A 576,716-nucleotide genomic window follows, 5' to 3' on the forward strand; every position below is an offset into this window, starting at 1 on the left:
GGTTGTGCATATCTGTAAGGGAAGAAGCAAAGCTGCTGCATAAGAACAGCCTTACTGGGTCAGACCAGTGGTCCATCAAGCCCAGTAGCTCGTTCTCACGGTGGCCAATCCAGGTCACTAGTACCTGGCCAAAATTCAAGGTCTAGCAATATTGCATGCTACCGATCCAGGGCAAGCAGTGGCTTCCCCCCCCAACCCCACGTCTTTCTCATTAACAGACTATGGACTTTTCCTCCAGGAACTTGTCCAAACCTTTCTTAAAACCAGCCACGCTATCTGCTCTTACCACAACCTCTGCAACATGTTGCAGAATGAGAGCGCGGGGAAGGGGGGGGGTCTCTCTCCATCTCTTTCTGTGTCAGTATTTCCTCCCCGTGTGCTCATCTTTCTTTTCTCTGTATCCTCTGGTGTTCTTAGTTTGTCACAGGAATAGCTGCATCATTATTTCCGCCTCTGAGGTGGCAGTTCCCTCTCCCAGCTTTCATCTGGGTATCAGTAAGTGATAACCATGAGAGCTGCAATGGCCTGATTAGAAGGTCAGTCGCAGAGGGACCTTATCCTGCTTCATTGCAAATATTGAAAGCTAGTATTTCATTTTATGCTAAGGAGAAGTGGTTTGCAGGGCTGAGCTCATTTGTATGCACAGAAAAAACCGCAGCATCATCTTCATTCCCACCTTATGTCACATCAATGGCTTCAAAAATGACAAGTGTTCAAAATAGAAAAGCATTTGCTTGTGCATAATTAGCCCGAGGCAGTCACCTCTCCACCGACATTAACTGAACATGATTGTAAAGTGCTCTGGCTACCGCCTGGCATGTGACATGGAGGGCAACTGACCTCTTTGTAAACCGCTCAGTTAATGGATGTGTTCTGCCATTTCTACTGTTCTTCAGGTAATAAAAGTTCACAATAGTTTGTCTAATATGACAGAAGGTAACTTAGAATTTCTTTTGTTTTATTAAAGAAAAAAAACAACAAAAAATTAAAATTTATATTCTAAAGCTAATGCATGAAATAAAAAATACACATAAAACAAATAAAAATGTCCTCTTCACAAGGACAGAGAAGCAGTTTAAAACAGCAAATAAAGGATAAAACAGTCCTTTATTCATGCCCCACTGTAATCAAATGAAATGAACCAAAATAGGATATTACAACCTTATAAAACTCCAACAATACATTTCTCCATCTATCAGGGGCCACAGCAGCGATTCTGTGCTTTCCTTCTGCTTTGGCCCACCCCTAATGATGCAACTTCCTGTTTGGCAAAGGCACCAAATTCTACAGTACTTGAAGAGAAGAGCAACCCCTTTGGCTCAGCATTTGAAACTCCCTCCTACATCTGGAACAACATATCAATTACGTCTGGTTTTCTTCATTTGCTCCCCTTTTCCTATGCCCCTTCTTGCAAGTGCCTTGCCACAATTGGGCATGGTGCCTCTGATGGATGAATCCTCTTCAGCTCAATAAGATCTCCGATACAGGCAAAAATCCATGAAACTGCAGTATTGAGACGATGACTGAATGAAAGAATTCATTTAATCTCTCTCTACTATGGCCTTGTCTTCCCTGAATGCCCCCAACTGATTCTTTTACTGGTTTCTTTTTCATGTCGTAGTATTTGAGAAGTCTCAGTTTTCAGCAGTACGAGGGTCATAGTGTGGTTTGTGGTATAATTGTAATGTTTCTTGGAGTGTTTGTTTTCTGTTCTAACTGGTGTTCCTTTCTTATTCATGTTACTATTTTGTAAATCTCTGAGATTGGGTTGTAAAGTACAATAATTTGGCGATTAATCAAATAATAAATAAACATAACCAAATGCACACATATGTGATAGGAGGCATTCACATGAGTGGCTCTACCAGGTACGCTTGTAGCTTACAAAGCTGGAAACACTATTGAAATGGTGTAAGTGTGATCAAAGCTCCATGTTTGCACAGAAGTGGTGCCTTATTCTCCAGGCTTAATTAATAGAAAGTGTTGAAATATGAAAGCAAGTGTCCAGAATCCAGTTCCGTCATTAAACCTGGGTGGGAGTTCTGACGAGCAGATGATTGAATGAGAACAGCTCCAACAGAATATGCAAAGCAGGGGGAAAACTCTGTAAAGAATTAGATCAGGGAACATGGAAAAACAAATGCCAATCTAAAAGGAACACTTGAATGACTAAAAAGAGAACTGAAACCTAAGGATGAGGGAGAGATTGTTGTAGGCCAGGATAGCGGATTATGGATGAGATGGTTCACAGCAAGCCCAGAAAAAACTGCTACACCAGATATCGGTGGCTTCTGTAAGGAAGAGCTGGAAATGGTTACTCATCTTGGAGTTGGCTGCAGTGCTGATGGTTGAAAACTCTATGGAAAGGCACAAGAAGGTGGAAACTTTATAAATCTATGTAGCAGAACAATGGAGAATGAAGAGATTATGATCACCTGTGATGTACCATAGAAAGCCAGACAGGTGATAAGAGAAAAACACCAGAATGGCTTTGATTATGGAGGTGGCAGTCCCAAGCGAGTAGAGAGAGGAAAGAGGCTCAAGAACCAAGAAAATGTAGCAGAAAGATAAGAGGCTTGATTAAAAAGGATTTCCAAACACTCCTGGATCAGTTGCTTATACATGTTACATCTTATGAACTCCAGAAAGAAATCTCTTTGGCACAATGGAAATACCACAGTAAGCATTAGAGGTAAATTTGAGCACATACTCTGGTTTAGGGCCAGTGGCGTAGTGAGGGTGAATGGTGCCCCTCCGCCACGCATGTGCCCACCTTCCCTTCCCCGTACCTCTTTAATTTTCTGGGCATAAGCAACATAAACTTGCTGATTGGAAGCGATGTGTGTGTGGGCGATATAAATTAATTGTAAACCACTTTGCGAGGCCTGCAGGAAAAACTGTACAGAAAGATGACTGTAAGAGCTCTTCCCTATCGACACCAGTAATATCAGCCCCACCTTTTGCATTGCTTAGCTCTGGCATCAGTGACTTTAGGGGAAAGTCTGTTTCTACCAAGAGCCTTCTGGGCTTTTCTGGCTCCAAGGTAGCATTTTTGAGTTTTTACTCACTTTCTATCTACTTCTACAGGGAAACAGCGCCATTTGTTTCTGGAAGAATCTCTCCTTCCGATGTATTTTAGTATTTAGTAAAATTATCTGCACATGTGATGAATTATTAAAGTTTGCCATCAAAACACAGAAGTTTGGGGAGGAAAGAAATTGCATTTATGTCTTTTTGGCATGATGTTAAATGAATGAAATGATGTGTAGGGTCGAGTGAGCAAACAATAAACAGAACTAATGAGATTAAATGTTTTGTAAGCACTGGTAATTATATTGTCATTACTGAAATTCACAGTGGGGAAAAGACAATTTTCCTACAGATGCTGCAAAATGGCCATCCGGAGCTCATAGAAAGCGTCCTGAGCCACAGCAAACAGAAGACGGCCAGTGAGGATGGAATAATCAAGCGTTTGTTCAGCTCTCCAAATTTCCAGGAACCACATCCTCTGTGGGTATGTGAAAACTATGGCCCAGTGGGGTTATGAAGCTGCTTATGGGAGTGGGATGGGGAGGAAACCTGGTGATTCTTTCAGAAATCATACAAAATCCCTTCTACTATAGATAAACCAGGTACTAACAGCGCTATAATAAGTACCGTGAAGTTTACACTTCCATCTCCCACATATACGTCTCTAATGTAAAAGGCACATGCCAGCAAAATCGTGACAAGGAGGAAAAAGCTTTGCCTCCCAGAGAATGGGCATAGGTTAAAGGGTATGTCTGACCTCCTTTGTCATTTAAAGATAGCTCTGTGCGGTGCAAACAAATACCACAGGATTAGAATGAACATGTACTTATCTCAACGGTGGCCAGCGTGCTAATCATTTATTGTCTGTTGCTTTGCCAGTTTGTAATCCAGTTTCCTACTTTGATCTTGTGGAAGGCAACATTTCTATGCATGCTGTAAGTCATGTTTTCACACCTCATGTTCTGCTCCTCTGGCTTAGGGGTGAGCTGTTCATTCTCTTCCGTCTCCTTTTACATGGCTATCTTGTTTCCTCTCTCAAATCTTTCTATGGCACAGAGGCATCATTCCCTAAAGACTCACCACAACATTAATTCTGCAGGTGTGAAGGGTGATTGGATAAACACGTGGATGCATCAAATGTCAGCGCCCTAAGAACCCTATCACATAACTGAGCTGCTCATGGGCGTGTCTCCCGGTTATACATGTGATGAACAAAATGCTGGCACACCAATGCCGACTTATCCAGGTGCCACCTCTCGGGTGAAGGCTCACAATGCAATTCCACTTCTTCACTTAGTTACTGTATTCCAGCGTCAGAGACTTGCCTGAAGCTCACCTGCACCTCTCTGCCCGGCTACTGTTTTACTTCCACTAGGATGATTTGAGGAGGCGTCTAGTGGTTGGAGCAGCTGCCTCCGCACCTTGAGGTTGTGAGTTGAATTCCCCCTGCAGCTCCTTATAGCTCAGGGCAAGTCAGAAAAAGCAGTATATCAAGTCCCTCCCCCTTGGTTCTTAAAAAGAAAATCAACAAAAAAACTAACACATTAACAACCACTATTTGGGCGCAGCTCTGCCCTTCTCCCATCCCCCATTTTACTAAACTGTGATAGTGGTTATTAGCGCAGAGATCTGCGCCGATTACCACTATCAGAGTTTAGTAAAAGGGGGGGCCAATGCCTTGGCTTCTGTATGCCAGTGTTTACCCCTTTCTGCCAAGTTTTGATGCTCTGTGGCAATACCGAGCCTAATTTTTTGCTCTCCCTGTGCCTTGAGGTTTTCCTTGCAATGTTGGTACTGTTTTTCTTGGGGTCTTTATTAAAAACTTAATTTCAAATTATTTATCAAGCATTTCTATCTTGTACAGAATTCCTCAAAGATAAGAAAACATTTAAAGAAATATTATTGATTAATCCTTCTCAAGTCCACAATTTAGGATCCAAGATTAAGAAATTACTAGATCAATCTAGAAAATAAAGAAAAACATCATCTGATGCCTGGTTCGAGAAACCACTAATCTTTTAAGAGCCCAAACTTCGTTCTCCCTCAAAGCGTTTCATGGATAGAAAAGCGGTTCAAAAAACATGTACTTCACAGATCGATACTTTACTATGTATTTACATTCTTAGGGTCTTTATTACATTTTTTTGTGCTCCTTTGCTGCTTAGTGTCTACTGTTGCTGGTCTTTGATTCTTTGTTTGCTACTGTGGGGTCTTCAGGCCACTTTCCACATTTTAAGAACATAAGAAGTGCCTCTGCTGGGTCAGACCAGGAGGTCCATCGTGCCCAACAGGTCCAGGACCTGTGCTGTAATCCTCTATCTATACCCCTCTATCCCCTTTTCCTTCAGAAAATTGTCCAATCCCTTCTTGAACCCTTGTACCGTACTCTGTCCTATCACGCCCTCTGGAAGCGCATTCCAGGTGTCCACCACACGTTGGGTAAAGAAAAACTTCCTAGCATTGGTTTTGAATCTGTCCCCTTTCAGCTTTTCCGAATGCCCTCTCGTTCTTTTATTATTCGAAAGTTTGAAGAATCTGTCCCTCTCTACTCTCTCTATGCTCTTCATGATCTTGTAAATCTCTATCATATCCCCTCTAAGTCTCCTTTTCTCCAGGGAAAAGAGCCCCAGTTTCTCCAATCTCTCAGCGTATGAAAGGTTTTCCAAACCTTTTATCAGACATGTCGCTCTCCTCTGAACCCTCTCGAGTATCGCCATATCCTTCTTAAGGTACGGGGACCAATATTGGACGCAGTACTCCAGATGCGGACACACCGTCACCCTATACAACGGCAGGATAACTTCTTGTGGTCTGGTTGTAATACCCTTCTTGATTATACCTAGCATTCTATTCGCTCTCTTAGCGGCCGCCGCGCACTGTGCCGACGGCTTCATTGTCTTGTCCACTATTACCCCCAAGTCCCTTTCTTGGGTACTCTCAGTCAATAACATCCCCCCAATCCCTAGCTGCATCTCGGGTTTCTGCTTCCCACATGCAATATTTTACATTTCTCGACATTGAACTTCATCTGCCATCTCGTCGCCCACTCCCCTAGCTTGTTCAGGTCCCTTTGTAATTATCTTGCATTACTCTTGCCTCTAGTTATTACACCTCCTGCTTAAAACCGGCAAATCCAATGTGAGGATCTGGTTCCAGCTGAACCAGTGACTCTCTGATAAGATTCACGCAGGTGAAGTGACAAGTCCACTGCATTCTGCAGTTATTTTCAGTTCTCCCAGATGACAGCTGACGCCTGGAGTAGAGGAGTCACAAAAGTTGTGAATATACTCTGAAACTGTTAAAAATAAACTGTTTCCCCCTACATTGGAAGACTATAGAATTAGCTAATATATGCAGGCCTGTTCTCACAAGCTTTGTTTATATATAGCTATAAATGAAATGGGTAACTTCTGTTGACGTAAATGCAGATTTTCAGCTGTTTAATGCCCTTCTATTGAGCTTTTTCTCAGGATATCACTTTCCTACAATCCTCTAGATCCAAATAAATTAAGGAGAGGCTGAATTACTGCTGAGCCAGAGGAAAGCTTTCCCAACTTCAATAGATAATCCAGGTTCGCTGATAGTCTCGGGATGGAATTCATTAAGGAAACCAGTTCCTTTGAAAGATAAGGAGAGAGCTTGAAACAGATCATAAAAGGTTTAGGGGGTAGTTACTAACCTGGAAAAACAAGAGGCTATATTGTAATGATGGGATGTATCTTTCTATAGCAGGTAAAAAAATCTTTGCTGAGAAATTCAGGCAATATGTTTCTAGGCATTTAAACTAGAAGGTGGGGGCTGCATATGTATGCAGGACACTTATGGTGGCCACCCCCAGCAAAAGACAAGATGCAAACAACAGTATTAGCAATACACTTCTTAACAAGGCAACAGGATGGGAGACTAAATAAAAAAACTAGATAAAAAATGAAACTGACACTGGAAAGTAGCTGGAAAGCAATGACTACAAACACTCGTAGTCTAGGCAACAAAAATAATGAGGCAGACTTGGATAGCTTAGCGATCACAGATACATGGTTCAGTGATTCCCATGGATGGGATGCAAGCATACTGGGCTATAATCTTTTTAGGAAGAATAAAGATGGTTGAAAAAGTGGAGGAGTAGTTCTATGTAAAGCGACTGAAACGCAGGGGATCAGGGGAACTTCTATCTACATGGGTGTTGTCTACAGACCTCTGACTCAATCACAGCAAATTGATAGAGATCTTGTTGCAGTTATCTAAAAGGAGAGGTGCTGTTGCTGGGTGATTTCAACCGCTGGATGCGGATTGGAAAGTTCCGTCTGCGGAATGAGAAAGTAGAGAGTGGATGTCCTTCAAGGGGCTCTGCTTAGACGAATGGTGATGGAACCAACGAGGGAAAAAGTGATCCTGGATCTGGTGCTCACAAAGGGGGAAAATGTCTCTAATGTGTGAGTGGGTGCCAACCCAGGCAACAGTAATCATTAAATGGCTTGATTTGATATAACAGCCACACAAAACTCAAAGTCCTGGATTTCAAATGTGCGGACTTTAGTAAAATGGGAGAATACATGAAGAAATAGCTTATAGTATGGACGGACAAAAGAGAAGTGGCAAAACAGTGGTCCAAGCTGAAAGGAGCAATAAAAATGGCTACCGATCTTTATGTGAGAAAAAGGGAACCGATATGGTTCTCCAAACTATAAAGGCAAAAGAATTGGTGTTTGTGAAATATTTAAAAAAAAACTCAAGAAGAGGAACACAGGTAAAACTGAAAGAAGCCAAGAGAGAGATCATCCGGTGAAAGCGCAAGCAGAAGAGCAAATGGCTAAAATGTAAAAAAGGGAGACAAAATTTTTTCAGATATATTAGTGAAAGGAGGAAGATGAACAAAGTTACACACAAGAATGGAGTAGATACCGCATCATTCATGTAAGAAAGTGTTTATGAACAACTTGAAAAATTAACGGTGGCCAAAGTCAGGACTGGACAGGATCTATCCCAGGATATTCAGGGAGCTCAGAGACGGTCTGGCACATCCACGTAAAGATTTGTTCAATAAATCCTTGGAGACGGGAGGAGGTTCCATGGGATTGGAGGAGAGCGGATGCGGTTCTTCTTCACAAAAAATGGTCACAGAGATGAAGTGGGAAACTACAGACCGGTAAGCCTCACTTCAGTTATTGGAAAATAATGGAAGTATTGCTGAAGGAGAGCATAGTGAAATTCCTGGAATCTAATGGGTTACAAGATCCGAGACAACATAGCTTTACTAAAGGTAAATCGTGGTGAATGAATTTGATTGAATTCTTTGACTGGGTGACCAGAGAATTAGATCGAGGAAGTATGCTAGCTTGTATAATTTACTTAGATTTCAGCAATCCTTTGACACGGTTCCTCATAGGAGGATATTGAACAAACTTGACCGGCTGAAGTTAGGACTCTGCTGGAGAAGCGGAGACTTAGAGGGGATATAAGAGAGACTTATAAGATCACGAAGGACATAGAGAAAGTGGAGAGGGACAGATTCTTCAAACTTTCGACAACTACAAGAGCGAGAGGGCATTCTGAAAAATTAAAAGGGGATAGATTCAGAACTAATGCTAGGAAGTTCTTCTTCACCCAACGGGTAGTGGACACCTGGAACGTGCTTCCAGAGAGAGTGATAGGACAGGGTATGGTATTGGAGTTCAAGAAGGGATTGAACAATTTTCTGAAGGAAAAGGGGATAGAAGGGTATAGAGGGCTAGTATACAGGTCCTGGACCTGATGGGCCGCCACGTGAGTGGACTGCTGGGCATGATGGACCTCAGGTCTGACCCAGCAGAGGCACGGCTTATGTTCTTAAGTGGTGAACTGGATTAGAAACTGGTTGACAGACAGATATCAGAGGATGGTGGTTAATGGGATTTGCTCGGAGGAAGGAAAGGTGAGTAGTGGAGTGCATCCAGGATTGGTGCTGGGGCTGATTTTTTTCAATATGTTTGTGAATGATATTGCTGAAGGGTAGAAGGTAAGGTTTGCCTTTTTGTGGATGATACCAAGATTTGTAACAGAGTGGAAAACATGAAAAAGGATCTCCAAAAGTTGGAAGAATGGTCTAAAATCTTGCAACTAAAATTCAATGCAAAGAAGTACAGAATGATGCATTTGGGGAGTAGAAATCTGAAGGAGATGTATGTACTGGGAGGTGAGAGGTTGATATGCACAGATGAGGAGAGACCTTGGGGTGATAGTGTCTGAGGAACTGAAGGTGATCAAACAGTGTGACAAGGCGGTGGCTGTAGCCAGAAGGATAACCAGAAGAAAGGAGGTGTTGATGACCCTGTACAGGTCATTGGTGAGGCCCCACTCAGAGTATTGTCTTCAGTTTGGGAGGTCATGTCTGGCCAAGGATATACAGTAGCATCTCAGTTATCCAACAGCCATGGGGATTGGTGGATGCCAGATAACTTTTTCTGGTTGATTGTGAGTGCTGTATTAGAAACCTTGTCTAACTCAGATCTCAATTCCCCCCTCCCTCCCTTCTACCTCAAAGCACCAGTGTGGCAGCGGTCTTGAGCTGCAAACCTCCCTCCCTCCTTCCAGCCCCAAAACAGCAGAAGCAGGTGGCAATCCTGAGCCGTGATCCCCCTCCCTCCCTCACCTGAAGTGGCAGCTGGTCAGCAGGAGGCAGCACTCGAAACAGGCTGCTTGTGGTCATCCTCTGCAGGTCAGAAGAAAGGTTATAGGAAAATGTGGCTCTCTGGTAGAGCTGCTGTCTCTGCACCCAGAAGTTGTAAGATCAAATCCTGGTGCTGCTCCTTATGACCCTGAGCAAGCCACTTAATCCTCCAGTACCCACTGCTTTGAATATCAGCTTTGAAAATGCCAAAGCCACAAAAAGGCGATATACAAGTCCCCCCATTCCCATTTGCACAAGTAAACACTGTAAAAATAACCTTTTTAGTACCTGACATCTCTCTAATTTGTAAGCGCTACTGCGAAAATTCCTCGTAATGGATTAACACTTCCATTTTATTAATCATCTGTCAGGTTACAGCACCACAGCACTTCATGATGGACTTATTATGGGAATTCATTGGTGTTTATTTGTTTCACAAAAGATAACATAAAGTGTCGCTTTTTCAATGTGATTAATATTTTACCTTCTTGTGTATTCAGAAAGCTTGTATAAAGCAGTGTGTTAGCCATGTTAGTCCAATAAGAAGGAATCGGCATAGTCCCCATTTTTTTTTTTTATATCTGGCTCCTGTTTTTCTCACTGTCTTCCCTCTGTAGAACATGCTGGTATTGGGCAGGGAATAACTGAATACAGTATCTACCTTTTCTCTAGGTGAGAACTCTCATCTTCAGGTTTTAATCCTGTGCTCTAGACAGACTAGTACTTAAAGAGATTATTGCAGTATTTTACAATCAGAAGACAGGAAGGCGAGTGCTTTGATAGAAAGGATTCCTGTAGGTTTCTTCTTGCTGATGTAGTTTGTCTCCTGGTTTCTCCAGTGGACTCAGATGAAACAAATGGATATCAACCACATCATATACAAACGACACACCGGTAAATATTTTTCCCATCTGTCCTTTTTCAGTTCTTCCTGGAAACACCTGGGCTGTTTGTTTCCTTTCCTTGCTTTAGTCCCGTGTCCCTCAGATAATCCAAGTACTGAACTTAGAGTAAACCATCCCTCTCTGGCTTTCCATTCTGCTTGTGGTGGAGAGAGGAGGGATCTACCAGCCGCAGTGCAGGACTGTGCTCCTTTCCACCCAAATTGTGTGTGCTTACGATACTGGTAAAGATGTAGAGGGTGGAATGGTTTGGGTGAAGGGTCAAATAGATGCAGTGGAACTCATTATCTTCAATGTATTTGTTCCGATAGGACCCAAGGGGACTTTCTCCGATACCTTTAGTAGCGTTCTCCCTGGGAGACAGGAGACTCTAATTATAGTTGGGGACATGTGGTATAACACTCCTAGACAAAGATAACAGAAATCATAGGCCCCAAGAAGATGAAAGAAAGGCTTTGGACTTAGCCTACAGAACTGGGACTGGTAGCATGAAATGTTGCCGCTATTTGGGTTTCTGACAGGTACTTGACGTGGCCTGGGTTAGCCACTGTGGAAACAGGGCTAGATGGACCAGTGGTCTGACTGTATAGCAATTCTTATGTAAGCTTGTCGTATAGAAATGCAATCTGTCTGGGAATTGAATGGTGGATGTCATGGGAGGTTAAATGTGCACAGCCTGACTTGTCCTGAATTACTCTCTCCGCTGTAGCAATTTAAGTACATAAATCTTGCAGAAAGAACATTCAAATCTAATAGGACAAGCTGCAGTGTGTATACTGGAGTGGCTAAGTATCTACAGGATACATTAATGCTTCCTACTGAGGCGAGTGCATTAATGCATCTCAGCCCCTGTGTTCTGGAGTGCATGCAGTCTAAAGGAAAAATCTATGCATAACACTGTAGAGAGCTTGCTATGCAGGGAATGGAAGGCGAGAGTGTATGTATGTGTGGTGTGGTATGTTCCATGCTGCGTTTGTGTGCGCGCGCTTGTGTGGGTGTGTTGAGATATTTTCATATAGTGTTGAGGTATGGTGTTTCCATGTGGTGGTTAACAGTTAACAGTCCCTCTAGGATTGGCTGGGTATGAGCAAATTTTCTCTCAAATGAGCAACAAGTTCTAAAAAACCAACATTTTCCAGATTTGCAAGTATTTTTATGAGTGACACTTGGAGAATGTATAAGCAATTACTCATGTGGTACTCTTAGAGGGAACATAAGTGGTGTTGAGGTATGCTCCATATGGTGGTAGTGGGGTGTGCATGTAGATGTACAAGAGATCTTCATAATGTTTCTGCACTTTTATTTTTAAACACGATTTCTTAAATATCTGAAAAGCTGATGACATCACTTTTCCAGATAATCACCCTGTTTTGCCTGACTGACTAGTCACATGACTTTGTATGACACCCCTCTTACCACTTCTCCATGAAAATATGGAAGTGCAGAAACTTTTTGAAGAACCCTGGTACATTGGCAGTGTGTTTAGGATGGGCATGAGTGTGGAGGGGGCACTTTTTTCATCTTGCTGGCTCTGATTAGTGTTCTCTCCACTTCTGTTTCTTCTTTCTACCCCTTCCATATAGCACACTTACTTACCGTAACAGGTGTTATCTAGGGACAGCAGGCAGATATTCTCGCAACCCACTCACCTCCCCGTGGTTGGCTTCTTTGCTAGCTATCTGAACTGAGGACACGCTGAGGAGACGCATGCCCTAGACCGGGCGGGAGGGGCACGCGCGCATGCTTGCGAAAATGTCCGCTAGGGGGCTCCGTCGGTGACATCACCCACATGTAGAGAATATGCTGCCTGCTTGTCCTGGGATAACCCTTTTCCTTACCTTCCACTGTCCCCTGTCCCCCTGTTTGTCCGTCCATCCATCGACATCCATTTCTGAAGCTAAAACTTTACGCACGTGCAAGGACAGAAAAAGAGACTAGAGGACAGACGTACAGACAGATGTAAAGACCATTGACCGCAGGTGCTGTTGCTGGAGTGAAATGTGTCAATCTCACCCTCTGCTCCCGATCTCTAGATATTAGGAAATGCTAGGAACTGAGCTGCCTGTCTGAGGGTTTCTGAGAAGCAACGGAAGTGTTCCGGGGAGTAGAAAATGCTCTCCTGAATGTCCATGGCTATTACTGATTGAGGACAGAAAGCTCTTTGTTGGGCAAGATGGCATTTAATTCATACCTCAGCTGTGCAAGACCTATTCCTCTGACCATTCCCGTGACCCTATAGGTCTGTTATTGGGATAAGATATACTAGAGGAGAAGAGTCGGACAAAGCTTAATAGTACAAACTGACTGAGTGATGGTTTATGCTTTTACAACTTCTTCTTTGATGGATTATACACATTAGAGGACTGTTTATTACAACATAGAATAGCATTGCTGCTGAGCTTCTGTGTCCTCACAATTTATTATTATTCTTGCAAAGGATTCAGAGCAATAATTTATCATATCTTTTTGCACAAATTAAATCTGAACATCACAGCAGTTTTGACTTCAGTCTAGTTGGGATTTTTTCTACCAAGTTCTGCAAAATTGAGGACACGAGGGCCTGAACCGGTGTTTGGTCACAAGCAGAGAACCGAGGTAGTAGGGATGAAAGGGAGGGGAAAGCTGAACTTTTATTCTGTGTCTGTCTACAGGAGGGCACACAGCATCCCCTTCACGCTTTCCTCACACAGTGGAGCACACAAAGTAGAGAATGACACGGGGACAAATTTTTCCCGTCCCCACAGGAACTCATTTTCCCATCCCACCCCCATGAGCTCTTTTCCTGTCCCTGCCTCAAACTCTTTAAAATCTTAAGTGTTCGAGGGTTGTGCAGTTAAGGTAGAGCTTACAGGAATGGGACAGGGAAATTGAGTTCCTGCAGGGATGGGAAAAATTTGTCCCCATGTCATTCTCCAACACAAAGCCTCGTTCTCTCTCACACCTTTCCCACAATCACAGGTTCTCTGACATGTATTTTTAAATTTTTAGGTAAGATTTAATGATTTTGGAACATCCTAGGATGCAGAATGATCCACCACTTTCCAGATTCCCTGATGTTTCTACAGTAAAATATATTATGTTTTGCTGCATCATATATACTAGACTTGATCAGGCGCATGTGTCTGGGAAGGAGCCATTCTACCAGTCACTAAAGGCCCAAGAGAGTAAAACCTCTCCATTGCTTGACAGGAACTAAGTTCAGTTACACCAGGGGTCTTAGCGACACACCTTGTTGGGTTGTTGGGCTATCTCCCAATGAATATGCATGTAGATGTATCTCCTACATATTCAGTTAACCCTTCAGGAGCTGGCACTCCCTTAGAGAGTGAGCAGGACATTCGTTGACCTTGGCCAACTGTTGGGTCAATCCCCGACACCTAGTCAATAAAAAGGGATCTTCTTCTATAATTTTTAGGTGCATTTCACTTACACCATAGCACCTGCTGAAGAAGGTCTGTTTGTGCATCCATCCATAGACATAGCTTTCTTGGCATTTCCGTCTGAATAAAGGCACTAGGAAGAGCCAGACATGGAGGTCAGGCCCTGCTCCCCAAAAATGAGCAAGAGAAAGGAAAGTTGGCACCAAAGAGTAAAAAAATCCCACGGGTCATGATCGGGTGCTGCCAGGGACCCAACCCCTTTGCCCAGTGACGGAAGTCTCAGCGGTCAACAAGCATTTTGCTACTGGAGTTCTGTCACCTGTACCTTAACAAGAGCCACACGCTGACTCTAAATCTGAAAACAGTTTCTGTCTATCCCGTCCTGTTTTTAAGTTATGTGTCGGTTTGTGTTTAAATCATTTTCGCTATCGTGAAGCGTCAGTATTTTACCGTTTCTGTTTCACAATATTGCATTTTAGCACAGCTCATCGATCACATATACCAGTAATTTGAAAGTTTATATTAAAAAGTGATTGTGCTGCTTTTTCTACCTGTGAATTTTTATATTTTGTTGGTTTTTGTCTAAGATATTATCATTATTATGAACAGACGAGGTTGTGTTAACCATCCTGACAATTTCTGTTAGGTCTGCAGATAATTTACTGCACAAGATCAGTGAAAGAATCTGTTCAGCAGACTTCAAAGTGCATACAAGCATTATTTTGGCTGCAAAGCTGGCGACCAAGATAAAGCGTGGGCACCTCATGTGTGCTGCACTGTTAACACAGTGGCTGAATGGGAAACGGAAGAAGATGCCTTTCGCTATACCCATGGTGTGGCGTGAACCAACAAATCATTACTCAGACTGTTTATTTTTGCATGACAAAAATTGCTGGATGAAGAATGTGCCTTCATCTGAACTTTCGGCACATTGTGCTGTAGATGTGGAAGGGGAATTGGAATTGGATTCTCCGAGTCATGAGGAACAGGGAGTGGCCTAAGGCTCTGATTGGCCCAGACACCTAAGGCCTCTCCCCTAAGAGGGGGCCTTAAACAATCTGGGCCACTCAGAGCCTCTAGCCCCTCCCTGGTGCACCCCACTGGGGAGGGGAAGGCCCACCATTTTGAAGAGATGGGCATACTGGCTGGAGGGAGTAGGCAACCCTCCAGCCAGCCGAACTGAGCAAGGTAAGGAGGGGGTGGGAGTTGCATGGTGTTGGGAGTATCTCTACCACTGCCGGGGGGGGATGCATTGCAGTGGGAGGGAGTGGACATTCCTCTCGCTGCTAGGGGGGTGTTGGGTAGGGGGTTGCTTGACTTTGGTGGCTCGATTTTGTTTTTTGTTGGGGGGGTTTTTTGCATTTATTCTGCGCATGTGCCCATTGCTATCAACCTGCCAACCTCATTTGCATGAGTGTTTTTGGGAGAATGACTTGCTTTTTAAAAAAATCACTACAATTAACAGCTACGACAGCGGCCCTGTGGTTTTTAACACAAATTTTTGAGAATGTAGCCCTGAGTCCCTTGGTCCACAGTCTACTGCACTAACCACTAGGTTACTCATGCTAACCCGAAGTAAAGAAACAACAGAATTTGTGAAAGAAGAGAAAAAAACAAACTTCAAATACTAAGATCAGCAGGTGAGAAATAAGAAGAGGCAAATGCAAGTTCAGTGGGAAATACTTCAGGATCTATTCATTGATCATGAATGGTTAAGGAGGGGTGAATTGAAACATAAGGATAAGTGACTGATAGTTGCAGCCCAGGACAGTGGATTACAGATGAGATGATTTACAGCAAGCGCAGAAAAAAAAACAAAAAAAAAAAACGGATGCCACAGACATCTGTGGATTCTGTAAGAAAGAGCTGAAAAGTGTCACTCAACTCCTAGCTGGCTGTGAAGATCTAATGGCAGAAAATCTCTATAGAAAGGCACGCCAAAGTAATGCATCTCATCCACTGGAAACATTACATTGCTCCCACTGTTCTGGGTACCTCAGACCTCATTAAAAAGAATGTCCAAACACACTTGGATAAATTGCCTTTACATGTAGCATCATAGAGAGAAGCTCTCTGCCACAATGCAAGTAGAACCGAGATCATGCGCAAAAATAAGCCATTTGGAGACACTGTCCCTGAGAGCTTACCACAGCAGATCACATGAAAGTAGGGGAAACATGTACTTTGTACAATAACATAACAGCTGTCTTCTATGTGAAAATGTCCCTGTCCTAGAATGCAAAACTTAAATGACAGATCTGGAGATTTTTCAGTGTTCAGGCTGTCCTATAAGCAATAAAATACAGCACCTGAGATATGAACCTTGAAACGTGCAATGGCAAAATCCCCCAAACAGCCCATTGCACAATTCCAGTGACTGAATACGGAAGCAAGCCAGCACCTTATCACAAGATTTAATATCGCTCCTCTAGGCAACGGTGAGGAAATATCATCACATTTCCCCGTTGGTACAGAAGCTGTTGAAATTTCGAAAACAAAGCAGCAAGATGGATATTATGAGCTTTACCTGAGTTGCCAAAAAACAATTCATGGAGCACCGGGATCTACACCAGGCTGTGTATGTGAGAACTGACGCCGAATGAAACTTAGGCACAGATCCCCCAAATTCTGTCCTAGTATGTGCATCTGTAGTGAACGCCCCGACCTGCCCAGAGCCACACCCCCTTTTCAGCTGCGCTCATCTTTCTACAATAGCACCTAGCAAGATGCATGCATACATCTGTCATTGATTTGGGGACCAATTATTGACACTGGGTTACGTTGCCCATGCAACTGTGATGGGTGCTTATAGGTGGGTATTTGCTAGTGGAGCATGGGCGGGATATAATCAGGGCTCCCACTTGCATTTAGGTGCCCATATCTATGCCAGCTGTTCGTCTGCTGTAAATACAGGTGGTCTCCTCACCCCTACTTTTCCTTCTGCCAGCAGCTTACTCACCAAGGCCAAAATCTTCCTCGGTAGTGAATTAGCTCATTTGACAGCCCCCCCCCCTAATCATTTGGGCCCTGAACATATGTCTAGTTTGCTTATGCCTTTACCAATCGTTCATCCTTGGTGTGCCCAAATAGAAACTCCCGGGTATAAAACTGGCCCAAATAATATTTGATTCCTTTACTAGAACCATAAGGACTGACAAGGATCTTGCATTCCTTTCAACAGCTGTTGTTGAAGATTAGGTAGGACGGGTGCAGTGTGTCTAGAGAATTACTTACACCTTTCCAGTCTTAGGTTTATCATTTGCTGCCACTAGGAAGCCTGAGGAGTTCTGTGCATATAATGATTTATTGTGACTTACAAAAGAGGTACAGGAAAAACAGGAAGAAAAAACTTCCACACTACACACACAGCAGCAAATGAGTAGAGAGGATCAAAAAGAAGCAAAAACAATTGGAAGATATTGCTAAGGAAATCTTAAGGGTGATATTAAAGTGACGACGGATGCTAGGGTGCATAGGGAGAAGTACTGATGCCCCTGTATAAGACTCTGGTGAGACCTCATTTAGAACAGTGGTTCCCAACCCTGTCCTGGAGGACCATCAGGCCAATCGGGTTTTCAGGATTGCCCTAATGAATATGCATGGAGCGGATTTGCATGCCTCTCACTTCCATTAGATGCAAATCTCCCTAATGCATATTCATTAAGGCTAGCCTGAAAACCCGATTGGCCTGGTGGTTCTCCAGGACAGGGTTGGGAACCACTAATTTAGAATATTGTGTACAATTCTGGAGGCTGCACCTTCAAAAAGATATAAAAAGGATGGAGTCGGTCCAGTGGAAGGCTACTAAAATGGTGTGCGGTCTTCGTCATAAGGCGTATGGGGGCAGACTTAAAGATCTCAATCTGTATACTTTGGAGGAAAGGCTGGAGAGGGGAGATATGATAGAGATGTTTAAAAACCTACTTGATGTAAATGCGAATGAGTTGAGTCTCTTTTCATTTGAAAGGAAGTTCTGGAATAAGAGGGCAAAGGATGAAGCTCAGAGGTGATTGTCTCCACCACCTCTACTGGGAGACTACTCCATGTATCTACCACCCTTTCTGATCCTAAGACTGTCTGAATTGCCTTGGACCTTGGTGTGCACGGATTTAGGCTAGTAAATGTTCATATGCACAGCAGAGAGGGTTTATACAGCTCATTCTTCTGCAAACTGTAAGGGTCTTTTAGTAGTTCATACAGAATATTTTTCACTTTTGTTGATTTTCTGCTTTTAACTACTTCAGAGGAAGAAGGGCCCTTTATGGTCTTGGAAGCTTATTCATTTATTTATTTTAATTTCTTATAGGCATTTTCTGTCCCTGGACAAATGTGCGGCGGCAGCTAAGAAAGCAAATAGAATGTTAGGAATGGAAAAGAAAGATGAAAATGTCATAATGCCCTTGTATCGCTCTCTGGTACTTCTGAACCTTGAATACAATTATGTGTCAAATTAGGATCAATCCAGTGCAAATCATAACCTGTATTTTATGTAACCCGTTCTGAGCTCTTTGGGGAAAATGGACTAGAAAACAAATTAAATAAATAAAATACCGTGTGTAATTCTAGTCACCGTATCTCCGAAAGGATATAGCGGAATTAGAAAAGGTGCAGAGAAGATGATCAAAGGGATGGGACGACTTCCCTATTCGGAGAGGCTAAAGCAGCTAGGGCTCTTCAGCTTGGAGAAGAGACGGCTCAGGGGTGACATAAAATACCGACACACAACGTATAATTACAAGGGGGTGCTGGAAAGTTCTCAGCCCAACCAACCAACTTCCTTCCCTTCTGAGCTAATTTGCAGAAACGAAATTCTGTGTTTTGACATTGATTGAACCATATCCACATCATTCTCTTCTTGGTTGGGCTGAGAACTTTTCAGCACCCCCTCATAAACTTTGGAATTTGTTGCAGTCAGTTAGCTTAGCAGGATTTTAAAAAGATTTGCATAATCTCCTAAAAGAGCAGTGCATAGGCCATTAATGAAATGAACTTGGGGGGAAATCCACTGCTCATTATGTTACTACTTGGGATCTAGCTAGGTACCTGGGTTGGCCACTTGGGCTTGATGGATCTTCGGTCTGTCCCAGTACAACAATTCTTATATTCTTTCTGTGGGCCAAGTATAGAACAATCGAGCCATTGTGACATCACCGATGAGGCATTGGTGGAATGAGGCATTATGACGTCACAATCTCAGCTCTGGAATGTTGCTATTCTTTGGGTTTCTGCCTGGTACTTGGGGCCTGGGTTGGACACTTGGGCTTGATGGACCTTCGGTCTCTCCCAGTAGGGCAATTCCTATGTTCTTAGATTGTCCAAAGATCACAAGGAGCCACAGTGGAATTTGAATCATTGCTCAATTCACTTTCATTTATCATCAATCTAGCCATACTGGTTTCAAAACGTGGGTTTCTTTTAATTTTTATGGCTGCACGATTTATAATTGAAAGAGCTTCCTTTTCAATGATGTGCCCTTCTTTCCTTTTCTTAGTTGGCATAATCTTTACCAGACAGACATGGGGAGGTAAGGCAGAGGCTTCTTTAAGCTTCGTAGCAATCCGTCCAGCATAAATATTTAAAAGATGAAGTTGCTCCATCAGCCCAGCAGGGGTTGAATAATTCATGAGGAGAGCAGCCCTGTCTCTGCTGGGAAAAGTGTGAGAAGCAGGAATCAAAGAGCTGCTGGAGGTGGGAAAGTGCTACAGCCAGATGGGAGACTTGTAGACAGATGCAAAGGGTCAGGCTGCTTATGTTCTTTCATTTTCGTGCAGGTGAAATAGGAAGTTCAATAGTCTTGGGTTGTTAAAATTTATTTTAAGATGATTGTTAAGTTGCTTTAATATATTGTTATGCAAATTGAATTCCTAATTATATCTGGTTCTTCCTGATGTACACTGCCTTAGGTGAATCTCTTCCTCAAGACAGTTTATAATAAGTAAATGAACAATTAAGGTAACACATAGCAGCATAGTGAGTGACAGCAGATAAAGACCAGTATAATCCATCTGGTTTGCCAAACAAGACAGCCACAGTTGCACCTGTCACTCCATTCAGGTCCCCCCCCCCATGTCCAGTTTAAATTGCTAAGGTTCTTGAAGTTTTGCTTGGATTTCATCCTTTTTCCAGGCACGTTGGAATTCCATCCCTGTTTCCCTGGGTGGGTATTATAGGCATCCACCACTTCTTCATCAAAATGTATTTCCTGATGTTACTCCTGAGTCTAAGAGGCTGCAACCTCAACCCATGCCTTCCAGCTCTACAAATTCCCCATCTCTGAAAAAGATTTATTTGTATGTTACATTTAAATGTTTCTATTATATCTCGCCTGCATTCGTCTAGGTTGTGCATATTAAGGTCCTCGTATTCTATATATGGCGTCTAAAAACATCAGATCCGACTAGAACGGTGCTTCATGTGTTTCTAGAAGGTGCAGGCATAGAGGCCAGCTAAAATCACGCTTAAATGCGTGTGCATTGGGCTTATTCTATACCAGTGTTCTTCAACCACTGGTCCACGGTGCGATCAATGCGGCGTCTTCGGGCCGGCTCCCTGAGTGCTGCAGTGCACAAAGCTGTGGGAAAAGGCTTCTGCGCCTGAACCAGAAGCCTTCTCTCTGACATCGCAACGTCAGATGAAGCGTCGCTGTCCACGGCTTTGTGCACTGCAGCACTCGGGGAGCCGGCTCGAAGACGCTGAATTGATCACACAGTGGATTGGCCCGAAGATAACACTGGGGGGGGGGGGGCAGGCCAGAAGGCAAGGCACAGTATGGATGAAGAGAACGCATTTGGAAATGCCCACTTTCTTGAGGATATAAGGTGGGCTGGACCTCATTGACACATACTGGTCAGCAGAGCTGTAGCCTCGCTTGGGAAGATATCCGATGGCTTTTCTTCAACTAATTTGCCAAAATAAACAAAACTCCCACACTGGAATCCTCTGATAATAGAGAATTGACCATTTCCCAGATAATGCCCAAAGACCTAGAGCAGGAACCCATCAAACTAAGGGCCAAAGAATCATCTTTTCACAGTTCAAAAATCTTCGCTTATGTAACTACATAGCTGGCTACATTAAGAGAGGAACAGTGAATGTGCGCAATGAGCAGCTGCCAAATTTGAGAACTGACCTGCGGAATTCTATGTCATTTTGTCGCTGTTTAAACAAAGATACGACTGGTTTTAGGTGAAAGATATACTGGATGAATACCAGTTTTAGAATTATTATCCTTACACTGCCTTTTACTAAGTCGCAGTAGAGGTTTCTGCTCCGAAGCTGCTCTGACGATCGTGGAATTCCACTTTGAAGATGTTTGTAACCGAGTGCGGCAGATTTCACACCTGAGCGCTGCAGTACAGGTTCTTTGAAAAAGCCCAGGCGAAACGCGTTAGAACCCAGCTTTCTTCAGATAAGTTTTCATGTTTTACATTACATTACATTGATGTCTTCTGTCCCGCCAATACCTTTCAGTTCTAGGCGGTTTACAACAAGAAATTAGCCTGGGCATTCCCAGGGAGATGACAAGGTTGAGAGCTATAGTATGCGTCGGGATCTGGGAAGGGTCGATACGCTTTGGTTAGATCATTTCACAAATTTCTTTGAATTTACACATTGATTTCTTTGAATATGAATTTGTACACCATGACTCGCATGCAATGATTAGAGGTGATTACTTCAGACGCTCCATCCTGCGGACTTGTTCCGCAGTCTGAGCACTTAAAGAGATATGCATACGAGTTGCAGTTTTGAATCACCTTTGCTTTAAAACAAGTAGTGTCACTTCCATTTTTTGTTCTTGGGTACTTTAATGAAATACCATGTGTGTGTGCTGTGGATGGCGGGATGCCCCTCTGTTCCTCTGCATGCTCAGTGCCTCTCTTTAGCACTTCTGGCTTGTGCGCACACAGTGTGGAGAGATGAATCTTAAGTAGGATTTAATGTTGCAGTCAGCCATTACAAAATACCAGACACATACATATGTAAAGAAACGATTCTATTTCTCTTTCACTGCAGTGGTAACCAGTGGCGTAGCGAGGGTGAGAGGCACCCCTCCTCCATGTGCATCACTTCGCTTCCCCCTTACCTCTAACGTTCCTGGTGTGAGCTGCAACCCCCAAGCGACGTCAGAGGAAGAGTCAACGCTGGTGTGACAGCAGCTTGGGGGTTGTTCTTTGTGCCAGGAATGTTACAGAGGTACGGGGGAAGGGAAGTGGTATGCGTGCAAAGCGGGGGGAGGGCGGAGAGGAAGACGGGCAATAGCACCTGGGGTGGATTGCCCCTGGTGGTAACTGTGCTCTAATGAGTCATTCAAAATATAGGGACAGTTTACTAAGGTGCTCTGAACACTAATGAACCAGATTTTATGTTTTAGTGGGGGGGGGAGCATATTTGGGGGTGGAGTAGGCCTCCCCTGCACTAATTGATCAGCACATGGTTCGTGTGGGAGTCTTACTGCCTAGTCGTAAGGACTTAGATGCTAATGGCTGAACACTAATTGGGAAATGGAAAATGCAGCCAGTGCATGGGGGGAACCCAGGCAGCAATAACAGCAAGGCCCCATAATAATTCAATCCCAGTTGATCAAATAATGCATCACGTTACAAGCAACCCACTTACCTGCTGTTCTCGGTGAAGTTCCAAATCCCTGAAGTCTCCTCGAGTCATACAGGTGTTTCAATTCTCTCTGGAAATAAATAAGTGCAAAATTGGTCTCTGAGGACGTCTCAATATAACTATTCAACTTCCCACTATGGATCCGAGTTACGCCTCCTTTGGCATCTTCAGGGGACTTACATCACTCACATATTCCCAGTTTTGATGCCTTGTTTAAACCGGCTCAATTTAGGCACCCCGGGGGCAGTGGGCGCCTCATTTTAGGTGCCTCAATGCTACGTAGGGGGAAACTATTCTCTAATAGCCTCTGGGCGCCCGTAATCTGGCATCAGCGCATCTCCTATTTATGTGCTCACAGCAATATCCACCATAGACCTGGTCATGTAAATGCAACATGGCACACATAACCGAAAGTATTCTGTAAGTTACACGTGCATGAGGCAGCCCAGCCCTTCCCTCTCTCGTATGCCACCCAGAAGGTTGCACAGATTGGCACTTCACATGTATTTAGAAAATAAATGTAACCAGTCAGGAGGGATAAACACAAAAAGCAAAAGTGGCCTGTTGAGTTTGTGTAGTTCTCCCACGTCTTGGTCTTGAAAGGGGGCAGCTGGAGTTCTATAATGCGGAGCTAAGAGCATGTGTACGCAGGGTCTAGAGGAGGAAGGCTGAAGAGAGGCTGCCAGTGGTTCAATGGGTGATCTGGAAGTAGGTTGGGTTAGCAGAAGGCGACCGTGGTGAAGGCCGAGACCAGCGACTGGACGGGGAAAACAGACCCTGAAGACCTGGGATAACGGGAAAAAGGCATTAAGGAAGAGTTGCTGCGTATGTTTACTCATGTCTGTCTATACTGTGACCGGTCGCGGCCAAGCTGGGTTCAGCAAGTGACCAAACCCAGCACACAAACCTCAGCCAAGCAGTTTTGTGAGGTTCTTTTGGTAGCTCAACACAATTTCAGCCTTATATTGATCTGGAACACAATCCAATTTCTCCCAGCCCTCTTTATCATGAGCAGATTAACTTATCTCCATTCCTTCCATGCTGGGCAATTCTGTTTCTTCTACCTCCGTATTACAAGCAAGGTCATCATCAGCCATCTCACTATCTTGCCCAAACAAAGACTCACCCTTCTCATTGCATTTAAATGCAAGCAGTGTCTCACTTCCGGCTCACCACACAATTGTTTCCCACGTACTCACCTTTATAGGACCCCCAGGGACCCTGAAGAAGACTTTTTTGTCGAAACGCGGACCATGTTGGGTCCTGTATCCCTAGTGGACTAGGTCTTTTAAGGCTCTTATGTGGATGATTTCAGTGGACCTTTGGAACTCTGACACTTTCAAATAAAGTCCATTTATGAACATCGTCACTCCACAGAGTTTTTTTTTGGTTTTCTCTGGATTTTCTTCTTTGTGGATATTTTGGGGTCAATTCCTTTTGTTTTGTAGGTAAAGCTAAACCAGATTTGCCTGCTTTAGGCGGGGCTTTAGGAGGCTTCATTGCTGTAAGCTTGGCTTGTAAGAATTTGAGACTCTCCTTAGCAGGCTTAGGAATACTTTCAAGGGTTTTAACCTCATTTCCCTTTTCTGCAAGGCTTCCTCGCTAGGAACACGGACAGCCCTGTGACAATACACACACACACACACGTCATGGAATGCGTCATTTAGGTAGTGACTTTACACGTTCTTATGAATCACGCCTCAGTGTTGGGACTGAACCCCTGTAAAGCTCATTCTACAGACACTATGAACTTCACTAGTGAACAACACGAACTTGAAATGAATTAATGTGAAGAAATTGACCAGCAAAGTGAAGATGAAATGATGTTACAGAATTTAATACCAGCAAAAATCTGACAGAAAAAAATCCAGCAGCCGTATCTGACATAATTGATAAAGGCGTGGCAAATTAACAAGTTAAGGCAAAATTAGTTATGAAGAAACCTCAATCTTCCAAAGTAAAAATGTGAATTCCATGCAAAAGAAACAATTACAGGATGCCGTCTTTCTCCTTTTATCTGAAGTTGCCAGTGATGATTTCTCCGCAATTCATTACTCCAGGCCCTTATCTGCTGCTGAAAGGGGCTCCAGGCACACCATGGAGCGCTTTAACTCTTTCAGGATGGAGCATCTAATTTATTTCCTTAGCATAATTGACTGAAATTTGTGAATAAGAGGGTTTTTTTTTTTTTTTAAATTCTTTATTTTCATTTTATAGTATTGACATAATATTAGTCAAAACAAAGAAAAAATACAATACCAGTTCAAACTTTTAAGATGAGGCAATAATCAATAAGAAAAATATACATTAGAAACACAAAAACAAAACAAAAAGTTTCTTTTCTCATCATAAAGGCAAAACATTAGACCCAAATATAAAATTTTACTGGATTGTAACATTAGACCTCAATTAAAGGGGGAGAAAGCAATACAATAGCTGAAACCATTATCAAATAATACAAAGAAAATAAAAGATGGTAGCAAAGGAGAACAAGAACCTTATTAATGAGCTGAATTGAAACAAAAATTCTCTCAAGAATTCTAAATTTGCTCTTTAGCAGAAATAAATTTTGTCAACTGCTGAGGTTCGTGAATAATAGGTTTTAAAATCTCTCTATATCCCGTTATATTAATGTTTCCAATTTGGGAGGCATCAGTAGGGTTCACAGAGCTCTCCTTACAGATGTTCAGTTACTTCTTTGCAGAAGTTGTCTTATTCCCTGGACTTTGTATCACGGACACCTGGAATCTGTGTAACTGAAGGCTTGCAAGAGTCATGAGGGCGATTCATCAAGCATGAAATTATGAATCTGGAACTAACTCAAGTTCTTTCTTTCTTCCTGCGACAGCCATCACCAAGTTTTAGGCCTCCAGAAACACCCCGTTGTCCTTGTAAAACTATCTCTCTACATATCCAAGAATAAATATTGAGCTCATAGAATAATTTAAGCTTTAACTTCAAGCACTCTGCTCAAATGGCACAAAGGCTCACAAAAATTGTCTCTATCACTTGTAGCAATTACAAAATCTCTCTCCATATATTGAAAAGACAAATTGACCCAGTGGTCCACGTCAAGATAATGTCACAACTGGACAACTGCAATTCCCTCCATACTGGTCAAACCAAAAAAACCACTTCCAACTAATCAGAATGCTGTAAGAGGTGTGACCACATCACACCCTGATGCGAAGAGAAGCACATGTTGTAGGCAATCGGCCGCCACCGGCACCTCTCCTTCTCTCCGGCCCTTTTCCTTGAAGGTACCCCCCACTGCCGGTGCAGGGCCCACTTGAAGGGCCTTTGTGCATGCGCTGATGTCAACGTGATGATGTCATGCGTGCATGCGACATCATCACAGCAACATTGCACACTTCTGGGTTTAGTGTGCCCCAGCTAAAGATTGCGAGATACTGCCTTATGGGGTAAATTTAAAACTTAGGTTTGATTTTCAAGGTCCTCAGACAGAATACCTAAAGAATAAATTAGCCCTCTATGCCTCTAAGATTCTCTCAATGAGCATTACTATCTGTACCCTCATAAAAAGAAATTGCATGATGCAAAGAAGCATGGGATGAACATGAGGATCTAGAATCAGAAAATAATATTAAATATTTAACTAAGGCCAGTACTGGGCAGACTTGCACAGTCTGTATATGGCCGTTTGGGGGAGGATGGGCTGGAGTATTTCGGCAGTGTACCGGGTAGAGTTTTGGATTCTTGCCCAGAAATAGCTAAGAAGAAAAAATTTAAATTGAATCAGGTTGGAACCTCATCTTCCATTCTATTAATCCTCCTCCTCCCTTCCTCTATCTCCTCCCTCTGCCTCTACTATTTAATGTCCCCTAATCTGAATCCCTTAAACTGAATCTCCCTTTGCCTCTACTATGTATTCGTCCCCTAAATTGTAACTTCCTGGAAATGTCCAGCTGTCTTCTACTGTAATCCGCTTAGAACTGCAAGGTACAGGCGGAATAGAAGTCAGTAATATAATGTTGGGCAGACTGGATGGACCATTCGGGTTTTTATCTGCCGTCATCTACTATCTACCAGCAGGCCTCCCTCAGGTGTAGCCTCCCAAACTCTGGAACTTACTTCCAGAGGTTTTCATTGGTATTATCCAGACATTATATTATACTGCATATACTCGAATATAAACTAAGTTTTTGCACCAAACTAATGGCCCAAAAATGAGGATCTGAGTTTATATTCAAGTCCTCCTCCCTCCGCCCAAACTGGCATACTTTCTCTGCATCCGTGAACCAGCAGTATTGCCGCTGGAAGTCTTGGCAGCTATTTTTACTGCAGAGAGAGCATAGGTAGGAGCAAGTGGGAATCACTCCTACCCCAAAGTGCCACCAGACCACCGGGGAAGCACGGCAGAGCTGGGTCGGGAGGGGGGAGAAGAAGAGGGAAGGAAATGGAAAACAACACTGCTGGGAGTGGGGTTAGTCATCCTATTCAGGGGGAAGAGGGAGAGAGGGAAGGGAATGCAATGCTGCCAGTTTATGAAGGGGTATGGCATGGTGATGGTGGGGAACATCTGCCAGTTCATAGGGGGCACTGAAGTTGAGAGAACTCTGCCGATGGGGGGGAGGGGTCAAGACCGATGGAGGAGAGACACTACTGGGAGGCAGAGTGTTGGGAATGGCTGACACCATAGGGAAGGTAAGGGGAAGAATGGTGACATATAAATCCTCAGGTTTGCTCAGGATGGAGCAAAAAAAAAAAAAAAAAAGTATCTTGGTTTATATTCAGATGGGTTTATATTTGAGTAAATATGGTTTCTATGTTATTTGAATGCTCTTCCATGCTGTCTTTTACAGTATTCTTTATATTATACCGATATTCATCATATTCTTGCTGTTTGCTGTAAATGTGTATATTTCTGATACTGTATCATGCTAATCCTATTTTTAGGTCAATCTGCCATCTCCAGATTCACTGATTGGATTTGGTCACTGCTGCTAACAAAATTGTAATGGTAACTGTTTGTGCCGTTCACTGCCTTGGGTGATTCTCTTCATAAAAGCAGATAATAAATCCGGATAGATAAATAAAGATCTTGTGTGTATTGATTTTACTCATGCAATGATGTATTATCTCAGAAAGACCTCAAGATGTTCTGCTGCCACAGTTCTGGCCAGATCTTAGGGCAATGTGAATATCTGGAAAGGGGATTTATAACAAGACAAATTAATTTAAAGGATAACCTCCCTATACAGTGGGAAAGCTGTGAAATTCAAAAAGAAATGACTGTGTGTAACACCTAATACATCTGTAGAATGGATTTCTTCAGCTCTTTGCTTTTTTTTGTTCAATATTTAATTATGAAAAACCCATTAACTGTAAAGAGCGAAGAGGACAGAAATTCTGTAGCACTGCCAAAAAAACTGCACCAGGATTAAAGGGAGGAGCAATCAGAAAACAACTTTTGGACTATGATCCTTTCAAGTCAGATTGGGAAGTTTAATATCAAGTTATTTGATATATCGCCAATATAAAACCAAAGTCAAAATATAAGTGGTTCACTATAGAATAAAAATATGGGAGGGAATCAGAACATGAGGAAAGAACGATAGGGAAGGATTACAATAAAATCATGGGCAAGGAAAATAAAGGGGAAAAGAAGAAAACATAAGGAAAAATGGGTAAAATGTTCTTATTCAGTGATGAGCTCATGAGGAGTCAATTGAGGTTAATGCAAGTGATCATTTTTATGGCGCTACAATCAAAGTCTTTGTTCTGTTAAAATTGATTAACCACAACAATCAATATTCTCCCAATTCCCCCATTGATAAGACAGTGAAAATAAGATTCACATCATTAGCATGCAAACGATCATTTACCTCCCCAACTCTTGCAGACAGCACTGATAACAATGACATAGGAAAATGTAGGAGGGAGGTTCTGGAAGCCCAATTTAGGCTCTTAGGTAGAAAGCTGAAATCCAGATCCTCCAGGGTAGCATTTTCAGAAATGCTCTCTGTTCCCTAAGCAAAGCTCTGAAGTCTCAAACTCTTTATCTTGGTCTGCCAGTTTTATTCATCAATCCCTCATATCTGATGGCTCATCAAAGTATGAGAAAAAACAGGGAGGCATGGAGGGAAGTATAGGACAAAGATTGAAACAAAAGCCAAGAAAGCTTAAGTGAAAGAAAAGCCTCAGACAAACGGAGAGGTGGAGGACAGTCTTCCACCCAAGCATCAGAGGCAAAAAGTGAGCCAAAAAATAGCCGAAACAGGCCATAACCCAAAAGGGAAATGAAGCACAACTATTATCAGATGAACGAATGATGAAGTTCAAAGGGCTGAAAAGAATCTCTAGGCTGATTTCGGAGGTTATCACTTTTTGAAAGAAAGTGAACACAGTTTTCTTCTTCTATGCTTTTGATTTATGCTGGTATCGGATTGTTTGAGTGATTATTTAATGCCCATGTTTATTGCATTGCCCTGAAAGGAAAATGAAATGAAGCAAATAAAAAATCCTGCAAAGAAAAGAGACTATTTGGCCGAACCAGCTGCGGAAATGAAGAAAGAACAAAGCTCCCCTCAGAGAACATCTGCCACCCTGGTCCCAAGGCCAGAGCTTGGGGCATTTGTGGTTCTGCGCCCGGGGGGCCTGGGCTGCTCCCACTTTTCCCATTCATTTTCCACATACTCTAATGGTCATTTCTATTGGGGGGTTTCATGACCCCCCCAAGCCCACCTGCTCCCGCCTTTGCCTTCAGCTGACGCCGCTGCACGAGTCTGAAGCAAACAGGTGGCAACTAGACCGTCTCGAGCAGGTGCCGTCGACGCAGGTGGAGGCGCGTAGGAGCCGCTGAGGCCGTGAGGGAAAAGGAACGGCGCATGCGCCAACACGTTCCCCACCTCCCCACGTGCCCCGAGGAAATCCACACAACACATGCAAATAAGTCAAGTGGCTCTAAAGTGTTTTCTTTATTTTTTATTTCTGTATTTTTGAAAATCTTCAATAAATTTTCAAGCAAAAAAAAAAGAAAAAAACCCCAAATCCATAATAAAATAAAATCAACCCGTGGGCGGGAAAATCAACATACAATTTAAAGAAGCTGAAACTGATGGGGAAAATCTATGTAGAATAGTAATGTAGTAATATCGCCAAAAGCCAGTGAATGTGCTTGAAAAGGGCTTTTAAGCCTAAGATCCCGTATTTCCATTATAGTGTCGCCATCTGGTGGAAAAGGTAAAAATAGACAAGGAATGTGAATGGGCTTTTAAGCCAAAGATCCACTATTTCCATTATAGTGTCGCCATCTGGTGGAAACGGTAAAAATAGACTGAATGTGAATAGGTGGCAAAAAGTAAAAAATCCACTATTTCAATTACAATAGCGCCATCTGGTGGAAAAGGTAAAAATAGACTGAATGTAAATAGGTGGCAAAAAGTAAAAAATCCACTATTTCAATTACAATAGCGCCATCTGGTGGAAAAGGTAAAAATAGACTGAATGTAAATAGGTGGCAAAAAGTAAAAAATCCACTATTTCAATTACAATAGCGCCATCTGGTGGAAAAGGTAAAAATAGACAAGGAATGTGAATGGGCTTTTAAGCCAAAGATCCAGTATTTCAATTATAGTGGCGCCATCTGGTGGAAACGGTAAAAATAGACTGAATGTGAATAGGTAGCAAAAAGTAAAAAATCCACTATTTCAATTACAATAGCGCCATCTGGTGGAAAAGGTAAAAATAGAGTGAATGTAAATAGGTGGCAAAAAGTAAAAAATCCACTATTTCAATTACAATAGCGCCATCTGGTGGAAAAGGTAAAAATAGACTGAATGTAAATAGGTGGCAAAAAGTAAAAAATCCACTATTTCAATTACAATGGCGCCATCTGGTGGAAAAGGTAAAAAGAGACAAGGAATGCGAATGGGCTTTTAAGTCAAAGATCCAGTATTTCAATTATAGTGGCGCCATCTGGTGGAAACGGTAAAAATAGACTGAATGTGAATAGGCTGCAAAAAGTCAAAGATCCAATATTTCAATAACAATGGCGCCATCTGGTGGAAAAAGGCAGTAAATGTGAATAGGCTGCAAAGTAAAAAATATTTAAAATAATTCTGTAATGGCGCCATTATTTTTAAATATTTTTTACTTTGCAGCCTATTCACATTCACTGTCTGTTTTTACCATTTCCACCAGATGGCGACACTATAATGGAAATACGGGATCTTTGTCTTAAAAGCCCTATTCAAGCACATTCACTGGCTTTTGGCGATATTACATATATAACTGCTTTTACACCTCAGCAGCAGCGGAATTATCCGCAACTACCAAGAGTACACAGACCCGATCCAACCAAGAGTGTGAGCTCCACCTCCCCCTGCAGTCCACTAGGAAGATCAACTGTTTTTTACACCTAAGCAGCAACAGGATCAGCCACCACTACCGAGAGCCCTTTGCCCTGATCCAGCCAAACAAGTAAGCTCTTCCCCCAGCATTCCGTTGGAAAAATCAATATGCTTGCTTTTAAATATTATCAGAAGTAGGAGATCAACTGCTTTTACACCTAAGCAGCACCAAGACCAGCCGCCACTATCGAGAGCTTTTGTCCCAATCCAGCCAGACGTGTATGCTCTTCACCATACAATTTGTTGGAGAGATCAATCTGCCTGCTTTTAAATATCAGCAGCATTGGGAAAACAACTACTTTTACACCTAAGCAGCAGCGGGTCCATCCGCAACCACCAAGAACCCACAGACCCGAACCTGCCAGGAATGTGAGATCCGCCCCCCCTACAATTCGATAAGAAGATCAACTGTTTTTACACCTAAGCAGCAATAGGACCAGCCGCCACTACCGGGAACCCTTTGCCACGATCCAGCCAGACATATAAGATCTTCCCCCAGCATTCCATTGGATAGATCAATCTACCTGCTTTTAAATATCAGCAGCAGTGGGAGAACAACTGCTTTTACACCTAAGCAGCATTGGGACTAACCGCAACTACCAACTACTTTCAAAATAGCTCTTTTAGTCTTTAAGACATTAAAATCCAATACTCCGGCTTTCATAGATAGGCTCTTGATCCCATACAGTTCATCTAGAACTCTCAGATCATCTTCACAATGTACTTTAAATGTCCCCTCTTTAAAAATTATTGGAACCCGCCGTGCTTCAATTTTCTCCGTTACGGCACCAATGTTATGGAACTCTCTTCCTTTGTATTTAAGATTAGAACAGGATTTAAAAATATTTAAAAAGAACCTTAAATGTCTTCTTTTTAAAGAAGCTTTTAATTGACAGATTACAAATTCTCATTTTTCTAGACATCCTTTCGGTCTCTCATTTTTCCCCTTATCTCCCCAATGTGTTTCCCTTTTATGTAATCTTTAAATAAATATTGTATTTCCTCCCCACCTTCCCATTGTTATCAGCTGTCTTCTTGTCTAAATTTGTTTCCCAGTTTGTTTATATGAATAGTAATTGTATAAGTAAGTCCTCTTTATTTTATTTATGTAAAACGCTTTGAAATTTTAAAAGCGTTTAATCAAACAATATAATAAACTTGAAACTTGAAGAGCCCATAGACCAGATCATGACAGGAGTGTGAGCTCCACACCTCCTGCAGTCCGCTAGGAAGATCAACTGCTTTAACACCTAAGTAGCAGCAAGACCAACTGCCTATAATAGGAGCCCTTGCCCCGATCCAACCAGGCATGTGAGCTCCTCCCCCTATATCCCGTTTAAGAGATCAATCTACCTGCTTTAAATATCAGCAGCAGTAGAAAAACAACTGCTTTTACATACAAGCAGCAGCGAGACCTACCGCAACCACCAAGAGCCCACAGACCCGATCCTGCCAGGAGTGTGAACTCCTCCCCCTGCAGTCCATTGGAGAGATCAATCTGCCTGCTTTTAAATATCAGCAGCAGTGGAGATCAACTGCTTTTACACCTAAGCAGCAACGAGACCAGCCACAACCACCGAGAGCACACAGACCCGATCCTACCAAGAGAGTGAACTCTTCCCCCCATGCAATCCGCTAAGAAGATCGACTGTCGGCTCCGGGCGGCTTTCCCGCAGAGGAGAGAATCCTGCATTCACCGTGGGCCTCATCTGGGGCAGCCTCCTTGGAGCGGCTGGGGCACGGGCAGTGTGTCTGGGAGGGAATGCATGGATGGGAGAACATCGCAGGGGAGGAGACATAGGCATCCTGGGACTGTCTGCCAAGTCTCTTCCCTGAAGAAGCCCTTTCTGGAAACGCCAATCGCTCCTCCTAAACTTACTTGCTCCACTTCATCACTGACGCTGAAACCGTGGATTGAAGACAAAGTTTTATTTTATTTTTCTTTCCAGCTTATGATTTATCTTTAATCTTATCTATTGTTTTGCCTTTTGTCTTTGTTTTGTTCTATTTCTATCATTTAAATTTCTCCAGAATTATACTGTTCAACGGCTCCCCCTTCTGCTTCTATTCCTTTCTCTCCTCTCTTCTACCTTCCAAAGTATTTAGATCAATACTGTTTTGTTAAAATGTTTATTTTATTTTTATTTTTCCTCTAACTCTACTTTTCACTTCTCTATTACCCTCCAGGTACTTTAGTTAGATTGTGAGCCTTCGGGACAGTAAGGGAATTTTTCAAGTACCTTTCTTATTTCTAATCTTAATGTATATTTTCTGTAAACTGCTTAGAACCTAACGGATGGAGCGGTATAGAAGAAATAAATTACATTACAATTACTACATTACTATTCTACATAGATTTTCCCCATCAGTTTCAGCTTCTTTAAATTCTATGTTGATTTTCCCGCCCACGGGTTGATTTTATTTTATTATGGATTTGGGGGTGTTTTCTGTTTTAGACTTAGAGCCACTAGGCTTATTTGCATGTGTTGTCTGGATCTCCTCTTGTGATATATCGCGACTTACCCCCTCTTCTACTCTCGCGGGGCACGTGGAGAGGTTGGGAACGTCTTGGCGCATGCGCCGTTCCTTTTCTCACGGCCTCAGCGGCTCCTACGCGCCTCCACCTGAACCGGAAGCCTTCGCTCGGAGGACGTGACGTCAGCCTCAGGTTCAAGTTCAGGCGCGAGGAACCGCTGAGGCCGCGAAGAAAAGGACGTCGACGGCGGCCCGAAGAGGCAACGGCCAGGCGGGCGCGAGCCAGAAGGGGAGACAGACAGACGGACACAGGTAGGGGGATGGGTGGACTTTGCAATGGAGAGTTGACTGGTCAGGAAGGAAGAAACGCCTTTGTGTATATTAGTCATTTAATTGGGGGGGGGGGGTTGGGGGGGTTAAAATTACTATTTATCTACTCCATTGATTGAAATGTGTCAGTTTTGACATTTGCTGCCTCTCTTTTGCCCTGTTTAGGAAGAAACGCCTTTGTGTATATTAGTCATTTAATTGGGGGGGGGGTTGGGGGGGTTATAATTAATATTTATCTACTCCATTGATTGAATTGTGTCAGTTTTGACATTTGCTGCCTCTCTTTTGCCCTGTTCAGGAAGAAACGCCTTTGTGTATATTAGTCATTTAATTGGGGGGGGGGGGGTTGGGGGGGTTATAATTAATATTTATCTACTCCATTGATTGAATTGTGTCAGTTTTGACATTTACTGCCTCTCTTTTGCCCTGTTCAGGAAGAAACGCCTTTGTGTATATTAGTCATTTAATTGGGGGGGTTGGGGGGGTTAAAATTAATATTTATCTACTCCATTGATTGAAATGTGTCAGTTTTGACATTTGCTGCCTCTCTTTTGCCCTGTTTAGGAAGAAATGCCTTTGTGTATATTAGTAATTTAATGGGGGGGGGGGGTTGGGGGGGTTAAAATTAATATTTATCTACTCCATTGAATGAAATGTGTCAGTTTTGAGAATTGACATTTGCTGCCTCTCTTTTGCCCTGTTCAGGAAGAAATGCCTTCGGTTCGGTCTCTCTGCAGCAGAGTCTTCAATCTGAGGCTTTCCTTTCTCTATGTTACTACTTTTCCCCCCTCTTTTATGAAACTGCCATAGTAGTTTCTAGCACTGATGCTCCTAGGAAGCCAATGCGGCTCCCCGCACTACAGTTTCGTAAAAGGAGGCCTTAGTTTTTGCCTAGGGGTTATCTGTGTGCTGGTAGGAATGAATGTTGAGAAGCCTATGGTCTGCTTTGCTAGTTGAATTTGCTGCTTAACCATTATAGTGTTACAATTAGTGCTATTATGGGGCAGGGTCTGGCCCACGACTTAGCCAGTGTTTTGAATTTCAGCCTCTTAATGCCATTGACTTTGACACCCCTTACCAAACTGGAGAAGCAGAACAGTGTCTGAGGGGGAGATTAAAGCGATTTGGTTGTAATAAACTCCAGAATGACTTTCAAATTTAAGTCTACAAAGCAAGACTATGACAAGAGTGATGCTATATGCCAGTGTTCTTCAACCGCTGTCCACAAAATAATTCTTTTATTCCTGCCGGTCCATCGATGTAAAAGGGTTGAAGAACACTGGTCTAGAGTGAAAACCAAAGTTCAGGAATGGGTGACAAAATATCATCTCGAGCTATATACCAAAACCCCCCAAACTATTATGTTTCAGGCATCATACACCTCTAATCCTAACTCCCAGGGCACTGACAACAGGCACCAGCTTCAACACCGATAAAGCCTCCAAAGGACTAGGGGCTCCTTTTATCAAGCCACGCTAGCGGTTTAACACGAATAATAGCACACGTTAAACCGCCGGCCGTGCTAACCGCTACCGCCTCCTCTTGAGCAGGCAGTAGTTTTTAGGCCATTGCGTGATGAAAACTCGCGTGCGTTAACCCCGCTAGCACGGCTTGATAAAAGGAGCCCTAGCAGTCATGCTAGGCAGTTTGTTAAATCTTGAAACTCATGTAAATAACCCTAGTATGGAAATTCTTCCTATCTTTACAAAAATTAAGAAGGGTAAGTAAGACCTTATTTCTTCCATCAACTCTTCAGAATACAAATCCAATCAATGATTTTATCTTATTGCAATGTCGATAACTTCTCCAGATTTACAAAATTATTAGGAAGATCTGTGGACCACCGTAATTCTGAAAGCTGCAAAATACAAAACACACCCAAAAAAATCATTAAATTACCAAACAGCAAAAGTATGGCACTCACTCCCCACTGAAATTTGCACAAACACCGTATACAATCTGTTTCACAGAAACCTAAAAACATGGTTTAAAAAAAAAAAAAAAAGAAATCCCTACCACAGATTAAAGAAATGCAGGCTAAAACCAGAAATAATATTTAGAATCAGCTTGTATTTGATATACAGTATTACCCTATACCACTGTAACGTGTTTATAACCCTATGTACTGTAATCTGTATAACTTTAAAACTGAGCTTCTATCTGCTGTACTACCCTATATTGTACTACTCTATGTTTCTGTACCAGGATGTTAACTCCAGGCAGTGGCGTAGCGAGAGTGAGAGGTGCCCAGGATGGTGGCACCCTTCCCCCTCCCTCATCTCGGCCCCCCCCTTCCCCACGCACATCCCCTTCCCTTCCCCATACCTCTAGTTGTTCACTGCCACGAGCAACAAGAACTTCAGTGTGCTCCTCAAGACCCCTTCGGCTCTCCCTCTGATGTTGCTTTCTATATGTGGCATCCGGAAGTGACATCAGCAGGAGAGATGACACGGTTGCGAGGAGCATGTCAAAGTTGTTGCTCATAGGGGTGAACGACTAGAGGCACGTGAAAAGGGAGGGGGGGCGTGTGCATGGAGGAGTGGGAATAGGAGGGGCGGAGAGGAGGAGGGGTGCCGGTGCCCCCACCAACATGGCGTCCAGGGCGTACCCCCCAACTATGCCAGTGACTCCAGGTAACACGCATTACCCTATGTAACATGTTTTCCTCTATATGTTGCTTGTAACCCGCCTAAGACTAGTTTGTGAGGCTAGCATAACATTTTCCCTAGATCAGTCCTAGCCACCTACTTTACATGCAGGCATAGGGTTTGCTGGAAGTTCTGGTGCAGACTGAGAAGCTCTGATGGACAAGACTGAGGAGGGAGCAGTTTCCTTGCTTCCTACTAGGTTTTCTGTAACTGTTTCAGCTCAAGAGATGAATCTACTGGGAGGTTTCTTTCTCAGGAGGATCAGCTAGAGGTGAGTGTATGTGTTTTGGATTAGTTTCAAATATGGCGGTGGGACTGAAGGCTCTTGAATGCAAGGATTACCTCCAGGAAAGGCTCTCGGGACTTCCTTGAGTTGCTGGTGATGATTCTTGAGTGCATTTGCACGTCCCTCAAGAGACTTGATGTTGTGGTGATAAAGTCATTTATGTTCTTGTTCCTAAAGTGGATCATTTGGCTCGTACTCAATTCAAAATTAATGACTGTGATGGGAAGCTGGTGAATTTGATTCAGTGCAAATTGTTAATTATCAGAAGATGGAACAATTAATAAATCATTATCTACATTCAAATTTGAAACTTTAAAATTTTTCCCAAATATTCCAATTACTTTTTGAAATCTAGTTAGTTAGACCTTATTACAAGTGTACAAATTCCAAGATGGATGATTATCCTGTTCAACAGGGAATAATATTCTACCAGGCTCTGATGCAACTGGGCAGAGAAGGAAGGAATAAGTGGAGAAAGATGAACAGGAAAAAATTGACAACATATTTGGAACTTGAGAAGGCAGAGCTCAAAGACTTGTCAAGAGTCTCTTTACTAGTATGAATGAATGTCATTTGTTAAGTTACGCAATAACCAGAACAAAGCTAGTGAAATGCAACATGTCTACTTGTACATTACCTGTAGGATAGTCCATCCACGCACAGTGCAGCACTTGGCCTTGAGTCATGTGGCAGCCACAAGGTCAGGAACACAGATGCTCCATTGCAAGATTGCACTTTCTTTGGGCAGAGGGAATGAAACCTGTGGAAATTCACTGTCGGATATTGACTTGGTATGGACATAGCACTATGAATCAACGAAAGGTTTATGAGTGGGAAGAATCGTTGTAACTGGCGAAGGTTGTTCTGTCGCCTATCAACATTGCGCACACAAGAGCACATTGACAGGGCAGATGCCTTGATTAGAAAAGATGGATAACGGTATCTCAATTGGATCTGCATTTGCCATGATGCATGATGACTTGGGATACAGGAAAGTCTCATACAACTTACTGAACTGCATAAGCAACTGCGTGTGGAGATTGCAACCTAATTCCTGAGACAGTATGAAGAAGATCCAAGTATTCTGGAGAGAACTGTCACTGGCAGCGAGACATAGATGCATCACTACGACCGGAGAGCAAAAGACAAAGCATGCAGAAGCTAGATCAGAGGTGTCCAATGTCGGTCCTCGAGGGCCGCAATCCAGTCGGGTTTTCAGGATTTCCCCAATGAATATGCATTGAAAGCAGTGCATGCAAATAGATCTCATGCATATTCATTGGGGAAATCCTGAAAACCCGACTGGATTGCGGCCCTCGAGGACAGACATTGGACACCCCTGCGCTAGATGAACGATACAACAAAGCGTGTAGAAAAGTGATATGTTCAATTGCTCACAGTTACGTCTATTAAAGCCATTAAATGTATTTTGTATTTACTTTTTGATTTACCCTTGTATCATTTTAATTTGGAGCAGATCTGAACCACTTTTAATTCTCAGTCTTTACTCACAGGACAGAGACTTTGCGTATTCCCAGATGTGGCAAAAATTAAAGCAAGAAAGAAGGAAGATATTTTTGAGTTTGAGACAGGAGGCCTCCTGTTTGCTTTGATATCCTTGTAAAATATGCAAGCATTAGATAGATCTTCTTTGAACTTAGGCAAGTGAGAAAATTTCTACAGCATAAATAAATATCCTCTGTCACAGGGAGCATCAGTAAAAGAGGAATGAACTTCAGAGGTTTCATTCATTTTTCAAAATGGGTTCTTTGTTTTGCTTTTAGGATTCTCCTTGTTTTAGGTGTTTTTGAATTCATCATTAACATTTGAAGAACAGGTTAATTCTACGATATAAAAAGTTAAAAAAGAAGATATTTTGTTTTTGAGCAGTTCAAAATCCTTGTTCAAGCACTAATTCTTAGTTGGATTTCAGCACTCTCTTGTATGTTGGATGTTGCAGGATTGTTTTGTTTTTGTAAAAATGTAAAGTTTACCTGTTTAAGAATTCTTGGGGAAAACTGTGGGTGTTTTTAATATATGGTCTCAAGGGATGTGGGGTGTCCAGGTTTCTCTCTTCCTATGCGTTTAGTTTTAAGATCTGTTTTGTAAGACATTTTGAGAATTGTTGACATACATACATGTGAATTTGTTCATGAAATGGAGGGTAATATTAAGAACCGTTATTTGGAATTTTCTTGCCCCAATTATTTCATGTTCGTCCATGTCTACCATTGCAGTCATCCTTCTATTTCATAACTATATTCCCACAATATTTGATCTAACACCACAATATAGTTTATGGCACCAGGCTTGTCTGCACAATCTAAAACCGTTCTGCTCCCTTTGCTAGCGAGTATAAATTCACCCACTGGAGGAAGTGCTGAGTTGTAAGTAGCTTTTGCCTCCTTTTTGACTATTTTAAGAAAATACTCTTTCAGTTCACACAGCTGGCCACCTAGCCTGTATGATTTTAGGCATTCGTTATATTACTGTGTAAGTGATGCACCTATGCATATCATTGCATACAGCTAATCTATTGTATCAACACGTGGATAGTCATTCCTGCTTCTGTAAGTTATTTGTAGTTGCATTATATTTAAACATACGGTATATAAGCTTATGATTTGATATGTTTATTTATTTTAATTTTTCTTGCAATTCTTTTTTTTTTTTTTTAGTAATATATTTTATTAGTTTTCCAAACATAACAATACACAGAAACGCAAAGTGCAATGCAAGTAAGCAAAACAAGTATAACAGTCCAGACCAGAACCACCCCCGCCCCCAAAATTAGAGTTCACTGAGTATTAATAGAAATATTCCAGTCCTGTGGATTTCTTGCAATTCTTTATGTTGTACTTCTTACCTCTGATGCAGCCTGTGGGTGAAATGTGGCCACATCGGGGATTTGATTTAATAAAACCACACTTCGCTATTTGCTGATCAGCTAATGTGCTTCCTGTTGAACATTGCTGTCTCTCTTTCCGATTGGTCATCTCTTCGAACTACCAAATCTACTTCTGATTTCATTGATAAATTCCAATTGGATCCCTAAAATGTTTATTCTCAGAATAATAATGTGATCCCAGTTAATTGTAACTTTTTTTTTTTTTTCATGTGTCTTATTATTATTATTAGAAGCCACCTGCAGAGTAATATTTGCAGTTTTAAGTCAGGTACCTTAATATATTATTTTGATTTGATTGGCACACAATTCTCTGGAGTGTATTTGGAATGCATAATTCCATCAGTAACAAAGGTACCAGGTTGGGGAGGGCAGGGGACCTTCCTTGCTATTTAAAAGTGCCCCTGCTGCCCCTTTTCTTACAGACAAAGGTGTTGGAGCACCTATTTAGCCCCACCTACTTTTGTCATAAGGCGTATGGGGACAGACTTGAAGATCTCAATCTGTATACTTTGGAGGGGAGATACGAGAGAGACGTTTAAATACCTACGTGATGTAAATGCACATAGTCTGTTATTAAGACGTGGGGGAAGCTTCTGCTTGCCCTGGATCAATAGCATGGAATGTTGCTACTCTTTGGGTTTGGCCAGGTACTAGTGACCTGGATTGGCCACCATGAGAACAGGATACTGGACTTGATGGACCATTGGTCTGACCCAGTAAGGCTAGTCTTATGTTCTTATGAGTCTCTTTCATTTGAAAGGAAGCTCTGGAATGAGAGAGCATAGGATGAAGTTAAGGCTCAGGAGTAATTTCCAGAAAGGGTGGTAGATGTGTGGAACAGTCTCCCAGAGACAGAGACTGTGTCTGAATTCAAGAAAGGTGGGCTAGGCATATGGAATCTCTTAGGGAGAGGAGGGGATAGTGGATGGGCAGACTGGATGGGCCATTTGCCTTCATGTTTCTACCGTAGCTTCCTCAAATGATTAAGCTTTCAATTCAATTTCTGTTCCTATTTCACATTGCATGATTTTAGAAACTTTTAAGGCAAATCTAACAGAGACAGTGGTCTAGGTGTTTCTGCTGTGAATGGACAAATCAATCCTCTGGGTTTACAAGTGGCTAAGCAGCACTTGAATAGGGTGCAAAGCATTTCACAATCACAGCGCTACATTCATTTTCTTACTGCATTCCATTTTGTCAATAAAAAGATATTAAAAAAATTAATAAGGAGAAAAGCATTTAAAATAACAAAATGAAAAGAGTTTGCTTTTAAGAAAGTGAAAACATTTAGCAGCTCTGGGCTCTTTCTGGACTGAGAGAAAGCGGAGATGAAAGGAACTATTCAACATCAAGAAGGTGTTTGAATTAGAAAATTAAATTAAAAAAAGAAAGAAATCGTGACCTTAAGGGATCCAGCAGACTTCCAGGACCACACAATGTCAGCTGCAACAAGGATTTTCTTAGTCTAGGCAATTTGTGTAAAATTTTCTATTACCAGGGTGCTGAAAAGAGAGCTTTCAATCTAAATTGGTATTTAATGCACCAGGAGATAAAGAGGCCATGATTGGCTTTGCTAGTGTGATTACATGTGTGGAAATGGCATCTAGGCTGTGTAATCTTGTTTGGGAATTACTATGGAAGCTGCTTTCCATTTTCTAATCATAATTCCACATATGCAAAGTCAGAAATCAGGATTTCAGCTTCATTATTTGCCTCATTCAGGTACAAGAGGTGTTACCCTGCTCCAGAGGGTTTACATTCTAAGAGCTAGGTGTAGTGACAGGAAGAAAGAGAATTGCTGAAACAGCCCAAAAGACTGAATGAACACAGCAGATCCTCAAATCTTAAGAACATAAGCTGTGCCTCTGCTGGCTCAGACCTCGGGTCCATCATGCCCAGCAGTCCGCTCACACGGCAGCCCATCAGGTCCAGAACCTGTATACTAACCCTCTATCTATACCCTTCTATCCCCTTTTCCTTCAGAAAATTGTCCAATCCCTTCTTGAACTCCATTACCTTACCCTGTCCTATCACTCCCTCTGGAAGCGCGTTCCAGGTGAAGAAGAACTTCCTAGCATTGGTTCTGAATCTGTCTCCTTTTAATTTTTCGGAATGCCCTCTCGTTCTTGTAGTTTTCGAAAGTTTGAAGAATCTGTCTCTCTCTGCTTTCTTGCATGTGCTATGCTTTCATTTGGCAAAATGGAAGCTTTCAAATGTTCGTGGAGTCCTGCTTGGTGCAAAGAGACAGTTTGCAAGAAGATTGCCGGGTGACCCTGAGAAGACTTCTAGAAAATCCTTGTTCTTTTGGCTCCTATTGGAAGTCTGGGTTTGCATTTCCATTATCCACAGAACCTAATTATAACCCTTCAGTATTTGATCTTTCAAACCCAAATGCAGAGTTTTCACTTGAATAATTGGCAATTTACCATCGCATATGCAAATGAAATTACTGTTGGCAAAAATAATGATTGTTGCTTTTGGGAGGATTAATCGCCAGAGTCTGCCCTTCTTGTGTTGATGTTTAATTTAATTCTGCTGCATGTATTAACTGAGGAAATTAATTCTTTGTTAATTATTGTGTGTGTCGGCTAACGTTCTCACACTTGACTGCGTATTTTGTTAAAGTATGCTGCTAGGATAGGGTAATGTTGATGTGTTTGGAGTCTACCCAGTGTCTTCAAATGTGTTCATCTGATGCATGACGTTGCATGAACTGGGGTCTGGCAGCTGGTAAGTGTGTGGAACATGGCCATGATGAAAGTCAGCAACACAATATCCTCTACACAGCTCTGGAACCTTTAATGTACAAGAAAAACAAACAAACCAGGTAGCCGATCCACAAGATCCAGCATATAAAAGAATAGTAGATCAAAATAGAGATCCAAAACCCCAATGTAAGACCAATGGTCCATCAAGTCCAATAGCCCATCCTTACGGTTGCCAATCCAGGTCTCTAGTACCTGGCCAAAACCCAAAGAGTAGCAACATTTCATGCTACTGATCCAGGGCAAGCAGTGGCTTCCCCCATGTCTTTCTCAATAACAGACAATGGACTTTTCCTCCAGGAACTTGTCCAAACCTTTCTTAAAACTAGCCATGTTAACTACTCTTACCACAGACTCTGGCAATAGCTTCTTTCCCTTGCAAGGGAGAGGAGAGAAGCTATTGCCAGTAGGTGATACTTCGTTAAAGAACACCATTTGTTTTTTACAGCCTCTGATGCAGCCCTTATAAGGGCGAAACAGGGCTTTTAATTATTTATGATTTTACTAGTGTTAAAGCCTGTTACATTAACGGGTGCTAGAAAGCAGCCCCCTTTCCCTCTCCCCCTCCAGTTCCTCCCTGACTGTCTCTCTGTGGCCGCCTTCTGTCTCCCCTCCCCCAAGTAAAGCTGCCTGCCTCCCAACACACCCCTCCCCCCAAAGCAGCCTCCTTTCCCTCTCCGCCTCCAATTCCTCCCTGACTGTCTCTCCGTAGCCCCCTTCTGTCTTCCCCCCAAGCAAAGCTGTCTGCCTCCCAGCACACCCCTCCCCCAAAGCAGCACCCTTTCCCTCTCCCCCTCCCAATACACTCCTCCACCAAAGCAGCCCCCTTTTCCTCTCCCCCTCCAGTTCCTCCCTGACTGTCTCTCTCTGTGGCCGCCTTCTGTCTCCCCTCCCCCAAGTAAAGCTGCCTGCCTCCCAACACACCCCTCCCCCCAAAGCAGCCTCCTTTCCCTATCCGCCTCCAGTTCCTCCCTGACTGTCTCTCCGTGGTCCCCCTTCTGTCTTCCCCCCAAGCAAAGCTGTCTGCCTCCCAGCACACCCCTCCCCCAAAGCAGCCCCCTTTTCCTCTCCCCCTCCAGTTCCTCCCTGACTGTCTGTCCGTGGCCCCCCTTCTGTCTCCCCCCCCCCCAAGCAAAGCTGTCTGCCTCCCAGCACACCCCTCCACCAAAGCAGCCCCCTTTTCTTCTCCCCCTCCAGTTCCTCCCTGACGGTCTCTCCGTGGCCCCCATTCTGTCTTCCCGCTCCCCCCCCAAGCAAAGCTGTCTGCAGCCCCCTTTCCCTCTCCCCCTCCAGTTCCTCCCTTACTGTCTCTCTGTTGCCCGATTCTGTCTCCCCTCCCCCAAGCAAAGCTGTCTGCCTCCCAACACACCCCTCCCCCCCAAAGCAGCCTCCTTTCCCTCTACCCCTCCAGTTCCTCCCTGACTGTCTCTCCATGGCCCCCCCTTCTGTATTCCCCCCCAAGCAAAGCTGTCTGCCTCCCAGCACACCCCTCCCCCAAAGCAGTCCCCTTTCCCTCCCATCCGACCCTCCCTTCCTGCGGTGTGGCCGGCTCCCTTCCAGTGGTCCCGACAAACGTCCTGAATCCAGCAATGGCCGCAGCACTCTAAACACGCTGCTTCGAGGCCTTCTACTGGCCTGATTTGCTCTGCCTTGTCGGGCAGAGTAAATCAGGACAGTAGCAGGCCGCAAAACAGCGTGTTTAGAGTGCTGCGGCCATTGCTGGATTCAGGACGTTTGTCAGGACTGCGGGAAGAGAAGAGGAGCGACGGCAAGAGACTAAGGGAGCCGAAGGGAAATTTATCAGAGGTAAGATTTGAAAGATTTCCTGAAGGATGGATAAGATGGGGCAGATGAAATGAGGGTGGTCAGGCAATCTGCCAGCTTGGAATGAGAGAGTTCTCTCAAAGTACCTCTAAGGTTAAAACTGCTGGTTTCTTAACTTCACACCTGCAGAACTTTCAGAAAGGGTCTTTCCCCCCACATGTCCCACTCACAGTTTCAGCTAGATACAAAGTCTATGGAGTGGATACCCTTGCCGCCAAACCCTGCTTTCGGGGAGAGAATTCTATCGAGAAGAGATTCCTGGACAGCCATAAAGAAGTTTGAGTTTCTCCCAAATTTCCATGCTGCTGTTCTCCTTCGAAGAGGCTCATTCCCAGCTGCAGGGGTGCCCCGTTCTATTCTCAGGACTCATGTGCAGCGCTTGAGCAGAGAAAACATCCGACGTGGGACCAGTCGGCCTTCTATAATCTTCCATGGTAGTTTGCTTCGTCGGCAGTACTTGGCTAACTGGTAGGACTCGGACTTTCGCCGTTCCCTTTCTCTTGCCCATTTTCCTGGCAAGAGAACCAACACGTTCAACTCCACGGAGCTTCAGACAAATTGACTTCACAAGCTTCTCAGCATGATGTCATCTTGGATCTTCCCTCCTCATAAGGCGTTTTTTTTTTTTGTTTTTTGCTGAAAAATCTTGAGTGGTGTAGAATGAGTAAAAGCGAATTGATTTTTCACCCTTTCAAACAGCAAGGAATCATTGCAGGTTGCATAAGATTAATAAGGATACATATCTACTCGAGAGTCCTCCCAAAAAGGCACTCCCATCAGCAGATTATGAGCTCTGCTGAACATGCAATGGTCATGACTTGTCCGTTTTGTCTTAAGTGCAGGAGACAACAGACGTCTCAAAGTAACACACATTTCTGAGAGCAGTACCTTATCCACAAGCAGGTGTCCAAGGAATGGATGTTCACAGCTCTGCAAAATCTCAACTTTGCCACACCAGAAAACAAAGCTATGACAGCAAAGAAATGCAGCGAAGAAAGTGGACAAACTGAAGGTCCCCTAAGGAGATTAGATGCCATGGTCTCCTAAATTACCAGCAGCAGAATTATTTGCTGGTGCTTATTCTCTGAATAACCAAAAAAATCATGAGCTCTAGACCTGGAAGCTGTTAAAGAACTTAATGAGGAGAATTCTGAAAATCAACGATCTGTAAAAGCAAAATTGTATAGAGAAGTCCCGTGCACTAAAATCATAAGCAGGGCAGGTATATGTGATACTTTAACAAACGCATGTTAAGTAGACTGCAGATGTAATTACCACTACAGTGTGATTAAAAATCTCGATTCCGCTTCCAAAGTCTCATTTGTTAGAATAACGCTTATCAGCATTTTAGTTGGTGTGCAATATCTCTTTGCTTTATGCTTCATTTTGCAGGAACCTTGAAGCAAAGTCACAGATGAACAGGACAGATCTTGAAAAGCACAGCTTGCCCGATGCAACTCTCGCCTCCTGAATCCATTGCTCAGATTGAAAGATTAGGTTCAATTAGGTCAGAAAGTAGAAAACGCTGAACGTCGGAAGGGTTCTGGAATCACTCAGCCGCAGCTGGCCTGCTTCTTTACTGAGCCCTTTCTAGAGACCTTCACTCACACCTACCCTTCTATCACGTTTTCCTGTCCTTATGCCTCACCACCTGGGAGTTCCATTCATGGTCTTTCAACCCAGGGCTGCTTTACTGCACCAGTTTCCTCTCCAGGTGGGAGACATGGTGGAGGAGTGACCCAGTGTTTAGAATAGCCGACCAAAGAATTGGGGAGTTCAGAGGAGTCAAATCCCACTGCTGCTCTTTGGGACCTTGGGTAGGTTGGTAAGCCCTCCATTGTCTTAGCTACAAATTTAAGATCTGCAATGCCCCTTGCTCAGAGACAGGAACAAGATTAAACCCCAGCTCTACTAGGCTTTCCCATACCAGGTACTGATATGCTAGAGACAGGAATGTACAGTTTCATTCAGATTTTTGTGAGGTGGAAAGGGGCAGTGATCACTGGGGAAGTGCGTGAATGTCCTTATTTAATCACTCCAGTAGTCATCTGGTCAGTTTGGGTTTGTTTTTGGCACTTCGATGCTTTTAAAACATGTCTAGCTCCGGACATTGGTCTGACCCAGTAAGGCTATTCTGATGTTCTTAGGACTCCACGTTGCCATGCAGATGGGAGGCCACTTGAATATTAAATATGTTTATTAAATACATAGTGTGAACTCTTCCCCCCCTGCAATCCGCTAAGAAGATCGACTGTCGGCTCCGGGCGGCTTTCCCGCAGAGGAGAGAATCCATGCATTCACCGTGGACCTCATCTGGGGCAGCCTCCTTGGAGCGGCTGGGACACGGGCAGTGTGTCTGGGAGGGAATGCATGGATGGGAGAACATCGCAGGGGAGGGGACATGGGCATCCTGGGACTGTCGGCCACAAGAAGCCCTTTCTGGATACGTCAATCGCTCCTCCTAAACTTACTTGCTCCACTTCATCACTGACGCTGACCCATTCTGCTTCTATTCCTTTCTCTCCTCTCTTCTACCTTCCAAAGTATTTAGATCAATGCTGTCTTTTTTAAATGTTTATTTTATTTTTTATTTTTTCCTCTAACTCTACTTTTCACTTCACTATTACCCTCCAGGTACTTTAGTTAGATTGTGAGCCTTCGGGACAGTAAGGGAATTTTCCAAGTACCTTTCTTATTTCTAATCTTAATGTATATTTTCTGTAAACCGCTTAGAACCTAACGGATGTAGCGGTATATAAGAAATAAATTACATTACATTACATTACATAAGAACTTAAGAACATCAGAATTGCCTTACTGGGTCAGACTAATTGTTCATCAAGCCCAGTAGCCCATTCTCACATCCAGAAGCCCATTCTCAATCCAGGCTCTTAGTACCGAGGATCAAAGGAAAACAAATGATGTTTATGTTTCAAAAAAGTCATTGAGTTATTGGATGAATAAAGTCATTTGAACCAATTGAATGAAATATAATGACATTTTTGTAATACCTTGTGTTCAACCAGTCTCAGGAACAAATTCCACTCATTTTTTTGCATGTTTCAAAAAGACAGAAGGTACTTGATGAACCGAAGTTCTGATCCGGAGATGGCAGTTCTTATGGATGAAAACTTACTTGAGCAGCAGGTACGACTCTAACAAAGTCAGAGAGGAGGTAATCTGAACTTGATGGTAAATTAGGAAGAGATTATTACATAACTGAGAAATAAATTCATGAGACCCTCTGCATCCTAGGGCGCTTCATACCCACTAAACACTTGAGCAAAGAAATGGATTTTCAAGGCCACCCTGAACCTTTGGTAAGAAGCTTTTAACTGGAGGGGGATAGATGTGTGTTTCAAAGCCCTGGAGACATGAAGAAAGAGGCACAGAGTGACAGAATGCTGACCTCTAGTCCTTTGAGCAGAGCATACGAGGTGGGGATGCTTAGAGAGCCTCAGTAAAGAGCCGTCTGCATGTAAAGCGCTATAGGACAGTCCCATCGCCTTGTCAATTCATTGTGCTAAGATACATCTCAGTAGCAACACCAGAGGCATTTGGAGACGTGGTTGACAGTCACTTCATCTCAAACAGGCGTACCCCGTACCTGGGTTCAATGGATAAATGTGGTCATGTTAGCTTAGATTAGACATCCTTTCACCATAAATATCCCCCATTTGGGTTCTTGCTCGAGACCTCAGGGATTGGGCAGCACTTTCTTTCTTTTTTGATAGTGTTTCCATACGTTGAATTATGTCTATACAGACCACTGGAAAGCCAGGTAAGCCACAGGGGCAATTTTCAGAAATACATCCACCACATAAAGATATGGTAAGCAGATTATTTATTCACATATCTTTTTACTGATACTCAGTGACTATATCCATTCAGTTAGGACCATTCAATAAACAAGATAACATCTCTAGAAAACTAGGACCTGCTATTTGCACAGCCTCTCCTAGAGAGAAATATACCTGGACAGCAGCTCTCATTTTGGCCTCTCATCTAGAACTCCTTCACCCCCCTCCCAGTGGTTCAGCTAATACATTTTAAAAAAAGCATCCAATTGGTTTCTACTTGATGCTAAGCAAAGCACTGATTTTTGAATATTGATCTACGCATTTTTGTGGACAGCTGGTTTTCTTAGATAAACTTCCCCTCTGACGTGAAAGTTGCCCTTCCAGATTGGGGGGGGGGGGGGGCTCTGGTGTAGCTTGTACTGTCTTTCAATCCATTACCCATAAAAATAACTATCTTCTCTGGTTCTCTTGTCTGTTTCATTACTGGTAATAAATGAATATCCCTTTCTTCATTTATCTGAGTTGAAGCAGCTTGACTGAAATTGGAGCCATGGATGATACTTTGAAAGAGGGCAAGCGGTGCTGTGTCTGCTGTGATAGATTAAGCACTGACATTGCCAGAAACCATGTCTGAAGCTGCCCTGCTAGTACTGCGTCTCTCATCCAGCAGCAGCATGTCAGGAGGGAGTCTGACAGGCAAGCTGATCTTAACCCATTCGGGGCCTGGCTCTGTAATCAGTCTCAGCAGACAGAGTTCTGGTTCTGTTACTTCCCACTGATTTCCTGTATGGAATCGGAATGACAACCCCCTGCATGCAGTGAGACAAAACCAGGACAGAACTGGATCAGAGTGTTCAGTCATCCTAAGCTGAGTTGGCAACCCTAGAACTCCTGGATCTAGATGCTAGTACATGATTAAGAGAGAGTGGTCAAGTTGCCCAGTTTCAAGAGGGAGATTTTTATTATTTTTATTTTTATTATTATTTTATTTCTTATATACCGCCAAAGCCGTAGTAGTTCGAGGCGGTTCACAATAAAGAAGGGCTGGACAAGCAGCGAATGGTTTACAATCAGTGAATACAGATACAACAGAGAACCAGCGAATACGGTTTTTTAGGCCAGTCCTGGACTTCTGTCAACATAAAATCATAACATACAACTGGAAATTCGATGCGGCTAACAGAATTATGTAGAGGCTGGACATCCTGATGCATTGTGGGATCTGTCGCACTGATTTCAACTGGTGGAGTCAGGAATGAAATAATTATGTTCCTAGCTGTTAATTTTCTTTCCTTTAGATGCAGCAGATGAATCCAGAGACTAGTGGGATAGCACACATCTACCAGCAGGTAGAGATAGAGAACTGACTCTCGGGTGTGTATCTTGGATGGAACCCCTCCTGGCCAGTTATTATCACTCTTTGCCCAAGCAATGCAGCTGCATGCCAACCAACTTCTTTCCCAAAATTTCTCATTCCCAAAGTCTGCCAACCGCTTTTTAAGAAGCGACCCAATTCCTAATGTTACATCCCTTCTCCCTTCCTCTTCTTTTTTAACTTATATTTATTTATTTTATTGTTTTTAACAATGTAATTATTTACCCCCCCCTTTTCTCCTTCTACCCCCACTTTCATGTTTGTCTTTGTAAAATGTCTTTAATATTCACTCTTCCCCCTTCTATAAGTATTATTTTAATTCTTTATTTTATCTTAGCACTGTAAACCTGCGTAGGGAAATATTGAAGAGCTCGGATAATGGTTTCGCCAGTACTTCACTCAACTCTCTGAGCACCCTGGGGTATAGGTTGTCTGATCCCATGGCTTTGTTTACTTATGAGTCTTGAAAGTTCGCAGTAGACGCTACTGGGCGTAAACTCGAAATCTTGAAACGGGTCTTTCTGGCTTTCCCTTGTCCATAGCTGAGGACCAGCTCCCGGCGCCTCACAGGTGAAGACTGAGCTGAAGTATTCATTAAGTAGTTCTGCCTTAGTGGAATTCGATTCTGCATATTTCCCATCCGATTGTCTTAAGGCGTTTCTATCCCATCTTTGTTTCTTTTCCTGTCATTAATATAACTAAAGAAGGATTTTATCCCCTTAATGTTCCGTGCTAGATTCTCCTCTGTTCGGAGCTTGGCCTCTCTGACTGCCTTTTTGACAGCTTTAGACCTGTCCAGATAGTCTTATTTCGCCTCACGCTTTCCTAAATGTTTGTAGGCAATAAATGCTTTTTTCTTCTCTTTAACGAGATCCGAAATTTCAGTACTGGGGTCTTTTGTTTCTCCGATGTTTGCTTACTGTTTTTATATAGCGATTTGTTGCTTCGATGCAGGGTGGATTTCAGATTTGACCACATAGCCTCCACATTATCTGTTTTTGCTTGGTTGTGCAGCTCCCGATGGACAAAATCTCCCATGCGGTCGAAGTCTGTGCCTCTAAAGTTGAGGACCCTCATCGCTGTGTTTGATCTAGAGAAACCTTTCTTGAGGTTAAGTCATACCATGTTATGGTCGCTGGAGGCCAGCGTATCACCCACCGAGACCTCCGAGACGCTGTCTCCATTGGTGAGTACCAGGTCCAGGAATGCCTGGTCTCTAGTGGGCTCCAATACCAATTGTTTGAGTTGTGCATCTTTATGGAGGTTAATATTCTTCTGCTGCCACATGTAGTCGCAGAGAGTGTGTTCCAATCTGCATCGGGCATGTTGAAGTCCCCTAACAGTACTGTGTCCCCATGCAAAGTGATGTTTGCTGTCATTGATTAATTCCATATCTTTGTCTTCCTGTTGTCTTGGAGGTCTATATACCACACCAAGGTACAGGCATTTTTCGTTCCCTCTGGCCAGGTTTACCCAGAGGGATTCCCGATGTATCCTAACATCCGTGATTCTGGTAGTATTTGATGTTTTCCTTAGTGTAATAGTGCTACCCCTCCTCCTAACTTGCCCTCTCTGTCACGACGAAGTAGGTTGTAGCCTGGTATAACCATATCCCACCCGATGCGGAGTCCGTGAACCAGGGTCTCTGATATTGCCACCCACGTCCAGGTCGGCGTTCATTATTTCAGTCTCCAGATCCAGAATTTTATTGCCCAAGCTGTGTGCATTTACATACATAGCCCTCCATACCTGTGGAAATGAGTATCTTCCGAGTTGGTGTGACTCCTAAATTATCGTGTATAGTATGGATACTTATCTTGGACTCAGAAGTGTGGTTGTGACTCGCCTCCTATGGGTAGTTTCTTACTGCTCTGGAATGTGAGTGTGTACCTCCCCCAACTTACCTAGTTTTAAAGCCCTACGAAGTAGGCGGGCTAGTCGATGTCAAATACGTTCTTGCCTCTCCTGGTCAGGTGAAGTCCGTCTGGTCCCTGTAGTCCTGGAGCGCCTCTCCATGGTCTAGGAATCCAAAGTTCATCTCTATGCCCTATTCCGAAGCCACTCGTTAGTCCTTTTGGATGCGCTCTTTCCCTGGCTCTGCCAGGAAGGAGGACAGCCGACCCCCTAGAAAACCAGCGGAAGGAGCCAATACTCCGTCATTGTGCAAATCGTGAGGTTTGGGGAGGAGCCGGCTGGGAGGAAGAAGGCTTGGCAGGACGAAAGGACTGCTTCTGCAAAAACTTGTACCTGGAACTGTATGCTGCATTATACAAAGCCTTGTATGCTGGCTTCCCTGGCCTATATCTTTTGGTATCCCGAAACGCGGCTTAGACAACGGTGACCTAACTGAACTCTTTAGCTTATCTTCCAGCAACCTCTGAGACTTGGAGTTGCCAAAATTATTTACCAGTCTATCCAGGTCCTCTCCAAACAACAAATGGCCCCTAAAAGGAAGCTGCACCAAACGCAATTTGGAGGCAGCATCCACCACCCAATGCCAAAGCTACAGTTGCCATTTGGACAGAGACATCTGCTTCGCTGAAGCCTGAATGACATCTTTTAAGGCATCCGTCACATATGGCAGCCCTGACTCCACATCCGGAAATTCTGGGGGCAGAGCCTCCCCAGACTCCACCAGCCCATCCGTAATCTGTTTGTCCCACTGAAGACAAGCCCATGCTTCATAAGAACTGTACACGGCCACCTGCAGAGTCAGGGCTGCCACCCCAAAAGATGATTTAAGGTGTCTCAAGTTTCCTATCCTGAGGATCCTTAAGTGCCACTCCCCCTTCTACTGGCAAAGTGGTCTTAGTCATGGTCGCTACTAACATGTCCACCTTTGGAAGCTTGAACCTGTCCAGCTCCTTCTGAGCCACTGGATATAACTGTCTCATAGCTTTGGCCACTCTGAGACCCGACTCGGGTGCAGCCCATTGCTCCAAAATTAACTCCTGCATGGCCTCATGCACTAGAAAGGCTTTTGAAAGCCTCCTAGTGCCAGCCATAAGGGGATTGGTCGCAGCCGACACCCCTGGGTCAGGTTGAGAAATATGAAGGCACTCCAATGCCTTGGAGATAAATGGAACAGACGCAGTGCGGATGATCATCTGCCTCTGACCCCAAAACCTCGTCCAACTGTACAGTACATCCTGTCCACGGGTATCCACTGTAGAGCCAAAAAGAGCAAGATAGACCTCTGGGCTGGAAGCCTGCATCTCCTCAGCATCAGACACCACCCTGCACCGCTCGGCCCTTTACTGACCATCCCCCATACCAAATTGCGGCAGGGCCAGCGAAACCTGGGCTAAGCCACCCCCTGCACTCCCCCCCCATATCTGTCTCTCCCTGTGCCTTCACCACCCGACTGAAGCCGCCAAATTACCCTGATGCAGCTCCACCGCCATTGCCTGTGAAGGCACTGCCAAACTAACTTTCGTTTCCACAACTGTGTCTTTCATGTAGGAAACCAGCGAACACTTCAGCATCAATAAAGCCACCACTACGTCCCCTGCACAAGGGGCCGACACACACCCGCTAGCATTCTGCATTTACCGCATCGCAAACAGCACTTGGCCGCTTCTGCTGCCATCTCCTCTTGGACCCGCTCACACGCACACATACCTCAAAAAGAAACCAGTAGTACTCGCGTGCACCCGGTGACTGAAAGGCAAAGGCAGAGTTCTTGCACTGCAGCACAGATACTACCCTGGAAATACCTGGTTCGGTCTACTCTTTTTTTTTTTTATTTATTTATTTATTTTTACCCCCCCTTCTGGGAAAGAAGTCCTCTAAACTAACAAACTCCCTTTTCTCCATAGGTGGGGAAGGGGACCTGGGAGGGCCCAAGTGTTGCCCCAAAGTTGGCACCGTTTAGCAACACCCCTAAACTCATACTGAAGCCGCAACAGGAGCCAGAGAATAGCAGCCATCCAACACTGCTGGAGATACATGCATAATAACTGGTGAAGAGGGGTTACATTCAAGATATACACCTGAGTGTCAGTTCTCTATCTCCACCTGCTGGAAGACGTGTGCTATCCCACTAGTCTCTGGATGCATCTGCTGCCGTTGCTAAGGAACTACAAATCCCATACTGCTTTGGAATATAATGTTGAAACCAGGAAGGACTGGCCAAAAAGTTTCCCTCCTGGAAATGAGTAACTTGGTAGTTCTGAATTAATGCAGAGGAAGAGTTTTTGGTTGGTCCCTGGATCTTTTAAGGTCATAGGGGAAGTTACAGTTAGTCAGCGAAGAGCTGGTAAGCGTGCATTATGTGAAAATAAGGTCTTCAGGACCACTTAGGTTACTTTCAGCTATTCAGAAATGTAAGAAGGAGTTGAAGACAACTTTATATGTAGAGGCTTTTTCTTAAAAGATTTAATTATTTATTTTGGAGAACTTTTGGATGAATGTAATTTATTTGTTGTTGTATTGTTTTAGATTTTGTATGTATTTTTGTGAATCACTTAGGTTTAAGTGGGTGTGCTGGAAATGAAGAATGCTGCACCAGAGGTCATGAAAGCTTCATTTTAATATATTCAAGCTCTCCAGAGAGAGTTCTGCAAAAATCAATCTGCTCTGGTAGAAAAATGAGTTTCAACCCTGTACTAATCAATTTCTGATTGTCATTTAAGAGTCCTTTAATTTAAAGTAAGAAAGTCGGTGGGAAACAGGCTCACAAGACGCAACAAATATCTAAGATGACAAAGAGACCGGCCAGTGTTTCCCCTTAATAATGAACACTGATGAAATGAATGTTTTTCCACATTCCTGCAGACACCGTTACAGTGCATTCAAATTGTCCTTTGTCACTCTAGTTTGTTCTAATTGTAGTCAACTAGCAAGGAAGGTCATAATTTAAAACAAATTAGCAGCTTGATTGGAACGAGAACATCCAACTTTTACTTGATAAAGTAGCTCCTTATCAACAAAATTTATTTCAGCTAAGAAGAAACGTATTAATCCCTGGTTTACCGCAGAACTTGCCATTATTTAAAAAGCAAACGAGATCCCTTGAACGCTGTTGGAGGAAAAACAAGAATCAAACTAATTTAGAAAAATTTAAAAATCACTCCAATATGTATAAGGAAAAAAATAAATCAAGCCAAAAAGAAATACTATTCGAACCAAAATTTCAAAAACAAAAAATGTTTCCACTCTATATAAAATATTAAAAACAATTACCTCATCTTGTGAAAAACCAAAATGCTCTGTAAATTCAGTTACCAACAGCTCAATAACTTGCAACTCATTTTGTTGAAAAAATTAAAAAAATTAGAGAATAAATTTGATACTAATGACTTAGGAACATTGAACAAAACGACATAGCTACCCTCTCTGAGTTATCATGCTAAATGTACACAAATTTCATCTTCCCTCCCTTGAAGAATTAAAATCAACACTCAGGACAATCAACAGCAAAGGTATGCAAAATGAAATTATTCCTCCTTTTTTTCTAAACAACATTTCGAATTTTTCGGACCTTTAATACTTTTTATGATCAAGGAAAGTCTACAACATAACGCTATGCCATTGGCCTGGAAAACATCTATTATCTATCCCATTATCATGGATCACAAATTAAGCATCGAAGATAAAACAAATTATAGACCAATTGCTAATATCCCATTTCTTGCAAAAATAATAGAGAAAATTGTTTTTTACTCAGATATCAAATTATATAGAGCAACAAACATCTTACACCCCAATCAAACTGGTTTCAGGCAAAATCATTCCACCGAACATTCCCTGATAGGTATGACATCTTCAATACTCTATATTTGACCAACCACTCTTCTGTACTTTTGATCTCATTAGACCTCTCGGCAGCATTTGATACAATCGATCATAACCTATTATATAAATAGATTAGAATCTATTGGTATCTCCGAACAAGTTCTTCAATGGTTTAGGTCTTACTTGGACAATCGAACTTCTATAGTTTCTTTCAACGATACTGTTTCTGCAAGTTTTTCTAATTCCTTATGGTATTCCCCAAGGCTCTATTTTATCCCTCTTCTCTTCAATATTTTTCTTCTCTCCCCTCTTGACTCTTTGTCAATCCATCGGTTTTACCAGTATTCGCATATGCAGACGATGTCCAACTTTTACATCCTATAGACCCCAATAATCAATCTGAAATCATGAATATCAATGACAAACTCAAACAGATTCACTTATGGTTGGATAACAATAGACTCTCCCTAAATATTAATAAAACCAACACGTTACTCTTCCCTTGGAAAGAAAATCATAAAATATCTGTTCCTATTGAAATCCAAGGAGTAACGCTCAAACAAATTAACAAAATTCGGATCTAGGCGTCATCCTTGATGAAAACTTAACATATCATGACCACATCAGTTCTGTGGTCAAAGCCTCTTTTTACAGACTGCGTCAAATACGTTCTATATTCAAAATTTCTCTGTGCAAAATCTTTTAATATATTAATTCATTCATTAATTATTGCTAAACTTGATTATTGTAATTGCCTTATTCAAAGGAATGGCCCAAAAAGAAGTCCGAAGATTACAGATCATACAAAATACTTCAATTAAATTAATTACTGGGGCCAAAAAATTTGACCATGTAACCCCTTTATTACAAAAGCACATTGGCTCCCAGTGGGACATCGAATTTTATATAAGTTATCGTTACTCACCTTTAATCTTTGTCATCCAAAACTCCATCATTCATTTATAAAGTTCTAATCCCATACACTTCTCAAAAAATCCCTACGATCTAATCAGCAACTTTTATTAGTTTGTTCCCTCTCTCAAAATCATAAAATACCAGAAGACAGTATATTTTCTCAGTCACAGCACCACAAACATGGAATTCTCTCCCTCTTTATTTAAGGGAGGAGAAAAACCATCGGACAAATTTAAAAGCCAACTTAAGAGTTTTCTTTTTATAGACGCTTTAATCCTTAATTGAATTGTTAATTACCTCTATACAATTCCCTTTTACTTCAGTCAGCTATATATTTACTTTGTTTTCCCATCCATTCTGTGTATTTACCCTTAATTATTCCCCCCTTTCCTATTATAAATTGTATATCTTCCCCTTCTTTCCCAATGTTTCCTGTCCAAATTTTGTCAGTTTGTATTTAATTTGATTTTAAATATTTTTTATTATATTTTTGTTAATCTTTTATTATGTATTTTCTGTAAATGTAAATCGCTTAGTAGTTACGATAGGCGATTAATCAAATATTGAATAAACCTTGAAACCTTGAAACCTTTGATATAATTATTCCAACCCCACAACGATTCACATTTTTATGAATTATTTCCTTTCTCTGGCAACAATAGCTTTTACTTCATTCTTTAAGACTTGCCATATTGGGAGAGACTGAAGGTTCATTAAGCCCAGTATTATGTTTCTACCAGTGGCCAACCCAGGCCCCAAGTACCTGGCAAAAACCCAAAGAGAAGCAACATTCCAGAGCTGAAAATTGTGATGTCATAAATGCCTCATTCCTCCAATGCCCTAAGAGCCAACCCTCATCAGTGATATCACAATGGCTCGACTGTCCTACACTTGGCTCACATAAGAATATAAGAATTGCTGTACTGGGACAGACAAAGTCCATTAAGCCCAGTATCCTGTTTCCAACAGTGGCCAACCCAGGTCCTGAGTACATAGCTAGATCCCAAGTAGGAAAACAGATTTTATGCTGCTTACCTAGGAATAAGCAGTGGATTTCCCCAAGACATCTCAATAATGGCCTATGGACTTATCTTTTAGGAAATTATCCATACCTTTTTTAAACTCCTTGAATATATTTAAGATTAAGGCTGAAAGTTTAAGGTCTGCTCTTCAGTCAGTAGTCAATTTCTGGACTCCTCCATAGGTCAGGAGAAGTCATATCCAGGGGAGGCCGTGGGTAATAGGTAAGCTGATACGCACTGATGCCAAACGGGATTCGATAAGGTGTGCATACCTGATCAGCGCTGTTTTTTTTAGGCACATATATGGAATCGGGCCCTAAGGGGGTGATTTTATAAAGGATGGCAAAATACCCTTAATAGCCTCATATTATTGGTAAAAAAAAAATTTAATTGGGCAATAGCTGCCTATCCGATTCTGTAAACGACTGGCATCTATCACATGGCGCCTAATGCCTAAGTGAGTGTTTTCTAAGGATGGAGCGTGACTTAGGCACTGCTAAGTGAGTCTCCAAAAACTTGGGCGCCTGAAACAGACCTTTCAAACCCTGGCGAATAATGTGATTTTACCCTGAAGCCCCTGAGTCAGATCTCCTACGAATATGTTGAAGAGGATCGGGCCCAAGGACCGAGCCCTGCGGCACGCCACTGATCACCTCCAACGTTTTTGAAGGGGCTCCGTTCACCACCACTCCTCTGAAGTCTAACCTTTTAGCCAATCACTGACCCATGTAGTTAATGTTTCTCCCAGTCCCATTGATTTCATCTTGCTCAATAGTCTGCGGTGTGGGATGCTATCAAAAGCTTTACTAAAGTCCATAGTACACGACGTCTAGGGACTCCCCCCACATCTAGTTTCCTTGTTATCCCAGGTCAAAGAAACTAATTAGATTGGATTGTGCAGGACCTGCCCTTGGTAAATCCATGTTGGCGGGGATCCCGTAGATTCTTCTCGTCCAGGATCGTATCTAATTATGCTGAGTTTACTCACTATGGATGTGAGAATCACCGGTCTGTAATTCTCAGCCTCTGTCCTGCAGCCTTTTTTGTGGAGTGGGATTACATTGGCTGTTTTCCAGTCCAAGGGGACTCTTCCCGTACTCAAGGAAAGATTGAAGAGCACAGATAACAGCTCTACCAGGACATCACACAGCTCTCTAAGCACCCTGGGGTGTAGATTGTCTGGTCCCTTGGCTTTGTTCACTTTGAGTCTTGATAGTTCACAGTAGACGCTGCTGGGAGTAAACTCGAAATTCCAGAACGGGTTTTCTGATCTTTGCCTTGCTTGCAACTGTGGAACGGACCCCGGCGCCTCGCAGGTAAAGACTGAGCAGAAGTATTCGTTTAGTAGTTCGGCTTTATCGGAATCTGATTCTGCATAAGTCCCGTCTGCTTTCCTAAGGCGTACTATCCCATCTGTTTCTTTTCCTATCACTGATGTACTTGAAAAAAGATTTATCCCCTATTCAGCTGCTGTCAGATTTGCTTAGGACAGCACAAAGGCTGAACGCTACCACAGTGTCCAGATAGCAGTGCTAAATGCAGGTGAGATATTTAATGGCTCTGGCCGATTTTTAAAACAAACATTGATGGCAGCATTTGCATATTGACCTGTTGGGGTCCATCATCGGAGCAAATAGCCTACACTTGGCTGGCGCTTGGGCATCTTGTCAGGAGAAGTCAAAGCCTTATAGACCTCTTGCAATTTCTCAGAGAGGCAGCAAAGGCTCAGACTTTATGGTGTTGTCACAAGATGGCAGCAAAACCTGCATTAATATCATGCTATACCTGTTCTTAGTTTAAATGACCCTCTCCCTTCATCTTCTCCATTAGCCTGTGACCACATCATCCATTACTGACACCATTCTGGCTAGGCAACACTAGAAAGGAATACAAGTTATTAACCAAAACAGCTCAGACATGTCCTGGAAACCTAAAGTGGACTGAAAGGTAGTATTTACTTTCCATTAAGCTGAAGAGGTTTGCATTCAGAGCTTAAATTATGTTCATTTACTGATTTTACTGTGACATAGCAGGTTATTACCATAATAAACGGTAACTAGAGTCTTATAACTGGAAAGCCAAGTGTTTTGCCAAAGAATATGTTATGAAATTGATTAATGCAGCCAGAGAATTTAAGAGCTGGCCTATAGAAAGATTCACAGAGCCCAACGTACTGAAGGATTTTCCTTTTTAAGTATCTGTAGGAAATTGCTGAATTCATCGGCTACACACTTGTAGCTATCAAGTGTATCAGCTTCATTCATTTATTTATCTAAAATATTTATACCGTGCAACCCTCCACAGTTCTAGGCAAGGTACAGAGATACACACATAAAATGTAAACAATCGGAAATAAAATAGCATTAAAATAAAACATGGACTGGCCATGGATTCTTGGGGAGGGGAGGGGGACTGGGAGGGGAACTGATTATATTGTTGAAAATGTTATTTCCTGACTGGTGCTACTGTATTGTATTTGCTTCTTACTGCTGGAATAAATAAAAATCATTTAAACATAAAATAAAACAATTACGATCATAAACATTACAGTTAGTCTTTTCTTCTAAGGTGAATAAGACTATTTCAGTTCCCCAAAGCCTGATTAAATAAAGTCTACCGCCAACGTATTCCATTCACATGGGCCAACAAAGGTTAAAGTTCTGTTTTGCATCTATTTTAATTGATATGATTGAACAAGTTTACAAGTTTATTATTAATTTGATATACCACCTTATCTTTTTATTTCAAGGTGGTTGTACAATAAAAATTAGGGTAATACAAATAATACATCATAAAAACCCATTAACATAAATGGACAAAAAACAAGACGCATGACTAGACAAACAGGTCCAAATGGAAAAGAGAGGAGAACTAAAATTGAAATTGAAAGCTTTGACACGGACTTCAACTTGATTTGAACAAGACGTGACATAGTAGTCAGCTGAGGCTCGGTGTCTGAGATTTAAATTGCTCTGTAAATGCCTTCAGATCCTCAGACACTATCCGTTTTGTTTTAAATTTACTACTTAGTAGCTTCATTGCATGCCCCCCTAGTCCTAGTATTTTTTGGAAAGGATAAACAAGTGATTCACGTTTATCTGCTCCACTCTACTCAGTATTTTATAGACCTCTATCATATCTGCCCTGAGCTTAAACTGCTTTACCCTTTGCTAATAGGGAAGCCATCTTATCCCCTTTATCATTTGTAGTTCTACCAGATCTTTTTTGAGATGTGGTGACTAGAATTGCATAGTATTCGAGGTACAGCTGCACCACGGAACAATACAAAGGTATCATAACATTCTCATCTTTGTTTTCCATTCCTTTCCTGATGATTCTTAACTTCCTATTTCCTTTCTTAGCCCCTGCTGCACACTGAGCAGAAGGTTTCAACTTCTCAAACAATGACATCTAGATCCTTTTCCTGGGCAGTGATTAATAATTTGGAAGCCTGCATCTCATAGCTATAATTTGGGTTCTTCTTTCCCACATGCATCATTTTTCACTTGATCACATTAAATGAAATCTGCCATTGGGATGACCCATCTCACAGTCTCATAAAGTCCTATTGTGATTTAACAAACTTTGAATATCGTTGTGCCATCAGCAAATATAATTATCTCATTAGTTACTACCATCATCATGATCATATGATAAATATGTTAAAAAGCAGCAGCCTTAGCACAGACCCCTGGGGAACTTCACTATTTACCTTTCTCAAATAAGAATATTGTACCATTCTGTTTTCTATCTATAATCGGTTCTTAATCCATAAATAGGACATTACCTCCTAACCCATTGAGCAGTTGTGAGCGGCTCATAAAAACATTTTCTTGTCTCTTCCATGAGTCTCTACAATGACACTTCTAGAGATGTCTCTGCCCAAATGTTTCAGAAGAATTCTTACTATAAGGGGAAAACAATTATTCTAGTAACAACAGTTAATGTGTTTACTCTTTGGGATGGCCACCAAATGATAGGACATTGTGCATCTTGGCAGCATCTGTACACAATATTACCAATATATCCTAATAAAAGTTACAGAGCTAGCCAGTGGAAGAGCGGCAACCCAGGATTTAATTCTGTTTCTATGACAACTCCCTGGCCCTACCTACAGTGCTGCTGTTATGATAGAGGCAGTAAATCTACAGGCTCTGGGAATCTGAGAGAGATGTAGAGCGAGAACTAATATATTTATTTCATTTCAATAGTGTGTTTTATGACTTTTTCTATCCTATTGAGCATTTTCGTTGCTGCATTAATTCTAAAGTTCTCCTTGGAAATCTTCCTGCTCTGGAGCAGAAGAACTCAATAGAAACCATACGTTAAAGTGAGATGTTACTCATTTTTACTTCCTCTGGCTCTATAAGTCCCTTAGAAACACCAGTATCAATGAAAAGATTTGCTAGTGGATCTACTAGTGTCAAAAGGGATCGGAATTGAAAGATGTCCAGGTTGGGTCATGAGAATACCTTGCCAGAGTGCTGATACATGGGGGGGGGAGGGGGGATAAAATGAACAGCCTTGCCCCATTGTAAAACCTACATGTGCATGGGAGGCTACAATTTTAATCTGGTTTCATTTTGGGGGCAGAGATAAACAATGGGGGACTGAATCTCTTAATCACTCTTTTAAAAACCCTAACTGAAATGTGTGATTGGTTCTGGGCTGCTGTAAAACCCAGTGAGGATATCTTCGCCCCGTAGACATTTAGGCCCAGATGCACTAAACTCACTGTGATTCTAACAATCATTGCTAAATCAGTAGAAACAGTTTAGCGTCGACATAATTTAACCGCCCGATATACATAATGGCTCACCGTGGGCTTTTCTGTGCATTCATTGCAGCCTCTGACTCTGTCGTGCAAATGACCTCATTAATATTAAAATAAGGTCATTAATATTAAAACGAGGACTCTGATCGATGCCCCAACATTGCTAAAGTATGCACTAAATTGAGCGATGGCTACTATTGACCCAAAATTACTGACAGGTCTAGACCTGTCGTACCTTGTAGAAATCCAGCAAGAGGGATGTCCACTCCCTCCTGCCAGCAGGCCCGTCTCTTCAAAATGGTGACTCTTCCCCTTCCCAGTGCATCCTGGGATGCACTGGGAGGGGCCTAAGACTCCAATTGGTTCAGATACCTTAAGCCCCTCCTATATCCTCCTGTTATCTAAGAAATTCTTATGAAACTTCATGCTTTTTTTTTTTATAAATCTTTATTCATTTTAAATCTTTCAACAAGTGTACAATAAAATCATCATTTAATATATAACATCACTTGAAGCTCTAAATTTTTCTTAAGAAAAAGATTATATCCCACCCCACCCTCCCAAAAATTATATTCAAATATAATATATATCATAAATAATTTAAATAATTTTTTTACAATTTGATAATGAAAACCACAAAACCCACCCCCCACCCACAAAACAATATATATTAAGTAAGTACGGAAAAATGCTGATTATTCATTATAATACCTTATTAATGGCCCCCACACATCCTTAAATTTATTAAAATATCCATTTTGAACTGCAAGCGCTCTTTCCATCCTATACATGTGACACACCAAGTTCCAGCAAAAACAGGCAGATTTTCTGGGTCACCAGGCCGCACAGTGGTATAAATTATTATCTGGCTATTTGAATAAGAAACCAAAGACTGGACTTAAAGATATTTGGACCATTGAGATTAAGCATCAAATTAATGCGTCTCAATGGCCATGTATTTGGTCTTGGAGGATGAAATGTACAATGTCTCCGTCTATGAGGCAAACATGGTTTTTCCTCTTGCATAGAGCACTCTGGACCCTTCTTCGTTTACAAAAATTGGATTGCTCTAAGTCTAATAGATGTTGGCATTGTCATTGCAAGGCTGGAACTTTAGATCATTGTTGCATTGTCATCGCAAGGCTGGAACTTAGATCATGTTTCATTGTCCATTATTAAAGCTTTTGGCGGTCAATTATGGGATCAAATAAATTGTATGCTAGAAAATTCATGTAGCAATTGTCATATGACACAAATTATATTTGTATGTCTATGAGAGCTAAAAGCCAATTATTCTGCTAATAATAATAAACTTATAATGATTATTAACAGGAGTATGCCATTCAGCAAATAACATATAACTGTAAAGATTGCACAAGATTAAATTATTGTTTTTGGTGGAACTCGGTGTGTCACATGTATAAAATGGAAAGAGTGTTAACAGTTCAAAAAGGTTATTTAATAAATTTAAGGATGTGTGGGGCCATTAATAAGGTATTATAATGAAACTCATCATGCTTTACACACCAAGTATTGTAAAATAAATCAATTTAAAAAATCATATTGTGTAATTTCTTTTTGACAAGGGTGCAGGCAGTGATGCTTCTAGTGGGGATCTTAGAAGCCTCCAAAGTGTGTAGAGAGCTAACTTACTCTTTAGGCGTGCTTGCCCAAGGGCAAAGCATCAATCTTCAAAATAGGCCACGATCACATGAATGGGCCATTTGGCCTTTATCTGCCATCAATGTTTCTATGAATTGTGCTTGACTAATGGTCGCCATGGGGCAGGCAGGTCAGGATCTGTGTTGTGAAGCCTTGTTTCTGCTGCTCAGTACCACCATGGCATTAATTAAAATTTGCAACGCTCATCTTTAGATGCCAGGATCCGTGTGTAGATTACACATGTGGAATCCAAAAAGGGGGAATGGTCATGGGAGGGGGCGTTCCTGGAATTTGCGCACAGTTTTACTGAAGAATTTACATTGGGTTCTAGTTGGTGTAATTCGTCATGCCTAAAACAGGGTGTAGACCCTGGGACCCAGCTCCGAGCACCATCTATAGAATAGCACGTTATTGGCTACCATTTATGTGCGTGTATGAAAGCATTGCTCTTTATTCTGTACCTAGCACAATTACTAGCTGTGCTTTGTTTTCTATGAATTAATGAAGGATTTCAGTGATTAATATTTCTGGAAAGTTTTGCCTGAAGTGACCTTTACATCTATCTGATCATTAAAAATAGCTCCATCATAGGGCAGGCAAAGCATGTTCTGGCCATAAAGTGAAACATTTGATTTCCTGGTTGTCCGTTTACTGGCTCTGACTATAAAATATTCTGCTCTCTAAATTTCCTGTCCCTGAAATGAAGAAAAACTTCCTCCGGATGACAGCAATCCTGCACTGGTACTTGACGCCGTCCTTGCCCCATCTCAGTGTGACGGATTAACCCAGCGCAATAAAAACCATCATCCAGAGTCTGAGCCATATTTATGGGTTTGGAAAGTACAGAGACGGCCAGTGCAGCTCATCACAAGCCTTGAAATGCACTTGCTTTAGAAATTACTCACTGCTTCTTGGTATGGTAAAGTTTTCCTGTAGCACCCGCTAACAAAGACACTTCTTCCCACCAGATGAGCAATTCCCAATCTGTGGGTTTATAACCCCAAATGTCACACAATTGGTAGTTAAGGTCACAAGAAACAGGGTTGATGTCTTCACATGGAGCTGCTCTTTCTCCCTTCCTGCGGCTGGTCATGGCAGTCATTATGGACTTTAAGGCACCTTAGGTTCTCTTCCATAAGCATCTTAGTAGATTAGAAGTTCCCGCTACAACTAGTCTTTCTTAAAAGCATAACACTATAACTATCCAAAATCAGGATGAAGAGATCTTTAGATATGTAATCACCTAATCCAAAACTTATCTTCTGCATAGTCCAAAGAGGAAAAAGATCTCAGCAACCCCACAGACAATTTTTAATTCTTTAAATATGTAACATTAGTTTTAGCAATGGTGTTGCAAATTAGCCCCCTCTTTTATTAATGCATAACGCGAGTTTTGGCGCCGGCAGCAGCGGTAACTGCTCCGACCATAGAATTTCTATAGTCTAAATATCTGGCACTAACACCCGTGCTATGCCTTTGTAAAAAAGAGGGTAAATTTCAACAAGTGTGAAAATGCCATTTAGCTTTATTCCCCCGTTGCTCGGTGAACCTAATCCTCGACAGAACCTATGGTGGCTTCTTCAAGGGTCAAAATTAACAAGGGATATCTGAGCAGAAGCTCCTGCAGGCATTTTCCTCTTTGCTTTTGCAGGATTATAAGTAAATTTGGGATTTTTTGTTTTTTCCTGCAGCTGAGGGTTTGTCTTTTGTGCTGGGGAGAGAGGGGAATAGAAGCTGAAATTTGGGACTTGAGTTTCCCAGCAAAACTTCATATCAGAAGATGGACAACGACTTTGTTTCTTGCTGGGTACAGACTAATGATGTTACGCCTCATTAGTAAGACTTTGGACTGTGTAGGAGATCATTTTTGGATCATGCTGGCTCAGAAGCCCCGTGCTGAAGGTAAGGGAGGAGCAGAGGACTTCTGGTAGAGCTGGAGAAGTCTGCTTTTTTGCTTTGGCCAACATATGGGTTGTGTGAATTTTCAGGGACTTTAAATTGGGTTGCGTTGGATAGAAAATTGGAAAACTCTGCATTAGAGGGAATCCTACCATCTACCTCATGATGATTTATATACCCCAAAAAGATGATTTATATACCCCAAAGAGTTCAAAGCGGATCACATTGAAAACCCAGTTAAACAATCACAATACAAACAGTTTCTCTACAACAAATCATCTAAAAAGTTCTTAAATAGATATGTTTTTAATAATCTCCTAAATGTCAGATATAAGACCTTTTTTGAAAGGACCTTAGCATTTCAGGCAGGCAAAATACAATGTTGGCTCGGTGAATGCATCCATCAAGCCATGTCTTATTGCTCTTTTCGTAAACTAGTAAAATCTGCTTTGTTTGATACTTTATCTCTTAACTAGATTGTTTTTAGATTGTAATTTTTTAATCTTTTACTCTGTTTTTACCTCATCATAAGTATGTGCTTCGCTGATTGTTCAGCAGTTTCTTATGATGTAAACCTCGGTTAGTGGTGGTATAAAAGAATAATTTTATTATTATTACCTTCTGCTATTATATAAAAAGGAGCCTTATTCCAAATTGTGGGTGCCTGATTTAAAAAAAAGCCTACAGTAGACCAGTGACCAAACTCTTATCTGTTTTGAACTTGGAAACTTAATGTTAAATAGACTTTGAGAATAATGACCTTACTGAAAAGAAATTAGGCCCAATAAATAGAAAAGAGATAAACCGTCGCCTATCTTCCGACACATTGTAGAGAATTTGGGCCTAGGTGCTTGTAAGAGTATCACTGGTTAAGCTCTGACAGGACACAAAAAGACTAATTATTACACACCAAAATGGCTCTCTCCCTCTATCCATTTCCTATTCAAAGTAAATTAAGTCTGAGACTGGTACACACCTGATTTTATAGAAGAAAAGGTCTTTATTCAATCTGGTACCTCTGGATACTCTATCCATTCTGACTTTTCTTGCCACTTGCTGAAAGATGAAACCAGCACTGCAGTGTATCCTATGCAGAGCGATTGAACATTGGACTTCATTAGCACACTTACATTAATTAATATTTCTTCCCTAATGTGTACCTCATGGAGCAATTAAGAGTCCTTCTGTTAATAGAGAATAATAGGAATAAAGGCATTTACTTAGACCTGAGTAAATTAAGGTGGCCTTGAGGGAGAACCAGTGCGCTAGTGAACTCCAGGAGGCCTGTTCACTCTCCAGTATAATACATAGAGTCTTCCTATACTTTGGTGCCTGGCTGGCCGGAAAGAAGACGTATTGTCGGCGGTGATTAGCAGCAGCAATGGGGAGGTAAGATTGCAGCGGCGCGGACCGGTGGAAAGGAAGGAGAGAGGCACTTTTTTTTTTCCACGGCAGAGAGAGAAGGATATAGGCAGGCAAGCTGGCTGGCTTTAGCGCGGCAGGGAGGGAGATAGGTAGGCAGGCTGGCTTTGGGGGTGGACAAAATCTGGAAGGCAGTGGGGGGACATAAGAAGGAGACACTGGGGGTACCATGGACACAAGAAAGAGGCACTTGGAGCACCATGGACACAGGACAGAGGCACTGGGGGCACTAAGGACACGAGAAGGAAGGAGGGAGGGAATAGAAAGGGACAATTGTTGGGCCTGAGTGCAGAAATAAATGAAAGAAAGGATACACAGTCAATTAATAGATGTCCCCTTTTGATGAAAAAAATAAATGGTCACGTTACCTCTGACTTGCTTTCTCTGCAGCAGAGTTAGCAGCCGTGCTGAGGTGCAGGAAGGTCTCACGATGACTCGTCTGCCGGCTCTGCTCCGGAAGAAGTAACTTACGTCGGAGGGGGTGGACCCGCAGTCGCAGTCATTGTGGGACTCTTCCACAACTCCCTGCGTCTGCCGGGGTCCACCCCCTCTGACGTAACTTACTTCTTCTGGAGCAGAGCCAGCAGACGAGTCATCGCGGGGCCTTCCAGCATGCGGCTGCCGAGTCCACTCCAGAGCAAGTATGTCAGAGTGGGGTGGACTGGCAGCCGGCAGCTACAGTCATCATGGGACCTTGCTGCATGAAGAGAGAGAAAGGAGCAGGACTGCTGGAATGGAAGAGTGGTGAAGGGAAAGAAAGGGGGCAGGGTGGTATGGAAGGGTGGTGCTGATGGAATTGATATAGAGAGAAAGGGGAGAGACATAAGGGGGGGAAGGATATTGGAGGGAAAGAAAGGGGGCAGATGCTAATTGAAGAGGGGTTGATGGAGAGAGAAAGGGCAGACATTGGATGGTAGTGGGGAGCCTATGCTGGATGGATGTGCAGATGGGAGAGATAGGGGAGCAAATACAGGAAGGAAATGGGAGGAGAGAAAGAGGGGAGCAGACGCTTGATGGAAGTGCATGATGGAAGGAGGGGATAAATAAAAGGAGGGCACATGATGGGAGAAAAGGATTGAGTTAGGGAAACACTGGAGGGGTGAGGGAAAGAGGTGGCAAGCTTTAGGTAGACAGTAAAAAAGGACATTGATGAGAGGGTAGTAAGAACGTAATCTAGACAGATGCAGAAAATAAATTGAAAAGGAAAATGAGGGAAAAAAGGGATTGCAGAGGAGAGGTGTGAGAGAGGGAAGGAGAGGAGAGAGATGCCAGACCAAAGGGAGTGAAAGGAGAGATGGAAGGGGGAGGCATACAGTTTCTGGAAGGGGCATAGAAGGAGAGAAGATGCCATATAGGGGAAGAGAGACGGCAGACAGTGGATGGAAGGAAGAGAGTTACAAGAAAATGAGGAAAGCAGAAATCACAGAAGACAAAAGGTAGAAAAAAAATTTCTATTTATTGCTTTAGGAGACGTGTCACTGTTTCTGTGGTGTTGCATTGTATGCAGAGTCCAGCATCTTACTGGTTCAATTTAACCTTTGTCTATGTATTTCAATTTTATCCCCCCTTTTACAAAACTGTGGAGCGTTTTTTAGCACCAGCTGTGGTGGTAGCAGCTCTGATGCTCAGAATTCTATGAGCGTCAGAGCTATTACCACCGTGGCTAAAATCCACACTACAGTTTTGTAAAAGGGGGAGGGTTAGTTTGATTACATATTCCATACTAGGCGAAGGTGTTTTCTGTGTGTTCGAAAGACATGGTTTTCTGTTAGGATTGACGATGTAGGATTGATCTGTGCTGGTCTGGCTTGAATTGTTTTATAATGGGTGTATTGATGTACTGCTCACTGCAGTATGTAAGATGTTGCCTTTTTCTAGGTACTCATGTATGACGTGTGGCTTGTTACTAAAAATCATGTTTTTTGTACAGATGGAGGGGGGGGTGTCAAAAACTGATGGGCCCTGGGTGTCACATATGCCAGGTACGCCACTGGCTATCTGCTCTTACCACAACCTCTGGCCATGTGTTCCAGAGCCTAACTGAGTGGAAAAATATTTCCTCCTATTGGTTTTAAAAGTATTTCCCTATATCTTCATCGAGTGCTAGAAATGTAGGCCTGTAAAACCCTGGCCTACATTTTTGGGGGCTACTTTTGCATGGCCATGATTCTCTAAATGGAGCCATTGCACGACTGACACGTGATCGGCGCTGCTTTTCTAGGCGCTGTATAGAGAATCCAGCCCCTAATGAGTACTCAAGTCAATGCTGACCATTACTTGAGGACCAGCTACATCTTCTTCCTACACCTTTTGCTGAGGAAAATCATCCTTGATTAGGTGCCTCTAATTTCTATACTTGCACAATAAAGGCTGATCTTTTCCAAACTATACTATATTATTTTTTATATTCTGCAAATCTCAATAAAGGGCCAATGTGGATCACAAAATAAGTATCCCTCATCCTAGAAAAAATACAATTTAAAAACACTTAGCAACAAATAACAGAATCAAAAAGCATTATCAAGGTGGTAGGTATTCAGTGCCTTATGAAAAGATGTTATGAGTCCCGTTCTATTAATTGAAATGGCAAATTTTAGCTCCTAGATACACCATATGTGCTGAAAGGTGGGAAAGGTCAGTTCGAAGCACTATGAACTTCTAGCAGAGACAAATATTTATTGAAAAAATTTCTGAACTATTTTTAGACCAAAACGGTTACGTACATAAAATTTTAAAACAAGTTAAGACAGCTTTCAAACACAAATTAAAACAAATAAGGGCAGAAGGATTCAATTCATTCAAGAAATCAGCAGAAAGGGAAGGCATAACTTTCTAAATGCTCTCCTATTACTACAAGGGAATTTCACAATTTTACTCCTGCACATGAAACAGTCATCGCAGTGGTTGACATTTGTCTTCAGCAGCCCAGAATTTTCAGAACGCAACGCTCTTGCTGGTTGGGAACTAGATATTTTATTCTTGAGGAATTCAGGGATCATACTGTATAAAAATTGATGATAAATCCTAACTGCTTTGTATTGAATTCTGAAAGCAACTGGCATCCAGTGCAGCTGTCGGTGTAATATGCTTATATTCAGATGTTCCCGTTATCAATCTTGCCACGGCATTTTGTACCACCTGCAATGCCCTGCATCTGGTTTTGGTTATTCCAAGGTATAGGACTTTGCAGCAGTCAAGCCGCGACAGGAGCAGCACGGAAGTCAATAGTTTTCAGTCCATAAGAAATAAAACCATGTATGGCCTTGTAAACCAAACTTGCCATCTTGAACTGTAGGTCTTGTAGGTGTCGTATGAAAGCGCAGGTTCTGCTGAAGGTATTGGCGGCAATGGTGCAAGCTGGTCTTATTGTAGGCAAATGGGATCCACGCGCAATCAAAAACAAGTTTAAATGACCAATTAAGAGTTCAGCGCTGAATTCTTAAGATGCCTAGCGATGCCTAAGTGGAGGTGCCCTCCATACCTAATGACGTCTATCTGAAAAGTATGCATGGTTAGGGGCAGAGAATAGACATGTTTGACAGGCAGGTCAACCTCTAGGATGCCTATGCAGGATTTTGTAAAGGCACAGTGCAGTTGATTGACAACTGCGCTGAGAGGTGCCATTTATAGAATCTGGCCCTGTATGTTTAAGGCATTTATAGACTTGTGCATGGGAAATGGAGTTATTAGAATAAAGGTATCATTCCCAAACAAATTCCATCTCTATGGAAAAGGCATGTGGGATCTCTTAGGGAGAGGAGGAGATAGTGGATGCTGCGAACTGGATGAGTTGTTTGGCCTTTATCTGCCATCATGTTTCTCGGTTTCTAATTCTGTAAACCACCTGTCCCTAGAAGCCTATAAGGCTCAATGCTGTGCTTGTTTTCAATCTGATGTGACTATAAATGGTCTCCCACTGTCTTCTGCCCTTACCTAGGAGCAAATCGTGTACAAACCTGAGTGTGCACCTGTCTAAGAACTTCTTCTGTCCCAGATAATGAGCCGCCACCAAACTGTCAACCTGTCAGCCGCAGACTCTGGGAAGCAGCCTAGAAATGCCACATCTGCTTCATAATTTTCTATGGCAAGGCCTTCACTTCCAGAAGTAATGCAGCAGCCTGAGAAAGACAAGGAGGAGATATATTAATTAGGGAAAAATGCTTCCTTCTACAGTTTGACTACTTACAGATATCCTGGTCTCAGGGCTGTCAAACTCCAAATCCTCTCATTAGAATTGAGATTTTGCAACAGATGGGAAACAGGTTGTTGATACTGTCCAGTGTTCTGGGGTAATTCTATAAAGAGAAGAAGGCACCTTCTTTCATTTATGGATGTATACAGGTGGGTGAGCGCTTGCTCCTGTGGGGTGTGGGACTAAAGGCTGGAGTATGGCATTCTCTAGGTAGGATGTGATGGAAGAATAACAACTGCCTTCAACTGGTACAAGATGCTACTTTGTGATGATTGACAGGTGCAGGATGGTTTGACATTCTAGGATCTGGTCCTCACAAATGGAGAGAGTATCTCTAATGTTCGAGTGGGTGCTCACCTGGGAAGTAGCGATCATCAAATGGTTTGGTTTGATATAACGGCTAAAGTGGAGTGCGGCCACATGATACTTAAAGTCCTAGATTTCAAACGTACGGACTTTAATGCAATGGTAGAGTACCTGAAGAAAGAGCTGTTAGGATGGGAGGACATAAGAGAAGTGAAAAGACAGTGGTCTAAGCTGAAAGGAGCGATAAAAATGGTTACGGACCTTTATGTGAAGAAAATCAATAAAAACAAGAGAAAAAGGAAGCCGATATGGTTCTCCAACCTAATGGCTGCGAAAATAAAAGCGAAAGAGTTGGCGTTCGTGAAATATAAAAAAACCCAAGAAGAGGAGAGCAGAAAGAACTACAGGGTGAAACTGAAAAGAAGCCAAGAGAGATACGTCTGGCGAAAGCACAAGCGGAAGAACAAATGGCTAAAAATGTAAAAAAGGAGACAAATTTTTTCAGATATATTAGTGAAAGGAGGAAGATGAAAAATGGAATTGCTAGGCTAAAAGATGCTGGGAACCAATATGTGGAGAGTGATGAGGAGAAAGCAAATGTGCTAAACAAATACTTCTGTTCTGTGTTCACAGAAGAAAATCCTGGAGAAGGACCGAGATTGTCTGGCAAAGTTACACGAGAAAATGGAGTAGATTCTGTGCCGTTCACAGAGGAGGGTGTTTATGAGCAACTTGAAAAACTGAAGGTGGACAAAGCGATGGGACCAGACAGGATCCATCCCAGGATACTAAGGGAGCTCAGAGAGATTCTGGCGAGTCCTATTAAAGACTTGTTCAACAAATCTCTGGAGGCGGGAGTGATTCCTGGGGATTGGAGGAGAGCGGATGTGGTCCCTATTCATAAAAGTAATCACAGGGATGAAGCAGGAAACTACAGGCCGGTGAGCCTCACTTCAGTTGTTGGAAAAATAATGGAAGTATTGCTGAAAGAAAGGATAGTGTACTTCCTTGAATCTAATGGATTACAGGATCCGAGACAACATGGCTTTACAAAAGGTAAATCGTGCCAAACAAACCTGATTGAATTTTTTGACTGGGTGATCAGAGAGCTGGATAAAGGACATATGCTAGATGTAATTTACTTGGATTTCAGCAAAGCCTTTGATACAGTTCCTCATAGGAGGCTGTTGAACAAACTTGAAGGGCTGAAGTTAGGACCCAAAGTGGTGAACTGGGTCAGAAACTGGCTGTCGGACAGACGCCAGAGGGTGGTGGTTAATGGAAGTCGCTCGAAGGAAGGAAAGGTGAGTAGTGGAGTCCCTCAGGGTTCGGTGCTGGGGCCAATCCTGTCAATATGTTTGTGAGTGACATTGCTGAAGGGTTAGAAGGAAAAGTGTGCCTTTTTGCAGATGATACCAAGATTTGTAACAGAGTAGACACTGAAGAGGGAGTGGAAAATATGAAAAAGGATCTGCAAAAGTTAGAGGAATGGTCTAATGCCTGGCAACTAAAATTCAATGCAAAGAAAGGCAGAGTAATGCATTTGGGGATTAATAATAGGAAGGAACCGTATATGCTGGGAGGAGAGAAGCTGATATGCACGGACAGGGAGAGGGACCTTGGGGTAATAGTGTCCGAAGATCTAAAGGCGAAAAAACAGTGTGACAAGGCAGTGGCTGCTGCCAGAAGGATGCTGGGCTGTATAAAGAGAGGCATAGTCAGTAGAAGGAAGAAGGTCATTGGTATTGTGTTCAGTTTTGGAGACCGTATCTGGCGAAGGTCATAAGAAGACTTGAGGCGGTCCAGAGGAGAGCGACGAAAATGATAGGAGGCTTGCGCCAGAAGACGTATGAGGAGAGACTGAAAGCCCTGAATATGTATACCCTAGAGGAAAGGAGAGACTGGGGAGATATGATTCAGACGTTCAAATACTTGAAGGATATTAACATAGAACAAAATCTTTTCCAGAGAAAGGAAAATGGTAAAACCAGAGGACATAATTTGAGGTTGAGGGGTGGTAGATTCAGGGGCAATGTTAGGAGATTCTACTTTACGGAGAGGGTGGTGGATGCCTGGAATGCGCTCCCGAGAGAGGTGGTGGAGAGTAAAACTGTGACTGAGTTCAAAGAAGCATGGGATGAACACAGAGGATTTAGAATCAGAAAATAATCTTAAATATTGAACTAAGGCCAGTACTGGGCAGACTTGCACGGTCTGTGTCTGTATATGGCCGTTTGGTGGAGGATGGGCTGGGGAAGGCTTCAATGACTGGGAGGGTGTAGATGGGCTGGAGTAAGTCTTAACAGAGATTTCAGCAGTTGGAACCCAAGCACAGTACCGGGTAAAGCTTTGGATTCTTGCCCAGAAATAGCTAAGAAGAAAAAATTTAAATTGAATCGGGTTGGGCAGACTGGATGGAACATTCGGGTCTTTATCTGTTGTCATCTACTATGTTACATACATGCTAGACAGACTTAACATGTTTATGTCGATGCATGTTACAATTAGACAGTCTTAGCTGCCATTTTACCAAACCCGATAGACCATCTTAGCAGAAGCAGCTCTTTTTTGTATTTTTTCGGTCCTTGAATTTGCTGTTCTCTAACTAGTTTTGTATAATTTTTTATTGATCTTTTTTGCTCAGGACAGTGACAAGCTCTTGGGGTTTCTTTTCCCTTTTCTATACTTTGTTTGCATTGTAATAGAATCTCAAAATGTGAATTAATTGGGAGCCGTGGTGGTTCAGGAACAGAGATCAGAGAAGAGCATGTGGCAATATCAGTTCTAGTAAAACCTCAGCTCCTCAGGTAAGAAAAGATAAATGCTGGTTATAGCAAGTGACAGCTAAAAAGTGCTCTGGGCTGCACAGTGAATCACTGAGATCAAACTGTATTGATCACGTGCGGATAACGAACTAGAAGTGCAAAAGGAACCGTGTCATTCTGACAGATTCCAGGGAATTATTAAATTACTCTCAGAAAAGAATGCAGCGACTTTAATGCAATGTACACAAACCAGACAATTTGTCCGAATACAGCTTATGAGAATCCAGATGTCTAATATCTCATCCACTTCCATCCTGATAATCAAGTTACTTTTTCTTGGTCCTCAAAAGTCTCTGGGCAGTATTTCTGGATCTGACTTTGCCACTGAGGAAACACTTGCAGTGTCTTTCTTCTAGGGTGATATTATGCACTTTGGGACCCATTTCAGAAGTAGAACATATTCTTACTGTGCTCTGGAACTTTCCATGAGTGGACCTTTGGTTCTGTCACATATGAACTGTATCTATAGGTTGATCTGATACAGGGGTCTGGGGACCACCTGCATCAACAAGCTCCAGGATACATCATTCCTTTCCAGCTCCTACTGTGGCGGTTGGAGGTAGGGGGAGGAAGCTCCTTGTTAGTGTCCTAGATTATTCAGGGGGAGATGTCTTTGGCTTTTCCTAATAATACTTTCCTAACTAAGGGCAGCTTGAAGAGGTTACAGTTGATCCAAAATACAGCAGCCAAATTGACCTAGAAGAAAAAGAAGTACGATCATGTATCTCCTTTCTTAGGGACTCTTCATTGGTTGCCAGTTCACCTTAGAATTCAGTTCCAGTGTGCTACCATAGTGTTCAAAATTTTGAATGGAGTATTTCTGCCTTTGGTTCCTATTTCTCTTAATTATATATGAACTATAAGACCAAAGACCTCTCAACTGTATAAACTGTTTTTCCCTTCAATTTAGAGAATAAAGGCATTAAGTTATGTCTCTCGCTCCTTTGTATACATCTTTACTTCTATTTGGAACGAACTACCGGTTGAGATCAGATCTGCTTTTTTTTCTTTATGTCTTTAGAAAATATCTGAAGACTTTTCTCTTTCAAAAAATTGTTACATAAGTAATTCTATTTGAAGAAACTATTACAATCTCTTGTTGTGTAAACCAAGTCGAGCCTCTGTTGACTGGAGGATGATCCAGTATATAAACCGAAAGATTGGATTGGACTTTCATCACATCAAAGTTTATTGTTTTGTCTTCCTCTTCCTAATTGTAGCCTGATTATTTTCCCTCCCTTTTACAAAAGTGCGGAAGAGGTTTTTAGCACCAGCCAGCGTGTTGAATGCTCTGTACTGCTCCGACAATCCATGACAATCAGAAATCTATGACCGTCGGAACAGTGCAGAGCATTCAGTGAGCTGACTGGCACTAATATCCTCTTCCGTGCTTTTGTAGAAGGGAGGGTTAATTTTTTTTTTTTTTTTGCAGATCTGAAGCGAAAATGGGGAGCAAGAGTTATGAAGACACACCACTTATTAGTACTCACCAACACTATTAATGCATGTTCTTAATAATAGGTACGCAATGGGACCTATGTAAAAAAACACATATTAATGGTATTAATGTACCCTCATATGAGCAAAGTTATGAACTTCTTTTTCACAGAGAGGATGGTAGATGCCTGGAATGCCCTCCCGAGAGATGTAGTAGAGAGGAAAATGGTGATGGAATTCAAAAAAGTGGATCTCTAATTAGAAAATGAAGGATGTAAATTAAAGAATTAAGGCCAGACCTGGACAAACTTGCATGGTCTGTGTCGCATATGTGGTGATTTGGTGAGGGATGGACTGGGGAGGGCATCAATGGGATCTCCACTTGGAACAAGAGGATGTTTCTGGCCAGACTTTATGGTAGATATCCTGCAAGCAAGATGGTTGGACAGACTGGAATGAGCTTGGACGACAACTTCAGCATTTGGAACCTAGGACAATACCAGGTGGATTTTAGTCTACGACCCAGAAATATCAAAGAAGAGACAAGTTAATTTAATCATGTATTTTTAATGGGTATAACTAATGGGCAGATTGATGGACCGTTCAGGTCTTTATCTGCCGTCATTTACTATGTTACTCTAATGGAAAGGTCACTGCTGGCACGGTGCGTTGATTTTCAAGGTCCAATTTTTAAATGTAGGAGCAGTAAAGTAATAATCCAATGACTCTTTATGCTGGTTCCTTGAGGAGAGGTGGCTTTAGAGGAAGTAGCACCATTGTGAGTGGAAGGATAATGTTGGAAAGGGACTCTTCTTTCTCTAGGTGTGTGCATTTCTACCCCAGGAATCACAGTCAGGTTGGATTAGGTAACAACACAGCACTTGCATAATTCATGGGGGACTAACAGGCACATCTACAATTAAAGGCAATTAGAGCGATTTTGTTTGATCCCCTGTTCTGAAGTGAATAGCTCTGGAGGCAGGAGCACAGCTGTGCTTTGTCCCTGGGGCCTCAGATGGCTTTAGCACTAGTACACATATTATACGCTTACCACAAATGTGTTTTATCTGATATATTACCCACACAATGGTGCCTCTAAGTGGATTAAAAAAAAAAAAAAAAAGAAGACGGTGGTGAAGAGGAAGAGACAGCAGAAGGAAGAAGAGAGGGAAAGAAAGAAGAGCAAACGAGACCAAGAAAGAAAATCTGCAGGTAAATTATGAGGGGGAAGTCTGGTCAATAAGCTTGGCTTTAATAGGTTAAATTTCTGCAGAGGACTCATGTCTAAAATATGCTGAGGAGGGACCGACCTAGCTGAATGTGTGAGTTTCAGTTGGTTATAGAGCACCTTTTGTGAAGAGTGGAGGGTATACATTGGGGTGTTTGGAAAGAGTGAAAATTTTCTGCCGTAAATTGTACCAGTTGGACTCAAGCGAAGACAGCAGTAAGCAGCAAGGCCGTTTTTAGTCATAAAGGGGCCCAGGGCAGAAATTAAGGAGGAGGCCCTTCTTCTGCCTATCTGTCTCCCAATTTCCCTACCATCTTTATCTGAGTAGAGATAACTGAGCCGATCTGTGGTTTAAAGAATCAAGAGTATTCTGTATTTTTGGTAGTGTAACCAAAGCAAGTTGCTTTATTGTATTTTCAAGTATATACATAATTTTACTTTTTGTTTGCAAGAGGTGAGGTAAGGGATATACACACCTGCAAGTTATACTCGTACATGAATTTACTTAGTGCTTTTCAATAGAAGTAATATACAATTATATATTTTATTGCTAGCTCAAACCTGGGACTTCGATGGTCAGAAGCACAGGGTACCTTTCTGGCCTGTTGCCTCTGAGCGACATAGGGGAGAAACGGAGTCCAGAATCTGCAACAGGAGCCTCGGGAAGAAAAGTAGAAACATCTTTAGAGATTCATCAACTCCAATATAGAGTCAAAATGCTAAATATAAATTCTAAGGTTCTTTTTTTGTCTCAAGTGGCACAGAAATGATTGAGTATCTATCATACGAGGAAAGGCTTAAAAAATTTGCGGCTGTACTCACTCGAGGAACGTAGGGAGAGAGGAGACATGATCGAGACGTTTAAGTATATTACCGGCCATATCAAGATGGAAGAAGAGATTCTCTTTCTTAAAGGACTCTCAGCCACAAGAGGGCATCCGCTCAAACTCAGGGGTGGGAAATTTCATGGCGACACCAGGAAATATTTCTTCACCGAGAGAGTGGTTGATCCTTGGAACGAGCTCCCGGTGCAGGTGATCGAGGCAAACAGCGTGCAAGAATTTAAGAGCAAATGGGATGCCTACGTGGGATCCCTTAGAGGGTTAAGCCAAGGGAACCTGTCACCAGGATAGTAGACTTGGGGGTGGGTCAGTAGAGTGGGCAGACCTGATGGGCTATGGCCCTTATCTGCCGTCATCTTCTATGTTTCTGTGAGGAACATTTGGACAGTTGTGCTCTTTTCAAGCTCTCCTTTCAGTGCAGCTAGAAATTCCTAGAGGTACCCTTCGACTGCCTTGCGTTCTAGCTGGCTCTGGCAAGAGCTTCACCCAAGCAAACTGATTTGCTGAACAATGAATCTGAACCCTGCTGCTCGCCAAGGCTTGTGCAGATTGGAATAAATATCTAAATTAACAGCAAGCAAGTGTCCATGCCTGAGTGGAATCCATTGTATAATATCAAAATCAAATCTTCCATTTTAAAACATTTGGAAGAGGCTGAAGGAGAAGCATGCCTTTTCAGGACAGGATTACCTGTTAGATGAAAGAGCCTTCCTTTCCTCTACTCATGTGGCATAGCAGTTAGAGGGCACCCTGAGGTTGTGGGTTCAAGCTCTGCGCTGCTCCTTGTGACCCTGGGCAAGTCATTTAATCCTCCATTGCTCCACTGGAAAAATGTAAACCACTTAGACAACCTCCATTGATGGTAATGGTTACTGCGGATGGGCAGATTGGCCTTTACCTGCCATCAGGTTTCTATAATCATAAAGCTCTATGACCTCACAATGCAGGTGTAAAGAGCCTTAGCCAATAGGAAGAGGAGGAGATAGTGGATGTTGCAGATGGGCCATGTGGCCTTTATTTGCCATCAGGTTTCTATAATCATAAAGCTCTATGATCTCACAATACAGGTATAAAGAGCTTAATGGTTACTGCAGATGGGCAGACTGGATGGGCCATTTGGCCTTTATCTGCTCTATGACATCACAATGCAGGTGTAAAGAGCCTTAGCCAATAGGGAGAGGAGGAGATAGTGGATGTTCCAGATGGGCAGACTGGATGGGCCATTTGGCTTTTATCTGCCAACATGTTTCTATGATAGGTAATATACAAATAACTTAAAGCTTCAGGTAATTTGTAGCATTTCCTGCTCGTAAAAGAAACCAGTTTTCCATTACAGTTGTGGGCTGCTGTATCATGTTGCCTTAAACTTAGTGATTTATTCTCCATAGTGATGTCCTGTATTTGATTAAAAAGTCCATATCCATTATTAGATAAACTGAACCAACATCCCCAATCCAAATCACCAAACCACAAAATACATCAGGTGAATCTGCTTTAGTAGTCACGTCCGTCCCCGCCCCCCCCCCCCCCCCCCCCGACATTAAATGAAGAGAAACCCACACCCGTTCCCTGTCAGATGTGTGAGACTAGAGAATGACACGGGGACACATTTTTCCCTGTCCCTGTGGGAACTCATTTTCCCATCCCTTTTTGATATAGCCTTCAATGCATAACCCTACTCCCCAATGCCCACCAACCCCGATATTATAATTGTCTTGTAGTTTACTGCGGCTTTAATTTATTCACCCCTGGACTCACAATTTTTTCTATAATTTGATATGACTGATGTTTGGGATAGTTTTGCTTTAAACCTAGAATATAAAAAGAATAACGTGCAGTGATTTGTGATTCTGGGTTATAGAGAAGATACTGGAGAGATCTGTTACCTTTAGTCGAAGGTAGTTAATCTTGTACACAACGTACCAGAACACTTTATAGGAAACTTGTGTCTGCATAGTCTGTCTGTTATTTCTGATGTCATGTGTGTGTGTGTGTGTGCACGTAATGGGTGCCTTACCTGTGCTAATCTTTCCAAGGATGAGAGTCCCAACCACTCAAGCAGCCCTGACTGCTACATTGTAATTTCATTATTTACAGTGGAACAATGAAGTGGAGATGATTGAACTCTTTGAAGCGTAATAATTTGTCATAATAAAATAAAGTGGAGTGATGAATCCAAGTGAAACAATTGGCAACTTTGTCGCAGTCCCGAAAGGCTTTTCCAGGTTCAGCTCATTAGTTTGTGACTTCAGTCTCCCACTATTGAACAGTTTGGAGCTAACAATCAAAGTAACCAGATTTGGAAGACCATCATTTATTTATGATTGAGAGCAGATGGATGGAAGCATCCTTGGAGTACTTTACGAGTTGTCTTTCAGTCAGTGGCAGCCAGTAATGGACTCAGTGGAGTTTCCCTCCATCTGTTCTCCTATCCATTCAGTCTTCCCCCCTTTGCATAGCTAACAGCACCTGTTTTCCAATCGTGTCACTAAACACCACAAACTCTATGTAGTGTTTTCATTTGCACTCTATCACATTCCTTTTGAGATAAGTCTGCATCCCGTGATTCATCTCCTGTCTATTAATGACAATATTGGGTACCTTAGCAAGATATTTGGGTCTTCTCAGCTCTGGTGGTATATGTGGGGCATCGGGGCTTTTCTGGATTCTTCTATTCGAGACTGACAGCTCAGTACAGGTGGGTATCGGCATTTTATTTATTCTACAATCTGTACATTTATTCTTAGTTGAGAAACAATTGTTTTGTGATGCTTTTAGTACTGAATGGTGTTTTGTTATGCAGGGTTGGTTTATGTATTTTTATGGGGTGTTTTGGTTTGGTTATTTCAAATGTTTGATTATTACCTACATCAGATTGCTAGATTGATATTTATTGAACTCATAGCATATTACAGTATTACAACTTGACATTTCTGTCCTTTCTAAATAGTGCAAGATGGATTACAATAACAAAATTTACAAAATCGTAACGCAGTTTTTAGTGCTGGCCAAGGCAGTACAGTAACGGCTCCGACGCTCATGAATGTCGGAGCTGTTCCTCCACGACCGGCCCTAAAAATCGCACCACAGATTTGTAAAGGGAGGAGGGGGGCAATATAGATATATGGTGAAAACTGAAAAGCAGTCGCTACACTGCTAGCATAAAGAGCCAAAAGTTAAGCATTTTACAAAATAGTAGACATGAATGCTGCCTAACTGAAATACATGAGACAAGGACTTTGTAGCAATGCCTGCCAAGAGAGCAGAGCTGGAGGGAGAGTTCTCAAACAACTGGTTAGATGTTTCAATGGCCCAAGGTCTGCAGGAAGCCAACTGAAATGATCAAAATCTCCTTTCCCTATGAAAAGGTGAGTCACTCGATTTTTGTATTAGCCTCCATGCCCTGTGTTGCAGTAATCAAGTCTGTTAATAATTAGGGAATGCACGGAACTTCTTTTAGAAAAGGGACAAATTTGGCACAGCAAGTGCAAATTCACAAAGGAAGAGTGCACCACGATGGCTAGGTTGATTCCCATTCAATTCAATAACTCCCCACCCTCCAATTTTTCATCTTCTAAACACCTAAGTCATAGTATTTCAGACCTGTCCAGATTTAATGTTAAACCAGCCAATTATATCAAATGTGTTCAGATTTGCAGATGTGGAGCCCTGTCATGTTAAGATCTGGGTACAAGAAAAGCCTGAAAAGAGAGGGGTAAGATCGAACTCTCCACATCTCACTTCCCTAATAAAGCCTCAATTACAGAGCAAAACCAGTTCCAAACAGAGAGAGTGATACCAAACAATTTCAACCTTTGCAAAAGTCATAAGTAATTAGAATCAGGTTTCTCTAAATGTTTCATTCCAAATAAGTCTGGATTTTGGGGGCCAAGGGGGTCAATTCCATATATGGCGCTTTGAGTTGCATGCTGTGAATTTTGGGGTGACATTCTAACAAGAAGATTTGCATTGGCTGCCTCTTAGGACTCGCATCGAGTTTAAGATTCTGTGTTTAACTTTGAAACTTTTGAAGGATGGTGCTCCAGAGCTGTTATGTTCACTGGTGCACTTTTACGTTCTGGCACGGATTTGACGCTCTGGAGCAATGGTTTCCAACCCTGTCCTGGAAGACCAGCAGGCCAGTCGGGTTTTCAGGCTAGTCCTAATGAATATGCATGAGAGAGATTTGCATATAATGGAAAAGTGACAGGCAAGCAAATCTGCTCAATGCATATTCATTAGGGCTATGCTGAAAACCTGATTGGCCTGGTGGTCCTCCAGGACAGGGTTGGGAACCACTGCTCTAGAGATCAGTTCTGTCTTGATGTGCCCTCCCTGTTGGTGGTTAATCTTTTGAGTCACTGGAAAGTGATTTCGGTTCAGGGCCTTATTTGTTGGAACAGGCTTTACAGTTTAGAAAACAGCTGAAAAGGTCTCTGTTCTTGCGTGCTTTTGCAGTCACTAACAGCAATTAAGTATTTCTGTGTGTGTTGTTAAATGTTTGGTGGTTGTATTGTAATGTATATTTATTGTATCATGTTTTTTTACTGTCTTATCGATATGTGTTGTATGTGATGGTTGTAATTTGTTATTTCTCATTTGGATGTCTTATTGTATTCCGCATAGAATTGCAGGATATGTGGAATATAAAAGCAAATAGAAAAGTGTGAGCCCAAGGGCCTTTGAGTGAATTCCCTAAGCTTTCATATTCGGAGCACCTGATGCAAGATTAGATTAATTTGATACACCTTTTTTTGCCACTTGTGTTTTCTATTCTGACATGGGAAAGGCTCTTTCCATTCATCGATGACTGTTGCTGGCGTGAGCCCGTGTCGGTGGGGACAAGATCACGCAGTGCTTTTCAGGGGTTAGTTAAGAAGATTGACTAACATCTGAGCTGCTAAACCAAATTGAAACCACATATGTGCAAAACCACATTTAGATTCCAAGGCCTCTGCTTGTGCAATCAATACAAATGCATTGCTTCATTTAGATTTTATTGGGAAACAGTGTGAAAGAAGTCGGTTCGGTTAATGTCACAGCAAGAGGGGGTTCTGCTCAAGCAGGAACTCCCTGGCATTTCCTTTGTCCTTTATCAATGCAGCACAAGGTCATTTGTGTTGACGAATGTCCAATTAATCAAAAAATACAAATGTTATAGAATAAAAATCGTTTGCAGATAAAGGGAACTTGCTGATGTGAACTGTTCTAGGACTTTTCCTTCTGTTTTAAAGTTATTAAGCCTTCTTTGAGAAAAAAAAAACCCCCATCAGTAATCTTGTTTTTTCTGTTCCTGAAGCCTATAGACCTGTTTGAAATTGCTTTGTTTTCAGGCAGATTTAAAGAGAAGATGGTACATGTACCTCAAGATGTTGGCATTCATTAATGAAAAGGAAATTCATCATCTGTTTGGGTTCAGAGAAGGTTATGAACTGAAGCTGTTCTGACATCAGTAGTAAATGATAGATGTTCAACTGCTGACAAAGGACAGAACACTTTATTGATGTCATTGGATCTTCTAATATCGATCATTCTCTTTTGTCTCATCATAACCAATCAGTAGGACTGAAAGATTCAGCCTTGGCTTGGTTCTCTTTGTTTCTGTCTTGTGTAATACGATTTATTTGTCATCTTTCTCGGTCTTTGCTCCAGAATAGTGGCAGCCAAACTAAAGAAGGCTGGTCTGTTCTGGGGAAATAGCCCAACAGCATAGATCCTGAGGAATTGGATAGAAGTAAAAGATCCAAAGGCTTGGGAGGAAACTTTGTCTTCCTCTCCCTAGAGGGGTCCCACAGAGAGGAAAAACGAAACATGCAGTACGGTAAGTTTCCCACTTTGGACTCCATCAAGGCCTTATGCAGTCTTCTATCCAAGAGGCTAAGAAAGAGCTTAAGAAGAAAGGAAAGACCAGGAGTGGGACCTTTTCCCACAGGAAAAGAGGAATAGAGAGATTATAAGCTTAAATCACCTGAACCCAAAGGCACAAGGTATCTTAACTTCACAGTTTGCTATTGAGACAGATATGGGGGAAGTAGCATGGAATCTTACTAGTATCTGGGTTTCAGCCAGGTACTTGTGGCCTGGATTGGCCACTGTTGGAAATGGGATACTGAGTAAGGTGGACCCAGTATGGCTCTTCTTATGTCCTGGTGGAATTCAGAAGCCCTGATTTGATTAAACCAAACTACTTTTGACCACTGCTTAATTGCTGTAAATTATTGAAATCGGCTATTATTCCCCAATAGCTGATGCCTGTAAGTACCTCAGTAAGAGAGAGTTGTAGTGCAAATCATTTCCACCGTCACAAGACAGTCCTTAGTTATTTCCAGACATAAAGGTTAACTCTTCAGCAACCAATGCTCTCAGTACTGCCGTCCGATGGTCAGATTCAAGGGATAACAGTTTAAAAGTCTGACCAGCTGTTTCCAGCAGCCATACATGACTAAGGATTCCCAACTACAGATATACTATTGAGGAGTGAAGGAGCAGGTTTAATCTTAGAGAAGAGGACTGAGAGCTAGGGAAGCTAGTGTCAAATCCCACTGAAGCTCCTTGTGATGTTACCTGTCCCTTCTATGCCTGAGCTACAAACTTGGGACTGAGTATTTACTGATAATAATTTGACAGCAAAAGCAATCTCTAACATGGCATCTGGTGGTAGGGGTGTGCAGGCCAATAACAGCCATTTTGTCTTGCTTCCCCTGTTCTTTTCAGATTTTTAATTTTCATGCAGGGTTACTTTTGTACTTTAGTTTTCCTCCCTTAAGGGACAATGTTGTCAACAGTACTCAATGCTATGCACTATTGCTTCTGTTGGTGACACAGGACCCCCGTACCAAAATTTGAGGTTCTTTTTACTAAGCTGTGATAAGCACCAATGTGTGATTATCACAGACTAAATTCCACCACCACAGGGCGTGCTTGGATGTCCCATGGTAGTTTTGGAACTGGCATAAGCTAGCCACATGCTAAAAAAACTTGCTGCACTTTGAGGGAGTAAACAGGCAGATAGACAAGGACAACCCGGTCGACGTTGTATATCTGGACTTTCAGAAGGCGTTCAACAAGGTTCCGCATGAACAACTACTTTGGAAAATTGCGAGCAATGGAATCGAGGGTGACATACTCACATGGATTAAAAACTGGCTGGAGCATAGGAAACGGAGAGTGGGGATAAATGGACAATACTCAGACTGGAAGAGCGTCACCAGTGGGGTGCCGCAGGGCTCGGTGTTTGGACCTGTGCTCTTCAACATCTTTATAAACGATCTGGACATAGGTACGACGAGCGAGATGATTAAATTTGCGGACTATACGAAGTTATTCAGAGTAGTGAAGATGCAGGGGGATTGCGAAGATCTGCAACGTGACATAACCAGGCTCGAGGAATGGGCATCGACATGGCAGATGAGGTTCAATATGGATAAGTGTAAAGTGATGTATGTCGGTAACAAAAATCTCATGCACGAATACAGGATGTCCTGGGCGGTACTTGGAGAGACCTCCCACAAACGAGACTTGGGAGTTCTGATCGGCAAGTCGATGAAGCCGTCCACGCAATGTGCTGCGGCGGCGAAAATGGCGAACAGAATGCTAGGAATGATAAAGAAGGGGATCACGAACGGATCGGAGAAGGTTATCATGCCACTGTACCTGGCCGTGGTGAGCCCTCACCTGAAGTACTGCGTACAGCACTGGTCACCGCACATGAAGAAGGACACGGTACTACTCGAAAGGGTCCAGAGAAGAGCGACCAAGATGGTTAAGGGGTTGGAGGAGCTGCCGTACAGCAAAAGATTAGAGAAACTGGGCCTTTTCTCCCTCAAACAGAGGAGATTGAGAGGGGACATGATCGAAACATTCAAGGTACTGAAGGGGATAGACTTAGTAGATAAGGACAGGTTGTTCACCCTCTCTAAGGTAGGGAGAACGAGAGGGCACTCTCTAAAATTGAAAGGGAATAGATTCTGTACAAACGTAAGGAAGTTCTTCGTCACCCAGAGAATGGTGTAAAACTGGAACGCTCTTCCGGAATATGTCATAGGGGAAAACAGCCTCCAGGGATTCAAGACAGTTAGACAAGTTCCTGCTGAACCAGAATGTACGCAGGTAGTGCTAGTCTCAGTTAGGGTGCTGGTCTTTGATCAGAGGGCCGCCGCTTGAGCGGACTGCTGGGCATGATGGACCACTGGTCTGACCCAGCAGTGGCAATTCTTATGTACTTTTTTAGCACAGAGGATATTTTGGAGGCAAAGCATAGGGATGTCCTGCACTAATTGGTTAACACAGTTAACTTTGCCGTGCACTAACCAATTAACACATGGGTAGTGTGTGACTCCTTGCCATCTTATAAATAGGTGGCATTAAGGACTTGTCTGGTAATTGGAAAATTAGCAAATGGCCATTAGCAGGATCTATGGGAAAGGTGGCCATTTTATAACTGCACTAAAAGTGGCCTCAGCGTGCAGGAAACCCACCTGCTAAAAACCGCAGGCCACTTTTTAGCGCAGTTTAATGAAAGGGTCCCTTTGGTTTTTCCCTGTCATCTTCAGTTAAAAAGAACATGAAAGTATCATGGACATATTCTAGGTCAATTCGAATGAATGTATCATAGTAGTGAACTTTAGTAAATCGAGCCCTTTGAAGCCTGGGAATAGCTACTGTAACCTGAGCTTAACTTGTCTTGAGCTGAAGCCAAGCTTTTGACCAAACATAACCAGCCCTTCCCAATGGTGGTGAATAATTCTGCCCATAACATTAGTAATCGTGCTGCAACTAGCTGCAATAGTCCTGTAGAAAATTGGAGACTCTACAGGCCGCGGCACTTTTACTTACAAAAAGAGTTGTTTAGACAATTATTATGCGGCCAGCCAATCTCGACCATCGTGAAGAAGTGACAGCTTTGAATGTAGTAGCTTCACACCATTCACAAGAGTCCACAAAGGAGAAGCCTTGCACATTGCTTCTTGAGGCCATACTCTTGGTCATCCACGTGAAACAAGAGACCACTGTTTGGTGCAGATCTCCTGTGCTGCATTGCTGTTATATCACTAAGCTGCGGCTAATGGACTGATTTCAGGCAGTGAAAGCTAACAAATATTGTCACTAGATCCCAAAATCAGTGGGGCAGGCAGTGTGTCCATATTTTATGGCAGCAGCATTTCCATAGGTCCATAGTAATTGCTAAAACATCTGTTTTTGTTGAAATAAATCCAAGTTTTACTGTAGACGTACAAACATCTGGGTCGTGAGCCAGAGAGGCAGCACACTTAAGTAATAAGCAGAATTATTCTACAAGTAAACAGCAAGCACAAATTAACCTCATGTTGGCAGATATATGGGACTCTTAGACACTAAGTGGGATTAATTAAAATCTAACAGAGGCAACGTCATAGACACAGATCCAATCGTAAATCATCCTGAGAACTTTCAATAGAGCAATTATCCCCCTTTTTGTTGCTTTTTATAATCCCCGCTGCTTGGGAGACATTTTGCCCAGCTCTGTTCATTTCTATTACTTCATTTTTTAAAAACGGTCAAATCCAATAAAACATAAAAGAAGCTTCAGATCCTTTAGAGATGCTGAGTGAGGATCTGCTAAGGGGTAGGAAAACTCCATTGGAATATTTTACCTTCTAACATTCAAACTTGGGCTTCAGTAAGTTATTTCATTATCCTTCCCTTTTACTTTTTTAGTTCTGTACTCTGCTTTCAGTGGGGCCAGTGCAGAACCTGGGATTTGTTTCTGTTGTTGAACTGAGCAGTACGGGTTTGCCTTCCTTCACCCCTACGAGACTGGCACAGCAGGAGATATACGAGGACACTCGACTCCCTTACTCCCACTAACTGCTGCATCATAATATGGGATCCAGACACAACAGATATTGCGCATACCCCCAGGGAGGGGTAATGTATTTAGTGCCTGGCATCCCCTGATCTTTGTAAAATGTGAGGACGCACACACTCTCATTCTCTCTCGCTGTTCTTTCAAAGGGCTGCTACCGCCAGACCCACAAAAAGATGGATCAGAGGCTGCAAAAATTTTTTCATGTCTTCTTTATAAATGTTTGCTGGATTTTCATTCCTTGTGCAGTTATGGCCAGTTTTTTCTGTTAATTTTTGGGGTGTCAGAGTGAAGAGGAATCCTTGCTGGGAGGGAGTGGCTGACTTTAAGGCCTGGTGATGCTCTGGGTGGGGAGGGGCAGGCTAGCTCTTTTGGTTGCTGTTCATTTGACTCTTAATGTGATGGCGGAGGTTGTATGTTGGCATCTGAGCCATGATATACTGACGTGGGCTAGTCACCTCTACCCAGAGCTGTGAAGATACCCAAAGAGAGGAACGTGGCTTGGTTTTTCAGAAGGCGGAATGTCCTACAGAATATTAATTGGAACCAATAAAAGGCCTTTGTAATTTAGAGCAAAGTAATGAGAAGAAAGCTCGTTAAGCTGCATTGTCTTAAAAGAGGACAATGTTGTCAAGAATGGTGAAAGCGCTAATGAAAGATTGTACATCGTTCAGTAACTAATGACAGGAGGAAAATTCTCTGCAAGACAAACTTTCACAGTAGCTAATTTACATCAGCATGAAAGTGCCAGAAATAAGGCTGGAGAGAAGGTAGGCAGAGTGTGAAATCCCCTTTGAAAACAAATACTCTTGGTTGTAATTAGGCAAGCAATATGCGCCATGACGTAGTTTGAGTATGGTAGCTTCTAGGTCCAGTGCGTTCTCCCAAATAAGGTGTCTGTAACTCAGGGACCGCCTGTGCTTTTGCACCATGTCTAATCATTGCATTAGTGGAGGAGTAGCCTAGGTCCTTCCTCATGTTCTCCACTTCATCTGGGGTGTCTAATCTGTTGCAGATTTTGGTTTCATCCACAAAGAGGCAAATCTTACCTGACAGCCCTTCAGCAAAATTATTTATAAAAATGTTAAAAAAAGAAAACCAGGCCCAAGAACTGAACCTTGAGGCACACCACTGGTAACATCAGTGGTAGTCCAACTACTCAATACATGAGATGGGATGCACCTCATAAGAGTTTAGTTAAGAAACCTCCTTTTTACTAACCAGGTAAGAACAGAGGCTGCAACAGGAACAAACCTGACATGATCTTTCACTTGAAAACTTTTAACCCTGGAAATTCTTAATTATCCATCCCCCCCTCCCCAATCTCAGCCTAGCATTACCGCTTCCCAGCTCTTTATGGCTATGATGACATTAATGGAAAAGACAACCCCTTCCCCCCCACCCATATACCTTTCTGCCCGTGGAACTGCTCTTGGCTCTTGTATATTATCAGTTGCACTACTGCCTTGCCAAACTTAGACCTAGCCATGGCACCTCTATAAGGACCGATAACATGGGTTCTTCTCATTATGGGTGTGACCTCAAATACTGATTTTGTAACCCCATTTGGGCTCATAATCCACAGATTTGGAGACGGCTAAATTAGACCCTGAGATCGAGGCACTGAAAGCCGATTCCTGAGGATGTAAGTTGCATTGAGCAGCTCGATACTGAATAGGACGAGCTGTGGAATTGGGAGATAAGGACTGACAGATACATCTTTTCCAGGCCACACCTGTCTTCTTTGTTCTGCCACAGAGAGACCTCACTGGCACTTCTAAAGATTTCTTTCTAGTTGATTAAACTCGGTGAAAAATGCAGAGAACTGCAATTCCATTCATCGGGAAGGAGCTGGTACAAGAAAACGGAAAAGGTACTCCCTCTGCCATATCAACTATACATCAATATGACAGCTTGTGTTTCAGGACACAATCTCCAAAATACTCCGATCTCCCCAACTCCTCCAGCTGCCTTCAAAGCCATTGCATTTTATCTTCTAGGCCTTTTATTTTTTCCAACTTGGCAATCTCCTCCTATAATTTATCTAGCTTTCAGCAGCATAACGGGTTGATTTATTGTACCTCATTTTTAAACTTTCATAGTCATAAGGCTGCGTTTCGCAGATCCATTTTGTATGCTGAGACCATCAGAGACTTTCTCATCCCCTAGAGCAGGGGTAGGCAAATTCGGTCCTCAAGAGCCACAGGCAGGTCAGATTTTCGGGATATCCACAATAAATATGCATGAGATAGATTTGCATCTCAAGGAGGCAGTGCATGCAAATCCATCTCATACATATTCATTGTGGATATCCTGAAAACCTGACCTGTCTGTGGTTCTCGAGGACTGGAATTGCCTACCCCTGCCCTAGAGGAATAAAACCATGGGGCCAAGTCATGAGAAGAAGGCCAGATTATCTTCCATCTTCCAATCAAGAAAGACAGAACAGGCAGTCAATGAACATTTCAAAGAGAAGCCTGGAAAGTAGATACAATGTATCAAGAAAATAAAATAAAGTATAGTTAAGATGTTATCCAGGGACAGCAGGCAGATATTCTCACATGGGGGGGGGGGGGGGTAACATCATCCACAGAACCTGGCACAGGCCCTCTAAAGCGAACTGTCACTTTAAGAAATTAAGACTGCCCATACCACTTATGTGCAGGTGCCTTCCCGCCTGCAGATTGTAGGACTATCGGTAACAAAGCCAAGAAAGGAAGGTGGGTGGATTTTGAGACCTCAAAAAATCAAAACGTAGTGAGAGGCAGGGATTCAGCACTTAAGGATTGAATCCTTCACTGGCTGCTAATTATCTAATGCTCCACCGAAAAACAACCCCACACTTCCTGCAGGCATCTAAAATGTATGTGTTCATATCAGTGAAGACTTTCCTGGATATTACGAGCATTTGAATCATTGCACGTATAAACCAAATACTGTAGGTATATGATAGGTCTAAACTCGGATCGAGTGAAATCACCCAAACAATTGTGACTATAAATGAAGACTCATTTTATAAAACATCAATGCACTTTGTTTTCACTTTTGGAGTCTGCAGGAGCCAGCAAGAGGAGTTTGCACACTAGGAATAGAATCTAAATTCCTGCGGCTTTGGAAAGGATAATTGGGAAAGAGATGGGGTTATTTTCTGCTTAGAAGGGACTCTGTTGTATACAAACACTTAAGCTTTATACAGTTTTTACAAACTCATAGCAAAATGAACATTATTCAGTCAGAGCTGTTTAAAGTTCAGTGATGAGTCTCTTCTACAGTAGGAAGATGTGTAAACAAACCCAGTGGGAATCTGATTATGTACAGTCAAGAGAGGCAGGAGTCGAAAGTTTCCTAATCAAACACTCAGGTGTAGCTATGTCAGCTCTGTCAGCAAAAGTGACTGTGTTGTCCTCTACTGGGAAGCCACATGCTACCCCTCTCCTAAACCACAGCCAAGGAAGGAGAGGGTGCGGTAGACAAGGAAGGACTGGACTTCCCTAGGTCCTCTGCTATCATGAAAGGGAGGATTGTCCATCGGTGATGCCCAGGAAGAGGGTGTGGGAGGAGCAGTTAATACAGTGCCTTCAGGAAGGGACTGTACTACCCATGTAAATAGAGATAGCAGAGCAGAATCTCTCTGAGCAGATCCATGCTATGGAAGTGAAGCTATTCTTAGGAAGTCTTGAAGAGCACACTGGAAACTTTCCTATTGACAGGGAGGATAAAAGAAACCAGTGTGACCACTGTGACTTCCAGAAGTGCCCAGGACCCCAAAACCACTATCACGTGGAGAAGAGATGACTGAGGAGAGATATGACCGAGGTCCATAAAGTCCTGGGCAGAGTGAAACGGTAAACACAATGCCCCATCCTAGCACAGGAGCCAACAGCGGGCAGAAGATGCAGAAAAAATCCTGCTTTTCTTTCTCATTTTGCACTTCCTCCTGCTGTAAAATTGTCTTGCCTTTCCCTTTGAGTCACAGCTTCCTGTTGGGAATTCTTTGCTGTGGAAAAACCATTAAGCAAAAAGCACTTATAAATCCCAGCAGGTCCTCTTTCTGCTTTTATGTGATTTGTCTATCTTCACAAGAATATTGCTCCTCGGTTGCTAGTAGTGGGTTTCACTTTCAGCTACGTACAACAGAAGGCTGAAATATCTGTACTGAACCAAAACTTCTCCATTAATACAAACAAGTGCTTTCACATGAGACTTTTTTCATGGAACAGTTCAGCCTCCTTGTATTGCTTGTTTCAAAACTGTACGCAAGAAATTCATTGTGACTTCACTGCAGTGGGAATTGGTGCCTCCAGCATAGAATGTTCCCGTCCCCCTCCCATTACTCAGTGCAATAACGGGGAACAGAAAACCCATGACATGTCTAAGCAAATCCTAGAGGCTTATTTTCAACTTTTTCCAATACTACTAGAAGGGTACAGAGAATGGTAGAGACACCAGATTACTCAGTTCCAGGCCAGAAACAGCTCCTGGCTAGTTAAATCACTTCTTCAGGGCTAACCCTTCATTTTCAGTGACACTTAAAGGACAACGATTGGTGCCACTGAAAATTTTCGGCTATTTTAGGGGCATTCTGAGGACAGAGTCAACACTTGACCTGTATTTGTCGCTTAAGTAGCTAGAGTAACCGCATAAAAGTCAATTCTGTCTTTAAGTGGTACCCCATAATCAATTGTGTGCTGAATATCACACAACAGGCGCTATAGCCAGATATGGTGGTGGTGGTGGTAAGCAAAAGGTTGAGCTCCACTGGCTAAATATTGACCACAAAATTTCTTTCAGGCTACAGGTTCAACCAAGCAACAGAACCAATAAAGCAAGTCTTGTCATAGTGGTTCATGCCATAATAACATCAAGAATGGATTACTGCAATGAGCTCTACTATGGGTTTACTCTCTACAAAGAGTTTGCACCAACTGCATTTGATTCAGAATGCCGCAGCAAGTCTGATGTGTCCATAGGTCATTATTACGATGATTTGGGGAAAGCCACTGCTTATTCCTAGGATAAGCAGCATAAAATCTGTTTTATTACTTCGGATCTTGCCAAGTACTTGTGACCTTGGTTGTCACTGTTACTAACAGGTTACTGGCCTTGATGGACCTTCAGTCTGTCCTAGAATGGCAATTCTTATGTTCAATTCAGAAAAAATTAAATGAAACAAAATAATTCAGATCACAGTTACCAGATGTTAGGGTCCATCTTAGGGGTCAGCACCCAAGCAAAAAAAATCTAGGTGTCACAATAGAGACAATATGCTGAAACCTTCTACCCAGGGTGGTGGATGCCTGGAATGCACTCCCAAGAAAGGTGGTGGAGATGAAAATGGTGACGGAGTTCAAAAAAGCGGATAAACACAGAGGATCTAGAATCAGAAAATAATAGTAAATATTGAAGAACTAAGACCAGTACTGGACAGTCTTGCACGGTCTGTGTCTGTATATGGCCGTTTGGTGGAGGAGGGGCTGTGGAGGGCATCAGTGGCTGGAAGGGTGTAAATGGACTGGAGTGAGCTTTGATGGAGACTTCAGTAGTTGGAACCTAAGAACAGTACCGGGCAGAGCTTTGAATTCTTACCCAGAAATAGCCAAGAAGAAAAAGAAAAAAAAACCCAACATATTTTTAGATTTTTAGATTGTGAAAGTGTTTAGTGGAGTAATAGAAGACAGCCTCACCACAGTTGAAGTAGATTTGGACCAGATAAACTACCAGATCGACAAACTTAAAAGTGACAAATCCCCTGGACCGGATGGAATTCACCCAAGAGTCTTAAAGGAATTGAAGGTTGAAATCGGAGAGTTATTGCAAAAACTCGCCAATCTGACAATCAGAACTGGACAGATACCAGATGACTGGAAGATAGCGAACGTCACGCCAATTTTCAAAAAGGGATCAAGAGGAGAACCGGGCAACTACAGACCTGTGAGCCTTACGTCTGTCCCTGGAAAGATGGTTGAAGCACTGATCAAAGATAGCATAGTCCGGCACTTAGATATACACGATTTGCTGAAACCCAGTCAACATGGGTTCAGGAAAGGGAAATCATGTTTAACGAATTTGCTTCAATTTTTTGAGACCGTGAACAAGCAAATTGATAGTGGAATGCTGGTGGACATAATATATTTGGACTTCCAGAAGGCATTCGACAAAGTTCCGCATGAAAGACTTCTCAGGAAACTACAATGCCATGGAATAGAGGGAGATATACACAGGTGGATAGGCAAATGGCTGGAAAACAGGAAGCAGAGAGTGGGCATAAATGGGAAGTTCTCAGACTGGGAGAAAGTGACTAGTGGTGTGCCCCAGGGCTCGGTACTTGGGCCGATCCTATTTAACATTTATATCAATGACCTTGAAGACGGAATATCCAGTGAGATCATTAAGTTTGCAGACGACACAAAGCTATGCCGGACAATCAGAACGCAGAAAGATAGCGAAGAACTCCAGAGCGACTTGTATCAGTTAGAGAAATGGGCAGAGCAATGGCAGATGAAGTTCAACGTGGAGAAATGCAAAGTAATGCATTTAGGCAGTAAGAATAAGGAACACGAGTATAGAATGTCAGGAGCAACTCTGGGTAAGAGCGAACAAGAAAGGGACCTGGGTGTACTGATAGATAGGACCCTGAAGCCGTCGGCACAATGCGCGGCAGCGGCAAAGAAAGCGAACAGAATGTTAGGAATGATAAAGAAAGGAATCATGAGCAGATCGGAGAAAGTCATAATGCCGCTTTATAGAGCAATAGTCAGACCACACTTGGAATACTGTGTCCAACATTGGTCTCCCAAACTAAAGAGGGATATAAAACTGCTGGAGAGGGTGCAGAGACGAGCAACGAAGCTAATAAGAGGTATGGAGAACTTGGAATATGAGGAATGACTCAAGAAACTAGGACTGTTCTCCCTTGAGAAGAGGAGGCTGCGAGGGGACATGATAGAGACGTTCAAAATACTGAAAGACATCGATAAAATAGAGCAGAAAAACAAATTATTTACACTGTCCAACGTGACACGGACAAGAGGACATGGTTTAAAGCTAAGGGGGGACAAGTCCAGGACAAATGTCAGGAGGTTCTGCTTTACACAGCGAGTGGTGAACGCCTGGAATGCTCTTCCACAGGAGGTTATTAAGGAATCCACTGTGCTAGGATTCAAAGGCAAATTAGATGCACATCTCCTTATGAGAGGCATAGAGGGATATGGGTGGTAAAACTACATCAGGTGTATACCTGACTGGGCCTCCGCGTGTGCGGATCGCCGGACTCGATGGACCATGGGTCTGATCCGGAGATGGCAGTTCTTATGTTATGTTATGTTCTTATGAATCAGGTTGGGCAGAATAGATGGACCATTCGGGTCTTTATCTGCCATCCTCTACTATGTTACATGTATTTGGCAGGGTCCTTAAACACATTTTACAGAAGGAGCTGCTTTGGTCCGAGGCTCTTGAAAAATTCATGGGGGATGTGAACTCTCAACCTAGATGCATCATTTTCCACTCGGAGTCCCTATGCAAACTGGGGGTTTAGATGTGTCTGTAGCAACATATTCTGAACTTTTCTGTCCCAGATTACTATGTTTATTTTAATAGTGCTTTCTATGAAAGAGGCTAGAAAGTTCCAGAGCTTGAGACATAGCTTTACAAACAAGCCATCATGGGGCTTTATGTAGGGTTACCATATGGCTCCAGAAAAAGGAGGACAGATAGAGATATCTGGGCTTTACTTCTATTAAAAGCAATAGAAGTAAAACATGGATGTCTCAATCCGGCCTCCTTTTTCTGGAGCCATATGGTAACCCTAGCTACCATATGTACATTTCCTTATGAGTGGCATAAAGTGATACAGGTAAGGATAAACTAGATGCACATCTCTTTATGAGAAGCTTAGAGTGATATGGGGACTAAAACTATGCCAGGGTACACCTGGCGGGGCCTCCGCGTGTACAGATCGCCGGAGTTGATGGACCTAGGGTCTGATCCGGAGATGGCAATTCTTATGTTCTTAGTTCCTTTCCCTTCCCTTCCCCCCCACAGTTTGGAGAAAAAAAAAGCTTTGTATCTCCCTGTGGCGAGTTCTGTTAACAGTAATATTTCATACTTGCATGGTACTGTCAGGTCAAAATAAGATCTGGAGAAAATCAAATTGAGCAATGATAGTGTGGAAGGACTATGGAAAGAACAGGTACAGACATCACTGAGGACTGAGGATCTTCCTTTCACCTCTACTTCCTGTCCTTTCCAAAGCTGCCTCTCACACTTGTAGACCTTCCGCAGGCTTTTCTGAGACGGTCTCATCTTATTTCCCCCCCCAACCCCTTCCTGCTCTTCCTATGAAATGTAGTTCTAACCTGATTAAACTGCGAGTTGTAATTGAAGCTGACAAAGAAGAATTCTGTGTGCTTGCTCTTCTCTAACCCTCCATGTATACCTTTTTCCAAGCTTGAGCGCTACAGACATCTCTTATGAAGAGATCAGGTCACACTTTCCAATAGTTCAGATACAGGTCTGGTAAATTTCGAATCTGAGCAAATTCCATTCCCTTGAAATTGTTCCTTCACCCTAGAGAGGGCTGAGAGCAAGAGGATTAAGCTTACAATTCAGAGCTTTGCCTTTGATAAATACAACAGGAAGCATTTAAAAATTACTCATTTTAGAAATGGCAAACAAGACATAGCCAGTGTCTTTCTACAAAAAGAAAACCAAATATCACTATAACTTCTTTTTGTTTTTATTACAGAAAAATATCTGAAATTGATAGCCCATCTAGTTAAAATACTAGAAGGGAAGCTAGGTCATCATTAATGCACAAACAATGTCTCCAGGTAAAACAGTAGAAACATGACGGCAGATAAAGGCCAAATGGCCCATCTAGTCTGCCCATCCACTGTAACCATTATCTCTCTCCGAGAGATCCCACATGCCTATCCCAGGCCCTCTTGAATTCAAGCACAGTCTCTGTTTCCACCGTCTCTTCTGGGAGACTGTTAAATGCATCTACCACCCTTTACGTAAAAAAAGTATTTCCTCAGATTACTCCGGAACCTATCACCTCTTAGCTTCATCCTATGCCCTCTCATTACAGAGCTTCCTTTCAAATGAAAGAGACTCGACTCATGCACATTTATATTATGTAGGTATTTAAATGACTCTATCATACTCGGGCCCATTCATATTCTGATTCTTTTGTGAGCCAAGTATAGGATAATGAACCTGAATGTAAACCACTTAAGCCAAAAGCGGTGTAGAAATAAACAAATAATGAAACTTCTGAAGCCAGGATAGATAATCTTGTGGTGTCCCCAGCTGCTTTTTGTATTGCCTGTAGAGGCCAGTGTAGTTTCTCAGATGAACTGGTGCTTGGAGGTGTCTCCAAGTGTCCTTCTGCCCACACAGATAAGTGCTATCTCTCTAGGTCAGTGGTCTCAAACTCGTGGCCTGCCAGGTACTATTTTGAGGCCCTCAGTATGTTTTATCATAATCACAAAAGTAAAATAAAACAGTTTCTTGATCGTATGTCTCTTTAGCTATAAATTACAATATTATTATTAAGACTTAGCCAAAAGGAAAAATTTATAAATACAAATTACAACGTCACAAGGTGGACGTGGCCTTTCTCCAAGAGACTCATTTAAATGATATTGAACATATGAAATTGAAGCAATGGTGGGTTGGGGAATGTGTGGCAGCTTCTGCACAAAGTAAAGACAGAGGAGTAGCGATTTTGTTTCGTAGGGGTTTAGTGGATAATTTACAAATTTTGAGTAAAGATGGAGAGGGAAGATATGTACTCTTGTCAGGGGCTTATAGCGCAACAGAATTTTGTTTTTTGCTGTGTATATGCTCCATATGATAGTGATCCAGTTTTTTTTGTCAACTTAACCCGATTATTATTGCCTTTTGCTCAGGTCTCTTTAATTATTGGGGGAGACTTTAATGCTGTACATGATTTTAATTTGGATTGCACGGGGCCAGGGGGTACTATGTGTCGAATAGGGGAAAGGGAGATCCAAAAAATTTAGTGAAAATCTGGAATTAATAGATTCTTGGAGGGTATTACATGAAATTGAGAGGGATTATACCCATGTATCTCAAGCACATGGTACACAATCTTGTATTGATTACATTTGGGTAACTGATTCGGTGTTTCGGAATTTGGTACAGACGGATATAGGTCCTTATACAATTTCTGATCATGCATGGGTATATGCGAGATGGCAGAATGATAGGGGGTCTCAAAGGAGGTGGCGATGGGTGTTCCCGCTTGCATTATATAGGGACAAAAAATATAGAGAATGACTATTGAATACATGGATAGATTATAAGAGGCATAATGCTCATGCAGAGGAGGATCCTATCTTATTTTGGGAAGCTGCAAAGGCGGTGTTGAGAGGAGATACAATAAGTTATAGTTGTCATGTTAAAAAAGCTCGGGATAGGGAAATTTTGCGTTTGGAGAGGGATATTGTAAAGGCTAGGAAGAAATATGGGCACTCGGGTGACTCAACGTTTAGACAAGAGTTGATGGAATACCAAATAACTCAATTCCCTTCTACATCAGCGAGCACATAAATCTATAGCTTGTTATAAATTTCAACTGTATAAACAAGGAAATAAAGGGGGAAAACTATTAACCCGTTTGGTTTCATCTAGAATGGGTCCCAATAGGGTTAGAGCTTTGATAAATGAACAAGGGAAGCGAGTTATAACTGATCTGGAGATAGATATTTTTTTTGTTATTACAAGTCTCTTTATGGCCCTCCATCAGAAAGGGGTTTACTAACAAATTCATATTTGGATGAGATAAAATTGCCATGTATTTCTGAGAGTGATAGGAAGCGTCTGAATGAGCCAATTACTCCAGAAGAAGTGTACTGGGCAATTGGGAATTGTCCTTTGTTGAAGGCGCCAGGTGAGAATGGCATGCGAATAGAGTTTTATAAACTTCTAAAAGAAGAGATTATCAATCCTCTTGCAAGGATGTTTAACATCATGGTTGGTGCAGAGGCTTTGTCTGATGTTATGAATACGGCACAAAAAGCGGGATCATATCGTCCTATTTCTTTATTAAATACAGAGGCTAAACTGTTAATGAAGATTATGGCAAATAAGATGGCTTTTGTTTTGCCCTCCCTCATTTATGATGCCCAAGTGGGATTTGCAAAGGGAAGAAGAATTGCTAAAATTATGAGAAAATTATTGATATCTTTGGAACAGAGGGCGATGTATAATTTATCTTCGGTGTTGGTCTGTTTTGATGCTGAAAAGGCGCTTTATAGGGCAATGGTCAGACCCCACTTGGAATACTGCGTCCAACATTGGTCTCCCTACTTAAAGAAGGATATAAAACTGCTGGAGAGGGTGCAGAGACGAGCAACTAAACTAGTGAAGGGTATGGAGAAACTGGAATATGAGGATCGACTTAAAACACTGGGATTGTTCTCCCTTGAGAAAAGGAGACTGCGTGGGGATATGATCGAAACCTTCAAAATACTAAAAGGAATCGACAAAATAGAGCAGAAAAAACTATTTACATTGTCCAATTTGACACGGACAAGAGGACATGAAATGAAGCTAAGGGGGGGCAAGTTCAGGACTAATATCAGGAAGTTCTGCTTCACACAGAGAGTGGTTGACATCTGGAATACTCTCCCAGGGGAGATTATTGCGGAATCGACAGTCCTAGGCTTCAAAAGCAAACTAGATGCATATCTCCTTGAGAGAGGCATATAAAGATATGGTTGGCTATAAAATAAGCCAGGTGTATACCTAGCAGGGCCTCCGCGTGTGCGGATCGCCGGACTTGATGGACCGAAGGTCTGATCCGGAGATGGCGCTTCTTATGTTCTTATGTTCTTATGTTGACAGGGTACGATGGGATTTCCTATATGATACATTGAAAGTGTATGGTTTTGATGGTTTTTTTTGTATCTGCGGTCCGTGCTTTGTATGCACATCCACAAGCTAAATTGGTGTTAAAAGATTTTGAAACTGAAAAGTTCTCTATCTATAGGGGGGTGAGACAGGGATGTCCGTTATCTCCGTTATTATTTGTGCTTACTTTAGACCCCCTTATTAGGGATATATATGCAGTGTCATCTATACGAGGGATTGATATTGGAAACACTACTTTTAAATTTTCGGCTTTTGCAGATGATATTTTAGTACACCTCACGGATCCTTTGTCTTCTTTATCGGCTTTATTGGAATTGATTAAAAAATATGGTGATTATGCAGGTTTCCGTATAAATTTTGGTAAATCTGAGGCACTTGCATCCTCTGTTGCGGTAAAGGCTTTATGGGGGTCAGAGTTTCCATTGACTTGGGCACAAGGGCAATTTATATATTTGGGGACTGTCGACTTCTCAATTATATCGTCTTAATGTGGATAGGCTTCAACAGAATATGGAAATTTTGTTGGATACCTGGCAGGTGTTACCCCTTTCTTTAATGGGTCGCATCTGCTTGTTTAAGTTATTTATCTTTCCTAAATGGTTGTATATGTTACAAACTTTGCCATTATGTTTACTCAAGAGGGATTTAAAGATCTTTTATTAAAAAAAATTACTCATTTCTGTTGGGCTGCTAAGAAACCTAAATTAAAGATGACATATTTGCTAGGTAATTGGAATAGAGGGGGGTTGGGTTTACCGGATATGCGGATTTATAATTATGCGTGTTTACTTCGTCATTTGGGTGATTGGGTAAATGTGACAAGCATTTATACTCCACTTCAGATGGAACAAGAGTTTTTAGCTCCTTATGATATATTTGCATTACTACATAGTGCGCGAAATGCGTTACCATCTTTTATTCGTTCAAGTGTTGTATTTAATACTTTACAGACTGTATGGCGTTAGTTTGTGCAATTATTGGGAGGAAATCCAATGGTTACTGATCTCTTGCCTTTGCAGGGTAATCCGGCTTTTCTTCCGGGTAGAGATTCTAGGGAGTATAGATTATGGGGTGCAAGAGGAATTTTAAGATTGGAACACATACTGGGAAATGAGGGGGAACTATTGACTCGTACTGAATTGTTGGCTAAGGTGGGAGAAACTTGGGGAGCCCAATTTGCATGCATACAAGTGGAACATTATGTGAGATCCCTTGACAGAGTACAGTTCAGTATGCATTTGGGTGTTAAATTGAGAGAGTTCTTTGCTCAGGAGGAGGGGATGTCTCTTTTAGTGTCTTATATTCATTCTATTTTGCAAAAATTACAACCAGACAAGGACTATCAGAAAATTTGGGAGAAATGGGAGAAAGAATTACAGCTTAATTTGAGACATTGGAATGTTGCCCGTACTTTTAAGAGCAACACCTGGGGTGACATCTTGTTCATGGTTAAGAGAAACATATTATAGGGTTACATTACGTGCCTATTACACACGAACACAATTGTTTTATAGTGGAGGTCTTCCTACTCCTTTGTGTCATAAATGTGGGAGGGAAAGTCATACATTAGGTCATGCATTTTGGTTTTGCCCCATAATTCAGCACTTTTGGAAGTGAATAATAAATTATATGTCAAAAATAATTGGAAGATCCTTGCGCTGTTCTCCTTCTTTCTTTATTTTGGATTTGCCAGAAGCTCTTGGCCATTTACCTAAAGGAAATAGGGCGTTGTGTAGGAAAATGAGTCTCTTGGCTAGAAAATGTATATTACAATATTGGACGATCCCTGATCCTCCGAGGTTTTGGCATTGGCGGAACCAATTACATCAGTTGGCCATTTGGGAAGCTAGAGATGCAGGAATTGTAAGAAAGCGAAATATGTTATTTATACAAATTTGGGATTCATATTTGCAAGATTTGCATCCTAAGGGTCGTAATGCGATTTTAAATTGGATCTCTTAATTGGGCTTTTTATTAAGTCAAATAAAGAGAGTATCATTGGGTAGAGAGTACTATTGAGTGAGAAGGAGTGGGTGTGTAGAGGGATGGTAAAGGTTTAAATTCATATAGATAAGTGGGGGTTTATTGATATTGGAATTTGTCTTTTATTATGTTTATTAATAATTGATGCATTATTGATGTCCTTTGATGCTGTATTTATTGTATTTGATGATATTTGCATCAATAAAAACTGTTTGAATCTAAAAATATAAAGAGTTTTACCTCATGCAAAGTTGTCATTTCTTTAATAAGACATTATTTTTTTCTGAGGCCCTCCAAGTACCAACAAATCCAAAATGTGGCCCTGCAAAGGGTTTGAGTTTGAGACCACTGCTCTAGGTGGATCAGTGCTGGGAGATGTCTCTAGGTGGTGTCTGTACTCTTCACAAGGGTGAACACAGAGTTTCTCTAGGTGAATTGTTCTGGGTGATGCCCCCTGCTGACAATGAGCAGCATTGCTGGCTCTGATGAAACAGACAACCCTTACCTTTCTCCTCTGTATATGTTCCTGCATTTAACTCACCATTCTGTAAACTTGTCTGAACTGAACAGTTCTGAGGAAGGAAGAAAAAGGCTCCCGTGGAAATAATTGCCTTGTTCATTCTTCATTTTGTACCCTGCCCTAGATTTAAAATTAATACATTCGCTAGCATTTCTGTACAAGAAATCAGACTGCAAAAGTAATTATACTGAAATAGTGAGAAGTCTATCATTGGCAGTGAGTTTTTCTCATGAATTTGTGAAGTTTCTTTCCTTGCATTAATTACTGGTTTGCATGGATTTGTAGTTTTGATTTTTCGGGAAAAGCAGGACAGGATTTACCTTTCCTAATACTATAAAGTGTGATGGTCCCTTTAACTGGGTTCACCACACTTACTGTTGATATGCGGCAGGATGTTTCTCAACTCATAGGATCCTGGAATGTGATTTGCGTATATCAGAAAACATATGGTCGAGAGCCCCAGACGGGCCTTATGCAGAAGCTATTCTGCCTCTGCAGTCTCAGTCAATCCCATTAACAATACATTTAAAGATAAATTACGTTTAGACATTTGCAGAACGGGTACTGGTAAGCCACTGACTAAATCCATCAGTATCAGCAGTGTTGCAGCACAAGGGGTGACCTGCAAAAGTCAATACAACACATTGACTTTGCATCCTGTGGTATCAGAGATACGTTTATGCTCAGAGAGAATGACACGGTGACAGAATTTGACACCGTCCCCGTAGATAACTGCGGAAAACTATCACCATGTCATTCTTTAAGGAGAGAGGGAAGAAGCAGAGTCTGAGTGGCCCCAGCCACTGACCCTCAAGCCTTGCATTGAAGAATGCTGGTGTAGATGCGGGATGGTTTCCCCCCAGTTATCCGCAGGGATGAGGATGGTGGCAAATTCATAGAAGCAAAAAAAGAAATCCTAGAAGGCTGCTATCAGTACTTGAAAAACACTAAAAGATTAGCAGTTGCCAAAAGAATGAGGACACATTCACTGAATCACTAGCTCAAAAAACTATTTAGTGGCAAATTATGTAATAAAAATAATTAATAAAGTGTACCCGCAATGTGAGGTGATCAGCTTACGAGACCGGGTAACATAGTATTGGTACTCTAATGCAGCAGACCTGGTTCATAAGCAACTATTTTTATGTGCAGTGTTAAGAAGAATTATTTTAAAAAACATATAGAAGTGTTGGTGACAGTCAGTTGCATAAGAGCTTAAGAATTGCCATACTGGATTGGAGCAATAGTCCATCTAGGCTAATATCCTGTTTCCAACAGTGGTCAATCCAGGTGACACGTACCTGGAAGAATCCCCAAGATCCTGCAATTAGAGAATGACACGGGAACAACTTTATCCCCGTCCCTCAAGGAACTCAATTTCCCCCTTTCCTGTAAGCTCATTCTGGAATCTCAAAGAATAACAAGATTGCAAGCTACCAATCCCAGGGATAAGCAGGATTTTCTCCATGTCTGTCTTAATGGAAGATTATGGGCTTTTCCTCCAGGAATTTCTTCAAATCTTTTTTTTAAATCCACATGCGATTTAAAAATTTTAAGTAATGTTGCTGTCATCTACAAGTTTGATGTCACTCAGTATTCCCGTCTCCAGAGCTGTTCTTTTATGTGCACATCAGAAGGACACTATTGTCTTATTTATTACAATACACTCAGGTACACGAAGCTTGAAGACATGCACACAAACACATTCACATATGGGCACATGGAGCTCTACCAAAACATCTCCCTTCTATTCTGCCGCACCCCCTGCTATTCCCGTAACTGACACCCCCTCACCACTGACACACAGTACGGTAGATCTTGATAGCGAGTGGAGCAGTGTCTGGAGAATGTCAAGGAGTGAAAGGAAAGAATTATTGGATTCTGGCAGTGCAGGTAATCACATCAATGCAGTACTGAGTTAATCTGATTATGTGTAAGAGAGCTGGGGAAAACCCCAGGGGAGAGGTCAGGATGTGAAATTAGAGATTAGGAAGAGAGTCGCTTTTCAGAGTCAGGACAGTGTGCATTTCTCTCTCTCTCAAATACATGTAAATGTTTAAAAAAAACGAGATGAGAACAGGTCTTCCATCCGTTCAAAATTCTGCTGCTTGACTTATATTCTGTCAGAGTCGCCAGACTCGCATCACTGCTCTCCTCAAGTCACTGCGTTGGCTCCCTATCCATTTCAAATTCCTTTTATTGACTTACAAGTGCCTTCACTCTGCAGCTCCTCAATATCTCTCTTCTCTTATCCCTCCCTATACTCCTCCCTGGGAACTCCGTTCATTGGACAAGAATCTCTTATCTGTACCCATCTCCTCTACTGCCAACTCCAAACTACGTTCCTTTTCTCTTGCTGCACCAAATGCCTGGAAAAGTCAGTACGTCAAGTTCTGTTCTTGGCAGTATTCAAATCCAGGCTAAAACCCCACTTTTTCGAGGTTGTTAACTCCTATCTCCCGCTCACTTGTAAAGCACTCACGTCTAAGAAACTCCCTGACCCTCTGCTTGTCTGATTAGATAAGCTCTACTGAGCACGGACTGTCTCTTGAATGTTTTAATGTACAGCACTATGTACTTCTAGCGGCACTATAGAAATGATTAGTAGTAGTAGTAGTAAAAGTTAAAAAAAAAAAAAAATAGAGCTTGGCATGGCAGCTCATAGATAGAATTGGGACCAGTCTGAGGGCCAGGGAGGAGCTCAGAGAATGATATCGGGATCAGGGGGAACTAATTGCTATTTCTCTTTCTCTTGGGATTTTGGGGTATGAATTAGAAAGATTTTGCTGTGTTTGGTTTCCATTTTATTTGACTTTATTTTCATTTCTTCTTTTTCTAATATCAGTTTTCCCAAACTAAATTTCCAAGAGAAAAAAAAGAGAACAGGAAAGCCCTGCCTTCATTGCTATTTCTGAACTGGAGGTGTAGGGTTTTTCATGGGGTTCTCTCCCTTTCTGGATAACTCTGGGTTCCGGAGAGATCATAAGAACATTTTGGGGTCAATATTCAGTCAGCAGAAGTAAGCACTGAGCAGGGCTGGAATGACGGTGATCTGAACCTAAGTCCCCAACCACTTATCAAAAGTGATTCAAATAAATGAAGGCTAGGGCAGAGAAGGCCATCTACTGCTGTGGACCCTTGGGCAATACTTTATTGACCCAATGGTAAGTCCACCCGTGCTGCTGGCTAAACTAGGCCCAGATATTCAGTGGTAGGCCCTATCCAAGCACAGTGCTCGGAGGGTATGCTGATATGGGCAATATTTAATGCTGTTCCTGCTGGGCTAATGGGGCAATGTTTGGGCTATTATCTTCACAGTCCACTGGCCCGAATGTTGCTAGTGTCTACATAACTCTTAGAGCCAGCCAGTCTCCCCTCCCCCATATTCCCCCAGCACTAACTAGCAGGCCTTGCTATGGGTGTGGGGATCCCATAGCCCCTCCAGCTGAAGACTCAAGACATCTCTTTTTCCTCTCCCCGATAATCCAACATATCAGTCTCACAAATGTTTACCTCAAGTTAGTAAATAGGGTCTTAAAGTCTCATTGTGGTATTACTAAGAACATAAAGCCCAGAAGCCCGTCCTCACGGTTGCCAATCCAGGTCACTGATACCTGGCAAAAACCCAAAGAGTAGCAATATTCCATGCTTCCGATCCAGGGCAAGCAGTGGCTTCCCCCATGTCTTTCTCAATAACAGTCAATGAATTTTTCCTCCTCTGTTACATTTAATTTGGTCATTCAATGCCCTGATAGCCATGTTTATGTATGATTTTTAAAGAAAAAATAAAAACCAGTTAAAGATTACATGATAGAGGGATGGGAGGGAAACCTATGTTATTTAATAGCCTAAAGAATTTCTTCCTCTTCAGCTAAGTCATATGGTTAACATTGAGACTCAGTCTTTTTATCATCCAAGCAACATGAAGAATGTGCATTATATACAATGGAAGCCATTTCTAATAACACTTGATCCATTACTTATGTGGGCTTCAGGTTGAAAAATAGTCTTCTCTTTCTCCAGCTAATAGGAATAACACTGTCAAGATGGTTTCATCGACAATCAGACTCAAAGAGTAACCTTCAGCTCTTCGGTTACAGACAAAGGCAAATTGTCTTGGATGCTCTTTGGAGTTGGAAGGTATGGAGCTGCATCAGATTGTCTCCAGGAAGAGACAATATTCAAGCAAACGGTGTGTAAATCTTTCTTGTCCTGAAATTTACCATAGGTTAGGAATATGAACTATCTATAAATGTTTCATCTTTAGAGGATCACCTTCTAGTCATGGTCAAATTTTTCTTAACAGCATTTTTGAACATTTGCAAACCAAACATTGCAGAGCTTAAATTCTCCAGTGTAACGGCCTAAAAGAGCTTGTTCGCTGATCTAAACCAGCAGTTCTAGAACTAAAGCTTCTTCATCACTCCTTACACTGTGTCCATAGCAGTCTTGACTGCCAAGTCTTCCAGTTCAGATGATGTTGGCAAAACCATCAAAAGAGACAGCTTTTCTCAAGATGTTGTAGGGGCATTACTTAATCATATACCCATAATCCCCGTCCCTCCCTCCCCCCCTGAAACAGAGGAGCAGCCCTCCCTCCACCTATCTTTTTAACAAGGGAACACAGAAGTACTAAATGCAGCCAGGCTTGATTTGGAGAACCTTTAATTGAAAACACAACAGTTCTCTGTAGCTGAATATAATAAGATGGAATTTCTGATGATCTTATCTGCTCAGCAGGTGTTTGAAAACTACCTCAGTACTTAAATATCAATCGTGCACCACCAACTATTTAATCAATTAGTCAAATAAAAATGAAAATCCCATTATATATTTATTGTTACAAATGATTTCCCTCTTCTCTTTGGCAAAGCCAAATTGAAAGATCACCCTAGAATACCTAAACCAAATTTCCAGCGTATCCCTTCCACACCTCGTGTCTTCAGCTAAACTGCTGAAATAACCAGCAATCCACCAACTTCCTAAGTCCCACATGATCCTTATCTTTTAGTCTTACACCTTCTGGTGGAGAATTCTCAAAGGCAGAAGCAATAACCAGGGCTGTCAAAGTCCCTCCTCGAGGGCTGCAATCCAGTCAGGTTTTCAGGATTTCCCCAATGAATATGTATGAGATCTGTTTGCATGCACTGCTTTCATTGTAAGCTAATAGATCTCATGCATATTCATTGGGGAAATCCTGAAAACCCAACTGGATTGCAGCCCTCGAGGAGGGACTTTGACACCCTTGCAATAAACGAAAATAAAAAAACCCCACCTCCTTTAGTCCTTCCCAGTGCAGCCTCTGTTCTGCCTCATAATTATCCCAACAACCCTTCACTGGCTCAAATAGGCTACTGTTAAGAGGCTACTGTTGAGAGAGGTCAAAGTACAGGAGCTTATTTTGGGGACGGCATACGCAATGGAATGCTTTTTTGATGGGGGAGCTCAAAAGCTACGCCCTAGCCCCTGCAGGATCCTGTGGCATGACTTCTCGCCAGTTCCCAACTCCTCCACCTACCTTCCCCAGTCACTGTAATTTTAAATATTTGGGCAGCCACCGCACAGTGTCAATGAGTAGGCCTGCCCCGGAAGTCTTCATTATACAGCGATGCTGCACAGCGGCTGCCTGCAGAATTAAAATTACAGCATCCGAGAGGAGGTGGGGGGGGGATTAGGGCCATAACTGACTCTTCTGACTGCTATGGCCCCTGTGGCCTCCCCTGTTTGATGCCTATGGGGGATGGTATGAGGGGGGATAGCAGACAGCAGTGGGCTAGCGGAGGTCACTGCAGTCGGGGGGGTGTTATAGGAGAGGCTGTGGTGGGGCACTGGTGAACTGGAGAGGTCAGTGTTGTGGGAAGGGATGCACCTCAGTGACACTGGAAGGCTACACTGTGTCTGCTCATGTTTTCATGACGGCCCTTTTTAAGGAGTCATACTCATAAAAAAACACATCAATGAAATTGATCAGATAAACCATTATGACAGTTCGATAAACATAATATTAACACTCGTCTGTAGAAGCCCAATCCACTTAGCATCACGGCAATCCATAAACCTATTGACTTTCCTGCCACGGTGACATCCTGTGAACAGTTTAAATCTTCCAATAAAATGGCCAAATTTTGGAGAGATGAATTTGATTAGAAAAGAAGGAAACACAGGATGGGGAAAATTTCTTCTTTGATGTATGGTACATTGACTTCTAGTGGTCTGAAGGTTCTCATCTCCAGGATGTGGAGGAGTGGCCTGGTGGTTAGAGCAGCTGTCTCAGCACCCTGAGGTTGTGAGTTTGATTCCCTCTGGGTGAGTCACTTAACACTTCATTGCCCCAGGTACAAATGAGGACCTGCATATAATATGTCAAGTGTTTGGATTGTAACCTAGTCCCATCCCTTCATTTTCCAGTTCCAGGTGTGTAGTGTGAGCCCAACTCCCCGAGACAGACTGTAGAATGGTAACTCTCACTTCTGTTTGCTTCAGGACTGAGCTGTTTGGTATTTTGCTTCTAGTATCATCATGTCTTGCACTGGCACACTTGGAGAAGTTTAAGGCTCTGAGATACTAGTGCTCCCAACCTCAGACCTTACGTTTCAGCACATGCACAGACTGAAACAGGATCCATGGCTGGCTTGTAAGGGGCAGAGTTCCCGAGGGAACCCGAGGGCATGCTCAGTAGCTGGTCTGTGCTGCTGTTCCTGTTTTTTTCAGAAGAGGGCAGATGTGTGCTGTTCTGACCAAAGACTCATATGGGATTCATTTTCCAGAAATCCACTGATTGCTATTAAATGATATCACATTAACACATTTAGCGTGCTAAACATAGCTTTTCTTACTAAGTGTGATGTGCTATTATCTTTTATTAAAAAAAGAAAAGCAAATATATTAACTGGGTGAAGCAACCTTGTAACTCTGCATTTTCCAGCCTTTCTAGGTGTGGAATAGGGAAATGTCCCAAGTTCTGTCTTTGCAAAAAGAAGAGTATCACATTTATCTTATTATCTATCTGATATAACACCCCCCCCTATGCTTGTGAACTCATCTCAAACTTTTAACATTTTTAAAGTTTATGTAAATATGGGCCTGTAGCTGATGTCAGCTGTGTGGCATTGCCTTCCTCAGCTGTCTGTACTCAGGATTCGTAAGCTATGTGGTACTGCTCTCCTCACTAGAGAGCTGAAGGAATAGCAATTGTGGGAATCCTGCAGACTTCTGGGTTTGCGGGATTTCTGTGGGGATGGAAGAAATTTCTGTGGGTTTGCCGTGGGAGAGAAAGAAGTTGCCGCAGGTTTCCTGAGGGGAGTATAATCAAAATATTTGGTGATGGCAGAGTGTGAATTGGAATGCATTGAGAGAGGCTATTGGAGCGGGTGGCACTGCCTTCCTCACCTGTCCACTCCTGGGTCACTAAGGATCAGAGCACAGGAAAGTTTGACTTCATACATCCTATATCTCAGGAGCTACAAAACAAGTCTAGCTACGTTCAGCATCTGACCTGCCTTTCTGAGCTTCAAAGCAGATATGAAACATGGACAGTGCCCAGCGGCTATCAGGTCATGGCATGGGCTCAGCAGGGATTGCTTGATCTTCCACAATGGATTCATGATTCAAAACTGAGATATTTCCTCTCCAGCATTCACTGTATCTGGCTCAACTTTTCAGAGCTCTCTAAGTCCAGGGCTATTAAAACCACCTGTGCTATCTTATGCAGTTCGACTTGTGCTGATGGTGCTCTATAAATAATTAACACTATTATTTATTCACAATTAAAAGGCCTGTTTTGAGCTTGATTGCAGCAATTTATATATCTGAGAGAGGCAGAAAGGAAGAGGAAAGGGCTGGATTTATAGACCCCTAGCTAATAAGGGAGAGAGAAATAAAGAAATGGAAAAGAAAAAAGTTGAGGATGAATGGGAGACTGCAAACAAGAGAGCTAAGGGTGAGGGAAAGGCCTGTAAGCAGTGACTGGCCCATACAGAGAGCAAAAGCACTACTGCAGGTTTAACCTGGTTTTATCATGGCTGAGAAAGGCAGAAATGGTTTCAGCACAAGTGTTAACTCGCATGCAAACCATTACTGTGCCCCACATCATAATACTTTAAAATGCATGTAAAGCCATCATTAATTCTTTCCCCAACCATCCAATTAAAAGATTCTGATGCATGGGAGCCATTTTGTTTGGTCTGGGGCAGCATATAAAGGTTAGCTGAGAGTAGTGGGTGCCTAGTAACACCCCCTCTTTCTCTCCACCTCAATCAATCTACCTTTCATTGTTTTCTGCACGAGTCCCCGACTCTTCCACCTAGATAAACAACCCTCCCAAAAAACATCCCTGGTGTCTAGCAGCATCTTAGCCTGAGATGGTAACCCTCCACCCTAAAAAGGCCTTGGTGTCTAGTGGGAACTCACCCTCCACCCAGGCTTTCTCAAGCCAGGTACCTTAAATGAGGCAAGAGTAATGCCCGCTTGCTTCTGTCTGGATGGGCCATTTGGCCTTTATGTTATGTGCAATCTTACATAACATAAATCTTAATTTTTATATCTCATCAAATCCTTGCAAATCGGAGTTCTAGGTGGGTTACAAGCAGCCTATCGCTGCACAGAGTTATACATGTCCTATAAAATTATACTTGTAGAGGGCGGGGTCAATATGGTGGCTGACTCTTGGCGGTGTTTGGAAGTGTGCTCGGCAGCTAGGGTTTTTCTATACAACTCCCTTTTTCTAACTTGCAATTATGCCACACTCAAAAAGAAAAGGTGTTGTCAAAGCTGTGTCTTCTCCAGCTCGGACATCGTCACCTACCCAACTTACCCTTGATTGCTTTACTGCCAGGCCTGCACCTGGATGCTGGTTTCCAGCTGAGGGGATCAGCGAAGGAGCACTTCTCTCCTCTTCAATTACATTTGATTGTAAGGGTCAAATGAGCAATTGTTATAATCAGAGCAACAACCTACAACCTTGGCCCTGAATGTAGATGGCTAACCTTTTGTCCTGCTCAGGTAGACAACTGTAATCAATCAGAAAAGCACTTCAGAGAAAGCATGTGTCAAATACCGTGACTCTTATTTTCGAAGCCTTATTTGTGATATACATTTGTGAACACTGCATTTCCATGTGTATATCAAACTGTGAGAACTCAATTTTAGGAAGCCGGGATTTACACATATACATCTGTCATTTGGCTGGGACTAGGGCAGTCTCCTTTTGGTTTTATAAAAGTGCTCGTTTTGGGCAGCAATCGGCAGGGTGGGCTGGAGGAGTTTCCCCCCAATATTGATTGTGCTGAACGATAACGGGGAGCATTTAAGCTTCCAAAATGGTGCACATACTTACTTGTGTATTGGCACTCACACATCTAAGTTCTGACTCTTAGAAGCCTGCTGCCAAGTTGCCTCCTTTGATGATTTACAGTAGATACTGACAGGTGCCAAATGGTCAACCCCAGTGCACATAATCAGTGCATATATTTGCATTTTTGCATGTATTATAGAAAAGGCTCCATATTTGTGTAAATTTGCCTTGTTTCTGCAGAAGGAAAGCTAGTTTGAAGTACCATTGGAAGGGATTTCAATGACTGTTCAATTTTGGGGAATAAGCCCAGAAGCAATAAGCTGCCAGAAGGTCCTAGTGGCGAGTTGTACTGCTGTTTGGTGGCTCTTGAATAGGTCAAAACTTTTTCAGATATTATTCAGCTCAAATAATGAGAAATGATTTTACTTCTAGGCAGAGAGACTTAAAGTTTGCCCTGTCTGGATTCTTTGGTTTGATCCTGATTTAACACTAGAGTGAGTTGCAAGCTCCGAGTCGACAGAACCAGCACTCCATTCCGCTAACAAGGAGCTCAGTCATTGAAGGCAGTGACAGACACATAAACACCTGCTGACAGTCCCCTGCAGCTCTCGCTGCACTGCTACAGGTTGCAAGTCAACTCCCTGTGGTACTGGATTCTGGTAATGAAAGGAAGCCTTCTTATTGAGGAAACACCCAACACAGTCTTCTACAATTAGAGGTGCAATAGAAATGACATCATCTTTATGCCAAGCTCTTTCCCACTTTTCTCCTGTTCAGCTGTATTTCTAATTCTGATCTGGCTGGAAGTTCATGTATCTGCATTCAAAAGTTCATTTCTTGCAACCCTATTTGACTAATGTTTTTACTAGAGGTGTGAATTTCGAAACGCTTTTATTAGAAAAGTGCAGAATATGAGGACTGAGGGATCCTGGAATGTTTGGTATTTCCCGTGGGTGCCTGAATCTTAGAACCTAGAATTTAGGAAGATTTTCAGTCTAGTGTAGGATTTAGAAGCTTAGTATTCACTGTGATTCATTCAGTTAATGTCACAGTTAACCCCATAAAAATGTTATTTTTTTTAATGTCGGGGAACAAACATGCAGGACATCTGCAGGTACATATCTGTTTTAGGAGGGAGGAAGTGAATGATAAGAAGATAACAATGATATTCAAGACTATCCACTTGCCTTTACCATTTATATAGCTGCCCTCACTTAAAGAGACAGAGCAGCTAAAAATCCACTTAAGAACATAAGAATTGCCGCTGCTGGGTCAGACCGGTGGTCCATAGTGTCCAGCAGTCCGCTCACGTGGCGGCCCTCTGGTCAAAGAGCAGCGCCTGTATGTTCTGGTTCAGCAGGAACTTGTCTAACTTTGTCTTGAATCCCTGGAGGGTGTTCTCCCCTATGACAGAGCGTTCCAGTTTTCTAACACTCTCTGGGTGACGAAGAACTTCCTTACGTTCGTACGGAATCTATCCCCTTTCAGTTTTAGAGAGTGCCCTCTTGTTCTCCCTACCTCGGAGAGGGTGAACAACCTGTCCTTATCTACTAAGTCTATTCCCTTCAGTACCTTGAATGTTTCGATCATGTCCCCTCTCAATCTCCTCTGTTCGAAGGACATAGAAATTATCCTCCAAGGTTAAAGAGAACAAGCAAATGTGGAAGATCCTGGAACAGTATCAAAGCAGGCGGGCAACCAAAGGTCCCATCACTGCATGTGAATTTGAAAGACTTCTACACTAACAAGACCAGTAAGTGACTGGCCAGAATACTGGGGAACATTGGGTGTCCTCCATAATATGGTTCACAATCTCCGGGCAGCCAGAACAAGCTCTCTCACTTATTTTTTTTCACAAATTCGATAAAGGTATTTTTAAAATGCATGCTAGATGCTATATTTTCAGATGGTACAACAACTTGAAATTACAGTTTTCCATGTTCTTAACTTAATGACTCACCGTGGAATTAGAATTGTACAGTTTAGTAATGATAGAGAAATGTAGATGAGCCCATGGAGGCACATGGCTGTGAGCAAAGAAGAGAGAAGCTACTGTATTTATTTATTTACAAAGGTTTGATATATGCTCATCACACATTATAATTGCTAGGCAGTTTACAATTCACATAGAGAAAATTTATAGAAGGCTAGGAAAAATAGCAGGAAAGGAAAAGAACGGGAGAAATACAGGGGCAAGAGATGGAGGAGAAAAGCAAGGACTGAGGGAGAGAAAAGGATTAATCATGTGAGCATGCAATGGAAAATGAGGGGGTCAAAAGTTGTTCATACCTAGATTGAAATAATCGGGATTTAATCTGTTCGACCTTTGATAGTCAGAGCATACTGGTTACCTATCCCCCATTGTATTGCATATAAAATACTAATGTTACCTTCAAAAGAAGACAAACAGGGCAGCCTGAATTCATTAATAGACTTTTAATACCCCTCACTTCTCAACGTACTCTCCGGTCATCACTAATAATAAAACCCTTACCGTACATGTGCAGTTGACACGCCGTGATCCCTACCTCCGTCGTCCGTAGCTCCGTGGCAGAGACATGGTACAGTACTACAGTGTGCAGTGCTTGCGATGCTGTCCTCACCTTCTTCCAGGCTGCCGGGATGCCTCTTCTTCTCACTCAGCCATGGTCTCCTCAAGCAGCCGCGGAACATTTAGTAGGCTGGCCCACTTTGATATTGTGAGTCGGGCCAGCCTAGCAAAAGGTCCAAGGCTGCACGACCTAGCAGATGCTAGACACTTTCCCACACTTTTTGTGTATATTTTATGAGGTTTAACTATTTTAAAATTGAGTTCTTTTTATTATTGTTAATATTAATTTTATGAGTGTACACCGCTTTCTACTACCTTGAATTTAAGTGGTATATTAAATTTTCCAATAACCATAAATATGTGCCTTCATAAAGCAGCCCCCTAATGGTTGTTGTTTGCATTTCTGTTCCTCTATGGGGATTAATTGTATAAAGGTTTTCTGGGTGTGTGGAAACAGGCTCACAGAAACCTGCGCTTAGGTATACTCATACATGCAAAAGAAGTCAGTGCACACAAGGCAGTGCTTACGATTTTGTAATCTGTGTGCATTCCTGGGGCTGCAAGTGGGCAGAGCTGTACATGCACATTTTATAAAGTAAATATCTATTTGGCACTTAGACACTTTTAAAACAGGTCTCGCTTCAAACTTCTAAGTTCTGTCCTGGACGTCTTGGGAAAGCTTTGATTATCACAGCAAAATGTCCAGGTCAGGGCTTGCCCATAAAATGCCTCTAACATACCCCCTTGATTTTTGGATGCACAATGGCTAGGAATCCCATCAAGATGTTCATAAAGTTGGTTTTGGCAAGAAAAACATCTATGTGCTGGTTTATGCCATTTTTTGGGTGTCTTACTCCCCCCGCCCCTCTTTTACAAAGTTGCATTAATGGCTGCCATATGGCAATGGGCCTGAAGCCTTTTAAATCCCTAAGGCAGGGGTGTCCAATGTCGGTCCTCGAGGGCCGCAATCCAGTCGGGTTTTCAGGATTTCCCCAATGAATATGCATGAGATCTATTAGCATACAATGAAAGCAGTGCATGCAAATAGACCTCATGTATATTCATTGGGGAAATCCTGAAAATCCGACTGGACTGCGGCCCTCGAGGACCGACATTGAACACCCCTGCCCTAAGGGCTTCAGGGAAGTTACTGCAGTGTCTCAAGCTAAACGGCTTCATAAAAGAGGCCCTTATTGTTTCGAAAATGCCCTTGATAAGGGCCTAAGTGTCTTTATAAATTATCTTCCTAAGCTAGATGGCCTGTTATAAAATTATCCCCCTTGTCCTAATTGTGCAAGGAAGAGGTTTGGCCAGTAGATCTATTCTTCTCTTCACTGTAAAACAGATTTTCATTGTAAAATTAGAATTAAAATTTCCTCAAATAGTTAAATTTCTGCAACTGCTCAGCTTAAAATTTAGTTCAGTAATTGGCAAGAAAAATGAAGGACTGTGCAATAATTTATGAAATGAACTATTACTAATGGGGAAAAAAAAGTAGCAGCAGGTCTGTCTTATTTTTCCAAAGGGTGAGAAGTCAAGAGGCATTTTAATTGTGAGATACAAGGAGTGGGACACAGGAACTGGCTGCCAAATTCACACAACTAATCAGTGTAGTACATTAGACCAGCAGCACTAAATACTTCATGGTTACCAGCACTAGAAGTATACAAAATATTCATACCCAGAATTTAAAAAAAGAGAATCAAAAGGATGTCGTGTACTTGGACTTCAGCAAAGCGTTTGATAGCGTCCTACACCGTAGGTTATTGAGCAAGATGGGTTTGATGGGACTGGGTGAAATATTAACCGCATGGGTTAGGGACTGGCTTGGAGGTAGACTTCAGAGGGTAGTGGTAAACGGTACCCTCTCCAATACGATGGAGGTGATCAGCGGAGTGCCGCAGGGCTCGGTCTTGGGCCCGATCCTATTTAACATCTTCGTAAGAGACTTGGCTGAGGGACTTCGAGGTAAAATTACATTATTCGCCGATGATGCCAAACTATGCAACATAGTAGGTAACCGCACAACAGATGAAAGCACAGTGCCCGACAAAAGCTCAATGCCCGACAATATGACGCAGGACCTACTCCTGCTGGAGCATTGGTCAAAGACTTGGCAACTAAGTTTCAATGCCAAAAAATGCAAGATCATGCACCTTGGCAGCAAAAATCCATGCAGGACTTACACCCTAAATGGTGAGATCCTAGCAAGGACTGTAGCAGAACGTGACTTGGGGGGGTGATTATTAGTGAAGACATGAAGACTGCCAATCAAGTGGAGAAACCTTCATCCAGGGCTAGACAAATCATGGGCTGTATCTGTAGAAGTTTCGTCAGCCGTAAGCCCGAGGTCATAATTTCAAGAGAAAATGGGATATTCATGTGGGATCTCTAGGAGAGTAAGAATCAGGGAGTGGGTCATTGGTATGGGCAGACTCGATGGGCTATAGCCCTTTTCTGCCGTCAATTTCTATGTTTCTATGTTTCTATAATGCCGTTGTACAGATCCATGGTGAGACCCCATCTGGAATACTGTGTACAATTTTGGAGGCCGCATTATCAAAAAGATGTGCGGAGAGCTGAGTCGGTTCAGCAAATAGCCACCAGGATGGTCTCAGGACTCAAGGATGTCCCGTATGAGGAACGACTGGGTAAGTTGCAGCTGTATTCACTCGAGGAACGCAGAGAGAGGGGAGACATGATCGAGACGTTCAAATATGTCACGGGCCGTATTGGGGTGGAAGAGGATCTCTTTTTCCTTAGAGGACCCACGGTAACAAGAGGGCATCCGTTGAAAATCAGGGGTGAGAAATTTCATGGCGACACCAGAAAATATTTCTTCACCGAAAGGGTGGTTGACCGCTGGAATAATCTTCCACAACAGGTAATTGAGGCCAGCAGTATGCCAGATTTTAAGAAAAGATCGTATTGGCATGTGGGATCTCTTCATGGAGGTAGTTAGGGGGTGGGCCATTAGTGTGGACAGACTAGATGGGCCGTGGCCCTTTTCTGCCGTCTTTTTCTATGTTTCTATGTTTCATCTCAAAGCCCATGGGTGGAAAGTGAATATGAAAGGATGAGACAGAAGAATTTCAAGGTCACACCTCTTCTCAATGTCTGAGGGATTGATGGCAGGAGCTCAGTTGGATGTAGAAGCCATAGCATCTCCTGTATTAGGTGTGCTTCCCATCACTTATGCTATATTGAAACATGTTTTCCAACCTGTGAATTTAACTTGGAACACTCCCATTGCATGTTCTGTTTTCCGTGCGCTGTAGGGCACCTCAGATAGGAGTGCGCATGTGCGTGAAACACTCTCTCTCCTCCCCCGAGGTGGAGGTCGGACGCGGCGGCTGTCGGCCGTGCTGTTCTTCGGTCTGCCCTGCTCCTGCAAGGAGCCGCCGCGTCTTTCAACTTAAAAACATACTAAGGTAAGGAGCAGGGCAGACCAATCCAGGGGAGCTTTTAAAATCTTTAGGTGCGAGCGGCGGCTTGCCGCATGTGCCCCGACCTACAAACCCCCCTGCCGCCATCTATTTTTCCCCCTCCTCCCTCTCGCCTACTCACAGTGTTTAACTGAAAAGCGCTGCGCTGTGCTGCCACTGGCCTCACTATCTTCTCTCCACTGCGGCCCACCCTCTCACAACTTCCTGTTTCCACTAGGGTTGGCTGCAGTGTAGAGAAGACATCGACACCAGCAACAGCGCGGTGCAGCGCTTTTCTTTGAGGCAAGTAGAGCATATGCACAGGGGGAGCAGAAAATGAATGCTGATGGATGTGGGAAGGGAACAGGGGGAGCAGGAAAGGGGTGGGTGCACAGGGAAGGGAGGAATGCTGCTGCTACACAGGGAAAGGGGGGAATGTTGCTGCTCAGGGAAGGAGAGAATGCTGCTTCTGTACAGGGAAGTGTGGGGGAATGCTGCTGTACAGGGAAGGGGGAATGCTGTTGCTGCTACACAGAGAAGGAGGGGAATGCTGCTGTTGCTGCAAAGGGAAGTGGGGGAGGGGGGAGGGAAAGAGGGCCAGGGAGCAATCTTGGTTTGCTTTGGGGGGAGACAAAAGAGGGCCAGGCAGGCAGCGCACGAGAATGAAAGAGAGCAGGCAGGGAGAGAGACAGAAAGAAATAAACACAGACAGACAAAAGGGGCCAGGGAGAGAGACAGACAGAAAGAAAGACAGTGGGAGGGAGAGAGACAAAGAAAGGAAGAAAGAGACGGTTAGAGAGAGAGACATAGAAAGAAAGAAAGACAGATAGACATATTCTAGCACCCGTTAATGTAATGGGCTTAATGACTAGTTCTATATATTGCGCTAAAAGTTTGGGTCATTGAGGGTCATCAAGGAACTGAAAGGAATTATAGCTGAACTGCTTCAACTAATAGCCAATCTGTCAATCAAATCAGGAAAGATTCCGCGTGGCGAATGTTACGCCGATCTTCAAAAAAGGTTTGAGGGGAGATCTGGGAAACTACAGAGGGGAGTCTGACCTCGGTACCGGAAAATATGGTAGCGGCGCTGATAAAGGACTGCATCATTGACGGACACAGTCTGATGATGACGAGCCAGCACGGTTTCAGCAAAGGCAGATCTTGTTTGATGAACTTGCTGCACTTCTTTGAAGGAGTAAACAGGCAGATAGACAAGAGCGACCCGGTCGACATTATATATCTGGATTTTTAGAAGGCGTTCGACAAGGTTCCGCATGAACGACTACTTTGAAAATTGCAAGCCATGGAATCGAAGGTGAAATACTCGTGTGGATTAAAGACTGGCTGGAGCATAGGAAACGGAGAGTGGGGATAAATGGACAATACTCAGACTGGAAGAGCGTCACCAGTGGAGTGCCGCAGGGCTCGGTGCTTGGACCAGTGGCGTACCTAGGGTATGTGGCACCCGGGGCCCATCATTTTTTGACACTCCCCCCCCATGTAAAAAATTTTTTTTTTTTTTTTTGCAATAACCATGAAATGGAATAAATGGTCAGAATAGAAACAGGCAGTGAAAATTTTCTTTTATTGAACCTCATATATGTAACCATTATTCCAAACATAACAAAACATAAATTATGTCTAAATTGTCATGACATTAGAAGTACATATGGAGTAGTTGCAGGCAGTGGCGTACTTAGGGTATGTGGCACCCAGGGCCCATCATTTTTTGACACCCCCCCCATCTATATGAAAAATATGATTTTTAGTACCAATCTACATATCGCACCACAAGAGTGTACCTAGGAAAAGGCTGCATCTTAAACACTGCAGTGAGCACTAGAACACCAACACATACATTGTAAAACTAAACAAGCCAGATCCCACACAGTCAATTGATCCAGTAGTCAATGCCAACTGAAAACTATGTCTTTTTCATACACACAGAACAGAGATACACCCTCGCCCAAAATGGAATAATCACAAACTAAAAATAGAAATATGTAGACAAAAGTTAAACTGATCCGCCAAGAAACCAGACCCTGGATACAATGCAACACCACAAAAAACAGTAACACATGTCCTCTAATACAGTGCAAAATATAAAGACAGTAGATGTAAATTTGAAAAAAACTGATACATAACAATCACCACTTTATAAATTAACAAATAAAAATAAAACAAATAATGAGATATAAAAAAATACAATTTTATTGGACTAATCCCCGTAAGCTCGGTCCCCATCCCCGCAAACCACCTGATTCCATCCACACAAGCCTTGAATTGTTTATATTAAAGTATAAAAAGAAACAATATTCTGTACAATTGTCAATTTATAAATCAGCGTCTTCTCCCCACTCTCTTCCCCATTTCCCTTCAGCATCCTCAGCCCACTCTCTCTCCACTTTCCTTCAGCGCACGCACATAAAAACAAGCAAGTAATTTTATATCATTTTCATTCTATTCATTCATAGAAATTAAAGTCTAGATAATGCCAGTCACATAACAAAACATGATTTTACAAAAATAATTCCCTGCAGTCAAGCCTGCAAGGATTATTAGATGTCTTTCAGCAGTTCCCCTCCCTCCCTCCCCCTTACCTTTGTGGCCAAGTCAAAATGATCTACCAACAATAAAATTTTAAAAACACAAAGCACGCTGTACGCAGAGAAAATGTTAATTATCATTTATATTCCGCGGGTTTTCAAAGAGGTCAAGGCAGATGACTTTATGCAATGTCACCTCAGTAACAACTATACAAAAATAGACAAATATTCCCCCTCCCTTTTTACTAAACTGCGATAGCGGTTTTTAGCGTAGGGAGCTGCGCTGAATGCCCCATGCTGCTCTCGACGCTCATAGGCTCCCTGCGCTAAAAAACTCTATTGCGGTTTAGTAAAAGGGGGCCATAGTGCAAAATATAGACAGCAGATATAAATTTTCAAAACGGACACATTTTGATCACTAAGTTGAAAATAAAATCATTTTTCCTACTTTTTTGTCTGGTGATTTCATGAGTCTCTGGTCCTTCTTCTGATCCTTCTTCTTTCTCTCTCCCCCTGGCTCCCCTCTTTATTTCTGCCTTTCTTTCTCTCTCCTCCTGGCCCCCCCTCTTTCTTTCTGCCTTTCTTTCTCTCCCCCTTGACCCCCCTCTTTATTTCTGCCTTTCTTTCTCTCCCCTTGGTCCCCCTCTTTCTTTCTGCCTTTCTTTCTCTCTCCCCCTGGCCCTCCTCTTTCTTTCTGCCTTTCTTTCTCTCCCCCTTGACCCCCTCTTTATTTCTGCCTTTCTTTCTCTCCCCTTGGTCCCCCTCTTTATTTCTGCCTTTCTTTCTCTCCCCTTGGTCCCCCTCTTTCTTTCTGCCTTTCTTTCTCTCTCCCCCTGGCCCCCCTCTTTATTTTTTCCTTTCTTTCTCTCTCCCCCTAGCCTGCACAAAGCCATCGTGCCGATTTCTCCACTTCCACGATTCTTTCCCTACCCTCACCCCCAAGCCAGCAGCCGATTTCTCCCTGCTCCTTCCCCGATGTCCTGAACTTCATCGGGCAGCAGCAGCATTCACAATTCACTGATGTTGCCCGCTTCAGGCCTTCCTCTCTGTCGGGTCCTGTCTTCATGAAAACTGGAAGTAGGCAGGACCCGGCAGAGAACAAGGCCTGAAGCCGGCAACAGCAGCGAATTGTAAACGCTGCTGCTGCCCGAAGAAGGTAATGGAGCACCGAGGCAGTCCGCTTCTCCCCCCTCCCAGCCGAACCCCCGCTGACCCTCCTATCTCCCCCCCCCGTGAACCTTTCCGACCTTCCCAGCGAGAGCAGCAAACCTCCTTCGCGGCTTTCTCCTTCCTCTGCCGCGTTACTGATGACGTCATCAGTGATGCGGCAGAGGGAGGATAAAGCCGACGCTACTGGAGGGAGGTTTGCTGCTTTCGCTGGGAGGGTCAGAAAGGTTCACTTGGGGGGGGGAGAGAGATAGGATGGTCAGCGGGGTTTCGGCTGGGAGGGGGGAGAAGCGGTCTGCCTTGGTGCTCCAAGGCCTGGCGCCATTACCTTTTTCGATAATGGCGCCGATGCTGCTTTCGCTGGGAGGGTAGGAGCGCGATAGGGACCGGGCCAGCTGTGCACCCCCCCCTAAGGCGGCACCCGGGATGGACCTCCCCCTCGCCCCCCTTGGTACGCTACTGCCCTGGGGAAACAGCCTGCAACAAGATCGCGCGATGCCAGAGATTTTTGCCTGCTTCGGCTGTTTCCTCCGCCGCGGTCCCGCCCCTCCTCTGACATCAGAGGAGGGGCAGGACCGTGGCGGAGGAAACAGTCGAAGCAGGCAAAGATCTCTGGCATCGCGATCTTGCTGCAGGCTGTTTCCAGACGCGACACCCGGCGCAGGGGGGGGGTAATTGGACCGGACCGGGAGCACCCCCTCAGGGCTTGGTACCCGGGGCGGACCGCCCCCCCCCCCCGCCCCCCCCTTGGTACGCCACTGGCTTGGACCCGTGCTCATCAACATCTTTATAAATGATCTGGATATTGGTACGATGAGTGAGGTGATTAAATGTGCAGATGATACAAAGTTATTCAGAGTAGTGAAGACACGGGGGGATTGCGAAGATCTGCAACGTGACATAATCAAGCTCGAGAAATGGGCATTGGCATGGCAAATGAGGTTCAAAGTGGATAAGTGTAAAGTGATGCTTGTCGGTAACAAAAATCTCACGAATGAATACAGGATGGCCAGGGCGGTACTTAGAGCGACCTCCCAGGAAAGAGACTTGGGAGTTCTGATCGACAAGTCAATGAAGCCATCCCTGCAATGTGCAGCAGCGGTGAAAAGGACAAACAGAATGCTAGGAATGATAAAGAAAGGGATCACAAACAGATCGAAGAAGGTTATCATGCCGCTGTGCTGGGCCATGGTGTGCCCTCACCTAGAGTACTGCGTCCAGCCCTGGTCGCCGTACATGAAGAAGGACACTCGAAAGGGTCCAGAGAAGAGCGACTAACATAGTTAAGGGGCTGGAGGAGTTGCCGTACTGTGAGAGATTGGAGAAACTGGGCCTCTTCTACCTTTAAAAGAGGAAACTGAGAGGGGACATGATCGAAACATTCAAAATACTGAAGGGAAGACTTAGTAGGGAAAGACAGATTGTTCACTCTCTCCTAGGTAGGGAGAACGAGAGGGCACTCTCTAAAATTGAAAGGGGATAGATTCCTTACAAACGTAAGGAAGTTGTTCTTCACCCAGACAGTGATAGAAAACTGGAACGCCCTGTTATAGGGGAAAACACCCTCCAGGGATTGAAGACAAAGTTGGACAAGTTCCTTCTAAACTGGAACGTACGCAGGTGAGGCTGGACTCATTTAGAGCACTGGTCTTTGGCCTGGGGGCTGTTGCGTGAGCGGACGGCTGGGCACGATGGACCACTGGTCTGACCCAGCAGCGGCAATTCTTATGCTTAACTTTTGGCACTCAAATGGATGTTAATGGAAATTAAGCACCAAAACAGATAGGCACCAAGGTCTAGAATAGCTATAGCTAGTGTGTGGGGGTGTAACTGTAAAGTGGATGTCACATGGACAAGTCATGGGCACTAAACATAAAGGAGAAAAATAATACATTTTTTTTTAATTGGACTAATAATGTTGTTTATGATTAGGTTTGAAAGGTAACCCCTTCTCCAGATCAGAAATAAGCAAATATTGGGAAAATTAGTATATATTAGGGAAACATGAAAGCATTTCAGTGGCAATTGGTGAAAAAGCAGTTTGAATTTTTTTGTAGTGGGAAATAAAGCCAAGTTTTTTGTTTGAGTTCTGTCTGATGGGTATCAAAATATTTTATTTCAAATGTCTTATGTTCATGGATTATCTTAAGAGTTGATGAATGGCCTCTGAGGTTTTTTTTTTTTTTAATTGTGAGCCAGCCAGGGACCAAAAAAATACCTACTGTACTGTAATTTTATAAGAAGCCTGAAGCTATTGAAGTGGTGTGCATTTGGGGTCAGTGCTGAAAAGTTGTCAACCCAACTAAGAAGAGAATGATGTGGATATGGTTCAGTCAATGATCTGAAACAATGTTTGGTTTCTGCAACTTGGCACTTAATGAAATAAGATAATTGCTCTGGATCAGAAACTGGCTAGCAAACAGGAAACAGAGGGTAGGAATAAAGGGACACTATTTGGACTGGAAAGGGGTCACAAGTGGCGTCCCACAAGGGTCAGTGCTGGGACCACTGCTATTCAATATATTTATTAATGACTTGGAAACAGGGACAAAGTGTGAAGTTGTAAAATTTGCGGATGACACAAAACTCTCCGGTACAGTTAGATCTGTTGAGGAGTGTAAAGAACTCCAAAGGGACCTGAACAAACTGAGTGGACAAATAAATGGCAGATGAGCTTCAATGTAGAGAAATGTAAAGTTATGCACATAGGGAAAGGGAACCCGAGGTATAATTACACAATGCGCAGCGGCCTCGAAAAAGGCGAACAGAATGTTGGGCATTATCAAAAAAGGTATCACTACCAGAACCAAGGAAGTTATCCTCCCGCTGTACAGGGCAATGGTGCGACCGCATCTGGAATACTGCGTCCAGTACTGGTCGCCGTACCTAAAGAAAGATATGGCGATACACGAGAGGGTCCAGAGAAGAGCAACAAAAATGATAAAGGGCATGGAAAACCTCTCATATGCTGAGAGGCTGGAGAAGCTGGGGCTCTTTTCCCTGGAAAAGCAGAGACTTAGAGGGGATATGATTGAAACTTATAAGATCATGAAGGGCATGGTAAAGGTAGAGAGAGACAGATTCTTCAGACTGGCGGGGGCAGCAAAAACTAGAGGGCACTCAAAAAAATTGAGGGGAGATAGATTTAGAACAAATGCTAGGAAGTTCTTCTTCACCCAGAGGGTGGTGGACACCTGGAATGCGCTTCCAGAGGAGGTGGTTGAGCAGAGTACGATTTTGGGTTTCAAAAAGGGATTGGACGAGTTCCTGAAGGGAAAGGGGATCCAGGGGTATAATTAGAGGGTTACTATACAGTACAAAACGCCCTTGGGTAATAGATCACTACAGGTCCTTGACCTGGGGGGCCGCCGTGGGAGCGGACTGCTGGGCGTGATGGACCTATGGTTTGACTCGGCAAAGGCGATGCTTATGTTCTTATGCTCTTTTCAGCTACAGTGGGAAAGTTGGTTAGTTGGGTTGACAACCTTTGAGCACCCACCTCATATTTATCAGTCTCTGAAGGACTCACAGTTAAAAAAAAAATTCAGAAATGTGCAGTAGGATTTGAAGCAGGGTTACTCTCAGTCCATTATCTTTCAAGAGCAGGATTTCACTAGGGCTGTTTGAACATATAAGAATGTTTTTCCCCCCTGGGTCCCTGGTTGGGAAAGATAATTTTTTCCTGCATTATTGAACATTTAATAGTTTATATAGTACTAAGGTGCTGAACATTGAAATATCGATGGCAGCAGTTTGCATTTGCACCTAGCGGAGCTAATTGGAGAGTGTTTCGGACCTGAAACCTTCTCCGCCCAAGCAGTGAACGTGGATTGTCCCCTTGTTTTGTTCCGACGTTCAACCACTGCTGATGCCAAACTTCAAGCCTAGTCCAAGTTTCACGCTGGGGAAGCGCCTAAGTGAACGGCGGCATCGGAGCTGCTTGGAGGGGGCGGGGCTAGGGAGTCTCCCCGCCCCTCGGGTGACGTAGGCCGGTGACGCGACCCGGGGGCGGGGCCGCCTGGGTTTAAAGAGCTGGCGGCTGCGGGAGGAGCCGGGAGAGAGCCAAGAGCGCGGGGAGAGCGGGATCGGGACCCCCCAGCATGGCCCTGCCGCTGCTCCTCGCCTGCCTCTGGGCCGCGGCCGCGCAGGAGCCCTACGCGCCCCACTCCATCCGCCTGGAGGGCGACATCACCCTGGGGGGGCTCTTCCCGGTGCACGGCGAGGGGCCCCCGGGCGCGGGGCCCTGCGGGGACATCAAGCGGAAGAACGGCATCCACCGGCTCGAGGCCATGCTCTACGCGCTCGACCAGATCAACAGCGACCCCGAGCTGCTGCCCAACGTCAGCCTGGGCGCCCGCTTGCTCGACACCTGCTCCCGGGACACGCACGCGCTCGAGCAGTCGCTGACCTTCGTGCAGGCGCTGATCCAGCGGGACCCGTCGGACGTGCGATGCACCAGCGGCGAGGCGCCGCTCTTCGTCAAGCCGGAGCGGGTGCTGGGAGTGGTGGGCGCCTCGGCCAGCTCCGTCTCCGTCATGGTGGCCAACATCCTGCGCCTCTTCCAGGTAGGAGCTCCTCCGGCTCTTTCATTTCACCATCCCTTCCCCTTTAGCTTCCCCCCCGAAAAGTCTTGCCAGAGTTACGAGTCCATTCCTTTCTTCTTTTTTCCTTGGTCAACATGAGACGGAGTCGGGTTCGTCTACTTCAAAGACTGCGGTTACAGGTGTCCCTGCAGGCTGATTCCAATAGATACATCCCGCAGGTACCCCTAGAGACGACCTCCCCATGTTGCCCAGGAACCTCCTGATCCCGCTGGACAGCTCCCAGGTTCCCTCTGTCCGTTCAGCACCAGCATCCAGCCGCCTCCTGATCCTCTTGGACAGCGCCCAGGAACCTCCTGATCCCGCTGGACAGCTCCCAGTCTCTCGCCCGCCGAGCCTACTGGACTGCTTGAGTTGCAAAGCTGCCGATCCTTTCCCCAGTCCCCAGCCTGAACATCCCTTTCCGTGCACCATAGCTCACTGTCCTGCTGCCACAGACGTCCCTCGGGGAAGCGGGACATTTGTTTTAGCGATTACTGCGATCTCCCGGTCCATTGGACTTCTGCGAATTTGCTTACCAAGTTTTTGCTTCGGATCTGACCCCTTTTGGACCGGCACTGTAGAGATCGGGCAGGTGGCAGGAGAGCCGTGTCTCGCGTTTTCTCTCTGAGCGGCTGAAATCCTGTAGGGTAGAGGACAGTGCAAGGCAAGCTGCTAAATGCCACTGATGCATATCGTAAAGAGCTAGGGACTGTGGTGGGGCTGGAGAGGAGGTGTGGGCTGCTTGGAAAATTGGAACCATTTTAAGATGAGTTGGAGGTGACGAATTTTCTTTTCTAGACCTCTTTTAATGTTGCAAACCGATGGAAATTCACACAGGAAGAGACACACTTTTTTTGATTTGCTAATTACTGTCCCACATTTGCTTGTGGCCCCTTTGGCAGCTTTATCTCCTTCATAATGGGGGCCACTTTTGCCATAAGATAAGCTCCTACTGTTGGGCTGTTACATCTCTCCCTCCCCAATTCCCAGCAGCTTCTTTACAGCCACAGCAAAAAGCACAGGAATTTGGTGTTTTTTTTTTTTTTTTGTTTTTTTAAACAAAAGCAACAGTGCACTTAATCCCACACACATCAAGAGATCTAAGAAATAAGTGATATGGTAATAAAATACTGGTACTCTATACACATATAGAAATAATATGATTTCGGGTGTGTCTGGGAGATAACATATTCCTTCATAATCAGAATTTCTCTAGTGTTAAGCCAGATGCCTTTTACTATTCTGTGCTGTATGGAATAACAGATTCCTAAAACTCACAGAGCTCAACAAATCCTGGCTAAAACCCATTCTGATCAAAAATAAGAAAACCCCCCAGGGTGGCTGCATCTCAGAATCTCATTACAGAAGACTGATGGTCATTGTTTTTGGATTCTGATGTGCAATAGTTTGTGTGAACCTTGAACCCTTTTGTGATAAGTTAGCTATTAAAAGAGGCATGCAGCACTTTGCAATCAGACTTTCCCTTTGGATTTCTATGAATTAAATTTTGCTACAGCTATGAAGAAAGATGCTGCAGTGTTTTATGGATTAAATTAAGACTGTATTTCTTAGTGACACTCAGAAAAGGCAGGCTGTACAATGGAAGGAAATTATATGAGAAAGACAGGGGGCTGGCAATTTTGTATAAAATAACCAGAATAACCACTGGGGGACAGTAGCATGGAAGTCAGGCTGCTGCCTAAACCACTATATAAGGGGAAAAGGCAAGAAGCTGCTTCCTGGGGCATCTACCGAGGTTTCCTTAAGGATTAGGTCATAGAGTTTTGACAATCATAAACCCTGAAGAACACATCCCTGTCAAAATCATGTTGTGGGCACTAAAATGTGTTCACCAGTGGAATTGTGACTTAATGGATGGATATGAGACAAAGAATCTCTCCCTACTCTGGCATGTATTACCAAAATCATTTCGAGCCTTGCTTAACTGAATTGTTTTCATTAGCTGAAGAGAATGGCAGAAAACCCATAGTAATAATTGTAGATCGGAATTTGAATTTTAAAATTATCTTAGTACCCAGGTACTCTGGCACTGCAGTAAAAATGAAAGCTTAAAAGCGTTCAAGGAGCAACCTTTAAAAGTTGTACAGAAGTTTCAAGTTTATTTAAAATTTCTTATATCGCCTAATCAACCCAAAGCAATGCGCCAAATAAAATACAATATGAACAAGACAAACCAGGGAAAATGACAATTTGTAAAGACATTGACGAACCAGAACAAAATGGAAGAAGGGTTGGAACTACAATTGATAGAAAGAAAGAGAATGTTCAAGGGAAAGAACAAAGGGAGGGGGAACTGAAGGTAGAAACCTTTCCTGAATCTACAAGTCTGCAGAGTGGAGCCACAGGTTTATTCTAGTAACTTTCAGTTCCCCCCAGTCTGTCTGTTTTTGCCTGATTTCATACTGGGAAAGCAACCACTCCAGGCCAGTGCTGTTTGTTTTGCCACATGAGCAGGACCAGAGCGGCTGTGAATCATTCCTGCCCCATTTAGGGCTTTCAGGTCCACAAGTGACGTATCCTTGGGCAAAGAGTCTAAGAGGGGCTGGTTTACTTTCCTTCTTAGAAATTAAACGACACTGTTAGAGAAGCTAGAAGTACCTACAATGCCACTAGAGTCCTCATTTTTAAAGGAAAATGCTGCAGGCTTGTAAGTTCTGCAGAACTTTTAGAAATTGCTCCTTGATGTCAATGTTTAGATTACTAGCATGTGTGTATGTGTGTGTGTGTGTATTTAAGCACCCAGATAATGAAGTTGACTAAGCTCTGTTCTCTAAATACCTGTTTAACTTAGCTGATTTGTAGAGGACATACATGGGGGTGGGACTTAGGTAGGATTCCCTCTTACATAGGGTTCCTTTAACTAAGCTGCAGTAGGCACTAGTATGTGCTTACCACAGGTTAAAAGGGCTTCTCGTGGGATGCACCGAGGCATCCTGCTGTAAAAGCCAAATATTCATGCGCAAATCACATGCTAAAAAATGCATCTTTATTTTTCTAGGAGGGGTGTGTCTGAGGCGGAGAACAGGTGTGATGATATTTGTCAGTTAGCGCAGCCACATTACCTCACACTACTTGATTAGCACATGAGACCTTCCCCCCACTCCCCAAGACAGGTAATGGTAAGGCCTGACATGCTAATTTTGGACAACATTAGCTCCTGGCTATTAATCCAGAGAATGGAAAATAGGCCATTTTTCTGCTGCAGTAAGAATGGCCTGGAAAAATCCATGTAAGGGCCATATGAAGGTTAGTAAAAGGACTCCATAGTACTCTAAGTTACACACAACCCTACTGCACTTAGTTGCTCACCTTATACCGGATCTATGGTTGGGATAAGTGCGGACACTGAAACGTTAGGCGCAGTTATGCCAGTATTTTCTAATGGAACCTAAGGCACCCAGGTTCTGATACAGAAACCCAAATGGAGGCCCCTCATGGATGTAGATCTTCAGGGCAGAGAATAGGCAGCATATAAAGGCACAGATTGAAACCTATCTGAGAGCTTTGTACACCGCTATGGATAAAATCTAGGAGCCTGTTATGACAGAGGTGCATTTTTATAAAATCTACTTCGTAATAGACAGTTGATGCTCGATTCTTAATCAAGATATTTTGCGGTACATCCTGTCATTTAAGAGGGATAGTGTGGTCAATGTTGCCAGATGAGGTGTTGAGCCTGGTGAGCTCTGGTTATGGGTGGGACCAATGACCATATCGAGCATAGTAAGATTTCTGTGTAAACCAGTTGAGCTATTTCCATTGCTTTTCATGGGGAATTACTGGAAGAGTTTTTGTAGTCTAGAGCAGTGGTTCCCAACCCTGTCCTGGAGGAACACCAGGCCAATTGGGTTTTCAGGCTAGCCCTAATGAATATGCATGAAGCAAATTTGCATGCCTATCACTTCCATCATATGCAAATCTCTCTCATGCATATTCATTAGGGCTAGCCTGAAAACCCGATTGGCCTGGTGTTCCTCCAGGACAGGGTTGGGAATCACTGGTCTAGAGCACTGTTCTTCAACTGCTGGTCTGCGGACCGGTGCCGGACCGCAGAAAATTCCTGCCGGTCCGCGCAGGGCTGGCGAGATCGACGCGGTTAAATTTCCTGCCCCAGTGGTGTTGGCGGAAATCTGCTGTTCCTCCCAGCCTCGGGCGATCAAGACAGGCTGCCGACGTCGGGCATTCCCTCTGTGAGTCTCGCCTATGCGGAAACAGGAAGTTGAAACAAAATAGATGGGACTCGGAGAAAGAAGATCCTGATGTCGGCAGCCTGTCTTGATTGCTGCCCCTGCCGAGTTGCTGAAGAGGGCCGCGGGGAAGGTGCAGATGGAAGGGAGAGAGCTACAGGTAGAAGGGAGATGGTCAGCGTGCGCGGGGGTCAGCGTGTGGATTGGGGCCATCAGCAGCATCTGTGCTGAGAGTCTGCCCACGTGTGAGATATGGCGGGTAGGGGCCTCCGGCTTGTCTTGGATGGCAGGGCCTCCGGTGCAATGCTGTTTGTGCCAGCTTGGAGGGGCGTGAATGTGCAGGGCGCGCAGGAGCAAGATCATGGGGAGCCTTCGACAGTGGCTATCTCCCCTCCCAGCAGCTCTCATACTTGCCAGGGCAGTGATTCACTTTGGCAACTTCCCCTTTCCTCAGAGGCGGCAACGGACCCAAGGCTGCCTAAGTAAATCATTGCTGCTGGCAAGTACTGAGAGCTGCTGGAAGTAGAGGAAGCCACTGTTGGAGGCTGGGAAGCTGCTGGATAAAAGGAGAGCTGCTACTGGACCTGGAGGTAGGTAGAAGGAGAGATGCTACTGGGAGGGGAGGAGGGAAAGGGATGGGAAGAAAGTTAATGTTGGATAGGGGGGATGAGGGAAAGGGGAAGGAAAAAAGGAAGGAAACAGCTGGCAGGGAGATTACAGGAGGGGGAAGGGGGTCAGGGTGGAATGGAGAGATCAGATGAGGGAAAGGGGAGAGACAGAGGAATGAGAAAGTAGAGAGAGATTGATGCTGGAAAGGGGGTCAGCAGAGAAATGAGAGAGGGATAAAGATGCTAGATCTGGTGTAGGAGAGATAAAAATGAAGAAAGCAGTGAAGCTGGAATGAATGATGTAAAAAGGAGAGAGGAGGCACAAGCTGGATGGAAAGGGGAGAGGGGCATAGAAAGAAGTCAGATACATATGGAAGGGGGAGAGGGCAGACAGTAGATGGAACGGGCAGATGCTGGATTGAAGGGACAGGGCAGATGCTGGAAGGAAAAGAGTGAAAAGAAGATGAAAGCAGAAACCAGAGACAACAAAAGGTAGAAAAAAATAATTTTATTTCTATTTTGTCATTAGAATATATCAGATTTGAAATATATATATATTGCTAGAGACATAACTAGGGACTGCAAAGCCCAGGCAGTGCTTCTTTAGCTTCCAGCTGGCTTAGGGCTCTCTTGGACAAGGGGGAACTCCCCTAACACTATTCCTGTCATGTGTGACTGCAGTATTCTGTTAGCATGATATTTCTGTGTAGCATTCTGTAATAACTTGGCTTGTTCAGTTTTCTTGATAGTAGAGGGGATATATGTGAAGGGGAGGGGGGATAGGGGTTTTTCATGGTCCTTGCTCTGTATATTTATATTTATAAAATGACAATTGTACAGAATATTGTTTAATAAAATACGTTCAATATAAAATCATAACTGAGGCTTATGCGGATGGGATCAGTTGGTTTGCGGGGACAGGATGGAAAAGTTTTTTTAAAAATTTCAGTCTTAGTAATTTGCCGGTCCACAAAATAATTATTTTATTTTTGCCAGTCCACGGGTGTAAAAAGGTTGAAAAACACTGGTCTAGAGGAAAACAAGACTTCACGTTCAATCTGCACAGCCACCAGTAGGGATGTGCATGCATTTGAAATGAAAGGGAAATGTTGAAGACATTTTTTGTTTTGATTCATTTTAAAAATGAAACTAAAAAAAAGCCCAACTATTCATTTCCCTTCTTTTCATTTTTTTGTACAATTAAGCTCAGCCTTAGCTCTCCTCCAGTCCCCTCAGCCCTTCTTATTGTATTGACTTTTATTTATGGGACATGAGTGATTCCCAGTCATTCCTGCCCTACTGGTGCCCCTTTTGCAAATGACACTGACTGACTTGGCTACTGCAACAATTTACATCACCTGCCAGGGTTTCTAGTGAATGAAGATCACTCCTGTCGCTGTGGCAAGAGAGGCCCAACCCAGAGGGACTTTGCAGCAATGGCACAGACTTTTCCTGCCAGCAAGAGTCCAGATGTTCACCTTCTGGTTAGTAGCTCTGGAAAAGAGCTGATTGGTCATTACTTCACTGTTCTTCGGGCTCTTATTTGTCAGTATGACTTATTCCTCACTCCTACTAAATTACACTCCTTTAAAATCTCTGAGGGCACGGCTGTGTGCTTGACTTAAACATTTTATAAGAACCCACTGCTGACCCCACTGGATGATTCTGTTACCCCATTTGTGGTCATATTCCACCTGGAGTTACTACATCAGTGTATGCCATTCTAAGGATTTGATATTCATTTACTTAAGTGGACTTTCAGGTGCTAGAGGAGACCCTAGAAGAACTCAAAGGACAGAAACTAGTGAAATGCAGAACGGCTTGCATTGCTTTGTATTTCCTTTTGCAAATGGTTTTTCAGCTTTCTGGCATTCCTGTATTTAGACTGTAGAAAGATTGCTAGTTTGAAAGCAGAGCACTTCATCTCAGTCCCGCTCTCTGCTACATGTCAGAGTAGCCATTACAACACATTTTTTGCTGGAAATGGTGAAAGCAAATCTCCTCCTGTCCTACTGTGTGTATTGATGGAACAGGCATGTCTGACCTCTTCATTTCATGCTACAAACAGTAGCATGATTTTTAATACTGGTCATGGTGGTTACTTTCTCCAACGCTCATAGAATTTATATGAGCGTTGAAGCATTCAATTCTGATCTCCTTATCTCAAGAAAGATATAGTAACATTAGAAAAGAGTCAAAGAAGAGCGACCAATATGATAAAGGGGATGGAACTCCTCTCATATGAGGAAAGACTAAAAAGGTTAGGGATTTTCAGCTTGGAAAAGAGATGGCTGAGGGGAGATATGATTGAATCTACAAAATCCTGAGTGGAGTAGAATGGGTACAAGAGAATCGATTTTTCACTCCGTCCAAAATTACAAAGACTGGGGAACACTCAATGAAGTTACAGGGAAATACTTTTAAAACTAATAGGGGGACATTTTTTTTCACTCAGAGAATAGTTAAGCTCTAGAACGTGTTGCCAGAGGATGTGGTAAGAGTGAATAGCGTAGCTGGTTTTAAGAAAGGTTTGGACAAGTTCCTGGAGGAAAAGTCCATAGTCTGTTGTTGAGAAAGACATGGGGGAAGCCAGTGCTTGCCCTGTATCGGTAGCATGGAATATTGCTACACCTTGGGTTTCGGCCAGGTACTAGTGACTTGGATTGGCCACCGTGAGAACGGGCTACTGGGCTTGATAGACCATTGGTCTGACCTAGTAAGGCTATTCTTATATTCTTTCCGCCACAGCTGGTGCTAAAAACTGTACTACAGTTTTGTAAAAGGGGGGTAAATGTGGCCTTTCAGTTTCCAGCCTAGTGTACAAAAGGCCTGCTGCATTCAAAGTGTTTCCTTGTCTTTCCCACTGCTTAAATGCATTTCTCTACTCGTGCAGATAGAGCAAACATGCGCAGAATAAGAGTGGCGTGACTTGGTGACTTCATGTGCAGGCATCAACGTTTCCACAGAGAAATGTCAGTTCAGTTCAGCAACCAATCTGTGGAAATATTGCATTTCCCGCAGGCGCCAATTAAGCCAAACTCCAATTTTGACATTTTTGAATCGGTTTAAAAGCTAGAAGGCTAGCTACAATTGTTCCCTCAAACACAGTCATAAAGCCCTGGCAATTCTTTGCGTTTATGTATTCCCATGCAAAATGCGGAACGAAGATATATTTTTTTTAACTGTCTAAGGTATGCTTAGAATGTACCCCCTTGAATCTGGGTCCCCCATGGCATTGGCCCATATGAAGAGTGGCTTTGCAAAACCCCGTTCTTGGGTCATTCTTAAGTGTTATCATTCATACCTGTAAATGGCATGCGTGCAAACGTTGATTTTACAATGTGTAAATGTTATGGGATGCACATGTTCTGAGCATAGTTTTGGGTAGTGTGAAAAATTGTACAAATATAATTCCCAGGGTATGAACCGCAGAATACGCCTCCTGTAAATTCCCGTGTGCCAGACTGCATATGCACATGCTGATTTCACACGTGTAAAATGCAGCCCTTAATCCTTCAGCTTTGCTTTTCTTCACTGCAGAGATGAAGCCGTTCCTTTCCCAGCTCTGCAACATTAGATTCGCTTGACTTACGCAGTATGTCAAACAAAACGATCGCCAACATTCCCAGTGACTTGTTTCCCATGCAGAATCTGTGCTATGCCACTGCAAGCAGTGTGCCAAAGCAGTTGTGGAAGAGTTTAAAATCACACTGCTCCGGTCTACAGTTCTCCAATTCATGTAGTATTTTTACCCACTCGTTTTATGGGTCATTTGGAGATGAGGCGAGACAGCGCTGCTAATTTATAATCCAGGCAGTGATACCAGCTGATAATCTAAAGAAATTTTCCTGCAGAGGGAGCATTTCTACTAACAAACAACAAATGTCTGTTCAGTACAGACTGGATTAGTGAGATATATCAACGGAGAGAAAATAAGACAGACAGAGCATGGTAGACCCTAAGGGGATGGGATGTGAAAGAAGCTTGAACTGGGGAGAGGGTGTCGTAGTGCACTGGAGGGGGAAGAGGGCTCTGAAATTAGAGCCCGGGAGAGAATGAATGGGTATGATTTTTACATTGGGATTTTAGTAATTGGGATATGAAAGGAGTTTGATGCTTGCGCCTACAGAATGACACGGGGACAATTTTTTCCCCGTCCCCGCGAGTTTTGTCGTCCCTACCCCATTCCTATAAGCTCTGCCTTAACTGCACAAGCCTCGAACACTTATGATTTTAAAATGATTGAGGCTTGTGCAGGTGAGGATGGAGCTTTTAAGAATGCGGCAGGGGCAGGCCAAGAACTCACCGGGATGGGACGGGAAAATGAGTTCCCGCGGGGACAGGGAAAAATTTGTCCCCATGTCATTCTCTACTTGCATCCCTCATCAGCAGATAGCGTTGAGAACTCAATTCACAATTGTCTAATCTATTTCCTGCCATCCGGTTCATTACTCGAGTCTTCTGTAAGCAAGAGTATCACACTGCAATTCGGGAAGGATATCCCCAATGAATATTCACAAGAGAGATTGGCATGCACTGGTCCCAATGTATACAAATACCTTTCATTCATATTCATCAGAGAGATCCTGAGAACCAGATTGCTTTGCAGCCCTCCAAGACTGCAGTGCCTGGCATTTTCGAAAGGATGCTCATGTCAGAATATAAACATCAAACTCATAATGTACAAAACAGAAGTCCATCTCGCTTGCATTTTCTGTTGCTTTACAACAATGCTCTGATGCCATCTGTCTGCTTGAGGATCTCTCTCTTCTCCCTACAGAAACGATTCTCTGATGCCCCCTATCTGCTTCAGCCTATATCACTTTTCCCTTTGCAGGTTCAAGCTGTAGTAATTAGCATGTCCCTGGAAGGTGAGGATATGATCTAAGAAGTGGATAAACACTCTTCGGTTTTGATTGCTTTATTGATTCTTGAAGATTCTTAATATTTGCAGTCCCTAAGAACCCTCCAGAGAGCATCTTACATTTCAGGTTTCACATATCCTTTCAGAAATGTTCATAGGGAGACAAGGTAGATCTGCTGCTGAGACCAGAGCCTTTCATGGAGTCTTTAGGTCAGTTCTGGATTTCTCAGGACTCCTTTCAGATGCATGGTTACCTCTAATGCTGGGGGCAAATTATACAAAAACAGGATAGGCCAGAAATTTCCCATCTTGAATTGGGTCACTTGTCGTAGGTCTTGAGGACATCCAATCAAGGGACTACTAGTGAGACATTCTAACTGGTGTCTATAGATCCTTACAGGATGCCTCAACTCTTTCTCTTGGCCAAGCAACCCTGTACCCAGAACCAGCCTTCTAAGAGTTTGCTAGACGGAGATGACTGTGCAGTGTGGCCCTTCGTGCATCACATGGATCATTCCACCTTTCACTGCTGTGCTGTTCAGGAGATTAATTGAGAACTGATTCTTGAAATGGGCTGCGAGATTGGCATGTAATTATACAGATGGTAGATTGGCTGCTGCACCATCCAACATTAAGAATTTGTCACCTCGTGTTTCTATAGTTTCCCCTCCTTTCTTTTCAGCGTATCTTAAGGCATCTACCTGTCCTGGAAAGTCAGTTTCATTATTGAGAAGGGAATTATAAGGGAACTAAAGCAGAGCAGTATAGGGAGGGACTTGCATGATTTCATTTTTGACTCTTTTCCTGACAGCTGAATTTATACAAGAGCCCTGCACTAACCAATCAGAAGACACCTTTACCCAACATTGCCATTGTCAGCCAGAAGGAAACGTCAAATGTGGCAGCCAAGCGTTGCAAGATACACAGTACACATGGCTGTCCTCATGCTAATCTGACATAATTTACATATTCCACATCTCACAAAGGTAAAATCCAATGTGGTGGATCATAGCCTCTGGGAAAGCTGTCACAACGGTCGGCTGTTCCAAAGGAGCCGCAGAAATTGCATTTCTGAAACGCAAGCAGCGATTCTTTCTCAGAATAATGTGCTTAATTTCTTCATATTATGAATATTTGGGATTCAGTAAGATCAGATCCAGACACTATTTGGGTTCAGGCTCTGTTGATCCGAGGCATCCAAGTAAGAGTCTGACCTGATTTAAATGATATGCTAATTCTATAGAATCCATTAATTGATGGAATCCATTAATTGATGGAATCCATTAATTGATTCAAATGAACCGATTCACATCAACAGTGTTTATCCTTAGCGACAGAATAACTACAATAGAAAGTTCCAGGCGATATCCTTGGGCTGCTGGGATTTCTTGCTTTGCAGGCTGTTAGCACGGGATCTCATGCCCTGGGGAATCCTGTGGGCTGCATATGATGGTTCCAGTCTTTTATGAGTACTTAGCATTGGCCACTCTTGGCCATTACTCATTGTATTACTCTGAGGTTCTGCCTCATTAGACTTCAAGGATGTCAGTGACCTCGTAAAAGCAGCCCAGGCTGGAGAAATCCTAGTCCCTGTACTGTGTAGGTCATCCAACTGCTGCAGTTTTGCTTCAGACCTATGGAAGAGATAATGGTTACTGCGGATGGGCAGACTGGATGGGCCATTTGGCTTTTATCTTCCATCATGTTTCTATGTTTCTTGTTCCCTTGGTGACCTTCTGTTCAAGCCTGTGGCATCCGATATAATGGGAACTATTTCTGAATCTCATTTTCTTGGTCTCTGACCAGATTTCTTGGTATTTGAGGGTATTCTCCCTTTCTACAGTCATTCTACATTCTAATCATGTGGCTCTGATACATTATCAATGCTTTTCTGTGTTTTTCTCCTTCCCTTCTCTGTCCAGTTATCTTGCACTGAGTTTTTTATTATTTGCATTGGGAATGTTCCTGATGATACAACCTCTCCATAGTTCTCTCAGAGGTTGAGATCAGGAGTGTTATCTGTGGATTGTTATATTTTTAGGATAAATACTAGATCCATATCCTAAGGAGTTGATCAGAGTGCTGAGTGGATTAAGAGCTTAATGTCAGGAAACGTAAACTGTTCATCTTACTCTACATGGGATGGTTTGCCACATTCATAGAGAACTCGATGTACTCAATCAGTTTAGGATTTGTGTTCTAAATTATAAGACAATGTATTCAGAAATATAGGATATCATCAAAGATTTTCTTATAATCATTTAGGCTATACTAAAACTTCTTCTTTTATAGATTTGGTTCCATAAGCTTCCCCTTATTGCTCTTCTATGTAATTCTCTATGTTTATCGCATCTATTGCAGTGAACAGCTTATAAACTGTAGGTGAACAAATTATTTAGCTATAAGTTTGGGAAGCAGTTCTTTTGGAAGGAAAAGTGTTCTTCCCGTTAGCCATTGGGGTCTTTTGCCAGACAGCCAGACCAATCAATGTTTGTAGGTCTTGCGAAACATGGGCACTCCAAGTGGGCTCTTTGACTTCCTTTCCAACTCTTTTTGCCACTTCAGGCCAGTCATAGTTTTGTTTGCCTGTTCCAAATGTCTGTTTGTTTATTTAAGGTATTTATATACCGCCTATCAAGATTATGTAAGTGGTTTGCAATCAGGTAGTCAAGCATTTTCCCTATCTGTCCTGGTAGGCTCACAATCTATCTAATGTACCTGGGGCAATGGAGGATTGAGTGACTTGCCCAAGGTCACAAGGAACAGCATGGGATTTGAACCCACAACCTCAGGATGCTAAGGCTGTAGCTCTAACCACCTCACCACTCCTTCCTCCTGGATTCTGCATAGCCATTTTTCACATTTTTTTGCATGGAATATATAGTGTATTGTCGGAGCATGATCCCTTTTATGTTTAATGTCATTCCCATCTGCGTAACCGTGGGCTCCTGTGATATGTGCCTAGGTTCCATTTTGGAGTAGGCTTCTATCGTGTGTCCTTGGGTGCCCATATGGAAATACTCAGTTATAGAATTTCCCTAGATTGTGTAGTTAGCAATGGCAAGGAAGTGCACAGGTGGTAGCAATTGGCCAGAATGGAGGTTACTAGGATGGGCAAAGAGGTAACATGGAGCTATAGAGAGAATGCACACATATATGAGAAGTAGTTTGAACTGAATGAAGAAGTCAGTAGCCAGTGGGAAGAGGAAGTGTAACAATTTGTAGTATATCCAATATGCAGCTGGTGGTGGGTAGCGCTTTTGCGGTCTGCCGCTGGGCCATTTCTAGCAATCGCCATTGAATATCTGGGGTTTTCTTTAATTGCTAAAAAATAATGGGTTATACTGACACTCATTGCTAACTAACCTTTCAGTGGTTAACAATAGGACAGATATTTATGGAGTCCTATCTGACCGCTAAACTTATCCGGTTAGGCACTGAATATTGGCGCTTAACCGGGTAAGTTGCACAATAAAGCTGGTTACCTAGTCGCCAACCAGGGATATTCAGTAATATTTAACCGACCTTGAGCTGTTCCTGGCCACTTAAATAGTTCTGAATAGTATCCAGATTGTGTTCGGAAAGGTAGTTTTTGGTGAAAATGTAGACACATTTTCACAATATTTTGAAAGCGAACAGAATGATAGAGGAGTTGGAGACCCCCCCAAGGTTGCTAAATGACAGGACAGAGAAGATGATGGCTACCATCAAAAATGTGGAAGGAAAAAGGGAGTGTGAAAGGAAATATAAGAAATGTAGACCTGGCCACATTATGGTGAATTTGGGACAACAAAATAGCTATGTCAGATAGAGCCATTGAAATCTGAGACTGGATTGCAGATAAAAACTCCAGCATAAAAAGATCAGGAATCATCATCATAAAGATGGCTATGAAAGCCTTGGGAAGACGTCAGTCTTGCTGGAAAAATGTTTACTGAAATGACCTTTTTTTTTTCCCCTCCTAGAAAACCATTAAATCTTAATTTCCTGCTGTTGAAAGGGGAGGCAGTTTTTCAATGTACTTCTCACTAAACCCATCATCACATTTCTAACAAAGGTCTTCTGACTCTCTGCATGTCAATGAAGACGACGATTCAGTCTGGGAATTGGTGTTAATATGAGCAGTAGCAAGTCCTGCATCTACTTGCATGTCTTACATTTCATTAGCCTGCTAGAAAAGCTTGAATGAACGTGGTCTAAAATATTGCAACCACACTGAAATGAATTTAAAACAAAGAATATTATGGAACTCTCAAGTACTACCAGAGCCAAGGAATGCTTCAGGGTAAAATAAGGTTTGGGACACAGCTAAAAAGAAAAGAACAAATTAATGGATTTGTTTACGAGTAGCTGAGAGATTAGTTTCATTATTTAATGTTTAGAAGTATGTAAAACATGTAGATTACATCACATAGCAGATTAGTCAGATTAATGTGAAATGAAGGACATAGAAATTGGAATTGAGACATCCAGGTTGGGACGTCTCAAATTCTGTTAGTATTTTTGAAGAGGATCTGGTAACATAGAGCCTGTTCTAATACTGGAACTTGAGGAATGGAAGTGTAGGCATCGGTTGCATGTGGCAGGAACATCCCTTGTACAACAACCAATGTCTAAAATATCAAAGGGATCATGTCCATAAATGTCTATGTGCTGGAAGATACACATATATCTTCTGAAATAGCAACTGAGAACGGTATAAGTGAACAGTTCCCCCGAGCAGAGGGGAGGAGCGGCAAAGAGCCAGGAGACTCTTTGGAAGGTAGCCTATTAAGGACTGTAAGTTTGATGAGGCCTAGGGGAAGAATCTCCCACCCGCCCCACCCTTAAGGAATGCAGGCAAACTACTGAGAAAAGAGAACTCTCAGCACTCATTTTGAGAAGAAGTAGGAGAAAGGGCAGGAACGGGAAGCCTGAGAGCTGTATCTCCTCTCTCAAATCTGCATACCTTGGAGATTCCTCAGTTCCCCAGCAACTGGCAAGTGGGAGGTGGTTTGAAGATTAAGATTAAATACTATAGGCCAACAGAAAGAAGGAGGCCTTGAAAGGCAGAAGAATAACCCAAATCATAATTACCAGTTGCTAGTGTCCACCTTGGGGGTCAGCACCCATGAAAAAGATCTGGATGTCATTGTAGACAATACACTGAAACTTACTGCCCAATGTGTGGCGGCAGCCAAAAAAGCAAATAAAATGCTAGGAATTATTAGAAAAGGGATGGTGAACAAGAGTAAGAATGTTATAATAACTGTGCTCCACCTCACCTTGAGTATTGCACTCAATTCTGGTCGCCTTATCTCAAGAAAAAGAATAATAATAACTTTATTTTCTATACCACCAATACCCAAAGAGTTCTAGGCGGTTTGCAGACAAGAAGAACTGGACAATCAGTGATCAAATACAAGTAAGCATCAGGCACAGATATAGTTACATAGTTCTAAGTTGGAGAAGAATTTCTTAAAAAAGTAGGTCTTTACTAGTTTCCTAAAAGAACAATATGACTCAATTTGACGGAGTACCTTACGATTTTCGAACTGTAGTTCAGGCTATGGTCCTGTCGAGACTTGACTACTGTAATGCCCAGATTACACAGAATGCGGCAGCGAGTTTGATACTGGGTTTGTCTAAATATGATCATATTTCCACCTCATCTCCAGAAACTCCATTGGCTTCTGGCTGCCTTCAGAATATAGTACAAAGTTTTAATGATTTGTCATCAATTTTTGTATGGAAATATTCCAGAAATGGTAAAAAAAAAAAAAAAAAAACATATCTAGTTATATTCCAAAACGATCTTTGCGCTCTGAGAACTTAGCCTTGCTGAAGACGACCGTGAACCCAAGGTTGGTCGATACTAGCAAAAAGACTCTCTGCTGTGCAGGAGCTAAGATTTGGAATTCTTTGGTAGGACAGATACAGAATTGTTGTGAGAAAAGGGGTATGTTTAGAAAATTACTTAAAACCCAGTTGTTTGTTGATACTTTCTTTTAGTCAAACTCTCTTCTTAGGTAAACTTGATGAATTGGTTGAGATCCACAGTTATGATATTAATTTGTATCCATGACACGATATTAATGTTTATCTCTTAAGGTTTGTTTTTATGTAAAGCTTTGCTAGCATTTTTTAGCTATGAGTTTTAAGATCTTTTGTATGTGTATTTTATGATGTTTTAAGATTATGTATGTATACCTTGTTAACGGTATAAAAATTTTTAAAATAAATATCTAACCAAGATTGAGCTTTACCTGCTTGAAAGATATAGCGGAACTAGAAAAGGTTCAAAGAAGAGTGACCAAGATGATAAAGGGGATGAAACTCCTCTTGTATGAGGAAAGACTAAAAAGGTTACATCTCAAAAATTACAAAAGTATAAGCAGAGAGGAAATTGCATACAGATTCAACTAGTCAGAAAAATTAGCAAGACCAAGCTTTGCATCAAGATCTATAAAACTGTTTGTAATAAATCTGATTAAAAGACATGACTGTGTTTGGTAGAATAAACTACACCAGGGGTTGTGGCAGAGCCAAGAAAATGGATGTATAACTGGAGGGAGTAGTACACATTCGGATATTGTAGAAACGATTCCCTCAGGGAGTTCTAACTTCAATGCTAGAGGGGCAACTGGCCCAGCAAGCCAGCAGTTGACTGGGGAAGGGGCAATGAGTTTCCATGAGAGTACAATTAAATGAGAACCCAGCAGACGAGAGAGGAGAGTTTTTTTCATTCTCAAGCTGGCTGTACCTGATAGATCCTGAAGGCAGCTGCTGGTGGTCTGATTCATGGAGAGAGGAGAGTTTCTAACAGTGTGTGCTGAATGACGCAGCAGGTAAATTCCTACAAATCTTATATGAAAACATGATCTTTAGTAGAAGTAGCTAGAGAATAACATTAGGGGGGCCCCATTTTGAGGGACGATGCCAGAAGAGAAGGAGTGATTGGGCACTTTGGTCTGAGGGGTAGCGAGCTTTTGCAGATCTTGTTTGAGGGGGGCTCTACTTTGGATGGGTTCTTGTTTAGGGGACTGTTCTTAGGGAGGGACTAGGTTCTTGAAAGTCATGGCCACTCCATGTTCCTGGCCGCTAGAACAGCACAGCTTCAAGGTGCCTTGTAAGCAGCTTTATTCTTTTACTGTCATACCACAAGCTGGTGATTCCCATGGTAAATCAAGGTTTGGCAAAAACTCAACTTTTACTACATCTTCCCTCAAATTTTTGGAAACATTTTGGATAGCTACACACACACTTTTACAAAACTATAAAGCAGTTTTTAGCGTTAGCCGTGGCGGAAACGGCTCTGATGGTCATAGAATTCTTATGAGTGTTGGAGCTGTTACCGCTGTGGCTGGCACTGAATAAAGCAGGGGATAATTAATTAATTTTAGGGACAAACTCATTTTTTGTCAGTAAATTTTTCTATATTGCTTAGGTTGACTTTGTACTTAAAGAGATGCTGCATTTATTTGATATGTATTTTAAAAAATCTTTATTTATAATCCACCTTATAACATGTACAGTATATGTTCAAAGCCGCACTAGTGTTTTTAGCACTGGCTGTGGAGGTAACAGCTAGGATGCTAATAGGAAAGCGGCTGGTGCGGCTTTGTAAAGGAATACCTAAGTCCAGTACTGGGCAGACTTGCATGGTCTGTGTCGCGTATATGGACGTTCAGTTGAGGATGGGCTGGGATGGTTTAGATGAGCTGGAATGAGCTTTGACGGTTTCTGGCCCTGAAATATCTAAGGAAAAGAACAATTTAAATTAAATCATTAAATTATAGAGAGTGTAAGTTTGGGCAGACTAGATGGACCATTCAGGTCTTTATCTGCCATCATTTACTATGTTACTATTTTTTTTTTCCAATTACATTATGAAGAGGGTTCACTGAGAAGTCAGTAGTTAAAATAGTATTTCTGGGTAAATATTTGCTATTTCAATGTCTAAGCACTTTACAGCTGTTTCCTAAACTCAAACATCATGATCAGGATTCCTAAAGCTGGTATTGATCAGAAATGATGAAGTGTTGTGTTGTCTCCAAGGCCAAAAGCATCCCGTTCTGTCAAGTCATGAATTCCTCAAGCATCTCCTTCCAGCTCGTAATCCTGTCCATGCACTCCACAAATGATCTAATAATTCACACTGAAACTTGTACTTATTGAGGAAAATAAAACCAAATTGTGCATGACCAGTACTAAATCCCCAAATCATTGAGAAAGCAGGGCTAAGCAGATCTCAGCTGTCTGTATGATCAATGATTTGGGTAGAAGGTACGGCTGCCAGTGCAATAGAAATGATAAGTCATTATAGTAGTCCAGCATTCTGCGTTTTGGGGAATCCGATGGTAGATGGAGGCAAAAGTGATCCTCTGGTTGTAGGTTTTTCTGTTTGCGTTCTTTTCCAGCTTTAGGGAATGTGCTGAACTTGTCTGTGAAATTTGTTTGCTTTGGTTTTTTAAATATATACAATAATGGAAATATTTTCAAGAGTTTAGAGTAATTAGAATACTGGGTATTAAATGGGCAGTCACTGGTTCCGGTATGCTTCACCCACGTGACCACCACCTTTCATATACACCCTTCCAGAATAGTACCTGCAAGCACTTAGACACATAAAGCAAATGCATGCACCCTGGTACAAACCCCCTTGTCTAGATCCCAGCTTTCTAAAATTAATTCAATATAGTACTTCTTCACCGAAAGGGTGGTCGATCATTGGAACGAGCTGCCTCAGCAGGTGATTGAGGCCAGCAGCGTGTCAGATTTTAAGAGAAAATGGGATATTCACGTGGGATCTATAGGGGAGTAGAAGTCAGGGAGTGGGTCATTGGTATGGGCAGACTCGATGGGCTGTGGCCTTTTTCTGCCGTCAATTTCTATGTTTCTATGACATGCAGATTGTGACAGGGGCTTCTAAACGAAGGGCCATAACATACTGTGACACACCCGACACTGACCGGAGATTAGACTCGATGCCATGGCTTACCCTACAACTAGAAATGAGCTTCAGAAATCCACTCTAAAGTCCCAGGCAGGGGCCCATCAGTTTGTGTCCTTGTTCTAAATGGAAAGTTCCAGATCTTTGGCACAAATCTAAAGATAGCTTCAGGCTGGCAGAGCTGACTGCAGGATGTCTTAGACAGCTGGCGTGATTCGCAGGGTTGAAATGTGAGAATTAGTCACCTGGGAACCTTTCATTTCTACATTGAGAAGCTTCACTAAAATGTATTCACACATTTTAAACTCTCCTTAGTCTAAAAATTGTAGATCCTAATCTATGAAATTAAACAAGGAAAAGAATTACATTTCAGAACCGTTCTTACATGAACTGCTCTGTGCTTCATTGAAACACGGTGTAAAGAATGCGTCAGCCAATCAGACACTCGCTATTGTGTGAATTCATTGGGATTCACATATTAATGATGTCACAATTACATCCCGGCAGAAATATAGGTCAAAGTGAAGCTTTCTATTGGGCTAACTCTCATTAGTGTAGCCTTGGAAGTCATCAGGTTAAGGCAGTCAAAGTTTTACAACTTGGCAACTGCTCACAAAGATATTGAGTTGCCCCAACATTTGAGTTCTTTGGCTTTTTACTGTATTTCTACATATTCAGCTAAGCTAACATATCAGCCACATGACTTCTTTCTAGCAAAAGGTAATACTGAGGCCTGTTTACTAAGTCACATTATGATTTTATTGTTTCCTGTTTGTGGAAGCTGTAAAACCTTCACAGTAAATGTTGGGGACATCCCTGGCACGTGGAAGGTGTCTGCTGACATGAAATGCAGTTAAGTGCTAATGTGGCTGATATGTCACAGTTAATGTGTGGTAATGGCCCATGTGTTAACTCAAGGTAGTCACTTTACACCCCCCTAATAAGAATTTCTGCACTAGGGCTTCTGGGACTGACTAGCTGTTAGTACTCCCAGCTCTATGACCTGTATTTCTTAAGTGCAGCCATCTTGTTTCCTGTTAGAAGTTCTGGTTACAATTTGCCATAATTAGGTCACTTGCTGTGGAAATTTTATCTTGTACAACTACTTTAATGCTGAAGGTCACCTTCATCTTGTTTAAGCTCCAGCTTTTCCTGCCTAGCTTTATTTGGCCAATTTAAGGCCTGGGTATTGCCAGCAACTGTAGGCCCAACCCAAAGAGAAGATCATCCACAAAGGTGGGCTTGTGTTCCTGCTCCTGGTTTGGGGAATCACTCCACTTTTGACTGCCCTATATATAATAGGCAATTCTATAGTGGCCGCCACAATTTTGGTGGGCTGTGAGTATGTAAGAATTCTTATAGGGGTAAATGTTCAATCAGCAACGGTCAGCTCTATTCCTGGATATTTAATACCGGGTCATGTCCAGGCTTCGGCATTGAATATCCGATTGATGTGGCCAGTTAAGTCAAAATTCAGAAGTTAATTGGGTATGAGTTATTGCTTAAAGATAGGATTGACTTTTATGCATCCCATTTATGTGGTTAGCCTGGCTGATTAAACGCTGACTATCGGCACTTAAGTGGCCAACTGCTGACTCCACCCTGGATGATCCTAAAATAGCTTTCAGTTAGGCGCAGACCAAGATGGTAAAGGGGATGGAACTCCTCCTATATGAAGAAAGACTAAAACGGTTTGGGCTCTTCAGCTTGGAAAAGAGACGGCTGAGGGAAGATATGATTGAAGTCTACAAAATCCTGAGTAGAGTAGAACGGGTACAACTGGATCGATTTTTCACTCCGTCAAAAATTACAAAGACTAGGGGACACTTGATGAAGTTACAGGGAAATACTCTTAAAACAACAACAACAAAAAAGATAGACGTTTTCAAGGGGGCCAATCTAGGTCACTAATACCTGGCAAAAAAACAAATAGTAGCATCATTCCATGCTACTGATACAGGACGAATAGTGGCTTCCTCCATGTCCGCTTCAATAGCAGACTATGGACTTTTCCTCCACTCTATCTTTTTGGAGATAAAGCAACCAGAACTGAATGAAATACTCAAGGTGAGGTTGCACCATGGAGCGATACAGAGATTTTATAACATTCTTAGACTTGTTTACCATCCCTTTTCTAATAATTCCTAGCATCTTGTTTGCTTTTTTGGCTGCCGCCACACATTGGGCAGAAGGTTTCAGCATATTGTCTGCAATTAATGTTTTATCACTATTATTTAGGCTTTCTTTACTAAGGCGTGTTAACCGATTTAGCGTGCGCTAATTGTTTGCATGTTCTAAATCAATTAGTGCACGCTAAATCAGATAACGCTCCTTAGTAAAAAGGACCCCATAGTCTGTATCAAGCCCTGAGAGTCTTCAAAAAATCCTGTAAGATCAAATTTTTTTCATAGGTATATAACAATTAGAGATAGAAAATGTGTCCTTGATAAGATGTCAGGTGACAGCAGATGTGTTCTTGGAAAATTAACCAAACTTAAGTTTCTAGATCTTGCAGCATTAGCATTTGCCATCATCTCAATTTTACAGTGGAATCTATGAGAGTCTTTTATTGCTGAAGTGGACACAGCTTGTAAGGCAGAAGTTTGCGCTTCAACTGAAATCAAACATTTATCAAGTATCTGTAAATCTGAGTCCACATCCTCCAATTATCAACAACTTCTTATGAAAAAAGTTGATTCTGAATTATTACTGATTTCAACAATCCCTCCATTTTTTGATTAATCTGCCAAATATCCTTCAAGGTAATTTCCCATGGGTCCTGCTTCTCAGATATGCTTTTTTGAAAAGAAAATTTCTGGGGCATCTTCAAAAAGTCTACTTTTATGTCTCATAGGAAAGTTCCCTGGGCCACGACAGGAATGAGCCACACATGTAAGCAGTCTTACGGTCATGGAAAACTCTCCAGCTGAGGCACAATAGGGTTCTCCGTGGCTACCACCGATCATCATAGCAGCCACTGAAAACCCCAGCACCTCCCTTCCCTGCACTGAATAACTGACAGCTGCTCCCGTTTAAAAATAAATGAAACTAAACTAAAAAAGCAGGGACATCCCCCCCTCCCGCCAAACCCCCCTCCTCCCCAAATGCCATGAGCCCCATGATACCCCTGTTCATTTATTTAGGCGAGATCGGGTCAGGGAGAGCAGCTTGACAGGAGAGGAGGGGCCCGCTCTTCTGAATGCTCTTCTGTGCCAGCATAGGCACAATTCCTCCCCCTTTTAACGATAATTCTCTGCACATGGTTAGCGTGCCTTAGTTAAAGGACCCCATAATTTGCACACTATCATGCTGAGCAACGCCAGTAAAAGAAAAATCGCTCTCACCACGGTAGCTTTGTGCATCCTGCCCTCAGTTTGGTGAAAACTTTCTAAAACCATTTCACCAACCTCCCTAATTACAATATATACTGGTACATACAGATCTCCACGCAGGCAGTACCCAATTAATACTGGATCATATCTTTTTATTTGTATTTATTGCTTAATTAAAGAGCAAGAAAATCATAGCTTGTATTTGGACCAAACCTTTCTGACAGGAATCCATGGATTAGGCAAGTTTCAAGAAAAGTACTAGCAGTCCATTTCAGAAACTGAAATCATCCACAACATCGCCTGCTTATGATAAGGTTGCCAAACGATAAACTCATCTGAAGATGGGAATGCAAAAGAAGCCCTGGAGACCAGGATATTTAAGGCAGTTGCCGAATCAGTCTTGCTGCAATAAAGTAATTACAAGGAGCCCTGTCTCATGAGATTTCACACATGCCCAGAAGATTGGATCAGAGTGCTCACAAGAGATTACCATCTCTAGAGTGACAGGCGTTTTGCCATCTTTTCACATTACCATCTTCTGTGTAGTTATGTAACTAATGTTCTTCCATTTTACGTGATATAAAGCTAACACTTATACAGACCGTCAAAATCTTGAACTTTTAAAATGTTGTATTTCATACATATACATTTTAAATGTAATATAACACAATTTGTATACATAAATTAATATATTCTATAGTAAGCTAAAAAGTGCATACTCTAATCATGACCTAAAGGTGTTTCACAGGTGGTTGAGGTTGGAGTGCATGTGTTTGTGTCTCTGTGATTGACAGAGGGACTGAATGAATATTGGGGCTGAGTGAATTAGGATTATACCAAGCTCTAACTTGTGCCTTTGGCAAATCACCTACTGGCGCTCTCTACCCTTCCTGCTTCACCATCATCAATGAGTCAAGGCTGGGGGAAAGGAGCCGTTTTAGTGCCCCTCCATATTTACACCCTGCTCCCACACCCTTTGGTATGGAACCAAGTGTGTGGTAAATCGCAAGGGGCTCCAAAGGTGAAGGAAGAAGGGATGAGTAGGAGGGGCCTGAGTGATTGAGTAGATGAGGGATTATGTCTGATAGGAAGGGAGCACCGTGAGCGAGTAGATATGGGAGTGGGGGTGGGGTGGACACTTTGAAGTTGTGGGTATTGGATATGATTGGCGAAGTGAGTACAGGGTGTCTATATACGTGAGAGATCCAGCCTCCTTTTCCTCTTCACTTTATTCCTTTCTCTTACTTCATCTCACTTCCTGTACTCCCTCCCCTCTTTTATTTATTGATTTATTTATTCAATTTTCTATACCGTTCTCCCAGGGGAGGTCATTTATCCCTCCAGGCCCTTCCTTTCCTTCCCCTCATCCATCTGTGGCTGTGACCACCCCATTAGCCATTGTGTTTGTGTTGGAGGGATCCTTTGTTGGCTCTAACTTTGATGGGGAGCCTTTGCTTTCCTGTTACTTTCACCTCTGTACCTATACTTTTGAACATATGAAGCCTTAACAATAGCTGGAATCTATAAAATTTTAAGAGTTCTTAACATATTTATGGGTGCAGGGACCACTTTTCAACATCCACATTTTTAGGGACTTCAACCTGTCCACCACAATTTGCTTCCTTCCTCTCTAGTCTCTGTCAGAGCCTTTCCACACTAGTATCTTTCCCTTCCCCAATCAAGCCAATCCCTATCAGTCCCTCTTCTTCTACCAGTCTCTCATCCCATTCCTTCCTCATCAGTATCTACTTTCACAGGGTCCGCACCACTATTGGTTTCTGTCTCATCACACATTCTTACTGTTTTGCCAGCTTGTGAGGGAGTATGAGGTTCTCCCTCACTGAGGCTGCAGTTAGGCCACTGAAAATCAGAGGATGCTATCCCAATAGTAAGCCGCTATAGTGGAGGAGGAGCACAAGGGTGGGTCTCAGGCAGGGAGGAATGCAAATTCCCCAGAGTGCAGTGACTTAGGGAGGTCCTCAGGATTGACAGAGAGACTTCCAGTTTTCCTTAGCTGTGGACTGAGACAGAGCCCTGGGAAGCAGAGTGGCTCAAACGAGTGAAAGAGAGACTAAGTGAAAGGAGTGTTCTTTGCATGGCTGAGGTAAGCCACTGATATATTGAAGTTGTGGACTTTTATTCCAGGTTTGGCTAACACGAGATCATGGGTTAGATGGCCTGTGCTAAGTTTGTGTTAGAGGCAGCTGTGAACCAAGAAGGACAAGTGTGGTAACACAGAAGTTTACTTTATTTCTGTTCCTTGAAAAGCATAACTTGTTTCCTGAACCTGTGAAGTACAGGATCAGACTGAAGTGAAAAATGAAATTATTTTTGTTCATATGCAAAGTGTATACTGGCTGAGTGTGTGCAGACCTCTCTTGAAAATGCTACCCAGCCTTGTTACACAGCTATGTACAGTTTTTGGTTGCTTATACATTTAAGATGCTTTGATCACATTTATGATGAGGTGGGGTTTTTTTTTAAATTTTTTGTGGAACAAAGAATGAAAAAGCAGAATTATAGAATCCATGCTTAGCACACATCACCCTGGCACCTAACTTTAGCTGACCTTTTGAGAATTAAGCTCTGGAACTCATTACCAGAGGTTGTGGTAAGATCAGATAGCGGTGCTGGTTTTAAGAAAGATTTGGACAATTTCTTGGAGGAAAAGTCCATAGTCTGTTATTGAGAAAGACATGAGGGAAGCCTCTGCTTGCCCTGGATCGGTAGCACGGAATGTTGCTATTCTTTTAGATTCTGTATGGATCCTTGATACTCTTTGGGGTTCTAGAATCTTTTGTTACTCCTTGGGTTTTGGCCAGGTACTAGGGACCTGGATTGGCCACCGTGAGAATGGGCTACTGGGCTTGATGGACCATTGGTCTGACCCAATAAGGCTATTCTTACATTCGTATGTTCTTATAACCCCTTAAAGCATGGGCATTGCAATAGTTTGCTTATTTCTACATGTTACTTTTTCTGAACCTATCAGGAGCACTTAGGCCTCCTAAACAGGAAGTGGTAACTTGCTCCTGCATTAGCTGTGGGCCATTTGAATGTGGGACCAGCATTAAAGATTCATTTACAATATTTACTAACTCACACAGTCTTTGCAAATTCTTGGTGGCTTGCAATCAAACATGCATTATATAGTACTGAAGCATGAAAGAAAACACATTAACACTAGGTTTTATTAAACAGCGCTAGAGGATTTTAGCGCAGGCCAGTGAGGTAAATGCTCCAACGCTCGGGAATTCTGTGAGTATTGGAGCATTTAAGTTTCAAGTTCAAGTTTCAAGTTTCAAGTTTATTAAATTGTTTGATTTAACGCTTTTCCAATTTCAAAGCGTTTTACAAATTTAAAAACAGAGTTTAAAAACAAAAGTAACTTATACATAATGTTATACTACACAAACTAGGGTAACTACTTTAGACAAAAGAAAACTGGAAACAATGGGAGAATAGGGACGAAATACAATTTTTGTTTAAAGAGAACATAAAAGGAAAACACATTAGGGAGGTAGGGATTATAAAAAGGCCTAAAAAATGTCATTATAGAAGTATAAAGGTATATATTTAAGGGAAAAGAAGATAACTGATGTTATTGCTCAGGAATTAACTAATAAAATTAAGAAAGAGAACTATTAGTTAAATGCTTCTTTAAAAAGAAGACATTTTAAGTTCTTTTTAAAAGTTTGCAAATCTTTTTCTAATCTTAAATACAAAGGGAGAGAATTCCATAACATTGGGGCAGTGACAGAGAAAATTGATGCACGGCGGGTTCCAATAATTTTCAATGAAGGCACGTTAAGGGTAGATTGGGAGGTTGATCTGAGAACTCTGGATGAACTGTAAGGAATCAGGAGCCTATCTATAAAAGCAGGAGTATTGGTTTTTAATGTGTTATGAACTAGAAGAGCTAATTTATAATTAATCCTGTAAGATATAGGCAGCCAATGGGCATTTTGTAATAGAGGTGTGACATGATCAAACTTTTTGGAACCTGTAATAATCTTTATTGCAATGTTTTGGATGAGTTGAAGACGTCTTATATCCTTTTGGTAAGCCCCTTTTAATAAGGAGTTACAATAATCTAATTTTGCGATAACTAGGGAGTGAATTAATATATTAAGGGAAAATGAATCAAGAAGTGGGGCAAGCGAACGAATCATCTTTAACCTGTAGAAACAATTTTTAACGAGAGCACTGATATTTACTTCAGCAGCCCTCGCTAAACACCTCTAGCGCTGTTTAATAAAAGGAACCCTAAAACAGTACATTACACTTAAGAGAGATACATATAAATGCCTCGCTAAGTTCACTCTATAAGCATCCCACTCTGTAGGCCTGTTCCAATAGCCGTGTCTTCAAACCTTTTTAAAAAATTATCCAGATTCTGAGCCAGTCTCGAGTTCCTTGGCAAAGCGTTCCCATAAAACAGGTCCAATTACCTTAAAAATGGATCTTCTATATTTTTCAGGTCTTATACTTCGCACTGGGTGTGTGGTGTATTCCTGCATTAAGCATTTTAATGTGGTGTAGCGAAAGGTCCCCAAAATGTGCAGTGGAGACGGCTCTGTAGCCTGCGTGTTACATGAAGGAATTTTTCTAAAGAACAGAGAGGATTTAAAGCAAGTTGGAACACTCTCTTCAAGTTTTAAGTGCCAGTAGCACAATAATTAAATTTAACTCCCCAAATAATAGGTAGCTAGTAGAGATCTTGCAATCTTGGTGTGACAGAATCACAGCAAAGGTAGCCAGTAATAAACTGGAGCCTGGCATTTTGTGGAAGTTGCAGAGCCCTAGCTAATGACATCTGAAGGCCAAAGTAAATAGAAATATAGTAATTGGCTGAGGTAAAGATTAAAGCCTGTAATATAGTGCTGAAATCATTAGGCTGAAGTATTATTTTTAAATAAAGAACCAGCTTCAGTTTAGATGCTTCTGGTGGCTATTATAATCTGAGCTCTTGCTGATAACTTTTGTGTGAAACACAGCACTGAGATGATCTAATACAAAATCCGTCAACTTTCTGTAGCTCGAAGAGGATGCATGTGGTCAAACACGCTGTGGCCCTAAGGGGAAGAGCCATGATACAGCCTGCCACGGTCAGACACCATTTTATGTACCATTGGAGAGGTAAAAGTGTCCAGACATGGTCTTGACAAGTCTAGCTGTGGAGGTGGCCACCGTGGTTACATTTCGAAGAAGAAAAAAGAATAATGAGTCTAAGGAACAAGAGGAATTTAGAAAAATAAATACAAGAGATGAATAATGCTCTACAGAAAGATGGTACATCAGGAATCCAATAAATATTAAAACCATAAACTCACACATTATATTCTGTGAGCTTCTATATATCAAAATGAGAGAAAGCCAACATGGTTTTAGTCGAGGGAAATCTTGCCTCACCAATCTACTCCATTTCTTTGAAGGGGTGAATGAACATATGAATAAAGGTGAAGCGACTGATATTGTGTATTTGGATTTTCAAAAGACATTTGACAAAGTACCTCATGGAAGACTTCTGAGGAAATTAGAAAGTCACGGAATAGGAGGTAATGTCCTATTATGGATTAAGAACTGTTTGAAAGGCAGAAAACAGAGAGTAGGTTTAAATGGTCAACATTCTCGATGGAGAAGGGTAAATAGTGGGTTTCCCAAGGGGTCTGTGTTGGGACCGCTGCTTTTTAACATATTTATCAATGATCTAGTGAGATAATGAAATTTGTTGATGACACAAAGTTGTTTAAAGTTGTTAAATTTCAAGAGGATTGTGAAAAATTGCAAGACGACCTTGTGAAATTGGAAGACTGGGTATCAAAATGGCAGATGACGTTTAATGAGGAACCCAAACTATAGCTATTTGATGCTGGGTTCTGTGTTAGGAGTCAGGTGTCATTGTTGAGGATACGTTGAAACCCTCAGCTCAATGTGTGGTGGCAGCTAAGAAAACAAATAGAATGTTAGGAATGATCAGGAAAGGAATGGAAAACAACGATGAAAATGTTATAATGCAGGTAATGCCTATTTCATTATCTTCTTAGAGGCTTCCCTCCTTCTTAGCTTATTTCTCCCCTTCTCACTCATTCTGCTCTCTTTCATAGTTCTAGAGAAAGAAAGCAGTTAACCCACTGCCCCTTATTTGCCTGTGCATGTGGGGAGGAAGGAGCACACATTTAAAATGATTTTAAATTTCCCTAGTGTTTGCAGTACATACATTTCAAGCTTCATGTTGCCTCAGAGCTGGACAGCACAAGCTATGGATGAATTTATTAAAATTTCATTCAATTGGCAATCATGAAACAGACACGTCTCTTATGGTGCAGGAGGTGTGAACAGAGTTTCAAGCTACAGCAGCATAAAATGAATGAGATATGAAAACGGCATCTCATTCAGCAGGACAAGAGCTGGTGTAAAGAGAGTGAGAAAACCAGTGAGAATCTGATAATGGGGTCTGCAGGGATGAGCACATTGAGATTACATTTGTGCAGACCTGTTGGTCTGCTGAGCTCTAAGTTGACAGTAAATTCAGTGAGGCCTAGCTAGATGCACTATGAGAATCGGTAAGACCGTGGCCCAGATGCATTTTTCACTTCCGGTTTCACCGAAAATCACGCTGTTTTTCTTAATCTCCTTACTCCACCGATGCTCATCTTTGATTGAGTGTCCCCTGAAGAAGGCATCATAGATGCCGAAACTTGGATCCTTGTTCGGACTTTATTCATAATAAAGATTATATTTTGGTTGTAAAGGACATCTCTCTTGCCTTTTCCTTGTTTCTGGTCTTGTCCGTCTTTTAATAGCAAGTACTCTCTGTTCACCAGATGCACTAAAGCCAGTGATCGTCGGTAAACCTGTTTTAACGGCTTTAGCGATGATCGCATTTGCTAACCCAGAAATTCAGTGCTGGGACCATATCCGGTGACTAACATTGGATTTTTAGTCTATTTTCAGTCACATTAGATACGACCACATCACCACATACCTCGACTCACACTGGCTCCCAATACAAGCAAGAATACTTTTCAAATTTTACTGTCTGCTATTTAAAACTATGAATGGAGACAGCCCAGCCTACTTGAACAACCGCCTTATCCGAATTACCACAACCAGACAAAAGAGAACCCAGACACCATTCACGCATCCCCCAATCAGAGGCGTCAAACACAAAAAAATGTATGATGGCCTACTGGCCATGCAAGCAGCGAAACTTGACAATGAACTATCCAATCTACTAATCACAACACCAGACTATAAAACTTTCAGAAAAGAAATAAAAATCCTGCTATTCAAGAAATCCATCAAGACAAACTAACTCCGCAGGAAACAATTCAGTCCCCAGAAGTAACCTGTTCAACTATGTAACTCTTCGTTCAGATAACCTCTTATGTAATCCGCCTTAAGCCACAAGGTAATGGCGGAATAAAAGTCACTAATGTAATATAATATAACCTGCAGACAAAGTTAGTTAGACCTGCTATTTAGGTATATCTGGCCGTTAGGCTTAGCCAGTTGGCTAATGAATACTGGTGCTGGAGTGACAGTCACTGATCAGGATATTCATCAGGAGACAGACAGCTGTGTTTCACTGAACCTTAATGGTTTTAGCCATATTTAGCCTGTCAGTTGACATTCCAAGCCACCTAAACAGTGTGAATATTGGGCAGATAGGTTTGAGTTTGTTTGTTACTGGATTCTTCACCTAGTGCATCGATAACTAGAAGTTCGTAAAGTATGGTGTGTGAGTTTATGGTTTTTTTTATTAGATCCTTGATATACTATTTTAAGAACATAAGAATTGCCATTCTTGGAGAGACTGAAGGTCCATCAAGCCCAGTATCCTGTTTCCAACAGTGGCCAACCCAGGGCCCAAGTACCTAGCTAGATCCCAAGTAGTAAAACAGATTTTATTCTGTTTATCCTAGGAATAAGCAGTGGATTTCTCTATGGATTTCTCCTTTAGGAAATTATCCAAACCTTTTTTAAACCCTGTTATGCTAACTGATTTCACCATATTCTCCAGCAACAAATTTCAGAGTTTAATTACACTTTGTGTGAAGAAATATATTCTCCAGTTTGTTTTAAATCTATACTTAGTAGCTTCATCACATGTCTCCTAGTCCTAGTATTTTTGGAAAGAGTGAACAAGCAATTCACGTCTAACCTTTCCATTCCACTCATTATTTTATAGACCTGTATCATATCATCCCTGAGCCATCTCTTCTCTAGCCATTTTAGCCTCTCCACATAAGGAAGTTGACCCATCCCTTTTATCTTTTTTTTTTCGCCATTCTCTACCTTTTCTAATTCTGCTATATCTTTTCTAATCCTCCTTGGATTTTGGCCAGGTACTAGTGACCTGGATTAGCGACCGTGAGAACAGGCTACTGGGCTTGATGGACCATTGATCTGAAAAGCCAGGGAAGATGGTTAGTGGGATTAACTGGAAACAATCCACCAATACACAAAGAATCCCACAGTAGGATTTTCGAATGAGAAAGGAAGGTGAAGGGTCTCAGAAACCCACTTGAATTGGAATATAAATGTCCAATACCAAGACTGACTGGTTCAGATTCTCAATCATTGATCCTCTCATATCTACCTCCTCTTAGTGCTCAACTAAATTCTTACTGTGTCTAATACTCTTTTTATCTGTTTTTTCTTTTTTATATTAACAACAAGAAGGAGTATTACTTATCTCAAATTTGCAGTTTCTGATAAGCCCGATGAGACCCATTTCGCTAAAGAGTGGCTTTCTCAAGGGTTCTCAGGACGCTTTATTTATGCGTCCTTCCTCAGTAAGAATTTAGTTGAGCATTAGGAGGAGGTGGATATAAGGGTCAATAATTGAGACTCTGAACCAGTCAGTCTTGCTATTGGACATTTATATTCCAATTCAAGTAGGTTTCTGAGACCCTTCACCTTCCTTTCTCACTTTGAACATCCTACTATGGGATTCTTTGTGTATTGGTGAACCATTGGTCTAACCCAGTAAGGCTAGTCCTATGTTCTTATGATTACATTTTTAAAACAGAGAATAGTGATGTCTCTGGAATCCAGTGGATTACAAGACCTGAGGCAAGATACATTCACTAGAGGTAAGTCTTGTCAGACAAATCTGATCAATTTCTTTGACTGGGTGACCAGAGAATTAGATAGAGGATGTACACTAGATGTGGTGTATTTAGATTTTAGCAAAGTCTTTGACAGTGTTCCACACAGATGTCTAATAAATAAACTGAGTGCCCTCAGGATGGGTCCCAAAGTAACGGGCTGGGTCAAGAAATGGTTGAGTGGAAGACAAAAGAGGGTAGTAATCAATGGAGGTCGCTCTGAGGAAAGGGATGTTACTAGTCGTGTGCCTCAAGGTTCTGTTCTTGGGCCTGTTCTTTTTAACATTTTTGTAAGTGATATTGCTGAAGGGCTTATTGGTAAGATTTGCCTCTTTGTGGGTGATACAAAAATCTGCAATAGAGTTGATGCCCCTGATGGTGTGGATAACATGAGGAAGGACCTAGTGAAGCTTGAGGAATGGTCTGAAATTTGGCAGCTAAGATTTAATGCTAAGAAATGCAAGGTCATGCATTTGGGCTGTGGAAACCAAGGGAACGGTACAGTTTAGGGGTAAAGAACTTTTGTGCATGAAAGAGAAGTGGGACTTGGGTGTGATGGTATGTGATGATCTTAAGGTGGCCAAACAAATTGAAAAGGCAATGGCAAAAGCTAGAAAGATGCTTGGGTGCATAGGGAGAGGAATGGCCAGTAGGAAAAAGAGATATTGATATCTATGTATAAGACTCTGGTGAGACCGCATTTAAAATATTGTGTACAATTCTGGAAACAGCACCTTCAAAAAGAAATTAACAGGATGGAGTTGGTCCAGAGGAAGGCTACTAAAATGGTTGATGGTGTTCATTGTAAGGCATTTAAGATCTCAATATATATACAGTAAAACCTTGGATTGCAGGTAACTTGGTTTGCAAGTGTTTTGCAAGGCAAGCAAAACATTTTATTAAATTTTAACTTGATAAGAACATAAGAAGTCCAGAGGTCCATCCTGCCCAGCGGTCCGCTCCCGCGGCGGCCCATCAGGTCCGCGACCTGTGAAGTGGTTACTGACCATTTCTATAACCTACCTCAAGTTCTATCTGTACCCCTCTATCCCCTTATCCTCCAGGAACCTATCCAAACCTTTCTTGAACCCCTGTACAGAGTTCTGGCTTATCACAAGCAATATCTTGCAATACAAGTACATACAGCATACACACATCGTCCGCATTTCTATTATTTCCTATGGGGAAATTTGCTTTGATATACGAGTGCTTTGGATTACAAGCATGCTTCTGGAACAAATTATGCTTGCAAACCAAGGTTTTACTGTACTTTGGAGGAAAGGTGAGAGAGGGGAGATATAATAAAGATGTTTAAATATCTACGTGGCATAAATGCGCACCAGGCAAGTCTCTTTCAATTGAAAGGAAACTGGAATGAGGGGGCATAGGATGAAGGTGAAAGGGATAGATTCAGAAGTAACCTCGGAAAATACTTTTTCATGGAAAGGGTGGTGAATGCTTGGAACGGCCTCCCAATGGAGGTGGTGGAGACAAATAGTGTCTTGAACCAAGTACATTGGACCTCTAAGGGAGAGGAGGGGATGATAGATGACATAGTCAGGCAGACTAGGTAGCTCATGTGGTGTTTATCTGCCTTAATGTTTCTCTGTTTTCAACACTTTTCTATAGTGAGCGCTCATTCTGGAGTTTCATTTAAAAGATAGTGCTGGCATCAAAAATTTGGACCCCATTTACGGAATCATATGTGCACAAATGTCATTAATCTAAATGTTTACATGTAACACATATGTAAATGTGAGTGCCTAGTTTATGGAACACCCATTCCATTATTTTTCCAGAAAGATATCTTATAAACAGACATTCTCATAAGTAGAATGAATAAAAATAGACCATTTGGCCTATCTAGTCTGCCTATAACACAATACAATGGAAAACATCAAAGCTCATTTCCTTTCATTTAAAATGCTCTCGTTACTCTGATTCTTTTCCCCGTACTTTGTACAGTTCTTTCTTATAGTTGAATGTGTTATGTGGGTCAGGAAGTTGCTACCTCTTGAGAATCACAAAGCACAGACTGTCTCTGCAGCTGTGACAGAGAGGAGCTCCTCTGCACCACAGGGACCTACCTCGATAGTTTGCTGGAAAATGACTCATGGGTTCTCTAGGCTAGAGCACTCTTTTAGGGGTCAGAGTTTATTCTGCTTGATATAGCACCCGTCCAGACAATCAAAGCAAGGCACTTTATAATCAAAATGTGGAGAGAAAAGAACACCATTTTCATTATCGAATAGTTAGGAGAGGAAAGAAGAGGGTGAGAGATATAGACATTGAAATTCTGACGGCTGCTTGGCTCACTTTGTGGCCACTATAAACCTGTTGTAAACCAGCAATTCTTTACATTTTGGAGAAAAGATGTTAAAAAGCATATTACCCCTGCCGAGTGATAGGCATTATGGTAATTTTGGCTCTGCTGTGAATCCGCATACCAGAAATCACATAAACACAGAGAGAAAAATGGTTTTATCAGTACAGGTAGTCCCCGGGTTAAGAACGAGTTACGTTTTTAAAGCTGTTTTTAAGTGGGATTTGTATGTGACTGAACGTGTAGATTTTAAGATTCCTGATGCTTAGCTCTGCTTCCAGCTGCCAAAAGGGCCAACTGTCCCTAGCCAGTGTTCCCTCTAAGGTACAGCACGCACAACCACACATCATTCCTGAATCTGCTGCCATTCTTAAGTACGAGTTGTACTTAAGTCGGATGTCTGAAATTTGGGGATTGCCTGTAAAGACTATAATGTGGGGATCTAGATGGTTGTTATATATTGATTTATCTGGATTGATTTAATGTGAATGCGCTTGACTTGGGTGTGAGAGGCAGTTATTCCGATTATGAAGCTCGTGCCATTGTGCAGCTCAGCACCTCATGTGTCTGGGCAGCTTTCCTGGTAACAATCCTTTCTGTAAGATTTAAAGGCCAGAGTGTTGCAGCAAGGCGAGCATCTGGGACAAAGAGAACATTATATTCTGGGATGCAGATTCACAGACTAATTAATCCTGACCAAACTGAAAACAATTACTGTTCTTCAGAGGCATCCGTTAATAACCAGCAGCTCAGCACTTTGTTCTGCAGGGAGAAATAATCAAAGAGCATTGTAGCATAAGAGGTCAGACGAGAGACATTCCTGCCTTGATTCTCCCTAAAAGAGCATCCTTGAGATCTCATACGAATGTTTTATCTTAGCTCAGAAAAGTATTTAGTTGATTATTTTTTCTTGCTCTAACAAAACACGAGATGTAAAGTTGATGCCCTGATGATTGGTATCAATGTTCCCAAAGTGCTGCTAAATTAACTCTTTGCAACCCTAGACAGAATGCAATGGGGTTGGGAGTGAGGAAGAACCTGCGTGGAGTCCTGTAATATGCCTAATGCAGACTGGATAGACTAATTCAGTCTTTATCTGCCACCATTTATTATGAGGACAGAAATCCGAAGAATAGCAACATTCCATGCTACTACTGGACCCTTATATGAAAATTTTGAAATTTAAGAAAGGTTTCAGCTGACAGACCATATACAGTTTGAAGAATGGTTCTTGTAAATTCTGAGATACTGAAGGATCCCAGAAGATGTGCAAGATCTTTTGAAGCTCGTGGCAAATGGAATCATTCTCTTGCCAATTGCTCTTTGGCCACACTTTTATCTGCCATCATCTCCTAAGTTACTCTGACTGGGAGGACATCAACTGGGGACCTGCTCATAACATGTTTCCAGGTTTCTCAGCACGTTCTTGCAAAGCTGGTGATGACACTGAACATATAAAGGGGGAAATTAAGAAATGCCTAAATAACCAGGAGTCTAAAGTTAGGTGCCTAACTTAATTAGTAAATTGGCTTCAATTATGAGCTTTAACCAGCGTATAATTGAAAAAAAATAAAAATGATTTGGGTGATAGACGCCTATCTTCTTAGGTGCAATTCTACAAAAGCTAGGCGCCTAGCGGTCTGTAACTCCAAAGTAGGGGCAAAGAAGGACTTAGGCGTCACTAGGTAGGATTCCCTAAAGGATGTAGGCCTTGAATGTACCGTGAAGCTCATAACATCACCACCCCATGCTGTGTAAAATCTTATGTTTTGTACTTGGGAAAACAGAGACACATCGCATGTGTGAGCATGTTTTATGGCTTTATGCAATATACTACAGATATACAGAGAACACTCACTCATGTCCACCATCTTCAGATCAGGTGTAAATATGCTTCTAGGGGTCAATGTACAATCTGTGTTTCCTAAAATAGGGAACAAAGCTAAACCAAACCGGCACATTTTTTGGACATTTCACTTAGGTGCTCTCTTGGGGGCCATTTCCTAAAGCCGTTTATCTTGGTAAAGATAGCTGTCTGCCCTCCCTGAGAGAATTCCTTTGTGAACATAAGAACATAAACAGTGCCTCTGCTGGATCAGACCAGAGGTCCATCGCGCCCAGCAGACCGCTAACACAGCAAAGCAGCCCATCAGGTCCAGACCTGTACGTAACCCTCTTATCTATCCCCTTCTATCCCCTTTTCCTTCAGAAAGTTGTCCAATCTCTTCTTGAACTCCAAAACCGTACCCTGTCCTATCACACCCTCTGGAAGCACATTCCAGGTGTCCACTACCCATTGGGTGAAGAACTTCCTAGCATTGGTTCTGAATCTGTCCCCTTTTAATTTTTCCAAATGCCCTCTCGTTCTTGTAGTTTTTGAAAGTTTGAAGAATCTGACCCTCTCCACTTTCTCTATGCCCTTCATGATCTTATAAGTCTCAATCATATCCCCTCTAAGTCTCCGCTTCTCCACTGATGGTTCTCCGCCGATGGTTCTTTGTATTACTGTAACTTTCTGGATATATTCTTTTGCCTTATTCTACCCATTCAGAAGTTGCTTTCCTGAGCGACCAACCGCTGTGTCCTGTCCTCCATCATCTTACATGGGTCATATGCTTGCTATTACAACCAAAGCAATCTCCATTTGTCATATGCCTGCACTGTCTTTGTCCTGCTGGTCTTACTATGTCAGTCTTTTGTAGCTGAGGCAATAGAGGGTTAAGTGACTAACAAGGTGCCATTGATTCATGCTCGAGTCCTCCAGCGTCATCCCCATGGTTGTTTACAACATGTCTAGCTATCTGAATGCAGGTCGCCCTTTTTGCCTGGTTCCTTCGATCTTCTCAACCATGATGTCTTTTTCCAGTGATCTCTCTCTTCTGATGGTGTGACCAAATAAGATAATCGTAACGTCATCATTTGGGCTTCGAGTGACATAGCCGGTTTGATCTCTCCAAGAATCAATTTGTTAGCTCTTCAAACCCAGGTCCCCCTAGTTCTCAGCCCACTGAACTAATCACTGAGTTCTGGAGAATGAAAACCATTTCATTGTTCGTTTTTGCTGGGGAAATAGCAGAACTGAGAAGACATGGGATACGCGAAGGGGATCCTTAAACCTCCGGCTCTGTGAGAAGTAACCTGGGCAGAGACTAGATGGATCTTATCAGCCTTAGAGTCTCTGTTTCTATCACTGCTAGAACAATTCATTCTGAAATTCTTTTCCGTATTTGAAGAACAATCTACTTGTCTACTTCATGTCAGTCAGACGTGCTTGTGAGAGGAGGAAGAATGAATGGTTCTGAGTAATACTGAGGAAGTTCTCTAATGTTCAGGAAATTGTCAACAAAGATCTCCCCGCATAAATTTGGCTGTTGACAGCAGCTAATCGGTGTTTCCATTATCTTTCCATTTTAGTCTTGGTTCTGCTCTGGTAGGCCAGCTTTTATCAGACTATATTCTCCAGGGGTCACTAACTTGTAACGCTCAGTGCCACATTTTTCAGTGAAATGCACTAAAGATTTGAGTTTACTAAGATAATAATGCACCAAAGTGATGTTGGATTGAGAAGTCGGCACCAATCAGGTTCTGTAACTAGCTGTAATCGTAGAACATTTTCTTTCATTAAATCCACTTCAGTGCCTTTTTGAGCTTGTTAAGAATATAGTTTATGTTTGAACAATGATATCCGTGCCAAAATGCACGTTCTGATGGGTTAAAAAAAGTACAGTGTCTAATGCAGGAGATAAAGTTGTGCTTTAGCTGATATTTCCATGTTATTTTCTGCTTCTGTTGTGCAGGAGACAAAGTCCTTCGTTGCATTTAATACGGATGTCTGGAAATCTCTACATGAAACATCTTCTATTCTTTTTAACAGATTACTTTATTTTGTAATCACTCATAGAGATTCCACAGCTTTGTGGGTGCCAGTGGGTACTAAGCACTGACCGTCTATAAATGTCAAAATGTAGAGTGTCGCGTATGCTTTTCAGCGCTATATAAGTAGTAGTAGAAGAGAGTATTCCTAATGGTCCTACAGTTGCATCTTCCAGCCTGTCCTCAGCACAAGCTTATTTATTTAAATCCACCTATCCACTTTAAACATCAAGCTTCCTTCACGCAACAAACAAATTGCTCTTTCTGGACTCTTATGTGTCTGGGGTTTTCTTCCTGTTGTTGGCACACTTGTAATTGAGCCCAGGTACTTAATTGCCTTCATCTTAGCCCTAGTTGTTTTCTTACCGTATCACCCAGACTGGCAAAGCCGCTCCCTGCACCTAGAAACCTCTGAAAGTGTCCAGTTGCCTAATGGTCATTGCAAAACCAGTCAGACTGAGTTTGCCGACCAGATGTACAAAACAGCTCACCGCATAGCTTTCCGTGCATTCGTACGCTCTCCAACTCTGCCATGCAAACGATCAGTGAACAGAGGTAGCTCCCTCCTCACATTCCGATCAGTTCTTATCTCCAAGGGCTACAAATCCCAGCATTCCTATATGCTTTGGAGTTCCCTTTAATGTCAATCTAATGAATCAGTGATACACTTAACGCCCTTAGTCAGGGTTTATATAAGTGTATCATTAGATTGGCATTAAAGGAATCTCCTGTGTTGTATAGAAAGCGTTTAACAGTTTCCTGGGCAGTGAGGATGCTTGGATCAGAAGGATAGGTAGCTGCTTCTACTACATATGCAGCAGGAGACATAGTCACAAAGGAGACAGTCCCTGCTCCAATGAGCTCACAATCTAATCAATCAAGACAAACAGGATGCCAGGGTAGGGGTTACAGTTAGAGGGAAGGGTTAAACTGCTGACTAGGGTGATGAGCAGAGGGAGAGGATTTTGTGTTGAAGACAACTTTGATAAGGTAGGCTTTCAGTCTATTTTTGAACAAGGGAAGGGGCGTGACGCACAGACTTAGGTAGTCTATTCCAGGCATATAGGGCAGTAAGGTGAAAGGAATGAAGTCAGGAATTGGCAGTGGAGGAGAAGGGTTCAGAAAAAAATAAGTTGGCTGAGGAATTGACCTCTCAGGGAGGTATAGAAGGAGAGACAAGAGAGGAGAGATAGTGAGGGGCTACAGAATGAACACACTGAGACTTTGTTCTCTGAAAAGATACTTAGACATGATTTGGTGTTTGAAAATGTCTTATTTAGACTCTCATCTCTGCAATTACCTTAGGCCTTCCTTCACAGACTTCTCTCTCCGTCAACCCAAGTCTAAATCCAGTGTGTGTTCAAGAAGCTTTAGCCTGTGAACATTTTTGGTGCCACCTGCCTCTGTTATTTTTGAACAGGAAGCCTCTCCTCCAGTGAAAGAGACATACTGATATGTAAAGGCACTCTGCACCCTCTCCCCCCCCCCCCCTCTTCTCTTTCAGTTGTGGCGGATCACGAAAGATGAGAAACTCAAGCGTCCAGATTTCTGCTTTTGTTAGTCTCATTAGTTTTCTTTTCTTTGCATCTTCTTACCGTTGTTATTCTCGTCGGGTTGCTTTTGCTCCAGTGTTCTTCACTTGCAGCATTATTTTCTAACAAGAACACAATTTCCAGAATCAGGATCGATCCTCTCCTCATTCTGCAGACTTTATTCTAAGTAGAAATGAGAATGGATTGCCCTATTAGCCTCCTGCCAGGGACAGACTGCTGCTAATGCATGGCCCTCTCCATTTGGGTCTTCTGCTCTATTTTTGGATACTCCGATGAGTGTATTCTCCAGTGACATGCTGCAGAGAAGGAACTTTATTAGGGGAGAATTTGAGCTGGATTTGGGCATGAAGCTCTGGTTGTTTCCTGGTGAGGTATGGACCGAGGCTTTCTTCTTTCCTTCATTTCATTAAATAGGATTCTGAAAGTGTTTTGTAACTCCAGTGCAAACAAAAGGCAAATCCATTACTCACAAACAAAACAAAAATCAAATGCATCTTTTAAGGAAAGCTGTGTTTGAACAATGAAACAAGAAAGAGAACTGGTGATACTCGCCCTCTTTTATTACCCTTTCTCTTAGGCGTGTTGGTGTGTGTGTCGGGGGGGGGGGGGGGGGAGAGGGTGCAGAGTGCCTTTACATATCAGTATGTCTCTTTCACTGGAGGAGAGGCTTCCTGTTCAAAAATAACAGAGGCAGGTGGCACCTTATAGACTAACCCGGGGGTGGGGAGCGAGGACCGCAATCCAAGGATTTTCCCAACAAATATGCACACAATCTGTTTACATGCACTGTCTCCATCTCATGCATATTCATTGGGGAAATCCTGAAAACCTAACTGGATTGCGGCCCTCGTTCCCCACCTCTCGACCAACCAGTTCATTAATGTGGGAGCTTGCGATGCGTGAAGTGAAGGTCAGTACATGGGTCACATAAGGAAGAAAAGTACTGGAACATGCAAGGCAAAGTATGAAAAGAGAGATAATGGCTGCCTAATTATGTGAGAGAAAACAATGAATGTTTGATCTCGGGGTAAAGTCCATTCATACCTGTAGTGAACCATGAGTTTATTGTCTTTATTCTGGTGTCAAGCTTTTTTAGGCATAAAGTCATATTGTCCGGGTTTTGAAAAGCCTCCTCTAAATCGCAAGAGCAGGCAGCGGGGGAAAAGACTGGGGTGTAATGGGACGGGGATGGGTGGAACTGGGCGGGTCTGGCAACCCTTGGTTTTGTTTGTGTACAATAGTTTGTGTTAGTTTGCGGGTTTGCATTTGAAAATAGTTTTTTTCTTTTTTCCGCAGAAACTTTGGTTGGTGTTGTGGCCTATCCTTCTACTTTTTTGGACTCGAAACAGCCCCAACTTAAAAATTAGTGGAGACCACTAATCTAGAGATTTGAGAGTTCTGTTTCCATAAGACCCCAACACCTCAGCTATTGCTAAATTGAAATCACTTTGATTCAATGTTACCATATGGGAAATGCAATACAAAATATTACTCCTCAAAAGGCCTCTATTAAAAAACATAGTAAATGACAGCAGATAAAGACCAGAATGGTCCATCCAGTCTGCCCAATCATACATGCTCCATAAATTAATTTAGTTTAAATGGTCCTTTTTCTTGGATATTTCTAGGCTAAAAACCCAGAGCCCTGCCCAGTAGGGTGCTTAGGTTCCATCTACTGGAGTCTCCATTAAAGCTCACTCCAGCCCATTTTAACCATCCCAGCCATCGAAACCCTCCCCAGCCAATGAATGTCCATTTACAGGACACAGGCCGTACAAGCCTGCCCAGTACTGGCCTTAGTTCCTTCATTGTATACCCATTATTTTCTGATTAGAGATCCTCTGTGTTCATCCCATGCTCGTTTGAACTCTGTCACTGTTTTCTTCTCCACCACATTCCTTGGGAGTGCATTCCACGCATCATTCACCTTCTCCGTAAAGAAGAATTTCCTAAATTACTCTTGAATCTACCATCCCTCAACCTCATATTATGCCCTCTGATTTTACCATTTTCCTTTCTCTGGAATAGATTATGTTCTATGTTAATACCTTTCAAGTATCTCAACATCTGAATCATATCTCCCCTGTCCCTTCTTTCCTCTAGGGTATACATATTCAGTCTCTTCTCATACATCTTCTGGCACAAACGACCTCCCATTTTCATCGCCTTCCTCTGGACCGCTTCAAGTCTTGTTATGTCCTTCGCCAGATACAGTCTCCAAAATTGAACACAAGACTCCAAGTGGGGCCTCACCATGAACCTGTACAGGGGCATCAACACCTTCTTTCTTCTACTGGTCATGTCTCTCTCTATATAGCATAGCATCCTTCTGGCAACAACCACCGCCTTGTCACATTGTTTCTTCGCCTTTAGAACTTCAGACACTATCACCTCAAGGTCCCTCTCCCCATCCGTGCATATCAGCTTGTCACCTCCCAGCACATAGGCCTTCTTCTGATTTCTAATCCCCAAATGCATTACTCTGCACTTCTTTACATTGAATTTCAGTTGCCAGATATTAGAGCATTCTTCTAACTTTTGCAGATCCTTTTTCATGTTTTCCACTCCCTCCTCGGTGTCTACTCTGTTACGAATCTTGGTATCATCCACAAAAAGGCAAACCTTTCCTTCTAACCTTTTCTTTTCAAAGATGCGTATGGTGATTACGAGTAGTAAAATTGACAATCTTATATACATCTTCGGTTTTTTTCTTTTTTAAAAAAAACAGCCACCTCTTACCCACCTTTTGTTTTTCCCTTTTATGTTTCTTCTTCTCTTCTATCAAAATTGTAACTATCTCCCTATTTAGCCTCACATGTCGTGTATGTTTTACCCTCACATTATTGTGAATTTAGGTTTTTGATTAGTTTGTAAAGTATGTTTCATATCTTCACAACAAATTTGTTTTTATGTCATTTTTAACATTGTACTTGTTTCATTTATTAATACATGTTATTTTTTATTGTACATCGCCTAGCAAATTATATAGGCGATTCATCAAGACTTAATAAACCTGAAACCTGAAACCTAACCCTTCGGCAATGTCGCTCACAAACTTATTGAACAGGATCGGCTCCAGCACCGAACCCTGCAACAGAGTTATAAGTGTGGGTGGGGGTGGGGGGTGCTCAAAAGCTCCGCCCTAGCCCCAGCAGGATCCTGTGGCATGACAATTCCTGCACCTACCTTCCCTATTCTCTATAATTTTAAATCTTCAGGCCGCCACCATGCAATATCAATGAGCAGGCCTGCCCTGGAAGTCTTCATTCTACAGTGATGCTGCATGGCGGCTGCCCGCAGATTTAAAATTACAGTGTCCGGGAGGTGGATGAGGGAGTAGAGCCATAACTGACTGTGGCGACCGCCAATTTGTGGGGAGGCCATACCCTGTTCTGATGTCTATGAGCAAAGTGCCTGGTGGGGTTATCCAAAAGCCTCTTTGGGTCACCTGTGTTGGACTTGCCCATGAGGACTTTTGGCGCTGTACTTTCACTTTTGTCTAACATCTGAGGTCACTGAGAGGCCCTCTGTATTGATGCTGTAGGTCATCGTGCCCATTGTTCATCTATATAAGTTTATTAAGTAGTTCACCTTGAGGCGCTGAGGGGCATTTTGACTCTCTGGATCTCTCCTGATCCCCCTACAAAGCAATCGTGGCCTCCTGTTTGCTTCAAGTACTAGATTTTGACTGTTATAAAGTTTCAGATTTATTTCAGGCCATGGGGGAACCTTTTTGGTCCATTCTCACACCAAGGGCTTGAAGTAGACTTTTCAATCTTTGAGTGCAACTTCAGGATTTTCTCCTCTTGCAACTGCTGTATATTTTATGCTAATCTCTTCCAGCAGAGGTGGGGATGTAACTAGCAAAGAATTTGAACAATGGTTACTGCTAGTTCTGGTGCTTGCCTTTGACAAAAGGAGCAGAGGTGGTTTCTTTCTAGTCAAGACTCTTCATGTTGTTACAATGCTGTTACAGTTTGTATTGATTATTTGATATCTGCTCAAGAAAAATTACTTCATGTTTTTAAGCTGGGTGTCAGGGCTGTGGTGAGTTTTACATTAGGGTGCACGATTGGCTTGAATTCAGGTAAGGCCTGGTCTTTGACCTAAGGGCCACTGCACGAGCGGACTGCTGGGCACGATGGACCACTGGTCTGACCCAGCAGCGGCAGCTCTTATGTTCTTATGATAAATCACCTAGTATCTAGGTTGTAAAATAGCAGTAAGTGCTTTATATAAAAATCCTAAAAAGTTAATAACAACTCATCCAAAAGCATTTTTAAACAGCCAAGTTTTCAGAATCTTATGAAAGTTGAGACAACTAACTGCTCCAGTTATTCCATCAGGCAGTCAGTTCCACAAGGATGGTCCCGAATAACAAAATGCTCTTTTTCTCGTGGAAGTAAGTTGCAGTGATGGAAAGCTGCAAGCCAACCAGTCCTGAGATGGAACCTCCTGCAGTTTTTGAATTTGGACATTGAAACCTCCTGCAGTTTTCAAACTCAGACACAGCACTGAACTTGAGCGAAGCAACAAAAGATTATTTTCCAGGAGGGTGTTCTCTCTTTGTTTTTTTGTACAGACTGAAAGTGAGTATCAACCTCCAATGATCTGTTTGTGGCTATAAAGGAAAAGGACAAAGAAACTGAACATACAGATTAAACAAAATATAAAAACTCTGCAATTTCAAAATTCTCCTATTAAGAGCCTGTAAAGCCCAAACTGGGATGCTAGCAGTGAACTCTGAGCCTTTCTCTGGGGAAGACTCTCTAATATCACTGGTAAAATCCGACAGGCCGCTGTTGCGGCTGTAAACGTAATGATTTCAAAAAGATGAGTGATTTTCGAAAAACCACACAAGCAAATGAGGTTTACAATGGTTCACTGAATTTACATGCGATGAGTCGCTGGTGATAGTCATCAGCACGTGAGCAGAATATACCAAGGAAAGAGGTGTAAATATGCGCATGTGCTGAGAACTACCAGCAAAAACTACGTCGCTTTGTCAATCATAGGAGGGATGTAAGGGGAGGGAGAGGAGAGAAACTGTGAGTATCGGCTTTTAACACATGCAGATAAGACACGCCTTTAATACACACCCTCGAGAAGCGTGCTTTTAAGAACATAAGAATAGTCTTACTGGGTCAGACCAATGGTCCATCAAGCCCAGTAGCTCGTTCTCATGGTGGCCAATCCAGGTCACTAGAACCTGGCCAAAACCCAAGGAGTAGCAATATTCCATGCTACCGATCCAGGGCAAGCAGTGGCTTCTCCTATGTCTTTCTCAATAACAGACTATATGGACTTTTCCTTCAGGAAATTGTCCAAACCTTTCTTAAAACCAGCTACGCTATCCGCTCTTACCACATGCTCTGGCAACGCGTTCCAGAGCTAAACTATTCTCTGAGAGTAAAAAAATTTCATCCTATTGGTTTTAAAAATATTTCCCTGTAACTTCATCGAGTGTCCCCTAGTCTTTGTAATTTTTGAGAGAGTGAAAATCAATCCAGTTGTACCCGTTCTTCTCCACTCAGGATTTTGTAGACTTCAATCCTATCTTCCCTCAGCCGTCTCTTTTCTAAGCTGAAGAGCCCTAACCATTTTAGTCTTTCCTCATTGGAGAGGAGTTCAATCCCCTTTATCATCTTGGTCGCTCTTCTTTGAACCTTTTCTAGCACCGCTATATCTTTCTTGAGATAAGGCGACCAGAACTGAATGCAATACTCTAGATGAGGTCGCACCATGGAGCGATACAGGGGCATTATAACATTCGTAGTCTTGTTAACCATCCCCCCCCCATACTACTATAATTTATGTGAATGGTGTACTTTAAAAAAAAATAATTTTATGATGAGCCATAGCCAGAAACACACGCCTGAAATGGGCTTTGCTTGATGCTGCCATCTCTGGATCAGCCAGTAATTTTTGGTTGTCAAAAGCCAGCAATGTGTTCGGCGATGATAGAGAATCACCCGGAGTGCTCATTTAAATATCAATGAGCTCATTTTACTGCCACTTTAATATTCATGACCTCATTATAATACATTTGCATGGTAGAGTTGGAGTCTGCAAGGAAGCTCAGAAAAGACCATGGTAAGCTGTTTTGAAAACTGGCCAGCGACCATCGTTAAAGGCACAGTAAGTTTTGAGAATCTGCTCCTCTGAGTCATAGATGTAGCACAGTAGTCACAGGGAGAATCCGGCCACCCTACAAGACCTCCACTAAAACCTTCTTTAATCCATTTCTCTTGACCCCTGCCTAGATATGGTTAAAATGAGGCTCAAGTTGCCACAGCCTGTCAAGGTCACTCCAGTTTGTCAGGACTTCAGCTGATTTGTCTGTGAAACGTGTGGTTTATATAATCTTTTTGTATCCCAGTGGTCAAGAGGCAGGGTCATGTTGTGGGAATGGGGAGGGGCATTCTTGTAATAAGTGATATGGCTCTTTGTTTTCAGATGTTCTCATGAAATCAATCTGCTGTGTGTCAGAGAAAAGGAATTAGTCCCTGGTGACCTCGGCTTTGCACTCTTGGGTCCTAGTAACTGCAGAGGTCGTGGCATCTTAGCTTAGTCATTCTAATTCTATTGATTGGTAATCAGTCTTTGTAAGGTAAGAGCAGTTGGATACTCAGAGGATCCGTCTTTTGCTTGGCTGCTTAAAGAAATTAAGCTGCTTATAGTTTGCCTCTGATGTGGAATCTCAGTGGTTCTCAACTCTGTCCTGGGGGACCACCAGTCAGTCGGATTTTCAAGATATTCCTAATGAATATGCATGAGAGAGATTTGCATATAATGGAAGTGACCCAAATATTGAGGCAGCCAGTGCATGGAAAAAGCTGCAGTTCTGCCCTCAGGTAGGACTTTACTAGGCTGAGGAAGCTGAGCTGAAGACTGCTGAAAGGTCTGGTTTCCCTCTGGGTTTTGTGTCCTTGGTCCTCTAGGGAACATCTTTAATCCTGATCTGTGATGGCTGTGAAAACACTCAGCTGGGCAGACCGAGTGCTTAATGTGGACTTGTATTTATGTCTCTGACTGCTTTGCTTTTCAGTGGATAGATTGCCTGAAATAGTATTAGGACTTTTTGCTCAGCATCTAAGAGATTAGGACATTTCTTCCAGTTATCCAGAAATGAATCCTTCAGACAAGTTCAGAGAGGCACTATCTGTTATCAACTCCTTCGATATTATCAGAGAGCCGACAGTGGTTTCTATTTATTGGGGGTTTATGAGACCTTTGATGGAGCTGGGGATTAGAGCAAGTCATTGTGTTGCTCACTTTGTATGTGTGTGTGTGTGTGAAATTAATGTAAACCCTTATCTACACTTGATGCTTGTAGAACCTGGAATGGTCAAGGTTCTATGGAGGATACAAGAGACGTTAACCCCCCCGAATATTGGATTAGAAATGTCATTCTCTTAATTATTGTAGCACCTTCTCATTTGAGTAGCCATGTGTTTTACATGCATGCAGATGTCCCTGGGAAAGAGGTTTAGTTTTGGTATCTGAAAGACTAAAAAGTGATCTAATGGGAACAAAACAAGCATGAAATGAAGCTGCTAAATAGCAAATTTTATACAAACAGGAGAAAATATTTCTTCATTCAATGTGTAAATAAACTTTGGAATTCATTGCCAAAGAATGTGGTAAGAGCAGTTAGCTTAGCAGGATTTTAAAAAGGTTTGGATAACTTCCTAAAAGAGAAATCCTCAAACCATTATTAAGATGAATGTGGGGAAATCCACTGCTTATTCCTAGAATAAGTAGCATGAAATATGTTTTACTCTTTGGGATCTTGTCAGATACTTTTAACCTAGATTGGCCACTGTTGGAAAGAGGATACTGGATACTTGATAAACCTGTGATCTGTCCCAGGAAGGTAATACTTATGTTCTTATATTCATAAGCTCAATATTATCCCTGGTGTACCTTTTGACCAGGAAATTAGAAATCCAGGCCCAAAAGCTTGTTTATGACATTGAACTGGTTGGAGCTGCAGTGGCTTCTCCTCCATTCCACATGAAAGGTGGTATATACTGGGTCAGACCAGTGGTCCATCTAGCCTAGTACTCTTTCTTCATGGTGCCAATCCAGGTCACAAATACCTGGCAGAAACCCAAAGAGTAGCAACATTCCATGCTACAGATCCAGGGCAAGCAGTGGCTTCCCCTATGTCTTTCTCAATTGCAGACTATGGACTTTTCCTCCAGGAACTTTTTTAAACCCAGCTACGTTAATGCTCTTACCACATCTTCTGGCAATGCGTTCCAGAGCTTAACTATTCTATGAGTGAAAAAATATTTCCTCTTATTGGTTTTAAAAGTATGTCACTGTAACTTCATCGAGTGTTTCCTAGCTGTTTTGACTATTAGCCTGAAATTTTTTGAAATGATTTTAGGTGCCAGACTCGAGACCAATTTGCTCTCTCTGAACACAGGGGGTACGGTACCCACAGAGTTGGCTCCTATGTTCAGGCGCATATAATCTGCCACTGCGCTTTAGGTTAGTAACAGTGAATCTCACCATTGGCAGCGAAACATTTTTTTGTTTGGGGTGGGGAGTTCCAAAAGCTCTGCCCTAGCTCCAAGCAGAATCCTGTGGCACGACCTCTTTCTCTAGCTCCCGATTCCCTCACATACCTTTCCCGGTCGCTATAATTTTAAATCTTTGGGCTGCTGCTGCTCAGCATCAATGAGCAGACCTGCCCTGGAAGTCCTCATTCTGCAGTGACATCCTGTTCCCACATAGATGGGTTGCTGCAAAATGAAGGGTTCTGGGACAGGCCTGCTCATTGACGCTGTGTGGCGGCTGCCCGAAGATTTAAAATTACAGCAGTTAGGAGGAGATAGGTAGGGAAATAGAGCCATAACTGACCCTTCCAACCACCAGTTTTTGGGGCGGCCATGGCCCCTGTGGCCTATGCATCTCACAGTCGTTTTCTAATAGGGTTACCAGACATCCGGATTTCCCCGGACAGCTTTTCAAAACCCGGCACTTTGCATGCGCGGATTGCCTCCTACTCGACCAAAGCAGCCAATGGGGGGGAAGAGCTAGGGTGGGACTGGGGCAGAGATGGGCAGGACTGGGGGCGGGTCTAGGGTGTCTGAATTTTAGTCGTAAAATCTGGGAACTCTGTTTTCTAATGACTTATGGATGGAATACGCACAACTGTGTCTATGTGGTTGTTCAGAAGGACTCACAACTATTGATTTTGCTACCTTGAGTTCAGTTTTTTTTCTATATTGGACATTGAACCTCAGATCACGAAATGCTTTTGCTGTATCAAAAGAAGTTCATTACCTTAGGATTACTCACAGCAAATTGTTTACAACAGCAACGAGGTTGTTTCCAGAAACAAATCTTGCCCGAATGTGTCTGTAAATAGGAAGTGACAGAGGAGAATAAGACGTATGAATTTCCATGTCAGCCACTGATGATAGACCGTTCCCACCAATATAAACAGGTCTAACTGTGTCCCCCTAGCAATAAAAGATTTTAGTTTAGAACATAATTTTCCATGATTCTGTTTTGAGCTCCTCACATTTTAATTTCTTCTGCTTGCGGGTCTGATCAATCAGTTGAATGTGTTGGTGCGAATGGAAGTCACTTCTTAAAAAATGAATGTCTGCTCTCTGAAATCCATCCAGCTGATGCTGGTCTGCTCAGTGGAAACATCACTTAGAGCAAAAATATTGACACCCCAGCTTATAATTTCATGCAAATCCTACCTCTGCAAAAAAGGGTAAAAGAGGAGACAATTATCCCCATTCCTGCTCAGAGTGAGGGAGGCGAGGCAGGCAGGAGCCAGGCTCTACACAGATGCAGAATCAAGAACTCCGTAAAGAGACAGGGCCAGGTTTGGGGGTTTTCTCGGGATGGGATGGCCCCCTGTTACATAAAAGGATTCCTTGGTGAAGCTGAATCTTCAATCATTCAGTATCAGAGCCCTGGGCCATGATGTGTCTAGCTTAGACTCTTTAAACAGATACATAAGAAGTGCCATGGCTTCAGGTTGAAGTGACATTACATATTTAGGGCCAAAACTGCCACTCCATCCAGGTTACCTCATGCAGCACAAGTGAGTATCTGGGTGTTCTTCAGTAGTAGCCATTTTTAGACACATGTGGTCTGGACAGAAACTAAAAGTGGCCCAAGCCAGTGACATCACTCACATAGCTGGTCCTGGTGTTAGTTTAATAGATTCACCAAAACTGATAATTTATCTAGATACTGTAAACCCTAATATACTGCAGAGCTGGGATCCAAGATAAGAACATAAGAACCAGTGGCCCATCTAGCCCAGTATCCTGTTTCCACAGCGGTCAATTCAGGTCAGAAACCAAAATAGAAGCAACATCCAGAATGTCAAAGAGTAGCAAGACTCCATGCTACTGATCCCTAGGCAAGCAGTGGATTGGATTGATTGCATTTGATATACCGCTGAACATAACTATTAAGTGGTTTACAATACTAAATATAAACATTGAGTTACTCTCTCTGTCCCGAACGGGCTCACAGTCTAATTAAGCATATAAGAGAATAACAGACTATGGACTTTTCCTCCAGGAACTTGTCCAAACCTTTCTTAAAACCAGCTACGCTATCTGCTCTTACCACAACCTCTGGCAACGCGTTCCAGAGCTTAACTATTCTCTGAGTGAAAAAAATTTCCTCCTATTGGTTTTAAGAGTATTTCCCTGTAACTTCATCGAGTGTCCCCTAGTCTTTGTAATTTTGGACAGAGTGAAAAATCGATCCACTTGTACCCGTTCTACACCACTCAGGATTTTGTAGACTTCAATTATGTCTCCCCTCAGCCGTCTCTTTTCCAAGCTGAAGAGCCCAAACTGTTTTAGTCTTTCTTCATACGGGAGGAGTTCCATCCCCTTTACCATCTTGGTCGCTCTTCTTTGAACCTTTTCTAGTGCCGCTATATTTTCTTGAGATAAGGAGACCAGAATTGAACGCAATACCAAGGGTGAGGTCACACCATAGAGCTATAACGAGGCATTCTAATATTTTTGGTCCTATTTACCGTGCCTTTCTAATCATTCCTAGCATCCTGTTTGCTTTTTTAGCTGCTGCCACACAGCGTAGTGTCTACAATGACCCCCAGATATTTTTCTTGGGTGTTGACTCCTAAAGTATTTGATCACATTATAAGTAAATCCATGTTATATTTTCTTTATAGTATAACTTGTACTGAGGGGTTATAAGTGATCCCGGGTTCTATGTGCTAATTCGGGCTACCTCTAAATGCTGTTACATAGAAACATAGAAAATGACGGCAGAAAAGGGCCACGGCCCATCTAGTCTGCCCACGCTAATGACCCACCCCCTAACTTCCTCGATGAAGAGATCCCATCTTTTCTTAAAATCTGGCATACTGCTGGCCTCAATTACCTGTTGTGGAAGATTATTCCAGCGGTCAACCACCCTTTCGGTGAAGAAATATTTTCTGATGTCGCCATGAAATTTCCCTCCTCTGATTTTCAACGGATGCCCTCTTGTTGCCGTGGGTCCTTTAAGAAAAAAGAGATTTTCCACCTCGATACGGCCCGTGACATATTTGAACCTGGTTTTTGAAGGAGAGAGGAGATGTTCTGCAGAGTTGCTGATATTCCCCTAATACTGTGGTGTCAGGTCAGATCTGTTAATTGCTGGACCTTGAAATGTAAACTATTTAGTTATAGAATTTTCTGTGATCATCTGAACACTTCCCTCCTCCAGAGAAGAGTTCTTTGTCCCCCTGTGTTTGTTTACAGTCAAAGAAATCCTTTGGTGAGGGAAGTAGCTGGCAGAAGGACAAGCGTTCAGCTGCAAGACCCTTTGCGCAGATGGCATTGCTGAATTTCTTCCAGGGTTTAAAGTCGGGCTACAGATGCAAGCCTTTTATAGAAAACAGGTTCCCAAATTTGGCTGGGAAAAAAAAATCAAACCACATTCAAATAGACTTTTGCGGCCCAAAAATCTTTTGGACTGAAATGAATGGAATAATGGAAAAGGGAAGACACGAAACAATACACGTGATTAAAAAGGCTAATGAGACATTCAGAAATTTGTCAGAGACTGCAAGAGTTTGTAAATGGTGCAAAGTTCATCCAAGCAGAAGAACCCACGGGCAGCATGGTGCTGGTGAGATTTAATGCTATGTGTTGCGCATTAGCGTGTAAAACATGTTATGTATGTTTTGATCAGTTCCCACTAAAGATGGTAATGCCTCAATTAATACTAAGACTTGGAAATAGATATTGAGATCAGAACAAATTCCTTAGCATTATCACCAAGTTGACTGCTATTTCTACGCAGTTAGTGGAGCCATATTCAATCGCTCATGCCTGATTTAAATCGGCCTCAGAAACACCACTCCACCGCCCAGAAAAAGACTTATTTCCTGCAGTAAGCCTGAATTTATAATAATTTTTAATAAATTGTACTGTTTTTTGTCCTCAGTCTTATTTATCTTCAATCTTATTTTCACCAATGCTTAAATTATACAGGTTTACATTTGCATATGCTTTGCACTTATCTTAAGAAATGTGACATGTTTCACCGAAGCTTTATCGAGGGGGATCCCCCCCAAAGTCACCACCGTCATCCGACTCCCAATAACTTTACCAGAGCAAGTCAACTTGGTGATAGATGTATGTTTTGATGTCATAGCACCACCACTTTGGAACACGATTCCTTCTGAGCTTGTTTTGAATATCATTAAAAAAACTGCAAGTCCCTCCTGAAGTCTCATTTCTTCATCGGAGCATTCCTCTCTCCCTGTACCAGAATTAGCTCTGGCAGGATGCTGCTTTGCAATCCTTCGAAAAGGCAAGATTACACCTGTCCTTCTCGTATTTCTTTTCACGTCCACCTCATATCTCGCAGTGTAAAGTTTAATTTTGATCTTATAACATTTTATTTTATTGTAATGTTGCAATGTGATTTACTAACACCATTTATATAATATTATCAATCAATAATACAAAAGAAGAGGGATCTATGTGAGCAGGAGCTTATTCAGATTACAAGTCCTGGGTCTTGCTGGAGTATATTTTGGGGAACTCACCTTTCATAGAAACAGAGAAACGTAATGGCCCATCCGCTAATAATAATAATTTATTTCTTGTATACCGCTATACCAGAAGTTTGAAGCGGTTCACAACAAAAAATACATACAATCGATATCTAAAATACAGAATAAAAACAGTCGATAAAAGGATACATCTGATGAGATCAATAAAGTTAAAACAATAGCACAATTAAGATGTAAAAAACTGTTAAGAATTCATAATAGATTAGGCAGTAACATGACTAAGAAGAAAACATGTCAAACAAGCGTGTTTTTAGTGATTTTCTAAAATCAAAGTAAGAAGTGGCCTCGAGTATTAATTTTCCAAGCCATGTATTCAGTTTGGCAGCCTGGAATGATAAAATTCTATCAAATAACTTCTTATATTGGCATGATTTAAAAGCAGGTTAGTTAAACAGGTTGATTCTACTCTTATTAGAACAATTCAGAGAAAACTGAGAGGCAAGGTAATCAGGTAACATCCCCAAAACTGCTTTGTAACTAATGCAGGAAAACTTGAACAGAACTCTAGACTCCACTGTCAATCAGTGAAGTTTTTGATAGTCAAGGGTGATGTGCTCCCATTTTTTAGACCAAAGATAAGGCGAACCGCGGTGTTCTGGATTAGTCTTAATTTTTTTATAAGCCCCTAAATATATAATACTCAAAATGGATGTTTGTACCAGTAGAAGGAAAGAAGGTTCATAAAAAAATTTCTTAATAGTGCGAAGCTTCCATAAGACTGAAATACATGTCTTAAACAATAGATCCATGTGTTTTTTCCAGGGTCAGTTGTTTGTCAAGAGTTACACCTAGTATTTTTATGGATTGTTCAATTTTATATTGTGGATAAGATTGTACGTTTATTGTTTTAAATGGTTTTTATTTGTCCCCCCCAAATTATTATTGTTATACGCATTGAAATTACTTGATATTGCGTTCAAATCAAAACTTTAATAAACTTGAAACTATATTCTCATCTACTCACTTGAATCGAGTCTTCTTTTATCCTTTCATTTGGAGTTGCTAGAAAATATTTGGCTTTTTCAGTATTTAATTTTAATTTAAAAGCACTCATCCAGAGCTCACGTGTTTATCCCAGGCTTTCTTGAAATCAGACACAGATTCCATTTCCACCACCTCTTCTGGGAGACTGTTCCACGCATCTACAACCTTTTCTGTAAAAAAGTATTTCCTTAGATTACTCCGGAGCCCATCACCTCTTCACTCCATTCTATGCCCTCTCCAGAGCTTCCTTTCAATTGAAAGAGACTCGCCTCATGCACATTTATACCACGAAGGTATTTAAACGTCTCTCTCATATCTCCCCTCTCCTGCCTTTCCTCTAAAGTATACAGATTGAGATCTTTAAGTCTGTCCCTATACATGCTTGCAGTAAGGAGATGAAGAGCGTAGGTGAAGCTGATGCTTCTCTCTATGTGCTTAAAAGTAGACAGCTCGTTCCAGTCACTCTATGTTCCACCTGTAATAAGTAATTGCACGTGAAAGCAATGCAGTGTTACAGTTTTAAAAGACAGGATGTACTCATTTAATTCATATGAAGGTGAGTTATATTCAGGTATGGTAGGCATTTTCCTGTCAAAGGAGGGCTTTAAGTTTGAAGCTGAGCCAATGTAGAGTTAAGTGACTTGCCCTGATTGCAAGAAGATTTGAATGCTGGAGAAGAGCTGAGTGTTCAGTACAGGCTGCCAATGTGAGCAACATGTGGGTAGCTGGATCTGTGCCTTGGCTACAAGCAGAGGGTCAACAGAAATCTGAGTGAATTGCTGCCTCCACCAGTTAAGGGTAGAAACTTTGGCAGGACAATGCACTGGGATTACGTTACGAGATTGATGAAACTTCGGAAAATGGCTTTTTCAAACCTTATCATGGAGCAACTGGTTTTTGCACATGATCCTACTTTTCAGCTACTCCTGACTTATACAAATGAGGGCCTGCAATATGTTTCTACTTATGGCCCCACATCCTCCGTGCTCTGCCTCCATCTCCTATAATTTAAGGACCAAAGTGTTCATCAGACATAATCTCCAAGGTTGAGGAAAGGTTGAGTGTTCCTGGAATATGTTTTCCACGAAATACCAGAGTTCAGTGGGCAAATTTAAACTTTATTGCTTTAATTTGTACAGTGCTATATATGTCAACTTTGAATCCTGCCCCTATTTCTTATAGGGCTTGTTTTCCTTTGGAAAACTGAGCTTTCCTGAAGGATACCCACTAATGAGTGTCTGAAGCCCTCCATTATGGGAAGGATTCAAGCTTGTCTACAACTCTCTCTGTCTTTGCAAGTTGTGTTTTACTGTGTGTGTGGTAGCTGGATCATGAAATCGTGCCCTTCTGTATAATAATAATACTGGTTGGCTGCAGGGCGGCTCTCGGATGACGACTTGGAATTCATGTCCAATGAGTGTCAACTTTCAAACATTGTCCTGAATTGCTGTGGCATCCATATAAAGTGGTTTAAATCAATTTTGTGGGAACTGGACTAAGCAGAACACAAATTAAATGTAATACAATCAAATAGCAGAATTAAATTAAATATTAAAGAGAGTGACAATACAGCAATCAAATGAAGAAATTAACGCAGGCAAATAATCATACTAAGCAAAAGGATAGCGTTGTTTCCATAGCTGTCTTCTTTAGTTTATTTATCGGAATTAATTAACCACGTTTATGAAGAGACTACGAGAAACACGCTAACCGGCCTGAAGTTGAAGGGCCACTCTGCTCTTTTCCAGTTCCTCAGAACCATCAATGCTGTTTCTCTCTTCGAGTCCTGAGCATGAAAGTTTTTCCATTTGGTGTTTCTCCTCTTCACAAATCCCATCTTTTCTGTTCGTTTTATCCATTTCTTTTATACATCTAAAGCTGGATTTCTTTCCTCTTTTTCTTGGCATTTTGCTCTTCCTCCTGCTTTGCTTTTCTTGATGGTTCTGTCTCTCTTCCTCCTTTCCCTGTGTTTTCAAATGCTAATCTCTGCTTTTAGCATTTCTACTACCTTCTTCCTATTCTTTCCATTGCCATTCTTATGAAAAGTATAGCAAAGCTTCAGCTGCTGATTCCTGGCCAAGTAGCCCTGGTCAACTGGGTTCAATTCCCACTACAGCTTCTTGTGATCTAACCTTCCGTCGCCCACTTCAGGCAAATTGCTCAGGGCCATTTGGTGTTTAATGTCCTAAACCTTGCTTTGCACTGAACTCATTCGGACAGATTTAGAGATGCTGCCACTGACTTCTCTGGTAGACTCTTGGCAGGGCCTGGGATTTGCATTTCCGTTGCGGTACAAGAGCAGGATCACGTGTCCCCCTCCACAGAGCCAGTTCGAGCCGCAGCAGCTTCCCCGACGTCACTTCCGGGCCCGAACAGTTGACGTCGGGCGGGAAGGTTGTGGGCCTGCGACGTCGAGGAGCCAGAGAAAGACATTTTTCATTTACAGTCGGAAGGAAGTGAAACTGCAAAAGTAGGAAAAATGAATTTATTTTCAATTTAGTGATCAAAATGTGGCCGTTTTGAGAATTTATATCTGGTGTCTAGCCTATGAGCGTCGAAAGCAGCGCTCCCTGCGCTAAACAGTAAAAAGGGAGGGGGTATATTTGTCTTTTTTTGTATGGTTGTTACTCTCTAAAACAATTTAAAACTTTCTTATTTGAGGATGCTTTCGGTTAAGGACTAAACCAATTGCAGTCTTTCTCCCTACCCATTGTTTTAGCCCTTAAATGTGCTTTATTTTAAATGCTGTAGTTCTTCCCTTTTCCCTATTTGTGTGTAATTTATCTCCTTAGTCTCAGTCTATGGTTTTGTTTTTTGTTACTTTTTAATACTGTCTTGTTTTTGATATATCAATACTAATTTGTTTTGTTATTTTTAAAGATTTCCCTCTTTTTATTATTGCTGTACACCGCCTAGAAATTTGTATAAGCGATATAACAAATTTTTTAATAAACTTGAAACTTGAAAACTTGTATTGCATATAATCATCTGCCTTGACCTCTTGGAAAAAACCCCGGAATATGAATGATAATTAACATTTTCTCAGCGTACAGTGTGTTTTGTGTTTTTTTTAAATTTTATTGTTGGTAGATCATTTTGACTTGGTCATTTTAAAAGTAGCTCGCAAGCCCAAAAAGTGTGGGCACCCCTGCCTTAGAGTCTCTTTAATTTGAAAGTAAACTCTGCAATGATAGGGCATAGGATGAACTTAAGAGGACTAATCTAAGGAAATACGTTTTTACAGAAAGGCTGGTAGATATGTGGAACAGTCTCCCGGAAGTCCAAGACTGTGTCTGATTTCAAGAAAGCCTGGGATAGTCACGTAGGATCTCTTAGAGAGTGGAAGAGATAATCTTTACTACAGATGGGCAGACTGGATGGGCCATTTGGCCTTTATCTGCCGTCATGTTTCTATGTTATAGTCCCCAAGCTTTCTTGCATTCAGACATAGTTTTCCCCTCCACATAGCACAGCATCCCCAGCTCTCCTCCTCCACCATCCTCAACCCTCATCTGCCCCCCCGCCCCCAGATCAGCCTGGAGAACAGACGAGCTAACCCAGGAATAAAAGCCAGGGGTCCCCTACATGACGGCTTGCAGCATTATCACTGAGTCACCATACTGGCCCCTTCTCCGAAAGGATATTGATTTTAATTGGCACACTATTTTAAAAAGATACAGGAGTGATAATGAGTGCAGGAAGCTATGACAGATCATCAGAGAATCTTCGAATCAATGCAAAACTTTATTTAATGGTTTGAAGAAGAAATGTATTCTATCTAATGAACTATCTATCCAAGCTGAAAAAGATATATAGCAGAATTAATTTTTAATAGTTGGTGCTGGAAGGAAAGAGAGATTTATTTTTCTTTCAAAGCAGACCGGGCTTTCTATCAACAGCTTGAATGGATTCATGAAAGAAAGATTTCCAGAAAAGAAAGGTACATGAATGATTAATTTGTCTTCTCTTGAAGGGTTAAGAACATAAGAAAGCCATGCAGGGTTAGGCTGAGCTCCATCGAGCCCAGCATCCTATCTCTGAAGGTGGCCAGTCTGAGTCACAGGTACCCAGTGCATCCCAGACAACAGCTCTGTTTCCCCATAAGCTCATTCCCAGGGATAGCAGCGGCTCTCTCAGGACCACCTGCCTAATCAGCTTTGCAGACATTTTCTTCAGGAACTTGTTTAATCTTATTTTGATTCCTTCTTGACCCCACCCTCTGAGCTGCATGGAAAAAAAATTTACTTTCTATGATTTGTTTGCAATCTACTGATCATAAATTTCAAGCAGTATCTTCTTGTTTTAGTGTTTGGAAGGTTAAACAACTGTCTCCTATTTAACCGTTCCACCCCAATTAGAGGCTGGTGTAACTGAATTTCTAAAATGCAGCCTGTTGAGATAAATGGTCCATTTACATGGTACAGACCATATACAGTACTTGTTAAAAAGAAACACAAAGTCAAGACATGACAAGGTGAGGTGCAAAAATGGAGAGACATGAGATGGGGGTGAAGATGCCAGTTGCAACATACCTCAAAGAGGCAGCTTCTCTTTCAGCCCAGTCATTCCCAGAGGTCACAGTCTTAAAAAATGTCCAGCAGTCTGGATGCGCCTACACTCCTTAGGAATCACACAACTCTCCTCCGTCTCTAGCAGAATGGACTGCAAGTCCCCGATCACTGTAACACAGTTGATGGCGGCAGATGAAAAGCAAGTGGTTCAGCCAGTTGTGATACATTCGGTTCTTTTGGGAGCATAAAAACAGTTGGGGAATAAGCCTTTGAATTAATGTGCTTATGATCAAAAGCTGGGCTGGAGGAACGGCATCATGGTTAGCGCAGTGAGCTGAGAACTAGGTTCAATTCCCCCTGTGGCTCCTTCCAAGGTCTTCAGTACAAAGTTTAGACGTGAGTCCACTAGAGCCCCAGAAAGTACCTGTAAACCACAGAAGGGTGGGATGCCAAGAATCTAATAACACATGCAAAATATTCTCACACACATTTAAAAGAAAAATATGCAAAACCATGAATAAAATCGCAACAACTTTATTTTATAACAAAGATTAACCAAATGTTCATTGGCCATGCATAGCTCTGATGTTTGCCCAGTTCTATATCCCAGCTGTCCGATAGAGCTTGCAAGATATTGCCTGGGGGATAATCTCCTGTAGGATACCAACTATAGGTTACCTCCTTGAGCAGTGTTTTTCAGAGCAAGGCCGAGGAGCCAATGCTGGCCCTCGTCATCACTCTGACTTTTTATCTGCTACTCTTTGCCCTTCTACTCAAGCTCATGGGAGAAAAAGCTGTGTGCTTGAAGAACAAATGATTTCACAATAGATGAATACATTCTAAAATGCCTACCTCCATGAGGATACCCTCAATAAAAATTTTGAAGGCGGGCTGGTGGGCAGATATCATTGACACACACTGGTCAGCAGTACCAAAACCTTGCATGGGAAGATATTTGGTGGCTCTCCTTCAGCTCATTTGGGTTCAAAGTGGCCCTGATCTGAAAATAAGTGAAGACCACTGTACTGAAAGACATCACTTATAAGATATCACTCTGTATCCTTTGGAGACCACCATTGCGAGCAGAGGATGAGTGACCTGAAATTATGAATAAGTCATTTTGTCTTTGACAACATTGACTTTTAATTTTTTTTTTCTTCACTTACTATCATTTGAACTGGATATGATTAAAATATCATAGAAAAGAAATGGATTTCCTGTTAATTAATGCTGCTATCCAATTTCAAGTTAATAATGATAGACCTAATTACTTTACACTTTCAAACTGATCCCTGATTAGATTATTTGCTGAAGCTAGTTATGGAATTTGATGAATTGCTTTGACCAAGTCCAGCAGTTATTGAATGCCTGGGCTGGTTACTGTCTATCCATCCATCCGATAAGGAACGAAACATTAACCCATTATCTGTGGCAAGTTCTGTCCTTGTGAAGTGTGTCATTGCTATTCTTTAAAGAGAACATCTCAGATTTATCCTGACAGCACACAAACCTGGTGAAGTTTTGCCAGGGAAAGTAAAGAGTGGTAGATACTGTATTTGCTTTTACCTACAGCTCTTACAGAAGGGCGGGATAACATGGAAGATGACGGTCAGCAAAGACAGAGGCAGGACATGTATCTTAGATCAACTCAGCCTTTCTACTTTCTCAAAACAAATAGAAAAACCTTCTGCCTGTCACATCCAATCTAATCTTCAATTTCTGGGTCACTCTATGCTTATCTAGGTTCAAGGTGACTTACAAATCAAGAAGTTTGTTCCATAAAGGTAAATAGGCAGCCGTGTTCCTCTCTAGAATAGGATCCTTTAGGCACAGGAAAACAGAATGTCCAGTAGTTAGAAGACTTCAAAGACTCCAGCGGATTCAGAATACCGCTGCTAAGCTTATCTTCGCAAAAAGCAAATTCGACCACGTCTCACCGCTTTTATCCAAGCTCCATTGGCTTCCGATTATCTCCAGAGTCCACTTCAAATGTGCCTGCCTCACTTTCAAGATCATACACGGTATTCTCCCTCCCTTCATTCCTCTTTCTTGGAACTCCTCTAACCCCAATTCTGCCAGATCCACCCAAAAACTGAAACTTTCCTTTCCCTCTCTAAAAGGCGTTTCACTTGTAGGAAAACTAGGTTCTTCCCTCCCTTTCAGAATCACTCAGCTCTGGAACAACCTTACCTCCCCTCTTAGGAATCTGAGCTCCCTCCAATTCTTCCGTAAACATCTGAAAACCTGGTTATTCTCAAAAATGTAACTCCTCCTCCCTCTCTGGTTATTCTAGTCCTCTAAATTTTCTCTTCATTTTGCCTCTTCCCTCCACTGGAGTTCCTTTCTACCCTAACTCTTGTTAACCGTGTCGAGCTTTACGAATGTAGAGATGATGCGGTATACAAACCTAAGGTTTAGATTAGATTAGATTAGATATAGGTGGAGGGGGGGGGGATGTAGTAAAGGGCACTAGGCTTTATTCACAGTGGTTAATTTAGATGGGTTTTAAAAAGACTTGGACAAGTTCCTGGAGGAAAAGTCCATAGTCTGTTATTGAGACAGACATGGGGGAAACCACTGCTTGCATGGAATCTTACTATTATTTGGGGATTCCACATGGAATCTTGCTACTCTTTGGGTTTCTGCCAGGTACTTGTGACTTGGATTGGCCACCATGAAGACAGGCTACTGGATTACATGGACCATTGGTCTGACCCAGTAAGTTCTTATGTTCTTACACATTAGCTAAGTTTTTGTGCACAATTTTGGATGTGCCATATATAGAGAGGAGTCTTGCGCAGGAGCTAACTGTGCTCAAAGCCCATGGCAGATATTAGTCAGAGCCTATGCAAATTCATGATAATGAGGCTGCTAGCTCTTTTGCACAGATGCAGAGAAGTACACAGAAGACAAGAAGGCAGAGCACAGTGGTGGAGCTTTAATATAAGGTTTGAAGAGCAGAGAAAGGCTAGCTCAGGATTTTATGCCTTTGTCTTCCCTTTACTGCTGTGAACAGAAAGATCCACAGTTTGTTTGTTTTTTCTGTCTTTGATGAAGAGTTTGGGTAGAAAAAGAGAAAAGAGAGGTGGGGAAGTGATAGAATTAGAGGTCATGAATTGAGGTGGCAGGGTTCGAGACTTAGAGCAATGTTGGGTAAAGGGTGGTGGGTGCCTGAATTCATGGGATAAACACAGAAGATCACTATATAGAAAAAGGATCAAATCCAATTGAAACAAAACTTAAATGACCTCATAACTGGAATGAGCTATGACGGCTGCTTCAGAGGTTGGGAAGATCAGTGCTGGGCAGACTTTCATGGTCTGGGTCCTGTAAATAACAATGACAGATCAGGATCTAAGCTGGAGTGGGCTTTGACAACAACTCCGGTAGATGGGAAGTACATACCAATGGTCCGTCTAGCCCAGTATCCTGGTTCCAACAGTGGCCAACTCAGGTCCAAAGCACCTGCCAGAAACATAGGACCAGTGCCATGCAGACTTCTATATACTGTGTCCCCCATTATTGGCAGGGAGCGACAGATTAAAGAGGAAGCGGCAGCTGTGCAGAAGGCCAGATTAAACTCTGGCCATGTTGTTGGGCAGACTGGAGGAACCGTGTAGGTCTTTATCTGCTAACATTTATTATGTCAGATTGTATGTGCGTACATCCACACCTATGCTGCAGTGCTGTTCTGTGTGTAAAATATTGCTATTCCAGTCTATGTACGGATGTATCATCCAACAAGTACTAGTACAATGTCTTTGGGTGCAAGATATAGTTTCCACTTTCACAGACCCATGTGTGCATGCATCCGATGTGCTTTGCCATGTGAACTTACTCCTTGAAGAAGGGTCCCTTTCAGACATTAGTGGGATGATGAACCCTCAGGGGTATCTGGTAATCCATTCGCTTTTGCTGTCATTTTACTTTTACACCAGTGTTGGATGATTGATAGTTAATATTAGAAGCCTTGGGTGGGTTGGGGCTGAAGGCTGTCTAAATAGATCTGAGCATTGTGTCTCTTTCATTTCATCTGTTTTGTAGTTATTTTGGGTTCTGATTAATATTCAATAAAGAGTTAATGACATAAAATGTGCAAAATAATTTCAAAGGAAGCAGAACCGTTTGCTCCCAAGGCAACAAGAAGCTGAAGGTCTCTCTTGTAAGTAGACTCTGCTCATTCTTGGGACCCATCTCTAGACTGGCCACCATCAGTGACAGGATGCTGGGCTGGTCAGCCTTGGTTGGACTCGGCCTGACTTATCTTACAGCAGTGTTTTTCAACCTTTTTTGAGCAAAGGCACACTTGTTTCATGAAAAAAATCACGAGGCACACCACCATTAGAAAATGTTAAAAAATTTAACTCTGTGCCTATATTGACTATATATAAAGTAATTCTCTTGAATAGGAATCAAATAAACACAAAGAAAGTATTTTATAATTACTTTATTATGAAATATTAAGTAAACAGAATAGTGAAAAATTATAAAATACTTTATTCAGTGCGAAACCTGGGCCTGTTTGGCTGAACACAAAGCTGATATTCTGGCTGGAATCGAAGAAAGACACACACGTAGCTCTTCGTCAACAGCTCTCAGTCTCTCTCTGTATTTGGTTTTTATAGCATACAAAAATAGACAAATATACCCTCCATCCTTTTTATTAAACCACAATAGCAGTTTTTAGCGCAGGGAGCTGCGCTGAATGCCCAGCGCTGCTCTTGACGCTCATAGGCTCCCTGCGCTAAAAACCACTATTGCGGTTTAGTAAAAGGTGACCATATTGTAAAATATAGACAGCAGATATAAATTCAGAACTGTGCATAGTAAGTGAAGGGAAGTTTTCATCTCTGGGAATTTACCCAGTTAACTATTATGTTATTTGGGCAAATTCCTTTGAAAACTGTGGTAATACTGCCTCCATTTTGCTAAATTTAAAATAAAATCATTTTTCCTACCTTGTCTGGTGATTTCTGGTTGCACTTTCTTCTTCTGACTGTGCATCCAATCTTTCTTCCCTTCTATCAGCCTGTATGCTTTCTCTCCTCCACACCTCATTCCCTCCCCCAACTTTTTCTTCCTCTCTCCCTGACCTTTCTTTCTTTTTTTCTGTTTCTTTTCTTTCCTTCTGTTTCCCTGCCTGCCCCCTTTCTTTCTTTCTCCCTGCCGTTCCCCAAGCCACTGCCACTGCCGCTGCCATCGGGGAACAGGACCCACCAATGGATAACAGGCCCCAAAGCCGACGCATGCTCTCCCTGACGTCAATTCTGCAATCGGAGAGGAAGTTCCGCCCAGCCAGGCAGCGATTGGCTGGTCCGAACTTCCTCTCCGACTGCAGAATTGACGTCGGGGAGAAGAAGACTTATCGGCTCGATAGATTAGATCGCCAAGACAAAGTGAGTCCTGGGTGATCGACTCACTTTGCCTTGGCGAGCTACTGGCGCCCCTGCCTCGGGCCCCCTGTCAGCTCCGGGCCCCTGAATGCAGGACTGGTAGTACTGCCCTGATGGCGGCCCTGCGGCACACCAGGCAACATCTCAAAAACACTGTCTTACAGTACTGTAGTTTTGCAGATGGTACAATAGTCATAGGTCCTGGATGACCAGTAAAATAAAGCCTGGAGGTTAGGCTGCGTTGTACTCCTTTTCTGGATTAGAGGTTCTTCCAGTACTGCAGTTCCTTAGGCTCACTGAACATCACTCTAGAGTGCTGTCTTATATTCTAAGCCATAGATGTATAAGATCGGAAGTCACATGTGTCTCTTTAGGACCCTCAGTTAAGGGAAAGTGAGCTGAATGGAAATCCTTTTCTCTCAGACTCCTCAATGACTGCATAAGAAGTGTCGTTCCTATGTAATCAGAATGATTCCACATGCAATCTAGGGTAGCAAAGGCATTTACTTTGCCTAAAGGTTCTCTCACTACAGATGGAGGTGGCATTTTGTTTTTATTTTAGGAATATCTCAGAAAGTATGTGAACATGGAATTTATAAGTCATTGGGAGTTGTGGGTGCAGAATCCAATGCTTCCTTCAGTGCTCAGGTCTTGCATTCTCATTCATTTCCCTAAACTAATACAGCTGCATCGTGATGTCACTGAGCATTGTCAGACCAGTGCTGCCATGAGGAATATACGAATGCGTTTCCCATTGATTATACAGACATGCGTCCGATGGTTTATCAATGTTTTAATATCAAGGATTAATACACTCTTCTGCTGTAAGTTTGCTAAAAAACAAAGGCAATTGCTTTATTTATTTGCTTGGTAGGAGAAACTGGAACCGCAGTGTTACTGTGTATCATAATTTTATATAGGACAAGAGGGGATTCTTCTGAAAAACTGATGTGCTTTGCGCTTAGAAATCCGCAGGAGCATTAAACCAAGGAATAAAAAGAGAAAATGCAAGGAGCGTGAGTCTGAACCAGCCACAAATCCATACAGCTTCACACTCCCACAACATCTGTATAGGGTCCTTAAAGAAGATCATTAGACAGACGGCTCTCAATGTCACTTCAATGCAACCTCATTCAGAATTTCTAAACCTCTGGTCTTCACTCTCCTTGAAGGATGCCATAGATGAGGTTTCTGCATCTCTCTAATCAATGTGAATGAGAGAGTTTTGCATGCCCAACTACCTCCATTGTCTGAAAATCTCTCTCATGCATATTTATCAGGAATATCATGAAAACTTGACTTGTTGGTGACTGGGAGTGAAGAGCAAAGCCCTAGACCAGTGGTCCCCAACCCTGTCCTAGATGACCACTAGCCAGTCGGGTTATGGGGATATGAATATGCATGGGGCAGATCTGCATTCCTGTCATCTTCATTATATGCAAATCTCTTTCATGCATATTCATTAGAGCTATTCTGAAAATCTGACTGGCTGGTGATCCTCCAGGACAGGGTTGGGAACCAATGCCCTAGACAGAGTAATCTTCAGTCTTCATGACATCTATGGCTGGATGGAAAAGATCCGCTTAAACAAAATGACTAAGGATTATGAAATCAACCCTCAAAGAACCCCCCCAACCAACCGCCAATAGCAAGACTCTCAAGTCCTCAGTGTTGTTATTGATTCACAAGTGTCCATGAATACTGAAATATCCACTGTGATGAAAACAGTCTTCTACAACTGTATAATTCCACAATCTGAAGTGGTATTTCCTGAGGAAACCTTGCACCCAGTGTGTGGTGGTGGCCAACAGGATGCTAGGAATTATTAGGAAAATATGGTAAATAAGACCAAGAATATTATAATGCCTCTATATTGCTCCATGGTGTGTCCTTACCTTGAATACTGCACACAATTCTGGTCACCAAATCTCAAAAAAGATATAGGGGAAATCAAAAAGGTTCAAAGAAGAGTGAGCAAACTGATAAAGGGGATGGAGCTGCTCTCATATGAGGAAAGACTAAAGAGGTTGGAGCTCTTTAGCTTAGAGATGGTCAAGGGGGGATATGATTGAGATGTATAAAATCCTGAGTGGCGTAGAAAGGGTAAGTGTGACTCAATTTTTCACCCTTTCAAAAAGTACAAAAACCAGGAGACACTTGAAATTACTTGGAAATATTTTTTCAGTCAAAGAATAGTTAAGCTCTGAAACTCATTACCTGAGGAGGTGGTTACAGTGGTTAGGACAGCTAGGTTTAACAAAGATTTGGACAAGTTTCTGAAGGAAAGATATGGGGGAAGCGTGGAATGTGTGACTCTTTGGGTTTCTGCCATGAGACTGGGCTTGATGGACCATGATTGGTCTGACCCAGTATAGCTGTACTAATGCTCTTGCTCAGGCCAGTGCCAGCTGGAGATCCCCTCTGCTTCTGCTGCCAGCCCTTAGAGCCAGCTCTTAAAGGCACAACCTCAGTGCGAGTGGGAGTAACAGAGGGAAGAGCCAAAAGAGAGTGCAATAGGAGAAAGGCAGAAGAGAGAAAATGGGGACTAGGATAAAGGTTTGGAGTAGCAAAGGAAGGTAGATTGTATTCTTGTAAGCAATTTGCTTTGCCTAAGGAGTTTATTATATCCTTATTATGCACTTATCAGTTGTGCCTAGATTGCAAGAACTGGGCGGGCCTGGGGGTGGCTCTAAGGGGTCCGGATTTTTCAAATGGAAAATCTGGTAACCCTATGTAAGCTGCAGTGCGCTTCTTGGTTGTGAGGTGCAAAAGATATCCCCCCCAAGTTCTATATACTGTGCCTATAGTTGTATGTACAAATGTGTGCGTGTTGCAGATCTGCATGCACAACTTAACTGATTAATAAACCAATCAGCACTATTAACTTTGTAAGTGTATTCTATAAAGTAGCGGATTTCATAAGGGGGCGTGGCCAGGGGAGGAGCATGGGCAGATTGTGGGCGTTCCTGAACCTCATGCAATATTAAACAGAATATGCCTGATCTGCGCACAACTTAGGCGTAGGCATTTAGATCTGGTTTTCATTACCATAAAAGCCTGTGCCTAACACAGACAGGCGCTACACATGGTTCTCTCAATTGCATCTAATTCTAGAGGCTGTTTATAGGGAAGTACTAAGTGACAATATTTTCAGACAGCATATATCGAATTTATTCCACACTGGTGTCCAGTACAGCATATCTAGGCTGCAGTATGTGTCTGGGCTGTATTGCACGGGACGCAGGCACAGTGGAGTAAAGGTTTCGCTTTAGGGTCATAAGTTCAATCTAGTCTCAGTCTGAAAAGAGCCAAAAGCTATAACAATAAGAAAGCCATTTGGTATTTATCACATAAATTTGTTGTCTTGGTTTAGTTCCCATTTGGCATTTGTTTGTAGCACTAAAAAACCCTAATTGACCGGTTGGTTGGCAGTCACAGCATTGAATTGCCATAGAAACTGAATTATGCTTTCACCTTGAAGGTGATTCCTCCGGTGTTCTGCCCCCTTTGTCTGCGTTTTGAAAAGCTTTGAGCTCAGGACCATGTCTGAAGAGCTTCTGCGCATGCACGAATGCAATGTGGTGACATTACACGCGTGTGTGTGATGTCATCGCGTCATACCCGCACACGGCTTCAAGCTCGAGAAGAGGAGGTTTGGGGGCATCTACCACTGCAGGGACAAAGTAAAGAACCCCACACATTCCCCCTGTATTCACTGACCTAGTTGCACCCCTACAAAATTCAGAATAAAAACATACCCACCTGTCTAGAACCCCAATAGCCCTTATGACTGCAGGTGACTATACCCACCTGTCTAGAACCCAATAGCCCTTATGGCTGCAGGTGGCACCTATATGGCAGTGTACAGTAGGGTTTAGGTTTTTTTTTTTTTTTGCTGGGCTCACATTTTCCACCATTAATGTAATGGTTAGAGTGGCTTATGGGCCTGGGTCCTCCTCTCTATGGTTCACTAGCCCACCCCCAAGACTACTTAAGCCACCTCTGTGCAGTTCTACTAGGCTTTTTTATAGGAGGTGCTGATGTTCCGGAGGCAGATATGTATAGTGGGTTTTGGGGGTATTTTGGGAGGCTCACCATAATCTGTAAGGGAGTTCTGGTGAGATGTTTATCTGGTACCTTTTTTGTGAAATTCACAGCAGTGACACAAGTTTCCAAGTTTATTAGTTTCTTAATATACCATCTATCTCAGATATTTAGACCGTTTACAATATAGTTAATATAGTAGAAAATTAAAAATTAATTCTAAAACATTAACGGGAATTGACAAACAGACAGACTTGACTGACATGAATGCATAAGGAGAGAGGGGGAAGGGAGGCAAAGTTACAATAAAATTACAGTCGAGAAAGGGTATGGGGAAGGATAAGCATAACAGGTAAGGGTATTTTTTCTTTTCTTTAGAGGTAAGTTATTGAGTGTTGAAAGCATCATGAAGTAAGAATGTTTTTAGTTTCGATTTGAATAGTGTTAGGGAGAATTCTTGTCTGAGTTCGTTGGGCATTGCATTCCATAGTGATGGAGAAGATAGATTTGCGGGTTATATCATAGAAGATTTCGCGAATAGGAGGGATTATTAAAAGGTTCAGAGAGTCTGATCTTAGTGTTCTTGAAGCGGAGTAAGGTGTAATAAGTTTATCAATGAATGAAGAAGAGTTTGTGAGTCTTGTTTTAAAGGCATTTAGTTTTCAAAAGGGTGACTATGATAAAATGAGGAAAAATTGTTAAAAAGAAGCTAAAAGAATCAGTTGTAAAGGTTAGGACTGTAAACCAGGCATGGATGTTATTTAAAAATACCATCATGGAAGCCCAGACCAGATGTATTCCACATATCAGCAAAAGTGGAAAGAAGAGGAAACGAGAGCTGGCATGGATAAAAGGTGAAGTGAAAGAAGCTGTTAGAACCAAAAAACATTCTTTAAAGAATGGAAAAAGGATCCAAATGAAGAAAAAAAAGAAAAGCTGCAATGGTGGTATTTAGCAATGGGCTCCCATAAGAATATATTCAGCAGCATATTTGGGATTATGTGATTTATAATATATTATTTCTTGTCATTGAAACTGCCTGTTATCATTGTTATTTATCTTTTGTGTCATTTTTAATTGCCATTATATGATTTCATTTTTTGTATTTTTTTTCCTGTCCAGATTTACATGGCCAAATCTTTAAAATTCCAGATGTGTGTTGGGCTGGATAGTCAGAGTTGCTGAGGAGGGGTCTCGGTAATCAGGAAGAGACGGCAGTGCTGCCAGGTGCCTGCTGAGTTTCTTGCAAGGCCTGGCCAACCAAGTCCTCTGTGCAGCTTTGCAGATACTGAGAGACTGCTGTTTGTCTGGAACTGAATTAGTCTTCTATCTGCTTTGTGTGCATCAAGGATTTGTGGTGGAAGCAGGAAGAATGAATAATGCAGGATTACTTCAAAAGATGAGTCTGAGTGTACAGCCGCTAAATAAGAAAACACCGAAATGCAAATGGGTTCCAGATCTTTGTAGTTTTCTGAGTGGATTTGCTGTGCTTTTCAAATAGTTTCTCCAGTTCTCAGAGGTTCTTGGCAAACACACATCACTGCCTGGGTCTGAGGAAAGAAATATCATATTTTGGTTAATGCAGAACCGGGGCAGTCTGTTGGCTCCCTACAATCCCTGCCCCCCACTGCAATGCCTGACCCCTAGAATAGGAAGTGGACAAAATAGGATGTCCCCTCTCCTGGTGTGGGAAGGTGGACAGCAAGAGAACTCTTTTTCCCCAGCCCAGTAAGGAAAATGCTCTGAAACATTAGCACAGCAGAGAAGACAGCAAGAATGCTCCTAATACTTGTGGATGGAGTTCAAAGAAAAATGAAGTCTTCCTATCCATTCCATATACTATTCCTTCCTCTCCCTTAGAGGTCCAGTATCCTTTCTTGAGGGCACAGTAGCACATGGCTCCATGGACCTGCTGCGATTTCTATGGAAATCTGAAGACATCCATAGAAGCTCTATTGCAGAAATCTGTATGTTCCAGACCTTGTACATTCACAATCACATACTCAACAGAGGTGCACTGCTGACATGCCCTTCCGAGGGAGATCTTGTCTCACTAATTTGCTTGACTTCTTTGAAGGTATGAATAAACATGTGGATAAAGGTGAGCCAATTGATGCAGTGTATCTGGATTTTCAGTAAGTTTTTGATAAAGTTCCTCATGAGGCTCCTGGGATAGGTGGCAAAGTTCAGTTGTGGATTAGGAATTGGTTATCGGATAGAAAACAGGGTAGGGTTAAATGGTCATTTTTCTCAATGGAGGAGAGTGAACAGTGGAGTGCCGCAGGGGTCTGTACTTGGACCAGCGCTATTTCAATTATTTATAAATAATGATCTGGAAATTGGAACGACGAGTGAGGTGATTAAATTTGCAGATGGCACTAAACTATTCAAAGTTGTTAAAACGCATGCAGATTGTGAAAAATTGCAGGCAGACATTAGGAAATTGGAAGATTGGGCATCTAAGTGGCAGATGAAATTTAATGTGGACAAATGCAAGAAGTGATGCACATTGGGAAGAATTACCCAAATCACAGTTACTGGATGCTAGGGTACACCTTGGGGGTTAGCGCCCCCCTAAAAGGATCTGGGTGTCATCGTAGACAATACAATGAAACCTTCCGCCCAATGGTGCTAGGAATTATGTAAAAAGGGATGGTTAACAAGACTAAGAATGTTATAATGCCCCTGTATTGCTCCATGGTGCGACCTCATCTGGAGTATTGCGTTCAGTTCTGGACTCCTTAGCTTAAGAGAGATATAGCAGCGCTAGAAATGGTTTTCAAAGAAGAGTGACTAAGATGATAAAGGGGATAGAACTCCTCTCGTATAAGGCAAGAAACGGCTGAGGGGAGATATGATTGAAGTCTACAAAATCCTGAGTGGAGTAGAACAGGTACGAGTGGATCGATTTTTCACACCGTGAAAAATTACAAAGACTAGGGGACACTCGATGAAGTTACAGGGAAATACTTTAAAAACCAATAGGAGGAAATATTTTTTCATTTAGCGAATAGTGAAACTCTGGAACGTGTTGCCAGAGGTTTTGGTAAGAGCAGATAGCGTAGCTGTTTTTAAGAAAGGTTTGGACAAGTTCCTGGAGGAAAAGTCCATAGGCTATTATTAAGACATGGGGGAAGCCTCATGGAATGTTGCTACTATTTGGGGTTTTTCCAAGTACAGTGGTACCTCGGTTTACGAGTGCACCGGTTTGCGAGTGTTTTGCAAGACGAGCAAAACATTTGCAAACTTGGTGCCTCGTAAACCGAGTGTGCCTCGATTTGCGAGCGCCCCCCCTCCCCCCCCGCGAACCGGCACCCTCCCCCCCGCGATCCGGCACCCCTACACCGCCATCGGGCACCCCCCCGCCGCGACCTGAGGTCCCCCCAACCCACCCGAACCCTCTTCTTACTTTAATGTAGCTTCCGCACCAGCAACAGCATGTCCTGTGCTGGTGCCGGTGCCCGAAGATCTGCTTCCTGTGCTGGGCCTTGAGCATGTGCGCATGCTCAAGGCCTGAGAGTTCACGTTCGACGTTAGAGTTGGGGGGACCTCAGGTCGCGGCGGGGGGGGGTGCCCAATGGCGGCGGGGGGGTGTCAGATCGCGGAGGGGAGGGTGCCAGTTTGTGGGGGGGGGCCTTCAGGGGGAGCAATGCCAGTTCTCGTGGGGGGGGAGCAGCGCTGCTGGCCTCGGGGGGGGGGGAGGTGGAGGGTGGGAACCTATCAAAGCGAGTTTCCATTATTTGCTATAGGGAAACTCGCTTTGATAAACTCGCTTTTGGATTACGAGCATGCTCCTGGAACGGATTATGCTCGTAATCCAAGGTACCACTGTACTTGAGACTTGCAGTGGCCTCCGTGAGAATGGGTTACTGGGCTTGATGGACCATTGGTCTCACCCAGTAAGGCTATTCTTATCAGTATTTAACATTGCATTTCTACTCTGCTGCTCTCAGTTATGCACACTGTAGTCAAGCTGCAGACAGCGCTGCTCTGAACCTGCCTACACACCAGCTAATGACAGCACAGATACACCACTCTGTACTTATCCACATCCTAAGGACATGGTACAGAAATTGGCCCTGCTGATACACTATAGTTAATGTAATTACCAGCCTATGCATTATATTACTCACAATGTAAATATACATAATGGAATATAACCCACAGAATCCATCTACCTACATGGCAATTATTGTTCTATACTCACAGCTGCGATGGTGCATCTCTCTGCTAGGGCTGGGCTTTGAAATTTCTTATTCTTGTTCTGAATGTGAATTGCTCCCAGCTGCAGTCCGCAGGAGGGCCTGGGTCAAAGGTCATTTGGAAATGGGGAGAAATTTGCAGGTGGTGTCAAATTATTCAGACGATGCATTCAAACCTTCTGGTCACTGAGTGACGGTGGCCAAAAAAAGCAAATGATGCTAGAAATTATTAGGAAAAGAGATGTAAAATAAATCAAAGAATAACATAAAAAGCCTCTGCGTCATTCCATGGTGTGACCGCAACATTAGTACCTCATGCAATTCTGGTTGCTGCATCTCAAAATTTTTATAGTAGGATTAGAAAATATTCAGATAAAGGTGGCCAAACTGATTAAAGCAACAGAAGGACTCTCATATGTGGAAAGGCTTAAAAGGTTTGGCTTCTTCAGCTTGGAGAGAAGATGGCCAAAGGCTAGGTGCATAAAGTACTGTTGTTAAGACCTTGTGAGTCGCCGTTTGCTAATTTTTTGGCTGACTCTGGAATAAGTTCCAACAAGTTTCTGTGCAAATGATTTGCATGGAGGTTTGCTATAATCCTGTCCGACTAGTCACTCTGAGAGTGACTTTGACACATGCGCAGAGCCAGTTTGGGGAAGCCCAAGCAGCTGAGCAGCAGGGGAAGCCCCAAAGCAGCCTCCTGCCACTCAGGCGCCTGAGCCAATCAGGGCCTTAAGCCCCTTCCCGTGCATCCCAGGATGCACCAGGAAGGGGAAGGACCTCCATTTTGCAGTGGTGGGACTGGGCATCCCTCCTGCTGTCAACTCATTTCCAAGTACGAGGGAGGTTCACGGTGGTGTAGATTTTGCTATGGCAGCAGGGAGTGGGCATCTCTCCTGCCTCCATTTGTTCTGAGGTGGGTTGTTGGGGGAAGGGGGCAAGACATTGTTTTTTATGGGCCAGATATTGTGTGTGTGTTACACCCCCTCACAACATCTGTGTCCATAGAAAAAAAACCCAACCCAGTTAGAGGTGATTGCTATTTTTTGTACATCGCGTCGGTCGCCTAGTTTGCATGGCATTTACCTAATTTGCATGGCTGAGTCAGATAATGAGTGATTGCGCGTAAAACCACATGGTGAGCCATTTAATGCATTGGGCCGGCAAATACGATTGGCTGCTAAACCAGTCAAATCAATTTATCGATGATCATTAAGCAATCGGAGACTTTAGTGCATCTGACCCAGAGATTTATAAAATGTGAGAGGTGTGGAACAGATAAATGTGAACCAATTGTTCGCTCTTTCACAAACTTCAAAGATGAGGGGCACTAGCAGCACAATTTAAAACAAATAAGGGAAAATATTATTTCACTCTAGAACTCGTTGCTAGAACAAGTGGTAAAAGCAGTTAACGTAGCCGGGTTTAAAAAAGGTTTGGGCAGAAGCCATAAACAGTTACTCAGGGCTCTTTTTTACTAAGATGTGCTAGTGGATTTATTGTGTGCTAAATGTTTAGATGCCCACAAGAATAAAATAGGGATCTTAGTGATTAGCACACACTAAATCCATCAGTGCACATTACTAAAAGAGCCCTGAGGAAAGACATAGCTCATTCCTGTGATAGGCAGAGGGAATCTTACAATGTTTATGTTTGTTCTGAGACCTTATATTTTGCAATTAAAAAAAAGTCAAAGTGGTGTACAATCAAGTATTACTTTTGGGATCCTGCTGGGTAATTGTGACCTGGGTTGGCCATTGTTGCATGCAGGATACTGGCCATATGTTCCTGTTGCCCTCTGTCTATTCTCCAGTTATTCATAGATCATATTTCTTTTGAATAATCTCTATGTTACAGAGAGCACAAGCATTCCTAGCCTTAGCTATGATTATATGATAGAAAGCTAATTCATTTCCATGATATGGGAGCTTCAGTATCAGCATGTTTCTGCATTACCATCTTTAATTTTGCTCGGTTAGAGGTCTGATCAGATCGGAGGAGTATGTGTAATAGTCAGTCTTTTCTCTCTGTTCCCTTTTCAAGATTAATTTATGCTTGAGAGGGTCCGTTGTTCATTGCTGTTCAGTGACATTTATCTTGTTAAGTCTGATGGAGGATTATTCTTCTGGTGAGATAACTCGACAATGACAGCTTTTTCCATTACGAGTGGAGATTCTTGTTTGCTCTGTGTAGGGTAACTGTTTGTTGTTCAAAGACAACATTCAACTAATGGGGAAAATCCCAACACAGGGAACGTTGAGATGTCCACTCTGCTGATGTACTAACATAGTAGATGACAGCAGATAAAGACCTGAATGGTCCATCCAGTCTGCCCAACCTGATTCAATTTAAAATTTTTAATTTTTTTCTTAGCTATTTCTGGGCAAGAATCCAAAGCTCTACCCGGTACTGTGTTTGGGTGCCAAAATCTCCATTAAAACCTACTCCAACCCATCTACACCCTCTTAGCCACTGAAGCCCTCCCCAGCCCATCCCCCACCAAACGGCCATACACAGACACAGACCGTGCAAATCTGCCCAGTACTGGCCTTAGTTCAATATTTAATATTTTCTGATTCTAGATCCTCTGTGTTCATCCCACGCTTCTTTGAACTCAGTCACAGTTTTACTCTCTACCACCTCTCTCGGGAGCGCATTCCAGGCATCTACCACCCTCTCCGTAAAGTAGAATTTCCTAACATTGCTCTGGAAGGGAGATGGGGAAAGGCACCCTAGAAAAAGACCTGGGGGTATTGGTGGATACAACAATGAAGCCAGCGGCGCAATGTGCAGCGGCCTCAAAGAAAGCGAACAGAATGCTGGGCATTATCAAAAAAGGTATCACTACCAGAACGAAGGAGGTCATCCTGCCATTGTATCGAGCAATGGTGCGACCACATCTGGAATACTGTGTCCAATACTGGTCGCCGTACCTTAGGAAGGACATGGCGATACTTGAGAGGGTCCAGAGGAGAGCAACTAGGATGATAAAGGGAATGGAGAACCTTTCATATGCCGAAAGGTTGGACAAACTGGGGCTCTTTACCCTGGAAAAGCGGAGACTGAGAGGAGACATGATACAGACATATAAAATCATGAAAGGCATAGAGAGGGTGGATAGGGACAGATTCTTCAGACTAGCGGGGACAACAAAACAAGAGGTCACTCAGAAAAACTGAGAGGGGACAGATTCAAAACGAATGCAAGGAAGTTTTTCTTCACTCAGAGGGTGGTGGACACCTGGAACACGCTTCCAAAGGAGGTAATAGGACAGAGTACAATACTGGGTTTCAAAAAGGGACTGGATGACTTCCTGAAAGAGAAGGGGATTACAGGGTATAGATAGAAGGTTACACTACAGGACAAAAGCAAAAAGCATATGTGAGTTTTAGGGTAGGAGCACTATCAGGTCCTGGACCTGAGGGGCCGCCGCGTGAGCGGACTGCCGGGCACGATGGACCTCCGGTCTGACCCGACAGAGGCAAGTCTTATGTTCTTATGTTCTTATGAGGGGTGGTAACGATATTATTTCTCAAATGAGCCGAAGAAAATAAGGGATGAGCTAACTGAACCACGTTCCTGAAGGTGGAGGTGAGGAAGGTGATGAAAATGGTAGGGGGTTTGCATCATAAGACATACGAGAAGAGACTGGATGACCTGAACATGAATATTATATAGGAGAAAAGAGACAGGGGTGAAATGATATAGACATTTACTTGAAAAGTATTAATATAGAACCAAATCTTCTCCAGAGAAGGGAAATTGGTAAAACTAGAGTACATAAATTGAGGTTGAGGGGTGGCAGACTTAGGGGCAATGTTAGGAAATTCTTTTTCACAGAGAGGGTGGTGGATGCCTGTATTACCATCCCGAGTGAGGTGGTGGAGAGGAAAATGTTGACAGAATTCATGAAAGCATGGGATGAACACAGAGGATCTCTAATGCTTGAGTGCCTGAATAAATTCATGTAAAACCATTCTGAGTTTCTCTGGGAGAATAGTATAGAAAACTGAATAAATAAAAAATAAAATAAAATATGATTAGTATAAATTGAAGTACTAAGGCCAGTACCGTATAGACATGGCAATTTGGTTTAGGATGGGCTTGGGAGGGCTTTGGGGAGCCCCAATAATTTGGACCATGAGGATGGTGCTGGATAGACTTTCATGGTCTGAATCCTGCAAAAGTTTGAGATGGTTTGGATAGGCTGGAATGAGCTTCAATAATAATAATAACTTTATTTTTGTATACCGCCATACCCAGAAGAGTTCTAGGCGGTTCACATCAATTAAACAGAGTTACAAGCGGTTCAATACCAAATTGATCAAAGTTGCCGGGGGGGGGGGGGGAGGAGGTAATAATGAGGAAAGGTTTAGTTAGTTAGGAAGGGGCATTAAGGGTCCTGGTCTTGGAAGAGGCGGGTTTTGAGTAATTTTCTAAAGCCGAGGTAGTTGGTGGCCTTGAGGACCATTTGGGTTAGCTATGGGTTTAGCTTGGCAGCCTGGAAGGCGAAGGTTTTGTCAAGGAATTTTTTAGAGTGGCATAGTTTTAGGGAGGGGTAGGCGAAAAGTTGAATTCTGCGGGAGTTCTTGATGCTGTGATTCAGGAGGAAGTGAGGGATGATGTAGCTTGGGGATAAACCAAATACTGTTTTATAGCAAAAGCAGGCGAATTTGAATAGGACTCTGGATTCTAATGGTAGCCAGTGGGAGTTTGTGGTAGAAAGGGGTGACGTATTCCCATTTTTTCAGGCCGAATTTGAGGCGGACAGCGGTGTTCTGGATCATTTTGAGTCTCCTGAAGGTTTTCTTTGTGGAGCTCAAGTAAATGATATTGGAGTAGTCCAGTATGCTGAGGATGGGGGATTGTACTAGAAGGCGGAGACTATGTAGAAGCGGACTCGGAAAAAGCCTAACTGTTAAATGAATACTTCTGCTCAGTCTTCACCCGCGAGGCGCCAGGACTCGGCCCTCAGCTACAGACAAGGGTTGACGCAGATGACCCGTTTAGTAATTTCGAGTTTACACCCAGCGGTGTCTACTGCGAGCTGTCAAAGCTTAAGGTTAACAAGGCAATGGGGCCTGACAACCTACACCCCAGGGTGCTCAGGGAGTTGTGTGATGTCTTGGCGGAACCGCTATCCACGCTCTTCAATCTCTCCCTTAGTACGGGTAACGTCCCGTTGGACTGGAAGACGGCTAACGTCATTCCACTCCACAAGAAAGGCTCCAAGATGGAGACAGCAAACTACAGACCGGTGAGTCTCACATCAATAGTGTGCAAACTAATGGAAACTCTAATCAAACGCCAATTGGATACGATCCTGACGAGGAGAATCTATGGGATCCCTGTCAACATGGATTTACTAAGGGGAGATCCTGCCAATCCAACCTGATCAGCTTCTTTGACTGGGTGACGAGGAAGCTGGATGTTGGGGAGTCCCTGGACATCGTATATCTGGACTTCAGTAAAGCATTCGATAGCGTACCACATCGCAGGTTGCTGAGCAAGATGAGTTCTATAGGTACCTAAGCTGTCAAACCCACTCTTTAAAAGAGAAGAGCAGAACCAGGATGAATGTATTAGAGGTTGAAGGCAAACCTTCAGTCCCCTCCCGACCCAGTCCCTACTGACACTGGATCTGGCACAACATCACCTTCCCCCACCAGCCCAAGTAACTCTTCTGTATTCCCTCCTCAGCTCTTTCCTACCACTAGCTGTTCCATCAGCCCTGGAAATAGTCCCCTTTTTCTCTCTGGAGAGCCCCATCCTGAAAATTCTGCTTTTTCTATCCCCCTCAAACCCCAACGTCCTCCAGATTCTTCTTTCTCTCTTCCCTGACCTCAAACCAGTTTCCTTCTCTACTTTCTTCAGGAAAAATTTAAGAGAACTGGACACCCAGCAAGTAAGCTTTGTTTCCTCCCCACCAACTCTGTCTAACTAACTTCTCTTCCCCCTGTTTTCTAAGACTAGCCTCACGAGTAAGAACATAAGAATAGCCTTACTGGATCAGACCAATGATCCATCTAGCCCAGTATCCTGTCTTCAAGGAGGCCAATCCAGGTCACAAGTTCCTGGCAATACTCCAAATAGTAGCAGAGGACTTTCAAAGAGATCGCACTAGATCAGCACCAGGAATTACACATGTGTCTTGAACATGCTCATGGTCACGATGCCAGCTTTAAGGAAGACTGGCGCTGAGCCACAACACAGATGTTACCTTGCCAGCCTCATCAGGTGTCTCGTTATCTCTGTGGTCGATGAACCTGGGAATCCTCACTAGCTCTGTCTTCTCTATTGCTGCCTCCCTTCCCTCCCCCAAATTATGGTGCCCTAAGTATAGATGGCCAGCCTTTTGAAAGGCACATAATCAAAGTGATTAGATAATTGTGACTATGGATTGGTAGAGTATATCATATATCCTAAGCAGAACAGGACATGGTTTATAGATACCTATGGAAAAGTCATAAAGTGTACATTTTAAAAACAGGACAAGGATACAGGGAGATACAGTGAGAAGCAGTAATTATGAGTCTGGAGAAAACCCAGCACCTGAGGCCTAATCACACCTCTACCACAGACTCTGTGTAATGGGGGCAAGTCCTGTGAGAAAACAACTCTGCCCTCTTGTGCAGTCAAGAGTGCCGTGGATGATGCAAAACTCCAACTCCAGCGTCTCTGTCTCGGTTTCAATAGCCGGTTTCAGCTGCTTGATGATCTCATTTGATACTGAATGCATTGCAGAGGTTGCTGAAATAGAGTGTGACAACGGCAGCCTGGCTTCACCAGATCAGGGTCCTTCACCTGTAGGAAAACAATCGTATGCTGAGTAGGAGATACAACACGAAACCTCAGTTTATGTTGGTGCTTCAAAAGCCACAGGATCCCAGCCCTACTGTTTCTCCCCTGCTTCTGCTGTGGACCCTTAGGCTGAGTTCTAACCTCTCAGTGGACTGTGTAGACCGAATGCGCCACTGTGTCATGACCCTATTGGGGAAGCAACACGTAGTTTGGAACCACTTGTTTCTGTATTTAAATGCTGCTGCTGAGTCTAGGAATCAAAACCAAAACAAAACAACTTCCTTTCAATTCCCTTTCTAAACCTTTTTCATTAAGGTATTCGTACGGATTAGAGAGTTGCGCAGGGACAGAAATCCCACCTGTCCCCGCCAAAGTCCCACCGTCCCTGTGAGAACTGCCACCCGTCCCCGCGAGGAATCCCCTACGTCCCCGCCCGTCCCTATAAACTTCAGAAATAGTTATTTCAGTTAATTATGCTACTGAATTAAAGGCTCTGGTAGAAACCCATTTAAAAATAAGCAAAAAGACTTTATTAATTTGAAAATATTAATTGGGAAGAATACATACTTTGTAAACGAGTTTTATCAGAGCCTCTAATGTTCATACATTTTTGTCAACACAACTAATATACTACTTTTTCCTGAAGCAAAAAAAAAATAATAATTTTTTTCCTACCTTTGTTGCCTGGTTTCTGCTTTCCTCATGTTCTCATTCAATTCCTTCCATCCACTGTCTCTCTTCTCTCTGCGTCTTCCATTTGCTCTGTTACTGTGCCTCTCCCTTTCTTCCCCCTTCCAAATTGGTCTGGCACCCATCTTCTTCCCTCTGCTCCCCCCATAGTCTGGCATCTCTGTCTTCTTCCCTGCCAGCGTCTTCTCCCCACTCTCTCTTCCTCATGTCCTGTCAGCATCCTTCACCCCCCCTCTGTCTTCCACATGTGCTCTCAGTGTCCTTCTCCTCCCTCTGTCTTCTCCATGTCCTTTCAGCATCCTTCCCCCCTCTGTCTTCCCCATGTCTTTTCAGCGTCCTTCTCCCCCCGTCTTCCCCATGTCCTTTCAGCATCCTTCTCCACCCCTTTCTCTTCCCCATGTGCTTTCAGCGTCCTTCTCTACCCCTTTCTCTTCCCTATGTGCTTTCAGCGTCCTTCTCCACCCCTTTCTCTTCCTCATGTGCTTTCAGCATCCTTCTCCACCCCTTTCTCTTCCCCATGTGCTTTCAGCATCCTTCTCCACCCTTTGTCTTCCCCATATGCTTTCAGCGTCCTTTTCCCCCCTCTGTCTTCCCCATGTGCTTTCGGCATCCTTCTCTCCCCATCTCGTCTTTCCCATGTCCTTTCAGCGTCCTTCTCCACCCCTTTGTCTTCCCCATGTGCTTTCAGCGTCCTTCTCCCCCCCTCCTGTCTTCCCCATGTCCTTTCAGCGTCCTTCTCCACCCCTTTGTCTTCCCCAGTGCTTTCAGCGTCCTTCTCCCCCCCTCAGTTTTACCTATTTCCCTTAAGCGTCTTTTCTTCTCCACTCCACCTTTCCTCCCTTTCTCCCTCTCTGCCCCTTACCTTTGTGGCGCTTCCCCACCCGACTGACAACAGATCAGGCCCGGTCCGACAAACCTCCCTGCCCTGTAGCCTCAAATCTAAATTACCTTCTTACAGCAGCTGGAATATTGAAGCTGCTGTAAGAAGGTAATTTAGATTCGCGGCTACAGGGCAGGAAGGTTTGTCGGACCGGGCCTGTTCTGTTGTCGGTCGGTCGGGGGAAGCGCCACAAAGGTAAGGGGACCTGACCGGCTGTGCACACTCCCCCCCATGGCTGCACCCGGGGTGGAACTCCCCCCTTGGTATGCCACTGCCTTTTCCCTACCTGCCCTGCCGCACACAGCCGACCGGAAGTCTTCCCGATGTCAGCGCTGACATCGGGGAAGACTTCCGATTGGCTATGTGTGCTAGAGCAGAGCAGGCAGGAAATGGAAGACGAGCCTCGCAGCAGGGCAGGTAGGAAAATCAGATGAGCCTCGCGGCATTGAACCCCACGGGATCCCTGAGAGCACGAGGGGCGTCGCCATGGGATCCCCGCGACCCTAGTGGGCGTCCCCACGGGATCCCCGTGACCCGAAGGAGGAACCCGTGGGTCCCGCGGGATTCCCGTCGTCCCTGTTCCTGTGCAGCTCTCTAGTACGGATGTTAAAACCAGGATCTTACTGAACTATAACTACGTTTTCTATAGCTTTCCCGCTGGTGACACCTGCCCCACCCACTTTTCCACCAGCAAGGAGAAGAGACATTGGGCTGGGAACAGTTTTTCCTCTGTAGGACAGGTTCTCTCGAACAGTTCCTTGGTTTAGCACTGCTGAAATCATTAGCTGCAGAAAAGCTGACCTTAAGCTCTCCAGGAATCCTCCATTTGTAGGATGGTTAGATGTGTTCAATATACCAGCTTGACATATTTGATTTAGCTTAACAACTGAGCTTTGAGTGAAGGATGTATGCTTTCTGCATTGTCTTACATTCTGCTGTCCTTTGTAGTGAAACCATTTGTGGGGAGTTTCTTGTAACTCTAAAGCATTGGCCATTTTTTTCCCCCTAGCACAACCTTACAGAGGTAAACCAATTGCGGGATATAACACACAGTCTGTTCCACTTCCCCAACTGTGCTGTAAATCAGCAGGAGAATTGCCTAAGTGCAAGCCACTTTAATTAAGTTAGACGGATGTGATAATGGCCTCTTACCAATTGCCTGCCATGGTAGGCAATGAAATGACGATAGACACAAGTGGGTCAATATTCAAAGTGATTTAACTGGGCAGGAGAGTGGACAGTGCCACTAAATATCAGCACAAATGGTCGATTAGTGTCAGGGTGGTCCACGAGCAAAGGTGGCATTTAACTGGCTAGTGGTGATATACAAAGGCCGCTAATTTTTTAAGTTAGTAGCTAAAGTTAGGACAGCAAAAATCATTCTAACTTTATCTGCCTGGTTCACTTGTGGGTAGCAACTGTTGGGCTTCTGCTCCTCCTCCCCATGATCCCAACCCCTCCCCCCATCTCTGTCCCTAAGACATCAAGCCGCTCCCTGAATAGGCCTATATCCCTCTACTCCCTTAGGCCTCCCAGGCCTAGCTGTGGTCTAAGGGGCCTACTTGCTCTTGCCTGTTATGACTATGGCCTCAAAATGGCTGCCCTGACCTCTAGTGCCAATCTCAGAGTACATTGAATGTCCAGGTCTAATTCTGCCCTTGGTGGCCATCATTAGAAAAATATTGATCACTGTCAGCTGAATATTGACCAGAAAGTATTCCAGAAACTCAGAGAAATATAAATAGTTTCAGGAGAGAGAGAGGGAGCATTAGATGTGCATTAGATTTGTTCGACATTGTCTCCAGTAAGAACTCATAGAACCCCCAAGAAGGGGGAGGAGCATTAGCTAAATTGTGGAAGAGGGGCTTTATGTGTAAATGTTACTTCTATATAACATTCTTCATTTACTGTGGTCAACATTCAAAAGCATTGGGAGCTCAGCTGGCTTCTGAAGTGCTTTGCTTTCAAAATTTGCCACCGGTAAATGGATACATTTTGTCTGTATAAGTGAACGTCTATTGATTGGCTGTCATGGTAGGAGAAGGCCTAATGATTAGGTCAGAGGACAAGTTTCACATGTGCACATGACCAAGAGTGTGGGGCAAAGAGCAGATGTGTTTGAGTTAATCAGCTGGTGTGTAGTCATTGCCTTGTGCTAACTGATTAACACATCGGTAACATGTGAGCCTTTATCACCCTCAAAATAGGAGTTGGTAAGGGCTGGCATCCTAATTTTTGGTAATGATCCCATGCTATTGGCTACATTAGCACATGGCCATTAATTGTGGAAATGGAAAATCAGCCATTTTCCTGCTGTGGTAGAAATGGCCTTAGCATGTGGGAAAGACCCACATAAGGGTGCACTGAGGCCACTTTTAACCACAGCTTAGTAAAAGGACTTTGTGAAAAGAAAAAAAGAATATACCTTTCTGAAATCGCCATAATCCCAAAAGGCATTTATTACTATTTCCATTGTATAACATTGACAACAAACTTACAATCTTTTTTTGCAGTATCTTCTCAAGGATTTTCAGCTCTTTTGTGCAAATCTATCTGTCTGTCTGTCTTTGAAATTGCAAAGATTGTTTGAAATGTGGATGTGTTCATTTTCTCTACTTTCCAGAAATGAAAGCTATTCATGAAAACCATCAATTCCACTCAGTAAATTACTTGTAAATGAGTAGCTCATATTGCTGTAAAAAAGGACATTTAAAATGAAGTTCACAACCCATCAAAGTTTACAGTGACTGTGCCTTGAGGACAGAGTGCCTTTCAGGCAAAAATAAAAATGAACAGAGAATACCTGTTTGAAGATAGGATTGAAATTGGAGGAAAGTAGAGAGCTTCAGTAACAGATACAGGGTGGCTCTTGCTACTGACATTTCTAGCTCGTTCTAGAAGAGGCCTCAACATTTATTTATTTAAATTTTATATCCCATCCAGGAGCCCAGAACGGGTTATAGTAGTACATTCACAATGATTGGGGTACAGGAATAAAGGTACATTGTATACTGTAGGGTTGAGACAATATAATCATAGTTTATTAGAGGTAAGAACATAAGAATTGCCGTTGCTGGGTCAGACCAGTGGTCCATCGTGCCCAGCAGTCCGCTCCCGCAGCGGCCCTCTGGTCAAAGACCAGTGCCCTAACTGAGACTAGCCTTACCTACATACGTTCTGGTTCAGCAGGAACTTGTCTAACTTTGTCTTGAATCCCTGGAGGGTGTTTTCCCCTATAACAGCCTCTGGAAGAGCGTTCCAGTTTTCTACCACTTCCTTACGTTTGTACGGAATCTATCCCCTTTTAACTTTAGAGAGGGCCCTCTCGTTCTCTCTACCTTGGAGAGGGTGAACAACCTATCTTTATCTACTAAGTGTATTCCCTTCATTATCTTGAATGTTTCGATCATGTCCCCTCTCAGTCTCCTCTCTTCAAGAAAGAAGAGGCCCAGTTTCGCTAATCTCTCACTGTATGGCAACTCCTCCAGCCCCTTAACCATTTTAGTCACTCTTCTCTGGACCCTTTCGAGTAGTACTGTGTCCTTCTTCATGCATGGCAACCAGTGCTGGATGGAGTATTCCAGGTGAGGGCGTACCATGGCCCATTACAGCGGCATGATAACCTTCCCCGATCTGTTTGTGTTCCCCTTCTTACTCATTCCTAGCATTCTGTTCGCCCTTTTCGCCGCCGCCACCACATTGCGCGGACGGCTTCATTGACTTGTCGACCAGTACTCCCAAGTCTCTCTCCAAGTACTGCAATGGACATTCTGTATTCGTGTATAAGATTTTTGTTACCGACATGCATCACCTTACACTTATCCACGTTAAACCTCATTTGCCATGCCGCAGCCCATTTCTCGAGCATGTTTATGTCACGTTGCAAGTCTTTGCAATCCTTCCTGCATCTTCACTACTCTGAATAACTTCATATTGTCTGCAAATTTAATCACCTCACTCGTCTTACCAATTTCCAGGTTGTTTATAAATATGTTGAAGAGCACGGGTCCAAGCACCGAACCCTGTGGCACTCCACTCGTGATGCTTTTCCAGTCCGAGTATTGTCCATTTACCCCCACTCTCTGTTTCCTATCTGCCAGCCAGTTTTTAATCCACGTGAGTATTTTACCCTCGATTCCATGGCTCGCAATTTTTCAAAGTATTCGTTCATGCGAAACCTTGTCGAACGCCTTCTGAAAATACAATGTCGACCGGGTCACCCTTGTCTATCTGCCTGATTACTCCCTCAAAGAAGTGCAGCAAGTTCGTCAAGCAATATCTTCCTTTGCTGAAGCCATGCTGGCTGGTCCTCATCAGATTATGTCCGTCAAGATGATCAATGATGCTGTCCTTTATCAGCGCCTCTACCATCTTTCCCGGTACCAAGGTCAGACTCGCCGGTCTGTAGTTTCCTGGATCTCCCCTCGAACCTTTCTTGAAGATTGGATAACATTCGCCACTTTCCAGTCTTCCGGAATCCTTCCTGATTTGATCAACAGATTGGCTATTAGTTGAAGCAGATCAGCTATAGCCCCTTTCAGTTCCTTGATTACCCTCGGATGGATGCCATGCATGATAGTACGTACATAGTATACTGCTGGGAGGAGAAAGGACCAAGGGGCGTTCATAGTAAAAGGAGCAAAGCATAAGCGTGTATACCTCAAATATTGTGATGGGGAGGGTTGTATACATCGAATATTGTGGGGTTGGGGGGGGAGAGGAGGGATGGAAGGGGCATTCACTCTAGGCTGGGGGCTTTAGGTTTGAGGCAAGGATACCCGGTCAGTTGCAGTGGTGGCCATGACATATAGTCCTGACTGGATTAAGAGCATGAAAATATAGTTGGATGAATAGCACCGAGGCCAGGCCAATGGTTTCAAATCAATAGCTATGGTGGGAGAGTAAGAGGAGACTTAGAGGAGACATGATAGAAACCTTCAAAATCCTGAAGGGCATAGAAAAGATAGATAGGGACAGATTCTTCACACTGTGGGGAACCACAAGTACAAGGGGGCACTCGGAGAAATTAAAAGGGGGCAGGTTTAGAACAAACGCTAGGAAGTTCTTTTTCACCCAGAGGGTGGTGGACACATGGAACGCGCTTCCAGAGGCCGTGATAGGCCAGAGCACGTTACAGGGCTTCAAAGAAGGTTTGGATAGGTTCCTAGAGGATAAGGGGATTGAGGGGTACAAATAGGAGTTGAAGTAGGTTATAGGAATAGTCAGGGACCATTGCACAGGTGATGGGCCTCGAGGGCCACTGCTGGAGCAGACCGCTGGGCGGGATGGACCTCTGGTCTGACCCAGCGGAGGCAAATTCTTATGTTCTTATCTGTAGTTACATAGAAACATAGAAGATGATGGCAGAAAAGGGCTACAGCCCATCAAGTCTGCCCACTCTGCTTACCCACCCCCTGTCTGCCCTAATGACCCAATTTCCTTACCTAGTTGGGCTACAGACATGAGTTGGGTTTCTCGTCCAGCACTGGGACCTTAATGCTCAATGCCAAGCCCCCCAGCATCCTCATAACTCTAGCTTTGCACCCTAATCCCATCCTGCAGCACCCTAGTTCTTCAGGTTGACTCCACATGCAGCGTGGCTTTTGCTTATCGATTTGCACCGTTCCTCAGAGCTCAGCCTGCCCTGTTGGCTTCTGAATGCAGACCTACAGTCTTGCTAAACCATGACACTTTTGTGAGATGAATGTTTCGTTTGTGTTATCTTCTCTCTGTTTGGTGCCATCAACTCGTGCTCAAGTCCTAGCGACTTGATGAACATCAGTAAGTTTTTGTGGCAGAATACAGAAGTAGATTGCTGGGCCTTTCTTCTGCACAGTATAAATTCCATGTGGTCGCTGCTGTCGCATCAAACGCGATCCTCTTCCTCCAGGACTGCCCAATGGGTGGTACATTGTTAGTCTGACATCTCTGCTGAAACCTGTCTGCCATGGGAGGCCCTGCTGGTAGTGAAACTACTGATGGCATCGCTTTCAGCTTCTCAGATGCGCACAAACCCCAGTGGCACAGCAAGCCCATGTACCATGACTCCTCTCCAGTGGCTGTAAAATGTGCATGTGTTTGTGCTGTTTTCTCTGTAGAGGCTATTAAATGTATGCATGTCTTCTCTCTGGAGAGTGACTCTGCTACTCTTTTGTAGATAAAGCCTATATATTTTCACAGCATGGTTGGAGAATGTCAGAGCCTCCACCCAGGCATATCATTCATAACTCTGGTGTATCTTTAGTCATTATCATCCATCTGGTGCTTTCACTTCTCCCAGGCTTGAATTGTAGCTCCGGCTTCAGGGATTTTCACAGTGTTTTATGGTGCATTTAGCAGTCAGAATGTCCTGATTGGCTAAAGGGGAACCAGCCCTAGAGTGCCAGGAAAAGAAATGGCAGCCTGTTGGAACACAGGTATGTCAATGCTGAAATAAGACATTACACTTCTCCATCCGTATTCATGGTTTTTAGCTTGCGTAGAGAAATTGCTGATTCCCGGCACTTTCTTCACCGTGTTTCGCCTCTCCTTCAGGAACAGGCCAGGACGCCCATCATGTTATTCGCAGTTTCACCATATTCACGATGGGTTTTAATAGAAAACGGCGAATAACATCTGAGAAAGTTATTTGCGGTTTTTCTGTATTCGCGAGTCTGTTAATCCTCCATCACAGCGAATACAGAGGGAGAAGTGGACACCTCTGGCTCCAGGAAGGATTTTATATGCGAAGACAATTTGTTTAAGCAAAATATTTACATGTACAATTTTCTTGAGAGCACCTTTTTGGGGGAAGGTATAATTTAAAAAAGAAAGATTATTTATAGTTCATCATAGTTCAATTTATTTGCTATACTGCAACATCTAAGCAGTTTACAACCATCAAATAATACTACTTGGGATCTAGCTAGGTACTTGAGACCTAGGTTGGCCACTGTTGGAAACAAGATATTCTCAAAGTTCAGCATTGATATTTATGTGTTACAAGCCAATGATTGAGATTCTGACCTGACATCATATCTAGCAGTATACTGCTTGACTTCAAGGTCTCTGAGGCTTGTCACTACACAGTCACTTAATTTATTAGGTGCCAGTTATAGAGGTGATTTTGGCTCAGTCATATTCTAGTACACCTCTTTTGTATTTGATTTTTGGTTTGGACCTTTGGTCTGTCTCAATATAGCAATTCTTATGTTCTTATGGTAGAGAAAATTGGGTTCAAAGGACAAGACAGCATTTCTCTCTGTTAACCAAAAAGTAGACTTCCATTTGGTGCTGAATCTGGCATCACCCTTGTACAGTAACCTTTAACTTTTCACCCCTCTTCTAGTGTAGCATATACCAGACGGGATTTGATATGCTGTCTGTTTCTTATATGCAGATGCTTTCTCTGTCCCTCCAGGGCTCTCAATTTAAGTTTTGCACTGGGGCAATGGAGGGTTAAGTGAGCTTCCCAGGTTCACAAGGAGTTGGCTTGAGAAGTGAACCTGGTTTCTTGGGTTCTCAATGTCCCCAGTATTAACCATTAGGCTAATCCATCGCTCCATTTTCACACATATCGTAGCCCACATGAAACACCAGCGGGGTCATTTAATAATGGCTGGTGAGCGCAAGTGCCATTAACACCTACTGTCTGCCACCAAGCCCATAGGAATAAATTAGGTCTTCTGGCATATAACACATATGAATGAAATTAGCGCACTCTGGCTCCTTTATGAGGTTTAGTAAATAGGCCTCACAGTATCCTAGGGTTCAGGCTTCCCGCCTGGTTGGTTGAGTATTTTTTCTATGAAAGGAATAGAGAATTAGCTTAGACCTTTGAGGGTGGGAAAGCCAGTGATGGCCTTGCCTAGCAGTGACTGGATTGACTCTGAAAGACTTAATGGGAGTGAGTGAAAGGAATAAGAAAAAGAGAGAGAGAGAAGATGAAAGAATGTGAGGTACAGTAAAGCTTTGATGAGGGAGGTGTGTCCCTTGGAGCAGAGGCCGTTTTAACCGTTGTGTACAATGCAGTCACACCCAATCCAGACATATGTGGCTGCAGATATATGCTCTGTTGCATCAAATAATCAATGTCCCCTAAAAAGCCACATCTTCCCTTTTGCTAAATTGTGCTCTATTTGCTCACCTTATAAATGCAAACCGTAGTCACAAATGTGTGGTCTATTCTCTACAGATCCCCCAGATCAGCTACGCATCCACGGCACCAGAGCTTAGTGATGATCGGCGCTATGACTTCTTCTCCCGTGTGGTCCCACCAGATTCCTTCCAAGCACAAGCCATGGTGCAAATTGTCAAGGCTTTGGGGTGGAATTATGTGTCCACACTGGCGTCTGAAGGAAATTATGGAGCAGAGGGAGCAGACTCCTTCACGCAGGCTGCGAGAGAGTCAGGTAAGCAAAGGCTCCTGCGTCACTCTTCCACTGGATTCTACCCACCTGATTCAGGGGCTTCCTGTCCCCCACCACTGATGTTTTGTTTCTGTGCTGCTGGTATTATTGTATCTGAAAGGGTCCTTGGCAGTATTTAACAATAGGTATAACTTTATGAAACTGATTCACTGTGGCAAACATTAAAATCCAAACATAGGTGATAGTTTATTTGTAAGAAATACATTTGGAATCTAAAAAAAAAATGTTGACAAAAAGATAGAGACTGGCACCGACCCTCTTAACCAATACTAAAATACTGCTCTATATGTGTACTGAGTTAAAAATATTCAAAGAGAAATATACTTACCATTCAGGAACAAGTTTCAAACTTTTAACACTGGATTCAGTAAATAGTGCTAAGAATTTATCACTGAAAACCCCCAGCACTGAGCAGCATTCTCAACTAGGTGTTCTGGGACTGGCACCCATTACAGTAAGCCGGTAGTGCAGGGATTTGTGTTCAATCTTTGCACACAAGGAGATTCACCGCTGAAACCAGGTTTTAAATCCTGGTGTACAAATTGGGTGCAGATCCCCACTGTCTATAACACTGCGTTGTGTTTAAGGGAACACTTCTGGCCTGCCCAGGCCCCGATCCACGTGGAAACTCTTAGGCAGTATCTATACATGGTGCATGAATGTGTTTTCATGTGAATGTACTTAAACCTTGCTAAGCAAGCAAAACCAAACAGATCTAAAAAAAAAACCCAAAAAACCTCAGAGGTCCAGAGGTGAACAGCTGTTGTAAGCATATATACCATCACCCATATATGGACTCACTTTCATAGTACGAACTCAGCATATAATGACAATTGAGCAAATATAACGAATGACACCAGCCCGACTCTTCAAGAAAACATCATGTAAAAAAGAAATAATACCACAAGTCTCAAACTCCACCTCTCACTAAAGCCAACAATCCCCCAAACAAATAACCTTACCCATTTCTCACTCTTTTTTGAAAATGACCAATTTTTTTTTTTTTTTTGTAAGTCTTGTTGTAATACATCTTGGATAATTCTTTTGTAATCCGCTTGAACGCAAGGTAATGGCGGAATAGAAATCCCTAATGTAAAGTAATGTAATACAACCATCAGGGGATCCAAGTGTTGTGTCATGAAACAAAAAAAACATGTTTTTCCCCTCCATTTCAGGTAGATAGTGAGATCTGTTTGGTTTGGTTTTTCTGTCCCCTTCATCCACCCCACTTCCAGCACCATTAACTCTTTAACAGGGTAACTTCCTGGTTCTAGCATCTATTTTCAACCCATTCTAGAAAGAAAAGTAGGTGCCCCACCCTTCCTTTCTAGAGATTAGGCCAAGTGGTGTATGTTTCAAACCACTCTACCTCGATCACGCATGAATGTGCAATACATGATAGCACACTTTACCCATGTATCTACATGTGCTAATCATATACTGTCATCAAGATACACATGACTGCATTTACTGTAGATGAACTATGATTTACTTGTGTGCATACGTGAGAATGATCCTGTTCCTGGTAGAAAAGACTTGAAAAGAGGAATTCAAAAAACAAACAACCAGGATACAGTCAATGTTTCAAAAGATGCTTCTTTAAGTGCATTTTTCTTTTGTTAAAGTCTACCTGTCTAATAGTTTCTTACGGACTTTTCCTCCAGGAACTTGTCCAAACCTCTTTTAAATTTGGGGTTGAGTCATCTCCGGTAGCAAGCTACATAGCTGAGCTATATCCAAATCATCAATAAGCTGCTGTGTGTCAAGAGAGCAAAGGGGCATGTTGGGAGGTGTTATGGTAGGAATCGGACGGGGCCTCAATCTGGATGTACTGCAGCCATATCAAAGCGGTTCATAGAGGAAACTTAAACGCCAGCAGTTAGACCTGTTGAGATTGCGTCTAAGTTCCAAAAAGGTGCACAAACTGACAAGAAGACCACTGGAGGATTTTAAAGCATGACCCCCCCCTTACACCCCCAGGGTCACGACCCCTTCCCACCACCCAAAGAGCAAAAAAACAAAACCTTTAGGCTTCCCATCAGTTGATCATAGCAGAGGAATCCCCATCAGCTGAGCCGGTTTCAGAGATTTCTGGTGGCTCAACTTCTGGGGATTCCACCTGCCAGGATCAGCTGAGCGTAGCACTACATCCCTCCCACTGAAATCCCTGACATCCCCCTGAATCCCCAATACCCCCTGTCAGTTTTGGCTTTTCCCTCGCATCCCCTACCATTCCTGGGCCCCCTTGCCACATCCTCAGATCCCCGGGGAGGTGTAGGATGCATATACCCCCTTGTATTATCCCTCCCCCTCTCGCCCCCACTCTCCCTCCCTTTCCTCCCTCCCCTCATCTCTCTAATGGTTGATGATACGGTAGACTGGTAGAGCGTGAGTTCATCATCAAAGTTGAATCAGCTCAGGTCTACTCAGTTATCTGCCACATTCATGAACCCATTAAGTTCTCTTCCCAAAATTACTTTATATGCTTCCAGCCAGTAAGGATATATCACAGGAAATGAAGACTCCAAATGCTCTATACTGACTCAAGTTATTGAAAACCTCAAGGACAACTTTAGGTTATTAATAGAATCAGTGGATACTTTTGTTTTAAGCTTTATTACAATTCTTATTTCAGAAATGAAGCTAGAGGTGAACCACTGGCTGCAATGACAGGCAATGCTCCTTCCAAAAAGTGCATTAAAATGACTTACCCAAATTGCATCCTCTGCCTGTTGCTATACTTTAATTGGGTCCCTGGATTTTACTTCATCGGTCTATGACATGTGAGCAATTGCAAGCCCATCAGAAAGGTATTATGGGCATAGCCAGGCTGCATTTCATAGGGACAGATATAAAAATGAGGAATGTGCATATATACTTTGGACTTCATCACTTTTCTAGCAGTCATTTTTAGGAAGCGGAAGGAATGACCCTTTTTTTTTTTTTTGAGGAACCATTGACAGATCCTGTGCATAGTAAAAGCTATCCCCCCTCTCCCCCTTTTATGAAACTGTGCTAGTGTTTTTTTATCGCCGGTCATGGCGGTAAAAGTTCTGAAGTACATAGGAATTCTATGAGCGTCGGCACTTTTACCGTCACAGCTGGTTATTAGAGGTATAATGGCAATTCTGAAGAAAGATGCCACATAAAGGGTAGTTATATCAACTGGAATGGTGTCCCAGTAATGCTATGTGCTTAGCACCAGTTCTAAATCAGCATCTTGGCGCCAGGATTTCATTATAGAATACTAGCGTAAGGTTGGCATTGGTGCACCCTCTTAGGCTGTCAACATAGTTTATAGTGTAACTGAGAGATGCGCTCATGTGTATGTCCCTTGCACCTTATAGAAGAGCACCTAAGGCTTATAGGGGCCTGTCAATTTCATGGCACCTATGACATGTGTAAGTGGCATCTACCTCTTAAAACTAATGAAATTATAATGCCTTAAGTGTGGCACAAGACCGACAGACAAGTGGCTCCACCAGTTCCTTCTAGTGAGGGGCTGCCTATGTACTAGTTTAATTCAATTCAGTATTCTCTGAATAGTAAGGGGGGGGTGGTCTTCCCTGGGCGCAGTCTTCCTCGGGGCGCTTTCCAGGGTTAATTTATGCATAGCCAAATTTTCAAAAGTGTGCATATAACTGTAAGCCCACCTCTGAACATTTCCACAAATTAGGCAAGCGTGTGCTTTGTTTGCATGACTGCTTGGGATGTAAGCGACAGATCTCACATTGCAAAATCATGATGACATATCTTAAGAAAGAGGATTCTGGAATGTCAGCCAGTGGATAAAACTGCAAATTCTTTATCAGGAAAATGAAAAGATCATACAAATTATTCCCCCTGGGAAACCTGCATTCTGATTTGGGATTTTAAAGTTCTTTTACTTTCTGTTCCGAGGTGTGATTTATTTTGCAGCTCGTGAGTCTTGAGTGATACGTTTTGTTACGCACTGCAGTAAATCCTGTAATGTCCCAAGCAAATCCCATTCATGGATCATTTTGTGAGATTGCTTTGATTTTATCTGTCACATGAGTGATTTTTATGCTAGCCAGTGCTATACAGATTTTGATATGTAGCTTTTACACATCAGCGATCGTAGTTGAGGTGTAATGATTAGTTCAATGTAAATCTCTTGACCTTATTCCACTGCACAGAATTATGCAGTTGGGTTCTGGTAGGCTTGAAAGCTATTTCACTGCAATCTGCTGGTCTTGGTTGCAATTTGTTCCTCCGATAACACAGCGCAGCTCCTCTATCAATTACTGAAAACCTCTGGAACTTATCACTCTTGATCTGAACAAGAAGCAGAGGGAAGTGGCCCATGACTGAGGTTTGAAAATTTGAAGTTGATCCTAAATTAAGCATGTTACAGTAATGCTTATCTCAGTCCAATTCTGTGTTCTGCTCTCTTAGAGCTAAGAGCCCTCGACTTCTTCAGTCGTGGCGTGGATGACAGATTTCTTCATGTGCATGAAACACTGAATACTACCTCTGCGGCGGAGCAAGAAAGAGCCAAAATATCTTTTTATTGTAGTTGAAAATAATGCAAGAAAATCTGTTCTTAACAAAGTTAATTTTTAAAAAAAATAATCTGTTGTTATTTAAGTCAATGTTGTTACTTTTGTGAGAAAAAATAACCACCCAACTTTTATAAAACCATTAGCATGGTTTATATAGCACTGGGCCACAGCGCTAACAGCTCCTAGAATTCTATGAGCGTCGGAGCTGTTATTACGGTTTTGGTAAAAGGGAGGAGGGGGAATGTTTAATCTTTACTCCTTCAGTGATGAGAACTGGACTGATGCCCTACCCAGGTTTGGTTGAATGTCAGATAAATTTGCACCGACATCAATATTTTTTTTTACCTCTTCTAGAATCTGTTGATGCAGAGCTAAGATGTGTCCCCTTTACATCTTGTTGTACTAAACAAATACAGTATATCAAATTCTGGTTTCACTTCTGTGGCAGCAACTCATAAGTTCCTCCAGTGCCAAATATTTTCTGCAGTAAAACAAACCTTTCAAATAAACAACTCGGAGCTAGAGAGGGACATGGGACAAATTTTTCTCTGTCCTTGCGGAACTCATTTTCCCATCCCAGTGAGTTCTTTCCTGTCCCTGCCCCATTCCTGCAAGCTCCAATGCTCTATCTGCACAATCCTCAGTGTTTGAGGCTTGTGCGGGTTAAGGGTATAGGAATGGGACAGAGGACAGCGACAACTCGCGGGACGGACAGGGAAAATCAGAACCTATGTTTTTTCTACCACACTAGTTAGGATTTGCAGCAAAATGCAGGCAGGATCTGGGCCTGGTCCCAGAGCCCTTCTGTTCTCCCTGAGTGCAGTCAGAGATACGCAACAGCTGAATTACCTGGTACTAGTGCTTTATGCATCGTGGTCCTTTCCATGTATAAAACAGTGCTTCACTCTTCACCTGTCTTGGCAGCTTTGAAATTACCCTGAAGGGTTAGGATGCATCACACTGGGGTGAATTCTATGGAGGCATCTGGGCACCCACCTTTCATTATAGAATCTTGGCCTGAGTGTGTATTTTAGTCTTGCCCACGTATGCCTTGTGATTATAGGTGGATTGGGTAAGCACACTTCCAGACGGGATGCAAGTTGCTGCTTGAGGCTGATAATGGACATATTCCATTATGTTTCAACTCTTGGATCCCTCTCCTCTTTATTTGTGGGATTTAGCTCACAGCTTTCTTATTGCAGTGGAAAATGACAGAACTGCTTTCTTTGGAAGGGCTTCTGATCTAATGTTGAGGCAATGGAGGGACCACAGGGAATATGGTGGGCTTTGACCTTAGGCTGCAGGTCCCCCTCTCTCCTGTTCCCTGTGTGTGTTGTGTTCAAACTGGACAAGGTTTTTGAGGAGCATGGATAAACCGAAAAGAAAGTTTTGCATTTCTTTCCTCAACTCTTGCCTTTGCTTCTTGTAGTCTGGTTTTTGTAAAACTGGGTATACGTAAGGCTCCCAAATCCCTCTTGTTCTGAAGCACTTGAATGCACAGCCCATCTTCAGGCTCCAGTCAAAAACAGTAATTAAAAAATGTAGCATTATTATCCCTGAGTGCAAACTGTTGTTTTGTGTTTTTAGAGAAATGTGCCCTTACAGGTGAATTTGGAGGATTATTTACACTGATTTTCATAAGATGAACAATGAGAGGTCGCCTTCATTTGCTGTAAAAGACTCATTTGCGTAGTGTAGGTCAGATATTATAATACCATCACTAATTTTGTGTGGATACAGACAACGAATGTGTGAACACAGAATCTGACTCCAATACAATTCTAATTAAATATCTTTTCAATTTGCATCATCAGATCAAAATCTGACCCTGCAACCAAGATTTTGCTTCTGCTTTTGTTCTCTCACCTTTTTTTTTTTTTTTTCAAATCTCCTTTCTTCATTCCTTTGAAGTCTCATTTCTTCATTTTTTTGTTCTTGAAATCCATAAAGAATACAGAGCTGACAAGTTACCCAGTTAAAACATAAGAAGATAAAAATAGCCTTACTAGGTCAGACCAATGGTCCATTAAGCCCAGTTTTCATGGTGGCCAATCCAGGTCCCTAGTTCCTGGCCAAAACCCAAGGAGTAGCAATATTCTAGAATCTGAAAAAGTAACAAGATTCCAGAATCCCCAACGAATAGCAACATTTCATGCAGAATCCCGTAAGAACATAAGAATAGCCTTACTGGGTCAGACCAGTGGTCCATCAAGCCCAGTAGCTCTTTCTCACAGTGTCCAATCCAGGTCACTAGTACCTGGCCAAAACCCAGTACAAGAATAAGAAACGGAAAATACCTAGCAGACATCTCGGGGATTAACAATTTTTATTAAGAATTTCTACAAGCCTGTCTGGCTTCTAAAGTCCATGTCTAGTCGTTACTGTAGGCGGCAAGTGTGTGAAAAAATGAAATCAAAGCATGTGGAAAATAAACTGGAGGCTGTTATTTTCCTCACTTGGCACCTTTGTGACTTCCAGGATCTGGTGTATTACTAAGTCCTCATTAGAAGAGGCATCAGGTCATGTGAGCAGAGCATTGGCAGCTTCTAATTGGTCGATGCTTCAGTTGAGATCTATAAATTAATTCCGTTATACCAGGGTGATACTAATAGCTACTCCAACCCAGTGAAAATGGCAAACAGTTCATCTGAACCTTACGTCTGTGCTCTGGTCTGCTTAAATGGTTCCTGATATTGATCTAACTTAATTAGTCCATGGGGACCATGCAATGGAATTTATCAGAATCATTAATGAAGTGCTCTCATTGCAACTTGCTCTTTTGAAGCTACAGACTTGAACTCTGGAAGTGCAGGACGTGCAAAGCTGTCTCTAGGGCTCTCTTCCAGCATTTGGCTCAAACTGGAGCTTTCTGAACATATTACAGGGGAACACAAGCAGATAATGGAAGATGCTGGAGTTATATGCTTCTGAGCTCATAAACATCCTCTCAGTCAAGTTGAACTAGCGTATTCATTTGGCAGTTGATGCCCTCTTTGAATAATTGGCCATTCTTTAAAGATTACATCTGTGCAGCAAGACAGGCCGCTCAGCCCTGCCATTCCTCAAGCTCCACTGCAATTAATGGGAAGCAGATCTTTTGTATGAGAAGGGAGTGTAAACTGCCTTATTTAATATTGTAGCTGTGTTTAGTATACCGGTACATCTTTTCCTGCAAACTTGGGCCGGGTGCAGAAATGGAGAAGAGGAAGGGGAATGGTGGCCACTGGAGATGATAATAGCTGAGAGCTAGAAGAGCCCCTATATTAGAGCTTCATATACAATAAATAAATGTATTCATTTATTGGGATTTATTAATTGCCTTTATAAAAGAGGGTTCATCTAAGACAGTGAAACAGTACCCAGGAGCTGTCCTTTATGTATGACACAATTCATTGATCCGAAGACACAGAGACTAGCCGGTGTAAGCCTGTATTGAGTCCGAACAAACATGGTTTGGTAGATTGGCCAACACTTATTGGTCAAACCAACTTGATCAAACATCTAATACTGATGTTAGAAGATGAAAACCAATTGACCCAGTTATTGATAAGGCTATGTGTCAGCTGTAGACACTTGAAATCCTTGTTTGGGGTCTGTTTTTCTGCTGTTCTCGCAATCTAAATATATGAATTTACGGGTTCTTGAATTTAATCCAAGATTGTAGCTTCTCCTACCTGTGCATCTTTTCTTTTTTACCTGGATGTTTCTTCTTCCTTTGGGTTTTAAGGTTCTTGAAAACAAAGACTGGGATCTGGCACAATAAGCTCTCATTCTATATTATCCTCATGCAAATCCGTTCCCATCTGTAGTGGTCCAGTCATCATAGATCTTGACTGGGTTTCCTTCACCTTCTCAAACTCCAATGCATCCATTTGATGTCATTGTTGTGACCATCATGACTTTTTCTCCTAGTCCCAACTTTATCCATCATTTGATACCTATGGCAATATATCCAGCACACAATGAGCTTTCCCAGGTGCTTCACTACATTAACCGGCTACTTTGAAGTTCTTTGATGTAATTTCTTCTAGGCTTTTCTTATGTGATAGTTTTCAGCTCTTGGCTAATGGATTTTTGAATCACCAATATTATAGTTTGTGACCATGGATCTCGTTTTCCAAATTCTTGACCAATCATTTGGGTTTTTTCACCCTTTTTCCATCATATGTGCTTGGTTACAAATTTTGCCTTGTCCTCTTCAGTTCCTTGGATATGTAACTGATCCTTCCACTGGTCCCTATGTAGCAGCACTCTCTGTATCATGCTTCTCAACCAGGTCCTCAACCAGTTTATATCTTTATATATGTCCCAGTCCCATACTGTCTAGTGCAGAATAGCGTGAGAACAAACCAGCTTCATTTCCTGAGCTGGGCCAGTCAAGTGTTTTCATTAATTCTAGCTCATTGTATAAAACTGTCAACCAGAATGTGATCAGCAGAGTCAGGAAAGGGTGTTAGGGTGCTGGGGAGGAAGTAGCTTGTGCTGACCAAATGACTTCTGCAGCTTCAACATCATCTTCTCTTCTTTTTTCTTTCTCCTCTGTGAACCTCAGTAAGGAGCTGCATGTTGTTTCTGTCCTAGGAGAATATGACTGTGATACAATCTGATATCTGTGCCCAGCATTTCTTCATGCCGGATAATGGCAAATCCGCCAGCATTGGAAGACAAATGATGCACTCAGTTACTGTATCATCCAGTATCTAAACTATATCAAATGCACGGCTTGCATTTTCCTGAGAAAAACTGAAAACCTGCTGCTGTTGGTTACCTCATAACCCGTTCATCCCTTATGTAAATTAACTAGGCTAGGGCAGTGTATAGATATTGACTGGATTGAAAGAAAAATCTGTTTTTCTTCCTGGTTCTACTATGAAGCTCGTAGTCAGAAATATATTTTTTTTGTATATTTTGGCATAAACTACAGCTCTGCTCACATCCTGTTAACAGAGAACATTTGATGCTGAGTTACTGTCCTTCCCAAAGACAAAAATGATTGGTGCTGGGAGAGAACTGCTCTTGTAGAGCTCAGAACCATATGATGACATTCTCCGCATGTAAGTCCCTTCCTGCATTTGAATGAGGCTTTAGACAGAAGGTCAGAAGCTCTGTTTCTTCATTCAGGTGTCAAAGCACAATAAGCTTAGGTAAAAACTTGGGATAAGTCCAAAAGATAAATTAGTGAGGATGGAACTGGGTATATTAGTTCATATCTTACCAAGCCTGTAAGCTCGGTAACTCTCCAGGATAGCTACTAGGAAGAGTACTTTCCAAGTCAGGAACATGGGAGACTTCATGAGTGAAGCAAGGGGAATTTGGAGCAGAGGCTTTTCATGAAATACTTAGGCCTTCCATAAAGTGTTCACGCAGCTGTGACTTTGAAGCTGGAAGGTTAATGTACCAGAGCACGGTAAACCAAACATAGCACTGAGATGAACTGGAAAGGTTTGAAGCCAAGGTATAAAAGTGTTCTAGATATTGTATAATTTTGGGAGGGGAATATAACAGGATCAAGACTGTTAGAAAAGCACCAGACTGAAAGCCCTGCTTGAAAAAGTCAAATATAGATTAAAAAGAGCTCCAAGCTGAAAGGAGCCCTGACCCAATGGAATGACCAGTTTTTGACTTATGTTTACATCACTTCACCAAGACTGCATCGAGGCTTAACACTGTCAGCATAGCTATTGCTAACAGTCAGCATTTTTGGTTGCCCTAACCAATGTCAGCAAAGGCCTATGGAAATTATATCAATCTGACTCTGGATGTTGATGCTAAGTGCTCATGCACAGAATTCACATACAGAAAGCATCCAGGCAGACTGTTTCAAACACCACAGTGGCTAATGACAAGAATACTACGTCTTCAAAAGGAGATCCAAGTAACATTCCTAAAAATTATAAATCCTAACATGAAACATTCTGTGCAGCAGACATAAGTACACGCTCTCCCTCAATATTTGCGGATTTGATTATTTGCGATTTTTTTTTTTTTACTTCTATTTGCAGGCTGCCCCAACCTCCCCAGACCTTACCTGGTGGTCTAGCGGTGATGTGGGGCAGGAGCAATCTTTCTATGCTCCTGCCCCTTGCAGAGCCATCATCAAAATGGCTGCCGTGAGTTCTATGCTCTTCCGGCGATAAGCTGTTCTCCTCGAAAGAAGTGTGAGGAGTCTCCGAAACAGCTCCACTTTGCGCCGAGGTCTCGTCCCAGCTCTACTTTGGGTCCCCGTTCAACAAACACGGTCCATCGGCCAGGTAACTTGTAGCAGCCCAGGTCTGAAGGGAAAACCAGGTCTTTGATTTCCTTTTGACCATTGTTAGTAACATGCACCGCAGCATTCAGCAAACGCGATCAGGCTGCTATCTATGGTTAGATTCCTCCAGAATTTTATTTTTATAATTGTTTTTCTCCATTTTGCCTGGCACTGAAGTCAGACTTACTGGTTTGTCATTTCCCAGATCTCCCCTGTAACCATTTAAAAAAAATCGGCCAAACTTTGCCACCATCCAATCTTCAGGTACTATAGACAATTTTAGCGACAGGTTCCAGATCAGCAATTTATCATGTTTGAGTTCTTTAGTACCCTGGGATGTCGATTGGCTCTAGTATATTTTCCAGATTCACACCGAGATTTCTTTCAGTTCCTCCGCATCATCAGCCTTGAAAACCATTTCCGGTTCAGATAGATCTTTTACATCTTCTTCCGTAAAGAGCAAAGCAAAGAATTCATTCAGTTTTTCCACTATGGCCTTATCCTCCCTGAGCGCTCCTTTTGTTCCTTGATCATCCAACAGTCCCACAGATTCCCTCACAGGTTTTCGGGGGGGGGGGGGGGGGGTTGTGTGCTGTCCCATAGCTTAAGGACTGTAGAACAGAGCAGGGTCATATTTATGTCATACTTATATTCTCAATTGTTTTTTTTAATGTTTTGTCTTTTTTTTTTTTTTAAACCCTATTTGATTTGTTTATTTTAAATTTTAATTTATTCTAAACTGCTTAGATTTACCTCCTGGTTTTATATTTGCAGTATATTAAATAATTTGAACTTGAACTTCATACTAGGAAGAAATACCAGGTTTTCAGTTCGGCTTTAGAGATTTGTATTGGTTAAGAGTTGTAATTGGGTCTCATAGCCAGTTTTGGATGAGGTTCTCCCATGTTCAAAGTCAATCGGGAAATGAGAGAGGAGACGGTTCAGCCCCCTATTTACCTGCTGAATTTACAGCCTCTGGGTATAATACGTGGCTCTGAAATTTACAATTTTCCAATCTAAGTCCATTCCTTCACAAGGCTGTTGGTCAATCATGGCTGAAACTTTCTTTTTCTTTCTTACTTCAACAGATATTATTTCCTTCTCTAACATGACTCTTATAAATAGAAAACCATCTCTTTGCAGAGTAGATGAAAGGTTGTGATTTTCTTTGCTTTTTCCTCATTTTTCCATCGGTTCCTTTGAAGCTGGGTGGCAGATAAGTGCTGTTGAACGTGTCTATGAGAGGCAGAGTAGGTGTGAAGCAAAAATATCAAGGAGCGCCTAGTTCCATTACCGAATGGGCACCTACTGCGTGTCCTGGGGCTGCTGAATTTGAGACACCTCTCTAGAGGGCAACGTCTTCCATTTCTGTGTGTCAAATGGGCTTTACATATTGCATTGTGTCTTGTTGAATGCAAAGTCAGACATACCATCCAAGATCTTTCTGAATATCGAGCTTCCAGAGGAACAACAGTCTTTCATTAAAGCATAGGACTGGGCTATTGTCCTAACTTTGGGATCTTGGGTAACTTTATCTTCATCAGCTTCTAGTTACATAACTGTAATTTAATTAATTACAGTAATGACAGTGTCGGTGTCCTGTCTGAATCCTGTTTATAGCTTCATGTTGGACACGCTAACACTTCGCTTATGATGTAGGAATGACTGAATTAGTTTTGATAATGGTGACAAGTCACATTTTTAGCATAAATCTGCTTCTAAAATAAAACTACTGTAGTTATTTGCAATACCTGACAGCACATTTTCACACAGACATTCCCTTCCCAAATCTGCTGTTGCTGACATTGTCCACCACGAACAGAGAAAGTCCCATATGCGATATATAGACTGCTTTGGTCGTATCACAGGAAGGCAGGCGATCAAGAATCTGATAAAAAAGCAAACGTGGACCTCTGCCCATCCCGGGCACATCCTGCTCCCCTGGAATGGGGGCACACATCTTTTAAGGGCTTTTATCTGTATGTAAACTCTTTGAAATCAAGCCTACTGATGTGCCAAAGTTCATAGGCTATTTCCAGCTGCCCTTAAGGCTTTTCCATTTCATTTTGCTTTGGGGGAATGGATCTCAGTATTTGTATATTCGGGATGATGAAGGGGGCTGAGGTGATCTGTTGCTTGGCTGTCGTATTTTCCTGGATTTAACACACTTCTCTTCCATCAAACCCTTGGAACCTGTATTGCATCCATTCAAAAATTCAGACAGTAAACAATGTTGCTACTCTTTGGGTTTTTGCCAGGTACTAGTGAACTGGATTGTCCACTGTGAGGACAGGCTACTGGGCTTGATGGACCATTGGTCTGACCCAGTAAGACTATTCTTATGTAAAATCAAGATGTATATCTATCGGTATTAATATGCTCAACAATCACTGATAACAGAGGCATTTCTACATACTTTGTTTCGGGTTAGTGGAATGATTTGCTAATTTTTCTAGCATGAGCTGGGTGTTGAATGCTGCATGAGAGATACTGGGCCGTTCAAAAAGCCTGCACAATGAATTAGTTATTTCAGGGAAGAGAGGAGACTGGAGATGGAATATTCCATTAGCGCATTGTATTTCTGCTCTGAGGATACAGAAGTTGCGTGTTCCATTATTGCTGTAATTCAGAGAAATGAGTTATGGGAAGAAGAAAAGCCTGTACACTCTGCAGCCATTATCTTAAATTCACTTCTTGGTCAAAACAAATGTTTCCCTGTCATAAAGTATATTACAGTGTGATTTAAGGAAAGCTTGGCTTTATATACTGAAGTTTGAGAACTCTGCACTGAAAGCACCAAACAAAGTCTGCTGCATGGAGATGGACAGAAAAGCAGGCCAGGGGACAGCAGGCAGATTTCTGAGTGTTGGCATTAGCAGCAAAGGAGTGTCAGGAATCGCTTCTGCTCTTGAAACCCCCTGGATTCTTCCTAGATTAAGTGGATATCGGAGATAAAGAGGAGCTCGGGGATGGGGCTCCGTGCTCCTTTAAACCTTTGGATGGGGGGCTGTGTTGGGGCTCCTGCTTCAGGAAACATGGGGAGCTGGAGAAGGAAGGGAGATAGGGTTAACTTTCCAAGACTTGGTATAAACCATGAGGTTTAGTGTAACCTGTGTTAGCCATTTGTTAGTATTAATGAGATGCTTCGCATGTATTGGCATGCGATACAGCTCATTTATTTTTTCTGCTATTCTGCCAGTTTTTAAAAATAATTGGTAAGCATGACTGAAATACTACCAGTGGTGCATGTCAACATGCTGTAACATGTTAAGTACTGAATTCAGTATTAATGCGGCTTTGTAATGACAATTGTCAGTTGGGAACCTTAGGCCCAAGCTCTTTCTGGAGCTCTGCAATCACGGGCAGGGTATCTCCTTTGTGCGATGATTGAGTCCCTGCTGACCCTGCCTTGTTACATCTCCAAATCCAGCTGAATGTTGCTCTAAAGATGGCTGCTCCCATTACCCCTGCTAGCCAACTTTCTGTCTGATAGCCAGAGCTGACAATCAGGCCTTTCCTTATCATGCATTAGAAACATAGAAGATGACGGCAGATAAGGGCCATAGCCCATCAGGTCTGCCCACTCTACTGACCCACCCCCAAGTCTACTATCTTAGGGATCCCACACCTGCATTGCGTATGGATGACTGCAATTGATATTTTGACTTAATACTGTCTTGAAAATAATGTGTGTTTGGAGAAAATCTCCAACATCAGCTAATAAAGAAAAGTATTTTGAACAGGTGAGAGGAGATCATATGTTGATGAACTGCTACTACTACGACAACTATTAATCATTCTTTAGTGCTTCTAGTTGTACGCAGTGCTGTACACACTAAGCTTATGTACCTGGGAGTGCCAAGTGTCCTGCCCAGGGTCACAAAGAGGCTACAGTGGGTGCTTTAGGGTGAGGGGGTTAAGAGTTAAAACAACCTTGAAAAGTGGGCTTTTAGTTTGGACTGGGATACTGCAAGGGGCGAGGCTTGACATACTGAATCAGGCAGTCTGTTAAGAACATAAGAACTGCCATCTCCGGATCAGACCCATGGTCCATCGAGTCCGGCGATCCGCACACGCGGAGGCCCAGTCAGGTATACACCTGATGTAGTTTTAATCACCCATATCCCTCTATGCCTCTCGTAAGGAGATGTGCATCTAATTTGCCTTTGAATCCTAGCACAGTGGATTCCTTAATAACCTCCTTTGGAAGAGCATTCCAGGCGTCCACCACTCGCTGCGTGAAGCAGAACTTCCTGACATTTGTCCTGGACTTGTCCCTCCTTAGCTTCAAACCATGTCCTCTTGTCCGTGTCACGTTGGACAATGTAAATAATTTGTTTTTCTGCTCTATTTTATCAATGTCTTTTAGTATTTTGAACGTCTCTATCATGTCCCCTCGCAGCCTCCTCTTCTCAAGGGAGAACAGTCCCAGTTTCTTGAGTCGTTCCTCATATTCCAAGTTCTCCATACCTCTTATTAGCTTCGTTGCTCTCTCTGCACCCTCTCCAGCAGTTTTATATCCTTCTTTAGGTTGGGAGACCAATGTTGGACACAGTATTCCAAATGTGGTCTGACCATTGCTCTATAAAGCGGCATTATGACTTTCTTCGATCTACTCTTTCTTTATCATGCCTAACATTCTGTTTGCTTTCTTTGCCGCTGCCGCGCATTGTGCCGATGGCTTCAGGGTCCTATCTATCAGTACACCCAGGTCCTTTTCTTGTTCGCTCTTACCCAGAGTTGCGCCTGACATTCTATACTCGTGTTCCTTATTCTTACTACCTAAATGCATTACTTTGCATTTCTCCACATTGAACTTCATCTGCCATTGCTCTGCCCATTTCCCTAACTGATACAAGTCGCTCTGGAGTTCCTCGCTATCTTCCTGCGATCTGATTGCCCGGCATAGCTTTGTTCCAGGTGTACAGTACAGCAAGAGAGAAGGGACATAGTCTGGAGTTAGCAGTGGAGGAGACAAGTACAGTTAAAGAGAGACTTATCCAATGAATGGAGTTCCCAGTGAGGAGTATAGGAAGAGATAAGGGAGAAGAAATATTGAGGAGCTACAGAGTGAATGAATATGTAGGTCAATAAGAGTAGTTGCGGAAATGGTTAGGGAGCCAATGAAGTGACTTGAGGAGGGGAATGATGTGAGCATAATATAAGTTATGCCACAGCATTTTGAATGGATTGAAGGGGAGAGAGGGAGTTAAACCGAAAACCAGTGAGAAGCAGGTTGCAGTAGTCTAAGTGACTGGTGATAAAGATGTGGCTAAGGGGTTTTGGATTTTGCTAAAGGAAGTTATTTAATCTTGCTCATCGGTTGATCCAAGTCCCCCTCCAAATTATGATATCTATGCACAAGTTTGGGCTGCCTTCTTCCAAAACACAGTGAGTTACATTGTGAAAAGATTAGACATGTACATTTCATCAAATTTAGAGAATCAGATGCCTACAGTTGATTGTTGTTGGGTTAAGTTCAGTTGGTGCAAAACGTACTTGGTGAGCCTGTTGGACCAGTTTTGGGTGGCTTTGATGAAGGTAATGGTCAAGCAGATACTCGTTTGTATCATGGATTGTTCTCCATCTATGGAAAGGGAGTGCTTCCAGCATGTTTAAAGCAATTCTAATATACACCTGGTGCTTGGAAATGGGGAACTCCATGTGAAAGATCCTGGAAATTATTGCTTGATCTCCAGCTTGTCTTTTTTAGGCAAGTTGATTGACTAAGCTGTTATAATCCAATTACAAAGCTTTTTACAGGAGTATAATTTCTTAGATAGAAATCAATGTAGCTTCAGATCTACACATGGGACTGGGATTTTATTAGCATTGGTAATGGATAGTGTTTTGCAAAAGATTCAAGGTGATCAGATGGTGCAGATGATATTTTTAGATGCTGTGGCTTTTTCAATTTTGCTAGATGGATAGATTGAAATTGGGGCAGGACTTAATGTATCAGAATTAGTAAGGAGAGACGTCACTAGGGAGTGTTAAAACAAGACAAATGCTGACAAAAGGGAAATGGGATAGAACTACAATAAAGAGAGGAAAGAAAACAAAAGGTAGAGAAGGACCATTAGATCACCAGGCTTGTGTGGAGGGAGTGGGCTGTGAGGAGGGAGTAGGCATCCTTCCTGCCCTAATGATCTTATCATGAAGACCACCAGGCTTGTTTTTGGGCACTGCAGGGAGGGAATTGGTGCCATTTGTGGTGGTGGGTCTGAGGTTTATTTTCCTGTCATTGTCTGAGCTAATCAGTGCTCAGGCACTGATAGAAATTAAAGCCACGACAGCTCAGCTAAATATCAGCTAACTGGAGGCTTGTTTACTTTGGGGAATCAGCCAAGGAGCTAATTTTAATAATCGACCTCATTATAATACAGTTTTAATATTAATGACCTCCTACTACATTTGCATAGTACAATCGGAGTCTACCAGAAAGCATGGAAAAGACCAAGATGAGCCATTTTGATAAGGGTGTGTGTGTGTTAAATACACGTATTAAACGATGGTTTAGTGCCATTGTTAAATGCACAGTAAGTTTTGAGAATCTTCTTGTAAGTTAGTCTAATAAAAAAGGTATTCATTTTGTTTTATTTCTATATATTCTAATGAACTCCGTGTAATGCATTTGCAAAGGGTTCTCAGTGGCTGCTACCATGATTGGTAAAAGCCCCTGAGAACCCTTTTCTGCATCAGAGGCTACCGTCTAAATGCTGATGATTTACAATTTTTTTTCCCGTTGGAAAAATCTCATTCAGTAACTGAATGTAACTTGCCTTGAGCTACTCTTGGAAAAGGCCTGACTGTTCTAAATCAAAATCCTTTTCATCCTTTCTCTTTCCCTCTGTATTGCTCTTTTCATGAGTAAACCCTATGCATTGCTTTGCAAGAGCTCCTGGAGTGAGGGCCTTAAGTGTGGAGACAGAGAGTCCGTTTCAATCCTTGCTGAATTAATCAGACTGCGGCGATGGTCTCATTATCCCCTTTGATGATTGAGTGCATCAATGCTATTAAAGTGAAATCTTTCTTGTCTTTGTCACACTAAATGTGTATGTATGGAAAGAAGGATTAAAGACTTCGGTCCCCACAGCCCAACTGCTGCCACATCATCTGCCACACATCTAGCAATATATTTAAGGGATAAAATAACTACCCTACATTCTTCCTTTCCAAGCTACTCTCTCTTAACTACCTCTTATGGCCCCTCACTCTCAAGCACACTGAGCTCTTTTAATCGTCCTTCAATTCAAACTACACTTTAAGCCATGCGGACAGTTAAGATTTGATCAGCACCCTCAGATACAATCCCTTCATTCTTAGTTTTGCACTTCCAAATCATACCTCTTCCTTTCCTACAGAGGGTGATCATCGCAAGCTTAAACATTGGATTAATTCTTTCATTATGGAAAATGCTTATATCTATCTCAAACCGAATGATCCTGAATCACCTGATTCTGCTCTAAGTAATTATCAACCTAGTGCATCAAAAGTCATGGCATGGATCGTCCTCAACCAACTGAAAGACTACCTCACAAAAACTAATACCCTTCTTCCAAATCAAACCATTTGTTTTAGGAAGGCGCACAATACTGAAACAGTTCTCGTAGAAGTGACCACTTTTATATATCAAGCTTTAGATCAAGACAAAATTCCCATCTTCATCTCTTGACCTATGCTCTGCTTTTGACCTGCAGATTATACACTTTTACACTACATACATAGATTACAAGATATAGGCATAGCCAACACTGCCCTTGCTTGGTTTCATTCTTTCTTACCTGACAGATCTAACACTGTTTGCTGGCTCAACAAATCATTAGATCCTTACCCCCTCACATGTGGTATTCCACAGGGATCCATTCTCATCCGAGTTTTACTATGACTTGATATACCGCATTTATCAAAATTGTATCAATGCAGAGTACAAAAAAAATTATAATGGTTAAAGAAGGGAGGGGGAAAGGGGAAGAGAAGAATGAAAGGAAGGCGAGACAATCAGTTATTACCTTAAGTCTCATTCAGTCTCTAGGCTTAACAAACGCCTTTCGTATATGCAGATGATATCCAGATCTTGATGGGTGTGAACTGTAACTGCCTTGAAGAAATCACTACTCTCAATCAGAATCTGGCCCACATAGCAGAGTACCTATCGGCATATAAACTCAAACTGAAGTCAGATAAGACTCAAGAACTACTCACAGGACACAGAGAACATTCATCCCTTGGAGCCCCTGTCCTTCTGGCTGAGACACTAATTGCCTTTACATCCTTTATCATATTACTTGGATCTATCATTGATGAATACATGAGTTTTCAGCTACATAATGCCAACACCATCAAGTGCTGCTTCTATAAATTAAACATTTTCTTTTGAAGGATGCTTATGACCCCTGACCTCTGTACTTCACCGGCTTCTGGCAATTGGTCTCACGCAACATCATTCTGCAAATAATTTCTCTTTCCTATTTAATGATGGAGATCCCATGCCTTCCTTTATTCATTGTACCATTGTTACCCGCTCTGAAAGGTTTCTCAGAAAGTGGTATATCAAGTTATGTATGCAGAAGTATTTAAATGAGTTAATTAGCACATATGAATTCTTACTGAAACATGTTGCAGTTCATTTCAGTTGCTGTGCATTAGAACATGAGAAGAGCCATAGTGGGTCAGATCAAAAGTCCATCAAACCCAGTATTCAGTTTCCAACAGAGACCAGTCAAGCTACAAATACCTGGCAGGATCTCCCAAAGCATCTAGATTCCATGCTACCCACCGCCAAGGGAGGCAGGGCTAACCCCCAAGTCAATCCTAGTAAGGGTTTATGGATTTTACCTCTAGGAACTTGCCCAAATCTTTTTTTATGTTCAGTTACATTAACCAGTTTTACCACATCCTTGAAGAGCGAGCTAAGCAGGAACAGGTAGTTAAAAGCGGATCCTAAAATCTTGAAGGTTTGGATGCAGTTTAGGGTTATAGAGCATTTCCCAAACTGTTCTCCTTTGGGGCACCATTTTAGTGGTTGAACAATTATATGAACCTGATGGCTTAAAGTTTTTTTTTTCAAGTTCAAGTTTTATTCAAATTTTGATGTATCGCAATATCATAAATTCAAAGTGATTTACAATTAAAAACATGGTCTCAATTACTAACTACAGAGCAACAAACACACCAACATTACAGGTGGAGTGGGAATAAGCATAATAAAGGAAACAAGAAAGGTAATAAAAAAAATAAAAAAGTAAAAAGAAAATGTAAAAATTTTTTATTGATTGATTTATTTTTTCAATTCCTCGAGGCCTGGGACAAAGGAGGTGAAAGTTTATGCAATGAACCAACATTTTAATAGTCCTTTCAATTTATCTAACAATTTTTCTTCCTTACTAAGTGCTGGTAAAAAGTTCCATATTCTGGGCGCAGTAACAGCAAAGATCGTATCTCATCTTGTATTTATTATACTAAGCGATGGAATTACTACAAGGTTTTTGTCCTCTGATCTCAAACTTCTGGTAGGAATATATGGAATAATATACCTTTCTAGGAATGATGGCACTTTAGTTGTTAATATTTTGAATGTTAATAATGCTATTTTAAAGGTGATTCTGTGAACAATTGGCAAATTATTACTGAAAAACAATAAGCAGCACATTGTCAGTTTATTTATTTATTTTTTAAAAATTATGAATCGCTTAAATCTAAACGATGTGCAAAACATTTACATCCACAATTTCATTATAAAATGCAGTAAACAAATAAATCAATCTTCCCCACTAATTTCCTTAATACAGAATTCTTTAAATCTAAAACAAACTCAATAAAGTTACATGGTAATACTTTTGCAATGAATAGGAGGAACTCTTTTTTCACTCAGTGAATAGTGAAGCTTTGGAATTCGTCTGTGGAGGATGTTCTTACAGCTCTAAGCATATCTGGGTTTAAAAAACGTTAGGGAAAACCAAGAAAAATTCTGCGGGTCTGCAGTGAGCAAGTCAAGGCAAAAGCAAAAAAGAACTGCAGAGAAGAATGTACAAGTAACAGGAATTTTATGAAAAACAGTAAAAATCTGTTACAAGAGATGGCTCTCGTGTGCATGGGGACCGGACCCAACACTCCTTCCTCAGGGGTCCAAGTTGTCCTATGCTGCACTGGGTGACAACCATATGGATTACAACAGACTTGTATAAAATCCGTAAATACTCCTGGCCAGCTAACGCTGAATGCAAAAGTGAAAACGTTTAGACATGTTCCTAGAGAAAAAGCCCATAATCTACTAATGAGATAGATACGGGAGAAGCGACTTCTTGCCCTGAGATTGGCCACTGTTAGAAGCAGGATACTGGAGGGCTAGTCTTATGTTTTAAAATCTTTCTTACATTCCTTTGATAACTGATGCCTGATTGAATTCTCTAGCCAGGGAAAGGTGGCTTCCCCACTCTCCCCCAACACACCCCAAATTGTGAGTTGCAGCAGTCCTGCAGTCTCTTTGTGGGAGTGCCAATGAGTGCTGAGCATCTCAATATGGAGGAAGATTTTTTATGTGTCCTGGGAGGTGCAATTTTTATTGGGGTCGATATTCAGACCATGGGACCCATGGTCAGCACTGGCTGGCTAAGTTATAGGGACCAAAGACAGACCAGCTATCATGCGACCTAATTAGTCCGCTAGAGCTTTAAATTTCACGGATGGCCAGCTAAGTCGTATCCATTATCTGCTAAGTGCTAATATTTATCAGCTATCTTGCACTTAATATAAGCAGTTAGCCAGCTTAACGCTATTTAACCGGCCAGGAGCCATTTAGCACTTTCTAAACTAAACTAAACTAAACCTTAAGTTTATATACCGCATCATCTCCACGGAAGTAGAGCTCGGCACGGTTTACAAGAACTTAAAAATGAGAAAGGGTAGGAAAAGGTTTACATAAGTTTATAAATCGAGTGGAAAAGTAAAGGAAAAGAAATTACATGTTAGAGAACCAAACTAAAAGAAGAGGGCCAAGCAAGATGAATTTTGGATGGTGGGGCCTCAAGTTTTTAACTGCTTCTTAAAGATGGCAAGTTAGTCTTAGTCTAAATTTACTGTTACTATGTAACCCTGAGGAGATCATCAGATCAGACCTGGTACAATTTCTGCAGGCAGTTTTGTTCCCTCTTGTGTTTAAGTCTAGAGGAGCGTAGCTGGTTTTAAGAAAGGTTTGGAGAGATTCCTGGAGGAAAAGCCCATAGTCTGTTATTAAGACATGGGGGAAGCCTCTGCTTGCACTGGATCGGTAGCATGGAATATTGCTACTCTTTGGGTTTCGGCCAGGTACTAGGGACCTGGATTGGCCACCATGAGAATGGGCTACTGGGCTTGATGGACCATTGGTCTGATCCAGTAAGGCTAGTCTTAGGTTCTTATGTTCTCTCAGCTTATTCTTGAACTTCTTTTGGCGCTTTTTGACTCCCACACTCTACTGAAGCAGCAGTGGTGGTATACCATTTCTTCTTTCTCTCGTCACTTCCTTTGCTTTGTGCAAATTTCAATAAGTCTGCAAAATGCAATTTCCATAAACGAATACTGTTCAGAGACTTCCTGTAGGTCATCAATGACTATTATAGCGACAATTCCACTTTTCCATCTCAATCAGCTCATGTAGTAAAATCTTAAATTAAATCTTGAGAATAGGAACTGGTTTGATTGCTTAAAGTCTTTGCTGCTGATTGCACATGATAGGCAGACGGTGGAAAGCAGCTCTTCGCTAACAAGTTCAGCCACACCAGGATTATGCAAATACTGCTCTGATTGGACAACCTGTGTCACAGGTACTTTCCTCTGCAAATTTACTGACACTGTTGCGGCCTTCTGACAGCAATGGTTCTCAACCCAGCCAGTCAGCTCTTTAGGATATGCACAATGAATATGCATGAGAGATTTGCATAGAATGAAGGCAGATCGTGTATGTCTCTCTCGTGGACATTCATTGTGGGTGTCTTGAAATCCTAACTAACCTGGTGTGTCCTGAGGATTGTGGTCTATATACATCCTGTACTGCTAGCACTGAGTTGGAGCTTCTGAGTGGTGTCATGGGTTCCCTACGCGATGCCGGGGAGCCTTTTTTTAAAAGTTGTGAGGCGCTCTCTCTGTTGAAGGGCGCCAAAGTGATTTCTGCACTGCAATTGTGTTTGAATCAACATTTGCTCAGACCACTTTGCATTTGGTAGGATACTTTGATGATGATGTCCCCTGATGAAGGTAATATTAGTTGCTGAAACTAGGATTATTTACTAATTTTGTATGTCTGTATTGTTCCCAGCCTAGATTTGTAGGTAGGCGGGTTATAAATAAATCCTGGTTGGGAACAAGAAAGGATTTACAGAATAAAGACTGATTTTGATCCGAACAGAGACTATTTACTGTTCTGACATTTCAGGCTAGTTCAATGAATTCATGTTGGAGTACGCTTATTATCCCAGGACAAGCAGGCAGCATATTCTTGACTGATGGGTGACGGCACCGACGGAGCCCCGGTACGGACAATTTTAGAGTGATTGCACTCTAAGAACTTGGAAAGTTCTAGTAGGCTGCACCGCACACACGCGAGTGCCTTCCCACCCGACAGAGGCGCGCGGTCCCCAGTTTCTTAGTTTCCGCGGAGCTAAGAAGACGCACGTTTCAACGGCTGTTGTAAACTTTTGTTCCTTTCGCCTCCCCGCTCGCGTAAACTTGTTCGGAAATATTGTTTCCTTCTTTTTCTTTTCTTTGTAAAAAAAAAAAAAAAAAAAAAAACTAATTGTGTTTTCTTTTTCATTTTTTTCGGTTTCGCCCCGGCGGGGCCTGTTGCCACCATCGAGGCCTCGGCCTTCGATTTGGCAGAAGCCGTTTTTACCTTCATGCCCCCTCAACCCGGGTTTAAGAAGTGCCAGCGGTGCGCTCGACCAATTTCACTCACAGACCCGCACAACTGGTGTCTGCAGTGTCTTGGTCCTGACCATCGAGCGTCCACCTGCACCCGCTGTGCGACTTTAAAAAAGAGAACTCTAAAAAACTGCCAGATCCAGCAGCTGTTGTTATTTGGCGCCGAGATGTCTGATTCCGCAGCACCGGCACTGGCCCCATCTCAGTCGGCACCTACTTCATTGACACCGCGCGATACCGCGCCGGCGTCACACCCCGCAGGTAAGCCGGCTAAGAAGCCTTCCCCGTTGGAGCGTCCTCCGGTCTCAGTAGCAGCGAGTCCAGTCCTGCCGACCTCGAGGCGCCCACGGAAACGCTCCGCTCCTATTGAGGTGAGCCCCTCGACATCAGGTTCCTCATCCGCAGAAGAAAAAGGCGGTACCGGTGCCTTCGCTGGACGAGCGGATTGCTGCTGTCCTGCAAGTGCAACTTAAGGAGCAGTTACAACAACTCCTTCCCGCACTTTTGACACCGAGCCTTCCAGTCCCGGTCCGGTCTGAGCCACCGGTACCGACAGTGGAGTGCCCCCTTTTATCGGCATCCACTTTGTCGGTACCGGTCCACACTGCTTCATCGACTTCGATGCCAATCTTGGCACCGGAACCGAGAGCTCAACACCAGGCGGTGCAGACTTCGGTGCCGATGCAGCATGTCACATCTCCCGGTACCATGTCTATGAGGTCGGGTAAGTCGGCGCGCAAAACCCGACACCTGGAACCCTCCACTCCGGAGTCTCGAGACCGTGCCTCTCATATTAGGGACCCTGATTTGTGGGATGACTCTGAAGACTCTTTTCTGTCTGAGGGCGAGTGTTCCTCTGATGAAGAGGATCAACTTATTGCAGATCCCTCTTCTAAACAAGATTCCACATCCTTTACCTCTTTCTTAAAAGAGATGTGTGAATCTCTTTCTATTCCCTTGGAGGCTGAGTCTAAGAAATCCAAGGCATTCCTTGATGCTCTGGACTTTGACCAGCCTCCAAGGGAATTTCTCAAACTTCCTCTCCATGACATCTTACGAGAGACTTTTTATAAAAATCTAGAGACTCCCCTGACTGTACCAGGAGCTCCTCGTAAATTGGACTCCTTGTACAAGGTTATCCCCATTCCTGGTTTTGACAAACCTCAGCTCCCGCATGAGTCTCTTTTGGTAGAATCCACACTTAAGAAATCAGCGGGAGCTAGTGTGTATGCCTCAGTCCCTCCTGGCAGAGAAGGAAAGGCCATGGACAAATTTGGCAAACGTTTATATCAAAATGCCATGTTAGCCAATAGGTCAGGGAACTATGCTTTTCATTTTTCCTTTTATTTAAAGCACCTCATTCAAAACATGGCTGCTTTTGAGAAGTATCTCCCTGACCGCAAGAAATCTGCTTTTCATGCCTGTTCTTCCTCTCTTCTCCAGTTACGAAAATTCCTAGTTAGGTCAATATAAGACACTTTTGAATTGACTTCTAGGGCCACGGCTATGTCTGTTGCCATGCGTCGGTTGGCATGGCTCAGAGTCTCAGAACTCGATGTAAATCATCAGGACCGCCTAGCAAATGCTCCCTGCTTGGGTGATGAGCTCTTCAGAGAGTCCATGGATTCCACTACACAAAAGCTGTCTGCCCATGAGACTCGGTGGGATACTCTCCTGAATACTAAGAAAAAGATTCCACCTGTTCGGCCTTTTCGCCAACAATCTGCCTACCAGCGCCGCTATGCTGCCCATCCCTTGCCACTGGCTACTCAACAGCCTAGATGTCAGCGCCAGCAACAGCGACAACCACCTAGGCCAGCCCAGCAGCAACAGGTGAAGCCTCCTCCACCACAAAAGTCTACCCAACCCTTTTGACGTGGTTCTCCAAAGCATAGCCAGTATTCCACCATCTGCCCATCTCCCTCGACCCATAGGAGGACGTCTTTCTTGTTACATCAGCCGTTGGGAGAACATCACATCGGATCAGTGGGTCCTCAACATCATCCGCCACGGCTACTCTCTCAACTTTCAGACACGTCCTGCACAAAGTCTGCCAAGAGAGTCTGCTTTGAACACCTCTCAGTCTTCTCTCTTTCTTCAGGAGGTTCAATCCCTCCTCCTCCTGAACGCCATAGAGGAAGTTCCTCTAGATCAGAAGGGGCAGGGATTCTACTCCCGTTATTTTCTGGTCCCCAAAAAAACAGGAGATCTCAGACCCATTCTAGATCTTCGCGATCTCAACAAATGCTTGGTCACAGAAAAATTCAGAATGCTTTCTCTGGCCACTCTTTACCCTCTTCTCTATCAGGGCGACTGGCTATGCTCCCTCGATCTCAAAGAGGCATACACTCACATTCCGGTCAATCTGGCCTCCAGACAGTACCTCCACTTCATGATCAATCATTGTCATTACCAATACAAGGTGCTGCCCTTCGGTCTTGCCTCCTCTCCAAGAGTGTTCACCAAATGTCTGATTGTGGTGGCTGCCTTTCTACGCTCTCACCACCTTCAGGTCTTTCCTTATCTGGACGATTGGTTAATCAAGGCCAATTCATCTCAGACAGTGCTCCTGGCCACCAACCAAACCATCCTGTTTCTACAACTTCTGGGGTTCGAGATCAATCTACCCAAATCCCATCTCATCCCCACTCAGAGACTTCAATTCATTGGAGCGGTGCTGGACACAGTCCTCATGAGAGCATTCCTGCCGTTCAACCGTCTTCACACTCTTCAATCTCTATGTCAGCAAGTGCTTCCACAACGTTCCATCTCTGCCAAGCAAATGATGATACTCTTGGGTCACATGGCCTCCACAGTTCATGTCACTCCCCTCGCACGTCTTCACCTGCGTACTCCTCAATGGACCCTAGCTACCCAGTGGTCCCAAGCGACGGATCCTTGCTCACGACACATATCTGTGACATCATCTCGTCGTCAGTCTCTACAATGGTGGTTGATATCTTCAAATCTCTCCAGAGGTCTTCTGTTTCATCTACCTCCTCATCAACTTGTCATCACCACCGACGCCTCCCCTTATGCCTGGGGAGCTTATTTGAACGAATTCCAAACTCAAGGACTTTGGACAGCCCAGGAAATGAAGCATCACATCAATTTCCTGGAACTCAGAGCGATGTTTTATGCCCTCAAGGCCTTCCAACATCTTCTCTTTCCTCAGGTCCTCCTGCTCTGCACAGACAATCAAGTTGCGATGTACTACATCAACAAGCAGGGTGGGACAGGCTCTCGCCTCTTGTGCCAGGAAGCCCAGAAGATTTGGGCTTGGGCCACAGATCACCAACTATTCCTGAAAGCTATCTACATTCAAGGAGAACAGAATTCCTTAGCGGACAAGCTCAGCAGAATTCTCCAGCCTCACGAGTGGACACTCGATCCTTTAACTCTACAGTCCATCTTCGCTCAGTGGGGCACTCCTCAGATAGACCTCTGTGCAGCTCCTCACAATCACCAGCTGCCCCTATTCTGCTCCAGACTCTACTCTCCTCACCGCCTGGCAGCGGATGCATTTCTCCTCGATTGGTCCAATCTGTTCCTGTACGCTTTCCCTCCTCTGCCTCTCATGTTACGAACCTTGTTCAAGCTCAAGAGGGAACGAGCCACCATGATTCTGATTGCTCCACGGTGGCCCAGACAACATTGGTTCTCCCTTCTACTTTAACTCAGTTCCAGGGAGCCTTTCCTTCTTCCACTGTTTCCTTCTCTGCCTACGCAACATCAGGAGACCCTTCTGCATCCCAACCTTCCATCTCTGCACCTGACAGCTTGGTTTCTCTCGGGCTGACTTCTCATGATACTCTTTTGTCTCAGCCCGTTCGTTCCATTCTGGATGCCTCCAGGAAACCGGCCACTCTGCAATGTTACCATCAGAAGTGGACACGGTTTTCTTCCTGGTGTCTTCTTCATCATCATGATCCCACTTCCCTTGCAGTGGAGACCTTATCCACGGACTCAACCCCTGACACCCCATCCTCTACAATGCACTGAATCTCCCCTCTCTACTATGCACTGAAATCCCCTCTCTCTCCTTCTTACTGTAATATCCCTCCCCCCTCCCCCTCAACCTTTTCTTCCCTTCTCCAGCTAACCTAAACGACATCATTCTATGTCAATTGTTCTTTATTGTTGTTATCTGTAAACTCTGATATGTTGATAATTTGATAAATCGCTGTGAACCGCCTAGAACTCCCTGGGTATGGCAGTATACAAGAATAAAGTTATTATTATTATTATTATTGGATTATCTTCTTTCTTTGTCTGACTCTGGCCTCAAGTCTACTTCCATCAGAGTCCACCTCAGTGCTATTGCTGCTTTTCATGAGCCAGTTCATGGAAAACTTCTCTCAGCTCATCCCTTGGTGTCCAGATTCATGTGGGGTCTTTTCAATGTGAAACCACCTCTCAAAGCCCCTCCGGTAATCTGGGATCTCAATGTGGTTCTTTCCGCCTTAATGAAGCCTCCTTTTGAACCTTTGGCTACTGCTCCTTTCAAGTTTCTCACTTGGAAGGTACTTTTCCTTATTGCTCTTACCTCTGCCAGGAGGGTCAGTGAGCTACATGCACTAGTTGCTGATCCACCTTTTACAGTCTTTCATCATGACAAGGTGGTTCTGCGTACACATCCAAAGTTTCTCCCTAAGGTTGTCTCTGAATTCCATCTCAACCAATCCATTGTTCTGCCTGTCTTCTTTCCGAAACCTCACTCTCATTCTGGAGAACAGGCTCTGCATACTTTGGACTGTAAGCGGGCTCTAGCTTACTATTTAGAGCGTACTAAGCCCCACAGATCAAGTCCACAACTCTTTCTGTCCTTTGATCCGAATAAATTGGGACGTCCTGTTTCTAAACGTACGTTGTCTAATTGGCTTGCAGCGTGCATTTCATTCTGTTATGCTCAGACCGGACTGACACTGGAAGGTTCTGTCACGGCCCATAGAGTTCGAGCTATGGCAGCATCTGTGGCTTTCCTCCGTTCCACACCTATTGAGGAAATCTGCAAAGCTGCTACTTGGTCCTCAGTTCATACTTTTACATCTCACTATTGTCTGGATGCATTCTCCAGACGGGATGGACACTTCGGCCAATCTGTTTTGCAAAATTTGTTTTCCTAATGGCCAACCTTCCCTCCTCCATCCCTCTTTTTGTTAGCTTGGAGGTCACCCATCAGTCAAGAATATTCTGCCTGCTTGTCCTGGGATAAAGCACAGTTACTTACCGTAACAGGTGTTATCCAGGGACAGCAGGCAGATATTCTTGCGTCCCACCCACCTCCCCGGGTTGGCTTCTTAGCTGGCTTATCTTAACTGGGGACCGTGCGCCTCTGTCGGGCGGGAAGGCACTCGCGCATGCGCGGTGCGGCCTACTAGAATTTTCCAAGTTCTTAGAGTGCAATCACTCTAAAATTGTCCATACCGGGGCTCCGTCGGTGCCGTCGCCCATCAGTCAAGAATATCTGCCTGCTGTCCCTGGATAACACCTGTTACGGTAAGTAACTGTGCTTTCTCCAAACTCTGTCTTATTATTTATTTAGAAAAATTCTTAAAACTTATCTGTTTGATAACTATGTGACTTAATTGCCATTTTGAATTTTCTGAGAAATTTTGATATGCTTATGTAAGTAATTCACTGTTTATGCAGTTCCTTCTTGCTGTAACCCGCATTGGTGGTATATAAGAATAAAAGTTATTATTATTATCTGCCCTTCTTTTACGTACTTGGACTTTCTCTCAGGGTGGATATGTTTTGTCCTTTCTTTTTGGCTGGAGAGCCTTTGCCGTGGGTGAGTTGGGGATGGGGCTGACTGTTATCTTTTAAAGAAACCAGCAAACCAGAGCCCTCCACTGTACTGTGTATGAGTGATAACTGTCCAAACAGAAGATCAAACCTCCACACCTCATACAAGCAACAGCTACAAACAGTGCCATTGATAGACAGGGCCAATAAAGATAACTGGAGTCTCTTTATTGTGAATTTCTCTGACTTGACACGGGCGGTGTTTCGGCTACAGTGCCTGCATCAGGAGTTTGAGAAAAGATCAGTAAAATGGATTCTGGAAAAGGGTGTCCATCCACAAATTAACAGTCCAGTCAGTTTTGTGGTTCCCAAGTCATTATAATGAATCACAACAGCAATTGGAAAACTAAAGCTACTGCTCTTCTTTTGAATCAAAAAATATAATGACAGAGAAGCACTCCCAAGACTCATGGTGAGGATGTTAGAGTGATTACTTCGCTATCAAGGAGAGTAGGAACCTGTGTAATCCACATTACTTTTCTGCAAATTCAGTTTCAGATGGTCAACTGACACTGGTGATAGATGAAGTGATTTTAGGAAGGGCCTTAAGCGTCTGGGCCAATCAGAGCCTTAGGCCCCTCCCTGGTACATCCAGGATGCACTGGGAAGGGGAAGGCCCACCATTTTGCCTGTTGGAGCAGGTAGGCGTCCTTCTGGCTGGATTTCATCAATAAGGTAGGGAGGGGCAGGGGGTCATCGGGGGCATGGGGGAGTTGGCAGGAGGTGGTAGTGTCGGGAGATGTGCAATGTGGTAGGGAGGGAGTGGGTATCTCTCTTGCTGCCGGGTTGGGTGTTGGGAGGTTATGCGATGGCGGCAGAAAGGAGTGGGCATCCTTCCGCTGCCGGGGGTTTGTGGCGGGAAAGAGTGGGTAAATCTCCTTCGGGTCTTCGATTTGGGGTTTGTTTGTTTTTTTAATTTGCGTGGAAGGAAGGGTTGTCTGAGCTGCCAAACCGTACTTTCTTGTCAGTGCCTGAGCCAATCGGCGCTCAGGCACTGATCAGAAAGTAAGGCTACAATATCTGACCTGTCGGTAAATTTTGTCCACAAATGTGGCACAATGAGGTTAGGGAATCACTCAGCGATGATAAAGAATCTCTCGGAGTGCTCTTTTTAATATTAATGACCTCGTTGTACTACATTTGCATGGCAGTATCAGAGACGTTTTAATAATCCGCTATTAAAATACATGCACGCTGAACCGGCTGGAACCTGTTTAGCGAGCACGTTAAAGACATATTTAAGTTTTGAGATTCTTCTCCTAAAAGTGGAGCTCTGTAAATTGAACCTGCATGTTTAAAGGTGACTGTCCTGTGCTTGGGCTGTGGATGGGGAAAAGGGGTTTCTTTGGACTGTTTAACCAGTGAAACCGAAACCGGACTTATGGTGATTCAAAGCTGTGAGGAATAAAACTACACTTTGGACTCTGTGTGCAATTTCTCCTACAAAACCGGAACCAGGTGGTCACAGTCCGTATAAAGTGTCATTGGAAAATGACTGTGACCAAAGGAATACAATAATACTGGGGCCAAGACAGAGTCTTAAGGAACACCTGGGAAGGGACGATGCCAAGAACTGTTATGGCTGGCATATCAAATCTTAAATCAACTTGAATTCACAAGGACTCTTAAGGGGCCCTTTGACTGAAGTTTAGTGCGCACTAACAGAATTAGCGAGCGCTATATACTAAGAGAATCATTTTATACCTATTGGGCTTCCGAACATTTGCTACGTTTAATGAAAGGATTGAGGTAAAGCAATTCAGAACAGGACCATCTCTTCCAAACTCTGGAATTTATGTATGTTATCTTGTTGTTTGCCTTGGATAAAGGTCGAATATAAGCTAATAAATCATAAAACACAATTGATAGTCAGCCAAGTCAAATGTAGCAGCTAAATCTCGTAGAATGAAATTGGAGATTTGCCTGAATCAAGATTTTCTCCACTGTGATGCTCTCACAGATTCAGAGAATTTGTTTTAGGAAGATAAGATTGTAGCAGAAGAAAATAACAGTTGCAAGAATTTTAGAAACGATAGTTAGCTAGGGTCAAATGGAAGGATTCTTTCAGGACTAAGGAAACTATTCTGCAAGCCTAAAAAATAGATCAGATACGAAGTGAGTCAAGATCAGAATGGCTGACACTTATAAAGTTTAATTATAACCTTTGTAAGATTAAAAAAAAGTGAAATGCTATGAAAAAAATCCCTCCAGGAAATGCAATGGACACCAAAATCTTGACAGGTGATGACTTCCGACATCCCATTTATCGAACCTTACAGGTTTCCAATCCAACTTCTTGCACACTTCATTCTCTGAATGACCGTAGACTGGTAATACCGGGCCCTCCTTTGCACGATATGAATCGACACCCGCACGCAGTGCTTTCTTCTTTTTCTCCAAGGTATTATTGAAAACTCAGTTATTTACTCCAGCCAGCAATTTCTTTGTGGAGGGACTATGACGTTGGGATCTGTGGCCACTCTGGGAGTGACCTGGTGCTGTTTGTCAAAGAAGGAGGTCTTCAAAGTCCAGATAAATGATAAACTGCCGGCAAGGACACAGTTTAGAATGACAGGGAAGAATGAACATTTTGATTCATATTAGAATTAGCAGCTCTATTCAGACAGTATATTAAGGGTAATTATCTTTACAACAAAATAGGAAATGTGTCAGGTGAAAAAGAAGCGAGGCTACAGAAAGATGAGATGTCAAACTGTCAACAGATTAAAAAAAGCTTTTTTTGATGGCTTCTCACAGTGTTTGATCAGTTTTGAAGAGCGGTGGTTACTGTAATCATGGTCTCTCTCCCTTATGACCCTGGTCACACACTCCTGTGATTGTGGCCCCCTCTTGAGAGCATAGTCGCTTCCCCTTGATTGTGCTCTGTCCCCCTTGTAAATGTGGTTACCTCTTCCTGTGACTTTGGTCTCTCTCCCTTGTAACCATGGATTCTCTTTCCTGTGATTGCACTTCTCTCTTGTGTCCAAGATCTTTTCTCCCTGTGATTGTGGTCTTTCCTTCTTCTTCTTTTCATAGTCTCTCCCTGTTGTGACCATGGGCCTTCCCTTGTAAACATGTCCTGTGATTATGATCCCTCCCCTTTCTGGGACTATGGCCTCTCCTCCCAGTGACTTCTTCCCATGTGACCATGGTCTCTCCTTCTTGTGAATATAGTCCCTCCCACTTGTGACCATGGTCTGACATTCCTGTGTTTCTCCCTTATGATCATGGTCACTCCTTACTCCTCCCTCTGAATACAATGCCTTCACCTTGTGACTATAACATTTCCCCCTTGTGTGCATAGATCCTCCCCCTTGTGACTGTGGTCTCTCATTTCTATCTCTCTGGTGTCTATGCCTTGTGACTGTGGTCGTTTGTCCCTGTGACCATGTGATTGTGGTGTCTCCTCCCTATGACTGGGGTCTTTCCCCCTTGTAACTACAGTCTCTCCCCTTGTGACCCTGGGTATTTTCCCTGTGACTATGGACTTTCCCCTTGTGACCATTGTCTCCCATTATCATGACTATGGTTACTTCCTTTGACGCTGTTCTCTTTTCCTTATGTTACCATGGTACCTCTTTTCTTTGACCATAGTCTCCTTTCCATGGCTTTTTCTTTCTTTTACTCTTGTTGCTTCGTCCTGTGACTTTGGTCTCTACCACCTCTGTCACCATGGTCCCTCCTTCCTATGACTCTGGTCTCTCTCCCTTATGTCCTATCACTATGGTCTCTCCTCACTGTGCTATTGTGTCTCTCTTACAGGTGGGCTGTGCGTTGCCCAGTCATTGAAGATCCCAAAAGAGCATACAAGTGGAGATTTTGATAAAATTGTCAAGCAGCTCCTGACCACACCCAATGCCAGGGGCATCGTCCTGTTTGCTAATGATGAGGATATAAGGTCAGTCGTAGCTATTTAATCCGTTTATTTTCTCCATTACTATCTACAGCTTTTACTTTCTTTTATCCTAAACCCAAAGGAAGATTACATGGTGATAGAATAACACATATGAATAGTACAGTAGATACAAATCAGAATTAACATCTCAACATATAATATGCAAAGCTAACAGTGATGGGGTGGGGGTTGGGGTGCACTTAGTAGAATATAAGAGCAAAAGAAAAGCCCTACTGGGTCAGATCGATGGTCCATCTAGCCCAGTATCCTTCTTCCAACAGTGGCCAATCCAGGTCACAAATACCTGGTATAAAGAGTGAAAAAATTCCTTTCTGCCAATCCCAGGAACACAAATAGCTTCTGAATAGCAGACAAAAAAGACTTTTCCTCCAGGAACTTGACGAAACCTTTTTTAAAACCAGCTAAGCTAACTGTTAATACAACATTCTTCTATTTGTTTTGAAGGCATTGCCACATAACCTTGTTGAGTGTCCCCTGGTCTTTGTAATTATTGATAGAGTAAAAAACAGAATCACTTTTACCCATTCTACACCACTCAGGATTTTGTAGGCCTCAATTATATCCCCCCCCCCCCCCCCGAGCCATCTTTTTTTTTTAAAAGCTGAAGAGCCCTAACCTCTTTAGCCCTTCCTTCCTTCCATTCCATTATATGAAGAAAGGCTTATGAGATTACGGTTCTTCAGTTTGGAAAAGCGACAGGAAGTGACCACTTAGTATTTTTAAAAAAAGCTCTGTGTTGGCTGAGGGCTAAGGGAGACATGAAAGAGGCCTACTCAATCCCGAGTGGTGTAGAATGAGTAAATATGACTTGATTGTTTATTCTTTCAAAAATGTTTATTTATTTATTTATTTTAGTATTTATACACCAGGTACATTCAGGTACTCAAGTATTTCTCTTTATCTGTCCTGGTTGTCTCACAATCTGACTAACATACCTGTGGTAATGGAGTATTAAGTGATTTGCCCAGGGTCACAAAGAGCAGTGATGGGCTTGAACCTGTGACCTCAGGATGCTCACGCTGCAGCCTAACCACTAGGCCTCTCCTTATAAGAACTCTTGCTGAGTATGTCCATGGAAGAACAGGGAGATGTCGGCTGCCAAGGTGCTGGAAAGCATCTCAGAGGTGGGAGCCTAAGAGATGGGGAGGACCAGAGTATTCGGGTCAGGTTAGGTGGGGAGATTAAGGATAAGATGACTGAACTGACACAGATCTTAGAGAAAGAAGGGTGTGATGGGATTGAGAGAAAGGCACACAGTAATGGCATGTATAATTCATAATTCATAGTTCGCTTTTATTTATGATGCCACAAATAATGCAAATATCTAAGCGGTTTATATTAAAAGGAAGAAAGGAGACAGAAAAGGAGAGCAACAAATGAAGACATGAGAGGAGGGGAAGGCATTTCAGGTGATGTCAGATTCTGGAGAATCTCACTGGGTGTTAGCTAGTATTGCTACAAAAACTCCATTAATAACATTTCACACAAAGCCAAATATTTACTTTCTTGTGAAATGCAACACATTTAATTGAAGATGCTCTTCAGTGGGAAGGAAACAGGTGCATAAGACTGAGAAATGCTCTGGCTGGTTGTTGCCAGTTTTACTGCTAAGACCCAGGTGGTCGGCAACTCCAATATTTGAGAAGGCTAAAGTGGGGTGGGCCTGGGGTGGGCAAAATAATATCCTTCAGGGGTGGCTATGGGAGTTGGGCAATACTGTGTCACCTATAAAGGGACAGTGGCGGGCAGTTTTGTTCAAAGTAGGGAAGGAGCCTTCTTTGTGTTGCTCTGGCAGCTGATTTCCCCCCCCCTCCCAGCACTATTGATAATCCTCATACTGAATTCACTCCAGGGAATTATGTGACAAAAAATCAACAGAATGCACCACAATAATATAACTTATTAAACAGAATATGTATGTAGGTACTTTGACACCATGTGAACAATGATTTTCAGCAGAAATCCTATTGCTTCTTTAGTACATTGTCAAATGGCCACTAGACTTCACATCTTCTGACCTTTGGTTTATTGTGGAAGTAGAAAACATTTCTGGAATATGTAATCTCTGAACATAATAGAGCAGCGTTTAACTCTCTGTTGCCCCAGCTACAAACTTAGACTGTAAACCCTCTAGGTAAATGAAAATATTTACTATAACTCAATGTAATTCATCTTGAGCTACTATTGAGGAAGACGTGAGCTAAATCCAAATCTAAAATCATGGACTAGGTATATTGTAAAGTAAGAGAAAACCTTACAAAAGTGACTCCATAATAGCTCTTAACTTCCAGGAGTCACAAAAGGGCCTACCTAGGAAAAGGCAGTGATAGTAGCTCAAAACACCTATTGAGAAAAGTACACAGGCTACATTAGTACAGACATGGGGGAAGCATGGAATGTTGCTACTCTTTTTGGGTTATGGCCAGGTACTAGGGACCTGGATTGCCCACCGTGAGAATGCTCTACTGGACTTGATGGATTATTGATCTGACCCAGTAAGGCTATTCTTATGTTCTTAGATGAATCCTACACAGACATTCAGTACTAAGAAAATACCTCGCCTTTATCACACTTGCAGCATACTGATAAATGACCACATACTGAAAATAGAAACATCGAGAGAAAATTAAATGGAACTGCCAAGAAGCCAGACTGTGCATACAAGAGAGACTCTCCAGCTCTCATTTTCCCCCATCCTCCTCTGTTATTTAATTCCATTACTTCGTGGATGGGAGGTGAAGTGAAAAGGGCTATTAGAGCCCCAAAAAATCCTTTAAAGAATGGAAAAAGAATCTGAATGAAGAAACACAAGCATTGGCAAGTTAGATGCAAAGCATTGATAAAGACAGCTAAGAAAGAATATGAAGAGAAACTTGCAAAAGATAGATATATCAAGAAAGATATAGTGGCGCTAGAAAAGGTTCCAAAGAAGAGCGACTAAGATGATAAAGGGTATGGAACTCCTCTTGTATGAGGAAAGACTAAAAAGGTTAGGGCTCTTCAGCTTGGAAAGGAGACGGCTGAGGGGAGACATGATTGAAGTCTACAAAATCCTGAGTGGAGTAGAACGGGTACAAGTGGATCGATTTTTCACTCCGTCAAAAATTACAAAGACTAGGGGACACTTGATGAAGTTACAGGGAAATACTCTTAAAACCAATAGGAGGAAATTTCTTTTCATTCAGAGAATAGTTAAGCTCTGGAACGCATTTCCAGAGGTTGTGGTAAGAGCACATGATAGAAGTGTACATGATTAATGCCATCACCTTGTCAAGAAAATGTGCCAGACTTAGGAGCCATTGATGCAAACATCTCTTGTCATGGCCCCTTCTGGGTCTCAAAGAACACTGAACTTCCAGGAGGAATAAACAACTTGCATCCCAATAAATAAATACATAACATCACTTTCATAAGCTGTTCAGGAAGCCCAGGCTAGAATTTTTCTAACATAATTAAACAAAATAAACAGTTACAAATAACAGATTCAGTAGTAAAATAAACCGAGTCTATGGCCTGAGAACGGGTCCTTTTATTGCTCTAATTACTGTAGAGTGACAACAGAGCAGAATCTCAGGGTATGTTCACTTATGGTCAGTTCAATTGAATAACTGATATTGCACAACTGATTACTTCAGTTCAAAAGAAAACACAGCCTGAGCGTGAAATATAAATAATGTGACATCAGTAAATCCAATTCATATAGCAGCCAAAGGTTTTTACAAACAGTAACTTACCTTAATGTTCTTTCTCTGTAGATTCTGCACTGCACCAAATATCTCTTCCTTATCAGTATGAATTTACCCCTGCATTTGATGTTCTTTCTTCAGACAGATTCTCGCTGCAGTAAAACGTGCCAACCAGGTGGGTCACTTCCTCTGGGTGGGATCAGATAGCTGGGGATCCAAGCTGAACCCATTAAGCGTTTATGAAAAGGTAGCTGAAGGAGCAATCACCATTCTGCCTAAGAGAGCGACAATTGAAGGTAAGTGCAGCATTCCCATCCTTCCGCCTGGAGCCAGACTGAATCTTTAGCTGCCAGACCTATTTTCAACAAGACTGGAGACTGTGTATTTGATAGAGCCTGATATAGTAACATAGTAGATGACGGCAGATAAAGACCCGAATGGTCCATCCAGTCTGCCCAACTTGATTCAATTTAAATTTTTAATTTTTTCTTCTTAGCTATTTCTGGGCAAGAATCCAAAGCTCTACTCCTTACTGTGCTTGGGTTCCTACTGCCGAAATCTCCGTTAAAACCTAGTCCAGCCCATCTACACCCTCCCAGCCATTGAAGCCCTCCCCAGCCCATCCTCCACCAAAAGGCCATATACAGACACAGACCGTGCAAGTCTGCCCAGTACTGGCCTAGTTCAATATTTAATATTATTTTCTGATTCTAAATCCTCTGTGTTCATCCCACACTTCTTTGAACTCAGTCACAGTTTTACTCTTCACCACCTCTCTCGGGAGCGCATTCCAGGCATCCACTACCCTCTCCGTAAAGTAGAATTTCCTAACATTGCCTTTGAATCTACCACCCCTCAACCTCAAATTATGTCCTCTGATTTTACCATTTTCCTTTCTCTGGAAAAGATTTTGTTCTACGTTAATATGGAGTCAATGGGTTCATATTCAAATGATTTATACATGTGAAGGGCAACTGGACACCTGCATTTGTGTTCTCTAGGTGTGTGAAGATGTACAGAAAACTTGCACTCTTGTCATTTATTTATTTATTTTAAACATTTATATCCTGCATATAACAAAAATCTATACAGGTTACATGATACACACATAAGCATGATTAGACAAACAACCTAATGCATCAATGCTATCACATCATAGGTAAAATCAATCGAATAGCAATGCACTTTCAAACTTCTTCAATGAACTAATACAGCAATCATAATTTCCTCACTTCACAAATTAACAAAGGCCTCCTGAAAACAATGAGCCTTCAAACACTTATGGAAAGATAATGAACGGTTAGGGCTCTTCAGTTTGGAAAAGAGACGGCTGAGGGGAGACATGATTGAAGTCTACAAAATCCTGAGTGGAGTAGAATGGGTACAAGTGGATTGATTTTTCACTCCGTCAAAAATTACAAAGACATGGGGACACTTGATGAAGTTACAGGGAAATACTCTTAAAACCAATAGGAGGAAATTTCTTTTCATTCAGAGAATAGTTAAGCTCTGGAACGCATTTCCAGAGGTTGTGGTAAGAGCAGATAGCGTAACTGATTTTAAGAAAGGTTTGGACAAGTTCCTGGAGGAAATGTCCATAGTCTGTTATTGAGAGAGACATGGGGGAAGCCATTACTTGTCCTGCATCAGTAGCATGGAATATTGCTACACCTTGGGTTTTGGCCAGGTACTAGTGACCTGGATTGGCCACTCTGAGAACAGGCTACTGGGCTTGATGGACCATTGGTCTGACCCAGTAAGGCTATTCTTATGTTCTTATTGCCTGGGCAGGCGATCCACAAAAGTAGACCCACCATGCTGAAAGCAGGAGAATGAAGATTAGCCTTAGCAATAAATTGTAACGAAGGCACTTTCAGTAGTTACTTGAACTCAGACCGCAAGGAACGGGAAGGTACATGCTGTACAATTAGCCACTGCTTTTGATAGGGTTTGCTGTATGGCCTTAAATACTGACACCAGGATCTTAAACTAAATTCTCCAAGACACTGGCAGCCCATGCAACTTAGCCAGCAAAGGAGTTACATGTTCACCTCCGATCACTCTAGCCTCCACATTCTGGGCTACTTGCAACACCCTTAATGCTTTTTTAGAAATCCACAAAAAAGAACATTACAATAGTCCAAATGTGGTAACACAAAACACTGCATAACTTGCCAAAAGTTGTCCGAAGAGAGCAAATCACGTAATTTCAGTACCATCATCCTAACTACTGAAGCAAAATGACCCCAAAACGTTAAGGAGGAATCCAACAACACCCCCCAAATCTTTGATCTCCTGCCAAAAGGGATCAATAGCCCATCATACACAAAATGCGAAGGGGCATCCAGGATTCCAGAAGTCAATAACCACAAAATTTTCATTTTAGAAACATTTAGACGAAGCAATTCATTGACATCCAAGTCACAATGGCATTAAAATAAGAAGACAATAGTTGATAAACCTGAACACAATCAACAGGCATTAAAAAAAATTGCAGGTCATCTGCATCGATATTGAACTTCCAAGTCCAAAAATAATTTATCAATTGGTGCCGCCATAAACAAGTAGCATCGCTGATAGGGAAGAATCTGGGAACCCCACAATTCAAAGGAAAAACTGATCGTACACTCCTGCCAGTCACACAAAAGCTAGAAATGAACAAAACCACGCAAGCGTTCCAAGAGTATCAAACGCTGCAGCAACAACAAGAGACACTAAGAGATGACGTTTCCTCTTATCAAATCTTTCCGATGTACATCTGCAGGCACAAGTGGCAGCAAAGTGACTAAATGCTGTAAGGGTGCGTGGAAGTGACTTTGGGTGTGGCTGTAAGGGGAGAAGCTTTGGCAGGGCTTGGGAGGGGTTTTCTGTTTGTTTTATGGAGTTCATTTTCTCTCTATTTGTGGCATATATTTTTAAATTGTAAACTGCTTAGATTGCTTTTGTAATGAGGTGATATATTAAGTTAAATAAATCTGTAAACCTGCATGGGTGGGGCATGGGAGTAGGGACGGATTGAGAGCAACACATATAAAATCCAGACGTCTCAATCTGTCCTCCTTTTTCTGAAGTCATATGGTATCCCTACATGGGAGGGTCATAGGTAGAGCATGGATGGATTATGGGGGGCTTGGGAGTGGCTCCCACTTTCAAGCCTAACTTTCAGAATACTGTATTTAAACTGCTCATAGTTATGCCAGGTCTAAGCACAGATATGTAAATGCAAGCAGTGCTAATGCCAATGAACTATAATGGATCAGTTGCCGTAGTAATATGTGGCCCTGAAGCGCCTTAAAAGAGGGGCCACTTGTAGATTGAGCAAAATATATATGCTTCCATTCTCTGCATTTTCAGTAGTGCTAGCTAGCTAGTGCCACTGAAAGTCTCTCTAGCTCCTACTATGGGTTTAATTCTATAACTAGCCAATAGTGTTGTGGGTACTGTGTGCACAGATGCCATTCTAGAGTGTGGTGCAGAGATTAGAGCTCTAATCTCAGCACCCTGGAGTTGTGGGTTCAAACCAACGCTGCTTGCTGTGACCCTGGGCAAGTCACTTAATCCCTCCATTGCCCCAGGTACATTAGATAAATTGTGAGGACAGACGGGGAAATATGCTTGAGTACCTGAATAAATTCATGTAAACCGTTCTGAGTTCTCCTGGGAGAATAGTATAGAAAATTGAATAAATAAATAAAATACGGGCTTAAACTAAAAGATATGCGCAAAATGTTGAGTGCTTAAACACTACAGATCACATCTATACATGCATGTCCCAACCATGTGTTCACCCCATTGCAGTGACAAGCACTAGATTATGGAATACGGCATAATGCGCACATGCATGCAAATGCCAGTTATCTCAGCCTACGGCGCACATAAATACATGCATGTGTTAGAATTGGCCTTTATATGTTTAGAGTGGAGGCAGCGTTATGGCAGACATGATGCCCGCCTTTTCCGTATATCACTGTTGTTTCTTATGTACATAATAGCACTGAATGTGCGTCTGTTTTTTTTAACCTACTGCTGCTATAAATTGAGCGGAATTAGGTTATCGTTTTAATGCGACTGTAATAAGCGGGACTGAAGGAAGAGCTTGGGGGAAGCATGGCTTAATTCCATTCCTCAAATGGCAACTTGCAGGTGGCTGACTTGACTCTTGTTTACTCAAGAGAGATCTTACCATATGTTCTTCAGTTTATATTTAGTAAATGAACTGACGGTGTTTTATTCAGCAGACTGCTGGAGGGCTGGAGACAGTGCAGGTTGGGATATGTAGAGAGCTCTGGCTGCACTCTTGAGTGTCTTTACTGGATTTAGGGGTTCTTTTCCTGAGCTGAATTAAGCAACTACTCTTTACTATGGACCTGTGCTAACATCTACTACCAGTTAAAACCAGCCCATGTGTAGGAGTCGGGAACTGGATGTGACGTGGATATTCCTGTAGTGCATCTGCAAAGAAGCTGCTACTGTGGCTAGGTCTTCCTCCTGATTCTCCTTTGCCACAATGTTCACATCTCCTGATCCTCTCAGCCCCCTAAAATGCCCATCCCTTGGATATGAAGTTGCCCTTATAGAAAAGACTGACCCCTAGCAGTAATAGTATGAGTCTACAGCTAGGGGTCATGGGTGCCATTTTGCCAGATGAGGTGCCCAAATATTTTTAATGCTCTGTAACTGTATATTTTGGGGCACCTCTGGATGCTACTACCTGAGCTTTTGCCAGGCACTGGTGACCTGGATTAGCCACCATGAGGACAGGCTACTGGGCTAGATGGACCATTGGTTTGACCCAGTAAGGCTATTCTTATGTTCTTATGTCAGCTAAATTAGAGGTTTATTCCGATTCATATCAGCTTCCCTCAGGCAGTTTGTTGGCGTGTGTTTCTTATGCCTGTCCACAAGGAGGTTTTGATTTTATAGTCACAGACACTAACAAATAACTTGTGTACCCACCCCTGGGTTTGTCTTCAGCCTCACCACATCAGGGGGCAAGCTACATTTAAAAGAAAAAAAGTCATGTTTGAATTATGTTAAAGTTGAGTTTGAGTATCTGAGTAAATGTGAATCTGGGAGGTGAGAGGCTGATAAGCACTGATGGATAGAGGGACCTTAGGGTGATTGTGCCTGAGGATCTAAAGGACGCTAGGCTGTATAGAAAGAGGAATAACCAACAGAAGAAGGGAGGCGTTGATGCCCCTGTATAGGTCGTTGGTGAGGCCGCACTTGGAGTATTGTGTTCAGTTTTGGAGGCCGTATCTGGTGAAGCATATAAAAAGACTTGAAGTGGTCCAGAGGAAGGCGACAAAAATGGTAAGGGGTTTGAACAAAAAGAAGTATGAGAAGAGACTGGAAGACCTAAATATGTATACTCCGGAGGAGAGGAGCGATAGGGGAGATAAGATGCAGACGTTTAAATACTTCAAAGGTATTAATATAGAACCAAATCTTTTCCAGAGAAGAAAAAATGTTAAACTAGAGGGCATGATTTGAGGCTGCAGGGAAGAAGACTTAGGAGCAATGTAAGGAAATTCTTCTTCACGAAGAGGGTGGTAGATGCCTGGAATGCCCTCCCGAGGGAAGTGGTAGAAAGGAAAACGGTGATGGAATTAAAAAATGCATGGGATAAAAATAGAGGATCTCTAATTAGAAAACTAAGGATGTAAATTAAAGAACTAAGGCAGACTTGCACGGTCTCTGTCCTATATGCGGTGATTTGGTGTAGGATGGACTGGGGAGGGCATCAATGGGAATTCCACTAACTTGGAACCTGAGGATGTTACTGGCCAGACTTTATGGTAGATATCCTGCAAGCAGGATGGTTGGACAGACTGGAATGAGCTTGGACGGCAATTTCAGCATTTGGAACCTAGGACAATACCAAGTGGACTTTACAGTCTACGACCCAGAAATATCAAAGAAGAGACAAGTTATTTTAATCATGTATTTGGATGGACCGTTCATGTCCGTTCAGGTCCATTCCTGAGCTCCTAATGAAGAAGCAAGCTCCATGTCTTTAGCAACCTAAAAAAGTTAATTATGTTTTGCTATCTGAAGGGGAAAATATAGCATAGAATGGCACAGAGAAAATCTGTTCAATGAGAAATGCAAGCACAATGTCTCATGAAGGTCAGCGGATGATCAAATAGAGGAGAACCTGAAAGAGCTCCTTTATGAATGTGCAGGAAAGGTTCACTGCTTTGTAACTTTCTTTGAAATAATAGAAATGGGATTTATGCTTCAGTGTCGGAAGAAAGGGTGAAGTTAGCATGGAGATAACATTGAAGTTTTCTGTAGCAATGGCATTGGTTTCTACGTATTTCCAAATATCAAAATCTTTTCCAATGTAAAAACGCTTCTTTTTCACTTAAAAAAAAGCTGTTCATATGTGTGAGCAGAGTAAGGTTACCTCTTCGCTTCCATTCTTCATTCATGATCCCATGAGGTCTTGTAATCCAGGCACAAGAGTCAGAATCCCTAGGGGGGCAGAAAAAATACCTCTAAACCCATTTGACTGATGGGGGTGATGCTGGAGGAGTTTTCCGGACTAGCACAAAACTGATTTCTTTTTAGATCCATAATTCATCAAGTCGCTAGGACTCGAACATGAGCACCTAACAACAACCACTATTAGGTTCATGGAGCATCCTTTAGTCCTTATCGAAGTAAATTAATTTAATAATTTAATCCTAGGGTCTATATTCTATCTAACCTTTCAGTTCTAAGTTGGTCACAAAAAAGAATGATTGAATGTGGAAGACACAGTTTAGACAGGACATTAGAAACATAGAAACATGATGGCAGATAAAGGCCAAATGGCCCATCTAGTCTGCCCATCCATAGTAACCATTATCTCTTCCTCTCTCTGAGAGATCCCACGTGCCTATCCCAAGCCCTCTTGAATTAAGACACAGTCTCTGTCTCCACCACCTCTTCTGGGAGACTGTTCCACGTATCTACCACCCTTTCACATGAAAGAGACTCCACTCATGCACATTTATATTAAGTAGGTATTTAAACGACTTTATCATATCTTCCTCTCCTGCCTTTCCTTCAAAGTATACAGATTCAGATCTTTCTGTCTCCATACGCCTTATCATGAAGACCACACGCCATTTTAGTAGCATTCCTCTGGACCGACTCCATTTTTAAAAATATCTTTTTGAAGGTGTCGCTTCCAGAATTGTACACAATATTCTAAATGAGGTCTTATGCAACGGCATCAGTACCTCCTTTTTCCTTCTGGCCATACCTCTCCCTATGCAACCTAGCATCCTTCTAGCTTTCATTATCACCTTTTCAACCTGTTTGGCCACCTTAAGATCATCGCTTACAATCCCACCCAAGTCCCGCTTTTCTGTTGTGCACATAAGTTCTTCATCCCCTAAACTGCACCGTTTCTTCTGGTTTTTGCAGCCCAAATGCATGAAATTACATTTCTTAGCATTAAATTTTAGCTGCCAAATTTCAGACCATTCTTCAAGCTTCGCCAGATCTTTCTTCGTGTTGTTCACATTTGCACTACCACCCAAAAGCTCTTTAATCAGCTAAAATGAAGCCACCCTTCCAAAGGTTTCTCAAACCTTTCTGTGGGGAGAGGGGTGCAATTCTGAACTTGTTTTACATCTGGTGTCAACAACCGATATTCTTTTGCAGATGACAGCTCCATGCTAGAATAATTCATGAAACTTAATAAAATGATTCAAATCTCATACAGAATTTGAAACCCAATTAACACTAATTTAAACATGATATGTCCACTCGCGGGCAGCCAATCTGCCGTTTGTCTGTGCCATTTTGCATGGCCTGAAACTGATTCAGACAGGCCCAACAATGAAATATTACTGTAGACTACATGCAAAAAACCAAGTGAGTGTGAGGAGGTTGCAAGGATGCAGTATTCCCAGCACTCGTTCATGTTGACGTATAGCAGTGTGTCGTCATAGCTTTACAGACTTAAAGGTTCCTGAGAAGAGACATATTCCAGGTTTTCATTTTGCATAGTTTCTGGCATCCTATATGCCTCCCTGTTGCCACCCCAAATAGCTCTAACTGCTGGCTACAGAGGGTGTTTGTTTTTGTGGGTCTAGTGACTGGCATCGGTCAAGATTTCTTAAATATTGATGAGGATTGGGGCTGGTATCACTCTGCTCTGCACATCTCTGTTTCTAAATGGTGAAATTGAATCAAATTAGGATATTATTTGAGTCTCTGTGAGGTTCAAACTTCTGCTGGGCTTTGGTTTATTGCAATTTGGCACGAAGCAGATGTGCAGAATGCAGAAACAGCTGTAAATGTTCATATTTTATTTTTGCAACTTTGCCTTTTCCACGGTTTCTGAGCACTTGGCCTTGAGGTGGCTTCTTTACTTTTCCTATTTGTTCCATTACTGCTGAGTTTTGTTTACTGATTTTGTTCTTTTCTCCCTGAGAACAGAACAAATACTTCCATAAATAACGTCATGAGAGAGAGAAAATTCTGGCAGACTACAGCTGTGGCCCTGCTCCATCTACCTAAAAACTAATTCCAGATTTATTACCCCCCACCCCACACACTCACACACACAAGGTCCAGGCTGTCTGTATGACTCTCCTCGTGCCTTCTTATCAAATTAAGCTCTAGATGCAAATTATTATCTGACTGAAGCAGGGTATTCGTCAGTTCATTTGCTTTTTTACTGATGATTTACAGGACTTGCCTATAGCTGTCCTTTTATGTTTTCCTAGAGCAATTTACCACATCAGTCATATCTGTGTGCAGTAGCTGCAAGGATGGTCACGTTTCATACTGCTGCTACTGGAGGTTACTTGGCTAGGCAATACAGTTACACTCCCTACTGCCTGCGTTTTGGGGGATACTTGTCATTTACCAGTTTTGTTGTTTATAAAATTACACTCTTGCTGTATATAATCAAAGCTGCATGGAGTACAGACATGCACTGAGAAAATATATGCATAGAACAGACTTTCAAACACAGGCATGCATAGAGAACACACATGCATGGAGCACAGACATGAATAGAGAACAGACATGCATAGAACACTTTTACACACATGCATGGAACATACAGTATATGCATAGAGAACACACATACTTAGAACACAGACATGCATAGAACACAGACAGAACACAGGCATTCACACACATGCATAGAAAACAGACATGCACCGAGAACACATATGCATAGAACAGACATTCAAACACATACAGGGAGCACAGGCATGAATAGAGTGCATATATGAATTTTGCACCAGCTTTGGAGCAGGTAAAATTGTGTGCGTTGACTTTTGTGTGCAGTTGGGGCTATTTCTGGGAGGCCCTTTTATAAAGTCACACATGTGCCTGGGCCTCTTTAACACAGACTTGAAGTCTGTGCCTTTTGTCGTTATCAGATAGGCGTCCTCTTAAAATCTGTGCCCTATTTTACCTTATTAATGATGTCTGCCTGGAAGCTTTGCCATCCGTCTAACAAATATGCAGGTCATTGTTTGTCCCTGGATCTCCCTCTGCCTCCTGTGGGAACAGTAGAAGATTAGAAGGAGGTTAGACTAATGAAGCTTGCCTCTGCCACTGACACTCACCCAATCTCTCTGTCTCCCAGTGCTTGCTCAACTGCAGAAACTCGTATCTGGATGTGTTTAATGTTCAGAGCCTTGGCTCAGCGGAATATAAATGCTGAAATAATAATTCCAAAGGCACTTTTTCCATTCTGTGCTTATTTAACTAATCTTTATTTGAAAGGGCCCCACTTAGGTGCCTGTCGTTTCATTCGTCTCTCACCAATCAGATTAGACTTACAGTACACAACATTTCTAATACCACATAAGAACTGTGATGCTTGTATTGTATGTTGGCAAGAATAGTCTTTCACATGGCTTCAGATATTGAGAAGTACAGTAGGAATATTTCACATCTCATCAGCTGAAGGCTTCTGTCATAGGGCTGTTACGACAGGGTGCTGATGAGAATGACGTGGATATGGCTCAATCAATGATCAGAAACAATGTCAAAACACAGAATTTCGTTTCTGCAAATTAGCACTTAAGATTCTTTTCAGCTCCAGTAGCAAAATAACGCTCAGAATTTAGGAAGTTGCTTGGTTGGGCTGAGAACTTTTCTGCACCCCTTCATAAACTCTGTGCAGGAAAGTTATCAATCAAACCAGCATAGAATAGAAGTGATTTGTTAGGTGAAGAACCAGGTAATATGACGAGATTGAGGGGAGGTTGTTTTTCAAAGGTGATGAACTTGTCATCCCTTTTGCACTGAATTTTTATAAAGCCTTAGATTTAATGGGGGGAAGAAGAGATGAGCATGGGACACATGGAATTTGGAGGATTTGATTTCCAAATCCTTGTGCACGCTCGCTCGCATGGATCAGCTTCACATGAAATGCTGTGCTGATTAGATTTATATTTCTTTTTATTTTTGAACTAGAAAAAACAAAAGTCGAATACAAACCATCTGGGAACAATAAAACACAGTGCCATGGTGCTCCACATCAGGACGTTGGTGGAGCCTTTCTATCATGACTTTACCCCATGTCAAGGGCCGTAGGGCCAACGAAATTCCATGTTCAAGCTATTCACTTTCCAAAGAGTAGAAAGCTTGACATAAGATTTCAGCGCGATTATCTTTTATCCAGTATTTTTACCCTATCACATTGTTCTGAGCATTAGATTTTTGCTGGCATCTTTCCTGGATTGCGTTTTATCTCTTGACGGAGCTGTTTTAGATTTTGTAAATTGTACATAATTATTTCTGCTTTATTGTTTGAACTTTGTAGCATTACCTAATCCCACTTTTATTGTGTGTTTATTGAACTTTGATATATACTGCCTTGGGCAGCAGTTCCCAAAAAGCAGTTAAAAATTTATACTTAAATTAAATTCAGACTTTATAGCACAAACCTTCCAGCTCCAGAGAAACTATGGACTAATTTCCTTTAGAAAATGAGCTTGAGTTAAACTTCAAAGGCCGATAAAAATGCACTTATCCGGAGGCAGCTACTTGGTTTGTTTTGCTGAAAATCATTACACAGCGTGCTAGGGTGGGACAGAGCGCAGGCAAAGTTCTCTGATTTGCGTGGATACTTAAACTGCTGCCAACAAGGTTAGGACAGAAAAATCATGTTATCCAATTAGCGATAAAATATCACCGTTATCCAGATAATGGCAGCTGTCCATCTCTGGATAGCAGGTCTGATGTTACAAGAAATGCTGACCATGAAGTTGAAATTTTGATTCAGAAATATTTAGACCAGGGGTCAGCAACCTTTTTAAAGCAGAGTCATTTTATCCTAAAATGTTTGCCCCAAAATTTACAAAGAGCCACAATGGGTAGAGAAGGGGGTTTGTGAGATGATTTTAAAGCAAAATAGGTATATATGCATATTCTGATACCTTTCTTTAGCAGGGTAGGAAAGTCTGAGATTAGGGGGTCAGAAAAAAAAAAATAATTTCTTATCAATCATCGGCTGAAAAACCTCCCTGTTTTTATATTTTCCTTTCCAGTCACACACCAGTGTTTAATGGCAACAAACACTTACTTAACGTTCTCTTTCATATCCACTTTCAGAAAAAATTTGTGAAATCCATAGTCCAAAAGCTTTAAACAGGTAGAGGCACTGAAAAGGACCGCATCATTGATCACCTTGATGGGGACAAACTGATGAGGACTGGCCAGCACGGCTTCATCAAAGGAAGATCTTGCTTGACAAACTTACTGCACTTCTTTGAGGGAGTAAATAGGTAGATAGACAAGGGTGACCCAGTCGACATCGTCTATCTAGATTTTCAGAAGGCATTCAACAAGATCCCACATGAACGTCTAATTTGAAAAATTGCGAGCCATGGAATCGAGGGTGATATTCTCACGTAGATTAAGAACTGGTTGGCGTATAGGAAACAGAGAGTGGGGGTAAATGGACAAGCGTCACGAGTGGAGTGCCGCAGGGGTTCAGTGCTCAGCCTATGCTCTTCAACATATTTATAAACGACCTAGAAATTGGCATGACGAGTGAGGTGATTTAAATTTGCGGACGATACAAAGTTATTCAGAATAGTGAGGACACAGAAGGATTGCGAAGACTTATAACGAGACATAAACACACTCTAGGAATGGGCTGCGAAATGGCAAATGAGGTTCAACATGCATAAGTGCAAGATAATGCATGTCATATGCAAAAATACAGGATGTCCGGTGCTATACTTGGAGAGAGCCCCCAGGAAAGAGACTTGGGAGTACATGTAGACAAGTCAATGAAACCATCCAACACAATGCGGCTTTGGCGGCAGCAAAAAACGCAAACAGAATGCTAGGAATGATTAAGAAGGGATCACAAACAGATCTGAGAAGGTTTATCATGCATTGTACTGGGCCATGGTACGCCCCCACCTGGAATACAGCGTCCAACACTGGTCGCTTGTACATGAAAAGGACATAGTACTACTCGAAAGCGTCCAGGGAAGAGCAACAAAATGGTTTAAGGGACTGAAAGAGTTGCCGTACAATGAGAGGCTAGAGAAACTGGGCCTCTTCTCCCTTGAAAAGAGGAGAATGAGAGGGGACATGATCGAAACATTCAAGATATTGAAGAGAATTGACTACTTAGAGAAAGAGAGATTGTTCACCTCTCTCCAAGGTGAAGAGAACGAGGGGGCACTCGCTATAAGTTAAAAGGGGATAAGGAAGTTCTTCACCCCAGAGAGTGGTAGAAATATGGAACTCTCTTCCAGAGGCTGTTGTAGGGAACGCACCCTTCAGGTATTCAAGAAAAGGTTGGATAAGTTCCTGGTGTGAACAGAACATACGCAGGTAAGGCTAGACTCAAATAGGGCACTGGTCTTTAACCTAAGGCGCCGCTCTTGAGTGGACTGCTGGGCACGATGTACCATGGTCTGACCCAGCAGTGGCAAATCTATGTTCTTAACAAAACCATCTGGTATAGTAGAAAGCACTTATCTTTAGTTTTGTTTGTAGCTTAACTTTAGCTCATCAGCAGACAGTCGAAATGAATCAATCCAATGCAGCCAGCCTTTCATGGCAATATCACCGTTGCATCAGAGCATATAAGGATCAGGAGCTCAACGTCCACAGTGTGAAGCATCAGCTTCAAACAATGCCAGTGACCTGATAAGAGAAGGATCAAAAATGTCTTTACTCCACCCCTTCTTGCCCAGCCATCTGCTCCCTCTTCCTCCCCTCTCTGCCCTCCTAACTTGACATTGCCCAGTCCCTTGTCTCCTCCCTCCTGCCCACTCCCATCACTCATTCTCATTGTCTAGCATCTATCCATCACTTCTGCTCTGGGATCCAAGAAATCCCTCTTTCTTCCTCCCTCCACCTGCTTGTGCATCTCTTCCTCCTTCTCATGCACTCAATATCCAACATGTCTCCCTCTCTTGTTCTCTAGGTCCTAGATTTCTCTCCCCCCTCTCATGCACCATCTCTTCCTCTCCTACACCCCTATGTCCATTTCTCCCTCTCTCCCCATGCACCATCTCTCCCTTCCCCCTCCAGGGGGTGGGCTGGGGGGGGTTTGGGGGGCGGTTGTCCGGCAGGAGGGATTGGTTATCCCTCCTGCTGGGGAACATTCAGGTGCGGGGGTTGTTGTAGTGGGACTGGGCATCCCTCCTGCCCACTATCGTTGCCGGGGGGGGGGGGGGGAATAGTTCCAGGATTCTCTAACCGGCGTTGTTTATGACAGATACTTGTTAGAGAATCATGCATTTAGGTGAACAACTTGGCCCCTCCTTCACCTAAAAGGTCTTGTTTTGGGACTTGGGCAATTTTTTTGTTCTAAACATATATGATAGTAGCGGTTTTGGGCGATTAAACTGCTGACCGTCCAGGTAGGCCATTCTCAAAACTCCCCACATTTTGGACGTTTTTTTGTGAGAATGGACATTTCCCTGCTGCCTACTTTTGTGCGCCTAGGCCTTAGGCCAAAAGGGGACTTAGACGTTGTCTTTGATTATGCCCCTCCACGTGTTTTTCCTTACTATTTGGGGGTTTTTGTCAGGAGCTTGTGACCTGGATTGGCTACTGTGGAAACAGGGCTAGATGGACCACTGGTCTGACCCAGGATGGCTATTCTTATGTCCCGGCGGGCTCACACTCTACCTATGGTACCTCAACTCAGTCCTCAGGGTACACCCAGCCAGTAGGGTATTCTGGATATCTGCAATGATTAGGCTTGTGAGAGATTTTGTGTACCAAGAAGTGGCTGAGAAGCACTAGCCTATCATATATGGCAATAATATTGCATTCACTGGATGTTAGACAATTCTGCCACATACTTACTTCCTTTTTTGATATCTTTGGCTTTAAAGCCAACCATTCTTAATTGGGAAGACAGTTTGAATGTTGATTATACTCCTTGGCAAATTTGGTATAGTCTTTTCATAAATATGAATGTTTTGTTGTCTGTAAAAGTCTTTGATCCTCTAGCTGTGATGGAACTCTGGTTTATAATGCACACTACTGCATTCGGTGTGTATTAAGCAGACTTTTCTACATCGTGGAGTTCTGTTACCTTAAGAAAACCGTTTACTTCTGAATAATTCATGGTTTTATTCAACCACTCGTAGGTGTAGATTCATCTGTGCTGGAGGAATGTTGGTGATGAATGAAATACGCACCCGTCAATTCTATCCTTCTTTATGCAAGACATTAAATGGGCTAATGTTAACATGAAACGGCCTCTGGCAGCTCCCAGGAATGAGGAGCTCTTAGTTACATAGTCAGATAACATGTGTGCACTTGGCAGGCACAGCGCATGTCACAAGTCAAGAGAAACATGGATGACAGATGGAGCGTGAAGAAGAGAGAGAATGTGGCTGACGAGAGAAAAGCAAACAAACACAGGAGACAGCGAGTGAAGCAAAGAGGGAGAGAGAGTTACAGAAGACTGATAGATACTATGCCCAGGTAATAGAGACAGAATGACAGACAGAGGTTCATTAATCAAAGACCTCACTAATGTGGGGTCTTTAGTGTCACCTGCCAGTGGGATTCCGCTTGAATACAGAAATGCTGTACATACAGTATAATGACTCTATATCTCATATGATGGCATAAAGCAGGTACAGCGACCAGTCTAGAATGAGTGGCACTGAGCGGTCTGTAGTATCTCAGCTTTGCATCTGGTTCTGTTTGCTCTTATAAATGCAGCAAATTCCACTTGTGACAGGAGCTACATCCATACGAATGAGAACAGAAAGAACCTGGTCGGTTAATTCTGGTCTCCTTATCTCAAGAAAGATATAATAGCGCTAGAAAAGGTTCAAAGAAGAGCGACCAAGATGATAAAGGGGATGGAACTCCTCTCGTATGAGGAAAGACTAAAACGGTTAGGGCTCTTCAGCTTGGAAAAGAGAAGGCTGAGGGAAGATATGATTGAAGTCTACAAAATCCTGAGTAGAGTAGAACGGGTACAACTGGATCGATTTTTTCACTCCGTCAAAAATTACAAAGACTAGGGGACATTCAATGAAGTTACGGGGAAATACTTTTAAAACCAATAGGAGGAAATATTTTTTCACTCAGAGAATAGTTAAGTTCTGGAACACGTTGCCAGAGGATGTGGTAAAAGCGGATAGCGTAGCTGGTTTTAAGAAAGATTTGGACAAGTTCCTGGAGGAAAAGTCTGTAGTCTGTTATTGAGAAGACATGGGGGAGCCACTGCTTGCCTTGGATCGGTAGTATGGAATGGTGCTAATCTTTGGGTTTTGGCCAGGTACTTGTGACCTGGATTGGCCACCGTGAGAACAGGCTACTGGGCTTTATAGACCATTGGTCTGATCCAGTAAGGCTATTCTTAGTGTAAAGAGAAACTTATCTATCTATCTAAAACAGCTTTTTTGTTCTGCTCAGCACCAGATTGCCCCAGCTGTCAGTTATCTGCATGTCAGCACGCTTTAGCTCATCTCCAGCATTGAATCTTCTAGAAACAAGACAGAAAATTGTCCTGGATCAATGTTTCTCAGACCTGGGGACCTTAATAAACTGATTTTACAGGACTGGAGATCCCAGCATATGTGAGTACCTGCTGAAAATCTGATTGGCTTTGGCTCTAGGACCTCACAGTCTCTTCTGCTCTCAGACACCAGGAACTTTGGCGTCTTTTCACAATGAGCTTAGTTGTAGCTATGGATGGGCAGACTACATAAGCCATATGGCGCTTATCTGCTGTCATTTTTCTGTGTTTCTGTAGAAGCTATTACAGCCCACAGAGATTCCAGTTCGCACAAACTGACATTCCTTCATTTCCTACTGATTGCTCAGTATTAATGATTTAAGAGTGTGGCAGATCTCTGTGGGCATTGGATGCTTGATGAATTTGTTTAACTCAGTATTTGCTCTTTATTGTAGATAGGGGAGGGGCAATTTCATGAACATAGACCATAAGAGAGATTTGCATATAATGGAAGTGGCAGGTATGCAAATCTCTCTCATGCATATTTACTAGGGATATCTTGAAAACCCGACTGGCTGGTGGTCCCCCCCAGGACAGGGTTGGGAACCATTGGCATAGAGGATAGCAATTTCAGATGCACAAATGGGATGGGGGGGGAATTGCAGCAATAACGTCAAATAGGGATGAAGGATATGAAGGACGTTCTTAGCTAGGTCAGCAGGAGGAGCTACTGAGCAATAACGCATTTCTCAAAGAAGTATGTTTTCAGCTTTTTCCTAAAGGAGAGGCAGTTTGTTTCTGTCCTTGTGGAGGCTGTTCCAGGTTCTCAAGACTGTGTAAATGGACAGTTACTTCCCCTCTTGCAACAATGATGCTGCATGGGCCTCTTAACTTGTAAATCACCTTGAACCTGTATTGGATAAGTGCGATTAAGAAAGCCTAATTCCTAGGATAAGAAGTTCTCAGCCCAACCAGCAAACATAAGAAGTGCCTTCGCTGGGTCAGACCTGAGGTCCATCGTGCCCAGCAGTCCAAGACCTGTGCAGTAATCCTCTCTCTATACCCCTCTATCCCTTTTTCCAACAGAAAATTGTCCAATCCCTTCTTGAACCCCAATACCGTACTCTGTCCTATCGCCGTCTGGAAGCGCATTACAGGTGTCCACCACACGTTGGGTGAAGAAAAACGTCCTAGCATTTGTTTTGATTTAGTGATTTAGTTTCCCTCCGTACTACTATCCTTAATACTAAAAAAGGTAATTCACAAAATGAACATTTAAATATGTGGAAACTCTTGCATTGCAAATGTATAGACCTTCTCCCATTGCCCCAACAACCCCATCTCCCGGTGCAGGGGATACCTCCTCGGCTCCAGTTCTGTACCTCAGGAATTACCAACTCCTGCATCACACGTTTCTCATTTTGAACCGCTAGATTTGTCCATGCCTAAACCTCTGGACTTATGTAAACCTACCCCTAACTTCCCAGTCCTCCAGGCTCCTTTTATTATTAAACAAACTAATTCCGGAATTTCTAAAGCTGCTTATGCCCCTTGGAGCTTTGTTGATAAACTTTCTATTAAAGCCCAGCTTCCTCCACATCTTGCTGGAGCATCCCCTTGGATTTCCAAATTTGAGCACATCACATCCCAATGGGAATTGACCCTTTGAGATGTGCGCTCCCTACTGATAGAATGTGTCAGCAAAGTCACTACTGACATATTTGCCGCCGCTGGCATTGCCAACTACACCATAGAAGGTAAGAATTTTGACGGGGACCATTTTAATAATTACCGGTCTTCCGTCTGGACAGTCCTTTGGGCACGATATCCCTATGAAAAGGATATGTTTAAGTTCACCTCTCTTAAATATAAGGTCGGCCCTGACATATACTCTTTCCTCCGAGACTTTGAGGAAAATTGGGAGATGCAAATTGGAGACCCTTACTCTAAAGATGGAATTAAAGGCCTTCCAGACCCCTAGAAATACTATCAAACTGCTCCAGATGCAAAAGAAAGCTTTAGCTGATGAAATCCAGGCCCAATCTAATCCCTTTGCACTTTCATAAATTAAACAAGCAGTGCAGCTTGCCCAAAATGAAGCTGTACAACTGGCACAAATTCAGTGGCCCCATAGTAATGCCACTTGGCCACATAACGCCTGTGGTTCCGGTGTAGGGACCCACGGCAGACCAGGAAGGGCCCATGGGACCCCTCCTCCTATAGACAGGTCTCGAATACAGTGCTGGACTTGTAATAGACGTGGACATTATGCCTCCGAGTGTTGGAATAATCCTAATCAGGGTGGCAGAGGGGGCGGCCGGGGCCATGCCCGCGATTTCCCCACTACCCCAGCCCGGTAATAATCCTTTTACCTCCTCACCACCTTTCCCCAAAAATCCCTCACAGCAATGGCAGGACCCAACGGGGGCAAAGGTAGGGCAGTCTCCATCGAGGGCTTTATACTTAGTCCAGCATTTTTCCACTTTTTTGTTCCTTATTTTTCTATTTTGGCTAAGGATGTAAAAAGACAAAAATGGCACGAAGCTTGTCCCAAAAGATGTACGAGAAGCGGCTGAAAGACCTGAATATGTATACCCTAGAGGAGAGGAGGGACAGGGGAGTTATGGTTTGACATTTTAATAGAAACAAATCTTTCCCAGAGAAAGGAAAATGGTAAAACCAGAGAGCAGGGTGGAAAGCTTAGGAGTAATTTCAGGAAATTCAGCAATTTGGTTTAGGATGGGCTGGAGGAGGGCATAATTCTGCTGAAATCTCAAGGGGATCAGACTGAGGTCAAGTGGGCCACAAGCAGTGGTGTAGCGAGGGTGAGAGGGACCCGGGCTGGTGCTGCCCCTTCTCTTCCCCCGTACCTATTTAACATTCCCGGCGCGAGCAGCAACCCCCAACCTGCTGCTTGTACCACTGTCGGCTCTTCCTCTGATGTCACTTCCTAGATGTGGGTCCAGGAAGTGATGTCAGAGGAAGAGCCTACACTGGCACAAGCAGCAGGTTAAGGTTGCTGCTCGCGCCTGGAATGTTAAAGAGATACAGGGGAAGGGAAGGAGGATGGGTACCTCGCCCCCACACACCTCCTCACCAGCAGTGCAGCGAGTCCCCCTGCCCAAGAAGTGCCAGCAGCCTTTCATCCTATGCTTGCTCTCAGTTTCCTCACACACAGGCGCTGTGCAAGTAAGAATGGCAAGGTGTCAAGGGATTATTGAGAGCCAGCCAGAAAGGCAGAGTCTCTTCTGAGCTCTGATCCGAGTCCTGGTGTGTATGATCTGAGCAGGCAGGTGGCGTCTAACATTAAAAGACTGAGAAGGGAGGCTTGGGAGACAACTTCTGGGGCTAAAGGAAGGAATCGCTCTCATTTCTTCATGGTATTAGAGTTTTCTGGTCTCCAGCACTTTTAAGATTCCTCAACTGTGTCAATCAGCCCACAGTATCGCTGCCGAGAGTAGAGCTAAAACCAGACAGGCGCAATGTGCCACAGCTAATATCATTTGATGTTTTGCTTTTTGGGCATGAGAGTGCCTGAAGGTTCTGAAATGACGCTGCACCGGGATCTGGGAACGGTGTGTGAGTGAGAGGGCAAGCTCCCTGCCAGGGCTGTAGCAAGCTATGCGTGAGCAGTGCGGCCGCACGGAGCAAAGGAGGAGGGGCCTCCAAAACAGAGTCCTGTCCTTTGCCTTCCATGCTTGGCTGCGATGGAGGGGGTGGGATAGGAGCTGTAAGGGACATGCCGCACAGGGTGCGTTTCCTGTTCCCTGCCTCTGTGAGTGGTGTGTGAGAAAGAAGTTCCCTGTCTCAGATTGGAAACTGGCTGCACCTTTTTCGTCTCTCGTATCCTCCCCTGCCTTTTCCCCTCTCTCCTTTCTCTGTAAGTCGCCTACAGCCTGCACAGGTTTGTGCGACACACAAACAGAAGATTAGATTAGATTAGATATGCAGAGACGCTGCCCCAGGTTTTGATTCCAGGAATTGTGCACCATTTTCATCCCTGTTCAGTTGTATGAAGTGTCAGCAAGGGAGTAAATTCTGAAAGTGAGGACGGATATCTGTATGTTTAGCCTGCAGCCTGCTCTCTGCTAACACCCCACATAGCCCCTCTGCCCTGTGCAGAAGGCAGTGGAATTATTTATATTGCGTGATCCCTGAGAAAGGTTCAGTAATTGGACATGTAGCCTTCTAGGGGCGCTGGTTTCATTCCATGCAAGTAGCTAAACATGAAATGGTCGAACATCTGACAACCTCTTTGCGTAGTTACAATTTCCTTTTCAGCTTCTCTGCAAATTGATCTTGCTGAGGTATTGGAAATGGATTGCTCAGTTGCTTCTGAGTCAGAATGCAGAATGCATCAGTTCTGGGTACAAGAGGCCAGATGTATTCAGCATTTACCCCACTGTATTTATTTATCTATTGTGGTTTATTTACTCTCTTTATGGAGAAATTTACCGAAGGCAATGGACTTCAGCAATTTGCAAATATAGCGACAGCATGAGCATCAGTGTGATACTCAATTAGAAAGGAAGGTAAACTGGGAAAAAGGCAAATGAAATAGTAATAACATGATAAAGAGTTCCAGCACAACACACATTACAACAGTGTCTTAGTTCCTCGTTTGTGGGTCCTGATAAATGGCTGGGGAGGGGGGAAGGGGACACAGCTTTTGAGAGAGAGAGCTTCAGAGCCTTAAAGGTCACAGATAGTTTTAATTTTGTGCAGGAATTGTGTGGTTATTGGCTCAGCACACTGCTCAGGGGTGATATGATAGAGGTCTATAAAATATTGAGTGGAGTGGAAAGGGTAGATGTGAATCGCTTGTTTACTCTTTCCAAAAATACTAGGACTAGGGGGCATACGATGAAGCTACTAAGTAGTAGATTTAAAACAAACCAGAGAAAATAGTTCTTCACACAAAGTATAATTAAACTCTGGAATTTGCTGCCAAAGAATATGGTGAAATCAGTTAGCTTAGCAGGGTTTAAAAAAGGTTTGGATAATTTCCTAAAAGAGAAGTTCCTAGGACATTATTGAGATGGCTTGGGGAATTGCTTTGTTTCTTGTCAGTTGCTGAACCAGCTGCTCCATAAAGCTGTCCTTGATTTCATTAAGGAATTTTATCTCCCTAGTATATCCTGATGTTACATTAACCCAGTCAATATTGGGATGGTTGAAATCAACTTCCTACTCTAAATCAGGACCCTATATGGATAAACACATACACTCTGCAACACTAACAGGCCTCAATCACACATGCCATCCAATCAGACACCATAGAACAACAGGGAACAAAAAAAGAAAAGAAAGGTGGAGAAAAGGCCTCAGTTCAGCTTCATCTGACAAAAAACTCCACCTTTCAACACAACCCTGCATTCAAAACCAAAAAGGTCGTAGAAAAAAGCACAATGGTAGCCTGCAGAGTGATGTTAAATAGCGCGCCGGGACATACCGCCCGTACTAGTGATAATGAAGGTAAATGAGCATTAGAGCCCTACAGAAAAAACCAAACAACTTAGCTGCTTCGGTATCCAGGATTCACGCAATCCAGTCTTCCTCCTGGGCCCTGCAGCCACTGAACCCAACGAGGAACCCTCCGTTTCGCGTTGGTCGCTGCGTCAGGGGTCTTGATACTGCTAGTCCTCAAATACACTGTCCAGACCCACCGTGCTGTTTTAGGCTCACAGATCTCATTGCAAATCACTCACTAATGGCGTAGGAAGTTGCATTTAACTGACCCTTTGTCCTGAGTTTATTTGTTTTGTGTGGTTGAAATCACCCAGTTTGTTAGCCTCCCTAATTTCTGTTAATATTTCAGCATCTGTCTGTTCATCCTGGTCACTATCCTTTTCCCCCTTATACACAGAATTCCTGAAGAATTTTCATTCCATTTGATTCAAGGCCCTCTTTTAACATATCACGCTTCGCCTCCACCGATTTGATCCATCCTATCACTACGATTATAGCTTGTACCCCAGTATGACAGTGTCCCATTCCATCAGGTCTCAGATATGCCTATTATATCTATCCTTTCATTTAGTGCAATATATTCGATCTCTGCTCTTTATTCAAAAATGTCTCTTCCAGTCCTGTCCTATTGTGGAGTCTTTTAAATGACCTATTCATTTGCAGGTGACTCTTGCTGTCCCCAGGCCTCTGTAGCTTCCATAGTGAGTGGAAGATAACAGTAAAAATCGGATCTGGGCTCTGTGCATGGAAATATTGAACCCTGCTGCTGAATCCCTTGGCCAACCTCTCCATCCGTAAGTTGCCTGTTAGCCTGAGATCGACAAATTAATGAACATGTCCTCTCGAGACAGCAAATAAAATCTATTGTTAAGAGATATCTAATTATTGGAAAAATAATCAGGATCAATTCCAATCAATTTATTTCAACATTATCATTTGTTATCCATTAGATTTTGGATATGAAATGAATTAAGGACTCCGCTGTAGCTTGCACTTCATCTTTAGAAACAAATGGTGCTGAGGGACTGAGGTGGAGAAAGCACTTGGCAAGCATAAGAACGATTACACGAGATCAGACCATGGGTCCATCAAGCCCAGTATCCAATCCAGAATTCCAAAAAGTAGCAAGATGCCATGTCCCTAAACCCAGGGATAAGCGGTGGCTCTCCCTTTATTACAAAATGTGGGCTTCACCTACCGTAAAAATATTCAGGGAATTTCCAGACCTTTTTTTTAAATACAGCTGCACTAACAACAAATCATCTTGACATCCATTATCTCTGCATAAGGAGCTTAAAATGAAAGAGGAGAAAGACATAATGGAACTAGATGTGTGAAAATACAATTGAGAAGACAATGTATTTTACAAGCGAAAGACTGGGATGTGTGCTGATAATATCCATTTCCGTCATTCTCTGACTGCAAATCTTCCATAGATAGAGAAGAAACATAAAATGAAAAACGAGAAATAAATATGGAGATAAAAAAAGGATGCTAAAGATTGAGTTGTAAAAGAAGACCCCATGGGGGTGAAGGGAGCGGGGTAGTTGCTAGATTGGGTTCTCTAGCTTTTTCTTTGCTGTCTATAGCTGTCTCAGATTGCATTCTTGTGATGACAATGAGGGGATAATGGATAGGGACTTTTACCCCGCCTTTTTGTAGTTATACAATCACCCTCAAAGCGGTTTACATACAGGTACTTCAAGCATTTTTCCCTATCTGTCACAGTGGGATCACAATCTTTCTAATGTACCTGGGGCAGTGGAGGATTAAGAACATAAGAAGTTGCCTCTGCTGGGTCAGGCCAGAGGTCCATCGCGCCCAGCAGTCCGCTCCCGCGGCAGCCCATCAGGTCCATGACCTGTAAGGTGGTTGGCGTCTAAACCCTTTCAGTCCCCTTATCCTTCTATGTAAGCCCTCTTTTGTAGCCTATCTGTACCTCTATCTATATCCCTCAACCCCCGTGTCCTTCAGGAATTTATCCAATCCTTCTTTGAAGCCCGTTAGGGTACTCTGTCCTATTACAACCTCAGGAAGCGCATTCCAGGTGTCCACACCCTCTGAGTGAAAAAGAACTTCCTAGCATTGGTTCTAAACCTGTCTCCTTTCAATTTCTCTGAGTGCCCCCTTGTTCTTGTGGTACCTAATAGGCTGAAGAATCTGTCCCTTTCTACCTTCTCTATACCTTTCATGATCTTGGAGGTCTCTATCATGTCTCCTCTGAGTCTCCGCTTTTCCAGGGAGAAGAGCCCCAGCCTTTCTAACCTGTCTGCGTAAGAAAGGTTTTCCATCCCTCTTACCATTTTTGTCGCTCTCCTCTGAACCCTCTCCAGTATCGCCATGTCCTTCTTGAGGTACGGTGACCAAAACTGGACACAGTACTCCAGATGCGGGCGCACCATCGCGCGATACAGTGGCATGATGACTTCCTTTGTCCTGGTCGTAATACCCTTCTTAATAATACCCAACATTCTGTTTGCTTTCTTTGAGGCCGCTGCACATTGCACCGTTGATTTCATTGTGTCCACCAGCACACCCAAGTCCTTTTCAAGGTTACTTTCCCCTAGCACTGATCCCCCCATTTTGTATCTGAACATCTTCTTCCCTATGTGCATGACTTTGCATTTCTCTATATTGAAGTTCATTTGCCATTTATTTGCCCACGCTTCCAGTTTGTTTAGGTCCCTTTGTAGGTCTGTACATTCTGCAGGTCGACTGTCGGCTTTCCCCTTCTTCTCAGTTTAAAGCCTGTTCTATTCCTCTCTTGACGTTGTTCGCCAGCAGTCTCGTCCCTGCTATGCTCAGGTGCAGTCCGTCCCTCCTGAAGAGCTTGTTCTTCCCCCAAAAAGTTGTCCAGTTCCTCACAAAATGGAAGCCTTCCTCCTTGCACCATCTCCTCAGCCATGGGTTTATTGCTTGTAGCTCGGTCTGCCTTTTCACATCCGCCCTTGGTACTGGTAGGATCTCTGAGAATGCTATCCTCTGTGGCCTCAGCTTCAGTTTCCTTCCCAGGATCCTGAACTGTTCAGTAGTGTAGTCCTGCTTTAATTTCTTCTGTTAACATCATTTGTACCAAAGTGGATCATCACTGCTGTCTCTTCCGTCTCGGCTCCCTCCATGATTCTCTCGATTCTGTCGATGATGTCCTTCGTTCTTGCCCCTGGGAGACATGTCACTAGCCAGTCCTCTCTCCCTCCTGCTACGTGACTGTCCACTTCTCTCAGGATTGAGTCTCCTACTATGATTGCAGATTTTCCCATCTTCGGCTTTCTCTTTGGTCTCAGATCAGTATCCTCGGTGTGGTTCAGTACTTCTCCCTCAGGGTCCCTTGCCTCCTCTGGTCGTTCGATTTCTCTGTGAGGTCCCTCATCCCTGGTGTCTGGCTGTTCCAGTCGTCCATCTGTTGGTTCCTGTCCGTGCTGCTGAAGATCCTGTTCCTCCACCCTCCTGTAGGCCTCCTCGATGAATTTCTCAAGCTCCCTAACTTGCACCTCAATATGGCTCTCTCTCATGGGGTCCTCAGGTGTCATGTACAGTTCTTTCGAGATGCGGTGTCCCTCCAGCTCCTGGACCCTGTCCTGTAGTCTACAGACCTCCTTCCTCAGGCTTTCCAGTTCCTGACACCGACTGCATATGTACGCCCGCCTCCCCGAGGGGAAGTAGTCGTACATACGACACTCTGTGCAGTACACTGGGAAGCTCCTCTGGGTTCCTGCTGCTTCCATTTCTGTACCTAGTCTCCTGGAGTGTGGTGCGCGAAAGTGGTCCCTACTGTGCAGCTAGCTGGAAAAAAAAGAGAGAAAAGAAAAAAAAAATAAATAAATAATAAAAGAAAGTGAGAAGAAGAAGCACTTGCGACTTACTTTCTAGGTTGATCTGTTGGGCAACCTGGTCTCCTGGCTCTTTCTCAAGGCTCCTTCGCAAAGGCGCTCTCGCTAAGGCGAGCGCCTTTGCCGCGCGCTGAACGGCTGCGCGCCGTTGGCTCCCCCCTTTTTAAGGGGGAGTCCGGGTGCTGACGCAGTGCAGGTGGGCGGAGCTAACTCTCGCCGCTCCTCGCTACCACCGTCCCCTGCCTCCTCCTTGCTCGCCTGGTCACCTGCCCTCAGCTGCCGCTCGCTCTGCCTGCCCTCAGCTGCCGCTTGCTCTGCCTGCCTCCTCCACACGGTCGCTGTGTCTTTCGCCCGCAGCTCCCTTCATGGTTAAGGGGGAGTCCGGGCGCTGACGCTGGTGGTGACGCGGTGCGGGTGGGCGGAGATAACTCTCGCCGCTACCCGCTCCTTGCTACCACTGTCCCCTGCCTCCTTGCTCGCCTCGGTCACCTGCTCTCAGCCGCCGCTCACTTCACCTGCCCTCAGCTGCCGCTTGCTCTGCCTGCCTCCTCCACGCGGTCACTGTGTCTTTCGCCTGCAGCTCCCTTCCTGGTTAAGGGGGAGTCCAGGCGCTGACGCTGGTGGTGATGCGGTGTGAGTGGGCGGAGCTAACTCTCGCCGCTCCTCGCTACCACCGTCCCCTACCTCCTCCTTGCTCGCCTCAGTCACCTGCCCTCAGCTGCCGCTTGCTCTACCTGCCTCCTTCACGCGTGACTTGCTCAGGGTCACAAGGAGCAGTGTGGGGTTTGAACCCACAACCTCAAGGTGCTGAGTCTGTGAAGGACCAAAAACAGACTATGGGCTCTTTTTACTAAGCTACTACCACTACTACTATGAATTATTTCTTGTTCTTTTATAATATATGTTTATTAACAGTGGTGGAACACAAACAACCATGAGTCAACAATGCAAGAACACAAAAACATATACCACAAGTTATACAAGAGCAGATACATATCCAAAGCAAGCAAGAAAACGAGAACCCTTGATACATGCCATCACCATTAAGTACGAGGAAGGCCCAAATCCCTACTTTTTACATTTTTCTCCCAAAGGTCCAAAGAGGCCATCCCCCAGACCACACTCAGAACCCCACTCACACCATCCACACACAAACCAAATGCAGCAACAGTCACCCCCTCCCCCGCACACACACATTCCCCCTCCCCTAGACAGAAGAGTCACAAAATTGAAAGAGTAGAGACAAGAAAACTTCCAAGGAGAACAGGCGGCTCAGGAGAAAAAAAAAGGAATCTCCAACGCTCAGGTGGAAGCCCGAAAACGGGCGGATAATTAAGATACTGCTTCCAAAATGGGAGTGGAGTACAATAAGCCATCCCACAAGGCAACGTAGTATTTCTTATCGAAGTTGGAGGAGCCTCCATACCACTTCCATTCAAAGGTGGCCAGTAGCGTGCTACAGCGTGGTAGAGGGAGAGTCCTCTGAGATCCAACTAGATAATATAAGTTTCTTGACTACGAGGGTGACATTATAAATAAAACGCTTTTGGGGGACGGACAGACCCTGTTCCAGGAAAGGCTCCTGCAACCGCAGCAGCAAAATTCCATAGTCCGCCTCCACAGACTGCTTAAGGGCGGCCTCCAACAGGGGCAGACGCACGCAGCGCTGTACAGAATCACAAAGAGTAAGTAAACAGTCCCTGCGCGAAAGAGCTTACAATCTAAACAAGCAAGACAGACAAACAAGATGTCATGGATACTTGGATACAATTAAACTGCAGTAAGTACTAAAAGGTGTTTTACCGCAGGTTAAAAACAACTAATTCAGGGTGCGCTCAGGCATCCCCTAGAACGGCTCCTTTTGGCCATTTTACCTTAATGCAAAAGGCTGGCAGTCTTCTAGCACTGCAGAGATGTGAAGATGGTTGTTGCCAGCACCACTTTGCAGTCCAACTGGGGTCAAGTGATAGCTGCAACTGCTGATCTGGGAGATCGATTGGAGTTTGATTGCTTGGCTTCAGTTACCTTGAAATGAGCTTCACGATATGAAAGAAACCTAATCCTTTAAGCAGAACACAGCTTAATAGGCAAACGGAGCAGAGGGATCATTGTCCAGTAATGACTGAATGTTCATTCATGCTGCATATATTACTGTTATTCTGAGGTGCCTTAGGATCCCTTTCCAGCTCACAGCTCTCATCTCTAAAGTTCTTGTACTCAGACATCCTGGGTCCAATAAACTGTGGCCCTGACAGAGAATTCTCTTTTTTTCAGTAGTGATTTTGCTATTAGGGCTATAGCATTATTACTGAACTTCTGTTTTACAATAATTTGTAAGTAATTGTGCAAACCCTTTTCAAGTATTACTTTCTGATTTATGTACGTAAATGGTGTCTTAGGTCATGTGTAAACAGTATGCTGAGGGGAGGAATCTGGCTGACTCAGGGGAAGAATCTGGGTGGAGCACTGGAAAAATTGTGAATTTCATCCATATTTTACAAGCTAACATTCCTGTTTCTCCTGAGCAGATATAAACAGCAGTACCCAAACTACAGGCCCTGAAGATACTTGTGACTATATTTCTTCTTAAGAAGCTAAAAATAGGCAACTTCCTGCCTCTTATAAATGTGAAAATGCATGATTAAATTTACAGATGACACTAAACTGTTCAAAGTTGTTGAAACGCATTCAGATTGTGATAAATTTCAGGCAGACCTTAGGAAATTGGAAGACTGGGCATCCAAGTGGCAGATGAAATGTAATGTGGACAAATGCAAAGTGATACACATTGAGAAAAATAACCCGAATCACAGTTACCGGATGCTAGGGTCCACCTTGGGGGTTAGCGCCCAAGAAAAGGATCTGGGTATCATTATAGACAATACGATGAAACCTTCTGCCCAATGTGTGGTGGCGGCCAAAAAAGCAAACAAGATGCTAGGAATTTTTTAAAAAGGGATGATTAACAAGACTAAGAATATTATAATGCCCCTGTATCGCTCCATTGTACGACCTCATCTGGAGTATTGTGTTCAATTCTGGTCTCCTTATCTCAATAAAGATATAGTGACACTAGAAAAGGTTCAAAGATGAGCGACCAAGATGATTAAGGGAATGGAACGCCTCTCGTACGAGGAAAGACTAAAGAGATTACGGCTCTTCAGCATGGAAAAGAGACGGCTGAGGGGAGACATGATTGAAGTCTACAAAACCCTGAGTGGAGTAGAACGGGTACAAGTGGATCGATTTTTCACTCTGTCCAAAATTACAAAGACATGGGGACACTCGATGAAACTGCAGGGAAATACTTTTAAAACCGATAGGAAGAAATATTTTTTCACTCAGAGAATAGTTAAGCTCTAGAACGCTTTGCCAGAGGTTGTGATAAGAGCGGATAGCGTAGCTGGTTTTAAAAAAGGTTTGGACAGTTTCCTGGAGAAAGAGTCCATAGTCTGGTATTGAGACAGGCATGGGGGAAGTCACTGCTTGCCCTGGATTGGTAGCATGAAATGTTGCTATTCCTTGGGTTTTGGCCAGGTACTAGAGATCTGGATTGGCAACCGTGAGAACAGGCTACTGGGCTTGATGGACCTTTGGTCTGACCCAGTCAGGCTATTCTTATGTTCTTATTTAAACCACTTTGAGTCTGGTTGTAATACTACAAAAAGGTAGTATATAAGTCGCAATCACTTTCCCTGATGTCATAATGCCTGACAGAAACCCAAGTGTAGCAACATTCCAGAACTGAGATTGTGACGTCATAGTGCTTTATTCCACCAATGCCTAAGAGCCATCCTCAGCAGTGATGTCAGAATGGCTTAATTGTTCTATACTTGGCTCACTTCTGATATTGCATTGGAGGAGAGCTTCAGCACCCTGAGGTTGTGGGTTCAAACTCTACACTGCTCCCTGTGACCCGGGGCAAGTCACTTAATTCTCCACTGCCTCAGGTGCATGAGATAGACTGAGATCCCACTGGGGCAGACATGGAAAATGCTTGAAGTACCTGTATGTAAACCGCTTTGAGCCTGGTTGTAAATTACCCTCCAGCTGTCAGCAGTGGGCTGGCTCATGAGACCATGCATTCAAGTAAGGGTGACAAATGAACGCTCTCGAATCCTAGAGAGGCTCCAGCCTTCACTGCAAGAGCAGAGACACATGGTATCCAGCAGCTTACACCATTCTCTGATCCAGCCAATTAAACAGAGTTAAACAGAAGTCATTGTTCTCTTGGGAGCCCTGATTTCTGCTTCTGTTAAATTGTGCTGTATCTCAACAAGCATGCAACACAGGAAGCAGACAGTGCCAGCTGGAGTATGTAGAAAACCCACATTGCATGGCTAGTTCTTTAATTTCACACATTGCTACCTTTAGATAGGCAGCAGAGTTTCTAAGAAGACATATTTGGGAGGGGGAGGGGGAGGCCAGCCAAAGTGACATTTCCATACATCAGTCTCCTGCCCTGTGCCTTTTAAGTATCTCTAAAAGACATTGCGGTAGCAGAAAAAGTCCAAATGTCATTAAAATAATTACTTAAGAAAGGTTTATATTTGGGAGTGGTCTGGATTCTAGACAAAACCTGCACCTCAAGAGTGGCGCTAAGATGTTCCGCCCCCCCCCCCCTTTCCAATTCATATAACTAAAAACAAAAAAAAAGCCCAGAGAAGAATCCAAATAACAAATGGTCAAATCAAATAAGAATATACACAAAGATAGAGTCCATTTTTAAAGAGCCTAATTAGAAATGATTATGTCCCTTGGGAATGCATTTCCAAGTCTGAAGCTGGGCTGAAGAACTGGCTCGCTTTCGGCTTTGGACTGCCTGTCTCTCTAATGGTGATAATTCTGCCCATTTCTTTGTCACCTTCCAGCAAAGCAACCTCGAGGCCCCTTGTTGGTCTTTTTCAGTCGTCATTTACCCTCCCTCCCCTTTTACAAAACTGAGAAATGCTGAATGCTCTGCGCTGCTCCCGACATTCATAGAGCAGAGCATTCAATACGCTAGCCTGCACTAAACACCGCTTCTGCAGTTTTATAAAAGGGAGTGCGTAAAGAAAGAGGAAAACACAAAGCCAACGTATCAAGTAGAGTCTAACATTCTGCTTCCTGAGCCAAAGGGAGAAAATCCAGGAGGAAGATTGTTATAGAACAGATTTCTATGTGCCAAAAATGTAAATATTGGGGCTGATATTAAGCCCACCTGTTCCATGCTGGGGCACGTATGGCTCTGCCTTTCTGGTGACCTATGAACATCAGAACAGCAAAACCCGAGCACAGCTTGATAAAAAGGGCCTATATGTGCTTACTTAGCCCTGAATCTTGCCCCTAACTGGTGAAGTTGTGGCTTACCCAAACTCTATCCCTGGACTGTCCCTGACCTACCAGTGCTGCTGGTTATTGGTAACCAGTCAGGCAGTAGGATTTAACTGGGCAAAAGAAAGTGTTCACTGTGCATTTGTTCTGGGACAATAAAGTTAATTGGAAAGAGCTGTTGAGCCCATGTAGTGTGCTGTCAGTGAAGCTGTGAAGAGGAAGTCAGAGGTTTAAAAGCTGCCTGGCCCTGCCTTCTTTCTCTTTATATTTCTTATTCCTTTGATTTAAGGGTCCCTTTTAGTTCAATGCACTTTAAATTTGGAGCAGTTTGATGTGTTTTATGGACTTTAAACTTTTTGCTGGAAGTGTTTGTGCTGAGTTTATCTGTTGGAAGAAATTTCATTCATTTTATTTATTGCTTGTAAATGGCTTTGGCATATCCACATTAATTTATTGATATGAATCAGCTGATTTTAAAGTGCTTCTCTGATTTTATTAATGTTATTAATAGTGGCATATATACCTGCTCTCTTGGTACACTGATCTCCTCTCATCGCTTTCAATATCACCTCTATGCTGAGGACCTCTCTACACCAGATATCTCTACAGGAATCCAGTCCCAAATCTCAGCCTGCCTGTCCGACATTGCCGCTTGGATGTCTCACCGCCATCTCAAACTGAATGGGTAAAACTGAACTCCTAATCTTTCCACCTAAACTCACCTCCCCCTCCCGCCGTTCTCTGTTTCTGTGGATAACACTCTCCTCCTTCCTGTCTCGTCAGCTCGCAACCTCGGGGTGCTCTTTGACTCCTCACTCTCCTTCTCTGCTCAGATCCAACAAACCGCCAAAACCTGATGCTTCCTCCTCTATAATATTACCAAAATCTGTCCTCCTCTCTGAACACACTACCAAAACCCTTGTCCACGCTTTCATCTCCTCACGCTTAGACTACTGCAACGTACTTCTCTCAGGCCTCCCGCGCACCATCTCTCACCTCTTCAATCTGTTTAAAATGCTGCTGCACGACTCATATTCTGTGAGAGCCACTATTCTCACATTACCCCTCTCCTCAAGTCACTTCATTGGCTCCCCATCCATTTTTGAATACAGTTCATAAGAACATAAGAACATAAGCATTGCCTCTGCTGGGTCAGACCAGGGGTCCATCGTGCCCGGCAGTCCGCTCCCGCGGCGGCCCCCCAGGTCCATGACCTGGAAGTGTTCCCTACCTAACCTAAAATATCCATACCCCATTTGCTCAATGTCCTGTAAGGTAACTCTATCTGTACCCTGTAATCCCCTTCGCTTCCAGGAAGTCATCCAGTCCCTTTTTGAACCCCAGAATTGTACTCTGTCCTATCACCTCTCCGGGAAGCGCGTTCCAGGTGTCCACCACCCTCTGAGTGAAGAAGAACCTCCTTGCATTCGTTATGAATCTGTCTCCTCTCAGTTTTTCTGAATGACCTCTTGTTTTAGTTGCCCCTGCTAGTCTAAAGAATCTGTCCCTCTCCACCTTCTCTATGCCTTTCATGATTTTATAAGTTTCTATCATGTCCCCTCTCAGTCTCCGCTTCTCCAGGGTAAAGAGCCCCAGCCTGTCCAACCGTTCGGCATATGAAAGGTTCTCCATACCCTTTATCATCCTCGTTGCCCTCCTCTGGACCCTCTCGAGTATTGCCATGTCCTTCTTGAGGTATGGCGACCAGTATTGGACGCAGTATTCCAGATGTGGGCGCACCATTGCTCGATACAGTGGCAGGATAACTTCCTTCGTTCTGGTAGTGATACCTTTCTTGATAATGCCCAACATTCTGTTCGCTTTTTTTGAGGCCGCTGCACATTGTGCCGCCGGCTTCATTGTGTTATCTACCAATACCCCCAGATCTTTTTCTTGGCTGCCTTTCCCGAGTACCCTCCCTCCCATCGTGTAGCTGTACATGGAGTTTCCTTTCCCTATGTGCAAGACCTTACATTTCTCCACATTGAAGCTCATCTGCCATTTTTTTGCCCACTCACTCAGTTTGTTCAGGTCGCTCTGCAGTTCTTTGCATTCCTCAACAGTTCTGACCCTGCTGGAGAGTTTTGTGTCATCCGCGAACTTGATAACTTCGCACTTTGTCCCCATTTCTAGATCATTAATAAATATATTGAACAGCAGCGGTCCCAGCACTGACCCTTGCGGAACACCACTTGTGACCCCTATCCAGTCAGAGTAGTGCCCCTTTACTCCTACCCTCTGTTTCCTGTCCGCCAGCCAATTTTTGATCCATCTGTGCACGTCCCCATCCACCCCGTGGTTCCACAGTTTCTTCAGTAAGCGTTCATGGGGCACCTTGTCGAAGGCTTTTTGGAAATCTAGATATATAATGTCTACTGGGTCACCTTGGTCCAATTGCTTATTTATCCCCTCAAAGAACTGCAGTAGATTTGTCTGGCATGATCGGCCTTTACAGAAACCATGCTGGCTCGATCTCATCAGATTATTTTTTTCTATATGCTCATTGATACCTTCCCTGATCAGTGATTCGGCCATCTTCCCCGGAACAGAGGTTAAGCTCACCGGTCTGTAGTTTCCCGGGTCGCCTCTCGATCCTTTTTTGAAGATCGGTGTAACATTCGCTATCTTCCAGTCCTCCAGGATTACCCCTGTTCTCAAGGACAGGTTGCAAATATGCTGCAGTAGCTCTGCTGTTTCATCTCTGAGCTCTTTCAGTATTCTCGGGTGGATCCCATCTGGGCCCGGAGCTTTGTCCGTTCTTAATCTATCTATCTGTCTGAGAACGTCTTCGAGGCTTACCTCCATGCATGATAATTTCCCCTCTTACTCCTCTTACTGACTTACAAGTGCATTCACTCCGAAGCCCCCCAATATCTCTCTTCACTTTTCTCCCCCTGTAAACTCTGTTCATTGGGCAAGCCCCTCTTATCTGTACCCTTCTCTTCTTTCTTGCCTGGAACAGGCTGGCAGAGTCACTGTCATGCTCCATCCCTAGCAGTATTCAAATCCCAACTTCCTTCACATGTACTTGAGCTTCATACCCAGAGAACGATGTTTGTGCAAAGCGTGGGAAGCCATTTCATGTTTTTTTTCGGGGAGGGGGTGGTGTAGTCAAGTAATACCCTGTGGTGATGCCTGTGATGACAGAGCTTTGAAACTTGCTTATAATTTCTTCTCAGTTTGTCTCAAAAACAACCTCTCTTTCTCTATGAATTCAGCATGATTGGAGATCCCCATCTCCCTTGTATTTGCATCTGAGGAATGGAAAGGTGGGGGCAGAGTGCTTGGAATCGATAAGGGGCTTATTTCTTTCACTTCTATTTTCTTGTTTCATGAGGTGCTTCTTTACACATTTGTATCCTGAAGACAGAGATTGACTGAAACGGCAGCTTCCATTTCAATGCCTCTGCTGCCCCGTGACTGGCATTTTACAATTATGCTGTAATTATATATAATATCTTCTGAACAGATAACTCAAAAATGCACTAGAATTTCACTGAAGGACTGCAAAGGAAAATGCAGGGCACAGATGCACACGGACATTTGCACACAAGCAATCCAGGTTTCGGGGGAATGCGTTTATTTCTTCTGCACAGATGTTACTTTTGAGAAAAGGTAGGTGCCGGCAAGTGGAGACGAACAACGAATCCCAAGGACTTTATAGGCTGATTGAAAACACGCACTTTAATAATTCTCCCAAGAAAAACAATCGGCTCCTGAAAAGACCACCTTTATTGATGAAGTTCCCCCAGACTTTATTTACAATGTTCGAAAATGATAATGGAGAAAAAGGAAAAGCCAAAGCAGTCCAAATTCGAAATGAACAAAGCAGGAAAAACTCAACAGTAGAAATGATCTCCTTATTTTATCTGGTCCCACTTCACTTGTATTGGTGGGCACTCAACAGGAACTCTCCTGGTAACCCTCCTCCCCCACTCCCAGCCTCTGACTAGATGGATTCACTCTCTCCATGCTGTTGTCTGAAAGACACAAAATATTCTCCCCCAAACACTTAACACTTATCTCCTTCACATGTACCTGGGCAAAGATATCTAGAGATTGTTACTAGACCTTTTCCAAAAAAGGTAGCAAAATAGTAGTGTCCCTCTTAGTCCTATGTTTTGCAACAGAAACCATGAAAATTACAATAAATAAATAAATATAAAACAAAGTAAAAAATAAACAACAACCCCTCCCCCAAAACAAAACAAGAAGGCTTCCTTTTTATTTGTACATAATGCGCTAGGGTTTGGTCCCTCATAGATCATTCTGGAATATGCAACTTGAAACTTTCAGGAACCCCTGGTGGAATCCTTCTAGAACCAATGCTAGGAAGTTCTTCACCCAAAGGGTGGTGGACACCTGGAACGCGCTTCCAGAGGGTGTGATAGGACAGAGTACGGTATTGGTGTTCAAGAAGGGATTGGACGATTTCCTGAAGGAAAAGGGGATTGAAGGGTATAGATAGAAGATTACTATACAGGTCCTGGACCTGATTGGCCGCCACGTGAGCGGACTGCTGGGCGCGATGGACCTCTGGTCTGACACAGCAGAGGCACTGCTTATGTTCTTAATGTGGCAAAACAGTTTCTGGAACCATTTGGACTTCCAAAACTCTCCAGACCTTCTGTGGTCTGTTTTGTTTGTTTTCATCCTTGTTAGTCTTCTGATTCAAGGCCTAACCAGCCAAGACATATTTAGCAATATGGAATACATTTCTTCATAAATATGGCCAAGGTTTAGGGGAGTTGGAGGAGTCTGTATGAGTTTTTGGGTCCACTGGAATGCTTAGGTAGCTTGGGAACCTGCCAGTTTGAGCGGAGGAAGGAGTGGGGAAGATTGTGTGAACATTGTGATAGAAGAGGTATACAAATGATCACTCTGTGGAATGTAAAACCCACTTACCATATATACTTGAATAGAAATCAATCCAAATATAAACTGAGGTAACCTTTTTTTCTCCCAAAAAAGGGGAAAAAAGGTTAGCGAGTATAAACCAGGGTTTATGTTCAGGTATAGGTATAGGTATTGGTTGTCCAGTGGTGACACAGGACAAGAGCAATCCCTCCTTATCCTGTCCCAGCTGGCTCTGCTACCCCTGCCTCCTCCACAACCCATTGCAAGCCTCCCCCAAGCCTGTGGTCCAGTGGTGAGCTGGGACAGGAGTGACCCGTCCTGCTCTGAAACCCTCCACCCCCTCCCTGACTCATTGCAGACCTCCCTCAGGCTTGCTTTGAGCCCTGGTGGTCCAGCCAACTCCATCCCACCCCACCTCCTACACCTGAACAGACCTACTCTGCATGCCCTGGTTGTCCTGCAGTGAACTGGGGCAGGAGCAATCCTCCTACACTCCTGGTCCATGCAGATGCTAAAGGAAATGGCTGCTGTGAGTTCTCATGGCAACTTTGTGAGCCCACGGGAACTCATGGCAGACATTTCCTTTCGTGGCTCTGCACAGGGCAGGAGCATAGGAGGGTTGCTTCTGTCCCGTCTCACTGCTGGGCCACCAAGACTCAAGGCAGACTTGTGGCAGGGCTGAAATGGGTACGGAAGGAGGGTGAGGGGGTGCACAACTGGATGAATTGAATATGAACCGAGACCCCTATTTATGGCCCCCAAACCTTGGTTTATATTTGAGTATATGTGGTACAACAAATTATTAATTGGTTTATGGTTATACTGTGAGTATGTGACTTGTTTTTCACTAGTTGGCCTGGATTATGGAACGATCAATATTTTTCTTGCTTTTGTCATTCTGATGATTTTCAAAATAATAAACCTATCATTGGGATTTAGTGTCATGTTCTTCATTAATCATTTCTTTAGCACTACCAGGTAGATGAAGTAACTGTATAGACACTGTTATTAATTGTTTTTAATGTAAGGTCTATGTGTCAACTTGTACTCTTTATTTTTTGCTATATTATGTCAGTTTATTAATTGCTGTTCTTTGCACTTTGTATGCTTTAATCTATAATCTGCTTTTTACAATTCGTAAGACATAAACAGCTGAATATAGACTCTAATAGACAGTCTCTGCTCCTTGAAGCATATGGACGGCCATTTTCGATAGAACGTATAAGTCCGACTTTGGACATTTCCCCCAAGATGTCCAAAGTCGGAGATGGACAAATGGCCTTTTTGAAAGTGGCAAAATCACTAGACATCCAAATTTTATCTTTTTTTTTTTTTTGAACATCACCTAATTAGACATTTTGGCAGCCAGGCCATCCAGCCTTAATACATCCAACTTTGTTCACCATTTTCAAGTACAAAACTTGCTAATCTAGATCATTTGGATGTGGGAGGGGCCAGCATACCCAACAGAGCAGTGGGACACCTTAGAAGGCACTGCTGTGAACTACACATAAAGAGTGCCAAAAGTGCATCTTACCATAACTCCCTTCTAATGTATGGTGAGCCCTCCAAAACTCCCCCAAAACCTACTATACCCACCTATATAGCAGTAGAGCTTTGGTGTGTTTTGTTGGGCTCACATTTTCCACCTTAAATTTAGTGGTTACAGTGTCTTATGGGCCTGGGTCCTCCTCTCTATAGCTCACTAGCCACCCCCCCCCCAGGCTACTTAAGACACCTGTGTGATGCTCTACTAGGCTTTCCCATACCATGTGCTGCTGTTCTACAGACAGATATGACCTAAACAAACTGGAGGAGTGGGCAAATAAATGGCAGATGAACTTCAATGTAGGGAAATGTAAAGTCATGCATATAGGGAGAAAGAACCCGATGTTCAGCTACCAAATGGGGGGATTAGTATTAGAGGGAAGTAACCTTGAAAGAGATTTGGGTGTACTGGTGGATTCAACAATGAAGTCAACGGCACAATGTGCAGCAACCGCGAAGAAGGCAAACAGAATGTTGGGTATTATTAAGAAGGGTATTACGACCAGAACAAAAGAAGTCATCTAAAATTACAGAAAAAATTGTTCATACCCAATTATCCGATTATTTTGATCAAACACATGCCCTCCATCCGTATCAGACAGGCTTTCGCACATCACATTCTACCGAACTATCTTTACTAGGCCTCATATCTACTATACATTACTTTCACGACCACTTAAAATCGGTCTTACTAATTTCTCTCGACTTATCCGCGGCATTCGATACCATCGACCATTCTTTATTACTATCTAGACTGACAGATTGTAACATCACAGGTCACGCTCTCAACTGGTTCATATCTTATTTTCATCAACGCAACTCCAAAGTTCATATAAAAAATCAAACCTCTTCTTCAGTAATCCAAAATTTCGGAGTCCCTCAGGGCTCCATCTTATCTCCACTACTATTCAATATCTTTCTATCCCCTCTTCTGTCTCTTGCACAATCACTAGGTTTCTCTATTTTCGCCTACGCTGACGATATCCAGTTGCTTTACCCGATTAACACTTCAAACCCTTCAGATATTACTGATCTGAATACTAAACTGGTTATCTTAAGCGATTGGCTCTTCTCTAACAAACTATCACTCAATGCTGACAAATCTTGCGGTCTTCTCCTTCCCATTAAAAAATCCGAAGTAATACCAGGAACAATATACATCAAATCCATACCATTGCGTATGGAAACTAAAATAAAATTATTAGGCGTCATCCTAGATAGCGAACTCACATTTCACGATCACATCAGTTCTGTTGTAAAAACTTGTTTCTTCAAACTACGTATCATTCGTTCCCTCAGATCTATTATAACTACTGACTCGATTAACACTTTAATTCATTCCCTAGTTATTTCACACTTAGATTATTGTAATTCTCTTCTAAATGGACTCCCCCAAAAAGAACTTCGTCGGCTGCAACTTATTCAAAACACTGCTATCAAACTCATTTATAGAATCGGTAAATACGAACACGTCACTCCTCTTCTTAAAGAGGCCCATTGGCTCCCAGTCACTCATCGGATAACTTATAAAATCATATTGCTTACTTTCAAAATTAAACATTCCCACCTGCCTCTATTTCTAGATAAACTAATAATCCCCCAAAGTTCTTCTCGTTCCTTAAGATCATCAGATCAAAAACTTCTTTACATTCCATCTCTAAAAGAATCCTTTTACTCAAGGAATACTAATTTCGCTATAATTGCCCCCACATTGTGGAACTCTCTCCCCCAATTTCTTCGGGATGAAACCCAACTACTAAAATTTAAGACTAATCTTAAAACCTTTCTATTTAAAGATGCCTATGCCAAATCTTAATCCTTTTGTCCACTTGTTTATCCTTTTTTTATATCTAATCTTTATCTTCAGCGCATTTCGCTCATATCATGCACCCCCGCCCTCTATGTTATATCCCTTCCCTCTATCTCATTTCTGCTAAGATTATGTAACTTTTTCCCTACCTCCCCATTTACCCTCACTGTCAGGTCCGTTTGTATGTTTTATATGTTGTTATCTTTCCCACTAATCTTCCTAAATCTCCATTAAATATGTCATTTCTTCCTATTTAAATTTTATTGTTAACCGGCCAGATATTTGTTTTATGGTCGGGATATAAAAAACCAATAAACTTGAAACTTGAAACTTGCCGTTGTACCGGGCAATGGTGCGCCCACACCTGGAGTACTGTGTTCAGTATTGGTCACCGTACCTTAAGAAGGATATGGCAATACTTGAGAGGGTCCAGAGGAGAGCGACACGAATGATTAAGAGCATGGAAAACCTTTCATACACTGAAAGATTGGAGAGGCTGGGGCTCTTCTCCCTGGAAAAGCGGAGACTCAGAGGAGACATGATAGAGACCTACAAAATCATGAAGGGCATAGAGAAAGTAGAGAGGGATAGATTCTTCAAACTTTCAAAACATATAAGAACAAGAGGGCATTCGGAAAAATTGGAAGGGGATAGATTCAAAACAAATGCTAGGAAGTTTTTCTTTACCCAGGGTGTGGTGGACACCTGGAATGCACTTCCAGAGGACGTAATAGGACAGAGTACGGTACTGGATTTCAAGAAAGGATTGGACGATTTCCTGCTGGAAAAAGGGATAGAGGGGTATAGATAGGGAGCTACTGCGCAGGTCCTGGACCTGTTGGGCCGCCGCGTGAGCGGACTGCTGGGCACGATGGACCTCGGGTCTGACCCAGTGGAGGCATTGCTTATGTTCTTATGTTTCATTCAGATGTTTCAAGGGGGGGTCAGTGACCACTGGGAAGATGTGTGTGGGTTATAACTTAATCCCTCCAGTGGTCAGCTGGTCAGTTTGGGTACCTTTTTGACTTTAGATGCTTTGAAAACAGGTCTAGCTCACAACGTCTAAGTTCCATGCAGGACGTCTTGGGAAAGGTTCAATGATTCCTGCAAGCCTATCCCAAAGCTGCCCAACACACCTCCAACACGCAACCTTTTTGCTTTTGGATGCACAGCGGCTGGGACACCTTGCAAGATGTCCAGAAGATGGTTTTGAAAATCGGCACTTGGATGTTTTGGCTAGAAAAACATTCCACCTGTTTCCTGTCTTTCATCCTGGCTGCAACTGACTTGCAGAAATATTAATTCTCAAGGACACCCTGCCAATAATGCTTTGTGCTCTCAAACCAAGGTCGAGTCTTAGCTCCACAATATTTGTTACTAACCGCCCTTTTATGAAGCTGCGTTAGATGTTTTATTGCAGGCCGCGGCGGCAAAAGCTCCAGCGCTCTTAGAAATTCTATGCGCATCAGAGCTTTTACCGCCATGGCCTCCAATACAAAAAACCCTAACGCAGCTTCATAAAAGGGGGGAGGGGGTTAAATTTGTAAAATAAAATTGCTTTTAGATTGGATAAGTTACAAAATATAGCATATGCTTCATTCTGGGAAGGAGACAATCAGAGAGCACCATCTTGCGCTTGGAACTCCATAGAAATGTCTCGTTTCTATGGAGTCATGTTTCTAGAGTCATGTTTCTAGAGTCATGACATCAGCACACATTGTGAGATCCTAACAAATCCCACCAGAAGTCATGCCATTTCGATAATGTTTCAGAATAAATGCAAATTAGACTGTCGTTAGTGGCCCATAGATCTAAAAATATCTGTTAATGGGGAATTTTTTTAACTACGGTTAGCTGGAATCCAATTAATTTTAGGAAAGGTAAAGTTTTAATAGTGCTCATTTAGTGTACATGAGTTTAAATTATTCATCTAATCCTTCCCAAATAATAGAATCTAATTAGTTCCCATGTCAGAATCTGTCAGAAAATGTAACAAGATTATAAAGTTCCCTGGGAATGAGTTCTCTTATCATCACAGCAAGAGAAACTGGAGCTTTGGAAACCCCTTTAGGAGAGGTTCCTGCTAGAGTGAAGGAGAATGAACGGACACATGACGATACTGCGGTAAATCCCTGCTGTTGTATCTTCTCGGATGAAGCTGGTCACATGTCTAAGGTTTTACTCATCCGTGCTATTAACATATCAAATGTTCAGCAGATTATATTTCTGTCATGTCAAGAAAATGAAACTGTTTGATTTATAACTCCAGCTATATTTTAATCTTGAATATCTAGGTATTTTAATGCAAAAAGAAAATTTAGGTGCTGGAACTGTTCTTCTCAACTCAAGAGAAGAAAAGAAGCAGATGCATTTATATTTAAAGAACTTATCACGCAAACTATTTACACTTCTAGGTGGGATAAAAAATTACACACATTTGTATTATTAATGGCTCATGGCTCTTATTCTCTGGCATAATTACATGGAAAATATTCTTTGGATTCTTGTTTAGGAATGTATTGCTTAAGTGATAATAGCATTTGGGAGGAGTTTGTCCGTCTGACTGTATGGAGTAAGCAAGAACTGGAAGGCATGACCTGAAAGTCCAGGAAGAGGAGAGTGGAGAAGCCATGAAAAAAGGAGCAAGTGCCAATTCTGACCCAACAGGAAGTAGATCTGAACTGTAGCCATGGTGAAGAAAGGAAATGGTGCTGAAGGCATCCCAATACCTGCTGGTACACAAGAAGATCTGAGCTGTGGATCACAGCAAGGAAAAGATCAGCAGAGAACAGGAAGACGTGCGGAGGGACAAGGAAAGGGTGCAATGCAAGGAGAAGAGTAAAGAGTCAGGAGAAAGGACGGAGAGTGGAGAAGAGGAACGATGACAGGGAGGAGAGCGGGATAGCATAAGAGGGGTGAGAGTAATAGGAATAGGGAGTGAATGCAGGATAGCAGGTAAGAAGAGTTCAAAGGGGAGGAAAGCTTGCAATGTCCCCCTCCCCACAAGTACACTCTCTCACTCCCTGACATCCTACATCCCCACTGATAATATCTAAACTCTTTCCACAGAGTAAATATACCACAGCCCCCACAAAGACATGCCTGAGTCTGAAGAAAGGGGGAGGTAAATGTTTCCTATGCACCGAATATCAGTTTCGGCTGCCCCTACACCTTCTAGTTCTTTGCCCCAATTTCTTGCATGGAGAGAAGAACCTCTGCACATAAAGATCCTGATGGCTCAGTCCAGCGCTGGAAGCTGTAAAATCTTTTAGAGTGAAAACCAGAAACGTCAGCTTCAATACATTTCAAATGCAAATATGTTTGATAGTATGGCTGATAATAGAGACCTATTAGTTTCATTTTAATTGCATGATAATTATGTTACACTACCTAGCTCTTAATTATACTGTATTCTTAGATTTAACAAAACTTCACATTTACAAAGCGATAGATGCAACCTTGTTTTCATATTATCATCTTCTGCTTGGCAAAGTGAGAAGTGACTGCTCATATCAAAAAGAGTTCCCCGATGCTTTTAAGTATGCTAAACGTAGGGCTTTTCTGAAAAAAAGAATGCCACAAACGGATGGTGCTTTTCATCCATTGGAAAAGCTCTGGAATCGTAACCCAAAGAGAAATGTGGAGAACGATCCTCTGGGATGTCCCCAAAAGCTGGATGCAAGGAAGCCGGTAACAATTGTAGTAACAGTAAAAGAGAAAACCACCAGAACGGCATTGATTATAGAGATATCAGTCCCAAATGATTACTATGAATTGTGTGAAGAATGAGGGACTACGTTTATGGCTATGAACATTGATGTTTAATTGCTGCATGTTTTTATATTGTGATTATAGAAACATGATGGCAGATAAAGGCCAAATGGCCCATCCAGTCTGCCCATCTACAATATCCACTATCTCCGGCGGCGAACAGAATGCTAGGAATGATAAAGAAGGGGATCACGAACCGATCAGAAAAGGTTATCATGCCGCTGTACCGGGACATGGTACGCCTTCACCTGGAATAATGCGTTCAGCACTGGTTGCCGTACCTGAAGAAGGACACGGTACTACTCAAAAGGGTCCAGAGAAGAGCAACTAAGATGGTTAAGGGGCTGGAGGAGCTGCCGTACAGTGAAAGATTAAAGAAACTGGGCCTCTTCTCCCTCGAACAGAGGAGATTGAGAGGGGACATGATCAAAACATTCAAGGTACTGAAGGGGATAGACTTAGTAGATAAGGACAGGTTGTTCACCCTCTCCAAGGAAGGGAGAACGAGAAGGCATTCTCTAAAGTTGAAAGGGGATAGACTCTGTACAAACGTAAGGAAGTTCTTCTTCACCCAGAGAGTAGTAGAAAGCTGGAACGCTCTTCCAGAGGCTGTTATAGGGGAAAACACCCTCTAAGGATTCAAGACAAAGTTAGACAAGTTACTGCTGAACAAGAACGTGCGCTGGTAGGGCTAGTCTCAGTTAGGGTGCTGGTCTTAGACCAGAGGGCCGCTGCGTGAGCGGACTGCTGGACATGATGGACCACTGGTCTGACTCAGCAGTGGCAATTCTTATGTTCTTATGTACTCTATGCCAATCCATAGGCTTTACACCCTATGTAAATGATATCCAGCTCCTGCACCAAATAGATTCAGGAAATCCTAACCTAATTCAAGAAATAAATGAGAAAATGGAGAAAATCAACCTGTGGATGAGGGCAAATATTCTGGCGTTTAAACATAGCAAAATCCAAAACCATGTTATTTACTTGGAAGGAAAGAATATCTCTACCGGCACAAATTCAAATCAATAACATACCCCTAGAAATGGAGCATAACATCAAAATTCTCAGCATCATACTAGATCCAGAATTATCATACTGCGATCAAATAAGTTCGGTGGTAAAAAGCTGTTTTTATAAGCTTCGAATGATTAGATCATAGAAACATAGAACATGATGGAAGAAAAGGACCACGGCCCATCTAGTCTGCCCACACTAATGGCCCACCCGCGAACTACCTCCTTGAAGAGATCCCACATGCCAATCCCATCTTTTCTTAAAATCTGGCACGCTGCTTGCCTCAATTACCTGTTGTGGAAGATTATTCCAGCAATCAACCACCCTTTCGGTGAAGAAATATTTTCTGGTGTCGCCATGAAATTTCCCACCCCTGATTTTCAACGGATGCCCTCTTGTTGCCGTGGGTCCTTTAAGGAAAAAGAGATCCTCTTCCACCTTGATACGGCCTGTGACATATTTGAACGTCTCGATCATGTCTCCCCTCTCTCTGCGTTCCTCGAGTGAATACAGCTGCAACTTACCCAGTTGTTCCTCATACGGGAGATCCTTGAGTCCTGAGACCATCCTGGTGGCTATTTGCTGAACCGACTCAGCTCTCCGCACATCTTTTTGATAATGCGGCCTCCAAAATTGTACACAGTATTCCAGATGGGGTCTCACCATGGATCTGTACAACGGCATTATGACCTCGGGCTTACGGCTGACGAAACTTCTACAGATACAGCCCATGATTTGTCTAGCCCTGGATGAAGCTTTCTCCACTTGATTGGCAATCTTCATGTCTTCGCTAATGATCACCCCCAAGTCACGTTCTGCTACAGTCCTTGCTAGGATCTCACCATTTAGGGTGTAAGTCCTGCATGGATTTTTGCTGCCGAGGTGCATGACCTTGCATTTTTTGGCATTGAAACTTAGTTGCCAAGTCTTTGACCAATGCTCCAGCAGGAGTAGGTCCTGCGTCATACTGTCGGGCATTGAGCTTTTGTCGGGCACTGTGCTTTCATCTGTTGTGCGGTTGCCTACTATGTTGCATAGTTTGGTGTCATCGGCGAATAATGTAATTTTACCTCGAAGCCCCTCATCAAGTCTCTTACGAAGATGTTAAATAGGATCGGGCCCAAGACCGAGCCCTGCGGCACTCTGCTGATCACCTCTGTCGTATCTGAGAGGGTACCATTTACCACTACCCTCTAAAGTCTACCTCTAAGCCAGTCCCTAACCCATGCAGTTAATTCAAAGGTTCTAGAACCAGCCGCATTAAATACCCTAGTCCACTCTCTCGTCATCTCTAGACTAGACTACTGTAACTCACTATATAAAAATGTCACACAGATCTAACTAAGACGCTTACACTAATTTAAAAAAATTTGATTAAGCGACGCCCGGTCTACAAAACGCCCACTGGCTACCAATATCTCATCGGATTACATATAAAATAATTTTGCTCTGTTTTGAAATACGACAATCAAACTTACCAGCATTCCTAGATAAACTCTTAATTCTGTATACACCATTGAGAACCTTACGATTTGCAGACCACAATCTACTTGTAATTCCCTCCTTAAAAATCATTAATACTCGAAGAAACAAAATATTCACAATTTACTCTACCCCTTCATCTCAGAAGAAGAAAAGCTTGATCGCTTTAAGAGCAGCTTAAAGTCTTTTTTATTTAAAGATGCTTTTCACACTTAAGTGTCAAAAATATGATACTTCTTTTTAAAGAATTATACAGCTCAGGAGACATTTGAAATTCCCCCTGTCAACCCTTTATGTGATTTCCTAGTCTGTTTTCTTTTCTATAACTATCGTAGTTTAACCCCTTTCCTTGTTGTAGCATGTTGGTCCCTGTACGGTTTGTTATGTGTTTTTATCTTATCATAATGTTGATGTTTATTTAAGATTTTATCTACTGCTCCTGCATTTTACTGACCTAAGCGGTTTACAATGTATCAAACTAAAATGAAATTAGGTACAGTACTTGAGAAAAACGACCCTATCTGTCCCGAAGGCTCACAATCTAGCTAAAGTACCTGATTAAAATAAAAATATGTAATACATTTCTAAGATCAAAAATCAAAGAAATAGAAATAATGAAAGATAAAAAATAAAATAAAACAACTTTAAGAGATAGAAAAGTCTCTGAGGCGGCTCGATAGTAAGTTCAGTCTGCAGAGCCAGGTTAACCGGCTGCCACCAAAGTAGCAGGACTAGGAACCACACCAATAAAGACCACCATGACACCAGTCACTAGACAGGCAAAGCCAGATGCTGCTGACAGCAGACCCCTGAAGTGAAGTCCAGTTTCCCTTCGACGTGTCCAACAATGCAGCTGCAGGAGTGCAAGTCTGCTGAGGAGAGGGGGAGAGAGAATAGGCCACAGGAGATCCTCTGACGCCGGCATCAATCCACCACTGGTGACCACGTAGGGACTGAGCTGCATCGCGCCGATGGCTTGCCCCTTCTGCTGCTGGACAAGAGCCCGGACAGGGAAAGCTGTGTTGAACCAGCTGATAGAATCCCCAGGAAGAGCAGCAGTTGGGAGAGATGAAAGAAAACACAGTTCCCTCTATGCTGCTATGTAATAATATACCCTGTTTTAAAATGTACATCGTTTAGAAGTATTCTAAGCAATAAGGACATACAACTTACTTGGGTCTGACTGCATAGTTGGCAGCATGTAAACTGGCATAACTGGGAGGTTCTGAAGGTCTTTTCTGCTGTCATCTACAATGTCACTGTGGCTGTGTACATTTTCTGCAGTGGATGTGCAAAAACTACATCCACCCATTACTCTGTAATTACACTGTATAGGGAGTTTGCTCGACTAATTACAGTTTTTATGTTTACACTGTAATTCTGTTGATAAACTGCAGTGGATATGCATTCTATAAAATACTAATTATCAGTTAACTGTTGGAAGATGTGCTAAAGCGGTATTTCACAACGTGTCTGCTATGTAATAGGTAAGTCCTGGATAATAGAATAGCGCTGAATTGTATTATTTCTGAAACCGGTTCTTGAATAGTAAACACAGGCCAGCTGCACTTAATTTCCTTATACATACAAAATGAGTTTCTAGCATTCAATTCCTATATACAGTTGAACCAAAGTTTTACACATGCAAAATTTGTGTTGCTTGTACCACTGCTTTGTATAGTTTGGGGTTCTGAAGCCTCTTCTTGAATACTTTCTCACATGAGATGGATTTGCATGCAAATATATCTCAAACATATTCAGTTAGGATATCAGGAAAACCAAATCCCTGGTCATCTACTACTATGAATTATTTCTATAGCGCTACCAGACGCACGCAGCGCTGTTCAGAGTCACAAAGAAGACAGTCCCTGCTCAAAAGAGCTTACAGTCTAAACAGACAAACAGGATGTCACGGATACAGTTAAGAGGAATGGTTAATCAGCGGGCCTGGTTGAAGGGCAGAGGAGGAGGGTTAAAGATTGAAAGCTATTTCAAAAAGATGGGTTTTCAGTCTGCTTTTAAACAAGGGAAGGGAAGGGGCTTGACAGACAAACTCGGGTAATTTATTCAAGGCACAGGGGGCAGCTAGATGAAAAGAACAAAGTCTGGAATTGGCAGTAGAGGAGAAGGGTAACGCTAAGCGTGACTTATCTGAGAAACGGAGTTCTCTGGGAGGTGTTTAAGGAGAGAGAAGCGAAGAGAGATATTGAGGGGCAGCAATAAGATCTTGAACTGTATGTGATGGTAGATAGGGAGCCAGAGGGGTGTCATGAGCATAGCAAGGTTGGTAGAAGATGAGTCGTGCACACAGTTTTGCACAGATTGCAAGGGGGAGAGGCGACTGTTAGGAGTAGATTGCAGTAATCCAAGTGTGGGGTCACAAGAGCTTGGACAAGGGTCCGAGTAGTGTGCTCAGAGAGGAAGGGGCAATTTTTGGTGATATTGAAGAGATAGAAGTGACAGGTCTTAGCAGCTTGTTGGATATACATAGTCACAGGGTCTTGGATTTATAGCAGTTACCAACATGTAATATCCATCAAAGCTGGAGAGAGGTCTTCTGAAGCACTGTACATTTCTCTCCCCAGGTTTTGCTGACCTTATGGTAAAATAAATTCCAGCAAGGTGTCTACTGCAATTGAAAGTATGGGAAGAAGAAACAAAAGAACTTACTAGCCATAAGCCACCCAGGTTGGAAAGGCGTCAACCATTCACTTACACTCTAGGGCCAAGGATGGAAGGGGCATTATCATTGCCTGTAAATTTTGCACTAACAGGTCATGGATCCAGTGCTGCAAGAGAGAAACCAGGAAAACGAATGGAAAAGCTAAAAGGACTAACCACAAATATGTGAACTCCTGAAAATAAAATGGAGACAGTGTGATGCTATTTTTATGCCTCAAACCCTGCATTGAAATCTATAGGGAATGCAAAGAAACTGGAAGAAAAACTGCAAAAGGTGACTGATGTAAATTTAGTATCTCTGATTGGATAAAGTAAGGAAACCAAGTATCTGAGTGTAGAACAGCTGAAACATGGGGCAGAAAGAAAAAGAGACAGAAAAATGCTGTAGAAGATATGTACTCGAACAATCAAATAGCTCCAGAAGAAAGATTCGAGAGCAATCGAGAATCAACAGAAAAATGTTACTGGAAGAGCTAAAGAAGGCCAGAAGAGAGATTCCAGAGCAGTCTCAGAGCCCTAAATGAAAGGTATTGGACAAGAAGAAAGGGTCAAGACCCGGCTACCACTAGGGGGTGGAATATTTTCAGTCGCTAAGGACAGGTATGTTCCCTGGAGTCCTGCAGAACTTGCCTGTCCCTCACAATTGAAAAATGTGACAGTAAAACAGCACCCTCTATTGGTGAGACTGTGGGTGGAGGACTCCTGCTCAGCTTAGAGGGAACAGTAAGAGCAGCCAACAGACAATCCTAAAAAGGTTACTTTCACATCCGATTGTCCTCTGTCCAATGAGTTGTTCTGACATCATAATCGGCTGTTCATTAGATCCTTAGTTTATTTCTGAAATGAAGAGGATATGAAATAGATTAACAGTAGGTAGAAAGCAAGTTGGTTGGTAATTTAGTCAACGGAGCTCCAACTTGCTCCCACTTCATTGCTGACATCATCAGTAAAGGCAGGTCCTCTAAACCCCTTTAGAAGTCCACTGGAGTGGATGGAGGGAATACTATTCTTCATGGGATGGAACGTATGGATTTTGGGAGAATTCTGGTTGATTGTAACATAGTAGGTAAAGGGGGTTTAGAGGACCTGTCTTTACTGACGATGTCAGCAATGAGGCGGGAGCAAGCTGGAGCTCCGTTGACTAAATTACCAACCAACTTACTTTCTACCTACTGTTAATCTATTTCATATCCTCTTCATTTCAGAAATAAACTAAGGATCTAATGAACAGCCGATTATGATGTCAGAACGACTCATTGGACAGAGGACAATCGGTTGTGAAAGTGACCTTTTTAGGATTGTCTGGACAGGCTTCTGTCATAATGGGAGAATATTTTCCATGTCCCAGCTGCCCAACAGATGTATGTATGTGTATATATATATATATATATATATATATCTGAACTTATTCTCAGATGGGAACTGCAGGAAAGTGTTCATGCTGTATGCTGCACACATTCATATTTAATAACCCTTCTGCAGGAAAAATGAGCTGAATGGATTTTACAATTTATGTATAAAATAATAATTTCATGAAATCATAAGGACATAAGATAAATAACCCACTTACTTTCACACCTGCCGTGCCAGGGAACAAGTAAAGAGATTTACTGGACCTCTTCATTTCCTGAAAGTAGCAGGGGGGGGGGGGGCGGTGGATAGACGGCAGGCAGCACCGCCAGTTCACGTTATGGAATGAGGATACAAGACCATTTTGAAGCACATGGTCTATGTATTACACTCACTCAGGTGTCATAAAAGTGTGGAAGAAAAGCTAAACTCATTACACCACTCTTTAATTTTACTGGTTTTATTAGTTTTTCCAGATTAGCAACTTTTTAAAAGAAAGTCATCAGTGTTTCATTATTTGGCTTGTGTGTTACACTAATACTCTACAAAGCAGGTTTTCTCCCATGAATATGCATGCATTGCCTCCATTGTATACAAATAAATCTCATGCATATTCATAGGGGAAATTCTGAAAACCTGAGATTGCCCACTGCTGCTATAAAGTAAGCACTTATCAGGCATCTATCTAACACACTGTTATAGAAAGACCCCCTATGCCAATTAATTAATCAGTGAGTAATTAACAATCAGTTACTGGCATTAACAAGCACTGATTTGATCTTATGCGCATATCTGACTAGGTGTTCTCCTATGCGCTGCCTGCCCACAGAACTCAAAAGCGGTGTGGAAACGGGAGGGGCATGGGCAGTTAGTCCTTGTGCCCCCAGTTGGGCGAGGCAATGCATGCTAAGCGCTTGGTGCAGATTTCTCCCACTGCCTCCTCCATGGCTGTTTCCTCGGGGTTCAGAAGAGACTTGCGATGAATCAGATTTCCAGACTGCTTTGCTGTAACCCTGACTTGTCATTCTTGCTTTCCCTAGTAAATAATGTAGTAGATAGGCAGCGGAACGCTTTTTGGTTGGGGGGGGGCAAAAGCTCCACCCTAGACCCTGCCCCAGACCCGCCAAAGCTCCACCTCAGACCCCACCCCCATAATAATAATATTAATTATAAATGCCATTTATAAAGTTATTATTTCTTCAATTCATTTTTCATAGACACAAAATATAATCCTATTAACAATACATAATGGTAAGCACACTTTTTCCCCTCCCCATCCCTGCATAGCATTTCTTCCTCTCTCCTCCACCCCCACCTCTCTCACTATGCACCATCTTGCTCTCATTCCCTCCCTTGCTGCAAAGGGAGTGGGGAAAGAGAGAGAGGGATCCAGGGTGCATCTCTTCCACCCCCTCTTCTGCCACGTCTGACATTTCTCCTTCTCATTTCTCTCTCCCTCACTCCTCTCCCACCACAATGTCCAACAAGTCTCTCCCTCCCTATGCCAAACAATTCTCCTCTTTCTTCTTTTCCCCATGTGCACCATCTCTTTCCCTCTCACTCACACTCAATTCTACCTTTCTATTCCCTCCCCCACCTCAGCATCTCTCTCCTCCCTCCTTCCATCCTTCCATTCTATGTCCCAAGTTCACGCTCCATTCCATGTCTCAATGCACCCCTCTTCCTTCCTTCTATGTTTCAATACACCCCTCTCCCTCACCCCCCCCTCGTGTCCCAACACGCCACTCTCCCTCCGTCATGTGACCCCCACACACCTTCCTTCTGCCTTCTACCTGTGTTCTGGCCAGCTCTAAAACATCCAAGTAGGCCTCCTTCTCCTCCTTTCCAGCCACACTTCTTTCTTCACAAAGCCACAAGCAGCAGAGTATGGTAAGAGGTCCTGGTGTGCTGGCTGCATGGCCTGCTGCCAAAAGGTGTGCTTAAAGGGAACATTGCTTTATTCCTTTTCACTTTTTATCTAATTAGCTTTCTATCTCCTTCTCTTATAGAAACATAATGGCAGATAAAGGCCAAATGGCCAATCCAGTCTGCCCATCCACAGCATCCACTATCTCCTTCTTTCCTTATTGGCTAAGGCTCTTAACATTTGCATCTCCTCTTTCTATAGGCTAAGGTTCTTTCCACCTGCATTGTGAGGTCATAGAGCTTTATGGTTAGAGAAACATGATGGCAGATAAAGGCCAAATGGCCCATCCAGTCTGCCCATCCGCAGTAAGAGATCCCACATGCCTATCCCAGGCTTTCTTGAATTCAGCACAGTCTCTGTCAACACCACCTCTATCAGGAGACTGTTCCATGCATCTACCACCCTTTCTGTAAAAAAATATTTCCTTAGATTACTCCTGAGCCTATCACCTCTTAACTTCACCCTGTGCCCACTCATTCCAGAGCTTACCCTAGTTTTCACATTTCTCATCCTCTTATTCCCTTTTATCTGCTTCCCATTACCAGATTTCTACACTCGTATACTCATTATTCTGCTGACTCATCTCTTTGACCATTTCTAGCATCTCCCCTCCTTGTCACTTACTCCACCCTTGTAACCCAGCATTTCCTTCCTCTTTCTTTTCTCTCTCCCCAGAAGTCCAACATGTTTCTGCCCATCCACTTCCTCCTCCCAAGTCTGACATTTCTCCTCCCTCCCCCTTCTGAACCCCAGTTCATGTCCTCTCCGCTATTCCCTGTCCATCTCTCCTCTCCCTGAGTCATCCATGTCTCCCTCCCCCTTCTGCCCCTTTCCCTGAATCTCTTTCCTTTTCCCCATTTTGCCCTCTCTATTTTGCCGTTTCTACCAAATCCATCTCTCCCTCTCCCCATTTTGCTCCCTCCACATCCATCTCTCCCTTTCTCCCCCCTCTGCTGTCTCTCCCTCTCTCCCTTTATACCATCTCTCCCTGAACCCCCCCCGCCTTCCTCCATGTCCATCTCTCCCTCTCTTGCTCCTTTTGTGCTCTTCCAAATCCATCTTTCATTCTCCCCATTATACCCCCTTTGCCACCTTTCTGTGTCCTCCTCTGCCGTGCTCTCTGCCGTCCCCAAGTCCATCTCTCCCTGTCCCTCACAAATCTGACATATTTCCCTCCCCTTACCCCATTGCTGAATCTCACATCTCTCCCTCCTTTCCTCATTTGATTCCAACATCTCTCCCTACCCCACTTCCTCCCCCAAGTCCTATACTGCTCCCTCTCTGCCTTCTACCCCTCTCCCGAATCTGAAATGTCTCAAGAGGGGCCTTATTTCTATGCAGCACTCCGATGGAAGCAGCATCTTGCTGCTGGCCAACGTACCTGCTGGTTATCTCTCTCTGCTGCGTCCGTTCTCTGACACCTATTCCTTCTCATCACCCCACCCCCCACCCCCACCAATGCTGCATCTACCTTAAATTTTTTGTAAAAACACAGCGCCGCCCTGCAGTCTTCTCTGCACCATGGGCTACCCCAGCGGAAGCAGGAAGTTGGCAGAGAGGGTGGGCCATGGTGGAGAGAAGACGCCAGGGCCGATGGCAGGGTGGCACTGTGTTTTTATACATGAAATTTAAGGTAGACGTGGTGGTGGTGGGTGTTTGGAAGGCGTAGATGTTGACAACCAGCAGGTACGCTGTTCCCATGCCTGTCTAGGGTCACCAATGTAGCCTCGGAAGAGGTATTTGTAGCTGGCAATTTTGGGGGAGGCCATGGATCCTGTGGCCTCCCCCGTTCTGATGCCTATGATATGGTATAGCATTTTTTTCTCCATTTACCCATGAAACCTTTTCCAAAGTGGCTTCTTCTTACAGTAAATTTAAAATCAGGGAATGTTTTTTCCTTGCCAAATAATAGTGGTAATCTCTAGCCTATTTTCTTTCTGTGAATTGACCATTTTTTCTTCTTTAGTGAGAAATAATTTCCAAGCCTAAGAACTAACCCTCTCTGCTTCTCTCTGCTCTGCATAATGAATGCACGAAGAAGCCCATCTCTTCAGACACTAGATAGCCAAGGAGAGACTGCTGCAGGCTTTGGACTCGTAATTAACAGACAGAATGTGGCTCTTAGTGGAGATGATTAAAGCAGGGTCTGATCAAACCAGCAATTTCCTGTTATTTGCTGGGTATTTCTAGGCCAAATTATCAGAATGAAAAAAGTGATGAGAGGGAGCGTTTTACTGCATGCGAGGCTGAAGTTTGTGCCTTGGCTGGTACACCAAGAACCTCCAGAGTGTCTTTGAGCTGGATGAGTCACCTGACTTTTAGTAGGCAGTAACCCTGAATTTTCAGAACCCAACAAATAGGTTCTCTATCCGACACCTACTAAAAATTGGTTAATTGGTGACAATAATTGAAAGCTCTATTAAAAAAATTAATAGAACCTTGAATTAGGCGTTTGCACTGAGGCTCCCAGCAGTACCTGCCCGAAAGTTGGCCAAGTTTGGGCATATATTGACTTTGCTGGTATTTTAGGCCAAGAAAACCGTGGCCTATACCAGTGTCTAACGAACGGCGCAGTAGGTGCAGTTTTCCTTGACACCTACCGAATTAGCGCCGTTTATAGAATCAGGTCCATACCATGTCTATGAATTTTTATTAAGGCATGTATTCATTTATTTAAAGCTTTTAGCACGAGTGACTAACAGCAGCTTAGCACAGTTGGAAAACATGCAGAAAATACTCTACTCAGTGTACATTCAGCAATATTTTCCACCCCAACACAAACCCAGGAAGAAAGACAGGATGAAACAAAGAAAAATTCATTCAACTTCCAATGTTCATAGATAGAGCATAAGCTGTGATAAAGTCCTGACTCTAAATTTTGAAAAGATCGAAATTTACAGCCGGAATTAACTTTGAGATTAATTGAGGAAAGGAATCAGGAAGTCCACTGTAAAAAGAGCAGCTGCTGTATCAGTGGCGAGTCCAAGACTTTGGAATTCAATGAAAGGGACATTAAGAGTTTGCACAGATGTCAAATCTTTTAAGAAACTGCTAAAGACCTCTCTGTTTGTGAGATTCTTCTTTCCTTGATCAATTAGATACTGGGAGCATCCCTATATTATTTGAAGATAAGCTGATGATTTTTATTGCATAATGCATTAATTCAAAATGTAATGTTTGATACTTTTCTATGTACGCATAGTTGATAAGTGGGATATAATTTTTTTTAATAATAAATAAATAAAAAGTGGCCTTAGCGAGCTCTTACGTGGATCTTTCCCGTGCATTGAGGCCATTTGTAGTGCAGTCAGAAAAGGGCCAATTTCTGTTTTCCAAATTAAGGGCCAGGCACTAAATGTTGCCGTTGGTGCGTGGCCATTAACAAAAATGGACATGCGAGTCCTTGGCATCACTTATTTTGTAGGCAGTGAGGGCTCATATGTTAATCAGCACACAATAATGCAAAGTCATGCACGTGGGCAGCCAAAATCCATGCAAGACTTACACCCTTAATGGCGAGATCCTAACAAGAACTGAAGCAGAACGAGACTTAGGGGTGATTGTCAGTGAGAACATGAAGACTGCCAATCAAGTGGAGCAAGCTTCATCCAAGGCAAGGCAAATCATAGGTTGCATATGCAGAAGTTTCAGCAGCCTTAAGCCTGAAGTCATTATGCCATTGTATAGATCCATGGTGAGGCCCCACCTGGAATACTGTGTGCAATTCTGGAGGCCGCATTACTGTAAGGATGTGCTGAGACTGGAGTCGGTCCAGAGAATGGCCACCCGGATGGTCTTGGGACTCAAGGATCTCCCGTACGAGGAACGGCTGGATAAGTTGCAGATGTACTCACTCAAGGAACGCAGAGAGAAGGGTGACATGATCGAGACATTCAAGTATCTCATGGGCCGCATCGAGGTGGAAGAAGATATCTTCTTTTTCAAGGGTCCCGCGGCAACAAAGGGGCATTCGTGGAAAATCAGGGGCGGGAAACTGCACGGGGACACCAGAAAATTCTTTTTCACTGAAAGGGTGGTTGATCACTGAAATAGTCTTCCACTTCAGGTTATTGAGGCCAGCAGCGTGCCTGATTTTAAGGCCAAATGGGATAGACACGTGGGATCTATTCACAAAGAAAGGTAGGGGAGGGTCATTGGGGTGGGCAGACTAGATGGGCCGTGGCCCTTATCTGCCGGCTATTTCTATGTTTCTATGACTAAATCAGGGGTGTCCAACCTTTTGGCTTCCCTGGGCTGTATTGGCTGAAAAAAAATGTTTCTTGGGCCGCACAAATGCTTCAGGAAGAGAGAGGAGGGAGCCGGCAAGACGGTAAACACCCGGGGACAGCAGAGGAAAACACTGCATTGCCTTTGACCGGGGCCGCACAAAATACCTCACGGGGCCGCAGGTTGGATACCCCTGCGCTAAATGATTAGCACAGAGACACCCACTCTCCACCCTCGGGCATGCCCCCACTGCGAAAATATGAATAGTTTTTTAACACATGGTTTGTGCACACAGATGCAAGATTCACTGCAGCCTCGTAATAAAAGGAACCCCAAAGTGAAGTAATATTGCCATTCATTTCTTTAGGATTTCCTACTGGTTGAACTTGTGGAGCTGTCCAAGGTTGGATTTAGGTTATGCTAAGATCTCCTGTGTTAAGGGAATCCTGTGGACTTGGTATCAAAGAAGTCTCCCGGATGGTTATTGAGTACCTGAATAAATGAATGTAAAACGTTCTGAGCTCCCTTGGCAGAACGGGTATAGAAAATGGAATAAATAAGCAGTAAGGACTAAATTCTATAAATGGTACTCGATCTGGGACCAATTTTGGGCACAAGGATTTATACCGACTGAAACCTAGTATATATCCTTGTGGCTAAATTAGGCGCAGATCTGTCTGATTCTGTAACACTGCATACAAATTCTTAGGAATGTTCCGTGGCCACGCCCATTCTGGATCCATGCATAAAATTTACGTACACGTTTCTAGAGAATACCAACTACAAAGATGTGTGCAAAAATCGATTGTCAGTGCCCAATTATTGACAAGAATTGTCTCGTTCCATTAAATTCCACATGGAGTACGTTTTCTCCTATTTACTGTAATTTGTAACGGTACCAGTCTCCTCGGCATGGACAACCCTATGCTAAATAAAGGAGATGTTCTAAGAATACGATAGTGCATGAAAGACATTGACTGAAGGCACAGGAGTTGACTCTTCAGTTTAGAACGTTTAACATATACTGGGTGGCTGAGGAGAAGCTTTCAATCTATCAGCCAATATAATTCCATTCCTTTCTTGCTAGAATTAGTTGGACTTTGAAGGCACCAACATTTCTATCTGCCCTTATTACTTGTCCTCAGGAGTCATTCTTCTCTTTTCCTAAGATGAATCTGCTGTATTGATGCAATCTGAGTTTAACTCTTTCATGTATTCTAGAGTAAGGGGTCTCTTTCTTATTACTGTTAGTTCCGCTGCGTTACGGGAAAGAATCTTAATCTCACACATCATGAATCTTTTCTATCATGCAATGTTCCATCCTGTTATTCACTCCGACCCATTTCACACAAACACCAGTGACACCAGCCATACAGCAGACCCCTAAAAGTGGTTTTGCAGAATTTTGTCGCATAGGTGTCTTAAGGTGTAATAGGTCATGAAGTCTGAATCATTCGACTGTCCATGTTTTTGTTTTTAATTCTTTATTCATTTTTTCATCTTTCAACAAGTGTACAATATACATATCCAAGTTTATCCAAGTTTATTAAGTATGTTTGATTTATCGCCAATTCAAAATTCAAGGCGATGTACAAATTAATAAAAAATTTTTGGTAACACACTTACAATTATTAAATAAAAACAGACGATTATCTAAAGTACAAATATAACATTACACTTAAAGGGTATTTCAACAAATTAAAATGAAACAAAAGGAAAATTATTTAATGGTTACAATCAGTATTAAAATCATTAGTTCAATTTTAAAATATTTAATTCATGGGAAAAACAATAGGGAGGGAGACAAAGACAATTGACCTTTTAAATTAAAAATGCGAAAAGAAAATTAGTCATTAAAGGCATCTATATATAGAAAACTTTTAAGCTCAGACTTAAATTTTGCTAAGTTTTTTTTCCTGTCTTAGGTACAGTGGAAGATTGTTCCAAGATTGAGGGCCTGTTATGGAAAAAATTGTGTTACGCCTTGTGTTAATAACTTTTAGTGAAGGAATTACTAGTAGTTGCTGGTCTTGAGATCTAAGAGATCTAGAGGTAGTATAAGGTATTAAAAGTCTAAATATAAAGGCTGGAGTTTTATGTTCTAAGGCTTTAAAGATGAGTAAACATTGTTTAAATATTATTCGATGCGCTACTGGTAGCCAGTGGGCTTTCTTAAGTAGGGGTGAGACATGATCAAATTTTTTGGCTTTATAAATTAATTTAACAGCGGCGTTCTGGACTATTTGTAGTCGCTTAAGTTCTTTCTGTGGTAAGCCTATAAGTAATGCATTACAGTAATCTAGTTTGGAGACTACAAGAGAATGAATTAAGATATTCAATGATTTTGTACATAAAAATTTTGATATCGACAATTATCAAATCACTTGAAAATCTTATCATCAATGTCTTTATATAAATAATAATCCCCCTTCCCCCCCTGATATTAATTTTCCAAATAACTCTTCAATACCCTCCCACCCCCCTTCTACTATAAAATGGTGTTGTTTTATTTAGACAGAGAGGATGTTCCTGCTGTGACTGAGTGGTCTGTTATCCTTTCCAGGTTTTGATACTTATTTTACATCTCGCACACTGGAGAACAACCGGAGGAACGTGTGGTTTGCTGAGTATTGGGAGGAAAACTTCAACTGCAAGTTAACAATCACAGGTTCCAAAAAGGAAGAGACAGACCGGAAATGCACAGGTAACAGGCCTTGCTACAGGGAGCTGTCCTAAAACTGTAACAGAGGCAGAAGGCAGATATAGGAGCTAATAGTGGCAAACAGTTAGCTTCTTACATCTGGCTCAGAGAGCCTCTGAAAAAGCTGTTACACTCTCTATGTGGAGAAGAGACAGCTGAGAGATAAGATAGAGGTTTATAAAATCGGGAGTGGAACAGATAAATAGGGAAATGCTATTTACCCTTTCAAACAGTATTAAGACAAGGGGCACCATGAAATTTGTAGGTAGGTACTGAGAAAGTATTTTATCCAAGCAATAGAAAATTGAGCTGGATTTAAAAAAAGGTTGCATAGTAACAATGCATCCATCATTAGAAAATATCATACACTTACCATACAATCAAGGAAAAGATTAGATCATTGTAATAAAAACTAACTGTTATAGGAAGCTAATACTGTATCAATATCTCCATTTCCAATCACTTCCACGTCAGCATTTGAAACACTGATATAATCCCTAAATAATACTAAGCACAAGAGGCGTAATTCCCAAGAATTAAAATAACCATCTCGGAAGGTTCTCGTATAGCCACAAGATGATATGCTTAATTTTCTGCCCTTCTGGATTTCATACGATTCAGGAATCTATTGAGAGTCATGGCTAAAGTTGGCCAACCAAATATGCTCAACAATCCATTAGCTGAATTTTGAATAATCTGAAGTTTCCTCAGTATCTTCTTAAGTAACCTGAGATGTAAAAGGCTCCTAACTACATTAGCAGGAGTGCCAGTCCAGTATCAGTTTTGATCTCTATTCATACAACCTGATCTTTCATTTCCAACAAATGAATTCCCCAATATTACAGAACTTCTAGAAACTGCATTTCATCTCCGTGGACTCACAGAATATCAGTTTAGTTAAAGTTATTTTCAAAGCGTTATATTGGTACCGGTTTGACACCACACTCTACTGAAATGTCTATAGTGGCTCATTTAAAACTACTCACATTGCCTTTTCCTTAGCGTATTGCCTCTTTTCTCCCCTTCTAGCCTTTCTATACGTCTTTGTTTCCTTTTTTTTCTTTGGCTGTCTCTGACCTTAACTTGCCTCTTTCCTACCCTCTTCACTCTAAATCAAACACATTTTAATTGATGCAAGATGCAGATTTTCTGCCTGAATATCTCCTTCCATGCGCAGACTTTTTGTGATCTGTTCTCCCACTCTCATGTCTCCAGAAGCTTTTACTCTCCTTTCTAGCTATGGTCTGCAGTCCTCATTAATGAACCATGCTTACTGACGTGGAGGAGTGGGACTGGTCTGATTTACCGTAAATATAGACCAACTATTATGAGCCATTAGTTTTCCACGCTCCACTTTCCTTTAATGATTGACCTTTGGTTTCTTCTTAGCGTTTGTTCCTGTTAATATTGAAAATTGGGTAAGAAAAGAATTCTGTGCAGAATATTATTAAGAGTTTTCCCAAAGTAGATTTTTGCTAGTTTACTTCTGCCAAACCTCAGAATTTACTTGTACAAATAATACTGGAAGTAAAGCAGGTTTGGGGCAGGACTGGAATTTTGCCAAAAGGGATAGACCTCCAAGGGAGAATGCTTTCTGTTAATCCCCCTTCTTAAGATGCATTGATTTGTTAAAAACCTCTTTCTTACTGTATAAAATGATTAGTCCTACTCATAATTACTGTTCAATTGTTCTGCCCTTTTTATTCTTTAGAAATAAAGCATAAAAGCAATCCAGGCTAATTATCCAACTGGTTTACAGATTGCAGTCTTTCTACTTGGCAATTACAGTGTTTGAGATGGAGAAGGTTTATGACCCAATGAGTCAGTGTTCTCTGCTGGGTTCCAATCCCAGTTTCCGTCTCTGCTACTTAGAACGAGAGATATTACTGAAGTAGGACTCCTGGCTGAGAACTGGAGACACTGGGGTTCAAACCCCAAAAGTACTCCGTGAGATCTTGGACAAATCAGTTAACTCTCTTTTGCCTTAGGGAGAAACTTAGATTTTGGCCCTCTGAAGACAGGGAAATGTTTACCCTCCTGCTCCAGGACTATCTTTGATAGGAAACTAATGTAACTAGTAGCTCTTCCCTGCCTTTTGTACCAAGTCTGTCCATCGTCTGAATGTGTCTGGCCTTCTGTTTGCTTTTCAATTTATTTGCACACTGCCTATACTGGAAGATAGGTGGGATATCAAAATCAACTTGAAATATGAAATCAATAAACTTGGATGTAACTTGGTTTGAGGTCCTAGGACAAAGGCTTGAGCTAAATCCCAATTCATATGCACTAAATTGCAAAAGGAGAGGAACTGCGTTTCCTACTGTGCACTTTACCTCTTTTCTAAGTCCCATTGCTGGAAAACTGATTCGATTGACACAGGCTGACACCAGGAACCCAGCCCTACTAAAACCACTGACCAGCTAAAGTAGTCAAGATGGAACTGGAACTCTATTCACGTCTAGAGTCAAAGGGTTTGAGTGGCTGCGAATGAAGGTTGAGATACTCCGTCCATCTGCGCCTTCAGTCCTACTGATTATTCTTTATTGCTCCACTTAAAGGATCTGGCCTCTTCCTTTTCTCACTTCTCCATCATTTCTTCTTTATAATTCAACCTATTTTGGGGCCCAGTGGTTTCTTGTACTGGAGAAATTTGGATTCAAAAGTAATTTATTCATGAATGATATTGAGATTATACTACATCGAGACAGAGATCTCTCCTGCTAGTTGAGTAAGATTGATACCTTTTTGGAAACCCTGCTTTCTTTGTTTCATCTTCACAGGCTTAAATTACAGCCTAATAAATCAGAGGGCGTCTGATTTAGTAGGTCTGGAAGGGTGTTGGTATTTACTAGTTTCACCTGCTTTCTTATGTTTATTTGTACAAGTATTGACTGGGAGGGCAGAATTAAATGACTGGAGGCCACAAAATAAAAAGCAGGTCAAGCCCTGGGGGGCCAGCAAAGATAAGTGTGCTAAAATTTATTCTTCAACCGCCGATTGTCACAGGGCTGCCCCTGTTCCTCGTGAGGAATGCGAGGTTAAAACCATTAAGATCCTAGGAGTACTCACAAGCCAAGCCTTCCTACAGCAAAACCTCCTCAAACCATGCTTTTCCCAAGCCAGAAAGATTACATGTCCCAGCAGCCCTGGGGCCAGGAAAGCAGGGATGCAATACAAACCACACCCAATCAGGTTGAGACTGGTGCAGGCCAGATTAGAAGGTCTCCGAAGGCACACCTGTAGTGAAAGAAAAGGGAGCAGGAGCTCCAGCAATCCTCCCCATAACAGCAAACTCAGGAAGATAATTGTAATGAAGAGGATAAGGCTGTTTTTACGCAAGATTTTGAAATGGCTGATAGTGAAAGCTCCTTTGACATGGGAACAGAGAGAATTGATTTGCCTAGCTCAGAAGGCAATTGATAAAGGGGGAGGGAAAATGATAGGAGAGGGCATGAAGCCTAACCCCAAGGGAGGTTTGTCTATTTGGCATAGTTTGCTTTGGTTTGTGAGTGTTGGACATAAGCACAAGGTGATATAAACCCGAGAGCTAGTTTTGAAGTTTGTTTATAATGTTGGAACAATAAACTATACCAAACAAAGTTTTGAACTCTTTTCTTTTTGAGCATTACCAAACTATCAAACAACCTTGCAAACCGCTCATCCGAGGTTGGTGTAGACTGGTTTAGGCCACTTGCTGAGCCCAGCTTGGCTGCGCCCAGTCACATGATGCACTAAAAATTTTTTAGGGTGGCTGTGAAATCTAGACAACTCTTTCTACTTGTAACTTTACATATTTATAATTGACATTTGCACTTTATGCACAATTTGTTTTCAACACAAGGGAGGGTCCAAGGATGGTGTGCTGCAGTGGGCTGTAAAGCCTTTGCATGAGTTAAGTATTGAACACTACTGTGCTCACCGGACTATGCAATCGCATTGAGCACTTCCAGTTTCAAAAATATTAAAATAATTGAAATATTTATTAATGTAAAATTTAAAACTGTGCGTGTGTTTTTTCACACCCGCTTTGTTTTTGTTGAGAAGAACTACGTATCTGTTCAGGATTTTCATAGAGTTTTTTGAACTGGCTGAAGGGAGTAGGCATCTCTCCGGCCAGCCATCATAAGCAAGGTGAGGGGGAGGGTGGTCATTGGAAGCATGGGGGGTGTAGAGGAGATTGCATGGCAGTGGGAGGGGGGTGTTGCTTGGTGGCAGGAGCAAGTGGTCATTTCTCCCATTGGGGGTGGGGGGTGGCGTTAGCAGTGTCGGGTGATTGTGCGATGCAGCAGGAGAGATCTTCAATTTGGTTGTGGTTTTTTTTTTTTTTCACGTGTGTGTGTAGGGGGGGATGAGGATCTGAGCTGTCAAACCTTACTTTCCTGTCAGTGCCTGAGCAAATCTGCACTCAGGCATTGATCAGAAAGTAAGGCAACAACAGCTCAGACCTGTCAGCAAATTTTGGCCGCAGATGTGGCACAGTGAGATTAGAGAATCGCTCATCGATTATGAGAATCGCTTGGTGTGATCATTTTAATATTAATGATCTCATTGTAATACATTTGCGTGGCAGTATTGGAGACTGCTAGAAAACTCGGAAAAGGCCTCAGTAAGCCATTTTGATAATCCACCGTTAAAATACATGCACGCTAAACCGGCTGGAACTGGTTTAGTGAGCGCGTTAAAGGCAGATTTTAGTTTTGAGGACATGGAGCCGTGGGGAATAAAAGTTGAGGGCTTTTGCTCTATAAACAGAAGGTAGGTTCCTTTATTTTTGTGTGTGCCTTCTACCTTGTGGGACTTGTCTTACTGTGTTACCCCAGTCACACTGGTGCTGTTTCCAGAGGGTGAGGATTTGCTAGCTCTGTTCAGGTTTTCTTTTTGTCTTTTGTCATCCCTAAGAGAGGGGATGAACAACAATGCTTAGCTCTGTCATGTAGGGGTAGATGCAGCTTTCATTTGGAAGTTTAGGGAACTTGTTAAACCAGTGGGTATTACCATGGAGGAACGATGGGATGCACTATCCTCCCTTTTTACTAAACCGCGATAGCTTCTCCTGACGCTCATAGTTCTATGAGGTATGTGAACTAAAGGGGGGGGGGGGTTATATGAACTAAACTCCTTTTTTTAAAGTTTAATGATAAAATTGTGAAGGATATTAACTCGGTTTCTTCAATACTGAGGAGGTAAAACAAGCTGCCATCAAGTAGGGCTCTATGGAGGTGAAAATCAATGAGCTACAAGATCTTTAATGTAATTAAACTCTGGAATTCATTGCCAGAGAATGTGATGAAAGCATTTCACTTAGCAGGGTTTAATGGACTTGGGGAACTCCACTGCTTCTTTCTAGGACAAGCAGCATAAAATCTGTTTTACCCTTTTGGGATCTTGCCAGGTACTTGTGACCTGGATTGGCCATTGTTGGAAACAGGATACTGGGCTTGATTGATCCCAGTACGGCGATTCTTATGTGAGCCGAGTATAGAACAGTGAAGCCATTGTGACATCACTGATGACTTTGACTCTTAGACATTGGTGGAATGAGGCATTTTGACATCACAATATCAGCTCTAGAATGTTGCTACTCTTTGGATCTGGATTGGCCATTGTTGGAAACAGGATACTGGGCTTGATTGATCCCAGTACGGCGATTCTTATGTGAGCCGAGTATAGAACAGTGAAGCCATTGTGACATCACTGATGACTTTGACTCTTAGACATTGGTGGAATGAGGCATTTTGACATCACAATATCAGCTCTAGAATGTTGCTACTCTTTGGATCTGGATTGGCCATTGTTGGAAACAGGATACTGGGCTTGATTGATCCCAGTACGGCGATTCTTATGTGAGCCGAGTATAGAACAGTGAAGCCATTGTGACATCACTGATGACTTTGACTCTTAGACATTGGTGGAATGAGGCATTTTGACATCACAATATCAGCTCTAGAATGTTGCTACTCTTTGGATCTGGATTGGCCATTGTTGGAAACAGGATACTGGGCTTGATTGATCCCAGTACGGCGATTCTTATGTGAGCCGAGTATAGAACAGTGAAGCCATTGTGACATCACTGATGACTTTGACTCTTAGACATTGGTGGAATGAGGCATTTTGACATCACAATATCAGCTCTAGAATGTTGCTACTCTTTGGATCTGGATTGGCCATTGTTGGAAACAGGATACTGGGCTTGATTGATCCCAGTACGGCGATTCTTATGTGAGCCGAGTATAGAACAGTGAAGCCATTGTGACATCACTGATGACTTTGACTCTTAGACATTGGTGGAATGAGGCATTTTGACATCACAATATCAGCTCTAGAATGTTGCTACTCTTTGGATCTGGATTGGCCATTGTTGGAAACAGGATACTGGGCTTGATTGATCCCAGTACGGCGATTCTTATGTGAGCCGAGTATAGAACAGTGAAGCCATTGTGACATCACTGATGACTTTGACTCTTAGACATTGGTGGAATGAGGCATTTTGACATCACAATATCAGCTCTAGAATGTTGCTACTCTTTGGATCTGGATTGGCCATTGTTGGAAACAGGATACTGGGCTTGATTGATCCCAGTACGGCGATTCTTATGTGAGCCGAGTATAGAACAGTGAAGCCATTGTGACATCACTGATGACTTTGACTCTTAGACATTGGTGGAATGAGGCATTTTGACATCACAATATCAGCTCTAGAATGTTGCTACTCTTTGGATCTGGATTGGCCATTGTTGGAAACAGGATACTGGGCTTGATTGATCCCAGTACGGCGATTCTTATGTGAGCCGAGTATAGAACAGTGAAGCCATTGTGACATCACTGATGACTTTGACTCTTAGACATTGGTGGAATGAGGCATTTTGACATCACAATATCAGCTCTAGAATGTTGCTACTCTTTGGATCTGGATTGGCCATTGTTGGAAACAGGATACTGGGCTTGATTGATCCCAGTACGGCGATTCTTATGTGAGCCGAGTATAGAACAGTGAAGCCATTGTGACATCACTGATGACTTTGACTCTTAGACATTGGTGGAATGAGGCATTTTGACATCACAATATCAGCTCTAGAATGTTGCTACTCTTTGGATCTGGATTGGCCATTGTTGGAAACAGGATACTGGGCTTGATTGATCCCAGTACGGCGATTCTTATGTGAGCCGAGTATAGAACAGTGAAGCCATTGTGACATCACTGATGACTTTGACTCTTAGACATTGGTGGAATGAGGCATTTTGACATCACAATATCAGCTCTAGAATGTTGCTACTCTTTGGATCTGGATTGGCCATTGTTGGAAACAGGATACTGGGCTTGATTGATCCCAGTACGGCGATTCTTATGTGAGCCGAGTATAGAACAGTGAAGCCATTGTGACATCACTGATGACTTTGACTCTTAGACATTGGTGGAATGAGGCATTTTGACATCACAATATCAGCTCTAGAATGTTGCTACTCTTTGGATCTGGATTGGCCATTGTTGGAAACAGGATACTGGGCTTGATTGATCCCAGTACGGCGATTCTTATGTGAGCCGAGTATAGAACAGTGAAGCCATTGTGACATCACTGATGACTTTGACTCTTAGACATTGGTGGAATGAGGCATTTTGACATCACAATATCAGCTCTAGAATGTTGCTACTCTTTGGATCTGGATTGGCCATTGTTGGAAACAGGATACTGGGCTTGATTGATCCCAGTACGGCGATTCTTATGTGAGCCGAGTATAGAACAGTGAAGCCATTGTGACATCACTGATGACTTTGACTCTTAGACATTGGTGGAATGAGGCATTTTGACATCACAATATCAGCTCTAGAATGTTGCTACTCTTTGGATCTGGATTGGCCATTGTTGGAAACAGGATACTGGGCTTGATTGATCCCAGTACGGCGATTCTTATGTGAGCCGAGTATAGAACAGTGAAGCCATTGTGACATCACTGATGACTTTGACTCTTAGACATTGGTGGAATGAGGCATTTTGACATCACAATATCAGCTCTAGAATGTTGCTACTCTTTGGATCTGGATTGGCCATTGTTGGAAACAGGATACTGGGCTTGATTGATCCCAGTACGGCGATTCTTATGTGAGCCGAGTATAGAACAGTGAAGCCATTGTGACATCACTGATGACTTTGACTCTTAGACATTGGTGGAATGAGGCATTTTGACATCACAATATCAGCTCTAGAATGTTGCTACTCTTTGGATCTGGATTGGCCATTGTTGGAAACAGGATACTGGGCTTGATTGATCCCAGTACGGCGATTCTTATGTGAGCCGAGTATAGAACAGTGAAGCCATTGTGACATCACTGATGACTTTGACTCTTAGACATTGGTGGAATGAGGCATTTTGACATCACAATATCAGCTCTAGAATGTTGCTACTCTTTGGATCTGGATTGGCCATTGTTGGAAACAGGATACTGGGCTTGATTGATCCCAGTACGGCGATTCTTATGTGAGCCGAGTATAGAACAGTGAAGCCATTGTGACATCACTGATGACTTTGACTCTTAGACATTGGTGGAATGAGGCATTTTGACATCACAATATCAGCTCTAGAATGTTGCTACTCTTTGGATCTGGATTGGCCATTGTTGGAAACAGGATACTGGGCTTGATTGATCCCAGTACGGCGATTCTTATGTGAGCCGAGTATAGAACAGTGAAGCCATTGTGACATCACTGATGACTTTGACTCTTAGACATTGGTGGAATGAGGCATTTTGACATCACAATATCAGCTCTAGAATGTTGCTACTCTTTGGATCTGGATTGGCCATTGTTGGAAACAGGATACTGGGCTTGATTGATCCCAGTACGGCGATTCTTATGTGAGCCGAGTATAGAACAGTGAAGCCATTGTGACATCACTGATGACTTTGACTCTTAGACATTGGTGGAATGAGGCATTTTGACATCACAATATCAGCTCTAGAATGTTGCTACTCTTTGGATCTGGATTGGCCATTGTTGGAAACAGGATACTGGGCTTGATTGATCCCAGTACGGCGATTCTTATGTGAGCCGAGTATAGAACAGTGAAGCCATTGTGACATCACTGATGACTTTGACTCTTAGACATTGGTGGAATGAGGCATTTTGACATCACAATATCAGCTCTAGAATGTTGCTACTCTTTGGATCTGGATTGGCCATTGTTGGAAACAGGATACTGGGCTTGATTGATCCCAGTACGGCGATTCTTATGTGAGCCGAGTATAGAACAGTGAAGCCATTGTGACATCACTGATGACTTTGACTCTTAGACATTGGTGGAATGAGGCATTTTGACATCACAATATCAGCTCTAGAATGTTGCTACTCTTTGGATCTGGATTGGCCATTGTTGGAAACAGGATACTGGGCTTGATTGATCCCAGTACGGCGATTCTTATGTGAGCCGAGTATAGAACAGTGAAGCCATTGTGACATCACTGATGACTTTGACTCTTAGACATTGGTGGAATGAGGCATTTTGACATCACAATATCAGCTCTAGAATGTTGCTACTCTTTGGATCTGGATTGGCCATTGTTGGAAACAGGATACTGGGCTTGATTGATCCCAGTACGGCGATTCTTATGTGAGCCGAGTATAGAACAGTGAAGCCATTGTGACATCACTGATGACTTTGACTCTTAGACATTGGTGGAATGAGGCATTTTGACATCACAATATCAGCTCTAGAATGTTGCTACTCTTTGGATCTGGATTGGCCATTGTTGGAAACAGGATACTGGGCTTGATTGATCCCAGTACGGCGATTCTTATGTGAGCCGAGTATAGAACAGTGAAGCCATTGTGACATCACTGATGACTTTGACTCTTAGACATTGGTGGAATGAGGCATTTTGACATCACAATATCAGCTCTAGAATGTTGCTACTCTTTGGATCTGGATTGGCCATTGTTGGAAACAGGATACTGGGCTTGATTGATCCCAGTACGGCGATTCTTATGTGAGCCGAGTATAGAACAGTGAAGCCATTGTGACATCACTGATGACTTTGACTCTTAGACATTGGTGGAATGAGGCATTTTGACATCACAATATCAGCTCTAGAATGTTGCTACTCTTTGGATCTGGATTGGCCATTGTTGGAAACAGGATACTGGGCTTGATTGATCTTCAGTCTGTCCCAGTATGGAAGCTGTTATGTTCTTAGTGGTTCCTTTACCAGGGTAGTAATTTTTTTACATCATAAGGCTGAATATTTAGAAGACCAGCTGAGAAAACACAATTTGTGTTTCTTGAATTTCCTCAGGTCCACTTTAATAATTTCTCAGGAAGGAGATGTTGAACATTCCAGGCATTTTGGTCAAGGATTTTGGCTTGTGATGCCAATTTTATTGTGAAATTTCCTTGTATTACTGTGATTGGTTTTCAGGGTAAATAGAGGATTTTATGAATGCAGAGGAGGGTGTGGAGTTTCATATTTGAAACTTTACAAATGTAGAATCGCTATAGAGAGGGCCTGAAAATGTGGCTTTGTGATGACTATGCTCCTTTTTTTTTTTTTTTTTTCCCTTTTATGTGTTTTTTTCCTATACTTGGATTTAGTGGATGGGAGGTTCATAAATGTCCTCATATGTTTCTTCTCTTTTTTTAAATTATATTTCTGATTTTCTATATTATCGATGAAGGGGGACCGGTTTAAAACCAATGCCAGGAAGTTCTTTTTCACCCAGAGGGTGGTTGACACCTGGAATGCGCTGCCGGAGGTTGTGATAGGACAGAGCACATTACGGGGTTTTAAAGAAGGATTGGATAAATTCCTGACAGATAAAGGAATTGAGGGATACAGATAAGGGTAAAGATAGGATACAGAAAGGGTATCAAGGCGAATTTTAAGGGATCACATACAGGTCATGGATCTGATGGGCCGCCGCGGATGCGGACTGCTGGGCGCAATGGACCACCGGTCTGATCCAGCAGAGGCGACTTCTTATGTTACATTACATTACATTAGAGATTTCTATTCCGCCATTACCTTGCGGTTCAAGGAGGATTACAAAAGATATAAAAATGGGGGTTACAAAAGATATAAAGAATGGGGGTTACAATGGAAGAATAATAGTCATTTCTAGCGTTGTACAGAGTAGATCATTTGTAGAGAGTTGTAAAGAGTCAATCCATTGTCATTTCTAGAGTTGTTAAGAGTAAGAGATTTTAAGAGTGGGTGTGGTTAGGACTGTTTCAGGACTTTCTTGAAGAGTATAGTTTTTATTTCTTTTCTGAAAATCTTGTAGTCTGGGGTGGTTAACAGTAAGTTGGAGATTTGGCTATCCAGTTTTGCAGCTCGAGTGGCTAGGAAGCCATCGTATTGTTTTGACCGTTTTACTTCCTTGATCGGGGGAGGTGTGAAAGGGGAGTGCGTTTTTCTATGTCTGGTTGAGGTTGCTTGGATGAGGCGATTGTTTAGGTAGGCTGGGCTGTTTCCGTTTAGGGTTTTGAATATCATGCAGTAGAATTTAAATAATATTCTTTCTTGGATTGGTAGCCAGTGTGAGTTGATGTAGGCCTCTGTGATATGATCATGTTTCCTCAGTGAGTAGATGAGTCTCAGAGCAGTATTTTGGATTGTTTGTAGTTGCTTGGTCATCGTGGCAGGGCAGGGGAGGTAGAGGATGTTGCAGTAGTCTAGCAATCCTAGGGTTAGGGATTGCACTATAAGCTGGAATTATGTTCTTATGTTCTTCTTATGGTATTGGAAAAGCTTGCTAAGAGAAGGCAAAAAAAGCGATTTTTAGATAAAGTGACAAATCAAATTGAAGCTACAAAACAAATAACTAAAATAACTGTTTCTGAAGAGCAAGAGAATTTCCTCAGAGCTGTGAATGAATGGATTGCCAGTATCATTGTACGCAACACAAAGCAGCCAAAGTTCATCCTCCAAAGGCCTTGCCGCCAGATCAGACTTTAATAAGCCGTCTCTGTAAATAAGAAGTTGTCTTCATAAACACATTAAGCTGCAATCAGTGCTTTTAAAGGAAACAGATTGTAGCTGAGAATGAATTGACTTGTTTACCAAGACATTGTCGTTCTGGAAGGCCACTTGGTGTCGGCATATGTCCAGAGCTGTCCTAGTCTAGATAATTTATTTATTTTCATTCATGGACTATGCTTTAAGGGAGGTGCCACAATCCAATATTAGGGTCTTATCTGTATAAAAGCACTGGCTATCTGGATGGATATTCAGAATTACTCGTATTATCCAGATAGTGTCTTTGAATACCCTTACAGATCTCCTCTGCACTATCCAGACACAATGACACAACAGCAACTTATTGTTTCTGTAGCGCTACCAAATGCACTCATCACTGTACATTAAACACACATGAGAAGTCCCTGCCCGATAGAGCTTACAATCTAATTATGACAGACACACAGGACAAAAGGGTGAATCTATGTACGCTGCTCAAGCAGGGAATTAGAAGGGGAATGATGAGGCGAATAGGGTGGGGGACTAAAGAGAGATCTCTTAAGCCTTATCTCTCCAACACAAACTGAATTGTTCCCCAATTTCTCTTTACCTCCTGCATCCTGCCCACCTGTATGTTGATGACTTTACATTGTACCTATATTTGCTGATTGTCCAGCTCTTCTTTATTGTAAACCGCCTCGAAATACTACGGCTTTGGCGGCATATAAGAATAAAATTATTATTATTATTAATCAGCAGAAATGGGTGCTTTACAAGTTGCTTAGGACCTAAATGTAGTTTCAAAAAGGTGGGCTTTCAGCCTGGTTTTAAATACTGCCAGAGATGGATCATGACATACAGAGCCGGGCAGGTTGTTCCAGGCATACGGTGCAGCAAGGTAGAAGGGACAGAGTTGGGAGTTGGCTATAGAGGAGAAGGGTACTGTCAAGGGCATCTTGCCCAATGAATGGAGTTCTCAGGGCAAATTGTAGGGAAGATAATGAGGAACTGCACAGTGAATACATTTGTAATTCACTAAGAGGAGTTTAGAAACATAGAAGATGACGGCAGAAAAGTTTCAAGTTTATTAGGTTTTTATATACCGCCTATCAAGGTTATCTAAGCGGTTCTACAATCAGGTATTCAAGCATTTTCCCTATCTGTCCTGGCGGGCTCACAATCTATCTAACGTACCATCAAGTCTGCCCACTCTAATGACCCACCCCCCTTGATTTTACCCCCCTAGAGATCCCACATGTATATCCCATTTCCTTTTAAAATCTACCGATGGAAGCATGCGTAAAGTTCAAGTTCACCTGCCTCTGTTTCAAAGTACTATACGGACTAGCCCCTAAATACATAACTGACCTTTTCTCCTTCTCAGCCAACAGACACAAGAGAAGCTCACACTCGAACTTCGTTTCCCCCCCAGTTAGAGGATGTAAACTGAAAAAACACCATGAACACCTTCTCTCACATCAGGCAGTATTATGGGGTAAAGATCTAGAACAATTGCTTTCGCCCACTACGTATGAGGAATTCAGGAAGCGCCTAAAAACATATCTATTCCTGAAGTATCTAGACAGCTAACCCGTACATCTCTTTCTCCTCAATAACGGTTCTCTTGACCTATTAACCAATTTCTTTCATCTCTTTTAAGTTTAATCAATTTGTACCTTTTTTTTTATTCTTTTGTAAACCGCATAGAACTTCACGGCACTGCGGTATATAAACTGCTATTATTATTATTTTAGGCGATGCAGGCAGCTTGGAGGAGGGAGTCTGCATCCCTCCAAGTTATCGATTTGAGGTAAGGGGAGGTGGCGGCAGAGACGGGGAGGGGATCACTTGCCAGCGGGAGAGAGAGGGCATCTCTTCCGCTGCAGGGGAAGGGGGTCAGGTTGGGTCACAGCGGGGATTTTAGGGGTGTTGTGATGCAGTGGAGACAATGGGCATCACTCCCACTGCATCACAACACAGGGGCTTTCTAGCAGTCTCTGACACTGACCAACACCCATGGACCTTTTTTAAGAATCCACTGGAGGGTTCATTTCAATGTTGAAGAGCCCATTTGCATGTTAGTGTTGGAGACTACTAGAAACCTCGCTAAAGACAGAGATAATCCATTTTGATAATCCACCGCTAAACTGCATAAGAACATAACCACCTTACTGGGTCAGACTAGTGGTCCATCAAGCCCAGTAGCCCGTTCTCACGGTGGCCAAAACCCAAGGAGTAGCAATATTCCATGCTACCTTTATAGGGCAAGCAGTGGCTTCTCCCATGTCTTTCTCAATAACAGACTATAGACTTTTCCTCAGGGAACTTGTCCAAACAGTTTAGCGACGGCATTAAAGTTTTGAGAATCTGGGCCTTAGTGTCCTTATTGGTGTATAAGGGAATAGGCAATAATTGCAAATAACAAGATTCTGAAGTTTATAATGCCTTGTGTGTTAAAAGCAATACCTTGAACCTAATTCTATAAATGACTGGTAACCAATGGTATTTTAAGAAAAGGGGAGTGAATCGCTTGTTCACTCTTTCCAAAAATACTAGGACTAGGGGACATATGATGAAGCTAAGTAGTAGATTTTTTTTTTTAAAGGAGAAAATATTTCTTCACACAACGTGTAATTAAACTCTGGAATTTGTTAGAGAATTTGGTGAAATCAGTTAGCTTAGCGGGTTTAAAAAAGGTTTGGATAATTTCCTAACAGAGAAGTCCATAGGCCATTGAAATGGCTTGGGGCAATCCACTGCTTATTCTTAGGATAAGCAGCAGAGTGTCTGTTTTGCTACTTGGGATTTAGCTAGGTGCGTGGGACCTGGGTTGGGAACTATTGGAAACAGGATACTGGGCTTGATGGACCTTCGGTCTGTCCCAGTATGGCAGTTCTTATGTTCAGGTATTCCGCTCCCCTTCAATCTGCAAAAATCTGCTGCACGACTTACATTCCGTGAAAGCTGTCAGATTCACATTACCCCCTCCTCAAGTCACTTCATTGGTTACCCATCCATTTCTGAATACAGTTCAAACTCTTCTTACTGACCTACAAGTGCTTTCACTCTGCAGCCCCTCAATATCTATCCACCCTTGTCACCTTCACTGGGCAAGCCCCTCCTATCCATTCTCTTCTCCTCCACTGCCAACTCCAGACTCTGTTCCTTCTATCTTGCTGCACCGTATGCATAGAAAAGGCTCCTTTAAGGCCCACTTTTTCAAGGCTGCTTTCAACTTCTAACTCCCACTCACTGTAAAACTACCTACAATATGTCCACCCTATCATTCTCTCTTGCAAGAAACTCCCCAACCTCTATATGTTCTATCTGTCTGTACATATTAGAAAGTAAGCTCATCCAAGGAGGGACCTTCTATTGCATGTTAAATGTACAGTGCTGCATATGCCTCTCAGTGCTGCAGCAGCGGCAGAGAATAGAGACTGAGAAGCTTCCGAGTGAATACACTTGAAGTCAATAAGAGGAGTTTGAACGGTATCAGAAATGGATAGGGAGACTTAATGAGAGGACTAATGTGAGTGTAGCAACATTGGTGGAATATAAGTCATGCAACAGAATTTTGAATGAATTGAAGGGGAGGAAGATGGTTTACATCAGTGGTTCCCAACCTTATTCTGGAGGACCACCAACCAGTCGGGTTTTTGGGATAGCACTAATGAATATGCCTGAGAGAGATCTACATATATTGGAGCTGACAGGCATGCAAATCTGCCCCATGCATATTCATTAGGGCTATCCTGAAAACCTGACTGGTTGCGAACCACTGGTTTAGATGAAGACTTGTGAGTAGCAAGTTGCAGTAATCTAGGTGTGAGGTGATAAGAGTGTGGATGAGGGCTTTGGTTGTGTACTCAGAAAGGAAGGGACAGATTTTGGTAATACAAAGAAAAACCACAGGCTTTAGCGATCTGTTGGATTTGTGTAAAGAAAGAGAAAGGAGTCAAAGATGGCCCCAAGATTGTGAACTGACAAGACAGAGGATAAGAGCATTATCCACAGATAAAGATAATGGGGGAAGAAGAGAGGTGTGTTTAGGAGGAAAGATAAGAAGCTCATCCTTGGCCATGTTCAGTCTTAGATGGCATTGAGACATGGATCTGGACTCCTGTTGATATTGAAAACCATGGGAAGAGATCAGAGACCCAAGGGAATAAGTATAGAGGGAAAAAAAGAAGAGATCCCAGGATAGAATCCTGAAGTATACAGACTGATAGTGGGATAACAGTTGAGGAGGATCCACTAGAAAATACACCAAAAGTGCGATGGGAGAGATCCAAGAAAGAAAAGAGCCCTGAAATCCAAATGAGGACATCCTATTGCTGCTTCTCTCCCTCCTCGCCAGTGCATTCACAGCTACCAGGATCAATGGTGGACAGTGTAATTGGGACAATTTCTGTCTCTCTCATCAGCACTGATTGCATTTGTTTGTACTTAAGAATCTTCCAGTATCCTGAGGGACACTAGCATCTCCCTGTCCCCAATACTTCCTGTCCTTATGGATCTGATAAAACAGCAGGATACTCTCTATATTTGACAATCAGCTTGAGTCTATATAAGTGCATTTGTGACTGTACAGTACGATTGCTAAGAGTACCATAATTTTATTCTCTGAATGTCGCTAGAGATATCAAAAGCCCAGTCTATCAATCTCTCTAAATGCAACGAGTCCTGTTCTTCCTTTTCCAAACTGGACAAGAGTGAACAGGAGGAATACAAATATTTGAAGCTTTCTGATGGTCTTTCTAGAAGCATTTGCTGTACCTGGCAGTTCTGAAGTTCTCTCCTTTCCTCATTCCTGCCCTAATTATTCTGTAACATTCAACAACCAGGTTCCATATTCGACAGGCAAAACATCCAACCAGACCAGTAAAGGAATATTAGAAGCAGTAAAAGGGAGGGAGGGGGTGCTGTTGGGTTGGCTTCGAAAGGAGGAGAAGGGGAACTGCCAGGATTGCTTCTGGAGAAGAGGAGCCACCGACACATGATTTAATAACTTTGAATAAGTTTTTCTCACCTCTTTTGTTCCCATTTACAAATCATTTGTAAGTATGTTGCAAAGCACCAGAATCTGGAAAAATCCATTCTGGAAGGAGTGGCGTAGTGGTTAGAGCTACAGCCTCAGCACCCTGAGGTTGTGGGTTCAAATCCCACGCTGCCCCTTGTGACCCTGGGCAAGTCACTCAATCCTCCAACCATTGCCCCAGGTACATTAGAGAGATTGTGAGCCCAGACAGGCAAAAATGCTTGAGTACCCGATTGTAAACTGATTGATAACTTGGATAGATGGTATATAAGTACCTAAAATAAATTCACCCCCCTCCATTGAGAGAATTGACTGTTAACTCTACCTGCTCTTTCCTATTTTTTAAGAACATAAGAATTGCCGTTGCTGGGTCAGACCAGTGGTCCATCGTGCCCAGCAGTCCGCTCAATCGGCGGCCCTTAGGTCAAAGACCAGTGCTCTGATTGAGTCTAGCCTTACCTGCGTATGTTCCAGTTCAGAAGGAACTTGGCTAACCTTGTCTTGAATCCCTGGAGGGTGCTTTCCTCTATAACAGCTTCTGGAAGAGCATTCCAGATTTCTACCACTCTCTGGGTGAAGAAGAACTTCCTTACGTTTGTATGGAATCGATCCCCTTTTAACTAGTTCCAGTCCACAAAATCTAGATACACTACATCAACTGGTTCATTGGACTACCAGTCATCCCTGCTCTTGCCTCGTCCACCTGTGAGTTAAAAATGGCAGCAATGATTCCCTAGCAATAATTTTGGAATGCTGCCATTAGGAGTCAGTGTTTCATGCAACTGAGAGAAGAAGTAAATTGGAGTCCATGGTTAGGACCCACAAATGTCCATTTGGTAGTATGATTTTGACTGGACTAGTTGGTCTTGAAAGAAAGGAAGTCTCAGTGCAAAGCTTACCTGTACTGAAAATAGCACCAATTTGTTTCTACAGTGAATTATAGATAAAGCCGTGTAGCTTGAATTAATCTAATGTGCATACAATATTAGCATTAGGCCTCAGAGGCTATAACTGCAACACCTGCCTCCACTTCTCTCTCCAATGCAATTCAATATATAGCCAGTGCCTTTGGCTAAATTAATTCATTGCTCGAACATAGATTTCTCAGTGTGAGCTGATGATATCCAACTTTGCATACCACTGGGAAAAAAAAGGCAAGAGGTAAGAGTTAATTTAAACTCAAGCCTGGGGCAGATTTCAATCTAGCTGAAATCAAACAGACTCAAGTTAAATCCTCAGAAATCAAAGCTCCTGTGGGCAGCAAAACTCTACACATTACTTCCCCCCCCCTCCCAAATGTTGGAGATTATGCAAATTTCTTGCAGGTCTGAGGCTTGATGCCACATATCAGGGGGGGGGGGGTTAGGGAGAAATTTGGTTCATTATTGTCTTGAATAAATCATCTCTGACAGGATTTAAGGATTCACTGAAGTGACACTTTATTTTTAAGTTTACTTACAAGAGAGACTGTTAAGTAACACAGCTCAGGTGTCCCAAGACCTCCTTTTTTCTCCATCTACACTTCCTGGTGCTCTCCTTAAATCACTTCACTGGCTCCCTACCTTGTTTAAAAGAAGACTGAAACCCTACCTTTTTGATAAATCCAGAACCCTACTCCCTACTGACCTCCTGTTTGTCTGTCTTGTCTCCTTGGAGCAGGGACTGTCTTTTTTGTGACTCTGTACAGTGCTGCATACTTCTGATAGAGCTATAGAAACAATTAAAAGTAGTAATCTCCTCCCATAGCTTCCAGTATCACCTCTATGTCGATGACTCGCAAATCTACCTCTCTACTGAAATTTCTACGGGAATCCAGGCCTGAATTTCAGCCTGCCTGTATGGCACTGCTACATGGCCAAGACTGAACTCTTCATCTTTCCTCCTCCCCCTTTCTCCATTCTCTATTTCAGTGGATAACGATCGCATCCTTCCTGTCTCGTTGGCTCACAACCTCGGGGTCATCTTTGACTTGTCTCTTTCCTTCTTTCTGCATATCCAACAAACAGCTAAATTATGTTGTTTCTTTCTCTACAACATCGCTAAAATCAGGTCTTTCCTCTCTGAACAAGCTGCCAAGACCCTCCATCCATGTTCTCGTCACCTCTCGCCAAGACTACTGCAACTTGTTTCTCATATGTCTTCCACTAAGTCATCTCTCTTCCCTTCAATCTGTGCAGAATGTATTTATTTATTTCATTTTATGTATTTAAACACCACTTATAGTCTAAGTGATTTACATTCAGGTAGGCAAGCGTTTTTCCCTATCTGTTCACAATCTATCTAATGTGCCTGGGGCAAGGGGTGGATTAAGTGACTTGCCCGGAGTCACAAGGAGCCAGTGTTGTTATGCTCACGTTACCCCTCTCCTCAAATTGCTTCACTGGCTCCCTTTCTGCTTCCATGCAGAACTCACACACTAAATGGTGAGACCTTAGCTAGGACTAAGGCAGAACGTGACTTAGGGGTGATCATTAGCGAAGACATGAAAACTGCCAATCAAGTGGAGAAGGCTTCATCAAAGGCAAGACAAATGATGAGTTGTATCCGTAGGAGTTTCGTCAGCCGGAAGCCCGAAGTCATAATGCCATTGTACAGATCCATGGTGAGACCTCATCTGGAATATTGTGTACAATTCTGGAGACCACATTACCAAAAAGATGTGCTGAGAGTTGAGTCGGTTCAATGAATGGCCACCAGGATGGTCTCGGGACTCAAAGATCTCCCGTATGAAGAAAGGCTGAACAGATTGCAGCTATACTCACTAGAGGAACGTAGAGAGAGAGGAGACATGATTGAAACGTTTAAATATATCACGGGCCACATCGAGGTGGAAGATGATATCTTCTTTCTTAAAGGTCCCTCGGCCACAAGAGGGCACCCGCTGAAAATCAGGGGTGGGAAATTTCATGGCGACACCAGGAAGTTTTCCTTCACCGAAAGGGTGGTTGATCATTGGAATGAACTTCCACTTCAGGTGATTGAGGCCAGCAGCGTGCCAGATTTTAAAAGGAAATGGGATATACATGTGGGATCTCTAGGGGGGTAAAATCAAGGGGGGTGGGTCATTAGAGTGGGCAGACTTGATGGTACGTTAGATAGATTGTGAGCCCGCCGGGACAGATAGGGAAAATGCTTGAATACCTGATTGTAGAACCGCTTAGATAACCTTGATAGGCAGTATATAAAAACCTAATAAACTTGAAACTTTTCTGCCGTCATCTTCTATGTTTCTAAACTCCTCTTAGTGAATTACAAATGTATTCACTGTGCAGTTCCTCATTATCTTCCCTACAATTTGCTCTGAGAACTCCATTCATTGGGCAAGATGCCCTTGACAGTACCCTTCTCCTCTATAGCCAACTCCCAACTCTGTCCCTTCTACCTTGCCAGTGCAACTGTCGGTATTAAGGTGTCACGTGATCAAATTTCTTTAGCCTGAAGATTAGTCTGACCGCTGCATTTTGCATTAATTGTAAACGTCGCATATTTTTTGGGGGAGATTGCTAAATAGGCGATGTTACAGTAATCAAGTTGACTTAGTACGAGGGATTGTACCAGGATTCTGAATGCTGACATATCAAAATATGATTTGATGGATCTAAGTTTCCAGAGAGTGAAAAAACCCTTTCTGATTAAGGAGTCCACCTGGTCTTTCATGGTTAGGCATTGATCCAGAGTTACACCCAGTATCTTCATGGTAGACTGAATAGGGTATCTAAGGTTATTGATGCATAGTGGTGTTTTGGTATCAAGCGGGTGTGGCAAAGCAACAAAAAATTTCATTTTTTCTGAATTAAGTTTGAGCTTGGAATCAGTCATCCATTGCTCCATCAAATTTATAGCTTCTGATGCTTTGGGAATAGTTTCCGTGATAGAGTTAGCAAATGGGATGATAATCGTAAGGTCATCTGCATAACTGAATAATTTTATTCCCAGCTGGGTTAATTGCACACCCAGTGAGGACATGTAGACATTGAAAAGCAATGGGGATAGCGATGACCCTTGGGGCACACCGGATGGGTTGCTCCAGGTATCGGAGAGATTATAATTGAAACGTACCTGATAAGTACGGGACATAAGGAAGCCACGAAACCAATTCAACACCTCATCCCTGATACCAATAGCATCTAGGCATTGTAGCATTTTCCCATGGTCTACTAGATCAAAGGCAGAGCTCTTATCAAATTGCATGATCAGGGCATTGAGGCCCTTGCTAAACAATAGACGCAGATTATCTAGGATAACCGCAATTACTGTCTCCGTACTGAATAAAGGTCTAAACCCGGATTGAGTTTCACGTAGGAGAGAGAACTGATTAAGATATTCCATCAATTGGGTGTGTACCAATCCCTCCCCAATGGGCCTTTCCCTCCCCAAAGTATCCTATGGGAGGGGCCTTAAACAACTTGGGCCAATCAGAGCCTCAGACCTCTCCCCAAGGCTCGAATTGGTCCACAAATAAGTCTACAGCATTTTGTTAATTCTACCCAAACTGATCCTATCTGTCTTGCCAGCGGTGGGAATTGGGGAAAAGTGAGCTGGATGCTTAGGGTCAAGGATGGAAGAATGAGGGAGGGCTTGGGTGTGCGGATGTTTATCATATTACATCTTATGAATTCCAAAACGAGGGACCTTTCTTTGCACCATTCACTAGCAGTGAATTTGAGAGCCTGAGGGCTTCTCCACAATGTCTTGGCATATGGGGTGAGCTTTCTTCCTGTCAATCCATTTGAAGAATTCTCCTGAATGGTTTCTGTTGTGCTCATGACTAAACAAGACTGGTCTTTGGAACATCCTCACCTCTTTTTTTCCCATTGACTTGAATTTACAGGGCAGGAAAGAATTGGCAAAGATTCCCAGTATGAACAGGAGGGCAAAGTCCAATTTGTGATTGATGCTGTCTATGCCATGGCCCATGCCCTACACAACATGAACAAGGACCTGTGCCCAGACTACACTGGGCTCTGCCCAGCGATGGAACAAGCGGGGGGCAAGAAACTGCTGAAATACATCCGGAATGTCAGCTTCAACGGTGAGTACAAAGGGGCCATCTAATGCCGAGTGTCAGACAGAGCCTTCTTGTCTGGTAGGATGTTTAAACAGAAACTTAGTATGATGAAAAGTCACGTCTCATGATTTTACTCCATTTCTTAAAAACATAAGAATAGCCTTACAGGGTCAGACCAATGGTCCATCTAGCCCAGTAGCTCATCTTCACGGAGATTAATCCAAGTCACAAACCTAAATAGTAATGGCAAAAACCTAAATAGTAGCAGCATTCCGAGCTACCATCCCATGTCTGTCTCTACAACAGTTTATGGACTTTTCCTCCAGGAACTTTTCAAACCTTTTTTTTTTTTTTAAACCAGCTACATTAACTGCACTTACCACAATCTTTGGCAACGCATTCCAGAGCTTAACTATTCTCTGAGTGAAAAAAAATTTTCTCCTATTGGTTTTAAAAGTATTTCTCTGCAACTTCAAGTGTCCCCTAGTCTGTCATTCTTCATGCGGTAAAAAATTGATTCACTTGTACCCGTAATTTAATCTCATGTATCTTGATCTTTTAATGTTCCTCTTTTGCCTGGAGAGACAAATCGGCGACCCCGAAAGTTCTCTTTGGATACAGCAAATGTTTTCTATTTCACCTGGAAGCTTAAGGTTTAGACTCGCGTAAAAGAGATTACTTCTTTCATTCCCTATTTAAATGCTCTTTTCTAAAATTGTGAGAAAATAAAAAAAAATAATCCTATCCAGAGCTGTGAAAATCTGGTTTTTAGAAGCTTATTCATCACTCAGGATCCTCCTGTTTCTTCCTTCTAGTTTTACATTTGAAAGTAAACTCTTTTTTTTTTTTAAATTCTTTATTCATTTTTAAAACTTTCATCAAGTGTACAAAAATTCAGATAAACACTATTAATAGACCACTTGAACATCTTATCATTGTATCCTATAAATATAAATGCAACCCTCCCCCCACCCTCCCTCTAAGCCCATTATTCATTATAAGATCATATACTCTCCATTTGAAACCCTCCCCCCACCCAACACTAAGTGGTGTATAATTAATAGAAAAATGGCATTTAATCATGACAAAAAGATGTTAATGGCTCCCATATTTTAATAAAATTTTTATAATTTCCATTCTGTTCCGCCAGTGATCTTTCCATTCTATACATATGACAACAAATTCCACCAGAAATTAAAATTAAGCCTACTGTGGTCTTTCCAGTTATTAGTAATATGTTGGATGGCAACTCCAGTCATGATCAATAAAAGTTTGTTATTACACGATGATATCTGACTCTTTTTTCTCATACATTCCAAATATCACAGTATCATAAGGTAACGCTACATGGTTTTCCAATAAACAATTTATTTGATCCCAGATTGAATTCCAAGAGGCTAAGATATGGGGACAGTAATACAAAAGATGATCTAAAGTCCCTACATCCAGATTACAATGCCAGCATCTATTAGACAAGGAACTATTTAATTTTTGCAATCTAACTGGGGTCCAAAAAGCTCTATGCAACAGAAAAAACCAAGTTTGCCTCATAGACGCTGACATTGTACATCTCATTCTCCAAGACCAAATTTGTGACCATTGAGATGCTGAAATCTGATGCTTAATCTCAATGCTCCAAATATCCCTAAGACCATTTTTAGGCTTTTTTTTTTAACCAAATCACTAATAGTTTTATACCACTGCACAGCCTGGTGACCCAGAAAGTCCACCTGAAAACATAAAAATTCCATACTGAACTGAGTATTAAGAGTTTTCCATTCAGGGAACCCTGCCTGAATGGCCTGCTTCAATTGCAACCAATGAAAACATTGTAACATAGTAGAAGATGGCAGATAAAGATCCGAATGGTCCATCCAGTCTGCCCAACCTGATTCAATTTAAATTTTTCAATTTTTTTCTTCTTAGCTATTTCTGGGCAAGAATCCAAAGCTTTACCCTGTACTGTGCTTGGGTTCCAACTGCCGAAATCTCTTAAGACTTACTCCAGCCCATCTACACCCTCCCAGCCATTGAAGCCCTTCCCAGCCCATCCTCCACCAAACGGCCATATACAGACATAGACCGTGCAAGTCTGCCCAGTACTGGCCTTAGTTCAATATTTAATCTTATTTTTTGATTCTAGATCTTTTGTGTTCATCCCACACTTCTTTGAACTCAGTCACAGTTTTACTCTCCACCACCTCTCTCAAGAGCGCATTCCAGGCATCCACCACCCTCTCCGTAAAGTAGAATTTCCTAACATTGCCCCTGAATCTACCATCCCTCAACCTCAAATTATGTCCTCTGGTTTTATCATTTTCCTTTCTCTGAAAAAGATTTTGTTCTACGTTAATACCCTTTGAGTATTTGAACGTCTGAATCATATCTCCCCTGTCTCTCCTTTCCTCTAGGGTATACATATTCAGGGCTTCCAGTCTCTCCTCATACGTCTTCTGGCGCAAGCCTCCTATCATTTTCGTCGCCCTCCTCTGGACCGCCTCAAGTCTTCTTACGTCCTTCGCCAGATACGGTCTCAATAATTGAACACAATACTCCAAGTGATTTATGAAGCCCAAATTTATGTTGCAATTGTGTAAAATCAAGCAGTTTACCATTAGAAATAACATCATTTAAAGTTCGAATTCCTGTAATTATCCAATGCTTCCAGACGACCTTGAATCCGCCAATTTGAATCTTGGAGTTTAGCCATATGGTTTGATTAGTTGATTTGTTAATAGGAATAGTTATTAAGTTACTGACAAATCGTAAGGTTTTCCAAGTATCCATTAAAATTCTATTTTATTTATATAATCTGGGCATCTTGATACTGAGAACATGAGAAAGATGTAAAGGAAACAAGAGTCGCCATTCCAAATATAACCAATCAGGAGTGTACTCAATGAGCTCCGGGAGGACCCAATCCATACCTTGACGTAAAATATAGGCCTGATGGTACCTATAAAAATTTGGAAAATTTACCCCACCCTCCTTAATTGGTTTTTGTAAAGATACTAAAGCAATTCTAGGAGTTTTACCAAGCCAAATAAATTTGATAATAATCAAATTCAATTTTTTATAGAAAGACCCCTGAAAAAATACTGGTATCATACCCATTTGATAGCAAACCACAGGCAATATCATCATTTTAACAGTTTGAACTCTCCCCCACCAAGATAAATGTAATGGATTCCAATGTTCACATAATTCTGTAACCTTTTTTAATAAAAGTTTTTCATTCTCCTTTACCGCATCATCTACTGTGTTTTTAATCCATCTTCCTTCCAAACAAAAGAAAATGAATCAAACATACTTTTTAAACAATGTACATTGAGTGGAAGAATTTCAGATTTATTCCAATTTATTTTGTAACCTGAAAATTTTCCAAACATTTCAATCAACTTTAACAGGCAAGGAATGGAGGAACCTGGATTTCTCAAATATAGTAAAATATCATCGGCATAAGCAGAGAACTTATACTCCCAATCATTACGAGGAATACCCTGTATCCCCTTTGTCTGTTGAATAGCTAGATTGGCTTTTCACACATTAAATTTAACTAAAAGCATAAATGAACCGGCTTTTTCCATATCTTTAGATGCGGAAAAAGCATTTGATAGAGTGGAATGGAAATTCATGTATCAGGCATTGGAATGGTTTGGTATGGGTTCGGGATTTATTCAAATGATTCAAACTTTGTCTAGCTCCCCTATGGCAAGATTATATATTATATAAATCACACACTTCCCACTTATGTTTAAGTGCAAAATCTAATCTACATACAGGAGGCGGCCTCAGTAATGGAGCCTACGCGTAGTCGTATTTAATGACTGGGGTATTCAGCGTAGTTGTTTTAGCTCCTTTTTCTCCAATCATTGGCCATTCTCCCGTATCTTTTATTTCAAACTAAACCATTTAATTTAACCCGTTTTATTTATAAAAGACTTCTAATAATTTATTCAATAATTTATTTTTCTGAAAACTATAAAGATACGGGAGTATGGCCAATGATTGGAGAAAAAAGAACTAAAACAACTACGCTGAATACCCCAGTCATTGAATACGACTACGCGTAGGCTCTATTACTGAGGCTGCCTCCTGTATGTAGATTAGATTTTGCACTTAAACATAAGTGGGAAGTGTGTGATTTATATGATTTTGTGAAGTTTTCCCACTAGGGTATTTCAATTTAGTGTGTTAACAAGATTATATATTAATAATAATTTATCGGATCATTTTCAATTGCATAGGGGAGTTAGACAGGGTTGTCCACTATCTCCTTTGCTTTTTGATATAGTTTTGGAACCCTTATTGTTAGCTATTCAACATTTGAAAGTAAACTCTGATCAAATGCTTGAAGGGCATTTACTGTACAATAGCTGTTACCATTTACCTGTGGAGATGCTTTTTAAAATCTCTATTACATAGTGTTTGGTTGTGCCTTTGCATTCTTTGAAATGAACTGCTGGAAACCACATTGGGTGGTCCTCTGATGGATCGGGAAGTCAGTATGTAAGATTAGATCAGAAGCAAAACTCAGCTCCTGATGTTCAGGACACACTTTCCATTTTTCTTGAAAATCATTTGTTTTCAGAAACCTTTCCCGGTTCTTCTGGGTTACTTTACATTTTTGATCATCCTGCTTCACATGAGACCATTGACAAGATAAAAGCAATGCTAATTTATTATGTTTTCAGTAATAAACTTTTGCATACTTTAATTAAAAACCAAACAAACCAAAACCAGCTGAGGCCCCAGTTTAGATAAGGAGAATGTATAGGGTACACATTTTCCTTGGGTGATGTAAGATGCTTTTTGGGTAGGAGGAAGGCCCAGCTTAATGTGAGTGTAATGCAGAAGTAAGGCAGTAGTATTAGGAGAATCGCTCCTCTGCAATTTCTTAATTCCCCCTACAAACTAATTCCTGGAAGATGAACATGGTGGTGGGAGGTTTGTCGGTTCCATGCCACCTGCTGTTGCAGCTGCATGCAGAAACAGATAGAGCTTTTTTCCCTTTCTTTCTCTGTCCAGCAGGCCTGCCTCCACAGAATGGCAGGCCTTCCCCTTCCTGGTGCATCATGGGATGCACCGGGGTGGGGCCTGACCCTGATTGACCCAGGCACCTCCCATAGGAATCTTAGGCCTCTCTCCCAGTGTATTCTGGGATGCTTTGGTTGCGGCCTAATCTCTTAGGACCCTCCCATGGCAGGTTAGACAGCGGTAGGACACCGTTTATAGAATTTGCCTCTGTGGGTACAAAATTCTCACATTCTCCTGCAGCAAGGAACAAAAATGACCATCATCAGTCAGAAAATGATGTAACCAGGTCCCAAAAGTTAGTTGAGTCCTTTTCTTCTAAATGTGTTTCTGATTTTTCAAGTTCACATCTAGACATTTGCAGAATCCTCTTCTTTAATTTGGAAGCTACTGTCAAAATGCATCCCAGCTCAAACTCCATTATAAAAGAGATGCTATTAATGACCAATAACAAGACTAGAAGGAGATGGAACTTGGAGCAGATGAGTCTGGGGTGGGTATGAACTGTCACTCTCCAAAATATCCATACACTCTCTCCCTCTCACACTCGTGTTCCTCCTCATCTTCAAGGAGCACTGAAGGGTGAAGGATGACTAGGGGATGAGGAGGAGGAGTCCTTGCTTTATATCCTCCACCTTCTCCCCCTCTCTGCTCTGGTGATCCTGGGACTCATTCCCAAGCTCTGCAGTCTCAAAATTGCTCCATTCATAACCTCCTCCTCTCCCTCATTGGCCAGTAAGGCACAAGTGTCTCTTGGAGTTGGAATCAAATGTTCTCTTTCCCCAGGGGAAGGGGCAGACCAGATACAATGTGAAGACCTGGGAGTGGGAAGTTGAGAGGGTTCACTCATTTTCCTGATCTCAGTTTAAATGCCCAGGTACTTCACCTATTCGATTTATTGTGGCATAGGGTACGTATTTTCCTTGGTAAACTTTGGTTTATTTTCACTGGGTCACTTACAGTAGATGGTTTGGTGTCGATTTGTATTTCTATGCTGATGACGTCTAGCTGTTTGTGGGTTTTAGGGAAGAGCCAGAGGCTTATATGGATAATGTGAACTGCTGTTTGAATATGATGGTGCAATAGCTTTGGATAGTATGCTTTACTTGTCCATGGATAAGTGTTGTGATATTAATTTGGATGGTGAGGAATCCATTGCTGTCTGTGCCAGCGGTTTAAGAAGTTAACCTCATTGGTAAGCTTGGACATGGTGAAACTGAATGTCAATACAGTACACATTGGTGGTGGTGTCTGTTATGTTTCTAAACTAAACCTTAGGTTTGTATACCGCACCATCTCCACAAGCATAGAGCTCGACACGGTTTACAGGGTTAGGTTGAAAAGGAGCTACAATGAAGGGTTATAGGAAAGGAGCTAGGAAGATAAAGAATGTCAGGGTACCAAAGAGTGGGAGGTGTTAGATTTTTGAAAAGAGCCAAGTTTTCAGATGTTTGCGGAAGGATTGGAGGGAGCTTGAAATTCTGAGCGGGGATGTGAGATTGTTCCAGAGTTCTGTGGTTCTAAAGGGGAGGGATGTTCCTAGTTTTCCTACGCAGGATATACCTTTTGCAGAGGGGAATGATAGTTTCAGTTTTTGGGAGGATCTAGTGGAATTAGGGTTAGAGGAGTTCCAGAAGAGTGGGATAACGGGAGGGAGGATGCCATGTAGGATCTTGAAAGCTAAACAGGCACATTTAAAGAGGACTCTGGAGTGAACTGGGAGCCAGTGAAGTTTGGACAGGAGTGGGGAGACGTGGTCGAACTTGCCTTTAGCGAAAATAAGCTTGGCCGTGGCGTTCTGGATTAGCTGAAGTCAAAGAGTTGGAAGATTAGGATATCATGATGGACGACGTCGAAAGCTGCGGAGAGGTCGAAATGTAGAAGTACAGCAAATTTGTTGCGAGAATGAAGTTGTTGTACCTTAGAGATTAGTGAGGCTAATAGGGATTCGGTGCTGAAGTTGGGTCTATCAGCTCAATTAATTCATAAGCTCAGGATGTTTTTTTAAAGAGGGACAACTTGAATATTTTGGTGTCAGCTTTAGCAGGGAGCAAGTTGAACTATCGTAGTTCTTTGTTTTTGAAGCTGCAATTGACTGCAGGCATCATTTAGGATCCAGTTATGATTGCATGGTCCTACTGCTCTTTAACTAGGGATGAGCCCACCTGGCTGCTACTTTCCTCCCAGAGGGGCTTTTGGTGTTCTCTGCATGAGATTCTTTCATCTTCGGCTCGGAGGGCACTTCTAGTTGTATGGCTCCTCTGTAGTGGAATGCTGTGAGCACAGGGAGGAAATGATCTGTCAACAGGTTTGTAAGTCTCTGAGAGCCGGGCTTTTGGGCTCTGATTAGGAATAGTTTCTGTTTAAGCTTTGATTTCTGCTATTATGGGAATGGGGGTAGAGGGGGGGTAGGGATGAATGGGTTTTATGGTAGGGGTTTTGCGATCTAACTGTTGCCTTTTCATGTAATCTATTTAATGAATTCATCTGAAAACTAGAGGCAGAATGGCTTTTCAGGCACATCCTCCAGAAATGAAGCTTTGCCAAGAATTGTTTTTTTGCCTTTTTCCACACTGAAGTAAATTCTAACTGGCATAAGCCACATCAGCCATGCAATATGTTATCAATTTCAAACACTGGACTAATTTGGTTGCTCTACAAGTGAAACGCTTGTGTTCTCTTTTCGTAAGAATGTGCTCTGTTGGTGGCCTGATCGAAGTCTAGATGTTGGGCTGTGTTCCTTCCTTCAGCAGATACTGGGCTGATGCCATTAGTCCATGAAGAACCATTTTCTCCGGAAAAAGCACAACACAGGCTTATGATCAGCAGCATGTATGGTCACAGAATAGGGGCATCCATTAGTCCATTTTTTTGTTGCAATGACCCCATGATTTTGGCCAAATAACATTGTGTGACCCTCCTGAGGTAAGGTGCAGAATAATGGTGTGCCTGTGAGTCATGACAGGCTTTGTAATCCCATTTGAGGTCCCAACCCACAGTTTCAGAAAGTGTTGCGAGAGGGCATATTGTTACAATGTTGGTCTTGATCCTTCCAACCAATAACAAAGAAGCCATGGGTTTCCTTTTCTTCTTCCTGCAGGAAGTGCTGGCACACCTGTGATGTTTAATAAAAATGGTGATGCACCAGGGCGCTATGACATCTTCCAGTATCAGATAACGAACCGTACCAATCCTGGTTACCACCTCATCGGTCAATGGGTTGATGACCTGCAATTGAACGTGAGTCTGGCTGATGCCTGTATTAGTGGTTGTGTTCAGCGTAGTGTAAATACAATGTCTGCTAACAGTTAGGGATCCTCTGGAGGTGGGAGTCCTTGATGTCGAGAAAAAGGGCATTTCCAGAGGAGCCCTGTGAGTGTGTATCTGTGTGATGAACACACACACACACACGTGTAATGTTGTCTCTATGTACGGCTTTGACTCAGGTGAGAGGGGAAGCTTGAAACATTCTGCTGGTTTGGAAAGAATAATAAACTTCAACCAGCTTTACTAGTACATGAAACCATTAGATCACTGTCTCATGGCCAGGTTGGATTAACATTATATTGGACCATGGACCCCCATTTTATTCTTTTCTGAACCCCTGCCCATAGAGTCTGATTGACTCCTACCTTTTCCCACCTCAACTCCAGGATCTTTAGTCATGCCTTCCATGCTCTGCTTCTGGATTCAGCTCACAGTCTCTCCCATTTGGTGGCTATCTCTCGCTGAAATTGGACTTGCTGGACAGCCCGCTGACTGGCTCGGTCACACAACATAGCTAGTCAACTCTGATTTTTGATTGGCTGGCCAGCAAAGCCAAGCAGCCAGATGCACCTGCCTAAAAGGCCATTAGCCTTAGCCAGCTTGGCCAATTAAGTGTATGCCGTCGACCATAGTTCAATATCATAAGAACATAAGATTTGCCTCTGCTGGGTCAGACCAGTGGTCCATCGTGCTTTTTAATTTTCTATATGCCTTTGCTTGCTCTGATTCCATAAGTAGCCAGTAATCAGGCAACTCTGTTATATTGTGAGGTGATGGGCTCTTTGCAGAGTTGTTCCCTGAAGGGCATGAGAATTGACTGTCCCATCGGTTTTAAACAAATTACTGCCTGGATCAGAGCCAGCACAGCCACATACAAATTATTTACAGGTTTTTTTTTTTTTTTAAACAAGGACAGTTTCCATGTACTGAGTTACTAGGAATAATGCCAACCACGTCACCCCCATCCCTCTTCCCCCAATTAATCATCAACAGAAACCTAACATTCTCCATCCTGCTCCCTTGATGATCATTAGAAAACTGCCAGCACTAGACACACTGATGAACCAGAAGGCTCTGGAGGGAAATTTGCAACAAATTGTATTTAAGATGAGGAACGAAAATATTTTCAAATGGTGTAATAACTAGTGTGAACATGGAATTGTCTGCGTATCCTGGAACGCAATAAAATGCAGCAGGAAATGCACCGGTGAATCACCACATTGCAACATGAAATCCATCCTCCAGCATTGATGCTCCTGCCTCTGCTTGGCTGAGATTTTTGGACACTGTAGAGCTGTTGCTGATGGAGGGGAATGAGACACAGATGCTGCTTGGCTTCCAGAAGGTTTCCACTACCTTTATACTGTATAATAGCCAGAGGACCTTAATGAAAATAAAATTAACAAGGTTTTCCTCACTTGAAGACAGGCCCTTTTCATGCTGTGGAATAAGCACATTCTTCAGTATTCTGATTTCGATATTTCTTGATTCTATCACTTCAGATCTTAAACACTTTATTTAATTGATTTCTAGCTCATGAAAAGTAGCAGCTTGAGAACTTTGGAAACCTGCTAATCTGGTTTTTAATGACCAAACTTTGGTTTATTTTCACTGGTATAACAAGTCACGAGGTTGAATATCTATCAGATGTGATGGAGAAATGATAAGCTGAGTGCTCTTGGATCAGTCCCTTGTGCCATCCAGTCCTAAAGGTGACAAGCTCTGTAATTCTTTGTCCATTCCCTAAGGCAGGACAGAATTAATATACAGGCAAACTAGGTCTGCCTCTTCAAAATGGCAGGTCTTCCCCTTCCCACTGCATCCCATTATTGAATATTCAGTTTGTAGCTAATGCTCTGAAGCCTCTCTGGGTGATTCAGACCCAGCGCTGAGGTGAATTTTTCCAGTCATGCCGTTTCATGTTTTCTTTCCGTGGTGTTGTGACAGATTGTTACAACAGGCTTAAGGCATCGTGCAAGTGTTTGTCATTATCTTTGAAAATGGGGAATCAGTCTGATGCATCTGATTCCCCCCTATGGCACAGAAGGGCTTTGTTTATGCCTGAGTTTTGGATGAAATGGTGCAGTAGCTGTGTAAGTCCACTTTTAAAGGTAATATATAGAAAGAAAAAAGAAAATATGTTGTTTCCTTTTGATTGGACGAACTGCAGTATTGAGTTTAGTCCAATGAAAAAGGTATCATCTAATTTTCTTTTTATTTATTACTGTCCTGGGTTTTAAGATGCATTTTGAATTTAGTTCTTGATTGGGGATTGAGGGAGGGAGGAAGAACTAGCTGGATCTGTGTGGGGACCAGGCCTTCATCCTTCCCTGACTAAAAATTCTGCAGCCATTCAGTAAACACCTTCATTTAATCAAAAGCTGTGATGTAACACAGTTATTGTAGGAGACAAAGATAATGAGTTGTGAAGCCCCATCTTAAACGGAACATATTTATTTATTTTCCACTCATGGCCTAAGCGGATTTCAATAAAACAAACACAAAATGTTGCACATAATCTTCATAACAAAACTACATCAAATAACCACACATTCATCGCTCCCTCGTTCCAATATTTAAGCACTAAAGTCTCCCAAAAACATTTCGGTCTATAAAATTGTTTCAGTAACATTTTGCGGTAAAAAAAAAAAATGCTTGTACAAATAAGTTTTCCATTCCTTTTTGAAAGATTTCAACTCCTTCTATAATCTTAGATAACCTGGCAAAATGATTCTACTGATCTTGCAGAACGAGTTAAATACCCAGGCACTGTTCCATAGATTCTTCCCTAGAAGTCGGAATTGATACATCCAGGCTGCGATTCATACAGTTCCAGTGTAAAGTGTTCATGAAACTACTTGGAGGAGAATACTTGGATTTGTTCACACACAGAGAGGGAGCAGCCAGTGTCCGAACTCGGCAACTTAGGACTGTAAATTACACGTGCATGCCCCCTTCCTTTACTAACGCGTAGCGCGGGTTTTAGCGGTAACTGCTCCAACGCTCGCTGGTATTTCATACCCCCTTCCTTTACTAATGCGTAGCGCAGGTTTTAGCACTGGCAGCAGCGGTAACTGCTCCGACGTTCATCAAATTCCTATGAGTGTCGGAGCAGTTGCCGCCGGCACTAAAACCATGTGAAAGATTACGCCTGCAAATTATATTTGCAAACTGTGTTATCAATCAGTATGTGCAGTGGTAAGTCCGAATGAGGACTGGTGCTAGTTTTCAGAATCCACATGCCAAGGAGAGAGCAAGTCTGGTTCTGGTATTGTTAATCCTAATGAAATGGGCAAACGTTCGTTACGCAGCCTAGGTCTTTTGTGCTTAAATGGTGGAAAGGGCCCTTTCATTTCTCTGCAAATGTCTATAAATCTTTGGAGGTAAAGCATAAAAGTCGGGAAAGCGTATCGTTCAGGGAGCCCTGAGGAGTTGAACAAGCTCATATCTTGCTTTCTTCTGTCATCAAACCTTTTATTAAATGCACTTTATGAAAAAGCTGGGACCTTGGCATGTGCAGCTGCAGGTTGAATTGAATTTTCTCACCCCTAAAAATTCAGTCTGTAAAGGTTGCTTTTTCCTTTATTATTCAAGTGAACACATTAGCCAGAACTGGAAAGTCAGAGAAATAGATTTAAGGGAGAGAATGCCAGGCAGTATTTATTGCTAAAAATCTTGGCACCCATATGGTCTTGCATCACAGAGGCACTGTATCTAAGAATGGTCTTGGAGCACCTTTTTGAAAGCAGTGGATTTGTTTGTGACCTGCCAGGGGTTACTTGCAGCAATGAAACAGCTTTTTTGGAAGTCTACAGAGTAGCACCACAAAGGAGAGAAGTCAAGGCCGCATAATCAAGCATCTGAAGGCTGTATCAAATTCTTTAAATCTCTACCTAGAATGCAATGTATAGACAGGGATTACCACAGATAAACAAGGTCCTTGAAAAATGTAGTTCTTTATTAAAAACCTAAGTGGCCACGTTTTGTCCTCAGTCTGCCTCAAAGGACAAAGATATGGCAAATTTCAGTGTCAAACACAAGGTTATTTCAGTAACAAAATAAAACAGCATTATTAAGCTGCTCACATAATATCTCTCACAAGATCGCAGCACCATTCAGTCTGGAATACCATATTCCAGGCTTCTGTGGATTTCTTCAAGGAGTTTAAGCAACAGTGGTATGGCATAAGGAAAATACTAGATGAAACGATCACGGTGTAGTAGACAATATCAGAACTTCTAGCAGACTCCCTAATAATCACTCTAGCCTACATTCCCCCCCCCAAAATGGACCTCAGCCAAAGAAGAATTCCACGAGTTCCTCTTAACTAATTCTCTAACAGGGCCTTATAACCTCTTATGCGGAGATATAAACTTACACCTAGAGCTATCAGATCATCCAGAGACTACAGAATTTTGGTCCTTTCTAGCTTCACTAGGCTTCCCTAACCCACCCCCGGTAACAACTCACAAAAAAGGCCACCAACTGGACCTGGTATCGCTGTCCTCAATAAACTCAATAAATCCCACTATTCGATGGATATCAGAAACCTGGTCTGATTCTCTATGGTCTGATCACAAAATATGTAATTTCAAATTTGAATGGCAATGGAAAACAACCTCTGCCACAATGAAAGTTAAGAACAAACCCACACAATTTCACACCAGCAGAAGCAAGATCAACCCCATAGAATTCTGGTCTCACTACAATATTATTCACAACCAAGATGAGGATTTTAATCAATTCATGAGTTCCTGGATCTGCAACAGCACCCACATCCTAAACGAAATGGCCCCACTGAAAAAAAGAAGGTTTAGACCTAGAAACCTAACAGGCTGGTTTGACCTAGAGCTCCTTGAGATAAAGAGAGAGTTAAGAAGGTTAGAAAGGAAATGGTCAAAATCAGGAACCCCAGAGACTAGAGACGCTTAGCGCCAAATGTTAAAAAGCTACAAAAACATAACCAAAGAGAAGAAAAAAAACCTTCTATGCCCACAAAATAGGGAACACCTCCTTAAACAGCAGCAAGCTGTTTAAACTAGTCCATGACCTGTACGATACTCACTCCTACACAAACCCGGTAGAAGAACTCACAGTTACAGCAGACAACCTAGCCAATTTTTTCAATTCAAAAATAAAAAAATTAAGACTTGCTTTATCAAGCCCTCAAGACTCCCACTGGGACTACATCTTCCCCCACGACCCAGATGCATCTAAAGCCGACATGAATTGGTCCAACATCAAAAAGATTGACTGGCAAACATTCAATAAGCTCTACAACAAGTACGCCAAATCATACTGCAGACTGGACCCCTGCCCCCCAAATGTGATGAAAGCGGCCCCTATCAACTTCAAAGCCAAACTACTAGACTGGATCAACCTACAACTATCCATTGGCAAATTTCCAGAGGACTTGGTTCAAATTGTAATAACTCCTATTAAAAAGAACACCAAATAAACATCCAATAACATAGCCAATTTTAGACCTGTCACAAACATCCCTCTTACTGCTAAATTAATGGAAGGCCTGGTAAACGCTGAATTAAATACCTACCTAGACAAATTCAACCTTCTGCAAAACAACCAATCAGGTTTCAGACCCGGCTTCAGCACCGAAACAATTATGGCCTCACTCCTAAACCACCTACATTCCCTTGTCAGTCAAGGAACCAGTGCAATGATTCTACAACTGGACCTAAGTTCTGCCTTTGACCTAGTAGATCACACCATCTTAATGAACTGTTTAGAATCCTTAGGCATCACAGAAAATGCTTACAACTGGTTCCAGGAATTCCTCGAGTTCAGATCCTATCAGGTATTCAAAGAAGACAAATTCTCCTTCAGCTGGAAAAACAACTGCGGGTTGACCCAGGGCTCCCCGCTATCTCCGACCCTATTTAACATCTACCTTATCACATTGTGACACCTGCTACAAAGCCTAAAACTCAACTTTTACATTTACGCTGACGACATTACTGTAGTGCTACCACTAACCTGTCTGTCGTCAGACTTTATTAATCTCTTAACCAACACCCTAAAGCAAATAGAGCTTTGGATGATGGCCTTCAAACTAAAACTGAACACAGAAAAAACTAAATTTTTCCTGGCATTTCCCAATGAAAAGATAAAAGACAACACGATTCACGTGAATGGCCATGATTACGAAATTGACCAAATTATAAAAATACTAGGAGTCGCCCTTGACAAACACCTAACCCTGGAAAAGCATACATATTTAATGTTCAAAAAAAGTATATCAGTCCTATGGAAGCTCCGCACCATTAAAAAATACTTCGCTGATTCATCCTTTCGATTACTTGTAAAATCATCCATCTTGAGTATGCTGGATTACTGCAACATTATATATCTGGGAGCTTATAAGAAGACACTTAACAAGCTGATATTAATTCAGAACACTGCGGTCCGGCTCATCTTTGGTTTAAAAAAATGGGAACATATCACCCCATACTTCCAGATACTCCACTGGTTGCCGGTGGAATCCAGAATACTCTTCAAGTTTGTCTGCATCAGCTACAAAGCTATCTTTGGGATGCTACCAACTTACCTCGCCTCTCAATTCATCCTCAACAGCTCTAATAAGAGCTCTCGCAGAATAAATCTCTTTAATTACCCATCCCTGAAATCATGTCTTTACAAGAAGTTCCTAGACAGAATGTTATCATTCCAGGCAGCCAAACTGAACACATGGCTCGTAAAACCCATTCTCGAGGCCACTTCTTACGCCGACTTCAGAAAATCACTGAAGACTCGTCTCTTTAACAAATTCTAATTCCTAATTCTTGCCCAATCCTCCTCAGCTATCCTCATTCCAATTCCCAATTCTCTTGATTTTAGATTAACTCATCCTTCTTCCCATTTGTAAAGGTATTCCACCCAAATTGTTTTCCCTGCATGCACCCCAATCTCTGACTAGATACTTCCTTTTGATTCAAACCATCTTTCTCAAGGGACCCTCGGCCACAAGAGGGCACCCGCTCAAACTCAGGGGCGGAAAATTTCATAGCGACACCAGAAAGTATTTCTTCACAGAGAGAGTGGTTGATCATTGGAACAAGCTTCCAGTGCAGGTGATCGAGGCAGACAGCGTGCCAGACTTTAAGAATAAATGGGATACCCATGTGGGATCCCTACGAGGGTCAAGATAAGGAAATTGGGTCATTAGGGCATAGACAGGGGGTGGGTAGGCAGAGTGGGCAGACTTGATGGGCTGTAGCCCTTTTCTGCTGTCATCTTCTATGTTTCTATGGTTCTCTTCCATTTGCAATTTGTATCCCAGAAAGTACTTTTTCTGTTCCCTTTACATCTCATACACTCATTGTATGTATCTTGTTGTAAACATCTCTTACTTCTTGTTATAAACATCTCTTACTCTCATTGTATGTAACTTGTTGTAAACCGCTTTGAACTTATGGTATAGTAGTATATAAGAAATAAAATTATTATTATTATCAGTTCTGTATAAACAGATCACCTTGGTTTCTTCTCAGTGAATCAATTCTGGAAGAGATCAAACCGATTATGTCACTCAAAGCCCAAATGATGAAGTTACGACTGTCTTACTTTAGTCAAAGGCACTGTTCAGGTCAAATTGCATAACGAGATCACCTTGACCTCTGCTAATAGGTTGTTGATATCATTCAGCAAGGATGCTAGCACTGTCTCAGTGCTAAAAAGTGGTTAAAATCCTGATGGGGAGTCATGCAATATGTCATGCTGTTCCAGATAGTCAAGAAAGGAATGGAGGCAATTGGGCGGTAATTGATAACTGAGTAGAAGGGTTCTTTGCTATTTTAACAATTGGTGTTATCATGATATGCTCTTTACTATCAGGAAAGGTGCCATAATCAAGCATCATCTCGGTGCAGCAGAATACAAGCCCTGAAAGGTCATTGGTGCGGATTGCAGGATCCTCAGTGGTTACTCATAGTGTTTTAACTGCTGCTCCATGCAGGTTAACTCCCTTATTTCTTCTGAAAAGTGCAAAATTCATTTCACTGCTCTTTTGGAGTTGATGGGCTCAGTGCTTGTTAAGGGCTTTGCCGTGCATGTCTCTCTTTTCGATCTAAAACACTGGTTTTGTCTCTCCTACTACTGCTAGCCACTCATACCCAGTGCTGTGCTCGACAGAGCTCACAGTTTCCTGGAGAGCATTCCAGGTGTGCTGGAGGAGGTGATGGAAAAGTCCTGGGAGGTCTCTCAAGCTCCTTTAATACAATATTTTTCTGATTGGTTCTTTACAAGGGTTTATTCAGAAAATACCTTTTCCAGTTGTGGTGCTTTCCAAAACTGTTTGGCTCCAAGGGTCTCCAGGACTTATTAGGCATATTAGAACTCTCTCTTAAAAAGTAATAGTCAGACGCTTGAGATGAGATAATAAAAATGATCACTATTCAAATCACATATTACACTTGCTAAACTGAATAAAACCAGATGTCTTTTGCCTTCTGCTCTACTCTGGTTGCCTGTAGCAACCTAAACTGCTTCAATTGTTTTGCATCTCCACACCCATTACCCTCTCTGTTATGACCATAATCCAATTTCTTGTACCGACTTTGGAGATCAGGCGTATGTAGCCTCACTGTGGCTTTTGAAACACTCTGTCGCCCCCTGCTGTAAGAGTTACATATACTCCATTTTCAAACGTCTCGTCCTATGGTCTTACGGCTCTTGTTCTACATGGATTGAACTGCAATGTTGTGTGGTCTGGACTGTGCAGAAGAAGCTTGGAGGATGGTTACAGGCCAGGTCTTTAGCTAGTTGCAGTCAGAATATACAATATGGTATATTGTGTTTGCTGTTTGTTTTTCCACAGGAAATATCTAGTCATGTTAATTTGAATGTGATAAATAAGATGGTTTCTTTATGGTTAACTTGCTTATTTATGTTGGGCCATAGCAAACAATGCAGTGCCTTGTCTGTGCAAGGACCATCCGACTACAAGCCTTTCCTTGTTCAAGACCGTTTTTGTGCTGTCTGTTTCTGTACATTAACACCACTGTGCTTTTTATCATCGGCAGCACAGCCTTCGCAATTTGCTGCTCTGACCGGTGTTGGGCCTTCCTTTTGGCCAGGTTCCACCTACTTCCTGCTTCCATGAAGACCCAATGCTGGTCAGAGCAGTGAGTTGTGAAGGCTGCCGCTGTGAGAAGGAGAATAGGTTCCCAGACTGTGGAGACTACTTGGTGCTGTGGCTTACCCCCTTATGGTCTGCATTAGGAGCAGATTGCCCCCCTTGGTACATCACTGAAAATCAGAAGCCAAAGATAGTTATTGGATGGTGAGTGTCTCACCTCTCCTGCTGTTAATGAAATTTCTGTCTTCACACAGTCTAGGCTGCTGGGTTTCATTTCCTAATGTCATAAAATATATGAAGCTTCTGGTAATATCAGAAAGGCCAGAGGAAGGGAATTCTTAGCTAGCTATTGGTCATGCTTCATGCTGCATGAGTGCTGGAGATGTGTAATATTTCATGCTAATCCCATGTTGCTTGGCTAATCACTGTGTACCTGCGTTCCCTAATCTGTCCCCAGACTCTACTTACAGGATGTGTTTTCTATCGAGTCAGAGCAGCAGAAGTGCTGTTCCAGGGGATGTCACTCAGTGCTGTCTCAGTTTCATTCAAATCACATTACCTATAGACTGCTGTTTTCAGAATTATATTGCTATGAGTTTCTGTACTTCTATATTTATGGTAATAAAGCCATTTTCCCTGTCCAGAAATCTCAGCTCATATGATGTCTTCAGCATGAGTAAGATTATAAGAATTACCATACTGAGACAGACTGAAGGTCCAACCAGGTCCCAAGTACCTGGCAGAAACCCAAAGAGTAGCAACATTCCAGAACTGAGATTGTGATGTCATAATGCCTTATTCCACCAATGCCTAAGAGCCAACCTCATCGGTGATGTCACAATGGCACAATTGGTCTATACTCGGCTCACATAAGAACATAAGAATTGCTGTACTGGGACAGACTGAAGGTCCATCAAGCCCAGTATACTGTGTCCTACTGTGGCCAACCCAGGTCCCAAGTACCCGGCTAGATCTCAAATAGTAAAACAGTTTGCATCATCTAATTAAGTTAGTTTTAGGCTTTCTGTGTAAAGATTTACCTTCCAATTTCAGCTTGTAGAAACACAAAACTATGTACATCCCAGCTAGCAGTTCCTCACTTCTGGAAAAGCAAGTCTTAGGCCAGCTTTAGTTCTGTACCCCTCCTCAGCCCAGCCAATGATAGCAATGCTCTTAGTTGACTAGAGAATTGGGTAGAGGGAATGAACTAGAAGTGGTGTATTTAGATTTTAGCAAAGTCTTTGACAGTGTTCCACATAGATGCAGTGGTGTACCAAAGGAGGGGGGTGCGGTCCACCCCAGGTGCACACCCCAAGGGGGTGTACAGCCGGCACACTGGGTCTGGAACTTCCCACCTTACTCTGCCGCGGGATCTTGCTGCACTTCCCCTTGGCTGCCGGTCTACCCCCTCCAACGTCGCTTACTTGCTCTGGAGCAGAGTCTGCAGCCATTGGGAGGTGCAGCAAGTTCCCGCGATGACTGCGGCTGTCGGCTCTACTCTGGAACAAGTAAGTGATGTCAGAGGGGGTGGACCAACAACCACAGTCATCGCGGAACCTTGCTGCACCTCCCCATGGCTCCACCTCCTCCAATGTCACTTATGCCACAGTCATCGCGGGACCTTTCTGTATGGCATTGGGAGAGAGAAAGGAGCACTGCAAAACTGTGTTTCTAATGTCAATATATTAATGAATTATTTAGACCAGCAGTGAAACCCAGTGACTTATCCAGCGGCACACAAGAGTGCAGCATTGGAAAAGGGACTGGAAGTCACATTGCAGGAGCTCTCAAGCTTTTTGCCTTGAGTTTCATTTTCAGCCATTTTCTGTGTTTTGTAATTTCTAACACTGTGCAGAGGTCTTGCAGGTGCTTTTCAAGTACATCTAGGTTTGTTCACAGTTGGAATCAATCTATCCATTTCTTCTCTTAAAGATCTTCACCTTCCTATTTTTCCAATTGCAGAAAATAAGTTCAGATACAGGAGAATTAGAACAATCTAAGATGAGAACGGTTCCTTTTCCTCTGATGGGTTGAAAACTGAGGCAGTGCAATCTCCTGAAATGTCAGCTTTATGCTCAAGTGTAAAACCTTCTGATATTAGATATAATAAAATGGAATCTGCGCATAGTCTCAGCAGTTCACAACCTGCTCTGGGATTTACTGATCCCTCTCATTCAACCTCTTCCTTACCACTGTTATGTCACTAGTTGGCAGAATATAATTCCTGAGACATCATTTATCAAGTTTATCTAAATTTCACTTGAAAATAGTGCTGGAAGGAGAGGCAGTTGATGATCCAAGATGGCGTCATGCTGAGAAGCTGCAAAGTCAGTTTTTCTGAACCTCCATGGTGTTGAACGCTCCGATCTCTTCCTGGGAAAATGGGTAAAAGAAAGGGAACGGCAAACATCCAAGTCCCGGTGGTTATCCAAGTACCACCAATGAAGCAAGTCACCATAGAGGATCATAGAAGACTGACTGACCCCATGTTGGATGTTTCTTCTGCTCAAGCACTGCACATGCAATGCGTACATGTTAGCTGTGCTAGCGGCAACAGGATCTCGTTGAGTCCCGAGAGCAGAATGGCACCCCTGTAACCCAGAAGGAGACTTTTCGAAGGAGAGAAGCAGCATGGAAGTATGGAAGGAACTCAAACGTCTTTAGGGCTGCCTGGGAACCTCTCCCCAATAGATTTCTTTCCCCCACAGCAAGGATTGGCAGTGAGGGTATCTACTCCACAGACTTCGTATCCAGCTGAAACTGTGAGTGGGGCTTGTGGGAGGAAAGACCCTTCTGAGAGTTCTGCAGGTGTGAAAGTTAAACCAGCCTTTGGGAGGCTATACAGGACTTAAACTCTTCTTTTTTGGGAAAAGTTGATAGAATGGAAGTTGAAATCAAAAAATTTTCAGAACAAATGGCTTCTCAGTCACAGAACATTGTGCAGCAATCGGAGAAAGTAACAACTTTGGAACAGAAAGTGGAGGCGGTTAAGAACATGGGAGTAGCTTTGGTGAAAGATAAAATTTCAACTCGGCAAAAGATTGAATATCTGGAGAATAAGTTGAGGAGGAATAATTTGAGATTTTTGAATTTTCCCAAGTCCCCTTTAATATCAGCAGTGGACTTGGTGAGATGCTATTTAAAAGAGGTACTTAAAATACTGGAGGAGGCCGTCTACCAATTGTGAAGGCTCATTATGTTTTTGGAAATGAGCAGGGAGAGGCAGGGACCTCGGGAAGAACTGATGTGATGGTAAACTTAACTGATTTTCTAGAATCATCTCTTGAAATGCTGAGTCTAATTGTAACATTTTCTCTGGAATTGGATCACAATAATGTTCTACGTTTATATTTCCACAACATTAATCAGCAGTTTATGGGATCAATCATTCGGATATTTCCTGATTCCAGTCATTCTGGTGATCGCTTTGGGAGCCAATTTTGTATTGAAATTTTCCTGTATATGTGTAGTAGTATTTGAGGGTATAAATTTTACCTTTTTTGACCCAAAACAGCAATTGGATTTTCTTTTGGCTAAAGAAGAGATTAGGGTAACTGTATAACCTTCCAATGGGAGTTACTGGAGCGGGCTGAGAACATGATCTGGGGGAAGCTTCCAGGGAAGTAAATTTGTTTTTCCTTAAAGTTTATTTCTATGCATTTTAGATCTTATTTCCGATGTATTGTGGTCTGTTTGGAAAGGATGTTTTCTTGATTTTTTTTTTTTTATTTCCTTTTGTAATGTTACTGTAATTTCATTGTCATGGATGTATTGAAGTGATTGTAAAATTTAAATGTTAATAAAGAAAAGAAAATAGTGCTAGAAACAGAGCCCTTAAAACATGTTGGCAGAAAAGGAGCATTTTGTCTGCCCAGTCTTCCAATTTGTTCCAACCTACTCTGTTGGAGCCATCATGATGTTTGTGGATTAAACTTATTAGTGTTTCTTGTCTTGCCATAGGCTCTTCCATAGCATAAAATGGTTTAACCTTCCTAAAATAAGTAACTAGAGTTGAGTGGGCCGATCATTGTTTATTGATATTTAGTATAGACTGATTAGGGAGTAGCAAGAGAAGTCTTGATTGCATTGAGGGGATAGATTCCGTACAAACGTAAGGAAATTCTTCTTCACCCAGAGAGTGGTGGAAAGCTGGAGCGCTCTTCCGGAGTTTGTTATAGGGGCAAACACTCTCCAGGGTTTCAAGACAAAGTTGGACAAGTTCCTGCTAATCTGGAACGTACGCAGGTGAGGCTGGACTCATTTAGAGCACTGGTCTTTGACCTGAGGGCCGCCGCGTGAGCAGACTGCTGGGCAGGATGGACCACTGGTCTGACCAAGCAGCGGCATTTCTTATGTTCTTATGTTCAGGTTGAGAGATTCTGTTGGTTTCGATTCTTATAGGATTCATTTGGCAGAATATATAGCAGTTAGTGATAAGACAAGTAAAAGCTTTTTTCAATCAAGGCTATCTGTTGCTTCATTGATATTTCTTCTGCCATTCTTAATAACTGCCTATCCCTTCATTGTAGTGGTTGCTGAATCTGAGGTAGCTATTTTAAAATTACTGACTCCAACTCGACCTCTTTAGGATCCATGTTCTTCAGTTATTCATAGAGGATTGACAGAGAAAATTGCCCCTGCACTTACTGTCACTTAGGAAGGCAACTATGACTGTCATGTAGGATTGCAACTGGTTGACCTTTGTTGAAAAAAGGAACTTTAGAATCTTCTGCTGTCACAAATTATAGACCAAGATCTATTTTGCCGAGTGTGGCTAGAGTGATTTGAAGAACGAAATGATAGCTTTTGTTGATATGGGCCAGTGGTTGGACCCATGTCAATATTGATTTAGGAAAGCCCACAGGACCGAAATTCTTTTGTTGCTTGGGAACTGTGGACATTTCATCTTTTGATACAGTGGATTCTAAAATTTTATTTTAACGTGTAAGAATCGTTAAATTCTGTTTGGATGTTTTGAATAGCTCAATAAAATATAAGATTTTATTGTGATGTTTTTTGTACATGTTGGGAATTAGAGGAGCTTTCTGCGCATTTGACTTTTCATGCTATGCAAGGAAAAGTGGACTGCTGGGTTTGGGATGTGTGTCGGAAGGATTGGTGCTATCTGCACTATTGTTTAATTTTCATGGTTTGGAGGGGGAAGTAGGATTTGCGCAGATGTCATCTTCCCAGAAATCTGCTCAGAAATCTTGGCCTACATGATTCTTCAGCACATTTGTGGCCTTTTAAGCCTACATTTACAAAAGCATATTTTCAAGGGTGGTTGTTTTTTTTTTTTTTGTAGGTTATGTGCTAATGTTCACATTAGAGCTCAGTATCTGCAAAACATTGGCCTGGGAGCATCTACTTCCTCCTATTTAAGAGGATCCAAGGGATCCAGAGTCTGACCATGAAAGACCAGGTAGACTCCTTGATTAGAAAGATCTTTCTCACCCTCTGGAAGCTTCGGTCCATCAGAGCTTACTTCGATGTCTCATCATTTAGAATTCTGGTACAATCCCTCATACTGAGTCAACTCGATTATTGTAACATCGCCTACTTGGCACTCTCCCAGAAGAACATGAGGCGATTGCAACTGGTACAAAATGCAGCGGTTAGGTTACTTTGTGGACTGAAGAAGTTTGATCACGTGACACCTTCCTACCGACTTCTGCACTGGCTGCTGATGGAGGCATGTGTGAAATTCAAGTTTGGTTGTTTTTGCTTCAAGGTACTTTATGGCTTAGCACCTAAATATATAACAGACCTTTTCTCTTTCACAACCAACAGATTCCGGAGAACCTCACATCCAAATTTTGTTTCTCCACCGGTTAGAGGTTGTAAATTTAAAAGTCATCACCAACATCTTTTCTCACATGAAGCAGCATTATGGGGTAAAGACCTGGAACAACTGCTCGTGCCTACTAATAGGGAATTCAGGAAATGCCTAAAAACACATCTGTTCCTGAAGTACTTAGGTAACTGACCTATACAATCTTAGTCCTCAACAAATGATCTCTGAACTATGTTTATTCCACTCACTCTGTAATACCTTTTAATCATTGTAAACCGCATAGAACTTCACGGTCCTGCAGTATATAAACTGTTACTATTTCCCGTGTTAACTCATCAGAGCTTCCTAGCTGGCTAATGCTTCCATTTTAAAATACATTAGAAAACATATGTTAGGCGCATGGAAAGGGAAATTACCACAAAATGTTTTAATGCATTTGCATTAACCATTTTCTCACACGTTAAGACTTAACACCCTGGAGTAAAAGGGTCCTTAAGTTAGTTTTGGACCTTCCTATATAAAAATATGGGGTTAATATTCAATCGGCTTAATTTAGCCTGTATGAAGAGTGGTGCTCCCCACTCGGTTTATGGCCACTATTTTTGACATTTTGTTACTAAGCTATTTCATTTCATTTTTCAGTTTGTTGCTTTCATTTTTTTTTAATGATACTCTAACTTTGCTATGTGGGTTTAATGTTTAAATAGCAATACTAGGCTTCCTTCCCCTTTAAGCTTATGTGTTTCCCAAGTCCAAGGGAAGAAGGAACAATTCCCGGGTGCTGCTGCTTGGCCTGGCACCTCTTTGGAGCACTTCAGAATGAGAGAAGAGAGAAGTCTTGGGACTCCTTAAAATCATTCTTTGACACAAGGTGTGTTGGCAGAGCAAGCAGGAAATGAAACAAATTTGCTAATTTATGTCCAAAATAACAAGAAATTCATTACCGTTTCCTGAAGAGAAGCACATACCTAGGACCTGGGTTCCAGAGGGGCAGCTCTTCTTCCTTCCTGGCACCTGTACCACCAGCTTTTTTGCACAAGTATCCATCAGTCCAATTACTAACAACATAAAGACATAAGCTTACATAAGTCAAATACAAAGCAATTTTTCAAGTCATTGGTCTGCTCAAGAGAATACATGCTGTTTCCTGAATCCTGAATTTGCACTGTGAACTGTGTAGGGCTAGGCTGTGAGCCAAAGTTTATTCTGCACGGCAGTCCTGTGGTCTTCTTAAGTGTCTGTGGCCCAACATTCACTAGAAATAGGACATGTGAGAGAATCATCTGGTCACTTGCTTTATGACTAACATCTCCTGTATGTTCCCTAAACCCGGCTGCTCTATTCTCAGAAACAAAAGCACATCCCTGTCCTTCTGGGTTTGGTCCCCCAGCTCTCTCCCTTCTCAGACTGTGCCCCTCCAGCTTTGACCCCATTTCTACTCACTGTCGTTCCTGGCAGGCTTGACTCAGCCCCACTGTAGTGGTCATTCTCATAACATAACAAGTCATTTCTATACCGCATAACCAGTAAGTTCAGTGCAGTTAATAAATATTTAAAAACAATATAAATGCGGAGGATTTAATTCAGTGTCTTGCAAACTTTCTGGCCGGTGGCACATTAAACCTGTGCCCCAGCCAGAAGGCACCCAGAAGTGCGCGCGGAGACCCATCTGGCCGTGACCTGCTTCAGTGGAGGGATCCAGTAGAAGAGGAAGTGCGGGGAGACACTGGCGAAGAGGCACATCCTGTAGGCAGTCAGCTGAAACAAATGACTCTCCTCCTTGCCAGTGTGTTGCGGCACACCTGAAATCTCAGGAGGCACACTGGTGTGCCACAGCACACAGTTTGCAAAACACTGATTTATTTAGTTAGCAAACAGATGTGTTTTCAGTTGCTTTTGAAAATGATGATAAAACTCAGAGCTTAACAACAAAGGTTTTAGTTCCTCATCCCAGCAAACTGCCTGGTAAGAGAGTGAACATTGAAGATGTTTTTTTGTAACGACAACCTTTGATTGGTGGAAAATTAAGAGACTATGTGAGTGATGAGGACAGGTTCAATTCCATTGAGCTACCAACCTTCTTCTTAGGCTAAACCGTCTACAACCAGTTAAAGCTTTGAGAATCTGGTCCAAAGTCCAGTATGACCCCATTCCTCATGGGTTCAACTGCTGAACAGTTCTCCTTGTAGAGAATTCAGTATTTCCCTGTTCTAGAAGACCCCAATCAAAATCTGGCATGTTAAAATCACCTATTAGTAAAACTTTCCCTTTTTTAGATATATTCTGAATATCTACTATTAAATCTGTCAACTTCTTCCGTCTGTAAATACACCAGTGTAATCACATTTACCATTCCCTCTTTCCAAATTGATCCACAGTGCCTCTTCCTTGCCCTGCAGATCCTGCAATTGTGTGGATTTAATATGATCTTTAACATATAACGTTACTCCCCCTTCCTTTTTTTCCTACCTTGTCTTTGCTGAACAGATTATAGCCAAAATGCTCTTGATGACACTATCCATGCATTCATCTCCAGGACCTGACCTGGCCCCTATCATCGACAGGGAAAATGGATGAGAATATGCACCTGACTGCTTCACCTTTTCTCCCAAAGCCATGAAGTCACTTTTGATTCGTTCACAGGGGAACCTGACAGTATCATTAGTGCCAATATGGATGAGCAGCATCAGATAATAATCAGGCTTGATGAGTCTTGGCAATCTTTCCGTAACATCTTGGATTTTGGCACCAGGCAAACAGCATGCCTCCCGGGACATCATGCCTGATCTGCAGATGGATGCTTCTGTATCCTGCAGAAGGGAATTGCCAACCACCATCTACCTTACGCTCCTAGTGGTCATGGATCTAGCAATCTTGGGGGTTTCAATCTTTGGTCCTTCCTCTCCCTGGGATGCTCTCATCCCCTCCACTTCCAGGGCAGCATACCAGTTCTTCAGTTCAAGGGCGAGCGGAATCGCAGTACCAATCTTGCAGGGTACCATAATCTGAGTCCAGCTGTCTTCCCCACTGCTAGAAATCTTTGACACCTCATGAACCATTTCATCGATGTACCTCTCATTCTCATGGATGCTTCACACTCTTGCCACTTCCTTCATGAGGTCTTCAAGCTGAAGACAGCTTGCACATGGAACCACTCCCTTTGCATGGGTACCATTTTCTGTCTGCCACATAGATGGACGCTGCAACCTGAGCAGCAGCTTTAGGGACATGATGTTTCCCAGCCAACTGTGGTTACAGAAAAACTTACTCCCTCTAACCCTGGCCTCCTAGATAGAGGCTGCAAGTTGGGGCTCAAAGAGTCTTCTAGCCCAGATAAGTAAGTCGTCTCAGCTGTCACCAAGTCACACTGACCATAACTGGAGGATTAGAGTGAACCACATGCTCATCCATCAGGCTGCTGGTAACTCTGTTACAATCTGTGCTTAGGCATAAAAGAAAGGAAAAGCGTGGCTACACCTAGTGTAAGGCCGTCACCAACTTGGATCGGCAAAACTCATTCTCAATTAGCCAAAAGCCAAGAGGTTTAGTCGGCTCTGGAAAGCTGGCATTTGAATTTCAAGGGCATAACGCAAAATACAAAGCGCTGCAGGATGAATTCTGACCCCAAGAAGAGTTAAGCTGAGTACAGAGAATGCATCCAAATTTGGTTAAGAGGCAAAAATGTGATTTTTCACCCTTGGATAATGTCTTAGCTTCCTTTGGCAATCTTTGTAGTTCTCTAGACACAACACCTGGCCTAGAATTTGGCAGGTTCGGAGATGAGCCAGAAGTGGATAGATTGTTATCACTTGCTAATTAGAGAGAGCAGGTTTATCATCACCAACACATCTGGAAATGTAAATATCATAGCCCCCAAATGAATTTTTCATCAGGGCTAGGATAAAGTGCCATCTCTGTTCTGTTATTCTTAACAATACAGTACTAGGTAAAAAGCTTTTCAATTTAGAAACTCAGTGAGTGGAATATAAGCTATAAATAAACACACATTTGCATTGCAACAAATGGATTTATACCGCCAGGTAATATTCCACCATTTCTTTGATTTACCTGCCAAGATTTGCTCTTAGTGATCTGATGTAGGGAAGGGGAATGAGATTGATACATACCGCCTGTCTGAGGCAGTTTTCATATTATATACAGGTGCTTATTTTATGCCTGAGGCAATGCAAAGTTAAGTAACTTGCCCAGAGTCACAGTTATTTCAGTTTTGTGGCAGATTTTCCAGGGCTTAGCAACATAGAAGACACTTGAAAGTCTCCATATGCAATGCAGATATCTTGGGGTCCCTGCAGAATCTCACAGCAAGGAGTCTGTCTTTATATGTAATTTAGGTATTAGGGGGATCCCTGAGGGATCTCACAATGCAGGAGGCACCGTCATCCTCTGTATCTAATGTCGCAGAGTATGGGAAAGTCGAACATTTCTGTTTATCATCTGTATTGTATGAACTCTTATGTAGCAGAAGGAGACATCATATGAGTATGTGTAGGCAATCAGATCCCTTATAACGCCCAGAAATCTTAAATCATCAGTTCCCTCTGTTGCTCACACCTAAATACGAATGTTCCACACTTTCAATTATTAGCAGCTACACTTATCTTAATGGTCTGTAAAAGGACTTCAAAGCCAGTGCACTTTTTTAATGAAAAGAGCTGAAATAACTGGGCGTTATAAGGGATCTGATTGCCTAAAAATACTCATATGATGTCTCCTTCCGTTGGATAAGAGTTCATACAATGCAGATGATAAAGAGAAATGTTTGACTCTGTGACATTAGTTAATTGCAGGTTAGAGCATTTGCTAATACCTATTTATAGTGCCAGTGTTTGATCATGAGAAAGTCAAACTTCTATGGCGAGGCAGGAGTGGCTCTGGCGGCCTTATTGGGCAGACAGGATGAACCATATGGCTCTTTTTCTGCTCTCATATGATATATCAGTACGTTACTGTTGCTTTTCCCACAGCATTACTGTCTGAAACGGATGTCCCTGAAGAACTCTCATTCAACCCTGACATTTTTACTCTCTGACAAGATAAGAAATTGGCTACAAGACAACTCCGTTCAGTCCTGTCACCTAACATCAAGCGAGTTGTGCTGAACAGATGAGGAAGGGTTTCAGTTTGCAGAATGTATGGCAAGGCTGCACTCTGCCACTGAAGTGGACTCCTCATTATGCGATGTGGCCGCATTCATCCATGATGCCAGGTTTCATTTCTCTAGTTCTCTTTCCACTTCTGGCACTAGGGACGAGCTATCTATGGTCAAATACTACAGAAAGCAGTGGGGGTCATTCTGTGTCCTGGACCCTGCTGTAGTAGATCTTGTCAAAGCCTGTTATAGAGGGAACACGTGAATAGCAGAAACTTAATTCAAAGGCCGAATAGCATCAGAGACCTGAATTAGTTGCCCTTTTGGATGCACCTTCCTTTCCACTCTAGCACTTTAGTGGCCGAGAGGTGTGAACGTCATAATTGTAATAGCAGTCAGGATAGTAGTTTGGGCCTTCACCTTCACGACTGACATTCTGGGTTGTAGGGCCTGGAATAAACGAGCCCCTCAAAGCTAACTTGTGTGATTCTGCTCTCAAGCTGATAAGCTCCTTCAGATCTAACCATATGCACGGGAGTGGGACTTACTCAATATCAGTCAATGGTGTGTGGTGCAGAAATAATGAAGCCCACATTTGGCTGACAGACATGTCACCAATGTTGGTCAGAAGTCCATTTGTGGCCAAATGTCTGGGAGCCGTGCAGAGGTTTCATGCGCATGGTTAGATCTGCTTCAAGGCTGGTTCTGTGAGCCTATTTTATAAAGACACCAAGGTGCTTATTCTAATATATTATGATTTGAGCCCTGTTTAAGCATTCCATAAGGCCCAGAGTAGAAGATGTTCAAATTTATCTTCTGTCCACATAGCAGTCATCGCAATTTGTATGTTGCATCCCAAATTCACTGACACATCTTAAGTGTAGGTTTTTGGAGGGGTGGGGAGTCTTTAAAAAAAAAAAAAAGTACTGAAAATTGTGTTAACCTTGGATGGAGCTGTTGAATTATAGTTAACTCAATAAATTAATACCTAATGTGATGGAAAAATCTCAAATGACCACCCCAAGGATCATATTTCTATTCTCCTTTGGATTTTTTGGTGGTTGAGGTTATCTTTCATTGATCAAAACCTTCACTTTTAGATGACTGTATATTTTAACAGTCTTATTCAAATTTTCTACTCGCTCAATAATTTAAAAAAACTTTTAAACACCGTAAGTGATGTATAAACTAATCACACTTTTCATATAAAACACAAAACTTGACTTAGGTTGCAGTATGCAAAGCCAGAACTGTATACACCGTCTAATCAAGACCGGCTAGAGCCTTCACTGACATGAAGGCTACATGTTTGTTTGGGTTTTGTTTTGTTTTTGGGGGGGTTGCATTAGTTTCATTCCACTGTTTCAGGAGCTCATCAAGTGCTGACTTTTGCAGGCTCCGTTAGAGCTGTTTTGCTCCCCTTCACGTGTCATGGGTTCTTACGTCTGCTCTGGAATCACTGCTTTGCAAACCTGTAAGTCCTCAGGCCATGAAAACCGCTCAGACGTCTCCTCTAGGCTTTAATGGAAGGTTCAGTCATTTTCTTTTTCATGGCTTTTAAGCGTTTATTACAGGGATATGGAATTCTCTTTCCTTCCTCTCGCTGTATTCTGCACCAATAACTAAGGGAAAAGGACATATTTTACTGATTAAAAAGAGACCCTTGCTTATCCAGTCCTTGCTGATCTGCTGAGAGCAGTGTCTTATGATGGGTGAATAAACCAGGCTGCATTGTACACAGTCTCTGTCTACTTCTATAAAGGAATTTATCTCATCTGAACTTCTAAATCTAAGGGTCACATCCTATACAAAGGAGCTTTTTGGGTGGATTACTGAACATCGATTTCCTTTTTTGCCAGCTAAGCTGCAGCAACTGTTTGCAAAGAGAAAACCTTGAGTGATAATGAACACTTTTAAAGTGAAAATGAAGCTCATCTCCAAACATTTTTTTGCTGCGTCTCAAGCAAGCACAACCCACTAGCTGGAAAAGCTAATGAGTTGTTTTGTTTCAAGTGAACTAGTACAAAATGTGTGCCAGTGAATAATGAGGACTAGGTCGCCTGCCAAGTTACTGTGGGAAAAGGCTGAGAAAGATATAAAACATTTGTGGAACATTTTTATTGAGTGTTAATTTAAAATATGTATGCAGTACTCTTAATTGTTTGTTGTACATCAGGTAATGAAACTTTGAAATAAAATAATTAAGTGCAACTGAACAGTGAGAGTAAAAATATGAGAAGTGTTAAAGAGAGACCAGTTTTCTCCACAGTCTGCCCTTGAGACCTGCTGGGTAAAAGCTGGTTAAATAGGAAATTGTTCTTTATTGAAAATGAACCACTGCAGCATGTGCTGGGGAAAAACCACTGTATTTAGATTCCTGTGTCATTTGCAGGGCTTATTTTCGTTTGTTTCATTTTCATTTTATAAATTTTATTTCAGGGCAGTTTTGTTAATTAAGAGGCGACTGTGACTGCTGCATCCTCCCCCCAAAAAATAAAAAAAAACCCCAAACCACCAAAACCCCAACTTGCACCAAACCATCCAAACTCCTAATGACAATTCATAACTTCACCTGAGAACACAACTCTACCCACCCATGATCCTCACTGAGCCCCCTCCACCCCCCCCCCAGCATTAGACAATGTATCACTCCCCACAAAAGAAGCAGCCAATTCCCACTGCATTTACCAGGGATAGCAGTGGTATATGTTGGGGCAGGAGTAATTTTATTTTGTTCCTAGCTCCACTTCGCAATAGCAAAGACAGCTGTAGGAAGCAAGAAACTCCAACGGTAGGTATAACAGGAGCTGGGAAGAAGGAAATGCTAAAGCAAAGGTAGGTATAACCAGGACTGGAATACCAGGAGCTGGAGTCTTGGAGGCAGGTGGCTTAGAAACACAGCTTAAAGCCACATATTTAGGAACCTGTGGAGCAGGTGAGGGCACCTCAAACCTGAGGAGCATGAGTCATGGCCTATTCGCACCCAAAAGAGAAAAACCCTGCACAGAGGAGCAGGTAAATGAAGCCCACCTGAACCCACTTCTGCAAGAGTCTCCTAGGTGTGAACCAGGAACCACTGGAAACACTTTAGAAAGATTCCCTGTATCACAGAGCTGCAAATTGCCCAGTTCCAGGAGTGAGCCTTTTTTCCAGTCTTATTTCTGAATGTATTCCAAAGGAGTTCCTAGTTCCTAATTTTACCCACTGAAATCCATGCTGTAGTTCCCAGAATGCACCAGGATAGGGTTGTCAGAAAGCCTGGACAGTCCTTAAACTCTCCTTCTAGAACTGAGTAACTTGGAAGCTCTGCTTAAGGTGCCGTGCAGAAAGTACTGCGATTGCCATGCTAATCCACCTTAAAGGTAATAAACAGAAATAAAAGAAAAGTTAAAAAAGATATTTGGTTTTCTTTCTATTACCTTTCAGCTTTAGCTGAGTCCTATCAGCTTTTTTACTTTGGTGACTGAGTTAATCTATCCGTTCCTTTTCTTTGCCTGCTCCCTAGCCAGGATGTGGGCAGTAGAGAGTGACACAGTAACCATTCCTGCTATAATTACTGTGTCAGGAGATTACCTGGTATTACTGCAGTAGCAGTGGATCATTCTGTGACATTGCTATGAAAACGGGAACCGATACTGCGGTTATCCCATGGTAATGAGGAATAGGTCAGCCCTTCCCAGATATACCTTAAAAAAACATGGTGATCCCCATTCTTTCCTGCTCTCTGCTGCTGCTAATAGATCTTCAAAATGGCTGCCAAGACTTCACCAACACAGCTTAAGTTCGTAGATTACATATGGCAGGAGCGTACATTTGATAACCACACAAGTCTAAAAAAATAAATGGGTCAACACTCGCACAACCTTTTTCCTGTCAAACTTTGTCCTATACATTATAAGAATATTAGATAGAGCGATATATAAGCTGTGCAATAAATATAAATAAATGGATAAAGTATATGTCTGCTCTTGTAGAAATATACCACCTGATCTTCAGCCCATGGGCCACTAACCACTCTAACCGTGCCGGCTCCATATCCAAGTCGCAGTGTTGAATATCCGGAGGTTATGCAAGTGCCGGATGAAATTCAGTGCTGCGGTGATCAGAGGAGAGGAGTCGGCAGGACTGTTCAGTTAAGAGCCACTGAATAGCTGGAAATGGCCTGCAGAGACACTTATTTTCTCCAAAGTGGTCACAATTTCACTTCTGGGAGTAGGAGACATCAACCATTGGGGGATTAAGGGGGTGACCTTCCCTAATCCTCCAGTGGGGTACTGCTCAGTAGGATCACGCTTCCGTAGCTTAGACATCCTGTGTAGCAGGTGTAAATCCCAGTGTCAATCCTTATGGTCACGGACATGCCTTCCCCTTCTGAAATGGGGAATACCCTGCTACTATTCAGAGATTTAGCTGGCTGCTGACTGGTTAAATCGCGTGGTCGGAGCTAGTCCCTAATATTCAGTGCAACTGATTCAGACCATCCATTCCTGGGGTGAATGTACACACTTTTATATCATTCAGTCACCTGGGAAGAGAAACATCCCTATGAAGGCCCTGCTCTCTTGGTTCACTTTTATAATGACACAAAGAAAGGAGTTTGCAAATGTATTTCTTTGTTTATCTATGAGTGGGTTTGCCCATGTGCTCACTGCAGACCTACCTGCTGCATTTGGGTCTTCTCCAGATTTATATTGATGTGCTAATTACTGTTTAGGGCACAGAATGACAATGATTTGTGCTTTTCAGATTCAATTATGAAAATATTTATTCTCTGTTGGGTTTTTTGGGGTTTTTTTCAACCTTTGATGTGAAATAGAAAAAAATAGCAGCTTGATAAGTTGCTTCTCTTTGCATTTTTATTCTTTAGATTGAGGAAATGCAGTGGGGAAAAGGGGTGCGTGAAATCCCCTCCTCGATCTGCAGTTTGCCTTGTAAGCCTGGAGAGAGGAAGAAAATGAAAGGCATTCCGTGCTGCTGGCAGTGTGAGCTCTGCGACGGCTACCAGTATCAGTATGATGAACTGACTTGCCAATACTGTTCAATAAACATGCGACCCAATGAGAACCGCACCGGATGCCTCCCCAAACCCACTGTCAAATTGGAATGGCACTCTCCTTGGGCTGTTATCCCTGTCTTCTTGGCTATGCTTGGAATTATCGCCACCCTTTTTGTCATGGCAACCTTCATCCGCTACAACGACACGCCGATCGTTCGAGCTTCCGGAAGGGAGCTCAGTTATGTGCTTCTGACGGGAATCTTTCTCTGTTACATCATTACTTTCCTGATGATCGCTCAACCTGATGTTGCTGTTTGCTCTTTCCGACGCATCTTCTTGGGCTTGGGAATGTGTATCAGTTACGCAGCCCTCTTAACCAAAACCAACCGGATCTACCGCATATTTGAACAAGGCAAAAAGTCAGTGACAGCACCTCGACTTATCAGCCCTACATCACAGCTGGCAATCACTTCCAGTTTAATATCTGTTCAACTTTTAGGGGTTTTCATTTGGTTCGGGGTTGACCCACCCCATAGCTTCATTGATTATAGTGAGCAGGACACTGTGGATCCTGACCAAGCTAGGGGAGTCCTCAAATGTGACATTACAGATCTACAAATAATTTGTTCACTGGGCTATAGTATTCTTTTAATGGTTACATGTACTGTGTATGCCATCAAGACCAGGGGAGTTCCTGAGAACTTTAATGAAGCCAAACCCATCGGCTTCACAATGTATACTACCTGTATAGTATGGCTCGCCTTCATTCCAATATTTTTTGGAACAGCTCAGTCAGCAGAAAAGGTAAGTGACAATAAACACCTTTTTCTTTGATTGAAGTTGATGTCCTGCATTTCTGTGATAATGATAGAGCTAAATTTGTTTTCTCTCACTGATGTTCTAAAATACCTGAACACATTTGTCCTATGAGACTCGGAGGTACGCTAGATTTAAAATTCAGTGAATAAAGTGGTCTTGTGACGATGAATAGGATTGCACTGGTCAGTTGCAGAAAAGGATATTCTGCCCTGGGTATAGCTATGAATAATATACAGTACTGACTACTTAGCTTGACTGTTTGGTCCTTCCCCCCAAAACAGCGCCAAAATAACTCTCATGGCATAGGTTTTGAGAAGCAGTTTATAATTCTATACAATGAACACACGAGACATCATTCATTTCTATAGCAGAACAAAGTATCTCATAGAATGCTATTAAGCAGTTCAGTTTCTTCTCTAGTCTGGGACACAAAGGACAAGTTTCTGTTTGGCCAACACAGGAAAATATCAACACAATTTTCTTCTCTCATATTAGGGTTGCTTCTGTTTTAAGTCTCCTTCCTTCTGCATATTTCTTCAGAACATCACTGCATCTCTAAACGTACACAGTGTTTTTTTGAAGTTTAGAGTGAGCCGTGGATGAAAAGTGCCTCATGTTATTCATATACTGCTGTATTTGAGCACACGTATGGAGACAGCAGACAGACCTTTTTAGAAGTGACACCTGCTCAATACAAATTAGTTCAGCTGATTGTTACATTGTTGCATCTTGGCAATGTGATAACTATGGCAAGGGTACTGTTGCAACAGTCGAGTTCTCTTAACTGAATCATTTTGATTATGGGAAATAAATATAGCATGTGTTTTCGCCATTGCAAACATGCATCGATCTTTAGAGAGCTTAGATAGAGAACACTAAAGACCACAATATCTGTGCTCAAAACAGTGATTTTAGTTTAACACCACAGAGAACATAATAGCAGGCTATTAGCAGTGATGAAGCTTAGATAACAAAGATCTAGTCAGTAATAGAGCTTAGAACCATAAAAAATGCAATATATTGGCTCTAATCAGTAATGGAGTTTAGAACTACAGAGTAGAGAATGACACGGTGGCGGTTACCCGCGGCTAGCCGCGGGTAACCCGCCAAAATGGGGAAAGAAAAATAGCAGTCGCTGCGGGGACGGGGACAAGGCCATTCACCGCCCCGTGGAGCGGTGAATGGTCTTGTCTCCGCAGTGAGGCATCAAGGATCGCGTGGTCCCAGCAGTCCCTGCCCGCTCGATCGATCGTAGCGTTTAGCCAGCTCCATCCCTTCACTTGTGATCCTGGGCAAGTCACTTAATCCTCCATAGCCCCAGGTACGTTAGATAGATTGTGAGCCCACCGGGACAGATAGGGAAAATGCTTGAGTACCTGATTGTAAAACCGCTTAGATAACCTTGATAGGCGGTATATAAAAACCTAATAAACTTGAAACTTATTCCATTCTTATAAATCAAAGTTCCTGCTGCTGAACTAGAGAAAGAGATGTTCAGCTGGCAGGCTTTGTTTATAAATTTTTATCAACACAACTAATATACTACTTTATCCTAAAGCAAAAAATAAATAAATAAATATAATTTTTTTTTTCTACCTTTGTTGTCTGGTTTCTGATTTCCACATCTTCTCATTCAATTCCTTCCATGCACTGTGTGTCTTCTCTCTGCATCTTCCATTTGCTGTTACTGTGCCTCTCCCTTCACCTCCCCCCCCCCCCAATTGGTCTAGCACCCATCTTCTTCCCTCCGCTCCCCTATAGTCTGGCATCTGTCTTCCCTTCCAGCATCTTCTCCCCACTCTGTCTTCCACATTTCCCTTCACCCTCCTTCAGTGTCTGTTCTATTCCTTTTCACCACCACCCTTCCCTCCCTCCTTTACCATCTGTCCCTTTGCAGGGCCATATTTTTTATTTGTAGGTACTTGGAGGGCCTCAGAAAAAATAGTTAGTGTTTTTTTTTTTAGTTCAAATATTTTTATTGAAAAATTTTTCCATATAAACAATTAGACAGTAGAATACATTTTTCAAAATAGTTCCACATAACAATTCCCAACGTAAGCAAGGGATAGATATAAATCTAAAACAAATACCTCCCCCCACTCGTCCCTCCTCAGACAGAGAGTGTAATATCATACTCATACTCATTCATACACATGCACACTAGTCATCCCTAACTCTTTTCTCAGATAACACAGTTAGACATTAGAATACATATTTCAAATGTCAATAGTTAATGTCTTATTAAAGAAATTGCAATTTTGTATGAGGTAAAATTCTTTATAGTTTATAAATCTTTCCTTTTGGCTAAGTCTCTTAATAATATTGTAATTTATAGCTAAAGAGACATATGATTAAGAAACTTTATGATTATGATAAACATACCGAGGTCCTCAAAATAGTACCTGGCGGGTCACGAGTTTGAGACCACAGCTCTAAGCTGTGCAGGAGTCCTCCATCTACATACTCACCAGCAGGGGGTGCTATCACATTTTCATAGTGAGGTCCAGGCTATCTCTGTAGGACTCCAAGGAGCCTGCCTGTCCCTAGTGATTGAAAACACAGTATTGAAGCACCACCCCTTGGTGGCTGCAATGAAGGTAGTGCACTTCCACTCGGCTTTGAAGGAACAGTGCATAGCACGTGAAACATTTGACAGGTAGGCGGAGTCTGGGCAGCATATGGCAGGTCTTACACTTCTGCATGTAAAATAAAAAAACTATCTGGCCAAAATTTTTAAAGCTATTTAAGACTAGATCTTGGCCATTTAAATACTGTTTTAGCACCTAACCATGATTATTCTGTAGGAGATAGCCAACTATGCCATGCTGAATATTTGTGGTAACATAAACTGGTTAAGCCCAGATATTCAGCACCAAACTAGCTATGTTTAGTGCTATTTATGCACCCTATCTTTAACCATTAAGCACTTAACCGGTTAATGCTGAATTTTGACTTAACTGCTGTCAAAAATGAAAGCCTTTGGAGATTCTACAAGAGCTAAACGAACTCATCTTTTCCAAAAATGCTAAGACTTGACTGTGTCCTGTTGAAGGGTTGGGTACAGGGACTGAGAGAATCTAATTTAGAAACTGATTATACTGTGAATCCCTGCTTGAAAGTTAGCAGTAGGTTGAGTTGGGACGAGAAGAGCTGGGGTGGGTGGGTTGAAGGAAGATGTTATGGATTGGGCTTGATGGTTAGGAGTGGGGATGATTGTATTGTTATTTTATGTGTAAACTGCTTTGGGGATTTATTTATTTTTAGTAGTACATGGATAATTTAGTATAAGGCAACTAACTAAGTAGATGGTCTGTAAAATTCCTCATATCTTCCTACTATGTCTCTCCACATCAGAATTATTTGTTTGTAAGTATATTTTGTAGAACCGCCATCAAATTTGGTTGAAACTGCTTCTAAGAAGGCAGCTTTAAAGACATGATTAAAAGAGATCATGTGTTCTTGAACTGACAGCAACGTGTAATGAACAGACCTCTTCCCTCTTGGTGTGCTCAGGGGCTTTCTGAGCTCTGCACAGTTGACAATGCTCATATACCATCTGCTGCTTGTTAAACCTGAACCTTTAGAAGCTGTCTCACAGACCCACACTTGCGATAAGTCATCTGGCATACTGTAATGGTCTGTGACAGGAAGTCCAATTACAAATTTTCACTGGATGGCAGAGTCCTCTATTAGGAGCTAAATGGTTTTCAGAGTCAGTAATTCCATTTCTGGAGGTAGGGGGTCAGATGTTAAGAGCCAATCACTTGTGGAGTGCAAAACTGCTTTGTATGTATTATATGAGCAGAGGTGAAAGAACCCAAGAGCATTCCTTGATGTAGCCTGCTGGAAAGGTTTCATTTTCTTGTCGTGCAGGAGCAAAACGCCAATCTTACAGAACAGCTGGACAAAGAGCTTCAAGAATTATATGTTAAGAAACACAGTTCCATCAAAGAGAAGCAAACTGGCGATGCCAACATCTTATCTCTGGTCAAGCATAGGAAAATAAATAACTGCAGGGAACCACCTGACACTATGAATATCGAAAATGAAACACAGGAAACCGGTTTCTGAGAGGTTCATATTCAAAGCATATGTCTAACTTTTTTCAATTTAGCCTAATAAATCCTGACATTTAAAACTTTGGCCAAGAATATTGCTACAGATTTTACCTGAATAAAGGGAAAAGAATGAGGACTTGTATACCACCTTTGGCATTTCAAAGCAGTAGGCACTGGAGGATTAAGTGACTTGCCTGAGGTCACAAGGAGCGGCACTGGGATTTGATCTCACAAGTTCTGAGTGCAGAAGCACAGCTCAACCAATGAGCCACAGCCAAGAGGTGGTGTGTTCCTCTAGCATTATTTAACTTTGGCTTGCTAGTGCTGGCTGGCCAACTTTCTCTGTATGATTCTAGAGAGTCAAATATCTATCCTAAGACTTGACAGTTTTTTATCCATTTAGACTGGATCAGTGGTTCTTAATTAGGGTATCGGGGCGAATTAGTATATCTCCACAAATTTGATGTAGACAGAAAGTCCAAACTTTCCATAATATCCACAGACTACAGACTGGGAACCAGGTACTTAAAATCTCCATTACCTCTTCTTATTGTTATGGGATCCAATTTACCCCCACCCCTTGCCAGTCCTGGTAACTGGATAGAAAGGGTGAATTTTAAAAGTGGAATAGACATAAGGGAAAAAAGAAGACTGAACTTAGAAGAGAAGTGAGACTGAGGTAGGAGATGTGCCTATGTGTGAAAAAAGAAAAGCTACTACTAGTATCTATAATTTCTATAGTGCTGAAAGGTGCACACAGAGTTATATATTTAACAAACAATAGACAGTCCCTGCTCAAAAGAGCTTAGTTTAATTTAGACAGAGAGACAGGACATATGGAGTTGGGGAGTTTTTTGCAGAGAGAATGATAGGATGGATGTAGGTGAGTGGGAGTTAGGAGTCGAAAGCGGCCTTGAAGAATAGGTTTTTAGCTTGGATTTGAATACTGCTAGAGACGAAGCTTGACGTATTGACTCAGGCAGTCAGTTCCAAGCGTATGGTGCAGCAAGATAGAAGGGACAGTGTCTAGAGTTGGCAGTGGAGGAGAAGGGTACAGATAAAAGGGACTTGCCCAATGAATGGAGTTCACTGGGGGTAGCAATGGGGGAGATGAGTGAGGAGAGATATTGGGAGGGGGCTGCTGAGTGAATGCACTTCTAAGTCAGTAAGAGAAGTTTGAACTGTATACAAAATGGATGAGGAGCCAATGAAGTGATTTGAAGAGAGGGGTAATGTGAGTATAGCGGCTCTGGTAGAATATAAGGTGTGAAGCAGAATTTTGAACGGATTGAAGGGGGGAAGATGGTTGAGTGGAAGATCTAAGAAAAACAAATTGCAGTAGTCTAAGTGAGAGGTGATAAGAATGTGGATCAGGGTTTTGATTGTGCACTTGGAAAGGAGAGGCCAGATTTTGGTAATAATATAGAGAAAGAAGCAACAGGTTTTAGCAATTTTTTGGATCTAAACAGAAAAGAAGAGGAATCAAAGATGACCCTGAGGTTGGGAGCTGACAGGGTAGGAAAGAGGAGAGTGTTGTCCACAGAGATAGAGAACAGGAAGAGTGGGGAGGTGGGTTTAGGCAGAAAGATAAGGAGCTCAATATTAGCCATATACAGTTTTAGGTGATGGTGAGACATCCAGGCGGTAATGTCAGACAGGCAGGCTGAGATTCAGGTCTGAATTCCTGTAGAGATGTCTGGTGTGGAGAGGTAGATCTAGGAGATCAGTGCACCGAGGGAGGGGGTTTATATGAATAAAAGAAGAGGGTCCAAGACAGAGCCTTGAGGTACACTGATTGAGACTGGGATAGCAGTGGAGGAGGATCCACCTATGCAAACACTGAAAGTGCATTAGGAGAGATAGGAAGAAAACAAGGAGAGAACAAAACCTTGGCATCACAGTGAGGACAGTGTATCGAGGAGTAGGTGGTGATCAACAATATTGAAGGCAGCAGATAGATCGAGAAAGATGAGGCCATTAGATCTGGCCAGAAATACAATAGGTCATAGAGACTTTAGCAAGGGTGGTTTCCGTGGAATGGAGTTTGAAGTGGATCAAGAATAGCTTGAGATGAAAGGAAGTCCAGGCAAAGGCAATGAACAGCACTTTCAAGTAGCTTGGATAAGAAGGGGAGGAGGAAGATAGGGGGATGCGGAGTCTAGAGAGGGCTTTTTGAGGAGAGGTGAGGCTATGGAATGTTTGAAGACATCATGAACAGTTGCAGTGCAGAGTAATAGGTTGAGAATTTGACAGATAGGAGGGATGACGGGAAGAGAGAGCACTGAGTAGGCCTCATTTGTCAGGTATGCAATGCCAAAGGAAAGGCTGAGAACAACTGGACTGGTTATTTAGCCACATAAACATATAACAGTACATAGTATTTGGTAAGTAGCTAACGGTCCATTTAATCTCCTCACTAGAATGATTACGATTGTAAGGATATGCATAGATAAAACAGTCATTTGGGTTTATCATCCTAGTTAGGGATTATGGAATTACTCTTATGAAAAGGACATGAACTTTAAAGAAAAAGTCACAGAAGGAATTTAGGGCTCATTTTCAGAAAAAGCAGATGTCCAAAAAAATGGCATAATCCCCTGGACGCCCAAGTGCCGTTTTTGAAACTAAGATGTCTTGCAGGGGATTTACTCTCCAGGACATCTAAATGTTAACAGGGCGTGTGTTTTGGGTGGAATTTGGACGTTCAGAGTCAGACTTTTTTTCAAAAAGGCACCCAAACTGACCAGATGACCACTGGAGGATGAAAGCATGGCCCCTTCACGCTCCCCAGTGATCACTGACTTCCTTCCACCCCACAAATATGTAAATGAAACAATACATGCCAGTTGTCTGGAGTAGCCTTGTGGGCGATGTAGTGACTCATAGAGCGGGGATTTCCCATGCTACCTACTACATTTATGTTGGAAAGTGTGAGCCCACCAAAATCCACCTAAAGCCTACTGTACTGCTATATAGGTGGCACCTACACCCATAAGGGCTATTTGGGTTGTAGACAGGTGGGTATATAGTAGGTTTGGGGGAGTTTAGGAGTGCTTACCATACACTAAAAGGGTTTTTTTTGGGGTGAAATATATAACTGGCACCCTTAATGTGAAGTTCACAGCCCTGTTGGCATGTCTGTGTGGCTAGTCCATTAAGATGCTGGTCCCTCCCACTTCAAAATGGGCTTCATGTGGACATTTTGTACTTGGTAGCCATCCAAATAGGACATTTTCAAAAACAAATTTGGATGTCTAGTGGTTTCAAAAAATGGACGTTTTGCTACTAAACCTTTGGGCGTCTTGTGGGAAATGTCCAAAGTTGGACTAGATGTGCTATTGAAAATGGTCAACACAGAACATGATCTGAATGAGATGGCAAATCAAGAATCAGCAGAGATGGCAGAAAATCTTTATTTTCTGAGCATAGCAGATGCTTTATACCAGAAGCCTCCCCAATACCATCACTATGACGCAGCTTAAAAATCTCTTCTCCAAGTATAAGCCAAAGAATATCCAAGTTTGTTGGCTGTTCCGTGGGAAAAGTCTATTGGAAAAGACTTGCTTTGCTTTTCTGTCTTTCCCAGGTTATGGAACTCATTATACTCTGAGCTTCAATTTAGAACTGGTTTTTTGCCTTTTTATTCGGGACTTTATTCGTTTGCTGCTAGTGAGTTGTTTTGATGTTTTTGATTTTTCTTCTGTTTATTTGTTTGTCTTGGTTTAACTTTCTTGTAATCCATCCAGAATTCCTAATGGGCAGAATGAAAATAATTGAAATTAAACTTCTGTCCTCACCCCTACTGATAGTGGGAGATGAAACATGGCTGCTCTGTTCTCATCTCTAACTTTTCTATATGCTGTGGTTTCAGTGCACTCTGTGACAGCTTAAACCCACGCTCCCTTTCATTTTTGCATAATTTGAATATTTCCATTATAAAATTCACGCTGAGTTTTCCATTTTGTTCTTTGACTGCAATCATCGCCTTTCATCATGTGTTTGATATCTCTTTCAAACCAATGTTCAGCAACATAGAAAGTAATACCAATCAAAGTATGTTCAACAGCTTGTATGTTTACACAAAGAAAATCTGTACCACAACTGCCCATCTCGAGAGTATTTAGCTGAAGAAGCCAACGTAATGTGCTTACATGATCACAGCGACATTCTCAGCATAATTCCAAAATTTTTCCCATTACCATCAGATCTGTGCCCCCTTCAGTGACCTTTTAGGTCCCTCCACCTCCTCCAACTGAGAATTTGATAATTAAAGAAAAGAATCAAGATCACCCCTACAGCAAAACCTCCTATAACGAACTTGTAAAAATGCATAATTGAACAGATCATCAGCTAGAGTGTTAGGAACAGCCTAAGACTTTGATGCTAGAGGATAATATCTCATTATTCTCGTTCTTTTGTTTTTCTTTCTGGGGACAGAACCCACAAAACTGACAGGATGGCAGATCAGGCCAGGAGAGCTGTAACTACTCTGGCACAGCCTTCGAGGGTTCATGGGAATGCTGGTGGATGGCCAGAAAAGGGATGATGGCAACTATTGCCCCGGAGGTCGGTCCCATCCACCACATTCACTACTGGGAGGGCCAGAAGCCACCAGAGCTAGGGTTTGCAATGCCACCATCAGTTTTATGCACAACACTTGTCCGGCCTGGTCAAATTCGTAGCCTCTGCCATCATTATTCTATAGTTATTCTTTTCTTCTCTGGCTCACTTTCCTTTGTTCATTGCTGAATTAAGAAATGATGATGAGAATCAGCTGCTGTTGTTTCCAGGAACTGGATAGAAGCATGTCCTGACTGGCATCTTCATACCCCACCTCATTCAGAGTGTCTATCCATCTTCACGTCGGCCATATTTTCTTTCACTTTTTCCTTCTCGTTTGGCTTCTCAGTCTCCTTTAGATTAGATTATTACTTTTTCCGTCCTCGTCTCATCAGCTCCTAATTTTTTTCTGCTATTCTCTGTTTCAGTAGATGACGGGGAAATTAAAGAAAGAATCTAACATAGGCCAGGAACCAAACATGGCATATTAGGTTCATGACCCAGAGTATTATTGGCGACAGGAGTCCTGCAAAGAATAAGCAAGAAGCGAATAATGTGTGAGGTCTCTGCTATGAGCGGCTTCCTTTATAAAGATGCTCTTCATTGCAAAGACAGTGGGAAAAGGTCCAGTTGCTATGGCAACGGTGTGGATTTTGTTACAGGCTCCTAAACCAGGTTATTTGTCCCTGTGCTACTTTCCTGCACCTTGGGGGAAGAAAGCTATCGCTTAAAGCACTGGAATAATCGGGTGGGAATGTCAGTCTCCATCAGGAAAGCATGGCTTTTGGGAATATTTCATTTGCATACACTTTCCTAGTGGAGTGTGTGTGTCTGGCTTCTTTCAGAGAGATGCAGAGGGTAATTTTCTGTGAGTGAGGGGCTGCTACTCACATTCAGTAACCGCTGTGAGAAGAGATGGCCAAAAACATTAGATAATCACATATAGGCAGCTGGTGAATGTATAAATCTGCTTTCCATGGATTTCAGGCACTATTAGGGACATTTTCAAAACTTTAAGACATCCAAAAACACAGCATAAATCAGCACTTTGGCATCCTAATCTCCAGGACAACCAAGTGCCAGTTTTCAAAACGATTCTTCTCAGCATCTTGTGAGGCATTCTACCCGCTGTGCATCCAAGACTAAAGGAGAAGCATATTGGAGGAACTATAGCTAAGTGATGCTGGGTTAAGAGTCACTGCCCAGGAAAAGGATCTAGGTGTCATTGTTGAGGATACGTTGAAACCCTCAGCTCAATGTGCGGTGGTGGCGGCTAAGAAAGCAAATAGAATGTTAGGAATGGAAAACAAAGATGCAAATGTTATAATGCCCTTGTATTGCTCTATGGTACGGCTGCACCTCGAATACTTTGTGCAATTCTGGTCGCCATATCTCAAAAAAGATATAGCGGAATTAGAAACGGTACAGAGAAGGGTGACAAAATGATAAAAGGGATGAAATGACTTCCCTATGAACAAAAGGCTAAGTGACCAGGGCTGTTCAGCTTGGAGAAGAGACCGCTCAGGGGTGATATAGCAGAGATGTGAATCGTTTGTCCACTCTTTCCAAAAATATTAGGACTAGGGAGCATGCAATGAAGCTACTAAGTAGTACATTTAAAAGAAACTGGAGAAAATATTTTTTCACACATGTAATTAAATTCTGGAAATTGTTGCCAGAGAATGTGGTGAAATCAGTTAGTTTATCAGGGTTTAAAAAAAAGTTTGGATAATTTCCTGAAAGAGAAGTCCATGGGCCATTATTGAGGTGGACTTGGGGGAAATCTACTGTTTTACTCCTTGGGATCTTGCCAGGTACTTGTGAACTATATTGACCACATTTGGAAACAAGATAGTAGGCTTGATGATCCTTGAATGTATCCCAGTATGGCAGTTCTTATGTTCTTCAACCTCATGAGACCATGAGAACTCACGGCAACCATTCAGTTAGTGGCTCTCCATGGGGTAGGACAGTTGAAAGATCGCTCTTGCCCCGGTTCACTGCTGGACCACCAGGGATTTTAAAGGTATGCTTTTTACTAATCGGGGAGGCGGGAGGAAGGTGAGAGTTGTTAGAGACTACCAGGTCTTATTGCAGGCCCAGTGGAGGTCTGCAACAAATCCAGGAGGGGGTGGGGGGCTCAGGTGGGCACTGACCCAAATATAAACCGAGACTGCCATTTTTGTGGGCCCAAAAACCTCGGTTCATATTCGAGTATATAAGGTATGTACAGCGTAACAGTAGTTATAAAGCAAAGAATCCTGATTTCAATTATAACCCTGAGGTATTTAGATGAATCACCAGGTTGAGTACAGGAATTGAACCAAAGTGAGGGTAAATGAGTGTTTCTACCAAGTCACTTTACTCTGTGGCAACGTCTCCAAATGGGTTGGTTTTGTCCGCACTACAACAGTAATGAAATCTCAGATCTCAATCTCTCAAATTTACTGCAAACACCAGAGATGTAACATGTCCAGGTGACTTGGATATTGGCTCCCAAAAGGATGGGAAAGATTTCTGTACCTTGTCTTCTGAGGGAGGGGGCTGATTTTAACAATAGTAAAAGGTTTTATTTTTAACTTTTTGGTTTGTGTTTTTGTTTTCAAACTGTATTTTATGAATTTTGCGTTCTGTTCTGTGCTTTCATTGTGATTGAGAGTGCTGAAATGAAATTACATTTCTTGGTACTTGAGGTTCTTCTCTCTCTATGATGCACAGAACTGCCACTCGGTTGTGACCTGTCTTTTCTTCTTTGTACTTAATGAGTGAGATGCAAACAGTGAAGACAGAGCCCTTGTAACAGGCTTGCCATGGATGGCCCCTACAATTTGGGATAGCAAGAGACCCTTGTTTCCCCCCTTAGGACTGCATTTCCACTGGCAAGCCTGTTGTCGGCTGTGGAGCTTTTCCGAAAGGATTATTCTGTGCTGTAGAAAGAACACTATGTAGCCATGTCAAGCCTCCCCTGACCAAGTTCTTAATGGCTTATCATTTTTATGATACTACATTTTCTTTTTCAGACAAAGAAGATAGTTGTATTTGTGCAACTGCTGTTGCTTTTCTGTCAGTGTTTCTGGCGGGTCTAAGCCATGTAAATGTTTGGGAAGTAAAAGGTCATTGAAGTAGAAGCATGGTTTTTGGCTTCTTGAGCATATTCTTCTGGTACCCCATGTAAAAGGAATTCACGTGGAGCTTTGAAACTCGGGGGACTCACTGCAACAAATCCAGTTTAGTAAGGCTAGACCATGAAGTGAAGTTCTGCAACTGGCACCCCAGTGAGAAGCTGAACATGATGGCACCTTGATGCAAATATGATGGCGAAAAGCAGGAAGACTTTCAGGTGAAGAAAGATGTTTCTCTTAAACCAGTAATTGCAGTCATCACAAGAGAGGGGCCCTCTCTTCCTCTCTCTCATTGTGACACATCAAACCTCCTCTAAATGTCCGATCTCACAGCCTTTGGATGAAGCGGGCATGGTTGCCACTTTTAACTCCTTTCATCTGTAATTAGAAAGCACCCAGGAAGTAATGAGGGGAACGCAGTCTTTTACTGATCAAAAATAAAATCTTACTCAAATGTTATTAAAAATATAACATGACATCTTATTTTACGTTGCAAGAAATGCCATTATGCACGTGGACTCGACACGGACAATGGACCATCCAGGTTGGGACGTTCATACTTCCCAAGCTCTCCTCAACAAGGAGCCTCTTGTAAACAGGACACTGGCAGGTAGCTGTGTATTTAATTCCTAACACATCCAACCGTAGAAAACAAGAGCAGCAGCTTCCCCGAATAAACTGGGCACCCTCTACATGAAAGTGGCGATTTCAAAAGCTTCATGTAAGTGCAGTGCCAGCACTTATACCTAGGGTTACCAGACATCTGCTAACTCTACTTATACCTATGCACCCGGATTCTACAGATGGTGCTTTAAGTTGTACATACAATTAAGTTAGGGCCCAATCTGGATTTAGGTGCATCTCGCTATGCACCATTCTGTAGAGATGCACATATAAATCTTTTAGCGTGCAACAGGTCAGGGGCATTCACTAAAGACGCGCAGGGGATCCGTTTCCACTTTACGCAGATTTCTTTTGGAGTAAATCCTTTTGCCCAAACCTTGGGTGCAGATCCCAGCATGATGACGCTAGCGTTCAAAACCTTACACGACACGGCATCGAGCTACGTGACAACCAAGCTTCCTCCATATGTGCCGAACAGGTCCCTCCAGTCCCAGGACGAAATACACCTTGAAATGCCGCCTGGTCGTGCCCTTCGACTGCAAACCGCCAAACAACATTCCTACTCCCACTTCAGTAAGGGACAGTAAGGGAATTTTTCAAGTACCTTTCTTATATTTTTATATATATATATATTTTCTGTAAACCGCTTAGAACCTAACGGATGCACCCCCTTAATCCGAATAATCAAACCGAGATTCAGGCAATTAACCAAAAATTAAGTAAAGTCCACGAATGGTTAAACACAAACAAACTTTCTTTAAACATTCTAAAAACAAATACTCTTCTGTTCGTCGGAAAAGAGGGAGATCAATTAATATCTCCAGTCATGATTGAAAATATTCCTCTTCCATTAATCTCAACTACAAAAATATTAGGTGTTTTAATTGACAATAAGCTAACATTCCGTCCTCAAATAAGTGCAATAGTAAAAAGTTGTTATTATAAATTGAGAATGATAAGATCACTGGCTCCTCTTTTAGATACTAATTCCCTTAACATTTTGATTCATTCACTAGTAATTTCAAAAATGGATTATTGTAACTCTCTACTAAACGGTATCTATCACAAAGATTTAAAACGCTTGCAGCTTGTTCAAAATACGGCCATTAAAATAATCTCGGGAGCAAAAAAATATGATCATGTTACCCCTTTGCTCCAAAAGGCCCACTGGTTACCAGTTTCACACAGGGTAACTTACAAAATCGCTCTTTTGGCATTTAAAACAATGCAGACCAACTCACCAGCTTTCATAGATAGACTTCTGATCCCATACGACCCCCCAAGAACTCTAAGATCCATCTCTCAATATAACCTTCATATTCCCTCTTTAAAAATCATTGGTACACGTCGCACCACTACGTTTTCTGTTACAGCCCCTACAATCTGGAACGCTCTGCCTTTGTATATAAAAAATGGAAAAAAACCTAAAAACTTTTAAAAGCAATTTAAAGTGCTTTCTTTTTAACGATGCTTTTAATTGAACCACTTTTCCTCAACTATTAATTTTATACTGTTCCCCTGGTCCTAAGTGTTTTTTCCCTTAAATGTTCCTCACTTTTCTATTACAAGTGTATTTCTTCCCACTTATCCTTATGTTTCTATGGCAAATAGGTCAACATTTACCCAGTTTGTACAGTCTGTATTCCTGTAGTTTACTATAGGAAAGTATGTTTAATCGTCATTTTTGTGAAATGTTAATACTTTTTACTCTGTACAACGCTTTGTAGTATCGAAAAGGCGTTTAATCAAAAATTGAATAAACTATAAACTATAAATAAGAAAATTACATTACATTACATTACATTACATTTCATACCGAGCCACTGGAATCAACTGCCCCCATAAATCAGATCCCTTGAAAGACTTCTCAACTTTAGGAAAGCAATAAAAACATCTCTCTTCACCTAACTCCCATGACTGATGGATTCCAAAGAAATGTCTTAGACCATCAGTATGTATTGAAAAACCTTGCACTGGAATTATGGCAAGTTATAACCTATAAACTCTGTATTTATGTTTAACCTGTAATCTTTTCTAAGCTCTTTGGGGAGAACGGGATGGAAAATAAATATATGTGCAATTCTATAGGTGGCATCCAACTGAGACCGCTGGTTATAGAGTACTTGCCTGGTACACTTTTTGGGGGGACATCCAAATTTGGCTGCTCTTTACAGAATTTAGTCCATAGAGGGAAAGTTATTCACATGGGTTACCTTTAAGGAACTGCTAAAATAGCACGAAATAACCCATCAACAGTGTGAAGAGCTAAGATTGTGATGTCATAATGCCTCGTTCCACCAATAAGAGCCAACCTCATCAGTGATGTCACAATGGCTTGATTGTCCATAGAACAGTGATTTCCATTCCTAGAGCCATTTCTTTTTTCTTTCATTAAGGAGGCTGCCGTTAAGATGTGTTATTGTACTGTACTAGACATTAGCGACTAGGGTTCATTCCAGAAAATGTTGCGTGTGATAAAATAGCACAGTAGCCCCCATGTAAGTGGTGGCAGTTAGCTAATGAAGCCACTAAAGATTGATTTGGTTGACTGGTTTCTGTACTTTTGATGCAGGAATAAGAAATGGGGGATAGAGAATAGTTATCTCCTTGACTCTGTTCCAGGTCTATCAAGTTCTAAATAAACTGTAAGGCTAGATGGATGTTTGGGGGAATCCCAGGGCAACTTATTCCTGTGCAGTTCTCTCTTTGATTTTATTTTTTTTTACAAAATGTTACATTGGTCTCTATGGAGCACCTTTCTCAGCCTGATTACAGGCTCCCTGCAAAGCTTAATACAGAATGCACTTAAACCGCAACCTCTGCCTTCTAATTTGCCCAGCTGTGAACTTCTCAATCATGAATTACCTAGAGAATTAATGCCATTAAGCTGCAGGGTTTGAACATCCTAAACGTAAACCCCTTTTTCCCCACCTCTCTTCTTCCTGCTGCCTGTGAACAGTCTGGCTTATCTTTCGTTTACCAGCATAATTCCAAGTTGGTTACAGAGGTCAACTTTCTTCATCTTGCGTACTGAACCTCCACCTCTTCCTCACTGCATCTATAAAACCAAATTCTACACAAAACAAGACAAATCCTGCTCCAAAAATCCTGTAAAAGAGTGCAAGTGCAAAGGATTTATGCAAACTATATGAGAAACGAGACCACCACAAATTATGCCCAAGCCATTAAGATGCATTACTTAAGCTATCTTTTGTAAACCGCATAGAACCTATGGTTACATGGTTAAGAAATGCGATGTTATGTTATTTTAAAAAAGACAATAGCCGTGTATGCATGCTTTTGTCACACTGCCTAGGAACACTTGTATTTAACAAGAACACAATCGTTTCATTGAAATGTGCTTTAAAATTAAGCACCAAAGAGAAACTACGATTACGGTTCGGATCTAGTCTATATTAACAGCATTTCACAAGGCTTGAGCCTAATTCATGTATTTTTCATAAATACTTTGGACTGTAGGGGCAGGCTTTATCCAGATTGCCCTCCTCCAGCGTGACTATCATAGCCATCGTTGGCTGTCCTGACAGTTGGGTGCAAAGGCCTGATCAAGAAAATACATTTCCTCAGTGCACTTGGATCTGGCACTTTCTACACTGTTTCAACACATTTGAGGTGAAATAATAATTCTTTAATATTAATGTGTACTAATGTGCTCTGAATCTCATTAAGAAGATTAAAGAACTACAGCCTCAGATCATAATTGTCTCAGATGAATCCTATTGGCACAGCTCTGCTGGTTCTCTAGAAAGAAGGAACTGTTTGTAATGAAATAATGCCAGTCTGCCCTTTAAATGCAGCTATTAAAGCTATCTTGTAAAATGTTTCAATTGCACATAGCTGGAGCAGGCTGGGGATGTGATAAGACTCTCTAGGGTGTGTCTTTTGTCCCAATATATCATGGGATCTTCTCCAGTTAGGGAAGGTAAGTTACATTTTTCTAAAAGGCTTTGTAAACTGTTCCCGAAGTAATGGGGTAGCATTTGAGACCGAGCAAGCCTGCTCATGCTAGAAAAGACACTGGGATGGGGAAGCATGACTCACCCCTAGGCTACATAACCCCTTCTGATCTTATCCTGAGGAAAACTAGCTGACTGCATGTTCTGTACCTGCAGGAAGATCCAGAAAACTCCTCTTTTGCTGTGTAGAAGGAATCTGCTCTCTTGTCTTGAATACAGATTTCCTAGGGGATAGTGATAAGTCTTGACAACTGAACAAATTGATGTCTACTTGAGGCTTCATGCAGACATATCTAAGCTCCTGCTCCAGAGGATTGTCTTTCATTTCCCCCCTCCATAGCAAAATCAGCCTCTCTCCCTTCCCTTCCCCCACAAAGGTTCTAATCGACTGCTGTGGTATCAGGCCTCATACTAATATAGAACAGATTTAATTTAATTTAAATGGACGTTTTCTGTTCTGCTCAAGATGATTTATATCAATTGAATCAAGAACCAGGGTATATAATTTACTCAAAAAATGAGAGAGAAAAGATAATGAATGTCCCAATAATATTCTCACTCTTATAATATCAAACTCGCCACTGTGGTATTTCAAAAAATCCTTAATACAACCTGTTATACTTCACATATGCTCATTGCGGAGCTTACCCTCCGATCATTGCATATGACTGTTATATTTCTTCCTTAATTATAATAAACTTTCACTTTAAATCAACTGTGCTCAGTAACCAAGAGAAATAAGAGTTAGCCACTTATCTCAAAGGCAGTTCAAGGGCTCTCGACGTGGCCCCATTTCGATCTCTTCCTCAGGGAACCCAAAAAACTGTGTTGCAGCTGGAATGCTATCAAAAATGAGATTGTGCGTTGAAATGTTTCTGAATGGCAACAAGCCTATAAAGCTGTCATGTAAGGCTCCTGGTACACTTTCAACTTGGCTGTCTCCAGTATTCAGTCTCAGACTTTGGAATAATATGGTGTTCTCGGTAACATTCTCTGATTCGAATGGGAAACTTTAGTATAATTAAGGAAGAAATATAACATAGTCATATGCAATGATCAGAGGGTAAGCTCCGTGATGGAGTTACTTCCCACATAGCTTCATATCTCTGAGCATACGTGAAGTATAACAGGTTGTATTAAGGATTTTTTGAAATACCACAGTGGCGAGTTTGATATTATAAGAGTGGGAATATTTTTGGGATGAGATGCTCTATATAGAAAACCATTAAATGATCAGGGTACACCCATTACCTTCAAACAAATAAAGGAAAAAAAAATCTCAGATCAGTAGACCAAGTGTCCTCATCCATCTCCAGAGATCACTTATAAACCTTTGTACTACTCATATATTGACCCCTTGGTGTTCTGAAGCCCTAATGCATGACCCTGCATTTTTTAGCATTAAGTCTTATTTGCTAAATTCTAAACTATTCTTCAAGCTGACACAGGGACAGAATTTGTCTCTGTCCTCATCCCCACGGTTAACTACAGAAAACCATCCCCATGTCATTTTTTAAGGGGAGAGGGAAGCATCAGAGTATGAATGGGCCTTGCACTGAAGAATGCTGGTGTAGAATGCTGAGGTTGAGATAGACACTAAAGAAGGACACTGACCCTCAAGCCTTGCACTGAAGAATGCTGGTGTAGAAGGACAGAGGTTGAGATAGACACTAAAGAAGGACACGGAATGGTTTCCAGCCACTGACCCTCAAGCCTTGCACCGAAGAATGCTGGTGTAGAAGGACAGAGGTTGAGATAGACACTAAAGAAGGACATGGGATGGTTTCCCACGATTATCCGCGGGGACAGGGATGGAAACAACTTCTGTCTCTTTGTCATTCTCAGATTTTAGTATCATTGAAAAAGTGTCAATCCTTATCAAACAGACGTTCCACAATATCACTTTCAAAAAATGAAAATGAACTAGTCCAAGAACCAATCGTTGTAGCACACCACTGGTAATATTCCCAGTTTATGATGGGCTTGTCCTGTGTCTACCGCCATCCCAGGTCCTTGCGCTGCTTCAGTGCAAGCTTTTATCGATTTGCTCTGTGTTTGGTTCCTGCTTATTGTTTGTTCCTGGGCCTTGCCCAAATTCTGCTCTTTTTATCTTATTGTTTGGTTCATGTTTCATGCCTGGTTTCTGCCTTGCTTGACCCTGTGACCTGCCTTGGGCCTGGCATCTGCATGCACTCATACTTTGGTTGAACCACAGAAAGGAAAAATGCCAAATAAATGACCCTCGTCCTCACTCTTGCCCAGGGCAGGTTTCACAATCCAGTTTACAGTTTTTAATATTAAATCTCAAACTTTGGAAAGTGAATTAGGTCACCTGAAAACTTGATTTGATGGGTTGTTGGGAACAGTGGGAGAAATGATATTAAACATAGAAGGTGGGAGGTTTTCAAGTGACTTATTGCTCAAGATAACCCCTCTCTTTAAGTCGCCTAGAGCCTGAATAGGTATGAGCGACACAAAAATGGAAGATTAGATTATCTTTTCTTGTTGGGAAAACTGGAGCAATTAGAGAAGGCCATTAGAAAGTGCAACATAAGTTGTATTACAAATGTCCATTCCATTATTGCTTTGTAGTGGAAGGCAAGGACACAATTAGTTTTATAGTAAGTCATATCTAAGGTTGTAAATCTGTAATACAGGAAACCAATGTATATAATTGGAAAAATGTAAATGATTAGAAAACTAAAATCTGAATAGAAATAAAGTTCCATGGGTCCAGGGGACTATCTCTTCTGGACATATATGAGAGAGATGAGGTGAATTTTTTAACTTTACTCCTGACTCTGTCTTGCACCCTTTCAGAAGAACGGAGCAATGCTAGGTATGGGAAGACTGCCCCCACCCCTTTATCTCCAAACAGGCTCTATGTGACTCTGTTGCTGGAGACTTCTGATTCCAAAGTTGCCACTTCTTCAACTCTAAAAGTGTGATTTTTATATTAGATCCTGATTGAGATCAGTTTATGAAGTTGTTCTTGAAAAACTGAGATGTATTATTTAGGGAGGGGAGGGAAGAAAATGTATGTTTTTCCATACCTGGCTAAGGCCATAAGGAAAAATCATGGACAGTTTTTGATATTGAAAAAATGTCTTCCCATGTGTAGTGTGATGTAGGAAAATTTCCTAAACTTTCTTTGAGTTTTTGTATTTTTCAGGGATATGTGTTATGGAAATTGTGGATTAGAAGCGTTATATCCTACTTTATATACCAAACAGCCACGTGGCTCTTAGCATATGCTAATGTCCGTCAAACAGTTTCATGATATATTTGGTTTCGCTCCTAGTTCTAGCGCTTTAGTTTGAGCTAATGCTGCCTCCTACTTTTTTTATATTTGGGACATCCTTAATGTTAGCATGTTTTCCCTCCTTTTCTTGGACCTCCAAAACATGGACTATCAGTTTCGCATTGGTAATTTATTTGCTTATGTTATTGTATTGTGGGAAAAGGGTTTCTCTTTCCACAGTGTGATTCCTTTTGTCTGATTTTTTTTTTTTTTTTAAACCCTCTTCCCAAAGGAGCTCAGAACAGGTGGTACTCGATCATTTTCCCTCACAGTCTATTTATTGTATCTGGGGTAGTGGAGGATTAAGTGATTTTCCCAGGATCACAAGGAGCAGCATAGGGTTTGAACCCACAACCTTAGGTGAGGCTGTAGCGCTAAACCATACTCTATATAATGATACAAATGAAAATTAACTAAATGGAATTAAATTAAAACCATGTGAACCTCACAATATATGCTCTTGATCTAATTTTCTGGTTTCTCAAGTGATAAAATCAATCAGATTGGTCTGACACTGTCTTGCTGTGATAAACCAAGCTGTCTAGGATTCTGCAGCTGGCTGGTTTGTAATTATTTTTCTGAAGCAAAGTCCCTGCTACCGAGGCCAAACTAACTGACCTGCTTCAGCCTAGGAAGGGGGGATTGTATTTTCCCTTCTCCAGTCACACAGGATCATGCCTACCTCCAAATATCTGTTGAACTGATCCTTCAGAGGCTCTGCCAGAACTTCTCTGAGTTTGCGAAAGCAACTAATGCACACAAACAGGATACCACACAACTGTACTAATGGGTTTTTGTTTGCATTTTCAAAACAGCAAGACATCATCCAATTGGTACTTGTACATCCTAATTGCCAGGACATTTTTGAAACTGTCTTTCTGGACGTCTTGCGAGTCGTCCTAGCTGCTAGGTGTCCAAAATGAAAGGGTGGTGTGTTGGAGGCATGTTCTGGGTGGACTTTGGAGGGCTTAAGCTTGGATGGCTTGCAGCAATAATCAAACTGTACGGAACTTAGATGCTTTTAAAACAGGTCTAGCTCAGAACGTCTAAGTGCCAAAATGTTCCCCAAACTGACTAGATGACCACTGCAGGGATTAAGTTATGACCCCCCCCCAAACACACACACACTCACCCAGTGGTCAATAACCCCCTCCCACTCCACAAGGATCTGAATGAAACAGTATGAAAAAGCCTAGTAGAGCTGCCTACAGTAAGTCACACAATAGTTTCAAGGATCGATGAGGGGTGCTGCCACACTGAGCTCTACTGCTTGGGTAGCGTTCTGAGGATCCTTTTCTAGTGGGGCTATCAGCAGGATTATTTCAGCGCTGGTGTGTGATAGATCATCTTCTGTTAATGCCACTTTAGACGTAACTCCCCCAAATCCTTCTATACCCACCTGCCTACCACTCCAATAATCCTTATGGCTGCAGGTGGCACCCATATGGCAGTATAGTAGGATTTTGGTGGGTTCACACTTTCCACCATCAATGTAGTGAGTAGAGTGAATTATGGGCCTGGCTTCTCTTCTCTATGGTTCACTAGCCCACCCCCCAGGCTACTTAAGACACCTTTATATTTTTTTAATGTCATTTTCTTATACTTTTGTAATAGCTTAATATAACAGCGTTTTAACTGCACCAGCCCCATGGTACGATATGATCAGAGAGTGGGCGTTAAGCAACTAGTGTGTTACCCTCAAACTTAAAATTGTGGGAGTTTTGCACCTCCTAAATGGGGAAGGGGGAAGTGGTCCTGCATTATTATGTGCTAAAGGGAATATTATTTATTAATTTATTCAATTTTCTATACCATTTTCCCCAAAGGAACTTAGAACGGTTTACATGGATTTATTCAGGTACTCAAGCATTTTTCCTGTCTGTCATGGTGGGCTCACAATTTTATCTAATGTACTTGGGGCAATGGGGGGATTAAGTGACTTGCCCAGGGTCACAAGGAGCAGCGTGGGTTTGAACCGACAAGCCCAGGGTGCTGACGCTTTAGCTTTAACCATTGCACCACACACTCCCCTTAAAACATAAGCTGTGAAAGAAATGATTGGGGAAACTCCTTTGTGATGCAGCGTTAACTTTGGACTTGCCAGGCCAGCCGGCTAACTGACCATGGCGAGCCAAAGCACTCTCCCCTCTGTGGTTTGGTAGGACATGTACCAACGCTGGTTCTTCTCCAGTCACTTCCAAGATGCGGTACCAGCTTTTGCATTCTGATGTTGAAATCTAAATGTCAACGGGTAGCCTTAGAATTCTTGCAGGAGCCTGAGAAAGCAGCATATACTGCGATCTTTCAAATCTCTCTCTTCTTCTCATTGGCAAGGCCTCAGAATGAAGAAATGATCATTAAAGCAGAAACACTTTGTAGCTGCCATCCTCTGTAGTAGGCTTGGGGCCTCTGAGGATTTGCTTTTTTTGAGGCAGGCAGTAAAAAGAGATGTTTTATGCAGAAGAAAAGATGGTCCTTCTTTCTGATTATTTCCCTTCCAAATAACAAAACAGAACTGGCAGACTTTAGAAACATGGTCAGATGTCTTGTAGCTCAGGAAAGGGTAACTGGTGCAGACGTGCTGTCTCCTGCATTCAGCAAGAGACTCCCGCTTATGCAGATCATCTCGCCGGAATCTTTCTCTTAGCAGCTTCCCCATCGGTCCGCGCCAGTAGGAGATGACATTTAATTAAGGCATTTCCTGCTGCGGACTGTGACAGTGTATGCCAGGGGCTGGGTGGAGCTGAGGGTGGGGCCATGGGGCCCAAGTAGAATTTTGGCAATTTTAAATTTCTTCTTATTTATCACTGGTCTATGGAACTCTGTGTATTTCCAGTTGTGAAATTAAGTAATATGATCCACTGGGGAGATTCATGCGGCCCTCGGAGTCAGTTGCATGTGTAACTTAATATAATAAACTGCTACGTGGCACTATCAACAGTTATTGGCTGTAAATGGTGTTCATTAGTTCTAATTGGCACTAGTTAGCAATTACATGCATAACTGCCCTTAGTCAGTGTTCTGCAAATTGTACTGCAAAATCCATAGCACACAACTGCAAGGAGATGTGGGAGGGGCTTGGATGGTCAGAGCGTGAATCTGGGAGGGGCGTGGATGGGTCAGAGCGTGGATCTGGGAGGGGCATGGGTGGGTCAGGGTGTGGATCTGGGAGGGGCGTGGGTGTGGATCTGGGAGGGGTGTGGGTGGTCAGGGTGTGGATCTGGGAGGGGCGTGGGTGGGTCTGGACGTGGATCTGGGAGGGGCGTGGGTAGGTCTGGGCATGGATGTGGGAGGGGCATGGGTGGGTCAGGGTGTGGATCTGGGAGGGGCGTGGGTGGGTCTGGGCGTGGATGTGGGAGGGGCGTGGGTGGGTTGGGGTGGGGGCATGCAAGGGGGAGATGACTAATTATTGCCAACGTTCAAATAGCTTGGTAACAATATTCAAAAGCTTCAAAATTTGAGACACTAGCAGTGCATAACTGTGGACCAGATGTGCTGCTGTACAGCCCAAAGTTATCTGTTTTAAACTGCAGTAGAATTTGGGGTGATCTGAGGTTGGGGCTAAAGTTATACAGCAAGCAGTGAAACTCAGTTGCTTTTCTGGATAAGTCTGAGCACAGAAATAGAAAATGTTCAGCATTTACGTCACATAATTGGGAGATTTATCCATATAAAGTTATACATTGGCCATGTGGTTGAATAGTATCTGAAGCCCCAGGCATCCCCTTCCCCATCTGTAAGAAGTGGTCACAGCTGACCGGAAGAATAATATCACTAAAGGGAGCCAGAGCTCTCGCGTTAGGCAGAGTAATTCTGCAGAGCATTACAGGGGTTTGGCATTAGCTGCAGCAGGGTGTGAAAACATGTAACTTTCATTGGCAAAGAACCTGGGCAACACTTGGATAACAAATTAGAGCTTCTCCTCTGCCTCCTACATGGCACTCCATTAGATCCAGCTTCTGCCAGCCTTGTTTATCATTGCATTGTAGTCTAGTGAGAAAAAGCCCTAGAAATGATTCATTGCTACTTAGAGAAGCAGAAAAGTACATGCTGCTACTGAATAGTACCTTGTAAGAAATAGAAAGTCTTTTTTCACTGCCTAGAAAACTACGGCACTTCAGCAGGAATCTGGCAAATATTTCCAGCTGCTTCCTCTCTTTCTCTCATTTAAAAAAAAAAGTGCCGTGGTTAAACTTTGCAGCTGATTGAAATGCAAGCATTTTAATTAATTCAAGTGAGCCCAGGAGAGCAGCGTAGCCACCCCCCTGGCAAGGAACTCTGTCTGCTTTCCGTGCATAGAACCAGCTGCTCAGTCCTCATCTTGCTTACTGCTGGCTTGTGACCTGCCCTCACATATTACATAGACCGTTTGCAGAAACCATTCATCTTTTTGAATCCATACTCCACCCTTTGCCTTCCAATAACAATGAGGTTGAGTTCAGGGGGATGTTAAAAATGGGATTTGAAATTTTCCACCACTAAACTTACACTAAATTCCACACGGACGTCCTCCGGCTCCTGGTTTCTATGTAAAGCGAGTTCACCCACCAGATGAGTGCACAAATGATTACAATAATAGCATTTCTGCACATAATTGGCAAAATTCTACCTCAATGCTATTCTGTAAATACATGGAAGGGCATTTTCAATATGATATCTAAATATGATTTTGGATGTCTTGGGAAAAACGTCCAAAATCCAGTAGAAAAAATAGTCATTTTCAAACCAGAAAAACATCTTTGGTTTAGATGTAGTTACCCTCGGTGTGTCTATCTTTTTGAGCCATTTTTGAAAATTAAACACACAAGTGTTAATCATCCAGCCTTCAGACTGCTGCCACACAGGTACCATGAAATTTGGACCCTATCGCACACCAATCTGCCTTTAATTTTGAAGATTAGATCCCACCACCACCCTCGCCATTGGCCGTTTGAATGTCGTGGCAGGTGAAACCCATCTTAACACACTGAAGAAAGCAGCTCCAGGGAATGAGACAGTAGCTCTGCATTAACCGAAAGTCCCTTGCTGTGCTGCCTTCTACCTCTTGTCAGTTTGTTAATTCAGTCTCCAAGCTTTAACTGAAGCTTTTTATTTTTGGATTAGCTTGTGAATTATAGTTGATAGATTATTATCAGCATCTATGCCACAGCTTGGAAAAAAATGCTACAATACCTTGTGTTCAAATTACATTTAATTACCTTCATTAAACATTCCAGCTTGCTGTGACATGCAAAAGTTAATCAGACAAAATAGTGAAAAAAGAAGCACATTGTTCCTTCCAGATTTAAACTCTCTCAGTCTGTTTGGAATCCTCCATTTCTCATTCTGAACTATTCACTGCCAGCTTAGAAAATGATGGTCTGACACCCTACGGAGACTGAGGCCTCTTAGGGATGTCAACCTACCGGTCAAGGGACCAGGTCCCAATCTGCTTGTTTCCCTTCCAACCCAAGGGCATGTTATCTTACAGATACTGGAACCCAAATCTTAATCAACATATCCCCTACCACCACTACATAGGCATATTACATTGCAGATATAGGGACCCATATTTCAAACAGCCTGACTCCCCCCCCCCCTTCCTAATCCTCAAGTACGTTACTGTACAGATAAAGAGACTCAGCCCCTAACTAGCATGCCCCCTCTCACTCCCCTACGCACAGACATGTTACTCTACAGATAAAGGAACCCAGGCCTCATCTAGCATGCCCCCTCACTCCCCTATGCACAGACATGTTACTCTACAGATAAAGGAACCTAGGCCTCATCTAGCATGCCCCCCCTCACTCCCCAACTCACAAGCATGTTACTCTACAGATAAAGGAACCCAGGCCTCATCTAGCATGCCCCCCTCACTCCCCAACTCACAGGCATGTTACTCTACAAATAAAGGAACCTAGACCTCATCTAGCATGCCCCCTCACTCCCCTACGCACAGACATGTTACTCTACAGATAAAGGAACCTAGGCCTCATCTAGCATGCCCCCCCTCACTCCCCAACTCACAAGCATGTTACTCTACAGATAAAGGAACCCAGGCCTCATCTAGCATGCCCCCCTCACTCCCTTACGCACAGACATGTTACTCTACAGATAAAGGAACCTAGGCCTCATCTAGCATGCCCCCTCACTCCCCTATGCACAGACATGTTACTCTACAGATAAAGGAACCTAGGCCTCATCTAGCATGCCCCCCCTCACTCCCCAACTCACAAGCATGTTACTCTACAGATAAAGGAACCCAGGCCTCATCTAGCATGCCCCCCTCACTCCCCAACTCACAGGCATGTTACTCTACAAATAAAGGAACCTAGACCTCATCTAGCATGCCCCCTCACTCCCCTACGCACAGACATGTTACTCTACAGATAAAGGAACCTAGGCCTCATCTAGCATGCCCCCCCTCACTCCCCAACTCACAAGCATGTTACTCTACAGATAAAGGAACCCAGGCCTCATCTAGCATGCCCCCCTCACTCCCTTACGCACAGACATGTTACTCTACAGATAAAGGAACCTAGGCCTCATCTAGCATGCCCCCCCTCACTCCCCAACTCACAAGCATGTTACTCTACAGATAAAGGAACCCAGGCCTCATCTAGCATGCCCCCCTCACTCCCCAACTCACAGGCATGTTACTCTACAAATAAAGGAACCTAGACCTCATCTAGCATGCCCCCTCACTCCCCTACGCACAGACATGTTACTCTACAGATAAAGGAACCTAGGCCTCATCTAGCATGCCCCCCCCTCACTCCCCAACTCACAAGCATGTTACTCTACAGATAAAGGAACCCAGGCCTCATCTAGCATGCCCCCCTCACTCCCTTACGCACAGACATGTTACTCTACAGATAAAGGAACCCAGGTCTCATCTAGCATGCCCCCTCACTCCCCTACGCACAGGCATGTTACTCTACAGATAAAGGAACCCAGGCCTCATCTAGCATGCCCCCCTCACTCCCCAACTCACAGACATGTTACTCTACAGATAAAGGAACCCAGGCCTCATCTAGCATGCCCCCTCACTCCCCTACGCACAGACATGTTACTCTACAGATAAAGGAACCTAGGCCTCATCTAGCATGCCCCCCCTCACTCCCCAACTCACAAGCATGTTACTCTACAGATAAAGGAACCCAGGCCTCATCTAGCATGCCCCCTCACTCCCCTACGCACAGACATGTTACTCTACAGATAAAGGAACCTAGGCCTCATCTAGCATGCCCCCCCTCACTCCCCAACTCACAAGCATGTTACTCTACAGATAAAGGAACCCAGGCCTCATCTAGCATGCCCCCTCACTCCCCAACTCACAGGCATGCTACTCTACAAATAAAGGAACCCAGGCCTCATCTAGCATGCCCCCCTCACTCCCTTACGCACAGACATGTTACTCTACAAATAAAGGAACCCAGACCTCATCTAGCATGCCCCCCTCATTCCCCTATGCACAGACATGTTAGTCTACAGATAAAGGAACCCAGGCCTCATCTAGCATGCCCCCCCTCACTCCCTTACGCACAGACATGTTACTCTACAGATAAAGGAACCCAGACCTCATCTAGCATGCCCCCCCTCACTCCCTTACGCACAGACATGTTACTCTACAGATAAAGGAACCCAGGCCTCATCTAGCATGCCCCCCTCACTCCCCAACTCACAGGCATGTTACTCTACAGATAAAGGAATCCAGGCCTCATTTAGCATCCCCCCCTCACTCCCTTACGCACAGACATGTTACTCTACAGATAAAGTGACTTAGGAACCTCCCCCCCACCCAAAAATTGTACCTTACACATACAGTAAGCCGGCCTCCTACTGCCAGTAAAACCACAGTGCTATGAAGCATATGCAACACTAGACAGACAGAGACCTCAAATCTCTTTAATAGGGTCAGTTACATGCATGATATAATTAGCTAATTGGCATTTACAGTAATTGGAAGAAGCACAAAGTGGCTTAGCACTGAATATCTGAGTTTAACTTTAAATGTAAAGTTCGGCCTTTTAAAACGATGCTGATTACAAAGTTTAAATGGAATGGCCCTAACTACACCCCTTGATATAAATGGCTACATTTGGCCCTAGTCTGTCCTAGATTTCTGTTTTGCTATTTTTCTATATAATGGCATTGAAGGGGTTTTTACATGTTCTCTTTCTAGAGGACTGTCCGAGTGTCCAGACGGATTTTCAAAACTTAGCAGTTTGTCCTGGTTTTGGAAAGCCTTGAGCTCCGAGCATGTGTGGATGTGATGTGATGACGTCACATACATGTGCATATGCATGCAACATCATTTCATTGCATCCACGCTTGCTCGGAGGCCCTGCAGACTGGGCCTGAGCTCGGGGAAAAAGGGAGAAGGTTCATGTGCAGGCGGGGCTGGGGGTAAAACGGGACGGGGCCACATGTCCTCTTTTTTTTAAAGGAGAAAACTGCTAACCTTAGCTCTGACCTCAGGAAAGGAGAAATAGATCGAGCATAAGGGGATTCATATAAAGTAGTTCTTTTCTCTCTGTTTTTCCTAACTACGGTAACCCCTTGGGCAAGTTCTTCGAGTACTGAGAATGGAGCACCCACGATGTGAAGATGTGGTAGTTACTCCCCAGACGCAGCAACCATTAAAGAAACGTCTCTTAGAATTCTGCTGCATTTCAGAACTAGCAGCTCTTGTCTGTACTGTGCTGCAGTTGTTACAAGATCTTCAAGGCACAGAATGAGCTGCCTCCATGTATGAGAAATCCAACCATTTCCATGGTTACCTTTTGCTCTAATTGTGATACATAAGGTGAACCAAGACTTGAATGGCTCAAGTCGTTTAGTTAATTAGACACAAAGCTTATAGTGCCAAATGAGTATGGAAGGAAAATGAGCTTTGCCTGTAAAATCTCACTGTCAGAGAAGAGGAACGGGGGTGAGGGGGGGTGTTTATACATTCAGTACACGCACTGCCCTGCCAGTACACATAGGCCATACCATGAGAAAGATTTATAATTTCAATGTAAAATGCTCTCTGAGCTAAAACATGACAAGTGCATCAATAAGCCAAGCGTCTTGTTTTAGGCCAAAAAGTAGGAGCAATCGGGTAATTTTATAAATGTTTATAGACACGTATGTTGCAGAAGAGCAATTGGTTGCTCTATAATGAAGGTTCTTGATAAGGAATTTAAGGCAAGGAAAGGACAGTTAAAACAAAGATCAGACTGCACTCATTTTCTCAGTGGTCAATTACAGACATGATAGCTGGACATTATGGAAACAAGACAGACAAGAGGATTGACTCATTTGAACTCTGGTGCTGGAGAAGGATTCTATGTATGCCGTGGACCACCAGCAGACCTAATAAATTGATTTTGGAAGAGGTCAGTCCGGATATGTCACTTGACGCCCACATGATGAAGTTACGACTATCTTGTTTTAGTCACACTGTTAGAAGAGAAAGATCACTGGAGAAACGCATCATGTTTGGGAAGATTGAAGGAACTAGGCAAATAGGGTAACCTGCAACTAGGTGGCTGGACACGTTGACAACTACTAAGGGGATGATGCTGGAGGACCTCATCGGACTTGTACTTAACTGATTTCTTTTTGAATCGTTAAGTCATCAAGTTGCAAGAACTCAAACTTGAATCAAAGGCACCTGACACACACGTGTTGTCATTATAGAAAAAGACCCACCATGCATATGCTGCTCTTTGGATAATGATTCCTGATGCAACAATCTCCTGCTTCATTGGTCAAAGTGCAAAAGTAAATTTTAAAAAAACACCCCAAACAAAAGCTGAGAATCAGAAAAGACAAGTTTCTGGGTTCCTGTAAGGATCAGTTGGAAAGCATGAGGCCCAGGATATGAATTTACATTTTAGCCTATTTTTCACCGTGTTAATCGCTGTCAGGACCAGACAACCTTGAACATGTAACCTTTGAGTTAGAAGACATCTTCTTTCCAGAAAGAGATTCTGCCTGTTGAGAGTCTGCTATAGCTAGCCTACTGGTATATCTAGATGTGTCTTGCATTTCTGGTAATCAGTTCCTGTCTCCGGATTGGCCTACAGGAACCAGCTCAAGGCAGGTTTGAGCATTTCTGCCCTATCTCTGGGCCTGTTTCCTGTTGCTTTGGGGTTCTCCTGAGGCTTGAATACTCATACTATTCTAGAGCAAGACAAAAATTTGAGCAATCCTCCTTCTTGTCTTGTTATAGTCTAGTATTCGAGCCCCAAGAATCTGTACAAGGAATTATGTGATAGAATGAACCAGGCAAAATAAAAGTACTGAAAGACTGTCTCAGGCATCTAAATTAAAAAAAGCTGATAGAACTCAGTCAACTTTGAATCTTACCCAAAAACACAGGAAAAATCCCCAAAATGAGAACTTTCCAGTGTAATTACATGTCAATATTTTTTCTTGCATTAATCATTTTCAGCAATTGTTTTGTGTTACTAGCTAGCATTCACAAGTCAGGTTGGAAAGCAGCCAGCATTATCCCCTCTTTCTTAACCCCCACCCCGCCTATCTTAAAACACGTCTTGTCCTCTAGACATCACCAGCAGTGCCAGTGATTCACATGAACTGTCTGCTCTGGAGCCTTCCCTGTGCCATGTCCCACTGCTCTGATATAACTTCCTGTTTCTTCATGGGAGATGGTAGAAGGAAAGGTTCAAAATGAACTGAAGCCAGGCTACAAATCAACCTGGATATGTAAGGGGTATTTGTGTGTGTGTGTGTGGGGGGGGGGGGGGGGGGGGGGGGTAGAGGTGAGGACTGTACAAATGCTTCCATCAGGAGAATGAAGGTCTTGCTCCCAGCTTTAATCTTCCAGGAGATGGCAGTCGTATGGAAATCAATAGGTATAGCACGTTTGTATTACATACTGTACCTTGAACAGCATATCTACTGTATGTGCTAGAGCAGTATCTCTCAAACTGTGTGCCCCAAAGAGACTCTGGGTGTGTCATGAGATATTCCAGAATTTTACTTTATTTCAAAAAATTCCCTTCATAAGTATACACTAGAAGAGATGACATGTACATAGCATATGCAAGAGTCTCTCAAAGTTATGAGCGTCTATTTGTGGAAGGATACAACCGCCTAGACAAGCATCATTCTTTGACTTGAATGGTCCTTGTCATTTTATTTGTAATGCAGTAGTTATCCTAACGAGCAGCAAAGCAATCAAGGCTTTGTTACCATTTGGATCTTCTTACTTTGCAAACTTGGATTTTCAGCTCTGACAGAAATTAAATTGAAAAAAAGAGCACGATTGCAGACGGAGGATGATGACATGTGTTTGCTTGTGGACTATTGAGCTGCATTTTGAGCTAATTTGCACTCAGACACAAGCATATCCATTGCATTGATCAGCAATTCTATTCTATCTACTTTAGTTTCATCGTTGTTACACTTATCCACAAATAGCTTAAAGAACTTTAAATAAATAAGTTCACAAGTTCAATTATAATGTACCATGAAAAACATTTGCTCCGTTCAGTGTGCTGGAGCTAAAAAAGTTTGCGAAACACTGCGCTAGAACATGGATAGCTCCATTACAAACACGCATCACCAAGTCTCTCATTGCAACCAAAGCTTTTTCACATTTACAGTACATTGATGCTGCGAGCAGAGCTGTAAGTAATTATCTAAGTCCCTCCAGCCCTCTGACTTTTCTTAAGGCTGTCGCATTGCTCAAATTCTAATCCATTTAAAAATATTATTTAGACCCTGATAAGGTTTGAGTTCTCCTTGACAGTGGCTTCATCAAGTTTGCTCTGTAAAAAGGATTAAAGGAAACATCTGCTTTAATCTTCTCTTCCAGGTTATAGATCCAGCCCTGCATTACTTCCAGCAGTTAAAGTCTCTTTGGGTCAAGCACAAGTTACTGTGGTCATTTTCTGTTCTCATGTAAAGAGAATTATAATAAAGAGAGAGAGATACTGCAAGAGGGGCGTTTTTGATAGTGCATCTAAGTCTGAATTTGGACATATCCTGCAAGACAGCCAAATATCACAATGGGGAAACATCCATTTTTGAAACTGATAGATGTCCAAAACATTTTTTTGTTTTTAATGACCTCTTTGGAAGTTTTGGTCTTTAGGAAGTCTAACTTTTTGGGCCATTTTCAAATACAAAAATGTCCGGGGGCAGCTTAGTAATGAATTGGCCACATGGACATTCCAACATAGCAGTGGGGCACATTAGAGGGCACTGCTGTGAACATCACATGTATATCTCACCATAACCCCCTTACAATTTAGGGTGAGCCCCCCCAAATTCTCCTCAAACCTACTATACCCCACTGTGTACCACCCCAATAACCATTATGGCTGCAGGTAGCAATTATATGGCAATATAGTAGGATTTGGGTGGGTTTTGTTGGGCTCATACTTAATACTATAGATGTGGTTAGAGTGCCTTATGGTCCTGGGTCCTCCTCTCTATGGTTCACTAGCCTACCCACCAGCTAACTCTACACACCTGATGCTCTATTAGGCTTCCCCATACCAGATGCTGCTATTCTGGAGCCAGGTATGGACCTTTCTGCTCTCAGTTTTGTGTGGTGGAAGGTGGTCAGTGTGGCACTTAGATGCTTCTAAAACAGGTCTAGCTCCGAATGTCTAAGTTCTATCCAGAACATCTTGCAAGACATTCAATTATCAATGCAAGATGCCCAAGTATAACCCACCCTTATGCACGTCCAAAGCCCGTTCATAACATGCTTCCACCATGCCCATCTCAAGCTCTGGATGCACAGAGGCTGGGACACTTCACTAGACATCCAAAAAGGCGGTTTTGATTATTGGCTCTTGGACGTCCTTGTGATTAGGACATCCAAGTGCCAATTTAGGATCCAAGTTTCCAAGATTATTTAATATTTGATGGACATTTATATTTTTTGATTAGGAGCCCCATAATAGATTGACAGACAGAATTCTCTTGAATGCCTTGTAAGGAAAACATTGATGGGATAGTTGATAAGTACTAGAAAAAAGGGATTTGAAAGCAGATGATTAATGAAGCAAGTCTATAAATTGGCATCTAGACGTTTGCACCACTTGTGTACATCCTGGCACCAATAATCTGCACCTTGAGCTGTTCTGAAAGGTTGTATCTAATTGCTAGATGGTGATACCTGTGGGTGGGATGGTTGCGTCACCAAACTATGCACACAACTTCTAGAATCGTCTCAGTTGCATGCAAGCCTACGTACACCAGCCATTGACCTGGCTCAAGCGATTGCTCTTAACCTTTGGTGCCTTAACAGCCGTTATTCAATTAGCACTAAGCATGCACATTGTTGGCACCAGATTATAGAATTACCCCTAATTAGTTAATTGTGTGTGAACTGCACCATTGACTAAATATTTATTTCTCATGGCTATCCACAGTTCTAAGCAAGTTAATTAATCAAACCTAGCTCGTACAATCCAACTTTCTCCCATCAGTATTCTGCATTTTCTTGTTAAAACACAACTGGATGGCACAAAGCATGTGAGGAGCAATTCTTTAAGAGGGCAGTCATTGTAAGGCCTGAGTAATGCATCTATTGTATTTAAAAGTAGGCATCAGACATGCGTGTATCTTTTAAGCAGGAGAACTCAAACCAGCCATAGAGCACATGAATCAGCGTCTTCTGTAATTTCTGGATGTAATTCTGCATCCCATTCATGCTGCCCCCAAACATTACCCATGTGCATGCCCACCTGCAAAATACACCCCATCAAAGCTTAGTGCATATAGACAGAATAACGTGTAGCTGGAATCTTGTCATTCATTACATTACATGAGTATTTATGGATCGCTAATATGCCCCAAAAGGAGTTCAATGCAATTTACAATTTAGAAGAGCCTGGCCATGTCAAGGGATTACATTATTTCCCTACGGTACATGGCATAGATGTCTTCATTTGTGTTCATGAAGACGTGTGATTATGGTACAAAGGTTTAAAGAGAAGATTGGCCATATCTGATGTTGTAATCTTTACATTACAGGTTCTAGGTATAAGTGTCTCTTTTTAGGTTTATGGGGTGATGGATATGTACAGAGTTTGATCATCTATCAAGATTGGTCAGGTGGTTTGTATCTTGTTTAGTTTCTGGTGTTTATAGCCTGTAGTTTGTGGGAATGAGTGAGATATTTTCCAAAGAGATAGGCTTTCAGGCCTTTATGAAAGTTTCGGTAGGAAGGGGTGTTCCTTAAATTGTGCTGGTAGAGGATTCCACCATTTTTCTGCCAGGTATGGGAAGGTTGGGACTCTTATTCTCATATGATTCCTGGTCAGGTTGTATTTGTCATTGAGTGGTATTTCTATTAAATTCGTCATTCCAATGTCTACTGATTGTAAACTAGCGTAAATGACTAGAAGAACAATTATCCAATAGTTGCTGCCTAAATCTGAGAATCTCCTTTTAGAATTATCCTCCATTTTTCTTTTGCAACACGATACAGTTGCTGCCTGATAGCAGTGCTCTGAAGTAGAGACTGATACGGGGACAAATTTTTCCCCTTCCCTAGCAACAGCAGCAGATGAATCCAGAGACCAATGGGATAGCCCACATCTACCAGCAGGCGGAGATAGAGAAACTGATTAACAGGTGGTCCTATTGGCTGGCACTCCTCCTGTTTATCCAGTATTCTCTATCTCCCAGCAGGAAAAGGTCGCTATTCAACTAGCTTCTGAATTCTGGCTGTGACTGGAACTTTATTTTCTCCTGTTGAGTTTTCTCTTCAGTGAGACTGCCATTCTGTTTCTCCTGTTGAGGTTTCTCTTCAGTGAGCTGGCAATGCTATTTCTCCTGTTGAGATTTTCTCTTCAGTGAGACAGGGGTGTCCGGCTGAATGGTGCCAGCTTTAGGGGTTACACCTGGGTCCCCCCAGGTCCCTGCCTCGCCCTCCCTCCATTGCTAGAGGGTCTGACTGGGTGGCGTGACAACTTTGTCCCCATGTCATTCTCTATTCTGAAGCAGACTGCAACAGTGACAAAGGTGCATGTAAATTTCTCCCAGCAGCCCACACAGAGACAGACTAATGGTCCATCAAGCCCAGTATCCCATTTCCAATAGTGGCCAACCAGGTCACAAGTACTTGGCAACATCCCAAAAGAGCAAAACAGGAATAAGCAGTGGATTTTCCATCTTAATAATGGCTTATGGATTTTTCTTTTAGGAACCGCTCAAACCTTTTTTTAAATCCTGATAAACTAACTTTTATTCTTCAAGTTGGTATTTTATTTAGACCTCTTTAAAGCAGGATATCAAATATTTCTTTTCTCTAGAGTACATTAAAACGTAAAAAGGTTAGCATATTCTTTGTTGATTTACAAGGCAGTGAACTATCCCCAATGCTAAGTGACATCCCAGCAGCTAAAGGACATTCTGCCAACCAGTTCTTCTACCGTTCACTGCAGATCTGTTAATACCCTTTCGTGACTCTATGGTTACATTTTATTAGATTCTGCAAAGCATCTACTATATTTGTTAGTCACATTCTCTATACGTTGTAAGTTATTGATTCTGTAGCGTATGTATCTCTGTTCCTGAAAACTATGTATGTATCCTTGTAACCCTTTCTGGGCTCCTGGGGAGGATGGGCTATAAAAATGAATAAATAAATAAATAATTCCCACTAGTTCCACCTCTTGGCTATTATTGGGTCACATTTCACTATTCCAAGAGGGAATGATTCTTACAAACAACAAACCAAATCGCCACCACATGCTTCACTTCCTTCTCTGCTGAGGCTTCACTGTTACAAGCTGTTAGTGTTAGTAAAGAAGGATGTTATCAAGCTGGGTTGGGGATTTAAGTCTCATTATTTACCTCAATGCAACTTAAAGGGCCTTAGTGCAGCTTTATTTATTTATTCATTCAATTTTCTATACCATTCTCCCAGGTGCTCACAACGGTTTAGCTACTCAAGCATTTTTCCCTGTCGGTCATGGTAGGCTCCCAATCTATCTACTGTACCTGGGGCAATGGGGGAATTAAGTGACTTGCCCAGGGTCGCAAGGAGCAGTATGGGTTTGAACCCACAACCTGAGGCTGTGACTTTAACCACTGCACCACTCTAGAAATCATAATATAGCAAAAGTGAGCCAAGTAAAAGACAATCAAGCCATTGTGACATCACTGATGAAGTTGGCTCTTATTGGTGGAATGAGGTATTATGATGTCACAATACCAGCTCTGGTTATCAAAGGCTGAAACTTTTCACACTTATTTATTTATTCAATTTTCTATACCATTCTCCCAGGGGAGCTCAGAACAGTTTACATGAATTTATTCAGGTACTCAAGCATTTTCCCTGTCTGTCCCAGTGGGCTCCCAATCTAATATACCTGGGGCAATGAGGGCCCAAGAGACCTGCCCAGGGTCACAAGGAGCAGCTTTATATGTTTTACCATAGTGATATGTAATTCATTGCAGGTTGCATAGTAATGAGATGCAAAACTTGCAAATGCATGGAAAGCAGTTCATTAATATGTAAAAACCGTAACATGACTTGTACCATACACTGTAAAATAGCCACAGTCAAAAGCTTTCAAGAACCCCTGATAGAAAGAAAAAGAAAGCAACATAAACCACAGAGGAAACGAAACAAAAAATGGGGTATTGAATCCAAAACTTTTTGCTGTCATGTCTTTTCACTGAGGATGCCCTGAGGACTGGGATGAGAACCTTTGAACTGGTACATAAATACTTCCGACGCAATGAGCATCTAGAAAGGAATAAACTGATGAAAACAAGCCAACATGGCTTCTGCAAGGGAAGATTGTTCCTAACGAACTTATTACACTTCTTCAAAGGAATTAACAAACAAATGGACAAAGGGGACCCCATAGACATTGTATACTTAGATTGCCAAAAAGCCTTTGACAAGGTACCCAATGAAAGCCTACTACGGAAACTGAAGAACCATGGGGTGGAAGGAGACGTACATAGATGGATCAAAAATTGGTTGGCAGGCAGGAAGCAAAGGGTAGAAGTGAAGGGCCACTACTCGGACTGGAGAAGGGTCACGAGTGGTGTTCCGCAGCGGTCGGTACTCGGACCGCTGCTATTCAATGTATTTATTAATGACCTAGACACAGGGATGAAGTGCGAAGTAATAAAATTCGCAGACGACACCAAACTATTTAGTGGAGTTGGGACTAAAGGGGACTGTGAGGATTTACAAAGGGACCTGAACAAACTAGGAAAGTGGACGATGAGATGGCAGATGAAGTACAGCTATACGATGGGAGGGCTGGTAATGGGTAAAAGTACCCTAGAAAAGGACTTGGGGGTGATGGTGGACAGGACAATGAAGCCGTCGGCACAATGCACAGCGGCCTCTAAGAAGGCAAATAGAATGCTAAGTATTATCAAGAAAGGTATTACAACCAGAACGAAAGAAGTTATCCTGCCGTTGTATCAGGCAATGGTGCGCCCGCATCTGGAGTACTGCGTCCAATATAGGTTGCCGTACCTTAAGAAGGATATGGCGATATTCGAGAGGGTTCAGAAAAGAGCGACGTGATTGATAAAAGGTATGGAAAACCTTTCATATGCTGAAAGATTAGAGAAACTGGGGCTCTTTTCCCTGGAAAAAAAGAGGCTTAGAGGGAATATGATAGAGACTTACAAGATCATGAAGGGCATATAGAAAGTGGAGAGGGACAGATTCTTCAAACCTTCAAAAACTACAAGAACAAGAGGGCATTCGGAAAAATTGAGAGGGGACAGATTCAGAACCAATGCTAGGAAGTTCTTCTTCACCCAGAGGGTGGTGGACACCTTGAATGCGCTTCCAGAGGGTGTGATAGGAAAGAGCATGATATTGGGGTTCAAGAAGGGACTGGATAATTTCCTGAAGGAAAAGGGGATAGAAGGGTACAGATAGAAGATTACAATAGATGTCCTGGACCTGATGGGCCACCGCGTGAGCGTACTGCTGGGTGCGATGGACCTCTGGTCTGACACAGCAGAGGCACTGCTTATGTTCTTATGATTTCAGTTTGTGCTTAATAACCGGTGGCAGAAATTCACACACTTTCAGTTGCTCTTGACGATTACCTGATAACATGTTTAGCCGTAGACATTCAGGAGTGGTGAAACAGTTGCAACCTTGCTTTTGACCTCAATCTTGGTAAGCTGGGGTCACCCTATCCTGTCTAGCGATTTTTTTAAATATCTGTTCATCTGTCTCTCCATTCTCTGCTCAACAGTATCCATTACAATAGTTATCTAGAGTGCACCTGCAATGAACCTCCGTTCCTCACCATCACGTTCCCCTTCAGCAGTCATTCTTCCTCTTCCCCTCTCTCTCTTAAATCACACTCCTTTCCTCCAGCAGATTTTTCCTCCTTTTTCTCATATTACCCAACAGTGCATTAATATACATTGCTTCTCAAGGTTCATTAAGTCAATTTATACTCCTCTAAATGATTAAGTACAAAGATCATTCATCAAGCTCTTGACTTAATGCTAAACATGTTATTTACATTAACTGGTTGCACTGAAATGCCTTTCCACTGTTAATAGCCACTTTATGAACATGAGACGCTTGAGTTCCCTGCCCATGCAGACGCTGCAACTTGCAGGGTCATTTTTGTCGTCATCCCCCAGAGAGGCAGACAATCTAATAACACAGATTTATTCATGAGCCTGAGTTTAAACATGTAGCCGACACACAGCTAGAACCTGACGGATTGTCAGCTCCTTGCAAGAATACAATCACCCAATGACTGAAGCTAATGTTTACACGCCAGGCTGAAACCAGAGCACCTTTGGATCGATTCTTTTCTCTGTGCTGCAAAAAGCACATCGTAGTGGTTCTTCTTTTAATATCATGTGGGGTTCAGAATGGTCAATACAGCACATTTTCATTGCTCATTTGAGCAATAGCTTTTGAAGTCTGGGGTCTTGAAATGTTGGGAATACAAAATTGTTCCATTCATTTTCCAAAGATTCTAATATGTCAGAGCTTTAATGTTCAGGTAAATGAGATTGACTAATGTTTCATGGGATTCTGGAGTGATATTAAAACTCCCATTCAAGAGGATAATGTTCCCATCCCATCGCTATACTCCTTTCAATGTTATTCATTATGGAATTCCTCCATGGAAACCTGGAGCACTGGATACTGGCCATGAATCCCAAGGCTACACACAATTTTGAGTCCAGCTTTTTTTTCTTCACATGTATTTTCTATTTAGACTTAACTGTGTGTCAAAACACAACATGACTTCTTTGATTCACAACGTTACAGTCCTTGACCTTAGAGGTTAGACAAGCAAAATAGATTGGTGGCTGTCCACAGCAATGGGTTGTGATGCCCATATGGCTTTTATAAAATACATGAAGCGATACCTCTGGTACCTGCTACAGGGATGTATTTGGGAGTCTCTGTTTTTAAAGCATGTACGTGCCTATATCCCCTATAGAAGGCTGTTGTTCTTTTGGACTTTGTTATAAGGGCAGACCCAGAATGTGGAGATGTAATCATTTATTTGTATCCTGCTTTTCTGTGGTACAAGCAAAACAGTTCACATATTACAGGATGCAAGTTCTCTTTCCCTCTCTAAGTCACAATCTAAGTAAGCTGTTGCACCTGGGGTAGTGGAGGGTTAAGTGACTTTCCCAAGGTCACAAATGCCCACAATGGGAATCAAACCCAGCTTCCCAGGCTCCTAGCCTACTGCACGATTAGGCTACTATCTATCAAATAAATACGTTTATATAAAGCCTCGATTTTCCCTTATTGCCTGCAGCTCACATGACCGTTATCACCAGTTTGCCGTTAAAAACTGGCAGCTCCCTCAGCTCTTGTTCTGATGCTCTCATGGGCCCCAGATGACCTCTAACTGCAGCTAAATGCTTTGTCCAATAACATGACTAATCTAATTCCCTTGCAGACCTACTCTTGATAAACTGATTCTGAAACAGAATAGCATTAGGGAAGTGACTTCAGCTCTTGGGAAAAGTGTTTGTGTGATTTCTAGAGAAGATCAGGGTGTTATCAGCTAAATCTGTATTCTCCCAGTGAGCCTGGCTCTGGCCCTGTCAGACACGTTGTATATTAGCGCTGAGCACTCCTGCAAAACAATTTATAGCAGAGGGCTTGAAGCACAGTGCAGATGTATTTCTAACCCATGAGAAAGCATCTGAGTTTTCATTTAGAAGCTAAAGAATAAAAAGTTGAGAATTTAAGATCAAGACAAGTGGCATATGCTTCTCCATACAAAGACGGCTGGGAGAGCTCTGCAGAGGGCCTGCTAGGTCAAGTAGCGACTTCCATGTCATGTGCTTTGGCTGCTTGAAGCTTCCATTTTCAGCTCATGAGCTCGTTATACAAAGTGGGCGCTGCTCCAGACCTGGGTTTGAGCTGCTGGAGACTGTGGTAGATGTGCTTGGTGAAGCTCTTTAGATGAAAGAAAAAGGAAGAGGTGCTCAGAAGCAGGAAAGTGGGAGGTTAACGTCAATGATGCAAAAATGAGTCTTCAAAATGTCAGAAAAGGCAAAGCGGAAGATTCAACAGACTAGATGGACCATATAGATCTCTATCTGCCCTCATGTGCTATGTTACTATTACAGTTCTGTCCCTGTTGTGGCCTGGAAGAGGGAGCACAGCGAAGAGGTGCAATTTGGATTCAATCGGTGGCTTCTGAGTCTGATGCTTCCACAATCAAATGAAACGGGGAAGAGGGTGGCATTCTTAAAATGAGAGAAGGGGGAAAGAGAATGAAGCCTTCATTTATCATATCTTTTCTAAGGTATTTCATGAAACCTTTCTTGTTAGATTAGCTCATGAGAAGACAAAAGCCGAATCAATAGCTGCTGAAAAGCACTTGAGAAAACAATCCCTCCTCTCTTCTTTCCAATTCAGCAGACAGCTTGACCTTGAACAAATTGGACCACATTTCAGGTTTGGGCAAAAGTCTATTCATACCACAGAGTATAACTTCCTGCAGAATTTCAAGTTCTTACAGGCAAAAATACCCCCACCCACTGAGGAATGCGGTCTCCTCAGGGCAAAGTTCCATAATGCGCTTCATTATGTCTTCCATATGTGCTTTCTTGTGTGATTTTTCCCCTTCTTCAAGTTGGAGATTATATCCTTATGAAATATATTAAAATTATGCAGCAAATAAATGTTGGGTTTTATTTTTACTAAAGAGAGAATGGGGACTTGTATATTGCCTTTTTTGTGACTTTGACATCCAAAGCAGTGGGCACTAGAGGATTAAGTGACTTGCCCAGGGTCACAAGGAGCAGCACTGGGATTTGATCTCAAAACCTCTGGGTGAAGAGGCAGCAGCTTAACCAGTGAGCCACAGCCTTTCCAGTCAATGTCTTGTCATATAACAGATGCCTTTTTGCCTGTTGTTCTAACTCCAGTGTGTTGTGTGCTAAAAACACTGTTTACCTGTTATTCTGTCAACCTGCTATTTGTAGCAAAACATCACCACATTTTCTGAGCCTGCATTATTACTGAGAGATTTCTTCTAACAAGGACAATAGGTGAGAAGAAAAGCAGAAAGACAACTCCTCATCAGGATCGACACAATGTGTTAAGTTGACCCTTTCTTCTTTTTACATGTTCACTGGAAAAAGGTACATGAATCTACTTCAAATTTCAAAGCCCCAAAGTTTGGAATAATCTGCCACTGTGTTTAAATCAAATGGACTCTACCATTTCAGGAAAATGTTAAAGACATACCTCTTCGCTCTTTAATCCTATCAACTATAGACCATATCTAATGGTTTACGAGTCTTATTGAAAACCACATTGAATCCTTGTTGAAAATTGTGGGATATAAGAAACTGTATGGTATGGTATGGAAAAACAGAGGAAAAAAATATTACTGCAAGCAGTTATCAGTGATAGATGAAATGAGTATTCTAAAGGATAAAGCACACACAAATAATGAGAAAGGTCCAACCCTTCAAGCTGAGGGATGCTGCATTATCAGAAAAATATCTTAAAACCATAGCCTCCAATAACAAATTGAAAGTAACAGCAGAAGCACAAAAGTTGCCAAGAGATGAAGAAAATAGAAAGGAGAGATACCAAAATAAATTATTTAGACAGAATCCAAAGCAATTCTACAGGGAACTAGGGAAGAATATTGTACAGTTAAAACACAGCCAACCAAAGCTGTAACAAAAAAGTTTGGGAGAGGTGTATTTGAGGATCCTGTAAAGTACAACAGAGAAACAGAATGGCTACCCAGCACAAAGGAGGAACAAGAAAGGCGAACATCAAAACGATAGAATAGCCTGAGGGAAACTAGGTTGAGAAGAGTACATGTTAGAAGAGTCTTGGCCAGAGGAAATGGTCAGTTTTTGGCTCACAAATTTGACATCCTTCCATCAGGATCTGACAATGTGCAAAAATGAACTCTTCTGCATTGATATGGAGATGCAACAAATCTCCCCCAAATCTGCTGCTCACTGAATTACCTACCTCGTACAATTTATAACTTAGTTCAAAAAGTTCCAGGATGGATTTTATAAAAATTTATTAAACAATCTTACAACTTATTCCAATGGGTCCCCTTCAAAGTCCCCACTTTTCCCAATGTCATTTCCACTTCTGGAAACAGTCCCTAAATACATCTTCGGGAATCATCAAAAGTTGCTGCATCTAATTTTGCTTTATGTCTTCAATGGTGCCGAATCACATACCTTTCATTGTGGATTTAAGTTTAGGGAACAAGAAGTCAACAGGGGCCAAGTCAGGAGAGTAAGGCAGCTGGGAAAGAACTGTCATCACATTTTTTGCAGTTGTTCTGGTCATCAAGCATCAATTGTGGAACAAACTTTGCCGCAACATGAGACATCCCCAACTTCTCTTTTAGAATATTGTAGCAATTAGCATGCACAAGAACCCTCACTTGATCAACATGATCATCATCAGTTGAAACTGATGGTCTTCCAGTTTACAAATCATCTTCCACTGATTCACAATCACTTTTGAAGCATGAATACCTTCAAAACACTTTCCATGACTCATGGCATGTTCACCATAAGCCACTTTTAACATTTCATAAATTTCTGTAATGGTCTTACCCAATTTAAAACAGAACTTCAATCGCAATTCAACCCCTCTGCTACAAACATACCTGGTTTGTTTTATCTAAATTTCCCCCCAATTTCTTCCTCACAAAAACCCCAACCAATCCCCACTCAGCTTGAGGATACAAGTGGGCTTGATTGATTATCTGCTTATCTTTCTGCTTAGCTGATTTGAACACGACTGTCTAATCTCATCACTTTCTACAGCTTTTAGGGTCTCATTAATTTGCTTCACCCCTCTATGCACTGCACAAATTTGGATGTTTACACTGCATTCGAGGAGTTCCCAGCTCTTCACCTTAATAGGTTAAAGAGTGTGTGTGTTATTGAAAACTCAAATGACTAATGTTATTTTATATGAGATGCACTTTGGAAACTCAATAGTACCTATCTTTTTAATCAAGTTGCAGCATGGAGTGGGATTTAAAAGATTAGAATTTACTGATTTTCATCAAAACATCCAATAAATGCATCTACAGTGTTTTTGATCCAAATAATGTGTCATCTGTTCCATTTCAAGCACTAGAGAAATCATATTGAATTTACAGAATGGCAACATATCATAATTGACATAATGTGAATTTTCTAATTGATAAGCACCTCTTCAGTGTGTAACAAGGATCCTCCGTGCTTATCGCAGGCCCTCTCACAGTCTTTAAGCACAGAAGATGGAACGTTCTAAAGTCATTCTCATGTCTATGCCATACACATGGAGATAAATGACCTCGGTGCCATGACGTGATGGTATGTACTTGGCAGAGTCACAAATATATGGTTCGATGATGAAATCCTTTCATCTAAATACAGATGTCATGAAGAGCGTGCAGGAGCTGTGGAAGGACTCGTGTCTACATTCCAGGTGTGGCCTCTGCCACCGACACTAGTCTATATATATAAAATCATATGTATCTGTGTGTGTGTTCCAGCATAACTCCAAAACACATGGGCAGATTTCAACCAAATCTGGTAGACATATGACTTACTATCTGGGAAAAATACTGTGGGAGTGACATGTAAAAATATTTGAAAATGACAGATATTAGTGTGTAACCTATAGTTTTTGGGCTCACTGAGATAAATACTGACACTCCGGATGCCGTTCAAGTCCAAGTTCAGCCCCTTACAGAGGGCCATTGGGATAAATAAATATCCAGGCAATGCTGGGTGACCTGCTAGTATTTATTAAAAACAAGGAGGCACTGATCCATGGGGCCCTGGATTCGCTGTAGGTTGCCCATACTTGGACATGCAGATTAATTCATTAATGAGCAGTGAATCGTGCTTAATTGGCTCTAATTTGGACATATGCGCACATCTGTGTATGCTATGTGACTTAATTGTTTCATGTGCACCCCCAAAAGGGGCATGTCTATGGGAGAGTCAGGAGTGTTCCATAAATTTAGGTGTGCTATAGAATTTGTGGGTTGTGCGTCCAATTTGTGCACCAGGTTTCAGCTGCTACAAAATTGGGCACAGGGATCATTGCTAAGTACTTGGCACGGTGTGCTGGCTAGAGAATGCGAGTTTCTGCTGCCATGGTCAGAGCCAAGACTTAGCCAGTTAGCCACAATATTCAGTCTGCTAACTGGCTAAAAAAGCAAAAAAGGCACCAAGATGACCAGGCAGCAGTCTGAATATCGGCCAGGACCTGGTGAACTTCCAGTTTGCTTAGCACTGCCGGCTGTATAAGCCTTCCATTTCTTTCCACGCATGTCGAGTGGGCAAGCAATTTTGGATTCTAAGAATGGATTGTCTAACCAAATGTTGTGAAACTTGCTAGCAGGCTAAAGCAGTACCACCCTTATTCCATAATGGTGTATAGACGCCCAGATCCTATTACAGAACACCAACACAACCTGCCACTGGCACGTCTTACAAGGACACCACCATAGACTTGACCTAAATTTACAGGTGTCCCCCCCTGCTGCCAATTAAGCGCCCAAGTGACAGCTTCCCAGGAACGTGTCAGGATCCTGCATATTTAGGCATGCGAGAGCGGAGCTGCTGGTTTGAAGGATACTATGACATTTCCATGAGGTCTATTTGCATGCAATTCTGTCTTCCAGACTAATAGCAGAAATCATCATAACCCTTATCCTTATTTCTCAAATTTCCCTTGGGCATCATCATCACTGTCTGAAGAATCGTTTACATAATGTCATCCTACTCTACTGGCTGAGTTTTTCTGGAAGTCTGCCCTTCACGTTCTGCTCTGGAAAGCTGAACATCCAGAAAATCTTCTGATCTCATTTTATTCCAGTTTTACTTTTCCCTCCACCCCAATGCAGTTCTTTTTCTCTTACTAATTTGTTGAAATAGCCCATAATTTTATGGTGACTAGGAGAATGGACAAAGGCACCATTTCTCATTAACCCTTCCCACTGTATCACGTACTCTAGACTGCCTTAAATCGGGAGAAATGCTCCTACTTCTTCATGTATCCTGGAAGAATGAACCCCTTCTCCACACAACACTATAGTGACCAATTCTGGGGAAAATGAAGAGTAGGACCCCCACCACCTTCATGTAGTATTCCTGCAACTCAATCCTGAGAGAATGAACTCCTTCCCTAAACAGTATTATACTATAGTTACCAACTTTGGGCCAAATGAAAAGAACGACTCCCCCCCCTCAACACACACACACTGATCCCATGTAGTATTCCAGGAATTGAATCTTGGCAGAATAAACTCTGACCCCCACCCCCATGCAGCACAATGTGGCTAGGTTGATCTTTGCAAAAAGCAAATTCGATCATGTTTCCCCGCTTCTGTCAAAACTTCACTGGCTTCCAGTGATTTATAGAATTCACTTTAAATGTACCTGCCTAATATTCAAGATCCTACATTCTTCCTCCCCTAATCCCACTATCCTGGAATTCTTTGAGACATGACACTACCAGATCTGCCCACAGACTCAAACTATCTTTCCCCTCGTTAAAAGGCGTCATGTATGTAGGTAAATTAGGGAAATCCCTTTTCTTCAAATTCACCGAGCTTTGGAATAACCTCCCTGCCCCGCTGCGGAACCTAGGCTCATTCCAATTATTCCGAAAGCATCAGAAAACTTGGCTTTTCTTCAAAACGTAAAGCTATCTATTTAAAATGTAAAGCTAGCTATCCTTTTCATAATCTCTAATTTCTTATCATGTCCTTCCCTCATTTATTGAATTTACCTGTACACCGTGCCAAGCTCTATCTTTATGGAGATGATGCGGTATACAAACTTAAGGATTTGTTTAGTTTAGTTTATTGTTCTGCTCTCATGATCCATTCTATCTGACCTGTTTTATCTGTATTTTGTAGCATTTCCCCTTAATGCCATTATGAATTTTACATTGAGGGCTAAAAGCAAAGAAGAATCAAAGCCTGAACCCCCCCCCCCAGGGAGGGACACATTCTCACTCAGTGATGGTCTTCTGAATGCTGTTCATATGATAGGAATTTAACATATATGTTGGGGAACAGCAGCAACCTGCATTGCACAATGTTTACAGAAATTCACTTGGAAAGTTAAGGAAGGACTAACTTCTTATCCTTTGTTATGAGGACAGTTTTTTTAATAAAGTTGCACAGACAATGCATTAAGTACATCACTCATCTGTGGGATCTTATGCAAGGAGAGTGTGCATCGAGGTTAATATTCATTCATACCCTGCATTATTAATTATAGTGGATCAGTATGAATTCACTCTGATTGGAGTCCAGATGTAGTCCTTTTTCTCTTGGTTGCTTTCAGGGGGGGTGAGGGAGGCTCTTGTTCTTGCAGAGGGGAACTTCATATTGATTTTTTTTTGCTGGCAGAGAAAGTATCCCCTTGCATAGTGGATGGGATTGGAACATGAAGGGGATCATGTCTTGGTTGTACATGAGTAGTCTAGAGAGTGAAAGTGAATTACATCTACTACTACTACTATTTATTACATTACATTAGTGATTTCTATTCCGCCATTACCTTGTGGTTCAAGGCGGATTACATCCAAACTAAAACAAGAATTACATTTCAACTTGAAGTAATAGATTAAACGATGAGATAAAATTTTAAGGGAAAATTATGGGGTTAAGATAATGTTTGGTAACTAGAAAAATTAGAGAGTACTAAGGGTTTATAGAGTGTTGGATGTTGGGTTAGGATTGTTGTGCTGGATAGGTTTAACATGTTTTTTGAAGAGTATGGTTTTAATTTCTTTCTTGAAGGTTTTGTAATCTGTGGATGAAGATAACAGATTGGTGAATTGTTTGTCCAACTTAGCTGCTTTGGAGGCTATTAGGTTGTCGTAAAGTTTTTTTCGTTTGACATTTTTGGATGGTGGGTAATAGAATAGTGAATGTGTTCTTCTGTGTCTGATTGAGGAGGAATGATTTAGTCTGTTATTCCAGTAAGTTGGGCTTTCTCCGTTGAGAGCCTTGTAAAGTAAGCAGTAGAATTTGAAGTTCACTCTCGCTTCTATTGGAAGCCAATGCGAGTCATGGTATGCCTCTGTGATATGGTCATATTTTTTTAGTGAATAGACAAGTCTCAGGGCTGTATTCTGCACTGTCTGCAATTGCTTCATCATGGTCGCGGGACATGGTAGGTATAGTATGTTGCAGTAGTCCAGCATCCCAAGGATTAGAGATTGTACCAGTAGTAGGAATTGCTTCTTTTCAAAGAATGATCAGATTTTTCTCAGATTTCTCATGGTCATGAATGATGTCTTTATTATTTTGTTAATTTGGGGTTGCATGTTACAGCTTCTGTCAATCGCGATTCCAAGCAATTTTAAAGTAGGTTGTATTGGGTATGAAAATTAATTTATTACAAGATTAGTTAACGTTGGAGTTTTGTCATTTTCAAGTAGAATGAAATTTGTTTTGTCAGGGTTAAGTTTTAATTTGTGCTCTGTCATCCATATAGCCACTGATTCGAGGGTTCTGTGTATTGTGTTTGCTATGAAGGATTCTGGTTGGTTGAAGGGTAGAAGAATAGTGATGTCATCTGCGTAGCTGTATGAAATTATGCCAAGATTATCCAGGTAGTAGCTGAGGGAAGCTATATATATATTAAATAGAGTAGGTGATAGGGGTGATCCTTAGGGAACTCCGCAGGGATTGGACCAAGGTTCTGATTTTTCTTGCATTGTTTTGACTGTAAGTTCTTGATTGTAGGAATCCTTTAAACCATGCATGTACTTTGACAGAGATTCCTATTGAGTCGAGAGTTTGTAGAAGCATGTCGTGGTCGACCAAGTCAAAGGCTGCAGAAAGGTCTAATTGTATCAGCAGTATTTTTTTGCCTGTACTGAGGTGTTGTTTTGCAGTGTCCATTAGTGTTTCTAGAAGTGTTTCCGTGCTGTATTTGGCTCGGAATCCTGATTGTGTGGGGTGGAGTATGTTGTGATTCTCTAGGAAAGAGGCTAGAGTTTTGGCTATGAGATCTTCCATCAGTTTAATGTACAATGGGATTTAGGCAATGGGTCTGTAATTGGATGGTTGGTCTGTTAATATCGGAGTTATGATTTTGCTGAGTTCTGGTGGGAAATAACCCTCTAGTAGTGAAGAGTATATCCATTGTAGAAGCAGGGAGCGGAATAATGTGCTTGATGTTTTCAGTAGGTATGTGGGGCAATGGTTGAGGTCACAGGCTGCATGGCTATATTTATTATAAAGATTGTTGAATTCTGTCCAATCTATAGGTGAGAAATGGGACCAGGTTCTATCTGCTGCGACTGATTCTTTATCTATTGGTGAAAATGATGACTCTGTGTGAGGGTGTTCCGTTGAAAGAAGCTGATAATTGTGATTTTGTTTTTGAAGTAGGAAGCTAGGAGGTGGGGCGAATTGTAAGGTGTTGTGTTTGTGAGATCTTTTAGTAGCTGGAATAATTTTTTTGAGTCTTGAGGTCCATCTCCAATTTGTTTCGAGTAGTACCGTATTTTCACTCATACACCGCGCACCCGTGTAAAACGCACACACAGGTATAGTGCGCGGGAAACTGTAATTTATGTAAATAAATTTTTATATACCGCGCACACCCGTATACCGCGCATGCCACCCTGACTCTCCTTTCGCCCGCCCCGACTCTCCTCTGGCCACCCTGACTCTCCTTTTGCCCACCCTGACTCTCCTCTGACCGCCCCGACTCTCCTTTTGCCCACCCCGACTCTCCTCTGGCTGCCCCGACTCTCCTTTCGCCCGCCCCGACTCTCCTCTCCCCCTTGAAGTCCTGTCCCCACCCTGAAAGCCTGATGCCCCCCTGACTTCCGATTCACCACCCCTGCAGGACCGCTCGCACCCCCACCCTGAAGGACCGCTCCCACGCACCCCCACCCCGAAGGACCGCTCGCACCCCCACAGCCTCCCCACCCCCCATCATGGAGAAGCTCCTACCGTTGTCCTGCTGCTTCCTCTGCCGGCGGTCCCGGCCCTTCTGTAAGTTCTGCGTCTGCGCTGCTTCCTCTTCCGGCGGTCCCGCCCTTTCTCTGATGTCAGAGAAAGGGCGGGACCGCCGGAAGAGGAAGCAGCGCAGACGCAGGGCTCACAGAAGGGCCGGGACCGCCGGCAGAGGAAGCAGCAGGACAGCGGTAGGAGCTTCTCCATGATGGGGGGAGGGAGACTGTGGGGGTGCGAACGGTCCTTCGGTGTGGGGGTGCGGGTGCGTGCTAGCAGTCCTTCAGGGTGGGGGTGCGAGCGGTCCTGCGGGGTGAATCGGACGTCGGGAGGGGGGGGAACTATGTAAAAAAAAAGTTGTAAAACACGCTCACGCATATAATGCGCATGGTTATGCACGGTTTGTAAAATCGTGTATAACGCGCGCGTTATATGCGTGAAAATACGGTATGTCCTTTTTTCTTTCAGTTTTTGTTTGTACTTTCGGTTTGTTGTTATCCATGCTGTTTTTATGGAATCTTGGTCTCTTTTTCTCCATTTTCTTTCCAGTTGTCTACATTGTCTTTTGAGTTGGAGTAGTTCGTTGTCAAACCACTTGTCTGATTTTCGGAGGATTTTGGTTTTTTTTTTATTTATTTATTTATTTTTTATTTATTTATTTATTTAGATTTATATCCCGTTCTCCCAGTAGCTCAGAACGGTCTACAAGTAAACATACACAGTAGAAGTAATTAGGCAAATAAGATGTACAATAGGTTTAGATGCTTGGACATACAAAATTGTGCAGTATTTATCAGGGTACAAACAATTTTTCAGAGTACAGACAATTTATCAGAGTACAGATTAAGAGAGGACTATACTGAAATTTAGGAGAAGTTAAATAGGGGAGAGAAGAGAGAGGTGGGGTTTAAGGGGGGGTGTAGACTGAGGGAGATCTTTAGTTGAAGAGGAGGGTCTTTACCATTTTACGGAATGTCAATAAAGAGTTCTGTTGCCTGAGTTGGGGGGGGAATTTATTCCAGAGATGTGGGATGAAGTGGCTGTAGGATCGTTTGCGGGCAGTTTCTGAGAGGAGGGACCTTCCAGGGGGAATGCATAGGCGTATTTCTGATTTTGAGCGGAGGGAGCGAGTGGGGGTGTAGATGGGAAGCTTAGATTTTATGTAGGAGGGGGTGGTGGCATAAATTCTCTTGTGGGCTACTGCTAGGGCCTTGAAAGCACAGCGCTGGCTAATTGGGAGCCAGTGTTCAGCGCGGAGTGCTGGGGAGACGGGATCATGGTAGTTGAGGTTGTGTAGGAGGCGGATAGCTGCATTTTGGACACGTTGGAGGCGTTTGAGATTATTTTTGGTTAGTCCATTAAATAGGGAGTTACAGTAATCCATTCTGGAGAGGACATATGCGTAGAGGAGTTGGGCGAGGTCAGGTGTGGAGATGTAGGGTTTGATCCTTTTCAGTTGGCGGAGGTAGTAGAAGGAGGTGGAGATTACTTGGGATATGTGGGCAGATAGGGATAAGTGTCCATCTAAAGTTACTCCTAGGCTGCGTACCTGATCTGTTGCCGTTAGTAGAGTGGAGTCCCATGCTAGGGTAGGACGTGTGAATTTGGTGCTTTTTTTCCTGATCCATAAGAGTTCTGTTTTAGTGGCGTTTAGTTGAAGTTTGTTGTTTGACATCCAAGTTTTCATATCAGAGAGGCAATGTTGGAGGTTAGTAATTTGGGACGATCGGTTCTCGCCTAGTGGGAGGAGCAGCTGGATGTCATCTGCATAAGAGTGGATTTTAATGCTATATTTCTGTGCTATATCAATGACAGGTCTGATGTAGAGGTTGAATAGGAGGGGGGATAGAAGGGCGCCTTGAGGAACACCATATTTGATAGGCTTGGGGCGAGATTTGTGTGTTCCTAGTAGGACAGTCTGGGTCCTTTGATGGAGGAAGGAGGTGATCCATTGGAGGGCTGTGTCCTTGATTCCGAGGTCATAGAGTCTGGATGTGAGGAGGTGGTGGTCAACTGTGTCAAAGGCAGCGCTGAGGTCAAGTAGGACTAGTAGGGCATCACTGCCTTTGTCGAGTATTGCCCAGCTGTCATCAATGATGTCAAGGAGTACTGACTCTGTGCTGTGGCCTTTTCGGAAGCCGGACTGGACAGGGGATAGAGCAGCTTGTTCTTCAATGAAGGGGTGAAGTCGGTGGAGCACAATTCGTTCAAGGAGTTTGGAGACAAATGGGAGGTTGGAGACTGGGCGATAGTTGCCGGGTTTGTTAGGATCAAGGGTGGGTTTTTTGAGAGTGGGCTTGATAATAGCTGACTTCCAGCTGAGGGGCACAATCCCAGTGGTTAGAGAGGTGTTAATGATGGGGAGGATGGATTCTGCCATGGCGTCTTCTGTGGACAGTAGGAGGCTGGATGGGCAGGGATCGAGGATGGTGTTGGAGGGTTTGAGTTCTCTCAGGGTTTCGAGAACCTCGGCATGAGTGGCCATATGAAATTGGGAGAGAGCGGCGGAGGGTGGGGTATTTGGAATCGGTTGGGGCTGAATAGGAGTGGGTTTGGTGTTGGTGTCAAGATTATCTCGGATGGTTTGTACTTTGGACTGGAAGAAGTCCGAGAGAGTCTCGCTATCAAGTTCTGTTTGGTTGTTGTGACTTTTTCTTTGGGCGCTGGTGAAGAGTTGGTTTGTGAGGGTGAACAATTGTTTGGATCTAGAAGGGGCAAGTTGTAGGAGGTGAGAGTAGTAGGTCTTTTTTGCTTCTAGGATGGCAGCTTTGTAGGTGATGGATATGTTATTCCAGTGGGCTTTGGTTTCCGAGTTCGGGTGTTTGACCCAGATCCTTTCTGCTTTCCTCAGCGATCGTTTTATGGATCGGAGGTCACTGGTGTACCAGGGAGCAGGTGCTTTGTTGGTGATTATTTGGGTTGTTTTTGTCTTGGCGAGGCTATTATAGAGGGATTGGATGTTGGAGTGCCATGCGGAGGCTGCCTGGTCAATGGAGTGGGGATGTTGGGTGCAGGTATCATTTAGGGTGCGAATGCCTGCGGCCATGGCTGGAGGGCTGACTGAGTTAGGGAGTTGACGTAGGGTGGGAGGGGTAGGGTCTTTACGCGGGGCTAGGGTAGTTTCGAGTGGGAGTTCGAATTCAATGAGGTGGTGGTCTGACCATGGGACTGGTGTGGTGGTATAAGTTGTTTGTTGGGGCTCTGCAGTTGGGTCACTGAGGGTGAAGAGCAGGTCTAGGATGTTGCCTGCTGAGTGCGTGGGGGTGGTTATAGCCTGATGAAATCCCAGGTCGGTGAGGGAGGAGAGGAAGTTGTCAGTTTGTCCTGAGGTGTTGGGGTAGTCTGGGAAATTGAAATCTCCCAGGATGGTCACGTGTTTGTGTGAGATGGATAGTTCAGTGATGAATTCGAGGAGGGTCTCTAGGGTATCTGCTGGGGAGCTAGGGGTTCTGTAGAGGAGTATGAAGGCAATTTTGTGTTTGTGGCCTATGGTGAACGCAAGTGCTTCTAGGGAGGGAATATTGATGGAGTTTATCAGTTTAGGTGTGGCGGAGGTCTTGACAATGGTAGTCACTCCACCTCCTTTCCCAGAGGTGCGTGAACAGGCTAGGGCCTGGTAGCCTGGAGGACATAGTTCGCCTAGTGTTATCCCATCATTGTCTTGGAGCCAGGTTTCAGTGATCATGAGGGCGTCCCAAGTCTTGTCACAGATGAGGTCGTGTAGGAGGAAGGATTTGTTGTTAACTGATCTTGCATTGATGAGTGCCAGTTTGAGTGTATTGCTGGAGGGGGCTTGTTGGGAGGGAAGAATGGGGATGAGGTTGGCAGGGTTTCTGGTACGGCATTTTTTAGGTCGTGAAGAGAGATCACCGTATCTGCCTTGGCCTGTAATTATGGGAATGGTGAAGTATAGTGTTGTAAGGAGTGTAGGGGACGTGGTGGAAGTGGGGGTGGCTGGGAGGGTGGTTTGAAAAGTGGTGGGAGGGGGGGCGGGGAAGGTGGTGGCTTGAAGAGTTGGGGGCATGGCAGGAAGGGGAATTGGGTGTTGGGTCGGATGGAATTCAGGAGAGTCTCCCTATCAAGTGCTGGCTAAGTCCTACTGTTGTAGCTAAGCCAGGAGAGGCTTGGGCAATAGATGACTAACAGGAAAGATTGCGCAGCCAAGGTTTGTGTGTAGCCCAAGGATGTGCTGGGGGGGGAAGTAGGGGCAACAAAAGTGAATACTGGTAAACCTTTGGCAATAATACAGTTTGGCATTAAGCAAAAGCATAAACAGTAATAGAATTTGGCATCTAAACAAGAGCATAGAAAAAAGAGCATAGACAGTAATGAAATTTGGCACTAAACAAAAATATAGTCAGGAATAAAATTGGAATTGGGCGGAATCCGGGTTGGGAGGGTTAAACAGGGGAGAGCTGTGAGAGCAGGAACGGTGGTCTGACGGCCCTGAACACAGGGCAAAAGAAGAGGAGTGAGCTGGTGGGCGGAGCTAAGCCCGATGTCACGCTGTGCTGCAGAGTCGGGCTGAGGAAGGAGGGACAAAATGGAAGCCTTCTTCCTCCTTCCTTTGCCTGCAGAAGATTTTAAGATTTTCTGGGGCTAGTTCATTGAGGGTGGTCTTACTTAGCAGGTTCCATTTAGAAATGAAGTCTTTAGATGTGTAGTGTTGATATTATGGAATCTGTTTTTGACCAGAATACTGTGGGATTTATATGTTTGCGTGAAAGGAAGGTAATCTGTTGAGTAGTCGGAGTGTATTTGTTGCTGGACCAATTGATTTCGAAGAAGTAGGTGTAGTGATCAGACCAAAGGGAACGGTTCCATTTTCCGTTTGAGGTTTGAATTTCTGGATGTGTGGTCTGTTGGGACATGTATGCTACGATGTCCAGTTGGTGTCCTTTTTCATGTGTAGCTTGAGGATCTAAGATTTTTATATGTTAGGGCTTCTAGGTATGCTAGTACGGATCTAGCATTTTTGCAAGATTGGTTTTCAAGGTGAAGGTTGAGGTCTCCTAGAAGGAGGTTGTAGGTAGTTGTTAGGGAGTTTCGATAGATAAATTCTTCAAATATTGGTTTGGCTGTGCTCCAGTTACTTGGGGTAATGTAGCATAGTATGCATGTGAGTATTCCTTTAAGTGATGTGCTTGAGAGTTGAGAGGCAAGTAAATCCATGTATTGTTCTGTTATTTTGTCTTGTAGGTGTATGTTTAATGTGTTTCTGGCTATGATAGCAATTCCTCCTCCTCTCTTATTTTCTCTGCATACCAGTGTTATCACTTATATAATGCTGAAAGGCATATGCAGTGCTGTTTTAGCCAAATTCAATTTTAGATGGTGGTGAGACATCCAGGCGGCAATGTCGGACAGGCAGGTTGAGACTTGCGTCTGGGTTTGAGTAGAGATATCTGGTGCGAAGAGGTAGATCTGGGAGTCATCAGAATAGAGGTGATACTGGAAGCTGTGGGAGGAGCTCAGTGCTCCAAGCGAGCAAGTGTAGATTGAGAAAAGGCGCTGTCCCAGGACAGAGCCTTGAGGTACACCAATCGATAGCGGGAAGGCTGTGGAGGAGGAACCACCATTTCATACACGGAAGGTGCGATGGGAGAGATAGGAAGAAAATCAGGAGAGGGCAGAACCCTGGAATCCCAACAAGGACAGCGTATCAAGGAGAAAGCGATGATCAACGGTATCAAAGGCTGCAGACAGATCAAGAGGGATGAGGATTGAGTAGAGGCCTTTGGATCTGGCCAAGAACAGGTCATTGGAAAGTTGGAAACTTTAGTAAGGACTGAAGCGGCTCCAGAATAGCATGGGATGAGAGGAAGTCCAGGCAACGGTGGTGAACAGCACGTTAGGTGAAAGAGGGGTATCATCTGCTTTCTCAGAGCTGAGTTCAATTATCAGCTCCAGCCAGCAGCAACTTTGCTAATGTCTATAGTTATTTTCTGAGACCGGAATGATCGACGACGCAAGAAATTTACTACCATTGCTTCTCTATGCCAGGTTTCCCTTCCTGCCCCACTCCCAAATACAGCCAGAAAGCAGAAAAGAACAATCAGTTTTTAGCACATTTATGAAAAACTTTCATGATTAAATTCATTAAACTGGAATTATCAATCAGTGGCTAAGTATACAAACACATGGCAGCTTCTGAAGGATGACAGCAGATAGCAGGGCAAATGAAATACTTTGAAATATGCATTCCTTATTTTTACTAACTCTGCCGATAACTATAAATTACAAAGTTCAGAGAAGGGTTTACTATCCTGGAGGAGCAGCAGCAGAGGCCTACATGTGGCTTCTACACCACACCCCAGTAGAAAAAAATAATGCAATACTGAGGCAGAGAGTCTGTGACTGGAGACAGCTGTGCTGTGATGGGTGCCAGAGTCCCTAACTCTCCTGCCCAGGCTGGGAGTTTAAGATATCATTTCACATGTTAAGAATGTCGACATCTAAGCGAGAAAAAATAAGCAATTGTTGAAAATTATGAAAGTTCTTAACTAGCTATGTATGCAAGTGAATAAGAGAGAACTTTCTACCTGCCGATCCAATGTCTTTCAGTGGCGGAGACGATGCCTGATCTGGGAGTCGCTTGTGCTAATTGAACCATTTTTCTGTGATTAAGAAGTGGGAAGGTGATGTTATTTCACTGTACATCGAGAGTACCTAGCTATCCATGTTAGATCACTGAGATATGAACTTGAAAAATGGAGATATGATTGCATGCGGGCTGAGCAGCTTTCCTCACATTGTCTGCCTCTGTAAGCGAGATTACAAAGGCGGAAATGACTCTTGTCTGGAAAGGAGCAGCTTTGTATGATGAATAGCAGAAATGCTGATGTTTGAGTCTTCTCCCAGCACAAGGACAAAGTGAACAGAATTGCGAGAAAGAGCTGATTGGTAGAAAGTCTGGAGGGTGCGATTAGATGAAGTGCTTCCAAGCCGTGGCTCTGAGGCAAACATTGAACAAGAACAATCGAATTTGAACAGCGCTTATACAATTGATAGTGAATCCAAAAGTGCTCAGAGATATGGAGGTGATAACAGGGCGAACCCAACACTACAACCTCACCGCCCAATCATCACTTAATTCAAAGCACCAGCTGTAAGAAGTTATTTAGTATGCACAATTGTTTCGAGTGCACTAAGCTACTAATTTTGTATGAAATAATCAAATGTAAATGGTCTGAAACAGCAAACTTATCTTGAGCTTGCGGGTTACGAAGTGACACAGACACATTTCGCTCCAGCCTCAGGGAACCAAAGGAGAATTTACAGGGCTACTTAAACCGTGCAGGCGAGATGAAACTCTAAAAGTGCAAAGAACATTTAAAACATTTAATACTTTATTCTTACTAATAGTTAAAAACATTAGCTATATTAAATGTTGAAAATATTCCAGGCTCCGGACAGGACTTACCACATATCTAACACATTTCTATCAAACGAACAGCGTACAAAAATAACAGCTCTTGATAGGATTGCCTCCTCACTGCGTGTCAGCTGTTACACTGACACCATAAGGGAATTTAAAAGACTATAATGTCAGTATGTAATGACGTCGGTAGATATACCGACCAATAAGAGGATCATGCAGGGAAATCACACGCCAAGAATAATAATAAACAAACTGGAACAGTCACAGACTTATGTACAACAGCATCATCATTAAGCATCATAAAAAAGCACGCCACTCGATTTCACTATTGAGGTCTTTAGGATGCAATGTGTGTAACGTAAAGATCCAGCGCTGTTCTTGAGCATAAAGCCTCGCTTTCAAATTACCCCCTTGAGGTAATCTAGGGGTATCCAAAATAGAATACCGTAAAGTAGACACAGGGTATTTAGCTTGTAACCAATGTTGAGTGAGGGGGGCTTCCAAGACTTGAGTGGTAATCCTAGATATATGTTCTCTAATACATACTCGGATGCTCCTAACCGTGTGACCTATATATAGTAACTTGCAAGGGCACTGGATCACGTAAATAACACCACTGGTGCTGCAATCAGTGAATGTAATAGATGTACGACGGTGTACCCATGCTGGCATGGACAACTCATGTAGGGAAACAGTATGCTGGCATACATTGCACGAAGTGCATGGAGAATGAACGCCTATTATAGCGATACTACCCGGAGTGTCTGAACTGAACTGGGATCTCATTAGTTGTTGTTTTAAATTCTGGCCCCGGTAGTACGCGAATCTAGGAGGCTCTTAAAAAATGTCATGGTATTGCAAAATGTGCCAATGGGACTGGATAATGTGTTTAATTTTAAAAGCTTACTGTGAATAAGGTACTACACACACAGTAGAGGCTTCACTGGAAGCAGTATTGCTAGCTGTAAAGAGGATATCACGTGGGGCATAGTAAGCTCTTTTATATGCCCTGTTGATGACTTTATCCGGATACCCTCTTGCTTTAAAACAAGCCCTCATATCTCCTGCTTTGTTGACAAAATCACTATGAGAAGAACACAGGCGATGCAGCCTTAAAAATTGTCCAGTGGGGATATTGTCCCGTAAATGCCTCGGGTGATGGCTATGATATTGTAGCAAATTATTTCTGTCAGTGGGTTTTCTATATATGGTAGTATGGAAACTACCCTCCTTCAAAGCAATATTGATGTCCAAAAATGGTAAACTGTGGGTACTGGAATTAACTGTAAAAGATAAATTAGGATCACCCAGGTTTAGCCATGTCACAAACGCAGATAACTCAGCAGCTGAGCCCAACCACACTGCAAAAATATCATCGATATACCGTTTCCACAGGAGAAATTTAGAGAAACACTCAGCTGGATAAAGGTAATCTTCTTCAAAAGATGATACATATAAACAGGCAACTGTAGGAGCCATTTTCGAACCCATCGCGGTCCCTTTAATTTGAAAATAGAAAGATCGATCAAATTGAAAATAGTTCTATCTGTGCTATGGTAACAAAAAAATCAATACGCTGAGATCGTAAATCCATTTTCTGGAACTGTTTCCTAATGACATTAATTGCCGCCTCCTGTGGAATGTTGGTATATAGAGCTGTGATATCAAACAATACCAATATAGCATGAGATGGAACATTCATAAAGGTATCTAAAAAAGTAATCATAGCTTCCGTGTCCTTAATGTAAGATGAAATCAAAGGGACTTATCTTTTAACTGAAGGTCAATGTATTCCGATAACGGTTCCAATACTGAACCTATGCCAGCCACTATAGGGCATCCTGGAGGATTCACCAATGACTTATGGATTTTTGGAACAAAGTATATAACTGGGATGACCGGACAGGGACATTTCAAAAATTTATATTCCCCCTCAGTTATAATACCCGATTCCAAGGCTTGAAGTAGTATATGCGAAATGCCTTCAGCCAGTTCTTCAGTAGGATCATATTGGATCAGTTGATAATAGGTGTCATCAGAAAGTTGGCATTGTGCTTCTAATATCACGATGCCACCACCTTTGTCGGCAGAACGAATAACTATATCCTTATCAGATGACAATGATTCCAACGCTGCTCTTTGGCTGCGAGTTAAATTGTCCTTAGCAACTAGATTTTGAGATTCCAGAAGAATTATGTCCTTTTCTACCAGCTGTTGAAAAACTTGTATATGAGGGTCAACTGAGCCAGGAGGGTACCACGTCGATTTAAGTCTTTTAGATGTAAGGCTCACTTGTTTGTCAGGAAGCTCCTGGGTGGCAACATTCGCTTCAACACCAGATGCATGAGTAGCAAAATCGACATTGACATCTTGGAAAAAATGCTTCAATCTCAGTTTACGTATAAACTTATGTAGACAGATACGTGTGTCCAGTGGGTTATATTTAGAAGTGAGTACAAATGATAATCCATTATTAAGCACCTCAATTTCACTGTTGGTGAGAACCCGACTGGATAAATTAAACATGTTAGACTGTTTCATGTTTTCGGATTCTTGTGTCTGGAGGATCTCAAACTGCCCGCTTTGAGGTTGATTGATAAAAAAAGGCTTCTTTTGTGGGGCTGTAACACTGCCTGTAGATATGGTGACACTTCTGGCTACTTGTTGTGGATCTTCTTCAGAAGATTCGCTGGTGGTTTGAGCGTAGGTGGGACGTTTAACGGGTTTGCGTCATGACTTGTCCATCCAACTGTACACATATCCACGCTAGTAATCTAGCTCATCCCTGCGTAATTTTTTAATTTTGGAGCCTCTCAACTCTGTTTTGAAATCAAGTTTTTTTGTTAATTCTTGAAATTGAACGGCATACGTATCTTCTTGTGTAATGCTTTTAAGATAATCTTCTTTATATTGATCTAATTCCAGTTTTGTTGTTTCTATAATTAACAACATTAAGTCGTATGAACATTTATTGAGGATGGCATTCCATTTTTGTATAAAGTTAGCGTTGTCCAGAAACAACCGTGGTTCGGTTCTCATCCATAACCCCCTAGGGATCCGCTTGACTCTACAATACTCAGCAAGTGTGGCTGCATGAAGCTCAGCTCGCATAGTTCTTTTATATGATGACTCTAGTTGCTCCCAATCAGAAAAGGCAGACCCCTGTTCTGATGAAGAAAATAAATGGAATTCTGCCAATAAGTCATTGGCTTGTTGCTGTTTCAGACCGTTTACATTTGATTATTTCATACAAAATTAGTAGCTTAGTGCACCCGAAGCAATTGTGCATACTAAATAACTTCTTACAGCTGGTGCTTTGAATTAAGCAATGATTGGGCGGTGAGGTGGTAGTGTTGGGTTCGCCCTGTTATCACCTCCATATCTCTGAGCACTTTTTGATTCACTATCAGTTGTATAAGCGCTGTTCAAATTCGATTATATATAAGAGTGTTCTTGTTCAATGTTTGCAATCGCCATTTGATCACTCTACTCTCACTTTTTTGAGAGAATTTTGCCCCTATTTTTGTCTATTTGACTGTGGCTCAGAGAGATTCCACTCGCTCTCACCAGTCTTCCAGCACTGAAGCATCGGCATGAAAATGACGGCATAATCTGCATAGTTCATTGGATGGACACATGTGTAAAGCTGACCTAATATATGTCAATATTGAAACATGTGCTAAGGTAATCTGACACACTGGGGATACGGCCATGAGTGCTGCTGGTGGGACTGATATGGTATGAAAATGTCAGTTAAGGAATCTACAATGGTCAGAAAGGCACCCTTCTGTCATCCTTACTATAGGACCTGATCCTCCCATGTTTCTCCAGCACGGACCCTGGCTCCATGTGCTAACTCAGCCCCAATGTAATGAGTGACCACAAGAAAACCTCATGGCTTTTACAAGTCATCCTGATTCATAAAGTGGCATGGTATGGGGGTGAAAATCACAATGTTACTGTACAAAGAAAAAGGGAGTCCAAACAACCACTGAGGCAGTAAGAACATCCCACAGCCCTGGCTGGTTTCATCGCCCTGATAATCTGCAATCAAAAGTCGCTCACAGGTCATTCAGTCAGAACTTGTGAAGATTTTTCATCTTCTAGCTGCCTATGGGGCTCATTTTTAAAAAAGAAAACCATTTTAAAACATGGCATAAACCGGCACTTGAATGTTTTAATCACCAAAAAGTCCAAGAATCAATTTTCAAAACTATTTTTTTTAGATGTCTTGCAGGGCGTTAAGGGGGTGGGATTTGGGTGGGCTTAGCACTTGGGCATCTTGCAGGGATAATGAAACCTTTTTCAAGTCATCCAGGGCATCATTTAGACGGTTTAGACCTGTTTTAAAAGCAAATTAGGGCCAAAAGGTTACTCAAAATGACCAGATGATCACTGGAGAGATGAAAGTATGGCCCCCACACACCCCCTAGATGTAAATGAAACAGTACACCTGGTATGGGAAAGCCTAGTAGAGCATCACACAGGTGTCTTAAGTAGCCTGGTGGGTGGGCTAATGAGCCATACAGAGGAGGACCCAGGCCACCAAAACCATACTATACTGCCATGTAGATGTCACCTGCAGCCATAAAGGCTATTAGGGTGGTAGACAGTAGGTATGGTAGGTCTGGGGGAGTTTTGGAGGGCTCACCAAACATTAAAAGAAGGTTCTGGTGAAATATGTACCTGGCACCCTTAATCTGAAGTTCATAGCGTGACCCCTAAGGTGCCTCACTGTCCTGTTAGGATGTCTGCAAGGGCAGTTCATTAAGATGGTGATCCCATGTCCAAAAGGGCTTCATTTGGACGTTTTGAACATGAATGTTTTTGTATTTGAAAATGGCCAAAAAAGTTAGACATCATTAGGGCCAAGATGGCCAAATAGTCCATTTTGGGGGGAAAAAAAATTTGGATGCCTAGTGGTTTTGAATATGGATGTTTCCCCGCTTGGACGTTTGGACGTCCAAGGTCAGACTTAGACTCACTATTGAAAATATCCCTCCACAGCAACCAAACTTACAGCAGTTATATATAAAACATACTGTAGTACCTGAAATTACACACACACATTCCCTCACTTTAGTTCTTCTCGGGCCATCTGTCCGTCCATCTGGATCCTGAGGTTGGAGAAGAGAATTTGAAAGGCTGAATTATCACCAGATGTGTTGCGTTTAGTAGAGCTGGTCATACGAGTCTTAAACTCCCCACTTTTCATGTCATTGGCTATTAACAAGTCTATTTTGGTTCATGTCATGATATAAATGCATAAATGAAAGTTAAAGAGGCAGTTTAGACTTTGGGAAAACATGACCATTTTCATCTAGATCAGGGGATCCAAACCTTTTGCCACAAGGGCCACATTGGGTACTTCAGCACTTTTCAGTGAGTCATAGTAAGAAAAAAAAAAGATAACTCTAGATATGAGTTTTATTGAAAGCAGAAAATTGTATAAACTAGAGTATGTAAGATTAAATTATTGTATATTAACGACGATGAACACGACCAGAAAATTCTCATATTTTCATCACAATTAACCGTAACAACTAGTAATTAACTTCCAGATTCAATTTAAAGATTAGTCACAGCGCCAAATTGGCACTGTTGATCGAAGCCGAACAAGTACGAAGAAATACCTCAAAATATACAATTACAATTCAGTATTAAATAAAGTTGTGAATATTAATATTAACATAATATGGAATGCAATTGAAATCTATCAGCACCGGTTGGGTTTGTTTTTTTGTGGATTCTCATTGGAAAATTAGTCCAATTGGCGCATTTCTATACAATTCTTCCACAGGCCGGATAAAATCATATCGCGGGCTTGATGTGGCCTGCAGGCCGTACTTTGGAGACCCCTGATCTAGAGTGACAATTCTGTTCTCTTGAACGTGCAAAATATCCTAAGTGCACACTATTCCATCTAAGTAGTTGAGGGGTTTAGGACTGCGAAAAAAGAGTCAGTGTACAGGCAGAACATTTTCATTTCCTGTGTCATGTTTTCTTAAGGGTTTTATTCTCTTATTTTTTTATCGAGAGTAATATCTTTAAGAGGGTGTTACTCTTTCTGGAATGTCTTTGGCATTTCCCATGTTTGTACATCCCCTATAAGACACTAGTGGTTAACTTGCTGCTGCCGCCTGAGGAGTCAAGAGAGCATCTGAGATTTAAATTACATTTCCCGTCTCCATGTGGTTTTCTCAGTGGGTGGTATTAAGATTTCTCTGGAAGCGTTAATGCAGAGTCACTGCAGGATATATGTGCTGTATTAGCTCAGATGAGTTACTAAAGTCAGTTGGGCTCATTTAGTGAAACGAGACAGCTCCAGGATCTGTGGGCCATGTGAACTGACTAGTTTTGTTTGTAACTGTGTTCCTCCTCTCTTCACACAGCTCTACATACAGACTACCATGCTTACCATATCCATGAACCTCAGTGCATCGGTGGCGTTGGGGATGCTTTACATGCCGAAAGTTTACATCATCCTCTTCCACCCGGAGCTGAATGTCCAGAAGCGCAAACGGAGCTTCAAGGCAGTGGTCACCGCAGCCACGATGTCCTCACGCCTTTCACACAAACCTAGTGACAGACCCAACGGCGAGGCCAAAACAGAACTCTGTGAAAACGTGGAGCCAAACAGTAAGTGTCTGAAACCTTGTTTGCTTATTCCTGTCAGCTCTGGGAAAGCAGTGACCTTTGCTAGGCTTTAGAAGTGCATAAGTGAATCTGCACGCAGGACCCCTGGATGTACTGGCACACAGACTCACTGCAGGAGGGGTTCTCATACATGAAAGAGAGAGAGAAAAACATCATCACCGCAATAGAAATTTGCCACTACAAATTGGTTTTGGGAAAGCATTTTCCAGGAGGCTGTCTCGCAAGGAGCCAAGGAGGGGTTTGGAACTTTCCATCGCGTACATATTTGGGACTTTAAGTGAAAGCCAAGGAAATGCTGTTCCATGCGTGAGCAGACGTTTTGGTGAGTGGTTTTTGCCATTGTTAAAGCTCTCCTGTCCTTTCTCCACTAGTGATGCCCACTTAAGAGTTTTGCAGGGATTTGGGATGAATGAATTTTCAAAAGAAATGTTTTATTGTAAGTATTTGTGCTGTTCTCCTACAAAGAACCTGCTACAGAGAGCATCTGTTTCAGAAACCTTCTCCATAGCTCCATAAAACGTTTCACGTGAACTTGCCCCCTATGCAAGGCTCCACAGTACCTGCACTTCAGCCTCATTTAGAAGAGGTGCTTCTGGAGACATATTTTGGGCAGGATCAGAAAATAATGTATGCAAATTGTATTTTCAAGTGTATTCAAATTATTTTTTGAATGCAATCCAATTTGCACTAATACCAGGTGCAAATGTCTGCTCGATATTCAGTGCTATTTAGCTGGCCGGGAATGGCTCTTGTCCAGCTAAATAGCACATAGTCAGCTATCCAGTGATATTCAGCTTAGTTGACTGGATGGTGAACAGCTATGCCACGTGTCATAGCCAGTCACCGCCAATATTCAGCGGCTCACCAACTAAATTTGGCAGTCAGATAGAGTCGCCAAAAAAGGTGGTCTATCTTTGTTCGTTAAGATTTAGCCGGTTAGCCACTGAATATTGGCCTAACTGGCTATGTCTTGGCTGACTAAAAATGGAGCGGAAATTCAATGCTGGTCATTGGATATGACATTGGCGTTGAATTTCCAGTATCACAAAGGACTGCAGGAGATTGCCAGCTCAATATCAGGGGGATTATGTTTTAAAGTGAAAGCCCATGAGTATAAAGTCCCTGCACCCAATTCTGAAAATTGCCCTCAGAGGAGGCCATTTTGTGTATATGTGCAGTGGCATGGTGAGGGTGAGAGGCACCCCTCCCCTCCCCTCCCCCATACCTCTTTTAACTTCCCCAGCGTGGCACTCTGACATCACTTCCCAGCCATGGGACCCGGAAGTGACATCAGATGGAGAGCCAACACTGGCTGCTCGCACCAGCGAAGAGATAGAGGTAAGGTGGGAGGGAAGTGAAGGTGTGCATGCAGCTGAGGGGGGGCGAAGAGAAGGAGGAGTGCCCCACCCTCACCAAGATGGCACCCAGGGTGGACTGCCTCCCCTTACTATGCCACTGTGTATGCAGTTACCTTATGTGCCACTGATGAAAGCATGATGGCGCATACTTTCTCAGGAGGAACATAGAGGGTGGTTCTTGGTATGGGGCACTTAGAGGTAGGGGCTTCTTAAGATGCCAGAAACCTTTGTACATTGAGTGCTGTTCTAGAAAGTAGCATCTGCTGTAGGTGCCAGAGGGCCCATCTACAAGGAGTGGTACGTTAGTGGTCTCCCAGTTATAGGGTTAATTGGCATTGTCATGGGATATGAGACAACAGAGGTTAATATCGCATAACAGAGAACTGGCTTTAAATGCCTAAACAGAGGAGCCCATTTATAGAAATGTCCTAATAGATGATACAATATGCTAATCTATGTATGTAAATGTTTGTACCTGCAAGGTAGGTGGGATTCACTGGCTCATGTTCTTTTAGTACAGGTCCCATTTCATTCAGTGCTAATAATCCAGATTAATAGTAAAATACCCCATCTTAAGAGTAGGACACATATGCTTACCCTCCCAAACCAGGCACCTTGTTTTAAAAGTACCCTGAGAAATTTTAGGAACAACCCTATAAATGATGGTTGATGGAATGTGAGTTGGGAGCTATGGAAAAGAGAATTAATTCATAGATCAAATGAAATTCAGGTGCAAGATTTGGGAGTTTTAATCTTTTTAAGCCACTTTATCCCACGGTTACAACAGAACATTGATGTCAGGATTTTGACTCCTCCTCCTGTCTCCTGTTTGGAAAAATGTGGCCGCTGTTCTTCTTTCATAGTGACATATTTCAAATTCAGATACACAAAACCTTTGGTGAATCACCAATCCAATGGGTGGACTGACAGTGATCTGGACCCCTAACCTCCTATTAGTAGTGACTGAACTAAACGTACACTTTCCTCTCATCCCAATGGTCAGTTTGCGCCTGGGAACTTCGTAATCTTTGGGGAGTAGCAGCTGGGAGAGTAACAAGTTGCATGTATGCATAGCATCCTAGAATGCGTGTGGTAGAGCTAGTTTTCTATTTTCCAAGGAGATGTTGCTATGATTTCTCTAAGCAACCCTTTTTAAATGTTGCTATCTGGTCACAGAATAGGAATAATTCAGGGCTGCTCTCACCCACTTTCTCATGTAGGTTGAGCCATTTATAGAAACAACTTGCCAGGAATTTGTTTCATCTGCTAACCTCATCCTAACACCTGTGATTCACAAACAAGACAATGCTGGGTTATCTAAGGCAGAGCAGATGGCAAAAGCAAAGTACAATTTCATTTGACTAAAAAAAAAAAAAATCTCTTATGTGCTGTGCTCCTGGAAGCGTTAAGAACGTTACTGAAGCACAGGGAAGAAGAGAGTTGTAATAACGCTCAATCATTCACTCTGTGTAATTGAAATGTCGATGTCATGTTGGCACTTCGCTTGCTGTGGTCTGTTTCAAGAGCTGGAGATACAATGTATTCATTAAGGCAGTTTCTAATGTAACATAGAGCAGGGCCTAGGAAAGGCTACCCAGGGCTGGAGCTTAAAATGCAATTTTCTCTTTCGGAAGATGTTTTCAGAGGCCACGCTGGCCTTTTCTGTGTAATAGGAGTAGCAAATCCCAGGTCATTTACAGACTTATTTATTTCATTCCTTTTTAGATTTGTGTTTTGTTTTTTTGCTTTGGGATCTATTTCAGCTAAAGGCCATGCTCTTTTGAAAGACACAGGAGAAAATTCAAAATCTTGTTCTGGTTAAAATGTACATGAAATGACATGTTGACATCTTCTCCTGTTGTTTCAGACAAATGCTTATTTCTTCGGTGTAATATTCCAGATGGGAAGTGTCAATTGAGCCCATTTTTTAAATAACTTGGGGAAGATTTGCTCCTGATCCATCTTTGTGTAGCCCTAGTTCAGGGGTAGGCAATTCCGGTCCTCGAGAGCCGGAACCAGGTCAGGTTTTCAAGATATCCACAATAAATATGTGTGAGATAGATTTGCATCTCAAGGAGGAAGTGCATGCAAATCCATTGTGGATATCCTGAAAACCTGATCTGGCTTCGGCTCTCGAGGACCGGAATTGCCTACCCCTGCCCTAGTTTCCTGCCCCACTCACACCTTCAGGTAATGCAGGGCCTACAGCCCACCCAACATCAGGGCTCAGAAAAACAAAATGATACTTTTGGTTGTCTCAGTCCACACTGGAGCTTGAGCGTAGGCCGTGGCTGGACAGATACGGTATGCCCGAGGATGGGCAACTCCAGGGTCTCACTCACCCCACTCGAACTCTTCAGCATCCATTTGGATAAACGACAGCTCAGTCCAAGGTATGAGTTAGCCTAGCTACAACTTTATTCAAAGTTGATTTAAGAACAGTCTCTGAACTATTTATACTCACGCCATGAAACAGGTACTTCGGTTCCACCAAAAGAACTTCCCTTATCACCTCCTTTCCAATTCAGAGTCCATTATTTAGACAGTCTTGTCAGTTCCTTCCCAAATTGCTCTGAGAGTCTCCCTCGGTCTTGAGCTTTAGCAAGAGAAAGGAACAACCCAAAGCCAGGATCATATTCCTTTATTCCCCCCACCTCCTGAGAAAAGGGATCTCCAACTCCTCTAACTCTCTTCTCTAGCCACAGTAAAAATTCAGTGACCACCTGAAAAATCCTCAACACTGTTTTTACAGCAGAGGCATTTTTCAGGGAAGTCACATTTGACATTTTCAGGGCTCAGACTGTAAAAAAAAAAAAAATGTCTGCCCTGCACTAGCTCTACTTCCCAGCTACCGAGGTGCCATGAACACCTACTCCAGCCCGTCCTTATCTGTCTTTCTACATATGAGATTCAGAACATAGAAGTCCATCCAACATTGGCTACACTGCCCCACTGCTGGAGTTGCCGTTGAAGCCCACTGCAGTCGATTCAAACCATCTTGGCATTTGAGGGACACCGACCATAAAAGTCTGCCTGGCATTGTCCTCACTTTCAAAATTACTGGGTTGGCCACTGTTGGAAACAGGATTCTGGGCTAGATAGACCTTTGGTCTGTCCCAGTATGGCAATTGTTATGTTCTTAATTAGGCATTCTTAGGCTTTTAACTTATTTGCAGATAATTAGGAAAAGAAAACCTTGGTATAAATTGGGTGCACCTATGATTAGAAACATAGCGATGCCTAAGCCCGCTTAGCTGGTACTAAGTGTGTTTCTGTACAGTTTGCCTAACTTTTATAGAATCATACTAGTTTGTGATGGCGGAATATATAGAATGTGGTCCCCAGTGAATATAGTAAAAGTGGTTGGCAGGGTTTGGCTTGGACAAGTTCCTGATCGATAGGGAAGTTTTAAGCATCTAGAAACATAGAAACATAGAAATAGACGGCAGATAAGGGCCACGGCCCATCAAGTCTGCCCACTCCAGTGATCCTCGCTATCTATCTTTGCGGATAGATCCCACATGCCTATCCCATCTGGCCTTAAAATCCGCCACACTGGTGGCCTCAATAACCCGAAGTGGAAGACTATTCCAGCGATCAACCACCCTTTCAGTGAAGAAGAACTTCCTAGTGTCACTGTGCAGTTTCCCGCCCCTGATTTTCCACGAATGCCCCCTTGTTGCCGCGGGACCCTTGAAGAAGAAGATGTCTTCTTCCACCTTGATGCGGCCCGTGAGATATTTGAATGTCTCGATCATATCTCCCCTCTCTCGACGCTCCTCGAGTGAGTAGAGCTGCAAATTCCCCAACCGCTCCTCGTACGGGAGCTCCCTGAGTCCCGAGACCATCCTGGTGGCCATCCTCTGGACCGACTCCAGTCTCAGCACATCCTTGCAGTAATGCGGCCTCCAGAATTGCACACAGTACTCCAGGTGCGGTCTCACCATGGATCTATACAGTGGCATAATGACTTCAGGTTTACGGCTGATGAAACTCCTGCGTATGCAACCTATGATTTGCCTTGCTTTGGATGAAGCTTGCTCCACTTGGTTTGCCGACTTCATGTCTTCCCTGACAATCACTCCCAAGTCTCTTTCTGCTACAGTTCTTGTCAGGATCTCGCCATTTAGGGTGTAGATCTTGCATGGATTCTGGCTTCCCAGGTGCATGACTTTGCATTTTTTGGCATTGAAACTGAGTTGCCAGGACCTAGACCAGTGCTCCAGCAGAAGTAAGTCATGCACCATATCGTCTGCCATTGCTTTTTTGTCTGTTGTGCTTTTGCTCACTACATTGCACAGTTTGGCATCATCGGCAAACAATGTTATTTTACCTCGAAGCCCTTCTGTCAGGTCTCTTATATAGATGTTGAACAAGATCGGGCCCAGGACGGAGCCCTGTGGCACTCCACTTATCACCTCCGACATCTCGGAGGGAGTGCCATTCACCATCACCCTCTGAAGCCTACCTCCAAGCCAGTTCCCAACCCATTTGGTTAAAGTGTCACCCAAACCTAAAGAACTCATCTTGTTCAGCAACCTGCGGTGTGGCACGCTATCAAATGCTTTGCTGAAATCCACTTAGACGATGTCCAGGGACTCACCAACATCCAGCTTCCTCGTCACCCAGTCAAAGAAGCCGATCAGGTTGGATTGGCACGATCTCCCCTTAGTAAATCCATGTTGGCGGGGATCCCGCAGATTCTCCTCGTCCATGATCCTATCCATTTGGTGTTTGATTAGGGTTTCCATTAGTTTGCTCACTATTGAAGTGAGACTCACTGGTCTGTAGTTTGCCATCTCCACCCTGGAGCCTTTCTTGTGTAGTGGAATGACGTTAGCCGTCTTCCAGTCCATCGGGACGTTACCTGTACTAAGGGAGAGATTAAAGAGCGCGGATAGTGGTTCCGCCAAGACATCTCCCAACTCCCTGAGTACCCTAGGGTGTAGGTTGTCAGGCCCCATTGCCTTGTTGACCTTGATTTTTGACAGCTCGCAGTAGACGCTGCTGGGTGTAAATTTGAAATTACTAAACAGGTCTACTGATTTAATCCTTGTATGTGGTTGAGGGCCGATTCCCGGCACCTCGCGGGTGAAGACTGAACAGAAGTATTCATTTAACAGTTGGGCCTTTTCCGAGTCCGTCTCCACATGGTCTCCGTCTGGTTTTCTGAGTCGTACTATCCCACCCGAGTTCTTTTTCCTGTCACTAATATACCTGAAGAAGGATTTATCTCCCTTCTGGATATTCTTTGCTAGAGACTCCTCCATGCGGAATTTGGCCTCTCTAACTGCCGCTTTGACGGCTCTTGATTTGGTCAGATAATCTACTCTGGAGTCCTGTGTCCCTGATTGTTTGTAAGATATGAATGCTTTTTTCTTCTCTTTGATGAGGTCTGAGATCTCCATAGAGAACCACTGTGGCTTGTTGTTCCTACTCCGTTTGCTTACTGATTTAACATAGCGGTTTGTTGCTTCCTGTATGGTGGTTTTCAAAGTTGACCACATTTCTTCCACGCTGTCGGTATCTGCTTGGGTTTGTAGCACCTGGTGAACGAAGTCTCCCATGTCCTGGAAGTTTGTGTCCTTGAACTTGAGAACCTTGGTCAATGTGGTAGATTTCGTGAAACCTTTCCTGAGATTGAACCATATCATATTGTGGTCACTGGAGGCCAAAGTTTCACCCACCGAGACCTCTGTGATACTTTCTCCGTTGGTAAGTACCAGGTCTAAAATTGCCTGATCCCTTGTTGGCTCAAATACCAGTTGCCTGAGTCCTGCTCCATTCAGAGAGTTTAATAGCTTCCTGCTGCTGCCGGAAGCAGAGGAAAGCGTGACCCAATCCACATCGGGCATGTTGAAGTCACCTACCAATACTGTGTCCCCCCGCAAGGTGATATTCTCTATATCTCCGATTAATTCCAAATCTAGGTCTTCTTGATGTTTTGGGGTCTGTATACCACGCCAAGATACAGGCATTTGTCCTTCCCTCTGGCCAAATTTACCCAAAGGGATTCCCCAGTGTACTGTACATCTGTGATTCTGGTGACCTTAATGTCATCTTTAGTATATAATGCTACCCCACCTCCCATTTTGCCCTCCCTGTCTCGACGAAGCAAGTTGTAACCTGGTATGACCATGTCCCACCCGTGGGAGTCTGTGAGCCAGGTCTCAGATATCGCCACCACATCCAGGTCGGCATTCCTCATTTCTTGTCTCCAAATCTAGGATCTTGTTTCCCAGACTGTGGGCGTTGACGTACATAGCCCTCCATGTTGTGTGCTTGTTGTATCTCAGTGGGGACAATCCCTCTATATCAACTAGACCACCATTAGTATTTTTCGCTTGTCTCTTACACTCCCTAGACCCAGAGCTACAGCGTGTACCTATCCCGGACTCCCCATAACTACAGTGCGCTCCTATCAGAGACTTGGTAATGTGTGTACCCTGTGGGGGTATTCCCGTTTGGGCTACTTGAGCTCCTTTAGTGCAATTTGCAGCGTGTGCACTCTCGCTGGTCTTAGAATTACAGTGTGTACTCCCTCTAGACCTAGAATTGCTACGTGTACTCCCCTTAGACCCAGAATTGTAATGTGACCCAATGCAGTGTTTACTTAGTTCAGTTCCAAAATAGTATTGGTAGCCCGTACCCTCCCCCAACTCACCTAGTTTAAAGCCCGTACCCTCCCCCAACTTACCTAGTTTAAAGCCCTGTGTAGTAGGCGGGCTAGACGGTGTCCAAGGACGTTCTTCCCCCTCTTGGTCAGGTGTAACCCATCTGGTCCAAGCAGTCCTTGCAGTGCCTCTCCGTGGTGCAGGAACCCAAAGTTCATCTCCTTGCACCATTCCTGCAGCCAGTCGTTCACCCTCCGGACACGATCCTCCCTGGCACTGCTTTGATCTGGCAATAATTGTTAAGAAAGGCGGTATATCAAATAAATTAAACATTAAGATGAACTTGAGAAAATCCAGTGCTTATTCCTGGGATCAGCAGCTACTGGTGACTTGGATTGGTCACTGTTGGAACCAGGTTACTGGGCTTGAGGGATCTTTGGTCTGATCCAATATGGCAGCTTTTGTGGATTTATGTAGAATACTATCATCCAGACTCTATATCGGCCCCCCAAAGTTAGGTTCCAGAATTTCTGCACAGATCCAAGATCTATGCACAACTTAATTCGATAATTGGCACCAATTGATGTTTAATTGAAGTTGCATACAGATCTCCCCTTCACAATGTTCTAAAACTTAGGGCTAGATTCACTAACCTGTTTTTCCTGGGCGATCCATGGCCGATCCTATCAGGCCCGATGAACTCACAACTCGGAAACATTCAAATGAGGGCGCTCGAAGGAATGCCCTCATCTGGCCTACATGGATCGCTAGTGTGCGATCCCACGCATGCGCAGATGTAGATGGTCTGCGCATGCGTCAAGGCCCCTGTGAGCCACAAGTTTTTTTAAATTTTTTTGGTTTTAACTTTTTTTTTTACTTTTATAGCCCAGCGAGCCAGAAAAACTGCTCTCAAGAGCAAGGGAAAAAAAGAGAAACTTATCTTAAATTGACATGCTGATGTGATCCTCAATGCGGGCAGTCTTGAACTTGTCATTCCGAGTGGAGCAGTCAGCTTTGGGAACAATGCAGTTTTCCGCCGGTTTACAGCTTTTATTCAGTTTTTTTAATTGTTTGGGGTTTTTTTTGTTTTTCTTCCTCTTGAAGAAGCAATTGTGATACACAATCTCGTGTAGAGGAAGAGGGATTTATCCTTGCTTCTTTTGGATTGTTTTTTTGCATTTTTGGACACTATTTGGGGAATTGAACAAATTGGTAATGGTCACCACCTCCAATTGTGCATGTCAATTTAAGATAAGTTTCTCTTTTTTTTCCTTGCTCTTGAGAGCAGTTTTTCTGGACTACCTTAGGGTTTGGGAGGGAGGTGGTGTTGTGATGTGTCAGATATAACCATTACCTTTTGGAATGGTGTATATCATCTACTGAGCACTTTTCATTTATTTCATATATTTTTATGAGTATAGATCCTTTATATAGTTTTTTTATTTTGGTCTCATTGGAGGGATCTAGAGTAGGGTTTTTTTTGCAGGTTTTTCTGTTGCATTTTTGCATAAATGACTTAATTCCTACAATTCCTATCGACTTTTACACTGACTGCCGATGGAGGCACGTGTGAAATTCAAGTTTGGTTGTTTCTGCTTCAAGGTACTCTACGGCCTAGCCCCTAAATACATAACAGACCTTTTCTCCTTCACAACCAACAGACACAAACGAAGCTCACATCTGAACTTTGTCTCTCCACCGGTCAGAGGTTGTAAATTTAAAAGTCATTACCAACATCTTCTTGCACATCAAGCAGCACTATGGGGTAAAGACCTCGAACAATTGCTTGTGCCCACTACCTATGTGGAATTCAGGAAATGCCTAAAAACACATCTGTTCCTGAAATACTTAGGAAACCAACCTATACAATCTCAATCCTCAACAAATGATCACTAGAACTATCAATAATTAAGTCTGTACTTTGTTTATTCCATTTAATCTGTAACATTTCTAAAAATTGTAAACCGCATAGAACTTCACGGTCCTGCGGTATATAAACTGTTATTATTATTATTATTTTAAAGACACAAATGAAAAGACATAGCCAAATGGTCTCAATAGACAAAACAGACTGAAGGGAGCTTGAGGGGTTGGGGCAAAGCAAGGCTTATACACCTTTCCAGAAAGCGTCCGTTGTGTTTGACTAGGGTTACATGCTCAGCTTCAGAAGATCCTTTTTCTGTATTCACTTCCCATTCTTTAGCTGCCCAACAAAGTCACATTTATACGGTAGTTTATTATTTTTTTTTTTCACCTGAGCACACACTACAATATTTGAGGCTAGTTAACCATACCCACTGTTAAATTGATGTCTGTATGATGGATTTGTAGTCGGCCTGAATGCATGCAGCTTTTGAGTCTGGGATGTGTCCTGATTTAGACTTGCAAATTCTACACCTTGATGTATGATCCTAGAAACCCGTTCTCTGCAGTCAACTAGCAGAATCTCCCTGTTGTGAGCTGAAGTGAGAGACAGATTCCTAGAAGCTGCAGACATCGGGTCTGTAGTTTATGTCAGACTGGATCTGCTTTAACAGGCGAGATTTATTTCTATGAAATAAGTAAAAATCTTAGAAATCTGGTACAGAAGCTGAAGAAACAATTATGTCATCTAAATAGACAACAGCTTATTAAGAGAATTAATCTTGCCAAAACACATTAATCTTAAATATGTAGGTGATTTGGTCCTGACAGATAAAAGAGTCTTTAATTTGATTGCATTATGCAGAAGGGCTCTGCATCAATCAAATATTCTTGTGCACCCCAACGGAGTAGAAAATCCAACTGATTGTGGTCTCTTATCTCTTGATTGTGAAGGTGGGATGCTGCTGCTCTCCATGGCGCTGAGAAGGGCGAGGGACAGATTTCATGCTGTCTCTTTTATTAAATGCTCTCCTAGAGAGACATTTATAGATTTTTATTGGAGCTTGTGTTGCTTCAGAAACAAATCCTATGAGAGGACTAATCCCAGATGAGAGAGGTTCAAGTATTTACAGTAGCAAGACACTTTAATGAGTTTGCCACAGTGAAATCCTTGAAACCTCTGAATACTCTGCTCCATTCCCATATTACAGAATCCACGAGGGTTCTTTCCTGTGTCTCCAAGGGTATGTTTATACTTGCTGGTGGATTTTTAGCAGCACAAAGCTAGTTAACCAAGGAGTTAGCTTTTGGCAGCTATTTAAAGGGGTTAGTGCATAAAACAAATCACCCTCCACCTTCTCCAGCAGAAGACTCCCCCAGGTCACCCACCCCAGTAATACAACATGATGTAATTCATGCAATTTCATTATCTTATTTAGTTCTTCTCACAGACATATGGAGGGTAATTCTCTAGCAGGGTGCTCACTATAGACAGTGGTTAAGGCACCTACAGTATTTTAAGCCTAGTCTATAAAGGAAAGAAAGCACATATGAGGTACAATCAGTTGCGCCAGCCTTGTCACTGTGATATCTCCTCAGACCTAGAAGTTAGCACATGCACGTGAAAGAAGATAGATGCACACAGGTGTCCACTCCACCCAAATTCTGCCTCTGTGCATTAAATCATGGTGTGTACTTTTTTCCTAGTCAGTATTCTATGAGGTCATTTACCTACATTTAAGATTCAATTCTATAAATGGCACCAATAAAAATTCATGCTAAGCACTGTTCTATAAACGGGGCTTAGAGTTGGGTGCCAGGATCCATGCCTGATTTTGGGTGTTAGGGTTTACACCAAGTAAAATCTGATATAAATTCTCACGGCTAAATTAGGCATGGATCTCCCCTATTCCATAAAGGTAGAAGGGACGGAGTCTGGAGTTGCCAGTTGAAGAAAAGGCCACAGAGAGGAGGGACTTACCAGTTGAGTGGAGCTTGCAGGGGTGGGGGTGGGAGTTGGAAATACAGAGGGAGATAAGTGAAGCGAGATAGTGAGGAGCAGCTGAGTGAGTGCATTTGTAGGTCAGTAAGAGGCGTTTGAATTGTATTCAGAAACGGATAGGAACCCAATGAAGTGAATTTAGGAGAGGAGTAACGTGAGTAAAGCAGCTCTCCCGGAATATGAGTCCTGCAGCCAAATTCTGGACAGATTGGAAGGGAGCGAGATGGCTAAGTGGACGGCCTGAGAATAACGAGTTGTAGTAGTCTAAGCGTGGGATGATGACGGCATGGTTTGGGTTTTGGTAGTGTGCTCAGAGAGGAAGGGTTGGATTTGGGTAATATTATAGAGGAAGAAGTGGCAGGTTTTAGCGATATGTTGTACCTGGGTGGTGAAGGAGAAAGAGGAATCAAAGATGATTTTGAGCAGACAAAACAGGAAAGATGAGAGTGTTGTCCACAGAGACAGAGAACAAGGGAAATTTAGCCCTCTGCCTGTGCTGGTTCCTGTTGGAAAATGGCTGCTGGGACCTCACACAACAATCTCACGATGCTGCCATGGGAAATCCTGGCAGCCATTTGATTTGGAGCAGTGAACAGGGCAGGAAAGGTTGAGGTTCATTCCTGTTTTCAAAGAGGCCACTAGACCAATAGGTCTACTTCAAGGAAGCAGCAGCATGGGGCAGGAGTGAGTGGAATTCATTCCTGCCCCCAAAGAAACCACCAAGGCTTCACTAAAGTAAGCCCAGTGAGGATCCTATAGGTGGTTGGGTAGAAATGGGGTAGAAGCAAGAAAGTGATCACAGATGGGGAGAGGGGTTCAGTTTCAGCTGAAAATGCACAGGCATTTTCAGCCAAATCCCAAACCTGGATTTTGGGTCAGTTTCCATGCCAGATCCAAAACCAAAATTCAGTATGCTTCTAAGGTTGGGATGGATTTCTGGCGGCGAAGCAGCTTCCTCTGGCAGTTGCTGACTCTGTCTACAGGACATATGTCTCTATTTGGACCATGATTTTTGAACTAGGAATGCTGAGGGTGCAGGTTTCCATTATACTCTAGGCAAAAATGGTTAACAAAACAGTCTTGAACTTGTACTTGTGTCCTCTTGAATCCAGAAGGCCTGGGAGAGCTGATCCCTCACTCACATGTCCTGTTAAGATGACCCAGAATCATCTAGTTTCCTTAATCTTAATCAGGATCCAGACACCCGCAAAAGGGACATTTAAGAAACTCTATGATGATAATGACGGAATAAATCTGGATACTCATAAAAAAATAGACTGGGGCTGGTAGCATGTGACTGCAGAAACCTGTCAAACAATGGAGAAAAGGCATGAAGACAAAGTATAGAGAGAGGCTCTGGGCCTCTGATGCTGAATAAAGATGTCTAGTTGCTATGGATACCAGGCATTGCTACTTCCTCAATCTGTTCTGAAGGTGACCCGTGCAGGACCTGGTATAACCCATTTAACAAAAGAGTTTGGGGGGATTGACTTTCAAGGATGTAATCTCCTTCTCCCTCAAATGTTTCTTGGCTCAGTCCTATATTACACCCCGACCCCATCTCTGCCCTACATCTTGCTTTCAGGAGCAGCTGAGAAGAAGATATACTTGTATGATATTTATTTTATATCATTCAGTGTGATATATTGCTTTATGTAGTTTATGTTCTAAACCTTAAAGAGCACCTGGACTACACCTGAGCACGGCGGGAACTAGACTACTACTAGCAAACAATGTCAGGAAAGGAATAGAACAAGCTTTAAACTAAGAAGGGGAAAGCCGACAGTCGACCAGGCGTTGATTCGGAAGACAGTATCCCGAAAGGATACTGGGTGGGGGAAGTGCTGGGAAGACACTGAAGACACAAAACAGGTGATGAAATACCAACAGAACCAGACGAATCAAGAGGTTAGGAGGAATCTACTACAAGGGGAGGACGAAAAGAAACAAGAGGAAGGGAAGGAACAAATGGAGGAAAATAAGAACGTATCACAAGGGGATAGCATAAGAGTCGATAAACAGGAGTCTGCAGGACAGGAAGGGGACGGTAAGGACAACAAATCGCACGGGAAAGTAACAAAAAAAACAAAAATATCAAGACTTAAATTGTATGTACACTAATGCAAGAAGCCTGAAGAATAAAATGGGCGAACTAGAAATCATGGCCAAAAATGAGAACCTAGACGTCATAGCGATCACAGAAACGTGGTGAAACGAAGAAAACAAATGGGACATAGTACTGCCGGGGTTCAAGCTCTACCGAAGAGACAGGGCGCATCAGAAAGGGGGAGGAGTAGCACTTTATATAAAGGATACCATTCACTTGACCGGAGTGGACGCAGCAGTGACAAATGACCAACCGGAATCAATATGGGTTAAAATACCAGGAAGAAAGGGAACCGAGATAAAGATGGGACTGTACTACCGCCCACCTGGACAAATAGAAGCAATGGATGAAGAACTGAGGGCCGAATTGAGACGAGAATGCGGAAACGCAAACATCATAATTATGGGAGATTTCAACTATCCCGGGATAGACTGGAGCCATGGAGCTTCAAAATGTTCAAAGGAAACAGAGTTCCTGGAGGCTGTACGGGACTGCTTCTTGGAAAAGTTTGTCAAGGAACCAACGAGAGGGACAGCTATTCTGGATTTAATCCTCAGCGGGCTGAAAGGACCGACACAAGAAGTGGAAATAGTAGGACCATTAGGAAACAGTGATCACAACATGATCTGATTCAAAGTTGAAATAGAAATGCCAAAGGGAAAGAGAACCATTGCAATATTGTTTAACTTCAAGAAAGGGAACTATGACGCCATGAGGCAGATGGTAAAGAGAAAACTCAAGAACAGCTCCAGGAAAACAGACAGTGGAGCAAGCCTGGACCTTATTCGACACGGTAAACGAGGCGCAAAACCCTTTACATACCCAGATTTAGAAAAGGGAGCAAAAAGAACCAAACAAAGGGCCCGGCATGGATAACAAAGGAAGTTAAGAAGGTGATAGGAGACAAGAAAAAAATCATTCAAGACGAGGAAAAAGGATAAAACCGAGGAAAACTGGAAAGAGCACAGGAAACATAAAAAAGAATGTCACCGTATGGTCAGAACAGCGAAAAAAGAGTATGAGGAGAGACTTGCCAAGGAGGCTCGGAATTTTAAACCATTCTTTTGATATGTGAAAGGAAAACAACCGGCGAGGGAGGAAGTGGGACCCCTGGATGAGGAAGGCAGAAAAGGAGTGATAAAGGATGAAAAGGAGGTGGCAAATAGATTAAACACGTTCTTCTCGACAGTCTTCACGAAAGAGGACACATCCAACGTGCCGAAACTGGAAAAAACCTTCAAGGATGATTAGGAGGAGAAATTATTATCAATAGAGGTGATCCTCGAAGACGTACTCAAACAGATAGATAGATTAAAAACTGACAAATCGCCGGGACCAGATGGAATCCACCCAAGAATACTGAAGGAGCTCAGAGAGACAAACTAGCGGAGTTACTACAGAAGATTTGCAACCTATCCTTGAAAACAGGGGTAATCCCGGAGGACTGGAGGATAGCAAATGTTACACCTATCTACAAAAAGGGATCCAGAGGCGACCCGGGGAACTGCAGACCAGTGAGCTTAACCTCAGTTCCGGGGAAGATGGCCGAATCAATAATAATAATAATAATAACTTTATTTTTGTATACCGCCATACCCAGGGAGTTCTAGGCGGTTCACAACAATTAAAACAGAATTACAAACGGTACAGTATCAATTGATCAGAGTTGCAAAGAATGCATCAATGAGCATATAGAAAGAAATGATCTGATGAGAACCAGCTAGCATGGTTTCTGTAAAGGAAGATCTTGCCAAATGAACTACTGCACTTCTTCGAGGGGATAAACAAACAATTGGACAAAGGTGACCCCATAGATATTATATATCTGGGCTTCCAAAAAGCCTTTGACAAGGAACCCCATGAGCGCCTGCTAAGGAAACTGTGGAATCACGGGGTGGAAGGGGACGTGCACAGATGGATCTATAATTGGCTGGCAGACAGGAAGCAGAGGGTAGGAGTAAAGGGACACTATTCTGACCGGGAAGCAGTCACGAGTGGTGTCCCGCAGGGGTCTGTACTGGGACCACTGCTGTTCAATATATTCATTAATGACCTGGAAGTAGGGACAAAGTGCGAAGTTATAAAATTTGCGGACGACACAAAACTCTCCAATAGGGTTAGAACTGCTGAGGAATGCAAGGAACTACAAAAGGACCTGAACAAACTGAGTGAATGGGCAAATAAATGGCAAATGTGCTTCAATGTAGAGAAATGCAAAGTCTTGCACATAGGGAAAGGAAACCCGATGTACAACAAGATGGGGGGAATGGTATTGGGGAAAAGCAACCTAGAAAGGGACCTGAGGGTTTTGGTGGACCAAACAATGAAGCCAGGGGCACAATGCGGCAGCGGCCTCAAAGAAGGCGAACAGAATGTTGGGCATTATCAAAAAAGGAATCACTACCAGAACCAAAGAAGTTATCCTGCCGCTATATCGGGCGGTGGTGCGCCCGCATCTGGAATACTGCGATCAATACTGGTCGCCATACCTTAAGAAGGATATGGCAACACTCGAGAGAGTCCAGAGAAGAGCAACAAAGATGATAAAGGGCATGGAAAAGTGCCATATGCTGAGAGGCTGGAGAAACTGAGGCTCTTTTCCCTGGAAAAACGGAGACTTAGAGGGGACATGATAGAAACCTACAAGATCATAAAGGGTATAGAGAAGGTAGAGTGGGACAGATTCTTCAGACTGGTGGGGGAAACAAGAACAAGAGGGCACTCAAGAAAATTGAAGGGAGACAGATTCAGAACAAATGCTAGGAAGTTCTTCACTCAGAGGGTGGGGGATACCTGGAATGCGCTTCCAGAGGAGGTGGTAGAGCAGAGTACGATTTTGGGTTTCAAAAAGGGGTTGGATAAGTTCCTGAAGGAAAAGGGGATCAAAGGGTATAGTTAGAGGGGTACTATATAGGACAAAATGTCTTAAGTAAAGGATCACTTACAGGTCCCTGACCTGGGGGGCCGCCGCGGGAGCAGACTGCTGGGCGCGATGGACCTATGGTCTGACTCGGCAGAAGCAATGCTTATGTTCTTAGGTGTTTTGCCTTCAGTAGCCAGTTCTCACGGTGGCCAATCCAGGTCCCTAATTACCTGGCCAAAACCCAAGGAGTAGCAACATTCCATGCTACCAGTCCAGGGCAAGCAGTTTAGCTGAGGAAACAAGATAGGAGAATAATACAGGATCCTTTAAGGTGAAACAGTGCCAGCAAACATGCAACATATGCACAGAAGATCCTAGAAAAGAAATGTTTACAAAGCAGAACTGGTGCAGCCTGGCAGGCTTCCCAAAAGTACGGGGTAACATGTATGAAGAGAGCATGGGGAATCAGGCTGTTTTTGGACAAGGCCCCACTAACTTTGGTGGTCATGGGAATTATTACAGTAATAATTCATGGGAGGGGCTCTAGGTATTGGCTTAAGGACTGGTAAGAACATAAGAACATAAGCAGTGCCTCCGCCGGGTCAGACCATAGGTCCATCCCGCCCAGCAGTCCGCTCCCGCGGCGGCCCGAACAGGTCACGGCCTGTCTGAGTCACCAGAAGGGGCCCCCTTGCCACCTTGGTTTCCCATTGAGTCCTATCTTCCCATCGAAGTCCTAACCCACCGGTCTTGCACATCCACGACCTGGTTGGATTTCTATACTTATTTCCTGGTTAGCTTTCTATACCTGTGTTACATCCCAGAACCTCTCTCAGTATCCCACGATCCCCCTATCCCTCAGGAATCCGTCCAATCCCTGTTTGAACCCTTGTACCGTACTCTGCCTTATCACTTCCTCCGGTAGCGCATTCCAAGTGTCCACGACCCTTTGGGTGAAAAAAAACTTCCTTGCATTTGTTCTGAACCTATCTCCCTTCAGTTTCTCCGAATGCCCCCTCGTGCCTGTTGACCCCTTCAGCCTGAAGAATCTGTCCCTATCCACCCTCTCTATGCCCCTCATGATCTTGAAGGTCTCTATCATATCTCCCCTGAGCCTCCTCTTTTCCAGAGAGAAGAGCCCCAGCCTATCCAACCTCTCGGCGTATGGGCAGTGTTCCAGCCCTCTTACCAGTTTCGTTGCTCTCCTTTGGACTCTCTCAAGTACCGCCATGTCCTTCTTGAGGTACGGCGACCAATATTGAACGCAGTATTCCAGATGCGGACGCACCATCGCTCGATACAATGGCATGATGACTTCCCGCGTCCTGGTTGTTATGCCCCTCTTTATGATGCCCAGCATCCTGTTGGCTTTTTTCGAGGCTGCTGCGCACTGTGCAGATGGCTTCAGTGATGCATCCACCAGCACACCCAAGTCTCTCTCAAGACGGCTGTCTCCCAACGATGCCCCCCCCAATTTGTAGTCGAACAACGGGTTCTTTTTCCCTATATGCATGACCTTGCATTTTTCCACATTAAATCGCATTTGCCATTTGTTTGCCCAGTCTTCCAGCTTGTCCAGGTCCCTTTGTAGGTCCTCACACTCCTCCCTGGACCTAACTCTGCCGCACAGTTTGGTATCGTCTGCAAATTTTATAACCTCGCACTTTGCCTCCTTTTCCAGGTCATTGATAAATATGTTGAAGAGTAACGGCCCCAGCACCGATCCCTGTGGCACAGATGGTGACAGCTGCTATTTTAACTAATTTAGGGCACATATAGAACAAATACAAAACAGTGGGATGAAAAGTTTTGGTAGAAGGCAAGATGGGAATGGAGGCTGGACTTGAGTTTGCATAGGGGTGTCTTTATGCTCTTCTATCAAAAAGAGGAGTAGCAACATCAACCAGAGAAGCTGATTCTACTGCCACTGACCCTCCATTGCATCAGGTGTCTCCTAATGATTTATGATTTCTAATTAAAAACATTTAAGGTTTAATGGAAAAGTTATGTAAGCAATCTGACTTTGTGAGTTCTGCCTTTATGTGCCTGAGCTGTTAAGAGTTGAAGGAGAGATTCCCAACTCATAGTTTCTGGGACAGACACCTATGGACATGGTTTTGACAGAAGATTTGGGGGAAATTCTTTCAGATTAGGTGGCACTGCCTTACCATTGTGTTCATCCTACAGGTTAACTGTATTAGCCCTTCAGAGTCCTTCTACTTGGTTAACTTCTATTGCGGTATTCCTAGGACAGTGCTTCTCATTTTGCATCATATACTGTAGTGTCATGACAGAATCACCCCCTGGGGCCCTCAGAAAACATTTATTTCTCTTGGTCCTCTCCCTTCCTCAATTAATTTATCTATGGCAGTAGGTTCTCTCTTGGGAGGGGGATGAGGGATTTCTCTTCAATGCCTCAATGCAGAGGTCTCCCAAAAGAATCACTCAGATGGGGTGGAGGCTCCAATTCTTTACTTAACATATACACAAATCAGCGAGACTGCTTTGAGGTAGTCTTTCTGTCCCGAATAAAAACTATAATGATTTATTATTCCCTTCTTTCACCTATGCCTTCTTTGGGTAAGTACAGTATTTCCCATGTATTAGGGCAAACCCATTCCTTTCTGAATAAATCACGCAGTCTTCTTTCTGGGATCCAGGCCCACATTCCTCCCAAAAGAGATAATCTTAATTTCTGCACAGTACTTCCTTGGAAGTCCAATTACTATGCAGGGCTTCTCTCTCCTTGTCCCTAGGGGGTCAAACAGCTGCTCCACTTCTTAATTAAATAGCAAGAAGAGCCATGGGACAAACCTCTGCCCTTCACATTTACCTTACACTTGACAAAGTTAAACTTAACGAGATTTCTTACTGGACATATAAACTAAACAGGCCCCCCCAAAAAACAGATAAGCAAACGATCTGCAAAATCTGGAAGATCCAGTCCAAAAACAAAACCAGAAGACCAGCCTAAAAGTTACGGTACAGTACTTCCCCGATATTTGCGTGGGTTCCATTCCAGGAACCCCTGCGAATACAGTTTAGTGGGGGAGACAGGAGAGGGCAGCCAGAGTGCCGGCGAGTGAAGGAAATCATTCGCAGTATGCTCCGACCGCCTCTTCCTGTACTAAATTTGGGCTTCACCAATCAGGAGCTGCATGTCAAAGCAGCTCCTGATTGGTGAGGCCCGACTTTAGTGCAGAAAGAGGCGGTCGGAGCATACCGTGAGTGATTTCCTTCACTCGCCGGCGCTTCAGCTGTCCTCTCCTGCCCGGTCATTTGAGGTCAGAAAATACCGCGAATTGCTGACCGTGAATGAGTGGGGGAGCACTGTATATAAATAAATTGTTTTATTACACCGAACACTGACAATTCTCAATTGCCTGATATGGCCATGTTTCACATCCTCTGGGACTGAGACAAAAACAAGCCAGTAGCAGTTTACTTTTAAACACAGCTCGCTGTTCAGGTTGAGAATAATCTAGTTCTGGTCACAGTACACTGTTCTGAGAGCTGATTTAGCAGATTGCTTGCCCATCTGGTTTTTGGGGGGAAACTTGCAAAGTCTGTTCAAAAAGTTTCAGAACTGATTTTATAAAAGTTTATCAAAGAATCTTACAACTGGGTCCCCTTCCCTACGTATATACACTGTTCCCAACATCGTTCCCACTTCTGGAAACAGTCCTTAAACGCATCTTCAGCAATCACCCAAAATTGCTGCGTTGAATTTTGCTTTATGTCTTCAATGGTATCGAATTGCTTTCCTTTCAATGTGGATTTAAGTTTAGGAAAGAAGTCAACAGGGACCAAGTCAGGAGAGTAAGGTAGATGGGGAAGAACTGATCATGTTTTTGTGTAAAATTTGTGAACTTTGACGCATTCAAAACACCTTCCATGACTCATGACATGTTCCCCATAAGCCAATTTCAACATTTCATAAGTTTCTGTAGCGGTCGTACCCAATTTAAAACAACCTCACGCTGTAGCACTGCTCCTGAAGTCACACATGATGAAAAATAGCTGCTCACAAAAACACACATTTGCAAAAACTGCTGTAGCTCGGAGATGAAAACAGATATCAACAAACAGAAAAAAGGAGGTTACTCGTCAGGTTTCAAGCTACGCAATGCCGCCTAGTGTGTCTCAAAAGAACTTTGTCGGTGCGCAATTCAAACTGTCCTGGAACTTGTATTTAGTTTATGTTCAGTGAATGCTCAGGGCAAAACATGGCCTTCTAGGGGAATTGAGAATTGGCAGTGTTTGTTGTAATAAAACTCTTTATTTATATACTTTTATGTTGGTTTTGTTTTTGGACATAAACATAATAGGCCCCAAACACACATAAACCAACAGCAAAAGCCACACAGACTTTAGGGGTCTCTGGCTTATATACCATGGCAGCCATCCTAGAAGGAGATGTTATGCACCTCCTCTGCTCTAAGTTGGTACAGAAGCACAGTAGACTAGTGAGGGTCCTGAAAGGGTCCTTTCAATGTAGTATGCCTGTGAGTCTGATAATCAGAGAGGGCTCAGTGCCTCAATTTAGGAACGCTGCTTAGCTACTAAGCCTAAATAGGTTCCTGAATTCAAATGAGCTTTTAAAGTTAGGATCCCGGTGCTAAAACTCAACACTAAGCACTTTCAAACCTTCAGACTTATGCGCTAGTTGTATGTTTTCAGCCCCTATATAGATATTGGTGGGTTGGAAACCTGTTTCAGCTATGTGCATTGTGGAACAGTGGAGTTAGGTGGAGCAAGGGCTGCAACCTGAAACAAGCCAAAGCTAAACTGACAGTGGTGTATATTTAACCAAAGTGATTTACAACATATGTGCATTCTCAACCACAGGCACTCACACGCAATCACACACATGCACACACTGACACATTCATATATCACGCACATGGATTTGAAACTTTATAGCTAACATTCGATTTCCCTAGCTTTTTCCCGCCCCCACGATTTTCTAAGTTGCTCTTTGTCTGCAGAGAAGAACATTTTCAAGACCATCAGAGCTTCCAGTTTTTCAAACAGACCTGATTGATGAACACTATAGGCCAGCATTCAGGGTGGATTTTATGTCCATCTTGTGACAGTTATTAAAAAATTGGATGTTGTAATGAGTCTGACTGTGTATGTGATTTGTGTCTGTATGGGGCGGCAGTGAAATCTCTCTTCTGTAACTAGAGGCACTCACAGCTCAGACATTGTCTGGCTCTGTCTCATATGAATGTGTCTGTGCAGTTGCCCTAGAGAAAATGGCAGCACTGAGCAGTCCTGGGTCATCAGGCAGTCTGCTTTCAAGGGGGCAGAACAATTCCCCAGCATTTGGTGCCCAGATCCCCACAGGTGTACCCAGCAGAGACACCAGATATCATGTACTCAGAGACTTAGCAGGTTGCGCCTCGAGTACATGCTCAGACTGGCTTGCAGGGAGCAGGGATGAGGCCGAGACCCTGCCTGGGTCTGGAAGGTTCCCCCGAGAGCCTCGAAGGACGAGGAAGAGAGGGATCCGTATCCTGCTTCGAAGAGAAGTGCCTCGATTGAGGCTTCTTGACTGCCTCGAAAGCTTGACAACTAGAGTACGAGGCCTGGATTGACCAGGCGAGGACAAGACAAGAGGCCTCAGAGACTAAGCAGGTTGCGCCTCGAGTATATGCTCAGACTGGCTTGCAGGGAGCAGGGTCAAGGCCGGAGCAAACACAGTGCTAAGCTCCTTGTGTAGAAAAACTTCCAGCATGTCCTGTAACCAATAGAGGGCGACCTCGAGGATGAGTATTCTCTGTTATTGGAGGCACGCTTTGAAGGAGGTCTCGTAGAGGCCGGCACGACTGCACTCGTTGCCTGAGATTCTGGTTTAGGGGCTGGAGGCTTCCTAGCCAGTGAACCTGCAGTGGAAAAAAGAAACTTACCTGCCTTCGGAGTAGCGGCAGACAAGGACTTCCCCAATGAAGGAGACTCGCCTAGGTCGAGGGTTTGACCAACGAGGCCACTGACGGGGTCGAGGACGAGGCCTTTTCAGCAGACGGCTCCATGACCCCGAAAAGTTGCTGAATCTGGACCCGACATCTCATGAGAGCCCGTTTCTGAAAAGTATCACAGCGGGCGCACGAACGGTATAGGTCAGTGAGAAAAAAACACACGGTTACACTGACTACTGCGTTTGAATCCCGGAACAAGCCGGGACATGAAAGAAAAACAACGGCTGCAGCCGAAACAATGACTTGCGGCTAGAAAGAAAGAAGAAAAAAAGGACTGTTTTATTTGGGGTTTTTTTTACATGCACCACACAGCGACTTGAAAGGAAAAGTAAATAAAGAAACAAAGCCGTGGTGTGAGATGGCAACGGACAACGGGGCAGAGCTAGAAACAGGTGCTTCTCAGCTCTGCAGAAAAACAAGAACTGAGGAGACACGTACCCTAACTCAGGCGGGAAGGCACTCACAAACTTTGAAGTTCTACAAGCAAATTACTTGTGAGGCTCTCCGCTACAGGGCTCCGTGCATGACGTTACCCACATGTTGAAAATATGCTGCCTGCTTATCCAGGGATAAACTATTCAACGCTTATAACTTACAGGTCATTGACCTGGGGGGCCGCTGCGGGAGCGGACTGCTGGGCATGATGGACCTCTGGTCTGACTCGGCAAAGGCGATGCTTATGTTCTAAAATACTGAAATTATAAAGCAAGCCAGTTTGACCACATGACTCCTTTATTAATTGAGCAACACTGGCTCCAAGTGGCCAGAAGATTCTCCTTCTTGAACATAAGTATCTTTATACCAGACTGTGATAGTGTGTGAGAGGTTTGAGAATTACAGCCTTTTAACACAAATGCTGCAGCCTGTTCCTTCACAGACACAATAAAGGAGTCTCCGGAAACTGAGATGCAATCTTATGGGGGCCTCTGTTGCTGTTAGGCCCTTAAGTCACAGTTTTTGAGCCGTGCTGCAGAGTTCCACAAATGCTGGTCCGGTTCGTACAATGCACAAGCTAAAGCTTAGCATACTCTGTACCTTATACACCAGCTATGAAGGCATACGTCTACCTGGTCTGGGATATGAGGTTTCATTTGCACTTGGTCAGGGCCTCCCTGCTGAGCCACCATTTCCCAGTCCTACGCTTACACCCTGCCTTTTAAGGTGGCTCCTTAACTGTGAGAGAATGCCATTAAGGGGGAGTGGTAGTTTCCTATTGATACCCTCACATGGATATCCTTTGTACCTATTTAATGTGTGTATTCCTTAGGAACCTTTTAACAACTTTTTCATCTTCAAATTGTAATCCTTTTATTGTTCCCTTCCTCAGGAATTTAGTATTTGACTCATCCCAGCCTAAAGCTGTATGAGCCCAAACATGGTTAGCTACCTCTCAATGAATCTGCTTCTTATATTAGATTCAAACCTTTGTTTAAAACATTTTTTTCCTTTAATGTTGCTGCTGTCTCCAGGTTTTAGTGTTTTCTGATTATATTGTGCTGGCTTAATTGTTGTGCTATTTAATTTTCCCTTCCTACTGCGTCCTTCTCTGTCCTTGTTTGTTTATTGTTTGTTCCTGGTTTTTACTTGGGATATTAGAAACTACAGTGGTACCTTGGATTATGAGCATAATCCGTTCCAGGAGCATGCTCGTAATCCAAAATGCTCGTTTATCAAAGCGAATTTCCCCATAGGAAATAATGGAAACTCGCTTTGATAGGTTCCCAACCCTCCCCCCCCCCCCCCGTGATCCGGCACCCCCCCCCCGCAGCCATCGGGCACCCCCCGCCGCGACCTGAGGTCCCCCCAACCCATCCGAACCCTCTTCTTACTTTGATGTAGCCTCCGCACCGGCACCAGCATGTCCTGTGCTGTGCCGGTGCCCGAAGATCTGCCTCCAGTGCTGGGCCTTGAGCATGTGCGCATGCTCAAGGCCTGAGAGTTCAGGTTGGACGTTCGACGTGAACTCTCAGGCCTTGAGCATGCGCACATGCTCAAGGCCCAGCACTGGAGGCAGATCTTCGGGCACCGGCACAGCACAGCACAGGACATGCTGGTGCCGGTGCGGAGGCTACATCAAAGTAAGAAGAGGGTTCGGATGGGTTGGGGGGACCTCAGGTCGCGGCGGGGGGGGGGGGGGGGTGCCGGATTGCGGAAGGGGGGGGGTTGCCGGTTCGCAGGGGGGCGCTCGCATATCGAGGCGCGCTCGGTTTACGAGGCACCAAGTTTGCAAATGTTTTGCTCGTCTTGCAAAACACTTGCAAACCGGTGCACTCGTAAACCGAGGTACCACTGTACTTTAATACTCTGTGATATTGCGGTATACCAAATTTTTTAAAATAAATGTTTCTATGAGGCTCATTCCTGTTTTGATTCCATGAATGTAGTCTTGGTATTCTTATTCTTATAAATGACCTTTTGGGCATGGAGGAGTTTTCTTGTTCATACATCTAGCTTTTTAAGATCTATAAGAGGCCACTCTACAATTCAAAAGCTGTATGAGTGTATGGGAATTGCCATCTGATTAAAAGCCTGTTCGGTGATGTTAATGTACTCTTCAATATCAATTTTGGTCTCCTGTAATATTCTTTACTGATCTTTTAGTGATTTATCTTTGATTGTTGCTGCCTCCTCACTGTATCAGGCTATAGGGATAATGCAGCTGCAGGGCGGGAGGACATACATCCAACCTTAAAACACCAAATATTTGATGGTGATTGGCCGGGTCAATGGTGGTAAAATCAGGTTAAGGACAGAACCAGTAATTGAGGAATCCAGGAAGCACTGCGCAGCTCCTTGAAGCTGTCAAAGTGTATTTGAACTGTTGCCATCACAATTGGTTGGCATTTGACCTGGTAAGAAGAGGAATGGAGGGTCACATTTAGACCGTGTTGTACAATGAGGAACTTGCAGGAACTCGTCCTGTGAAAATTGCTGGCACAAAATATCTCTTGTATGAACTCCATCTACACTCACAGGGAGAAAAGGACTCCACAAATCCAGTGCCATTTTGGTTCTGCTTATTACTCTCTGTCCACAGGACATTTGGGCTTCAGTAGCAGAATGGTAAGGAAACCTGTAATGGCAAATGTTTGTACAATTTGAGTGGAAGGGCTAGAGGCATTTTGCAATATCTGTGGGCTGATTATCTACTCGCAGTGTGGCCTTGAGCAGCCCCTTAACCTTTTGCTATGAAGAGATTGGCTGCGCGTGTGAAGTGCTTTTGCTTCAGGAATGCTAAAGATTATTATTATGAATTCAAAGCAGGGATAGTTTACTTAAAGGAACACCATGTCTCAGATTGGAAAGGAAAGCATGACAGATACATGTGTAGTTAAAAAAAAAAAGTGAGAAGTGCAGAATGAAGTGAAGGGAGATTGAACTTAGCCAGGACATCTCATTTCTTCTTGTACGTCTAATGTCAGAAGCCGAATCGTTTGTGTTTTCTCATAGAACAGTAGTCCATCACATTAGGACACATCTTCCAGGACGTAAACAAATCTATATTTCATTCGGAATGACAAGGTCAATATTTGCCTACACTTCTTAAATATACATTTTATTTATTATTAATGAAGTGAGATGTTTGTAAAAGACATCAGACAAACAGCTGTGGAAATTGAAGTCCTCCATGTAAGCAGAGGAGAGCTTTAGCAGTGGAAATGCAAATGTCCCTCACAAACACAGAAACGAACTCTGCCTCAGGAGAACAGATAGAAAAACACACAGCAAAGGCAGCAGAAGTGTAAGCTTCCTACATCTCACAAATACATGGTGAAGCACAGGGCAGGACTTGAGTTGGAACCAGGGCAGGCCAAGAAGTTTGGACATTTTTCAGTGATAATGGAAAACAGGAAGGAAAGGACACTTTTGTCTAGACCTGTTACAAAATGGTGCTCTGACCGACCAGATGACCACTGGAGGGATTAAGGCATGATCCCTCACTGACTTCTTCTTACTCACCTAAGAAGTGAAAGTGGCAGTAGAACTAGGCTGTCTGACAGCAGCAGGGAGGAGATGGGCCTACCCGACAGAGAAGCAGGTCCCTGGAATTGCCTAAGATCAGTGCAGTGAAACATCCACAGGGACACCCAGGTCCATTTCCCACTCTACCTATTTCATTTGTAGTGGAAACTGTGAACCTCCAGAACAAATTAAATATCTACTGTAGCTACTGTACATATAGGAGACAGTTGCAGGCTGTAAGGTGATTGGCCTGGTGTACAGTTAGGTGCAATAGGTTTTATTCTGCTCCTGGAAGGCTCCCAATACATCAGGCAGGAATTATGGTACCTGGGTGCCCCTCTGCAGGGATGTCCGTTTGGCCATTTAGTTTCACTTTCAAAAATGACTTTTATTTTTAGATTTTTTCAGGCTAAGAAAGCTCTTTTGTAGCCCGTTTGCAAATAAGAACACTAGATGTTTCTCCTGTATGAAAATGGCTATCAGATGGATTTGAAGGTTTTTGGACGTTTTCAACCAAACTTCTTAATTCAGACTTAAACGACTTTTGAAAATGCCCCCCTCCCCGCCCCCCCAAGATCTCCACATAGGTTCATTTTGCACAAACCATGACAGTGACCATCTGACTTCTAAGCCAGGGCTTGTGAGGTTTGTTCCTTGCGTTCTGGAGTTGTGGATAGTTGTGTGCATGTTGCAAATGTGATATAGTTAGGTGCTGAAGCAGGAGCTAAGTATAACCCACTTTGATACCAATTGCTGGTTGGGAAGGATTTGATTTGTTAGCTTCTAAAACTCTCTCGATCTTGGGGTCATGCAGTTCTTCCTCTTCATCATATCCAAGGACTGAAACCTTTCCCCTCTTGTTCCTTCACTGGAGCTCTGCTGGAACATGCCGTATTTTTCTGGGTCTGTAACATAGGAGCCGAAACAGCTTCGGCAACGATAAGGGAAATAAACTCGTTTAGCAAGCTCACTCGCTCTGCTTCCATTTATTTTAAATTTAGAAACTGTTGGTGCATCGGCCTATTTGCTCAGCTTCTGCATCCAGTGGTGATTTACAAAGTATATCTTGAAAAATAAGCTGCTTAGGGACACAGTGAATAAATGGTTCACTTAAAGCAGGGGTGTCCTATGTCGGTCCTCGAGGGCCGCAGTCCAGTCGGATTTTCAGGATTTCCCCAATGAATATACATGAGGTCTATTTGCATGCACTGCTTTCATTGTATGCTAATAGATCTCATGCATATTCATTGGGGAAATCCTGAAAACCCGACTGGATTGCGACCCTCGAGGACCGACATTGGACACCCCTGACTTAAAGGATAAAGAAAACAAGGCTGGAAATCTTTAACTAATTGGAAGGTTTTTAGTAAGCACTGGAATTACTTGATAAACCAGTGGGAAATATGAAATGGGCACTGGAGCTCCACAGTGGGTCTTCTACTATTAATTATTTCTATAGCACTACCAGACGCATGCAGCACTGTACAAAGTCACAAAGAAGACAGTCCCTGCTCAAAAGAGCTTACAATCTAAACAGCCAAGACAGACAAACAGGACATCATGGATTCAGTTAAGGGGAACCCATTATTTATTTATATACTACTTATAATCTAAGTGGTTTACATTCAGGTACTCAAGCATTTTTTCCTGACTGTTCTGGCAAGCTCACAATCTATCTAAAGTACCTGGGACAATGGGGAAGAAACAGCAGGGGGATTTGAACCCACAACCTCAGAGTGCTGAGGCTGTAGCTCTAACCACTGTGCCACACTGTATGTGCTGGCTGGTTCCTGACTAGTTCTTGAGGTCTGGTTTAGATGGTACGACTACACCAGACACACAAGAAAAGAAGCTTCACTATAACCATCACACAAACAAGTTTCTATAACTTACTGATAAAGTTCTCAGCCAAAAAAAACACCTAAAGTAGAGGAAAGAAAAACCTCAGCCACTCAGCGGCCAGCATAATAGCAACAAGCTTTAGCAGCAGCCGACAAATGCCATCATAGGTTCTGGAAAAAAACAAACAAACTCTACTCCAGAATACTTATTCCAAAAAGGCACAAACAGAGAACTCACTCACTAAATCACAGGAGAAAACCAAAAAGTTCATGTGAATCACTCTTCCAGCATTCATAAAAAGCAGTTATCTCCACATCCATTTTCTCCAGTTGTCTCTAGGATTCTTCACAAAATTTACATTACTTGTCAAAAATTATCCATCCCTGTTTTGTGTTAGCTGCCTCAGGGAAATTTAACTCCTGTTCCACAGTTGCCGTTCCCTTGTGCAGCCATGTTTGGATACCGACATTGAATATCCAGAATTATACAGCCATCTGTCTCATATGCCTTTTATGCGGTCTAATTTGGCCACTTAGGGAGTTAAGTGATGAATATCAGTATTTAACCACTTAGTGTAAGTGCTGAGGCCACCTCAGACACCCACAAAAAAACCGGCTTTCACTTTAAGATATTCAGTGGCATTAACCGGTTAAGTCTTGTGAATATAAGTGGATAGCCCTGCACAGGTGATTTAACCATCCAAGACCCATTTCTGGCTGGTTAAATTGCTTTGAATATCAACCCAGTGAATTTTTAGACCATTGTATACTTCATATGTATTCAAAGGTTTGTGAGCCCTGAGAAATGGAGCAGAGAATCAGTGCCTTCACTCCAGAATAATGACTGAGTTTGCTCCTTACATCAGCCTACCGGTTTGATTTCTTTTTTTCCATTCTGTCATCTCTTCCCCCATAAACTGCCAGTCAGAGGAGACATTGACTTCTGACAAAAGCAAGGAAAAATTTATATGGTGACAAAATCACCAGATCAAAAAACCAAACTAGTACACTGTTCAACATCTGGCGTAATTTAACCTCAAGAAATGATTCCACCTTCCCCTTCTCTCCCCCATCCGCAAACGACCTAGCCAAATTTTTTAATGAAAAGATCATTACCATAAGAAGTTCTTTCCCCCCAACCATCTCTTACAATTCTCTACCTCCCAACGACTCCAACCCTATCCCTGCTGATAGATCCTGGACTGCCTTCGAAATAGCCTCCGAATCCCAGATCTCTAAACTTTGTCTCAAATTGAAATCCTGCAAATGTATCCTAGATCCTTTCCCATCCTACCTTTACGATAACATTCCTGCGCAGGCCATCTCCTCCCTTACCAATCTTGTAAACACTGCCCTACTATCTGGCCTGTTCTCCACAGAAATGGGACACATTGCCTTATCCCCTCTTCTGAAAAAAGCTGATCTTGACCCTTCCTCACCATCGAACTGCTGCCCCATAGCAAATATCCCCCTCCTAACCAAACTGCTTGAGTCCATAGTTGCTACCTAGCTATCTTCTTACCTAGAGAGATTCTCCATTCTTCCCCCTATCAACATGGCTTTAGACCCAGCTTCAGCACCGAGTCCCTCCTTGTCTCCCTAATATCAAAGGTGCAACAACTACATTCTCGAAAAAAATTCGCTGTTCTGTTACAATTCGACCTCTCTGTTGCTTTCGATGTCGTTCACCACGACATACTACTTTATCAACTTTCCAAGATAGGAATTGATTCCACCGTTCTTAATTGGTTCTCAAACTTCCTTCGCTCTCGCTCCTATACTGTCAACTCTAATGGCACCATGTCTGCTCCTTGGTCTCCTTCTTGCGGTGTCCCTCAGGGATCACCCCTATCCTTTTTAATATCTATATGTCCTCACTGAAGCTCTTCCAGCTTTCCCCCCTTGAAACAATCTACACATACGCCGATGATATTCTTGTCCTTCTTGAAACAGACCAGAACCTCACCAACCTCCACGATAACATAACATCCTGCATAATGAGACTCCACTCCTGGTCCCTCTCGGTACAGATGAAACTAAATGAATCAAAAACAAAATTACTCTGGTTCGGCCCAAAGTTAGAACACATGCCCTCCCTCTTCGCACTACCCTCAGGCGCTGCCTTACACCTTGAGTTCTCAAGCAAGGTCCTTGGCGTCATTATTGATTCCTCTCTCTCCCTCAACGACCACCTCAACTCCTTGACAAAATCATGCTTTTTCAGCCTCCACATGCTAAGGAAAGCAAGACCCTGCTTCCGCCAATCACATTTCGCTGTCCTTGTCCAATCCATCATCCTCTCCAAACTTGACTACTGTAATGCTTAACAAAAAAAAAGCCTCCAAAGACTCCAGCTTATTCAGAATACAGCAGGCAAGCTGATCTTTGCAAAACGTAAATCTGACCACGTCTCCCCACTCCTGGCCAATCTTCACTGGCTCCCAGTGATTTCCAGAATCCAATTCAAATGCTCTTGCCTGGCTTTTAAGATTATTCACGGCATCCTTCCTTCCCTATTCCCACTTTCCTTCAACTCCTCGTGCCCTGACTCCACCAGGACGCCCATAAATTAAAACTATCCTTCCCCTCCCTACATGGTATTCTCCACGCAGGTAAATTGGGAAAATCACTGCTATTCAAAATCACAGGTCTCTGGAATGACCTTACTATCCCCGCTGCGGAACCTGAGCTCCCTCCATTTATTCCGCAAACAACTAAAAACCTGGCTCTTCTCTAACATGTAATTTCTTTTTTCCCTTACTTTTCCACTCAACTTATAAACTTATGTAAACCTTTTCCTACCCTTTATCATTTTTAAGTTCTTGTAAACCGTGCCAAGCTCTACTTCCGTGGAGATGATGCGGTATATAAACTTAAGGTTTAGTTTAGTTTAGTTTGAACAGACTCACTGGTGTGGCTTTTTTTTTTTTAGCTCTTTGATGCTTAGAAACCCATCATACTGAAACATAGGCCTCAAGGAAGCCAAACCAGAGCAAGCTTCACTCTTAGCCACCCACGGTATCTCACACGAGCAAAATGCAGCAGTTTGCCTCCTGGGCAACCTAACTATTCGTGATCCCATCACTCCAGCAATGGCTGCTGTACACTGGCTCCTCATCCGAAAATGCTGCATCTTTAAGGCTCTGACTCTAATCTTCAAATTCTTTGACAAAATGGTCCCACCCCACATGGCAGGGAAACTATCAGCCTATATCCCAAACCGACCTCTGCGATCACAAGGTACGAGAAGACTAACTACTCTAGCGGCATGTTACCTTTTTACCGTGTTTCCCTGAAAACAAGACAGTGTCTTATATTAATTTTAGGCCCATAAAACGCACTAAGTCTTATTTTCAGGGTATGTACATGATCATCTCTCTCTTCCTTTCATTCACCTCAATTCTTCCTCTTTCCTTTCTCTCCCCCACATGTGCAGCATCTTTCCTCTCCTCCCTCCCATCCCTCATGCAACAGGACCCTTGCCCAGCTTCTGTCCTTCCCTCCCTCCCATTCTTTGTGCAGCAGAACCCTTGAGCGAGCACTCCCCTCCCTGAGTCCCCGCCGCGCAGCCAAACCCCCATCCTTCCCATCCGAACCCCGCTGACCAGACAAGGCCGAAGCAGCCTGTTTAGAGTGCTGCCGGCCTGATGCTTCTTAGGGAGGTACCGTATGTAGGGCTTGCTCGTGGTCAGCGGGGTTCAGATGGGAGAGAGGGAAGGATGGGGGTTCAGCTGCTCAGAGGGGGCTATGCTCGCTCAAGGGTTCTGCTGCACAAGGGATGGGAGGGAGAGAAGGGAATCTGCCTAAGATTCAGTTTGGCCCAGGCACCTAAGGATCCTCCTATGGGAGTGGCAGGCCCCTGGGCCAATCAGGGCCTTAGGTTCCTCCTAGGTGCATCCCAGGATGCACTGGGAAAGGGAAGGCCTACCATTCTGTGGAGGCAGGCCTGTCGGCCGGAGGGAGTAAGCATCCCTATGGCCAGCCTGCAAGAAATTGATAAGGGGGAGGGGTCCGGGTGGGCTTGGGGGTGTTAGGGTGGGGGCATGTTTTCAGGAGGGGGGAGTCCAGTTGGAGGGACTGGGCATCCCTTCTGCTGGGGGGATGCCTCGGGAAGTGGTGGCAGGTTGAATCGGGTACTCCTCCTGCCACGTCTGTGTTGGGAGGGTTCACTGTTGCAGGAGGAGGAATTGGGCACTTCTCCTGCCGTGAACATTCAGGGGGGTCTTCAGGGGCTCCGGAGCAGCAGGAGGGAGTGGGCATCCTTCCTGCCAGCCAACTTTGCTGGGGGGGGGGGAAGGGGTATGACAGGTTCCCTACCACGACTGCTAAACTGATCACGGTAGGGAGATTCCCTTGCCGCAATTGGCTTAGCAGCCGTGTCTATTTGAAATGTAGAGCAACATTTTACTGGCCTACATTTCAGGCACTTATCACGGCCCTAGGGAGATGCCTATGGCCGCTTAAGCTCGCTTAAGGCCACTTCTGGGTGAAACCATGCCCACGCCTAGTCTTGGATGAGCTTAGGCGTTCCTACGCATCTTCCTAGATTCGCAAAATGCCTACAATGTAGGCTGCCTGCCTCGGAGTGTATTTTTTTTTTAAACGTACGTCCTGATCGGTTGGTTAAGCAGTGGTAGGACACCTACTTCAACCTACAATCGGGACACCATTTATAGAATCTGCCCCTTACTGCCTTATCATCAAGAAGAGGTTGCACATTTTTGGAATGTGCTGAAAATCAGCCTATCAAAGGTCTGGCTGCTGAACTAGAGAAAGAGATATTCAGCTGGCAGGGCTTTGTTTATAAATTATAAACACAACTAATATACTACTTTATCCTAAAGCAAATTTAAAAAAGTAGGAATTTTTTTTTCTACTTTTGTTGTCTGGTTTCTGCTCCCTCATTTTCTCATTCAATTCCTTCCATCCACTGTCTGTCTTCTTTCTGCATCTTCCATTTGCTCTGTTACTGTGCCTCTCCCTTCACCCCCCCCAATTGGTCTGGCACCCATCTTCCCTCTGCTCCCCCATAGTCTGGAATCTCTGTCTTCTTCCCTTCCAATGTCTTCTCCTCACTCTCTCTTCCCCATTTCCCTTCAGCATCTTCTCCCCACTCTGTTCCCATTTCCCTTCAGCGTCTTCTCCCCACTCTGTTCCCCATTTCCTTTCAGTATTTTCTCCCCACTCTATCTTCCCCATTTCCCCTCAGTGTCTTCTCCCCACTCTATCTTCCCCATTTCCCTTCAGCATCTTCTGCCCACTCTGTCTTCCCCATGTCCTTTCAGCATCTTCTCCCCATTCTGTCTTCCCCATTTCCCTTAAGTGTCTTCTCCCCACTATCTGTTCATTTCCTTTCAGCGTCTTTTCCTCTCCACCCTCCTTCAGCGTCTGCGTCTTTCCTCCATCACCCTTCCCTCTTGCCACCTTACTGCCCTTTGGCACCCCTCACGCGGCCCTCCCTCCTTCCTACCTACCCGAATCTATCTATCTATCCCCCTCCCTCCCCTTTACCTTCTCAGCGCGTTTTGAGTAACTTCTTCAAAGCCATTGGAGCCTGCAAGCAGTAGCGTCAGAGGAGAAGCTTCTGCCCACACACACACAAGCTACTGCTTGCAGGCTCCTACGGCTTTGTGAAGAAGTTACTCAAAACGTGCCGCAACGGTAAAAGGGAGGGAGGGAGATAGATAGAAAGATTCGGGTATGTAGGAAGGAGGGAGGGTGCCGCGTGTGATTGGTGACCGCGCACGTTCCCTCCCTTAACTGCGGGGACAAGGCCATTCACCACTCCACGGGGCGGTGGATGGCCTTGTCCCCGTACCTGCAGTGAGCACTTTTTCCCCTCTCACCATTTCGACAGGTTACCCACGGGTAACAGCCACCATGTCATTCTCTACTTCAGGCAAATGAACATATTAAAGATAAATACAAGGAAGGAAACGATCGATTTTTATAAATTTTAGAACTCTGAGCAGTTTCCAACTTTAAATAAATTTGCTTGTAAATTTATCTCCATTTTTGGGGCAACGTATCTTTGCGAACAAACTTTTTCCTGAATGAAATATATCAAGTAAAAATACAGGGCAAATTTATCTGATGAACATTTGAAGTTACTACTTGTAATTAGCGTTTCAAAATTTGAACCTCAGTTTAATAAGATTTTAAAAACACAAAAACAGTTCCATCCTTCACATTAAAGGTTTTATGAGAATTTGCTGGTAGTGTTCATATGATAATTTAATATCACATACTCTAGTTTATAAAATTTTTTGCTTTCAATAAATCTCATATCTAGAATTATTTATCTTTTTTTTTTTTGTACTACGGCCCACTGAAAAGTGCTGAAGTATCCAATGTGGCCCTCAAGGCGAAACATTTGAAGACTCCTTATCTAGAACACTGATTTAATTAGCTCATTGTGCTGCTTTCATACCCACCCCTGCTGTTCCAGTCCTGATACATATACATACAGTTTTGCAAAACCACCTCATTCCTGCCCTGCATTACCTCCAGCTATTCTAATTCCTAGACTCCTCCTCGTCTTTTAGTACTACAGTATCTGTTATTTAATTCTTGAGACTCCCCCCTCCTCACATAGTACTGGACTAGCAGTGGATGCTGCAGGACAGTAGTTTGTTCGAATCCCTTCTCACATACAGCTCTGTCAAAGCAACTCACTCTTGCTCTGTAGCTCCCCCTACCTTCTAATACTGAAACTACCACAAACAGTTCTTCCAAATTGCTTTATGCTCATAATCTGACATTCAAAGGCACACATCTCACATATGCACACCTACACCTCTACCCCACAGCCCCAATAGGAGCAAGTCATAGTGATTTGTTAATTCTGATGATGTAAATGTAATGAAATTTTGTAGCCAGCATTTAAAAAGAACCCTGTGGCTATTTTTTTTTTTTATGTTACTGCTCATGTATTCATAGGGAGACTAATTAGTGACATGCTGGAGGGGTGGGGATGGGGGGGTGACATCTATAGATTATCACATGAATAATTATGTTCTATTCTTTTATAGACCCTGCTGCAAAAAAGACATACATCAGTTATAACAACATGGTGAACTAAATCGTTTCCTCATATGGGGGTCTAGGAGGACCGAGATCTTTGGCTCTTCATCACCCAGCTGGGCATGGGCTTCTTCCTGTCCTGCAAACATGGAAGGAGGAGGAAGAGGAAGAAGAAGAGGGGAAAAGCCAAGCCATCACCATGGAGCCCAGTGTTCAAGGATTACAGGGCGTGAACAGATAGATTCAAAATTCTCCTTAATTATCCTGGGCTTCATAAGTCACTGGTACTGCCAGCTGCCTTGGACCTTTGTGGGCAGTTAGAATTATGTGAGGAGAATGTTTCTTGCAGCTCAGCCTGGGACTGCATTTACTCACTTTCACAGGGGCTCAGCCACCTCTGTGTACATACAGACTTTCTGTACAGTCTGTAAACATTTGGTTTTGCATCCTGCCTCGGTGTCCTGCACCCACCCTTTGCCTTTGGCACAAATGCTCATCAAAGCCATAATGCATCCAGCTTGCTCATATTCTCCAATGTTGCAAGAATCTCATCCCTTCTGTTCCTACCCTGACTACTTTGCCACTCCAATCCATAAATCTTGTAATTTTATTGCGTTCATTTTTCCTTTTTTTTTTTTTTTTTATAAAGACCAAAACCTGTGCTGGCGACATTAGTCCCACTTCATATGGAAGATTCTGATTGGTTGAGAAGATGCAAAGGGATTTGGATTCTATGTTTAATTACTTACCTTTTCAAACTCAGGTACAGTGGGTATATCCCTGCCCAAGAGGGCTTATCATCTAAGTTGGTACCTGAACCAATGGAATGCCTGATCCCTAAAGAGCATCAGTGGGAGAAGCAGGAATTGAAGCCTGATTTCTCTGGCTCTCAGCCTACTTCTCTGACCCCCTAGGTTACACTTTTTCCCGACAGAGGTCTTGCCGTCCTGAATGCATGCCAGTTATGTGTTGTCCCTGTTGCTACTTTCTCTGTGGGATGATACTGGTATTTGTGTTTGATTCTGTTCTTTTCCTTGGGGTAGATGGGTGTTTTGCAATGATTTCTTGGGTTGGTTGATATCTATAAGGAAGAATAGGGTATTCCCACCTCTCGAGGTTTAAATTGAGGCCCCACCACAACTGACCAGGAAGATAAAAATTTTAAAAATCAAAGCATGTGTGTTTTTTACTGTTTGTAATAAGTAATTCTGTTATCTTGCTGCTTATGTGCCAATTTAGTGAAAACAATTTTGCTGCATTTTTACCTCTTTATTCTCTTGATCCTGTGATGTATCAATAAAAGACTTTGGTTAACTTTTATATTCACTGCAAAACATATTTTAATTCTTTGGGGGGAGGTTCCACTCTAATGAATTACACACATCCAGACTCATCAGTCTACCACAGTGAAACAGCAAAAAGAAAACTCTGGTGAACAAATTAGTGAACAGAAAACTATGGCCCTCATATTAAAAACCCTATTTGTTTTTGAGGTATAAATGTCTAAATCTCCATTTAAAAATCTAGGACATTCACATCTCCAACCTAAGTGTGTGCAATGTATAATAAACCCATTTTGCCTCAGCCTGTCTATTGTTACCTCAAATTTACGAATGAGACTTTTCTCCCCTTTGCCCAGGAAGGTGGCTTGTTTCTTGTATGTATGAAAAACTTCTCCTGCTTCTTCATGCATTGGGGGGGGGGGGGCATCACCCTCCTCCACTGGCCTGGAGAAACGATTGTAGCATCGTACAGCCCATTAAACAGCCATGGTGAAGTAAGTATGTGGAACTGTCCATGATGAAATGGCTGAACTTAACTGGCCACACTAAATTGCCCTAGACCCATGTCAAGAGTCACATGTGCTACCAGGCAGGTTTATCAAATCCTAAACAGCTGCTATTGAGGGATTAAGAGAGGTTTTCTCCCTCTCCATGCCAAACTGGCAATGGATAGTTTATTTATTCATTCATCTATCCAAAATTTGCTATAAAACTTCAACTGATTGGCAGATCTAAGTAGTTTACAATCACAAAATTCAAAAGAGAAAAGATATACTGACACATAGCCATTTATGTACTGACTTTCAACCCAAGGTTTATAGCAAAAACAACTCGGATGTGTGAAAAATCAATAATATTAGAATATACACTTTCACCAAAACAATATGATAAATGTCGCAAAAAAAGTGAACAGTACTGCTACAGTTTCAATAAAGGGAGTTTCAAATGAATGGAGGAAAAAGCCTCAGACTGGAACCCTTCCACCACCACAATGGTGGTCCAAGGTGGTTGGGCGAACACCTCACTGGCAAAAAACCTCCAATCTTGCTCCCACAATATGTAAACTTAAAGCAGGGCTGTTTCGTGCAGAAAGATAGAGGAAATGTCCACTTATCTTCTCAGTTGATCGGTACACTGACGGTGGCCAGCGTTTCACATATCTGCTGCCTCAGGTGTAAAACGATCCGATCGAACTAGAACCAGAATAAAGTATAACTTTTATCAATAGACTGGACAGATGCACAGCTTCAAAAAATGTAAAAAGAAGACACTGGGACATACCTTTAAACAGGACGCTGAACCGCATCTCATGATCAAAAGATGGCTGCACCACGACTGTACTGGGTAACAAACCCGGAAGTGAATATGCGGCAAAAGCGCTGCTGAAGGAGAATAAATGCTGACTCGTATAGAAAAACTTAACTAGATAACGTTGAAGGATGACGTTGAAAAATGCAAAAACACTAAAAGACTAACAAACGAGCAGAGAGTGTGTAGATACAAATCTAAGTGAAAAATACCTAACATTTTTTGTCATTTTACATATATTTTGTAGATTTTTATATAAATATATATATTTTTTTTATTTTTTATATTTTCAAACTGACTTAAATTTGAAAGAGCTGATGTAAAAGTTCAGTAAAATAGACTCCATTCCAGACTTTCAACCCAACCATATTTTCCACATTTAGGGGTCCCTTTTGCTAAGCAATGCTAAAAAGTGGAAGCCCCGATGTGGATCTTTCCCATGCACTAAGGCACTTTTAGCACTGGAGGAGGGGCCTCTTCTCCCCTGAAAAGACGAGACTGAGAGGGGACATGATCGAAACGCAGACTTAGTAGATAAAGACAGGTTGTTCACCCTCTCCAAGGTAGAGAGAACGAGAGGGCACTCTCTAAAGTTGAAAGGGGATAGATTCCGTATGAACGTAAGGAAGTTCTTCTTCACCCAGAGAGTGGTGGAAAACTGGAACGCTTTTCCGGAGGCTGTTATAGAGGAAAACACCCTCCAGGGATTCAAGATAAAGTTAGACAAGATTCCTGCTGAACCAGAACGTACGCAGATAAAGCTAGACTCAGTTAGGGTATTGGTCTGTGACCTAAGGGCCGCCGCGGAAGTGGCCTAAGGCAAGCTTAAGCAGCCCTAGGCATCAAATGCTAGCCTACATTTCAGTTAGATGCAGCCGATAAACTGATTACAAGGAAATCTCCTTGCTGTGATCAGCTGAGCAGCCATGGCAGGGAACTCCTGCGCCCCACCACAAGTCAGCCGGCAAGAGGGGTGCCCGCTGCATCCACTTAGCTGTACCCTCCTCTTCCACTGCCAATTCCAGACTTCGTTCCTTTCATGCCTGGAATAAATTACCTAAGTTTGTCCGCCAAGCCCCTTCCCTTCCCTTGTTTAAAAGCAGACTGAAAACCCACCTTTTTGTTATAGTCTTCAATCCATAACCCTCTTCCCCACTGCCAGCAGATACAGGAAACCCACAGTCCCAATATCCATATGAAAACTACAGTCTTGATATCCACATGACACCCGCAGTCCCAGTATCTTTAGGAAAACTTCAGTCCCAATATTCGTATCAAACCTGCAGTCCCAGTATCCATATGAAACTCATAGATCAGAATCCACAGGAAACCCACAGTCCCAATATCCATATAAAAACTACAGTCTTGATATCCACATGACACCCGCAGTCCCAGTATCTATAGGAAAACCTCAGTCCCAATATTCATATCAAACCCGCAGTCCCAATATCCATAGGAAACCCACACTCTTAGTTTCAAGTTTATTTATTATTTGATTAATCGCCTATTCCAAATACTAAGCGATGTACAAATTGGTAAAATAAATTGTCTAAAATATACATAAAATAGACCATATAATTAACAAGGGGATAAATCACAAAACAAACTAATTAAGATAAGACAAGAATACAATAGGACAGGTGGGATAGAAATACAATCTTAGATAGGAAAGAATCAACAATTAAAGGTAAAACACAACAGGAATAGGAGGACAAATAAATAGGTAAAAATAAAAGCACAATGGCAACCACAGAGCCTGGTCTCTGGATGAAGTGTTTGGTGACCTTCATCACCAAAGTCTTGGGAAAAAAGCAATTTTTTAATGCAATCATATGCTGTAAATATGGAGATATATTCTTGGTATAATTCAGCATCAATGTCTATCAAACAGATAGCACAAAGCTGAAAGATGTACACCATGTGGCTTCCAACCTTATTTCAGAGGGGAGAGGGACAGCGCAAGATTCATCAGTTGAAATATTTAGACTCATACCTGCCTGGGTGATTTCATTCACAGCAAACTAAGTGAAGGTGAAAAAAGTTATCCAATAAGTACTATTGTACCTGGGGCAATGGAGGGTTAAATGATTTGCCCAGAGCCAAAAGGAGCTGCAGTGGGAATTGAACCCTGTCCCAGGTCACTACACTAACCATGAATCTGCTTCTCCACTCCAAAGGGGTGTCTTGCCTTACTCAAACTCATCGAAAATATGGTATCAAAACCAGTTTTTACCATGGAGATTTAGAGCACTTCATTGAATTTGATAATACTCCAAAAGACTCAAAACCAAGCCCCAGTGCCAGCGTTTCGGCACAAAATTTATAGCATCTTTGTCAGTATTTACATACGAATCTGAAATCACAAGAGTGATTTGCTGAAGTTCAAATTGTCACTCTGCCTAAGCCAAGTTGAGAGCACACCAAGGTTCAAAACTACCACCCAATCTCTCTGCTGAACTCAGGGCCAGATTCTCGAAACTTACTGTGCCTTTAATGATGTGTGCAAAACCGGTTCCTGACGGTTTACATAGTAACATAGTAGATGACGGCAGATAAAGACCCGAATGGTCTATCCAGTCTGCCCAACCTGATTCAATTTTAATTTTTTCTTCTTAGCTATTTCTGGGCAAGAATACAAAGCTTTACCCTGTACTGTGCTTGGGTTCCAACTGCCGAAATTTCTGTTCCAATATTAGCATGCTAATATTTTACCGCCCAATTATCAGAATGGCACACCATGATCATTTCCGAGCTTCCTAGCAGCCTCCAACTCTGCCATGCAAATGTAGTACAACCAGGCCATTACTATTACCTGAGCTCCCTCCATTTATTCCGCAAGCAACAAAAAACCTGGCTCTTCTCTAACATGTAATTTCTTTTCCCTTACTTTTCCGCTCGATTTATAAACTTATGTAAACCTTTTCCTACCCTTTCCCATTTTTAAGTTCTTGTAAACCGTGCCGAGCTCTACTTCCGTGGAGATGATGCGGTATATAAACTTAAGGTTTAGTTTAGTTTATTACAATGGTATTAACTGGGCTCATTATTATTTAAACGAGCACTCTGGGTGATTCTCCAAGTGAAGCGCTGGCTTTTAATGACCAAAAATTACTGGCTGGTCTGGGGGTGCCAGTACTGTGAAAAGCATATCTCAGGCATGTACTTCTGGTTGTGGCTCATGATGAAATTTTTTTTAAAAACCCACACTATTTATATAAATTATAGTAATATAATGATGGGAAAAAATCTCAAAAGCATGCGTCTTGAGTGCATATATTAGAAGTATTAAAAGTGTGTCTTATATGCACTTGTTAAAAGCTGACAATTGCACCTCTCCTCCCTTCCCCTCCATCCAATAGCACTAGCATGCCTATGATTGACACAATGATGTAATTTTGCTGGTTGGTCTCCGCCCCTCCTCTCCACCCATGCCTCCTTCTATGGACTATTTTGCGCATGTGCAAATTGCCATCACCAGGGACTAATCTCATCTAAATTTGATGACCCTCCACGAACCTCATTAGCATGTGTAGTTTTTGAATCATTAAATTTACAGCCGCTCCAGCAACCCGTCAAATTTTACTGGCAATATTACAGAATCCAGCCCTTAGATTCCAAAACATGGCTAAGTACTGTATCGTAGGTTGAATAAGGTATTGGGAATATCATCCAAAAGAACTCGGCAGTATTTATGGAGATAATCCCTGTGCATTTCCACAGTTTGTTCACTGATGCTGTGAAAAAATAGAGATCCACCCCCAGCAGTGTCTTTAGACACCAAAAAGGCATTTGATATGGTAGAGCGCCTTATCTGTTACAAGTGCTAAGGTGGTTTAGATGCAGTGAGTAATTTGTACAATGAATACCAATTCTTTGACTAGGCTCCACATTAATAACTCTCAGGATACCCCTCTCAGGCCTGTCACTAGGCAAAGATATCCTTTGAGGCTTTGGGACCACTTTTGATTGCCATTAGATCAGCCGATCCTATTAAAGGTATTTCCTTCCCCAAGGGGAGTATAAACATGCCATTCATGAATATCCTAATATATAATGCTGCGTATGTAGCAGGTGAACTGGGAAGGAAATCCATTCCAGTCACTAATCTGAGCTGGAGAACTGTCCACCAAGTTCTGTCCCAGGTTGGGGTTCATGACAAGGTGAAGAAGGGTTTAATGACTTCTAATCATGCTATGACAAAGAAAACAATTTTTCAGCCTCGGTGCAGATGTGAAGAGCAGTTACGAGCTATCAAGTTTAGAAATTATTCAGGCGCACTGCCATGCACATGGCCTGAAAAGACTTGTTGGGTAAGGGTGTGAAGGAAGAATGGTTTAATTCACATCAAGTATTATTCCCCAATTACACCTTGATAAATAGAAGCAGAGGGAGAGAAATGATCTGGTACAGGTTGCAGAGATAAGATTCAAGGTTTATATCTGCAGGGAAAGGTTTAGGAGAGGCCCCAGAGCGATAACTCCCGTCACTGCATCTCTTCTAATCAGCAGTGCCTGCCTAGATAATCATCTGGCAAATTGCTTTGAGCAGGTTTCCTTAGCAGCTTCCAGCTCCCGCTCACTCACAAGGGCTAAGGAACTAAGGAACAATTAGGAAAATCCATGAGCCAAACAAATGTGGCTGTCCTCCTTTCACTTTCTGTCTGGGGCCACATGGTTCTGATCCAGAACAACAGAACAAAGTGCACATGAAATCCTTTAGAGGTGCACCTTGCTAATTTTGTACCTAAAAATAGGAAGGCTTCTGCTTCGACCTATCTAACTGATTCTCTGAAGGGAAAGGTGAAGTGACAGCACTGCACCAATACTGGGAGAAGGCAATTTGACAGCAAATAAAGACCTCTGTTTGCCCAATAAGGGGGTTTGAGTTGTCAATGCCACTCTCTAGAGTTTACACCCTTCTCTGGGCACTGCATTGATGTTTTTCATGTTTGGGTCCTTCAATTACAAAAAATAAATAAATAAAGGTGAAGGTCATTGAAGTTTTGTTTTGATTACCTCCTCTTTCTATATAGAGATCCTCTGTGTTTACCCCACATATTTTGAATCCCATTGCTGTTTAAATTTTATTTCTTACATACCACCTGAAAGAGTGAAAGTGATCAAACTGTTGTTCACTCAGGTACAATAGCTATTTCTCTATCCCTGGAGAGCTCACTATCTGAGGCAATGAAGGCTTTAAAAAAAATAAAATTTTAATTTGTTTTATTGAATTTCAAAACAGAGAAGAACAAAGAACAATTTTCAAAACCCATAAAAATGAAACAGAAACAATAGGGGTTCTAGTTACAAATTATGGGATGTCGGATTAGATGAACAGTGTTAAAACCAAGTAGTTTCCAGTGGATCGTGCTAATTAGAAACCATTAACGTATCTGCTGATCTTCCAAGCATCCACCTCCTCCAAGCTCTTGGCGGTTTCCTGAATGTGAGCCATGAGTTACCGGTGCCTCACCCCTATTAATTAATGTCTTCTGCAGGTACTTGGTCACCATAGAAGGGGCACGATGAAAGGATATGTCTTTGTCTCCACCACATCTACCACGCGACTATTCTTCACATCTACCAACCTTTCTGTAAAAAGATATTTCCTTGCAATGTCACTTGGTTCACCTAGGCATTCAAACTTACGCTTGCAATTCACAAGGCATAAGAGGGTACACCTACACATGGATGCACCAGTGCCAACCTTGCATTAGTATTCTAGAATGGAATCGTGACACCAAAATGCCATTCATAGAACTGAGACTGGGCCCGTGGCATTGGGGCATCTAAGCTGAGGCACCAATTTATAGAAATGTCCCTCTGTTTTTTTGTTAAACTTCTGCCACGTAAATTCTATATTGTCTGGTTACAAATTGTACAGTAGAATCAGGCAGAGGGAAGGACAATGGGCTAAAACAGCAAAGCCTCATTTGTGACAGAAGGAAGGAATCTCTGTTCCCTGAGATTGGCAAAGAGATATCACTATTAACTGCATAATGATTCTCTCTGTAAATATGAATGAATGGCATATTAAGGACTGTTAGTATAATTGACTTTTCATCATGAATAAGAAATGAGGAGAACCATTTACTGTTCTCACATCTCTAAAGAAGAATCTATTCAAACATTTAACTGTTTGGAGGTGTCATCCTCTTAATTCTGAATTTAAGGTAATAGCTAATGGAATAATGGTCCTTTCTTTTTCTTTATGAGGTTTAGTACAACATTTATTAATTAGATGAATTGAGCAGAAGTTGCTGTCCTTTAAGTAACCCCCCCCCAAGCCAAGTGAAATTCTCTCAATTTCTCTTTATATTATATTTCTTCCTTTAGCAGAGACAAAAAGAGGGTGAAAATGTCTCAATACAGTTTATTGGCGAGACGTCTCTGGAAATACTTCCAGTTCCGGAAGCTGCATCTCTTGAGGTGGTCCAAAGAAATGCAAGCTAGTGTGAGGTCTGTGGTGGAAAGGAGGACTATCCCAGTGGCTCAAGCACCAGGGAAGCCGGAGTTCAACATGTTCCCGTTGCTCTTTCTGGGGGCGGGTGATATTCAACTTGGGTTAGTCAGCAGTTTTAAAGTAGCTGATAGTTACAGGCTGATTAGCTCCAGATAGTCATTGTTGTGCCATGTCTGGGCACCAGCATTGAATGTCCAGTTCTTCCACTTACCTGAAAGTTATGTCAGAGCTGGCTGGTTTCCATTTACCTAACTGGGCAAAGATAGGACTGCAGAGTATAACAGCGCAAGCGGGGTTTTGGGTTTTGGAGCCTATGCAAATAGGGTTACCAGATTTTCTAACCAAATTCTCCTCACACTCACTAACAGCACAGAAAAGCTCTGGAAGGCGCTCAATTTTCAACACTTTTCAGAGCATGCGCAATCGTCATCTTGAAGCCTCACTCTGGCACCCTATGTGGACCTCCGAGATGCAAAGATAACGGAGGAGCAGGGAGAAAAGGAAAGGTAGGCGGAAAACGATATGAGAGGGGGAAGAGGTGATCATGTTCCTTTCGGGGGGGGGGGGGGTTATCTGGTGTTGTGCTGCAGGTTGTAAATATCCCATAATCGGTAAGGGAGTGGTGCACAACCGTATCCCGTAGATTTTGTGCTTAAAGCGTTTTCTTTTATATTGTTGCAACACCTTGATGGGGGAGACTTAAGGGATTAGCTCTTGCTGGTGGCAATTTTTTAGCTGCACCAGGGAAAAAAGTGCCAAACTTTGTACCGGCACTCTGGAATGATGTAATTTGAGGGGAGGAGCCAGCATGCCAAAAATCGTGAAAAAGCGAGTGCTGAAACCGTGAATACAGAGGGAGAAGTGTATAGTCCTAGCTGAATATTCTAGATAGTATAAACATGGGGAGCTTGAACCCCCTCAACTCTATGTTGTGTGTTGTCTTTTCGATGGAATTCTTGATAGTATTGTTCATTGCTTTGATCTGGTATATTAAAGAATAGCAAATATGAACATTAATGTTAGATTGCCTATAGAATTTACCATAGTTATTTTAAGGTAGTTTGATGAAATGTCTAGTGCTGCATTTTTTACTATACTCTTCAGTTCTGTAAACTGTTTTTGGGTCAATGTGAGGAAATTCTACATTAGATCACAGCTCCACAAATCTGAACATCCACCACCCCATCAGGTCTCCAGACTCTTTAGAAGAGCCACTGTAATAAGGGAGAATTTTTAGCATCACATCCCTCGAATACTGTACAAGCTCAGACTCCCCCAGTTACCTTAATCACATGAACAGCACCTGTTACCTGAGGAAGATACATTTAAAAGCTGCTACTGAGATACTTGGAAAGGATTTGTTTTAAACTGTCACTCTTATTTGCTGAAGAGACGGGATCTCAGACCCAGCGAAAGCTCTTCTGAACTTTTGCACATGATCTACTGAAAAGGCAATTAGTATAAAGCACCATTATTATCAATTAATCATGGGTGAAGACAGATTAGGAACAGAGAGTAACTGTATTCCCTACAGGCTCTTCAGCACTGAGTTTGCCTCCTGGCACTGGTAATCTTTCAGCTCTGGCAAATTTTGGTAGGTTATAAGTAAAGATTAGCATTCAAACAACTATTAATTAATCCAAAAGTATGCAAGCGTTTTGAGTGATAAAATTGGTCTAATATAATGATCTTTCATCTCTTCTTTCAGAGAGCACTGCAGACACCTGATGCAGAGCAGAATTGTTAATTACTTGAAAGGTCACGCTAATTAAAGGTTTATCGGCCTCTGTAAAAAGAGGCAGAAAGGTCAAACCTAGTAACCTGCTCAAAATTAAATTACTTCAAAGAAAGCCAAAACAGGAGTCAACAGCTTCATAAGGGCAAAGTGATGTTTAACCGTGCACAGCTAAGCCATCGCTATGTATATGGAACTTATTACCAACGAACAAACTTCTATAGCTCTAATGATGTCTCAGAGTTCCATATGGATCCTGCCTACTCTGTTTTCTAATATTACAATCAGCTCAGACTTCAGTCTTTTTCTCTACGACATTGTCTTGCTCAAATATGAAGACAAAAATGAGAAGCAAAGACTCATCCTACAATCCCTTCCTCTCCCTTAAGGATCTTCTGTGCTCATGTCCTACTTTATTGAACTCTGACTACCTCCAATGGGTTGTCGTCCCATTCATCCACCATCCACCATCTGTGAAGAAATATTTCCCTAGCTTGTTCCTTAGTCTATCCCCTTTCACCTTTATTTATTGCCTTTTTCTAAAGCTTCTTTTCTATTGGAAAAGGCCTCCTCCTGTCCACAATGATAGCTCGAAGGTCATTCAATCAAGCATCTCTATCATATCTCCGGTTTCTCTCTGTTCTTTGAAAGTATTGGAGTTTTTGCCAGGTAATTGTGACCTGGGTTGGTCACTGTTGGAAACAAGATACTGAGTTTGATGGACCTTTGGTCTGTCCCAGAATGACAATTCTTATGTTCGGCAAGTATAGGACAATTAAGCCATTGTGACATCACTGATGAGGTTGGCGGAATGAGGCATTATGACATCACAATGGCAGCTCTGGACTGTTGCTACTATCTGGGTTTCTGCCAAGTACTTGGGATCTGGGTTGGCCAGGGTTGGAAATAGGATGCCGGGCTAGATGAACCTTTGGTTTGACCCAGCGTGGCAATTCTTATGTTCTTATATGAGCCAAGTATTGGACAATTAAGCCATTGTGACATCATTGATGAGGTTGGCTCTTAGGAATTAGTGGAACGAGGCATTATGGCATCAAAATCTCAGCTTTGGAACATTGCTACTATTTAGGTTTCTGCCTGGTACTTGTGACCTGGGTTGGACATTGTTGGAAACAGGATACTGGGCTTGATGGACCTTTGGTCTACATAGAAACATAGAAATAGACGGCAGATAAGGGCCCACGGTATGGCTGTTTTTACGTACATGCTTAACCCTTTCAGGACCATAAGGATCGTAGGCCAATTTTTGTGGTTTTGACGACATTTTTATGGTAAAAAGGGCTTGCAGATGCCAAAAAATTGATTTTTTTTTGTGAAATATCATTATTTTTTTTTTTTAAATCAAACTTCTGGCTTATGGACAGTGTGGCAAGTGAATCTTCTCGTCAATCTGGCAACGACGCTAATGAATGAATGTCGGAACCAGTTTGTTTACATAAAGGCAGTATCATATGGAATCCGTACATATCAAATTTAGAACTGTAGACTATCCCAATCAAAATTTATAGGATTTTAAAATTATGGGACAAATATGTCCCTTGGTCCTGAAAGGGTTAAAACTATTCCATTGCTGAGGGAAGTTTATTTTGAAGTGATTCGTAAAAGTGCCTTTTCAATTGAACGACCGATGATATGGAATAATCTTGCTCTGAAAATAAGAACAAATGTGGATGCCATGTGGTTCAGGTATACAGATAGACAACCAAGTCTCCAACCTATTGACAACAACCCCAGACTACAAGATGTTCAGAAAGGAAATAAAAACTATACTCTTCAAGAAATCCCTTAATAAAGCTTAATACCATGATAAAGCTTAACCCCCCTCTTACCATCCCTTCCCTAACCCCAGATCCTACTTTTCCTTCTCTTGGAAACCTTCTCTGATCTAACGTTATTATAACCCTTCTTCCATAACTCTTTTTGTAATCCGCTTTGAACCGAAAGGTAATGGCGGAATAGAAATCTGTAATGTAATGTATATGAGACTGTTTAGAAATGTAAAGCAGGCTATGGATATTTTATATCTTGAAGATTGCCACTGGTAAAACCTTAAGAGTCAGTGCTTGGTATGAGCTAGATAGATAGCAGTTATGTTTGTTGATTATAGTGTATGTTGATGTGATGTTATGAGATATTTAGAATCAGAAAATAATATTAAATATTGAACTAAGGCCAGTACTGGGCAGACTTGCACGGTCTGTGTCTGTATATGGCCGTTTGGTGGAGGATGGGCTGGGGAGGGCTTCAATGGCTGGGAGGGTGTAGATGGGCTGGAGTAAGTCTTAACAGAGATCTCGGCAATTGGAACCCAAGCACAGTACAGGGTAAAGCTTTGGATTCTTGCCCAGAAATAGCTAAGAATAAAAAATAAAAAAATTTAAATTGAATCAGGTTGGGCAGACTGGATGGACCATTCGGGTCTTTATCTGCCGTCATCTACTATGTTTTTAATTTCTGTTTTATTTATTTTATGTATGTTATTTTGTACTCCGCTTAGATATAAGCAGACAATGAATGAATAAACCATATCCATGAACTAGAGTCCTCCCTGTACTAAAGACCATTCTTCAATTTGGTAGCCCCTCTCCCCTATCCTTTTCAACATCTACATGTCCTCTCTGAAACTCCTTCATTTATCCCCACTAGAAACTCTCTACTCCTACGCCGATGACATCCTCATCCTCCTCGAAACCGACTCGAACCTCTCGAACCTCGCTGAGAACATTTCCACATGTATCACGAACCTCCAATCCTGGGCCCAATCTGTACAAATGAAACTGAATGAGTCCAAAACCAAACTACTTTGGCTCGGCCCAACCTTAGACCATTTACCCACCTCCATCCCTCTATCTTCCGGCCCCACTCTTCAGCTTGACTTTTCAAGCAAAGTCCTTGGCATCATCTTAGATTCCTCTCTCTCCTTCAACGATCACCTCAACTCCCTAGTAAAAAAATGCTTCTTTAGCCTCCATATGTTGAGGAAAGTAAGATCCTGCTTTCATCACTCTCATTTCGCCATCCTCGTTCAATCCACCATCCTTTCTAGACTGGACTACTGCAACTCCATCTATATAAGCCTAACAAAGAAAAACCTCCATAGACTTCAGCTAATTCAAAACGCCGCGGCCAAGCTTATTTTCGCAAAAGGCAAGTTCGACCACGTTTCCCCACTCCTCTCCAAGCTTCACTGGCTCCCAGTATACTCCAGAGTCCACTATAAATGTGCCTGCATAGCCTTCAAGATTCTACATGGCGTCCTTCCTCCTGTTATCCCACTCTTCTGGAATTCCTCAAACCCGCTCTCGACTAGATCCTCCCAAAAATTGAAACTATCTTTCCCTTCTATAAAAGGTATATCCCGCGCAGGAAAACTTGGAACATCCCTCCCCTTTAGAACCACAGAACTCTGGAACAACCTTTCTTCCCCGCTCAGAAATTCTAGCTCCTTCCAATCCTTCCGCAAACACTTGAAAACTTGGCTCTTTTCAAAAACCTAATCACCTCCTGTGCTCTAGTTTCCTGTCCCCCTCTATCTCCTCAGTCCCTCTCCTATTTCCTTTCCTTGTAGTTCCTTTCCTCTCAACCCCTGTAAACCGTGCCGAGCTCTGCGCACGCGGAGATGGTGCGGTATACAAACCTAAGGTTTAGTTTAGTTTAGTTTAGCTGCTCATTGGACCAGCTCTACCCTGAGAAATGTTCCCTGCTTTTCAGATGCTGATGTTTGCTCTCTCCTTACAGATGCCAAGCTTAGGAGGCTGTTTTGTTTGTGGCAGAAATGCTGAGTTACCAACTACAGTCCACCACAGTGCAGTACAATTGTGTTTTTATAGTGGACTGCCTCTCTATTAAGCTTAAAGGATTGGGCAGAAGCTGCCTCTGCTGGTGGATAAACAGAAACTTAGTCTTGCTCTTTGAGAAATTGTGACTTAAAGTCAGTGTGATAAGATGAATTGTCCATTTACTAACCTTTAGAGGTATTTAAAATCCTTATGTCCCAGTAGACTTAATAGCCTTTGTTCAATCTCTCCTTCTCCAAATCTCACCCACCCAGGCTTATTCTTTGAGCTACAGACTACCCCAGCAAGAGGGAAGAAATGTTACACAACAGTTAATTTGGGATTTAGAAGAAACATGTCCTAAGAAATTAATTAGATCTAGTCTCCTTGTAAGTCATTCACTAACTATGACCCTCCAAGAACCTTAAGATCAACCTCACAGCATTCTCTTAATGTCCTATTTTTTTCAGTCACCGCCCCTTCAATTTGGAACTCTCTCCCTCTATACCTTAGAGCCAAATGTAACTTGCAGAAATTCAAAAGCAGCCTAAAGTGCTGGCTCTTTAAAGATGCCTATAACTGATAGTTACACACGTATCTACTCCAGCAATTTTTAACTTTTTCCCTTTTCCAATTTTATTTTCCTTTTATGTATTCTTTCTATAAAATTGTAGTTCTTCCCTCCTTTCCCATTGTTCTCAAGTCATAAGTACGTTTGTTTGGTTCGTGTATGTCTAATAATCAGTTCTTGGATGCCTAATTAATTAATTTAAAATTGTTTGTCCCCTAGCTATTTTTTTACTTTGTACAATGCTTTGCATTTTCGTATAAGCGTTTAATCAAAACTTAAATGAACTATGAAACTAGTATAAAATACACTAGAGAAAATTGAAGGACTTTACATTAGATTAAGCAAACCCTACTCAATTAGCAAAATTAAATAAGTACAAAGCAACTATAGCATGAAGACAGTTATCAAACATCTGGTTATTTACCAGTTGGTGCAAAGATCTTCTGACTCTGAGAATGAATTTAATCTCTAGAGTTTAGAGTGGCCAAGACAGAAAGATGCGTTTATAGAGGAGAGTTACGTACAGGGACATGGTAGTAAAGCCGTAACTCTAATCTGGCAGCTTGAAAAGGCAAAGCCCCTTAAGAGGGAGCATTGCATTGGTGTAGCAGGACATGATCCTGTAATGAGGGACCATTTATAGGTGATAAAGCATCCTGTTGCATTTCAGATGGGTCTCCAAGGGCTTGTGCCCAAGAAGGACAGCTAAAATAGCATCTCAATCATTAAGAATGTGGATAACAGGGTCATGGGTGGAGACAACATTTTGGAAAAGAGGAGCCTATTTAGAAAGGATGGGTTCTTTCTTAGCCAGGAAAGAGCCTGTCTTCTGGCATTGACGATTTGAAAGGATATGGAATAGTTTTAAACTAGAATGTGGGGAAAGTTGAGAGTCAATTATGAGTTGGGTAACAGAGGAGTAAGAAAATCCAGATAGAGATATTACAGTATAATAATGGTTAATGCTGCCTAGGTAACTTTAATTAAAGACAGACAGGGCCAGATTCTGTAATTGGTGCCTAAAAAAGATAGATGCCTAAAGTTAGTTGCCTATTACATGTCAATCCCGCTTAGGCGCCTATTACAGAACTGTGCCTAACTAAAATGTAACCACCTTCAATATACTAATTAAGTTAGGAGCCTATCTTTAGGCGCCTTTTCTAGAATTTCCCTCACAGAGCTAAAAGACGCCAAATTGTCCCTGCCAACTGCTAGCCAGGTTGTAAATATACACATAATCATACTTTGAAATGTCAGTATGAAAATATCATGTCTAAAAGGTAAGATGGGAGAGTTAGAATGTATAGCACTGAATAAAGATGTAGATAGAAGAATAACCAGTGCAATATTGATATACCAAGAAATAAATTATATCACAATGATAGGTTGGAATCAGCTGGTAAGGGACGATGTTAGATGTGAAAGAGGGCATTGCATCAAACAGAATAAAGTTTCGCCAGGGCATTAAATGCATTGTGGAATCTTTCAGGATATAATTTTTCATGTATGATGAAAAGAGTGTGGTGGGAGATTACCACCATCTGCTTGGCCAGATGAGGAAATGCCAGAATGAATTAGGGAAGCAAACAAATTTGGCAACCCAATAATAGGATATTTCAATTACCCCAGTATTAACTGAGTAAATATCACATCAGGACATGCAAAACAGGTAGACTTCTCGATGAAATAAATGACTGCTTCATGAGCAGTTGGTCCAGAAACAGATGAGAGGGAGATAATTTAGACCTAGTGGGATGCAGTTGGGTTATGAGAAGGAACAGTGGTGGGACCACTTGGCAATAGTAATCATAATGTGATCAAATTTGACTTAACTGGAAGGTTGGCAGGAAGGAAAACTACCTTACAAGCATCAATTTATAAAAAAAAAAAAATACATTTGAGGAAAATAGGAACAGCTGCAAAGATTAAGAGTTTATGTTAGATATGGACATTGCTTAAAAAAACATTATGAAAGCTCCAACCAGATTTATTCTACATATTAAAATAGGTGGAAAGAATGCTAAACTGCTGGCCTGGTTTAACAGATATGAAAAAGGCTATTATGGCCAAAAGAACATCTTTCAAGAAATAGAAATGGATCCAACTAAAGAAAATAGAAAACAGCATAAGCACCGGCTAGTTAAGTCCAAAACAAGATAGAGAAAGAGATAATTTGAAAATAAGTTTACCACAAAGGCAAAATATCACTATGAAAACTTTACTGGGTAGATTAAAAGCAAGAAATCTGTGAGGGAATTAGTTGGACCATTGAATGATCAAAGGGTAAAAGAGACACTCAGGAAGGTCAAGTGGAAAGAGTAAATGAATTATTGTATTTACTTTTAGTCTTTATTGAGAAGACTGTAGGGGAGACAGCTTTGCTTCGGTCTTTATGGAAGATGTAAGATATCTACATGAACCAGAAATGATTTTCAAGGGTGATGATGCAGAGGAACTGAAAGAAATCTCGGTGAACCTGGAAGACGTACTAAGCCAAATTGACAAGCTAAAGAGTGATAATCACCTGGATCGGATGGTATACATCCCAGGTTAGTGAAAGAACTCAAACATAAAATTGTTGATCTTCTGTTAGTGATCTGTAACCTGTCGCTAAAATCCTCTGAAGTACCTGAAGATTGGAGAGCGCCCAATGTTGTGCCGATTTTTTAAAAAGGGTTCCAGGGGAGATCTGAGAAATTACAGACTGGTAAGCTAGACATTACTGCAGGGCAAAATAGTGGAAACAATTATGAAAAATAAAATTGTGGAACATGTAGACAAACACGATTTAATGGGACATAGTAACATAGTAGATGACAGCAGATAAAGACCTGAATGGTCCATCCAGTCTGCCCAACCTGATTCAATTTAAATTTTTTCTCTTAGCTATTTCTGGGCAAGAATCTAAAACTCTACCCGATACTGTGCTTGGGTTCCAACTGCCGAAATCTCCGTTAAAACCTACTCAGAGGCAGCATGGGTTCAACCAAGGGAGGTATTGCCTCACCAATTTGTTGACTTCTTTGAAGGTGTGAATAAACATGTGGATAAAGGTAAGCTGGTTGATGTAGTGTATCTAGATTTTCAGAAAGTCTGTCGGTCTAACCCATTATTTTAAATTTTTAAAGATATGTTTAAATATATGCCTTCTTTTTTTATTATTAATGTTATATTTCACTTAGTAAAAGTAAATAAGCGATTCATCAAACTAAAATAAAAACTTGAAACTTGACAAAGTTCCTCATGAGAGGCTTCTAGGAAAATTAGAATCATAGGATAGGAGGCAATCTTCATTTTTGGATTAGGAATTGGTTATCGAACAGAAACAAAGGGTAGGGTTAAATGGCCATTTTTCTCAATGGAAGAGGGTAAATAGTGGAGGTCCGAAATTATTTGTTCTGGGACTGGTGCTATTTAACTTATTTATAAATGATCTGGAAAATGGAATGACAAGCGAGGTGAATAAATTTGCAGATAACACTAAATTATTAAAACGCATGCAGACTGTGAAAAATTGCAGGTAGATCTAAGGAAATTGGAAGACTGAACATCCAAATGGTAGATGAAATTTAATGTGGGCAAATGCAAAGTAATGCACATTGGGAATAACCCAAATCGTACAGTTACCAGATGCTAGGGTCTACCTTGGGATCATCGCCCAAGAAAAAGATCTGGGTATTATTGTAGACAAACAGAAAGGATTTGAGGTAAACCAAGGAAGATGGACGCTCTAGAATTTAAACTAGTGATTTTAGAAACTAAGGAAGGTTTATTTTCTCCAATTACTGCAGAAATTTCTAAATAGGTCAAAATGATTTAATTTTACAAGATGTGGTTTGAAGGTAGTTAATTTTCAGTTGAATAATCATCAGAGAAGCTGGGTTTCTTCCTTGAAAAAAATTTGCAGGAATTCATGTGAGATTAGATCTGGAAAGTACTGTATATTATGCCTCATGGGGCAAAGCTGGAAATTCTGACTTTAGAGCTGATGCCTTCAAGTTTTGATTTCCATGCTCTTCTCTTCAGGGATCCTAAGTATATCCCATTCTTTCTCCATCTCCACTCTACCACTTTCATCCAGAGGACACTGCAGATAAGCCTAATGTTCAGCTATATTCATAAGAAGATAAAAATTGCCAAACTGGGACAGACCAAAGGTCCATCAAGCCCAGTATTCTGTTTCCAACAGAGGCCAACCCAGATCCCAAGCACCTAGCAAATCCCAAGTAGCAAACAGATTTTATGCTGCTTATCCTAGGAATAAGCAGTGGATTTCCCCAAGCCATCTCAATAATGGCCTATGGACCGCTTTTAGCAAATTATCTTTGAATACAACCATTTAGTTATCTGATTAAAGATAACCAAATAATTTTATTCAAAGAAATTCACTTCCATAATTGTATCTGATTAATTTAAAACAGTGGTTTTCTAACCAGATTTGCCCAGATACTGCTGAATGCCAGTGCTCCCAGTTTAAATTTCAACCTATCCCCAGCATATCTCAGACTCCTTCTGTCTTGAACTGATGTCAACTTGTTCAGTCATCAAAGCAACAAATTCAAAAGTACAAATTGGATTTAACCAGAGAAACCTTTTGAATATCCTCAGCTGTAAATATTGATGTGAATGTTGGCAAGTTCTGGATCATATCTCAAAGCCCATAAAAATAAGATCATACAGCAGAATTTCCAGCTGGTTTATTTTGTATCCATAATGATGAGCTGGAATTGGAAGCCTGACCAGTAACCGTGAAATGATGGATGGTGTTTCAGATCACCATTATGGATCACTGTGACAGGGTGTGCTGACCCGACCCCAGAAGCTGCTCATGGTGCAGGTAGAAAGTAAAGCTTTATTCAAATAGAATCCTGCAATGCAATTTCAGAAAAGGGAGATGGAAACCTCATGCAGGTACTTTGAATTCTCCTAAAGCTGCATAATGAGCCTTCTGAGATGTAAAAGGTGCTCTTCCCACAGGACTGGAGGAGCTTTTCTGAAAGGAAAAATACAGATGGCATAAGAACATAAGAATTGCCGCTGCTTGGTCAGACCAGTGGTCCATCATGCCCAGCAGTCCACTCACGCGGCGGCCCTTTGGTCAAAGACCAGCACCCTGAGACTAGTCCTACCTACGAACGGTCTTGTTCAGCAGGAACTTGTCTAACTTTGTCTTGAATCCCTGGAGGGTGTTTTCCCCTACGACAGACTCCAGAAGAGCGTTCCAGTTTTCTACCAGTCTCTGAGTGAAGAAGAACTTCCTCATGTTTGTACGGAATCTATCCCCTTTCAACTTTAGAGAGTGCCCTCTCATTCTCCCTACCTTGGAGAGGGTGAAGAACCTGTCCTTATCTACTAAGTCTATCCCCTTCAGTACCTTGAATGTTTCGATCATGTCCCCTCTCAATCTCCTCTGTTCGAGGGAGAAGAGGCCCAGTTTCTCTAATCTTTCGCTGTACAGTAGTTCCTCCAACCCCTTAACCATCTTAGTCGCTCTTCTCTGGACCCTTTCGAGTAGTACCGTGTCCTTCTTCATGTACGGCGACCAGTGCTGTACGCAATACTCCAGGTGAGGGCACACCATGGCCCGGTACAGCGGCATGATAACCTTTTCCAATCTGTTCATGATCCCCTTCTTTATCATTCCTAGCATTCTGTTTGCCCTTTTCGCTGCCGCTGCACATTGCATGGATGGCTTCATCCACTTGTCGATCAGAACTCCTAAGTCCCTTTCCTGAGAGGTCTCTTCAAGTACCACCTCGGACATTCTGTATTCGTGCATGAGATTTTTGTTACCGACATGCATCACTTTACACTTATCCACGATGAACCTCATCTGCTATGTCGATGCCCATTCCTCGAGCCTGATTATGTCACGTTGCAGATCTTTGCAATCCCCCTGCATCTTCACTGTTCTGAATAACTTCATATCGTCCGCTAATTTAATCACCTCGCTTGTCATACCTATGTCCAGATCATTTATAAAGATGTTGAAGAGCACCGAGCCCTGCGGCACCCCACTGGTGACACTCTTCCAGTCCGAGTATTGTCAATTTACCCCCACTCTCTGTTTCCTATGCTCCGGCCAGTTTTTAATCCAGGTATTTCACCCTCAATTCCATGGCTCGCAATTTTCCGAAGTAGTCGTTCGTGCGGAACCTTGTCGAACGCTTTCTGAAAGTCCAGATATACAATGTTGACCGGGTCGCCTCTCTACTATCTGCCTGATGCAGACTTCCATTATGTGTTTGTTATTATTTTCAGATCAGGAGAAGAGTAAAAGTTTCTATCTGAAAGCAGATGACTTGAGACTGAATTCCTGCTGAGAAAGGAATGAAGCAGGCCACAAGATGGAGAGAAAGGACTTTACTTTCATGAACTCTTACTCCCTGGAGTGAAACAAATGCCATTCTTTGCCAAGGACTTGGCTGCGGTTCCAGAACCTCAGTGTTCTGTCGTTCCCTGCATTGAACCCCCTGGTGGAAGCTCATGCGTAGCAATGCTGTTCAAAGAAAAGGTCCATATAGCCCTGAAGGTCTTGCGCCTGCCAGTCTCACCCTGGTACCATGATGGCTCAGCTTTATAATTTTTCACACTTTGCCACCACTTACAGGATTTTGGCTGCATTCTGTGCAAACACACCATCCAGGCAGGAATTGCTTTGTGCTCAGAGCACCAGACTGGCAACCAGCACAGCCCATGGCCATGCCTTGTAATCTTGGGCAAGTTCCTTAACTGTCTGCTCTCTCACACAAATTTAGAATGCAAGCCCACGGGAAACAGGAAGATATTTATTCATTTTAGTTATTTACATACCACCTATTAATTGTCTAAGCAATTCTCAAGTATTTCTCTGTCCCAGTGGGTTCACAATACATAGTAACATAGTAGGTGATGACAGATAAAGACCCGAATGGTCCATCCAGTCTACCCAACCTGATTCAATTTAAATTTTTTCTTCTTAGCTATTTCTGGGCAAGAATCCAAAGCTCTACCTTAGTAGATAAGGTACTGTGCTTGGGTTACAACTGCCGAAATCTCCGTTAAAACCTACTCCATCCCATCTAAACCCTCCCAGCCATTGAAGCTTTCTCCAGCCCATCCTCCCCCAAACGGCCATATACAGACACAGACCGTGCAAGTCTGCCTAGTACTGGCCTTAGTTCAATATTTAATATTATTTTCTGATTCTAGATCCTCTGTGTTCATCCCACGCTTCTTTGAACTCAGTCACCGTTTTCCTCTCCACAATCTCTCTCGGGAGCGCAATCCAGGCATCCACCACCCTCTCCGTAAAGTAGAATTTCCTAACAATCTATCTAAGGTACCTGGGGAGAGGATTAAGTGACTTGCCCAGGGTCACGAGGAACAATGCGGGGCTTGAACCCACAACCTCAGTGTGCTGAGGCTGCAGTTGTAACCACTAGGCCACTCCATCCTCCATGGGTAGCTGAAGATATGTTCTATATCAGTGGTCTCAAACTTGTGCGCCGGGGGGCCACATGTGGCCCTTGGTATATTTATCATAATCACAAAAGTAAAATAAAATAGTTTCTTGATCATGTCTCTTTAGCTATAAATTACAATATTATTATTAAGACTTAGCCAAAAGGAAAGATTTATAAACTATAAAGAGTTTTACCTCATGCAAAATTGTCATTTCTTTAATAAGATATTAGCTATTTTTTTTCTGAGGCCCTCCAAGTACCTACAAATCCAAAATGTGGCCCTGCAAAGGGTTTGAGTTTGAGATCACTGTTCTATATGCAGAGCAGAAAGGACTACAGGGTGAAACTGAAAGAAGCCAAGAGAGAGATACGTTTGGCGAAGGCACAGGCGGAAGAACAAATGGCTAAAAATGTAAAAAAGGGAAATAAAAATTTTTTCAGATATATTAGTGAAAGGAGGAAGATAAAAAATGGAATTGCTAGGCTAAAAGATGCTGGGAACAAATATGTGGAGAGTGATGAGGAGAAAGCAAATGTGCTAAACAAATACTTCTGTTCTGTGTTCACAGAAGAAAATCCTGGAGAAGGACCGAGATTGTCTGGCAAAGTTACACGAGAAAATGGAGTAGATTTTGCGCCGTTCACAGAGGAGGGTGTTTATGAGCAACTTGAAAAACTGAAGGTGGACAAAGCGATGGGACCAGACGGGATCCATCCCAGGATACTAAGGGAGCTCAGAGAGGTTCTGGCGAGTCCTATTAAAGACTTGTTCAACAAATCTCTGGAGACGGGAGTGATTCCTGGGGATTGGAGGAGAGCGGATGTGGTCCCTATTCATAAAAGTGGTCACAGGGATGAAGCAGGAAACTACAGGCCGGTGAGCCTCACTTCAGTTGTTGGAAAAATAATGGAAGTGTTGCTGAAAGAAAGGATAGTGTATTTCCTTGAATCTAATGGGTTACAGGATCCGAGGCAACATGGCTTTACAAAAGGTAAATCGTGCCAAACGAACCTGTTTGAATTTTTTGATTGGGTGACCAGAGAGCTGGATCGAGGACATATGCTAGATGTAATTTACTTGGATTTCAGCAAAGCCTTTGATACAGTTCCTCATAGGAGGCTGTTGAACAAACTTGAAGGGCTGAAGTTAGGACCCAAAGTGGTGAACTGGGTCAGAAATTGGCTGTCGGACAGACGCCAGAGGGTGGTGGTTAATGGAAGTCGCTTGAAAGAAGGAAAGGTGACTAGTGGAGTCCCTCAGGGTTCGGTGCTGGGGCCAATCCTGTTCAATATGTATGTAAGTGACATTGCTGAAGGGTTAGAAGGAAAAGTGTGCCTTTTTGCAGATGATACCAAGATTTGTAACAGAGTAGACACCGAAGAGGGAGTGGAGAATATGAAAAAGGATCTGCAAAAGTTAGAGGAATGGTCTAATGCCTGGCAACTAAAATTCAATGCAAAGAAATGCAGAGTAATGCATTTGGGGATTAATAATAGGAAGGAACCGTATATGCTGGGAGGAGAGAAGCTGATATGCACGGACGGGGAGAGGGACCTTGGGGTGATAGTGTCCGAAGATCTAAAGGCGAAAAAACAGTGTGACAAGGCAGTGGCTGCTGCCAGAAGGATTCTGGGCTGTATAAAGAGAGGCGTAGTCAGTAGAAGGAAGAAGGTGTTGATGCCCCTGTACAGGTCATTGGTGAGGCCCCACTTGGAGTATTGTGTTCAGTTTTGGAGACCGTATCTGGCGAAAGACGTAAGAAGACTTGAGGCGGTCCAGAGGAGGGCGACGAAAATGATAGGAGGCTTGCGCCAGAAGACGTATGAGGAGAGACTGGAAGCCCTGAATATGTATACCCTAGAGGAAAGGAGAGACAGGGGAGATATGATTCAGACGTTCAAATACTTAAAGGGTATTAACGTAGAACAAAATCTTTTCCAGAGAAAGGAAAATGGTAAAACCAGAGGACATAATTTGAGGTTGAGGGGTGGTAGATTCAGGGGCAATGTTAGGAAATTCTACTTTACGGAGAGGGTGGTGGATGCCTGGAATGCGCTCCCGAGAGAGGTGGTGGAGAGTAAAACTGTGACTGAGTTCAAAGAAGCGTGGGATGAACACAGAAGATTTAGAATCAGAAAATAATATTAAAGATTGAACTAGGCCAGTTACTGGGCAGACTTGTACGGTCTGCGTCTGTGTATGGCCGTTTGGAGGAGGATGGGCAGGGGAGGGCTTCAATGGCTGGGAGGGTGTAGATGGGCTGGAGTAAGTCTTAACAGAGATTTCGGCAGTTGGAACCCAAGCACAGTACCGGGTAAAGCTTTGGATTCTCGCCCAGAAATAGCTAAGAAGAAAAAAAAAAAAAAAAAAAATTTTTTTAATTGAATCAGGTTGGGCAGACTGGATGGACCATTCGGGTCTTTATCTGCCGTCATCTACTATGTTACTATGTAATATATTCAATATATGATGCAAGATCTATACCACTGGGTGTAACCAACTTACTGGTTTAATGGCTGAATACAGAACTGTGCTTTGTTTGCCAGGGACCCAGACATTTCAACCTGCTTCTATAGGTAACATTTTAACTAGAACCTCTCCTTACATGGGTAAGAGGATTTGATTTTGTTTTTAAAATAACCTACTTAATTCAGCATCTGATGACACTAAACTGTTTAAAGTTGTTAAAACACATGCAGATTGTGAAAAATCGCAGGCGGACTGTAGGAAATCGGAAGACTGGGCATCCAAATGGGGATGAAATTTAATGTGAACAAATGCAAAATGATGCACATTGGGAAGAATAACCTGAATCACAGTTACCGGATGATAGGATCAACCTTGGGGTTAGCGCCAAGAAAAGGATCTGGGTGTCATCATAGACAATACGATGAAACCTTCCGCCCAATGTGTGGCGGCGGCCAAAAAAGCAAACAAGATGCTAGGAATTTTTTTAAAAGGGATGATTAACAAGACTAAGAATATTATAATGCCCCTCTATCGCTCCATGGTGCGACCTCATCTGGAGTATTGCATTCAATTCTGGTCTCCTTATCTCATTAAAGATATAGTGGCACTAGAAAAGGTTCAAAGATGAGCAACCAAGATGATAAAGGGGATGGAACGCCTCTCGTACGAGGAAAGATTAAAGTGGTTACAGCTCTTCAGCATGGAAAAGAGACAGCTGAGGGGAGACATGATTGAAGTCCACAAAATCCTGAGTGGAGTAGAATGGGTACAAGTGGATCGATTTTTCACTCTGTCAAAAATTACAAAGACAAGAGGACACTCGAAGTTACAGGGAAATACTTTTAAAACCAATAGGAGGAAATTTTTTTTTTCCCTCAGAGAATAGTTAAGCTCTGGAACACGTTGCCAGAGGATGTGGTAAAAGCGGATAGCGTAGCTGGTTTTAAGAAAGGTTTGGACAAGTTCCTGGAGGAAAAGTCCATAGTCTGTTATTGAGAAAGACATGAGGGAAGTCACTGCTTGCCCTGTATCGGTAGCATGGAATATTGCTATTCCTTGGGGTTTGGATAGGTACTAGTGACCTGGACTGGCCACCACGAGAACGGGCTACTTAGCTTGATGGACCATTGGTCTGATCCAGTAAGGCTATTTTTATGTTCTTATGATCAACATCCCTTTATGTAAGAAGGAAACATATTTCTCTCTGAAACCAACACAGCCCATAGGTGTTAATTGATGCGTTAACTGGGACTCATCCCTGATACCTGCGAATGCTGCCTCTGTACTATCCCTTACTGGGCACAGGAATCAAGCCCACATCTCTGAAACATCTGTGCACCGCAGGGCCCCTGGGCTTCTTTTCAAAGGAAAAATAAATCTAATCGTATCAGGCAGGTTGGTGGTAATACAGGTATAGAAATGATAGACTGTGAGCCCACCAGGACCGATAGGGAAAAATGCTTGTGTACCTAAAAGTAAAACTGCTTAGACAACATCCAGTGATAGGTGGTACATAAATAACTTATCCCCTCTTTTACCAAGCTGCACTCGAGGTTTTAAGTGCGGGCCAGTGAGGTAAGTGCTCTGACACTCAGGAATTCTATGAGCATTGGAGCATTTACCACGGCAGCCCATGCTAAAAACCAACTGTAAATATGATTCAGCCATTTTCTCCTGCCTCGGAACAATAGTCCAATCAGTACCGTCTCCGTCCCTTCCACCTTGCTGCGCCGCTTGCCTGGAACAACCTGCCTGACTCATTACGTCAGCTCCGTCTCTGGCGGTATTCAAATCCCAGGCTGAAAGCTCACTTATTTGAATCTGCGTTTAAATCCTAACACTACCATCGCATCTATCTGTCATCCCCTCAGTCGTCTCCTATCAGCTCTCCAGCCCCCTCTAATTACCTTCATGAGCACTTAGCTCAGACGCCCCTTTTATCCTATGTGTCTGTCATAAAAAAGATTTTAGATGGTCTCTTGCATGTAACATAGTAAATGACAGCAGAAAAATGCATGTGATATCAAATACTTGATCATTGTCCTGTTCTTAGGGTTGCCAGATTTCCTCTATTGAAAAAAAAGGACACCTGCCTTTTTTTCAATTTCATTTTCTTTGCATTATTTGCAAACAGCACCTGGCAAAAATGAAATAAAAACAAATTCATTTAGATATAAAGCACACATGTTTTGTTTTTCTTTTTTTAAAAACAAATGTAGATTCCTGCCATCCTGGATGCTTTAAGTAAGGGAATTAGCACACTGCATGTTGATTTTCAGTCTCATAGTGCAGCCAGGGGTGGCGAAACAGTTCAGTGATCACCTTGTGTCTCTCATTACCTACGTCAGCAATGCAATAGACCCTTGGGATTTATTGCTGCACTGGTCACACATAGAACACGTTTTAAAAATTGGTGTTACATTGGCTACCTTCCAGTCTTCAAGTACCATAGATGATTTTATAGTTTGCAGATTGCTAATATATTATTTTGAGTTGTTGTAGTTCTCTGGGGTGTATACCATCTGTTCCAGGTGATTCATTATTTGGGGGGGGGGGGGGGTAGTGCATGTTATTTTCAGCAGGGCCCACAGGAATGAAATGGGTTTTGTGGCACATAACATGAGTTAATCTTTAGTAAAAGACACCCCCTCCAATTATTTGTAGCCTTATCCTTTCTGAGTGTTCTTTTCACTCTTTTTATCACATTAAAAAAAGTAATGAATTTTATTTCTAATTTTTTTATTTATTTCAAAAGTTAAAAAAAAAAAAAAAAGAAGTATTTCCCATAAGAAGGAGCGTCACTGGGAGTATGAAGTAAGACTATTGCTAAAGAGGATCCAGTAGCTGGACTTCATCATGGGATATCGTTCAATAAGAATTTAAGTGTCTCTGTCCTAGTAAAATGAAACATTACTGTGCAGTTCTAATTATATGTATTTGATTTATAATTTATGTTCTGCTATGCTTTGTCATTAAAGGATTGTATTGCTTGAGGGTAGGGATAAGGCACGTAATGATATGGAATAAAAAGTTAGCTGAGCTACGATTCTGTCCATGTTTCCCATTCAGTACAGCCCCTTTCATTCTTTATCTGGGTTGGTTAAAGGGTGTTTTGGCTTCCTCTTTGAATTTCTGCCATCATATTAATTTAATCATACTTTTCCAGGGTGGTGGATGCCTGGAATGCGCTCCCGAGAGAGGTGGTGGAGAAGAAAACGGTGACGGAGTTCAAAAAAGAGTAGGATGAACACAGAGGATCTAGAATCAGCAAATATTGATGAACTAAGGCCAGTACTGGGCTGACTTGCACGGTATGTGTCTGTATATGGTCTTTTGGTTGAGGATGGGCTGGGTAGGGCTTCGATGGTGTAGATGGGCTTTGAGGGTGTAGATGGACTGGAGTGAGCTTTGAAGGAGACTTCAGTAGTTGGAACCTAAGCACAGTACCGGGCAGAGCTTTGGATTCTTGCCCAGAAATAGCTAAGAAGAAATAAAATTTTAACTGAATCAGGTTGGGCAGACTGGATGGACCATTTGGATCTTAATCTGCAATCATCTACTGTGTTACTACGTTACTATGTAATCCCTGACCTCTCACACTCAATTTGCTCCCTTACAGACAAGAAGAAGTGACTGAGTGTTAAGATTAATGGATTGATCCCCCAAGAATCGAGTATTCAGACCTCACTTCTTATGATCTTCCCATTATTGCTACTCCCTGGGTTTTGGCCAGGTACTAATGACCTGGATTGGCCACCGTGAGAATGAGCTACTGGGCTTGATGGACCATTGGTCTGACCCAGTAAGGTTATTCTTATGTTCAGCTATTTAGACTGTATGTTCTTTAGCACAGGGTCTTATTCTACCTGAATGACTAAAAATACAATAAGCTGCTTTGGAAAGCAGAGCTAAAATCCAAATTGTTATTATTAGTATGTTCACGTCCTTAGGAGTAATGAATTAACACTTCTAAATGTGTCTGTTCTAGCAGCCACAACTGCCAGCCTCAGAAAATTCTCTGTAGCACCAGCTGTGCACCTGCCACTCTGAACAAGCACCGTTCGGACACAATCTGGGCCTTCCGTTATTGAATGATAATCTGCTGGTTGGCTGTGGAAATGCACAGCTACAATGTGGGCAGAAAGGAAACCCAACTGGCAAAATGATACTGAAATGAGGTTTAAAGCTATCCCCCGAAGAGCAGGATGCGATCGCCTGGTGTTCAGGGAAGCTTGATCGGCGGATTCCACGTGCCTGAAACCACAATCCTTCTGCAGCAGGGCAGCACAGCTGGTTTCTTAAAGAAAAACTAAATCTTTTACATGATGTAGGAATATAGAAGCACAGTAACGTTACACAGCCCCGCAAAGTACAGCAGGAAAGAGTTGTTTCACCTAAAGCAGACCAACACCGTAAAGGCAGTAAAGACCAAAGGCTCAATATTTAAAAGTTACAAAATAGCCCCTAACAATTGTCTAAGTGGGCACTAAGCGGCTTTCACAGATTTGCCATTACGCATGTTATTTCACTTGGGTGCCACTCTAGAAACTTAGGCCTGGATTCTGTAAATGGCACTGTTAATCAACCAGAGGATCTAGAACCTTAAAAGGTATATTTTTAGTAGTTTTCTGAATTTAGTATAAGAGGACTCAATCCTTAAAGAGACTCTTATTAATTAATCTAACTAATTAATTTATTGAATGATTTAAAAGCTTATATGAAAAACAAACTAAAATAAAAATTAAAGAAGAAAAATTCGTAAACGGAATATAGTGGGTGGAATGTGACCGATGAGGAAAAATCTGCACTGTAACAGTTTTGAACTTGTGCAAATGCAGTCACTGAGGTCTATTCCTTCTTATCACTGAACGAACAAAAATTGACAATTTGTCTCCTGAAGTCACCGATTTTTGAGACTATTGAAGTCAGTGTATTTGAATAAAAACACGAATTGAGATTCTGATATACTCTGAAATTACCTATCTGAGTGAGGATAACCTATATTGCTACTGATTTGATTACCTCACAAAAACATATTGGAAAGTTTGCTATTTTTCTACAGGGTTTATAAATGGCATTTACAAGTTTATTATAAATTGGATTAAACACCTATCTTGAATTTTAGGCCTTTTACATTAATAAAAATGGGATACAAAATTTAAAATTTATAAACACGGACAAACAAGATACGTGGACTTGACATATAGTTAAACAAAATGGATGAGGAAAGAACTACAGTATAGCAAAGAAAAGAGATACATTCGAGGGATAAATAGGGAGAGGGTAGGGGACTTTCTTTGTCGCTGAACACCTTAGAGAAGCAAAAAAGGAAAAATCATTGTTCAAAAGCATCTTTATAAAGGAAGCACTTTAATGCTCCTTTAAATTTATCTAAATTTTGCTCCTCCCTCATATGAATAGGCAGAGAGTTGAAGATCGTAGGGGCAGTTACAGAGAAGGTAGTTGACTCATAAGTATTTAATTAAACTGTTCTCAATTTAACCATCCCTTTGAATTTCCAGACTCAGATGGAATCTAACCACAAGGGAAATGCTGAAAAGTTCTCAACCCAAGCAAGAACTTGAGTTGAAAAGGTGACGGAAAAGCTAGAAGGATGCTAGGTTGCATAGGGAGAGATATGGCCAGAAGAAAAAAGGAGGTATTGATTCCTCTGTATAAGACTCTGGAGAGACATAAGAACATAAGGAATGCCTCTGCTGGGTCAGACCTGAGGTCCATCATGCCCAGCAGTCTGCTCATGCGTCGGCCCAACAAGTCCAGGACCTGTGCAGTAATCCTCTATCTATACCCCTCTATTCCTTTTTCCAGCAGGAAATTGTCCAATCCTTTCTTGAACCCCAGTACCGTACTCTGCCCTATTACGCTCTCTGGAAGCGCATTCCAGGTGTCCACCACACGTTGGGTAAAGAAGAACTTCCTAGCATTCGTTTTGAATCTGTCCCCTTTCAACTTTTCTGAATGCTCTCTTGTTCTTTTATGTTTTGAAAGTTTGAAGAATCTGTCCCTCTCTACTCTCTCTATGCCCTTCATGATCTTGTAAGTCTCTATCATATCCTCTCTAAGTCTCCTCTTTTCCAGGGAAAAGAGTCCCAGTTTCTCCAATCTCTCAGCGTATGAAAGGTTTTCCATCTCCTTTATCAGACGTGTCACTCTCATATGAACCCTCTCGAGTAACGCCATGTCCTTCTTAAGGTACGGTGACCAATATTGGACGCAGTACTCCAGATGCGGATGCCCCATCGCCCAATACAATGCCAGGATAACTTCTTTCGTTCTGGTTGTAATACCCTTCTTGATTATGCCTAGCATTCTGTTTGCCTTCTTAGCAGCCGCTGCGCACTTTGCCGTCGGCTTCATTGTCATGTCCATCATTACCCCCAAGTCCCTTTCTTGGGTACTCTCATTTAAAAACATCCCTCCCATCGTATAGTTGTACCTCGGGTTTCTATTTCCCACATGTAATACTTTACATTTCTCAACGTTGAACTTCATCTGCCATCTCATCGCCCATTCCCCTAGTTTGTTGAAGTCCCTTTGCAATTCTTCCCAGTCCTCTTTAGTCCGAGATCCACTAAATAGTTTGGTGTTGTCCGCAAATTTTATTATCTCACACTTCGTCCCTGTTTCTAGATCATTTATGAATATATTAAATAGCAGCGGCCCGAGCACCGAGCCCTGCAGGACCCCACTCGTGACCCTCCTCCAGTCCGAGTAGTGGCCCTTCACTCCTACCCTCTGTTTCCTACCCGCCAACCAGTTTCTGACCATCTATGTACATCTCCTTCCACCCCATGGTTCTTCAGTTTCTGGAGTAGGCGTTCATGGGGCACCTTGTTAAAGGCTTTTTGGAAATCTAGATACAGTGGTACCTCGGTTTACGAGTGCACCAGTTTGCGAGTGTTTTGCAAGATGAGCAAAACATTCGAAAACTTGGTGCCTCGTAAACCGAGCTTGCCTCGCTGTAAGAGCGCCCCCCCCCCCCCGCGATCCGGCATCCCCCCCACTCGCATTGCTCCCCCTCCACCGCGATCCTACTTCCCCCCCCCCTGAGCAGTCAATGACACTTCCTTTACCCGACTTGGCACCAGTGCCGGTGCCTGAAGATCCTCCCTCTTCTGGCGCAGCCTGGGCTGGGCGGTGCATCGGAGATCCTCCTTCTTCTGGTCTGGGCTGGGCTGGACTGGCTTTGAGCATTTGCGCATGCTCAAAGCCTTCTGGTCTCACTCTCTCCGAGATTGAGAGCGAGACCAGAAGGCTTTGAGCATGCGCAAATGCTCAAAGCCAGTCCAGCCCAGCCCAGAAGAAGGAGGATCTCCGACGCACCGCCCAGCCCAGGCCGCGCCAGAAGAGGGAGGATTTTCGAGCACCGGCACTGGTGCCAAGTCGGGTAAAGGAAGTGTCATTGACTGCTCGGAGGGGGGGGGGGGGGATAGTAGGATCGCGGTGGAGAGGGGCAATGCGAATGGGGGGAGGATGCCGGTTCGCAGGGGGGGGAAGCCGGATCGCGGGGAGAATGGAGCAGCGCCGGTAGCCTCGGGGGGGGGGGGGGGAGGAGGTGGATCCAATCAAAGCAGTTTCCCTTACTTCCTATGGGGAAACTTGCTTTGATATACGAGCAATTTGGTTTACGAGCATGCTTCTGGAACGAATTATGCTCGTAAACCAAGGTTCCACTGTATATGATGTCTATGGGGTCTCCTTTGTCCATCCGTTTGTTAATTCCTTTGAAGAAGTGCAATAAGTTCGTTAGGCACGATCTCCCCTTGCAGAAACCATGTTGGCTGGTTATCAGAAGTTCGTTTCTTTCAAAATGTTCATCGATGTTTTCTTTTATCAGTGCTTCCGCCATTTTCCCCGGAACTGAGGTCTGTAGTTTCCCGGGTCACCTCTTGATCCCTTTTTAAAGATGGGAGTAACGTTGGCTATCTTCCAGTCCTCCGGGATCATGCCTGTTTTCAGGGATAGATTGCAAATTTGCTGCAGTAGTTCCGCTATCTCCTCCTTTAATTCCTTCAGAACCCTTGGATGGATTCCGTCCGGACACAGGGATTTGTCAGTTTTTAGTTTTTCTAACTGCCTGCGTACATCTTCAAGGTTCACTTCCATGAATGTTAATTTTTCTACTTGATTTCCATTGAAGAATTGCTCAGGTTCCGGTATGTTGGATGTGTCTTTGTTTGCGAATACAGACGAAAAGAACATGTTAAGTCTTTCTGCCACTTATTTCTCCTCCTTCACCACTCCCTTCCTGTCTCCGTCGTCCAGCGGTCCCACCTCCTCCCTAGCCGGTTGCTTCCCTTTAACATATCTAAAGAACGGTTTGAAATTTCGTGCTTCCCTGGCTAGCCTCTCTTCATACTCTCTTTTGGCTTTTCGAACCACTCGGTGACATTCTTTTTGATACTTCCTGTGCTCTTTCCAGTTCCCCTCAGTTTTGTCCTTTTTCCATTTCCTGAATGAATTTTTCTTATTGCCTATCGCTTCCTTCACTATTTTAGTTATCCACGCCGGGTCTTTTATTCTACTCTTTTTGCACCCCTTTCTGAATCTGGGGATATACAGATTTTGCGCCTCGCTCATCGTGTTCTTGAGAAAAGACCAGGCATGTTCTACCGTTTGCCATTTTTTGGAAGTGTTCCTAAGTTTCTTCCTTACCATTTCCCTCATTGCTTCATAGTTTCCTTTCCTGAAGTTGAAAGTTGTCGCTATGGTTCTCTTTCCTTTAGAATATTGTGTACAATTTTGGAGGCCACACCTTCAAAAAGATATAAAAAGGATGGAGTCGGTTCAGAGGAATGCCACTAAAATGGTGTGTGGTCTTCGTGATGAGGCGTATGGAGATAGACTTAAAAGATCTCAATGTGTATACTTTGAAGGAAAGACGGGAGAGGGGAGATACGATAGAGACATTTAAATACCTACATAATATAAATGTACATGAGAGTCGAGTCTCTTTCATTTGAAAGGAAACTCTGCAATGAGTTCATTGATAGACTCCTCATTCCTTATAGTCCCACTAAATCGCTTCGTTCTACGTCACAGAATCTCCTTGTCGTACCATCATTAAAATTAATCAACACGCTGAGATCCAATAATTTCGCTGTCACTGCACCTTCTCTTTGGAATTCACTGTCTAATCATTTACGGATCGAATCTGTGCTAAAGCAATTTAAAGCAAAATTAAAAACATTCTTGTTCCAAGATGCTTTTGGATAACAACTGTCCTTTTAAGGACTAAAACAAATTTTATAGCTTTTTACCCTTACCTATTGTTTTTCCCCTAAGTGTGCTCTTTTTCTCAAAGATTGTAGTTCTCGCCCTTCTTTCCTAACTGTGTGTAGCTAGTATATATGTTCTGGTGTGTGTCTACTAACCTAATCTGGTTCTGTTTAGTATTTTAACTTTAACTTGTTTTTTAAGATAGAAATTTGATTATTCAGTATAAAATTTTTTTAATAAACTTGAACATAGGATGAAGTTAAGAGGTGATAGAATCCGGCATAATCTGAGGAAATACTTTTTTACGGAAAGGGTGGTAGATGCGTGGAATGGTTTCCCGGAATAGGTGGTAGAAACAGACAGGCGCGTGGGATCTCTCGGAGAGAGAAAGACATAATGGTTACATCTGCCATCATGTTTCTATGGTTCAATCAATGATCTGAAACAACGTCAAAACGTAGAATTTCGCTTCTGCAAGTTGGCACTTACCAAAATAAGATAACACCCTTTTCAGCTCAGAATGTAGGAAGTTGGGCTGAGATCTTTTCAGCAGCCCCCTGTATATTTGAGAGGTTTCAGTCCTTTGCACTTCTTAAACAAGTGAATTTACCTCTGCTCCATTTTTCAAGAACCCTGGTTGGGAGACAGATATTACGAAAACAGGTAAGATTTCCTCTTGGTTAGTAACATAGTAGATGACGGCAGATAAAGACCCGAATGGTCCATCCAGTCTGCCCAGTCTGCAATGACTGGTTGCAGTCATTGCAGAGTTTCAAAGGAGCTAATAAAATCTACCCAACATTCTGGTAATAAGACTTTAAACTCTGCTGATATCACACTGTCCATCCACACCATATTCCTAGATACTTCCTTTCTAGCCAGGAGCTTTCTTGCTAAAGCCTCAACTCTTAGCATTCCAACATGAATACATGAAACTCCATATCCACGTTTCAGTCTCTCATTGCCCACACTGTTCCAGAAACATTATTCCAGCTGAAAGAAGAACATTTGCAAACATGCATTTGAAATGTGAAAGGTTCTTGGCTATAATCACTCATGTTTAGGAAGGTCCCGTGAAGCACTGCAATTTCAGAAGATTCACCGCAATTTATTTTAGCAGGCTCTTTTCCGTGTTGAATAACCATATTTAATCAGCAACACGTTGAAGCAAATTGTCTGTGATTTTATTCAGAAATGTGTTCTTGTTAAATCCAGATGATCTATGAAAGAATATGTAGGGTTTTTGTTTGTTTTCTTTATTTTTTGTAAAAACATGACTGAAGCACAGGCAAATTGTAATTAAAACCCTTTTAATTCTGTTTCCATAGTGATACAAGACACACTTTTGAATGCTAAACCGCAGTACTGTCTATTAGCATTTTCTCTTTCACTTGCTCCTATAGAGCTGGTGAGTCCTGGGCTGAGACAGGAGCCTGGTCCTCGCTCCCACCCACCTCCACTCTTATTCTGTGTCTCTGAAATGCCACAAGCCAGCTAAGAAATACCAAAAAGCTCTCTTTATTTGGGTAGCTGTGGAGAGAGAGTATGTAACAGAGGGAGAAGAATGAGTTGAACGTGGACTGGGGGGAAGGAAAAATTGAAATATTAACTTAATGTCAGCAGCGTCTAGCAGCGCTATAGAAAAAAGTGGTAGTAGCCACAAACAAAAAATCCAACAGAACTGCAGTGATATGTCGAACATCTAACAAAGGAAAAAAACTGCAGAAATGGTGTACAAGACTCCAAGTCTTTAATGAACACACATTAAAAATGAACATAAAACAGTTTGTATCCAAAAAGGTTAGAGAACCCGGACCCGACATGGTCCATGTTTTGAAGAAACACTCCTTCCTCAGGGATCCAAAAAAGTGTGTCATGTACTGGGGAACTTGAGACAGCGATGTCTTAAAAAACAAAACAAGCTGGTTGAGCTTCTTCGCAGTGCGAGTACAAAAGCAAAGGTGATAGTAGCCGCCATAGGAGGCAGCTTTTGAAAATGATTGGGGGTGCTAAACTCATAACAATTTGCCACTGATTGGATAGATTCAAGTTGTTTGCTCAATATTGCAGGAAGAAGAGGTTGACAGAGACACTTCAGAAATCTCCAGCAAACCATGGTACTGATAACTATGGACAGTTCAGGTCACTATATTGTTAAAGCAATTCCAGAAGATCAGAATAACTTTTTACCAAGCACAACAGTTTGGTTGAAAGGACACAGTTTATCTTCGCAAGATCATATCATCCCAAAGTGGCTCCATCCCATGGATGGAGAAGAAGAGGAAGTCCAAACCTGAATTGCACAGCAGAACATATGGCACCAGATCAACCGTTAGACTGAGCCCATTTCCTTTCCACCAGCTTATGAACTACAAGACTTTCTGATCTCAACAAGGCCCAGGACTTGAAGGCTCTTTGAGCTTTTTGTATTCCTGAGTTACAAGAAACTCAAATACCAAAACTGGATATTTCAGACAAACATGAAGTTGTAGGTTAATCACTATGCTATAAATAGCATCAGATCCAATTTGAGCCAATGACAAGACAGCATTCTTTTCAGTCTGCCTTGAAATCCTGCCTTATTTTGAGCTGGTTACTGGATACCTCTGATTGTGCAGTGTGCTTGCATCTAATAAGAATGCCCTCACCCCATCACATAACTGAGGGGTACAAAACACTATGATAGAGGAAAGCTGACCAGACCCGTCTGAACTCTCTGTTAACATCCTGATGAGGTGGGTCTGGTTCAGCTGGGGAAGCCTTGCGTTAGAAGCCCTACAATTTCATTTGCCATCGAGCCAAGGCAAGGTGGGACTCTGCTAGAGGAGTTTTATTTCATACCACCAAAAATGTGGCTTATTTCACATCTCCATGACTGAGGTTTTCTAGTCCGTCTTTACCTATTCAGTTCAAGGTCGGATTATATTACAAGGGGTTGGGTCAGTTACCCAAGAAATTACAATGAACAGTTTGACAAGGGCATTCAATAGAGTTGCTGGTACATGTAGATCACTACAACTATTAATACAGTTAGGTCATAGTTACAAATACATAGTTACAAGTTCAAGTAGGTCATTGTTGGCTCATCGCTATGTCCCAGCAGTTGCACTGGACAGTTTAGAAATGGGCTTTTACAATTACCATTTCAATTACTTCAGGGTTGGCTCCCTGTCTTGGTACAGAAATGCTTTTAATAGTTTTCTGAACCTGAGATAGTGGTCACAGGATCGTTATGTAAGTGGTAGTTGGTGCATTTTGTTGATGCCCCTAAAGATTTTCAGTTTTTCAAGTGATATACAGTACTATTATTTTAAATGTGTGTTCCACTTCAGAAAGTAAACTTGAAATGCAAAAGTGAAGGTGAATTCCTCTGGCTCTTAGCATGGGAAATGATCTGGCAAGAGTTACTCAGTAAGGGGAAGCAAGATGGCCGCGGTGCAGTGAGGACGCTCACTATCGGTTCTCCTGCTCGAATTTGTTTCCTTGAGAGTCGGGTTATTTTTATAGCTCGACATGCTGAAAAGAAGGGGAAGAGCGGCTGCCACAGCCCGGCAGGCTGAACTTACCTTGGGAAGACAGGAGACGATCCCGAGCTTCTTTTTTTCTTCACCTTGGGGCGAACCGGCTGAGCTGAGGCAGAAGGAAGTCTCGGCCATCAGGAGAGACATTTCACTTAGCCCCGCAGGACCCGAGCTTCCCCAACAGCCGTGAGACCAGGGAACTACGGCGGCTCTGAAAGGACAGGAAGGATCCACCCCGAGAGAGCTGGAGGGTTCACCGGTATCCCTGGTTGTTCAGGCAGAGATTTCAGCGTCGGAGAAGGCAAAGTTGGCATCAGAGGTTGGGGACAAATTCCATCGGTCCCCCCCACTGGTAAGGCCAACTGAGTTCACTCTGGAATCCATCTGGACTGCTTTAGACTCATTATACAAATTATGTGCAGGAACTCTTCCTTTGGTAAATGCACATAATGTAAGGATTGACTCTATGCAGGAGGAAATAAAATCTCAGGGGGAAAAGATGGACTGCCTGGATCAACGGGTCCAAGGCATTCAATCAACACAGATTACCTTAATGAAGGACAAATTGCTATTAGTAAGGAAAGTAGAAAATTTGGAAAATTATACTAAAATGTTGAACTTAAGATTACTTAACTTTCCTAAAACTTTAGCAATGACGCCTAAAGATTTATTTTATAAATTTCTGAAAGAGATATTTAAATACCCTGAGAATGGTTTTCCTCCATTACACTAAGTTTATTACCTTCCAGTTTCAAAGAAGGCTTCTAAAACTGAGGCTTCAACTAATTTAAGCCCTATGGATGTTACGAAAATCTTGGAAACCTCATAGGATGAAGTCATTTCATATTCTACACTTCTGGTGACATTTGTCTTTCAGCAAGATAAAGAGGCACTTCTTAGGCTGTTTTTTAGGCTTAAAGAGGTGACCTTTATGGACTCTAAGATTTCTATGTTTCCGGATGTATCTAAATTAACTCAATCCCAAAGGAAAGAGTTCCTGGAAATGAGACAATTTGTATTATCTTTGGGGGCTAAGTTTCAACTTAGATATCCCTGTAAATGTTTGATCTTGTTGGATCAACATTCATATATTTTTTTTGATCCCCCGCAGTTACGATTTTTTCTTGAGGCTAAAGGAGTAACGCTGTCCAGGGCTCCCACAGTGGAATAAGGTCTAGTTTTCATTTATTTGAAGAAGTAACACTGCATTTATGTATGGTATTATAAATTTCTGTATAATATAAGGCCCTACCAATGTGAATTGCTTTTCCTATAATGTGGACTTTTGTTTGAGAGATGATTGATACTGTAATGGAAGTTGTTTAGTTCTCTTCTTTTCCTTTTCTTTTTAATTAATATGTTTAATCTCTCTTTCCTATATATATATATACATACTGTATGAATGTATATTTATAAAATTAAATAAATAATAATAATTTAAAAAAAAAGAGTTACTCAGTAATAATCAAATGGGATTTATGGCCATATTGCAAGACAAACTCTTTAAAACATTCTCTAAAACAAGTAATTTGCAACAGCTTCTATAACCAGGTTTTATCACAATCTCTTTCAATGTGACAGCATCTCAGCTAAATATTTAAATTCTTCTCAAGAGCCTTCAGAGAGGTTCCAACGTATCGCAGTATTTGATGAAGGTGATCCTCAGCCTGGCTATGTGGGGTTGGCTCCACGGAAAGAGGTGTCTTTTCCTAAATTTTAGTCTCAACTTCTATAAACACACAACAGGGAAGGGAACGGGGTTTGTGAGTAAGCTAATAATAATGTATCCTAGTGTTTTTGAAATCTCCATGGCAGCACCAAGAGAAATGTCTTCTAAAACTTGACTCCAAACAACAGAAAAACAGCCTGCTCAGGGATCTCGTTCATGTCATAATGTCCTAGTCAAATGGCATAAGAACATAAGAATTGCTGCTGTTGGGTCAGACCAGTGGTCCATCATGCCCAGCAGTCTGCTCACACGGTGGTCCTTTGGTCAAAGACCAGTGCCCTAACTGAGAGTAGCCCTACCTGTGTACATTCTGGTTCAGCAGGAACTTCTCTAACTTTGTCTTGAATCCCTGGAGGGTGTTTTCCCCTACGACAGACTCCGGAAGAGCGTTCCAGTTTTCTACCACACTCTGAGTGAAGAACTTCCTTACGTTCGTACAGAATCTATCCCCTTTCAATTTTAGAGAGTGCCCTCTCGTACTCCCTACCTTGGAGAGGGTGAACAACCTGTCCTTATCTACTAAGTCTATTCCCTTCAGTACCTTGAATGTTTTGATCATGTCCCCTCTCAATCTCCTCTGTTTGAAGGAGAAAAGGCCCAGTTTCTCTAATCTTTCACTATACGGCAACTCCTCCAGCCCCTTAACCATCTTAGTCGCTCTTCTCTGGCCATTTCGAGTAGTATTGTGTCTTTCTTCATGTACGGCGACCAGTGCTGGATGCAGTACTCCAGGTGAAGGCGCACCATGGCCCAGTACAGCTGCATGATAACCTTCTCCGATCTGTTTGTGATCCCTTTCTTTATCATTCCTAGCATTCTGTTTGCCCTTTTTGCTGCCGCCGCACATTGAATGGACGGCTTCATCGACTTGTCGATCAGAACTCCCAAGTCTCTTTCCTGGGTGGTTTCTCCAAGTACCGCCCTGGACATCCTGTATTCGTGCATGAGATTTTTGTTACCTACATGCATCACTTTACACTCATGTTGATGCCCATTCCTCGACCCTGATTATGTTACATTGCAGATCTTCGCAATCCCCCTGTGTCTTCACTACTCTGAATAACTTCGTATCGTCCGCAAATTTAATCACCTCACTCATCGTACCAATGTATAGATCATTTATAAAGATGTTGAAGAGCACGTGTCCAAGCACCGAGCCCTGCGGCACCCCACTGGTGACGCTCTTCCAGTCCGAGTATTGTCCATTTACCCCCACTCTCTGTTTCCTATGACCCAGCCAGTTTTTAATCCACGTGAGTATTTCACCCTCGATTCCATGGCTCGCAATTTTCCGAAGTAGTTGTTCATGCAGAACCTTGTCAAACGACTTCTGAAATGCTGTTCTGAGGTTCTCTGTCAGGGGATTTCTTTGGGGCACTCAGGACTAGGAAAGTCTTAGAAACTGAAATTAAAAAGCTGAAGGAGGTCAGTTGAGCAGCCTTGGATCGTTTTCAAACATGGTAAATAACAGAGTTTACAAGTCTAAATGGAAATCTAATCTGGAAATTCTGAGTCACACTTTAAGTTCAAACAGATTCAAATACTTTAAAGCAAAAATGAAACCACTCATTATGAAAGAATGTCCAAGATAGGTGACAAAAATGATTCCCTCAAATGGAGAGGAATTATTGGAGTATCCATCAAAAAAGCCTCTAATCAATATTAGTAGACTTAAAAGGCTATAATTTCACTGTATCGTTATTACAAATGTAAATTTTTTAGTGATAAGAGAGTCCTCATTTTCACAACTCAGTGTGAGTTACTTTCTTCCAGAATAATTAGTCAGTCTCTCTCTCCAACAATATTTTATCTTGCAGCACGTTTTTCTTGTTTAAAGATCCCTATATTGTAATTAAAATTACTGCATTGCCTGTAATTAAAATTACTGCATTGCATAATCTTGTAAATAAACTTGCTCTGTAAAAATAAGAATCTAACTCTTCCTTAATGTTCTAAATATATTGTTCTGAAATATTACAAAGAGCTAAGTTATAAGTAGGTAGTGCCTTTCCCAAATTAACATCTATTTATAATCTATTATATTATCTTGTTACACTTCCATACTCCTTTCTGAAATAGCCTATGCATAACAATAATCATTTTTGCAGCTGCTGTACTGCCATTTGGACAGGTGGTATTGTGCCCTAGATTATAGCTGCTCCTTCATGCTAAACATAGTAACAGAGTAAATGACGGCAGATAAAGACCTGAACGGTCCATCCAATCTGCCCACCAGTCATACCCATCAAAAATTCATGATTAAATTAACTGTTGGCATCACAGACCCCTGTGAGAGTGGCAACTTCCGAGTTCATACTGTCATGACTCTGGAGCAGCAGGATATGGTTTGCTACACTGCTCAGACTCTAGTCCGAATCCTCTCCCATGGTGGCTTCAGAAAGATCCTCGGACAGGAAGGAGATGCAAGTTATCTGGCATCGGAAATGTCCACATGGGATGGCGTAATAGTGACTCCGTCAGAAAAAGCCTACGAGAAACCTCCAGAGAAGAAAGAGGGTGAGGAGGAGGAAGAGAATGTTGAGGAAGCTGGTAGCGAGGAGGAAGAGAGCATGGAGACCCAGGAATAAATGGGGTGATTTTGCCTCCTTGAACTTCGACGATGGCTTGGGCACACAGGAGTATGAATCCTAATGTTATGTCTTGGACCAAACCCAAGCCCAGAAAGAAGAAGTTAGATTTTATTTTGAGCTGTTGTGGTTTAATGCTAGTTCTGTAGCTTTTGTAGTGAACAAAATAAATGTCCTTTTTAATTTAAAAAAAAAAAATTAACTTGTCTCTTCTTTGATATGCCTGGAAAACAGACTGCAAAGTCCACCTGGCATTGTCCTAGGCTCCAAATGCTGAAGTTGCCGTCCAAGCTCTCTCCAGCCTATCCAACCATCCCACCCGCAGGATATCTTCCACAAGGCTGGCTAGAAATATCTCCATGTTCCAAGCTAATGGAGTTCCCATTGATGCCCTCCCCAGCCTATCCCACACCAAATCACCACACATGGGACACAGACTGCAGAAGTCTGTCCAGCACCAGCACTAGTTCCTTAATTTACATCTTTTGTTTTCTAATTAGAGATCCTTTATGTTTATTTCATGCTTTTTTTGAATTCTATCACCGTTTTCCTCTCCACCACTTCCCTCAGGAGGGCATTCAAGGCATCTACAACTCTCTCCGTGAAAAAATAATTTCCTAAACCCTTCAGATCCCTTTGGTCTGTGCTCCCTTTCTCTCTGGGAGAGAACACTTAAGCAAATAAAAGGAAAGCATCATAGTAGCATGTTGGTTCTGCCACAGTGACCGATCATTTGTGAGGCCAAGGGCTTGACCCTCATCCTACAATCCAGGGTTACAGTCACTGCATTACGGGATAGAGGTTGCATAAGAAGTGAGCACATGGTGACAAACATACCAGTAGCTGTATTTCTTGAGAAATAAATGGTTCTGTCAGATGCCATCTTTCACTTCTCTCCAACACAGACAAAATTTACATCACATCAAATAATCCATAAATCACAAGGGTAAGAGAAATCTATAACTTTCGGGCTGCACATTTCAAGAAGAAATAGTTTAAGGAAATACCTCTTACATCTTCAGCTTCCTCTGGGTAGCCTTCCGTGGAGGAGCAGATTATGCCAGGCTGGCCCTGTCTGCCCTCAAGGTACAGGATAGCCTCAAGCTTTAGCTCCATTCATATGAGCATCACTGCCTTCTCCTCTTCTTCGGAAGTGCTATGTTGGATGACTAGGCACCCCAGCAGCAGGGGGAGCCAATCCACAGAACGAACCAATCAGGTACACCCTGGCATTTTCCATTGTGATCTGCCATTTATTCCCTGATATCGATATTGTGATATTCCTGACAAGGCAGCCAGTGCCATGGTTATAGATTTATTGTTAGATCAGCAGTCAGTGTGATTTTTAATGACAATAGTTAAGAGCTGATACATTGGAAATTTTCAGCCGGTATCCAGATAAGTTGCCATTTTGTACAAGTCATATTTTAATCCTCTGGGGACATACTGCAAGGTAATGGCTGAATAGAAATCACAAATGTAATGTAATGTAACACCTATTGTATTTGAATGAAATTCACTTTGAAAGGTGAGCAATTAAATTTCAGGTCATGACCAGGCTTCCATCCTGAAATTATCCCTTGGCTAAACATGTGGGAGACTAAACTCATTTTTTAAAAACATTTTCATTTCTTCTGTATTGCTTGTAGGCCCAAAAGTTCTCACAGTAGTGTACTGGGTGGAATTTGTCTGAAGAGATGGATCATAAGAAACATGCAAAGGTGTCTTCAAACTCATACCCATAAGCATTACTGAAGACCAAGCGATTCCAAGCCAAACTCCTAAAAGCAGGGCTGAAAAAGTTAAACAGTTCACCAATTCCACCTGAGAAGAAAACCAGAAAGGGACTGCACAACTTTACGTGGGTGTCTATAAACTGAGAAATGGTTCTGCACGAGGGTCTCTGTAGTGCTTTATGACTTGGAACAAGTGTTCACTTTTGATTGGACTCTAATTGCAGCAGCCATTAAGTGCATTATACATTCCTGATGTGATTTAGCATATGAACACACTATAAAAAGAATTTGCCGTGATAAAACATATCCTGTTTTCGCTGTTTTACAATATTTAGCACATCGACAATGGACTCTACTGAATATCATCCATCATATTAATCTACGCTTCTAAGTTAGGTGCCTGCTACTACTAGTTATCATTTTCAAAGCACTGAAAGGTATGTGCAGTGCTGTACATTTAACAATAGTCCATGCTCAGAAGAGCTTACAATCAACCAGCAAATTAATGCTTTAATAGTGCTTTCAATTAACTGCTTTGATTAAGCAAATTAAAAAAATTAAGTTAGGCTCCTAAACTGGCTTTCCACATCAATCTAGGCACGTAACTTCTGGCGCCATTTACAAAATCTGAGCCTAAACGCCTACTGCCCTCTGACAGATTCAACAGAGACCAGGAGAAGGCTGAACAGGAAGATATTCCTCCCCTTTAAACCCCTTAAAAAAGGTAAGAATTTATTTCAAGCTAGTTCCTTCCATTTACCCAGGATTCAGAGGATCGAGCATTTGAAAGATAAGTGCAGCCACTTCTAGCAATTTCAGTTTGGCCTGGTGATGCCCCTGAATGTCACCATTTTCACTCCTAGTGAAGATTTTGCAAAGCAGAGAGAGCAATTAAAACCAAGAAGATGAATTCCTTTTTAGACAGATGCATTAACATGAGAAAGACACAGATTACCGACTTTTGATCAATGATCAGGCAGTAATGGAAATGCTTTTTTACAGTTGAATGTGTTGTGCTGTTAATCCCCAGGAAGTTTGGGGACTTTGATTGATGGGGAGGAAAAAGGTACAGGACCAACAGCTGTATTTCATCTTTCAAGGATGCTTTTACTTATTAAGATCTGTAGCAGTCGCTCCCACAACAAATGTGAACTGAAGATTGTTTTTATCTTTTATGTGCGTAAGTATGCCTGGCCTGGTCAGCCACTCTTCCGACTAACACTTTTCAGCTTCTCTTTGTGATGGTTTTACATCTTCAGCAGGAATGTTGAAATGATCAATCCTCAAGCTGATGAAGGGAGTCTGAGCCTCAGAGACGCATTATAGATAAAAGGGGTGATTCGCTTTACATTACCTAAAGTTAGGTGAAAGGATGATGTGCGCTAAGTGTGAATTTTATAACGGGACTGCTGATAAAGAGTTGTAGCATAAGATCCAGTTACATGCCTAACTTTAGATTGAGCAAGAACGTATGCTAGCTCAATGGCCTGTGTGGACGCTCACCCCTAAGTGTAAGCACATGCATAAGTGCCTAACACACTACTGACCCATCATCAGTGTTCCCTCTAAGCGGGCGGGTGTTGTGAGCAAACTTTTTTCACCGTGAGCCAAAAATATCGGGCGCCAGCAAGTTATGAGCCAACTCGCCCGATTCTCCTCTCGCCGCCCTGCCATCTGCCGTACGCCTCTTCCGATCGTGCGCTGTGACGAGAAACGTGTGCGCTGCGATGTAATATTTTGTGCGCCAGCGCACGCCAGCGCAGCTTAGCGGGAACACTGGTTCAAATGGTTTTATTTATTTCCCCAAATTTATTTTTGTTATACGCATTGAAAATATTTGATATTGCGTTTAAATCAAAATCTCAATAAACTTGAAACGAGTGTCCGTGAGATTGTGGGAGGGTTAAATACTCAAAACTTAGAAGTTTTTGCTACGCCAGCTTTCTGGTATCTTTACATACAGTGGCGTACCTAGCATATGTAACATCCGGGGCCCATCATTTTTTGGCACCCCCCCCCATCTGTAAGAAAAACATGATTTTTAGTAACAAACCACACGTCACACATGAGTACCTAGGAAAAGGCAGCATCTTACATATTGCAGTGAGCAGTACATCAATACACCCATTGTAAAACTAAACAAGCCAGACCAGCACAGATCAATCCTACACCGTCAATCCTAACAGAAAACCATGTCTTTCGAACACACAGAACACAGAAAACACCTTCGCCTAGTAAGGAATATGTAATCACAAACTAACCCCTCCCTCTTTTACAAAACTGTAGTGTGGATTTTAGCTACGGAGGTAACAGCTCTGATGCTCATAAAATTCTGAGCATCAGAGCTGCTACCACCAAGGCTGGTGCTAAAAATGCTTCACAGTTTTGTAAAAGGGGGGATAAAATAAAAATACATAGACAAAGGTTAAATTGAACCAGCAAGAAGCTGGACTCTGCATACAATGCTTCACAGAAACAGTGACACATGTCTCCTAAAGCAATAAATAAATAGAAATTTTTTTCTACCTTTGTCTTCTGTGGTTTCTCCTTTCCTCATCTTCTTGTAACTCTCTTCCTTCCATCCACTGTCTGCCGTCTCTCTTCCCCTATATGGCATCTTCTCTCCTTCTATGCCCCTTCCAGAAACTGTATGCCTCCCCCTTCCATCTCTCCTTTCACCCCATTGGTCTGGCATCTCTCTCCTCGCCTTCCCTCTCCCACACCTCTCCTCATAGTCTGGTATCTCCCCTTCCCTGATTCTCTGGCATCTCTCTCCTTTCCTTTTCTTCCATCTTTCGCTCCCCCTCCATGCTCTCACATCTCCCCCTTCCTTTTCCCTTAGACTGGCATACCTTCCTCCTACGCTCCAAGCCCTGGCATCTCCTTTAATTCCATCCCTCATCTTCCTTCTCCCTCCAGCTGGGTACCGCAACACTCTTCCCTGCAGCTCTGCACTTCCCCACAATTGCCATGCTTCGGTTCCTCTTCTTCCTTCCTTCCTCCCCCCCCCCCCCGCGGGACCCTGCGGCACCATCAACTCTTACTCCCTCTAATGTCGGCCCTGCAGCTCCAGACTTCCTCGCACCTTCTCCCCTCCCCCTTTGGATCGCTATTATTTTAAATGTTATAGCCGCGGAGCTGTATCCATCAGTGGAGATGTCTAACCTCGGCCTGCCCCGGAACTCTTACTGCAGCAGCCGCCCGTCTAGGCAGGAACAGGAAGTCACTGTTGCAGTAAGAGTTCCGGGGCAGGCCGAGGTTAGACATCTCCACTGATGGATACAGCTCCGCGGCTATAACATTTAAAATAATAGCGATCCAAAGGGGGAGGGGAGAAGGTGCGAGGAAGTCTGGAGCTGCAGGGCCGACATTAGAGGGAGTAAGAGTTGATGGTGCCGCAGGGTCCCGTGGGGGGGGGGGAGGAAGGAAGGAAGAAGAGGAACCGAAGCATGGCAATTGTGGGGAAGTGCAATCCCCCCAATGCGTCCCCTTACCTTACCTCCCCTTACCTTTGCGACGCGTGTGTGCGCTGTGAAGAGAAACTTGTGCGCTGCGATGTAATATTTTGTGCGCGAGCGCAGGCCAGCGCAGCTTAGCGGGAACACCCAGGCTCATACCCAAATTCCAGAGTACACCAGTTGGTCTCATCAGTGAATCATTCCTCCGCCTGGACGAGGGACTTAAGCTCATAATTTATCATTTATAACCTCATTTAGCTTATGTCTTTTTTCAGTTATGTCTAATATCTTACCTCCCCTGGAAATTGCCAGATATCGTCTTTTGTAATTCACCTTGAACCGCTAGGTAATGGCGGAATAGAAATCACTAATGTAATGTAATAATTCTCAAGGGTATTCACTAGCCACATCCTTCCTCCTGGTTAACCAGAGAACTGTGGAATTAGCTGACCTGTCCCTTGAGTCTGAGAGCTGCCTACCTTTAGAGATTGTATTTCCTACTTTTCCACTCTGAATCCTCACAATTGTAGCCTCTGTGGACTTTCTTCATATTCCCTAGCCCAAGGCAATAGTGATTCTGGGTTGTTGGGTTTTTTTTTAGCAACCGGCTCCCGGTCCCTCCCCTCTGGTGAATAATATTTCCCATTCCTAGGAACTCTGTGGTCTCAGCCTGAGTTAGTGATACCCAGACAAGTATATGGAGCATTTTAGTGGGTTTATCTGGGGTGAGATGTGTTCATGTGTATGTCAGACATCAGTGTGAATTTGTACATACACTATGAACTGAAAAAACCCGCACTGAGTTGATATAAAAAGTTGTAAATATTTCCCACCGCATCACAACACAACCTTGTGAAAATGAATTGTGAACGGAATAAAAACACATCAAAAACGTTTATGGCGTGTCTTGCAGAAAAATGTAGTCAAAAAGTAATGTTTCAATTAAGCAGATGTTCGAAGAGCGCTCCCTTTGCACAAAGGCACACTTTCAGCCTTGGCTGCCACTGATCTATGGCCTTGTCAATGATGCTCTGCTTTAGCTCAGCCCAAACAGAGATGAGCCGCTGTTTAAGGTCTTCGACATCAGGTATCGCTGTCTGTTAGATGTGATCCTGTATCAGCCCCCAGATCCAGTAGCCAACTGGGTTTAGACCTGGTGAATTCACAGGCTAGAGGTCTGGACCAATGAAGTCTGGGGTCTCCTGATGTAGCAATTTTCTATGGTGTCCTTTGCCCAATGTGCTGGGGCATTGTCCTGTTGGAAGATAAAGGAGTCTCCCGACATGCGGGATTGCTGGCAACAGCTTCTGCATCAAGAGGATCTCCCAGTAGTATGCATCCCAGGATCGATGAAGAACAGATCTGTGAATCCAAGTTTCGAGATTGCGACCGAGACCATGACTGATTGGCTGAAGGTTGGACTGGTCCCTGGTAGGTGTTTGGCATTAACCTCACACTTCAGTGTTGAAGGCACATACAAGCAATCATTCTTTGTGTTAAACGGTGGAGCTACTGTAAATATCTTTTCATCTGTAAACAAGATGAAGCTGACGCTTTGCTCTTGGTACTTGGTCAAAAGCTGCTTGCACTGTTTCAGGTGTGTGTCTTTGCTGTATAAAGTTAACTCTTGGGCACGACACTTTAAATTTCAAATCATAATGAATTATCCTAACCACAGTTGTCTATTCTGCATCTTTTGCTATTTGGTGAGTTGTTTGGAGTGTTGGTGGCGTGTTCTCCTGACTCAGTACAAGATCGTGTATAATGTCAATGTGCTCTTATGTGCGAGTCGAGCTCAGTCATCTGCTGCATGGCTTATGATTCACAGTGCCCATTGCTCGGATCTTGCGTAGCAGCACATCAAGGCCGTTTTTGTTCCAGCCCTTCTAACAATCGTCAACTGCTGTAAGATTTTAGCAGTACCAAGTTCTTTATCAGATTTTGGTCTTCTGTAGCAAAAACCATTTTGATACAGAGACTGTTTACAATCTATCATCTGCTTCTGAGCTATCCCATAGCAACAATTCACTTTTGCAAGGTAGTGTTGGAGTGTGGTGGGAAATATTTACAACATTTTACATCAACTTCACTCAGGACAAGATGCACTAAATTTCATAAGAATCGGCTGAGCTCTTTGGAAGATTCAACAAAAAAACATTTTGGTGTGGGGTTTTTCTTTCTGGTTCACAGTATGTGTACATAGAGGTTTTGGGGCTCTTTGTGCATGAATGGAGTAAGTAAGGGGAAGGTAGGATTTGTGCGTATATGCATGTAGGTGTGTTTGTACAGATCAAGGCTCTGTGTGCATTTGCCTATATCTGTGCATGGGCTATCTATGTGTATCCCGAGAGAGGTGTTGTGGGTCCATATAAATGTGTCTTTGCATGGTGCATAAGTACATGTGACGTTGCGTGTATGAAGGGCAGGGGGAAATGTGTGCACTTGGGGGGGGGAGTGTTTAATGCAGCAAGGACTAAAGATGTTGCTATGGCAACCTCTGCCTCTCTCTTCATTCAGTCTACACTCAGCTGGGGCTCGCAGCATCTTCATGCAGTCTGTGCACTGTGGATTCTCCTTCATCTTGCAGGGATGGGGGAGGGGGCAGTGCTTCCACCAGCAACTCAAGAATGTCTTTTGCAGCCTTTGTAAAAATGAGCTCTGGTGCCTTCTTCCTACACACCTCTAACTGTCTCGATGGTGGTGAAGTAATCCCTGCCAGTCCTGCTACACGTGTTGCATGGAGTGACAGTCCAATCAGAGCTGACTCACATGCCAGTATACACTGGAGATGCATCAGTGCGATGATACATACGGTAAGCGAGACAATAGAAGCCTCAGGCTAAAGACGCGAAAAGTACATTTCTTCCTTTCTGTGAATAATTTCATAAGAATTTGCTGGTTTTCATGCAAACTCTGCTGTAGAAACAATCAGAGTCTGGCAACAGCTTTCGTGAGAAAAAGCCAGAAGCCATTTGGGTGATGTCTTGGAGTGATCATTGGCTAGTTCTGGGAATTCTCCAGAAAAAAGAAGCTACAGGAAGTGATCATTTATAACCAGGTCAATAGTTAAACCTTGCAGTTGGTGGTTTTTAAACCATAGCCATGACTCTGAAATCAACGCAACATGTTCAACACAGCAAAGCAGCAGAGTGAATTTGGCAGGAATGAGCCTTTTCTTAGTCTGTCTTCTAAAGCAGTGGTTCCCAACCCTGTCCTGGGGGACCACTAGGCCAATCAGGTTTTCAGGCTAGCCCTAATGAATATGCATGGAGCAGATTTGCATGCCTATCACTTCCATTATATGCAAATCTCTCTCATGCATATTCATTAGGGCTAGCCTGAAAACCCGATTGGCCTGGTGGTCCTCCAGGACAGGGTTGGGAACCACTGTTCTAAAGACACACAGTCACCTGCCTGTCTTTATAAAAGAGTAGCACAAATCCTGCAAAAGTCACCTAGACTGAAGAAAGGACAACAAGAAGAGGCTCTGGAGATGTTACAATCAACTTATGGATACGAGTCTTTTATTTGAAGTAAAACAATTAAAATATATTTTTTTAAAAATATAAAAACAAAAGCAAAACAAAGTCCCAACTAGGATCCAAGTTTCGGCGACTACGTCAGCTTCCTCAGGGGACAATATCAAGCTCTTCTTTGCTATTCCAAATATACAGACAGCAGCTATATATATACTTCTCTACTTAGGAATTCATGTATTAACAGTTCATAGAAACATAGAAGATGACGGCAGAAAAGGGCCATAGCCCATCAAGTCTGCCCACTCCAATGACCTACCCTCCCTTGATTTTAACCCCTTAGAGATCCCACATATGTATCCCATTCCCTCTTAAAATCCGGCACGTTGCTGGCCTCAATCACCTGACGTGGAAGATCATTCCAATGATCAACCACCCGTTCCGGTGAAGAAATACTTCCTGGTGTCGCCATATTTCCCACCCCTGATTTTCAGCGGATGCCCTTTTGTGGCCGAGGGACCTTTAAGAAAGAAAATATCCTCCACCTCAATACGGCCTGTGATATATTTAAACGTCTCTATCATGTCTCCTCTCTCTCTCTATGTTCCTCAAGTGAGTATAGCTGCAATTTATTCAGCCTTTCCTCATATGGGAGATCTTTGAGTCCCGAGACCATCCTGGTGGCCATTCATTGAACCGACTCAATGTGGCCTCCAGAATTGTACACAATATTCCAGATGAGGCCTCACCATGGATCTGTACAACGGCATTATAACTTCGGGCTTCCGGCTGATAAAACTTCTATGGATACAACCCATCATTTGTCTTGCCTTCGATGAAGCCTTCTCCACTTGATTGGCAGTCTTCATGTCTTTGCTAATGATCACCCCCAAATCATGTTCTGCCTTAGACCTAGCTAAGGTCTCACCATTTAGTGTGTAAGTTCTGCACGGATTCCTGCTGCCAAGGTGCATGACCTTACATTTTTTAGCATTGAAGCTTAGCTGCCAAGTTGAGGACCAATGTTCCAATAGAAGTAGGTCCTGCGTCATACTGTCTGGCAAAGTGCTCTTACTTATTATGTTGCATAGTTTGACGTCATCGGCGAATAATGTGAATTTACCCTGAAGCCCCTGAGTCAGATCTCCTACGAATATGTTGAAAAGAATCGGGCCCAAGACTGAGCCCTGCGGCACTCCACTGGTCACCCCGACATTTTTGAAGGGGCACCTTTCACCACCACTCTCTGAAGTCTACCATTTAGCCAATCATTGACCCATGCAGTTAATGTTTCTCCCAGTCCCATTTATTTCATCTTGCTCAATAGTCTGCGGTGTGGAACGCTATCAAAAGCTTTACTAAAGTCCAAGTACACGACATCTAGGGACTCCCCCACATCCAGCTTCTTGTTACCCAGTCAAAGAAGCTAGTTAGATTGGATTGGCAGGACCTTCCCTTGGTAAATCCATGTTGGCAGGGATCCCGTAGATTCTTCTCGTCCAGGATCGTATCTAATTTATGCTTGAATAGTGTTTCCATGAGTTTACTCACTATGGATGTGAGACTCACCAGTCTGTAATTCTCTGCCTCTGTCTTGCAGCCCTTTTTGTGGAGTGGGAAGAAATTAGCTGTTTTCCAGTCCAAGGGGACTTCCCGTACTCAAGGAAAGATTGAAGAGCACGGATAACGGCTCTGCCAGGACATCACACAGCTCTCTAAGCACCCTGGGGTGTAGATTGTCCGGTCCCATGGCTTTGTTCACTTTGAGTCTTGATAGTTCGCAGTAGACGGGTCTTCTGAGCTTTGCCTTGCTTGCAGCTGTGGACCGGACCCCGGCGCCTCGCAGGTAAAGACTGAGCAGAAGTATTTGTTTAGTAGTTCGGCTTTATCGGAATCTGATTCTGCATAAGTCCTGTCTGCTTTCTTAAGGCGTACTATCCCATCTGTGTTTCTTTTCCTATCACTGATGTACCTAAAGAAGGATTTATCCCCTTTCTTAATGTCCTTAGCTAGATTCTCTTCTATTCGAAGCTTGGCCTCTCTGACTGCCGTTTTGACAGCTTTGGACCTGGTCAGATAGTCTTCTTTTGCCTCTCCTCTTCCTGATTGTTTGTAGGAAACAAATGCTTTTTTCTTTTTTTTAACGAGGTCCGAGATTTCTGTAGTGAACCACTGGGGTCTGTTATTTCTCCGTCGTTTGCTTACTGTTTTAACTGTTCCAGCCTTCTCCACAGTTTTCTATATGTTCTCTAAACTTTTAGAGGTGCTACTCAGGGTTTCTCTAGATGTCCAAGTACCACTTTCTCCTCCCATCAATAATTCAGCGCAGTTGCACTTACTTTCCGCTAGACTGAAGAGGCAGACGCTAAGCCAGCACATGTCAATCGTCACTTTCCACCCATGCACTGGGCAAACTCTGCCCCTGAGCAACCAATGTGCATCATTTAATTTCATAAGTATCTCTACATGTGAATGTGGTTTCTAATATTTCCATTTATGTTCATGGTCTGTGTCACTGAATCTAGGAACAGCCACTGAGTTATAAGTTTAATAGCAATAGCAATAGGAATCGGCTGCTGTAGAGTTTCTTTTTCTTACCATTGCAGTCTTAGCAGAAGGATGTCTCCACTTGAAAATCTCTTCCGTGCATATTCATGGTGAATTTCCTGAAAACCTGACTGGCCTGGAGGTACTCCAGAACCGGCTTGGGAAACACTGTTCTAACGTATGTACATGAAGCTCGAATTCTGAAGGTCACGCTGGTCTAACTGGGAGCTTATGCAGTATCGGATGTTGAGGCTGTTCCCGCAATATCAAGTCTGTCAAGACTAACCTCAACTTCTGGTGCAGCACGACCCAACCCAATTGAATTGCTTTCTTCGCACTCAGTGCATCATGAATTCACAACACTGCTTTGTAAAAGAAGCCCTAAATATATTTTTTGACTTGATTTTAGAGACCAAAACTTTCTCCTTCAGGTCTAGACAGTATAGTATTGCTATAATACGCTTGTCCTGACTTAAGGAAGGAAGTGTTGGCCTCCAAGAACTAGTTAAAAATGGAATAAGTTAGTGCAATTAAAAAATATCAGCTTATTCTCCAGAGAGTGTGAATGCTTTTGCACATGCGTGTTTCGGCCTTAATGTTACAAAAATGTGGCCCCTGATGGAAAAAGCCTACCTTACAGGCACCCTGTATGGAGTCCAATTAAGGTAAACAGTAATTACCCATCTCTATGTTGGGAAATAGACCAAAAATCTTCCTCCCTGTAAGAAGTTTGCTTTTTGGGATGGTCTTGTAAGAGCAAACCTAAATTTCAAATAGATAGAAAAGTTTATTTTCTCAGGAGCAATGGTAATCGGAAAGAAAAGTGGCTTATATGATTAAGGCATGATGAGATATGGATTTTTTAGATTTCCAATACCATTTCATTACTGGATAAATGAATGAGTTAGATGAACATGTAGGCAGCCCATTTGGACAGGGGGGGGGGGAGGTGAGACAAAGTTTCTGCTAGCCGTATTAAAGATCAGGTTGAATCTTCCAAGCCTGAATGATAGCACTCACAAAACCAAACTTATGTACCCATTAGAGTGAGAAGACCTAGCCAATGTTCACCCTATTGCTTGCAGGTGTTCCTGGAGGGTCCTCTGACCTTTGAATTTTCCACCAACACAAAAACGTTGAATACCCATGTTTTGGAAAACTGTCTGTTCTAATTGCAATGGCTTTTTTTCAGGAAAGAAAGATACAATCCTCAGATTCATGCTTCTCCTTGGGGGAAGTAGGGATTTGGGGCAATTGCCCAGTGCCCTATACCTTCTTCTTCCTCTCCGGAATAAAGTCCCAGCTCAGAGATGAGCCATTTTACCTGAAATTTAAAGATGGCCTCTTTTTCTCTAGACCTTTCAACTAGATGAGCCTCATGTTTCAGAACAGAGCCTGGGACTTATAACAGTGGTTGATGTACAGTAGATGGTTTTAAAAAGGTGTGGACAAGTTCCTGGAGGAAAAACTCCATAGTCTGTTATTGAGACAGACATGAGGGAAGCCACTGCTTGCCCTGGATTCGTAGCATGGAATGTTGATACTTTTAGGGGTTTTACCAGGTACTAGTGACCCTGATTGGCTACTGTGAGGATGGACCACTGGTCTGACTTAGTGAGGCTATTCTTATGTCCTTATGTAGTAGGCATGATTTGTGAATGCAGGGTGTGGCTACTACACTTCCCCTTCCACCTCTGGACACTCCCATTAAATATTGCTCATATTACTAGGATGGATTATGTGATTGAATGTGTGTGAGTTTTAACCTTTCAATTATATATACTTTTCATTTATGTTTACTTTTAGCCTATTTAGTGGAGCTCGGACTAAAGAGGACTGCGAAGAATTACAAAGGGACTTGAACAAACTAGGGGAATGGGCGACGAGATGGCAGATGAAGTTCAACATTGAGAAATGTAAAGTATTACATGTGGTAAACAGAAATCCGAGGTACAAAAATAAGATGGTAGGGATGTTATTAAATGAGAGTACCCAAGAAAGAGACTTGGGGGCAATGGTGGACATGACAATGAAGCCGACGGCACAGTGCGCAGCGGCTGCTAAGAAGGCAAACAGAATGCTAGGCATAATCAAGAAGGGAATTACAACCAGAATGAAAGAAGTTATCCTGCCGTTGTATCGGGCGATGGTGCGCCCGCATCTGGAATACTGCATCCAATATTGGTCACCGTACCTTAAGAAGGATATGGCGATATTCGAGAGGGTTCAGAGGAGAACGACGCATCTGATAAAAGGTATGGAAAACCTTTCATACGCTGAGAGATTGGAGAAACTGGGACTCTTTTCCCTGGAGAAGAGGAGACTTAGAGGGGATATGATAGAGACTTACAAGATCATGAAGGGCATAGAGAGAGTGGAGAGGGACAGATTCTTCAAACTTTCGAAAAATAAAAGAACAAGAGGGCATTCGGAAAAGTTGAAAGGGGACAGATTCAAAACGAATGCTAGGAAGTTTTTCTTTACCCAACGTGTGATGGACACTTGGAATGCGCTTCCAGAGAGCGTAATAGGGCAGAGTACGGTACTGGGGTTCAAGAAAGGATTGGGCAATTTACTGTTGGAAAAGGGGATAGAGGGGTATAGATAGAGGATTACTACACAGGTCCTGGACCTGTTGGGCCGCTGCGTGAGCAGACTGCTGGGCGCGATGGACCTCAGGTCTGACCCAGCGGAGGCATTGCTTATGTTCTTATGTAAACCACTTAGGCCCTTGATTGGTGCAGGTGAGATATCAAATCAATCAATAATAATAATCAGTTGCAGTCCAGAGATGGGGGTGTTATATCAAGATTATTGAAATAAATAAGCAGTTTGACCTCCCATTTGTTGAGCTGTGCTGTTTCTCCCTTCCTCTGCCCCTCTTTTTGTTACCAATTTAGAGATTTTCCCCTCTTTCCATTGCTCAAAATCCTCATTTGGGAGCTCGGGAGGATTAATCACAAATGTCTGAGCTTTATTACCCAAATAAGAAAGCTGACATATAGTTAATGCAGAGAGCATGTGCCTTCTATATGCTAATGAAGGGCTTATGGCATTCCAGCAAGAGTCCTCTGCTTGCACTTTCCAAAGTCCAATTAAGAAGCTCTGTATCTTCCTTCCCCAGAGTCCCTGCATTACACACAGTAGCTAACCTTGCTTTTATTAGAGTAGCAGAAACTCCATCACTGCTTATGAGGTTTCTTTCATATATTGTTAGAAATGTAAATGTGGCCTCGTTCTTCCTTTGATGTCAGTTGTATTACCGGGAGACAAGTACATCTAGAGGAGAGCCGTCATCTCAGAATTTTTTGTCCTACTGAAGGGAAAACCGGGCGTTATTAAAAGACCAGTTAATGCGGCTAGGCAAGGTTTGTCTCTGTGCTCTCCAAAAGTGCAGTTTAATTAGTGCCTGTGGTGGATAAGCTTTTCTCTCAATTCTTCAGTCCACAAAGGACTTCACTTCCACACTTAGGGCCGGATCCTAGAAATGACACGGTAAGTTAGGCAATGTTAGACACTGTATCGCCACTTAACTTAATTGTTTTGTTTTTTTTAAAGTATGCGTCGGTAGACACCTACAAAGATGGGTGTCGTAATCGCGTCTAAGGCGGCGTCTAATGATATCTGAGATTAAAATAGGCCTGGTTAGGGGCAGAGATGACTCTAGACTAGGGTTACCAGATGTCCGGATTTCCTCGGGAATGTCCGGGTTTTGAAAAGCTTCCTTTAACTCGGCGTCGGGCAGGAGGGTAACCCTAGCTTAGACGCCATTAGACGTGATTCTGAAAAGAACTTAGGCCACTAAAACCCTGGCCTACATTGCAGATGCCTACGTTTTGTGGTAGGTGCTATTAGCTGTGATTCTTTAAATGCGCCTGAGCATTATTGACACATTTTTGCCCGTGGCTGTAAATTTGGGTGCCATTTACAGAATCTGGCTCTTAGAGCCTTTGGGATGTGCTCACCCAGTGAAAGAGTGGATCCTAAGATTGTGGGAGCAACAAACCAGCAGGCAGAACATCAGGACTTTCCAAATCTGTCCTGAGGAACATGTAGTAATAACTTTAGTTTTATACCGCAGTATCTCACAGAAAAAACTGCAAAATATACAGCTCCATGTTGAAAGAGGACTGCACTTTAACTTTTGTCTTTGACTGAAAAGAAGCAGGACTCTCCTTGTTACTATTTGACTACAGCACCTTTATTCAGCTAAGTAATTGGAGGGACAAGTGACTAACTTTGTATCTCCTGCTTGGGCCAGTGGGTTTGGCATTCGGGGCATTGCAGGACTGTGGACTTTATGTCTTCCACCTATATATATTTATTTACTGCACACTGTTTGCTCTTTAAAGCACACAGATGATGGTGTTAGTAATTTCTGCTCAGTGTTTGCTGGCTTTTGTTTTTCTAAGCATTAGAGCTGCTCTTTAAAGCTTTCAAACCCACGCTGAGGGTGCTCCTCAATCATTTCAAAAATTTAAATTTGCGGTTTCTCTTTTATTCAGTGTGGAGACTAGGGAGTCAACTTACCTGCAATGCCCTAGGGCACGCCCAGTTCGTATCTTGGTGTCTTTCAAGGATTTATTTTTTCTCGGGGGGGGGGTTTGCTATAGTAACATTTAACTTTAACCAGAGGATGGCAACCTAAGGGGAGAGTTGTACCAAGGCCGTTAATGGTTAATTCTATGACAGCATCTGGATACCATCACTTCTCCACACCCACTTACGCCATATCAATAGCAATGTAAGTGTCAATGCCTAAGTGGGGCATTTTGGTGCTCCTGCCCCACTCCTGGACACACCCCTGACATTTGCATGCTAAACAAGTTGCATGCTAAAGTCACAAAATACTGCTTAGCATTCACTGAGCACTTTTATATGTAATTATGACACTCATCTCATATAACTCACACACACAGTACTTAGAAATGTAATCTATCCACTTGCAAAAGTGCTTCCAGAATGTAAAGGCTCCAGGAAGATCCTTGACCTAACAGTTTATATGTGGTCTGCACCAGGCATGATAAGAGTGGCTACAGTACTGCAATTAATCACCTGGAGATTTAGGGCTTCACCAGTAGACAATAATGATAGGACCAGACAATAACGCCAAATGTTACCAAGAAAAACTCCGATTGGAGAATTTACTGTGCAGTTCTTTACAGACCGCTGGCAGTCCTTGGTCCTGGGAAGAGGGACATAACCCTCCTTTTTAGTATTCCAGCTGCATGCAATGGGAGAGGGGCAGGGGAAAGCAGACTCCACAGGGACCATACAGGAGAACCTCATTCATACCTCACTGCAGGTCCCCATTCCTCAGGGAGAAAATCAGATTGTGAGCCCTCCTGTTCGCTGCTTCAATATAAGTAAAAAGAAGGCTGCCTTAGCCGTAATTCTTACTAAGGTAAAAGACAACCCAAGGAGCTTTGGGAGATTAAAGAGTTCTAGGGGCTCATTTTCAAAACAGAAAAAAATGTCCAAAGAATAGCACAAAGCAACAGATGGATGGTTTTTTTTTAAAAAACATCAAAATTGCTATTTTCAAAACTTATTTTTAAGATGGTTTTCTCTTCAGTTTATCTAAATCTCAAGGGGGTGTGTTGGGGGGTATGTTTTGGGTGGGTCTAAGGCAGACTTATGATTTGGATGTTAATGTGAAAGAATGGAAGAACACAAGGGAGAAGAACCAACCAATTCCGCAGTCAAGGGTAAGGAAGCAAAACAAAGGAAAACTGTAGAAACCCGTTTCTTGAATCAACCTACACACTGATTGCCCTTCGGCGCTCGTTTTCTCTACAGGCTACAGTTTCTTGGCGGTTTCAACTTACTTCTGGTTTTTCCAGACCCCTGATGAAGGTGTGTTCTCCCAAACATGGACCCTTGGTTTTAAGGTGTTGTTTTTAACCACTAATGTGAAAGAATGGAACATTGCAAAAATGACCAAACCAAGAAAGAGGACATTTTGGCTAGATCTATTTCAATAATGACTAAGCTGGGCATAATCAAAAGAAACTTCTAAGTCCAGTTCGGACATAATGGTGCTACATGCCCAAAGTCAGCAGTGGAAAAGTGTCTAGTCTCTAAAAATGCATCTAGAATTTTTTTTTTAATCGACCTGGGGGCTACCGCGTGATCGGATTGCTGGGCGCGATAGATCACTGGTCTGACCCATCAGCAGCAATTCTTATGTTATGTTCTTATTGATCGTCCAAACCGCCAGTACATCTATCTTTATACCACATTTTCAACCAAAAATTTATCTAAGTCCCAAACGCCCAAAACAAGACCATTTGGACATGGCAACATGTGAACTTCACAAAAAAGGGGCCACATAAACATCTCAGTAGAACTCCCTTAAAAGTTATGGTGAGCTCCCCAAAACACACTATACCCACTTGTCTACAACCCCAATAGCCCTTATGGCTGCAGGTGCAACCTATATGGCAGTACAGTAGGATTTTGTGGGGCTCACATTTTCCATCATGTATGTAGTGGCATATGGGCCTGGGTCCTCCTCTCTATGGTTCACTAGCCCACCCCCCAGGCTATTTAAGAGACCTCTGTGCAGCTCTACTATGCTTTCCTATAGCAGGTGCTGATGTTCTGGAGAAAGGTATGTACGTTTTTATTCTGATATCTGAGAAGAGTCTGTAAACACTGGGGGAGTGTGTGGGGGTTTTGACATTGTCTCTGCATTGGTCATTTTGGATACCTTTTTAGCACTTATACCTGCTTTTACATCATCTAACTCACAACAAATCTGTTTCATCCAGGAAGTCTTGTGAAACATTCGATTATCCCTGCAGGATGACTAAGTCTAGGTACCGAAAGAAAGACGCTTTGAGCACAAAATACAGCAATTTTCCAAACCAAAAAGAGAGTCATGTGTTCTTTTTCTCTTATATTTCAAAATTTCAATAAAAATCATTGGTCTCCTTTGTCCATCTGTTTGTTAATTCCCTCGAAGAAGTGCAATAAGTTGGTCAGACACGATCTCCCCCTGCAGAAACCATGTTGGCTGGTTATCAGAAGTTCGTGTTTTTCAAAATGTTCATCAAAAGAAAAAATTGATGAACATTTTGAAAAACACGAACTTCTGATAACCAGCCAACATGGTTTCTGCAGGGGGAGATCGTGTCTGACCAACTTATTGCACTTCTTCGAGGGAATTAACAAACAGATGGACAAAGGAGACCCCATAGACATCATATACCTAGATTTCCAGAAAGCCTTTGACAAGGTGCCTCATGAACGTCTACTCCGGAAACTGAAGAACCATGGGGTGGACGGAGACGAGCATAGATGGATCAGAAACTGGTTAGCGGGTAGGAAACAGAGGGTAGGGGTGAAGGGACACTACTCAGACTGGAGGAAGGTCACGAGTGGTGTTCCGCAGGGCTCAGTGCTCGGGCCGCTGCTATTTAATATATTCATAAATGATCTAGAAACAGGAACAAAGAGTGAGATAATAAAATTTGCGGACGACACCAAACTATTTAGTGAAGCTCGGACAAAGGAGGACTGTGAAAAATTGCAAAGGGACTTGGACAAATTGGGGGAATGGGCAGAGAGATGGCAGATGAAGTTCAATGTTGAGAAGTGTAAAGTATTGCATGTGGGAATCAGAAACCCGAGGCACAGCTATACGATGGGAGGGATGTTATTGAATGAGAGTACCCAAGAAAGGGACTTGGGGGTAATGGTGGACATGACAATGAAGCCGACGGCACAGTGCGCAGCGGCCGCTAAGAGAGCGAATAGAATGCTGGGGATAATCAAGAAGGGTATTACAACAAGAACGAAAGAAGTTATCCTGCCGCTGAACCGGGCAATGGTGCGTCCGCATCTTGAGTACTGCGTCCAGTATTGATCACCATACCTTAAGAAGGATATGGTGTTACTCGAGAGAGTTCAGAGGAGAGCGACATGACTGATTAAGGGGATGGAAAGCCTCTCATACGCTGAGAGATTGGAGAAACTGGGTCTCTTTTCCCTGGAGAAGAGAAGACTTAGAGGGGATATGATAGAGACTTACAAGATCATGAAGGGCATAGAGAGAGTAGAGAGGGACAGATTCTTCAAACTTTCAGAACATAAAAAAACAAGAGGGCATTCGGAAAAGTTGAAAGGGGACAGATTCAAAACAAATGCTAGGAAGTTCTTCTTTACCCAACGTGTGGTGGACACCTGGAATGCGCTTCCAGAGGACATTATAGGGCAGCGAATGGTACTGGGGTTTAAGAAAGGATTGGACAATTTCCTGCTGGAAAAGGGGATAGAGGGGTATAGATAAAAGATTACTGTACAGGTCCTGGACCTGATGGGCCGCCGCATGAGCGGACTGCTGGGCGCGATGGACCTCAGGTCTGACCCAGCGGAGGCATTTCTTATGTTCTTATGTATTGAACGAGAAAAATTACCATGTTTGGCACTGGATTTTTAGGAGATGTTTTTTTGTAAAGTGTCTAAAATGCCCCTCCTAATCTTCTCCATCCTTTTCCAGAAAGGCTCCTGTAAATATTTGGAATCCCAAAATGTATCACCCCATTGCCCCTGCCCCATCTTATTTCAAGAAAAGGATTAATTGTTCCAATGCAGTAACCCTGGACCTTGTGGGAATCATTGTAGACTGCACCTGAATAACGTTCTTTGCATCTGAGATGCAACAGGATCATCCTGGTGCTCTCTCCTTTTCTGGCACAACTGAAATGGGGCAGCGTAGGATAGTCGATCCAGTTAGCAATCACAGAATTTTTATGTTATGGTGGGGAATGGTGGGGAGGAAGCTCAAAAACGTCCTTAAGATGGAGACTGTAGGAAGCGCCTGGACCCTATTCAGGGACACCCTGCAGGAAGCACAAAGAATGTACATCCCAAGTTTCAGGAAAGGTGGAAAGAACAAGCGGTCAAAGGACCCGGTTTGGATCTCAACAGAAGTAAAGAGGGCAATAAACGACAAGAAAGTGTCCTTCCGGAGATGGAAAAAGGACCCAACGGAGGAAAATCACCAGGAGCACAGGAAATGCCAAAAGGAATGCCACCGAGAGGTTAGAAAAGCAAAAGGGAAATATGAAGAGGGGCTGGCCAGGGAGGCGAAAAACTTCAAGGCATTCTTCAGTTACGTAAAGGGGAAGCGACCAGCGCGAGAGGAGGTGGGGCCGTTGGACGATGGGGATAGGAAGGGAGTGATCAAGGAGGATAAAGAGGTAGCTGAGAGGTTGAACACGTTCTTCTCGTCGGTTTTCACGAGAGAAGACACATCTAATATACCGGACTCAGAGGAGCTCATGAGTGGGGAACAGGCTGAAAAATTAGAACACATAGAGGTAAGTAAGGAGGATGTCCTCAAGCAGATAGACAGGTTAAAATGCGGCAAATCGCCGGGCCCGGATGGGATCCACCCAAGGGTTCTGAAAGAACTAAGACAAGAAATAGCGGGCACAATCCAGCATGTTTGCAACCTATCCTTGAAAACTGGAGAGGTACCAGAGGACTGGAAATTGGCGAATGTCACACCTATCTTCAAGAAGGGATCGAGGGGTGACCCCGGAAACTACAGGCCGGTGAGCCTGACTTCAATTATAGGGAAGATGGTGGAAGCTATGATCAAGGATGGTATTTGCGAGCATATCGAGAGATATGGCCTACTGAGAACAAGCCAGCATGGATTCTGTAAGGGAAGGTCATGCTTAACGAACCTTCTGCACTTCTTTGAGGGAATAAGCAGTCGGGTGGACAATGGGGAACCTATAGACATCATTTACCTTGATTTTCAAAAGGCTTTCGACAAGGTGCCACATGAAAGGCTGCTCAGGAAACTGTGGAACCACGGGGTGGGAGGGGATGTGCACAGATGGATCGAGCACTGGTTGTCGGGTAGACTGCAGAGGGTCGGAGTAAAGGGACAATACTCTGACTGGCGGGGAGTCACGAGCGGTGTGCCACAGGGATCGGTGCTGGGGCCGTTACTCTTCAACATATTTATCAATGACCTGGAAAAAGAGGCAAAGTGTGAGGTTATAAAATTTGCAGACGATACCAAACTGTGCGGCAGAGTTAGGTCTAGGGAGGAGTGTGAGGACCTGCAAAGGGACCTGGACAAGCTGGAAGACTGGGCAAACAAATGGCAAATGCGCTTTAACGTGGAAAAATGCAAGGTCATGCATATAGGTAAAAAGAACCCGCTGTTCAAATACAAATTGGGGGGGGCATTATTGGGAGACAGCAGTCTTGAGAGAGACTTGGGTGTGCTGGTAGATGCATCACTGAAGCCATCTGCACAGTGCGCAGCAGCCTCGAAAAAAGCCAACAGAATGCTGGGCATCATAAAGAGGGGCATAACAACCAGGACGCGGGAAGTCATCATGCCATTGTATAGAGCTATGGTGCGTCCACATCTGGAATACTGCGTTCAATATTGGTCGCCGTACCTCAAGAAGGACATGGCGGTGCTTGAGAGAGTCCAAAGGAGAGCAACGAAACTGGTAAGAGGGCTGGAACACTGCCCATATGCCGAGAGGTTGGATAGGCTGGGGCTCTTCTCTCTGGAAAAAAGGAGGCTCAGGGGAGATATGATAGAGACCTTCAAGATCATGAGGGGCATAGAGAGGGTGGATAGGGACAGATTCTTCAGGCTGAAGGGGTCAACAGGCACGAGGGGGCATTCGGAGAAACTGAAGGGAGATAGGTTCAGAACAAATGCAAGGAAGTTTTTCTTCACCCAAAGGGTCGTGGACACTTGGAATGCGCTACCGGAGGAAGTGATCAGGCAGAGTACGGTACAGGGATTCAAACAAGGATTGGACGGATTCCTGAGGGATAGGGGGATCGTGGGATACTGAGAGAGGTGCTGGGATGTAACACAGGTATAGAAAGCAAACCAAGTAATAAGTATAGAAATCCGACCAGGTCGTGCATGTGCAAGACCAGAGGGTTAGGACTTCGATGGGAAGATAAAACTCAATGGGAAACCAAGGTGGCAAGGGGGCCCCTTCTGGTGTCTCAGACAGGCCGTGACCTGTTCGGGCCGCCGCGGGAGCGGACTGCTGGGCAGGATGGACCTGAGGTCTGACCCAGCGGAGGCACTGCTTATGTTCTTATGTTCTTATTATAAATTCAGAGTTAATTTTCTATCGCCACCTTTCTGCCTATCATCAGTACGTGTGTAAAGAAAAAGTGTAGTTTGGTATTATTATATTGTTCCAGGATCATGTCTTGGTTTCTCACCTGTCCTGCGGGTTCTGTTTCTTTTGCTTGAATGGGCCTTATATTTTCACAGCGAGTGTACACAAGGTTTAGAGAATTTTACAATCTGCATGCACTGAAAGATCATAAATGCAAAGAAGATTGTCTAAGGATTTTTTTGATGGGAAAGGACACCAAATACAAGACCCCTAAGCATCACTAACATCAGATGGGTTATGCAGGCAGGAAAAACTCCAGCAGCCCTGTGCGGCATCTTCCAAAAGCCACAGGAACAGCACATAGCCAGGTTGCCATAGTGAAAACCTGAAGTTATCTCCTTTCAGGAACAATGAGTTTCAGGCAGCTCAATTCAGCACAAAGTGTCACTGAATGCTCCCTGCGTTACAGCATTAAATTGTGTGTGTCACAGACATATATCCTATTACCAAAGATGTCTTATGCACTCACAGAAGGTGATAGGACCCCAGCACTGCTTCTAATGTAATCCAAATTCATAAGTCATTCAGGGTGGGAACATTCAGCCCATTTGCCTTCAGGAAATGCACATTTCAGGCCTCTACTTGCCTGAGAAGAATCACACTGGCAGGTCTTGTGCAAATTTAGAAACTGAAAAGAACCAATTAAGGGAAGCAGGTAAGGAGAGTGGATTTCTGAGAACACTGTTGAGCATGAGGTTAAGAGCTGATTTGCTAAGGGATTCTCCCACAAAATTGGGGAAGCCTCAGGTCCACTGACTGCTGTTGCCTCCCTTGCATCCCACTGGCTATGCCCATGGTTCAGAAAAAAATGTGACATTCATTCTTGGACACTGATATGTCTAGGATGTAGCTGATTACATAAAACAATTGAAAAGTAAATGTTGTTTTGCTGTGTCTAAGTATTTTTGACTTCATTTTCTGGGGTTAAAGTGAGACCTTGAAGGTTAAAGTAAGCTCAGAGCTGATCCCCAGCGAAGGGTGTCTTATAGGTTAAATAAGTGAAACGAGAAGAGAGTGGAAAATGAGGATAACAGAATAAGATGAAATTCTGTTCATCATCTTCCTGGGTTTCTGAAGGGCTTCTTTGCAATTGTGTTTTGGGAAAAAGGGATCCTGTAAAACTACAAGATGGTTGATAGTCTGGAATCCTCTCTGCCTGATCTCTCATTTAAATAGAGATTGTCAGTCACAAGAACACATTAGCAGGGAGTGAGAAGAACATGCAGAGCCCAGGAGATGAGCAGGGCTGGCTTTGGTCAGAGTTCAGTGGGACCCTGAAAATAAAGGGGATAGTGGGAAGGGTGGTGGGAGCAGACGAGTGGCCTAATAAACACAGGCCAACAACAACAACAAAAATTTTCTTGGTGCTTTGGGTTCCTGGGGTTATTTGGGGCGCTGATTCAGAAAATTGCATTGGATAGACCACATCAGCTCTACTTTCTTAGATATGGATGAATTTATTAATAGTAGAGCCAAACATGAACATTGGGCAAATAAAAAGATTGGCTTCCGAGGGAATATATGGTAGTTGGAGGACAAAATGTAATCAATGAACCTTTGGTAGCACGAGATAGAATCATACTTCCACCACTACAGATAAAGTTAGGCCTGATGAAACAAATGGTAAAGGCTTTGAATAACGACGGTTCATGCACTGAATACATGGAAGGGCATAATAAAAAGAAATGTCTAAGTCCAATTTGGATGTAGGGCGCTAGTCACCCAAAATCGGCAGCGGCAAAATGTCCATTCTTGAAAAATCATCTATCTAGACTTCCATGCCATTGATCATCCAGACCACCAGAATGTCTATCTTTATATCACATTTTCAACCAAAAATTAATCTAAGTCCCAAACGCCCAGAGCAAGACCATTTGGACGTTATGATGGACTGGCCGCCCAGACATGGCAACAGAGCAGTGGGGCACCTTACAGGGTACCGCTGTGAACTTCACAAAAAGGGTGCCAGATAAACATCTCATCACAACTCCTTTATAGGTTATGATGAGTCTCCCAAAACACCCCTAAAAACCACTATACTCACCTGTCTACAACCCCAATAGCCCTTATGGTTGCAGGTGGCACTACAGTAGGATGGGGGGGGGGGAGGCTCACATTTTCCACCATGAATGTAGTGGTTAGAGTGGCTTCTGGGCCTGGGTCCTCCTCTCTATGGTTCACTAGCCCGCCTCCCAGGCTATTTAAGAGACCTGTGTGCATCTTTACTAGGCTTTCCTATACTAGGTGCTGATGTTCTGGAGACAGGTATGTACATTTTTATTCTGATCTTTGCAGGGGTGTGAGGGGGGTCAGTGAACACTGGGGAAGTGTGAGTGGGTCTTTACTTTGTCTCTTCAGTGCTTATCTGATCAATTTGGATACCTTTTGGGCACTTATACCTGTCTAAGTCATAACATATAAGTTCCGTCCCGGAAGTCTTGATTATTCCTGCAGGATGACTAAGTCTAGGTCAGCCCTCATCCTACCCATATCTCACCCTAACCACTCCTGCAGATACACCCCTTTTAGCTCTGGGTGCACAGCAACATTCAGAGGCCTAAAAGGACCCTGGATACATAAAAAAAAAATAGGTTTGATTATCGGTACTTGGACAACCCAAGTGCCGACTTGGGTGGTTTTTAGACGTGTTTAAGTTTCAATTATGAGCCCCATAGCACAATATAACCTGGTCTTACCATGGAAAAACTGAAGGCAGGAATTTGAGGGTCCACAGATCATAGCATCAATAAATGAAATTGAACCATGTGCCAGGTCTTTACTTGTTCATGTTGTGAAAAACTTTCTTGGCAACAAGAAGGCAGACTACACACAATTAGTAGAGGATATGCTCTTTCGTTTCAACAGGCTTGGCTGTAACATGAGTGCGAATGTCTATTATCTGCACAGTCACTTTGATCGCTTTCCAGAGAACCTTGGCGACTTAAGCGAAGAGCAAGGTGACATAAAAACAATGGAAGCCAGATACCAAGGAAGATGGGATGCACACATGATGGCAGACTATTTTTTGAATCTTAAGCGGGATTGTCCTGGCAGATCCCACTCTCGGAAGTCTTACAAAAGGAGCTTCTTGTGTGTCGAATGACCGGAAAGTTTGTATCATAAACTTGTGCTTTGGGGATGAAATAAGTAGATTTTCATGTTGTAGCCTTTTCTTTTAATTTTTAATGTTTCCTTCATGCTTAAAAGATATTAATCTAAACACTACATTAAAATATCCTGATTTTTAATGGGCGAGCAGAGTGAAGAGTGGTATATGGCACATGTTCTGTATCTCAAAAACTAGATTCGATAGGAGAAAACTGGTGCCATTTTTGGAATCAGCAACTCAAATATACCCAGAAACAGGTCTAACATTTGAGGCACCAACATGCGTGTTGGCCAGTGTAATTCAAGCAGAAGGCTAGGAACCAGATGGCTCAAGCTAAAATCCCACAGCGCCTCCTTGTGGTCTAGGGAAAGTCTCAACCCTCCTTTGGAGACACTCTTTTTTCTTATCCAATAAAAAAATTCAGATCGTTTTCATCTCCACTCCACTCCATTCTTGTGTTAGGGGGTGCTCTAACCTCTTATGCAGTACAGATTTAGTATTGGACATGACAATGAAGCCGACGGCACAGTGCGCAGCGGCCACTAAGAGAGCGAATAGAATGCTAGGTATAATCAAGAAGGGTATTACAACCAGAACAAAAGAAGTTATCCTGCCACTGTACCGGGCAATGGTGCGTCCGCATCTTGAATACTGCGTCCAGTATTGGTCACCGTACCTTAAGAAGGATATGGCGTTACTCGAGAGAGTTCAGAGGAGAGCGACAAGACTGATTAAGGGGTTGGAAAGCCTTTCATACGCTGAGAGATTGGAGAAACTGGGTCTCTTTTCCCTGGAGAAGAGGAGACTTAGAGGGGATATGATAGAGACTTACAAGATCATGAAGGGCATAGAGAGAGTAGAGAGGGACAGATTCTTCAAACTTTCAGAAAATAAAAAAACAAGAGGGCATTCGGAAAAGTTGAAAGGGGACAGATTCAAAACGAATGCTAGGAAGTTCTTTACCCAACGTGTGGTGGACACCTGGAATGCGCTTCCAGAGGATGTTATGGGGCAGAGTACAGTACTGGGGTTTAAGAAAGGATTGGACAATTTCCTGCTGGAAAAGGGGATAGAAGGGTATAGATAGAGGTTTACTGCACAGGTCCTGGACCTGTTGGGAAACCGCGTGAGCGGACTGCTGGGCGCGATGGACCTCAGGTCTGACCCAGCGGAGGCATTGCTTATGTTCTTATGTATTTGGTGTGGTGTGAGGGGGTGCTCTTACCTCTTATCTCAGTGGGATTCACAAAATTTTAAGTCGGGACTTGTTGGATCCAAATAAGCTTAAGAAGAGCTACCAAATATCACATCATATCAAGGCACTACTGACCTTTGTGTGTCAATGACATTCATCCCCATCAGTACACCTTCCAACATTTCACTGCAAATACCCTCAAGAAGTGGCATTTGAAAATGCATTTTATGTCTTGTCCTTCAAGCATGCATCAATGCCTTCCCCTCCAATGTCCCCTCTCCAAGAGGAGCTTGGATAGAGAAGCAGAAAAAAATCCTTAATGATGATAGGGGCCACTAGATCTTTCATTGAAGATTGTCTTATCCAGCATCGATTCAAAACTCCATCCCAGTGTTAGGGGACACAGTTCCATCTGACCTACTACAGATTTCAGTTCTCCAACATGCTGTTAGGGGGTGCTCTTACCTCTTGTTCAGTATGCATTCAGTACTCTAGTATGGTGCTAAGGGATGCTTATCCCTTTCAGCCTGTACCGACCCAAAATCTAGGGCCAGATTAAAACAAAGACAAGCCGGGCATGCTCCTAGGGATCTGTGCAATGTGCCTTAATCCAATCCTGGTTTCACTGCTGTTAGGATGGTTCAGTCACTTGATTTCTTCTGCTTCCGATGGCTGAAGTATACAGGTTAGCTGTATACATAATTTATAAGGTCACACTATAGACACCAATGGCCCGGTACTGCTGAGGACCAGCAGGATGTGAGGTCATGAATTATGCACATAAGCTGCCTCTGATGTTAATCAGGCTGTTCCAATATTCCAGCACTGTGTCGAGAGGCCACTTCCCTTGGACCCAGCAGGGAATAAATGAAAGCAGAATATTTACATGTAAGTTATAAGCACTGAGAATTTCAAAATTATTCTGAGTCTCAGACAGAGGAAAGGGTCTCACAGCAAAAATGTTTCCAAGCTGACAAACCACTTGAGTGCTTTTAAAGCTAATATTGAACAAGACAATATGGGACCAAACTTGCAAAATCCAGGAAGATTATGAAAACATAATTCAGCAGGAATGCTGTAACCACTAACAAATGAAATCATTTTATATAAATTACACCATCTTATAAATTGCTTATAGCTAGGAGCGATGCACAGGAGAACAACGTTTCGCATTAAAACAAAATAAAAAAATAGAAAATCCCATTTTTCTATCGGGAGTGGAAATAATTTATTTCGTTATCTTGCAAAGTCGCATCGTGCTCTTGTTCTTGGGAAGGACTGTGAAGAGAAAACTCCGACAGCATCTCTGTGACCCCAGCGCTGCTCCCGTCATCAAGTGAACAAATAGGGAGCGAAAGAGATCTGTGCCTCCGCACACAAGGAAAGGCAAAATGTAAGAACACAAACCCCAGTACGAATGGATCTCACAACATGCTCACTTTCATCCCAGTTAAGTCAGGAAGGCTAGTGAGTATCTGGAAATCTAGAGACACAGAGGATGTGCAAAAGAAAGCTAGGACATGGCAGAGGGCCAGACATCGTGGTGGTGGCAGCGATTTTTTCTTTTCTAGCGATGCTCATGGCATGTAAATTATATGCAAGTGAATCATGCGGAGAATCACCGGTAAAGGGGGAGAAGAACTGTGCCTGGCGCTTGCTCAGAAAAGCAATCGTTAGGAACAGCTCATTCCTTCTATCAGGCTAGCTGCTCTCCCTGCCCCGCTGAGCTGCAGGACTCCCCTGAAACCACTTCAGGGAATCGTGCGGCTCAGTGGAACAGCTTTTGTGTAATGAGCGCAGTTGTTATGCATGCACATCTGTGCCTACTTTTTTAATGACCTCCCATGCCATGCCCCCATGTATTTTAAATCAGCAGGAGGGACACCCACTCCCTCCTGCTGCCAAGGTCCCCCCAACCCTGACCCCCCCCCCTATCTTGTATTGAAGACTGGCAAAAGGGATACCCACTCCCTCCTGCCAGCAGGCCCGCCTCTTCAAAATGGTGAACCTTCCCCTTCCTGCTGCATCCTGGTTTACACAGGGTGGGGCCTAAAGACCTGATTGGCTCAGGCACCAAAAGCCCCTCCCAGAGAAAATCTTTGGTGAATTGGGGCCAGAATGTGTGCATACTAGACAAAGGGACAGGCTCAAGGCAGGCTTAGCCATAATCAAACGAGGCAGTTACCTTGGGCGGCAGCTTTTGTGTGGGGGAGGGAGTGGTCAAAGAGCACTTGAGTCAAAGCAAAACAGGTCCTGAGAACCACATGAGCTCAAAGAACCATAAGCAAGTGCTTTGGCCTGCAGGGAGAAGACTAAAGGATATTTGTTGATTGCAGCAAAGATGAGATGAAGATTGGTAGTGGTTCTTAAACCCGTCCTGGGGGGGGCCCATAGCCAGTCAGGTTTTCAAGATATCCCTAATGAATATGCATGGCCACCACCTCTATCATATGCAAATTTGCCTCATGCATATTCATTAGAGATATCTTGAAAATCTGACTGGTTGGGGGTCCCCCAGGACAGGTTTAAGAACCACTGGCCTAAGGTGCTTCTAGTCCTTGTTTCAAGCCTAGGCAGACTCTTTTGTAACAAGGCCTGACTGAGCCTGCAGATGCACAAACATCTTTTAATTGGTGCAGTAATGGATTGTTCCTAATTATCACTTTGTATCCATGTGTGAACACATGTAGATAGTTTTATGGTCTGCCTAATCAGACTGGCTTTCTGGTTTTGTTAGACAAGTGTCTCTTCCCATGGCGCAGAGCATCTCACCTGCATGTTTCATCTATTAATACAGAGCTGCTACCACAGAAATGTGACATGTGCAGACTGATAAGTGAACAGACCCAGGGCTCACTCAGAAATGTAATTCAAAAAGCAAATTACATCTGATGGACAGTGGTCTGTGCCTAGTGACAGCACCCCCTGCAATCAGTGTAATATACTTTGCATTACAGGAATGTCAGCAGACAGAAGATGGATATATTTATAGTGCTACTGCCTGACAATCCTGGGGGAGAGGGGGGACCCTCAGGACAGGGGAACAAAGCTGAGCCATCCCCTGTCCCAGCAATTGTGACGAGAAGCAAGACATTACCTGTCAACTGAGGACTCTTATTACTAGGGAACAAGAAAACTCTTGGAAGTGGTCTCGGAGGACTGGAGAAGGGCAGATGTTTTCCCTCTCCATAAAAAGAGAACTAAGGAGAGGGTTGGGTACTAGAGGCCAGTTAACGTAGCCTCTATGGTATTAATGGAAATACTTTTAAAACAGAGAAAAGTGAGATTTCTGGAATCCAACATGGTAACAAGGTTTCAGGAAAGGCAGGGAAAACAAATCAGAAGAAAGTTCTCCACAATCCAAACGGAAATGAAAAAACCACAGTGGAGATATAAAGAAATGTTGGTGTGCAGTTTATTCAATAATCCTAAAAGTCTGTGCGATGGCTCGACACGCAAGTGTTTCAGCCGATATGGCCTGCCTCAGGAGCCTTAATCTGAATATTCAATTACTTGAGTGGTGTAGCATACTATAAATAAACCACCTCATTAAAGTATGAATTTTGATGAAGGTACTGAATATTCAGATTAAGGCTCCTGAGGCAGGCAATATTGGCTGAAACACATGCGTGTCAAGCCATCGCACAGACTTTTAGGATTATTGAATAAACTGCACACCAACATTTCTTTATATCTCTACTGTTTTTTTTTGTTTCAAGAAAGGCAGGTCATATCAGACAAATCTAATTAATTTCTTTGACTTGGTGGCTAGAGAGTTGGATGGAAGGAGAGTACTAGATGTGGTTTATTTAGATTTTATAGGTACCTCAACAGGTTGACAATCTAAAATAAATGCCTAAGTGAAGGAAAAAAGATCTCAGAATACCACTTAGGGAATATATATAGTTCTCCCTGGATGATTTTAGTGGTAATAGGTTTTTTTCATTGATCCAAAAAACCTTCACGTGATTATGACACTTCTTTCTATTCTACTTTTTTCTTCTTTTATATCTTTTTTTACTTTTAAAATTATTTTAAATATTGCTTATTTTAAATATTTTGTTAGTAAAACACCAATAAAGTGATTACGTTTGCATGCCTCTGCTATTTCACAGGGATTAGCTATCAGACATTGCTGTTGCAGCCTCAGGACTTTTCAAAACCTTATTTGCATTCTAAACAATCAACCAAGTCCCCTGCAAAAACAATAGAACAAAGCCACTTATCTAGTGATCCATGGCTCCGAATATTAAAGATAAATCTGAATTCTTCCAATGATCCAAACTGGGGGGTTTGTGTTACCGGAATTCCCTACAAGCTGTCCGACTGTTTCACCTTCCCTTGTCAGCTTCGTCAGGAATCGATATTCGTGTTCAGGAGTTCAAATGACTGATTGATCATCATACTAATGCTGTTTAAAAATGTAAAGTTATACTACATAATAACTCCATACAGGTTGCATGGAGTTATTATGTAATGTAATTTTGACACGGATTGTATGTGGAGGTTTTTTTTTGAGAGACCAATGACCTTGCTAAGCTCTACTACTGGACTTTAATGTACTGAAATTTGGAGCATACTGACTATCTGAGGTCTCTTTTCTCTACTTTTTGAAGTGAATTGAATTTGTTTGTGATACAGCGGTCTTTGGTCATAGCTGTCCTTTTCTACTATACTTATTTGATATATCCAAAATTATCAGGAAGATCCATTAGGTTCAAGGAGAAAATAAAAAAAAAACTGACTATGCTTAACAACCCCATAATTCTTAAATCCAGCTGATCACATCTAATCTCCTGAGATCTTTTTAAGGTCCAAAAAGGCTCTCAGTTGTGAAGGTAAAAAGAAAGTGTGCTTAGTCCCAAGGTAACGAATCAAACATTTACAGGGGTATGCTGACAAATAAGATGCCCCCAGTTCCTTTGTTTCTTTACAAATAGAAAGAAATTCTTTTCTGCGATCCTGTGTTATCTTGGATACATCCGGATAAATCCAGATTCTTTGTCCAGAAAAATCTTGATACAAATTGCGAAAGTAAAGTTTCATTATATGATTTAAATCTTGTTCAAACACAAAGAAGACTAGAAGGGTCCCCCTTTCCTTTACATCGGAAAGGGATTCCTCCAAAATTGCAGTCAAATCTTTTTGTACCAACAAGTTCCCTTCTTCATCAGCCTTAGTCAGGTTAGTAGGAATATTTTGTTAAATGGAGGAATAGCTTGTTGAGGAATTTTAAGAATCTCCAATAAGTATTTTTTGAAATAGTCATAGGCATTTAAAGCTGGTGATTTTGGGAAATTTAGTACCCATAAGTTTAGTCTCCTATAAAAATTCTCTAATTGTTCCAGTTTGGAGTGAACACGAATTGGGTTGTTGTTATATCTTTTAAATCTTTTAATTCAACTTTAATAGATATTAATTGTTCAGCAGAGTCATGTTTGGTCAGTTCTATAATTTTTGACAAATTGTCTACTTTCCTTAAAAGGCTAAGTACCTCTTGTGTCGATTCAGTTAACTTGCCGTCAAGCCTGTGTAGAACCTGCCAAATGGTTTCCAGAATTACCACCGAAGGGGACAAAGGCAGCGGTACATTCGCTGCCGGTCCCAAGGCTATTTGCTCTATTGTCTTCTCTGCGGGTGCTCCTCCCTCCAGGCTCAGCTCCAGATCAGCGACTTCCACTCCTATAGCCCCTGCCAGGGCAACCCGTGCTGACATCAGATCCGGTGGTGCGCTAGAATGTGGAGGGGACAGCGATATCTCATGCCCCAAGAGGCTGGACGCTCCATCGTCCGAACCTACAGCAGGGCCCTCTTCTCCGTGGGGCGGAGTTGAAAGCTGACTCAAAAACCTCTCGAGGGTTTGTTGTTGCACTAGCGTGGAGGTTCTGAGCTGTGAGGGAACCGACCTCAGAAGTCCCTTCCTTTTAGTATGCGGCATTGTGTAAAAAATAAAACGCCGCGAAAAACAAATGCAGCGTTAAAAGGCAAACAAGGAATTAGCTGGCTCCACAGGAGAGGTAAAAGAGCCAGACTAGCATGCAGCCATTTTGGATCAAGCTGCTGTTTATTACATCATCTGTTATGGTAAGTTTTCATCAGATTGAGGTGATGATCCAGATAACACTGTCTCCAGCTTTTCATTTAATGATTTATAGGTCATGTACTAGTTTCTTCTTCACCAGGGCACAAACGCTATCTGCCATTTCAAGATCGACTGCTCTAATTCCTGTCTTTACATTAAGGGTTATCTTACCAAATGGTTGACCTCCATCTTGTGATACAGTCTTGTTTTGTGATAAGACTTTCTACACAGGGAGTCAGGGATGCCCTTCCTACAAAATCTCTCTTTGAAGTCCTTTTTAATGCTGTCTGATGCATTCTAATAAGAACATAAGAACTGCCATCTCCGGATCAGACCTTCGGTCCATCAAGTCCGGTGATCCGCACACACAGAGGCCCAGCAAGGTGTACACCTGGCATAATTTTAGTCACCCATATCCCTCTATGCCTCTCGTAAGGAGATGTGCATCTAATTTGCTTTTAAATCCTAGAACAGTGGATTCCGCAATAACCTCCTCTGGGAGAGCATTCCAGGTGTCCATCACTCGTTGCGTGAAGCAGAACTTCCTGATATTTGTCCTGGACTTGTCCCCCCTTAGCTTCAGTCCACGTCATCTTGTCCGTGTCACATTGGACATTGTAAATAATTTTTTTTCCTGCTCTATTTTGTTGATTCCTTTCAGTATTTTGAAAGTCTTGATCATATCCCCTCGCAGTCTACTTTTCTCATGGGAGAACAATCCCAGTCTCTTAAGTCATTCCTCGTATTCCAAGTTCTCCATACCTCTTATTAGCTTTGTTGCTCGTCTCTACACCCTCTCCAGCAGTTTTACATCCTTCTTTAGGTTGGGAGATTTCATTTTTGGATCAGGTTTCATCTTGGTTTGCACAAAATAGATTGATAATGAATTATAAAAATACAGAAGCAATGCTAGTCCGTAGTGATATAACGTTTGATTTTCCTGCATCCATTTTGTCTAAGAGGGACATCAACCTTTCAAAGACAAAGTTCTGTATTTGTGTTTTGATCTGGATCCCAAGTTCTCTTTAAGGCCTCAAGTAGAGAAAGGTTGCACAAAATGCATTTTTTAAATTTTGTTTAGTTCGGATTTGGCTTTATGTTTCCTTGTTCTGATTACTATGAGACTTTCTGTGTTGGTTTGCCTGCTTCTCTGATTAGATCACTACAATTAATCCAGATTGTGGCAGTACAGGTAATTAGTGGCATATGAAGTGACTACCAATTAGGTACTGGCTACCAATTAGGTACTGGTCATTTTTTAAGTGTTTGCTGTTGGTTTCAGAGGTTTTCAAACCAAAAGGCTTTCGCGGTATATAAATAAAGATTTATGTTATGTTATGTAGCAACCTTATCAAAAAATTATACTAGAGGACAAGACACCTTACCACATGTATATCAAAATTAAACTTTTGTGGCCAGTTAATTTTTTGTGAGCAGTGGTTGTATACCGCTATCAGATAGTAAATATTTATACCAAATTGGGCCTCAAATCCCTGAGGGACATAAAGTCCAGCAGTGAGACTAATGTCTCTCTAGTGAGTCAGTATTATTCATATTGGCTCATTACAAAAGAAGTTCCAGAGGAGAAAAAACTCCAAAAGGAGAAAAATACTCCTCTGGTCAAATTTAATAGTGGCTACACTTCACTGTACTCAAAAATTCAAAAGATAACCATATGAAACGACCAAAAAAGACTTTTCAAACACTGAAGAGAAAATTGTCAAAGTATCACTTAGCTGCACTTTCTCTTCATGTTTCACTCCGGTAAGACGATTGTAATCCATGCGGGAAAAAAATTCAAATCACACTTTTATTCTTTTTTCTTCTCTTCTTAATTCTCAACAAGAGACTTTGGCCAAAAGGCCTTGTTTCGCAGGAGCTTCGTCAGGAGAAAAAAGATCAGACTAGCTTCACACCAGTGGGCCAATGAGAATAATAAGGACTCACTAGAGAGACATTAGTCTCAGTGATGGAGTTTACATCCCTCAGGGATTTGAGGCCAATTTGGTAGAAATATTTACTATCTGATAGCAGTATACAACCATATTAACTGGATACAAAAGTTTAATTTTGATATGCATGTTATGTTTCATATGAATTGATTGATCATATAATGAATTATACCTCTTCACAATCACTCTGATCTGGTTCACAGATGGATCCTGCAGCAATTGTATGTAAAGAGGATTGCGTATATTTTCCATGGAATGCATTACCTTAATGTTGTGTCAGAAGCATGAGTTAACATCCTTTTGCTAAGGGCTGAAGGCTCATTTGTTCAGAATGGCATTTAGGCCCGGATTCTATAAACGGCACTGAGCCATGCCTACATTTTAGTTGTGGCTCAGCGCAGTTGTCAATCAACCGCTAGGCGTCATTTATAGAATCATACCTAGCAGTGCCTAAGTGGACTTAGATGTCACTAGGCAACCTAGACATAGGCACCACTCCATTAGGCTAGATTCTCACTTGTCTAATTAAAAAAAAAAAAAAGCTAGGCATGGATCATGAACTTAGGCATCACCAGGCATATGCAATTAGGACACCTAGCAGTGCCTAATATAGGCGTTGTTTATAGAATATGGCCCTTAATGTTTTCTTTTATTGTACTGTATTTTTTGTGTTTGTTTGTTACTTACTTATGTGTCACTGTTATCTACGTAGCAGTGTGACAAAAGAATAAATTGAATGATGTTGGACCCGAGCGGCCACTGCAACTAATGCATCAGATCCCAGTCCCTTCTGCTCCTGGCATGGGGGGAGGGGGAGAGGGGACAGAAGAAGAGGACAGCAGATCCTGACTCTCTCTTGTTGTACGCACAATTCCCCAGCAGTGTACATTGCATTAGATCACTGCCCTGGACCATCTGCACAGAGAATGTAAGGGTGAGATGCATCTATTAATCTTTCATAGGCTCAATATGAATAATGCAGGCTGAATTTAAAGATCAGAAGCTGTTCAAATTCATGGAGCTACTTTGAAAGGCAGCTGTAAATGAATTTATACATCACCAGTTCCCGGCACAGTCTATCTTGGGTTTATTTGGTTATATCAGAGAGAGGCATATTTCTTAGCTTCTCTTTACATTAAGCCACCATACTAATGAGCATGTGCCTGGTGGTGAGAGAGATCTGGTTTGGAATAGATGAGTATAATTATCTTTTATGCATAGCTCCAGTCTGTGCCACAGTGGTGTTTTCTCTGCTTTCCTCATTATTGACTTGCTCAGAATGCCAGAGCTGTGCAGAGCCAGGGTCCTAAAATACCAAGATGATTGGATACAAACCCATTTATTTACAGCAGGGCCAGAACACTTTGGGGTCAGCACCATGACTGAAGCCTATGTGATCCTCTTTCACATCCATTTTGGCTGTTTTAACTAAAGGATATCCAGATATATTAGTTGAATATGCTTAAGGAGTGACCACTAAAATACTGCAAAAGGTGAAGCTTTACCTAAGTATTATAAGGAGTGACCATAGCACTGAATAAGCACTTTCTTGAAAATCAAGACCATTCCCAACTAACATAACATAATATTTTATTTATATCCCGAAATACCTTGCAGTTCAATGCAGATAAACAATACAAGAAAATATTGATATACCGTAGAGTGAATTACAGGTGTAAGCCCTCTCTTATTAAGCTGCAGTAGCAGTTTCTACCAGAGCCCGGGGTGCAAAATGCTCCGATGATGTTCCAACGCTTATAGGAATTCTATAAGTGTCAGGGCAGTGTTGGAGCTTTTAGTGATCTGGGCTGCGATAGTAGCCTCTACTGTGGCTTAGCAAAAGGAGGGGGAGATAATCTCTATACAAACAGTAAGCCATATTTACCCCTGTGATGGGAAACAGTCCCCAGGCCTGGGCGCCATAATCAGAACCTCCCTGTTCATCTCATTTTTCTATGCAGGCTGTGAACACTCTTGTTTGTATCACTGTCCTGAGTTGCAATTATGAAGCTCTCGAACCTCTTAATCTTTTCTGTGTCAGGTTCTGGTCTGCAGCTGGTGACTGGAATAAATCTTTGTATTTTCTGTTACTTAGTGCTATTGAAATTGTTTTTTCTTTTTCCAGTTCATCTGTAATATTGGCACAAATTACTGGTAGAAGGAAGAAGGTGAATGGGAGACAGTGATGCGGGATCTGTTTTCATATCCCCTTTAAGGCAGATCTGAAAATATTTATTTTCTTGGATGCATACTAAAATTCAGTTTAATATACAGCGCTGTTGGCTTCATGTGAAATGGAAAATCCCCTAATGTTTTTCCCTTCCTTTTGCTTTCCTATTATATTATGTCGTTCCACCCGCTGACCTTAACCTGTGTGTTTTGTCTTATTTTAAATTTAGATTGTAAATCGCAATGAAGGTCTTTCCCTAGGTGCGGGGTAGTAAAATTTTAATAAACTTGGAAAGTGTTGCTCCTTGTAACCCTGGGAAAGTCACTTAATCCCCCCACTGTCTTAGGTACACTAGATAGATTGTGAGCCCACCAGGACAGTCAGGGGAAAATGCTCAAGTACCTCAATAAATTCATGTAAACCTTTCTGAGAACATAAAAACATAAGAACTGCTGCTGCTGGGTCAGACCAGTGGTCCATAGTGCCTAGCAGTCCGCTACCGCGGTGGCCCCCAGGTCAAAGACCAGTGCCCTAACCGAGACCAGCCCTACCTGTGTACGTTCCAGTTCCGCAGGAACTCGTCTAACTTTGTCTTGAATCCCTGGAGGGTGTTTTCCCCTACGACAGCCTCCAGAAGAGCGTTCCAGTTTTCTACCACTCTCTGGGTGAAGAACTTCCTTAAGTTTGTACGAAATCTATCCCCTTTCAACTTTAGAGAGTGCCCTCTCGTTCTCCCTATCTTGGAGAGGGTGAACAATCTGTCTGTATTCTTTGAAAGAGTAAACAACTGATTTGCATTTTTGTCTTTACTCCTAACTCTGCTCATTATTTCATAGACCTCAATCATATCTGCACTCATCCATCTTTTCTCCAAGCTGGAGGTGGTAAAAAAAAAACCCCCAAACAAACAATAAGTCTAAAGTAAATTAGTACTCATCTCTGGAAATTTGAGCCACGCATGAAGAAGATTCTCCTGGAACTGAAATGCTGCTGACTTCACTGCTTCCCTGCAACAGAACAATAATGTCCCATAAGCTCTTGGGAAATTTGAGAGATGACAACAAGTGAATTTGTTCAGAAATGACCTATCCAGCTGAGTGTCAGATGAGGTAATATTCCAGGGAACAATTTATATCAAAATAATAAAGCCTGAACAATATTTTAGTTCATGTTTATTTGACACCTCTGCTACAAAAAAAAAATAAAAAAATAAGTACCATAGTCACAATTAAGGTATCTTGAATCTGTCTCAACGGCTCCTCCTGTAGGTGTTCAAAATGTGTCTTTAGTTTTTCAAATCCCTTTCTAAGATGCATGTCACAACACTTCCCTGGAATAGTCAGACCTCTTAAAGAATCAGATCTCAGGAAAATTATCTGATTCTCTGACGCAGTTTGTCATGACTGATCACACCCTATGTTGCATTTCTGGTTATTTAACACTAAAGGATCACATGAACATATTGTGGAAGTCAGGAATTCACCTCCACGATACTAAAGAAATACAGTAAAAGCGCTAGCTGAATCAGAACCCTGGACAGCTCCATTCCCTGCAAAACTTTCCTCGATTTTTAGGCTACTCACATCCCTACTATGAACAATTTGCAGCCAAAAATGTACTTTATATAATATTTTGCTGGTTATTATTAGTTTTTGTCAAATGTTGCATATTAGAATATTTGGACATCCAATAAATAGCAAGGAGTAAATAAATACACTAAAAAATTCAGAAGCATAATTTCTCTTCTCCCCAGCCTGCACTGTAATGAATATTTTCATATGGGATTAATTGTTTTAATTATACCGATTACTGTACATACAGCTACAACCTTTTTGGATTGTAATAAGATTGAGGGTTTATCTAAGTTGAATTCCTATCTGAATGGATGGGCAGACTGGATAGATCATATGGTCTTTATCTGCCGCTATTTGCTCTGTTTCTGGCATATTGCAGAGTAATAAACTTCTAATACATGTTAAAATCAGAAATGCTTTCCATTTCATAAGAACCTAAGAATAGCCTTACTGGGTCAGGCAAATGGTCCATCAAGATCAGTAGCCTGTTGTCACGGTGGCCAATCCAGGTCACTAGTACCTGGCCAAAACCCAAGGAGTAGCAATATTCCATGCTACCGATCCAGGGCAAGCAGAGGCTTTCATGAATGTTTTTTTTTTCTTTCTTCTATTGATGCATCTGAGCTGAAGTCTAAAGACTCTAGGGCTCAAAATCCAAAAATAAAATCATCCCAAAACTATCATAAGTTGGCACTTGGATGTCCAAGTGCTAATCTTCAAAGCTGATTTTCTGAAGCAGGGACTTTTTGGAATTCAATATGGGGACAAATAAATTGTTTGTTTGGCATTAATATATGATACTGTATTATTTGGCATGTCAATGAAAGCTAAAAGCCAAATATCTTCAAAAAACAATAAGCTTTTACTTATCATGACAGGAGTTGCAATACAACAGATTATAAGTAATTGGAAGAAATGGGGAAGATTAAATTATAGTTTTTGGTGGAACTTTATGTGTCATATATATAAAATGGGAAAGGTAATAGCTACGCATCAGGGGTATTTAAGAAAATTTCAGGATGTTTGGGAGCCTTTAACAAATTATTGTAAGGATTAGATACCATTTTTCTCTTATTAGTACATGTCCAGAATAGGGGGAGGGATATTTATAATTGTAAGAAATATTTTGTTATATGAAATGTCTGTTATATTTTTGTTGTGGAAGGGTGGGGAGGGAGGGTGAAAAACCTTTTAAATGGATAATTGCAGAATATTAAGTGTTATATTTATGTAAAATTATTTTGATATTTTGAAACACTTATTGTGAGAAAAAGCTGTTTTTCTGGATTTCTAGTGACTGTTTTGTCCTCTGTGTGTTCAGAGTTCCAGGGGGCATCTTGGGAGGTGTGTCATGCTTAACTTGGATGTCTTGTGGCAATAATTTAATGTTTCCCAAGACGTCCTGAATGGAACTTAGATGTTCTGAACTAGATCTATTTTAGAAGTGTCTAAGTACCACAAAGGTACCCAAAGTGACCACATGACCACTGGATACATGAAAGTACGACCCCCCTTCCCAACCACACTCTCCCATTGGTCACTGACCCCTTCCCACCCCTAAAAAATCTGAATGAAACAGTACATACCTGTCTCTAGAAAAGATAATCGAGTCCTTTCATGCTCAGCGCTTGAAAAGTTTACATTTTGTTCCTTCAGAGTTTTGAGTCGTCATACAAGTTTTGAGTTTTGTATTTCCAGTACAATAGCACCATTTAGTGGACCGACTTTCATGCCCCTGAGCCAGGCCTCCGATTGGAGGCCAAAACAGGACCATCCTCTATCTAGTTCAAATAAAGCCGATAAACAATTGAAACTATGTTACTCTGTAATTCTAATAACAAATCTGTAATTCTAATAACAAATCTATAATTCTGACAAATAATTGTAAATCTGCCTGTCTATGCAGACCCTAATGTAATTCAATGTAAACCGCCTTGAACTCGAATGGGTATGGCGGTATATAAAAATAAACTATTATTATTATTATTATTATTAAAGTCAGCAACTGTCGCTAAACCTGCTAACTGACCCCATTCACAAAACGGCCCACCACATGTTTTTCCCCCTCGATTGCCCATTTTCTAATCCGGCCATGCAAATTTAGTAAAACCCCATGCAAAATAGCCAAGCGACTGATTCACTTTCATTTGCTTGGCTATTTTGCATCGGGTTTTATAATCCTAAAACCTGACTGCTGTAGTGTAGACCTGTCAGTAACTGTTACAGACAAGTCTGCCAAGGTTTTTTTTTTTCATTTTTTTTAATGGCACAGATATTTTGCATGTATTACACACACAAAATATCTGTCCCATTAAAAAAAATCCCCCACCACAGCCAAAGGCCCTCCTAAACAACCCACAATCGGGCACCCTCCCTCAACAATTGCCACAACCCACCCGAACCCCAAAAAGATGGCAGGAGGGATGTCAACTCCCTCCTGCCCACAAATATCTCCTTCTTCCCCCCCCCCCAAAAAAAAAAAACCAGCATTAGGATCTATTACTGCCGCCATAGCTCTTAGTAGATCAGCTGCTGACCTTGATGGAAACTGTCGTCTCTAGTCAAGAAAATTTATTTCAGTCATAATATTTCAGGGCTAGGTTTACAAATTAATTGCATTCATTTATTAATGCTTTGCATGTGGTGGAGAATCCAACTTCTTCTCTCTTTTGTTTTCTTCCTTGTACGACTGCATACATCATAATGTGAACAATGTTACACCTAATTTGCTTCTGCAAATGAAACCAATTAAAAACAACTCAACAAAAATGATCACCAGTCTTCAATTACTTCAGGATGAAGAGCTGCAAATAACAGGCATATTTATCTTCTTGTCCTTCAACGTATCCTGGAGCACCAGCTAGCGGCCCCAGTGCACAGTGAAGTGACTGACCAAAGAAAACAGCTTTGGAAATGCAGATGCTTTGGTCTTCCCGGAGTGAGTTGATTCACATAGGACCAGCAGAAGAACTGTGGAAATGTGAAGACATCCAGGAGCTTTCTAGACTACTACCCTCCCTATATGATTCTAGGGAAAAGAGGTCCTGGAATCAGCTAATAAGCATGAGAACATGTCAGCAGTATCCAGGCAGTGGATATATGGGAAGTGATTTTGGAAGATGACAATCAGAGGTCACTGTTTATAAATGTAAACTGCTCATAGTTGTCAAAACTCATGCAGATTGTGAAAAATTGTAGGCAGACCTTAGGAAATTGGAAGACTGAGCATCCAAGTGGCAGATGAAATGTAATGTGGACAAATGCAAAGTGATACACATTGAGAAGAATAACCCAAATCACAGTTACCGGATGCTAGGGTCCACCTTGGGGGTTAGTGCCCAAGAAAAGGATCTGGTATCATCGTAGACAATACGATGAAACCTTCCGCCCAATGTGTGGCGGTGGACAAAAAAGCAAACAGGATGCTAGGAATTATTAAAAAAGGGATAGTTAACAAGACTAAGAATGTTATAATGCCCCTGTATCGCTCTATGGTGCAATCTCATCTGGAGTATTGTGTTCAATTCTGGTCTCCTTATCTCAAGAATATAGTGGAGATAGAAAAGGTTCAAAGAAGAGCAACCAAGATGATAAAGGGGATGGAACTTCTCTCGTATTAGGAAAGACTTAAAAGGTTAGGGCTCTTCAACCTGGAAAAGAGAAGGCTGAGAGGAGATATGATTGAAGTCTACAAAATCCTGAGTGGAGTAGAACGGGTACAAGTGGATCGATTTTTCACTGTCAAAAATTACAAAGACTAGGGGACACTCGAAGTTACAGGGAAATACTTTTAAAACCAATAAGAAGAAACATTTTTTAACTCATAGTTAAGCTCTGGAATGCATTAACAGAGGTTGTGGTAAGAGCGGATAGCATAGCAAGTTTTAAGAAGGGTTTGGACAATTTCCTGGAGGAAAAGTCCATAATCTGTTATTAAGACATGGGGGAAGCCACGGCTTGTCCTGGATCAGTAGAATAGAATGTTGCTACTCTGGGGATTCCAGAATCTTGCTACTCTTTGGGGATTCTGTATGGAATGTTGCTATTCTTTAGGTTTTGGCCAGGTACTATTGACCTGGATTGGCCATCATGATGATGAGCTATTGGGCTTAATGGACCATTAATCTGACCCAGTAAGGCTATTCTTATGTTCTTAGTGTTATTAAGTGTACATAGCTCCTGAATTGATGGTTGTTGCACCTTTAAATTTTAAATTGAAGCTATTTGATTGGATTGACTCCCTGGATGCAGGAAAATTTCCATCAGGTGATGGTAACATAATTATTACTACGATAATTAAAAATACTAAAGAACCCATTTCATTGCTCTCTAATTATAGACCAATAGCATCGATCCCCTTCTTCGTTAAAATCATGGAAGGTTTGGTACATATCTAACTGACTAAACATCTTGACCAACACTCTCTATTCCATGACTCACAATCGGGATTTAGATCCCACTTTAGCACTGAAACGGTGATAGCTGCACTACTGGATTATTTAACAAGCTTATTAAGTAAAGGCAGAAGTGCACTGGTGCTCCAGTTCGATCTTAGTAGCGCCTTTGATCTTGTGGATCATTCTACTTTATTAACTTGTTTGGATGCCCTGGGTCTTCAAGGAAATGTCTACTCTTGGTTTAAAGGTTTTCTGGAGTCTAGATTGTACCAAGTTAGGTTTATGACCCACCTTTCTTCTATTTGGAAAAACCCATGTGGTGTTCCCCAGGGATTTCCACTTTCACCCACATTATTTAATGTTTACCTTTCATCACTACTCAGACTGGAGGAGGGTCACGAGTGGTGTTCCGCAGAGCTCGGTGCTCGGGCCACTGCTATTTAATCTATTCATAAATGATCTAGAAACAGGGATGAAGTGTGAGATAATAAAATTTGCGGACGACACCAAACTATTTAGTGGAGCTCGGACTACGGAGGACTGCAAAGAATTTCAAAGGGACTTGAACAAACTAGGGGAATGGGCGACGAGATGGCAGATGAAGTTCAACGTTGAGAAATGTAAAGTATTGCATGTGGAAGCAGAAACCCGAGGTACAACTATATGATGGGAGGGATGTTATTGAATGAGAGTACCCAAGAAAGGGGCTTGGGGGTAATGGTGGACATGACAATGAAGCCGACGGCACAGTGTGCAGCGGACGCTAAGCAAGCGAATAGAATGCTAGGTATAATCAAGAAGGGTATTATTACCAGAACAAAAGAAGTTATCCTGCCGTTTTATTAGGCGATGGTGCGTCCGCATCTGGAGTACTGTGTCCAATAATTTACCTTAAGAAGGATATGGCGTTACTCGAGAGGGTTCAGAGGAGAGCGACACATCTGATAAAAGGGATGGAAAACCTTTCATACACTGAGAGATTGGAGAAACTTCCCAATCTTCCCAGGAGAAGAGGAAACTTAAGAGGGGATATGATAAAGACTTACAAGATCATGAAGGTTCATAGAGAGAGTAGAGAGGGACAGATTCTTCAAACTTTTAAAAAATAAAAGAACAAGAGGGCATTCGGAAAAGTTGAAAGGGGACAGATTCAAAACAAATGCTAGGAAGTTCTTCTTTACCCAACGTGTGGTGGACACCTGGAATGCGCTTTCAGAGGACGTAATAGGGCAGAGTACGATACTGGGGTTTAAGAAAGGATTGGACAATTTCCTGCTGGAAAAGGGGATAGAAGGGTATAGATAGAGGATTACTACACAGGTCCTGGACCTTTTGGGCCGCCGCGTGAGCGGGCTGCTGGGCGCGATGGACCTCAGGTCTGACCCAGCGGAGGCATTGCTTATGTTCTTATGTTATCACTGGGTTCGTGCTTGAGTAGTAGTCTCTATGTAGGACTGTTTAGTTATGCTGATGACATCACTATTGTCATACCTTTTACTTCAGTTTTATCTCAGATTACAACTAAAGTTGAAATTGTAATGAAACAGATTCTTGGATGCAGAAATTTAAACTAAAACTTAACTCTGGCAAATCAAAGTTTTTTGTGGCGACCTCTAGTAAAATCCCCTTTGAACCTACCATCAGTATAAATCCAACTCCGTATATAATTCATCCAACAATTAAAATTTTAGGAGTTATTCTGGACCAGCATCTTACAATGAAAGCTCAGATAAGATGCTGTAGTACGTAAATGCCATTTCACCTTATGGAAATTACGAACAATTAGATCTTATTTCGAATTTACTGCTTTTAGACTATTGGTTCAATTGTTATTACTAAGTCGTCTCAATTACTGTAATATTATCTATCTGACAATCACTACAAAAAAATTAGCAAGACTTATACTAATACAGAATACAGCGGTCAGAATGATTTATGGCCTGAGGAAATATGATCATGTACACCCTTTTATTGTGAATTGCATTGGTTGCCTATGGAAGCTTGGGTGTTGTTTCAATTAGGCTGTTACTGTTATAAGGCTGTTTATGGTATAGCTCCATTTTATCTGGTCAACAGATTTTCTTTGGCTTCATATAGACACAGTAGAAAAACTCATCCTTTGTTTAATTTTCCATCTGTCCAGGGTTGTAGGAGTAAGAAATTTCTTAATCATACTTTGGCATCTCAGGCAGCTCTTCATGACAATGAATTTCGAACATTACTGCTCACAACCCGTTCTTACAGAAATTTTAGAAGACAATTGAAGACCTATCTTTTTTCTAAGCACTTGACTGACTAACTAACCATCTTATTTTATGTAACATGCTTACTTTTATAATCTTTTCTAAACCGCATTGAACTTTTGGTTAGGCGGTTAATAAGCACAATTTCATGTTATGTTATTTTCCTTTGTAAAGTGGCTTCTTCTGATGCACATATTTTATAAAGAACATAGCGTCATTTTAGAAGCCCTAGTCATGATTTGCATCTATAAATTCAAGTATTTCTCATACGCGTGCATGTCAAATAAGCATAGAAACCCTGATTTTAGAAAGCTGCAAATTATTTGCCCCAGGGAACAGCTGTGTGTGACCCTCACTCCTCATTTCCATTTGCAGATCATTTATAAATATGTTAGACAATACCACGCTCAGTACAGATTATGTTTTTATGTTCTTATTTATCTCCTTCTATTTAGGGAACTGGCTATTTAATCCTTCCATAGGTTTTATAAGAACATAAGAATTGCCACTATTGGGTCAGACCAGTGGTCCATTGTGCCCAGTAGTCCGCTCTTGCGGCAGCCCCCAGGTCAAAGATCAGTGCTCTAAATGAATCCAGCCTCACCTGCATACGTTCCAGTTTAGCGGGAACTTGTCCAACTTTGTCTTGAATTCCTGGATGGTGTTTTCCCCTACAACAGGTTCCAGAAGAGCGTTCCAGTTTTCTACCACTCTCTGGGTGAAGAAGAACTTCCTTACGTTTGTACGGAATCTATCCCCTTTCAACTTTAGAGAGTGCCCTCTCGTTCTCCCTACCTTGGAGAGGGTGAACAATTTGTCTTTATCTGCTAAGTCTATTCCCATCAGTATTTTGGATGTTTCAATCATGTCCCCTCTCAGTCTCCTCTTTTCAAGGGAAAAGAGGCCCAGTTTCTCCAATCTCTCACTGTACGGTAACTCCTCCAGCCCCTTAACCATTTTAGTCGCTCTTCTCTGGACCCTTTCGAGTAGTACCGTCTCCTTCTTCATGCGACCAGTACTGGACGCAATACTTCAGGTGATGCACAACGGCCCGGTACAGCAGCATGATAATCTTCTCCAATCTGTTCGTGATCCCCTTCTTTATCATTCCTAGCATTCTGCTCACCCTTTTCCCCGCTGCCACACATTGCGCTGACGGCTTCATCGACTTGTCAATCAGAACTCCCAAGTCTCTTTCCTGGGAGGTCTCTCCAAGTACCGTCCCAGACATCCTGTATTCGTGCATGAGATTTTTGTTACCAACATGTATCACTTTACACTTATCCATGTTGAACCTTATTTGCCATGTCGATGCTCATTTCTCGAGCTTGATTATGTCAAGTTGAAGATCTTCACAATCCCCCTGTGTCTTCACTACTCTGAATAATTTCGTATTGTCCGCAAATTTAATCGTACCAATGTCCAGATCGTTTATAAAGATGTTGAAGAGCACAGGTCCAAGCACCGAGCCCTGTGGCACCCCACTGGTGACACTCTTCCAGTTATACTTTTGTTTAGTGTTTTTATGTATGTTGTTGAATGTTGATGTGATATGACTGGTACCAGATCTGCTGATGATTAGGAAGAGAGCAAATAGTTTACATTATTTATTTTGATATGATTTTTTTTGTTTAGAGTTTTACATATCTCGATGAATAGTGATGTGTTTTGATACATATAACAATGTTTTATTCATCTTTGTGCAAAATTCTATTTTATGATGTCAGGTTTTTACTGTAACCCACCAAGGGACACCAGGGGTCATTAAAGGTTTTTGATTAAAAAGCACAAAAACAGGATTATTAATAGAAGTGTCAGACCCACACAAATATTCTGAAAATGTGGAGAAAGAGAAGATCCTCAAGTACCAAAATATGCAATCAGAGATCAAAAATATGTGAAAGACTTAGTGAAATTGTCATAATTATACTGAGCGCCATTGGCTGCATAAAAAATAAAAAAAAGATGCTTCCAGAAGCTGAACAGGCAGCCTTTTGTAAAATACGTGTAACTCCAGGTTCAAGTGTCCTACACATGTAGGTGGCTGTCTAATTTTGCCCCATGGAGCAGAACTGGGTATGCAACCAAATGTGTTAATTTTGTGACCGAGGCTGAGTCTGGACAAGTATCCAGAAAGCCAGATAATTAGTTCATGTTCAATAGCTCGGTCAACTCAGCACGTTTGTTCTAAATCAGAATGTACTAAAGTCTTTACATTCAGTTATATCTGTAACAAATGCAAAGCATATAATATGTATCCAACAGAGGTTTCCCAGAGTAGCCTAGTCAGAGCTGCCAACTCAGCACCCTGAGGTTGCAGGTTCCATTCCAGCACTATTCCTTATGACCCTGGAGAAGTCACTCTGCCCTCCATTGCCCCAGGTACCATAGTTAGACTGCGAGTCTGTTGGGACAGATAGGGAAAATGCTTAGAGTGCTTAATCACTATACAATGTAAACTGGGATATCAAATAAATAATATACAGTCTCTTCTGTACTTTATTTTGGTATTTTTGCAGTGCTTTTCTCTTACTTCCTACCAGTAGGGGGTAGCAGAGGTCAAACATAGTTCTCCATATCAAAATTACTATACTGGTAGCTAGGTGCTGATTGTATTAGCATTTCTATCCAGCAAGGTTATCAGTGCTGTTATCTGTTAGTTATCACTTACAGTTATGCTGGCACTTGATGGACACCCAGGAAGACTGGGCTCCAAATAAACAGTGACTTTCTGATTAGATCCTGTTAGCTGAACCCACACAATAATCCTTCTGTGATGATAAATACTTTAATCCTTCAGCCTTGAGATGTTTCTGCTTTGCTGAAAGGTTCCCCTTTTCTTTTCTTGTGATTAGAGGTGATGCAAAAGATCCTCCAACCCTCTAGCAATCCTGACAGGGCAGTGAATCTGAAACCTGTACTCTTCAGCTTTTACCCACTCCTTTAGTCTAATAAGTTAATAGTCTGTGTCACTGTCTTTTTCAGTGTTACATTTGGTAAGACTTGTCTTGAAGGTTCTCTCTTGCAGTTGAAGGGTCAGAGGCAGGTAAAATGAACCTAAGGTATAGTTTTATAATCAAAGGAGAGATTCTTGTGCCACCAGAAACCCTCCCCCCCCCCTCACACACACACACACACACACACACACACACTCTGACTGTGGACATTAGTCTGTCTGCTGTGCTGGCCCTTGGCTGTAAGAAAAGACTGAGCGGTTTATCATAATAAAGTTTTTTTAAACAAAAAGAAATACCAATATTTAAAAACAGTTTAAAATAAAAGAATCTACTAAAAAAAAGAATAGAAGAATAAAAGGGGTTTTTTTTGGCCAATGACTGCAAAAAGAGCAAAGCAAGCAGATTATTCTGAATTGTTTAGCACGGATCAACTGTGCAAACGACTCTAAACTCTGAGGCTTCCCCCCCTCCCTAAAATAAGTTAAATAAATGAACTAATAAGATAAAATTATCAGCCTAAGGTACTGACTGTCTAAGAGTGGGGGATTAGTATACATACCGTATTTTTCGCTACATAAGATGCACCCTAGATTTAGAGGAAAACAAGAAAAAAAAAAACAAATTCTCCCTGTCAGGCTCTGTACGCAACCCCACACTCCTTGCCAAACTCCCCCCTCCCTGCCAGGTTCTGTACCCTGTCCACCCTCTGGTGGTCTAGTGGTAGACTGGGACAGAGCACAGGGCAGGCAGGGAGAGGGAAAGCAGGCAGGTAAGGATGGGACAGGGCGGGTAGGTAGGTAGACAGGCCTTCCCCCCCCCCCCCAGGCAGGCAGGCAGCAGGAAAGCCCCGGCCTCTCCCTCCCTAGTTTTAATTCGGCAGGGCGGGCAGGAAGGCAGGCCCCAGTCTCTCCTTCCTCAACCCTCAGGCAAGCAACAAGTGATAGGCTGGCCCTGGCCTTCTTCCTCCTCCACGCCGCCCCCCATGCATACCTTTTTTTTTTCTACTTCTGGGTGCCTCGTTGGCTGCCTGGTTCCCACTGCTTCCTCCGAGAACTATCGTATGACGTGGCTGTCTCCTCTTCTGTTTTCTCGTGGCATAGCAGTGCCTGGTCCTGCACCACTTCCACAGCCTGGTGCGCCGCTATGCCACGAGAGAACGGAAGATGAAGCAGCCGCGTCAGACTGCAGTTCTCGGAGGAAGCGGCGTAAACCAGGCAGCCAGCCAGCCTTGAGTGCCGCTCTCAGGGATGGAGGGCGCCGCATCCAGCGAGGGAGGGCAGAGGCATTAAAATAAGGTAAGGGGGGCGCTTTGGGTATTCGCTCCATAAGATGCACCCTAATTTCCAACCACTTTTTGGGGAAAAAATGCATTTAATGAAGTGAAAAATACGGTAGTTATTGTTTATTAGACCACTTGGTCAGACAATTCTTGTTCATACCTACGAGGTCAACCAGAGGGTTTTATCCTATTGGTGGATTGTTGGGAGATGTTCCTGAATTCCTCAGGCTGCTACATAGTATAAAGATGTGCCAGAGTGCAAGAGTATTTTTTTCAGCAGGAACAGCCCCAAAAACCCAACCCAGCATCATGTGAGTTGTTATACATGTTAACGCCATATCGTGTCATGTCATTCTAGTTTAGCCATGCTTGTAATACTATGCTCGCCATGCAATGTGTGACCATGCCCTCTTTTGTCATATTATGCTTTGTTAAATGTTTTACCATTTTTGTCTGACAACATTTTGTCATGACTTCTTTTACCATACTATTCCCTCCCCCCTTTTACAAAACTACAATAGCAGTTTTTAGCGCAGGCTCGTGCGCTGAATGCTCTACGCTGCTCCCAATGAGAATCAGGAACAGTGCAGAGCATTCAGTGCGCCAGCCTGCACTAAAAACCGCTCTTGTGGTTTTGTAAAAGGGGGAGGAGTATGTTTGCAATCACTTTGTATAAATATGCTTTATGTAAGTTTCAAGTTTATTGCATTTGATATACCGCCTAAAAGCCTAAATGATTTACATAAAATGAAAAACATTTCTACAAATGTTTCAAAAATAATAATTTTAAAAAGGGGGTGGCAAACAATAACAAAACACTACTGGTATCATTGGATACAAAAGGAAAAAGGGTAAGAGGATAAATCTTAAAAATTAAGGCTGGGAGGACAAATCAAGAGAAAAATTATTGAAGGAATAGATGAAAGGCTGAAGACGTACTTTAGATATTAAAAGCAGCTTGGAATAGGAAAGTCTTGAGGCCTGATTTAAGTTTAGAGACACAGTGTTCTTGTCTTAAATTGGTAGGGAAGGAGTTCCACAATGATGGTGCTAAAACGGAAAAGATGGTCTTACAGATGGTGTCATGAATAGAGGTCTGCAAGGGAACGGGGATCCCCCACTAGGTCAGCAGGACTCCCATGGGGACCCCTCACAGGTCCACGGGAACACCTCCAAGGCTGACGGGACTCCCACGGGGATGGAACTGGGATTCCTTCCTATCCCGACTCGAGGCCTACCTTATTTCTGGTCCGGCGCTGGTCTTTTTCCCGACGAATCAGCAGCATGTCACATAGGCATGGAGATCATCATGTAGGCAGTAAGCTCAACATAGGCACACACTGGTTCAGCTGTAGCACAATGGGCCAATCACAAACAACCTCAGAGTTCTAAGGTCATTTATGATTGGCCCTTTGTGCTGCAGCTGAACCAATGTGTGCCTGTGTTGAGCTTACTGCCTACGTGATGAGCTCCAGAAGAGGGAGAGCCGACGGCCGAGTTGCTGTTTCTGGGGAGCTGCGGTGTTTCACTTTTTGTTGCCTTTGTGCAGCCGCCCAAAAGATGAGCAGGATGGCTCTCTGGCTCCCAGCTGCATTCTGCCCTGCCCCCACCTGAGCTGGCCAAAGTTGCACGGGGTAAGTGTGGGCACTGGGTATTGAGAAGGGAAGGACCTCTGGGGGCGGGGCGGGTCAGGCCAGAATCCTGCACCTCACCCTCCATGGCTCCCCGTTGCCGTAGTGAAGATGGCTGCAACTCCTGGGCACTGGGGTGGGCTGGCTGGGAGAGGGCCTATTCCCCTTGCCAAACCACTTGGCAGGAGCTGGCTGGTGCTGCTGAGGTCAGGTTAGTGGGGGTGGGGGAGGGGGAAAGGCATGGTGAGTGCTGGGACTTGGCCTGCATGTGACAGGTGGGGGAGGAAAGAGAGAAGAGTCAATTTGGTCTACAGGTTAGGCAGGGGTGGGCTTAGGATTGTGGGGGGACAGCTAGGGGGAAGGGAGAGGGAAGTGACAGGCAGGCCAGGGTAAGGAGAAGAAAGAGTGAGAGCTAGCATGAAGGGAGAGAGTGATGTGACAGGGAGAGGGGGGGGAGGCACAAGATAGAAAAAGTAAGCAGACAGTATAGCTAATATGAGAACTAGCAAAAGGGACAGATGATGACCATCATGAGAGGTAGAGCAAATGAGGCAATGGTGACATAGAGCATGGGATGACAGGTGGCTAGATAATAAGGTGGCAGATAGGCCAGCCAAGGTGATAGCCTTCCACCTTGGGCAGAGAGAGATGTAGGGAGAGTAAAGTGGCAGGCTGGATGGGGTGAAGGGGAAGGGAGAGAATCTGGTGACAGGAACAAGCAAAAGGGGGTACAGAAATGATGGTGACGGGATCAGGGGTAGGGAGAGTGTGGTGATGGTGACAAGGAAGCAAGTGGGCCAGTATGAGGGGTAGGGAGGTTGTGTTTTGTATGTATGAGAAGGACTGTTTTCTTTTAGCATTGACTGTGCAGGATCGATCTGTATTAATCTGGCTTCAGTTTAACAATGGGCATATTAATGTTCTAATGCTCACTGCAGTGTTTATGATGCTCCCTTTTCCTATGTGCACCCTTGCTTTGTGACTCATGGATTATTATTAAAAATATATTTTTAAAGAGAGGAGGGGGTATTAAAAAAGGAGGGGGGTGTTAAAAAAAAAAGATTGTATTTTATTGTTGGTTTAAATAAACTAAGGCTTTAAAAAAATCAAAACTTTCTGAAGTAATTGCTGCTTTTTTAGGGGACAGGTAACTTTTATGGGGCAATAGGCGAACACGGGTGGGGACGGAGGGGATTCCTCGCGGGGATGGGTGGGGACGGAGGGATTCCTCGCGGGAACAGGCGGGGACGGAAGGATTCCTCGTGGGGATGGGTGGGATTTTGGCGGGGTCGGGTGGGATTTCTGTCCCTGCACAACTCTCTAGTCATGAAGCGGATTGCGAACTGAGGTGGTATAGGGTATCAAAAATCTATCAACAAATGCAGAAGAATGAACTTGTTCAGCGCTCTTCTGGGAGGAAGGGATATAAATAATGTCGGCATTACACTTGAAAGTCCCCAATCTCACCAAATAAATGTAACAGAGGAGACAATTCAGAAGATAAGTTTCAACCTTTTCTTTAGGTAGTTTTTGAGATGGGAGGTGTTAGAAAAATTGACCCCCTCAGGTCCAAATGTAGTATAAAAAGAATTTCTGGAGGAACTGCTTCTTCATGTGATCTGGTACATTAAATTGTATTAACTACACGCCCTACATCCATTTTGGTGTGAGTTACTGCAAGTACCAGCCAGTTTGTGCACCATAATTCCTGCACAGGCAGATCTTTTCTAAAATACTAGTGGAAATTCACGCCTGGATGTCTCAATTCCAGTTTTATCGGCTTTCTAAAATCTACCTTTTAGTGTACATAGAACCCCATTTAGTGTGTGGTAAGTCATTTAAAGTGCTCTATGGTTTAAAGTGCATTAAAACTATATTGCACTCCAAGAAGACAGATGAAGGAAGAAAGAGCAGAAGCTATCAACAGGAGGAACGATCAGTCTCACCATGACAGTATTGACCTTTCATTTGTTATAACATAAGAATAGCCTTTCTGGATCAGACCAATGGTCCATCAAGGCCAGCAGCCCGTTCTCATGGTGGCCAATCCAGGTCACTAGTACCTGGCCAAAACCCAAGGAGTAGCAACATTCCATGCTACCGATTCAGGGCAAGCAGAGGCTTCCCCCGTGTTTCTCTCAATAACAGACTATGGACTTTTCCTCCAGAGATTTGTCCAAACGTTTCTTAAAACCTACTACGCTATCCGCTTTTACCACAACCTCTGGCAACGCATTCTACAGCTGAACTGTTCTCTGAGTGAGTTAAGAAACATTTTTGGAAAAATGTGGTGAGTTGTTTCTCCAGCCCTTCAGATGGAGGCCCTCTGACTTCTGAATGCTATAAGACATACCTCCGCCTCTCCCATGAGTTAATATTTCTCTTCTTCTGTTACCCACCAGTAAACTGCTCCCTCCAACTGCCCTGGTTCTTCCTTCTGGAACTAATATAATACCAAAGAAAAGGCTCACAGCGATGTCTTCAGGGGCAAAACACAAGAAATTGCCCTTTCTCCCAGCACATTCAGAATTGATCTGGAGTTATCATTTCATATTACATCCCTGGACCGGATAACAATAACACCAAAGCAATTTCTCTTGGTTACTGCACTGACATTGCTAAATTACCAGACAACAAATATGTGGCATTCATCTTTCTGGTTGGCTTTGCAGCTCTGAATCCCGTGTAATGATTTCCATCTATCACACATCAGCCAGTGCTGAGGCCCAAGCAGGACGCCTGAACTACACAGATCCTGCAGCCTGAGACTGCTTTACGAGTGGCACTTGGTCCCACAAGACTCACTTTCAGGCATCGTACAATCACGTCGGTGGTGGATTACCAGGAATAATGTCAACAGGCAGCTCTGGTAGCCTAGAAAGATGGCACAGATTAGAAAGCACATGGCAAACTGGAGTTCAAATATCAAAACCACTGCCTGGCCTCAGCTAGCAGCTCCAGAGACGTGATACAAACTAGAGAATGACACGGGGACAAATTGTCCCCGTCCCCGCAGGAACTTAATTTTCCCGTCCCATTCCTTTAAGCTCTGCCTTAACCGCACAAGCCTTGAACACTTATGATTTTAAAGTATTTCAGGCTTGTGCAGATGAGGACAGAGCTTGCAGGAATGGGACAGGAAAATTAGTTCCTGCATGATGGGGAAAAATTTGTCCCCGTGTCATTCTCTAATACAGACTATGAAGCAGTCAGATTAGCTCAAGTAAAATTGAATGATTTGCACAGAAATTTCCACAGTCCTTCACACGTGGATGCTCAAAAGCCCACTTCTAGTAGCATCTTTAATAATAATAATATTATTTTTCTATACCGCCACAATCTTGCAACTTCTAGGCGGTTTACATTCAAGAGAGCTGGACATTCAGCGAGTTACAATATGCAGATAGTCAGAGGAAATACAGAATATAGTAACTTTAAGAAAGCGAAAAAATAAAATATACAGTTTGCTAAGAAATTTCCGATAGGACCTGTTTGGAAAAGGTTGCGAATTACAAAAAAAATACAGCGGAAATTACAATATACAGTTTGTTAGGAATTTTCAGAGGGGACATATTAGATGAAAGGTCCCGAATTACAAAATACAGTTTGATTAGGATTTCAGAGGGGGCATATTGGGAAAACGAGAAAAGAAAAAAAGTGTTCGGTGAAGAATTTGTTTAGGTGATATATCTATCGAATAAGGCAGTTTTTATGAGTTTTCTAGGTCAGTCTAGCTTTATTAATGTAGTTGTCTAGCCAATGTTGTTGTTTGTTTGCTTGGTACGCGAAAGTTCTATCCAGAAAGGTTTTGTATTTATAATTAGTAATGCTTGGGTATGCAAAAAGATAGCAGTTTCTGGTTTGCCTTATAGGGCTGTAGAATATGAAGTGAGATAGCAAGTACGTAGGAGCTAGTCCCCAAACTAGTTTGAAACATATGCAGGAGAACTTGAAAATTATTCGTGCCTCGACTGACAGCCAGTGCAGTAGTTTGTAGTAGGGGGTGACATGGTTGCTCTTTTTTAATCCAAATATCAAGCGGACCGCTGTGTTCTGAATAATTCTAAGTTTCCTCACTGTTTTTTGGTGTATACCCATATAAACGATGTTGCAATAGTCCAGAGTAGAAAGCACTAGTGATTGCACTAGTAATCTGAACGATAATGGGTCAAAGTATTTTTTGATGGTCTTTAATTTCCATAATATCAGGAAACATTTTTTTATCACTATGTTCGTGTGTTCAATCATTGTCAGGTGAGTATACCAATGTGACTCCCAATATTTTTATTGTATTAGTAATCAGGTAATCGTGGTCTTTTATGTGTAATGTTGTGTTGGTAATTTTATCCATTGGGCTTGCAAGGAAGATTTTTGTTTTTTTCTGTGTTAAGTTTCAGTTTGAAGTTGATTGTCCAATGTTCTATTTCGGTCATAATATGAGAAATGTATTTTGAGATTGCATTTGTAATGCTGTTCACTGGGATTAAAATGGAAATGTCATCTGCATATATGTAGTAGTTCAAGTTTAGTTTTTGCAATAAGTGCCGTAGGGATGATATGTAAATGTTGAACAGTGTGGGTGACAGTGGTGAACCCTGTGGCACACCCGAGGGGTTTCTCCAGGAGTTTGAATATGTCCCACCACTAACCACTCGGTATGATCTCTTTGTTAGGAAGCCCTGTATCCAGTTCTTTGCTTTTCCCATGATTCCTATTGTATCTAGGCAATGTATCTTTATTTCATGGTCAACTAGATCAAAAGCACTGTTGAAGTCTAGTTGTAGATTTAGAGCACTTGTTCCTTTACTGAATAGGCCATATAGGTGATTTAGGATCGAGGCTAGGACTGTCTCGGTGCTAAAGCCTTTCCTGAATCCTGATTGGTGTTCGTTTAGTATGCTGAATTTGTCTAGATACTTTCCTAGCTTCACGTTGACCAATCCTTCAAGCCTGGTGCGCCGCTATGCCACGAGAGAACGGAAGATGAAGCAGCCGCGTCAGACTGCAGTTCTCGGAGGAAGCGGCGTAAACCAGGCAGCCAGCCAGCCTTGAGTGCCGCTCTCAGGGATGGAGGGCGCCGCATCCAGCGAGGGAGGGCAGAGGCATTAAAATAAGGTAAGGGGGGCGCTTTGGGTATTCGCTCCATAAGATGCACCCTAATTTCCAACCACTTTTTGGGGAAAAAATGCATTTAATGAAGTGAAAAATACGGTAGTTATTGTTTATTAGACCACTTGGTCAGACAATTCTTGTTCATACCTACGAGGTCAACCAGAGGGTTTTATCCTATTGGTGGATTGTTGGGAGATGTTCCTGAATTCCTCAGGCTGCTACATAGTATAAAGATGTGCCAGAGTGCAAGAGTATTTTTTTCAGCAGGAACAGCCCCAAAAACCCAACCCAGCATCATGTGAGTTGTTATACATGTTAACGCCATATCGTGTCATGTCATTCTAGTTTAGCCATGCTTGTAATACTATGCTCGCCATGCAATGTGTGACCATGCCCTCTTTTGTCATATTATGCTTTGTTAAATGTTTTACCATTTTTGTCTGACAACATTTTGTCATGACTTCTTTTACCATACTATTCCCTCCCCCCTTTTACAAAACTACAATAGCAGTTTTTAGCGCAGGCTCGTGCGCTGAATGCTCTACGCTGCTCCCAATGAGAATCAGGAACAGTGCAGAGCATTCAGTGCGCCAGCCTGCACTAAAAACCGCTCTTGTGGTTTTGTAAAAGGGGGAGGAGTATGTTTGCAATCACTTTGTATAAATATGCTTTATGTAAGTTTCAAGTTTATTGCATTTGATATACCGCCTAAAAGCCTAAATGATTTACATAAAATGAAAAACATTTCTACAAATGTTTCAAAAATAATAATTTTAAAAAGGGGGTGGCAAACAATAACAAAACACTACTGGTATCATTGGATACAAAAGGAAAAAGGGTAAGAGGATAAATCTTAAAAATTAAGGCTGGGAGGACAAATCAAGAGAAAAATTATTGAAGGAATAGATGAAAGGCTGAAGACGTACTTTAGATATTAAAAGCAGCTTGGAATAGGAAAGTCTTGAGGCCTGATTTAAGTTTAGAGACACAGTGTTCTTGTCTTAAATTGGTAGGGAAGGAGTTCCACAATGATGGTGCTAAAACGGAAAAGATGGTCTTACAGATGGTGTCATGAATAGAGGTCTGCAAGGGAACGGGGATCCCCCACTAGGTCAGCAGGACTCCCATGGGGACCCCTCACAGGTCCACGGGAACACCTCCAAGGCTGACGGGACTCCCACGGGGATGGAACTGGGATTCCTTCCTATCCCGACTCGAGGCCTACCTTATTTCTGGTCCGGCGCTGGTCTTTTTCCCGACGAATCAGCAGCATGTCACATAGGCATGGAGATCATCATGTAGGCAGTAAGCTCAACATAGGCACACACTGGTTCAGCTGTAGCACAATGGGCCAATCACAAACAACCTCAGAGTTCTAAGGTCATTTATGATTGGCCCTTTGTGCTGCAGCTGAACCAATGTGTGCCTGTGTTGAGCTTACTGCCTACGTGATGAGCTCCAGAAGAGGGAGAGCCGACGGCCGAGTTGCTGTTTCTGGGGAGCTGCGGTGTTTCACTTTTTGTTGCCTTTGTGCAGCCGCCCAAAAGATGAGCAGGATGGCTCTCTGGCTCCCAGCTGCATTCTGCCCTGCCCCCACCTGAGCTGGCCAAAGTTGCACGGGGTAAGTGTGGGCACTGGGTATTGAGAAGGGAAGGACCTCTGGGGGCGGGGCGGGTCAGGCCAGAATCCTGCACCTCACCCTCCATGGCTCCCCGTTGCCGTAGTGAAGATGGCTGCAACTCCTGGGCACTGGGGTGGGCTGGCTGGGAGAGGGCCTATTCCCCTTGCCAAACCACTTGGCAGGAGCTGGCTGGTGCTGCTGAGGTCAGGTTAGTGGGGGTGGGGGAGGGGGAAAGGCATGGTGAGTGCTGGGACTTGGCCTGCATGTGACAGGTGGGGGAGGAAAGAGAGAAGAGTCAATTTGGTCTACAGGTTAGGCAGGGGTGGGCTTAGGATTGTGGGGGGACAGCTAGGGGGAAGGGAGAGGGAAGTGACAGGCAGGCCAGGGTAAGGAGAAGAAAGAGTGAGAGCTAGCATGAAGGGAGAGAGTGATGTGACAGGGAGAGGGGGGGGAGGCACAAGATAGAAAAAGTAAGCAGACAGTATAGCTAATATGAGAACTAGCAAAAGGGACAGATGATGACCATCATGAGAGGTAGAGCAAATGAGGCAATGGTGACATAGAGCATGGGATGACAGGTGGCTAGATAATAAGGTGGCAGATAGGCCAGCCAAGGTGATAGCCTTCCACCTTGGGCAGAGAGAGATGTAGGGAGAGTAAAGTGGCAGGCTGGATGGGGTGAAGGGGAAGGGAGAGAATCTGGTGACAGGAACAAGCAAAAGGGGGTACAGAAATGATGGTGACGGGATCAGGGGTAGGGAGAGTGTGGTGATGGTGACAAGGAAGCAAGTGGGCCAGTATGAGGGGTAGGGAGGTTGTGTTTTGTATGTATGAGAAGGACTGTTTTCTTTTAGCATTGACTGTGCAGGATCGATCTGTATTAATCTGGCTTCAGTTTAACAATGGGCATATTAATGTTCTAATGCTCACTGCAGTGTTTATGATGCTCCCTTTTCCTATGTGCACCCTTGCTTTGTGACTCATGGATTATTATTAAAAATATATTTTTAAAGAGAGGAGGGGGTATTAAAAAAGGAGGGGGGTGTTAAAAAAAAAAGATTGTATTTTATTGTTGGTTTAAATAAACTAAGGCTTTAAAAAAATCAAAACTTTCTGAAGTAATTGCTGCTTTTTTAGGGGACAGGTAACTTTTATGGGGCAATAGGCGAACACGGGTGGGGACGGAGGGGATTCCTCGCGGGGATGGGTGGGGACGGAGGGATTCCTCGCGGGAACAGGCGGGGACGGAAGGATTCCTCGTGGGGATGGGTGGGATTTTGGCGGGGTCGGGTGGGATTTCTGTCCCTGCACAACTCTCTAGTCATGAAGCGGATTGCGAACTGAGGTGGTATAGGGTATCAAAAATCTATCAACAAATGCAGAAGAATGAACTTGTTCAGCGCTCTTCTGGGAGGAAGGGATATAAATAATGTCGGCATTACACTTGAAAGTCCCCAATCTCACCAAATAAATGTAACAGAGGAGACAATTCAGAAGATAAGTTTCAACCTTTTCTTTAGGTAGTTTTTGAGATGGGAGGTGTTAGAAAAATTGACCCCCTCAGGTCCAAATGTAGTATAAAAAGAATTTCTGGAGGAACTGCTTCTTCATGTGATCTGGTACATTAAATTGTATTAACTACACGCCCTACATCCATTTTGGTGTGAGTTACTGCAAGTACCAGCCAGTTTGTGCACCATAATTCCTGCACAGGCAGATCTTTTCTAAAATACTAGTGGAAATTCACGCCTGGATGTCTCAATTCCAGTTTTATCGGCTTTCTAAAATCTACCTTTTAGTGTACATAGAACCCCATTTAGTGTGTGGTAAGTCATTTAAAGTGCTCTATGGTTTAAAGTGCATTAAAACTATATTGCACTCCAAGAAGACAGATGAAGGAAGAAAGAGCAGAAGCTATCAACAGGAGGAACGATCAGTCTCACCATGACAGTATTGACCTTTCATTTGTTATAACATAAGAATAGCCTTTCTGGATCAGACCAATGGTCCATCAAGGCCAGCAGCCCGTTCTCATGGTGGCCAATCCAGGTCACTAGTACCTGGCCAAAACCCAAGGAGTAGCAACATTCCATGCTACCGATTCAGGGCAAGCAGAGGCTTCCCCCGTGTTTCTCTCAATAACAGACTATGGACTTTTCCTCCAGAGATTTGTCCAAACGTTTCTTAAAACCTACTACGCTATCCGCTTTTACCACAACCTCTGGCAACGCATTCTACAGCTGAACTGTTCTCTGAGTGAGTTAAGAAACATTTTTGGAAAAATGTGGTGAGTTGTTTCTCCAGCCCTTCAGATGGAGGCCCTCTGACTTCTGAATGCTATAAGACATACCTCCGCCTCTCCCATGAGTTAATATTTCTCTTCTTCTGTTACCCACCAGTAAACTGCTCCCTCCAACTGCCCTGGTTCTTCCTTCTGGAACTAATATAATACCAAAGAAAAGGCTCACAGCGATGTCTTCAGGGGCAAAACACAAGAAATTGCCCTTTCTCCCAGCACATTCAGAATTGATCTGGAGTTATCATTTCATATTACATCCCTGGACCGGATAACAATAACACCAAAGCAATTTCTCTTGGTTACTGCACTGACATTGCTAAATTACCAGACAACAAATATGTGGCATTCATCTTTCTGGTTGGCTTTGCAGCTCTGAATCCCGTGTAATGATTTCCATCTATCACACATCAGCCAGTGCTGAGGCCCAAGCAGGACGCCTGAACTACACAGATCCTGCAGCCTGAGACTGCTTTACGAGTGGCACTTGGTCCCACAAGACTCACTTTCAGGCATCGTACAATCACGTCGGTGGTGGATTACCAGGAATAATGTCAACAGGCAGCTCTGGTAGCCTAGAAAGATGGCACAGATTAGAAAGCACATGGCAAACTGGAGTTCAAATATCAAAACCACTGCCTGGCCTCAGCTAGCAGCTCCAGAGACGTGATACAAACTAGAGAATGACACGGGGACAAATTGTCCCCGTCCCCGCAGGAACTTAATTTTCCCGTCCCATTCCTTTAAGCTCTGCCTTAACCGCACAAGCCTTGAACACTTATGATTTTAAAGTATTTCAGGCTTGTGCAGATGAGGACAGAGCTTGCAGGAATGGGACAGGAAAATTAGTTCCTGCATGATGGGGAAAAATTTGTCCCCGTGTCATTCTCTAATACAGACTATGAAGCAGTCAGATTAGCTCAAGTAAAATTGAATGATTTGCACAGAAATTTCCACAGTCCTTCACACGTGGATGCTCAAAAGCCCACTTCTAGTAGCATCTTTAATAATAATAATATTATTTTTCTATACCGCCACAATCTTGCAACTTCTAGGCGGTTTACATTCAAGAGAGCTGGACATTCAGCGAGTTACAATATGCAGATAGTCAGAGGAAATACAGAATATAGTAACTTTAAGAAAGCGAAAAAATAAAATATACAGTTTGCTAAGAAATTTCCGATAGGACCTGTTTGGAAAAGGTTGCGAATTACAAAAAAAATACAGCGGAAATTACAATATACAGTTTGTTAGGAATTTTCAGAGGGGACATATTAGATGAAAGGTCCCGAATTACAAAATACAGTTTGATTAGGATTTCAGAGGGGGCATATTGGGAAAACGAAAAAAGAAAAAAAGTGTTCGGTGAAGAATTTGTTTAGGTGATATATCTATCGAATAAGGCAGTTTTTATGAGTTTTCTAGGTCAGTCTAGCTTTATTAATGTAGTTGTCTAGCCAATGTTGTTGTTTGTTTGCTTGGTACGCGAAAGTTCTATCCAGAAAGGTTTTGTATTTATAATTAGTAATGCTTGGGTATGCAAAAAGATAGCAGTTTCTGGTTTGCCTTATAGGGCTGTAGAATATGAAGTGAGATAGCAAGTACGTAGGAGCTAGTCCCCAAACTAGTTTGAAACATATGCAGGAGAACTTGAAAATTATTCGTGCCTCGACTGACAGCCAGTGCAGTAGTTTGTAGTAGGGGGTGACATGGTTGCTCTTTTTTAATCCAAATATCAAGCGGACCGCTGTGTTCTGAATAATTCTAAGTTTCCTCACTGTTTTTTGGTGTATACCCATATAAACGATGTTGCAATAGTCCAGAGTAGAAAGCACTAGTGATTGCACTAGTAATCTGAACGATAATGGGTCAAAGTATTTTTTGATGGTCTTTAATTTCCATAATATCAGGAAACATTTTTTTATCACTATGTTCGTGTGTTCAATCATTGTCAGGTGAGTATACCAATGTGACTCCCAATATTTTTATTGTATTAGTAATCAGGTAATCGTGGTCTTTTATGTGTAATGTTGTGTTGGTAATTTTATCCATTGGGCTTGCAAGGAAGATTTTTGTTTTTTTCTGTGTTAAGTTTCAGTTTGAAGTTGATTGTCCAATGTTCTATTTCGGTCATAATATGAGAAATGTATTTTGAGATTGCATTTGTAATGCTGTTCACTGGGATTAAAATGGAAATGTCATCTGCATATATGTAGTAGTTCAAGTTTAGTTTTTGCAATAAGTGCCGTAGGGATGATATGTAAATGTTGAACAGTGTGGGTGACAGTGGTGAACCCTGTGGCACACCCGAGGGGTTTCTCCAGGAGTTTGAATATGTCCCACCACTAACCACTCGGTATGATCTCTTTGTTAGGAAGCCCTGTATCCAGTTCTTTGCTTTTCCCATGATTCCTATTGTATCTAGGCAATGTATCTTTATTTCATGGTCAACTAGATCAAAAGCACTGTTGAAGTCTAGTTGTAGATTTAGAGCACTTGTTCCTTTACTGAATAGGCCATATAGGTGATTTAGGATCGAGGCTAGGACTGTCTCGGTGCTAAAGCCTTTCCTGAATCCTGATTGGTGTTCGTTTAGTATGCTGAATTTGTCTAGATACTTTCCTAGCTTCACGTTGACCAATCCTTCAAGAATCTTGGTAAATATGGGAATGCTTGCTATGGGTCTGTAGTTGGTTTTCAAAGCTAGAGAGATTTTTTGATCTTTTGAGATGGGTGTGATTAGTATATGTCCCATTTCCTCGTGAAATGTTCCTTCTGTGAAAGTGGTTGTTATCCAATTGAATAGGTCCTTCTTAAAATCTAGTGTGGCTGTTTGCAGGGTCTTGGAGGGACATACGTCTAGGAGGCAATTTAATTTAGTATATTTATTGAACAGGGTAAGAAATTGGTGCCAATCCGGAGGTTCGAAGTGGTTCCAGATCATGTCTACTCTGGGTTCTTTTTCGAGGGGTCTGATTTGGAATGTGAAATTGGGTGCAGGTGCGCTCTTACTTCTAAGATTTTGTTGTTGAAAAAAGTGGCCAGGGTTTCTGCTGAGGGTATACATTCATTTTCCTGTAGTAAGATTTGGGTAGTGTCAGTTAGACTGTTTACCAGCTTGAAAAGTTTTTTGCTATTTGTTTTGGGTGTCCCTATTTCTTGTGCATAATGTTTTGTTTGTTTTTCTCTAATCCGGTTTTTATAGTTTTTCATTTTTTGTTTCCAGTGTACTTTGTCTTCCTCTTTGTTTGTTTTTTGCCAGGTTCTTTCTAGTTTTCTCAGTTCCTGTTTTAGAGTTAGTAATTCAGAGTCGAACCATTTATTTAGTTTCCTTTCTTTCTTTTTATATGTTTGTAATGGTGCTATTTGGTCTAACACTTCTTTGCTAAACTCTGCCATCTAGTTGGGAAATCCTGTATTTCCTCAGTTTTGGGTTGTAGTTCGTAGTGGGCCCAGAATTCTGTAGGATTTATGGTTCCTCTTCTGGTGATTGTGTTTGGTTTTGGGTTTTTTCTTTTATATTTTTGTTGGGGTGATTTTTTTTTTGCCAATATATATCAAAATTACATATGTAGTGATCTAACCAGATGCATTTTTCCCAGTTCCTTGTGTTATGATGGATCTTTGGGTCAGGTATTTCTTTTTGCGAAAAGGTAACTATGTCTAGCTAGTGGCCTTTTTCGTGTGTTTTCTCTGGCTTTGGTATTAAGAAACCGAGGGTTTTTACAAATGTATTAAGTTCTATCACATCTGGTTTATCTACTTGTTCAAGGTGAACATTTACGTCACCCAGTAGTAGGTTGTACGTTCCTTTTATGGTGTTAATAGTAAGGTATTCGAAGAACTCTTCTCTAGAGTTAGTCCACTTTTTGGGGGGAATCTAAAATAGTGTCATGGTTAATGACACTGCTGCCCTAAGTGAATGCCTTGTCTGCCCTCTGAAAGTGAAAACTGCTGTATGGAGTTTACAATGAGGTAACTCTTGTATTTCATCATGTGGAGGGCACTTATGCTGAGCTCTCAGGGGTCCTTCACATTGCAGCACTATATATACGCAGACGATATATCCATCCTAATCCCCTTAAATGACATCACAAATGAAATTATAGATAACCTCTCACACACAATGATAGAAATCAAAAAATGGACCATCAGCTTCAAACTAAAACTAAACACAGAGAAAACAAGTCTTTTTGGCAAGCCCCAACGATAAAATAATGAAAACATCATTAAAAATAAATGACCACGAATATCCAATCTCCAAAACCATAAAAATACTGGGTATCACTCTAGATACACGCTTAACCATGGCTGACCATACAAACATACTGGTGAAGAAATGCTTTCACACGTTGTGGAAGCTAAGGACTATTAAAAAATACTTTGACACAACATCCTTTAGATTACTGGTGCAGTCGCTGATCCTATCTACCCTAGATTACTGCAACATCGCCTACCTGGGTATCCCCCCCCAAAAAAAAACTGTACAAAAATTAAGATTAGTGCAATACACTGCAGTTCGCTTGATCTTCGGACTGAGAAAAAAAGACCACATTAGCCCCTACTACAAAAAATTGCACTGGCCACCAGTGGAGATGCGAATACTGTTCAAATTTGCATGTATCTGTTTCAAACAAGTCTGGGGCCTAGCACCTTCCCACCTGCAAACACACTTCACTCTACACAACCCCACACGAACAACCAGAAACAAAAACATCTTTGCATACCCAAAGATCACAGGCTGCAAATACAAATCCTTCCTAGACAGAACCTTCATGTTATAAGCAAACAGACAGCAATCCTGGCTGAGAAACCACATAAATAAAGCCAGACAGGCCTACAACGCATTCCGAAAACCAGTTAAAACCGCTCTATTTGACAAATTCCTTGCCTAATCAGATGACCTCTCTCATGTATTCTTTCCTCATGTAACTCCAATATATTATGTAACATTTTTCTTCATGCATTCTGTAATTCGCTGATCGTCCAGCCTTCTTTCAATGTGAACCGCCTAGAAGTCATTTGACTATGGCGGTATAGAAAAATAAAGTTATTATTATTATTATAGAGAGTTTTGCATGAACACACAAAGAAGCCATGCATGTGCAGAGCCTGTAGTCATGTAGAAGCACAGAGCAAATATCCCCCCAATGCAGCCTCCTAGGTAAGAGCAGGAATATTTCCCATAACCATCCTCAATGCAATGGGCAAAGGTGTCGCTACCACTGCCACAAACAAATGACAGATATTTGTAAATAAAAGAACCAGAATAATTAGCCCCATTACCAAGTCTCTAAAGGCAGGTAAATAAAGTGCTTGCAGGGACTTGGCTGACAGTGACGAATGGCCACTGTCACAGTGTCTGCATGGGCTAGCCAAACCATTTTCTATCATTCTTACAGTGCAGCCTTAACCCTTTCTACACTGCACACATGATGCCAGCGAGGCCCACTTCTAACCGAGTTCTATGCATGCACAGAAAACACTCCTAGTTCAATGAACACACAGGCACTGGAGGAAATATTTTAGTGAAGATATTTAAAGAGTGGAAAGAGTCAACACAAGTGGAAAGATAAAAAGAATTCAAGAACAGAAAGCCAATATGAGAGGCAGTGAAGCAGAACATGTGGTGAGAAGGACAGTAGCTGAGAAATTAGGAGATTTTATTGAAAGCTCAGCTAAAAGTAGATCAGTGGTTCCCAAGCCAATCAGGTTTTCAGACTAGCCCTCTTGAATATGCTTGAGAGAGATTTACATATAATGGAAGTGACAGGCATGCAACTCTGCTCCATGCATATTCATTAGGGCAATCCTGAAAACCCGTTTGGCCCGGGGGTCCTCCAGGACAGGGTTGGGAACCACTGAAGTCGATCTTACTTTTTTCACTATCTGGGAGAGAAATACTCAGGAGGAGAATACTCTGTAATCCCTCCCCCCTGCAATCTTATCCTCATCCCCACATGCACACCCTCTTTCGGACTGGAAAAGGAAAGGTGCAGATCTACAATTTATCAAGTAAGAAAGAGAACATACAGGGAAAGAACAAAAGGGAGGGTATCTAAAAGTAGAATAAAACTATATAGCCTTAAAAAGGGCATTTAGATCTTGAAGACAACAAGAAAAAGAAATATTTTTAATTTTGTTTTGAAATGGTGAAGAGTTGATTCTTCCCGTAAGTGGACCCTCCGTTTCCCCAGTTAGATTGTGAGCCTGCTGAGACAGATGGGGAAAATACTCAAGAGTACTTGACTATTATTCATTGTATTGTAAACTGCTTTGGATGAATCTCTTCATGAAATAAATAATGTGGTTCTATCCTTCTTCCTGTTTGTTTTTAAATGTTTTAAATAATGATTATTGTTTTAAAGGATGCATAGTTACCCCATACTGTATATATTTTTAACATAATGTTCACCGCCTAGGGTGGGAAATTTCATGGCGACACCAGGAAGTTCTTCTTCACCGTGGTCGATCGTTGGAATGAACTTCCACTTCATGTGATTCAGGCCAGCAGCGTGCCAGATTTTAAAAGGAAATGGGATACACATGTGGGATCTCTAGGGGGGTAAATTCAAGGGGGTGGGGTCGTTAGAGTGGGCAGACTTGATGGGCTATGGCCCTTTTCTGCCGTCATTTTCTATGTTTCTATGTTAGAAGGCCGATTGGGTGGTTTATAAAATTTTTAAATAAACTTGAAACTTAAGTGACTTGCCCAGAGTCACAAAGAGCAGGACTAGGTTATCTGAAAGTGAAGCAAAAGATTTTCAGAAAGGAACAGGTTACCTTTCCTTCATGAAGTGTTGCCACCCATAATCCTCTTGAACTGGACCCAATCCAGACACTATTCAGCTCCCAACTGGCCAGATAGCACATGGTCAAGTGTCCGATATCTCCCACTGAATATCCTGTTCCCCGGATTGGCCAAAGACCAGCAAAGTCGCCATCAAGGTTCAGCAGCTGGCTGGCTAAGGCCAGTGGCTACATAGACCCCCCCCCCTTAAAAAGCAGTTCTGTCTTTGGCAGCTGGGCCTTAGCCAGCCAGATGCTGAATATTGGATTGGTCAGCTAAGACCACGGCAGTGAATTTTGACCTGACTATTCAGTGCCAGTGGCCAGATACGGCCTCAGCGTTGAGTTTCTGGGATCACAGCAAACCGAAGGGAGGTAGCCGGGCTGCCTCCCACAGTCTCAATGGCAGGTGGAATGTGGTTATGATATGGCATGCAGTGATAACACTCCATGTTCAGGGAGGTTACAGAGAAAATAGGAAAAACCAGGAACTGAGTCTAGCATTCTGTGTTCAGTACTGGCCAAGAGTCCTTAAAGTCCATAACCCAGCCTAGTTTTCAGGAATTGTTTATTGAAAGCTTCTATACTGCTGCTAATGACTGGGGGAGTCAATTCAGGCTTTGTAATGATGGGCTTTGTAATGATGTTACAATACATGAACTTCTGTAAAGGTGTTACAATACAGAGTTTGCATTGCAGACATTATAAAACAAAAAAAAATGGAGGAACTGGAAACAAAATCCAGTCAAACAAAACAAAGTTTCCAGTTTAAATAAAACTTACTCAATGCCTTCACCCCTTGTAAACTAATAAACATATAGCTACAAGCTAACTTCAAGCCAGTACAGCACAGTGGGGAACACGCCTCAGATGTTGGAAACTTTGTTTTGTTTGACTGCAGCCATTATTAAACCATAATCAATACATTATTAAACTGTAATCAATACCTCATCTTGGACCCAAACCCATCAATAGAAGCTCACACACACACTTGTGATACCCCCATTCCAATCCTTCCTCCAGGACCCAACCACAACAATATAAGCCCCCTCTGCTCATATCCAAGTCTGCCTCTTGGGCCTACTTGACCATCCCTGGTGGTCCAATGGAGAAGGTGGGTAGAAGTGAACCATGCTCACCCCTGGCCCTGATGGCTCCTGCTGATAAATTGCAACCACGATCTCCAGCAGTAGCTTTACAGTAGGTAGCATAGACTATTACTAGAGGTCACGGCCAAAAGGTTTCAGTGGATTTGGAGAGGAGGCTTGGGAAACCTGATATCCTCTCCTGCAGGTCCTGGATATCCAATGCCATTGTCTGGACATGGCACAGCATTGAATTTCCAGGACTAATGTAGAAAGCAATTGTCTGCATGTAATAAAATGCTGAACACCATCAGCTGAATATTGAATGGATAGTTAGTAAGCAAAAAGTTCTTTGTCAAAAGTCAGCAACTTCGTCTGCAAATGGATATGTACTCATCTTAGAAAAACAAGAGAGGAAAAAATGGAGAAAGAAGCAGAAAGTACTGCGAGGATTGAGTCTTCTTGATATGTCCTTCCCTCCCTTAAGTCTTCAGTGAAAGTATTCTTGGACATGATCATTCATGAGAAGAATGTTTTGAGGAATGGAAGAGATCCATCATATTGATAAGGCTTGAAAACAAACCTGGGCAGCCCCTGGATTCAGGAATGTGGAGGGCCAGCAGCCACACACTAAGGATCACTGGTTACCACTAAACAGTGACCTCAGAAATACACAGAAACTAATAAAGAAAAGTCTAAGAAATGCAGGACTACTCTGTGTCTGTTTTAATTAATGTTAAAGAACAAACTGTCATTTTCAGATTTCTAATCAACAAGAAATTAATGGGCCACGGTGGCTCCAGTAGGTTTGTCCTAGTAAGATGCCTTCAGAGTTAATAAGCTCATTAATATGCAGTCAATGCACATGACATTCATTTAAAATTATTAGTGACAAGGTGTGTAACTGAATTCATGGATCTATGGGAATTTGACAAGGGTGGCAACATAGAACACTCGGGCTATTGCAAAACATTCAGTTTGCGACAGGGACACAAGGAAATGTGAGTGCAGATCATCGCAGGCTGCAGCAAAGCTGGAGAAGCGGGAGCACTGTAGCTCTCACACCATCACTAGGAATTGCCACTGCCTCTTTCCACCCAGTTTTAGGACAGACCCTTACACTGCAACACAGAAATCAGGGGCATTAAAGAGGATCGAGTCCTCCTATACAAAGCCTATCACAAAGAGGGACACGTGGGAACATGAAAAGATGTTCTTATAGTAAGGGAGGTGGGGAGGCGGTGGACCTCCCCAGGTGCCATCTTGGTGGAGGCGCAAGCACCCCTACTCCTCTCCGCCCTCCCGCTCCTCCCCCGCCACACATATGCCTTCACTCCTTCCCCCCCCCCCCAACCGTACCTCTAGCTCTTCACCGGCACCAGGACCAATTCCAACCTGCTGCTTGCACCAGTGTTGGCTCTCCCTCTGATGTCACTTCTGGGTTCTGCGTCAAGGAAGTGATTTCAGAGGGAAAGCCAACGTGGGCTGCTCATGCCGGGAAAGTTAAAGAGGTATGGGGCAAAGGGTGGCAGGGGGGGTGGGGAAGGAGCAAGAGGGCGGAGAAGAGGATGGGGGAGGCCGCCACTGTCCTGGCCTCACTATGCCAGTGATAAAAGGCGCCAAAATCCTAGTTCAGTCTACCCTCAAACTCCTAGAGGGCTAGATGCAGGACTGGGATTTTGGCAACCCAGGTCTCTATGGATAGCCCTCATCCCCAGCACTCAATCCATGATAAGGAGCAGAAGAAGCTGTTTGCCTTTATATAGAATCAGTACAAAGAACCAGACAAGCAATCAGAGCAGTGACAACTCATAGATTCTAATTTGTAACGGCCTTTTCATTTCACTAATCCCATCCATCACCATCTCTCTCTCTCTCTCTCTCTCTCTCTGCCACCCTGGGTGAATCACGTTTATTTCGATGCCTTAGTTTATCCACAAGTAACTATAAGCAATAAAATCTGGTCTATTTCCCTTCCTGCTTCAAAGAATTAAATCAGTTTCTTTTCCTCTCCTCCTCCACTTCAGCTGTCAGCCTGTTTCTGAAATGAGTTAGGTCTCATGTTTGAACATTAAATCAAGGGTGGGAGGAGTTAGCAGGAGATTTAATCTTCCTCTAGCAAGTTTCCACTGAAGTTGGTGACAGACTGCTTGTTCTCCACTGTCCCCCCCCCCTCCAATATTCTCAATCAGTTAAAAAGCTGAGAAGAAAGTATGCAGACTCAGGGATAGGGATCTTTCCCATCCCTCCAGGCTTCGATCTTGACTGGAAGGCCAAGAAAAGATCAAATAACCCAGTTTTGGAAGCTTTGGGAGGTTTTCTTGCAGCCCTGCTTTGTCAATGACCCACACATTAGTGGTTAGGTAAAAGGGGAAGATATTAACTCCCCCAACTCCCTTCCCCCCATATTCACAACATTCAGTCTCACTTCATGGCCTTGGCTCAAAAACCCTCTAATTGCCAAGACGCAATCCAATTACCCTTGCTGTAATACAATTTTGAAAAAGGGCTGCAAAGCTGACCTAGGAAGGAAGACAATGTGGTCACTGTCAAACCCAGAACTTCCACTAGTGAGCTCAGGACTCACTGCAATTGGAACAAACTTTGGATTTGATTTTAATATTTACGTAATATACCGCTAAAAAACGAAGTGCTAAAGCAGTTTATAATTCTAAAAACAGCTCATTATAAAAAGTTACAAACTTTAAAACATCTCATTGCACAACAATTATTATTATACTAATTATACCGTCACATCCATAGGACCCACCCCAAATATAAAAATCATCTAATTGCAACCCTCATTATCAAATCCATTCATTAACTATATATAAACCTCAATAAGTAGCTGTTACCTATAGCATTCTGACTCTCCTTACTCTCCATGCTATAATGTTCATTCCACAATAGTTTCAAGTTTATTAAGAACATAAGAACATAAGAAGCGCCATCTCCGGATCAGACCTTCGGTCCATCAAGTCCGGCGATCCGCACACGCGGAGGCCCTGCCAGGTGTACACCTGGCGTAATTTATAGTCCACCATATCCTTATATGCCTCTCTTAAGGAGATATGCATCTAGTTTGCTCTTGAAGCCTAGGACGGTCGATTCCGCAATAATCTCCTCTGGGAGGGCATTCCAGGTGTCAACCACTCTCTGAGTGAAGCAGAACTTCCTGACATTAGTCCTGAACCTGTCCCCCCTTAGCTTCATTACATGTCCTCTAGTCCGTGTCAAATTGGACAATGTAAATAATCTTCTCTGCTCTATTTTGTCGATTCCTTTCAGTATTTTGAAGGTCTCGATCATATCCCCACGCATTCTCCTTTTCTCAAGGGAGAACAATCCTAGTGTTATAAGTCTATCCTCGTATTCCAGTCTCTCCATACCCTTCACCAGTTTTGTTGCTCGTCTCTGCACCCTCTCCAGCAGTTTTATATCCTTCTTTAGGTAGGGAGACCAATGTTGGACGCAGTATTCCAAGTGTGGTCTGACCATTGCCCTATAAAGCGGCATTATAACTTTCTCCGATCTACTCGAGATTCCTTTCTTTATCATGCCCAACATTCTATTTGCCTTCTTTGCCGCTGCCGCGCATTGTGCCGACGGCTTCAGGGTCCTATCTATCAATACACCCA

The 576,716-nt window shown here is 42.6% G+C and overlaps 1 protein-coding gene across 8 annotated transcripts; it reads left to right on the top strand.

Annotated features, from left to right (window-relative positions):
- The first annotated feature begins 33,566 nt into the window (after window positions 1–33,566).
- GRM7 (glutamate metabotropic receptor 7) lies at window positions 33,567–464,357 on the top strand. 8 transcript variants are annotated; one of them, XR_004537403.1, is made up of 11 exons: window positions 33,567–33,730; window positions 105,886–106,054; window positions 212,998–213,214; window positions 246,473–246,608; window positions 250,454–250,608; window positions 308,078–308,218; window positions 330,032–330,232; window positions 338,343–338,482; window positions 363,375–364,307; window positions 427,158–427,744; window positions 463,046–464,357. XR_004537403.1 is itself a non-coding variant. In XM_033926677.1 (10 exons), the coding sequence occupies exons 1-10, from the start codon at window positions 124,947–124,949 to the stop codon at window positions 463,093–463,095; spliced, it is 2,685 nt and encodes an 894-aa protein (XP_033782568.1). In that variant the 5' UTR covers window positions 124,925–124,946; the 3' UTR covers window positions 463,096–464,357. The 8 variants fall into 8 exon arrangements, 3 of the variants coding, with proteins under 3 accessions (XP_033782568.1, XP_033782567.1, XP_033782569.1); XR_004537404.1 differs by having other exon boundaries at window positions 105,963–106,054; XR_004537405.1 differs by lacking the exon at window positions 105,886–106,054.
- Window positions 464,358–576,716: the final 112,359 nt, after the last annotated feature.

Source organism: Geotrypetes seraphini, chromosome 17 (assembly GCF_902459505.1).
Source record: "Geotrypetes seraphini chromosome 17, aGeoSer1.1, whole genome shotgun sequence".
NCBI lineage: Eukaryota > Metazoa > Chordata > Amphibia > Gymnophiona > Dermophiidae > Geotrypetes > Geotrypetes seraphini.

Bases quoted from the DNA above. Each gene is read 5' to 3' on its own strand.
- GRM7 (XM_033926676.1), top strand. From the start codon at position 124,947: ATGGCCCTGCCGCTGCTCCTCGCCTGCCTCTGGGCCGCGGCCGCGCAG. The intron at 213,215-246,472 runs GTAAGCAAAGGC...TCTCTCTTACAG, and splicing joins GCAGGCTGCGAGAGAGTCAG to GTGGGCTGTGCGTTGCCCAG. The intron at 246,609-250,453 runs GTCAGTCGTAGC...TTCTTTCTTCAG, and splicing joins GCTAATGATGAGGATATAAG to ACAGATTCTCGCTGCAGTAA.